At 40.3% G+C, this 512,313-nt stretch overlaps 4 protein-coding genes across 6 annotated transcripts; 2 read left to right on the top strand and 2 right to left on the bottom strand.

Moving 5' to 3' along the window:
• Nucleotides 1-26,789: 26,789 nt before the first annotated feature.
• On the bottom strand, nt 26,790-44,248 carry tdh (L-threonine dehydrogenase). Of its 3 annotated transcripts, none has more exons than XM_052024613.1 (9): nt 44,146-44,248; nt 41,606-41,798; nt 39,863-39,905; nt 39,374-39,444; nt 39,136-39,285; nt 38,766-38,938; nt 36,617-36,707; nt 28,626-28,895; nt 26,790-28,104 (listed from the first exon to the last, which is right to left on the bottom strand). In XM_052024613.1, the coding sequence occupies exons 2-9, from the start codon at nt 41,787-41,789 to the stop codon at nt 27,965-27,967; spliced, it is 1,122 nt and encodes a 373-aa protein (XP_051880573.1). In that variant the 5' UTR covers nt 41,790-41,798; nt 44,146-44,248; the 3' UTR covers nt 26,790-27,964. The 3 variants fall into 3 exon arrangements, with proteins under 3 accessions (XP_051880573.1, XP_051880574.1, XP_051880575.1); XM_052024614.1 differs by having other exon boundaries at nt 44,028-44,172; XM_052024615.1 differs by lacking the exon at nt 44,146-44,248 and adding an exon at nt 42,853-42,871.
• Nucleotides 44,249-47,979: 3,731 nt separating this feature from the next.
• mtmr9 (myotubularin related protein 9) lies at nt 47,980-104,082 on the bottom strand. Its single transcript, XM_052025200.1, has 10 exons — nt 103,702-104,082; nt 102,165-102,273; nt 80,875-81,000; nt 72,097-72,270; nt 64,916-65,133; nt 62,398-62,559; nt 59,889-60,030; nt 56,625-56,845; nt 51,666-51,817; nt 47,980-51,036 (listed from the first exon to the last, which is right to left on the bottom strand). Exons 1-10 carry the CDS (start codon nt 103,881-103,883, stop codon nt 50,873-50,875), a joined length of 1,650 nt encoding a protein of 549 aa, XP_051881160.1. The 5' UTR covers nt 103,884-104,082; the 3' UTR covers nt 47,980-50,872.
• A 23,927-nt stretch (nt 104,083-128,009) lies between these two features.
• LOC127575455 (repulsive guidance molecule A-like) lies at nt 128,010-142,227 on the top strand. The gene is made up of 4 exons (XM_052025346.1): nt 128,010-128,166; nt 128,763-128,865; nt 135,698-136,197; nt 137,546-142,227. Exons 1-4 carry the CDS (start codon nt 128,125-128,127, stop codon nt 138,176-138,178), a joined length of 1,278 nt encoding a protein of 425 aa, XP_051881306.1. The 5' UTR covers nt 128,010-128,124; the 3' UTR covers nt 138,179-142,227.
• Nucleotides 142,228-158,247: 16,020 nt separating this feature from the next.
• Nucleotides 158,248-477,131, top strand: LOC127575334 (XK-related protein 6-like). Its single transcript, XM_052025140.1, has 3 exons — nt 158,248-158,840; nt 440,527-440,723; nt 476,167-477,131. The coding sequence occupies exons 1-3, from the start codon at nt 158,287-158,289 to the stop codon at nt 477,129-477,131; spliced, it is 1,716 nt and encodes a 571-aa protein (XP_051881100.1). The 5' UTR covers nt 158,248-158,286.
• The last annotated feature ends 35,182 nt before the right edge of the window (nt 477,132-512,313 follow it).

Genomic DNA, 512,313 nt, shown 5'->3' with positions numbered 1-512,313 from the left:
TGGGGGAGGGTGGGGGAGGGAGGGAGGGAGGGGGAGGAGGGGGGAGGGTGGGGTGGGGGGAGGGAGGGAGGAGGGGGGAGGGAGGAGGGAGGGAGGAGGGGGGAGGGAGGGAGGAGGGGGGAGGGAGGAGGGAGGGAGGGGGGAGGAGGGAGGGGGGGGAGGGAGGGGGGGGAGGGAGGAGGGAGGGAGGGGGGGGAGGGAGGAGGGAGGGAGGGGGGGGAGGGAGGAGGGAGGGAGGGGGGGGAGGGAGGAGGGAGGGGGGGGAGGGAGGAGGGAGGGGGGGGAGGGAGGAGGGAGGGGGGGGGAGGGAGGAGGGAGGGGGGGGGAGGGAGGAGGGAGGGGGGGGGGGGAGGGAGGGGGGGGAGGGAGGGGGGGGAGGGAGGAGGGAGGGAGGGGGGGGAGGGAGGAGGGAGGGAGGGGGGGGAGGGAGGAGGGAGGGAGGGGGGGGAGGGAGGAGGGAGGGAGGGGGGAGGAGGGAGGGGGGGGAGGGAGGAGGGAGGGGGGGGGAGGGAGGAGGGAGGGGGGGGGAGGGAGGAGGGAGGGAGGAGGGAGGGGGGGGGAGGGGGGAGGGAGGGGGGGGAGGGGGGAGGGAGGGGGGGGAGGGGGGGGGGAGGGAGGGGGGGGAGGGGGGAGGGAGGGAGGGGGAGGGGGGAGGGAGGGAGGGGGGGAGGGGGAGGAGGGGGGAGGGTGGGGTGGGGGGAGGGAGGGAGGAGGGGGGAGGGAGGGAGGGGGGGAGGGAGGGGGGGGGAGGGGGGGGGAGGGGAGAGGGGGGGAGGGGGGGGAGGGGAGGGGGGGAGAGGGGGGGGAGGGGGGGGGGGAGGGGAGGGGGAGGGGAGGAGGTGGGGGGAGGGGGGGGAGGAGGGGGAGGAGGTGGGGAGGGGAGGGGAGGAGGGGGGAGGAGGTGGGGAGGGGAGGGGAGGAGGGGGGAGGAGGTGGGGAGGGGAGGGGAGGAGGTGGGGGGAGGGGGGGGAGGAGGTGGGGAGGGGAGGGGAGGAGGTGGGGGGAGGTGGGGAGAGGAGGTGGGGAGGGGGGGAGGGGAGGAGGGGAGGGGAGGGGGGGAGGGGGGAGGGAGGAGGAGGGGAGGGGGGAGGTGGAGGGGAGGTAGGGGGAGGAGGAGGGGGGGGAGGAGGAGGGGAGGGTGGGGAGGGGAGGGGAGGGTGGGGTGGGAGGAGGGAGGAGGTAGCGGTGGGGTGGGGGGGAGGAGGTAGGGGTGGGGTGGGAGGAGGGAGGGGGGGAGGGAGGAGGGAGGGGGGGAGGGAGGGAGGGGGGAGGGAGGGAGGGAGGAGGGAGGGGGGGAGGGAGGGAGGGAGGGGGGAGGGGGGGGAGGGAGGGGGGGAGGGAGGGGGGAGGGGGGAGGGAGGGGTGGGGTGGGAGGAGGGGGGAGGGAGGGGTGGGGTGGGAGGAGGGGGGAGGGAGGGGTGGGGTGGGAGGAGGGGGGAGGGAGGGGTGGGGTGGGAGGAGGGAGGGGAGGAGGTGGGGAGGAGGTGGAGGGGAGGGGGGGAGGGGAGGAGGTGGAGGGGAGGTGGGGAGGGGAGGAGGTGGGGAGGGGGTGGGGGGGAGGTGGGGAGGGGGGAGGTGGGGAGGTGGGGAGGGGGGAGGTGGGGAGGGGGAGGTGGGGAGGGGGGAGGTGGGGAGGGGGAGGGGGAGGTGGGGAGGGGGAGGGGGAGGTGGGGAGGGGGAGGGGAGGTGGAGGGGAGGTGGGGAGGGGGGGAGGGAGGTGGAGGGGAGGTAGGGGAGGTGGAGGGGAGGTAGGGGACGGGGAGGGGAGGTGGAGGGGAGGTAGGGTAGGGGGAGGGGAGGTGGAGGGGAGGTAGGGGGAGGGGAGGGGGGAGGTGGAGGGGAGGGGAGGCGCTCTGAGCCACTGCGAAACTCCGTGCAGGTTCATTGGAAGAAAATTGCAGCGTCCTTCAATTCTTATATACTGTTGCTCAGGAAACCAAGTAACAAGAATAGATTTTCTAAGCAAACAACACTGGCTGGGTTTGGTTTCCTTCCAGTGGAGGAGGCGGGGTGGAATTGTGGTGTATAAAGTTATGAGGGTCGTAGATGGAATAGCCGGTGAGAAACTTTTGCCTCTAATAGAGATGTCTATAATAAGATGCTATAGGCTTAAGGAGCAGGAGATTAAAGGGGATTTGATGTTTTTTTTTCATCTGGAGCGTGGTGGGGATAGGTAATCTCCCAACATTTAAGTAGTATTGAGATGAGTGCTTGAAACAACACCAACACGTAGAAGGCCGTGGGCCGAGTGCTGGGAAGTGGAATTAGTTTAGATAGGTACTTGATGACCAGCACAGACAAGATGGATTGAAGAGGCTGATTCTGTGCTTTATCATTCTAACATTCAGCTTAATGGTTGTGGCTAATGCAGTAATGCATGGTACATATAATTCTTAAAGATATATACACACAATATACACTACACAATTTTATTGTGATTAATTTGTTACGTTTTTAAGAACAATCTGTACATTACTTCATATTGTCAGTTATCGTTTACCTACACATAATAAAGTTTTGAATATTTAAATATAGCATATAGTCAGCAGTTATAAATCTGGTCAATCTGCAGGTTTTCTTGACCTCTGCAATATCCAAAGAAATGGATCATTTCTGTTTGGCAAGATGATGCATCATAGAACCAATCCAAATTCATACTTGATCATCTTGTGCATTATGTTCTCAATCACCATCCTCCTGAGCATTATTTCTATGTGCCAACTGATTGACTTGCACCTTTCAGCATCTGTCATCCATAGAGTTATACAGCTGGGAAAAAGTCCTTTGGCCCAACTTATCCATGCTGACCAAAATGTCTATAAGAGCAAATCCCACTGGCCTGAGTTTGTCCCTTATCCCTCTAGGCATTTTTTATCCACACATCTGTCTAAATGTCTTTTAATCATTGTGATTGTACCTGTCTTTACAGCTTCCTCTGACAGCTCATTCCATATACCCACCACCCTCTATGTGGAAAAAGTTGCTCTTTCCTTTTAAATTTTTCCCCCTCTTAAATCTGTGCCCTCTAGTTTTAGACTCCCCAACCCTGGGACTGTGACCATCTGCATTATCTACTGCCCTTACGATTTTATGTACCTCTATAAGGTCACCCCTCGACATCCTACTCTCTAGGGAAAACAGTCACATCCTGTTGAGATTCTGTTATAACTCAAGCCCTCCAGTCCCAGTAACACCTTTTCTAACCCTTTCCAGCTTAATGACATCCTTCTTATAGCTGGGTGACCAGGACTGCACATAATACTCCCAAGTATGGTCTCACCAACAACTTGTACAATTGTAACATAACATTCCCAACTCCTGTACTCCAATGCCCTGACCGATGAAGGCAAGCATGCCAAACATCTTCACCACCCTGTCCACCTGAGTCACCATTTTCAGGAACTATGTACTTGTACCCCTAGGTCTCTCTGTTCTACAACTTTCTCCAGGGCCATACCATTTAATATATCCTGGTTTAACTGACCAAAATGCAACACCTCACACTTGTCAAAGTTAACAGTGTAATTCCTGACTTACAGTATTTCTGCAAAATCTCCCATGGCTCCATCTTGATGCTGCCCCCAGCCCTGTTGCTCAGAATATTCTTGCTGTCTTCCCCAGCTGGAACTGTCTCTCTCAGTTTTGCAGCTTGTGCCATCTCTTCTGACTATTCTTTTTCATCCAACCATTTTTCCAAGTTAGGCTGTATTGAACTTAGGCAAACCATTACATCTCACTTGGGGAATATGGAGTGCGATGTGCTCCTATACATAATGAAAAACAATGCTAGCTGATGAGTCAAGAACCACTTGGAATCTGTGTCCAGGAATTGTCACTTCATTTTTTTGCTTACTACGTAGGTGGAATGTTCAGCCTCCCCATTAGAAGCTGGATATTAAGAAGCCAAGGGTATTGCAATTATAGAGTAGAATGTTCTAAGAATACAATATGCAGAGAAAAAATTGCTGGAAATATTTAGCAGATCAAGTAATACCAATGGAGAGAGTAGCAGAGTTAATGTATCGGGTCAATTATCAGGTCTTTTGTCAGAAAGCGGTTTCCCTCTCCACAGATGCCGATTCCTCTACTGAGTAATTTTCTGCTTTTTAATTTTCTGTTCTTAGTTGTTACAGTACAGAGAGTTATTCATTAGGAGTTTAAATGACTCCTTGTAAAATGATATACATACATCTTTAATGTGACTTCTTTTATAGAAGTGTCAGTCAATTTAATTTTATCAGTTTTTAGAATAACCTGTATGTATCTTTTACATTTTAAAATCGTTTAGTGATTTACTAGTCTTGCAGCATGTCTGAAGGACACATGCAGGTGTCACTCTTTACATGTAGTACCTCACATGCGTAGGTGTCAATTTGACAAATTTTCAAAGATAAGCAAGTACTTCTAAATGATGCCAATTACTGACTGATAGCATAAAGTTTAAAAAAATACCAGAGAGGGAGCATTAAATGCAGGCTCATGTGTGGCCACTAGGTGCTGCTGCAGAGCAGTCTGTTAACCAGCTGCCATGTTGGTATAGAAGGGAGGCACAAGAGACTGCAGATGCTGGAATCAAGCAAAAAAAACCAAACTGCTTGAGGAACTCAGTGGATCAAGCAACATTTGTGGAGGCAAAGGAGTGGTTGACTTTTCGGGTCTTGACTCTGCACCAGTCCTAGGTTTGGGTTCAAGTCCTGCTCCTTGAATACATAAATCATTTGCAAGAAACTGCAGAAGCAATTCGTTACAGACAGCACTGTGATGAGGATCAGATTATCTGTTGCCTGTGATGTTGCTGAAGGGTAAATATTGAACCAATCACCAATATAACTCCAGAAAAGAGAGGTGACCTGATGGAGATCTTCAAACTTATGAAAGGGTTCAATGAGATTGGGTGGGAGATTCTGAAAAAAAAAGAAAATATTTTTATAGTGGTTGGGTGGAGGATTCTGAAAGCTGAGGCCATAAATATGACATAGTCAAATTAGAAATTTAGAAATTCCTTTATTCATAGAGTGGTGACTAATTGATGTAAATAGAATAGATATAAGAGGAAGCTAGGTAACTACAGAAGGGAGAAAAGAACACATACTGTAAAGGAAGTTTATGTGAGCATAGATCTATTGGGCTGAATAGCCTGCTTCTGTGATGTAAAATGCTATTTAATAATAGTTCTTTATATATGGATCTCTGCCTTTCAGCGTTTTCTCATAATACTATCTTCAAATTAGACATATTAAAGTTAACACTTTTATATGTTGCATCTTATAAATCAATGCTAACCATGCTTATTGAATCCTTTATGAAGTACCTCCTCCATTTAGTTCTCATATAAATTCTAATGCATTCTCTTTGTTAGGTTCTTGGTTTTAAACATGCTGTAATAACTACATGTTGTAATAACTAAATTACTAGTGGACAGCAACTGATTTTGTTTTTCATATTTTTGTCAAGTAGATCGGTGATCTAGTATACAATCAATTAGGTCAGTTATCTCCCTTGTTCTGAGTGACAGCCATTCGTACATAATATACAGTTTAAAATGGTGGACTGAAAATTAAGTCCACTTGAACATGCTGTGACATTCTCGCTGACCTGTAAATGTATTCCAAACATTTCCTTGATGTGAAGGATTTTGTATTTATCCATCTATTTTCTGGAATTGAAATGTAATCATGACTGCAAATGTTATTCAAATGTCCAGTTGTATTTAGTTTGTAATTTTAAAATTGTCAGGATCTTGACTTTTGACTTGTAGGACATCGAACAATTACAGCACAATTCAGGCCCTTCGGCCCACAAAGCTGTGCCGAACATGTCCCTACCCTAGAAATTACTAGGCTTACCCATAACCCTCTATTTTACTCAGCTCCATATACCAATCTAACAGTCTCTTGAAAGACCCTATCATATCAGCCTCCACCACCGTTTCCGGCAGCCCATTCCACGCACTCACCACTCTCTGACTAAAAAAACTTACCCCTGACATCTCCTCTATATCTACTCCCCAGCACCTTAAACCTATGTCCTCTTGTGACCACCAATTCAGCCCTGGGGAAAAGCCTCTGACTATCTACCCTATCAATACCTCTCATCATCTTATACACCTCTATCAGGTCCCCCCTCATCCTCCATCTCTCCAAGGAGAAAAGGCCGAGTTCCCTCAACCTGCTTTCATAAGGCATGCTCCGCATCCCAGGCAGCATCCTTGTAAATCTCCTCTGCACCCTCTCTATGGCTTCCACATCTTTCCTGTAGTGAGGCGACCAGAACTGAGCACAGTACTCCAAGTGGGGTCTGACAAGGGACCTATATAGCTGCAACAATACCTCACGGCTCCTAAATTCAATTCCCCGATTGATGAAGGACAATACACCATATGCCTTCTTAACCACAGAGTCAACCTGCGCCGCCACTTTGAGCGTCCTCTGGACTCTGACCCCAAGATCCCTTTGATCCTCCACACTGCCAAGAGTCCTACCATTAAGACTATATTCCGCCAACATATTTGACCTACCAATTATGTGTAATAATGTATTAAAATGAATTTTTCCCTGACCTGGAAGGGATGTTTAGATCCCTGGATGGTAGTGAGGAATGAGATGTAGGGACAAGTGCTGCATCTACGATTGCAGGGGAAATGCCGGGGAAGGGGATGGGTGGATGGGTAGGGATTAGTGAACCAGAGAGTCATGGAGATGGTGGCCCCTGCAAAAGGCAGAAAGGGGTGGGAAGAGAAGATGTGACTGGTGGTGGGATCCAGTTGTAGGGTGACATTTGAGGACCAAGGGGACTCTGTCTCTGTTCTGGCTTGGGGAAGGTGGGATGAGAGCAAAAGTCCAGGAAATGAGAAAATGCAAGTGATGTCTCCATCCACCACAGAGCAGAAGTCATACTTCTTGAAAAATGATATTTCAGATATCCTGGAAAGGAAAGCCTCATCTGGAGAACAGATGCAGCAAATTTAGAGAAACTGAGGGAAAGATATGGCATCCTTACAAGAGACCAGGTGGGAGGAGATGTAGCCAAGGTAGCTGTGGGAATCAATGAGTTTGTAGTAATTGTCAGTAGACAGTTTGTCTCCTAAGATGAAGACAGAAAGATTCAGAAAAGGGAGAGAGGTGTCAAATTGCCAGTGATGCTCAGCAGGATTAGGCAACAAGCTTGGAGAGAGAAATAAAGTTAATGTTTCAAATCAATGCATTTTCATCAGAACTTTCTGGTGCCCATGCCTTTAACATGCAAGGCCCCAAGCTCTGGTGGAAAGATTAACATCTGGCATTCCTAAGAAACAGAATTACAGGAGCAAAGCTATCTCAGAGGGTAAAATGAGAGGAGTTAATAATGGTAAGGAGAAGCAAAGCCAAGGTGATATGAAAACAAAGGATAAGAATCTTATTTTCAGCACTTTGTTTCATTTAAGGATTTTGAAATCAATACGTTACTTAAGTTGGAGCTGTTGAAGGTCAGTGAATTGCAGAGATGAAGAGTCAACAGATCAACAACCACAATGGGTATTTTCCACATGGGAACTTTTTTAACATGCCTTTTGTAAATTGAGCTGCACTAACAGAGTCTTCTGCAATCCACTCAGACTGTCACCTACTCAATGGCTGGTTTGACAGAATCCTCCCTTCCTGAAACCATTACTGACTGCTGTTTATTAGGCACTTCTTTATTAGTTGACATTGAATGTCGGAACTCACTGAGTCAAAGTTAAAGATGGAAAATGCTGGAGATACTCAGCATGTCAGGCAACATCTGTAGATAGAGAAACAGATCTACTGTTTCTGATGTAAGGTCTTTAACATTTTGTATTTTTGTTTCAGACTTCCAGCATCCGCAACATTTTATTGTTTGGATATGGCATATCAGAAGATGCAGTGGTGGCTCTCTTACCTGGCAGTTGTCTTTGTATTGCTGTTGCTTTTCTGTTTCTGCACAGTTGTGGTTCTGTGTTTTCCTTTGCATTTGTTATTACCAGTCTCTACTTTTTTTTTCTCGCCTGTTTCTCTTTGCCTGCATTGGTTTCCTTTTTGGGTGGATGGTATGGTGTGATAGGGGAGGGAACTAGAATTGGTTAATTATTGTCACTTGTATTATTGTCACAGTGGAAAAACCCATCTTGCATACCGTTCATACAGATCAATTCATTACACAGTGCATTGAGGTAGTACAAGGTAAAACTACAGAATGCAGAGTAAAGTGTCACAGCTACAGAGAAAGTGCAGTGCAGGTAGACAATAAGGTGCAAGGTCATAGTGAGGTAGATTGTGAGGTCAAGAGTCCATCTTATCGTCCTAGGGAACCATTCAATAGTCTTATAACAGCGGGATAGAGCTCGTGGTACTGCTTTCATGGAATGATTGTTTTCATCGCAAACATGAAAGTAATGAGGACAGACAGCTGAAGAATGACATTTCTCTTTCCACCTGTCTAGGTTCCTATTCTTTGCCCACCTGCTGTGCACTCATGCGCTGCGCTCCTCTCACCCAGTTACTGCCACCATTGTCTTCAAGGCTCTGTCACCTTTGCCTCATTTCCTGAACTGTTCTCATCTATTCTACTTGCTTCTCTTTTTCATCCACATGCTCTGCTGTTCATTACTTCAGTATGCCCTGCGCACATAATTACGCCTCCCTACACTACTGCCTGACCTCTTTTAACCTCTTCTTCCCCAAGTTTCCTTGTGTAGCTGTGTATTTCTCTCACTCCTTTGACCCTGCTACACTTAATGCAATCTGCTCCTTTCATTTCAGCAGTGAAACCAGAAACTTCAGATAAAACACATGATATTGGAAAGACTTGAAAATATTTTGCATCTTGCCACTTTGTCGAAATGGCTTAAAGACATGTGCCAAATAGCTTGTTGTAGTAAAACCACTGTTACTGTATATGGTTCTCCAAAGAGTGTAACCTGATCATGACAGGAAGAAATCGAAACAGTTTTGCTTTCCATTCAAAACAGGTAAAATATAATAAAAAAAATAGATATGAATTTATTTTGCATGCAAAGCAACTTAACACTTAAAAAAATATAGCTGAACACAAATATTGTCAGAAACCTCATCGATTTAATACTGGTTATTCTATGAAATCTGCTGTTTAAGATCCAAGTTCTTGTCTGATTATGAGCAACAAGTAGCTGTTCTCCTTCAACTTCAGATAACAGGAAAATCACAAAGGTAAAAGTTCATGAATATTTAATGAACTCAGCTTTAATTATAGAGTGTTACTCATGTGCTTTAAAGTTTTCTTTCCAAGACTTTATTGACTTTGAAGATGTGTAAGGGTTTGCAGGTCGATAGGAGGGTGATGTTAGTGCTCCTACTCTCATCTTCACAATACTGTCCATTAGGATAGCTAGTTAAACACACACCAAATTATAAGGTGGGGACTGCATACATTTCCCACCCCCCACAAACACACTCACAGTCAAAACTTCCCCAGCTGGACCATCACCCTGGACTCAGAGCTGGAACTGCTTCTGGAGTGTATGGACTAATGTTCAAACCATGCACCTTCTGACTTGAGTAAAGCCCGATTTGTTTTACCTATAGCAGGTGCTACTGTTTGTGGCTTTGGACATGGATCTCAGTCAGCTGGTTGCTACTCCAGGGAAAACTGCCCATATTTGTCAATGGCATGGGGAGAACTTGTTTCTCTTCATTCCTAGATAATCTGCAAAATTTACTCTGGATTAAAACTGCTGTTGTTTCACCTGCTTTTTTGATGCACAAGGACAGCCATTCATGACGAAAGCATGAGTGGCTGCTGTAAGGAAACCCAACAATAACATGAAATAATGGATGAAATCCATTAACTATTATGTGGTTGCTTGATGCATGTCGTAAACAAATTCCCATTCAGTAAACAGAATCCAATATGTTAAATGGGTGTTAAACTGTAGCAGAACTGCTTAGGTACTGATTATATTATGGGGCCAATATTTTCTTTACAGTGAGCCCGAGTGCCACAGGTTCTTCCCCACTTCATTGTACCATATGATGTGTAGGAATACAACAGGCTCCCAGGCTACAGCAGCAAAAAATGCAGATGATCAGGGTGTCACATATTAAGCAACCTGAATGAATATTGTCATTATTATTTAGAGCCTGGATGCAGAAGTGTGGATATTATTGTCTGTTACTTCTCAGTGAATTAATCCATAATGCTGAAGCTAGCACATATACTGTGCAGTTCTGTTCCATTTTCAACATTAATTTATGATAAAGGTTATGACTTCAGTGAACTACTAATAATATAATTGGCAATTATTAGCCATAGCAGGTTATTTCATTGAGGTAAACAATGTTCTAGATTTGTCAGGAAATATGGTATGGTTCACTGGTGTTGCTGAATTGCAACACTGAATTACGTGCATGCTGTTTCTGACCTTTAGCTATTGAACGTCTCTTCAATGTGACATGAGAGCACATAAATGTATTATGGGAGTCTTTCATAAGGCTCAAAACAAAATTGCACTAACTTTTTTTTATATTGATCTTTGCTAGATAAAACTTATCTGTCAAAACATTGAAAATATTGTAAATATTGTATTGTAAATATAGATATCCGTTATCTGAACTAACATATAATTTATGTAGTTATGAAAGCTGATCTTTCTAAAATAAGATGTGTCATGGAAAACACAGAATATTTTGGTTACCCTTGAATACCAAAGCTCTGTACCCACCCCTTTGGTCTGTGCAATAGCAAGTGGAGAATTCTGTCCTGCCCTCTTGCATATTGGCTGTCATTCAGTGTCAGTAATTTAAACCTCGTTCAGGAGACTCACATCAGGAAGAAAGATAATCAACATTTTTTTAGATTTTGGAGGGGTCAACAGTTCCATTCAAATTCACAAGCAAAGGTGAAAGGAGCTTCTATTTTTATAGACTCCTCAATTTTGTTTGTTCATCATGAGACAATATCAGACCCAAATGGTAGATTTTTATTAATCACTGGTCTGCTTCATAATAAAAAAGTTGTTATGGTTACTGTTTATGCACCCAATGTAGATCACCCTGAATTTTTTAAACATTTATTTGCATTTTTTCCTAATTTAAATGAATACACTCTGATTATGGGTGGAGATTTTAACTGTTGTCTAAACCCTTCCATGGATAGATCTGTATCAAATCCTGCACTTCCAAACAAATCCGCTGTCTTTATTAATTCCTTTTTAGTTGAATCTGGAATTTTAGATGCTTGGAGATTTCTACATCCGTATGATAAAGAATTTTCATTCTTTTCTCATGTTTACCATAACTACTCAAGGATTGATTATTTTTTTATTGATGCTAGATTAGCTCCACTTACTATGGACTGTAAATACGATGCAATTGCCATTTCTGATCATGCACCATTGATTTTATCAATAAAATTACCAGATGTATCCTTTGATGTCAGACAATGGCAATTTAATCCTTCTCTATTACAAGACTCAGATTTTATCCAATTTATCAAAGAACAGATTTCATTTTTTTCTTTTTAACTAATTTTACTGAAGAAATTTCCAGTGGGATAATATGGAATACTTTTAAAGCATATATCCATGGTCAAATTATTTCATATTCCGCTGGCTTGAAAAAACGAACTAATAATGAAATACGTATATTGGTTGACAAGATTAAAGAAATCGATAAAAAATATTCTGATACTCCGAATCTGGAGCTTTTTAAAAAGAGAACAGAACTCCAATTACAACATAGTTTATTATTAACGTCTTCAATTGAAAATCTACTACTTAAAAACAAAAGTCAATTTTATTTTGTCACAAACCAGCAACAAAAGAAACACACTGAGCATGATTCAGTGTTAAAAACTATTTTATTAATCACTACTATTGATAATACGTAAAATAAAAGTAAAAATGTTAGTATGTTAGAATTCAAGAATGTTAAACCTCGAACGTTAACCCCAAAACTAAACTCTTCGTGTGTGTGTGTGACAAAGTCCAAAACTCCCAGTTCCTGAATGGTTCTTAAAGTTCAGTTCCGCAAGCCATAAGGTGAAACATGAGCAAGGGCTTCTTCAACAACCACCGTTGTCTGAAGATAAGATGTAGATGTAGAAAAACATAGAGAGAGTACATACGAAATCCAAATGTTCCACGATGGAACCCAAACGACACTTCAGTGTTTACTCGGTAGTGACTTCCTCACCCCGAAAAGCATCCGAACCGTGGTCGTCCACATACAAATACCTGTTTCCTTCTACAGGTCAGCAACAAAGTGAACTCCACCGGATTACTTCCAACTTCCATACATGGATTTCAGTGGCAAACACAGTTATTGTTTCTCATCCATCGATAGAGAAAACAAGCAGGCTGGTGTCTCTCTCCCTTCTCTCTCTCTCTTTCTTCTTCTTCTGACTTCTTCAACAACGTCATTACGTCCTTTATCTTCTATTGACGTAAGCACGCCCCACACACACATACACACACACTCTCTATCTTAAAGGGACTTTCACTGAGTCCGTAACACCTCCCACCTAAAAAAAAATTTTTCCAAGAAAATTTTAACCGCGCATACAGTTAGTAATGTTAATAATTATCATGCTACACAACTACAGACTATCAGATTAGTACAGATACATGTTTCCCATTTAACATCGGGAAAGACAATCAGCAATCACATTATCTTTGCCTTTAATGTGAGTTATCATGAGATCAAACTCTTGCAAAATTAAACTCCAGTTTAACAGCCTTCTGTTCTTGTTTTTGACTCGGCTCAGAAACACCAATGGGTTATGATCTGTATACACAGTCAATGGTTTCTGAGCGGTGCAAACATATACACTGAAATGTTGCAAGGCTAAAACAAGCGACAGTAATTCTTTCTCTATGGTGGAATAATTCTTTTGATGCTCATTAAATTTCTTTGAAAAGTAAGCTACAGGATGGTCAATATCATCAAGGTCACCCTTCTGCAATAACACAGCTCCTGCAGCTTCATCACTGGCATCTACTGCTAATGAAAATGGCTTTTCAAAGTCAGGTGTTCTGAGCACAGGATGGTAGCATAAAATGGCTTTCAGCTTCTTAAATGCTTCTTGACAAGAATCTGTCCAAACAAACTTTACTCCCTTCTTCTGAAGATTAGTTAGGGGAAGAGCAATATCAGCAAAACTTTTACAAAATTTTCGATAATATCCAACCATTCCCAAAAATCTTCTAACAGTCCTCGTACCTGTGGGAATAGGGAACTCAGATATTGCTTGAACTTTTGCCTGAACAGGAGCTTGCTTGCCTTGACCTACAACATAACCAAGATACGTCACAGTGGCATGGCCAAATTCACTTTTAGCCAAGTTAACTGTAAGGTTAGCCTTGGAAAGTCTTTCAAACAACCTTTCTAACGCAGAGATGTGATCTTCCCAAGTATCATTCCCAGTCACTAAGTCGTCAATGTAGGCATCTGTATGTTTTAACCCATGAATCACTGAATTAATCATTCTTTGAAATGTTGCCGGAGCATTTTTCATTCCAAATGGCAAAACATTGTATTCATACAATCCAGAAGGGGTTACAAAGGCTGAAATTTCCCTTCCTCTATCTGTTAATGGAACACACCAGTACCCTTTTAATAGGTCAATCTTTGTAAGAAATTTTGCCTTTCCCACTCTGTCTATGCAATCATCCACTCTAGGAATAGGGTAAGCATCTGACTTTGTTACAGCATTCACTTTCCTGTAATCTGTGCAAAATCTAACAGTTCCATCAGGTTTAGGTACAATAACACAGGGCGAACTCCAATTTGAAGTAGAATGTCTAATAATATCATTTTCCAACATGTATTTTATTTCCTGATCAACAAGTTTACTTTTTTCCACATTCATTCGATATGGGTGTTGTTTGATTGGTTTTGCATCCCCAACATCAACATCATGGGTAATTATCGATGTTCTGTTTGGAACATCTGGGAACAGATTTTTAAATTTTAAAATTAATTCTCTCATCTGTTGTTTTTGTGAAACTTGTAAATGGTCCAACTTCGTTTCAAGGTTCTCCAGGATATTTTGGTTTTTCAGTTTCGATGGAACAATATTTGGTCTAAATTGGCCTTCCTCAACATCAACATCAGGCATTCTAGAAACAACCTTTTCACCATCCACCAAGGCCACAACTGAATCCCTCTCATAATAAGGTTTTAGCATGTTTACATGACAGAGTTGTGTTTTCTTGCGTCTATCTGGTGTTTTGATTATATATGTTAGATCAGTCACTCGAGATTCAATAACATAGGGTCCAGAAAAATGAGCTTGCAAGGGATTATTTTGGCTAGGGAAAAATACCAACGCCTTTTGCCCCACTGCGAATGTCCTAGGCCGAGCACGTCTATCAAAATATGTCTTCATTCTTATCTGGCTTGTTTTCAGATTCTCTCTCGCTAGCTGGCAGACTCTCTCCAACCGAGTTTTAAATTTTTGGACATAGTCCAACAGACTCAAGTGAACTTCCTCATTAACCCATTGCTCTCTTAACAACTCCAAAGGTCCTCTCACCCTATGTCCAAACACAAGCTCAAACGGACTAAATCCTATTGACTCCTGGATCGATTCTCTAACGGCAAACAAAAGTAAATGGATACCTTCGTCCCAATCCTTGGTGTTTTCAAAGCAATAAGTCTTCAGCATATTTTTGAGAGTAGAATGAAATCTCTCCAGAGCTCCTTGAGATTCTGGGTGATATGCAGATGATACAATCTGCTTTGCTCCCAGCTCATAGACTATTTGTTGAAAAATTTTTGACATAAAATTACTACCTTGATCAGATTGGATTTCTTTTGGCAAACCAAACAAGGTAAAAAATTTTACAAGAGCCTTTGACACCGTCTTGGCCTTAATATTTCTAAGGGGTATTGCCTCTGGAAATCTAGAAGTGGCACACATGATGGTTAACAAATACTGATTTCCAGTCTTAGACTTTGGTAAGGGGCCAACACAGTCCACAATCACCTTCGAAAAGGGTTCACCAAAAGCAGGAATTGGTTTCAAAGGAGCCATAGGGGGTTTTTGATTTGGTTTACCTACCATCTGACATGTGTGGCAGGTTCGACAAAACATCACCACATCTTTTCTCAAACCAGGCCAATAGAATTGTTTCAAGATCTTCCCTACAGTTTTATTCACACCAAAATGACCACCCAAAGGCATACTATGGGCCAGGTTTAAAATCTCATCCCTATAAACTTTTGGAACAACAACCTGATGAATAACTTCCCATTCCTCATTAACAGGAACATGAGGAGGTCTCCATTTCCTCATTAACACTCCATTTTTGACATAGTATCCAGTTGGCACTTTTTCAATCTCCTCACATGAGAGAGCTTTTTCTTTCAATTCTGTCAACTCAGGGTCCTTTGTCTGTTCCACCATAAAATCCTTCCTTGACAAAGACAAATCTTTAAATTCAGGCTCACTGTAAGGATGTTGATCCTCCAGTGAAGACAGAAAAGTCTCAGATAAGGCATCAAAATTTTCTTCCTGTTTAGGACTGTCACAAGGAACTACATCAGACTGCACCGGACTGTCTGTCTTGGCTAATTCTCTAGCTCTAGCTCGAGTCACCGCACATGATGGGTAAACATCTGGATCATCCTCAGACTCATCAATCCTTGGTTTGGTCGTTAACCGTACCACAGGATCACTTTCTCCATCTGCAAGGTCATTTCCCAATAACAAAGAAACTCCTTCCACTGGCAAACTAGGTCTTATCCCTATCTCGACTGGTCCTTCTACGAACTTTGACTTTAAAATCACCCTGTGAAAAGGGACAGACATGGTCTCACCTGTAACGCCTCGTACTAGATTTACTTCACCAGTGTCACTTTCTTCACCAAAATTTAAAACACTGTCCAGCAAGAGAGATTGACTAGCCCCAGTATCTCTAAGAATTTTCACTGGCACCTGGGGTGACTCATCATTCAGTGAAACAAAACCCTCTGATACATACGAACGGAATTCTTTTCTCACCTCCTCCAACTTTTCCGCTTTTCCCTCTTGCAAGGACTGATCTTTAACAGCATCTCCTAAACCTTTTTGATTTTTAATTGCCTGAAAGCAAGCATTGGGCCCAGCTTCCTTCTTTTTCTTCAAAAGGGCACAATTAGATATCACGTGGCCAGGTTTCCTACAGTAATAACAAGTACGCTCAACAGGTTTCTCCAGCCCTGGCTTCTTTTCATCCTTTCCTTTTTGATTACCTCCCAATTTAATCTCCGGTTTCCCTGGATTGTCTTTGTAACTCCTTTGAAAGGTTTTAGGTTGTCCCCATTTGGATTTATGGGTTAAAGCATAATCATCTGCCAACCTAGCAGTTTCTTGTAAAGTTTCCACTGCCTTTTCATTTAAATATGTTGTTAATTCAGCTGGAACACATCTTTTAAAGTCTTCCACCAGTATCAATTCTGTCAATTTATCGTAATCCCCATCTACATTTTTAGCCAGGCACCATCGTTCAAAACATATTCTCTTTCCATTGGCAAATTCCATATAAGTCTGATCTGCAGATTTCCTCAAGTCTCTGAATTTTTGTCTATAAGCCTCAGGGACCAATTCATAGGCCTTCAAAATAGCTTGTTTTACCTTGGTATAATCAGCTGCATCCTCAACAGACAAAGCAGAATAAGCTTTTTGAGCTTTACCTTTAATCACACTCTGTACCATAAGAGCCCATCCTTTCCTTGGCCAGTTTGAACTCACAGCAACCTTTTCAAAATGTTGGAAATACTGATCAACCTGATCTTCTTCAAACGGAGGGACTAATCGAACCTCCCTGCTGGCTGAAAAACCATCATCAGAATCAGATTCCGAACTCCTACGCTTCATTTGTAACTCATGCTGCCTCTGTTTCTCCTTCTCCTCACTATCCAGCTCCATCCTCTTCAATTCCATCTGCTTCATTGCTAGATCAGCCTCTATCTTCATCTGAGTTAGCTTTTGTTCAGCCTCTAATCTCTTTTCCTCTCGTTCAGCTTCTATCTTTAACTGGGTTTGCTCTCGTTCAGCTTCTATCTTTAACTGGGTTTGCTCTCGTTCGGCCTCTAATCTCTTTTGTTCTCGTTCAGCTTCTATCTTTGCCAGCTGCACCTGTGCCTCAGAAATTGCTATTTCACTGCCAGGAAACTGTTTTAACACTTCCTTCTCAAACACCTTCTTTTCCACATAATGGCCAGCTATCAATCTCTGAATATCTGCCTTTCTCATAGACTGCTTTACTTCTGTAAGGTTTAACCTTGTAGCAATCTTTGTCAAATCATCCTTTTTCGCCACCTCCAATCCCTTTCGGGTTGGTGACTCCAAAAATGCCTTAATATCCATTGCTGCTGGTTTCCACACACACAAGCCAATTAAAAAGAATTTATCAGACCTCCCTCAAAAATCTTTGGATTGAATCTCGAACAAATCTCGTCAATCTGGGGTACAATCCCAGACGACACTCGTTAACCTTGGGAACTATCCCGGACGAGCCCCCAATTTTGTCACAAACCAGCAACAAAAGAAACACACTGAGCATGATTCAGTGTTAAAAACTATTTTATTAATCACTACTATTGATAATACGTAAAATAAAAGTAAAAATGTTAGTATGTTAGAATTCAAGAATGTTAAACCTCGAACGTTAACCCCAAAACTAAACTCTTCGTGTGTGTGTGTGACAAAGTCCAAAACTCCCAGTTCCTGAATGGTTCTTAAAGTTCAGTTCCGCAAGCCATAAGGTGAAACATGAGCAAGGGCTTCTTCAACAACCACCGTTGTCTGAAGATAAGATGTAGATGTAGAAAAACATAGAGAGAGTACATACGAAATCCAAATGTTCCACGATGGAACCCAAACGACACTTCAGTGTTTACTCGGTAGTGACTTCCTCACCCCGAAAAGCATCCGAACCGTGGTCGTCCACATACAAATACCTGTTTCCTTCTACAGGTCAGCAACAAAGTGAACTCCACCGGATTACTTCCAACTTCCATACATGGATTTCAGTGGCAAACACAGTTATTGTTTCTCATCCATCGATAGAGAAAACAAGCAGGCTGGTGTCTCTCTCCCTTCTCTCTCTCTCTTTCTTCTTCTTCTGACTTCTTCAACAACGTCATTACGTCCTTTATCTTCTATTGACGTAAGCACGCCCCACACACACATACACACACACTCTCTATCTTAAAGGGACTTTCACTGAGTCCGTAACAATATACATGGTGACAAATCCGGTAAATTATTGGCCAACTAATTGAAAGCTACTTTATCTAAACGTCAGATTAATAAAATTTATAAACCAGATGGTACCTACACGATAGACCCTGTTCAAATCAACAAATCCTTTCAAGAATTTTATTCTTCTTTATACCAGTCAGAATCCCCTGAGGATCCTACATCAATGTATGAATTTTTAAGAGATCTGAAGATTCCCCAACTATCTTTAAATGAATGTTCTACATTAGATGCTCCCATTTCGGAGGAAGAAATAAAGAAAGTAATATTTTCAATGAACTCGGGTAAAGCACCCGGCCCTGACGGATATACAGCTGAATTTTTTAAATCCTTTTCTGATATTCTTGTTCCCTGGTTAGCCAAAATTTTTAAAGATGCCCTATCAGTGGGTAAACTACCACAATCTTTCTATGAAGCAACTATTTCTTTAATTCTTAAAAAGGATAAAGATCCCACTGATTGTGCATCTTATAGACCTATTTCTTTATTAAATGTAGATTCAAGAATATTTTCCAAAATATTGGTCTTTAGACTGGAAAAGGTTCTCCCACAAATTATCTCTGAAGACCAGACAGGACTTATTCAGAATCATTATTTACATTTTAATATCAGGAGATTAATGAATATTATATATACCCCTTCATCCCAAATTCCAGAATGTGTTGTTTCACTAGATGCTGAAAAGGCGTTTGACAGAGTCGAATGGGAATATCTATTCACTACACTTCAAAAATTTAATTTTAGACCTAAATTTATATCTGCGATTAAAATGATTTATTATACACCTATGGCTTCAATACTTACTAATAATCAAAGATCTCCTTTGTTTAGGCTTTTTCGAGGTACTAGACAAGGTTGCCCGTTAAGCCCTTTATTATTTGATATTGCTTTAGAACCCTTGGCTATTGCACTTGGGGACTCTTCAAATGTATGTGACATTACTCGCGGACAGATGATTCATAAGATATCTCTCGATGCCGATGACCTGTTACTTTATATTTCTAATCCGGGCGAATCTATCCCCGCAGTACTATCACAACTAGATCAGTTTAGTGTTTTTTCTGGCTATAGATTAAATCTTAATAAGAGCAAACTTTTTCCATTGAATATGCAAACCCCAATTTATAGCCAATTACCTTTTAGATTGGTAACTGACTATTTTATGTATTTAGGTGTTAAAATTACCAAGAAACATAAGGACTTATTTAAAGCTAATCTATTGCCTTTAATTGACCATGTTAAACAATTATTTACTAAGTGGTCTCCACTGTCTTTATCATTGGTAGGCCGAATTAATGCGATTAAGATGAATATTTTACCAAAATTTTTATATTTATTTCAAGCGATTCCAACTTTTGTCCTGAAATCCTTTTTTGACACTGTTGATTCTAAAATTCTTTCATATATTTGGCAGAATAAAAACCCAAGGTTAAGTAAGAAATATTTACAAAAATTAAAAAAGGATGGTGGTTTGGCCTTGCCTAACTTTAGATTATACTATTGGGCAATTAATATTAGATATTTAATTTTTTGGATACAAGATTCTGATGTAATTCAATGCCCCAAATGGGTAGGCCTTGAACACCAATCAGTTCTTGACTTTTCATTAGTTTCTATCTTAGGTGCTTCACTCCCTTTTGCACTTACCAAGTTAAGTAAACGTACGACTAACCCAATTGTTAAACATACAATATGAATATGGTTTCAATTTCATAAATTTTTTGGATTGAACAAATTTAATTTGTCAAGTCCCATTCAATCTAATTTTTTCTTTCATCCATCCATCCAAAGCTGACTCAGCTTTTTCCATATGGAAAAGGAAGGGAATAGTATGTTTTCGGGATCTATTCATTGATAACTGTTTTTCATCTTTTGAACAATTGTCTAATAAATATAATTTGCCTAGATCACACTTTTTTTGATATTTGCAGATTAGAAATTTTTAAAAAACTACTATACCCTCTTTTCCGACACCTTACAAAATTGAAACTACGGAAAAAATTTTAGGTCTTAATCCTTATCAGAAGGGCTTGATAGCAATAATTTATGATTTAATTATGAAAATACGTCTAGAATCATTAGACAAAATTAAGAATGAATGGAAAAGTGAACTCCAGACATCTATACCTATAGAGACTTGGAAGAAAATTCTTCATTTAGTCAATACCTCTTCAATGTGTGCCAGACACTCGTTGATACAGTTTAAGGTAGTCCACAGGACCCATATGTCCAAAGATAAGTTAGCTCATTTTTATAACCATATAAATCCCATATGTGATAGATGTAAATTGAATGTGGCTTCTTTGACACATATGTTTTGGTCCTGTCCCTTTCTGGAAAAATATTGGAAAGATTTTTAACATTATTTCAAATGTATTGAAGATTGATTTACAACCTCACCCTATCACTGCAATTTTTGGATTACCAAGGATAGAGTCTGGCCATTTATCTCCTTCCGCTAACCGTATGATTGCTTTTGTTACATTAATGGCCAAACGATCCATTCTGCTTAAATGGAAGGATCCAATACCCCCTACTACTTTTCAATGGTTTTCTCAAACTCTATCATGTTTAAACTTGGAAAAAATTAGGAGTGGTACTGTTGATCCTTCGCTTAAATTTGAAGGTGTTTGGAGTTCATTTATTCAATATTTTCACATGATGTAGATCCCCTTTCAATAACTTTCCAACTTGGAGGAACGGACTTGACGACATAATATTGCTCTGTTTCTACTGAGAAATTTTAGCCCAGTTTTTCTTCGTTGTTTGTGTTTTTTAAAAAGTTTTTTTTGTTTAGTTTATATTGTTTATAATTTTTTTTATTGATTTGGGTTTTTTTTAGATTTATATAATAAATCTTTTTCTTTCCTTTCTTTTATATTATATTCATTTACTGAGAGATCATTGGATCTACAGATTTTTATATTTTATTGTTCTTTATGATTATATATGCTATGATTGTTATCCTGATCTCTTTGTATTACATGTATAAATATTCATGCTATATATTAATCTGTATTAATTTGAAAACTAATAAAAAGATTGAAAAAGAAAAAGTAATTTAAACCAAGGAAAACTAACGGTAGTGTACACTGTGTGAATGAAGCTAAAATATCTTACATTATAGCACACTGAATTATTTCTCCACACAAATTGTGACAAGTAATAGTTGAGGAATTGAATGCAAATTTGTCTTTAAAGCCTTAAGGATCTGAATTCTGATTTCCCAGACTCAACTCTGAAACTATTGCCCTTTCTTAAATGTGCATGGCTGGGCGGCAGCTCCCACCAGCTGTACTGTAAGGATAATTCATTACTTGCAGATCAGCTGGTGTTAGATTTCTTCTGGCTATTGCTGTGATCCCATGTGTTTGGTAATTTCCAGAGTTCTTTCGGTTTGCAGAGGTCTACACAGAGTTATGTGGTGGGGCTAAAGGATTGTTTGCTGCACTTGAAGCTTTAGCACAAATCAGATTGGGTGCATTAGTTTGCAAAACGCTTAGAATACAGCATGACTGGAGTACAGGCCATCCCCGGGTTATGAACACCCAACTTACGGACGCCTGTACATATGAACATATTATTGTTAAATTCAAAAGTCCGACGTACATACATATATTCTTTCCTACCAATGGCAGAACTAGTTTCATCTCTCTCTCCACTTTAATTGTTCTTTCTTATCAGTCTGATGTGTTTTAGATGCCATTCATTACAACACTGTGGAGGTATGGTTATCACATCGAGTGATTTCTGTGTATTTTCCGATTTATGGACAAAATGGACCTCAGGATGTCTGTAAAAACGGAACCTGTTCATTATCCAGGGATGAATGTATGAGTAGAGGACAAACAGAACAGGACAGGCTGCTGGAAGGCAAAGTAGTGGGACTAATAAAAAGGATCTCAACAGGAGGCCATTTCTTTGAGGATGTTCAGGAGCAGTTAAGACCCAAGAGACTGCAGATGCTAGAATATGGAGCAACAATCTACTGGATTCCTGATGCAGGGTTTCAACCCGAAACATCAACAATTCCTTTCCTCCCATATATGATGCTCGACCTGCTGAGTTCCTCCAGCAGATTGTTTGTTGCTTCAGGAGCAATTCTCCTCAATGAGGAACTGTGTGTGAGACATTAGTGTTCTTTCACTAAAACCTGTCACTTTTTCCAGACTCAACTGCACTTTAGACCAGGCTAAGGAGTGCTGTCTAGGTGATCATGCCAAATGAATTTTATGCATCTGGATCTTCCAGGCTTGAGCTGGAACATTTTAAATACCTTGTTGCTTATTATTCTTTGATGCAGGAGGGACGTCACTGATGCTCTCTATTCGAAGGTCACAGAGCACATTCCATTCATGAAGGAAGGTGTGAGGTCATGCACTTTGGTAGAAAGGTTCAAAAAGCAGATGATTGTCTAAATGGAAAGAAACTGCAAATGATGGAGTAGGGAGGAATCTAAATGTTCTTGTGCATGGAACACAAAAGTGAGCATGCAAGTGCAGCAAGTACTTAAGAAAGGGAGTCACGGTAGTGTAGTATGCTCTTACGGCCCCAGTGACCCAGGTTCAATTTGGCCACCGTCTGTAATGAGTTTGTATGTTCTCCCCGTGTCTGCGTGGGTTTCCTCCCACATTCCAAAGACGTACGGGTTAGGAAGTTGTGGGCATGCTATGTTGGTGCTGGAAGCGTGGCGACACTTGCGGGTTGCCCCCAGAACACTCTACGCAAAAGATGTATTTCACTGTGTTTTTATTACATATGACTAATAAAGATATCTTAATCTTATATTGGCCTCTTTTGCTTGGTTGGAGGTAAACCCAGCACTTCCCAAGCTACCCACCTGCCTGCCTTATCAATAACCTCCAGCCCTCTCATGGCTGAGTCAGTGGGTCGCACATTGGCCTCATCAGCCACCTCATAACCCACAATGGAGTGGAAGCACAGACCTACCCAAGAAAGTTATTGTTGTGCCTGGTTTATACTAATTGGTCTGGCAAATGCTGACTTATGTTTTTCTTGTGAATACTGCTTATATGATGCTATGTGCCTGTGATGCTGCCGTAAGTACGTTTTTCATTGCACCTCTGCATATATTTCCTTGTGCATATGAGAATAAACTTGACTTTGAAATGCATATTACATGTGTATAATAATAGTTATTGACTTGAGCAGTAAGGGTGACACATTATTTACAATCTTGAGTATATGTCATTAGATTTTCATGTAGCACAAAAACAGCCCCCTTTTGCCCACCAAGTCAAGGACAATCAGCAGGCACCCATTTGCACCAGTCTTACATGAATCCTATTTTATTCTCCCCATATTCCCATCACTTTCTCCAGATTCTCCCATTCAGCCATACATTAGGGGCAATTTACACTATCCAATAAACCTAGCAACCTTCCAATAAACTGTAATACTGGTGGCAAAATAGTCAACAGCAACTCCCTCTTGTTATGATTTGCATGGTCGACTAATGGTATTAGGAACTGGTATATGAGATTGAGCAAAAAACAAACTGCAGTGAATCAAAGGAATCTGTGGAGGCAAAGGAACGGTTGATGTTATGGGTTGGGACCCTGCATCAGGACAGAGTACAGAGGAAAGATGTCACAGAGATCCAGGGCAGATGAATGGCATCTCCATGAAATATTTGTCACTATTTCACCAACTGCTTATCCATAATTTTTTATTTTACCTGTGGATATGAAATCCTTTCCTTTTTTAACCCAGAACAAGCATGGTATGATACCTTATGTTGCTTTATTGGATTTAATGCAATAGAAAGCCCATGAAATGCCTTACAGGATCATTGTGTGATATTTGTCTCTGTGCAAGCATGTTTATCCCAGAGGTTATAGGATAAAGCCGCATCTTAGAAATTGATAACATAATCATGGCTGCTCTTTTAGTTTGACTACTGCAGGAGTGATGCTTTGTTGAAAGTGTTTTTGTACATCTGCCTGTCTAATTGCATTTAGTTACAGATTTGTACACCACAGAAACAGGCCCTTTGGCCCACCATGTCTATAGCCTTTTTGCCCTTCTACATTAATCTTATTTGACCACATTATGCCTGTATCCTTTTAGTTCTTGACTATTTAAGTGTCTTTCTAAATGTCTCTTAAATGTAATGATTGTACCAGATTCTGCCACCACCTCTGGCAGTGCATTCCAGATAGCAACCACTCTGTAAAAAAACTTACCCCTCAGATCCTCTTTAAAACGCCAACCTCTCTCTCACCTTAAAGTTATGCTCTCATGTTTCTGACACCACTACTACGGGAAAAAGATTTCAACTATCCATCCTTATCTATGCCTCTCATAATCTTACATACCTCTGTCAGGTCACCTCTCAGTCTTCTTCCCCCTGCAGAAAACAAGCCCAACCTATCCAATCTCTCCCCACGACTAAAATCCTCCAATCCAGGCAAGAATCTGGTGAATTTCTTCTGCACTCTCCAGAGCATTCACATCCTTCCTACAGTGTAACTAGAACTGCACATAATACTCCCAAAGTCAAGTTTATTGTCATATACACAAGTACATATATGCACAGGTGCAATGAAAAACTTGCTTGCAGCAGCATCACAGACACATAGCATCAGATAAGCAGCATTCACAAGAAAAACAAACTAAACACAACTGCTAAAAGAAAGAACATAATTAGAACAACAAAAAAAGTCCAGTTTAGTGCAAAGCGATCAAAGCGGTCATGGTATTGCTAAACTGTAGTGATTAGGATTTTGCCAGCTGGTTTAGGAACTGGATGGTTGAAAGGAAGTAGCTGCAGTCTAACCAGTGTTTTGTAAAGTTGCAACAAAATGTCCCAATTCTTTTATGCTATGCCCCAACCTATGAAGTCAAGCATCCCATATGCTGCCTTCACCACCCTATCCATTTGTGTTGCCAGTTTTGGGGAACTATGGACTTGGTTTCCTAGGTCTCTTTCATCAGCATTTACTGTAATGTCCTACCCCAATTTGACTTCCCAAACTGCATCACCTCACACTTCCATCTGCTAATGCTCTGCCCAACTTTCCAACTGGTCTGTAGCCTCAAGTAACCTTCCTCCCTTTCCACACTACCACCAATTTTCACGTAATCCAGGAACTTACTAATCATGCAGTCCTGATGCAGTTTTGACTCGAAACGTCTACAATTTATTTCCTCCCACAGATGCTGCTCGACCCATTGAGTTCCTCCAGCAGTTTGTTGCTCCAGATTCCAGCATCTGCAGTCTTGTGTCTCCAACTTACCAATCATACCTCCTGCATTCACATCCAAGTCATTAATATATAATCACACACAGCAAAGGTCCTAGCATTGATCCATTATTATTATATGTTTATTCGAAGAATATTGTGTTCTCTTAGTTTTCTGGCTAAAATTCCCTTGCATCACATTATCTGATCATTCATCGCACTAGCTATTTATGCAACCCGACTTGCGTTTGTTCACAAAACATGAGACAACAAAAGAATTATCTTTGACACATTATCTCTTTTGTTGTTAAAGATGCTAAAAGTGAAAATTCTATCACATTTTATTTCTGATTCACAACTCAAGAGTTTGTAAATAAAATGTAGCCATTTCATAAGACTTGCCTCAAAACATAGCTTGCCCGAACTTAGCATCAGAAGATGCCGGTGCTCTGGGGTCTATCAACAGAAACTTGGAACACCTTGTGGGTTCAGCTTCCCAGCCTGCTGCATTACTTGGTCTAAGGTGGCATGGTTGATCCCAGAGTTATGCAAGCCAGTGCCATAGGTGAGGCAACAATACTAATCCACAGCACATCCAGGATAAAGCAGCCTTGAACATTTATTTCTTACATTCATTTCTCCAACATATCATAGCTGAGCCTGTACCATTTACAAGATGCTTTGTAGTGAATCACCAAGGATTCTTTAATACCCAGACAACAAACTGCAGAATTCAATGGGTCAAGCAGCATCTAGAGGACAAAAGTATCGTTGATGGTCCTGATGCAGGGTCTCCGCCCAAAATGTTCACCATCCCTTTGCCTCCATAAATGCTGGTTGACTCACTGAGTTCCTCCAGCAATTTGTTTTTTTTTGCTCCAGATTCCAGCATCTGCAGTCTTTTGTGTCTCTGCTTTTGTTTTTTTACAAACAGCCTATTTGAAATGTACAACCTTGTATCACTTAGAACAATGACTTGGAGAGGAACTGGCAGCCGATGGTACTCCCAAGCTAAACAACATTCCGAAATGAAATATTAATGTTCCTTTATTGTAATTGGGTAATGAATGCTGACCTTCCCAAATAAGTACACATCCAGTAAATACATAGAAATATGGAACTGTACTTGTCAAAAAGATATCCTCTCTCTGTACCGTACCCTAGTTTTTCTAGCAACTTTTCTCATCCCGCCACAGCTCTTCTGTGGTGTTCCTCTTTCCCCATAAGAGTCAAGTATTCAGTGGATTTCCCTTAACTCTACTTCCTTCAAACATCAAATAATGAATTGCCCTTGCAAGCTTATTATCCTAATTTCTATTTTGTTTTCTCTTGCTATTCGCAAACCCATTAAATCAACATTGCAGGTTTTGTGAATGGAAATTTAAACACAAGGGTTTAAATCACTTTTATTTTCTAGATGTTTATAAAGCAGAAAAAAATGTTCACAAAATAGGAACTGCAATAAAACCTGAAACTTAAAATACAATATGAAATTTAATACAGATATTACTTATTTCTTGCAAAATAAAAACCAGGCATCATTTTGCAATGAAGTTGACAACAGTAACTTGTGCATCACCTTTGAAGTTTGGAAATGGAATCCACAGAAGAGTATCCAACCTTCATTTTATCCATGACTACTTTAGAATAGAGCAAAAACAAAACATTGGCTAAACTCAAGCATGTTCATGCTAAGACATCTCAGAAGCCATTGCAAAAACAACTGATCATGAAATGCGATGACAAGAAAATTACAACCTCAACACAAAATATATTCAGAAGCATGTGCACTACCTCCTATATTTCTACAATGATGATCATTCATCACTGTAGTGCATGAGAGTATAATTCTAAGCAACAGCGAGTTCAAAAATTCTATAAATGTTAATTCTGTCAAATACCAATCTGTATATCAATATTCATTTTGAATATTAAAAATCTTAACTTTTTGGAAACAGCATACAATTCATAATATCTTAAACAGAATGAAATAAATAAACTGCAACCAAAGTAATGATGAGACTCAGCTCAACTGCATCAAAAATATTGATGGATCAAGATTAATTCATGAACTACATGGATTTTTTGTTGGGACAATAAAACTGAGGATCCTAATTACACTTTCTTTAAAGATTGAGTGAATCTTCACTTTCCCTTATCCCCCCACCATACATACCTTACCCCAGGGTAAATCAAACATCTGAAAGTTTAGAAATAAAACCTGAAATAAAAGATTTTGACCTAAATTTTGACTGACTTTTGGTAGCAACACTATCTGCAGACCAAACACATCAGCAATGCCTTCAGCAGCCTTGATGAAGTTTGAATCAGTTAAGCCAGTTTATCAACGCTAATTATTACTTGAATTTTCTTTCCATGAGATGTACATCAAATCATAGCTGTCAGGCCAGTTCAAGTACAGATGAAGGATTATTTACACAAAGTGATCAAAGTTTTACAAATTAACTACCGCAGAAAGTTCTATGTACATTGGATCCCCTTGAAGATTCTGGTCCTTCAAAATTTTCACTCTTCCTTTTCTAACTTGCTTGCATCAGCTGTCTGTCAGTTGTGCTGAAATTTAGCATAGTAAACACCAGCTCAGGAAGATCATATTCATGCTTCCATCCCCAGTCTTGCCGAGCATTGTGGTCATCAAATTCCATTGGCCAGCTATCAGCTAAGAACAGAAACAGCTTTCAACATTTTTAATATTCTTCATGCTATGACCAGTAAAATTATCTCACAGTAATATTAGGACATTCATCTCTTGCCTATACAGTAAGATTCATCTTTTAAGCTAAGTGCAAACATTTTAGAAAATATTTTTGAAGTACAGGACTAGTAAGTTGCTGTTAAAAGTACAAGACCCTGAGAGGCCAAGAAACTTCCTGAACTTTTATATAACTGTACATTATATACTCAGACTCAATAGCAAACTAAACAGAGCAGAGTTGGTACAAACAAAAAAGACAACCAACTTGTTGCAAGTCACTAATCCATGATAAATAGTATTACTAAATATTAGCCCAGGTTTTATACCAAGAGTAACAGTGAGGCTAAAAGCACTCTGTTATTATGGAGTAAATCAAGTGGCAACTTCCAAAATGGGCAAAAGAACAGTTAAATGCCAAAATGTAAAGCTTAAGTTACCCTGCTACTCCACAGGCTGTACTATGATGGTTCTGCCGATAGACTTACCAATCTCCTGGCGAGCTTTATCAACTTTGTAAGTAACCTTAAGGTCAGACAGGTGCTTTTGGACTTCAGCCACCAGCTCTTCAGGAGTAAAACTCATAGCACTGATATTATAGGTTCTCATTCTGAGCTGCTCTGCTGGTGCTTCTAGGATTTCCAGTGTTGCACGCAGACAGTCATCAATGTACATCATGGGGAGCTTTGTGTCAGGCCTCAGATAGCATTCAAATTTTCCTGTTTTTACAGCATCATGGAAAATTTGAACTGCATAGTCTGAAAGATAAAATAAACATCCAGTAATTGAACAAAGCCAGCAACCTTTCACTCTTCAGTTAAACTACAAAACATTTACACTCATATCTTATTGTATGGATTTGAGCTTGGAAAACTGCTGGTCATTTTAAGTACTCAAGCTGCAAAATTCAACAATTAACTTCTTAAGAAGGTGAATCCAAGTACTTTTCAAAATAGCTCTAAACTTGAACTAGAGTCATACAACACACAAGCAGGCCCTTTAATCCATCATGTCCATGCCGACTATCAAGTACCCATCTACTATAATCCCATTTCCAGAATTTGGTCTGCAGCCTTCTGCACTTTGACAATTCAGGTGCTCCTCTAAATACCAAAGTGTTGTGCAAATACTGTCCTCTACCCCCAAACCTCCTCAGGCAGAACATTCTGGACTTCAACCATCCTAAAAACAAATCTTCCTTAGATACCCTCTAAACCTCATGTTCTCAGTAATCTCTGCCCCTCATAATTTTACACATCTTTATCAGGTTCCCCTCGGCTTCTTCCACCAAGGAAAACAAACCCTCTCCTTCAAACTAAAGGGCTCCAAGCAAGGCAACATCCTGGTGAATCTCATCTGTACCCTCTCCACTATAATCACATCTTTTTTTTTACAGTGTAGTGACCAGAACTGCATACAATGGCCTAACCAATGTTTTATAAAGTTGTACCATAACTCCGCTCTTATATTCGATGCGCCAGATAATGAACCCTTATGCCTTTTTCACCAGATTATCTGTCTGTGTTGCCACCTTCCAGGATCCTTGGAGTTATACACTAAGGACCTTCTGTTCCTCAATAATAGAACCCCACCATTCATTGTGTATGTCCTATCCTCATTAGTCCTCCCAAAGTACATCACCTCACATTAGGTTAAATTTCATCTGCCAGTGTTCTGCCTATCTTACCAACTGATTAATATCATACTGTAGTCTAAGGCCATCTTCCTCACCAATCTACACCACCACCAATTTTTGTGTAATCTGTGAGTTTACCACATTCATATCCAAATTGTGAATTTACCTAATTGGTCATAAGCTTCATATAAACAACCTCACGCCATCACCCTCTGCCTCCTATTACAAAGCCAATTTTGGATCTTAACAAAAGATCAGAAATCAGGGTGATAAGATTTTTAGACAAATAAAACATTAAGAATTTGGTATTTACATTTTCTAAAGTAAAGTAAAAGAAATGCATATTTGAGTGATATCTGAGTATGCAGGACAAAAAATACAGAAAGCCACTTGGAATAAAAAACCATGATGCTCTTTGGAATAGTTTGCTAATTTGTAATCACAGCTCTAACCAATTTCATCACGGTAAGCCGAAATAGAAACTAAAATTAATTTAAATGAAAACACTAAAATATGATGCACTCTTGATTGGATTGATAAGTTCCCAACATGTGTTTGCCTTTATTCTCTAAGATCTTTGATTTTAAGTTCTGGATGTGAATAATAGTGTTGATTATAATTAAAGTAAATACTATTGTATAGTGGGTACTTAATGCACCAAACTGTTATTAAAATCTTCCCAGAAATACAGATCAGGAGAGTCCTAAACAGTGTCTCCAAACAATACCAAATCGATCCGTCTGCCAGTGGTACAATTGGGTTCTGTAATCTTTGTAATGGGGGAAAGAGGAGGAGCCTGGTTACCTTCTTCTGATCGTTGGCAAGCCAAACCCTTCCAGAACTCCGTCAACCAAACCCTCCCTATGTTTCTGCCTGACTGATCTGTTTGATATCTATAATATTTGAATAGGCTGATACTACTCACAAATAAGGTTAACAGTGGAATGACAGTTGAGCATGTAAGTGGACAACAAGCTTTCAAAATAATGAGAAGATGGAATTAAAAGGCAAAAAATTTAGTTGAAAGGAGATGGTTCTGTTAAAATGATTTAAAACTCAAAGCAGTTTCACATGTATAGCCTTTTGAAGAACCCCAGGAAAGTAAAATGACAATAAAGGAACAAAAGGATAAGGCCAAACTTCATGACCATGAAGCTACACAAAAAATATGAAGCACAACAAGTGAAGTTTCTGCACATAGGATGTTTTGTAACAGATTCCCAAAATAACCAAAACATGCTCTGCCTTCTTGGGAAACCTAGTAAACTTGAAATTATGTAGTAATTTTAGATTTGCATTGTGTTATGTACAAGAATACCATGTGCTATTCTTGTACATAACACAATGTACATAACAACCTTGTATGTAGGTTTTTTTTATCTATTTAATATTATGTTCACCGTTTACCTACAAGGCAAATTCAGTTTTATTATGTACTCAAAATGTATGTAATTATTTTAGTATTGAACTCCACAATATTCCTACAATTCTGAAAAACCCAAGACTAAGTTCTAGGTTCAATGCAGTTTTGCAGCATTTTACTAAAGAATAGCTACAATTTTTATTGAAATTGCTAAAATTACAATCATGTTGATAGTGATTGACAAACTTGCATTCAGCATCTACATTGCAAGGATCAAGGAGCTTTATAAATCAGGGCAAATAAACCAGACTGAAATCAGTTAAGAGTGACTTAAAGTATGGTTGAAAAATGAGGGTTGATTTTGTTTTACATTGATGAAGGGTGAACTGAAAGGGGAGGAAAATAAGATCCATTCACAAAGTGCTTTGCAGCTCAGGTGTTTCTTGAGTTGTTGTCACCATTTTGTTGGAAACACGGCAGAAAAAGTGTACCTAGCAAGCTTCTTCAACTTGATAATGATCAGTGTATGTGGAAGTCTAATTATTGACCAAGAGATGGCAGGGCAGGCAGACGGTGTAGAGGTAACCCCTCTGTTATGTATCTATAACATCCTTTGCATTCACCTTAAAAACAAACAAGGCATCAGTTTAACATCCTCCAGCAATGAAATGTGCATTGTTGCTTTGGAATATAAATCTAACTTTTGTACTTAGATAGAACCTGAACCCACAAACTTCTGGTTCAAATCCAGTTTAATTACTAACTAAAACAATGGCTAAAACCAATTTAATAATAGAGGGCAGTTTAGAATAGCAATGTCCACTTAGTTTATGGAGGAAAAATAGATAATGTCTATGTATTGAATACATCCTGTGCTTTTGTCTTGCTGAAAGTTGAGATGATGGAGGAACTTGCCCAGTTGATTTTTTTTTGAAAAAAGAAACACGATTTCTGAACAGCTTTTATTGAAGGCAACAACTTTCACCTAAACTGCTTTGTGGTACAGCAATAGACATCAGTGCCACTGGTAATTTCTGCTGCCTGGACAAGGGTTTAGTAGCATCTGGAACGCAAGAGCTAGAGTCCCACTTTACTTGAAAGAGTTGCTCATCAAATTCTGGCTGCACAAGACCTCCTGGTGTGGGTGGACTGGTGAGCTGGTCAAGGGATCTCTGTATTAGTCAAATCCTGGATGGAGGGAAGATGGCCAGCAGGCTCTTTGTCCACTTGTTCCGACTGCCTAGCCCTCTTCCTCAGTTATCTTTAATCCCAATAATTTGCACCACAAACTCCTATTGAAAGAGATGGAAATAGCCTTGTGCCTTCTGTATGTCAGGGATCAGAGAGCAAATAACTTGGCTTGTTCCAAGAAGTTTTAATTGTCAAGTTTATCTAAGAAAATTCTCTTTACTCTCAACCTATTGTTGATCTGTTAAAATGATTGCAAAATGAATGGTGCAAGATGTGCAAATTAATGGGTGAATCAACACTGATTCAGATTCAAGGAGGGGAAAAATTTTGAGAAGTGCCTATTTAAAATCTCAATTTGAAATTTAAAGTCCTTCAATTAAAGCTTAGTGAGGCTCCACACTTGTAATGATTGAATTTCAAGTGCCAGAGAGGCTGACTAGCACAAAATAATAATTAATTTCCTGTTGAAAGTATACTACCACTTGTAAAAAAAAGATATCTTTACTAGTCACATGTACATCAAAACACACAGTGAAATGCATCTTTTGCACCAAGTGTTCTGAGGGCAGCCCGCAAGTGTCACCACGCTTCCGGCACTAATATAGCATGCCCACAACTTCCTAACCCATACGTCTTTGGAACGTGGGAGGAAACCGGAGCACCCGGAGGAAACCCATGCAGACATATAGAAAATAAAACTTACTTCAAAAGCAATTTTTGGGCAATTACATATCAACTGCATAACTGTTGGTTGGTTCCTACATTTTAATTTTCTATATAGGGGCCATCATAGGTACCATTGTCATCAGCCCAAGTTTAGCAAAAGACAGACTGAGACCCTATTTGATTTGTATGAAACAACTTATTAATTTATCATTTCTTACCAGTGTTTTTAAAGAATCAAAATCAGGTTTATCATCACTGACATGTTGTGAAATTTGTTGTTTTGCGGCAGCAGTACAGTACAAGACCTAAAAATTATTTTAAGTTACAAAAGTAAATAAACAGTACAAAAGAGGAATAATGAGGTAGTGTTCATGGACCGTTCAGAAATCTGATGGCAGACAGGAAGAAGCTGTTCACTGCCATTAAGATTGAATAGGGTTGAAAGATAGAAAGTGTGAGCATGAACCTCCACATTTGTGCATGACCAGAGTGACCTGTGTGTTCATGGTGACATCCACATGTGCGCCAGGTCTACGCAACAAAGCCTGGTCTCCAATCGTGGACTTCCTTGCCAAGGACCAAGGACTCATTCCATTAATTCACTGATGATACCCAATGGCAATGAAAGTAAGCCATCCTCAATCCCACAGGACACCAAAAAGCAGTAGAAGCAATAACAGGTTTGGAGAGAAGGGTGGTGGAAGTCCCAGAAAGTGAAACAAGTTTGTTTGTGCCTTATCACTAAATGACAGTGTTTGCACAGCAGCCTGTGGTCAGAGATAAGGAGCTTTTGAGGAAGGAAAAAAAGATGTACAGATCTGGAAATGCAAACCATGAAAAGAGTCAGAAGACAGCAAATATCTTAAAGTTAATACGCCACATAGTCATTTAAGAGGACAGAGTTGTAGAACAGGTTATTCTCATGCTAAAAAAGCCACACAAATAGCACAAAAAGCCAACAATAGCATGTGTTTTGTTCTAACAATAGACAAGCTAATATAGGCAATGTTATTGGAAGAGGAAATAACAGCTTTTCACAGGAGTCTCAAAAGTGCATCAAGTCTGCTTCAGCCTTGAGTAGGGCTGCTGGGTAGCTGAAAATATACTTTTTGTTCTAATGTTGAACTGGAAGGTACCTACTCATTTAGGCCTTTTGAAGTACATTAGGATTGGTAATGCTTGTTCTTAATATATGCATGTTGACTGTTGTGCAGTGGACAGTTTTATAAAGCAATATGTGGATAAAAGACAACCAAGGAGAGATTCTTGGAATTCTGGAACAATGCCAAGGAAACAGAAGCCATTGCCCATGATTCACCGGCTATATTTACAGAACCTGTGCAATGTTTGAAGGAGCAGATCCACCATGTACACTTTAAACTACTGTCGTACCTCAGTACCATCATGTGCAGTCCCTTAAATGAACAAGCACAGTAATGATAGGGAGAAATGTAAAGTATGAAATAGTAGTAACATTCAGTCACTCAACAAATCCCAGTTAATAAGCAATGTAGAAGGGTATGGTGGGAAAAAACACCAGGTGTACCTAAGAACTGCTGAAGAGGACTGAATGTGCATCATACAACAAAAGCAGCATTTGCCAGGCACAGCCAAGGCAACCCTGCAGACATATACAAAAACTCTAATCCTGCCACTACCAGTCATGAATGGTGATGGACAACTATAATGGCTAAATGGAAGAACTTTAAGAACATGTCTATCCTCAAAGGTAGAGCCCACCAAATGTCTGCTAAAGACAGGACCAAAGCTTTTGCAACAATTTGCCAGAAGTGCCAAGTGGACAATCTATCTCAATTTGCTCTTCAAGACAAATGAGAGCATTGTATACAGAAAACTCTTTTGGACCAAGCATCACCCTGGCTGTGGCACTGAATACAAAGAAATAGTGGTGTTACATTGCTGGCACCCTTCCAACAACATGGAAAATTGCCAGGATATATCCAGTCTACAAAAGCTAGTACTAATCAATCTGATTAATTACAACTAGTCTATTCTCAATCATTAGCAAAGCAATAGAAAGGGTTATTAACAGGGCTACCAAGTGGCACTGACTGACAATAATCTGCATCCCAATTCTCAATTTGGCTTTTGCCAAGATCACCCATCTTCAGCCTTGGACTAAATCTTGAGTAAAGAGTATTCAAAAAGGGGAGATGAGAATGACTAATCTCAATAATCAGGATAGCATTTGACCAAGGGGTGACATCAAGGAGCTTGGAAATCAAGGGGAAAACTCACCATTGGCTGGGGTCACACTAGTTGATGATGGTAATGGAGTCACCTCAGCTGCAAGAGTTGCAGACAACCTTCATATGCGAGGTTAGTCACTGAAGATTGCAGTTTGTTTTTCTTAGAATTCCATTTGTAATTCCTTAGAAATTGAAGCAGCTCATGGCTGTGTACTGCAAGACAACCTACCCCATAGTTCAAAGGCATTACTATTGCCATACTCCAACAGCTTTCTGGGAGGTTACAATTGACCAGAAATTCCAACTGAACAATCCATAAATCCTGTGGCTTGGAGAACAGGCCAGGAACTGGGTTTCCTGCAATTAGTGAATCAACTCACCAATGACTTTCTATTTTCTTAAATCCAAAAATCAGGAGAATGATGGAATACTCTTCCCTATCCTGGGTAAGTGTACTTCTAATGACATTTAAATAGCTCAGCACCTTCCAGGACAAAGTAGCCCACTTGACTGGTACAAAATCTATTCAAGCATTCAGTCCCTCCACATTGAAGAAGAAAGCTAATGCAACATGGCTGCATCTGAATAACCTACAAAATGCACAGCAGTCGCTGAAGAACCATTCTGCATCAGGTTTCCCTGATCCAAACATGCAATCCATAACTAGGCAAATACAGTGATGCTTTCAAAAAATAAAAACAAAATCCTCCAATAGGATTTAAAAATACAAAGCTTTATATAATAGCAATGCAGCATTAGTAGCAAGCACGTCAGACAGCATATAGGTAAATGTGGATGGTACAAATTTCTAGGATCAGTTGCAATTTGCTGCAAAGGTCAATGCAGCAGAAACTGCATGAACTAAACTACTGAAACTCAAACTCTGAAATATGCTTTATCTGACACTCCAATTCAGGTCTTGCTAACCGTGTAGTGGTTAGCACAATGCTATTACAGCTCCAGCCACCAGGGTTCAATTCTGGCAATTGTCTGTAAGGAGTTTCTACGTTCTCCCTGTTCCTCCGGGTGCTCCGGTTTCCTCCCATATTCCAAAGAAGTATGGGTTAGGAAGTTGTGGGCATGCAAGTGTGGCAACACTTGCGGGCTGCCCCCAGCACACTGTATGCAAAAGATGCATTTCACTGTGTGGTTCGATGTACATGTTATTAATAAAGATATCTTATCATCGCCTTCAGTCCAGCAGGAAAGTACTGCAGATGCTGGAAATCTGAAATACAACAAAATACTGGAAATACTTAGCAAGTCAGGTACCATGTGTGAAGAGAGAAGCAGTTATCTCTCTGGCTCTTTACAGCATTTTTTTAAAAAACGTAATCTCATTTTAAATGTAAGCCCATTTTAACCTTAGTGCATGACTTGAGCATTGACATATAAACAACAAAATTAACAAACCTGTTGTACCCCCACCAGGCTGGGTGTCTGCAGAAATTATGCCAGGATACCTCAAACATCGGAAGTCCAGGCCATACTTGTGGTGGTAGTACTAGTGAGCAAACACACAATGCATTATAAAATCAATATATACCCAAGTACAAAGAAAAATGTTAAATGAGAATCAAAACTATTCCACTTAAAAAAAAACCCACACAATTAGTTAAGTGCCAGAATTCAGCTGCGTTTGACCAAAGCTGCTTTGATTGCACTTCTGATTATTCCAGTTTCTCTTGCTATTATAGTATCTTAAGTCTAGGATACTTATCAAGTTTATCTTCTAAACATTGTTAAAAGACTATACCATGCAACAGTTTGCAGATGATTTCAGCTATTAGTAAATGAGAAAAAGTTAAATGTTAGATTAAAAGGATAATTGAGGACTGAGATATTGAACAGATGAACATAGTATAGAATGAAACATGACTATTAAGCCATTCTGCTATGCCTTCCGTAATCCACACGAATGCTGGTTACGTCAGATCGTGTGGAATTCAAATCGATTGTGTATAAAATTAAACTATTAAGTCCCTCCTCCAAAGCAAAAAAGCAAGCAAACTTTCATAATTCCTATCTAACGTACTAAATAAGTTACCTTTTTTAAAAACATTCCTTCACGTATTCTATACAATGTACAATTCCCTTTCTACAGACCTTTACATGAAGAAAAGCAATCAACTTGTAATACATGTTCTTGAAACCCCTCTTTCTTTCCCTGTAACTTGTATTAACTTGCTAATTATGAATTAGCAGATGTCACAAAACTGCTCTGAATAATTCCCACACATTTTCCTATTTTCTCCCTGTGCACCATTGCTAATGTAGTTCTAAATCTCATCAGCTGACTTATTGTTAATTCGAGGGCATACTTGAAGCTTCCTTGAAGAAGTTCAACATTCCCACTGACTCCTGGGAATCTTTGGCCCATGACCACTCAAAAAGAGTAGCAGCATTCCAGAGGCATTGAAAATGAAGACCATGTGTCAGGAACACAGGAAGCTCCACCTAAGTGGTGGAAGGAACATAGCCCCTCACAAATTCAAAACCCCCCTCCCCCATCTCCTGCTCCATCTATGGAAAAGTCTGCAATTCCCACATTTGTCTCATTAATTTAGTGGGTTCTGAGGTGGTTAAAGTGAAAGCAAGTCATCCTTGATCCTGGAGGGACTACCCAAGAGGAAGAATTCCATGTTTTTTTTAAGAAAGTTCGATGTGAAGCAATTCAGCACTAAAATCGACCTAAAAACCATGCAGATATGCAATGGATTGCTCATTAATTTAGTCACAACAGTCAGAACTAACAACAATTGAGGTCAACAGCAGATCAACAACATTAAAGCAACAAAGAGTACAGCATGGAAGGAGGTCACTTGGCCCAATGAATCCACAAAAACAAAAGTAATCTGGCCAGTCCCATTTCTATGCTCTCTCCCCAAAACCCTGCATTCCCCACCCCCCCCCCCCCCCCCCCCCCCGAGTAGTTATCCAGTTCCTTTTTGAAAGCAGCTAATGAATCTGCATTCATTATCCTAACACCTGCTATGCATTCCAGATCTTAACTGCTCTGCATAAAAAGTTTTAATTCACAGTATTTTTGAAACTTTTAACAGACTTCCTTTGTTCTTTGTCCTCTTGTTCTTGATATTTCCACCACTAGAAACTTCTTTCTATCTACTATCTAGATCCTTCTTGATTTTAAACACCTCCATCAGATCCCCGCTCAACCCTATCTGTTTCAAGGAAAATCCCAGCCTCTTTAATCAAGTGAAGCAAAATAAAAAATATCATGCAACAGATTTAAGTATGTGTACAGCTGTGAACATTATCCTGGCAAAGAGGCTCATGGAACAATGCATTCAAGGTTAAGGACAATGGAGGAAGATAGACAAAAAGATCAATGAGTCGATTAACATTTTCTTTTCTGGTCCCAAATTAGAATGAAGTTGAAAAATAACTTTTGCCCCAGCGTCAACAATTAATGAACGATGTATATTCAACTAAAACAGTAAGTAGTTTTGTGTTTTATTAGGAGGAATTTCTTCAAAGGAGTAGAAAGATCAGGAGAGAGTTCTTTTGAAAAATTAAAATTCAATCTTGAAATGCTACATACCTCACCCATTAACTCTGCATGAACCTTAGAGACTCCATAGATAGTCCTAGGTCGCTGTACACAGAGATCAGGAGTTGGATTTCGGGGAGACGTTGGTCCAAATGCACCAATTGTGCTGGGAACAAACAAGCGAAGATTATGTTCAGCTGCAATATCCAAGACATTGTGCAGACCTACAAACAAAAGATATTTGTAGTTAACATCTGAAAAGCACAATTGATAAAGTATTTTTGTTATGCTTAAGTGAAGCCTGAAGGGTAAATGTGTCTACAAACATGGGTTAAGTTATGGTGAATCTTTTCAACAGAGTAAAAATACTTGTAAAGACATAGGTGCTTTACAGAAACCATAACTGTCACATACTTCTTACCTATTATATTGACACTGCGCGCCAGAGGTACATTTGCTTCCCCGACAGCACTCAACAAGGCACTGTAGTGAATCAGCCATGTAATACGATTATTGACAACAATTTCACGTAGATTCTTGTAGTCCAAAATATCAGAATATATAAATGGCCCTGAACAAGGAAGACAAAGTTTCTTAAAATTTTATGTTATCTTTTCAGTGCTGAAAGGTAAACAATTTTTAAATTATTGAGTGCTTACCACTGTGAAACACGTGATCTGGGGGTTTTCTGATGTCAGAGAGTATTACATTGTTTTTACCAAAGTGTTTCCTGCGGAAATAATTAGTAAACTTTTTTTGACAAATGTTGCAAAATGAAACTTTAGCTTAATTAATGCAAAAACCCTTCCCCCACCAATACAAAAATGATCTGGACTGAAGATGTTTTTCTACCCACAAGATCTTCCTTGTTTGAATAAAATATGTTGCCGTATGTTTACAAGTTCCAGGTATACTTCGCCAAACAAGTAGTTTCACTCTAACACATGTGGAAGTAACAACACTTTGCTTCCACAAGAAACTTTTGTATGGTATGGTCTTTAAAAATTTTTGTCACTTTTTTTGTTAATTTGCAATATTGAAAAATAATGAAGTGAGCTTCAAACACTGCAGTTTTGACATACTTATTATTTGTTACATATACATCATTTAGCCCTTTATCATTCAAATGTAATGTTACAGTTACGTACCTTAGCAATTTAGCAAGCCCTACACCAAGCTGTCCTAACCCACCTGAAAAACAAAACATATTATGATTATCTAACTGAAACATTGCACTGAGGGGCAAACACCATGAATCCAGCGTGGTCCTGATTGCTGCACGTTGATAAGGAAAAAAACTCTTAGCAAGGCAGCTCTGGGTGATACCAGTGAGTACATGCAACACTCTCTTGATAGAACAATATCCATATATACGAGCTAACACCCTATTACATACCGTTAATTAAATTGCTCATAAAATGCAAATATTTTATTTGCCTAATAATGCAACAGAGCAACCACACAGAACTGCAGTGGAAACTACTGCAGTAACCAACGTATTTTGAAGCCATTTAAATGAATTAGCAATACTATGAACCCCAGACAGCTTTCTTGTAAAAATCATGTACGAGTTATGTTTATGTTTTTCTTGTGAATGCTGCTTGTGCTGTGTGCCTGTGATGTTGCTGCAAGTAAATTTTTTATTGCACCTGTGCATACATGTACTTATGCATGTGACAATAACCTCAATTTTGACTTTGAATTTTGCTGTGAACATTTTACAGGTTGTTGGGCAGCAGAGCAATCATTTGTCAGATACAACAGGATTACTTGAACATTGGAATGGAATAATAACTTAGTCATGCCATGACTACTATTACACAATGCCAACTGCAAGTCCTTTGTAAACAAGTTACCTTTGTAAACAGTATACATAGTCACACCTGTTTGTCAAAGACATGACAACTGCTCAGGGAATCTCATATCTTTGTTCAGGAATAGTGAAAACAAATTTTTATTCAATTTGTTTTAAATTGGTAAAACACAGATCTGGATTGTTTATGTCAAATACACATGCATAACATATAGTCTCTGTAATGTTAATCCAAAGCAAGTGAGGCATTATCATAACTTGTACAATAGTAAGTTGTTCTGCACTTCATGAACTGTTGCATTTTAAATTTGAAACAAACATACACAAGAACACAAAAATAGGAGCAGCAGCTCCCTCAAGCCTGTCCTGTCATTTAATATGATATTGGCTGCTATTTAAATATATTTTTGAAACAACTCTCTTATCTTTTGATTATATATTGGCAGCAGTATTCTGCAGGTCAGTGCTGTTAACAAGGTTATAGATATCTATTACTGTGGGCATGAGTTTACAAAGGTTTAGAATGAGGACAACAGCAGATCTGGATTAAAAACTTTACAGTTGATAGCTCATCAACATTATTTTAGCCATCTCTTGTCTGGGTTGACAGAAGGGCTCTTGCAACTACACTTAAGTGTCACTGAGATATGCTTAAAATATTAGTGGAGCTTTGGCCTCAATTATTCAGTGACTCATACCAGAAATGCCCACAAGGATCTGGCACATCAATCAACTTGTACATGGCAATAAGAATGTTAGAATCAAATATCCTAATGGCATTCATAGCTACATTTCATACTCGAGCACAACTTGACCAAGTTGTCAGTGGGTGGTGCTGACTATCATGAAATAATTTAGTCATGCCATGACAAGGTCTTCAGGAGAAAAAAAGTCAAAAAATAACTAAATTTGTACCCAAGTTTTAAATTCTTTTGATTTGTTCATTTCTGTCCATTTTCACTTTTGTTAAAGTTTAGACATACTTTGGGAGTTTCTTTCCCACAAAGTCATATCATCAAGTAGATTAAATTAGTGTCTAATTTCACATGGAGATTACCAAAAGACTGAAGATACATACCAGTGATAAGAACACGGGGGTGATCCGATTCAGTAAAAGATACCGAGTGAAAGCTAGCATCTGCATTTATTTGTCTGGGGCTCCAGCTCATCAGCCTGCAAGTCACAGCAGGAATCTGGCAACTACAACCATTGCTTAGTAGTGCCTGTTTGGCAACCTTGGTCAAGTTCCTAAAAAGTGGCATAATTCACACCTAAACAAGAAAGGATGTAAAGTTTAGTTATGAGTAATTCGGCACTACATTCCAAATATGCTCATTAATTTCTAAAACAATCTTCATTAGCACACTCATATTTGAGTCTACAACAGAAGTTCAAGCCCGTCAGTTTGTGTCAGTGTTTCTGTCCAGTTCATCCCTTATTACGTCCTTCTATGCCTTTCCCAATGAATACTTACTTATCTGGTTCCACCTCAGATGTATCTATTACTACTCACCTCAACTACTCCTTAATCACAGTATACAGTATTCTACATTCTAATTACTGAGTAAAAAGGTTTTCTCTTGAATACCCCGACCTCCAATTTTGGACTATGCTCTTAAATTCAAACTTTACTTAGTCAGAACAATCTAAACATTATACTTTCTTTTGCCTGCTCATCTCAGCTGTAATCAAACCAAATTTTATTCCTACATGCCTGTGTAGATAGGCAGCAAAAAAAAATTATCTTAGCAAAGACATACATTTCTCATAACCCTCCATTTGACTCAACTATACAAGATTTCAATCTGTAAAACGGTGCATACGTGCACACTGTCAGTCAGGATTACGATTAACATTTAATGGTCTGAAAAATAAGTCACGAAGACATAAATGATAACATGCAATGGTAGTTCAAAGTGAGAACAACGTCAATAAATGTCTTTTGTTACAGTAGAACAATATTTACCTCACTTTACTGCCAACTGATAACATAGACAGCATCACTGCAAGCTGACACTCTCCTGAACTTTTTGAATGCTCACCAAATTATTGCCTGACGCAATGCAATTCCAGTTGAAGTAAATATTTTTCATAGAGCAAAGCCAAAAGAAACTGATCAAACTATGTCATGCACGTTTAAAAAAAACTGCAGCCTATCCTACATAAAATGCAGCCCACACAACCATTTTCAATATTGATTTTTCCCAAATTTCTTTTTTCCCAGTCAAAATGCAACACGTCAGATCAAATTGGAAATGACTGACAACAATTTGCCTACACCATGTTAATGACTTAACCACAGTAAATGAAACAATACAAACAAACCATTGGAAATATATCATCCAGGTCAAGTATCTTCATTCTAGTTTTCTTTCTGTAAAAGAACCTTTCAGTAGCACAATGTAGTCAGACCTAAAGATCTGCAGACACTGCAAATAAAACCCAGTGAAATAAATTGTAATTTTAAAAGCTTTTAAAAGAATCAGCAAGAATGTCCCTGCAGGGTAGGTATCAACTCCAGACAGTTCCACAGAATGAAGCCTCCCCTCCAAATACTGGTTACTCTCACAGTTTAATTTATTGCTTTTCCCAAAAAAAATGCTTCACTGGAAGGGCCAATTTGCACAAACACTTCGGCAAATTTATACTAATTGAAACGAAAATTGCAGTTCTGGAAACCAGAGATAAAACAGAACATGCCGGAAATAATATGACACCATTTGTGGAAAGAAAAACGGAGTTTTAGGTCGATGACATTTCATCAGATTGGCCATTGTCCTAAAACGTTTGCCGTTTCTCTCCTCACGGACACTGCTGCCCCGCTGGGTATTTCCTGTACTTTCCGTGGTTCGACAAGGAGAAGAGGGACGGGGGCGGGGAAAGCTTGACTTTGCAGTCGGCTGACATTATGACCAAACTGCACATAGATCCCTGCGTCACACATTCGTGTCTCCGCGTCACCTTGGTCCTGCATTCCAAGTTTAGTTGTGATGGAAGTTGTTTAGCACATGTTCAAGCGTTTAAAGTTACTGCAAAGGTTCCCTGCTCCAGCCTGACTTTAACGGTATCTCGGCAATGTCCCGTCCAGTTCAATTCCCAAACAGTGGGCTCTGAAAACAGCCGGCGACTTAAACAGGGACGAAACAACGGGAACCCCGAGGGCAAGCACAGGAGGTGGACGTGGTACCAAGGAGCCAGCAGCACCATCACGGATGAGTCCGGCAGCTCCAGACCCGAGCCCAGCACCGGCGCAAGTGAAGGGACCGTTACCCGCCGGCCCGGGCCCCGCTCAATCGCACCCTGCGCTGCAGCCATCTGCTATGCCATCCCCCTGGGAGTCGAACGCACTTCAACCCGCTCCAAAACCAGCGCAGGTCCTGAAGCGGATCGAGCCCACACGTTAACTCCCTTCCTCCCTCCCCGGATGCTGCCCGACCCGCTTTGCACTAACAGCTTTTTCCCCTTTTTTAAAACGTCAGATTTCCAGCATCTGCTTTTACATTTTTGTTTTCCCGATCCCTCGCAGGCAGCCAGATCCATTGGGGAAGGAGTTGTTTGTAATGGATGCTCTCCTGATCCCAGCTTGTGCCCAACCCACCGCCTGAGGTTCCGTCCTACCTGAGCAGGCGACCTGCCCAACTGCCCTCCACCGCCTCGCGACTTGGATTGCATCAGCCGCCTTCACGCGTCTTTTATCCCGCGGAACTGTGCGCCCGTCTGAACTATGATTGGCTCCTTTTGCCGAAGCCTCAACGCTCATTGGTCCCGCTGGAGAAGCCTCGATGTCAATCATCTGGCCGTATCCCAGCGACGTCGATCCACCCGCAGTATCCTAGCAATCCAAGGGCAGGTCCCCACGTGGCGCAGGTTGATGGATTTGCTCTGACTTTTCCACGTCGTTTTCATGGCATTCCGGCTGCCGCGATAGGGACATTGCTCCGTCGCGTTGAGCACAGCCCTAATAAATTTCACATCGTGCAGGTACAATTAACAGAGACGCCATGTGACGTTACAATAGGTTAGAGAAAAAGTACTTCCCCTTTTATAAGTGATTGTTTTATTAGCATTCGACTGAAAAAGACCAATTTTTACTAGACTTACGCTCCAGAGTGTAGTTTGTTTATATCAAATAGTGCAAATGCGTAAGAGTGACCTACGGATAAACCAAGTTAAACAAACTCGTCACTAATAAGGATATTAAGAACTTCTCGAACGTGATTTCCTCTACAGGAAAGCTTGCCGAAGGCCGGGTTAATACCTTGCAGACGACCTCAGAACCATCCACAAGTGTGATCCTGATCTTCAAGTTGCTCATTACTTCGTTTTTTGCCCATCCCACGTATCTTCTATCTTCTACGCTGCACTAATAAAGCTCAACAGCTTGGAAAAATACCTTATCTTCCAACCAAACACTTGCGGCGAGGGGTCAGATCAAAGACAACTTCAACCCCACGATGGCATAAATCATAACCACTAAATTCCGGTGCGCACTCTTTAAACACATGAGACTTCCAATATGAGGTCGGTGGGCTTGGAACAAATGTATTCAGCAATGTGACAAGAGCTTGAAAATGGCAAGCATTGCCATGGATTATTTTAGTCTGGACACGTCAAACCCAATAAAACCCGGCAAAAGCCAAGCAATAGAGCCGAGTTTATCCATGGGTGATTCAACCTTTAATAGTAGCAGGATTAACAAAATGAAGGGGAGTGTTTGGCTGGAGTCGAATTGGGAATGAAAATGACTCAGGGATACAGCAAGATTGCATGACAGATAGAGGGGTCAGGGCACCTAATTTAAAAATATTACTAAAATCACTTCATGAACTTAACAAATCTGGAAATAAAAATGTTTGGTTCATGATATATTCATAATTTCATTTCCAACGGCTGAAGTATTCAGAATATGATGGATTACCCAGTGTGGTAATCTCAAATATGCACAATCATGCGAAATTGAAAGTTATCAAATCAGATTTAAAAGACTACTATAAACAAACCAGTCATTCCCGAAAGGCAAATATTGCAATTACAAGTCTGAAATTTAAAAAAAGGAATGCTGGAAATACACGTCCAACAGCATTTATAGAGAGAATGTTAACATCTCTGGTCAACAAGTTGGTTTGGTAACATCATTTTCTTACATACTCTCCAGCAGGATTTGAAGGGCGGTTATCAATTCTCAACCAGAGGACAAAAGGATTTTAATACTGGTTCATCAAGATTACTTGAAAATGGTATTATAAGGTGATACTGCCACCCCTATAACTGTTGCATTTTAATCTTCAAGACAAATCACCAAAATAAACAAGTTATCCCAACGAAAAAAATCATGGGATTATTAAAAAGTAATGTTGAACACTCAATAGTTACAGCATTGAACATGTTTTTATTTGTCTGACAGTCAATTTTTAAGTTTCATTAAAGTATCAAATTGAAAAAAATATTAAATAGATTAGTTATAAAAATACATTGTATACTTTTAGTTAGATTTATACTGGCAAGACCCTAAATTGCAGGATGAACCTTTTAAAAAATGATTGTTGACATAACAACAGCAAAAATGTTGACATTTTAATGGCAGTAATTTTGCAAAAGTGAGTAGGCATTTGGGGCAACAAATTTTATACCTTGTCATCTTGTGCTTTCCATTGTGAACCAACTGTTATCTTTCATCTGCCATTAGCCATCATTCTTCAGCAAGGACCAATCCATTCCATTGCACAACTGGGCTGAAGGAGGTATGCCCCTTCCCCAAACACTTGACTTAACCCAGTCCTGCGAGCAGGTTCCACCAAACTGCTGACTGCCCTTCGATGGAAGGGTAGGCTAACCCCTACATCCCCATAGGCAGTCCACCACACAATGATGGTTGCCCACCTGTGACCCAAGCCCACAAGCTGAAAATAACACGCACTTTTCCCTCGTGTCTCATTGCCATTTTTCTCTCCTTTCCTGACAATGAAAGTCAGTACTGAGTTAATCAATGTGAGAGGGAGAGAAGAGCGGCATATGTTACAAAACTGCAATTTAGGGAGGGCCTTTTTGAATAAATACAATTGTAACTTGCAAGCAGAATACCAAAGGTGGTTAACTGCAGTATAACTTAATTATAAAAATGTTAATTCAATTTTTGTATAAAAATTACTGCACAAAGCTAGCAGTAAATAAGTCTCTTCCTTACCACAACCTTGACACATATAGTTTTAGATTAGGGCCTGCAAGTATGTTAAAATATTTTTTGCTGATTTGCTAATATTCAGCATAGTGGATTAATAATAGGCATTATAGAGTCTATGCTGAGCTCCGACAAGAGGAGCAATTATCAGGCAGGCAGAAGATTCATGGATATGCTCAAAGCCTTCTCAAAGAAATGCCTCATCCACAGTGACTCCTGGGAATCTATTGCCAATGAGTACTCAAAGTGGAGGAGCATTGAGGAGGAGACTGAAAACCTTGAAATCATGCATCAGAAGCACAAAGAGGCCCAGGGCATGTAGCAGAAGCAGAAGACAACTTTATAAATTAACATCTGTGGAAGAGTCTGCAGCTCACACATTGGCCTCATCAGGCACCGCAGAAATGACAAAACCAGAGTGGAATCAAGTCCTCCTTGATCCTGAGGGACTGCTGAAGAGGAAGGCAGCTTCTTTCATTGTTCTGATTCTTCACTATATCAACAATGAATGAGCAACATGGTTTTTGAATATTTAAAAGAAAACCTCTTATTTACAAAAACAAATTTTTTGTAAACTTTCATTCCATCTTATTCAGCTGTCAACCTCAAAAAAATACTTCACTTCAGTTGGAAAACAACTTGTAATGGAGCGTATACAATCTCTGAAAATGCTTAACAGTACAAACATTTCCATCACATTTAGCTTCTCGTAAAGGAAAAGATTTTTTCTAAATAAATAGCCCTTAATAAATGACATGCCACATTGGTTCATTGGTTCTTATGGAAGAACAAGCTGAATCAGGTGTCTAAACTTTGCTTTTGTAGACTATCATAAAACATGAGGGCCATTAAGTTGAAATTACGTCATCAAATTTACAGATCTAATGCAATGATTTAGAATTTATCCAACAATTATGCAGGTACCTTCAAAATACAAACACTTTGCAAAGATAATAGCCAAACTATTGTGGTCTAATTATTAATAGAACTGAAAACTCCCACACTGCCAGAGTTAGGACCCAGAATCCGCTCTGTGCGTAAGATGGTCTGCATTGAGTTCTTCAACTGCACTTTGAAAAAATGATTCATAATAATTTCAACAGAATTATTCTTTGATTAAACTAGTAAAGCAACAATTCAAAATAGGATTTAAACAAAAAAAATTGCAATCCCTGATCATAATTTTAAATTTTATTTCAAAATGTCAAATTAAAATAATGCAAGGATGATGTTATTGGATACAAGTGTGAATGAAGACAGCAGATAGGGTCATGTGTATTTAAAACATTTAATGTCAAAAGAATTACATTTCAAGCCAATGCATGCATTGCATAATTTAGACAGGACTTAACCAATGATAACATTTCACACAGCATAGCTTGTATTTTGAACAAATTTCATACCCTTATATTTTAAATTTTCACATAAGTGAAGTAAACACCTGGTTGAATTTGCAGAAAGACTGAATTTGCATGAGTTTCAAATATTGCATTACCTACATATCATCTGGTTCACATAATCAGATAGATTGAAGTCAGCTGTTTTCATATACATGTACTACATTGGCCATACAGTACTACAAAATGATTTAAACAGGATTTCTGAATTTAGCACAAAATGCTTCACAACCATAAATATTGACAGAACATTTAAATGCTAATTACTCCAGTCCATTAGAGATTAATTATTGAAAAAAATTACATCCTTTTAAAGATTCTCTATTGACACTGATAAGCAAGCTTCAATTATGGAAGAAAGCCAAAGGGGCAACCATCAGAACAGCAAGTGATATCTTCCTGAAGCAATCTAAAAGAATCAGCACTCACATCATCAGTTTCAAAATCACGTTGCCATTGGCAAAAATTACATACCCATCAGTACTTGAATTGCATCTATCTTTAATTGAATATAAATGGAGAACTTGAAGTTATTTTGTAAAAGCATTAATGCAGTTCCTCACAAAATTGTATCAGCAACAGTCACACTAACTTCAAAAGTTACCTGGCAGTAGACTACTGTGATCTCAAAACTGGCCTCAATTGAACTGGCTCCACGAAGGAAGAGGCTATTTTCCCCCTTGGATGAGGTGGTGGGGTTTCAAGGTGAAGGGGGTTGTTTGTAAATAAAAAGCCACTCGCCTTACAGTTGAGGTTTGAAGATGTTATTAATATCTCACAACTCTATTGATATGACCACATTGGTACTATCCCATGCTAAAAATGGATCCAAACTTTCTGGAACTAGTCAAGCATTTATCCAATTCAGAATTTTCAAAAAAAATAGTAAAGGTAATAGACTGGCCAAAACAATTAAAAACATCCAAGGACATCTGATATCACAGACTTTGTGTTAACCTCCAAAATATCTAATTTTAATAATGTAGTGTAACAAAGACATAAATATACTTTTAAAAAGCTGCCCTAATTATTTCATCCAATGATCAGCAAAGTATCCAAACAAGCATCTGCACAGATAAGGAAGGATGCATTGTGTCATAATTTCCTACACCAACTTCTCTGCTTTATCAGCAACAATTACTTCAAGATCATTTCAAATGTTAATTTGTACAGGAACGATGCCAACAAAGAATAACAAGCATATGCAGGTTAAAATTTCAGTAAGGACTTTTCTGTTAGAACGTTAAAGTGCTAGTTCAAATAAAGACTGGAAATGATTGTTTGGTAGAAGTGGGCATATAGTGTATTTTCAAATTCACTTAACTACAGTTCCTTCAGCAAAAAATGACATACTTGAATTGTGCAACTCAGTGGTCTGTTATAAATAAGCAACCATTAAGTCTTGTGAACATATTCTACTTAGTAGTTATAATTTCTTGGTATACATTTAACATGAGAGGTTAATTTCATAGAGTAAAGTTACCACCTGACAATGATATAACTGAAGTATATTCTTCATAAAGTGCAAACAATGGTACCACAATCCAGAAATAGATTACATCCATGTATGTAGATGTTTTTGCCCATCTGAAGAAGTGTTAATATTCTTGGGAGGTATTTTTCCTGCATAATTTTAACATTATTTTTGTCTGTTAAACAAAAACATTCCAACTTTGCAGCTAGATTGGTCCTCTTCCATTTCAAATCAAAATAAGCTGATCATTTCATTATAAATGCACTTAATAATAATAATAATTTGCATAATTCACTTTGCTCAAAAAAATTTTACTTGCCATTGAATAGAATCAGAATCGAGCTCATCATTGTCTCTCATTTCTTCCATATTTTAGTATAATAAGCATTAGGATGAGTGTTTCTAAGGCTTCAAGTGATAACAAATAGGCCTGCAGATCTATTAATAGCAATCTGGCACTGTTAGCAGAAATCATTACTCGTGACATGTAGTAGGTGCAATGTTTCCACATGAGTAAGTTTCAGTAGCTTCTGGTCAGGTCATAATTTCCAAGGAAAGTAGTTTTCTTTCAACCAAAGTACAGATACATCTAAGTGCAATAACCGATGGCAATATTAAACTAAACTTAGTAATTTCCTCTGCATCTGCCAAAGATTCATGGCCTGAAGTACATTAATCTACTTTAAATTACACGCTCCCATTTTGACATACGTTATCGCATGTGAAAATACATCTCTAAAAAAAAGATGCTATTTCTGAATGTTAATTTTTAAATTATACAATAGCAGACTTTGACAAATTCTCAATGTGTTACAAAATTCAATAAATGCTTCAATAATTCAGTCATCCTTCTAATTTAATAATTTGATTATTTAACTGCTCCCACAATCAGTGATTTGCTCACACCTTCCATAAGGATAGGGCCTAGTAAACAGCAGCGACAGTACAATAAGACGGAGAGTGGAAATACACAGGCAAGGTTATATAAGGAATTATATTTCAATACTTGTGCAATATTTTTCTGATTAATCCATCCTGAAATTGGATGGTTAGCAGCTTGATTTGCAGATTTTACTTTAAAACCGTACTGAAAAATATTCCTCCTCAAAAGCTGTTTTCGGGGCATCTGAATTATTACCATGTAACTAATAGCAAGGATTCGTCTAAATTTCCTCCTACTGGAGAGAACTTGATGTTCAAATATACTTAAGGATTAATACATGCACAGCATCATATACAAAATGTTACTTTTTTTCAATGGAGTAAATGTAATAATTTATAAATCTGCAATATTTTTCAAGGACTTTCAAGATCTCCATCTTCTGTTTGTAGCTCAGCTAGCTGACGTCGAAGTGCATTTACTTTTGCCTGCAAATCCTTATTATACTCAATAATATGAATTATTTCATCCCAGGCCTCATCCAGGTATTTTGAAGAACGATTCCATCGGAGAAATACACCTATAATTAAAAATGCAGATAACTAACTTTCAAGGAATCCCAAATTTTCTTTATAACCTTTGGTTCAAGTATCCACAGCAACTACATCAGGAAAATACACACTATAATTGACTTCTTGTTTAAAGAAAAGAGCAAAGGTACCTGGCCAGGAGAAGGAGTCTATGGTGGAAAAAGAGTCCATGGTGGGAATTGAATTTATGTTGCTGGATTGATACTCCAGGCTTCTAGTTTACTAGACCAGTATTAAGTACTAGTACCAGCAATCCCAAACCTGGCATTCAAACTCACATGAAATTTTACTTGAAGTGCATTACACTTGTGAATATCAGTAGCCTAATTAAGCGAATTTAATCTCATACCCCATTAAATCCAAAATAAATGCAATGTCATAATACTAATTTCAAAACAATTGCGAGCAGGGTGTTCATGAAGAAGTGAGCGACTATGTTTAATCTACACAAGCCCATCACAAAAATATAAATATAGCAATACTATATTATGTTAACAAGATTATTAGTATGCAAATTAAAAGAATATGTGCTGAACACTCCCAGGAAGTTGGCAATCTTGAAAACAGAAAAATTGGGGGGAAAAAAAAAAAATCACAATTTCTAGATGAATAAAATCACCTTCCCAAAGCTGTAAACTTTGTGGTGCCACTGAAGGCCAGATGACTAAGCTGTTTGCTTCATAGAGAGGGTTCAAGTACTTTTCCAGCTCTTTTGGTCTATTCACCCAAGACCATAGAGAGACAGTTTTCTGCTGAAGCTTTAGTTTGCGCCTGGAACAACAAAGAAAAATACGTCTCAACATTCTTTCTTTGTAAGTAATCAAATAATACAAATTCATGTTTACCAGCGCTTAGCTTTAATAAACTCAGGTACTAATTCAATCATGTCACACAAAACAAATCAAATCACTTGGTGCTCCAAGACATTCAATCATACCTCAACTACAGCATGTTTTATATCAAACATCTGAAATTGTTCTCTGCCACAACCTGATATGGTTTGTATTTAAGTTACCAAAAGTAATCCAGAGGCCTGGACATACAATCCATACAAACCCACCAGAGGCAACAGCTCTCTGGTACACCAGTGGAAAGGAATATCCCTGGGAGTTCTCAACAACGATTCTAGATCCAATGTAGCCTCACATCATCAGGTCAAGTATGAGCAAGAATACCTCCTGATTATCAGAGCTGTCCATCCTCAAATGATGAGCTAGTGCTCCATATTGAAGAACACTTGGCAGCATGGAAAGTAGCAGGGGGAGGAAACTGCAATGTCCACCACCAAGAATAGCTTGATAGTGTCATTGCTGGCCGACCCCTGAAGGCCTTTTGTTCCCAGACAGGGTATGCAGCATGAGGGCTAAACCATTTTGACCTCATTCCACCAATCCATCTGTAACAGATGCATCCATCCACAACAGCATGAGAGAAAGTGATTACCACGTAATTTGCATTGTGCTCCACTACAACTGTACCAACGGAATAGACTCAGAACAGATCTGGTGGCTCAGAACTGGGCATCCAAAATTGGGATCCAAGGCATCCAAGTGTACCACCATAACCTGTATACTCATGCCCATCATATTCCTCACTCCACCATTTCTATCAAGTCAGGAGATCAACCCTGGTTCAATGGGGAATGCAGAAAGACAAGCTGACAGCAGCACCAAGTAGACCTAAACTCAGGACATGACAGCTTACTGAGCTGCCAACTGGGAGTAGATTTAAAATAAAAATTAAAAAGCCTCTACCCTAATCTTAAATGTATTTTCCCATCTGTATGTACAATACATATAACTACACTTTTTTTTCCCCCCCTCCCACTACATGTGAGAATTCTTCAATGTGATTGCATGATGAGCCAACTTGATGATCTTCTGCTGCAGGTCAGGGATTTCCTTGAGTTGGGGCTTGAAAACAACTGACATGAGAGAAAAGATGTCCACACCAGACAATGTGCAAGATTGCTGTGGATATTTATTTGAGGTCAGCAACAGATGCATTTGCTTCACTGCCAATTGCAAAATCTAGAGCATTACGATATCATAAAATTAGATAAGGCTCACTGAGCTTTGCCAATAATATATACATAACATCAAAGTAACAAATATTTCATTTGATGGATTGCTGGATTATCAGTTAAAAAAGCAACTTATTACAGTTCTATGCATTATTTTTCATTACTTAATATCTTGGGCATTTTGGGTAAATTCTGCAGGAGCTTCTGGAAAATTAGTTTAACAGCAGTTTCTAAATCTTAACCAAATGACTCCCTCCGGAGGAAAGAAATAATTACATTTTCTTCCACTGTCCTGATACACTTCAAAACCAGAGAGAAAATTTAGTATAGCAAATGCTAACATTCATTACATTCTTCCTCTCTCTAAATAACTCAACTTAGTACAGATCAGAATTGAATCACATATTTGGAGTTTCCTACAGTAAAGATAAAAAGCTATTATAGTGTTTAGCCTAAAAATCTCTAGACCTTCTTTAGGAATATTTCCAATTTCAACTGTTTAAAAATTATAATTCAAGCCCAAGTACTGGAACCATTTCAGCTGCTTAAACTATATTGAAAGGGAAAACATTGCTCAAAATTTCTTAAGTAGATGTGAATTGCAATATTTTTGAATTAATATCATACATTTTGCTAATGGCCTCTGCTGCATGATCAGGTTAAATGCCATTGAATGAACTGAAGAGGAAACGAAATGCAAGGTTTCCTAGTATGACGATCATGTGAAAATAGGCAGAAGGGCGTGTTGCGATGAGGTCATTATATTATATCCTGTTGCATAATCAGAGTGATTGGGCAAAAACCTGTCAAATGGTGTGCAATGTTGGGGAAGTGCAAGGTTATGAACTTCAGTAAGAGAAACCAAAAAGTGGATTATTTTCTAAATAGAGGGAGATGCAAATAAATGAAGTTCAGAGGGATCTAGGTGTTCTAGGTCCAAGTAGTTAAGGTGGCAAACAACATGTTGGCTATTATTGCAAAGCTGATGGAGTTTAAGAAAAGGGAGGTTTTATTACAGTTGTGCAGGGTGCTGACGAGGCCACACCTTGAATAGTGTGCAGTTTTGGTTCACTTATCCAAAAATGGATATGGTAGCATTGGAGGCAGTCCAAAGGAGATTCACCAGGCCAATTCCTGGAATGAGAGGGGTGTCGTACCAAGAGAGGCTAGGTAGCTTGGGTCTATATTCCTTGGACTTTAGAAGAATGAGGGGTGACCTTATTCAAAAATACAAAATCCTAAGGGGGCTTGACAGTAGACATTGAGATGCTTCTACTAATGACAAAAGTCACGATCAAGGGGACATAGCTGCAAAATGAAGTGCGTAGAAATTTCTTCTCTCAGAGTGCAGTGAAGCTCTGAGAGAAGAAATCCACATCCTTCCCCCCCCCCACACCCGGAGGGTGGTGGAGGCCAGATCATTACATATATTTAAGGTGGAAATGGATAATTATTTGAAAGAGTGAGGAATTGAGGCTCATGGGGAACTGACACAGAAAAGGAATTGAGGCCAGCATAGATCAGCCATGATCATATTGAATAACAAGACAGGCTTGAGGGACCAGGTGACCTACTCCTGCTCCTAGTTTCTTGTATTCTTGTGAGTGTTCTCAATGGAGAGCTTAAAAAGCAAATTATATTTTGGCCCAAGTTGGGGATGGACATGTTACAACTGCTGGAGGTAGCAAGGAACAAACAAATATTGATTTCTGGTTAAATGCAAACTCCAATTCTGGAGCCAATTTTCCCCTTTAGGATCACATGCTGTCTGCATATTACTATTGTAAACCTCACAAAAAGACCTACAAATGTGTGCACATAGTTATTCACATAGTGTGCCGCCAGAGGGAAAAAAAATTAGCTTTAAGAAAGGAACAGGTTACATTATCTGGGCAAAAAGGAATGGTGATATGGCAGGGCAATGAGATCACAGAATTCTCAGAGCGAAAGGGCTAAATGACCTTTCTCAATGCTGCCAAGTTCTAGGATTCAAATTTTACTTGCCTGCTCCACCACTCAATAAGATCACGGCTGATCTCTCACTCCAATGCTACTTTCCTGTCTTTTACTATGAAGTCTGTTCCCATGTGGACCCCAGTGAATGGGACTGAAGAGATGTCCTTCCACAGATGCCAGGCAACACAGCCGTCAGACTCACACTTGTGTATGCAAATGAAAATATTAAGTCTCCCTAAATATATTGTCTCTCATTACCACTACATTCCTTTTCACTTCCCGGACTTGAATGAGCTCCTATACTATAGTGCTTTGGTCAATTTGTTCATCCACTCTGCAACCTCTGCTCTCATCCATAATGGCTGCAGGAACCTCAAGCTTGTTGGAAAAGTACAAGGACTTCAGCTGTTGCAAGACTAGCTTCTGGATTCCTTTAATCTGCCTCATTTAGTCACACCTGCCTCTCTTAAGTGACCAATTCTGCAGTACTAATCCAAAGAGCATGACAACTATCCTGGAACAAAGTATCCAGATAACCTTCCTGCTCTTTGATGCATCAACTATCCTAATCTCACTTCATCTCATCAACCGAGAGCTGAAGTTCCTTGAGCTACAGACAGATATTCTGCAGATGTGAACAAATGGATCTCAAAGGTTTCCATCAACTTTGTACAATAGCTGCAACAACATCTGACCTGTCATGTCTGGCTTAAAACTTTATTTATTTAATTCTGTCACCATTGTCCTCATCTCCCCAAAGTCTCCACCTCATGATACTGTGATCACCGGGTGCTGTGCTAAAAACACGTTCATCTGAAAGATGGTGTCAGGGACAGTGCTATCCTCTCCTTCATGGGATTTGAATTCAACTTCTTTATCAATTTCAAACTCTGACAAAAGTATGTTACCAACTGAACCATAGATAACACCTATTACAACTTTGGATAACTTTTTTTTAAAAAAATGTGCATGCCTAACATGTCTTAGTAGAGGATCTACAACAAAATGTATATACTTACACATGGAAAACAATTGCAACTATCCCAAAACTACTCAAAACATTAATTACTTATAGCTATAAAATCACTGGATTAATGCAAAAATATGCTCATTTTGGGTCAACTTTAGAAACCATACACATTAATGATTACATATTCAGGATTAAAAATGTAGTGTCTCTGGTAACCCCATGGACAGAATGCCATAATTACAAGTCTGAATTCTAAACTAAATCCAATAAAACTCATCCAATTACTTTAAATACATCCTGGGGAGGACTTAATGATGTCCGGCACAGCTCAAAGTGTAGTCATGGATGGATAATAAATGCAATATTCAGTAATGCTCACAACCCACGAACAAAAATAAAGAACCAGAAGGGGAAATGAAAACTGTCAAAGCCAAATTCACTCCACAAAAGATACATTGATCACTTGGTTACCAACAATGGAGAAGTTTGGCTTTCTTGTTCTCTCAGCTAGAAGAGAATATGAAAATTGGAAACAGGAGATGATTCACAGTTGAGGGAAAAGCTACTCATCATCTTACTTGGGGAAACCTACAATGCAACAAAATATTTCTATCTCAAGTACCACTCACCTTTCATTTTCATTATTACCCAAGAAGGTCCCAAATTGAGAGGCATAAGCGTGTTCAAACAACACGATTAGGAACTGTTCATTAAACTCAAACGAACATGGAAATTGGCGCTGGATCTGCCAGCAGCAATCTAAAAAGAGGAGAAATGCAGGAGCTTCATTCTTCTGCTTGGAATTGGAATAGGCTGACTGAGCACACCGTTGCTGGAATGGATGGCCAGCCTAGAACAAATAAGCAATTTGAATACAATTACTTCAGTTTAAAAAACATTCCTTTCAATACAGAAGTTGATAATGACATTAAGCAACTGGCATTCATGAAAAACAAAGAGGAGACAAGTCTGCCTTTCAATAAGATCATGGATGACCTGATCTAGGCCTCAACTCTAGAACTTCAGTTCCACTATAGACAAAAATCTATCTCAAGTTTGAACATATTCAGTGATTCAGCCCCCACAATTCTCTGGAAGAGAGAATTTTTAAGATTCACAACCCTCAAAAGTTCCACAGCTGTTTAAAAGGGAAACCTATTATTCTGAAATAATGTTCCCTAGTTCTTGATTCCCGCATTAAGATTTCTACATTAAAAACAATGCAAAAGCAATTACTGACATGTCTTTCGTCCCACTTCCCATCCCAGTAACGGAAAAAACTGTGCTTGGCTTTATTCCTCCCAATGTCGTCTCCCCGGTCCAACACTCATCTATGGAGCATTTGGATAATAAAGACACCCATGTCAGACTGCTATTTATTGACTACAGGTCCACCTTCAATACCAAAATTCCAAGCAAACTCATCTCCAAACTCAGACCTGGGGCTCAATACCACCCTTTGCAACTGGATCCTTGGCTTCCTGACCAACAGACCACAATCAGTAAGGATAGGCAGCAACACCTCCGCCACGATTATCCTCAACACTGGTGCCCTACAAGGCTGTGTTCTCGTCCCCCTACTTTACTCCCTATACACTCACGACTGCATGGCCAGATTCTACTCTAAATCCATCTACAAATTTGCAGATGACACCACCATAGAGGGCCGAATCTCAAATAATGTAACAGGAGATAGCGAGCCTTGTGGCATGGTGTCATGACAGCAGAATATATAGGAACAGGAAAAGGTGGATCTGGCCGTGGACTCAGATCCACCTTTTCCCTATAACCCTTAATTTCCCTAATATGCAAAACTCTATCTAACTGCGTCTTGAATATATTTAATGAAGTAGCCACTACTGCTTCCCTGTGCAGAGAATTCCACAGATTCACTACTCTGGAAAAAGCAGTTTCTCCTCATCTCCATCCTAAATCTCACCTACCAGTGGAAACCACCTTCCTGCCTCGATCTTATCTATCCCTTTCATAATTTTGTATGTTTCTATAAGGTCCTCTCTCATTCTTCTGAATTCCAGTGAGTACAGTCCCAGGTGACTCAATCTCTGCTCATAGGCTAACCCCCTCATCTCTGGAATCAACCTGGTGAACCTCCTCTGCACCACCTCTAAAGCCAATATATCTTTTCTCAAGTAAGGAGACCAGAATTGCACACAATACTCCAGATGTGGCCTCACTAGTACCCTGTACAGTTGCAGCATAACCTCCCTGCTCTTAAATTCAATCCCTCAAGCAGAGGCGGCCAACATTCCATTTGCCTTCTTGATAACCTGTTGCACCTGCAAACCAACCTTTTGCAATTCATGCACAAGCACTCCCAAGTTCCTCTGCACAACAGCACACTGCAATCTTTCACCATTTAAATTTTTTAAATAACCTTTAAGAGTAAACATCACCAATAGCCTGCCCCACATAGACGTCATGGCTAAGAAAGTGCACCAGTGCCTGTACTTTCTCAGGAAGCTAAAGAAATTTGGTATGTCCCCAATGACCCTCACCAATTTTTATAGATTCAATAGTCTTATAACGGCAGGATAGAAGTTGTCCTTACCAACAGGCTCAAGGACAGCTTCTATCCTGCTGTTATAAGACTACTGAATGGTCCTCTTATATGGTAAGATGGACTCTTGACCTCACGATCCACCTTGTCATGACCTTGCACCTTATTATCTGCCTGCACTGTACTTTCTCTATAACTGTAACACTTTATTCTGCATTCTGTTATTGCTTTTCCCTTGTACTACCTCGATGTAGTGACGTAATGAAATGATCTGTATGGATGGCATGCAAAACAAAATTTTTCCACTGTACCTCGGTACATGTGACAATAATAAACCAATTTAGAAAGTATTGTGTCTGGATCCATCACTGCCTGGCAACTGCTCTGCCTAAGATTGCAAGAACCTGCAGAGAGTTGTGGACACAGCCCAGCACATCATAAAAACCAGCCTCCCCTCCACGAACTCTATCTATGCTTCGCGCTGCCTCAGTAAAGCAGCCAACATAATCAAAGATCCCTCCCACTCTAGACATTCTCTCTCCTCCCATCGAGCAGAAGATATAAAAACCTGAAAGCACAACCACCAGGCTCAAGGACAGCCTCTATCCCGCTGTTATAAGATAATTGAACAGACTTCTTGTACGTTAAGATAGACTCTTAACCTTACATCTACCTCATCATGGCCTTGCATCTTGTTGTCTGGCTGCACTGCACTTTTTCAGCAACTGTAATATTATATTCTGCATTCTGTTATTGCTTTTCCCTTGTACTACTTTGATGTACTGATGTAATGAAATGATCTGTGTGGATGGCATGCAAAACAAAGTCTTTCACTGTACCTCAGTACATGTGACAACAATAAACCAATTTACGACATCCTTCCAACCTTTTGGCTTTTTAAGCTAAATTATTAGCAGCTGTTGCTTTGGTAAAGTAGTACAAAAAGAAACTGCGTTTACACCTTGTGTATATCAATCATGCAAGGATGGCAAAAAGACGACAAAGCTTCTAAAGATCAGAGCATTATTGCTTCTACCTGTATTTCCTTAATATGTACAATAGCCAGTAACATTGTTATTGCACAACAATGGACTTTTTTGTTCTAATTGTGTTCTTTTTTGTATAATTTGTATTTTTCTTGTGAATGTTGTGCATCTGATGCTATATGCCTGTGATGCTGCTGCAAATATTTTTCAATGCAGCTGTGTATACATACAAAAATAAACCTAACTTTGCCTTATTTTTTCTCACTTCCTTAACTGCAACTCAATCACAGCAACAATATTAATCAAATTCAATATTGTGGTTACATCTTTTAAAACAACACTTAGTTAGAATTTAATTAGCAAAAGCAGCCAAATTAGATCCATTATACCTGCAACCATTCACGCTCAATTAAGGCCTCAAATCCATTAATTGTTCTCGACTGTGGATCTAGGATAATGTGGGCAAGAGAGGTGACTTGCAAAGTAGAGTCAATCCCTTCACTGCCATGAACCAATACAGATGCACCTTCCCTAAAAGAGGAACAGAAAGAATGTTTCAAAAGAATGTAGGTTGTACTATGAATTACCTCAAGAAAAGCACAATGTTGAATACCAAGGATCAATATTCACTGAGCCCAAAAAGAATCACATTGCTTCCCCCTATGTTTTGTATAAAGCACGTTACAGTTCCACATAAAATGTTCCTGCTGTTAAAATTATTTTAGTCTCTACTAGAATTGATCCCAAGCAAAATGAATTGAGACTTTCAATGTTGTATTTCATAAACTCAAATTATGACCTGGCATTAAATACTGCAAGAACTACAAAGACATTTTCTGAATGATTAACAAAGTTAGGAGTAATAATATGTATTTGAAACATTTTGCTGACAGGCAAATATTGGAAAGCAAATACATTGATAATTTATTAGAATGAGGAAAAACAGCTTATAGTCAGAATCACTAGAGAAAGTCATGAATTAAATACGTCACAGAACAGGTTTGTCAGTTGATAGGCCCAATTAAAACATAATAAAAAAGTGTTCATCTGATATCAAAAAATGCTTCATTATTATAAACAGAAAAAAATCTGAAACAACAACAAGCAATGCTGGAAAATCTCAGGTAAGGCATTTGTGGAAAGAGAACAATGTTTCAGGTCTGTGATTCTTTGGCAGTTCTCGAAAATAGAGATACAAATTAGTTTTCAGTAGGAGAGAAAATGAGGAGGGATGTGTCACAAACCAGCAACAAAAGAAACACACTGAGCATGATTCAGTGTTAAAAACTATTTTATTAATTACTAATTATGATAATACGTAAAATAAAAGTAAAAATGTTAGAATGTTAGAATTCAAAAAGTTAAACCTCGAACGTTAACCCCAAAACTAAACTCTTCGTGTGTGTGTGTGTGACAAAGTCCAAAACTCCCCAGTTCCGGAATGGTTCTTAAAGTTCAGTTCCGCAAGCCATAAGGTGAAACATGAGCAAGGGCTTCTTCAACAACCACCGTTGTCTGAAGATAAGATGTAGATGTAGAAAAACATAGAGAGAGTACATACGAAATCCAAATGTTCCACGATGGAACCCAAACGACACTTCAGTGTTTACTCGGTAGTGACTTCCTCACCCCGAAAAGCATCCGAACCGTGGTCATCCACACATAAATACCTGTTTCCTTCTACAGGTCAGCAACAAAGTGAACTCCACCGGATTACTTCCAACTTCCATACATGGATTTCTGTGGCAAACACAGTTATTGTTTCTCATCCATCGATAGAGAAAACAAGCAGGCTGGTGTCTCTCTCCCTTCTCTCCCTCTCTCCTTCTTCTTCTGACTTCTTCAACAACGTCATTACGTCCTTTATCTTCTATTGACGTAAGCACGCCCCACACACACATACACACACTCTCTATCTTAAAGGGACTTTCACTGAGTCCGTAACAGATGTGTGGAACAAATGTGATGAGTCAAAATGGATGAATGACAGTCACTAGTACATTAAGTTTCTTGGGTGGCATAATGATTTGTTAATGGTAAGGTGGTGGGATCTGCTTGGCAGGAAGGATTTAACAAGTCAGATAAAAACCAAACTGAGCCCACAAGATAAAAACGCAGAAAATGGAAAATGCTGGAAAAACTAAGTCAGGCAGCATCAATGGAAAGAGAAATAGTTAACATTTCAGACAAGGGAATCCATCAGCAGACCTGAGGAAGAGAGAAATAGTTTTGTTTAGCTAGCAGTAAAATGGGTGAAACCAAGAGAAAGAATGAAGCCATGTGGCTGGTGGGATAAGGTTAAGCTACTATGGCTGTGTAATTTGTTGCTGAGGTAGTTCTGACATAGCGGGATATGCCCAGAAGGCCAGATTATACACACGGAAGAAAACAGAAAAGAATGGCAGGCAGAAATAGACAAGAAGAAAGAAGTTATCTAAAGTTAGAGAATTTGATATCAAGCCTGGAAGATGAGATGCTGTTATGAACATACAAACAGTAAACAGTTAGTAAACGGAAAGTACAGAAAGCATAATTTCAAAGTTTGCTGATGACACAAAAGTCGTCAATAATGGGGCAGATAAGAGAGGGAGAGAGCATTTTCTGAAAAGGCAGACACATAACAGAAGAAATTTAGCATAGAAGTGGTGTGCTTTATTAGGAAGAATGATGAGAGAAATACGACATTTGAGGATATAGGCACAAAAATCCTCGACGGAACTTTTTTCTAAATATCCACTGAGTAGTTGTGATCTGAAATGCATTATTTGAAAAGGTTGTGGAAACATGATCAATGGCTGAAAATATGAAGTCAGATTAACTGGGTAAATTCACCCAAGAGTTAGTTCCCAGCATGATGTGCAGTGTGTCATTCTGTGCCTTTATGAAACAAGATCTTACCTGTCAATACACTGTGCAGCCAGGCAAGCAGTGGTTAATATTTCTTTTATGTGGGTCAACCAGCTGGAAGCCTCCAGTTTGCTCAGCCATCTATCCATGTTGTGGGATTGGTCATTAGAAGCTTCAACCAGTTTAATTAAACTTTCCTGAAGAATGTGGTACCTGATTAAAAGAAACACATAACACGCAACCATGAAAGTTCCTTGTACTTAGGATACATAAAAGCCATGCACAAGGCACTTAAGGATCTGTGTGACAAAGTATTTTTGCACTATCCCAAAACAATCAACAATCAATAAAATTGATTCACTGTACTTGACTCTTTTGTGCAAGAACCCTACTATAATATTTACCAGTGCATAACAGCTAGACATTAAATTTTCCACTTTTCTCTCTAAGCACACTTTAAATAATACAATTTTAGCTAGGTTTCAGAGCAGGAGTGATACTGGAAGCTCAGCCTTCATTTTTGCACAATTTTAAATTCCAACTACAACCATCTTCTGACAGATACTTAGCAGATATAGTGTGGCCAGTGGCTCAAAAATCTATAATACTTGGTTTCAATACTGCTAAAGTATCCCTTTTTATTATTAAGTACAGCCAGATTTTGTTTAAATGCAAGCACCCTTTGAGCAGCAAAAGAGGAACGTTACTCAGAATAAATACAGTCAAACTCTGAGAATACACCATCCAACCATTTGGAAATCTCAATGGCTCAGCAGGCGGTTTACTGTGCTCCCCTGAAACCAATCATGTCCATGAAGCTGTTTCAGATCTGGATGCCTTATCAATAATTTACAGTGAGCTGTTATTTCAACCATGCCATTTATGTTTTCTTTCACGTCTTTCTTTCAGCTGAAAGACAACATTTTTCCATTTGTGGTAAAGCATTGTTACAAACCTTCCCTCTCACCTACCTTATTTTTCCCCCATTAGTCTAAATGTATCCAGTATGAGGGAATGATGTCACATTGTATTAATAATGACATTGGGAAACTACTAGTCACAATTAAGACAATTTTATCCTTCCAGTTTTTATAATCTTGTCAATTTTATTTGCACATTTCTAATAAAAGAATACATAGCAGTGAAAAGTAGTCAAAGTGAGCAAAAGTGCATGGTGGACAATAGGTATAATAATGGAAACGTCACACGTACTACAGAAAAACTCCACTATCCCATTATTTGGAAATCTCAATGGTTCGGCACCTGGCTCATCAAGGCCGCCTTCCCACACTCATTTTAACACACAAAGGCCTTGTTACTATGCTCCTTTAAAATACTATGTTTTGTTTCCCACATTCCCTTTAAACTCATTCTGTGTACTAGGAAATTTATCAATACCACTGTGTAATATCTAAAATAAAAAGGGCAAATTAAAAGTGTGTTGGTATATTAAAAGGAATAATATTCAATAGCTTACAAATCTGCCTACCTGGCACCAAAGTTCCAAAGGTGCCAGATTATCTCAGTTTTACTGTACTTCACTTGTTGCCCCTAGCTATTGCAAACCTAATCTCTTCAAAACTGCCATAAGCCTTGTACTTGTCTAGGATCTAGCTTAGATGGGAATTTTGGTTGGCATGGACCAGTTGGGCCAAAGGGCTCGTTTCCATGCTCTATGACTCTATGTCTGTCATAAGACATTTGCTCATCCCATTAGAGAAATAATAAAAAAGAATCACCAAGACACTGGACTAGCTCACTCTCAAAGATGAATCCTACCCCTAGAATCCTTCTTCCAGTTTGCCACTACTTAAGGTGTACCCCTACCTTGTGCTTTGAGCAAAAAAAAAGAACTGCTGGAGGAACTCAGTAGGTTCAGCAGCATCTGTGGAGGGAGAGGAATTGTCAACATTTTGGGTTGAGACCTGCATCAGGACCCAGATGCCAGCATCTGCAGTCTCTTGCATCTCCACTTTGTGCTTTGAGCTGGATAGTTCCCACCTGTCATGTCTCACTCAGGATATAAATATTTGTTAACTGTGTTTTAAAAGTTATTTGGTTTCTTATAGATTCCAGTGTATATATGGGAAATGAGTAAGGAGGGTACTGCCTTATCAGATGCCAACAATTACTGTGGGACAATCAATGTTGACATATTACTTTTCTCACAAGTAGCGTGAACATTAAAAAAACTCAAAACTCAAAGTATGGTTTATATAATCATAAAATGTACATCATATGTAAGAATTAGTACTATACTGTATATATTACATGGAATAAAGCGGGTTGGTTTTCTGTTTGATTACATCTTTTTACTTCTTTAAAATACTCAACTGGATTCTAGTTTTCAGAGCTCAGGAGGCAATATTTTATTTAGTGGTCCTTTTTAAAGAACTCAGACCAACATAATTTTGATCTAATTAAGTATTTAATTTTGATTGTAAGCTTGCATTTTTAAGTGTTTTAGCCAAATTGTTCCAAACAAAAACAACATCCTTCTGCACACCATACAGCATGAACAAATGCTTATAAAATCAGTATAAGATGAACAGCTGTGGTGCTTACTTACCTCTCAATGGACTTGTGAATTCGTCGCCACTGAGGATAATGTGCTTCCTGTTCAAAGCCACCTCCTTTGGCTCTCGCTTGCTGAGCAGTAGTAATTGATCTGGTGTCAATTATATAACCACGTTTCCCTGCCCGTAGAGTGGCATTAATCAATCTCTCATCTTCCTTGCACCTTCTTCCATTGGTTCCAGTCAATGGTTGTGCACTGTGCATCATTACCTAAATAGGATTCATTATTAAATTTAAAAAAATGAAAAACTGGCTATGGTTAAACAAATAACCTTATTTTAAGACTGTTAATCAGAAGTAAAATCATGAATTTGATTCAGTTTGCTAAAGATACATTTGCCCCAGTGTTTCAGAAACAATTTTTTTGGCTGCACATGCAACAAAATACATAATGACTTGGGATTTTATAGTCAGTAGCACTAAAGCTCACTGCTGACCTTAACGAAACTGCCCAGTAAATGAGAGTTGGAATATGCCATGTTGGTTGCATAGCCAATCACTGTAGTTTCACAGACTGTAAAGCAAAGAGTAAATAAGCATCAACTGTTAAGCAACTTTTTTTAAATGTAATTAAGAGCAAGATGAAATAGTTGAGACCACCAAGAAATTATGGTACAAGCTAAAATGTCAAGTTAAAAAAATTAGATTTGTAAAGGCAAGTAATTTAAAAATAAACTGAGGTTATAACAATCCACATACTTTTTTTTATATATAAAGTTTTTTAGGGCCAGAAGGGCAACTATGCCATAATTATGATTAGTATGTCATTAAAAACTGAGCTGCTTCACATTCTTCTATGGCTTTTTTTTTGAAAACAGGACGAACAGTTCATGAATTAAGTTTGTCAGTTTCCCCCAACTACACCGAACATTCAACAAGACATCCTATGAAGCTACAGGGAATTATTAACAGCAAATTCTGGATTCCTAAGCAGTAACTACACATGGGCAAACTCCATTGCAAGCTTTCGTAGCTTCTCTATTAATGTCACTGCAAATTCCAGACAATATTACATTATTCTAGCATTATATTTAAATGTTTTTGATCTGTTTTAATTTGCTAACATTATGAAAAAAGTTCATGAGGAAAACTCCCAGATCTATGAATGTCAGATTGCTATTTAACATGGTTCACCATTTCACCAAAACCACCACTCCAACGCTAAAAATTCCTTTTAGGACAAATGGGATTTACTTAACTCCATACATCAGCAGAGCAATACTGATAGAGATCAAAATCCTCATGTCATACTTCACATCCATACTCTACCACAAGCACAGTGCTTTCTGCACAATTTCCTACAAGTTGGTGATTAAAGTAGGTTAGGTCTGTTTCCACAGAACATGCATTTCCAGATATGAAACATATGTTTTTTTAAAAAATAGGTACTTTGTTTCAGATATCCAACAAATCATAGAAAAAGCACCCAAATTCAACAAGACTAAACATCAACACAGACAACATATTTTCAAGTAGGCTGCTTGCGAGACCATCCTATAAATGCCCCAGATTTCTTGGTGTTATCTTCCCTCTTACTTCCAATGATCGGAAGAAAATGTTGGCATTTTGATTTCACTGGCTGAGTAATATTGCCTCTCAAAAATTAGTGAAGTTGACTGTCCACCAATCCAATCCACCCCCTACCCCACAAAGAAAATGAAAGAAAAAAATTGAGACTTCCTCCCACCCAGTAGACTTTAAATAACTGCTCTTCTGCACCATGATCGAGTGACCCCTTTCTATTGGCCTCTGCTCCAGCATTCTTACCCATTTCTAATGCTCAGGTCTCACAGTCTGGGACACTGCTGGTTTCAGTCCACGTCAAAAAGTGCCAAGCTGCTTCTCGTCTGAAGCCCAATATAAGTGCTATCTTTATTGCATTAGGTAATTTCAAAACTCTTAATAAATGTATTAAAAACTTCCTGCCATCTTTTCTTGGTGATTGCCATATTGAAATTTTACCTGACCTGCAGCTGAAAACTATTAAGCCTCAAAAAGTGTTTTCTTAAAGCTATTTAACATTACGTTCCCAGAAATACCATCAACTCTTAATGCACCATTTACAATTAAGAGAAAAAAAATTAGCAGTTTGAAGAGGCTATAACCCCATTCTCTGACCTATTCCTTTGCCCATACTGAGAGGGCATCCTGAAGGAAAACATTACAGGCCCAGTCTGGTTGTGCTTTGAAATGCAGATTAACAAGCAGCCCTTTTTTGATTGAAGTTCCTTATACACAGCCGGGTGGAGTATTAGTCGATTCTGAACTGACAGTGCAACTGACATGATCCTGATGAAGCAAAACAAATGGCAGCATGTGACCCAGGAATGTCTATGTCAAGTGCTGCTCAAAATACCTAATAGTTTCAGCTCCAGGACAACCTCCCACTCAAGAGAACAGAACAGACATCATTTGGATATAATTTGTTCAGCCTTGTCCTCTTCTGAAAATCAAAATTGGGCATTTTTTTATTATTATACAAAACTCAAACTGCCACTTTCTTTCCACCTGGAAAACCTCTCAGCTCCAAGCAAAAAAAACCATAGCCTTGAGCACTTAATCTCAACTGTGACTTTCACAGAATTCCAAATCACATTCTAATCTGCATCATCTATAGTAAGAGAACTACATAAGCACATCTCTCCCTCACTCAGAAGATAATCAGCTTTATAGCTGCCACTATATCCACACAGCCTATTCCTTACTCCATCGGTTGCTACTTATCTACTTTTCCCCTGCCTCTTCCCATCCTCACTCTTCTATCTTTGCATCTCCACTCTCCACTCCATTTTTTGCCCTCAGCTGCCACTGCAATCAGTCCATCTCTTCTCCCACAAACTGCTTCCCATCCATTGTGGAAATATTTAAATAATAGTATAACTTTAAAATGGGAACTGAATGACATCTTCATAACTTGATCTAATTAGCTCCCAGCACTTAAAGCTCCTTCACCGGAAGACTTACGTGATCAGCTGGGACACTTCTTGCATACATTCCATTGAAAACTGCGTAATTATTTCCAAAATGAAAACTTTCTTAAAATGTCTACATGTAATATTTCCCTGGACAGGTAACTTTGATAGGAGTTTACATTTTTACCTTGTCATTCAACCACAACTGGTTTTTCCCAACTCTTCCCAGTAAAATGAATCTGCTGTTTTCTGCCATAGCCGTTCCTGTACCTTTCCATTTGATGGAGTGTAAGCAAATGAGAATCTCAAATTTTAAAATGTATTACATTTGAAAAATTAGATGACTCTTGTAAAATCCCACTTCTAACCCTGGAAGATTGATCTTTGGTCCTACAAAAATTTTCAAACACACATTTCAAATGGAAATTAAAATTTTACAGCAACAAAAATCTGAACTCTAAACAGAAAAAAGTTATAAACAGATGTGTAGCAAAGTTAAAATTTCTCTCAGGTAGAGCTTGGTTATTATACAGATTCTTGGCAAAATCTACATGGCAACACAAACTGTTATTAGCTTAAATATTTCTAACTGTATCATCTTTCACCGTGTATTGTTTATTTTTGGCTGAGAAATTAATATTGCAAATTTGGCAGATATAATCCTCCACTTGAAAACAGATTTCAAAGAGACAAAGGCACTTACATCAGATAGACATTATTAGATGCTTGCATCAACTATCATATTGTCACTGCAATCAAACATGTCACACTAAGACAGCCATGATGGTGAAGGAATTTCACAAAAACACCTTCAAGAAAATGTCAGATTTTTTTTATTCTGATGTGGAAAATAGAGCAACTATAGGACTAACTGCAAATCCACAGATTATGGACAACATTAAATTCTAACTGTTGCCAGGACTGCAGGGCTTGAGCTACAAGGAGAGACTGGATAGTCTGGGGCTGTTTCCCTGAAGTGTAGGAGAGTGAGGGACCACCTTATAGAGACATACAAAATCATGAGGAGCATAGATAAGGTTGTTTGTCACTGTCTTTTGTCCAGGGGGAGGGGAGTCTAAAACAGGAGAACAGAGTTAAGAATAGAGGGGAAAGATTTAAAAGAAACCCAAGGGGAACTTTTTCACACAGTGGAATGAGCTGCCAGAGGAAGCTGCAGAAGCAGGTGCAATTACAATGTTTAAAAGACATTTTGACAGGCACATGAATAGAAAAGGTTTGGAGGGAAATGAGCTCAGACAGACATCTTGGTCAGCATGTGCCGAAGGACCCATTTCCATGCTGTGTAACTATGACTCTGTAACTAATTTTAATGTGACTTCTTATTCTGTTATGATAGCACATCATAATTACAGTACTATTAATCCTGTTGCTATGCTGTGAAGGTGATGATGCTATTTTCAAGTTCACTGCAATTATACCCATCTATAAATTCCTGCCATTGACTGGATTCCAGCATACCAAAATGGATTTGCCCTGGGCTAAAGAGCTGTACTTGCATTTCCTGTAATTTTATAGGTTTATAATGTGTATAATTCTGAGAATACTCAGTGCAGCAATAGTTATTTTTATGTCTTGATATTTAAGCACTTATTTTCTTCATTAAGTCTTGTACCATATTTTGTTCCTTTAAATGATTTTTTTAAAAAAAGAGTTTCAGTTTGAGTCACATTAAAAAAGAGGTCCTTCTACAAATGCATTCTTTAGCATTCTCTCCTTAACATGCATGATTCAGAACTCAAAGGAATACATAGCCCAAATTCTGCACTCTCTTCATCCTCAAAAGCAAACAGAAATAAAATCTTCTGAAGTAAACTAACCAAATTGCTTAGAACAATTCCATCACTGATGATAATTAAATCAGATTTAATCTAAGCAATTAACCTCGAGAAATTAAAGTATTTTTTGAAATGAGTTAAGTATAGCTTAACAGGGAAATTTTAATTAAGGATTCCCTGAAGACTGAGTATTTGATATAATTGTTTTAATATAGATTTCTGAGTGGTCTTAGAAAACTATCATAATCAACTAATGTCTTTAACCTACTGAAATCAAAAGAAATCTGATGTTCTCCTGTTACACAAAACCACAAGAAAGGTAAATTTTCATTAAATTATTAAAAATACTGAATAAAACCCAAATTTAAAAATCAAAGATATTAGAGGGAAATCTTCAACACTTAATCTGCTTATGTTAGAATTTGTTCAGAAATATTTCCTTTATTTAAAATGTTCTCAGTCCTCCCTCTTTAACTGGATACTTGGACTCTTAGACACCTTTGACCAGGAAGAATAGCCCTGAGATGAGCAATATTCATCTGCAAGGTACCATTACTGTCATAGTTTGGAAATTAAAATAAATATCTGAGCTTTGCTGTACTCACTGATTTTGAAACATATCTCCACTCCATAACAGACATTCCTTTAATTCTCTCCACTCCTCATGATTTCTGAACAACTTAGTATTGTTGGTTTCTAATTCTTCCTAGTTCTGATGAAAGTCTAATCATAAGCGATTCCCATTTCTCGCTCCACAAATGTTGCCTAAACTGCTTAATGCATTAGCATTTTCTCTTTTATTATAGGAGATATTTAAGATGGCAGACCAACAGCTTGGTTAAATAAACAAGATTTAAGGAACATTTTAAAAGGAGAACCAAGGTAGAGAGATTTTGGGTGGCAATTCCAGAGCTTGGTGTGTTAGCAAATGAAGGCACAACCAGCAGAATGATTGTGATGCAAATTCAGGAAGTACAGTATTTCGAAACGTAGCCTGAGTTAAGAGGCCCATGTAATTGTTTTCCCATTAAGGATGATGCTCACTCCACGAAGTGAAAGCATTAATGTTTGGAGCCAAGAATTCTTCACAAGTCTTCGCAGCAAGAGAAAGCATCCTCATTGTTCTGATTTAATATATGCTGAACCAACAGTCAACCTACTAGCCTGCAGAGCACTTGGGGGAAAAAGTCCAGCAATGTTGTAATCACATTTCTTTTGCTGTTTTTACATTGAAAATTTGGAATTTTCTAAATGTATTTTCAAAAGGTGAACCTGTATTTCACATTAAAATGCTCTGGAATTCATTTTGAATCTAATATGATTACAACACAAAATTGATAAAATGTAATTCTTTCCTCAAATTCAGACTTAACAAATAGATAAATGATTGAACACTGGAGACAGGAAAAACAAATCCAGATATCTCCAACAAAAAAAAACAGATAAATAATTGAATTCTAGGGCAAGTACCAAAATGGCTGTGCAGAAAGTGAGAAGATAAAAGAAAAAGGCAGGAAGGTATCACAGCCTGATCATCTCATTTTTAATGCACAAGCTATTAGACTGATCAATAAATGACCAGCAGACAATAAAACCTACAGGAGGTTTTAGACATGATCTCTTCAGAAACAAAAATATCAATTGGACTGCAAAATCTTACATTCTTGTAACAATACCAGAGCTTACTTCAAATTTTAGCATTAACTATAATTAGGGTGGATTTATAAGCATTTTATAAAATTGTTAAACCTTAGTCTAAATTTCAAAACTTTGTGAGTAACTATTGAATACTAAAACCCAACAGCTAAATTAAATATTTATAGAATTTCACAACTGCAGTGACTAATGTGTAAGTGCACATATCTTTTAAAAGCTGGATACACCCAGTTTCTGCTTAGCAAACACAATGCATTTCATTATCAGGACTTTTTATATCAGCTATACCCAAATCAGCTTTTAATTCCTCAAAAACTGATGTATCCCTGAACCCAGTATTTTTGCAACCTAGATATATTAGTAATTACCATTGTACAGAAAAATGTCTAAGTTACAAACTAGATTTTATACAAGTGATGAATCTGTTGGAAGAAATTCAATCTCAGAATGGTATATAGTCCGGAAAAGCATACTGGAAGAGCACAATAGATTCTGCAGATGTTGGAATCTAGAACAACATAAACAAAATGTTGGAGGAACTCAGTAAGTTAGGCAGCATCTATGGATGGAAATAAACAGTCAACGTTTCGGGTCGAGACCCTTCATCAGGACTGAAAGCAATTTGGAAGTTAGATTAAAGAAAACTTTTCCTAGTGACACATTATCTTATGAAATTTGTAAACGTTTGTAGAGCCCAAGTCTTTTGATAAATGCAAGACGTACGTAGGTATAGTTGGAACATGACCGTCCCTAGTGTGCTTTCAAGCTTACTTTTCTATACAAAAGCTACAACCATCTTAGGTGCTCACCATTCCGTTCTTTTTATGATAGTAGCTAAGGACAGGGAAGCGACCACCTTGACGAAATGTAGCAACTTTTTTCAGAACCTCGTCATCAATTGACTTTGGCACCGTGACAATGGGAGGATAGGATGGACAGACAGTGAAATCTTTGTTAACGTAACTAAGTCGCCATTCATCTGTCTGATAGAAGGAACAGCAAAGTTAGTTTTAATTCAAAATGCTCTTTTTTCAAATTAAAAAACTCAACTGCAACATTTAAAAAGATTCACATCAATAGACTTTTATATTTCTGAAAGATTACACATCTTACATTTTGCACAGTGAATGTTTTTGGAGAACACATGTTTGCAAAGAAACAGCTTTGAATTCATGCAGAAAAATTAGCATTCTTTATAGCTTTAAAAGTATTATGCAGGTTTTCCCTCAACCCAAAAATTTAATAAAAATAATCCTTTTGAAATAAAGAGTCAAACCAAACTTGGACAATCCAACAAAGAAGCTCCTGTCCTATTACCAAGATCACACTTCTTTTTAAAAACAATTTCATGACTAACTGCTTATAGAAGCATGCTGGTGGCAAACAAAGCTTAAAAATGCTGTATGCTTTCAAAAGACAGCAAAGCTTCATCTATTTCAGACAAATAGAACAACTGGGCAGAAACATTCTCTTCCCATACTTGGCAGCAAAGAATTTATATCACAGTAACATTACCAGTGGTATGTGCAATTCAGCCACTTTTGGAGCAGCTGCTCTGCCTAAGCCAGGTAAATGTTGAAGTGACATTAAAAACACTTAATTTCTTTTGATCCAGTACAAAGGCCTGGAACTGGGTTCCATCTTACAACTTCATTTATTTTTCTTCCCACTGTATCACGCACATCTCCTAACTCACCCACAAACATGCCTTTGTCCAATTACTGAAACAGCAACCACCACTGCCTACGGGATACATGCTGCTCTCATTCCTTCAGAGGGAGATCCTCGCAATCATTTCCCCATTAGTCCAATTATTCAGCAGACTCCCTAGCCAGCACTTTCCAAGAGCCAAACCACCACCCTCTTCCACAAGGTCCCATAACCCAAAAACTCAGTCCATCATGATCCACCAGGTCTTTGCCAATTCTCCACAATAGACCAACATCTTGTACCTGCTTCCCTATACAGTTCTACATTCTTTGCTTAGAGTTTTCACAGAAATGTTCGACTTCCCACTCACTGCTAAATAAACATGGAGATAAATTTGAGAAGGTTGGTGAATACAAAACTGAAAGTGTTATATTTGAATGCACACAGTATATGAAATAAGGTAGATAAGCTCATAGTGCACTTAGAAATAGGCAGTTACGACGTTGTGGCCATCACAGAGTCATGGTTGAAAGAAGATCACAACTGGGAGCTAAACATCCAAAGATACACATTCTATTGAAAAGACAGACAGGTGGGCAGAGGGGGTGGGGTGGCTCTTTTGGTAAAAAAAAATGAAGTCAAATCCTTCGCAAGAAGTGATATAGGATCAAAAGATGTTGAATCCTTGTGGGTAGAGTTAAGAAACTGCAAAAGGTAAGAAGACCATGATGGGAGTTTTATATATATAGGCCTCTGAATAGTAGCCAGGATGTGAGGTAAAAATTACCACAGGAGATTGAAAATGCATGTAAAAAGGGCAATGTTACAGTGCTCATGGAGGACTTCAATATGCAGGTAGACTGGGAAAATCAGATTGGTACTGGATCCCAAGAGAAGAAATTTGTAGAATGCCTACGAGGTGGCTTTTTAGAGCAGCTTGTCGTTGAGCCCACTGAGGAAAAGGCAATTCTGGATTTGGTGTTGTGCAATGAACCAGGGAGCTTAAGGTAAAGGAAACCTTAGGAGGCAGTGATCATAATATGACAGAATTCACCCTGCAGTTCTAAAGGGAGAAACTAAAATCAGATGTATCTGTATTACAGTTAAGTAAAGATAACTACAGAGGCATGAGAAAAGAGCTGATCAAAGTTGATTGGATGGGGACCCTAGCAAGGTTGACGGCACAGCAGTAATGGCAGGCATTTCTGAGTAATTCGGAAGACCCAGGATCAGCTCATCCCAAAGCAGCAGCATTCTAAAGGGAGGATGAGGCAACCGTGGCTGATAAGGGAAGTCAAAGACAGCATAAAAGCAAAAGAGAAGGCATGTGATGTTGCAAAAATTAGTGAGAAGCAAGAGAATTGGGAAGCTTTTAAAAAAAAACAACAGAAGGCAACTAAAAAAAGCAATAAGGGGAGAAAAGATGAAATATGAAGGTAAGCTAGCCAATAATATAAAAGAGGATACCAACAGTTTTTTCATATGTATAAAGAGAAAAACAGGCAAGAGTGGACATCGGACTGCCAGAAAATGACACTGGAGAAGTAGCAATGTGGAACAAAGAAATGGCGGATGAACTGAATAAGTATTTTGCATCAGTCTTCATTGTGGAAGACACCAGCAATGTGCCAGAAATTAGTGAGAGTCAAGGGGGCAGAAGTGAGTGTAGACACTATTACTAAGGAGAAGGTGCTTAGGAAGCTGAATGGTCTGAAGGTGAATAAGTCACGTGGACCAGATGGACTGGGTTCTAAAAGAGGTAGCTAAAGAGATTGTGGAGGCATTAGTAGCGATCTTTCAAGAATCACTAGATTCGGGAATGGTTCCAGAGGACCAGAAAATCACAAATGTCACTCCACTCTTTGAGGAGGGAAGGAGGCAAAAGACAGGAAATTATAGGCCAGTTAGCCTGACTTCAGTGGTTGGTGAGATGTTAGAGTCCATTATTAAGGTTAAAGTTTCCGGATACTTGGAAGCACATGATAAAATAGGCCAAAGTCAACACAGTTTCCTTAAGGGCAAATCTTGCCTGAAATCTGTTGGAATTCTTTGAAGTAACAAGCAGGATAGACAAAGGAGAGTCAGTGGATGCTGCTTACTTGAATTTTCAGAATGTCTTTGACAAGGTGCTGCACATGAGGCTCCTAAACAAGATAGTAACCCATGATACTAGCATAGATAGAAGATTGGCTGACTGGCAGAAGGCAACGAGTGGGAATAAAAGGGGTCTTTTCTGGTTGGCTGCCAGTGACTAGTGGTGTTCCACAGGGGTTGGTGTTGGGTCCACTACTTTTCACGTTATATGTTAATGATCCAGATGATGGAATTGATGGCTTTGTGGCCAAGTTTGCGGATGATACAAAGATAGGTGGAGGGGCAGGTAGTGTTGAGGAAGCAGGGAAAGTGCAGAAGGACTTGTACAGGTTGGGAGAATGGGCAAAGAAGTGGCAGATGGAATACAGTGTAGGGAAGTGTATGGTTATGCACTTTGGTAGAAGGAATAAAAGGCGTAGACTATTTTCTAAACGGGGAGTGAATTCAGGAATTGGAGGTGCAAAGGGACTTGGGAGACCTAATGCAGGATTCCCTAAAGGTTAACTTGACGGTTGAGTCAGTAGTAAGGAAGGCAAATGCAATGTTAGAATTCATTTAGAAAGGTCTAGAATATAAAAGCAAGGGTATAATGCTGAGGCTTTATAAGGTGCTGGTCAGACCACATTTGGATTATTGTGAGCAGTTTTGGGCCCCATATCTAAGGAAGAATATGCTGGCAATGGAGAAGGTCCAGAGGAGGTTTACAAGAATGATCTCAGGAATGAAAGGGTTAACGTACGAGAAACATTTGATAGCTTTGGGCCTGTACTCACTGGAGTTTAGAAGGATGAGGGGGAGAGCTCATTGAAGCCTACTGAATATTGAAAGGCCTTAAACTACAAATTTTCCTAAATCGTCGTCATATCCGTTTCCTCTTTGAACTTTTTTACTTCTTCCTGTTGGTAAGATCTGTATATACCAAGATTAACCCTTTACATACCATGTTTTTTAATCTGTTAAAATGGATAAGACTTTTAATTTTATTTCATGGAATGTTAACGGCTTAAACAATTTGCTTAAACGCAAGAAGATTTTTAAAGTTTTTCATAGATTAAATGCTCAGATCATTTTTGTTCAGGAGACTCACACCAGGAAGAAAGATAATCAACATTTTTTTTAGATTTTGGAGGGGTCAACAGTTCCATTCGAATTCACAAGCAAAGTTGAAAGGAGTCTCTATTTTTATAGACTCCTCAATTTCGTTTGTCCATCATGAGACAATATCAGACCCAAATGGTAGATTTTTATTAATCACTGGTCTACTTCATAATAAAAAAGTTGTTACGGTTAATGTTTATGCACCCAATGTAGATAACCCTGAATTTTTTAAACATTTGTTTGCATTATTTCCTAATTTAAACGAATACACTCTGATTATGGGTGGAGATTTTAACTGCTGTCTAAACCCTTCGATGGATAGATCTGTGTCAAATCCTACACTTCCAAACAAATCTGCTGTCTTTGTTAATTCCTTTTTGGTTGAATCCGGAATCTTAGATGTTTGGAGATTTCTACACCCATTTGATAAAGAATTTTCATTCTTTTCTCATGTCTACCATAATTACTTGAGGATTGATTATTTTTTTATTGATGCTAGATTAGCTCCACTTACTAGGGACTGCAAATACGATGCAATTGCCAGTTCTGATCATGCACCATTGAGATTATCAATTAAATTACCAGATGTATCCTTTGACATCAGACAATGGCGATTTAACCCTTCACTATTACAAGACTTAGATTTTGTCCGATTTATTAAAGAACAGATTTCACTTTTCTTTTTAACTAATTTTACTGAAGAAATTTCCAGTGGGATAATATGGGATACGTTTAAAGCATACATTCATGGTCAAATTATTTCATATTCCGCTGGATTGAAAAAACGAACTAATAATGAAATATGTACATTAGCCGACAAGATTAAAGAAATCGATAAAATATATTCTGTTACTCCTAATCTGGAGCTTTTTAAAAAGAGAACAGAACTCCAATTACAACATAGTTTATTATTAACATCTTCGATTGAAAATCTACTACTTAAAAACAAAAGTCAACTTTATATACATGGTGACAAATCTGGTAAATTATTGGCCAACCAATTGAAAGCTACTATATCTAAACGTCAGATTAATAAAATTCGTAAACCAGATAGTACCTACACGATAGATCAAGTTCAAATTAACAAATCCTTTCAAGAATTTTATTCTTTTTTATACCAATTAGAATCCCCTGAGGATCCTACTTTAATACATGAATTTTTAAGAGATTTGAAGATTCCCCAATTATCTTTAAATGAACGCTCTATATTAGATGCTCCCATTTCAGAGGAAGAAATAAAGAAAGTAATATTTTCAATGAATTCGGGTAAAGCACCCGGCCCTGACGGATACACAGCTCAATTTTTTAAAATCCTTTTCTGATATTCTTGTTCCCTGGTTAGCCAAAATTTTTAAAGATGCCCTATCAGTGGGTAAACTACCACAATCTTTCTATGATGCAACTATTTCTTTAATTCTTAAAAAGGATAAAGATCCCACTGATTGTGCATCTTATAGACCTATTTCTTTATTAAATGTAGATTCAAGAATATTTTCCAAAATATTGGTCTTTAGATTGGAAAAGGTTCTTCCACAAATTATCTCTGAAGACCAGACAGGATTTATTCAGAATCGTTACCTACATTTTAACATTAGGAGATTAATGAATATTATATATACACCTTCATCCCAAATTCCAGAATGTGTTGTTTCACTAGATGTTGAAAAGGTGTTTGACAGAGTCGAATGGGAATATCTATTCAGTACACTACAAAAATTCAATTTTAGTCCTAAATTTATATCTGTGATTAAAATGATTTATTATGCACCTATGGCTTCAATACTTACTAATAATCAAAGATCTCCTTTGTTTAGGCTTTTTTGAGGTACTAGACAAGGCTGCCCGTTAAGCCCTTTATTATTTGATATTGCTTTAGAACCCTTGGCTATTGCACTTCGGGATTCTTCAAATATATGTGGTATTACTGGTGGACAGAAGATTCATAAGATATCTCTTTACGCAGACGACCTGTTACTTTATATTTCTAATCTGGAGGAATCTATCCCCGCAATACTATCACTATTAGATCAGTTCAGTGTTTTTTCTGGCTATAGTTTAAATTTTAATAAGGGTGAACTTTTTCCATTAAATATGCAAATTCCAATCTATAGCCAATTACCTTTTAGATTGGTAACTGACTATTTTATGTATTTAGATGTTAAAATTACTAAGAGACACAAGGACTTACTTAAAACTAATCTACTGCCTTTAATTGACCATGTTAAACAATTACTTACTAAATGGTCCCCACTATCTCTATCATTGGTAGGCCAAATTAATGCGGTCAAGATGAATATTTTACCAAAATTTTTATATCTATTTCAAGCGATTCCAACTTTTGTTCTGAAATCTTTTTTTCACACTATTGATTCTAAAATTCTTTCATATATCTGGCAGAATAAAAACCCAAGCTTAAGTGAGAAATATTTACAAAAACTAAAAAAGGATGGTGGTATGGCCTTGCCTAACTTTAGATTATATTATTGGGCAATCAATATTAGATATTTAATTTTTTGGATACAAGATTCAGATCTAATTCAACGCTGCAAATGGGTACACCTTGAGTCCCAATCAGTACTTGAATTTTCATTAGTTTCTATTTTAGGAGCTCCACTCCCTTTTGCACTTACTAAATTAAGTAAACATATGATTAACCCAATTGTTAAACATACAATACGAATATGGTTTCAATTTCGTAAATTTTTTGGATTGAATAAATTTAATCTATCAAGTCCCATTCAATCTAATTTTTTCTTTCATCCATCCAGAGTTGACTCAGCTTTTTCCATATGGAAAAGGAAGGGAATAGTATGTTTTCGTGATTTATTCATTGATAACTGTTTTTCATCTTTTGAACAATTGTCTAACAAATACAATTTGCCTAGATCACACTTTTTTCGATATTTGCAAATTAGAAATTTTTTTTAAAAGCTACTATACCCTCTTTTCCCATACCTTACAAAACTGAAATTACGGAAAAAATTTTTGGTTTTAATCCTTGTCAGAAGGGCTTGATAGCAATAATTTATGATTTAATTATGAAAATTCATTCAGAACCACTGGACAAAATTAAGAATGAATGGGAAAGTGAACTCCAGACATCTATACCTACAGAGACTTGGAAGAAAATTCTTCATTTAGTTAATACATCTTCAATTTGTGCCAGACATTCTTTGATACAGCTTAAGGTAGTTCACAGGACCCATATGTCAAAAGATAAGCTAGCTCGTTTTTATCATTATATAAATCCTATATGTGACAGATGTAAATCGAATGTGGCTTCTTTGACACATAAGTTTTGGTCCTGTCCTCTTTTGGAAAAATATTGGAAAGATATTTTTAACATTATTTCAAATGTATTGAAGATTGATTTACAACCTCATCCTATCACTGCAGTTTTTGGTTTACCAAGGATAGAATCTGGCCATCTATCTGCCTCCGCTAACCATATGATTGCCTTTGTTACATTAATGGCTAAACGATCCATTTTGCTTAAGTGAAAGGATCCAATACCCCCTACTACTTTTCAATGGTTCTCTCAAACTATATCATGTTTAAACTTGGAAAAAATTAGGAGTGGTACTGTTGATCCTTCGCTTAAATTTGAGGAAGTTTGGAGTCCATTTATTCAATATTTTCACATGATATAGATCCCCTTATAATAACCTTTCAACTTAGAGGAACGGAGTTGATGACATAATATTGCTCTGTTTCTATTGAGAAATTTTAGTCCAGTCTTTTTTCTCTGTTGTTGTTTTGAATTTTTTTTTCTTTAGCTTAGTTTGGTTTGATATACTGTTTATAATTTTTCTTATTGTTTTGGGGATTTTTTTCCTGTTATATTTTATAATAAATCTTTTTCTTTTATATTATATTCATTCACTAACAGATCGTTGGATCTACAGATTTTTTTTATACTTTATTGTTCTTGATGATTATCCATGTCATTGTTCTCCTGATCTCTTTGTATTACATGTAAAAACATTGATATATTAATCTGTATTAATTTGAAAACTAATAAAAAGATTGAAAAAGAAAGAATATTGAAAGGCCTGGATAGAGTGGACATGGAGAGGATGTTTCCAGTTGTGGGAGATTCTAGGACCAGAGGGCACAGTCTCAGAATAGAAGGATGTCCCTTTGGAACACAGATGAAGGGGCATTTCTTGAGCCAGAGGGTGGTGAATCTGTGGAATGCATTGCCACAGATGGCTGTGTTTGCCAAGTCACTGGGTACATTTAAAACGGAGGTTAATAGGTTCTCTATTAGTAAGGGAGTCAAAGGTTACAGGGAGAAGGGGGTTGAGAGGCAAAAGTAAATCAGCCACAATCAAATGGCAGAGCAGACTCGATGGGCTGAATGGCCTAATTCTGCTCTGTTTTATTGTCTAAATAGAATGTACAATCCAAGGTTAGTATCATTTGTTACAGGTTTTTTTTAAATATACAAATATCGTTATAGTGGCCGAGAAACACTCATCTTCCATTGATAATAATTAAATATTTAACAATTCTATAATAAATTAGATCACACAGCATATTAAACAATGTTATAACGCTGCAATATTAATTTTCAAATTTAAATTCAATCAAAGAACAATCCTGCATTGAAGTCTCCATCAAAAATCTCTTTACAAATGCCACAGGAATCCACACCTTGGAAAAATCTCAAAGCAGATAAAAAGTTACAACAAATGCATATATTGAATATGTAACCAAACTTTCTTTTGAAAGTGTGAACTCACCATCGCAGAAAGCAAAGTGAACTCGTGCTCTGGAAGGAAGGAATGCCATCCATCTTCCAAGACCTCAAACATCGGTCGATAAAAGAAAGGATACATTAATGTAGTGGAATCCAAAGTGGATAAAGCCTGGATTAAGAAAAACAAGGAAACACAATTCAGAAATTCAATCAGCAAAACAATTCCATAGTGGTCTTACAACATTTTTTTTTAAAAACTCAGTTGTAAACAAAATTTACAATTGTATTTCCTTCTCTAAAAAGCAGTAAACGCTTCTGTCACAGAATGCTACAAGCTCTTTTTTAAGTAACACTGAAGTACATTTAAATCACTTGCATATTTCTGCAGATGTCACTACAGGTTAACCACGAACAAAGGCCCAGCTGACTAGCCCTTAAGCCCTCAAGCCAACTGCAGCATTCCAACACAAAATACCTTACTTCCATCTCTTAGCAAGCATAAACTAGGAACTGAAGACTGAACAGCACACTCTGAGAGTTGTCTCACAGGGTTAAGCTTTGGACCACTTATCCGCTCTGATTTCCACCTATAAAACATTACCTGACTGTATGAAATCATCTGCAAAAACCCATGACACCTTCTTCCTCCTTGAGATTTCCAATGAATTCCTGGGCAACCTCTCATTGACCAACAAAGCCTGCCAGTTAAACAAAGCTTCAAATTTAAAGTCCTCACTCCTGTTTTCAAATCATTTTCTTGTCTCAACCCTCCTTGTATCTAATATCCTCCAATCCTTGAACCCAAGATAACAGCACTCTTCTAATTCTGGCTGAATGATCATCCCCACATTTGAATTGCCCCACCAAAAACAGCTATGCCTTCAGTTATTTAATCTTGGAATCCCTTCCCTGAACCTCTGTTGTTTCAGCTTTCCACCTTCAAAACATTGCCTAAGCCTACCTCTGGCCTTCCGCCCTAATATCAGCTCATGTGATACACTGCCACATCTTTTGATAATGTTTCTGTGAAGTGACCTGTATCATACGTTAAAGATAACATTGATGTTAATTATTTATGCACTATCATGGGAAGTTCTCCTTACTTGTCATCTATTTAAGTTGCACGTGTTGGATGAGGTATTAAACACTGCAGCCACCTCTCAGAATTGGAGCAGCAGCAAATAATTGCCTCAAGTGCTAAACTGTCTACAAAATCACAACATTCTATGATGCTAAGGCAAATGTGTTTGCAACTGAGCCAACCAGACAAGATAAATACAACAAAACTTAATTCCTGTTTATGCTTCACTGACATAACTGCTAATTTTTTTTATTGTTGCAGATACTGGCAACGAAGTAAGTTTATTATGTATAATGACAAAACCAAGTTAGTCTCCTTTAGCTTGGGCCAATCACACTTGCATTGTGCCCTAGAAAAACATGAACATTTTTATTAATATGAATTAGAAAGTAGGATCAGAAGGCCATGTGGCCCCAAGATTGCTCAGTCATGCAATAAGATAATGGCTGAAATCAGCTCCATTTTCCTACCTGATCCCCATAACCCTAAACTAATGCACAAAGCAAAAATGTCTAATTCAGCCTTAAATACAGTCAAAGAATCTGGCTCTCCAGCACTCTGGATTAGAGAATTCAAAAGATTCATAAGTCACAAAGTCATGAAGTCATACAGCATGAAAAGAGGCCCTTCAGCTCAACTGGTCCATGCCAACCAAGATACCCCATCCAAGCTAGTCCCATTTGCTTGCATTTGGCTCATAACCTTCTAAACCTTTCCTATGTCTATGTACCTGTCCAACTGTCTTTTAAAAGTTGTTATTGTAGCTGCATCAACCACTTTCTCAGGCAGCTCATTCTATATACTTATCACCCTCTATGTAAAGATAAAGTTGCTCCTCAAGTTCCTATTAAATCTTTCCCCTCTCAGCTTACACCTATGCCCTCCAGTTCTTGGTTCCCCAACCCTGGGAAAAAGACCAACTGCATTCAACCTATCTATGCCCCTCATTATTTTATACACATCTGTAAGATCACCTCACAGTCTCCTACACTCTAAGGAAAAAAGTCCTAGCTGGTCCAACCTCTCCCTATAACTCAGTCCCTCAAGTCCTGGCAACATTCTTACCCTCAAAGAAATTCATCCTTGTCGTCTTAAATGGGCAACTCCTTATTCTCAGTTTTCAACACACCTAGTTCAACACACTCACCCCACGGTAAACACTCTTTCAGAATCTATCCTGCCAAACCCCTTTAAAACCTTAACTATTTCAACAAAATTCCCACTCTTTCTCCTAAACTCCAATGAGTACAGCAAACCTTCTCAGCCTTCCTTCGTAAGCCAACCCCTTTATCCCAAGTTCAAAGAACCTTCTCTGAACTGCCCGCAGTGCAATATATTCCTCCTTATAAAATAGATTAAAATTGCACAGTATTCCAGGTCTGGTCTGTCTAACACTCTGTACAATTGCTGCAAAACTTCCCAATATTTGTACTTCATCCCCTTGCAACAACCTATTCGTCTTGCTATTACCTACCATGTAATATATGCTAACTATATGCAAACTTTCTCTATTACTTGGAGGATAATGATAGCTTTGAACACAAGCACACAACAGCCTCATTTGTTAAGCAATATTCATTTCTATGTTACCTGCTAAAGTACTCCCTATTCCATCTGCCATTGTTCTGCTTACTCACTTAACCTCTCCTTTTACTGCCTGAGTCTTCCTTGTAACTTTCACACCTTCATTTGTATTGACAGCTAAGCACCAAGTACTTTCATCCAAAGAATTATCATAGGAATGATGTTACAGGCAACTATTCAGCCCATCACATCCACACCGGGCCCCAGCACTGATCCCCATGACATCCCATGAACACCAACATGAAAATTATTTCAGCCCAATTGCATGGCCCAGCATGACAAGGGGCTGAACCTTTGGAGCTTCTTGATAGCCAATATCAATATTTTAAAGTCTACCATTTGAAGTTATATAATACTCACAAATTTCTGATTAGAAAAATTTCTCATGCAATGCTGTTGCTATTCTGCTATCACATAAAGTCATTCCTCACGACCATTCAGTTGGATTTCAATTAATCCATGCAAGGCAACCTCTTGTTTTAGAAAATATTCAGGGCTAATCATCCAAAGCTGGTCTTAAATTAAAGATGATCCCGACAGATGAGCCTGCTTCTTGCCAAATCCCTGGGGCTGTCCACAGAAAATGAATAATGTAAAATTAATGCACCTCATTTGGCAATAGTATTTTCTAATACTGGCAAAAAATGTGAACTATGCCAAACTCAGCTTGAAAAGAAGGATAAACAGAAGGCTGATGGTGCTCTGTTGTACCAGTGCAGCTCAGATTAGTCATTTGCTCTCCTGATGCCTGATTAGATGCAGCACATGAAAGAGGAACCCCTTTTGTTGAATGAACATTAACTCTTTTCAAACTAAGACATTACTGAAGTAAGTATGCATTGAGATTGCAGTGGTGTCACGAACCAGCAACAAAAGAAACACACTGAGCCTGATTCAGTGTTAAAAACTATTTTATTAATCACTACTTATGATAATACGTAAAATAAAAGTAAAAATGTTAGTATGTTAGAATTCAAGAATGTTAAACCTCGAACGTTAACCCCAAAACTAAACTCTTTGTGTGTGTGTGTGACAAAGTCCAAAACTCCCAGTTCCGGAATGGTTCTTAAAGTTCAGTAAGCCATAAGGTGAAACATGAGCAAGGGCTTCTTCAACAACCACCGTTGTCTGAAGATAAGATGTTGATGTAGAAAAACATAGAGAGAGTACATACGAAATCCAAATGTTCCACGATGGAACCCAAACGACACTCCAGTGTTTACTCGGTAGTGACTTCCTCACCCCGAAAAGCATCCGAACCGTGGTCGTCCACACACAAATACCTGTTTCCTTCTACAGGTCAGCAACAAAGTGAACTCCACCGGATTACTTCCAACTTTTCCATACATGGATTTCAGTGGCAGACACAGTTATTGTTTCTCATCCATCGATAGAGAAAACTAGCAGGCTGGTGTCTCTCTCCCTTCTCTCTCTCTCTCTCTTCTTCTTCAACAACGTCATTACGTCCTTTATCTTCTATTGACGTAAGCACGACCCCACACACACATACACACACATTCTCTATCTTAAAGGGACTTTCACTGAGTCCGTAACAGTGGTAGAAAGTCACCTTTAGCAAAGTCACTCTTAAGGTTTGCTCCCAGCTTGAAAATCAGGATTAAAAGATTTCTTTTAACACATACACATATATACCAACTAAATTATGTTTTCATGGTATTAGTGGATTTTTTAATGACTGGGCCATCAGTGCCAAGTGCCACCCTACTCACTGCAGCATACATCAACACTCTTTCTTTCACATGCTGAGCCTCTGATATAGACACCCAACCCGGAAAGGAGACACACAGCTGGAGGAGTGCACATAGGGATCAGCATGCATAGACCTGGCATTTAAATCTGATCTCATGTGTTGTCAATGTGGAGTTGAATGTTATACTTGTGACCGTACAGGCTTCCTTGGGGTACTCTGGCTTCTTCCTGTATTCGAGTCGGCTGGTTAATCAGTCACTACTGTGTAGTGAAGTGGTAGAATCTGGAGGGGGCGCGGGGGCTAAAGTTAATGGGAACAGTGGTACAGGGATTGAATAAAATGGAATTAGTGTAGGATGAATGTACAAGGATGCTTGATGATCGGCACAGCCTCAGTGGGCTGAATAGCCTGCTTCTGTGCCATACAACTCTAAAGCTAACAGTCTTTCGTTTTGAATGAACTAAATGACTGAGCCTTCACATCCATCTGGGGTAGAGAAATTTATCCTCCTCTCATTCCTAAATGACCTACCCCTCATTCTGAGACCGTGACCTCTAGTTCTCAACTCCTCAGTCTGGGGAAACATCCTCCCTGCTGAGCTTCAGGAGTTTTTAAAGTTACAATGGCATCTCCTCTCATTTTTCTAAACTCAGGGGAATACGGGCCTAATCTATTCAATTTCTCCTTAGATATCAAACCTCCATCCCCCCACCCCCTGTCCCATCACTAGAACTAGTCTGGTGTTTTTTCATTGCACTTCCTCCATAAGTATATCCTGCCTTTAGAGAAGAAAACCAAAACTGTACATAATACTCTAGCTAGGGTGTCCATTGAGGCCCAACGTAATTGTAGTAGGATCTCTTTACTCCTATACTGAAATCCTCTCAGAATAAAAGGCATACCATTTCTCCTTTTAACTGCTTACTACATTTCCATATTAATGTTAGTGATTTGTATTCAAGGACACCCAGGACTTTTTGAACATATTTCCCAATTTGTCATCATCTAAAAATATACTCTTTTTCTGTTTTCTGCACCAAAGTAGATGACCTCGCATTACATTCCATCTGCCATGCTGCCGTCCACTTATATAACTTATCTTCATGAAGCACTTTTACATCCTGCTCACTACACTCAGTCCTGCTAAGGTCAGTATGAGCACAAACCTGGATACATGACATTCAGTCCCCTTAGCAAAATCATTGATATTAATTGTGAACAACTGGGGCCGACACACCAATCATTGCAGTAACCCACAAGTCACAGGATACCACTCTGAGAAAAAGCCAAGGATGACGGTGGAAGGTTGTTTCTCGGACTGGAGGCCAGTGACTAGTGGTGTGCCTCAGGGGTGGGTGCTGGGCCCATTGTTGTTTGTTATCTATATCAATGATTTAGATAAGAATGTACAAGGCACAGTCAGTAAGTCTGCAGATGACACTAAAATAGGTGGTATAGTGGACAATGAAGGTGGTTATCAAAAATTACAGGGGGATCTTGATCAGCTAAGTAAGTGGGCCGAGGAATGGCAAATGGAGTTTAATTTGGATAAGTATGAGCTGTCGCATTTTGGAAAGTCAAATGCTGGTTGGACTTTCACAGTGAATGACAGAGCCCTGGGAGTGTTGTAGAACAAAGGGACCTTGAAGTACAAGTACGTGGTTCACCGAAAGTGGAGTCACAGGTAGACAGGGTGAGGGCAGCTTTTGGCACGCTTACCATCATAAGTTAGGGCATTGAGTATAAAAGTTGGGAGGTCCTGGTGAGATTGTGTAGGATGCTGGTGAGGTTGCACTTGGAGTGTTGTGTTCAGTTTTGGTCATTCTGCTATAGGAAAGATGTTATTAAACTGGAAAGAGTGCAGAAAAGATTTACAAGGATGTTGCCAGGACTGGATGGACTGAGTTATAGGGAGAGGTTGGACAGGCGAGGACTTTATTCCTTGGAGTGTACGAGACTGAGAGGTGATCTTCTAGAGATTTATAAAATCATAAGGGGCACAGGTAAGGTGAATACACTCAGTTTTTTTTCCCCCCCACAGGGTGGGGAATCAAGAACTGGAGGGCATAGGTTTGAGGTGAGAAGGGCAAGATTTGATACAAACAAGGGGCAACTTTTTTTTATATATACACACACACAAAGGGTGGTATCTACATGGAATAAGCTGCCAAACAGTGACAAATGGGACTAGCTTGGATGGGCATCTTGGTCAGCATGGACCAGTTGGGCCGAAGGGCCTGTTTCCACACTGTACAACTCTAATCTTGTTGACCACCCTCCTGTGTGGGACCTTGTTGCAAGAGTGTTGATGTATATTAAGCTGTTCGTTCCCTCCCCAATACAGAAAGAAATATGCCTACTAACTTTTGCAAATTTCTGCAATTTTGTCTTATCCACAATTCAGCCACCATTTTTTTTTTGAAGTTCATAAAGCTATTTTCTTTCACCTGTTCAACTGAGGTGCTAGAAAACAGCAAATTTCAAAAATTAGGATAGGTAAAATAGCCCAAAAAAAGCACACCCATTTTTGAAACATATGGATTCTATCAAAACAGTCCAGAAACATCTCCCACTGATCCTGACCACCTCACTGGACTTTTGTAATCGTCCCCTAATCAGATGGCCACAGCTTTACACAATACTAAAAGTAGGGGTCAAACCCAAGTACAGAACAATAAAAACTCCAGGTATGTAAATATTCCAAACAAAGATATTTGGGATATTTGCAAATATCTCAATCAGAAAGCCAGCATTAAGAACTGATTCCAAGAATAACTTACTATATGCCAAGTACACTGTACATCTTTTAAGACTTTTGTTAAAAGGCAAATTGACATCAAGAATTAATCATAAAATTTAATATGTTTAATGTCCACTGGTTATGTAGCTCAACATTTTCCATAGTAAGTAACTGAGAGGAAATATTTGTGTTACTTGTTCAATCTATCAGTCTGCCTGATAAATGAATTTGAGGTCTACCCTCTAAAATGCTGCCTGGTCAACCCCTTAAAAGGTTCTCTTTGATTCCATGTCTATTGGTGACAGTTTTATCTCCTGTAGCATTATCTACCAAATGTAGAAGGGTAGTTTAACTACTCAAGATATAATCAAGATAGAGAAAGATCATTATCCATGGATCCCACTCCCAAAAGTTTTTTTAGAAAACAAAAATACCTTAAATTTCAATTTTTCCCCCAAGGGATAGCAACCACAATCCTGCTCTTTTTGAGAATGTTATAACTTCTCTGTGCCTCTGGATTCTGCAACCTTTTATCACCTATATGTACATCATGTGGATGGGTATACCATGGCTCTAACTTGGACTTCTTGCTATTCCTATATCTCTGGGTTGAAAACCTAGAGCTTCCTTCCTAGGGTGGACAGCAATCCAGTGCCATCTCTGGAGCAGAACCTGGAAGAGGCAATGAATGCTGGACCTGACTGCAATGTCCGAATCCCAGGAATAAGTTAAGATTCTTTGAAAGAAATTTCCTATTTTTATTTTCCTCATAAATGTAAGTATCTATGTGTAGGTTTAGTTGCAGTGAAGCAAACAAAGGAAACAGAGGGTCAGTGAGTTGGAAAGAAGACTAGGAAGCCAAGGCCTAGTGAACTCGACAGGAGTACAAGCAACAGAGGCTAGGCAAATTTGAAAGGAGAATGGAAAGCAGAGGTGCTGGAGAGTTTAAACAAGCACTCTAAACAAAACCTTCACAGCACATAAAACAGGAAGTAACCTAGACACGAGAGATTCTGCAGATGCTGAAATCTGGAGCAACACACACACAAAATGCAGAAGGAATTCAGCAGGTCAGGCAGCATCCATGGACGGAAATAAACAGTTGACGTTTCAGGAGTCCTGATGAAGGGTCTCGATTGGAAATGTCAACTGTTTATTTCAGCTCCATAGATGCTGCTTAACCTGCTGAGTTCCTCCAGCATTTTGTGTCTGTTGAGTAAGTAACCTAATAGTGATTGTACTTTAGTATATTCTGTTAGTTGAGTCTCTGTAATAAATAGAGACATGGCAGGGCGTCTCAGATTTGTGGAGTGCCCATCTTGCACCACGTGGGAACTCCAGGGTACTTCTATATGTTTTGCACAATTACAGATGCAGGAAGTGTCGTCATTTTAAGGAGCTTGAGCTTAGAGTCTTAAAACTTGAAAAATAGCTAATGTCAGTGCAGTCCATTAGGAACAGCATAATTGAGAAGATGCTCATCCAGCAGGTCAAGAATCAGACAGAAAAGGAATTAAAACAGACAAGTAAGCAGGTAATTCAGGAAATCCTGAGGTCATCAAATTCAGAGTATTGATGAGGGAAAAGTTTTCCCCAAGTAAAGCCAGAGTCAAGACCATAGCATCAACTTGTACAGAAACAGAGCAAAAAGATCAAGAGAATTATAGGGGATTCTATTACTAGGGGAGCTGACAGGCATTTCCACCACCGTGATTCCAGGATAGAAAGCCTGATTAAGATTAAGGATATCACTAAACACCTGCTAAAAATTCTGGATGAAGTGGATGATCAGGCACAAGTCATGGTCCACGTCAGTACCAATGTCATAGTAAAGAATAAGATCCACAAAACTGGAGTAGGAAAGCAAGAGGTCAAAAGGTATTAATCCCTGGGCAACTGCCTGCACCACGTGCCAATAAGTTTTAAAGTAGGAAGAGCACAAAGATAAATGTGCAGCCACAAAAACAGTGCAAGAGAGAGGGCTTTATGGTCTGGGGCACAGACCATTTCTGGGAAGGAGGGACCTGCTTAATCTGGACAGAAAGCACCTTGGAGCCAAGGCCAATAACCTTGCCGGAAGGTTTGCTAATGCTATAGGGTTATCAAACTAATTTGGCAAAGGAATTAGGCAAAGGAAGATAGCACAGAAAAGAAGAAAAATGGTGCAAATAGGAATGGGTAATAGAAATTGCACTATAACAGAACCAGAAGAAGACAGGTTTATAATGCGTGTACGTAAATGGAAGAAGCATATCTAATAAGGCTGGTGTTGTGGGAAAAGGTTCTTTGGGGTCTCAAAGGTAGAGGACTCTGGACACAGTCTTTGGATTTTAAAAGGGAATTTATTTACAAAATCAAATGCAGGAACAGAATGAACAGAAACAGATGCACACTCACACACACTCGGGTGATCGCGAAACGTGAGGGGAGTTGCAACGGGGGTGAAGTGCGCGCACACACACACACACACACAGTGAACTAGTTACAAACAATCAGGGAAAACGCAATACGGTGCCTGAACCCCCTGACTCTGGACAAGCATCGGCTGTACACTACTGGGAATCTATTTAAGACTCTCCTAAACCCCTGTGGAAGCGCACACTCTTACCAGTGGTCCCTTGGTGTGGTTTCGACCCTGGCAGCAATCAAAAAGAGAAAGAGCCACGCACGTGTGGCATTCTTTATAGTGCTGGAGAGCTGGGTGGAGCTAGCACAGGTAATTCAACAGGTCCAATAGGTCATGGCCAGGTACAAGAGGTATGCACGGGAACTAATGATCAAGAGTGTGTGTTAATGAATGGGTGGAGCCCGACCTTGATTGACAGTGGTGTCACTTTTGACCAGTACTCGATGGTGTCACATGACTGCCATGACCCTTCACACTACAGTGAGCTGCAGCTACAATTAACTATGTGGGATTATGATCTTGTGGCAATAACAGATCCAAGGGAAGGACAGGGAAAGGTTCAAAATATTCCTCAATATAAGAAGATTCAAAAAGATCAAGGAAAAGGAGGGGACCAGCTGTTTTCATCTTGAAGAATATTGCAGGATGGCTTGGCACAACCAAATGTAGAATCAATCTGATTAGAGCTACGAAAAAAAAGTTATTTTATAGCACTGGGACAAGGGTATTCTTTGTCTCAAGATTGTTTGATATACTGTATAAATTTGCACTATAATGCCACTGATTGTTTGACATACTTGTCTGATTTGCAAATCTATTTCTGCCACATGAAGAGTGTGCTACTTTCCATGCATAAACAAACAATACCAAAATACCCATAATGCATTTCACTCAGCAAAATTTCACTTAAAACATTTTCCAGGAACGCATCTATTTTGTTACTCAAAACTAGTGCAAATTTGTAAGAAAATTGCAGAGATGTGCTAATAAAGAACTTCAACTATCCAAATGTAGGCAGGGATAACAATATTTATGGACCAAAGTGGGGGAGGAGTTTCTGAAGCAGCTCACAAGGACTTTCTTTTTCAGTGTTTCTGGCTAAACATTGAACTTGGTTTTTGGGGAATAAAACAGGACAAAGGGAGCAAGTATCAATGGGGTAACATCTAGAAAACAGTAATCATGATTTCAATAGTCTAGCTATGGACTATGATACAGATCACTCTAAAGTAAAAACAGTCATTTGAAGAAGGGTCAATTTCAATGAGAACAGATCTGGCCTGGGTAATCAGAATCAGTTTGGCAAGTAAAAATATAATTGAACAAAATGAGACCTTAAGTGGAGATGTTCCAGATGAAGTCTAGGTATATTCCCATGAAGGAGAACAGCAAGGAACTCAAAAGCCAGAGCTCCATCATGACAAAATGAAAAAGTAAAATGAGGCAGAAAACAACACAGGCCAGGCTGTTAACACACAAGAACGAGGCTAATCACAGAAAGCTGAAGAGGAAGTAAAAAAGGAAATCAGAGGTAAAGAGAGCACAGAAAAGGGCTGACAGCAAGCATATAAGGAAATCTAGAAATATTCTAAATGCACATGAACAGGAAAAGGTTGAGAGGCATTTGGGGCTGATCAGAGACCGAAACGGAAATTTAGTTCTAAATGCAAAGGATGTAGTTAAGGTTCTAAGTAACTTACATCAATCATCACCAAAGATGATGATGATGTTAGAGTTTCAGCAAAGGAAAATGCAATTCAGATACTGCAAGGAGCTAGAAAAATCTATGAAGGAATGGTACTGGAAAAGCTAGATGTACTTAAGTGGATAAAATACCTGGTCTAATCAGAATACATCCTGAAAGTTAATAGAAAGGCTAAGACCATTAAGGGTATAGAAAGAGTGAATACAGGGGAATTGTGAAACAGTCGGGGAAGGGAGGAGGATTGTTGCAGAAGGCCTGGTGATAATCTTCCAGACATCTATGAAGTTAAGGTACTTAATGATTGTAAATTGCAAATGTTAAGACACTTGTTTAAAAAGGTACAGGCAACCCCTGCATTACAGCTTTTTGGATACAGAAATTCACCTGTACAGAATTCACAAATCACTACCGAAAAATTTGAGTTATGGAATAAAATTCATGCTCATTAATTTATGTGCAATAAAAAGTAAATAAAGTAAATCTCTAGTGCTGCTCCGGGGGGTTTAAACTAGATTTGCAGGGGGAGGGGAACCAGAGTGTTAGAGCAGAGTGAGGTGGAGGAGGAAAAAGGTCATGTGAGGACTGCAAGTATAAACAGAAATCAAAGGTTTGTACGTGATAGAAATGTTCTCAGGTGCATCTATTTCAATGCAAGGAGTATTGTAGGTAAGGCAGATGAGTTTAGGGCGTGGATTGACACGTGGGATTATGACATTATCGCTATTAGTGAGACTTGGATGCAGGAGGGGCTGGACTGGCAGCTTAATGTCCCGGGGTTCTGTTGTTTCAGATGTGACAGAGGGGGAGGGATGAAAGGGGGAGGAGCGGCATTACTAGTCAGGGAAAGTATCACAGCTGTGCGGAGACAGGACAGCCCGGAGGGCTCATCTACAGACGCCATATGGGTGGAGCTGAGGAACAGGAAAGGTGTGGCCACACTAACAGGGTTGTATTATAGACCGCCCAATAGTCAGAGAGAATTGGAGGAACATATCTGTAGTGAGATAGCAGACAGATGTGAGAAACAGAAAGTTGTGATAGTAGGGGATTTTAACTTTCCACATAGTGACTGGGACTCCCACACTGTGAAAGGGCTGGATGGCTTGGAATTTGTCAAATGTGTTCAGTGTAGCGGTTGCTACCGCGAAATAAAACAAGACGCTAGTCGGAGGATTGTCGAACAGAAGTGGTTTATTTTCCCGCCTTGCGCGGGCCCTTTAAGGGAGACTGTTCCCGCCCAAAGCAACCGGCAATGACGTAAGTACTACGTCATCAAGACTTTCCCGCACACGGGTTCTCCCCGTCGCTCGGGAAAGACGAGGCCCGCCGCCATCTTGGGCCTCGTCGCTCCGACGCCACGCGACCCGACTGCCGAGCCGGTTCGCCCGACTAGACAGTGAGTCGCCACACAACCCACCCCCCCCAGAACCGGCGATACAGTCCCCAAGGTCCGCGGGCTGTGCCAGCTGCCGCTTAGGGGGCCGGCCTCTGCGTCGCGGCGTTGCAACCTCGACAGGTTGTTGCAGATCCAAATGGGCCAGTTTGAGGCGGTCTGCCGTGAAAACCTGTTCCCTGCCTCCAATGTCCAAAATAAAGGTGGATCCATTATTCCGTATGACTCCAAACGGTCCCTCATATGGTCGTTGCAATGGCGCCCGAGGTGTGCCCCTGCGAACGAAAACAAACTTACAGTCCCGTAGTTCCTTGGGCTGGCAGGATGGGGCTTGACCGTGCCGTGAGGTGGGAATCGGGGCCAAGCTGCCAAGCTTCTCGCGCAGTCTTTGTAGGACTGCTGGGGGTTGTTCCCCTTGGTCCCGAAGGGCAGGTATGAAATCCCCGGGGACAACTAGGGGCGCCCCGTACACAAGCTCAGCTGACGAAGTGCGGAGGTCTTCTTTGGGGGCAGTGCATATGCCGAGCAGGACCCAAGGCAGCTCGTCAACCCAGTTAGGACCCTTCAGGCGGGCCATCAAGGCTGATTTCAGATGGCGGTGAAAACGTTCCACCAACCCGTTTGATTTAGGACCCTTCAGGCGGGCCATCAAGGCTGATTTCAGATGGCGGTGAAAACGTTCCACCAACCCGTTTGATTGAGGATGGTAGGCCGTGGTGGTGTGCAGCTGCATCCCTAGCAGGTTCGCTAATGCAGCCCAGAGACTGGAAGTGAATTGGGTGCCTCTGTCTGAAGTGATGTGGGCCGGAACACCAAAACGTGAGACCCAAGTTGTGAGCAGTGCCCGGGCGCAGGAATCAGTTGTGATGTCAGTCAGGGGGGTTGCCTCAGGCCACCTCGTGAACCGGTCCACGATGGTAAGGAGGTACCGGGCTCCTCTTGAAACCGGCAGAGGGCCCACGAGGTCGACGTGTATGTGGTCGAACCTCCTACAGGTGGGCTCGAACTGCTGTGGTGGGACCTTGGTGTGTCGCTGGATTTTTGACGTCTGGCAGTGCGGACAAGTCCTGGCCCACTCACTGACCTGTTTGCGCAGGCCATGCCAGACAAACTTGCTGGCGACCAGTTGGACAGTAGATCTGATGGACGGGTGCGCCAACCCATGTACTGAGTCAAAAACGCGTCTCCGCCAGGCTGCAGGGACTATAGGGCGGGGCTGACCAGTCGCAACGTCGCAAAGTAGGGTCCGCTGACCTGGACCAACCAAGAAATCTCTGAGCTGCAGATCCGAGACTGCGGTTCTGTAGCTGGGCAGTTCGTCGTCGGCTTGCTGTGCGTCAGCTAGGGCCGCGTAGTCGACACCCAAGGATAGGTTGTGGATGGTTGGTCTGGAAAGTGCATCAGCAACGACATTATCCTTTCCGGAGACATGTTGGATGTCAGTTGTGAATTCGGAAATGTAGGATAAATGTCTCTGCTGACGAGCTGACCAGGGATCAGAGACTTTGGAGAAGGCAAAGGACAGAGGCTTATGATCAGTGAAAGCGGTGAAAGGCCTGCCTTCTAGAAAGTATCGGAAATGCCGGACCACCAGATACAGTGCTAGAAGTTCCCGATCAAAAGCGCTGTACTTCAGTTCGGGCGGTCTAAGGTGCTTGCTGAAAAATGCCAAGGGTTGCCAGCGGCCTTCGAGTAGCTGTTCCAGTACCCCACCCACCGCGGTGTTGGACGCATCTACCGTGAGGGCAGTCGGGACGTCAGTCCTAGGGTGTGCAAGCATCGTGGCGTCTGCCAGGGCGTCTTTGGCCTTAACGAAAGCAGCCGCAGCCTCGTCAGTCCAGGTGATGTCCTTGCCCTTACCAGCCAGCAGCGAGAACAGAGGGCGCATGATACGGGCTGCTGCAGGGATGAACTGATGGTAAAAGTTGACCATCCCAAAGAATTCCTGTAGGCCTTTGACTGTGTCGGGGCGGGCAAAATGGCGGATAGCGTCCACCTTGGCGGGTAGGGGTGTTGCCCCGTCGCTGGTGATTTTGTGGCCGAGGAAATCAATAGAGTCAAGTCCGAATTGGCACTTGGACAGGTTGATCGTGAGGCCGAAATCGCGGAGGTGGGAATACAGCTGGCGGAGGTGGGAAAGGTGTTCCTGGTGGTTACGGCTGGCGATCAGTATGTCGTCTAAGTAAATGAACACCAAGTCCAGGTCTCGGCCTACCGCGTCCATCAGCCGCTGGAAGGTCTGCGCAGCGTTCTTAAGGCCGAACGGCATCCGAAGGAATTCGAACAGGCCGAATGGGGTGATAATCGCAGTCTTGGGGACGTCATCCGGATGGACCAGGATTTGGTGGTATCCCCGAACGAGGTCCACTTTGGAAAAGATGCGGGCCCCGTGTAAGTTCGCTGCGAAGTCCTGGATGTGAGGGATGGGATAGCGGTCCGGGGTGGTAGCGTCATTCAGCCTGCGGTAGTCGCCGCAGGGCCTCCACCCTCCGGTGGCTTTGGGGACCATGTGCAGGGGGGAGGCCCAGGGGCTGTCTGACCTGCGAACAATCCCCAGCTCCTCCATGTGACGGAACTCTTCCTTTGCCAGGCGGAGCTTGTCTGGAGGTAATCGTCGTGCTCGGGCATGAAGGGGTGGCCCTGTAGTAATGATGTGGTGTCGTACCCCGTGTTTGGGCCTAGAATTCGTAAACGAAGGTGCCAAAATTGATGGGAATTCGGCTAGGAGCTTGGCGAAATCGTCGCCAGGAAGGGAAATGGAGTCCAGGCGCGGGGCTGGTGTGCTGATTTCTCCCAGGGGATAGGTCTGGAAGGTGCTAGAGTGGACTAACCGCTTCCCTCGCAGGTCGACTAACAGGTTGTGGGCCCGAAGGAAATCAGCTCCTAGGAGTGGTCGGGCGACCGTGGCAAGGGTAAAGGTCCAGGTAAAACGGCTGCCGCCGAATTGTAATTGAAGTGTACGGGTGCCGAAAGACCGTATCGTTGTACCGTTGGCGGCATTGAGTAGAGGACCGGGTGGCCTGTTACGAGTGTTGCGGCCGGTCGGGGGCAAAATACTGACCTCCGCTCCAGTATCAACGAGGAAACGCCGTCCAGATTTCTTGTCCTGAACGAATAGGAGGCTCTGTCGGCGGCCAGCTGCCGTAGCCATCAGCGGCGGCTGGCCCTGGCGTTTCCCTGAAACTTGCAGGGTGGGCGGCGTCGACGGGCCTCCGCACCCCACCTCTGATGGTAGAAGCATAGCTGGTCACCCGTGTCGTTGTCTGCATTCCTGGTGTGTGGTTGCTCAGTTGCTGGGGCCGGGCGAGGCGGGCGTTGGGCTCGCAGCCTGGTGATTTGACTGACGGACGAGCCGCTCTCACGCTTGGCCCTCCACAGGACATCTGCCCAGGCAGCTACCTCACGGGGGTTGCTGAAGTCGGCGTCAGCTAACAACAGGTGGATGTCATCGGGGAGCTGTTCGAGGAAGGCCTGTTCGAACATCAGGCATGGCTTGGGTCCCTCGGCCAATGCCAGCATCTCATTCATTAGGGCGGATGGGGATCTGTCCCCCAGGCCGTCCAGATGAAGCAGGCGGGCAGCGCGCTCACGACGGGAGAGGCCGAAGGTCCGAATCAAAAGGTCTTTGAAAGCCGGGTACTTATCTTCCTCCAGAGGCGACTGGATGAAGTCTCCAACCTGGGCAGCTGTCTCTTGGTCCAGAGAGCTAACCACATGGTAGTACTTCGTGGAGTCGGAGGTGATCTGCCGAAGGTGGAATTGCGCTTCGGCCTGGTCAAACCAGACGCTGGGCCGAAGTGACCAAAAGGTGGGCAGCTTGAGGGCCACTGCGTTGGCTGCTGTGCTGTCGGCCATTGCGTGGGTCCAAAATCCGTTTGGACCGTCGGGGTCACCAATGTAGCGGTTGCTACCGCGAAATAAAACAAGACGCTAGTCGGAGGATTGTCGAACAGAAGTGATTTATTTTCCCGCCTTGCACGGGCCCTTTAAGGGAGACTGTTCCCACCCAAAGCAACCGGCAATGACGTAAGTACTACGTCATCAAGACTTTCCCGCGCGCGGGTTCTCCCCGTCGCTTGGGAAAGACGAGGCCCGCCGCCATCTTGGGCCTCGTCGCTCCGATGCCGCGCGACCCGACTGCCGAGCCGGTTCGCCCGACTAAACGGTGAGCAGCCACATCAGGAAAGTTTTCTAAATCAATATATAGAGGTACCAACGAGAAAGAATGCAATACTTGATCTCCTATTAGGGAACCAGACAGGTCAGGTGACAGAAGTATGTGTAGGGGAGCATTTTGGGTCCAGTGACCATAATGTCATTAGTTTCAAGTTACTTATGGATAAGGACAGGTCTGGTCCTTGAGTTGAGGTTCTAAATTGGAGAAAGGCCAATTTTGTGGAAATGAGAAAGGATCAAGGAAGAGTGGATTGGGATACATTGTTTTCTGGCAAGGATGTGCTCAGTAAGTGGAAGGCCTTCAAGGGCGAAATTTTGAGAGTGCAGAGTTTGCATGTTCCTGCCAGGATTAAAGGCAAAGTTAAAAAGCATAGGGAACCTTGGTTTTCAAGGGATATTGGCGATCTGCTTAAGAAAAAGAGAGAGGTGTATAGCAGGTATAGGCAACTAGGAACAAATGAGGTACTTGAAGAGTATAGAAAAAATAAGAAAATACTAAAAAAGGAAATCAGGAAGGCAAAAAGAAGACATGAGGTTGCTTTGGCAGATAATGTGAAGGTAAATCCGAAGGGTTTCTACAAGTAAATGAAGAATGAAAGGATAGTAAGGGACAAAATTGGTCCCCCAGAAGATCAGAGTGGTCGTCTACGTGTGGAGCCTCAGGAGATGGGGGAGATCTTAAACAATTTTTTGCATCAGTATTTATGCTGGAAACGGGCATAGTGGATATGGAAGGAAGGGAAACAAGCAACAGAGTCATGGAACATATAGAGATTAAAGAGGAGGAGGTGCTTGCTGCCTTACAGCGAATAAAGGTAGATAAATCCCCTGAGTCAGATATTTCCTCAGACATTGAGGGAGACTAGTGTAGAAATTGCAGGGGCCCTGGCAGATATATTTAAAGTGTCCTTAGCCACGGGTGTGGTGCCGGAGGACTGGAGGGTAGCTCATGTTATTCCGTTGTTTAAAAAAGGATCTAAAAGTAAGCCAGGTAATTACAGGCCGGTGAGCCTGACATCAGTAGTGGGTAAATTATTGGAAGGTGTTCTTAGAGATCAGATATACAAGTATTTGGACAGCCAAGGGCTGATTAAGGATAGTCAGCATGGCTTTGTGTGTGGTAGATGGTGTTTAACGAATCTTGTAGAGTTTTTCGAGGAGCTTACCAAGAAAGTAGATGAAGGAAAGGCTGTGGATGTTGTCTACATGGACTTTAGTAAGGTCTTTGACAAAGTCCCACATGGGATTTCACTAGGTTCAGACACTAGATATCCATTGAGAGGTTGTAAACTGGATTCGAAGTTGGCTGTGTGGGAGAAGACAGAGAGTGGTATTGGCTGATTGTTTCTCAGACTGGAGGCCTGTGACTAGTGGTGTGCCTCAGGGATCTGTGCTGGGGCCATTGTTGTTTGTTGTCTATATCAATGATCGAGATGATAATGTGGTAAATTGGATCAGCAAGTTTGCTGATGACACTAAGATTGGAGGTGTTGTGGACAGCAAGAAAGGCTTTCAAAGCTTGCAGAGGGATCTGAACCAAATGGAAGAATGGGCCAGAAAATGGCAAATGGAATTTAATGCAGACAAATGTGAGGCGTTGCATTTTGGAAGGACAAATCAAGGTAGGACATACACAGTAAATGGTAGGGCACTGAGTAGTGCGGAGGAACAAAGGGATCTGGGAGTTCAGATACATAATTCCCTGAAAGTGGCGTCGCAGGTAGACAGGGTTGTAAAGAAGGCTTTTGGCATCCTGGCATTCATAAATCAAAGTACTGAGTATAGGAGTTGGGATGTTATGGTGAGGTTGTATAAGACATTGGTGAGGCCAAATTTGGAGTATTGTGTGCAGTTCTGGGCACCTAACTATAGGAAGGATATCAGTAAGATTGAAAGAGTGCAGAGGAGATTTACTAGAATGTTGCTGGGTCTTCAGGAGTTGAGTTACAGGGAAAGATTGAACAGGTTAGGACTTTATTCTTTGGAGCGCAGAAGAATGAGGGGAGATTTGATAGAGGTTTACAAAATTATGAGGGGTAATAGAGTTAATGCGAATAGGCTCTTTCCACCTAGATTAGGAGAGATAAGTATGAGAGGACATGGCTTTAGCGTGAAAGGGGAAAGGTTTAGGGGGAACTTCTTCACTCAAAGAGTGGTGGGAGTATGGAACGGGCTGCCATCTGATGTAGTAAATGCGGGCTCACTCCAGTTTTAAGAATAAATTGGCTAGATACATGGACGGGAGTGGTCTGGAGGGTTGTGGACTGGGTGCAGGTAAATGGGACTAGCGGGATAACATTTCGGCACAGACTAGAAGGGCCGAGTAGCCTGTTTTCTGTGCTGTAGTGTTCTATGGTTCGTTACAAAAACAATTATGTCAATAGGAAAAAGGGGGTTAGCACTAAACAGCTTCAAACTCACAATAACAAAGTTACTTTTCCCCCACAAGATTTTCAAAAATAAAAGGTTTTTAATAACTACAAGTTTATTGTTACTGCGAGGTAAGAATAAAAGCTGTACGTTATATTGTTTGATAAAGTATCCTTACACAAGAATCAATGGAAGCGATTACTTGTCAAGATCCAATGGCCTCCCATGGTGAAACTAGCAGCCTGTGTTCTTAAGAGACAGTGGTGTCTGATTACTGCAGGGAGGTTACATGGAAACAGGTTTTTTCCCTCCAAAACTGTCTCCCCCCACCCTACCCCAAGACAACTTTTTCTCTGCTTGTCAAATTCCAACGTAACAGTTAACACAATTGAAATTGTTATAACCAATTCAGCCCACTTAATACAAATAGTGTTCCCTAATTTATCTATTGCGTGTATCCAATTTGTGTTATAGAAACACGCAGTATTGCAGCGCTGCCTGTACTTAAAATCAAAGAAAGAGTGAATACAGAGAAACTGCTCCCATTGGTGAATGGGTCAAAAACCAGGAGATACATAAATAAGGTGATTGGCAAATAAATCCAAAGTGACCATGAGGATTTTTCTTCTTTATAAAGCAAGTGTTAGGATGAGGAATATTCTGCCTGAAGTGTTGTTCCAAAAATAGCTGGAATCACATTCAAAAGGAAATATGCAGTGCTGGGACATGCAGATAGGGAATGGGAGTGATGCTCTTACATAGATCCACAGTCTCAGAGTGAATAGTTAAGAGATGGAGGTGACCATTCTATTAATATAACATAGTCAGTTAAAAACAATAGTCGCCACCCTGAAGTTATTTTCCCTTTTCAAACATTGGCACATTTGACTATTTGCATCAATTCCCACAAGTGCAAGGAAAACTCTCAATGGTCTCAAAAGTACGACAATATAATACTTAATATGGTATTTAACGTCATTTTGAACAATATAACAGTGCCAAACCAGCCTTTCAATCTAGTGAAATCACTAGCCTATCGATTTTACACTTTAATTTGAAAGCAGTATCTATTAAGCCTTATTTCACATTGTTCAACTTTTTTTTCACCGAGATATATTTATGCAATTCCTTTCAAAAAAACTATCATAGATTCTGCTTCCACCAATATGGGTATCCATGTTTGAACAATCCACCCAAAATAATACTTCTATTGCTTTGATGCTCATTTTAAAATTTAAATCTATTAACTTTCCCTTTATATATCCATATGTTAGAGAATAATATATTTTGGACGTCTATCTGCCAAAAGTTGACGCTATCATAAGAAACATATGTTTTTTTCTGCTTTAAGTACATTGCTTTGATTTCAGCACAGACTGACTGCCCTCAAACGTTTAAAGAAAGCCAGAAGACTATGGTACTGTAACCTTTTAGGTTGCCCCAAGTCTGAACATTTTTTCAACTACACAAGAGGAAAGTTGGATTATATTCTGAGGAACAGAAGTGCTGAGACAATTAGAACAACAAACAGTTGCTTTATTGTGGTAGGATCAGTCAATAATGCAGACTCTAAACCGAACTTGGAAGTTTTTTTTTGCAACACTGGATTTCTACCAACTTGAAACATTTAAACTATTTATCAACAGAAAATCCAAAAAATGATTTTTGAAATATTGCTACAACTAGTAAATATCTTCATTTCCAGCACATTCTATTGTGAATTATTTTTTACTCCTGATTGTTATTGACATTATCACTCCCATGAAGTATCAGAGTCCAATTTAATATTATTAAGTGGAACTTGAAATCTAAATTCTACTAAGATCAAAGTATCTAAGCCACACAAATCCTAAATGAAAATGCTTCAGCTTTCCCAATCCACTTGGATACATTCAAAGTTTAACCAAAGCTATCCATAATTTTGAGGTTATTACTTAAACAGACTTAAAACAGGGCTGAAAAAAATCTGAAAGATCCACCAAACTGCAATAAGAGTGAGCTGAAGTTAGATCCAAGGTAAACTTTGGACCAGAACAGAGAAATATTCATCTTTCATCAAATCCATACCACATCAATCAGCACTAAAATTAATTCTTTATCTAAAGTCATAATGGAGAAATACTCTTTCAATAATAATTGGAAAACAGTAATAAGAATAAATCTCACCTCAATAGAACTAGCAATATTTAGACATTCATCCATGCCAGGGATGTCCAGCTGGATAATACGCAGATCTTTGCATTTAATCGTAATTGTACCTAATGTTCCCACAAACCTAAAGATAAAACAAACACATTTACATAGAAAAAGCTTTTTGTAATTTTTCAGTTTTCTTAATTGATGTACTTTTGACTATTAGATCTCACTAGCACTAAATGTCCTTAACTCTAGAATTTAAGATTGTAAGATTTATGTTGAACAATTGTTAATGCCAACATCATCCACTCAATTATCATACTGCATTTGGTGGGACTCTAACTGTGCTCAATTTGTCATACAGGGAAACGTGGCAGATATTTCAGGTCAGAATTCCCAAGCCTGAAATAAAATTACATGTAGTAAAGAAATTGGTTCTGAAAAATAGGAGCAAAACACATGTCATTGATCCCTGTTAAAATGCACCATTCCAAAAGTGACATTCAATGAAAAAAATATTGTGTATAGATTTCCAGATAGTTCCTAAAAGACACATTACACCATTTATGTATACAGTACAAGAGTAAATAGAGCAACACGAACAAAGCAATAGGTTGGAGGCAAAACTGGAAAGGTTTGCCAATGGTGTATCATAGGTGAAAATTCTGGGCTCATTTTTATTCTTGACGTTGAAAAGTCAACATTTGTTGATGAAGCAAAAAATTTGTTTAGATGAACTACAAAGAAGACTTCTTTTAAAATTCAAGTGCAGGATACAGGAGTTTCCAGCAATGCCAGCATTTACCGAACATCCCCAAATGTCTTCAAAATTGTGGCAAGCCACTTTTTAAGAACCTTCAACTTCAATGTATATGGTGAAAGTACTCCAACAGTGAAATAAAGTTCATTTGGACCAAAGACGAAGGAACAGCAAATACTTCCACATCTGCATGGATAGAGTGAAACTTGCCAGTGGTCTTCTTCACATGTCCATCACTCTCGTCATGCCAAATGGTAAACCACATGGGTTGGTGAGGTGCAGGAAAAGGTGTGTTGGTGAATTGCTCTAATGTATTTTATAGATGACATGCACACCTATAGATGGTCTCAGGAGGTGAGTCACCCACCATACATTTTAACAGGAATGCGACAAAAAAAACTACTTTTGCTGAAGGGATTCGTTACTTTCGAGAGAGATTTATTATAAGAAAGGAGTAGAAACAGGAGAAATTAGCTCCTTGACCCTGTTCGGCTATTCAGAAGATCGAGGCTGATCTGCAACCCAACTCCATACAATCTTTAATGTGTTAGGTTAACAAAAAAAAATTATCAACCGCAGATTTAAAATGAACAAGTAGCCTTGCGAGAGAATTCCGCATTTCTACCACCTTCCATGTGTAGATCTGATTTCTACCTTCAGTCCTAAAGGGTGTGTGTGTGTGTGTGGTGGTGGTGGAGGGAAAGGGTGGAGGGAGAGGAGGCCGGCAACGCTGGGGGTACGTGACAGATTCCTGGAAGGAGCCGGGCGCTGGCGAGTGGGGACAAGGACCAAGGACCAAGGACCAACCTCTTCTCGATGGCGTCGATGTTGCTGAGCAGCAGCCACAGCTCCTCACTGTTGTCCTGGCGGGACGACAGTATCAGGTGGTGGCCGGTCAGGCAGAGCGTGCCCTCCACCCTCGGCAGGAAGGGTCGGTGAAGGATGGCACCATCGACCCGCGGAGTCTTAATCAGCTCCGCGAACTCCATCTCCGGGCCGCCGCCGCCGCCGCCAAAAACCGCGCCGCGCCGGACCAAAACAGGCCGCGCACCACTCAACCCACAGAAATGGCGACCCGTGCAACACACCCAGCAGCTCCCCCAGTTGCGAGATCCGGGAGAAATCGTTCCGCCCAGCACCTGAGCTGGCGGTGACGTCACGGAGCACCTGTCGATAGATTGCTGGTTGACGGTCGATGTCCGCGCACTGCTCCGACCTGAGCAGAGTTTTGCTATCAATGTTGTTATCTTCTCCCATCAAAGAGAAAAAGAGCTCTGGGGTGATACAGCTCTTTTGCCCGTTCCCTCTCTCTTCATAATTCAGCCTCCAAATCCCAACACAACTCTATCAGAACTGCAGCAGTATCTCCACCATCAGCAGCAGGCTGACCTGCCACTGCGAGCATTGTCCCGCACTGGGAAATGTGCTTGGGCTATCTCCTTCAGACGGGCCGTGGAGTTGGTGCATCAAAAGGTAATGGGGCATTTCAGTGCCTCTTGACCCAATTACTGCAAGCGCTCTTCCAATAAATCTATTTGTTCTTTTTTAATTAACCACATACTCTATTGATAGGGACAAATGAAAAAAACTCAAATTAAACCAAATGTTATCCCAACATCCTGTGCAGACCTTCCAGTACTCACCAGTCTCAGACGAAGTATCGGGGTACAGTATTGGTCATAAAGACTGACACATAATTGTCATCCATTTAGAGAGCTGTTACCCTCTGTGCCTTCTCACGAGCACTTTCCGGCACGTTCCTCAGGCATGCCCATCACTTTTCTGAAATGATTCTGCACCTGCCTTTACAGTTCACACTCTTGGCCCAGTCAGATTGCTGACCTTCCACCAGTTTTACCATACCATGGAGGAAGAATCCATTTTTGTAATTTCATCTGTCTATGTGGCTCAGTCCTGCTTAATGGTTTGTACCAGATCTGCCAGATCTAGCTTTGTCAGTTGATGATCATTCTGCCAAAATGCTCTGCAATTTCACAATAAACTGGTGGCAAAAGTAACAGGAATTCCTTTTTTTCTGGTTTCTATTACCACTCCCTTTTTACCGTCACATCTGATGCAAATGACTCCTCAGTTCCAAAACTGACATTATTTATTTAGTTGTCTCTGATCCTTTGGTTTCACCACTGCCGGCCCTTCACATACCACCCCATTCACTGTCTCCTCCCATTTTCTCCAATTCTGATGAAAGGTCATCAACCAGAAATGTTAAATCTGTTTATCCCCTGTACAGATGCTACATGACTTGCAGAATATTTGAAACATTTCCAGTTTTCATTTCAGATTTCCAGAATCTTCAGTACTTTGCTTCTCTTTTATTGGAGATGGCCATCACCTGGAGTTTCTGTTGCACAAATGTAATTTGCCATTTATCAGTCCAAACCTGAATGAGACAGGAACACAAGAGATGCTACAGATGCTGAAATCTGGAGCAACACACACAAAATGCTGGAGGAACTCGGCAAGCCTCCCCCTCCCATGACCTTCTTATTCTGTCTTCAGCCCTCTTCCTTTCCAGTCCTGATGAAGGATCTCAACCCAAAATGTTGACTGTTTATTTCCCTCCATAAATGCTGCCTGACCTGCTGAGTTCCTCCAGCATTTTGTGTGTGTTGCTGAATGAGACAGGAGTCGCCTCAGCTTCTGAGAAATGGATTTTTCCTTGTCAGCTAAACTCCCTATTATTGAACCCATAGTGGAAAGCAGGTGCAAATGGGTGGGTCTAGGATACTGCTCTGATGAACTGCCAGCAGCAATGGGGATAAGATGATTGACTTATTGAACAGGAGATAGAAAAAGCACGCAAGAAAGGCAATGTTACGGTGGTCATGGGGGACTTCAATATGCAGGTAGACTGGGAAAATCAGGTGGGCACTGGATCCCAAGAGAAGGAATTTGTAGAATGCCTACAAAATGGCTTTTGAGAGCAGCTTGTGGTCGAGCCCACTGGGGAAAAGGCATTTCTGGATTTGGTGTTGTGCAATGAACCAGATTTGATTAGGGAGCTTAAGGTAAAGGAACCCTTAGGAGGCAGTGATCATAATATGACAGAATTCACCCGGCAGTTTGAGATGGAGAAGCTAAAATCAGATGTATCGATATTAAAGGTAACTACAGAGGCATGAGAGAGGAGCTGGTCAAAGTGGATTGGAAGGGGACCCTAGCAGGGTTGACGGTAGTGCAGCAATGGCAGGAGATTCTGGGAGTAATTTGGAAGACACAGGATCATTTCATCCCAAAGAAGTAGCAGTCTAAAGGGAGGATGAGGCAACTGTGGCTGACAAGGGAAGTCAAAGACGGCATAAAAGCAAAAGAGAGGGCATGCAATATTGCAAAAATTAGTGGGAACTTAGAGGACTGAGAAGCTTTTAAAAACCAGCAGAAGGCAACTAAAAAAGCAATAAGGGGAGGAAATAAGCTAGCCAATAATAAAAAAGAGGATACCAAAAGTTTTTTCAGATGTATAAAAGTAAAAGAGAGGCAAGAGCGGACATTGGAATGCAGGAATAATGATGCTGGAGAAGTAGTAAGAGGGAACAAAGAAATGACGGACGAACTGAAAAGATATTTTGTGTCAGTCTTCGATGTGGAAGACACCAGCAACATGCTAGAAATTCGAGAGTCGGGGGGCAGAAATGAGTGTAATTGCTATTACTAAGGAGAAGGTGCTTAGGAAGCTGAATGGTCTGAAGGTGGATAGATCACCTGGACTGGATGGACTACACCCCAGGGTTCTGAAAGAGGTAGCTGAAGAGATTGTGGAGGCATCAGTAGTGATCTTTCAAGAATCACTAGCTTCAGGAGTGGGTCCAGAGGACTGGAAAATCACAGATGTCACTCTTTGAGAAGGGAGGGAGGCAAAAGACAGGAAATTATAGGCCAGTTAGCCTGACTTCAGTGGTTGGTAAGATGTCAGAGTCCATTATTAAGGATAAGATTTCGGGATACTTGAAAGCACTTGATAAAATAGGCCGAAGTCAGCATGGTTCTCTTTATGAGAGATCTTGGCTGATATATCTGTTGGAATTCTTTGAGGAAGTAACAAGCAGGATAGACAAAGGAGAGTCATGGATGTTGTTTACTTGGATTTTCAGAATGCCTTTGACAAGGTGCTGCATTTGAGGTTGCTAAACAAGATAGGAGCCCGTGGTATTACAGGAAAGATACTAGGCATGGAAAGAAGATTGGCGGACTGACAGAAGGCAAAAAGTGAGAATACAAGGGGCCTTTTCTGGTTGGCTGCCAATGACTAGTGGTGTTCCACAGGGGTCGGTGTTGGGTCTGCTACTTCTCACGTATATGTTAATGATCTGGATGACACAATTGATGGCTTTGTGGTCAAGTATGTGAATGATACAAAGATAGGTGGAGGGGTAGATAATGCTGAGGAAGCAGGGAGAATGCAGAAGGACTTGGACAGGTTGGGAGAATGGGCAAGGAAGTGGCAGATGGAATACAGCATAGGGAAGTGTATGGTCATGCACTTTGGTAGAAGGAATAAAAGGCATAGACTATTTTCTAAATGGGGAGCGAATTCAGAAATTGGAGGTGCAAAGGGACTTGGGAATCCAAATGCAGGATTCCCTAAGGGTTAACTTGGCGGTTGAGTCAGTAGTAATGAAGGCAAATGCAATGTTAGCATTCATTTCAAGAGGACTAGAATATAAAAGCAAGGATGTCATGCTGAGGCTTTATAGGGGGTTGGTCAGACCACATTTGGAGTAGTGTGAGCAGTTTTGGGCCCCATATCTAATGAAGGATGTGCTGGGGTTGGAGAGGATCCAGAGGAGGTGTATGAGAATGATCCTGGGGATGAAAAGGTCAACGTATGAGGAGCGTTTGATTGCTCTGGGCCTGTACTCACTGGAGTTTAGAAGGATGAGGGTGGGATCTCATTAAAACCTACCAAATATTGAAAGGCCTGGATGGTGTGGATGTGGAGAGGACATTTCCAGTAGTGGAAGAGTCTAGAACCAGAGGACACAGCTTCAGAATAGAAGGACCTCCCTTTAGAACGGAGATGAGGAGGAATTTCTTTAGCCAGAGGGTGGTGAATCTGTGGAATTCATTGCCACAGACGGCTGTGGAGGACAAGTCATTGGGTATATTTAAAGTGGAGGTTGATAGGTTCTTGATTAGTAAGGGTGTCAAAGGCTATAGGGAGAAGGCAGGAGAATGGGGTTGAGAGAGGGAATAATAAATCAGCCATGATCGAATGGCGGAGCAGACTCGATGGGCCAAATGGTCTCATTCTGCTCCTATGTCTTATGGAATTTTAACAACCACAACCATCTTTTTGTGATGTGCATAAGCCCAAGATATGGAAAATCTTCTGTATTCCCATTGATTTTACTTTTTCCGGGGTTTTTAATGTCACATTCTGATTCTTTTCTATAGTGTATTCCTCTCTTGGTCAATGGACTCTCGACTGCTTCATTTGCCTTTTCTTCTCCTCTTCTATTCGTCCCAAAATCTTTATTCGAATTTATCTTTAGTGATTCATCCACAGAAATTGGGTTGATTGACTGGGTTGGTAATGAAAAGTATAAGAGGCATAGATGTGAAATGGGGCTGACTATATACTGTAGATATGCAAACTCTCCGATAATGTCCAGAGGGGGAAGGGGGAGGTGAGTGCAGTATGTTGACAGATATTGAGGTGCGCAGGCCAAATCATTTTGATCCTACTGCAGTGCAACTTCAGTGAGATAAGGCTAATCTTCTTGGTGGCAAATGGCATTACAAGTTCCTATGCAATAAATTCTTCCATGGCTGACAAATAACTATTTAAAAGAGGTCCTGTTGAATAAATATTTTTAGTTCATGCTACTCCTCTTCTGCTTAAACATTGAAAGAAATTGAGTAAATCAAATTATCTTCAAAGATTGTTTCTTTTTCCACAGATGCTGCCTGAGCTGATGAGTGTTTCTCAGCATTTGTTGTTCTTATTTTAGGCAAATGGAATGTTGGCCTTTACTGCAAACAGGGTGAAGCATAAAACTAGTCAAACCTTGCTACAATTGTTGATTAGACCACACCTGGAATATTGCCTACAGTTTTGGTCTCCTTATTTAAAATGGGATATATTTACTTTGGATACAGTTCAGAGAAAGTTCACGAGCTTGATTCATAGAATGAAGGGGGTTGTCCCTCAAGAAATGATTGAGCAGATTGGGTCTGTACATATTGGAGTTTTGAAGAATGAGAGATGATATCTTAGAAATACATTAGACTCTGAGGGGCATGAAAGGGTAGATACTTTGAAGCTATTTCCCTCACGTGGGGCAATCCAGTATTAGGAAAATGAATTTCAGTGTAAAGGATTGACAATTTAATCTGGAGATGAGAAGTAATTTCTTTTGTCAGGTAGTTATGAATCTTTGAAATTCTCATCCCAAGAGATCCGTGGAAGACAAGACATTGAATATATTCAATTTATTCAAGATTTTGGACTATGGAGGAGCCACAATTTATGGAGATTGGGCAGAAATGTGAATTTGGGACCACGATCTGATCAGCTGTGATCCCATTGAATGGTAGGGTAGGGTTAAGAGGCCATATGGCCTATTCCTGCTCTGATTTCTTATGATACCAGGCATAATGTTATAGTCATGAAAATATTCCATTTTTTTTATGAGAACAATAATCCTCTGTTCACTGTCCTTTATCAAATTACACATTTTTCAAATATTTATCCATTACTTGTTTTTAAAAAATGTGACGAATTCTGTTACTGTTGCAAGTGTTTTTATGGTGTTCATACTTCAGAGGTAAAAATTGCCAACCACTTTGTTGCGTGAGTCTATTTGTGTTGTGGAACCTACTTCCATATTGAGCAAGGCAAGTTCTGGATTTGTAGGAGCTGACATATAAACTTTTTGTTGAAAATTATGAATATTCTTATTGGGCTTTGGTATCTCTAACACAATCTATGCTATAGACAGGTGGTCGCTTCCTACTTGTTTGCATCTTATGTTCTGATCTTCAGCAACCTGTTACCAATTGTATTGCTTTATGGTTGATTTCAAGTAGTCCATTACTTTGTCCACCTCTTGACCATATATCTTTTAAAGATTCTGGGAAGGAAATCATCTGGAGTTTTCACTGCATGATCTGATCATCACAGTTGTGACCATGGCACCCTCACATGGCATCCTTGCACATGGAGGATTTCTGTGTCTGGGATTTTGTCTTGCTGTTTTGTTCTTCCGAGGCACGTTATATGTAAATAGTTGAATTTCTTCAGATGGCAACTGTATGCTGTCCAGGTCTCATTTACAGAGGGCCACAGCTTTAGCAAAATTCAGCTTGGTATTTAAGCTTCAATGTATTCAATCCCAGAGTCATCTTCTGAGACTCTCGAGGCCAGTACCTGCTCTGGCAATGCTATTTACAATCTCTTCTTCAATGGTAACATCTTTTAACAACGTGGTTACCATTACAGTTTGACAACTACTTTTAGAGAATGGTCATTATCTTTTCTAGCAGGAGGTTCAATGCTCTTATATATATTTGTTCAAAAAAAAATCTGTTTTTCCCTTCATTCCTTTGGTGACAATGATAAGTTTATACGAACTGTCTATGTTACTGAGTGATAATCAGGCACTTACCCACAGGGAAGGATATATCACCAACTCACCTTGGTCACATTTTTTACTTCTGAGTGGCATGTGGACAAAATATGGAATTCCTTTTGTGAAAAATTGTACGTATGGATGTAATTGTTCTTTATGTATTCTGTAATCATTTATGAATTAAATATTTTCTCTCACACTCGAATGGAAATTTAATAGCATCTTTCTATCACATTTTCAGGTCTTTTCAATATGTTGTGAGGGTAGCAAGACAGAACATCCCAAAAGTCCTGTGCTACACCAACATAAATATTAATCAGTTTTGTGAATGTTCAAACTCCAAGCCTTTAATATTTAAGTAAAATCTGTGTGAGGAATTAAGTGCCAAAAAGTATTCACTCCTATTCATTCCATGTAACGTATGCTGTTGGTCCCCTGGTATCTACTAATTTTCTGCTCCATATCCTTCACATAAAAAATCAATATCAAGATTTGGTTCAAATTATTTACAATATCAAAAATTTCTTCTGTTATCAGCAAAACAATTTAGGGATGCAACAAGAATGACAATTTTTAAGTTTAATATAAAAGGAAAGATTACAAAACATAACATATAACGAACATCAGGAATTGTGACTGCAATCCATTTGGATTTTCTAAGACTTTTAAGTGCATACTTTAAGACTCAACCAGTACACAATATATTATTATTTCTCATTTTTAGGCTGTCTCTTGGGATTGAGGATGTCTTGTTCCCACTCCAGTTTTGTGGGTTCTGAACTGCCAAATGAAGCCAGTGTGGGAACCCCAGACTGTTCCACAGGTCGGCCAGGAGGTGGCCAAAGGTGTGAGCGGCTGGGTAGTTTGTGAGGTGATGTGCTCCTTCCACTGCTTACACGGGGCTTCTGTGCACTCTTGGCGCATGGCCTCAAGTTTCTCAATACCATAAGATAAATGTGCAGAATTAAGCCATTCAGCTCATTGAGTCTGTTCCGCCATTCAATCATACCATCCCAAATGAACCTTCTCCACTTTTAATGTTCATGGGCCATAGGTTTCCAGGAGTCCATGGGTTCTTGCACCCTCAAGAAGGCTTTGAGAACATCTGTGAATCTTTTTCTGTATCTGCCTGATAATCTCCCCCACCACAGAGTGTTTCTGTTTCAGGAGTCTGGTATCAGTCGTGTGAATTACATAGCCAGTTCAAAGCAGCCAACTGAGAGTAACTAGGGCCTCAATGCTCGGGATGTTGGACTAAGATGCTGATGTTGGTTCATTTATCCTTCCAGTGAATTGGAGGATTTTGCAGATACAGCATTGGTGATATTTTCATTGAGCTGTCTGTTGTCGATAACCCAGGTCTCAGAAGAATATAAAAGAGCAGGGATCACCATTGCCTGGTAGACTATGAGATTTGTGCCGGGTTCAGGTTTTCAAATACCTTCTTTATCAATTGACCAATGGCAGTGCGAAGGCAGCCATTGATGCTGAAGTTCAATATGCCTGCACTTTATCTCTGTTCAATAGTCAATGAGGTCACACATCACTTTTTTCCAATGTGGTAAAAAAGGTATAGAAAAAGCCAAAATAATATATTTGTGATTCTTCATCATTTGTATGTGTGTCATGTGCAATGCTTCAGAATTTACTTTTAAAGCTGACTCAGGTAATGTTATTAAAATAAACAGAACACACTCAGAAAGCACCTGTAGTGCATGTCATACCTCAGACTCTGAGATTTCAACAATTATTATTTAAGCATGAAGATCAGTACTGTATCTTAATTCAAAACCAACTCTTCGAACTTCCCACACGCAGAGTACATGTAAATAAATGTCAACACACCTGATTTATGTGGGCTGATTTATGTGGGAAGCCAGGGGGAGCCAAAGATCTTCCCCAGCCAATAGTCTCTGAAAGAGGCCTTGGCCGATTTTAATGGTAATGATTAATTTACATCCTAATGCCAAGCTGCCTGTCCGAATGAGGTGGAAAGAAAACAGCTAGTTAATTTCAGTGCAACTGAAAATCATGCAGCTCAGAGGCAATCTATTGACATCAAGGAAAGTTAAGAAAGAACACAAGAAAATAGGAGCAGGAATAGACCACCAGGTCCCTGAAGCCTGCCTTGCCATTCATTATGATCAAGGCTGATCTATGCTGGCCTCAACTCCTCTTCTGTGCCAATTCCCCATAGCCCTCGATTCCTTGATCTTTCAAATATTCATCCATCTCCACCTTGAATATATCTAATGATCTGGCTGCCACTATCCTCAGGGGGCAGAGAATTACAGAATTTCACTATCCTCTGAGTTTTAAATGACTGGTCCTTTATTTTGTGGCTATGCCCCCTTGTTTATGGCTCTCCCAATAGTAAAAGCAATGAGAAGGAATCAAGACGAAATGAAAGGATTCTGTATGATCATTTTGAAGCAAATTTAGGGGACATGAGGTTGGTGAGCTAATTGGTGGTGGTGCTGGTGTTGGTTGGGAGGAGGGATGGTGGAATAAAGTCATACAAGAGAGACTGCAGATGCTGGAGATCTGGAGCAACACAGACAAAATGCTGGAGGAACTCAGCGGGTCAGGCAGCACCTATAGAGGTGAAATGAACAGTCGATGTTTCAAGACGATGGAATAATGTTGGGGAGATTCAATCCAGTCCAACATCATAATTTTTTTATAGCATGGAATTTACTCACATCCCACTATAAATATTCCAAATGGATAAACAAGACCAGTGACCAGCATCCAGCAGACAAAAGGACACTTTCAGATGTGTTGAATTTTATGCTTATATTTTACATTCTGTTGTAGATATCTAGAGAATGGATTTCTTTAATTTATGTTTCTCTCAGTGAGAACTGAATAAAAGATAATAAAATGGTTAATATTAGCATCAAACTTCTGAATCATCCCTAGCATTCCACACTCATAACAGAGCCTTTGGGGCGAGACCACTAAGTACAGAACTGCAATCCACTGCTCCTGGGTTTTGAGCTGCTGGTCATTTGTCTCCTGACCTTGACTATATCCTGCTTTTCCATCATTCTCATTGATCATTCTGCTCACCACCATTGATTTCCTGGATCATTCTTTTTCCCCTTGGTATCCTTGGTGCCTCCATCTCTTGTCTCCTGCGTTTTTCTTGCTCTTGATTTCTTCTTTCATCACTCTGTTCTCCTTATTGCTGGCCTTGACCACTCTTTACTTTGATGGTCCTTAAGGGTCCATTGTGGACTATAGGCACTAGCTAACACTCTGTTCCTTTGGCATCTCCCAAAGTAGTGTCTCTTAGTAACACAAAAAATTGGGTTACTTCTTAACTGATAACTGCTACAAAGTCCCATGATCTATTCTTATTCAGCTGTTACTACATGCTTCTCTGGATGTGGAATTAACTGTTCTCTTCACAATCCTCAGCTCAAGATCTTCATTTAGCTTGGTTGGATTTCGATCTTGTTTATGTAATTCAATTCAATTCTTTCTGCTTGAACTTCTGATAATGTCAGAGTGGTCTGATCTCTGAGATTTTCCTGATGAGCTGCATTGGTGTTGACGTTGGGTGGCTGCAGTCCACTGTCCTGATAATAAGGTCTGAGGTTCAATGTTATGTGCTCCTCAAGCCTTAGTCATCTTTGGGCATTCTTCAATTTCTAGGACCTTGTATTAACCTTGCCTTATAATGAAACATGAACATTTAAATTATATTCTAGTGATTATTTATATTTATTCATTTGCTGTGAATTTTGTATTCATTAAGTTAGCACTAATTTACTCACTGGAAAGAAAGTTAATTTATTCTTAATGTCAAGTGGTAACATCAACCATACCCAAATCAGTAAAGCAGTATTATTCCAGTGTCACTTAGCTATTTTTACTGTGCTGATATAATTTGTTTTTTTTAGTTCACTGCAGACTGCTATTTATTTCTGGAATTTAATTCTTGGTTTCTCCATCAGGACTTTGTGTGTACTTATTTGTTAATTAAACTGCTTTTATGTATGAACTGCATTCAAAGAAACATTGGTACATATAAGTGTACCACCCATGCAATTACCAGTAAGTGCCTTGCAGTGAAACGGGGAGAATTAACAGTAGCGCAGACATGTAATTGGGAAACAAATCTCTAATCTACTATTAAGCCTGTCAACAGGCTTGCTGAAAAAAGCCACCTTCTGTGCCTTCAGATGGCAACATAACAGCAGTTGCTGTTTCAGAATTTTTTAACATGAATCAATTGCTTTTACTTTGGCTGGAAACTTACACCTGATAACTTACTACCTTTTCAAAGCTGAAGAGTCGCTGCTCCTCCATGTTGAATGTGAAGAAACACTAATGTTTGGGACAGAACAGAATGCAATCTGGCTGGGGTTGAGGTGGGGGGACCTCAATGACCATAACTAAAAGCAACTTTGTAACAATTCAAATAAGTTGGCCAAGACCTATAAGAGCCAAACTGTCACACTGAGCTTGCAGCAGATTGTGAGTAAACCAACATACTGGCTGAACATTCTTGAATATGTCCTCAAGATCATGATCCCATTACCATCATCCTCACGATCTGCTTAAACTATCTGATAGAATACCTCTGTCCATGATAGTAATGGGATGAGTGGCCTCTGAGGGTGAAATCCTGTCTTCACATGGTGGGCCGAAGGGCCTGTTTTGTGCTGTATGGTACTACAACTGTGCCAAATGAAATAGCCTCTGAATAAATCGAGTAGGTCTAATCCAGGTACAAGTACATAATTCCATGAAAGTGGTAACACAGGTAGACAAGTTGGTGAAGAAGGCAAGTTGGTGAAGAAGGCATATGGCATTTTTGCCTTCATCAGATGGAGCATCGAGTACAAGAGTTGGGACATCATGCTACAGCTGTACAAAACATTGATGAGACCACACCTGGAATATTGAGTGCTGTTCTGGTTGCCATACTATAGGAAGGATGTGATTAAGCTACAGAGGGTGCAGAAAATATTCACAGGAATAGTGCTGGGACCGGAGGACTTGAGTTATAAGGAGAGACTGGATAGGCTGGGATTATCTTCCCTGGAGAAAAGGAGGCTGAGGGGTGACCTTATAGAGATTTATAAGATCATGTGGGGTATAGATAAATAAGGTGGATGGTCACAGTCTTTTTCCCAGGGTAAGTGTGTCTAAAATTAGAGGGCTTAAGGTTAAGGTGAGAGGGGAAAGATTTAAAGGGGACTTGAGGGGCAGGATTTTCCACACAGAGGGTGGTGGGTATATGGAACAAGCTGCCAGAGGAGGTGGTAGAGGTGGGTATAATTACAATGTTTAAAAGACATTTGGACAGGTTCATGGATAGGAAAGGTTTAAAGGGATATGGGCCAAATACAGATAAATGGGACTAACTCAGTTCAGCACCTCGATTGGCATGGACAAGTGTGGCTGAAGGGCTGTTTCAATGCTGTATAACTCTATGACTCTATCCATGAGGCAATGTAGGCCATCAGCAAGAGAAAAATTGTATTCTTTTCCAATACGAAACCTCATACCTGGCTAATGTATTAATCAAGGAGACAAATTCTAGTTCAAAATGCAATGTAGGAAGAGCACATCGAGAGAAGCACCAGGCATACCTAAAAATGCGGTGGCTTCAAATGAAACTATAAAACAGGGCTTCATACATGCTAACCAGTGGAAACAGCACACTACAAAGGGATCAGATAACTAATGTATTAGATGAAAGTTCTGTAGTCATGCCACATGCAGCGGGAAATTGTGGTAGGCAACTAAAATAGTGGAAGAAGGCAACTCCATGAATGTTCCTATTCTCAATGACAGCATGATAAGGCTGAAACTTTCAGAATCTTTAGCCAAGTGGATGATCCATTTCAGTTTCCACTGAGGAACTGACCATTTCAGAAGTTAATCCATTGGAAAAAGTGACAGTAACAATGGCTTAATGCACTGGATACAGCAAAGTCTACAGCACCCAACAACATCCTAGCTATAGTATTGAAGATGTCAAGGCAAATTGTTCCAGTACACCCACAATACTGGCACTAACTTGGCAATGTGGAAAATTGCCCAGCTGTATTGTGTCCACAAAAAAAAACAGGATAAATCCAATGTGGCCAATTACCTTTCATAGTTTTCTTTCAACCATCAACAAAGTGATGAAAGTCATTGTCCACATTGTTATTGACTGGCTAATAACGTGCTCCAGACTTCATTAGTCTAGACATGGACAAATTAATTTAGTTTCAGAGATGAGGTAACAGTGATTGTTCTTCACATAACCATTCAAATGATTGTTGCTTGAGGACAACAAGCAAAATTGTATTCAAAAGGAATCAGCAAGAAAGTTTTCCACTGGTTGGAATCATATCTTGCAGATTGTTGTGGTTCCTGGAGGCCAAGTATCTCAGTCCCCAGGACATTGATGCAGGAATTCCTCTGGGAAGATCAACCGTCTTGAGCTGCTTCATCATTGAGCTTCCTTTGATCTTAAGTTCAGAAGTAAGAATATTTGCAAATATTCACTGTTCTTCAGATAATAAAACTGTTCATTCCTATCTGAGACAAGACCTAAATAGTACCCAGGCTTGGACTGATAATTGGCATTCAAACCACAGAAGTGTTAGGAAATAACCACCAGAACCTTCCATAAGAGAGGGTCCAGCCCCCTCACTTGACATTCAATGACATTACCATCACAGGGATCCCCTCCCCAACCCCCAACAATTTTTTTGATGACTGTCGCTCCAACAATATTTGGCACTGTCCAGGAGAGAGCAGTGTACTTAAGTGGCAGCCCATTCATTACGTCAAACATTAACACCGTCTACAACCAATGTACCATGTGTGCATCAGGTATCATCTACAAGCTTGACTGCAGCAACTCACCAATGCTTCTTCAACAATACCTCCTAAACCTAAGGTCAAGAAGAGCAGGTGGATGGGAACATCAAGACATCCACTTCCTTACCATACAAGTTCTTGACTTAGAAATACATCATTATTATTTCATTGTGGCTGGGTCAAAATCCTACAACATTCAGTCTAAAGACTAAGGTTCAACAAAGCAACTCATTACCATCTCAGATGCAATTAAGGGTGGACAGAAAATGCTGGCCTTGGCACCGATACTCCGATACTGAATGAATGAATAAAAATAAACAATCATAAATTCAGTTAGGGGAACACAGAAACAGAAGTTCAACAGCCCATTTTCTTCTTTATTGATCATGTGACTGCTTGGTTATTGTTCTCAGGAAAGACCCTGCCCCTTTGTGAATTTTTTTCTCTGCCAATGTAAATCTTAAAATTATGGCAAGATAAACCTGTACAAAATAAATCATAAAATAGATGTAAATAATTTTATTCAAACATTGCAAAACATTGCAACACAGTTCATTTTTAAGCCCGACCTTAATTTTGCAATTACTCTTTATGTGATTAAATACAAAGAGAAAATACTGACAAGTTCCAGCAAGACAAACAACATCTGAAAGAGAATGATAATTAGGGTTTCTTTCATTGGATCTGAAGAAAAACCACAGTAGAAATATTAATCTCTCGATTTGAGTTGCTGACTTGCATTGCATTTCCATCTTTTGTTTCAGTTTATCAGTAATTGCTGTTTGTTGTCTCATATATATTCCAGTCAGTAACAAAATAGTAAATGTAAATCTAGCTAATTATGAGCGGTTTATATTCTTTGCTTTTTTTTCTGGATACTTTGCAGACTTTGCATTGGTGGCGTTAACATCATGATCTTCAGGTATGGTGTCCAAAACTTGAATTAGAATTACAAAAGCACTGAATGATGTCCACTTAACAAATTAACAAAAGAAACCCTGTACTAGTAAGGACAGCAGAAAATAGGTAAAGTAGAATAAATAGAGATACAAGAGACTGCAAATGCAGGGATCTGGAGCAAAAAAAACTGCTGCAGGAACTCAATGGGCTGAGCAGCATTTGTGGAGGCAGAGGGATAGTCGATATTTTGGGTCGAGACCCTGCATCAGGAATGAGAGTGTAGAGGGAATAGAGCTGGTACAAAGAGGTGAGACAGAAGCTGATAGGTGATATGTGGAATCGGTTGAGGTGGGGGATGGGGAGCAGATGGAGCCAGGTGGGGAAAGGGGAGGGTGGGGTTTAAAGGCAAGGGCTGATGTGTGATAGGTGGGAACAGATAGAAAAAATACAATGGGCAGAAAGAGCCAGGTAGGGGGAGGGGAGGGGGAAGGTGGCCTCCATGATAAGTAGAACTAGAGGAATGATTGGCAGATGGAATCAGATGGGGGTGGGGATAGGAAGGGTTGGCCAGGGGAAAAGAAACCCAGGTAGATAGGTGAGTGGGTGATGGGCAGATGGAAATAGGAAAGGTGAACAAAGGGTGTGAGGAACTTGGTAGCGCAGTAGAAGTAGGAAAGGAACACAAGGGGAGTAGTTTACTGAAATTGGAAAATTCAATGTTCATGCAATTGGGCTGCAGGCTACTCATGGAAAATGGAGTGCTGTTCTTTCAGCTTGTGTTTGGCCTTACCATTGCAGCGGAGGACAGATAGATGAGATGGGAATGCGAAAGGGAGCTGAAGTGACATGTAACCAGAAGCTCAAGATGGCCGTTGCGGAGAGTGCGCAAGTGCTCCGCAAAACAGTTACATTGTCTACACCTGGCCTTGCCAATGTAGAGGAGGCCATATCAAGAGCACTGAATGCAATTGACGAGGTTGAGAGAGGTGCATCTGAACTTCTGCCTCATCTGGAAGGGCTGTTTAAGTCCCTGGATAGTGGCGAGGAAGGTGATGTGGAGACAAGGGCTGCACCTCCTACAGTTCCAGGGGAACGGAAGGGGTGGGTGGGGAGAGATGGGTGGTCAGGGAGTCACGGAGAGAGCGGTCACTGCAGAGAGCAGAAAGGTGGTTGGGGGGGTGGGGGGGAGAATAGGGGGAGAATAGGGAAAGATGTGACTGGTGGTGGGATCCTGTTGCAGCTGGTGAAAATAGTGAAGGATGATAAGCTGAATGTAGAGCCTAATGGCCAAAAGGTGACCTGTTACTCTTCCATTGTCTCCATACGATTAGCTGTTAGTTTCCTTGCTCAAGAATATGCTTACAATACTTCCACCAATACCTAACTGATTTCTCTACTCTTCCACCTGTACAGCCCCTTATGCATTTTCCATCTTTTCAGTTGTTTAAAAACTTGTATTCTTGAATTATATTTTTCAGGAGGGAACTTTCATTTACTCATAATATATCTTGTTTTAGATCATTATCCAGGAAGTCACAATAAAGTTCGTTAAAAATAAAGCATTTATATGAATTCAGTTGAACCAGGATGGCTAATTAGAAGACAACGTGAAGATGATCCTTTCCGGTACTAATTTCATGCAAGTCAACAAAGCCACAAGTTACGTCAAAGTTAACTGCAAAATCCCACTGCAAATGGAATTCTGATTTCCAGAACCAATGAGGGAATGATTTGTTTCAGGTGTAGGATTGCAAAATGAGAAATGGTTGAAGTTTTAAGGAAAGACTGGAGAGAATGGGACTGTTTTCCCTGGAGCAAAGGACATTGAGTGATGACCTTATAGAAGTTTATAAAGTTATGAGGAGCATAGATAGGCACAGCCTTTTTCCTAGGGTAGAGGATTCTAAAACTAGAGGCCACACATTTAAGGTGAGAGGGGAAAGATTTAAAAAGAATCTGAGGGGAAAATTTTTCCTCATAGAGGTAGTTGGTACATGGAACAAGCTGCCAGAGGAAGTGGTAGAGGCAGCTACAATTACAATATTTAAAAGACATATAGACAGGTACGTGGATAAAAAAGGTTTGGAAGGATATGGGCCAAAAGCAGACAAATGGGACTAGGATTATGAATCTATGATGTTATAGTTAGGGAAGAATGATCACAATACAACAAAGTTTTATCTAAAAATTGAAAGCAATTTAATTCAATTATAAACTAACGTCTTAAATTGGGGAACTGCATTAAGAGGTATGATAGAGAACTAAATTTAAACAGTCAGTACACAGCTTACAACTAATATAGATCTCTTTACGGCAAAAAAAATCCAACAGAAAAGGTGGTCCTATCATAGCTATTGAGAAAAGTTAAAGACATTATTTGTTAATGGAAAAGATAGGCGAACATTGCCAAAAAAATACAGTCAGCTTGAGGACTGGGAACATTCCAGAATTCAGCAATTTATTGATAAGGAAGATGAAATAGGCTAGTGAGGAACATAAAAACAGGTCCTTTATAGTTTGTGACAGCAGAAGTTATATTGGGGAATGAAGAAATAGCAGTAAAATGAAATAAAATATGTTTGTCTTCACAGAAGAAGACACAGAAAACCTCCCAGAAATAGTGGAAGACTAGAAGTTTAGGGTGAATGAGAAGCTCAAAGGATTCAGCATTGGTTAAAAAAATACAAACTGGAGAAATGAATGGAACTGAAAGGCAGTAAATCCCAGGGCCTAATATAGGACCCATAGGGTTTTAAAGGAAATGGCTGTGGAGATGGTGGATACACTGGTGGTGATCTACCATAATTCCTTGGCAACAGTTCCCACAGGTTGCAACATGTAACCCTACTATTTTATAGAGGAGGGAAAGAGAAACCAGGAAAATATAGTCTGACATTAGTAATAGGAAAAATGCAGGAATCTATTATTAAGGAAGCAGCAGCAGGGCACTTTGAAAATCATATTAAATTTGGACAGGTTCAACATGGATTAATGAAAGGGAAATCACATTTGATAGTTTCTGAGATTATAACTAGCAGATAAGGCTGATGTGGTGTATTTAGAGGGCTGTCCATAAGATGCCACACAATAGATTATCAACAAAATTACCATGCAATTTATACTGGCAAGAATGTAAGATGAGTAAATGAACAGAAAACAATGGGAGTAAATGGGTCATTTTTGGGTTGGGAGGCTGTGACTAATGGGGTGCCTGGGGCCCCAGCCCTTCACACTCTACACCAATGATTTAAACAAGAGTAGAATACCTGCATTTACTGATGATATAGAGCTAGCTGGCTGCAGAACATGAGGAGGATACAAAGATGGTTCAATGAGATACAGAAAGGTTAAGTAAATAGACATGGCAGATAGAAAATAATGTGGAAAATGTGAGGTCATCCACTTTTGTAGAAAAAAAAAGTTGGAGTATTTTTAAATGGTGACAATTTGAAAGGTATTCAAAAAGACCCGAGTGTCCTTGTACATGAATCACTTAAAATTAACATCCAGATGCAGCAAGCAATTAGGAACACAAATGATACATCAGCCTTTATTGTAAGAGAATTTGAGCACACAAGTAGAGATGTCTTGCATTTAATCAGACAGAGGGCCCCACTGGAGTTTGGCTTCCCCACTCCTTTGTCACTGATCACTGCTTGCCAGTGGGTGGTGACTCTTCCCACTCTAGCATTAAAGTAGCTCAGGAGAATTTGTGCATCTCGAGGGTGTTTTTCAAAATGTCATCTGGCGATAAAGGCTCATGGAAAATATGGACCACTGGAAATTATGGACCACTTCTTAAACTTTGGAAGCTGCTTCTCAGTAAAGGCAGACATCAACAATAAACTTCATTGTAGCCTTCAATGCGCCAGGACAAATGAGAAAAAGGATGTTTGAAGATCAAGATCTCAAAGTCTGCACACAACTCATGTTCTATTAGGCAGCAGTGATCCACGCCCTCCTATTTGCTTCTGAAACCTAGACTACATACAGCCGAGACCTGAAGGAACTGGAAGAATACCACCAAGTGTGCCACTGCAAAATCCTCCAAATCCATTGAAAGGGTAAGTGAAGCAGTGTCAGTGTTCTCTCCCAAATCAACACCCCCAGCATTGAGACCCAAATCACACTCCATCAGCTACATTGGGTAGACTACATGTTCTCATGCCTAACACCAGACACTCAAAACATTCTCAGCTTTGTGATGGGAAGAAAATACCAGGTGGACAGAGGAAAAGATTCAAGGATTTGCTCAAAAAGCCTTCTTGAAGAAATGCAACATCCCCACTTGACTCCAGGGAATTCCTCGCATTGAGAACCTTTAATCCATACATCAAGAGCACAGAGAAGCCCTGTAAAAATGGTGAAAGGAGAATGCCACCTCCCAAATCATCCACCACCACCTTATCAGACACCCTGGCCCCATCTGTGGAAGAGTCCCACATCAGCATCATAAGTCACCTCAGAACCAACAGACAAAGAATGGAAACAAGTCATCCTCAATTCCCAGGGGCTGCTTAAGAAGAAAACTGTGTATATTCAAGACAGAGATTGATGGGCTTTTTAGATATTAAGGGTTGGTGCAAGAAAATGCTGCTGACTTAAAGATCAATCATGATTTTATTGAATGGCAGAGCAGGCTGAATATCTGAATGACCTACTCTTGCTTCTGTTTCTTCTCTTCAGAAGTGTGGGATGGGCACACAAACTTTTCAGTCACTTTTATAAAATAGAGTTTTTAAAAACATTTTTGCCATGCTGTGTACAAATGTCGTGTTATGTAATAAAATGTCCAGATCCCTGTTTTAAATATAGAGAGTCTGTTGCAGGCAGGGATGATCTGGAAAGTCATCCCTAAGAATATACTTATGTCGCAGTGCATATTTTCTGCAGATCTCTTTAGTTTTCCCCTATTAATAGCACCAGAAAATACAGATTGGAACACTTAAAAAAATACATTCCATCAGCTATTTACTTTTCATGTACAATCTGATTAAATTATTTCTTGCTTTTGAAATTATCAGTAGGTTAAATGTCCCCAGAATGAAGTCCTCCAAATCTAAATGGATTACTTTGGAGCAAATGTAATTACTGTCATTCTGCATGCTAACCACTACTGAAACTATCCTTTTTGCTGCTCAAAAAATATAATACAATTATTCTTTAACTCCTTACTGAGTGTATTTCACAGCTTTCAAAATATTCCTTTGTTGCCTGGTATGATATTATGCATATATAAACTAATTAAGGTCACATTGGAACTGGAAATATGTGAAATAGTCTGAAGATATGGTGGGAAGGCAGTAATTTTGAAGAAAAACTTCTGAATATAGTTAACTTTCATCATCATTGAAACCCTGACACTAAGGGATCAATGTAGTGTAAATTAAAGCAGGGGAGGAGTTAAAATGGCAATGGCTACTTTCTTGCAATCAGCTGCTTTTCCTTGATCTCAACCTATTTCTAATGAGGGATCACAACTTGAAGGAAACATTAAATTTTCAGATGGCATCTGTGGGGTCAAAGTTAAGTTTGTCACATGTACAAGGTGCAATATTACATATGCACAGGTGCAATGAAAACTTACTTGCAGCAGCATTAAAGGCACATAGCATCATATAAGCAGCATTCAGAAGAAAGACATAAATTTCAACCATCCAGAATCGACTTAGCTTTATCTTTATGAAAATGAAGGGAATAACATGTTTTTCGTGATCTATTCATTGATAACTTTTTTTTAATCTTTTGAACAGTTGTCTAATAAATACAATTTGCCTAGATCACACTTTTTTCGATACTTACAGATCAGAAATTTTTTAAAAGTTACTATGCCTTCTTTTCCGACTTCATATAAAATTGAAATTATGGAAAAAATTTAAGCTTTAATCCCTATCAGAAGGGCTTGATAGCAATAATTTATGATCTAATTATGAAAATACGTCCAGAAACACTTGATAAAATTAAGAATGAATGGGAAAGAGAACTCTAGATACTTTTAACCACAGAGACATGGAAGAAAATTCTTCAATTAGTTAATACATCTTCAATGTGTGCCAGACACTCTTTGATACAATTTAAGGTGGTTCACAGGATCCATATGTCAAAAGACAAGTTAGCCTGTTTTTATCACCATATAAATCCTATATGTGACAGATGTAATTCGGAGGTGCCTTCCCTGACACATATGTATTGGTCCCGTCCTCTTTTGGAAAAAATATTGGAAGGACATTTTTAACATTATTTCAACTGTATTGAATATTGATTTACAACCTCACCCAATCACTGTAATTTTTGGGTTACCAATGATGGAATCTGGCCACTTATCTGCTGCTGCTTGTTGTATGATTGCCTTTGTTACATTAATGGCCAAGTGATCCATTTTGTTTAAATGGAAGGATCCAATACCTCCCACTACTTTTCAATGGTTTTCTCAAACTATATCATGTTTAAACTTAGAAAAAATTAGGAGTGGTACTGTTGATTCTTCGCTTAAATTTGAGGAAGTTTGGAGTCCATTCATTCAATATTTTCATCTGATATAGATCCCTTTCCAATAATCTTTGAATTTCGAGGAGTGGAGTTGACGACGTAATAATGCTCTTTGTTCATCGAGAAATATCAGTCCAGTTTTTTTTTCTTTTGAAATTTTTATTTTTAGTTTGTTTCACTTTATTACTTACAATTTTTTTTCAATTGGGTTTTTTTTATATAATAAATCTTTTTCTTTTCTCCTTTGATTTTTGTTTTGTATATATTCGTTACCAAGAAACCGTGGGGCCTAGAATATATTTTTTATTCTTTATGACTATATATGTCATGATTTGTCCTCCTGATCTCTTTGTATTACGTGTATAATTACTGATGTATTAATGTGCATTAATTTGAAAATTAATAAAAAGATTGAAAAAGAAAGAAAGACATAAATATAATTAAACACAAGTTTTGCAAGAAAGAACACAACTAGAACAAAAACAATACTAAGTCCATTTTAGTGCAAAGTGATGGAAGTGGTCACGGTGTTGCTAAACTGTAGTGATTAGGTTGTGCCAGTTGGTTCAAGGACTGAATGGTTGAAGGGAAGTAGCTGTTCTTGAACCTGATGGTGTGGGACTTCAGGCTTCTGTACCTCCTGCCCGATGGTAGCTGCGAAAAGATGGTATGGCCAGATGGTGGGGATCTTTGATGATGGATGTCAGGTTTGTAGTTTTAACCAGAAAGCTTTGTGCAATCAACATTTTTAGGAAGAGTACAAAGTTGCAGAAAACTGCCAATAGATTCCAAAAGCTCTTTTGCGATTCACAAACTGGAAATTCCACCACTCTGCAGACCAGTAACAATAGTCTATACTGTGAGAGGTAAGTTAGATGATGCTCTGTGACTGAATTGCTTTTCCTCTAATGGTTGTCTGTGATGTCAATCACTGATAGTTTGCGCTACTAGGCTGGCACTGCTAAGGTTGTGGCATCTATAAATTTAGTGATTTTAATCTGCCTGCCTACGTCCAAGTCATAAAAACCTTAACAAAAATAAACCAATGGTGCCAGCACAACCCCTGAGGAACACCACTGCCTACCATATTCCACTTTTCCCTTTGAATTTTCAATGTTCTTTTTAGTTCTCACATTTAATCAACTTGGCATCTGTTCCATCAGCCAGCTTCTTATCCATGCTGCCATCAATCTTTTCATTCTATTGGATTCAATTTTGCTAACCTACCCTTTCAATGGGACTTCATTAAAAACATTTTAAAAAGCTTTATAAAATAAAACAATGTATACATTTATTGTGCCACCCTCAAACATTTGTGTTACATCACCAAAAGCATACTTCTCCTTCAACAACCTGTACTCAACATCCTTTATTAATTCAGACCTTTCCAAGCATCTATTACTTTTATTTTCCCTGATAACCTACAAACTTCCCCACCAGTGAAATTAAATTGACCAGTCTGTAGTTGCCAAATTTGTCTTATGCTCCAGCAAGTTTTCCATTTGCCAATCCTCTGACATCTGCCTCATATCCAGGTAGGATAGGAAGATCATGGCAAGCTCTTGCAAAATTCCCACTCCACCTTCTCTCAGTAACCTTCCGGAACAGATGGTTCATCCATTTTTACCATACCCAGCCTTTCTAGTACTTCCTCCATATCAAATATTACCCCATCCATTAACTCTGCTACATTTTCTTACACTGACTCTTTCGCAGCATCCTTCTCCTTGGTGAATATAGATACAGAGTACTCATTGAATATTTCAGCCGTGCCAACTTCATCCATCAATCACCTTTTGGGTCTCTAATTGGTTCCACCACACTTCTTACTATCAATTTACTATTTATTTTGCCTCTTAAAGACTTTTTAGTGGTCCTATCACTATGCCTCCTGTTTATTCTTATATTGTCTATTTTCTTTCCCTTCCCCCCCCCCACTTTTCCTCTAAATTTTCAATATTCTCTTGTTCTTAGACATTACCAACCTGCATCTGTTTTGCACATCATTTCTCTGTTTCACTGTACTTTCTATCTCTTGTGCTAACGGGGGAGCTCTGGCTTGGTTACATTTCCTTCGGTAGGAATGAACCCAGGCTGCACCCAAAACAGCTCCTCTGTAAATGCTACCCATTGTTCAAATACTGTTTTTCCTGGCAATCTTTTCATCTGATCCAGATTCTTACCCATCACATTGCAGTTAGCCCTTCTCCAATCAACAAGTTATATTTCAGGTTGCTCATTGCCCTTTTCCATTGCAAAACTATGCATTATTATACCATCTATAATCCCTGTCCCCCCTAGGTGTTCCCCCCCACTGATAATTGGTCAGCTTGCTCCACCTCATTGCCTTGAACCAAATCAGCTATATTTCAGTCCTTGTTGGTTTGCAAACAAGCTTAAAATTCTCCTAAATACACATTTGATATTCCTTCCACTCTTTGCCTTATACTCTAATACTACTTCAATCAATATTTTGATTGTTGGAGTCTCCCAGTCTCAACTCTCTATAATTCTTAAAACTCTTTAATTTCCTCCTCTACCTCCTCTTCTCCATTTGTTGGCTTATAGAAACACACAGTGGTGTAATGGCACCCCAATTATTTCTTAAACCTAACCAGCTCTAAACTTGTTCCAGGTTAGAAAGTAAGGACTCCAAGCTATGTACAACCCCTTGAACTAAGTTGGTGTGGGATTCCTCCATGCTTCTTGACAAAGGAAAAAGCTTTCGCATTGTACCAAACATATGGTGTATAAACTGCCAAGATTTTTAAAACGCTGAAATCTCCATCTGTATACATGTTGCCTACAATATCCTTGCCCTTCGTGAGGTGGCCATGTGGTTCATCAGCCACATCAGTGCTCTCTACCTCAATTCCCACCAAAAGTTCCAGTCAGGCCTATGATGTCTGATCCACCGAGGATTTGCAGATAAGGTATGCACTTGACTTTAGACTTAGTCCAGCCTGTCTGAAAACTCTTCCTTCTCACCTTCTCCTCTCCAACCAAAAATCAAGACTCATTGCAGATGCTTCTTCTTTAACTAATTCATTTCCATGGTAGGACTCCATAGCTCTTTCAGACTGAATAAGCAAGCAAAATCAGTTCCAATACTTGCTGATTTACCTAATCCTTCTGTTTATCAACCACAGTGCTGTTTGTCACTCTGGACTTTAGCTGATTCAATTTTCTTTCACAACAGTAAGAAAACTATCTCATAGATTAATTATTATCTATTCTGCAAATTTACACTGAAGAAGACATTTCACCGTCTCTAAACAGATAAAGTCCAGGGATATACGAGAATGTCAGCCAGTGCTGAAGCAGGATTTGATAGTCTTAATTTCTTTGAAAAATTTAGATATTTCTTTGAGACTTTATGGACTTTCTGATTAGACAATGGTTCTATTGAAAACAATAAATGCACAAAGTGGGAAATAAAAGCAAGCACAATAAACTGTGGGTAAGTATAAAACTATTCCAATGTGCAATGCACTTAAGGATCAAATTTGCTAATGCATGTAATTATCACACACATAGCAGGTGATCCTGCAAGCGGTCATGATGGTATAATGCGGTGGAATCTGAAGTAAATGACGGTGTAATGTGATGGGTTGTGAGGCTGTAATGATGTAATGGGTTTGGGTTTGATATGTTCTGATATATAATGGAATTGTGCGAGGAATAATGCTATAATGGGCAGGTCTGACAGGTAATAATGCAATGGGATGGAGTGTGATCATGGTAGTGACGGTGTAATGGAATGGAGTGTGTGGTAATGATGGTGTAATGGAATGGAGTGTGAGGGTAATGACAGTGTATGTAAAAGAATGAGGTAAAGCGAAGTAATAATAGCATAATAGGAAGGGTAGAAAGAAGTAATAATAGTGCATTGGGGTGGGGAAGCATACTAATGGTGCAATGGGGTGAGGTATAATAATGATCTAATGGGGTGAGACAGTGAGGAATAATGATTGTGTAATGGGCTGGGGTGGCGAGGAGTAATGACAAATTTGTTGGGATATTGTATGCTGGATATTCTCTTTGTCGTTTGATCAGAGAAACAGATCGATACCCAAGATGAGATCCAGCTCCCTTACTTCACATCAACTGCAACTTATTGTGCTGAGAGTCATGCTGGTTTACCAGTTCTGTAATGCAGGTAAATATCTTTATTACATTTCATACAACGGTACTGATCATCATCTGCAAACATGTGGTTTTCTGAATGTGCCTGTTCACATGCAGGCTCAAATGTGAGTATATACTTTATACATTTTACTTCCCTTTTATGACTTCAACCAAAATAAATTCTGGGAGAGGTGTGAAACAAAATGGAAGTGTGCTGGAAAGACAGTTGCTCAGGCAGCATCAGTTGAATGAGAAACATAGTTAACATTTGATGTCAATGACCTTTCATCAAAACCAGGAAAAGTTATAAATAAAACAAATTTAAGTAACAGAAAATGGGGAGGGAGCAAAGGAAATATCTGTGGTATGGTGGAGATCAAGTGAAACTGACTTACAAATGGTGGCTGTGCCAGCTGAGAGAGGATGAAGGCTTGTTAACAACAGATCATCCAGTTGCTTATTACTTTAATTCCCCATCATACTCCTACTCTGAAGTCTGTCTTTGGCCTTCTACACTACTCCAACAAAGCACAACATAAACAATCTGCCGGAGGAACTCAGCAGGTCGAGCAGCATCTGTGGGAGGAAAGGAATTGTCGACGTTTCCGGTCGAAACCCACCGTCCTGATGCAGGGTTTTGACCCAAAACATTGACAATTCCTTTCCTCCCACAGGTGCTGCTTGACCCACTGAGTTCCTCTAGCAGATTGTTTGTTGCTCCAAATTCCAGCATCTGCAGTCTCGTGTCTCCAAAGAACCAGATAAGCCTGGAGAACCACATCATCTTGCGACTTGGCTCGTTACTGCCCAAGAATTGAAATTGAATTCAACGATTTATGTAACCATTTTGTATCAGAATTGGCCAGTTCTTGTACAGATTCAACAACCTGAAAAGTTAACCGTTTTTCTCTCCCCACTGGCAACTTGGTTGGCACAGATGAGTTGGGCCAAAGGGCCTGGTTCCGTGCTGTATAGCTCTATGACTCTGATATTTCTAGCAATACCTTTTATTTCAGATTTTAGGTTTTGGACCTCACTGTTCCTGTGTATTTTTTTCTGCTTTCTTCTCACTCATTTTTCTCAATTTCCATCTCCAGCAGTAAGATCGGCTGTGATTAACAAGCATTCATCACCCTGTGTAAGCTGGCACCATCACCATTTGTATCATTCAGTCACTCTGGGTCTCCACCCTACCACATACATTACTTTTGCCTTCTCCACCCCTCCCTTCTCTGCAACTGCAACCAGATTGATTTTGAACTTTTCCTACTTCTGATGAAAGGGATCAACCTGAAATGTTCACCCTACAAAGACAAGGTGTGACCTGCTGAACATCTGCACTATTTTCTATGGTTCTCTTTTTTTCCACATTTCCAGCATCCACATATTTTGATTTGAAATGGGAAACAAACTGCTTTCTCCTTTCATCCATTTTACACAATTGTACCAAATCAAAATGTACTTACCTGAGAAGGGTAACGCTGCAAAGAGATTTGATCCCAATATCCTGCAAAAAGATGTCTTGTATGTACTCTATGCAGTAATAATGTAAAATCATTGAATAGAGTCTTACAATTTTACTGTATCACTCACAGAAGAAATCAATTGCAGACATAGAGTGATAACAAAAACCACATGGGGTAACTCTGGAGCGTAAAATTCTGATAAGCAACAATAAAAGGGAAGCTGGCTGGAGAATGGTTGTGATAGGGAGAGAAAGATGTTCCAGTATTAGTAAGATTTACTCTCAGTCCCAGCGTACTTATGGGGTTATTAATGCTCATTTTCTCTCTGTATCAGCACCCTGGTATTAATAAAGCACTAAAGGGTGACAAGCTCCCAGAATCAAATGGCTTCCATAACAGCATGCAAAAGTAGGCACCAAAAATACTGTTGTTCCCATCTGTAGCCTTCCCCAATTCCCTTAGTTCGGGAAACATTTAACTAAATTGGAAAAATCGCACTTGTCACTCCATTATTTAGGAAAGATGATAGAAGGAAACCAGAGAATTGTAGACCAGTTATCCTAATATCCGTTGTTTGGAAATCACTAAATACCTTAAAAAGCTTCAGTTATTCACAAAGTGCTGGGGTGGATATGTGAAGAGTAAATCAAGCCAGATGAACCTCCTTAATTTTCTTGAACATGTGAATATAATGGACAGGGAAATGTCCACGAACATTATTTACAAAGGAGATCAAGGTGGTATTCAATGAAGTTCCTTTGGTTAGGAAATTAGCCAATCAGCAGGAGAAAGGGCTAATGGGCAGGCATTCAAATTTTCAGGATATATTGGGGCCTCAATTATTCATTTTATGTATAAACAATTCAGATTATGGGATGGAAGTAACAAATTCAGTTAAGCAGTGTGGATGGAAATGTTAAATTAGTAGAGGATGGACAGAACTGTGCTAAATGAATTTCAATGAAGGCAAATGTGTGACCATCCACTTTGTACCTCAAAAGATTTAGAACAATGTACTTCATAAATGGTGAAAAACCTAAAGCAGTGGAGCTCCAAACAAAAACTTTGGAGGTCATAGAGTCATAGAGCAATACAGCATGGATACAGGCCTTTCGGCCCAACCAGTCCATGATGACCACAATGTCCACCCAGTTAATCCCAATTTCCTGCGTTCAGCTCACATCCCTCTAAGCTCCGCCCCTCCATGTACCTAGCCAAGTGTTACTTAAATGATACTATTGTACCTGCCTCAACCTCTTGTTCTGGCAGCTCGTTCTATATACTCAGCACCCTCTGTGTGAAAAACTTGCACCTCAGGTCCCTTTTAAATTTTTCCCTTCTCCCCTAACCCTGTGCCCTCTAGTTTTGGACTCCCCTACCCTGGGGAAAAGACTATTACTATCCACCTTATCTATGCCTCCCATAATTTTAAACACTTCTACAAGGTTTTCTCTTATTCTCCTACATTCCAAGGAATAAAGACCTAGCCCGGCCAACCTCTCCCTATAACTTAGGCCCTCTAATCCTGACAACATCCTTGTAAATCTTTTCTGCACTCTTTCCAGTTTAACCACATCTTTCCTACAAAAGGGTGACCAAAACTGTATACAGTACTCCAAGTGTGGCCTCACCAACAACCTATACAACTGCAACACAATGGCCCAACTCCTATACTCAATGCCCTGACTGATGAAGGCCAGCATGCTAAACGCCTTTTTCACCTGTAAGTGCCTGTCTACCTGTAGTGCTGCTTTCAATGAACTATGCACTTGTACTCCTAGGTCCCTCTGTTCTATTATACTCCCTAGTGCCCTACCATTCACAGTATAAGTCCTACACTGGTTTGACTTTACAAAATGCATCACCTCATATGTATCTGTATTGAAAACCATTTGCCACTCCTCGACCCACTTCTCTAACTGATCAAGATTCCCTTGTAATCTACAATAACCTTCTTCACTATCAACATCTCCTAATTTCATGTCATCCACAAACTTATTGATCGAGCCTTGTGCACATGCATCCAAATCATTTATATCGATAACGAATAACAAGGGTCCCAACACCAACCCCTGCGGCACACCACTAATCACCGACCTCCATTCTGAGAAACAACCTTCAACTACCACCCTCCGCTTCCTACTTCTGAGCCAATTTTGAATCCACCTAACTAGTTCCCCCTGGATTCCATGGGACTGAACCTTCCAGACCAGCCTACCAAGCAGGACCTTGTTGAAGACCTTGCTAAAGCCCAAACAGACAATATCCACTGCCCTACCCTCATCTACCCTTTTGGTTCCCTCTTCAAAAAACTAAAAGATTCGTAAAGCGCGAGTTTCCACGCACAAAGCCATGCTGACTCCTCCTAGTCAGACTGTCTATCCCAAACGCTGGTAGATCCTGTCCTTCAGAATTCCCTCCAGTAACTTCCCCACTACTGATCTCAGGCTTACTGGCCTGTAGTTCTCTGGCTCGTCCTTGCTACCCTTCTTAAATAATGGAATGACATTAGCCACCTTCCAGTCTTTGGGAACTTCACCAGTGACTGAGAGTGAAGTAAATATCACTACAATTTCTTCTCTAGCCTCTCACAAAATCCTAGGATGCACTCAGTCAGGTCCTGGGGATTTATCCACCTTAATGTGCTAAGGTTCTAAATACCTCCTCCCTGGTAATGTGAATGCCCTCCAAAACATCTCCAATTGTTTCCCTTATCTCTTGGGCAACCTGATTTTCTCCTCAGTAAACACCAAGGAGAAATATTTGTTAAAAAATTCCACCCATCTCCTGTGGCTCGAGACATAGGTGGCGGCCATGCTGATCTCTAAGGGGACCTACTTTCTCCCTCACCGCCCTTTTACTCTTAATATAGCTATAGAACCTCTTGGGATTTTCCTTAACCTTATCTGCCAGATCCATCTCATACCCTCTTTTTGCCCTCCTGATTTCCCTCTTAATCTTATTCTTAATCTTTTTATAGTCATCAAAGGATTCACGCATCCCTGACCTCCAAAACCCAATGTATACTTCTTTCTTTTTGTTGACCAGAGCCTCAATGTTTTTTTGTTAGCCTGGGTTCCCTGAACTTGCCAGGTTTACCCTTCACCCTAACGGGAACATGCTGCCCCTGGACTCTTGATATCACACTCTTCAAAGCCTTCCTGATATCAGGGCCATTTGTTCCTTTCCCTTCAAACAGGCTCACCCAATCAACCTCTGCTAGATGCTTCTAATTCCCCCAAAATTAGCCCTACTCCAGTTTAGGACCCTGACCTGTGGACCTGTCCTATCCTTTTCCATCACCATCTTAAAACTAATAGAATCATGGTCACTAGTACCAAAATGCTCCCTGACTGCCATTTCAGTTACTTTCTCTTCCTCGTTCCCTAAGAGAAAGTCCAGTATTGCACCCTCCCGAGTAGGACCCTGTATATATTGACTCAGGAAACTTTCCTAGACACACTTCACAAATTCCACCCCATCCATGCCCTTAACACCCTGGGTGGCCCAGTCAATACTGGGGAAATTAAAATCTCCCACTAATACAACCCTATTATTCTTACAACTGTGAGCAATTTCTCTACACACCTACTCCTCAAGTTCCTCTTGACTATCGGGGGTCTATAACACAGCCCCACTAGAGTAACCCTCCCCTTCTTGTTTCTAAGTATAACCATATGGCTTCACTGGACAATCCCCCAAGAATGTCATCTCTAAGCAGTACTGTTACGTCCTCCCTTATCAAAAAGGCTACAGCCCTTCCTTGCTTACCTGTACCTCTGTCACACCTGTAGCATCCGTATCCTGGAACATTGAGCTGCCAGTCCAGCCCTTCTCTCAGTCATGTTTCTGTTATGCTATAACATCCCAGACCCCAGAGCCAATTGAGTTCATCCACCTTACCTGTTAAGCCTTGTGCATTGAAATAAATGCAGTTTAACTGAGTATTCTTTTCCCTCCCTTTAGTGTGCCCCTGACCTTGACTATCTGATTACTAAACTTGCTCTTGCTGGCTACTGCTTTATCCCATGTCTTGCTCCTGCTCAGAGTCCCACCGCATCCCCCCCCCACCAATCTAGTTTAAACCCTCCTGTGTAGCATTAGCAAATTTCCCTGCAAGGATATTGATCCCTGTCTGGTTCAAGTGCAACCTGTGTTCATGTTCAGAGATCACTAGAATCTCAGGGTCAGGCATAAGTAATAAAAAGCTCATGGAATCCTGACCTTTATCTCTACAGAATTATAACACAAGGGTTAAAATTTGCTGTGCAAAACCCAGATTAGATTAGATTTGGAGTACTGCAGTCAGCTCTGGGCACTAAATTTTTGGAAGGATGTATTAGCCAAATGCAGAGTTGATTAGATACCTGATCACCAAGGATTAAAATGCAAGATTACGTAAAGTTAGGTTATTTTCCCTGAAATTTAAAGTTTACGATATTGAGCTGTATGGATAGGATAGTTAGAAGTCTAGTTAGTCAGGAAGTCTATTACTAGGGAGCAGGTCTAAAGCAGCAAATGGCTTTTGATACTAGGTCAATGGTTCATTTTAAATCTGAGATTGAATTTTATGAAATGAATATATTGAGGAATACAAAACAAATGTGAATACATGAATCATGGTCACAAATCAACCCTGATCTCACTGAACAAGTTAGGTGAAGGGGGAGGAGAGGGATTGGAAGGTAGGTGGTGGGAAGTGACTTACCGTTGTTCCAGAGGATGAAATTTAAATACTGCAGATCTGGAAATCTCAAATAGAAGCAGCAAACTGCTGGAAGTACTCAGCAGGTCAGGATCTGTGCAGGCAGAGAGAGCATAAATTTGAGGTTAATTACCTTCTCCCAGCTTTTCTCTCCACATATGTTGCCTGCCCTGCTATTTCCAACATCTTTTGTTCTTATTCCTATATGTTCTTCTGATGCTCCCCTGCCATAATGTGCCTGTGATGTTAATAACAACTTTTACTTTTGGTTCTATTACATCTGTGGTGTCATCATGACTTCTACTTGTGATAGCCATTTAGCCATTGTGGAGTTGTTAATGATTTTTGCCCTCGGTCCCAATGTGCCTGTGGTGATTTTGTTTTGCCATTATTCCCTGTGTATATGCAATATTAATGTTGATTTTTAATTATAGTTGAAGAATACTTTTGGTGGTGTTAATGATTAATATGGAGACATAAGAGACTGCAGATGCTGGAATCTGGAGCAACAAACAAGTTGCTGGAGGAACTAATCAGATGAAGGGTCTTGATCCGAAACGTCAACTTTCCCTCCACTGATGCTGCCTGATCAGCTGAGTTCCTCCCATATCTTGTTTGTTGCTTGTTAATAATGAATATGCTCAGTTAATACAATGTTACTGAAGATTCTTAATCCTTATGCCATTTTGCAGTGATGTCACAGTGCAGGATTCTCAGATGCAATTCTCAGTTTGTTTCTGCGACATCCCATCTTGAAGATTCTTTGAATGAAGACTTCTGTATTGCCTTACGATCTTACTCACGCTGTACCCAACGAACTTCTTGGTTCTGCCGAGGAGACCTGGCTTACCATTCTGCTGTGCAAGGAATTGAGGATTTAATGATCCAGCATAACTGTTCCAAGGATGGAGAAGTCTCATTACCACGACGCCGTGTGCCAGCAGATAATCAAGAGAATCTACACCTGCCAGACACTTGCAAATATGAGAAGAGTTTCTACTACAAGCAGCGCCAGAAACCAACCTACTTGTACTGTGGCATCTTTGGGAACCTCCACATCCGCACATTTTACAATGACTTTCAGACATGCCGAGTTCAGGGGGCGTGGCCAGTGATCGATAACAATTACTTATCCCTGCAATTGACTAATGCACCAATCTCATCACATCATAACATATCAGCAATCAGCAAGGTAATGTCCTTTGGTATAGCTGATGGATTTTGTGGTCAGACATCACTTTTGCTAGTATAGTACAATGGAAAGTTGGTTCATTTAATTAGCTTCAAATTTGCTTTACTCCAATGTTCACAAATTAAGTTACATAACAGTCACTTACAGAATGCTATTAATGTTCTGTAACAAAATAGTGTTAATGCCAGTGATACCCACATACTGCCAATAAATTAAAAATGCTAACAATGATGTTAATAGTCAAAAGTGAAATGTTGCTAATACAGTACTCAGTAACAGAATAGTCATTAAAAGAATAGCATTAATTATCACCACAGATGTTAATTTCCATTGATGTGGTATTAATGCTGAATGAAATTGCTTCCCAACAAGAAGGTGACAGTGTTCACCACTGACATACAGAAGGATGGGTGAATTTGCCTGTTACAAATCCCCCAAAATCAACTTGCTCATAAATATCATCCCAAACAGCAAGGTCCTGTGTGGCATGTGGTCAGGCCAGAATAAGCCATCCCTCTGAAATAACTTGAAAAAAGCCTCCCCAGTCTGGAAGGCCTTGCCCCAAGCATTGCTGGCTATTGAAACAGTCAAGGGCTTTGAATGCTGTCAGATGTTCCTGATGTTCAGAAACATACAAAAGTGATTAAAAATCAACTAGACAATTTTTTAAAAATTACATCAGTGGCTGGTACAGTCTCTCTGAAATGTGCTGACATGACTATTGTGTTTAGAGCAAATGACTGGGGATTAATAACAGCTCTGCTTATCAGGCTGCCCTTTCATTTTAAAAGATTAAGATCACTGAAAAAGACTTTTAAACAATTATAGAATAGCTAACAATAAATTCAACATTGTACATTACCTTACATCTTCCTATGTCCTTCACAACCATTCCCCTCCATTCCACAAAACAGGCATGCAGTTCCTGCACCAATTCCAACTCACCCTTGTTCAACAGATGGATTTCCCAGCATAACTACCGGAGAATTCAGCAACTTTGTGTTCTGTCTCTGAATTCCATGTGGAGCCCAATACAGGAGTGCAGCAGGGAAAATTGCCTTCAAGAGTTTGACCAGCAAGTTCAGTACTTCCTGACACATACAGGAAGTAAACGCTGGCAGCTTGGTATGGGATTTCCCAACAAGTTCCAGGCCATTGATTGCCAGTAGAGTAATGAGAGGGGAATGGAACATGACTGAAGAGCACTGAATATGTGAGTAGCAGTGCAATTGCACTGAAGATGGAGAGGAACAAAGTAAGAGAGAATAAGATTGGATTGCCTCAGTGAACGTGATTGACAGAGAATGTAAAATTTAGAGATAATGATTTTTCTTTCATTGGTTTACAGGTTACAGCTATTTTTAAGAACTCCAAGGAATGCATTGACCAGAAAGTGTATCAAGCTGAAATTGGCAATGTTCCTGCTGCATTTGTTGATGGCTCTGTAAATGGTGGTGATAGAAATGGGGCAAACAGTCTGGTTATTAAGAAAAAGTTGAATGCCAGCCACGTGGAGATCCAAGCGAGTTACATTGGCACAACTCTGATAGTGCGGCAGGTGGGTCAACACCTGAGCTTTGCCATCCTCATGCCAGAGGAAGTGGCAAGTTCACATACAGAGGAGCAGGACCTACAACTCTGCTTATCAGGCTGCCCTTTAGTAGAAAGGCTTCCCTGGAACTCCCACCTCCACAATGCACAAAGGGCCAAAGCCAAATGCAAAGAGGGTCTTCTGGTAGAAGATGCCTATTTTGAGTGTTGTGTCTTTGATATCTTAGTGACTGGTAATCCTAATATTTCACTAGCAGCATTCAGGGCTGTGGAAGATGCAAAAACATTACACCCGGATAAGGAGTTGCTGCATGTGTTCAAGAACTGCATGCCTGGTAGGCCAACCCCTTGCTGCCTTCCACTGTTGGTTTCCGTGCTGTGGATGCTCTTCTGCAACAAGAAGATTTTCTTCCAAATCCTGGGTCTCTAAAAACTAAGTCAGTGCATGATGTTGCACCAGGAATGTATTGTATTTACCCGAAATGAAAACCCACCTGAGATGTGGACCCAGCCTTGCAGCCTTTTACTTTATGGTTTTGAAATGAATGTAATGCTGCCACTTCAGTCATTCAGCCTCTGAGTATCTGATGTTTAACCCATAAACACTTGACTGTAGCTCCAGTTTTAGATTTACATTACCATCAATGTGGCAATGCACATAATTATTTGAGTTTACATTTACATGCAAACTCAGATAATTATGAGCATTGCGATGTTGTTGTAGTCAGGTTGCCTTCTATATCCACTTTTCACAGTCTTGTCAGATATCTACTCTGCAGTCCCGTCCAGTATCCACCCATACACAATCCAGTCAAACGTTCACTAATGCCTATTTTCATCTCAAAGATACAGTCCTGTACAGTTTTATCTTGTACACCGTCATGTCAGACAACCATCCCTACATAATTCTGTAGGATATCCACTGTACTGATCAAATGTTCACCACTGCATGGTTTTGACTCAAAGTTGCCTGTCCAGTACACAGCCCTGTATTGTCAAATATCAATTTATAAATACACCTGTAAATCAGGTATTCACTTGTAAGCAATCTGTACAGTCAGGTATGTATCCATTTGTGATTCAGTCCTGAAATTAGTCTCCCACAGATAAACAATCCTGTAAAACCAGCCTTGCCCTGAAGCAGGGCATTTTTTAAAAAGAAGTGTGGAATGACGAAATCAGCAGCATTAAAATAGATGAAGACTCTTCAATGATGGGATGGAAGGAGAGGGCTGACGTCAGAGGAATAACGCACTCAGAATAGGGGATAAGAAGGTCACAGAGTTAAGAGGGGAGCAACCAAAATATTACAAATGGTGGAAACCCAAAATAAAGTCAAAAATGCTAGAAATGCTCATCAGGTCAGGTAGCATCTGTGGAGGGAGAAAAATGAACAATTGTGTTGAGCAGGTTGTGTGTGGAAGTCTTAGGCTTAATACTGCGACAGATCCATTCAAAATCAATTACATTAACCAGCGAGATTCATCCTAATAAAATTTCTGCAATTTCATGAATGGGTGAGGATCCAAGCTATGTTAAGACATACAGACGTATTGATTCTGTTATGTATGCAGCCATAAGACATTTTTAAAAATTTGTTGGCAATCCTTCAAATTCAGGGATTTTTTTTGTTACTTGTTACTTATGGAGTTGAGCTTGTCTGAATTTGACTGAGAGGATGATTTCACATGCACATAATCAGAACTGCTGTTTCAATTGGATGGCAACGGGAAAGTTTAAAGCAATAAACAGCATGAAGGTACCTTGACTCAGCCAACTGCAGCTGATAGATTTCAGTCAGGCAAAATGAACCTTTGTGTAAAAGCCCCAGTAAAGGATGGTGTACCAAGAATGTCATTAAGGCGACCTCGACCGAGATGTACAAAACCCTAGTCTTCACTAATTCATGAGTGCTGGATGACTTCTTGACATACTGGAAATCAACTGTGATTAAATTGTTTCACAAATCAGGCAAGACTCTGAGGACTCCGTTAGTCTATTCAACAGCAAAGTTCACCAAATTAACATATTAGCAGAAGGGGAAACTGATCATTCACCTGATTACTGGCTGTGGAACATAGTTGTGAATAAAATATGTTGTGCTTCCCATTTTAACACAAGTGCCCTTCTACACAAATTGTTTGGAATGATACTGGAGGTGAATTCCATGGCATATGTGCTTTAGTGCTATGTCGAAATTTTGTGTTTTTTTAAAAAAATACAATTGTTACTTTTAACAAGACCTTCGAAACCATGAACAGGCAGTTCATAGAATGTTCACTTTTGTGTTTGTTCATCCATTAATTTCACTTCAGCAATTTAACATTCAGCATTTAACATTCTAATACATGTCCCAACAATCTGAATAATCTGCAATACCAGTGGCTGCTCTTTGTTGACAAATCCAGAATGCACAGAGAATTTTCGAAACAGGAATGCACAGAGAAAAAAAATTGAAAAGATTACACCCATTTAAAATCAAAGGATATTCTCTGTCATTTATTCATAATCAAAAAAATTGCTGCAACTTCTGTAGCTCTGCAGATAGTTCAGAATGAATGTATTCTCCATCAATATGGTATTCTCTGCAAAAGAATGTAATAACTCTCTACAACACCACATGCTTTTATAGTTTTTGTAGCTTTACATTCTTCCCTCAGTTAATAATGTTAAATAATAGAAATGTTTGCAAGCTGTTTAAAAGAGTAACAACAAAAAAGCTTTCAATGACTGTGACCATCTTCTTAAGAAGATTAGTCTAATGGAACGGCTGTTGAATGGTTTCTATAGGCTCCCATAGCCCTGACCTAGCCACTAACACAAATATCCTAGAATTCAAAGCTGGAACTTTCATCTCCACTTGGTAGAACTGCTCAAAGCAGTGTTCACTGGCTCTCCACTTGGTTTTCAAGCACGTAGACAACGGCTTCCCAGGCTGCTGTTTATCGATTACAGCTCAGCGTTCAACACCATCATCCCCTCAGTACTAATCAACAAGCTTCAAAACATGGGCCTCTGTACCTCCCTCTGCAACTGGATCCTCAACTTCCTTATCAGGAGACCACAGTCAGTACGGATCAGTAGCAACATCTCCTCCTCGCTGACAATCAACACAGGCGCACCTCAAGGATGCGTGCTTAGCCCACTACTCTAGTATCTCTACACTCATGACTGTGTGGCTAGGTACAGTTCAAATGCCATCTATAAATTCACCAATGACACCACTATTGTTGGCAGAATCTCAGATGGTGATGAAGAGGTGTACAGGAGTGAGCTAGATCGGCTGGTTGAGTGGTGTCACAAAAACAACCTTGTACTCAAACGTCAGCAAAACCAAGGAATTGATTGTGGACTTCAGGAAGGGGAAGTCAGGAGAACACACACCAGTCCTCATTGAGGGGTCAGCAGTGGAAAGGGTGAGCAGCTTCAAGTTCCTGGCCAACAACATCTCAGAGGATCTATCCTGGGCCAACATATTGATACAATCACGAAGAAGGCATACCAGCGGCTCAACTTCATTAGGAGTTTGAGGAGATTTGGTATGTCACCAAAGGCTCTTGCAAATTTCTATCGACTTACGGTGGAGAGCATTCTGACTGGTTGCATCACTGCCTGGTATAGAGGCTCCAATGTGTAGGATTGAAAGAGGCTGCAGAGGGTTGTAGACTCAGCCAGCTCCATCACGGACACAACCCTCCCTGCCATCAAGGACATCTTCAGGAGCCAGTGCCTCAAGAAGGCAGCATCCATCATTAAAGGACCCTCACCATATGGGATATCCCCTCTTCACGTTACTACCATCAGGGAGGAGGTACAGGAGCCTGAAGACCCACACTCAACGTTTCAGAAGCAGCTTCTTCCCTCTGCCATCAGATTTCTGAATGGTCCATGGACACTACCTCATTAATCCTCTTTTGCACTTTTTTTTTTTAACTTATTGTAATTTTTATGTCTTGCACTGTACTGCTGCCACAAATCAACAAATTTCATGACATATGTCAGTGGTAATAAACCTGATTTTGATTCAGCTCTGCACCTTCTAACTCAGTGGTGAAATTGTGACAACAAAATCGAAGTCTTTGACATGATGGTTGAAAATGTAATTGAAAGCTTCACCAACTGTGGGCTATTCCTACTGACGTAATTCTCTTCATATATCTAGTCAGAAATCTTGGCCAAAATTTTTTGGATAATTGATGGTGAAGTTATTCCATACACTATCAATTGAAAATTAAGTAGAATTAAAAAGAATTGAGTAACATGGGCAAATGATGCACTGCAAGTTATAAATTACCATGAATTGCTTGGTCTCTGTATCATTGTATCAGTAGTCTTGTTAATTGACTGATGCAGGGTTTTAACCCAAAACATCAACAAGTACTTTCCCACACCCCAGATGCTGCTCAACCTGCTGAGTTCCTCCAGCAGATTGTCTATAGGTCAGACTGTATGTTTATCTTTAGTTGACGGTCCCAGAGAATCACAAGGTATCCTCCGCTAGCTCTTCAGCTTGTTTCGCTTACATCTGACTTTCCACTCCTCTGATGGTTTCACCATTAAGTCCAGTGGTAGAGCACAACTGTAGCAAGCAAAGCTGAATAATTGGATAAGAATTATATTCCATTCACCTGAATAGGGTTGCTAAACTAACTAAAAAACTAGGAGGATGCATGGTTTATTTACTTTATATATTTTTTTTAAATCACTTGTACTTTAAAACATTTTAATCAATCTTTGTCATTTTTATTTTAAAATTATATTTTTGCAATTATTTAAGACCAAGTTTCGAAACTTTCAAATTTCTTTCTCCTGCTTTTAATGTCATTTAAAATTAGCTTGTTTGGGCAGGTGGCCTTGAGGAAGCAGTTTACTAAAATGCAGTCTGATCTGAAATCTGGATTTAAGATGAGATGTCTTTATTAGTCACATGTACATTGAAACACACAGTGAAATGCATCTTTTGTGTAGAGTTTTCTGGGGGCAGCCCACAAGTGTCGCCACGCTTCCGGTGCCAACATAGCATGCCCCCAACTTCCTAACCTGTACGTCTTTGGAATGTGGGAGGAAACCCACGCAGACAAGGGGAGAATGTACAAACTCCTTATAGACAGTGGCCGGAATTGAACCTGGGTCACTGGTGCTGTAATAGCATCATGCTAATCGCTACACTACCGTGCCTGCCCTTTGCTTGTCAGTGCTCTTCATGTCATCTGACCACCAGTAAGCTTTCTCTCTTCTCATCATCCACCCTACCTGCTAGCAGCAGGCATTACATTCCCTATAGCCATACCTTTGAATGCAACTATAATGCACAGCAGCATGGTACAATTAGACAGCATTAATGGAGGGTGTTGCAAATTACGTACTATTCCCCAAGGGATATAACAATAGTGCCATTATGAACCTTACCACTGCTTTTCACTTGGAACAACAAGGAAACTCTGCTGCTTCCTGCATGAGAACCAATGGCCAATGTTGGTTGCTTGCCTCACCCTCACTGATGTAAGTTTTGGTTCTGGCAGATTTGCCGCCAGAAGTTCGGTAATCCGTGTCTGATATTAATTTCCTTCAGGAAGACGTGCAGCCCCAAGTGTGTGAAATAACAGCACATCCTTCTCTGCCTCTGCTTGCTTTGACGGAGTTGTACTTGTTGACATTCATGCAAAATATCCAAAAAAGATCAGTTACCCAAGAATAAACAACATTTATATTATAGCACCCTATATGTAGTGAATGTAGCAAAATATTTTGAGGAGCTATATTGGGCAATTAGTTAATGATATTTCACATCTAGTTGTGAATAGGGATAGTCAGACAGATGATCAAAAGCTTGGTCTAAGAGGTGGGGTTTAATGAGCATCTTAAAGTAGAAAAGAGGTACACAGGCCCAGTAGGTTAGGGTGAGAATTCCGCTGTTTTGGGTCTTGAAGCTGAAAGCCGAGCTTCTAATGATGGAGAAAATTGAACTCACTTTGTTCATAAGGGCAGTTTTAGAGAAACACGAAGATCGCAGGTGGTTGTTCATCTGCAGGTAATTGCAGAGGTAGGGACGGCCCAGTCAAAGATTGATTTGAAAACATGAATGATAATCCAGTGAATGATTTAACAACTGCTCCTTCATCTTCTAGTAGTCTCCCACTCTGTTGGAGCAGTATTATCCTTTTAAAAGCTGCCATCTAATTTCCATTCACAGCAGCAGATTACACACATTTTCCAGGGATAAATGCCAGTCACTGCTAACTTTCTATGTAAATATGCTGACCCAGGAAACTCACTTGTAAATGATCCCCAGACCACAGGCAGGAACAAATGCTTTCATTGGTATAAGAGCATCGAAATTCACCCCATTAAAAATTTTATTCACTCACTCCCCCGATCTCATCATTCTATGGCTGGAATTCCACCATTGTACTTTGAAAAGCATATGTTTTAAACATTGAGACATTAATTACTAAACTACAAATCAGAATCAGATTTATTACAGTGACTTAGATGACATGAAATTTCGTTGTTTTCCATCAACAAGGATGATTTATGATCTAAGCAAACATCTCTAATCGTCAGTCCTTAACTGCGTGGCTTCTAAGATGTGGGTAGGCAGATATAGATGAAATTCATCATAATCAGGGTGCCAGCACAATCTTTGGCCATTTCAGAAAAAGGGCATTTGAACATCAAGACCCACCCAGCAAAAAACTCATGGTTCTGCCTTCCTACGTGCTTCTGCAACTTAAACCTACATATGGTAGACAATTCAAAGCACTGGAGCGATACCAACAACACCATCTCTACAAAATCCTTCAAATCCACTGGAAGAATAAGCAAATCAACCTCAGCATACTCCCCAAGCAACATTCCCAAGCACTGAAACCCTAATTACACCAAGTAGTTTCCATTGGGCTGTCCACGTCAATTGTATGCCTGACACTGGACGCCCAAATCAGACATTCTATTCCGAGCTTTGACAAAGGGATGAGATTACCAGATGTTCAGAGGAAAAGATTCAATGTTCTCAATTTCCTTGAAAACAATGCAACATTCCCATCAACTCCTGAGAATCCATTGCTCATGATCACTTAAAGTGGAAAAGAAGAATTCAGCACAGTACTGAGAACCTCAAGTCCACGCGTTGGGAGCACACAGAAGCCTAGCGCTAACAGCGGGAGTGTGAAATAATTCCTGCCCTCTGCATCTATTATAGAATCTGCGGTCCCACATTAGCCTCATAAATCAGCTCGGAATTCAGAGAGCAAACAGACATTCTTGATCCTGAAGGATTGCCCAAGAAGAAAAGGACAATTGCATAATTAGGTTTGAAAACAATCTATTTCATCATGACAATTATTTTTCCATTTCCTCATTTTTAAATACTGTCCCAAGACACACTGTTCTTTGGCACAGTTAAAAATCCAGTTAACATTACTTTTGAAATAAGTGCCAGAAATTGGAGAATGAGTTTTAAAAATAAAAATCTTTCATCCAAGTACTTCCTATTTTCAACAGAAGTGTCTGAACTCAAGGCTCAAAGGGAGTGTAAATGCTGGCAAAGAATGGTTGGGCCAAATGGCCTGTTCCTAGGCTGTATAACTAATATAATCTTGTGCAAACTCCATTCAGTATACCTTCAGTTGTCTGGCCGTTCTTTAATAAAATCTTGCAATACAATTACAATCACATGGTGACAAACTGCAGACTTCTCAACTAGTTATACAAATATTGTATATAGAAAAGACAAATGTTAGAGATGCACAACAAATCAATATTAAAGTAATTGGAAGGAACAGAAAGATTAATGCATGAATATCTCAAGTACATTCAATGTGCTCTTTTAGCACTAAGCAACATTTTACATATAATTAGTAATATTTTCATTTTACAGTACACTGATTCAAAGCAAAGACAGTAACATATATTGAAACTTTACATTAACTTTTTTTTAAAACCAGCTGGTGCTACCTACTACTTTTTAGCATTTAAATTTAATGTGGGATGCAAGTAGATTTGTTGCAGTGGAAATAATTGTTGGTTTAAAATAAAAATATAGCATGTTAATCAGTTTTGTTTTGTAACAAGGCAAAACACAGATTAGGAGGAAAATGGAAATTGTATTAGCAAATTTGCACATTGTCATTCAAATTACTTTGCATTTTCTCTGCAGTCTGTATTCAAGATAGGATGTTTTGCTAAAGTAACTAATTGCTTACTATGTAGTTTAATTGAAATCTCAGAAATTGGAAGGAAAAGTGTTAAATATATCAAGGTACAATTTTTCAATGTGTTATTTTGCTTTTAGCCACAATGTGTTCTGAAGAACAACAGCATTGTTGGAAGAACAGCCACTTCAAACTATTCATTGTTGCACCATGCACCACTGGCTGCTTAGTAACAGTCACCAAATATAATGATATATTATTACAACAGAATATGTCTTTCAATTCATTCCATTTGATAAGCAGTACTTGTGATGAATTCTCCTTTTCAAATGGAATCACCTCAGAGGAAAGTCAATTCTAACAATGATTAGTACTTTGCCAAATCTTTGCAGAGTGGTAGATCAAAGTAATAATGTGGGTATTATCAGTGACTCACCATCCAACAGCAGTTCAAGACATTAGTGATAGGAAGGACAAGTGCATCGCACATTGAGACTGAAATCAATACAATCAACCTTTAAGTAACCATGTCTTCACTTCAGACCAGTACAGCAGCAATAAGTAGTAAGAGTTTCACATCTACTCAGTTTAATAGGGTTAGCTATTTCAGAATCATCTTGGAGCGATTCAAATTCATTTGATCCCAGTAAATAAAGCCACCTGAATGTACATTCCAATCTGTGGATTATGACTTTATATGCACGTCAACCATTTGACCCAAAAATGTTTAGGTGCAGTTAGTTTTATTTGTGCAAAAAAATTTAACATGCACATGAATTAAAAAAAATAGGTATATATCATGTAAGTCAGCAATTTTTAGAGACTGAATTGAACATTTTCCAGATAATCCTGGTCAGTGCTCACTCCTTTACCTGATTTGAAAGGAGAATGCTTTTGTTTCTCAGTTACAAAAATGATGCCAATTTGTACTAGTGTCTGTGTAATGGTACCCTAAGTAATAAATTTACAAACATATTTTTCCCTCTCAGCATATTAAGATAAATCTGATGTCTTCATGTTTTTAGTCAATAATTTTCTTCTGATTTGCTCTATAAAGATGCTTTTTTTTGTACCCACCCTACTACCTGTAAGGACTCCATTCCCTCCATCTCCATCACACTTACTCTGATGACATTCTGCACAGGTGCCTCTGGAATGTCTTCCTTCTTCCTGAACTATGGCTTTTTTCTACCTGCATCTCATGTATTTCCCATATCAATGTTCTTACCCCATCTCCTCTGGTGCAGTGTAAGAACAGAATTCTGCTGGTCCTCATGTTCCACCCCACCAGACTCTACATCCAACAGTTCATTTTTTGCAATTAATGCCAACTATTACAAGATACATTTCTCTCCCCTTTCAGCATTTTGAAGGGAATCATTCCCTTCACAATTCCCTGTTCTGCTCTCTGTACCCACCAATTAGTTCCATCCAATGGCACTTCCCCATGCACCTGCAAGAGATACAACCCCTGTCCATGTATCTTTTCCCTTCCGACCATCCTGGAATCTAAACAATCTTTCCAGATGAAGCAATGATTAATTTGCATTCTTCCAATCTAGTTTATACAATGTGGTCACTTCTACAATGGAGAACCCAAACACAGATTGGATTATTTCTTTTCAGACCATCTGCATTTAGTCTGCAGGAGTGATTCCAAGCTTCCACTCATCTGACACTAATTCATTATCCCACTCTGACCTATCTGTCCATAGCCTCCTGCACTGTTATACCAAGGCCTGATACAAGTGTTACGAACCAGCAACAAAAGAAACACTGAGTCATGTATAACTGTTTAAAACTACTTTATTAGTAACTACTTATGACAATAAGAAAAATAAAAGTAAAAATGTTAGAAGTAAAAATGTTAAATCTTAAACATTAACCCCAAAAACTAAACTTGTAGTGTGTGTGTGGCAAACTCCAAGTCCAGGAATGGTTCTTAAAGTTCAGTTCAACAAGCCATAAGGTGAAACGTGATCAAAGGCTTCTTCAACAACCACCGTTGACTGAAGACAAAACGTAGATGTAGAGAGAAAATAGAGAGTAATTACGGAATCCAAATGTTCCACTCTGGAACCCACATGACACCTCAGTGTTTACTCAGCAGTGACCACTCCACCGCATCTTCCTCACCCCGAAAGGCTCTCGAATTGTGGCCGTCCACACAAATACCTGTTTCCTTCTACAGGTCAACAACAAAGTGAACTCCACTGCTTTGTTCCAAAGTATCTGCCACCCAGAAAAGCATCCGAGACGTGGCCGTCCACACAAATACCTGTTTCCCTCTACAGGTTAACGACAAAGTGGACTCCATTGGATTACTCCAAAAATCCATACGTGGATTGTAGTGACAGGCACAGTTACTGTTTTTCATCCATCGATAGAGACTAGCAGGCTGGTCTCCCTCCCTCTCCTCCTTCAGACTGACTGCTTCAAAAACATCATTACGTCGTTTATCTTCTATTTTTGTAACCACCCCAACACACACACACACACACACACCCCTATGGTCTATCTTAAAGGGACATTCACCAATTGTAACACAAGTTTAAGGAACAACATCTCATCTTCTGCTTGGGCATATTACAGCCTGCAGGACTCAATAACTAATTTTCCAACTCAAGGCAAAACAAAAGTCACTTTTTCTGCCTTTATCAGTGCTGGACGTTTCTATCCATCATCATTTTGGCTCAGTTTTCACCCCCTTTTCTATTTGTATATTCTGGTCTGCTGGCATGTCCCACAGTTTATTGTTAGCAACACATTACACAAAGAAGCATAATTTGATTCTAACTACCCTCCCCCATCTTCTCTGCTGTCTCTTGTTCCAAGTTCTGATAAAAGGTTCCCCTGAAACATTAACTGCTTCTCATTTTTTTTTGTTAATTGTTCTTTTTTATCTTGTTAAAGTTGTGTATAATTTTTGCTTAATTTATGCTTTTCTTATGAATGTTGCTGATATTATGCAATGTGTTTGTGATGCTGCTGCAAGTAAGCTTTTCATTGCAACTGTGCAGATATGTACTTGTGCATATGACAATGAACTCGACTTTGACTTCCACAGATGCTGTCTGACATGCTGAGCGTTTGCAGTTTTCTGTTTATAAATTGCATGTTTATACATTTGGCACATGATGTCCATTAATATACTCTATCTATTGTTACTAACATTCATAGTCTCACGGCTTTTAATTCAACCATCTGATCGTTTTTAATAGTAGCCTCTTTCCGCATTATTGCTTTCAATTATTTCCAATTTGGGTCCACTAAATTATTTAACTTTCACACAAGACATTGCACGTTCGCACAACACTTCCCCAGCGAGAGTCCCGCTTTAATCCGAAAGGCTTTCACGGATTCCCGATACTGTCAGCATTTACGAAGACCATTAAAGGTAATCCAACCGCTGCGGGACACAGGTCTCCAGTCGAGACATCATTGGAACGACTTGAAGAAACGACCACCCAGAACGCCAACTACCCACAGAGACAGAAACTGGAACTGAAAAGTCACTTTTTGCACATGTTGATAGACATTAGGGCAGATCTTGTAACAACTCTTACTTAAGCATCGACCCTATAACCGTCCTTTCACTGAAACTACATTTCAAACAAGCTTTGCGCCGGATTTTACTGAGTGAAGCGCAGCACCCGCACTCCCCACTGGAATCGATGCAACGGTTGCAAACGCTTCGCTTCGAAAGACAATCCGGGCAGACGCCCCGCCCCGCCCCGCCCCGCCTCGCCCCGCCCCGCCCCGCCTCGCCCCGCCCCGCCCCGCCTCGCCCCGCCCCGCCTCGCCCCGCCCCGCCCCGCCCCGCCTCGCCCCGCCCCGCCCCGCCTCGCCCCGCCCCGCCCCGCCTCGCCCCGCCTTGCCCCGCCTTGCGCGGGACTCCGAGCGACATCATGTAGGTCAAGTGGGCGGCACACAGCCAGCCCCGCCTTCGCTGTCTTATAAAGCAGTTAAATTTTTCAACACTTTTGAAACTTGTATTTTTGAGACCATTTTAATAGATTATTAAAGATAAAAACGAATCGTATAAAACATTTTGAACTAATTAAAGCATTGTGGCAAACACAAATAAATTTAAAATGTAGCAACATTTTCTTATCTCCCTCAGAAGCATAAAATCTCCAAGTGAATTGATTTGTGGATCTTGCGACGGGTCTAATTTATGAACGAATTCCTAGAAGCTCCTGGCACACAAGCGGCCAGCAAATCGCGAGCAGAACTTGGTCGGTAGGTTCCAAACATCCGCAATAGTGGGGGAATTCCTCAACGTAGGAAATCCTGAACTTACTGGCACTTAAAAGAATAAACGTTGGCTGTTCTACGTGGAACTATCACCAAACCTCAAAAAAATCCAGCTCTTTAATGTTGCGCTGAGCATTGGTACAACGCTGCCACAAGGGGGAAGACTTCTTTGTAATCAATTATGTAATCAACCAAAGATTAAACAAATCTTGTGTCTGTTATGCATCAGCGCAGGATTACTTATGGGAATGCTATCCATTCATATTTGTCATTAATCCGTCTTCCAAAATTCTGCTATGTTTTGAAATTTCTTAGGACAAGTAATATTTCATCCCCATTTGCTTCAGAAATATTATAGACGCATACAATGGGTTCCTCGTTTTACGAAGACAAAAATGTTATTGCTCCTCGTTTTACTATTAAGTTTTATCCCTAAGTGTTGTGAGTACGGGGTAAGCGCTGTTAATACAAAAATACCGATTGTGATTTCTTTGCGAGTGGACCCAATATTGATTTAACGCGGCAACAAGTACAATGTGAATTTTCTGTTGTTGAGAAATTAATCAAGCGAAATGACTGTGTGATCCAATCCTTACATTAATAATTTGGAGAGGTAGAAGCTTTGTAATGGATGTGAAAGCCATTCAAGTAAAGTGAAAAGTGTTTAAAATTATATATTGTCTTTCATCAATTCATGAATATACTAGCAGAACTAGCAGAATGGATGAAATTGATAATTCCCGTTCCTGTGTTTCTAAGGACCAGTCGCGTTAATTATATCTGAATATATCTCTGATCATCATTAGTTCCATGCTGAACGAATACAATGCAGATTCTTTAAATCTGTAAATTTTAAATAAAAGGATAAATTAGGTGCTGTCATTATCAGGATTGTTAGGTGATTGTTGGATGTTGATACACATTTCCTTACCTAACATGGAGAAACAGGGATTAGATCGGATGCAGAAATCCAATGTTTGACACGATTTCAATTTTAGTTGATAAAGATTGCTGAGTGTGAAATTGTTTTTTGGTAATATTATTAACAAAAACCTCCGACTACTTCCACAGCAGGTAAACAAATGATTTGCTTTCGCTAAAAGGCAATGAATCATACAGTTCAACAACATTTGTTTTAAACTTTAATATTATTCACCTTGCAACGTATGATGCAGAATCTAGGATTGCCACATACAATAACCAAAGTTTAGAAGCAGAATTGATGACTATTTTTATCAATTCTGTCAATTTAGCTCTCAATAATCCTTTTTGGTGCAGAAAATCTGGCATTAATGAGAATTAAGTGACATTACATTTTTGATAATCATTCCTAATGTTGCATTGGTATATTCTGATTCATTGTTGTAGAGAATATTGGAATAAATCCCTTTAATGTTTGTACAGCTGTATCTGCTGCCAGTCATAATACTGACACTTTAAATAGGGAATTCTAGCTTGGTGACTGCTCCTTTAACAAAAAAGGAACAAATATGCATTTTAATCAAGTCATTATTTTGGTTCAGATTATGCAAAAAGACGATAAATGAAGGAGCAGATTTTGTAGCAGGATTATTCCCTTTGTTACCCTGAACGTGACAGGTTAAAATTGTATACCAAAATGTCCTTGAATACTGAATGTTCCAGGTTAATGTATTTGTCAAAGCCTCAGAATAAGCTCTAAGGATCTTCTAAATTATGGAAAGAATCTCTGTTCTAGGCACCGATGCTGTAATAGTGCATGATGTCTGATTACAAAAATTTGTTCTGATGCATATATGGAAATTGGAATTGGTTTATTATTGAGGTACAGTGAAAAACCTGTCTGGTATGTCATTCATAAAGATCAATTAATTACACAGTGCATTGAGATAGTACAAGGTAAAACAATACAGAGTGCAGAATAAAGTGTAACAGCTACAGAGAAAGTGCAAGGTCATAACGAGGTAGACTGTGAGGTCAAGAGTCCCACCTTATCATATTAGGGAACTGTTCAAAAGTCTTATAACAGCAGGATAGAAGCTGTCCTTGAGCCTGGTGGTACGTGCTTTCAGGCTTTTGTATCTTCTGCCTGATGGAGAAGGGAGAAGAGAGAATGTCTGGGGTGGGTGCGTTCTTTCATTATGCTGACTGCTTTACCGAGGCAGTGAGAAGTACAGACAGATTCCATGCAGGGGAGGCTGGTTTCTGTGATGGGCTGAGCTGTGTCCATAACTCTCTGCAGTTTCTTGTGGTCACGGGCAGAGCAGTTGCCATACCAAGCCATGATGCATCCAGATAGGATGCTTTCTATGATGCATCAATAAGAATTGGTGAGGGTCGACGGGGACATGCCAAATTTCTTTAACCTCCTGAGGATTAGAGGCGCTGGTGACCACTGATCTAGACAGGAGCATGTGCACTGCCCCCCTTCCTGAAGCCAATGACCAGCTCTTTTGTTTTGCTGACATTGAGGGAAAGGTTGTTGTCATGATACCACATTACTAAGCTCTCTCTCCTTCCTGTATTCCGACATCGTTATTTGAGATACAGCCCGCAATGAATTTATTATATTAATTGCTCATATGGGCTACAAATACCAGGAAAGTCTCAGTTGTCTCCAGTCCAAAAAGGTATTTTTTTATACTGCATTTTATGTTAAAAATATGTTATCAAATGTTTATGTCTCATATACCGACTTTAGCTAGTTTGCTGGGGTCATGTAAAAAGGTAACATCATTAAGATCATAATAAAGACTTGATGGTACTTGGCATCATTACTGCATGTTACAGTATCATTTAGGACTAACTACATACTGTATTAGGGAACTTTCAACCATGTTTCTTCAATTTTGCAGCCATTAAAAGTTCTATTCCCATAAGGAAACTTCCAGACATTTTGTGAAGAGTAAAATTTAATGACTATATAATCAACAGCTGTACTGCATGGTTAACAATGCAGGTTATTATCTAAATATTTCAAGTGGTACATCAGTTTATTTTGCAAGATATAGCACTGATTCATATTCTGTCAGTTTCAGTTTTGCAGTATCAAAATTAATTGCTGGAGAAACTACCTGCAGCACAATAGTTTATGCTTTGTCCTATCGATATTGTATCCAATAAGTAGAGATGGCTTAAAGAATTATCCAGTGAAAATAAGAGAAAGATTTTGTATTTCTTTAGGGAAAGAAATACATTAGCTCAGAAAAGCCAGTTAAGAAATAGAAAGTTCCAAAAGATTTCAATGCCCCAAAATCTACACCATCTCATTTAGTTACCATAGCAAGAGTTTGGTACTATGTTCAAAGCTGAGTCTGGTACTGATAACTAAAGCATTAATCCTATTGATAAAAGCAGCATTGTCATTTTTTTGGCAATGGTTTATTGATTCAACAAGTAGTAAACTCTTTGTGTATCTAATCAAATCCAGAATGTATATTGACAGGACTTGCTCAGCCAATGAGTTGGAACGAAGGAGGATTTATGGAACTCCCGGCAAATAGTCCTTTTCACAGTGAAGCATATGTATTTACTCAGCAAACAAAATCTATCTGATCAGCCAATACAGCAGCAATCTTTAAGAAAGCCTCTTCAAATGAGAACAAGTACCAGCAATACTGCTGAAAAGCAAGACAATCACAAGTACAGTAAATGGAGGAAAACTAAATAATACAAGGTGATTGATTAATAATTTGCGTACTTGAAACTAACCCCAATCATCTAGATTAGTGCATTTCCTAGGCAAGTTTAGAATGTAAGAAATAGAAATGAGGTGGCCATTCAGCCCCTTGTGCCTGGTCCACCACACATGATTGTGGCTGGGCTTTCACCTTGGGTTTCATCTGATCTTTACCTGCATTAAGATCTTTACCTTTATTAGTGACGTGTACATCGAAACACACAGTGAAATGCATCTTTGCGTAGAATGTTCTGGGGGCAGTCCACAAGTGTCGCCACACTTCTGGCGGCAACATAGCATGCCCACAACTTCCTAACCTGTATGTCTTTGGAATGTGGGAGGAAACCGGAGCACCCGGAGGAAACCCATGCAGTCATGGGGAGAATGTACAAACTCCTTACAGACAGCGGCAGGAATTGAACCCGGGTCACTGACGCTGTAATAGCGTTATGCTAACCGCTACACTACCGTGCCTGCCCACAACCCCATAACCCATGATTCCATCAATATCTGAAAATTGTTCTCAATGTTGAATATATTCAGTGACTGAGCCTCCATTGTTCTCTTGGGTAGAGCATTCCAAAGATTCTCCACTGTCTTGGTGAAGAAATTTCTATCTTTTTCAACCAAAATGTGTAACCTCACATTTTTCCACACTATATTCGACTGGCCATATTCCATCACTTAGTACCCTCCTCACATTAGAACTCAGCTTTCTATCACCAGAAAACTTGGATGCATCACATGTGGTCCCATTATCCAAATCATTAATACAATTTGTGAACAGTTGGAGCCCCAGCACCAATTCCTGTGGTACCCACTGTTCATTATCTGAAAATTATATTTTTATTCTTGCTCTGTGTTTCTGTCCATTAACCATTTCTCAATCCACACCTGTATATTAATCCTAATGTTGTGCACACTAATTTTGTTTAATAATCTCCAATGGGACCTAATGAGAATGTCAAAATATGCCAGATCAAATGTTTCCTCCTTATATGTTCTGCTAGATGGAATTTCAAAAATGTCAACAGATTTGCCGAACATAAATTCCCTCTCATAAGTCTATGTTGACATTGCCCAGCCCTATTATTATTAACTGTCCTGTTATTTCCACTTCCTTAATAACAGATTCTGACATTTTCCCCAATACTGAAATCAGGCTAACAGAGGATTGATTACTCAATCACCAAATGTCAATATATGTCCAAGGAAGAATGTTGTATTACTTGGATATGAAATTGTTTCAGATTGCCAGCTGCCTTCTCCTTCTTAGTGGTACAGATCACAAGTTTGCAAGGTGATGTTGGAATAATCTGAGTGAGCAGCTGTATCCATTTTGTACCTGTTATGCACTACAGCCATGGTGCAATAATGGTGGAGGGAATGAACATTTGGGATGGTGATTGGAATTCTAATCAAGCATGCTATGTTGTACTAGATGGTGCTGAGCTTCATGAGTGTTGCAGGAGCTGCACCAATCCAGGCAAGTAGCAATTATTCCAACACACTCCCGATAGCCAACTGTAGATGGATGTAAATCTTTGAGAAGTCAGATGATAAGTTATTTGCTACAGGAGACCCAACTGTTCTATTACCTGTAATGTATGTGTGTTTATATATATAAATTTGCGGTCATCTGTAATCCTCACAAAATCCCTGACTGTGCCAAGGAAGTCAGCAGGAGGTGGACAAACTCTCTTGTGTTCTTTTGTTGGAGATTGCCAATGCCTGGTACTTGTGTGGCATGAATAATACTTGTTACTTATCAGCACATGTATTCTTTAAAATAAACTGTTCCAGTGTAGTTCCCAGCAATGAAGGAGGAAGTGTATTTCTGTTCAGCAGCTGATGTCTGTAATATTTTGAAATCGTGGATTTAGCTATTAAATTAGAATTAATTGTCACTGTCAAGTGACAATTTGTGAATATATTCAATAATTAGTATTCACCAAAGAAAATATCAGTGCCAAATTATTCTTAAAAGTCAACTTCAGATTAGTAAGCTTCCATGGTGATCCATCTGCTCCTTTTTCTCACTTGTATCTCTTTTCCTTGGAACAGTTTTGTGTTTGTGTTCTCAGCTTTTGCCTCACTTTTTGATTTGTTAATCTGTCTGTGGTTTAGCTTCATTTCTCTTTTCTCAGCCATCTTCCTATGCAAATAAAACAATAAACAAACACAATAAGAGAAAACAGAGTTTTCTGCTCAAATTGGGTAGATACAATGCCTCATAGCATCAATTCCCTTTATTTCCTTAAGAAGACTGTTCAGATCACAGGTTTTTACCCTTAGTGTTTTAAATCAACAGAAAGACTGCTCAGTTTTTTATTGATTATTTACAGGCACAATTTATTGTTTTGTAAGCTGTTTCACAACCTATCATGGATGGAGGTAAATTCAGCAGTAAATAAGCACAGTGGGTGCTGAGAAAGAAGTGATAATGCCTTTCTCATAATTAGTTCAAGTGATGGAACTGAGATCATGATGTCAGATTTAACAACCAATTGCCTTTTTTACTGCAAATTTAACATAGAAAAATGTCAGAAAACGTTTCACTGAGGCAGTTAAAAATTGGACATGAAATCAAAGGTGAAATTGTGAAAGGTATCCAAATGCTTGCTCAGGGCAGAACGTTTCAAGGAATGAGTAAAAGAAGTTAGTGGCAAGGAGCAAGTTTAGGCAGGGAATTCAGAGCCTAGAGGCAAACCTGGAACAAAAGGTAATGGAGATACACAAAATGACAAATTGAAATAATAGTGATCAGGAATTGCAGGGCTGGAGATATGGAAGATCAAGATCATGGACAAATCTAAATACATGGTGAAGATTTTAAAGCTTTGACTTTGGGAGTCAATTTAGCACCATTGGGAATGATGGGAAGACAAGAAAATGCTGAGTAAAATACAGACAACAGGGTTTGGAATGAGTTTAGATTAGTGGATTGTGGAGAAATGGAGGCTGGGCTGGATACTCTAGGAAAAGTCAAACTGGAAATAATCAAAGGATAGGTGAGTGTTTCACTGGGATGGGCAATGGTGGGAGATCTCACAGACATGGAATTAGCTAAAATCTATTCTATTTAGCTAGATGATGAAGAGGCATTTAGAAGATAACAGTAACTGCTGGAAATACCTGATAGGTCATATAGCAGCTGAAATTTAAAAACAAGAAATTAATATGCAGTTGGTCTGACTGAAGAATTACATACATTATGTTAATAAAGTGATTCTGTAAACATTTATTTTTTCAGTAGACGGCATGACAGCATGGTATTTCTAGCATTTTCTGTTTTTATTTTGGACTTCGAGCAGTTGCAGTATTTTGCTTTTGTATATTTCTAGCATTTGTATTTTCTTATAATACATAAAATCATAATTTGAGTGGCAATTGTGTTGTTGGATATTTCAGGAATAAAGTCTGGAGACTATTGAGAAGTGTAGAAAAGTCTGAAATGACTCAATGCAAGGTACTACAATAGTGGGAACAATCATGGAGATTTTTTACACTCCGCTTTATTTCATATCCTTGTTCTTCAGTCTTCACAGGTTACACTATTCCCATCTAAGTTGCCAAGACATCAATGGCCTCTCACGGTTATCTTGTAACCAATTGCAAGATATGGAATCTAAGATCAGAAAATCTGTGTGAAAATCCCGGAATGTAACTCGGCACTTTAAGTAGTTGGTTATATTTTTTCAGCTAAACTCGATGATACTTGACTTTTGCGCCGCTCCCCTCTTCTAATGTGATTCTATCACTACTTACTTGTGCTACGGGAGACCGGGGTTAACTATTACTTCAAAATGACAATTAAATCATTAACTATCATTACTTGGAAGATTGTGACTGCAACATAATGGTCCTGGGTATCACTGTCAAGTCTTGCTTCATAGGTATAGTTTCTGGATTAAAATAAAACACACAACACCCTTTGCTGAAGGGGTTCAGGGAGTCTTGTGTTAAAGAGACCGCATTTTCCCGGGTGATGGAACGGAAACGCTTGAGGCTGGAGTGGAGGACTGGTCGAACAGCCACAAATGATGTGCTGCGGCAGGCTATCTGTCACTGTCCGGACTTGCCAGGGGAACCGGCAGCTTGACTTCGTGCGGGACTGCTTGTGCAGGCGGCGGGGCATGGCCGTGCTCACCGCAGGTGTGCGCTGACCAGGCGCCGTGTCACCGCCCCCGAACGGGTGCACATGCGAGGCGGCGTCACCGGTGGGCGGGGCGTCACTGGCCCCACCCCCTCCTTTCCCTGCCCCGCCTCCTCCCTGCGGCATCCAGGAAGTGAGGTCAGCTCCCCGCTGTCCCTCCTCCCCCCCCACACCCCCTCCGTTTCACTCCATTTCTCCCCTCCTCCTCCTCCTCCTCCTCCCCCCCCGCACTGACAGCCCCCGCCCCGCCCCCCTCCACATTTCCGCGCGGCCGCCGTAACCCCGGAAGCTGAGCGTGCCAGGCACCCGCCAAGATGGCCGCGAAATCCGACGGCGTTGGGGTTACCGGTTTCGCCCAGCTACACAACCTGGACGAATCGGTGACCGAAGGGGGCGACGAGCAGCAGCAGTTAGACGGGGGGCCGGAGGCGAGCAGCTCCTTCCACATCTGCCACTGCTGCAACACCTCTTCGTGTTACTGGGGCTGCCGGAGCGCCTGCCTGAGGAGATCGCTGTGCAGCCTGAAGGGGGGCGACCATCCGGTGCTCGACTGCCTCTGGATCGTGATCGCGCTGCTCATCTTCTTCTCGGACGTGGGAACCGACCTCTGGCTGGCCGCCGACTACTACCTGAAGCAGGACTACTGGTGGTTCGGCTTGACGCTCTTCTTCGTGCTGGTGCCGTCCGTGCTGGTGCAGATTCTCAGCTTCAGGTGGTTCATGCAGGATTACGCCGGCGGGGGGCTCGGGGGTGTGGAGGGTCTCAGCAGCAGGCGGCCCGGCGTCACCGGCTACAACCGCTGCTGCAGGACCTCGGTGTGGATTTGGCAGTCGGTCATTCACATCTTGCAGCTGGGACAAGTGTGGAGGTATTTTGTGTGTGTGTGTGTGTGAGTGTGTGTGCGCACCGGCGGGCGAGGGCGATATTAAAATAAATGAGTCAAAGGTATCCCCTTCCTTCTCCCTGGCTAATCCCTTGGGTTTAAATTTTCGTTGGAGGGTAAATCGGAATCAAGATCATGCAAGATTGCCTTGGCAGGATCTTTGGGCGTTCGTGTCCCGCAGTTGGAGCAAGTGTAAGGGTACAGTGAAAGATGACTCTTTAAAATATCTTTTTCCTCCCCGCAAAGATATGTTTTAAGGAGTCGGTCTGCGAATTCGTTGGGCATCAGAAATGGTATTCGAGTTTGTAGTTGATCAGTTATCACTACAGGTGTTGTACGGTCTGCGGATAGCAGAAAAATGGCGCAGCGGTGAGAGTGAATCATATAAGATGATTCGTGGCTCCCGTACCAGCTTTTGGAGTAGTATGGGGTGACCTCCATTGAGAAATGCTCATTGATCCATGCAATATTAATTGAGTTTACAGTAGGTGGGTATTAATAAATCCTGCAGGTGTGATGAATATGAAAATAATGCAAATATGTAATACAATGTTGGTCTGCCTTTTAGAAAATGGAGCGTCTATATTTCAAATGGCCCTATTGGAAATATTCATTTGAAACATGAACAATTATTTTGTGGACGACTTGGGCAGATTTAAAAAAAAATCACTGATCATTGTTAATGAATTTACTGTCATAATTACAGTGCATTATTCGCAGTGATCGTTGACAGCATGCTATTAGGGCAAGAATAACTTCGAAAAATACAATTCATTGCTGCATATTTGGAGAAGCATAACGCACAATACTGAAATTTGCATCAAAGGTAATCATTGTACACAGAAATTGGAGTAGTTATTAAGGTTTTATGAAATTGTGTTTCAATGTATTAATTCTGGTTGATCTTTTGGAATGTGTGGGTGGCACAGCCATTGAAACTAAATGAAAGAGCACTGCTGTTATGTTCTTTGAAAAATTCATCGTATTTGTGGAATGATTGTGTGGGAAGAATTTTGGTAAATCTGACAAAATGTGTTAGTACTAAATATTTGAAAAAAATCAAGGTCACCTCTTTGGAGGAGAGCTGTGATATCCACCTGTCAAGTTACATTTGTATTATGTAGTGAGTAGAAAGACTCTGGTATAAATGTTTAAGTTGTCAGACTTCCAGGAGTAATGATCATTTTTATCAATCGAATGGTGGAAGGCAACCATACCGGGAGTAATTGATGGTATAAAACAGGTGCATCATCTACACAGTATCTAGATGGGGCATTTAACTTCTTAATTGCAAGTGTATTGAACATTACTGGCCTGATGTTCCATATATATTGCAAAATTTAGAGAAAATGTTGCATTGCTCATGTATCCTTCTGCTTTTACTGAATTATGTGATGTTGTCAGTCTATTTGTGTGAAAATCAAGTGTTGGATTGTGCATTGTGTCCAGAGATAGAATGATCATAATGAGTTTGTTAAGAATTCCATATATTTTCTTCCCATTTTAACTACTGCACATTAAAAACAATGCTGTTGGTAGGGTGATTTTTGGGTTGGGTTGGGGGGGGCAGCATATTTGCTCCTTTTCTCCATTAGGGTGGACAGATCATTGTTCCTGTGGCCATTACAGATTTGCGAAGGTGTTTTCTTTCCTCGTGTCAATCACAGAAAATCTCTTTGGGTCTTTGATTGTTTTAATTTAAAAATTAAAGCATATAGTTGTTGTGATATCGGCAGTCATCTCTGTCAGAATTGGAGATAGAGACATGGAGGACATTTTATTCTCTAATGTCCTACAAATCCTGCTCAGAGCAGTTTGAGTCTGGTAATGTGCAGTCGTCATTTTTGTAAATTCTGTATGATTGGAGGGCTGCTGGAAGGAGGTATAATGGGTATTTATACATCCACTCATATTTGTAAGTTTTTCTAGTTTATAGTACAGTTCATATAGAGTACATTGTTTTTCAGTAATGTCTTTTCAAACTGGTACCTTTTTCATAATTTAACTTTTTATACCAGCATGTTGTTTTTAAGTTGATGGATGATGATATTGAAGGTCGGTTGAGAAATATTTTAAAATAATTTGCAGGAATTATCTTTGTTACCACTATGTGAGTAAGCCTATCATTCTTCATGGGAGTTCCTCTTATTGCTTTTCTACTTCTCTCCCTTCCATCATTCATGAATTTTGGTGAGTGCAGTGCAGTCTCACTCAATGTGACCATCAAGTTGCCTTCACTTGGCTTCATCAGCTATCTCTGCCCCATGCTGATCATTTTTCGAATCAGTTCGCAAACTCACCCATATTAAGGAAAGTTTATGGGCTCTGACTCTGAATTTTTGTTGGTTTTCAGCTGCTTCAGTATTGATGGACATTCATCCAGCTATTATGCTCTAGGTCATGTGAATTCTCTTCTAAAACTACTACTCAAGCTATTTATTTTCCCCTCTTTCAGAGCTTAAGGAAAGAGTTACAGTCATGTTTAGTCTTTTCTCTTTCCCAAACCCTTTTAATTTCCTTGAATAGTTTCATTTCCTGTGAAATATGGAGATAATATTTTATTCAAGGAGCACTTAATGGGGGGAAAATATCACTAGGTTATTGGTCTGGTTCAAAGGATTCATTCCCCCCCCCCCCCCCCCCCCCCAAATTTGCACATTACTGGCTTTATTAGCAAACTTAGTCACTGTCTTCACTTGCAGTTATTGAAAATTAGGATGTAGAATGCATCTGCTCTGTATAGAATGATTGTGTAAGATCTTAATAGTTTTGTATTACAGTGTGCTAAAATATTTCTGCAGTAAAAGTAACCACCTTAGCGAGTAAATACCATGAAATGGTTGTTATGTGTTTAATGTTCAGCCTGCTACATTTTGGTTTCTGTACAAATCTGATATTTCATCTTGTCCACACCAGTCTTAGCTACAAAGAAATTTTGGCCTGGTATGTGTACCTCGACAAAGAAAATAGTGTATGCATTTGTTGAAAGTTAATCAGTTCTAGCGTTCCTTTGTGTTTGAAAAGTTACTAAATTACAAAAGCACATTTTAATGAGATCTACCTGGCTCAGTCACGTGAAAATTGACACTGAACCAAAGGATGTATTTGGGTGACTATAAATATGGCCAACTAAATAAATTTTATGGAGGGTCTGGAGGCAAAAGGGTTGAAGGCTAAAAAGTTCACTTTGGGTTATCTAGAGGTTGTTTGTAGAAATTATTGAAGGCAATGATGGGGAATATTACTGATGGTCAATGTTGAGGGACTATAGAGATGGAGAATTGGAGGAAATTATAGCAATAAGATAGGCTATGAACACAAATATATGTTTTAACAAAAGAGGAAGAAAATTTTAAATTCAAACATTTTGGTTTTCACAGAATGTAATTGGAGGAACTCCCGTCTGTTTTGGGGGTAGTGATTGGATAAGTAAGAACTGAAATGAGTGAGGATCATCCAATTCAATGGGGACCTCAATGAGTGAGGATGATGTAGACTTAGAGACAACGATGAAGATTGTACTAGGAGGAGTTACTTTGATCAGGGTGCTTGGGTACTGTGGTAGAAGTGAAACCTGATTGGAGAGTTTCAACACATTGAATAAAATGTGGGCACTAATTTGGGTGGCAGCACTGCATCCAAGCAAGTTTGGACTGGTTTTTTAAGGTGAGTCAGAGACTGTTGATGTCCTCCTTTTCTGTGGTTTTGTGGCTAAATGTACAGATTTTTGATACAGTTGATCCAGCAATTAGGATTCTTTGCTTATGGAAGTACACTTTCCTATCCCATTGTACAGTGTATGCTCTGGAATTTCCTCTCTAAACCTTTCTGTCAATCTTTTCTCCTTTTATACTATTCCTTAAAACCTACCATTTTACCAAGCTAGTGGTATCTCTTGTAATAGCTTATTTTGTGGCTTGGTTTGATTCGCACAGTAACATTCTTGTAAATCATGGGATGTCTCATTTAAGGAATGCCAGTGGCTGTATTGTGCTTTTTTTTATTAGCGCATAACATTGAAATCATGTTGATCCTTTTGTGTCATTGTAACAAGTATCCTGCTTGAAACAGCAGTCTATTCTTGCCTAGGGCTTAAGATTGTACATGTTCCATTATTAGGATCTTTTGAATCACTATCACCTTTCTTTAGCTATTAACTTTTCTCCAAGCTTAAGTTTGAAGACTAGGACTTGTCTTGGGTTTTGCTGTCAACACACTGACACATAGTGTTTGTTGAAAGGATACTCTTGTGCAGTCACATGTTATATTGACTTTGAGGCCAAATAGTAGTGCTGAAGATGGTACTTTGGCAATTATGTTTAAAGGACATTATGTTAAATTTTGGAACTAAATCTATATAAGGTCATGTATGTTGTGACAGGCCTCTATGCCACAATCTTCAATTACGATGGTAGCATTATTCTGTACAGCACCCAGTTGTTTTTATCCAGAGTTATATCTCTTAAAGTTTTGTTAGCGCACATCAGGGCACTGGACCAATTCTAGGGCCTAGAATTTGGTTGTTTTTTTCTTTGCTGAAAAGTCTCTTGCGTCTACCTGATCTTGAGTAATTATATCTTACTCATTAGGCATTTGGATCTGTCTATTTTGTTTTACTCCTGCACCCATGATTTGACTGTTCTTTTAAAGTCACTTTTTTTAAATAATTGATACTGAAGTGCCATTGATGTTGATTAACGTTGTTGATAAGGGGATTTTGCAAATGAGGAAATCTATCTTTTTTGAGAGAACCCATCATTAAGAGGAATAATTTCATATCATTTCTGGTTTCAGATTTTGCTTTCCATGAATGTTCAAACGCAACCTGTCTCCATGTACACCCTTTAATGCTTATTTCAGGATTTCCAGTAGAGATGGTGTTAGCTGAATCTCTGCTTGTTGGCATTTGGGAGAGGTTCTAATTTAGATTATTTGAGTCTTGATACTTGATGCACCCTCTTAAGCAGACCTTATAGATTTATGTTGTCTATCTATATGCCATACACTAGAACATGGAATCCTGAATGGGTTTGGGTTTTGGCTCTGGCTCTTGTACCTGTTTTTGTGTCTCAGGTTTTGGAGATTCCCTATTTTGTTGTCCAGAGATTTGGGATTATGGCCATGTTTTCTTTTCAGGCCAATATGCTTAAGTTTATCATTTTTTTGTTTTCTGATGTGAATTTCTTTGTAGAAAAGGGAAAAGGCATTAGTCTTTACTTTGAAGTAAATGTCTAATGTCCAAGCTTTTTGTTTTGTGAGACACTTCAGTACATGCACCATGGCATCTTGCACACTGCGTAAATTTTAAATGGATATTCCTGTTAATATATATGTCCCAAACAGTCAGCAGGCTCCAGTTGATTTTACTCTATAGTGTTTGTTTTGGAGTCTTTGACCACATTGGTGCTGATCTTGAGCTCACTCTCTTGACATCATGACTACTTTCTCTGCCTTGGAAGCTTCAGATGTATGTTTTTGGAGATGCTTCCATTCTCTTGTAATAACTATTATTCTGTTTCTCCTGAACTGTAGGACTTTTTGATGTTAGTTGTGTTATGTAAATTGTTGTATAGACTAGGTTAGATTTATGGGCTGCATTACTAATGCATATGGACCATAGTTTGGATACCTTGTTGAGAATATTTGTTTTGGCAGGAATTTAGTTGTTTTGCTTTTTTCTGTGAACAAATTCATTCTGTCAGGACAGTGCTGAAACTTCACTTTGTGAACAGATGCACATGGAAAGTAACTTGGCTATCTTCTCATCAAAAGAATCAGAAATTTGTTTTTCAAAGATGTAAGTTAACAGTGTTTGTTAATCTTGGTTCTCTTTTTCTGTACCTTTTTTGAATTTCATCTGCTATATGAAATGCTTTCTGAACGTCCGTATAAACTACATACGTGTTTATCTTTCTGTCTACAATTTTACTTCCACAGAAAAATCATTAAATTTGTTAGACCTTGTTAAATCCACATTGGATCTCTCTAAATAACAATTTTCTCTAGTGCTAAATCATTGGGATATATATTCTAATAACTTCCCCGCAGTACATATTAGACCATCAGATCTATAATTTAGTTTTCTTTCCCTTGCTTTTCTTAAATACTAGGCTTACATCTGCCATCTTCCAATCAGTAGGAACAATTCCTGAATCAAGTGATGAAGTATCTAACTAAAGAATCCTCTGTTTCTTCACCTGGTACTTTTACAAACAAGGGTGTCAGCCATCAGGTCCTGGAAACTTTACTCTTCACTCTTTAGATTTTTTTTCTGTTTTTGAACGTATTTTCTTATGGTGGCTGTGATTTGTTTTAGTCCTAAATTCAATATTGAGTTTTTTGTATTATCTCTTCCTTCAATTGTGAAAATTGGCATAATTATTGAATAAATGTTGTTTTTGAGGCTACAATCATTTATTCAAGATTCAATTCTATGCCCCAGCTAGGGCACTTGATTTGCCCATGTCATTGTAAGGGATTGGGGTGGGGAGGAACCTTGAAGAGGCTGTTACAAAATTTGTTAAACTTAAAATGAGAAACAGGTTTGCTTATTGAAATAAGTTTGCTTATTAAAATAAAGTGATGACAGTTTCAGGGTGAAGAAGATTGTACACTTTGAGAGGAAAGAATGAAGAATTTTATTTTCGTAAGTTCAGTTGTAACAATGCAGCAAATGTGTTTTGAGCAGTGCAAGGGGAAATAATGTATAAGGCGTTTCCAGCCCAATATCTCACGGGGAAATCCTTCCCCATCGGTAGTATCTACACGAGGTGCTGTCTCATGAGGTAACACCCATTATCAAAGATCCCCACCATCTTCTCGCAGCTACCATCGAGCAGGAGATACAGAAGCATGAAGTCCCACACCACCGAGTTCAAGAATAGCTACTTCCCTTCAGCCAGCCAGTTCTTGAACCAACTGGCACAACCCTAATCACAAAGACTGCAGATGCTGGAAATCTGGAGCAGCACACGATGCTGGGGGAACTCAGCAGGTCAGGCAGCATCTATGGAGGGAAATGGACAGTAAACATCTTGGGTCGTGACTCTTCATCAGGACTGAAAAGAAAAAGGGGAGATAGCCAGTATTAAAGGGTGGGGGGAGGGAGTGGAGCAAGAGATGATGGGTGAATCCAGGTGAGAAGGGGAAGATAGACAGGTAAGGGAGGGGGAGAGTGGGAATGATGCAAGAATCTGGGAGGTGATGTAGGTGGAAGTGACAAAGGGCTGAAGATGTTGGAATCTGATAAAGACAATGGACCATTCAATAAAGGGAAGGAGGGGAACTGGAGGGAGGCAGGTGTGGGTGATGGGCAGATTGAGAGGGCAGGGGAGGGAAAAGAGAAGAGGTGATGGGGCTGGTGATTTAAGGGAAAGTAAAGGGGGGGGGGCAGAGGGGAGTGGTTACCGGAAGTTAGAGAAGTGAAAAGTGATTTCTCTGCACTTTGATCTGCACTGTCCTATTAACTGTGTCTGCTGCTTCCTTTTTCAGTTTTTTTTTAATTTAGTGGGTATAACGCCTACTTGTTTGCCCTAAAAATATTTTTTAGTGGATTTATTCTTTGAAAAAGGGAATTATGCCTTCAATTCTTTTTCTGTGTACAATCTATGACTTCTCATTCACATGCAAATCATCCATCAATTTTGGCTCTAGGTGTGATTCGCCTTGGCATAGTGCTCTATGAAACTCCCTGTGGTATTTTTTTTATATACTGTTTATGTAATCTTTGTAACCTTTTTGTTTTAATCTTTCATCTAGTGTTTGACTGTTACAAATTTGCCCTTAATTTTGCCATCATTTCCAGTGGAGAGAGTGATTGAGAACGGAGGTGAAAGAGGATGATTGGATTGGTGCTACAGAACATAATTAGGGATTGCAGAAAGATCAAAATTAGTAGTACAAAGTAGGGTTTTGCACTTCAGAATTGGGAACTGATCAGAATCAGATTTATTATCACTGACATATGTCGGGAAATTTGTTGTTTTGCAGAATTGATTCACAATTAGGAAAAAACTGGGAACTTTTTTTATTGTTGTCAGTTATAGGCTTGGCTCTTGGCTTTCAAGGTGGAGCTATAAAGTAAGCTGGTAAGAAGTAGATTCTTTTAGGACATAAATATGAGTGAGAGGATCAATGGTTTTTTATAAGCAAGGAATTTGCAGAATGTCCCTGTTGTGTTACATTAAGCACATATGCTGTGAGTCACTAAACAAATCTATACCATGAAAGCGAACCACATAAAAATGATCTCCTCTGGTTTGTTAATTCCTTTGCCTTAGTACAACTTGCAACAACTTTTATTTATTTAATTTGCTTTTGATTGCTGATTCTAGCTAAGTGCAGTCCTCAGTGGTGTGAGGAATTATTCAAGGAGGGGCTTAAATGGCAATTTAAGAAGTGAAATTTTGCAAGAGGCAGCAATTGACATAATCTCCAGGTGGATACATTCTCTGTGTCCTCTGTTACGAGTCAGGTTGCTATTTGGACCTGGACAGTAGAGTAGTAGTGTGTGTGTGGTGTCATCAAGACAGCAAGCTAATAACAACGTGCTGGCTGTTTTGCTCAGTAAGTCGAAGTGAGTCGGAGAAGAGAGAGAGAGACACTGATTGCTGGTCTCCGTAACAATGGATGAAGAACAATAGCTGTGTCTGTCACTACAATCCATGTATGGATTTTTGGAGCAAACAAGTGGAGTCCACTTTGTTGTTAACCTGTACTGGAAAATGGGTATTTCTGTGGGCGGCCACGTCTCGAATGCCTTTGGGGTGGCAGATACTTCAGAACAAAGCAATGGAGATCATCGGAGATTGAGATGTCGTATTGGTTCCATCGTGGAACATGTGGCTTTTGTAATTTCTCTCTACATTTTCTCTACATCTTCTCTTCAGTCGGTGGTTTTGCAAAAGCCTTTGCTTACGTTTCACCTGATGACTTGCTGAACTGAACTTTGAGAACTATTCCTAGACTTTGGGTTTGGGAATTTGCCACACACACACACTTTGAGATTATTAGCTTTGGGGTTAATGTTTAACATCTGACATTTTGCTTTTCTTATTCTCACAAGTAGTTATTAATAAAATAGCTTCTAACACTTATACATGACTCGGTGTGTTTCTGTTGTTGCTGGTACGTAACACCTCTGATGCTCAGAGCTCTGTGCTTTCAAACAGGCAATCGTAATGACCCACATCAACCTTTCTGATTTGAACACTGAATCCTTAAATTGACCACTGATTTTAATCAGCTGTCAATTTAAGAGATTCAGTAGCTATACAAGGATTTGCTGCTTTGGTTGCTGATAATCTACTGACATTTTATGCAGACACTGGTTTTATAAATTGGTCTATCCACAGGACTTGTAGAAATATACAAAAATAAGAACAGTAGGCCATTTGGTCCTTTTAGAGCCTGCTCCTCCTCTCAGTCCCATCATTGCTGATGCCATCTTTCTGCTCTCTCCCCATTCCCCTTGACGCCGTTTGTGTATAGAAATCTATCACCTTCTTAAATATATTCATCCACTTGACCACCACATCATTTTGTGGGAGAGCGTTCCACAGGCTCCTTACTCTGAGTGAAGAATTCTTTCTGAAGGTAGAAAAGAAACTCTGTGGTTGAACAGTAATTCTAAAGCTAACCTCGTGTAAGTACATGAATAAATGGTGTTGGTTTGATAGTTATTTGTTTAAAAATCTTCAAAGAACATTGAAATATTTTTCTGCAGACTCGGTGGTTTGTGTGGATGACTGACTGATTCATCAGATCTTATGTAAGGTCATTGACCTCAAATGTTGACTTTTTTTTTTCTTCGCAGAAGCTGCCTGAATTATTGAGGACTTCCAGATTTTTCTCTTGATTTTAGTTTTCCATTGTTGGCAGTACTTTTGTAGTATTTTGTGAGTAGTTCTTCTCATGAAGATAATTCCATCAGTGTTAAGGTCCTGCCAGATTTCTTCTTCCTTTTGAACTCTGTATACATCTACAATTCTTCTCCCTGTGCTGGAAAAAAAATTGTCTCCATATCTCACACTCAAATCCTTTGTCAACATCTCATTACTCTGGAGTTCCATGCCCCTGGTTTATTCCTGTGTGGATTCTCAAAATACCTTGTGCATACTAACACAAAACAATAGGCAAAGTCAATTGTAGTGCATTCAACTTGCAAATAGTGGCTAAGTGTCATAAGATCCAGTCCAGGAATGGTCCAACGATGGTTTGCAACTATGGAATGAATGTGTAATGTTATTCACAGAATAATAGAGTGGATTAATTTTATTGTGGCATTAAGATCCACTTTGATGTCTCAATTTATTTTTCAAGAGAACATTCAACCTTTTGAATCTAACCTTCAAATCCTGTTTATGCAGTCTGAATCTGCCCTATAGTGTAAATACCATCAGTGCAACAAAGAAATAGTTTTATTACTGAAATGGGAAAATTAGCAGCCAGGAAAAACTTGGGTTTTATCCTCTGTGAGTTAAGGGATAAAGAAGTTAATGACCAGTTGAAATAAATGCGAGACCCTTTTACATTCCAAGGTAAGCAATTACTTCCACAGCATGTTTTGTAACAATCCAGAATCATGTCATATGAGGGTCATGTCAACAAAGGTTATTCTTGTATGTAAATGCTGAAAGAGTTTGTTAGTATTACTGCAATTAGTTTTAATTACAGTAATTATGTGAATTAGGTTGCTCATGATATTCCACTGTGACAAACATTGTTACTTTGGTAAATAACACATACAGAATTGTTTCTTTATGGCAGAAATAATTCTTGTTGTTTTTTCTATGTGCACATTTGTAGTGACTGATTTCTGTACATTTCAAATTGCTGAATATGATAAGTAATGCTCGGCTTTAAGGAGTGCAAATGATCAAGATATCTACCAATAAAATTAGCAAATTGTTTTATCTGATTTTTTTTTCTTGTTGTTTCTAACGTATTTTTTTTTCCTTTACCGGTAAAATTTTAATTTTAAGGGAAATGGTAATAGTTATGAATTGCTTGGACTAGCAGTAAGACAATGAGTTGGTTTTGTTTCACTTTGTTGCCTTTAATTTTTTTCTGTTCAATATTTTGTTTAGAGGGAAAATAAACCCACTGATAATAAAAGGTGTTCATATTCTTTGTTTTAATTGCTCTAGAAGTATGCATTTAATGACCCTTCAGGAGATGAGTACTATTCAAATAGGATTCCCAGAGGTTTCAAACACAGTGCAAACATACTGAGATTTCTAATTGCATTGATCCATATATTACAAAAAGTATTTAATAGAGGTGTTTCTAATTTTATTCCATTGAGGATGCACTTTGCATCAGTAAAAGTCTTCTCTAGTCAGTCCCAGTAATTGAGCATTACAAACTTATCGAGCTGCTCTTGTTAAGACACTGAACGGTTGGCAGTTGAAATAATATTACGTTGTCTCTGCTACACGTCCTCCACATGGTTTCTGTGAGGTGGCATATGCAAAGAGAATGCCTGGCTGCATTTCCCAGTAGGTTCCTTTTAAAGGATGTTTAAGGATCTTTTTGTGTCGTGGAAGCTGCATAAGCCGGTCACTATGCCAAATGCATATTGGGTTTTCCTGGGGATGCAAATACAAAGCAGTAATTAGCTAGTTGGTTCTTGGTAACTATCATGCCAATTCTTGCCTATGATTATGTTCCTTTTGAGTCCAGAAGATTAAGTCTTGCCCTGATTGAAGTGCTAAAGATGATTAAAGGATTTGATAGAGAAGATGCAGTGAAATTATTTCTTCTGTGGGAGTTCAGAGCAAGGGAATGGGTATGGTGGTTTAGTACTGGTTTATTACTGTCACTTGTACTGAGGTACAGTAGAAAAACATGTCTTACATACCATTTGTACAGATCAATTCATTACACAGTGCATTGAGGTAGTACAGGGCAAAACAATAACAGAATACAGAATAAAGTGTCACAGCTACAGAGAAAGTGCAGTGCAGGTAGTCAGTAAGGTGCAAGGTCACAACAAGGTAGATTACGAGGTCAAGAGTCCATCTTATCATATGAGGGAACCGTTCAATAGTTGTATAACAGCGGGATAGAAGCTGTCCTTGAGCCTGGTGGTATGTGCTCTCAGGCTTCTGTATCTTCTGCCTGATAGGAGGAGAGAAGAGAGAATATCTCAGGTGGGTGGGGTCTTTGATTATGCTGGCTGCTTCACCAAGGCAGCGAGAAGTGAGTTACTGGACTAACAGCCAGACCCAGACCATTAATCCACTGGCATGAGTTTGAATCCCACTATGGTAGCTGGGGAATTTAAATTAAAATAATTAAATTTTTAAAAAGTGGAATTAAAAGCTGGTGTCTGCACTGGTAACCATGAAGCCATTAGGTTATCTTAAAAAGCAATCTGGTATACTAGCATCCTCGAGAGAAAGAAGTCTGCCACCCTTATTTGGTCTGGCCTCAATATGATCCAGATCTACCAATGTAGTTGGGCTTTAACTATATAGTGCTTTTAATACACAATCTGATTGCCCAGGAATTGAGAAATAAAGAAAAGCCAATTAAGGATCAGCAAAAGAATGCCAGAATTGCTAAGGAAATCCACAATCTGTGAACTCATAAATTTAAAAAAAAACTCTGCTGGGAGTTGAGGCTGGTCATCTGCTAGAATTATCCTTGGTAGCCTAGAGCTTCCTTAAATTTCACTTTGAGTCATACAACACAGAAACAGGCCCTTTGGCCCAACTCGTCTATGCCGACCAAGATAACCATCTGAGCTAGTCCTATTTGTCCACGTTTGGCCTAAATCCTTCTTAACCTTTCCGATCCATGTACCTCCGGGTGCTCTGGTTTCTTCCCACATTCCAAAGATAAGGGTTAGGAGTTGTGGGTATGCTATGTTGGCGCCAGAAGTGTAGCGACACTTGCGGGCTGCCCTCAGGACATTCTACACAAAAGATGAATTTCACTGTGTGTTTCAATGTACATGTGACTAGTAAAGATATCTTACCTGTCCAACTGTCTTTATTGTACTTGCCTCAACCACTTCCTCTGGCAACTCATTTCATATACGTACATACCACCTTCTGCATTTAAAAAAAAGTTGCCCCTCAAGTTCCTATTAAACCTTTCCCCTCTCACCTTAAACCTATGCCCTCTAGTTCTTGATTCTTCAACCCTAGGGGAAAGACTGAGCGCATTGACCCTATCTATGCCCCTCATGATTTTATACACCCCAGTAAGATCACCCCTCAGTCTCTTAAACTCAAATTTTTTCCAGAAACTGAAATTTCTAATATTCTAAAATAAAAGTTCAAATAGAAAATATATTTCAGTTTGCTGTATTTTGTCTTTTAATATGTTTATTTAAGTTTATGGCATTGCTCATCGTAAGTTTGAAGTGATTTTCTTTCTTGTCTGCCATCTTCCTGTTGCAGATTTTTTTTGGTTCTTCTCTCTCTCTCTCTCTCCCTCTCTCTCTCTCTCTCTCTCTCTTTTTTCCTTGGTGTTATTTTCAAGTTCATTACCCCGTTTTACTTTTATCTGATAAGATGTCTTTGCCTGTACATTGTCTTTTCTTCCTATTATTTCTGTAGTGCTTTTAGTTTCACCCAGTCCCTTTTTGCTTTTAGACTACTTCATTACTTGGAGCACTTGAAGTATGTTCTGAAATGTTTTATTCACTATTGTGCCTTGCTTTGTTGCTGCTGATTGCTTTCTGCCTAACATCCTTTTTGGCTATCTGCATGTTATGAAGGAAGGTGGCCTGAAGTTGCTTTCTTCTAACTCTCTACTGCTTATTCTCCTAACTAAATTCAGACCATCTTCAACAACCTTGTTATTTCTCTGGCAGGGTCATATCTACACTATCTTTCTACTCTTTGGGAGATCCTGTCGCTATCATTGGTGCCTATTCATCTTCTTACCATTTGGCATGGTAGGAAGGCCAATTTGCATTATGATTCCATGATTGAATGTTGTACCTCTTACCACAGCCTCTTTTGGCCAACAAAGTTTTTGCCTCCAGTGCATTTTCCTATACATCATGCATCTGGGAAAATCCTTGTGAGTCTTCCTTGGGTAGTGGTAGATGTAAAATAGTGAAAGCAAAACTATGGTAGTAATGGCAATGATGCTGCAAGTACATCAGAGATTTTCTCAGTATCCTTTACTTTAATACAAAATGCATATACTATCTGGATTCTTGGACTTGGAAGGAGCTATTGATAAGTTACAAATTTGTCACTCATTCCTCATAACTGATTATAAACTGAACTTAATTCCATTCGTGCTGCTATCTTTCAACATAAGTGATTTAAAGCGAGATCATTATCAAAGTGTAACAATTTCCCACTTTCTAAGGAATTTTAATCAAACAGCATGCTTTGGTCTGCTCATGCAATGGTGCTTGATATAGTTAGTATACTTGAACAGTTAATTGATTATAAATCTGGTGATTGAGTCACATTGGAGGTACTATGGAAGGGATTTGTTCTGTAGTCATCTACATCTGTGGACGACCGCGCTAATCTTAAGTAGGTATCTTTCCTAAGATGCTCTCCTTCTGGAAAAGGGAAAATCTAGGTCACTTTGAGCTGAGGCTTGGATTCACATACGCCTGAAAGAATATGTGATTCAGATTACTTACGCAAGCATTGTTGCTAAGTGCCCAGACTGGGAAAGTAGCTCCATTTCGATGGGGGAAAAAAAATTAGGCGCTAAATGGATTGAATATGTGTTAGTAGATTTGGACATTTTTATTTGATCTCTATCTGATTCACAGCTCTTTAGGTAATGTCACAAAAACCAGCATGTCTGTGGTTTCCTATTGAGTTATGACTGCTTCCTAGCAGCTATTCTCAGCAGGTACCTCCTTGCACATCTTTGCTTACGACACAAGGCCCCTGTGGAGAGCATTTTTCAGTTGCCTGGTGAGATTCTGCAGTATGTTTTCTGCTCTCTAACACTGGCAATGATGAAGATCTGCTGCTCATTTTGTATGGGTTGAGTTTCTGATAGCTTTTGATGCTTCCTATCATTCAGGTTTGTTCTAGACATCTCCAAGAACAATCCTTATCAACAGAAAGTTTGTACTAAATTCAAGGTTGAAGTATTGGTAAATGTGTTCAGCCACCAGTGCTAAGTAGATAATCCATCTTGTCTTCCTTTTGGGATCCCCACATTACAGAAGGCAGTCTTAAACAAATTCTGTTCATTCCTTGATGTCAAGAAATAGCTAGGAGTACTGGATATGGCAAAGGCTTTGGGACCAGGCATCATCTCGGATGTTATACTGAAGATCTGCCTCCAGAACTAGCTGTACCTGTAACCAATCTACTGTTGTAAATATGGATCAAGGAGCTGAATTTTGAAGATGAGGTGAGAGTGACTGCTATTAGATCAAGGCAATGTTTGACCAATTTGGCATCAAGGAGCCTAAGTTAAAATGAAGCCAAAGTAATGGTTGGAAATGTACCTTGCATGAGGCAAATTGGTTGTTGTTTTTAGAGGTCAATCATCCTAACCCCGGATATCACTGCAGGTGTTCCTCAAGATGGTGTCCTAGGTCCAACCATCTTCAGCTGCTTTATCAATAACCTTTTTTCCACCATAAGATCCGAAATGGGGATGTTTGCTATGATTGCATTATGTTGAATTTAATTTACTGCAACTCAGTAAATTAGCCAGTCTATACAGTGATCTAGACAACATTCAGGCACCTGCTGAAAAGTGGCAACTTTTCGTGTACCAAAAGTGCCAGACAATGCCCTTCTTGACTTGAAAATATATCTTTGTTCCTTCATTGTTGCTGAGTCTAAATCCTGGAACTTCCCATCAGCAATATGAGAGTGCCTTCACCAGAAGTACCTGACTAGTATAAGAAACTTGCTCATTATCACTCTGATAGGCAGTAATGGCTTGCCTTGCTAGCAACGTCTAGATCTGGCAAAAATGTATAAATAAAACAAGACCTTTCAAACCATTGCTTGAATAGCCTCCCTGGTCTGAGTTGGACTTGTAGTGCAAATTTGTAAGTATAGTTGACCTTCGGTTAGCCAGAGTTATACAGGGAGTGCTTCTATTGTTTGCACAAAACTACTCGAAGATTTCTCAACTGTGAGCAATTCAGAAGATTAGAATAATTAAATGTGTTCCTATGGGAGGTGATGGCCTGTCTTGGTGGCTCTGAGATGTGGCAATCTACCCTGAGGGCTTCCACTAGGATAGTGGCACTCTGCCTGGGACTCCAGCCTCATTGAGGCAGCATACCTTGGGCCTCCAGACCAGAGAGGATCCAGTGCAGATAATTGGAGTTCAGGTTCAGTTCCAGTGTTTTGTGTGTATGGAAGATGGTGTTGTTTGGGACAGCATAGTTGATCCATCAACAAGATAAACCACTTCTGGATAATTAGGGGTTGACTGTAAACTGTATTGTTCTGTCTGTTTTGTGAATGAAATTTAATGACATATGCCTAATCTTGCTGGGATTAGACAAGTGACTATACCTCAGCTGTTTACCCTAACAATTTTGGATTTTGAAATTCTTAAGAAAATAAAAAGCTAAAGTAGTGGAAATTTTAGTAAATTAATTGCCAAGCTTGGGCGTTGCTGACATAGTTGCCAGTCAATGAAGGAGGGTTTAAATTAGTGTGGATGATCAAGAGGCCAGAATTGAGGAAAGTGAAGTATCTTGGACGGGTGCAGGGTTTGATGAAATTACAGAGATGAGGTGGTGAGGCCATGGAGAGATTTGAAAGTGAGGAAAATAATCTTAAAGCAACACACAAAATGCAGGAGGAACTCAGCAGGTCAGGCAGCATCTATGGAGGGAAATAAACAGTTGACAGTTCGGGTCGAGACCCCTCATCAGGATTGGAGAGGAAGAAGGTAGAAGCCAGAATAAAAAGGGAGGGGGAGGAGCACAAGGTGGCAGGTGATACGTGAGTCCAGGTGAGAGGGGGGAGGTAGGGTTTGGTGGGGGAGGGGGATGAAAGGGAATGATGGGAGAAGCTAAGAGGTGATGGGTGGAAGAAGCAAAAGGCTAGAGAAGAAGGAATCTGATGGGAGAAGACCTAGACCATGCAAGAAAGGGAAGGAGGTGCGGAACCAGAGGGAGGTGACGTGCAGATCGTGAGGGCAGGGGAGGGGAAAGAGAAGGGGTGTGGGGGCCACAGGAATGAGGGAAAACAAAGGCAGGGAAGGAGGAAAGCTGAGGGGTTACCGGAAGTTGGAGAAATCGATGTTGATGCCATCAGGTTGGAGACTACCAAGATGGAATATGAGGTATTGTTCCTTCACCCTGCTTCTGGCCTCAATGTAGCACTAGAGGAAGCCGTGGATAGACATGTCAATATGGGAATAGGAAGTGGAATTCAAGTGGCAGGCCACTGGGAGATCCTGGCTGTTAGAGCAGATGGAGTAAAGTGCTCGACGAAGTGGTCACCCAATCTGCAACCAGTCTCACCAATGTAGAGGAGACCGCATCGGGTGCAATAAATGACACCCTCAGATTCACAGGTGAAGCACTGCCCCACCTAGCTTCCCCCTCTCAGCTGGACTCGCCTATCACCTGCCAGCTTGTGCTCCTCCCCCCACCTTTTTATTCTGGCTTCTGCCTTTTTCTCTCCAGTCCTGATGAAGGGCCTTGACCCGAAACATTGTTTATTTCTGTCCATAAATGCTTCCTGAGCTGCTGAGTTCTTCCCGCATTTTGTGTGTGTTTCTCCAGATTCCAGCATCTGCAGAATCTCTTGTGTCTCCAAAATAATTTTAAAATTGGGTTGCTGTTTAGCCAGGTGCCAGTGCAGGCTAACAAGCACGGCAGCGATGAGTGAATGGGAATAGATGCAGTTCAGGGGTATATATGAGTCTGAAACTCAACTCTAGGTCAGAAATAACAGCAAGGTTACTGACAACTGGTTCAGTTTCAGACTGACAGCAGGAAAAGAGATGCTGTAAGGGTGCAGAGTTCAATAGGAAGAAATATTTGCCTACCTATTGCTGTCACTGCCAAGGTATCTGACAAGTTGGACGGCCAAGAGAGATGGTAATGATTTGTCACCATGCATGTGGAAATTTATGTCATGTTTTCAGTTACTGCTGATGTATACTAGGTATATGAGAAATAGGAGGGGACCAGGCATGGATCTTGGGGGAGACAACAGGAATAACTTAATGGACAGAAGTAGAACTCATTTCAATTGATTCTCTGGCTGTGTCTGAAAAGTTGAGAAAAGATGCTTGATATTGGTGGTCAGCCATGTTTAAGACTGCAGACAGGTGGAGGAAGATGAGTATGGGGTAGTTTACTTTTGTCACAGTAGCATGGAATGTCATAAGTGACTTTAATAACAGCCATTTGGTAATGTGCGCACTGCAAAGCTGACTGGTAGAATTCAGACATGGAGTTATGGGAAAGAGTGGCATGAGCCCTCATGTTAAATTGAAGCAGGAGGAGAAAGCGTGATAGGATTCCACCTACACTTTGTGTGGTTGTGTTTGCAATAGCACATGAAGCCCACACCCTCCAGCTTGGTTGTAATATGTACTATCTTAAAGATGTACTATCTTAAAGATGTACTGCAGGTGTCAAGGTTTCTTTGGCAGGAGTTCGCAAGCCACCTGGAAGCTCTTGGGAAGTATGTGCTTGGAAACGCTATCACTTTCAGATTCCTCACTGGTCTGTTTTAGCCATGCATATCGTCTTCATTGTTGCTGGTTAATATTTTGGAACTTCCTGACGTACAATAGCATGGCAACTCTTTTGTGACATGGATTGCTATGATTCATCACTGTCTCCTTAATGCAACCAAATATCCATGTTAATAGTTAGACCTACCCAACCCAAGCCCATTGGGACTCGGCCAAATGTATTAGGTTTGGGCTGGATTGGTCCTATGTTCTGATCCTCCATATGGATTTGAGTTGAACCAGTTGAATACTTTTTATGAATTGCAAGTATAGTTTTCATGTTTTTTTTACAGTTGCCTCCCCAAATTACTTCCGGTTTTATTGGAATTACACACCATGAGCATCAGCCCCATGTTTGTCTTTGTATTTACAGTGATAGTCATGCAAAATTATAATCATGTTGTTTTGATTGACGGTGGTTAGGTCAGGTTTTAATTTTATATTTGAGCAGCCCATTACATAGCCTGATAATGAAATAAATGTAGATTAGTAGCCTAAATTATTTCTTGCAGGAATGCATAGTTATGTATCACTATGCATTTTAAACTTGTGAAGTAAAACTCTCATAAACTCTGGTACCTGATTTGTTTTCTGAGTGTTCTATATGAGATCAAAGCAAGAATTTATACCATTTTATTGGAATTCCACTTGCTTTCTTTGAAATTGAAAATGTCTGAAATCAAAACCCGCAACAGGTGTTGATGGGCAGTGACCGAACCAAAGAAATTCTAATTGTGGCTCTGGTGAATGGGAGTGATCTATGTTCTTAAAACATACAATTTGTTCACATAATTATAGTATTTGAAAAGCAAAAGTACTGCAGATGCTGTGAATTAGAAACAAAAAACAGTAAATGCTAGAGGTGAATCTGCTCCAGGCCTTCAAAGTCTAGCAAGGAGAAGTTACTTACCATCTAGTCCAGGGGAATCCACTTCAGGTCTTACAGGTCTGACCCTTAACAATAATTTACCTGGTGGCTCCACTTCAGGACCGAAGAGTCGTCGCTGCGTATCTCGGAAATGTGGCAAGAGGGCTGGGCTGCAGGCAAGGCTGAAACAACGTGTTTACAAGACCCCCTCCCCAGCATACCACTAGCTAACGTCCAGTCCATTGAGAACCAAGATGATGAACTAAGGGCAAGACTGACTAAGGGCAAGAAAGAGAACTGAGGGACCGTTGTGTACTATGTCTCACTGAAACGTGGCTCACACCTGCCTCACCTGACTGTGCTATTCAACCTGAGGGGTTCTCAATTCATCGAATGGAATGTGCCGCGTCCTCAGGCAAAGTTAAAGGCAGAGGGGTCTGCTTCTTAATAACTTATGGTGCTCGTACGTGACGGTTCTGGCGAGCTCCTGCTCACCTGGCCTGGAATATCTAACGGTGAAGTGTTGACCATCCTACTTGCCAAGGGAGTTCATTTCAGCTATCCTGATGGCAGTCTACATCCCACCACAGACTGATATGAAGCCTGCACTCAATGAGCTATACTCTGTGGTCAACAACCTTGAGACAGGATACCCTGAGGCCCTCTTCTTCATCGCAGGGGACTTCAATCAGGCCACCCTCAAGAGTGTGTTACCAAAATACTATCAGCATATTTCCTGCTCCACCAGGGGCGCCAACACTCTTGACCACTGCTATACAACCATCAAAGGTTCCTTCCAAGCCACCCCTTGTCCCCACTTTGGGAAATCAGACCACCAGGCTGTGCTCCTTCTCCCTGCATACAAACAGAAACTGAAATGGGAGGATCTGGTACAGAGAGTAGTGCAGTGCTGGTCTGAGGAAGCAGATGAGCTCCTACGTGACTGCTTTGAGACAGTGGACTGGTCCATGTGCAAAGACTCAGCTGCCAGCCTTGATGAGTATGCCGTCACCACCATCACAGACTTTATCAGCAAGTGTGTGGAGGACTGTGTACCAAAGAAGACAATACAGATGTTCCCAAACAGGAAACCATGGATGAACCAGGAGATCCACTCCCTACTGAAGGCGGGGACTGCTGCACACAAATCTGGTGATTCTGATCTGTACAAGAAATTGAGGTATGACCTTTGGAAAGCTATCAGGGATGCCAAGAGGCAATACTGACTCAAAATAGAGTCCCTGACCAGCCGTCAGTTATGGCAGGGCTTACATGCCATAACAGGCTACAAGACGAAGTCAGGCTGCATAGTTAACAACAGTGCATCCCTTACTAATGAACTTAATGTATCCTATGCGCGTTTTGAACAGAAGGGAAGTGGATTGTCACCATCCACCCTGACAGCCTGTGATCACAGTGGAGGACGTAAGATCAGTCTTCCGGAGAGTGAACACGAGGAAAGCATCTGGCCCAGATGGTGTCCCTGGCCGTGTACTCAGATCTTGTGCTGACCAGCTGGCAGAAGTATTTGCGGACATATTCAACCTCTCCCTGCTTCAATCTCTGGTTCCCACCTGTTTTAAGAAGACCGCTATCATCCCGGTACCGAAGAAAAGCAAGGTAACATGCCTTAGTGACTACCGACCAGTGGCTCTGACATCCACCATCATGAAATGCTTTGAGAGGTTGTTCATGGCACGCATCATCTCCAGCCTCCCAGACAACCTAGACCCACTGCAATTCGCCTATCGACGAAACAGGTCTACAGCGGATGCCATCTCCCTGGCCCTACACTCAGCTCTGGAGCATCTGGACAGTAAAGACACTTATGTTAGACTATTGTTTATTGACTACAGCTCTGCCTTCACCAAACTCCGAGACCTAGGACTCAACACCTCCCTCTGTAACTGGATCCTTGACTTTCTAACAAACAGACCGCAATCAGTGAGGATAGGCAGCAATACCTCCGGCACGATTATTATCAATACTGGTGCCCCACAAGGCTGCGTCCTCAGCCCTCTACTCCCTATACTCATAACTGTGTGGCCAGATTCAGCTCTAACTCCATCTACAAGTTTGCAGACGACACCACCATTGTAGGTCGTATCTCAAACAGCAATGAGTCGGAGTACAGGAAGGAGAGAGAGAGAGCTTAGTGGAATGGTATCATGACAACAACCTTTCCCTCAATGTCAGCAAAGCAAAAGAGCTAGTCATTGACTTCAGGAAAGGGGGTGGTGTACATCGAGAGGGTTGAGAGCTTCAAGTTCTTGAGAGTGAACATCACCAACAGCCTGTCCTGGTCAAATCATGTAGATGCCACGGCCAAGAAAGCTCACCAGCACCTCTACTTCGTCAGGAGGCTAAAGAAATTTGGTTTGTCCCCTTTGACTCTCACCAACTTCTCCCGATGCATGATAGAAAGCATCCTATCTGGATGTATCACAGCTTGGTACAGCAACTGCTCTGCCCAGTACCTCAAGAAACTGCAGAGAGTTGTGGACGCAGCCCAGCGCATCACGGACACCAGCCTCCCCACCTTGGACTCTGTCTTTACCTCTCGTCGTCTTGGTGAAGCAGCCAGCATAACCAAAGACACCACCCACCTGGGACATTCTCTCTTCTCTCCTCTTCCATCGGGTAGAAGATACAGGATCCTTAGCGCAAGTACCACCAGCTTAAGAACAGCTGCTACCCCACTGTGATAAGACTGTTGAATGGTTGCCTTATACAATGAGATGGACTATGACCTCATGATCTACCTTGTTGTGACCTTGCACCTTATTGCACTGCACTTTTCCTGTAGCTGTGACACTTTACTCTGTACTGTACTGTTATTGTTTTTACCTGTACTACATCAATGCACTCTGTACTATCTCAATGTAACTGCACTGTGTAATGAATTGACCTGTACGATCAGTATGCAAGACAAGTTTTTCACTGTACCTCGGTACAAGTGACAATAATAAACCAATACATTGATGACCTCATGTAGCATCTTGAAGCAAGAATGCAGTTAATGTTTCATTTTAATGTATTTCAAGAGCTGTGACCTGCAGTCTACAGCCAAATGCTGGAAGGTGGGATTGGGTTGGACAGCTGTTTTTTGACTGGCTCTGACTTGATGGCTGCCTCCCGTGTCAAAAATTTTCTGAGGAGAGGTCATCAATTGAAGTGTTAACCATGTGTCTCTCCATGATGTTGCCTTGACCTGTTGAGTATTTCCATCTTTTTCATGCATTGATCATACTGTCTAATTGTAATCCAGCGCCATGCAAATCCACATTTCAAGGTGAATCCCTCTGAGCCACAGCTAAGTTACTGCTTTATAAGAGGCCTGGCATTATCTTCTGAATTAACTATTATATCAGTCAGACTTGTTTTCTTTACAAAATGTAAATAGACAACATTATTCCTATGCCATTTGTGATCCGTGATGTTTCTAGTTTGTTTTGGCCAGTGTTACTTTTTTTAACAGGTTTCCATTTGATGTTGATGCAATATAGAAGGTATTTTGATATGCTTCATGTCATTATAGTTACAGTATCAAATAACCTACTAACATAATGTGTATAGGGAAGTTACACTTGTAGTTGAAAGTGTAATTTACCTTTCATTGACAATTATTAAAATAGCTCGGTATCCTTGATTTGAAATGGTTCTATGTGCTTCAAAAGAACTTCAATCCCTCTTCAGGAGTTGAAAGCCACTATATTAATTATGTTTCTTTAGTGATTGACACACTTGGGTAACTTTGGCAGGGGCAAGGATGTGCAACACCTTGGGGGTACAGATGTTTTTTTTTGCTACTGTAGACAATACAGGCCCTGTGACATCTTGTTTTAAGCAGTGATCCAAACTTTAAACTACTTTTGAAATGTTACTCAATGAATTCTCGTGTTCAAAAGAACAAGATCTTTTTTGCCCAGCATATATGGTGGGATAAATGTTTGCTTCCTTTGCCATCCATTTTTTTATATAAATCTATGATTAAGGGCCCTATTTGTATGGGTAAATTGCTATACATATTGAATGTATTTGACTGGATTATGATGGCATCCAAAACTTAACAAAAGTGACTGTTAACATGGAGCTAATCATGCTAAGTAATTTTGCTTTATTTATCTTCTTTAAAGTATAGGTTATGAATCAAATCTATCTAACCTCCACATTTGGAAGATCAGAAGCGTGTGATTTTCTGGACTTCACATGTGAGAAATAAAAAATGCCACTGAAAGTTATTCCATCCACTGTTTAAAATTGTCGCAAAATGATGTGTGTTGGTTTTGCAGTATTCAGGGAAGCAAAACAAACTGTTTTGTCATATAGGGTGCATTTTATTCTTTGAAGTGCATGTGTAGCTGGAATATTTGATGAAGCAAGATGAATTGAGAATCAGAATCAGAGGCAGATGGAAATAAGATGATGCTACTTTGAAGTTAGAGCTGCCTAATAATGCACTGCAAAGCTGTAACAAACTATTAGCTAGGATGTCCTCAACAGAATGTCTTGTGCTAACACTTCAGGGGAAACACATGATGCATTTGGGGCAGTGGGTCAGTAGGTTCCATGTAAATGATGCATAAAATAAAAAAAGTCAGTGTAGGTCATAGCCACTGTGCACTTGTCAGCAGGCTTGATCTGCATTGTAATGTTAAATCTGCTGGCCAGGATCTCCTTCCTATGATGATCAGAATTTGGATTAAAGTAACTTTGTCACTTGTAGTTAAATTATCAGCCTCGTGAAGTGTTTGGGATAATGAACTATTCTGACAAGCTTCTTTTGAGAGCAGAGATATTTGACAAATATTTGCTCTAGTTCACTGCCCTGTGCTGTTTCTTTTTCATTGTATATCTGTATCATCACCTTTCCTTGAAAGTGATGATCATCCTTTTGTTATTGCTAAATTGTTGTGATGTTTGGCATATTATTTATTGTTGCCATACCAATGTGTCTTAGTATTTATTTTAATATACTTATTTGCACTTAGTTTGTGCCACAGGAACAATTATAATGAAAGCACCTGATCAATGAGAAAAATTCCCTTTTCCCTCATCCCACATTCAAATTGATATTTAGATTTCATCCCTGGATTGGAGGGAGAATGTAGCTTTGGTAGGGATTCTAAATGATAAAACCAAAAGCAAAATTCTGAGATGCTGGAAATTTGAAATAACAAAGGGCAAAGGTCATCACCCTAAAGCATTAATTCTGGTTCTCTCTTCACAGTGGCCACGTAACCTGCTGAGTATACCAGCATTTTCTCTTTTTTTATATAAAAAATGAAAACCTAGAGTTGATTTTCACAGATAGTTATGATAAGGGAATAGGGAAGCTTAAGTAGAATAATTTCTGATCAGGAATTTAGTGGGAAAACAAAATCCTACATGGATTCAGGAATGAAGGATGTCAAGGAGGAGATGACAAGCTATGATGTTTTTAAGTAACCTTGGATATGCAAGTGATGTCAGTAGTCTAATACTTGCTAATATAACTCTGCTCAAGGACTAAGCAAGCACAAAAATACAACTATAGTCCATCAACACAGCATTGGAGTAGTAAACTTCTGGAGACTTGTTACATGGTTACATGTCTTTTTAACAACTAATTTAATAATGGTGTGTGGTTTTCAAATGCTCATATAAACTACCGAGTAGTAACTTTTTTTTCTGTGGGACTGGTTGGTAGTGGTAAAACGATGATGAAAAAAGCTTAAAAGGACAGGAAATTATTGCAAAAACAAAATGTTCATGATTGGGTGAAAGAAAATGAAGATATTGTCAAGGAACTAATTAAGGTAAAGCTTGAACTAGTCTGTAATTGTTATTATTACAGATTTCAATTTAATTGTGCTTTATGCATCTTTAATGAAGTCTATTTTAATAATGACAAATATCTGATTTCACCGAACACTAATAAAAAAAAATGAAAGAAATCCTCACACTGATAAATTTAAAAAAAATTACAAGCCCTAATTATGTTTGAGTGCTCACTGTTTTAATTGACAGATTGATGTCCATTTCCTTGCCATACACCTTTCAGCTTGGAGCAACTTATTGTCTTAATGAATGGCGATCAACTCAGTTACTGTGTGTAACCGGGTTTAAAAGGAAAAGAAAAACATGTAACAAAGCTATGTATGACATGCTTTGGTAGATGACTTGAGCAAAGTTACCAAGATATTGGTAAAAGAGCATCTGCCAAAGGGTAGTTTGATTAAAAAATTCTGTATTTTAAGTAATGAGAGTAAGGCTTGAAATAACACTGAATCCCCATCATGCTGTTTCAATCAACATCTTGAAAAGCTTTGGGTGGGAGCTGAAGTGGAATATTTTAATCCTGATATCAACTTTCTGTTTGGGTTATGATTGCTTATAATTAGGGAAATAATTTGAAGGTTTAGCTTAACCAATAGTCCACTTGAAAGAATGAAAGGTTTTGTTTCCCATATTCATTCCAAGATTTTTGCATGTAAATGTGTGTTGTGCAGTGATTTGCAAAAATCATTTGATCAAATTTGAATATTTTGTGCTGATTGTGGGATTTCCCTTCTTGTAGACCATGCAAGCTAGTTCTGGGGGAACCACAATAGCATAAAAACTCTGCATAATGACTAGTTTACCACCATAACTGAAAATGCATTGATTTCTTTAGGGTATTCCAGGCTACCTTTCTATCGGACAAAGATTTCTTCCAGAGATTATTTTCTTCTAGAGCTGTTTTATTTTTCTGTGTGAGAAGAAATGTTGAGTAATTATTTAATCATTTTGTCTACAGATTTTATATGTATGATGTTTGTTGCCATCTTTCTCAAATAATCTTTCAAACTGAATTATACCCAATCCTTTAATTGTTTCAAAAATTTTGGTCATAATAAACAAACAGAGGTCTTGGCAGGATAGATCCTGTGAGAATGTTTTTCTCGACTGAGGAGTTGAGAATTATGAGTCATTATCTTAAAATGGGTCAGCCATCTAGGATTGCAATGAGGAGAAATTTCTTCACTTAAGTCTAGTGTACCTTTTGGGCTTCTCAATCCTGGAAGTTTAGTGTATGATTGCATTCAAAACAGAAATCAATAAATTTCTGGATATCAGAGGAAGTGTATGGAGGTAGGGCAGGAAAATAGTGATGAAGTAGAAGATCAACCATGATCTAATTGAATGTTGGAGCAGGCCTGAGGGCCAAATGGTCTACTTCTGTTCCTAGTTCTTGAGCTCTTGTCACCTTTGTAAGTCTGCAGTTTTGCAGCAAATTATTCAGTCTCTCAGAAGGGGGCCTTGTAGAATGACTCCAAATGTATCAAATACAAACACACCACTATGTTACGTGGGCTGACAGTTGTACTCTTTTGTTTTATATATATACAATTCTGGCAGGGATAGCCTAGATCTAATTTGCTTTACTATCAAGCACTTTTAACAAACTATCATTAATTAAACCTGTCTTTTGATCCATTACTACTAACAGATTCCCATGCAGGTATAAATGTACTTGGAGTTTTACAATTTAAAATGAACAATACTGCACTTGTCTACACAAATTGTCATCTTGCACTCTGGGTCTATTGACCTAACCTATCTAAATTGGCCAGTAGCTTACAGATTCGAAGAATTCATCTCATGCATGTTTGTGTATTGCATGTTATTTAACATAGTTCTGTTTAAACCTTTCATGCAAAAAATGAACAGCTCCCAGAACAGATCTGTGTGGAATTCGACTTATAACCAGACCCCAATCTCTTGCATTCCCATTAGTAACAGGTCTCTGCTTATGTGCTTTCATCCAACTAATTATTAACCACAACAGCTGCTCTATAATTTGCATATGATCTAATTGCTTCTAATGACTGTTTATGGAGTATTTTGCGGAAAAATCCAAAGAAGTCAGTGTATCAGGTCAACCATCTTCATCTGTGATTTTAGCTATTTTCTTGAACAATCAAGTGAGGTATAACTTGTGTATTTTTAAGCCATACTGGATGATCTTCATTATTGCCAGACTCACCAAGTGATCAATAACATCATCGGTGCTGCCTGTGACGGATCACTGATGAATGCTGCCTAGCCTGCTGAGTTCCTCCAGCATCATAGTGTTTTGCATCATCAGTGTGTTGCTTGCCAACAACTTGTCTACCACTGAAATTAAACAGGGACAGAATTTTCAGCTACTGATTTCAGCTACTGTTTCTGAAATAATAGGGCACCTTGAGCCCATCATTCTCTCCATGAGAATCAATCCAGAAAGAAAAAGGGATAAAAACATTGGTTATTGGTGTCATTTCCTGCACTTGTCCAGCACTGGAAAGTTGCATCTGCCATGCTTCCAATTTCTACCCTTCCCTCATCTTCAGATGGTCCATCTCTGACTCTTCCAATCCCTTCCTTGACATTTTTATTTCCATTTCTGGGGACAGACTAACGACCAATATTTTGTGGAAGTCTGCTGCCATAGCTACCTCTGTTGTACTCGCTCCTCTCCTGCTTCTAGTAAGAACTTTTTTCCCGTCTCTCCAAATATCTCCTTCTCTGTGAAATATTTTAAAATGATGGCAGACAGTGTTAGCATATCCACATGAGTGCTTTTGATCTTTCTCCCCTTTTTGTTTTGTTCAACTGAGGGAGTCTTCTCCAATGTGGTTAGAGGACCTTCATCATGTTTCAGCTAATTCCTTTATTTATGCTTCCACTCCTTCCTCTTGCCCTCAAACAATGATACGATTTGCTTCACCAGCAAATCAGCCTCCACATTCAACTGGTCATTCTCTGCAATTTCTCACATTTGTATGAAGACATTACCTAACGTATCACAGGCTTCTTATCCACAAACCTCGCATGCCCCCTCCAACTGCATTCCCAAGGGGTTATGAGGGGCCATTCCTTCTATGAAACTTTGGGGCATTCTTTGGTCTCCTTTTCCTCTTTCACCCTGTTATCACATGCAAGTTCAATAGAAAAAAAAACTTCTTATTCCTCTTGTTTCTCTCTTCCCACAATCCAAGGGTACAAAAACTTATGTCAATTTATTTTATTGTGTTCATTCCTCACAATGTTGTCTCATCTTCACTGAGGAGAGCAAGTACAAACTGGGTGGTCACTTCGCAGAACATCTCGTTTCAGTCTGCATATGACTAAGGCTTGCATTAATTCTATGCTTCACTCTCTCATTTTGACCTTCTGTCCTCACTTCACCATACAAGTTGTTACTTGATTCTACATTGAGTTCAGTAATTCCAGATAATGATTCTGCATTTCCAATTTTTCTTCCTCCTAGGCAAGTTTGTTTTTTTACTGTTCCAGTAACTATTCCTTTGCTATATAATCTCCATGCCTTCTTTTGTATCGCATTACATTTCTTATTGCTAGAAACCTACTAAATTCCTAATTTATGAAGAAAGGTCATTGACCAGAAACACACGGTTCTTGCTCTTTGCAGGTGCTACCTGATCTGTGTATTTCCAGGTCTTTGGATGTTTTCTCAAAATTTCAGTGTTCATTTTATTTTGCTTTTTAAAAAGTGGATCCTTGGTAGGCTGTTTTCCTGCTTGGAATGCCCTTCACATGGACAAGTGAATTCACCAATCCCTTCAGGCCCTGAGAATGTAATTCTTTTTGAGGGGTGGGTTTAGAATTTAATCATTCTGATAAAGATGCCAGGGAACTATTTTCAAGTTTCTAGATTTATGGACATTAGAGTCTTCACTGAGAAGTGGAGATTATAACATTTCCTGTTTTCAATAAAGGAATGTACAAGCCATAGTAAGTAGAGTGGAGCAACAGTAAAGGAGGGGGAAGAGGAACAAATGGAAAAGTGTGGACTTTGATTGTAATTGTAAAAGAATAGGATTATATTTGATCTGTGTGGATGGGACACGTGGATTTACTTTGGCTATTGTTGACGAAGAAAAGCAAAGTAACATGCCTCAATGACTACTGACCAGTGGCTCTGACATCCACCATCATGAAGTGCTTTGAGAGGTTGGTCATGGCACGCATCAACTCCAGCCTACCAGACAACCTGGACCCATTGCAATTTGCCTATCGCCGAAACAGGTCTTCAGCGGATGTCATCTCCCTGGCCCTACACTCAGCTCTGGAGCATCTGGACAGTAAGGTCACCTACGTTAGACGATTGTTTATTGACTACAGCTCTGCCTTCACCAAACTCCGAGACCTAGGACTCAACATCTCCCTCTGTAACTGGATCGTTGACTTTTTAACAAACAGACTGCAATCAGTGAGGATAGGCAGCAATACCTCCGGCACGATTATTCTCAACACTGGTGCCCCACAAGGCTGCGTCTTCAGCCCTCTACTCCCTATACACTCATAATTGTGTGGCCAGATTCAGCTCTAACTCCATCTACAAGTTTGCAGACGATACCTCCTTTGTAGGTCGTATCTCAAACAATGATGAGTCAGAGTACAGGAAGGAGATAGAGAGCTTAGTGGAATGGTGTCATGACAACAACCTTTCCCTCAATGTCAGCAAAGCAAAAGAGCTCGTCATTGACTTCAAGAAAGGGGGCGGTGTACAGGCACCTGTCTACATCAATGGTGCTGAGGTCGAGAGGGTTGAGAGCTTCAAGTTCTTGGGATTGAACATCACCAACAGCCTGTCCTGGTCAAATCATGTAGATGCCATGGCCAGGAAAGCTCACCAGCACCTCTACTTCATCAGGAGGCTAAAGAAATTTGGTTTGTCCCCTTTAACTCTCACCAACTTCTCCCAATGCATGATAGAAAGCATCCTATCTGGATGTATCACAGCTTGGTACGGCAACTGCTCTGCCCAGGACGGCAAGAAACTGCAGAGAATTGTGGACACAGCCCAGTGCATCATGGACACCAGCCTCCCCACCTTGGACTCTGTCCTTGCCTCTCGTTGTCTTGGTGAAGCAGCCAGCATAATCAAAGACACCACCCACCCGGGGCATTCTCTCTTCTCTCCTCTTCCATCAGGTAGAAGATACAGGAGCTTTAGGGCACATACCACCAGACTTAAGGACAGCTTCTACCCCACTGTGATAAGACTGTTGAATGGTTGCCTTATACAATGAGATGGACTATGACCTCATGATCTACCTTGTTGTGACCTTGCACCTTATTGCACTGCACTTTCTCTGTAGCTGTGACACTTTACTCTGTACTGTACAGTTATTGGTTTTGCCTGTACTACATCAATGGACTCTGTACTAACTCAATGTAACTGCACTGTGTAATGAATTGACCTGTATGATTGGTTTGCAAGTCAAGTTTTTCACTGTACCTCGGTACAAGTGACAATAATAAACCAATACCAATACATGTGGAAGAGAATGTTATTTTGAATAGTGAAGTCAGATTCATTGTAGATATTCAAATATTAACACTGCCACTATTACAACATTTGGTGATAAGCTGCATATTGGAGGAATTTTTGTAGTCTTTTGCGTTGAAAGAATTTGGCAGAGTTTTTGTTGTTTCCCCTTGCAATTCAAGACATTGTTCTCTCTCTAGTGGGTGGAAAATAATGTAAGTATAGTCTAAGTTATGTAAAAGTTGTATCATACCAGTTTTGCATAGGTAGTTGGACCATGGTCTTTTTCCTTTTTTGCATGTTTACTTTCAGGTCAAATAAACTGTCAGAAAGGCTAAAGTGCTAAAGCAAAGCCTATGTATACAGAAAATCAGAAATACAAACAGAATACACTGGAAATATTCAATGGATCTGGCAGTATTTTGAAGATGCATCAGATCATTGACTTGGGATTGGAAGAGTCAAAGATGGACCATCTGAAGAAGAGGGAAGGGTAGAAATTGGAAGCATGACGGGTGAAACTTTCCCGTCCTGGAAAAGCACAGGAATTGACACTAATAAACATCAATGTTTTTATCCTTTCTTCTTTCTGCATTGGTTCCCATAGACAGAATGGTGCATTCAAGATACCCTATTATTTCAGAAATGGTTGAAATTGGTGGCTAGAAATTCTGCCCATGCTTAATTTCAGTAGTAGACAAGTTGTTGGGAAGCAATCCACTGATGATATTAAACATTAACTTCTTTTCTAGGCGTGCTGCCTGTCCTGCTGATCATTTCCACATTTTGTTTTGTGTCACGATAGCAATAATTAATTGTCTTCATTCATATGAGATCATATTCCAATTTCATCTCTCTGCTCTGTGATAATCTTTGATTGTGCAGGCTCTTGACAGCAGGTAATTTCAAAGGTAAATCACAAAATGATGGGATTTTACAAAATTTTAGCTTGGTTGTTGGTGCAACAAGAAGTAGAGTGATTATGCATCAGGTAGCCTATTATTGGAATATTAATATCAAACTCCTAATGTTATTAGTTTTTAAGTATTCAACTAGCCTGCGCCTTACCATGCAGCTCCATTAAGTATAATCTAAAATTCAGTGTTTGAATGAAGGGTCTGTCTTCAGCTATTTTGTAAGTTTGAACCTAATTTGTGGACTCACTGCAATTCTTCATGTGTGGTCAACTTCTGTGTAGGTTTGCATTAATTGAAATTTAGACCTGCTCTGGGTCAGTTTCCTGGTGCACAAGAACAGGTGGTTTCACTCCAGATTCTGCCAGCACCATTTAAGGTTTTTTGCATAAGGCGACGTAGCTGCTGAATTTGGGTGACATTCAATTGATGTGTTGGTATGAAAATGCATGATCCACTATTCTGTACATCAGTTATCATAGTAACATTGGGCTTAGGGAAAGCCTTTCCCTTCCCTTCTGAGAGTTGCAGTGTAGATAGATTGAAATTGTCTTTTTTTTGTTATTTCTAAACAAAATTGCACTTCATATGTTGCCAGTCTCATTACGGTGTGCTGCACTTCCCTCACTGGTTGATAACTTCAAGCGGCTCAAAATTGTGGCAGACACTTTGTAAAGTTACTTAAGTAAGCTTAAACCCTAAGTCCTCTCGAGAGAGATAGATGGGCACCAATGTTCTACTGGTAGTTAATATTTGCATTCTTAAATGTTAAAGTGGTCTGCACACATTCACTAGTGTTTACAATAATTGTGTCAGTCTAAGTGTGTTGTAATCCAAGCTATGATTTCCTCTCATTCATTGGAGAATTTTCACCATGTTTTGGGTCACTGAGACATCTTTAGACAGAACCTTAACTTTTTGATGAGGCATTGTGTTAGGATCAAATTTTGAGCAGCTTCACAGTTTAGTTCATCAGTTTGCCAATTGTGAAGGGATGAATACCAAGAGCCTATGATGATTTAAGTCTTTAGGACTGGAGTGCAAAATCTGCATTCACAACCATCTGTCAGCACAGTTGAGTGTATGTTAACATGATCAAAGTATTTCTGCATGCCATTTTATGAAGGCTTTAGGCCATTTTTTAAAAGTGAGGTCTGTGGCAATGGGCATTTTACTGAGCGCTCAAAGCAAGACAGCTGCGGATACTGGAAATCTGTAGTAAAAACAGTGCTGGAAATGCTGATGAAAGGCCATTGACCTGAAACATTTACTTTCTCCAGAGGTGCTGCCTGACTTGTTGAGTGCTTGCAGCAGTTTGTGTTTTCAATCCTTGCTGAGTTATTTTTGAACTTCTAAATGCTAAATTTCAAGAAGAGACATGGAAGTGAGGGTGAGTTTGGGTGTTGGGTTGTAAAGATGCTTGAAGATGCCAAGATTTTGAAATTCTTGCATGTTAAAGCTTTGAAACAAGCTAAGGAATGTGCTTTTGCTAAGACATCTACATTTTTTAGCCATTGTCACTAAAATTAAGTTTTGGTGCAAATTGACTTTGTAGAAACATCTCTCATTATGCCATTTTCAGATTTTGGTGTATAGCAGTTTTATTAACAAATTTCAAATCTTGGTGTAATTCATAACAGCTCATTGAATAGATAACAAATATTTGGGACGCATGTGTTAAGCAAGAGCTGTTCAATGTAGATACTGAAGGAAAATGAAAATCTGTTTCCCTCGAGGCGGCTCCTTCATGGATCCCCTTTTCTGTGTTTTGCTTGAGGCATAGAATGATGAACATTACTACAAATCTGAAAAATAATATTACCTTTTTGTCTGGTGATTTACCACTCGAAATGAAAATGTGGAGCTGAAAATCCATTTGTCTTTCTTGACTCAATTTGGTTTTCAAATTTTTAATGATTATTAACAGAATGCAAAATTAGGTTAAACCAAGATGAGCATTTTTCAATTTGATCAGAAAATTCTGGTATTTGCTGCTTAATCGACACAAACCCAACTACCTCTTGTTTCCCTTTACCCACTTATACCCTTACCTTTTGTTCTTCTATACTTTATATATTTCATACATTTTCCTGACATGGTGAATTTATAATAATAAATCACTCGTATATAATTGATTAATAACTAAAACTCTTAAATTAATTTTTTCCTATTGAAAATAAAGTTTACTCGCAAGATGCTGTTGGATTTTTCAGTTTGCATCCTGTCATAGCTACAGAAAATATAGATAGTAAGCTCTGCATTGCTAGCTTTTGAGAATAAACGTGGCAGGCCTTTTAAGGGATGTGCGTTATTGCAGAAACTTTATTATGTTGAATGTTATAGTGAGAGGCTTCTGTGTTATTAGGAGATGTTATTAAGTGGTGTCATAATTCGTCCATTTGTTTTTCTACAGTAGCTCATCAGAGGAGTGATGGCAGCGATATAATGGTCAGTGTCTGTAGTCTAAAAGAAGCTGATGTCTAGCAGTCTCTGAGATGCCCACGAGTGGGAGATGAACTCTACAGTATGAATGGTAATGGAGAAAATGCTAAAGACTCCAGACCAACATGTGACATTTTTCTCATCCCCTGGCTACCTCACACCAGTGTGCTTGGCTTTTCCAGTTTCTCATTTTAATGCTGTCTTAAGACTTAACCTCCACAATAGTGTATTAAATTTAAAATATGGAATTCACCCCTCTGGTGGCAAGTTCAGTTTTGTAACATAAACTGGATTTTGGATTCTATTCTTGTTGGGTGATATGCTTTGTGGGTAGCAGAGTGTCACATCCTGCATTGGGGTGCTGAAGTGGGTTTGCGGAGGTGGAGTGGGATAGAGAGATGGGATTTAAAAAAGATTTGTTCCAGAAGCAGCTGCGTTAGTGCATGACTTAACATGGGTGATTATGATGTGACTTGTATGTTAGGTTTAGAGCTTGCATGTCTTGCTTAGCTAGGTTACGTAGAATATGGAGAAGAGGGATGGATAAATTTGGCGGATAAAAAGATTTGATTGAGAATTTTATAAATTGATAGTCTTAATGCCCTAAGTATGAGATATTTGTGTAAATAATTTACTTAATAATATAAAGTTTAATTACTGTTTTTATTATCCATTTTTAAGTTGATTATTAAACTATTTATGATGGGCCCTTGTATCAAGTGGAACAGAGTTGGAAGTGATAGCTGAAAGCACTGATCTTATTTTAAGACAAAATAACGTAGTTTTATTTTGGCACCGAATAAATGGATAATGCTAACAGCAAATTGCTGGTCATAAATGTTTTTCAGTTTTAACAAATGACATTTGGTTCCATTAGAAACATTATATGACTTAAGTATATGCATTCATAAATCTTAATTTTAACATTAGTTTGATTAATTTTGTTAAATTCATCTTTGTGTTGTTTTTCTGTGCTGAATTCATTTTAATTAATATTTTTGTTTTTCCTTTTATCTCCTTATAGGTTTTACAGAATTTCAGTGATGTCCACTCATAAGAACATGATGGCTATATTTATTTTACAAGTATCAGAGATTCTGATTAAAATTATAGTAACATTTCACTGCAATATGAATATTTAGTGCTTGTGCGATCGGTAACAGAAACAACATATATAATGAACAATCAGAAATTGTATTTTTTTTTACATTCTACCAACAAAATAATGTAACAATCCGTACAAGTTTTAGTCTATTAGTTCAGAGGTATAAAGAACTTCACAATTCAGCCAGCTATTCCAGTTTTTCAACATTATTGATTTGATTTTACTTTTTGACCATACCCAAGCATTTTAGAAGTGCTGGCACCTATCAAGAATTTTTTTTCTATCGACTACAAAACTATCCTAGCTTTCAACATGGTAGAGAATGATGGCACCAGCATGGTATAACTAATTAAGTGTTCAAAACTTAAATTCAAAACCATTCCAGTCTATTATTTCAGTATAGGTTCTGATTGCTGCCTCCTGCCTCACCCACAAGCCCCCGACACACATTCTCTGATTTTTTTGATTCTTCCTCTTTCATTCAAAAAACAATAAATGTATGGACAGAGTAGTATGGGAGAAACTGTTCCCAGTGGTGGAGATGTCAAGAACTGGGGTGTTTAGAATGAAGGCAAATGGCTAAAGATCTATAAGTGATGTGAGGGGAAAAATACCTTACAGGCTGGTGAATATTGTGTTAGTGGTAGGGAAATTATTGGAGAAAATTCTATGGGATAGGATTTATGTACATTTGGAAAGGCAGGGACTGATCAGTAATAGTCAGCATGGCTTTGTGTGGTGAAAATCTTGTCTCACTAATTTGATTGAGTTTTTTGAGCAGATAAGTAAGAAGATTGATGAAGGCAGGGTAGTAGACATTGTCTATATGGACTTTAGAAAGACATTTGATGAGGTCCCAAGTGGTATTCTGGTCCAGAAGGTTAAGGCACAATGGATCCAAGGCAAACTGGCTAATTGGGTCCAAAAATGGCTTGGTGACAGGAGGCAGAGGGTAGTGGTCGAAGGATGCTTTTCTGATTAGAAGTCTGTGATCAGTGGGACATCGTAGGGATTAGTGCTGGGCCTCTTGCTGCTTGTGATATATATTAAAGACTTGGATATGAACATAGGAGGAATGAGTAGTAAGTTTGCAGATGACACAACTATCAATGGTATTGTGGATAGCATGGTAGGTTGTCTAAGACTACAGCAGGATGTAGATCAGATGGAAAGTTGGACAGATCATTGGCAGATGGAATTTGATCTTGACTCATGCAAGGTGAAGCATTTTGAGAAGTCAAATGCGGTAGGACATGCAGAGTAAATGGTAGAGTGCTAAGAAACGTTGATGAAAAGAGGGTCCTTGGGGTTCAGTCCATAGTTCCTTGAAGGTGACAACATAGGTAGATAGGATAGTAAAGGCATGCTTGCCTTCATAGATTGGAGGATAGAATATAAAAGTTGGGACTTGTATTGCAACTTTACAAAACGCTGGTTGGACCACACTTGGAGTATTCTGGTCACTGCACCAGAAGGAAGATGTGGTTGCACTGGAGGGGGGTGCAGAGGAAATTCGCCAGGATGTTGTCTGGATTGTAAGACTTTAGTTGTGGGAAGAGATTGCATAGGCTGGGCTTATTTTCCATGGAGTGAAGAGGTGACCTGATCAAAGTATTTAAGATTGTAAGAGGCATCTTTTTCCTATGGTTGGGGGTCTCAAAAACAAGAGGGGAAAGTTTTTTTTTAAACAATAGAGAGTGCTCATGGCCAGAAGGGGAGGTGGAAATGGATGCAAGGCATAGAAAGTTATGGACCTAATGCGAGCAGATAGGCAAAACAGCAAGCCGAAGAGCCCATCTCCGTGCTGTACAACTCTAGGACTCTATGAATGTGTGGTTTGGATTTAGAATGCATTGAATTTGTATGCTTCTAAAAGAACAAAATAGGGAGATGTGGAGGAGTGATGCCAACTGGATTGCTGTTACATAGTACATAGAAACTTGTCAGCAAATGGCCTCCATGCTGTAATGATCCTGTGACTTAGCATGGAAGCTTACTTAATTGGAAGTTTTGTTTCCTCTTCTGGAAATTACTTGGATGGCAACTTTTAACTTGAAATGAGATGATTACGTGGATTTCTTTCCATTGCTCAGAGCCACCATATTGAACATTCAGGCAGTTTTGTATAGATTTGCAGTCTGTAGTAAAGTGATTTTGATTGGTTTGAAAGAAATTGCCTCTGGTTCATTTTCATTGCTTAATGTTTGCAAGACAATCTTACAAAGAGGGAGAATGATAGGCATATTAAAATATTGGATGTCAAAAAAGTAGAGAGCAGAATAAAGCATATGTTGGTTGTTAATGCAAGTAAGAACCAGGCTGATTACACAAAGTTCAGAGGCAAAGTTTAAAAAAAAATTAGAAAAAGCAAAAAGAGTACAACAGTAGCAGCAAACCTGAAAGGGAATCCAACAATTTTCTGTAGATATTTGAAAAGAAAAGGGTTGGGAGTGGAGAGGTGGGATTGTTCAGAGACCAAAAAGAGAAACTTGCTCATGAAGGCGTATTACATGGATGAGGTACTAAATTGGTATTTTATATCAGTCTTCATTGAAGAAGATGGTGCTGCTCGATGTAATTTAGATTATGAATAGACTAACTGCATTTGGTGGATCCATCACCTGGTTTAGAGGGAGGCATCTGAGAGAAATAAAGGAAGAAGTTGCAGACATCCTGCTCATAATCTTCCAAACGTTGATAGATTTAGGCTGACTATGGGTTGAAAATTGCAAATGTTACCTACCCCTTGTTCAAAAAGTATGTAAGGATATACCCAAAACTTGCAGACCAGTCAGAATAAATTAGTGGTGGGGAAAGTTCCAGAAACAATAATCAGAGACCATCTCAGCAGTCACTTGGACAAGTGGATTGATTTGAGAAAATAAGCATGGATTTTTAAAAAGGCAAATAGTGTCTAACTAATGTGATTGTGTTTTGATGAGGTAATAGAGAAAGTTGATCAAGGAATTGGTGTGGTAATATATTGACTTTCAAAAGACTTTTATAGTGAATTTGTCACCAAGATTGAAGGTTATGGAATAAGAGGGGCTATAGCAGCACAAATAGAATATTGACTAAGTAACGGGAAACAGTAGTTGCAGCAAGTCAGAGTTGAGTGCAGTATATGGAACACAATTTCCAAACTTGCAGATGACACAAAGTTGGAGACATAGTGAACTGCAGGAATAGGTTTTAAGAAGATATACAGTAGGTGGAATGGGCAGATAAATGGTAGATCAAATTTAATGATGAGCAGTGTAAAGTTTTATATTTTGAAAGAAAGAAAGAAAGAATGAACAGAGGCAATATAAACCAGAGGGCACAACTCCAAAAGGGTACAAGATTGGAGAGGTCAGGGTTCTTTGGAAGTGGTGGGGCAGATTGAGAAAATGGTTGAAAAGGCATGCAAGATCCTGGGCTTTGTATACAAAGGCATACAGAAAAGACCAAGGAAATTGTGATGAGTTTTGATAGAGTTCTGGTTTGGCCACAACTTGAGTAGTTTGTCTAATTCTGGATGACGTACTTTAAAAAAAGATGAAGACCTTGGAAAGGGAGTGGAAGAAATTCACCAAAAATGATTTAGGGTGCCAATAGACTGGAGAAGCTGGGATTGTTCTTCTTGGAACAGAAGAGGTTGTGGGGAGATCTAACACAGATATTTAAAATTATTAAGGATACAGACAAAGTAGATAGAGAAAAATGTTTTCCCATTAGTGGAGAGCCTCAAGAATTAGGGAAACATAAACTAAGGTGATTGGCGAAAGAACCAAAAGTGAAACAAGAAAAAATTATTTTACACATCTAGTTGTTATGGTTTGGAATGCATTACCAGATTCAATTGTAGCATTTAAAACAGAGTTGGATAAATATCTAAAAGGAAAGAATATTTTGGTCCACTTTGAATGGGTGAGGGAATGGGATTAACTGGATTGAGCTGGTATGTACTTGGCAGGCTGAATAGCTGTCACAATTCTGTGATTCTGAGCACAAGTTGTGGTTATTTGAAGTTGTGTTTTACTTAACTGTTGCAAAATTATTTTAATTGATTCAAAAGTGATTTGTTGGAGGGGTTGTCATGGATTTCATCTGATCAAACATATTTTGGGTAAACCATTTTGCATTGTCAGAAGTCATCTGCAAGACCATGGAGTAAGGAGATTTTGAAGTGACTACACATTTATAAAATGCCTTTAAGTTGAATCACTAGTTATGAAAGACATTGTCATATGCAGAATAAGCCCTAAACATTATCAAAATTATTGTGTTCAATAAGAAGTATGCAATACTGCAGGCGTTCAGCTTTAATAATAGCCAATGTAGTCACATCTGAAGGTATGTTTTCTGTCCATTGGTGAAATGTAAAACTTGGCTCTCTTCACTAAGTTGTTGGCAATCACAAGAAAAATGGTGAAAGGAATTGAAAATGAATCAGATGGATGCTTGCTGGTGTCGACTATATTTTTGTCAGCGATATCAGAGACAGATGCCCTTAACTGAAGAAACTTAACTGGATGCTGTTCTTCTACATGACATTTATTTTTAAATTTACTTTCTTCCTGAATCACCAGCTGTTTTCCTCCATTTGGACAGTTTCATTAATTTAAAAAATATGTGGAATGCTTCTGAGTATGTACTTCCCATTCCTTCTCAACTGCTCTAGCAGAATGCTTACATTGAACCTTAAATGTATAGGACTCCGGTTAGTTGGTAATACATTTGGTGTTTCTCATCTATTACAAAGATTAGTTGGGAGATGTATTTGTACAGATAAATTTTAACTTGTATGTATGTTTGTTTCTCTGAATTTTAGTTAAAACTTTTATGAAAACTTACTCCATTTTAGAGGCATTTGATGTTTGTTGCATCTGCACAAGTGTTTTTGTGTATATTAAAGATAAATCAATAAAGATTATAATTCTCTTTAAACTGTTAGGGTGCTGACCTGATGGCATAAATATCAGAATTTCAATTTCACACAGCCGATCTCAATAGTTCAAGTTTCCAAGGTTAATTTTCATATTATTTGATGTATTGTGTAGTTGACAAGGTAAGTGTTATTTTAGCTTTGTACACAGTCAAACACTTCACAAGTGTTATTCTACCTTTTAACACCTCAATTATTTTGCTTGAATCCTTTGATAGGTTCATGCAACTCTGGCTTCCCTCTGCGTTCTTTTGCTTTTAGTGCCTCTGCATAACCAAGTCCATTATTTGCAATTCTCTTCACTTTTTTTTGTAGTTTGCTCTAATTCAGTCGTGCGGCTGTACCATTTTTCACCTCCTTCACTAAATAAATTTCCTTTGAATCTTTGTTCCTCCAATATTCTTCAGCTACTTTCTGCTTTGATGGCCACATTCAAATTTCTCATGAATAAATGCACAGATTGCCTTACTGCTTTCCTTAGGATTCTCTGTGAAGGGATTGTAGCATGTATTGCTATCCAGAATGTAGAATAATCAGAAGAAGCAGACACTTCAGCTCGACAGGTTAATGTTGGTATTTGAACATGCTCTCTTTCCCCCTTTATATAGATCTATTAGCATATCCCTTATTCTATTTTATGCTGTTGTCTACCATCGACTAAAACACGTTCATTTAATTTGCCTCAATAATAGGAGTTCTGCATTTTCTCACCCTAAGTTTATTTGTAACTTTCGTATACTTTGACCCATAGTATTTCTTCCTTCTGCAACATACAGAAATTTTTTTTGTCTTCCCTGTCAAAAGACTTTTGCATTTTCAAGATCTTTATTAGTTCGGCCTTTGCCTTACATTCTGAGAAGGAACCAGCCAGGTAGTTTAATGTAACTTTTTTTTTTGCTCTGCAGTCCTTCAGGACTACCGTGCTTTGCTCTCATGGCCCATATTAACTTGTGTCACTATTTTTAGTAATTTGCAAGTCCCTAATCCCTTTCATCCTCTATCTCATTTAGTCTCTTATTCTTCTACCACCTATCTATATTGCCAACAACACCCCCAGTTCAATAAATTTGGTATTATTCTTTTGCATTTTGTTGTAATCTTTCTTCAGTGTTAACCAAAGCACTCTCTTCCATCCCAATTTAGGTTATTTTAAAGTTGTATTTCTGAATTTGTCATATATTTAAATTGCCTATAGATGATCCCAGCATCAATCACTGTGACATAGCAATTTCTGGCTTTTGCGATCTGAGCATCTACTCTTAAAACCCCTATTCTAATTCTGTTTTATTTGTTCCCTGACTGCACATGTATTGACCCAAGTTATGCATCTACTATGTGATACCTTGTTCAAGGTTATTTGAAAATCCAGATGTCTTGCATTTCCTGCATTTTGCTGTTTTACTCTTTGTTACTTAATCAAAAGAATTAACTAGGGATGGTCAGGCTGATCAAATCTATGCTGATTTTTCTTTATTGTATTTCCAATTTCAAGATTTTTTCTGTTAACTCTCTAAGATATGATTCCACTTTTTTCTCCTTTTTATCTCCTGCTTTATCTCTATTTTTGAATAAAATTATGTGTGGCACATCTATGACACCATATCCTTTTCTGAATACTCCATTATCCTTTTTTTCTGGATCTGGACAATGTTGGCAAGGCCAGCGTTTATTGTCCTTGAGAAGGTGAATTGCTGCAGTCCACTGGTGAAAATACCTTGGAGTACTGTTGGATAGGGACTTATAGAATATTGACAATGCTATCATTTCTCCACTTTACTTTAATTTATGCAGGTAGGTGTTATCTTTTTAAAATTTGATTAGTTTATCGATTAACTCTCCTCTTCTACTTTATAGTTCTTTTTGAGCAACACTGCTGTATCTCTACTTCCACTGATAATTGTGTCCACTGTTTCTCCTGTAGTTTAATTTGTCCCACTTATTTATTTCTTTCACCTCTTTCATTACTTGCCATTTTCCCCTCCCTTATGCTGTTGGCAGATCAGCAGTTGTTTGAGCTTTTCCATATTTCACTGGTACATTTATTCCCACATGAATAAGATTACTAAAGTCCAAGACATCATTGTACATGATTATGGCGACATATTAGCACTGACCCAAAGTCAGCATTTCTTTAAAGAAGTCTCAAGATATGACTGCACTTTCTGCAACCTACTTTGCCTAAACTGCACCAGAAAAACCTGGCCCTCATTTCCAAGTTGCACCTTGAGTATCTTGCTCTATGCCAGTCCTTCTCACTTTGATTTAAATTCCTCATCTGTGCTGACTTCCTCTGAGCTTCCTTTATTCCTCCTTAATCACAGCTCTCTTAGCTTCTCATCCTCAGTAATTTCAGTCCAAAAATCATGGTTAAGTTCCCAATATGTTAACCTTGGCATGCCTCTGTATAGAATGAGCAGCTGACTTTTAGGCTTTGTATCTGAAGAAAGATATACTGGCCCTGGAGACAGTCCAGAAGAGGTTCACAGGAATGATCCCAGGGATGAAAGGCTTAAAGTATGAGGAGCAGTTGATGGCTCTGGGCCTGTACTTGATGGAGTTCAGAAGGATGAGGGGGGATCTCATTGAAACGTACTGAATGCTGAAAGACCTGGATAGAGTGGATGTGGAGAGGATATTTCCATTCGTAGGAGAGCCTAGGATGCAAGGACACAGCCTCAGAATAAAGGGATGATCCTTTAAAACCAAAATGAGGAGAAATTTCTTCAGCCAGAGGGTGGTGAATCTGTGAAATTTGTTGCTACACACAGCGGTGGAGGCCAAGACATTGGGTGTATTTAAGACAGATTGATAGGTTCTTGATTGGTAAAGGGTTTAAGGATTATGGGGAGAAGGCGGGACAATGGGGTAGAAAAATTAATCAGCCACGATTGAATGGCAGAGTAGACTTGACAGGCCGAATGGCCTGATGCTACTCCTATATCCTATGGTATCATTGTGGCAGGTGCTCTACAGTTAACCCATTTAACTGCATTCACAGCATTTTTGACAGGAATATATTCATTTTCTCCAACTTTTCCCATTCTTACAATGGTGTCCATTCTTTCCTTGTCACTGGAGCAAACTGTACATTGTCTGGTGTTCAACTGGGTGCTAGATCTGATTGAGCCTGAATGCATCTCACATATCTGTTCATAAATATTGGCAGCAGTGTTTTAAAAAAAAAACTATTTCTTCATGTCACCACTGAGTCTTTTGCCAATCACATTAAATGTATGGTTTTGGACTGCTCTGCTAATAGGAATAGTTTCTTTCTATTTATCACCTAAACCTATCAAGATTTTGTGTACCTCTTTCAAATCTGTTCTCAATATTCTCTGCTCCAATGCCAACAGCCCCAGTTTTTTTTTGTTAGTTTATCATTTGTAAGTGCAAACTACTCATCTCTGGAACTATTCTAGTGAATCTTTTTGTACCCCCTCTACAGCCACCATGACTTTCCCAAAGTATAGTCACCAGAATTTCAGATTCAGTACTCAAGCTGTAACATAACCAGTATTTCAAATGGTTCAACATAACCTCCTTGGTTCTGCACTCTAACTCCATTTATGAAGCCCAGGGTAAAATGTACTTTGTCTGCCATCTTTAAAGATTTATGCACATTGGTCTCTGTTCCCTCGCCTCTTTTTTTTAAAAAAATACTGTTTAGTGTGTATTGTCTCTCGTTTTTTAAATGTACTGCTCACTCTGACTTTTTTTCCTGGCTTTGCACTATGTTTCCAGACATCTATTTGTGAAGATTGTTGAAACTTTATTTTATCTTGAATGTTTTGTATAAATTAAATGATTGTTAATTTTACCTTACTGCTCTTCTTTCTCTTATCAGTGGTACTGAATTAAAATAAAACTAGGGAACTTCAGATGGACATTGCACACATGCTATAGTTTAGATGAGAACAAGTGGAAGGAAATAAAATTGTAAGCTTAGAAATAATCTAATGGATGAAAAATGTTAAGTATTAATTCTAGGTATTAATTTTGAGAAGTATTTGGAGCAAAGGTGTGAAGAAATTTAAGACAACGGGGACAAGGGAGAAATTAAAATTGGATTATTCTAAATCCATTGTCTGAACATATTTGATTTTCAAGGATGAAGCTTCTCTGAACAAATATCAAGTATTGAGGTTCACATGGATGGATTTATGTGGGAGAAATATGAAGTTACATGGAAGACCAAAATTTCAGATGTATAAATAACTGGCATGTTATTTTCAGATCAGAATTGTTTATCAAGAATATAATAAATAGTCATTTAGCAAAAGATATTAGAGGAAAAAGAACAGTGAAATTTTTCATTGTTAGGGTGTTTATAAGAGAGTTCAAGATGGATTATTATGCTGAATGTATTAGAAATAAAAAGTCCCCAGGCACATTGTTTCTTTGCTTTATTTTATTGCATTGGAAAATCTAGGTTGTATGTTTAGAAGTAAATCGAGAACCAAGACTAAGCCATTGAAAAGCAAAATAGAAGTGAAAGATGAAGTAGATAAAATGCAAAATTTAAGATAAAAGATGGCTGACAATGGAATTTAATTTGTTCTTCCTAGATCTCATGTAAATTGTGCTTCTGAATGATGATTTCATGTCCATATAAAGATTACTTAAAGTTTTATATTCTGCTACATTGTCTAACATAAAGGTGAAGAAAACTTGCTGATCAAAATTTATATAAAAGAACTTTCAGGTAATCCCATTCATTGTGTCACATTTATGCAAAAGGCCTTTTAAGGCCCTTATCTTTGGATGGAATCTTTTGTATTTCACCCTCAACTAAAGAAACCTAATGAGCATTTTTAATCTTTGCAATCTGTAAATCAGTTTAATTTATTGGCTGAAAATTGACATGAAAAGGTTCAGTAACATACAGGCCCTTCCTGGGTTTCGAATGCCCAATTTATGGACACTTTGTACAGATGAACAAGTGTTTGGAAGATTGGGCAGGCATCTCCCGCTATGTGGGAATGGGGCATTTCTGTATGCCTCCCCGCCCCCCCCCCCCCCCCCAAGCTGCAATAATCGGGGGCTGGGTAAAGCCAAGCAGATCTGGGAGCACTGAGCAGACTCACTCACTCAGAGTCAGTGAGGTAGGCTAGTGGCCATTCTTCTGAAACCTGTTCATTCTCCTCTCAGCTGTTTCTGTGATCCTCTCCCACACACTGTTTCTATTCATTTCTGACCTACAAACACTTCGGGTTATGAACCATTCTTGGGAATGGAACCCTGTTCTAATCTGGGGACTGTCTGTATTCCAAAATTCTGAACAAAATGAATAATAATCATACCATGTGAGATATATTAGAGTAAATCTGCATGCAGTTTGGTACACAAAGATGCAGGCTGTCATGCCTCTCATTTTCTTGACTGTTTTTCTCCATTTCCTAATCCTACTTATGAAAATTCCTTAGATTTAATCATGAACAACTGAGACTTGTGTGTTCTGAGCTTGGCAATAGTTAGGGGTACTACAGTTGGTCTCAATACTTTGGGCTTGGTAGGCAGTGTGTGAAATTACCAGTTCAGCCTCCTTTGTTCAAATATCCATGGGCGACAAATAGTAATCTGTACTAATCACTTTATACCAGTATTTTGTTTTGCATGTTGGATTCTGTTATAATGGTGAAAAGAGAATACTTGGAGTCTTTTGGAATGGTTATTTTAGTGATAGCTCTTGGAAATACATCAAAGTAGCTTTCATTGGCCAAGAAAACACTTTTTCGTCATGAATCATGACTGTTGCACTTACTGGAAAATTATATAACTTCTGCAGTTATTACAACTTTATTTGGAAGAGTTAGGTTGCAGTTATAATTATTGGTGACATATAATGTGCAATGTTACAATTGTCCACAGGATAGAACAGTTTCTTGGATTGTCTTAAACTATATGTGCGATGAATTATAAACTTCAGGTCTTCGCCAGGTGTTGCCGAAGACTAATCCCATACAATATGTTCTCAGGCTGTTGCATTGTGGAATTTAAAGGTGTGAATTAGCACCTGCATTTTAGTTATATTTTAACTAAGTTTTAATTTTAATTTTTTGGTAGTATTTGATGGGAGGGCAGGCATTTTTTTTTGGAGGAGAAAACTTCTTTTATCATGTTCTTTTGTGATATAGAATGATAATGTACATTGTGTTTTTTTTAAATTCTTTAGGGGACAAAAATAGGAAAGAGGCAGTAACTTAACTAAAATGCAATGATTAATTGTGGCCTAATGTATATTGAGAGGAAGAGTGTATATGGTTCTCAAGAAATATTATGAACACCTTTGCCTTCTAGCAGTGCTTAATTTATCCATTACCAGGCAACCTACCAACTGTTCCACTAAGGAAACTCATCGAGTTTCTTTTTACAACTTTATCTGTGTTTGATTCTGTTTTTCTTCAATGTTCACTTCCTTCTAGTGGACTCTTCTGCTTCCTATTTTTAAAATTTTAATTCCCAAATTGATCTTTCTATATAAAATGACTTCATACTTTCTCATGTATCTACAGTGGATGTTTTTGTAAACTAATGTGGACAGTTGACTTGGGTATGCTTTATAAAACTCTTATTGCATTAATGCAACTAGACATATTTCATAACATCATATATAATTGTGGTAACACTTATGACTGTTTCAACAAAAATTTGCCATTCATTTCTTGCCCCTGCATGAAGCTTAACTTCCTGATGTAGCTTGGAGGATGCTCAGTGTTTTGTGATTCTGTTATCTTCCAGATTCCTGAAAGATAATTGTAGAACTTCTTTGTAGTTGCTGCAGTAGATACCAATCCCTGCCATGTTACCTTAACCTCCAAAGCAGCAGTGTATCATTCACATCTAACTGCCTTTGGTAAGATGGCATTTGGAATATTTTAATGAGTCTCTTTTTACAACAGTTTTGGCTCACTTCATGTCAGCAGATCTTGTTCCTGCCACAAACTCAAAGCTGCAGCACAATGATTTTCTGCTCTTGTTGTAATCTTTGTGCCCTTCAGAACTTGTATCATCTCAACTTGCTCACATCTACTGTAGTTTGCATCTCTACAAGGCACTTGAGAAGTGGTTTTATTAACACAAAGCACTTGAGCTGGACTCAAATTCCAAATTAATTAACTGGATTTATTTACAATAATTAAGTGGGTGGTTACAGAATGATAAGCTGTGATGCAATAACTGGAATACAAGACATTATTTAAATCTGTCCTCTGTCCTTTTAAGACAGTGAGGCTGAGGAACGCTCAAGCATTCAGCTTTTGTTCTATTTTCTCCCATACCAGCATGTCATCCTTTTGTAATTTTTTTCCTACCCAAGTTTAAGTAGTCACTTTGTGTTTCAGTTGCCTTGATTGTATACTTAATGGCTTAATATTTTCTCTCGACAATCCCAGTTGTAGCATTAAATAATGCACAGGTCTGCATTCACCTCCAGGCTGTCTTTCTCATGAACCTCTTAATTCTGTTTGGAAGTTGAAAACACAAATTTTCAGGGGTCACTAATCTTGCTGCACCATGCTTATCTTTGAGAAATCTCTTCCTTCAGCATTTCAGCTGCCCCAGTCTTTCAGCTATTCCATGTATAAGTTAGTTCAGAGCGCATTATGAAATTTAGACTCTCAAATAAAACTCATCTCCCTCAATAGAATAGTGACAGTACTACAAAAACATACTATTAATTCTGCTAAATAAATGCAAAATGTCCCATGGCACATTACAGATGCATTTACAGGTAAAATTTAACAACCAAGTATAAACTAATATTGGGATGAGAGTTGAAGAACATTACAGAAACAATTCTGGAATTTGTGGCTCTAATGTGATGGGTGTAAAACTGAAATATCTGTTTGTGTATTTGTATTTCTGCAATCCCTTTCAATTTATCTGTGAAAACAGTGCTAGGAAGACACTTGAATACAAAGGGTTGAACTAATACCACATTTCATCTTTGGATGAACAATATTGCAAATAAATAGTTTAATTTTTCTGAATACTTTTTCTGTTCTAGAATGAAGCAGAGATCAATATAGATTAACCAACATCAAATGAATATGTTGCTCATTTTACCCTGCCACTGATGACCTGTTTTAGTATAGCTTTTATTTTGACCAGTGTTATTTTTTTTGAAATTTTGCAGTTCCTTTGTTTAGTAATACTGGCTGGGCTGCTTTTCACTAGGCACTTTTTTCTTGAGCAAATATTTTTTTGTCCAAAATATGCATTAAAAGCAGAAATTACAGAATGTAGTGTGCAATCAGCCAAGGTGGTTAGGAATATCATACTTTCCATGGTCATATCTTCAAATAATTGGAATCTACTCAAAAAGGTGATTGGAAATAAACACTATTCAAAACCATTCAAAAATAGTCCTAATTATTATACAAATATTAGGTCAGACAATTGAAAGCAAAGGCATGTACAGAAAACAATTTACAAAAGCTGCTGAAGAATGCATATTTTAATGGGCCAAATAGTGGTATTATTGGGCAGTATAGTGGCGCAGCTAGTTTGGGGAGAATTGATGGGAATATGGGGAGAATGGGCTGCAGGAAAAATTAGTGAGGCAGTGGGATTGATCTGTGAGAGTGTATAGCCCAGATGGGCCAAAATAGCCTCCTCCTATGTCATAAGAAAAATATGGAAAAAAATTTATGTGTTGAGACACCATTTGTAATACCTCACCTTCAGAGCACACCATGAATACATAGTCCAATTAAACTGAAAGAAGCTCGAAGTAAAGCTAAATCAAGATGCAGATATTTATTGTCCAATCAATGTGGGGTTCAAAATTTACTGCCAATTCCATATTATTTGATTTGTTTTTACATGTCCACTCAATAAGGGTTCCTTTGGCTGAATCCTATTGCACACTAAGATTGTCTAATCTTGTTATGACCTCCAAGTCGCTGGAGCTATGAATAGAAATTTGTTTGTCTCTGCCCCCCCCCCCTTTACTCTCACACTCGCCCACATGAAACTATTGGATTGTCATTAATGCCTTTTGGGGAAGAAAATATGTTGCACTTACTGGTCTGTCTTGTATGCTTGTGTGTCTTAAGTTTGACAGGAATGTGGTTGAAACTTCACTGTCCTCTGAAATGGCATTAACAGTCTAGCTTTATGTAGCTGTGAGAATGAAACAGATTATTGGCATCTGACCTGGCAATAATTTTTAATTTGACAAAGGTAAATCCACCCTGTCAAACCTACAAAGTCCTCCTGCAAACATTGTCACACTAATCCAACAACAGACATACTATGGAAATATTCCTTTCAGACATCACTGATCACTCCTCCATGATTCTTGGGTATGTTTTGTCTGGAACCAACTGATATGGTAGGACAGTAGCTTGGCAATGGAAGGGAATGAGCCTGAAAGATTGGCTGTGGGATCACCTAGCACTATGTGTCAAAGATCTTCATGCTGATGCACAATTAAGGACTAAAGGGTGAGGAGGATTTGGTAAAGGAGCCTGGTACATGTGTCCAAGTATCAAAAGCATTCTAAAAGGATGGGTCTTTTGGCTGCCTCCTGATGTTGCCACCATCACAGAAGTCGCATCTTCAATCAATTTGATTTGCATTCATCAGTCAAGAAACACCAGGTAGAGTGAAGACTATAGAAGCTAACAACATCCCAGTGTGGTGCTGAAACCGTGCCTCAGAACTATTTGTCTCAAAACTAGATATTCCAGTATAACTAAACCACTGGCATCTATTGGAGAATGTAGAAAATTGCCCAGATTTGTCCTGCCCACAAAAAGCAGAGTGCATTAAATTCCCTTGTTATGGCGTTGATGTGGTTTGTTACGTATAGAATGACATATGTTTCTTTTACAGTTTAGACATTCTTCATATTGACATCCACACTTCTTCCCTCATCTAAAAGTTGAAACTAGGAATGAAATCATATGTACTGAGTTATCAATGTTAGTTCATGATGAAATTCATGAATTATATTAATATTTACCAATGCAGGATTTTTACAGCTCTATTTACAGTTTTGAATATGAAATGCAGCAGCTTTAATATAGCCAGATTCGTGCACAAACAAATTTGTGATCATTTTATTGCCTTCTGTTTGAAGCTGACAAGTAATCGAAATGAACTTGAATCTCAATTGGGCTTCATCTTTTAAACTAGAAATGACTTTTTAAAAAAGTGGCATTTTATTGATTTTAGCTGAATATTATGCTTTTAAGCTCTATCATTGGACCGGAAACTGTTACTCAACATGGTTTTGTTGATTTTCGTTTTCAAAGCTATTTCATTTTGAAAACTTCATATTTCTGAAATGGTGTTGACTGAACAAATATGTTTACAAGATGATGATGGTTTGAAATCACTGCAGACTGGCATTCCTAAAGGGAAATAATCTGACTTTAGAGAGGCTCTAGGCAGCAAAGTGAAGTGGAATTGGACAATGCCCACCAATCACGTAACTCAATCTTTAGGGCACTTTGGGAAGCTGAACTGAAATATTGGTTCCATTAATACTTTTGTTCATTGAATGTACAGCTTAGAAGCAGGTTACCTACATTAACTTGTGGAACACAAAGACTGAAATGGACATGACCATCCTCTCAACCTCTCTGCAACTTAAAACCAGTCCAGACAAGGAGTTCTCACCTGAAACATGAACTCTGTTTCTCTTTCAACAAATGTTGCCTGATCTGCTGAGTGTTTCCAGCAATGGAAAACAAATAAAATTGCAGATGCTGGAATCTTAAACAAAAAGAGAAGTGCTGGAAGAACTCAGCCAGTCAAGCAGCATCTGTGGAAAGACAGTTAACATTTGGATCAGCAACCCTTCCTAAGAACCTGTGGAAGACTAGAACATTTATAGCTTACAGTTTTCTCTCTTCACTTTCCTCTGATCCCATATCTTCCCACTTTCTCACCATCCCTTCTGATCTCCCTCCACCTTCCCTCTGACTCCAAGCAATCATCCTCAGCAGTGGATGCAGCTTCGTACCCCTATGCCTGTATATTAATCGGTTCTGAGCTTCATATAATGTGGAACTCTTTCACCACTTTGACATCCATTTCTTTGGCCAAAATCCTCACCCCAGACCAATGATCTTCTGTCTCCAGTATTCCTGATTCACTTGGACCTCCCGCCAGCCTCTTGATCTTTTCATTGTGAATTGCCAGCATAACGGTGAACACCTTGATTTCTCCACTCTTGTCACCCACTCCAACCTAACCCTTTCTGAACATGCAACACTCTGCTCACTGCAGACCAATCCGGATTTTGTTATCAAACCCATCGATGAAGGTGGGGGGGGGGTTGCTGTTCTGGTCTGGTGAAACAGCTTCTACCTTGCAGAGGCCAAATTTCAGTTTTCAGACAGATACACATACCTCCCTATGAACCATGATCCCACCAATTGACATCAGGCCATTGTCTCCCAGACTCTCACAGATCTCATTTCAACAGGAGCTCTTCTTTTCATAGCCTCTAACCTGGTCATGCCCAACCCTACACTGTCCACTTTTACCTCCTATCCAAGATCCACACACAGGACTGTTCCAGTGCACCTATTGTCTTGGCCTGCTCTTGTCCTAATGAACTCATTTCTTTTGAGGTTGACTCGATCCTTTCCATTTGGTCCACTCCCTTTCCACTTGCATCTGTGACACTTCTGATGCTGTCTGCCATTTTGACAATTTCCAATTCCCTGGTTCCACCTAGCCCACCTTTACCATGGATATTCATTCCCTGTACACCTCCATCCACACCAGGAAGGTCTGATGGCCCTCTTTTTTTTCCTCAGGGATTCCCAGCCAGTTCCCCTCTGCCAACACACCCGTTCAACTGGTGGAACTTATCCTTGTGCTTAACAACTTCTACTTTGATTCTACTCACTTTCTCCAGATTAAAGGAGTAGCTAGGAGAACTTGCATGGATCAGAGCTATACCTGCCTTTTTGTTGGATATGTGGAACAGTCCTTGTTCCAGGCTTAGTCTGGACCATTCTCCCAACTCTTTCTCTGATACATTGACAACTGCTTTGCTGCCATATATAGAACTCAAATTTCATCACTTTTGATGTCAATTTCCACCCTGCTCTCACATTTACTTGGTCCATCTTTGACACTTCCCTTCCCCATCTCCATTTCAGGATTAACATCTTTTACAATTTCACAGAGTCCTACAGTACCTTGGCTATACATCCTTTCACCCTGCCTCCTATAAGGATGCCATTTATTTTCCTGTTTTCTTTGTCACCATTGCATTTGTTTCAATAATGAGACCTTCCACTCTGGCGCTTCAGATACATCCTTCTCCTTCCTGAAACATGGCATCCTCTCTGCAATAGTGGACAGAACTCTCACCCACATTTCCTTTATTTCCTGCACATCTGCTCTCACTCCCTCTGCCCTGGGGCAGAACAAAGATAGAATTCCCTTGCTAACACTATATTCTGCATTCTGTTATTGCTTTTCCCTTCTACTACCTCAATGTACTGATGTGATGAAATGATCTGTGTGAATGGCACGGAAAACAAAGTTTTTCACTGTACCTTGGTACATGTGACAACAATAATAGTAATAAACCAGTTAATAAACAACCCGAAACATTGACTGTCCATTTCTCTCCTTTGATGCTGCCTGACCCACTGAGTTCCTCCAACATTTTGTGTTGAACCAGTTATTTGCCTTCCATCCCACTAGCCTTTGCATTCAACACATTATCCTTTGCAAGTTTCATCAGTTCCAACATCATCCCACCACCATGCACACCTTCTTCCCTTTCTGCATTCCACAGGGACTTCTCACTTCATGACTCCCTAGTCCATTCTTCTGTCCCCACCCCACTCCCCATACCACAGCACCTTCCCATGCAACCAGATGAAATGCAACACCTGTCAACTCACCTCTTCCCTTCTCATCAGTCCAAACAATCATTCCAGGTCAAGCAGCAATTCACTTGCACATCATCCTGTCTAGTGTACTGCATTTAGTGTTAACGATATGAACTCTTCTACACTGGATGGGTGATCACTTCATGGAACACCTGTGCTCAGTCTGCAGGGGTGATCCTGAGTTTCCAGTTCAATGCCGCCTTAATTCTCAACCCCACTCTCTTTCCAACCTGTTTGTCTGTGGCCTCGTCCCACTGCCGTGGTGAGGCCCAATGTAAACTAGAAAAATAACATCTAATCTGTCTAAGAACTTTGCAACCTTATGGAATGAACATTGAATTCTCCATCTTCAGATAAGCTGCTCTTTCATTATTTCCTTTATCATGCTTATGGCCCTTTCTCATCCTGTTTCTTTTAAATGGCTTGGTACTCATACTCCTTATCATCCGATCTATCTCTGTATGGTCTTTGGTCTCGCACCTCACTCCTACCCCCAGCTCAGCTTTGAAAACTAAACCCTTTATTCTTCCCTTAATTCTGAGGTGGCATTCCTGATCCAAAATTTTGGCTTGCTTCTGTTCCAACAGGTGCTGCTTGAGTGTTTGAGTTCCATCAGCAATTATGTTTTTGTGTGTTTCAGCATTTTGTGTTTTTGTTTGAATGTTTACGGCATTTTCTATTATTACTTCAGATTTCCAGCATCTGCAGTTTTTTTTCCCCGAGTCTTCTCTCACCCTAATTCACTGAGGAATGTTAGCATTTCTCTCCATTCCTTTCTTTGTCATGTACTTATCCAGCTTCCATTTAAATATATCTGTGATATTTTCTATATGTACAAATTTCTATAGATTTACAGTGGAGGGCATGTTGACTGGTTGCATTACAGCCTGGTATGGAGCCTCCAATACACAGGGTCACAAGAGGCTGCACAGGGTTATAGACTCAGCCAGCTCCATCACGGACACATGAACCCATAAACACTACCTCGTTATTCCTTTTGTTTTTGCACTATTTATTTTTGTAATTTATAGATTTTATGTCCTTGCACTGTACTGCTGCTGCAAAACAAATTTCACGTCATATGTCAGTGATAATAAATCTGATTCTGATTCTCCAACTAAACTTTGTAGGAGAGTGATCCCCATTTTTATTACTCCGGGTGAAGAAGTTTTTCCTGAATCCCTTTTAGGATATATTGGTTAGCTGACATGGTCACAAGTTTCAAGCCTCTTCTAAAGTGGAAACAACTTTTGTGTCTTTTCTATCATTCATTTTGTTAAAGAGGAGCAACTTGGAGGAATTTTTGGATAGCATGTCAAAACAGTATGCTCTAAAGGGCTGTCTGCTCTGCTAAAGAGGTCTGAATTAAAAGATGAGAGATGAGGTGAAAAGACAGCAGAAATTAGTTGGGGAATGATGCTAAAGGGATATAGAGTTCTGGATGAAGTCATCCTTTTGATTTTTTGAATAAATGGGAGCAAATAGGCGTTGCTGAAGGATGTTTGGGGGCACGAGTTAGTACAAAGTAGGATATGCTCATTTTCTAGTTTTAGACTGGTTATTATGCAGTTAGGTTAGAATTTGGGGTGCTGCCAAGAACAGCTTATAAGAACCTAGAGAATTGCACTTGTGAGTGGAGGGGAATGGGGGCTGAGATGGAATTCCTTGAGAAGAAAAGTACTGGGAGTATTGAGGAGGAGGACTGGTTTAGGGGGGAAATAAAGCACATTGTTGCTGATGAGCATTGAGGCAAATGTTATTGTGCTGTGGGAAGTGAAACAAAGATGGATTGAAGCCCAGCGGAGAAGAGCAATTTCACGAGTGGAGGCAAAAGAAGCAGGTAATTATTCAATAATGGGGATATGCATGTGAAAAGTGGGAATGGAAGGGAAGGTTTCCTGCTGTGAAATTATCCATATCTTCTCAATTTATTTAGGATTTAATTATCCCTTGATGCAAATTCTTAATTACAGCATGTTCAAACAATGCAGTGACTGGATAGCAACATGGTACTTTCACTTCATGAAAGTGAAAATCTATGAAAAAGTGTTAAGTTTACTAAGTAATCTCCATTCAGTGAGTGCAAAGATTGGTAAAAAAATCCCATTGAATATAAATATTGAGAATGTAGGTATAACCACACTTTTAATATATTTCATTTTAAATTATATGTCTTCAGTAAATATAACAGGATCAAAAATTGAGTTCATTCCCATGGTTAGAATCACTTGCAGTATATTTACTCAGTGCTTCCTTGAATATTACAGCTTTCATGTACACAATTTTAGTGATATACTGAGTTAATTTTGCAGTTTGTAGTTTTCAGAAGCAAATGTTATGTTACACTGGAGATGAAGTGAGAAATAAAACCTGTAAAAGTCTTCCTGTTTTAAGACTCACTCATTCAGGCTTTATTTCTCAGTTATCAACTGACTCCTTAAACGTCTTTCTCATTCTCATTTCCATCAACAAATGTGAAGGGTTTATGTGTTTCCTTGTCATTAAGACTGAGACATCTATTGAGATGCTACTGTTGCTTCCCCAGTTCTCTCACCTGTTTAGTCAAAGCCCTTCTGTGTGTTGCTGCTTCCAAGTTCTTTGCTTTCTTGAATCCCATGTTCAAATCCTTTCCTGCTGTAGCAAAGAAATTGACTTAATCATGGTAATGAAATATTCTGAGATTCTGAGCCAGAGAATTCCCACTCATTCATCACTCCTCCTCTTGTTCACTTAATTTGGATCCAATTTCTACAGTGCCTGCAGACAGTTCTTAAAACTTGCTTTGGTATGATTTTTGTTTCTTTTTCTTAGCCACAGAGACAAAACCATTATCATTTAGTGGTTTTCCTCCCAGTGGCAAAGCTCTTCCTTTATTCCACTCTGACACATCCATTTCACTACAGCATCACCAGAAATGGATTTTCCTCTCTCTTTCTGTGCTGTAGTTTTCTATGGTTCTATGGTTCTCTGCACCATTACTTTTTATATCTCAGAATAATTTGCCTTTGGCCCTGTGCTCTTTATTATCTACATGCTGCCCTTCATGATGTTATCAATAGCCTTGGGAACCAGGTTCCACTTGTATGCCAATCTCCCAACATCTGGCTTTACCTTTGTGTAATCTTCCTTAGCACCACCACTGTCTCTGTATTGTTATGCCATGTGAGTATTCAGACTTGCGTAACATGCAGTTCCTTGAATTAAGTTGTGCATTGGTTTGGCCTCCAACATAAATACTGTACTTAAATTAATTGATTCCATGTTTCTTATTGCACCAGTTATTATCAACAATGACATTTAACCCTGAGCTGAACTTCAAATCCTCTGTTTCTCTAACTTAAAAGGCCAACAGCTTCCTCTTCCATAATATCCCTGCTATCTTGTTACCCTATCTTTCATCTGCTGTCCATCCCATATGCTTATATTTGCCACCTTCAAATGTGACTGTTCCAATATGTTATTGGTCAGCTTCCCTTTTTACAGAGCATAGGAAACTGAACAAATTGAAAATTCTATGCACATATCCTGCTTCACTCATCTATCACTCCTGTTCCAGTTCACTTAATCTGGCTGCAATTTCTATACTGCCAACAGGTATTGTTCAAATTTGTTTTTGTGCCATTCTTGTCTCCTTTTCTTGGATTGCAAATCTTTGTGTGTATGTCTTTGTCCCACTTTATGATGGATTCTTCCAAAAACATTCTATCAGTTTTCTAGATCTGAGAATGACCATTCAACTCTTCATGTTTGAGATGATTCTTTGTGGAAGTTACCAAATTAGTCTTCTACCAGCCCTGCAATTCTTGAAAGACTCATGTTGTTTATTTGAATACTCATGCAGGGTCTCGACCAGAAACCTCAACCATCCCTTTCCCTCCATAGATGCTGCCTGCCCTGCTGAGTTCCTCCAGCAGTTTGTTGTTTGCTCCAGATCCCAGCATCCACAGTCTGTTGTTTCTCCTTAGTTACAAAATTGCCTGCCAAGTTTTGATTCCTATTGAACCAGGCCAAATCTGTTCTCATCTCACTGAAACTGGCCCTCCTTTGATTGACTAATTATATATGGTGTGCTCCATATTCTCTCCCACAACTATTCTAAACCTCAAATTATAATCACGATTACTTAGAGTTCTCCACTTGACCTGATCCATTTCCCAGAACCAGTTCCAGCAATGCCTCCTTCCTCACTGGGGTAGAAGCATACGGATCAAGAAAGTTACATTAAAGAAGCTTTTCTCCTTGTTTGCCTCTCATTGCTATCCCTTCATTCCAGTCTACATTTGGATAATAGAAGGCATGATTATCACTGTTCAATAGCTTTTGCACACCTCTGCAATTTCCCTGCAAATTTACTCCTCTATATCTTTTTGCTAGTTGGCAGCCAAGAGAATAGTCTTAGTGATGTAATTGATCTCTGTGGTTTCTTAACTCAAAACATATGGATTCTGTCCTTAATTTTTTCAGGACGTACTGTCTCTTTCCAGCACTGCAGTATTTTCCTAAATCAATACTGCCACTCCTGCTTCTACCTTTCCCGAAAACCTTGTAGCTTGGAGTATTTAGAACCCATTTCTGCCTTTTTTTAAAGCCTGGTGTCTATTATTGCCACAAAATTATAACTCAATGTTGATAATTGCATCTGCAGTTCACTAGTCTTCTGTAATGCACTTCTTGAATTGCTTTGAGCATACACTGTAAACTTTGTACTTTTGCTTCGTCTGGTCTATCTGAAAAATTTTCTCTTTCAATTAGTTCTGAATCAGATTTATTATCATTGACTTATATGACGTGAAATTTGTTGTTTTGCGGCAGCAGTACAGTGCAAAGACATAAAATTACTATAAATTACAAAAATAAATAGTGCAAAAAAAAAAGGAATAACAACATAGTATCCATGGATTCATGGACCTTTCAGAAATCTGATGGCGGGGGGGAAGAAGCTGTTTCTGAATCATTGAGTGTGGGTCTTCAGGCTCCTGTACCTCCTCCCTGATGGTAGTAACGAGAAGAGGATATGTTCTGGATGGTGAGGGTCCTTTGTGATGGATGCCACCTTCTTGAGGCACCACCTCTTGAAGATGTCCTCAATGGTGGAGAGGGTTGTGTTTAGTGTTCCTAATCCTTTACGTGCCTTATTTCTTCTCTTCATTACTACTTTCCTATGCCTATTCTCTTGTCAGCACAGCAGTGTGAACTTCCCCATGAGGACATTGGTCCCAGCTCTTTTGAAATGCAAACTATCTGGCATGTGCAGGTCCTACCTCCCATAGTACTGATGTCTCAGGAATCTAAAGCCTTCCCTCCTGCATTATCACACTAACCACTTGTGCATCTGTGCTATCCTCTTATATTTTCACACAGGGAATATTTTGGAGATCATCACCTTTGAGATCCTGCTTGTAAATCATTTTCATTAATCCTATAAAATGTGCTTGCAGGGCATAACTTTTTTCCACCCATGTCACTGATGCCAATGTGGACCCTGACCTCTGCCTACTGTTGTGAAACAGATTCGAGGTTTCAGAGGCAAGGGCTCTGAACACAGTCTTAGAGATAAATGATTTATTTACAAAAGACAAACACGGGGAAAAGGTAACAGGAACAACACACGTGCACCGTTTATAGTGAGCATGGGGAAATTGCAACAAGGGTAAAATACACACACACACACACACACACACACACACACACACACACACACACACACACACACACACACTGAACTAGGTACAGACAAGGAAAAACAATACGATACCCGCCACCCCTTGACTCAGTGCAGGCACAGCTTTATGCTGCCAGGGGTAGTAACTGGAACGCTCCTAACCCTATTAACAGTGCACACCTTACCAATGATCTCTCCAGCGCCGTTCCATGGTTCCTCGGCCTGGAATGAAGCAGGGTGAATCCCTCGGAGCAGTCAAAAGAGAACAAACCGAGCACATGTGGCACTCTTTATAGTGCTGGAGGGCTGGTGGGGAGGGGTTCCAGCCCAGGTAATTTAAAAAGGCCAATGGTCCGGTGCCAGCAAGGACAAATCGATCACAAAGGCCAATGGCCCGAGCCCAAGTACGAAAGTGCTTAAAATTACCAATGGTCAGGTGTGCACTGATGGGTGGGGTGGAGCCAAACCTTGAGTGGCAGTGGTGTGTCTTTTGACTAGGTAATGGGCAGTGCTGTCAGATGAGAGCCATGACCCTCCACAATACACCTATTCAACTGACCTTCCAGAATTTTATTCAGCCACTCTCATATTCTTAACCCTGGCACAGTGTAGGAAACCCATCATCCTGGAATAACATGTAACCACATAAACAATAGTCTGTTCCCCTAACTATAAAATCACTTATAACCATTGTTATGTTCATCTTTTTTCCCCTGCAATTGCAGCTGAGCCTCCGATGTTACTGTGGTCTTGACTCTGGCTGCACTCCTCAGTAGAAATCTGCCTTCAGAGATTGGAATTCTGGTCAGGGAGCAAGACACCTTTAGAGGCCCATTGAACCATCTGCCTGTTTCATTTTGCCTGTCTGGTAGATACCCATTCCCTCTGTGCCTACAGACTTTTGAGCTGCTGGTGGACCTTCCCCTTAAACTTGCTTTCATGAACCCCTCAGCACTGAATGGACCACAGTAGTGTCAGCTGCTGCTCAAACCCCAAAAAACAGGGCTCCAGTAATAACACCTCCTGCACCTGCTGTCGTTTAGAACAGGCTGTGCACTCCTTGTGCCACACCACACAGTGCCTCTAGATTAACTGAACTAATTGAGTTTTAAAAAAATACTTACAATAATACCATGATTAAATTACTTACTGTTATACATACATTAAAGGAGTATTTTTTAGTTCATTGGCTTGTTTAAACTCACTAGGACTTTGCTTTCCACATTTTTTGCTCACTGGGCTCTGATTTCTGCACTCCTTTAACTTACCATGTTTCTTGTGCTCTTCTTACTCACTCAGGCTGTTCCCCATGCCCTTTTACTCATTTGACCCTTGATTTCCTTGCTCTTGGGTCTCTGTTTCCCGTGCTCTTTTTAAACTCTGTGTCTCTGCCTCCTGTATTCCTTTTACTTGAAGGCCCAATCCTAAATTAAGTAGATGAATAAGTCATTTTTACTGTTTCTCGTGGTGTCTATAAGATTCAACAGCAGTTTTGACACTGAAGCTAACTGTAAAATTTCAACTAAAATGATTGCTCTTGATTTTAAGAGACTCTCAGGAAAAATAGCAAATCCAAGTTCAGTGTAAAAGGGCATTTGTAGTATTGACACCTAGATTTTTGTTCTAAAATCCTTTTCTTGTAACATTTAACACTTATCCGTCAGTAACGTTAAATGGATTCAGTTGTGAACTTTTTAATAATAGTGCATATTTGGCTCCTTGTGCCATGCAGACTCTATGAAATCTTCCTAGAAATAGGGGTCCACTGGAAGAAAAAACAATTTTTGAATACTAACATCATTTCTTGTTGTGGTACTTTTGTAGCACAAATTGAATACTCCACTGCAACACAGCATGTGTTTTATGATTTTTTTAAAGAGTTTAAAATGGTCAAAAAAAAACCTGCTTGTTTTTTTTTTGCAATGTTTGTATTTATATAACAACTGGAAAATTTGCTGGACCTTGCAATATACATTGAATTATGTGGGGGAAAAATGTAAATATGAATTGGCATTTCATGCAATAACTGTCATTTTTTAAAGTTTCATTCATTCAGGTACCATTGGTTATTCTTTCCAGATTTCCTAACTTCCAACTCCTGAATGTTTCTTGGTGTTGAAGAAGACATTGTTTCATCTGGCCACCACGTTTGCCAAACTTAGGTCACTGCCATCCTCTGTAAGCTATCCCAGAATGCCAAAGCCCCGTTGGCTATCTTTAAAGCAAACCACTCTTGGAAAGAAACCCTTAAGCATGGGCATATTGAGCATCTTATTTGCTTATTAAAAGACCTAATCCCTGCTTCAAGCATGGGCACAGTACACTGATTTGTTTTAATACCCTTTGCCAAAATACCAGATAATGCACTTCCAGCTTGTAATTTAGTACATGTCCACTTTATTCTTCCTAAAGTATATCATGCCACATTTCTTCAATAAAATTTAATCTACTCTCTGCTAATCTAGTAACTTGTTTGCCTTCTGAAGCTGATTGTGTTTTTTTCAATGTTTACAGTTTATAGTCTGTCTGCCTGTATCAATGATGTGCTTCCTTTATCTTAGTCCTGACTATTCCTGTATATTATGAGCAATGCCCCTAATGGTGACCCATTACTGTTGAAGCTTTGCATCAGTGGGACTCCCTTTCTGCTAATCTATTCAAGGCATTTTAGTGTTCAGCTTTACTCATTAAATCTCTGTTTCCTATGCTCTCTTTAAACCCACTGGGTCTTTGCCTCCTGTATTCCTTTTACTTGAAGACCTAATCCTAAATTAAGTAGATGAATAAATAGTGTTTACTGTTGCTGACAGTGTCTGTAAAATTTCGACCATAGTTTTGACTCTGGACAACTGTATCTCTGATATCAGTGATTTCCATTCTTTCCTCAAATAATGGCTGACCTAAAGTCAGTGTTAGTATTTGTATACTGTACTGATATTAGGTGACTGGTTTATGGTTTTTGCCATTTTATTTGCCATTTCATCAAAGTTTTTTTCTAATATTCTTCCTTATTATACCTCTGTAATACCTCTACTATACCTATTGTCACTAGTGGAAAAATGAAGGGAACATTAAATATACTATTGATCTTTGCTGGGAGCACTTTATGCACATGCGTTACACAGATGTCGAAATCAACCCAAATTGATATCTCTCATTTTAGTTCTTTGATGAAGTAATGGAAAAAGTTGATGAGTTTGTTGTGGTTATTTTCATGTATTGGATTTTCAAAAGATTTTTGACAAAGTATCAAATAACAGCTAAACCAAGGGATTAAAGGGAGCAGTGTTAATATTTTTGATATAATTTTGTTGACCTGGGCTTGGGTAAACATAATATTGAACCTTGTGATATTGTAGACAATGCGGTAGATAATAGCAGACTATAGGAGGACTTTGGCAGGCTAATGCAATAGGCAGACACTTGTGAGATGTCATTTGGCGCACATCTGGCAATTAATTTTGATGGAGGTAATGAATTATAACTGTATAAACTAAGCAGTAGAAGTTTAATGAGATTGAATGTACACAAATCATTGAAAGTGATAGGGCAAGTGGAGAAGAGAAATCCTTGTCTTTATTGATACATGTGTGGAGTCCAAAATTGAGGAGATTATGCCAAACCTTTTTAAAACATGCTGGAGAATTGTGGTCAGTTTTGGGTGCTGGGTTTCAGGAAGGATGCCAGGCCTTCCAGAGGATGCAGAAGAAATTTACTGCAATTATACTAGAAGTGGGTTACTTCAGTTATTTTCAAGAGACTGGACAAGCTGTGGTTGTTCCCCTTAGACCAATGAAGTTTTGAAGGCATGAAGGATTTTCGTGGAATTACTAAAGAGAAACTACATTCCAGTGGGAGAAAGATAGTAGACTATTGGACACTGATTTAAAGTGATTGGGGGTTAAAACATCTGGGGGGAACATGGTGAACCATTTCTTTTATAAGATATTGCGATCTAGATCATCCTGCTTGAATGGTGGAAGTAAATTCAGTAGTAACTTTAGAAATGGTAGGAATAAGTACCTGATGGGACAAAGACAAAGGAACAGAACTAACTGACTAGTCCTTCAAGGAGCAAAAATTGCAGATGGTGGAAATCTAAAATAAAAAAAGTGAAAATTCTAGAAATAGTCAGCAGGTGAGGTAGCATCCCTCCACAGTATTTTCTAGCATTTTCTGGGGGTTTTTGCCCTTCCAAGGAGTTTGATGTATTGATTGCGCCCTTTCTGTCATGAATTATATACCCAGGATACATTTAGTATTGGTTTACTAGCCCCTTTATTGTCACATGCCTTTTCTTTCTTTTTGAGGAGCCCTTTTATTTTCCGTTGCTGTGGTCATCCATGGAGGGCCAGATTTACTTCATCACTTAGTTGTTGTTGGAATGTCCAGTCAATATGCTAATCACCTCTTATTTGAACGCTTCCCATTCCTTGTTCTGCTTTCTCATCTATCAATTTTCTTTCCAATTTATCTGAACTAGTTCGCTCTATACTATGATTAATATTTGATTATAACGGTCAAATTTTGACTGTTCTCCATTTCAGAGCTTATTACATGATTACTTATATATGGTCATCGTTTCCCTTACAATACTTGCTTATTCCAAACTATTTCCTCATCTGCATCAAGCATAAAAGTCTTCCCTGGTGAATTAAAGCTATACTAATCTAGAAAACAGCATTGTGCTTACATATAAACTTTTTCCCTCTATTGTCACTGACATTAACTTTAAGCCTTGGCTAATTAAAATCATGTGTTATGGATCCATCCGAGCTGCAGTGGATATTTTGTCACCTATTTCCTTTACATTATTTAGAAGGACATGTCTCCTTTATATTTCCGAACTTGATCTAATAGATTTGTTGATTCATCTCTTTTACCATCCTATATATATCACCTTTACATTTGAGTGCAAAAATGTTCATTCTCATTGCCCTCCTTTTTCTGTTCTATTTTGTTGTGAAGAACATTCACTCCTCCACTAACCTGAGCTGCATTTCTGCTGTTAGATCAAACCTTTCCATGAATATTTGTTCCACTGCCCTTTAATTTTATACATTATGTTTTACTAATATACATGCAGTTCAAACTTGGCCTTCCTCCCTGAAGAGAACCAAACATTTCAGGAATTTCTTTCCGACACCATCTTTCCAACCACGTATTCATCTGTGTGAACACCATTTGTATTCTAGTTGATAGCTGCAACTAGGAGTGGTTCTTAAGTTACTGCCTTGCCGTTCAGTCTATCTCTTTTACCTAAAAATCCATTTTGCAAGATTTCAATTCAATACCTTATAATGTTATTGGTTCCAACCTTAATCACAATTTCTGTTTGTTTCCCTTCCCTCCAGATCTTTAATGTTGATGACTTGTATTCTTTACCCTGTTAGTTGGGAGATGGCTTACAGTTCGGAATTCTCACCAGTAGCTTCAAAAGCACTTAATTTCTCTTGGACTGGGGCACTCTTAAATATCTTTCTCAGTCCATTCATATATTGCCAAAAAAAAGCTGACAATAAAGCAATTATTTTGTTCTCCTAATCAAATAATTTGGCTAACTGAAATGTTCATTGAGATAAAGGATGCAGACTAAAACTCAGTACTCTACCCCTTGACCTAGACTCATTTTTCTTCCCATCTTCAAGCTTGCTGATGTCATTTCTGAGTAAGATGATGAAATTAGTACCAATTTTATGGCACTGTGACCAAGGAACTAATTTTGCATAGATCAATTACAGCCACCTGGACCTGATCTGAATTCTGATTTCAGGTTCAGGGTCAGTGAACTTCTCCTCAGTGCCAGCACTTTTGATGGTTTCTTGCGGGAGACGCTGAGAGTGTTGATTAAGCAGCGATGTAAACAGAAAAATAAACAAAGAAAGAAAAAGAAATCTGAAAAATAAAATTGAGCTGTGACATCACAGGAAAGCAAAGGAATGAGTGGCTGGTTGAAATTAGCACAAGGGGAGGAGGTGATGAGTGCTTCTGGTAGTTTGTGGAAGTGACCATAATCCAGTTCAATTTGGCATTGTGGTGAAAAAGATGAAATAAAGGAGTAAAGGCTCTGAATTGGGGGAAGGCTAACTTTAGGCTGAGATGTGATTTAGCAACTTGAAGATAAATCAGTCTCAGAGCATTGGGAGTTTCAAGGACTTCAGAGTAAACAAGTTTCCACAATAGAAGAGAGTAGGACTGCCACATCACTAGCAACCACAGAAATGACCATCTGCTCCCCTAACTTTTAAAATCTCCTGTAACTATTGCTCTCTTGAACTTCCTCCTTCCTCCCTGTCCATCTGAACCACCTATGATACTAGGGTCTTGGCTTTAGCTGCATTCCCTGTGGAAAAGTTCTCCCTCATCAGTAGTCGGAACCAAGTACTGGTCAGTGAGTAAGATGCACTCAGGGATCTCTTGAGCTACTTGTCTCCCATTCCTCTCTTCTTATAGTCCCTTGAGCTCCTCCTGAAACATGCTTTCCTTTAAACACTCAGTGTCACGTTGTCACATCAGTTGCATTTACTGTGTGTTATTGTCGTTGTCTATCTGCAGTTTTCATCTGGTTGGGATTGTCAACTGCAATACGATTTCAATAATTTCAAGCTTTCACAATGCTTAAATTCTAGTTATCGTTCGCACTAGTAGAGGTACCAGCTATGAACTTGAAAGGGTAGGCCTGATAAATCTGGACTTCCCTTTATGATGAGGTGTATAGAGGATGAGATAAGGGAAAATAAGGGAAGCTTACTTCAGACACTGGGAGTTTAATATAGCAGGAAGTCTAAAAGTGCAGAGGGTTGAAATTAAAAGGGAAGTTAGGAAAGGAAGCAGAAGGCATGAAATACTGCAAGTAAAACGGGAGGAGATCCAAATATGTTTAATGAGCATCTGAGGGGCAAATAACCAACAAAGAAAAAATTAGGCCCATTCTGGAACAAAAAGAGGAGTCCGTATGTGGAGTGGAAGATGTCAGTAAGGTTATTAATCAATTCTTTGCAGCCGTCTTTGTGACAGAAACGTGGTGGTGATATTGTAGTTAAGGAGGAAGAATGTGAAATATTGGATTGGACAAACATTTTAGGAGGGGAGGTATTGAAGGATTTTAGCATCTTTGGAAATGGATAACACATCTCTATTAGTCACATGTACATCGAAACACACAGTGAAATGCATCTTTTGCGTAGTGTTCTGGGGGCAGCCCTCAAGTGTCGCCACGCTTCCGGCGCCAACGTAACGTGCCCACAGCTCCTAACCTGTACGTCTTTGGAATGTGGGAGGAAACCCACGCAGATATGGGGAGAACGTACAAACTCCTTACAGACAGTGACCAGATTTGAGGTGAAGTCTATCATTGTTCTTAAAAGAACAAAAATTGAGGAATCTCTGGCTGCAGGAGTGGTGTGAGAGGATTAGAGGACTGCAAGTGTTGTCCCATTGCTTTAAAAGAGAATAAATTGAGTAATAACAGACCAGTTGGTTTAACATTGATGGGCAAATTGTTGGAAACAGTTTTGAGGGGGAGAGTATAAACCTTCATTTAGAAACGATAGTCAGCATGGATTTGTTAAGAGAAAGTCAGATCTGACTGGAGTGACAAGGTGTGTCCATGAAGGCAGTATATTCATGCAGTCTACGTGGATTTTAGCTAGAGTTTTGACAAGGTCTCAAGTGGCAGGCTGCTCAGAAAAGTATAAGGTCCTTGCGTCCAGGGGAGAGTAGCAAATTGGATCCAAAGTTTGCTTGCTGGGTAATATTGATGAGATTTTTTTAATGACAGGAAGCCTGTTACCCCGGGACCCCAAAGAATTCTGTAGTCTGTCCCTTACATTTTGTAGTGTATATAAATGAAAAAGGGTTCCAAAAATTGGCTTTGTGATTGACAGAGAGGAGGAAAACCTTAGACTGGGGATCATCTGGTGAATTGGGAAGAAAACTGGTAAATAGAATTGTATTTTTGGGGACTGTAGGTTAATGCATTTAAGGAGGTGCAGCATTACAGGAGTGATGTTATTGCAGTGGAGAGGGTACAGAGGATGTTACCACAATTGGAGAATGTTAGCAATGAGGAAAGTGAATAGGCTAGGATTCTTAGTTTTGGAATGGAGGAGGCCAAGAGGAGACTAAAAACTGGGGTATATAAAGTTATGGAGGACATGGAGTAAATTGGAAGGACATATTCTCTTTAGCAGAGGGGGCAGAAACTAGAGGCATAGATTTGAAGTAACTGGTAGAAGGATTACAGGGGGGATGAAGAAAGTTACTGTCACCTAGAAGGTGGCTGGGGTCTGGAACTCATTGCTTTGATAGCTGGTCGAGGTAGAAACCCTCAACACATTTAAACAGTATATGGATTTGTACTTAATGAGCCAGGACCTCTGGGGCTATGGACCTAATACTGCAAAGTGGGATTAGGCAGGGTTGGACACAGGAGGAAGGTATTCGGCCCATTAGTTCCATTGCTCCTCTCTTTATTTCCTGCACGCTGTAAGTTATTGGCTCTCATGCATGCTCATCAACTTTCTACCATTGACCTACTCTGAGGGATAATTTAGAATAGCCAATCAACCTACCAGTGCATCTTTGGGATATGGGACAAAACTGGTGCAGTCACAGAGAGAATGTGCAACCTCCAGACAGACAGTACCTTAGGCAAGGATCAAACTCAAGTCCCTGGACGCTGCTGCACCACTACGTCACCCTGACTGACATGGGTTGAATGTTCTCCCTTCTCTGAAGTAAATTTACGGTAATTCTATGCTTGTTGATGATTTCAATTTGAAACTTCTCAGAAAACGTAGCAGCCTGTACCCACATATTGCAAGCGCTGGATAACATTTAGGCATGAAGTATCAAGTAACATTTGTGCCATACAACTGCTAGGCAATGACCAAGAAAGGGGATTCTAATCACCTCTCCTTGACATTCTTTAGGATTACCCATTGGCATGATCCTGACATCATTAACATCCTGTAGGTCTCCCTTGTCCTGAAACTGGACCAGACCTCGCCCATAAATATTGTGACTGCAAGAGTTAAGTCAGGGACTAGTTTTTGAATGGTGAGTAATACCATTTTTGACTCTCTGGTTGATAGACACCCAATCCACTATCTACAACAATCACAAGTCTGATATTCCCTGTTTGCCCAAATGAGTACTGCTCCAATCATACGTGAGAATCTCAACACCATCCAGAATAAAGCAGTCTGCTTAATTGCTGTAGGTTCAACACCACACCCACACCCACCCCACCAACCACTCATTTCACAACCATAGTGGATGATGGCTGCATCATGTACCAGCTATTCTACAAAATACACTCCAGCTCATCACCAAGGCTTCTTTGATTTAATCTCCCAGATCCATGACCAAATGTGGGCAGCAGAAGCATAACACCTCCACCATTCTGTTCTGAGCCATGACATTCAGCCTTCCAAATCATTGCCATTGCCTCATTATTACAGGCTGAAGTACTTCCGGCTCAACTTTGGGAGTACCAACCCGGCTGTTCAATAAGAGCAGCTGGCGATGGGCAATAAATATTAGCTATTTCCCCAGCACCTGCATCCTGAAAATAAATAAGAACAAAAAGCAATGTGAAAATTAAAGTTTAAAAAAAATGACCAGGATAAAGAGAAATAAAAGTAGGTAATGAGGCTGAAACAAGATATGAAAAGAAATAGAAATAAAAGTCACAAAATGGCCTGTTTAAGAAAATGAATATTTTCTGTAGAAACCTTTTGACCTCTGATATTTTCATCCTTGGTTATCTTAACACACAGGCCAGTAACAGATGTATTGTAAAGGAAGTCCATTATGTTTAATTGTAATGTTCTGTTTCAAAATGTGCTCTGGCCAGTGACAGTCACAGAGAAAAATAACCAGCATTCTGAAACATCTGGTCCAATTAAGAAGATGGGCTAAGCGATGCAAATAGATTTTAATGTTTGTTAAATGTAGGATACTGCACTTTGCAACAGGAAATGTGTACATGAAAAAGCAGAGTCCATAAGCAGAGATGAGGAAGGATTTGAGTATGATTATGAATCTATGCATGAAGTTTACAGTCAGTGTTTAGCTTTTACCAAAGAATTAGTTAAATACTAACATGTACTTGGCTATAGTTTCAGCACAGACTAGAAGGGCCGAATGGCCCGTTTTCTGTGCTGTGGTGTTCTATGGTTCTATAAGGTGAGTATTCTATTCTTGCAAGAGTAGTTGGTACTGTCAATTTTTTTAAGAAAGTGAGGTAAATATTTGAGTGATAGATTTGGACTAAAATGATCAAATATGATGTAATTCTGGTGATGAGTCAGAAAGATAGCAGTAGGAAGATGTACCATCTATGGAGGGTAGATTTTGAATAACAGTGTGGTATAATCTAGCATTCCATTTGGTTTTGGAGTATATATGAATAACTTTCCATAGGTTAAATTAGTTGTGATAGCCTTTATAGGGTCTATTTTCTTAAAATTATTCTAAAAGTAATCTAAAGTGATTTGATGATTTCTTTAGTTCCTTGAATAATCAGCATGTCGTATTAATGTGTAATTATAATAGAGGAATCCTTCTTTTCATTTGAAGTAATGACAAGTTGATTTCCCCTTTCATGCCCACGTTCTACATGTCTTTATTGTCCTAGTTGTAAATAGTTAGTGTGTCAGATTGTCTTGAGCAGATTTCATATCTTTATATATTTTTCTCTCTCTGTATCATATGATTGTAGATCTTTTATTTTGATTTTTTTAGATGTTGAAGTAGTTTTAAATTAGCACACTTATTTTAAAAATATTGTGCGATGTTTCAGTTGACAACTGATTTAGTGGATGAGTACAGTTTACTTGGGAGTGCTGTATCGCTGGAGCTTGATGCAAAGCCATGTAAGATATTATAGGATATATGTATTGTTGTAAAAAAGAAAAAAAATGGAGAATCACATAAATTGCATTGAAGATATATTCAACCAGTAGCACATTAATAACATCCACTATGTGGTAATATTGAAATACAGTATTAAACTGGAAGACAACACATAGGCAGCATTATTTTCACTGAATCAGAAGGTTGTGGAGTTAAGGCTCATTGCAAGACTTTGCTATGTGTTATAGGTTGACTTTGGGCCCAAACAGGTAATGTGTGGAACCAGGTGATCTGGGTAAGGTTCTGAATGAATACTTCTCAACTATATTCACCAAGAAGAAGGACATAGAAGGCAGTGAGTTCAGGGAGGGTTATGTGGATAATCAGAAGCAGGTCAATATTAAGGAGGAAGAAGTGTTAGATGTTATAGTCTGCATAAGGGTTGATACATCTCACCAGGCCCTGGTTGCTGTGGGAAGTAAGGAAGGAGATGGATGGGGCCCTGACAGAGATTTTTGCATCTCTGTTAGCCGCAGGTGACGTGCAGAAGGCTGGAAGATAGCTAGTGATCTTTATTTAAAAAGGGCAGTGGGGATAAACCATGTAAGTAGAGGCTGGTGATCCTTACGTCAGTAGTAAGGAAATTAATGGAGAAAATCCTAAAGGATGAAATTTGTATACATTTGAAAAGGAACGAGTTGATCAGGGATAGTCGGGATGGCTTTGTTCGGGGGGTGGGGAAGTCCTGCCTCACTAATTGGATTGAGCTTTTTGTGGAGGTAACTAAGAAGGTTGATGAAGGCAGGGTGGTACATGTTATCTAAATGGACTTCAGTAAGATATTTGTCAAATATCTTACTAAAGTCCATATAGACAACATGTACCACCCTTTGATGAATATTTGATGGATATTTATCCCACGTGGTAAGGTGGTCCAGTAGGTTAAAGGCACATGAGATCCATGGTGAGCTTGCTAATTGGATCCAAACTTGGCTTGGTGATGGAAGGCTGAAGATAGTTGTGGAAGGACACTTTTCTGATTGGAGGTCTGTGACCAGTGGTGAACTGCAGGGATCATGTTGGGACTCTTGTTATTTGTGATATATATTAACGTCCTGGGTGTGAACGTAAGTTTGTGGATGACGCAAAAATTGATGGTGTTGTGGATACCTAGGAAGGTTGTCTAAAGTTACAGCAGGATGGAAAGTTGGGCAGGTCATCAGCAGATAGAATTTAATCCTAACGAGTGTAAGCTGATGCATTTTGGGAAGTCAAATAAGGGTAGGGCACAAAGGAATGTTGGTGAAAAGCAGGACCTTGGGATTCAAATCATAGTTCCCGGAAACAGGTAGGTAGGGAGGTGAAGGCATGCTTACCTTCATAGGTTAGGGCATAGAATATAAAAGTTGGGATGTTATGTTGCCACTTTACAAAACACTGGTTAGACCGCACTTGGAGTATTGTGTGCAGTTCTGGTCGCCACACTGTAGGAAGGATGTAGTTGCACTGGAGAGAGTGCAGAGGAGATTCACTAGGATTGGAGGACATTAGATATGGGGAAAGATTGGATAGGCTGCGTTTATTTTCCCTGGAGGGAAGGTGGCTGAAGAGTGATCTGATCAAGGTATATAACATTAGAAGAGTGATAGACAGGATGGATAAACAGAACCTTTTTGCATGGTAGGGGTATCATAAACCAGAGAGCATAGGTTTAAGGTGAGAGGAAAGAATTTTAAAGGGGACCTGAGGGGAAACTTTTTTTTACACAGAGTGTTTAATATCTGGAACTTGCTGCTAGTGGAGATGGTGGAATCAGATACAATTACTATGTTTAAAGAGACATTTAGACAGGTACTTGAAGAGGCGAAGTATAGAAACTTAGTGTAGATGAGCAAAAAGGTTGACATGGAGGTGGTGAGCCAAAGGGCCCACTTCAGTGCTGTACAACTCCATGACTCGATGCACACATTTACCGGAAAATATGTAGATAGTCCGAAGCATGTGTGCTCACTTTGCTGCCATATCCCTCATTCCTTTTCCTTTATTCATCTACCTAATCTTGAATGTTGGAAAAGTCTCTGTCCCATCCACTGTTCCTGGAAATGAAGTCCACAGCCTCGTAACTTCCCATGTAAAATTGTTTCTCCTGCCTTAAATCTCTAAATTGTGTATATAACTCCTTTTGTTTTAGATCCCTGCCTCTCACCCGTCTGTTCTGCCCCACCCCACCCTTTCATCATTGTAAATATGTAAGTCCGGTCATCTCACTAATTTTGTAGTTCTGACAAAAATAATTGCAATTTTAAGTTTTCCTATCCGTATTTCCATCTGCCAGATAGATAGAAAGTGTATTTTACACAAATCTTTTAACCTTCCTTTATTGCACACCCTTCGATAACTGCAGTCCTAAAAGTTTTATGTAGGCTCAACAGTACACTTAGTTTTATATTCTGTAATCACTTGTGATAAACTGAGAATTTTAGTTTTCTAAAAGGCTTGTCAGCCTCCGATATTTCCTTAAATGTCCTTCAAACTGATAGCCCTAAATCCCCATTTGTTTCGAGACATTGCTGAGGGAACACAATGTTACAGCTTGTGGTACTCCACTTCTGAAATTCAGTTTCATTAATTTAAGTGGAACCAAACTAAGAAAGCAGAGTATGATGCACAGACACTACTATGTATACATATTAAGTACAAATGACAAAGTTACATTTCAACGGCTCTATATTCCTGGGTGTGTACTAATTCAACTCATTGGAAAAGGTATCTCACTGAAGCAATTGTGCCACAACTTTCCCAGAAAAAAAAGTCCCTGAATGTAACACAGAGCTACCAATGGAACAGTTCTTCATGATGTTCTTCTCTCGCTCCCAGGTGATTCCATCCAGGTCACTCCACAGTAACACATATTCCCCCTTTCATTTCCTTCATCCATCCCTTTGCTCCTTATACCTAATTATTGCCACATTTATCTACACACTGTGATATCCCTGAAAGGAGAATTTTATGGCATATAGTTAGGTATTCTTTGTGCAAGCACTTTTAAGTTCACAGCTGCTACCTCTACTAGTGCAAATGAGAACTAGAATTTAGGCATCGTAAAACCTTACAGTTATTGAAATGGTATTAGCAGCTGACAAGCTCAAGCAGATGAAAACTGTAGGTAGACAATTGCAATAACACACAATAAATGTATATACAACAGCTGATGTGACAATGTGTGTTTCATGGAAAGCATGTTTCAGGAAGAGCTCAAAGGACTGAGAGCAGAGAGGGAATGAGAGACAAGTGGCTCGGGAGACCCCTGAATGCATCTTGCTCTCTGACTAGTATTTGGTTCTGAGTACTGAAGAACGACAGCTTTTCCACAGGTAGTGTAACTAGAGCCAAGATCCTAGTATCATGGATCCTTCATTTATTGAGGATTATAAAGTTAGATTCTAAAGGGGAGCAGATGGTCATTTTTGCAGTTGCAGAAGTGATTCCAGGATGGTATATTGACTCCCTGGTGTTGCTGAGCAGCTGCAGCAGACTCTGAGGAGGAGCTTGAATAGCTGGAGGTCATGGTCCATATCAGTACCAATGAGATAGGTAGAAAAGGGGCAGGCACACGGTAGTGTAGCGGTTAGTGTAACGCTTTACAGCGCTAGCAACCCGGGTTGAATTCTGGCCGCTGTCTGTAAGGAGTTTGTACGTTCTCCCCATGTCTGTGTGGGTTTCCTCCGGGTGCTCCAGATTCCTCCTACATTCCAAAGACGTACGGGTTAGGAAGTTGTGGGCATGCTATGTTGGTGCTGGAAGTGTGGCGACACTTGCGGGCTGCCCCCAGAACACTCTACGCAAAAGATGCATTTCACTATGTGTTTCGATGTACATGTGACTAATAAAGACATCTTATCTAAAATAAAAAGTATACGAGATCCTTCAAGCAGATTTTAAGGAGTAAAGAAAGAAATCAAAAAGCAGAACCTCAATTGTATGATCTCCAGGTTACTCACTATTACCACGTGCCAGTGAATATAGAAACAGCAGGATCGCGCAGATCAATGAGTGGCTGAAGAGATGGTGAAGCAGGGAAGGGTCTTAGATTCTTGGGGCACTGTGATCAGTTCTAGGGAAGAACAGACCCAATGGATTGCTATATGGACTGGAAGCTTTTGACCTGATGGGAAGGTTTGAAGGTGCTGATGATGTTGGTGGAGGCAGTGCAAAGTGAACTAATTTGGCAGTGGCGTGGGTATCATTGAGAAGGAAAGGGTGAAGAAAGGACTCCGAGAGAGAAATGGCATCAACTCTAGTATCAGAAATCTTTCAAACTGAACCAGTCGAAGTGAGAGTACAAGAAGATCCAAGATGCGTTTTTATAAGAAGTGCATTAAACGAGGTTGTTGAGCTGCCGGCATGGCTTCATGGAATTGTGATCCTGTGGCTGAAAAGAAGGACAGGAAAGTGTTGTAAGTATTTGAGTATACAATGTGGGAATATAGGGAAAGGAAATAAGGAGCTGGAGTGGCAATATTGATTTAGGAGAATATTGCAGTGCTGGAGAGACTAGATGTCTCGAAAAATCAAGGACAAAATCTATCTGTTTCAAGTTAAGAAACAACAGGGGTGCAATTACACTGCTGGGGTTATTCTCTTGGCTGCCAACCAGTGGGAAAGATACAGAGGAGCAAAGTTGCAGGGAAATTGCAGAGATGTGCAAAAGCAAGAACATGATTATAGTGTGTGTGTGTGTGTGTGTGTGTGTGTGTGGCTTCAATTATGCAAATACAGACAGGGATGGAAGGATAGCAAGAATATTAGAGGCAAAGAAAGGAAACAGTTTCTTTCATGTCCTCAGGGGAACTTTCTTGATCAGGTTGTTCCTGCCCCATTGTGGAAGGATGGAGTTGGAGTTGCTGGAATTGGTTCCGGGAAATGAACCAGGTCAAGTGGAGCAGGTGTCAATGGGGAAATATCTAGGTAGCAAACAGAAAGCAAAGAAAGAGCATGAAAAAAAGTGGCAGCAAAAACAAATGAGAATCCAAAAGTACTCTGTAGGCATGTGAATAGGATAAGTTTGAAAGAAAAGAGGTGGAGCCAAACAAAGACCAAGAAAGAAATCTATTCATGGAGGCAGAGGGCATGGTTGGGATTCTAAATGAATATTTCACATCAGTCTTCACCAAGGAAGGAAATGCTTTTGGAGGCACAGCAAAGGAAAATGTGTTTGAGATTCTAGATGACCTGGTGAAGATGAGATGCTAGACAGGCTAGTTACACTAAAGCGATAAATCACCTGGTCCAAATGGGATGGATCCTAGGTTGCTGAGGGAAGTAAAGTCAACCTGAAACATTAACTGCTTCTCTTTCCATAGGTACCGCCTGATCTACTGAGTGTTTCCAGCATTTTCTCTTTTTATTTCAGATTTCCAGCATCTGCATTTGTCCTGATTTCCATTATGTGCTGTCTGTCTGAAGAGCATGACCAAGTTGCCAGATAACACACACAATATGCAGTTGAAGTATATAGAAAAGTACCATTTGTCTTGAGAGCTAAATTCTAAACAGGGTTGTAGCACAGATCATCACTTGGGCATAATTACAAAGGTCGACAAGCCCATAAAATTGTTCACCATGCAGCATTCGTCAGATGTATATTTGTGTCTTTATCCATGCAATTTATAAAGCGAGAAAAAAGATTCTTGCAAATTATGTACATATGAAATTATATTCTATTGTGCCAACATTTTCTAAAATCAGATGAAGCTGGTAGATTTAACAACTTATTTCTTGCTGACACAAATTGGCATTGTTGGCAGTTAAGTGTTCTCAGCTTGACTCAATGATATATTTCTGTCTCTGAAAACTCTAGCCCACTCCAAGCCTTGAAATATTACGGGGAAGAGTTTTCACTTTGAGCACAATTGGAAAACTGGGTGCAAATTGCACTGCAAATTTCTGCCCAGATAAATTTGCATAAGCAAAGATGTAAATTCTTCATGGTAATTTTATTGGAATGTGATTGTTTATTTTCTCTTTGCCTTAAAAGTTTGCATTGATGCAGTTAAGAGCAGTAACTGCAGTTTCATTATTACAAATGAAAATGAATTTCTCAAAAAAAAGCATTTTAACTGCACGGCCCCTCATCTGTGAGAAACTTTATCTTAAGTGACTGAAAATGCCACAAAAACTCTGCTGAGCTATTAATTACAACACATACAAAATGCTGGAGGAACTCGGCAGGTCAGGCAGCATCTATGGAAGGAAATGAACAGTTGACGTTTCAGGCCGAGACCCTTCATCAGGACTGGAAAGAGAGGGCAGAAGCCAGAATAAAAGGGTGGGGGGAGGAGGAGGAGCACAAGCTGGTGGGTGATTGATGAGGTGGAAGGTAGGTGGGGGTGAGGGGGAATTGGGAATGATGTGAGAAGCTGGGAGGTGATAGGTGGAAGTGACAAAGGGCTGAAGAAGATGGAGTCTGATAGGAGAGGACAGTGGACCATGGAATAAAGGGAAGGAGGTGGGTAACCAGAGGGAGGAAGGTGTGGGTGAAGGGCAGATCATGTGGGTAGGGGAGGGGAAAGAGAAGAAGTGAAGGGGCCAGAGGGATAAGGGAAAACCAAAGGGGGGGAGGAGGGGAAAACAATAGAAAATGGGGTGAGTAGATACCAGAACTCGGAGAAATCAATGTTGATGCTGTCAGGTTGGAGACTACCAAGACAGAATACGAGGTGTTGTTCCTCTAATCTGCGTTTAGCCTTAACTTGGCAGTAGAGGAGGCCGTGGACAGACATGTCAGTGTGGGCCTCAGCCTGAAACATTGACTGTTCATTTCCCTCCATAGATGCTGCCTGACCTGCTGAGTTCCTCCAGCATTTCATGTGTATTGCTCCAGATTTCCAGCATCTACAGCCTCTCTTGTGAGCTGTTTATTAGTTTTATTGATGTACACTAACGATTTTCTTAGTAAATCAAATAATTTAATATACAAAAACTTATAAATCTACCTCCCTGTGCCTACATGACGAAATTGTGTAACTACTTCATAAAAGAAGTTAAACTAGTCTTTCTTTTCCTCTCGCTTTGCATATACAATTTCTCAGCTAAAGGGACAATTCCTAAATTAAGAGACGTTTGGAAGATTAGGTACCTGAAAATACCTTACCCACTTCCTTTAAAAGCCCAAGGTGGAATCACAGATCCTAGAGATTTGTCACATGTTAGTGCCTTCATTGGAAACAAATTAAAAAGTAACTGTATAGAAAATGTGTCCAGAACATCTCATAAATCAATATCAAATATTTCTCTAGGTATCTACCCAGTCCTTTCTCAAATGACCATCCTGCCTCCAAACCATGTCTGCACACTATAGTTAGGCAAGCAATACATGTTAACTGAGTTAAGTGTTAACTGAGGATACAAATATACTGCCTTGTGAGAAGGTTGCCAGGTCAAAATCTGGGGATTTCCTTGAAGATATGACCCTTGGATGATTTTCCATAGGCTGCTACTCCTAAGGGAAAATGAATCATCAGCTTTATGCTTGGAGGATTAAAGTGAAAGACTGGAGGATAAGAAAAATGAATATTGAAAAGAAATGTTGTGTACAAGTACAATAGAGTAATTTTCTGTTATACTCAATAAATAGTGTCTTGTGGCATCACAGACTTAACTGTTCTCATTATCATTTTCCATTTAGCTGTTAAGAGAATGCAGTGATGGAGTGTGTACATTACCTTTTTGGGACCTCTGCTTTTCTTTTATTAGGTGTGTTTGTGCATTGTTTCACTTCTGCATCAGCCATGTAGGATCTGTGAATATTGACAGTTCAATGTGCTTAGGGGCAATCATGGCAAGGAAGTTGCCATGGTTACAGCTGGCACTCATTGTGCAATGTGGTGAGAATGAGCACTCAGCTGTTTCATTTTCAAAGTGCTGGTGACTCAGAAGTATTTCTGATCAGCTTGTTAGATTGCAGATATGGAATAAATTCTGCACTACTTGTATAAAAGCAGCAAATGCTGGAAATGTTCAACAGGTCAGGCAACTTCTGTGGAGAGAGAAGTTAACATTTTAGGTTGATGACCTTTCATTTATTGTGTATGTCTAGAAAATGCTGTAAATCAAAGACTCTTGTCATAGTAGGTACTGAAATGCAAAAGGAATAATTTCTGGAATCACTCAGAAGACCTGTTCACCAAGCATAGCATCCAATCCAAACTTAAAAAGTGTTAGCCTTTGCCTAGCATTTGTACTCCAGGAATACAAAGAGAAAATGGATAAATATATAGGATTTTTACCTATTTTAATTATTCATTTTACCTAATAGGTGATATAAGGTTTTGTGATATGCAAAATTGAAATCTTGCTTTGATTTAAGTGAAGTGATTCCTTTTACCTCAAAATAATTCCATTAATTGCGGAAAGCTTGTTTATGCTTATGTTCATAGCTAAACAACTGCTGCCCAGTTTTAAATGAAAGTTTTACAAGCTGATTTTTCAGCTACACCAATTACGCCGACATCTGCATCCTCAGTCATCTTTGCTCCACATCAGCAGCCATGCATTCAGTTTACCAGAACCCTGCCATGTGGAATCCCCTCTCTAAACTCTTCACTTCTCTCTTGCTTTTTCTTCCATAAGGCATTCCTTAAAACCAAGCTTTGTATCTTCTGCCTGAAATCCTTAAAGTGGTCTGGTGTCAAATTTAGTTTGATAAAGCTCTAAACATCTTTTTTCTAAGTTTAAGGTTTAAATTCAGGTATTAATTTAATAGTTCCAATATACTGAAGCTATATCCAAGAAATTATACAGTATCTTGGTATTTTGTTAAAAAGAGTGATCCATAAACTGGTGACAATAAAATATGTTGGTGACTATAAAAAGATTAAGGATACACTTAGAGGTAAATCAGGAGGGCAAAGAGAGGGTTTGAGATGGATCTGTCAGGTAAAATTAAGGAAAATCCCAAGAGGTTCTATAGCTATATTAAGAGTAAAAGGGTGGCTAAGGAGAGAGTAGGTCCCCTTAGAGATCAGCAGGCTGCCTATGACTCGAGCCGCAGGAGATGGGTGGTATTTTTAACAAATATTTCTCCTCGGTGTTTACTGAGGAGAAAATCATGGTTGCTCGAGATAAAGGAAACAAGTGCAGATGTTTTGGAGAACATTCATATTACCAGGTGAGAGGAATTTGCAGCTTTACAGCACATTAAGATGGATAAATACCCAGGGCCCGACCAAGTGCATCCTTGGACTTTGTGGGAGGCCATTGTGAAGATATTTGCTTCATCGTTAGCCATTGGTGAAGTTTCTGAAGACTGGATGGTGGCTAACGTTGTTCCATTGTTTAAGAAGGGAACTTACAAGCCAGGGAACTACAGGCCGGTCGACCTGATATCAGTGGTGGAGAAGTTACTGGAGGGAATTCTGAGGGACAGGATCTACCAGCACTTGGATAGACAGAGTCTGATTAGGAGGAGTCGGCATGTTTTGTGTGTGGGGAGTCATGGTTGACGAGTCTTTGAAGAGGTAACCAAATGGGTAGATGAGGTTAGGGCAGTGGATGTTATCTATTTGGATTTTGGTAAGGCCTTCGACAAGGTCCTGCGTGGCAGGCTGGTCTGGAAGGTTAGGTTCCGTGGAATCCAGGGAGAGCTAGTTAGATGGATTCAAAATTGGCTTGGAGGTAGGAAGCAGAGGGTTTCTTGGAACGGAGACTGGTGACTAGTGGTGTGCCACAGGTGTCAGTGTTGGGACCCTTGTTATTTGTTACTTATATGAACGATTTGGATGTGAATCCACAAGGCTTGATCAGCAAGTTTGCAGATGACACAGAATTAGGAGGTGTTGTTGATAGTGAAGAAGGTTATCATAGATTGCAGGGGGATCTTGATCAGTTAGGGAAGTGGGCCGAGGAGTGGCAAATGGACTTCAATACAGATAAGTGTGAGGTGATGCATTTTGGAAAGTCAAACCAGAGCAGGACTTATACTATGAATGGTAGGGCACTAGGGAGTGTAATGGAACAGAGACTCAGGAATACAAGTGCATAGTTTGTTGAAAGCAGAATCACAGGTGGACAGGGTGCTGAAAAAGATGTTTAGCCTGCTGGCCTTCTTCAGCTAGGGCAATGAGTATAGGAGATGGGACATTATGTTGCAGTTGTATAAGTCATTGGTGAGGCCGCACTTGGAGTACTGTGTACAGTTTTGGTCACCCTGTTATAGGAAAGACGTGGTTAAACAGGAAAGAGTGCAGAAAAGATTTACGAGGATGTTGCCAGAACTAGAGGGCCTGAGTTATAGGGAGAGGTTGGCCAGACTAGGTCTTTATTCCTTGGAACATAGGAGAATGAGGGGCGACCTTATAGAAATGTTTAAAATTATGAGAGGCATAGATAAGGTGGGTGGTAACAATTTTTTCCGGGGTAGGGGAGTCCAAAACTATGGGGCATAGATTTAGGGTGAGAGGGGAAAGATTTAAAAGGGACCTGAGGGGCAACTTTTCACACAGAGGGCGGTGAGTATATGGAACGAGCTGCCAGAGGAAATGGTTGAGGCAGGTACAATGCTATCATTAAGAAGCACTTGGATAGGCACATGGAGGGGCTGGGCCAAATGCAGGAAATTGGGACTAGCTGGGTGGACAATGTGTCGGCATGGACTGTTGGTCCGAAGGGTCTGTATCCATGCTGTATTGCTCCATGACTCCATAGACCTTGGCATAATGCAAATGGTATTGAGGCAAACTTGTTAAGGACATTTCAAAGGTTCAATGAATACTAAGAACACAGACAGAGCAATAATTTAGAGGTAGTAAGTCACATTTTATAAAATTCTAGAAACTATTTTACGATATAGTGCATTATGTAGGAATTCAGAACAATCAGCAAAGGAATATTCATCTTGCTAAGAGTTTTGTGGATTTTCAAGAAGAGACTTGCTATTATTTGGCTTCTGACGTTCTTTATTGGGGAACTAAGGGGATTTAAATTAAATTTACATCATGAAGGAAACAAATTAAAGGCAGGGAAAGAAAATGGAAGGGAGAGAGAGAAGACAGGTAGAGAAAATAATATTTCAAACACAGAATTGTGAGAAACTGAGTGTCCACACTTGCAAAATTTTATATGTAGAACTGGAAAGGTTTGATTGTAATTAAGGTATTTCATTATTAAAGTTACACTTGTGCCAATGTGCATTAGATCCACTTGTTCTGCTATGTTTCATGGATAACTAAATATATATCAGCTTCACGCCTTAAATTGAATTTAATGGCAAGTCCATTGATGGGTTACATTGAATAAAAAACAGAAGCCTGTGGAGGAGCTGGATGACTGGGACCGTAACTTACAGATTTCTTTACTTGTGTAGTCCATATTACTCCAAAATAGAGTATTTTGTAGCATCTGTTCAAACCGAAAGAAGATATCAGAGGAGAAAAGAGGAAGTTGTACCATTTTGGAGAACATGGACTATGATTTGGAAGAGAAATTCACCCCTTCCTAGACAGTAAATTCAGGTGTGGGCATCATTGCCTGAGAACTCATTTCAGAAATATTAATATGGAGAAACTGAGCATATCTTCACAAAGATTTCTGATTTAAAGAAAAATAAAATAGTCTTATGGTCTTCTGCTTGTTTAAAAAGGGTAGCAAATACAAGCCAGGAAACTACAGGCCAGTGAGTCTGACATTGGTGGTGGGTAAGTTGCTGGAAGGGATTCTGAGCAACAGGATCTACCAACATTCAGAGAAACAGGGTCTGATTCGGGACAGTCAGCACAGCTTTGTGCATGGGAAGTGGTGTCTGACAAATCTCTTTGATTTCTTCTAGGAGGTAACCAAGAGGGTAGGGCTGTGGATATTGTCGATGTGGACTTTAGCACAGTTCATGGCAGGCAAGTCTGGAAGGTGAGATCACATGGGATCCAGGGGGAGATAGCAGATTGGATTCATAATTGGCTGAGTGGTAGGAAGCAGAGGGTGATGGTCGAGATTTTTTCTCGGACTGAGGTCGTGCTGGGACATTTGTTTGTAATTTATATAAACGATTTGGAAGTGAATGTACAAGGCGTGGTTAATAACTTTGTGGATGATACTGAAATAGGTGGTGTTGTAGATAGTGTAAAAGTTATGAAAAATTGCAGAGGGATCTTGATCAGCTAGGTATGTGGGCTGAGGAATGGCAAATGGCTTTCAATCCAGATAAATGGGAGGTATTGCATTTTGGGAGATGAAACCAGGGTAGGACTTGTACAGTGAGTGGTAGGGCCCTGGGCAGTGGTATGGAACAGAGGTACCTAGCAGTGCAAGTGCATAGTTCCTGAAAGTAGTGTCATAGGTAGATAGGGTGGTGAAGAAGGCATTTGGCACACTGGCCTTTATCACTTAGGGCATTGAGTTTAGGAGTTAAGAAGTTATGTTGCAGTTATATAAGACATTGGCGAAGCCACACTTGGAATTTTGGGTACAGTTTTGGTCGCCCTGTTATGGAAAAGAAGTTATTAAATGACAAAGAGTGCAGAAAAGATTTACCAGGATGTTGCCAGGACTTGGGGGAGTTACAAGGAGAGGTTGCATAGACTAGGACTTTAGTCCCCGGAATGTAGGAGATTGAGGGCTGACCTGATAGAGGTATATAAGATCATGAAGGGCACAGACAGGGTGAAAGCACATAGTCCTTTTCCCAGGGAGGGGGTGCTACAAACAAGAGGGTATAGGTTTAAGATCAGAGGCAAGAGATTTAAAAGGGACGTCGGGGCAGCTTCTTCACACAAAGGGTGGTGTGTATTTGGAATGAGCTTCCAAAATAGTGGTTGAGAGCAACATTTAAAAGCCATCCAGATAAGTACATGGATAGGAAAGGTTCAGAGGGCTATGGGCCAAATGCGGGCAGATGGGACTATCTCTCTGGGCAAGACAGTCCAGACGAGTTGGGCTGAAGGACCTGTTTCCATGCTGTATGACTCTCTGCTCTCACCCCATCTCCCTCCAAACAGAACAGAGATAGAGTGCCCCTATTCATCACCTTTCACCCTACCAGCCTCCATGTCCAGCACATCATCCTTTTTTTAATTTCCACCAGCTACAACAATATCCCACTACAATCCACACCTTTCCACCTTCCACAGGGACCACTCCCTCTCTGATTCCCTGGTCTGCTCATCTCTCCCATCCACCCCTCTCTGACCCCTGGCACTTTCCCCTACAACCACAGGTGGTGCAACACTTGTTCTCACACCTCCTCCCTCCCCACCCTCCAGGGACCTAAACAGCCCTTCCACATGAAGCAAAGATTCATGTGCAATTCCTCCGACCTCGTCTACTGCATTTGGTGCTACATCGGCGAGGCAAAGCGGAGACAAGGTGACCAATTCGCAGAGCACCTGTGCTCTCTCCACAGTGATCATGCTGAGCTCCCGGTTGCATTCCATTTCAATACCCCTTCCCATTCCCACGCTAACCTGTCCATCCTCGGACTTCTCCACTGCCAGTTTGAGGCCCAACGCAAACTAGAGGAACAATATCTCATATTCTGCCTGGGTAGTCTGCAACCCAATGCTACTCAACACTGGTAGCCTTTGTGTTCCTACTTATCACCCTCCTAGCTATCTCCACCTTCACCCTGTCCCTTCCCCTCCTGGCACTAACTTGCTCTTTTATTTGTCTGTCTCAATCTATCATCCATCTGCCTTTGTCTCCTAACTCCACCCCTCTCCCTCCCCCCCTCCCCCCCACCTGGTTTAATCTGCCCATCATCCTTCACTAATCACCACTCTCCCTCTCCTCTTTTTACTGGCTATCTGCCCTCTCCACTCTAAGATCTCTTTATTAGTCACATGTACATCAAAACACACAGTGAAATGCATCTTTTGCGTAGAATGTTCTGGGGGCAGCCCTTAAGTGTTCCGGCACCAACATAGCATGCCCACAATTTCCTGGCCTGTACGTCTTTGAAATGTGGGAGGAAACCCACGCTGACATGGGGAGAACGTACAACCTCCTTACAGACAGCGGCTGGAATTGAACCTATGTCGCTGGTGCTGTAATAACGTTATGCTAACCGTTACACTACCGTCCCTGCCCTGACTCTTAGTCCCGATGCAGGGTTTCGACCCACAATGTGGGCATGTATCTCCAATAGATTGTTTGTTGGTCCAGATTCCTGCATCTGCAGTCTCTTGTGTCTCCTTTGTTTCAGTAATGTTTATTTAGGGTGAATATTGATCAAGTTGGCCCTCCTGCTCCTTTTCGAATTGTCTCTCAGATGGCTCTGGACCTCTGACAATATAGTTGTCACTTAACTTCTGGAGCAACACTTGAATTCACAATCTTCTGCCTCAGGTCGGAGTTCTACTATTGAATAATCTGGATTAAAGTGCAACAAAGGAGGATTAAAGAAAAACTGACCATGAATATTAACAGAGTAGTGATAACTATCATGTATTTAAGATACTTCTTACGAAAACATTAATTAGGCAAAATTTAAGGTTCCCTTATCATCCTCCAAATAATAAACATGAAAATACATTGGTAAATTGCTTTATTATTGTCACATGACCTGAGGTACAGTGAAAAACTTTGTTTTGCATGCCATCTACACAGTCATATTAGTGCATTGAGGTAGTACAAGGGAAAACATTAACAGAATGCAAAATAAAGTGTTACAGTTACAGAGAAAGTGCATTGCAGGTAGACAATAAGGTGCAAGGCCATAACGAGGTAGATTGTGAGGTCGAGAGAACATTTGATCATACTAGGGGACTGTTCAATATTCTTATAACAGCAAGGTAGAATATATCATTGAGCCCGGTGATATGAGCTTTCAGGCTTTTATATCTTCTGCCTGATGGAAGGGGGGAGAAGAGAGAATGTCTGGGGTGGGAGGAGTCTTTGATTATGCTGGCTGCTTTACCGAGGCAGCGAGAAGTACAGACAGAATCCATGGAGGGGACGCTGGTTTCCATGATGTGCTGAGTTGTGTCCACAGCTCTCTGCAGTTTCTTGTGGTCTCAGGCAGAGAATTTGCCATACCAGGCCATGATCCAGATAGGATGCTTTCTATGGTGCATCGATTAAAAATGAGTGAGAGTCAAAGGGGACATGCCAAATTTCTTTAGCCTCCTCAGAAAATAGAGGCACTGGTGAACTTTCTTGGCCAAGGCATCTACATGGTTGGACCAGGACAGGCTATTGGTGATGTTTCCTTCTAGGAACTTGAAGCTCTCAACCCTCTTGACCTCAGCACTGTTGGTGTAAACAGGAGCATGTGCACTGCCCCCCTTCCTGAAGTCAGTGACCAGCTCTTTTGTTTTGCTGACATTGAGGGAAAGGTTGTTGTCATGACACCATGTCACGAAGCTCTCTATCTCCTTCCTGTACTCCGACTCATTGTTATTTGAGATTCAGCCCACTACGGTGGGGTCATCTGCAAACTTGTAGATGGAATTAGAGCAGAATCTGGCCACACAGTCATGAGCGTATAGGGAGTAAAATAGGAGGCTGAGGACACAGTCTTGTGGGGCACCAGTGTTGTGGTTAATTGTAGCGGAGGTGTTGCTGCTTATCATTACTGATTGCGGTCTATTGGTCAGGAAGTCAAGAATCCAGTTGCAAAAGGAGGTGTTGAGTCCCAGCTCAAGGAATTTGGAGATGAGTTTGCTTGGAATGATAGTATTGAAGGCAGAGCTGTTGTTAATAAACAATAGTCTAATGTAGGTGCCTTTTGCTATCCAGAGATGAGTGTAGTGGCGTCCGCTGTGGACCTGTTTCTGCATTAGACGAATTGCAGTGGGTCGAGATTGTCTGGGAGGCTGGAGCTGATGTGTGCCATGACCAGCCTCTCGAAGCACTTCATAATACTGGATGTCAGAGTTACTGGGCCAAGTAAACTTCCATTTACACCAATAAATACTTTGTAATGTACCTTATTTGCATTTGGGATAAATTTATATCCTGTTATGACTGAAGTAGAAAGTTTTATACAAATGTCTATAATGATTATTGCTGATCTGCACTTGCACAACAGATGTTAAGAATAAAATATTAGATCTATTCTTCTATCCAGAATTTAATTTCATGCATGTTGACTGCCCTTTGTATGTTGTTTAATTAAATGCTCTTCATATGTGAGTAGAGACAAATGAATGTAACTTGAACAGTAATCAGTGTTGATTCTCTCCTTATGTGATGCCTTTACCATGCATTCAGTGGCAGGGTTAATTAAATATAATCAAGTATGAATATGGACAGTGAGTGCCTGGGAATAACCTTGATCCTATTTAAATGTGGTGATTTCTTTGCTGTTATTTTCCAATGGAACTTACTGCACAACAATTGAGATCAGCAACTGTGGTGAAAAATTTTCACTCTGTCCAGCTGATAACGTCAAGACCAATTGTTGTGCACCTATCATACTCCAGGTAACTCAGCACATATAAGGATCTGATCTGTGCAGTTCAATTGCGAATCATATGTAGCTGCTTAAGCATTAGAAGCATCTAAGATTTTTTAGTTCAAGATGCATTTGGATATTCAGCACTCAGTATATTGTAAATTAGTTTTCCATTGAAACAACGCTGCTTTAGATGTGTTGAATAGGAAGCTCTGATAATCTATTCTAGTTAAACAGGAAAGGAAAAGAAGGACCTATTTATCTGAGGTATTTATACATGATTCAGTTATGTTTAAAAGATTATGTACAGTAGTTTTATGCCTTAGGGTGACTTAGATATAATATGCCAGACAAAAATGGATATACACAAATCAAAGTGATACATCCCCTGACAGTTCTAATAGCTTAACATATTGCTGTTGTCTTTCCAGTGACGCTCTATCCTATTTTACCAAATGGCTATGAAGAATGTTATTTTGAAGAATGTCGTTTACTTTGCAGTAAATAGACTTAAAGTAAGATTGATTCTCTGCAATCCAATTATGTATTTTTTTGTAATCTTGTCTGTTAACCAGCCAATACCAAACTCCGATTGATTTGACTAATGCAACAACAATCTCACTCTTTTAAGGCAAAGGAAGAAACAAAATCAATTTAAAATTGAAGTCAAAATTATTGGTTACAATGGTATGTGATGCAAACTTGCTGGTGTTCCTGTTTTCGTTTCCCAGATCAAAATATGTATTTACTATAAGAGCAGAAAATGCTGGAGGAATTCAGCAGCTCCTTTTCACTCTCCACAGGTACTGCCTGACCTACTAGGTATTTCCAGCATTTTCTGTTTTTACTTCCGGTTTCCGTCTTATGCAATTTTTGCTTTTCTATTAATTTATTAAGTTGTTATACTACATGAACAACTGATTGTTACATATAATTATCTTATTACCATGATTATGTAATTAAACATGGGTGAGTGAGAGCCATTATAATTATTTTAAGAATTGTGATAATGTAAAGTGAATGCTAATACCATTATGGGTTCTTATGCATCCAGGGTAAAATTGTAATCCTTATTGTTGAATAGAATAACTTTTAGTTGTGTCTATATGTTCTTTAGCATTATGCAAATAATACTGAGTAGCCAAAATCATTATAACTGGGTCCTCGTAGATAGCTAATCAGTAAGCCAGTTAAACAAATGCAAAGGTTGACAGATTCAACTATTATTTATTTCTGGGTTTCCTTACAGCTTCTGTTGAATTATATAGTAAGGCAATAGTGCTGAGAAAGCAAGCATTTTTTAACCCCATTTAGGGAATGCATTGTCAGCATCAAACTTGAAAATGTGATACTGTTTGGATTAGCAGCAGAGGAAAGCAGGAAGCCTCACATCCAGGAAAGAGCAGCCCCAACCACATTGATGCCACAGTTTAATTCCAGCAATCTTTCCTTTTGGAATGATTATTGCTAAGTTAGGTAAACTTTAATGCTTCAGGTTCTTTAGGACCACTTAGGTACATTTTTCACATCAATTGTGAGTTACGGAGCTGAAACATTAATTCTGTTTCTCTCCAAAGACGCTGCCTGACCTGAGTAGTTTTGGCATGTCATGTTTATATTTCTGAATTTAATCTCCTTTTATAAGATGCAAAATTAGAAGTGAGTTGCAGATTAACTTCAACTTATTAAAAGGGCAGTCAAGGTTTGAAGGGTTGAATGACCAGCTCTCTGTCCTAATATCTCTTTAACTTTACGACCATAGATTATTATTTTAATATATTAATAGATCTTTGGTACTCTTACTTGTTAGGCTAGGTAATAGACTGTAGAGTGAAGCTGAACATTCCAAACCTTTGTAAGTATTAACTGTGAATTGAAGTTAACTTTTTCAAATGGTGTTCAACAAATATTGATGTATATTGGTGCAAATTATGTGGAAATGTAATTACTTTTCAGAAATAACTTTGAGGAAAAAAAAGTTTTTCTTGATGATCTCCCCTTACAGTCACTGTGAGATTTTGTCAGTCAGAAAATCCAGGTTATGTGTTTGCATTAACAAACTGCATATAAAATCTTTTGAAAATAGTTCTGAAAAGCACTTTGAGCAAACAAAATTTTGGTCAGTTTTTCTAGTTAAAATACCTTGGATGCTTTAAAAAGGGCAACTGCTTAGGAACAAGATAATAAGTAATGGATTTGGATTGATTTCTAGAAAATTACGTTTAATTTGCACTTATTTTTTTCTTTTTGAAGCAGGTCAATGGGCATTTGCAGGAGAATCAGATGAAATGATCAGTTAACTGACTAGGGTGGATTTGGTTTTGTTATGTAACATTAAACTACTTCTGGAAGTTTGCCTGATGCAGTTTGATGCTCACAATGATAAAGCACCAATACTAGGTAGCAGCAGTTGAAGTGCATGACCTTCACTGGTGTGCACAATAGACTTGTAGTGTCATTATCAGTTGTTGAAAGATTGCCTTTTTTTTGGGTAAATTATCATTGTGGATATTTGTTTAAATACTAGGAGCTGTAAAGTATTGTAGAATGGCTCTTAAAATCCTCAAGAACTTCTGTAATTATTTGGCATATTTACTTTAGGTTCCCAAGAGAGAGGAATCCGGAAAGCATTGCTGTATTTTGCAACTTTTCATTCTCTCTCAAGGTGTCACTTGTCTTCAACCATTGGTTATCCATTGTAAAATAATTGTACCCTGTATTGTGGTGGCAAGGGGTAATTTTCGTGAAGAGTCATTTGAACTATGCTCTTGTTTGGCAGAAGAGATGGATAAATCAACTTGCCTGTTGATATCTAGCAGATACTCTGGAATGTAACTGGCATTGACTCTGTGCTGAAATTATAAAGCAGAATTAATTCCTAGAGCAGTTGTGCCAGATCTTGTCATTGCAGAAACCACTTTGCATTTTTGGTTTATTGACTCCTGGATGTCTTGACCATTGTCATCAAACTGATCTTGGTATTTTTTGATGGAGAAGTCAAGATCTCTTTACATGTGCTAATTATGGTGGACTTCAGGGTGGTCAAGATATGTGGTCACTCAGTGGGTCTAGTAGTAGGGAGTTGTCAGCTTGTCCATGAGGCCCTAATGGAGAGAAGCTATTTTTTGAGGTGGCGGGGGGGGGGAATCTTTGAGTTCTTCGATACTGAACTTTCCATTGTCAGCATTTCTGTTGCTGTCACTGTCACTGTATATGGCCCTAGTTGATGGAGATGGCAACAGAAATTTATGTGAACATTGGGCCAGTATTGTCGGCAATTGATATGATATGAGTGTTGCAGATATCCTTGCAGCCATTTGCTCGGATGATGATGTAACTGTACATAGAGGGTTCTTTACACAGAGCATAGTGAGTACCTGGAATGAGCTGCCAGAGGAAGTGGTCGAGGTGGGTAAAATTGTAATATTTAAGAGCACTTGGATAGGAACGTGGAGGGGAGTGACTTGCAGGGTTATGGGCCAAACGCAGGCAACTGGGACTAGCAGGGAGGATCCTGTGGTCAGCATGGACCAGTTGGTCCAAAGGGCCTGTGTCTGTGATGTATTACTCTATGACTCTATAACCAGCAGATGCCAATACTTAGGTCAAGATTGTTGAACTTGGGTCTTATGTTTGTTTCTCTTTCAAAAACAATGTGGTGATTATTATAAGCCTGTGTTTCAGGGTGGAGGATTCCACAGGAGTTGGATTTCCTTCATCCTTCCTTGCCAACCACACCTTTCCAGATGTTCGTGTCTTTTCTGAACAGAGGAGAACCACCAATGGATTTGGAGGTTATTGGCTCTCCATAATATCCTCCAAGTTCACTGACAGGGTAGGTGAAGCATTGCCGGCGTCCTCTCCAAGGGTGTGATCACACTTAACCAGTTCCAGTGCACAAACCATGCCAAGTAAGTGCTCAACACCAGATTCCCAAGGCAAGCACTGTGTCTTTGGAAGGGATTTCCAGGAGAACAAAGAAAATACCACAAGTTCTGAATGTCTCCTTGAAAAATTGTAACATTGTGGCGACTCACCGTCTAGTCGGGCGAACCGGCTCGGCAGTCGGGTCGCGCGGCGTCGGAGCGACGAGGCCCAAGATGGCGGCGGGCCTCGTCTTTCTGAGCGACGGGGAGAACCCGCGCGCGGGAAAGTCCTGATGACGTAGGACTTACGTCATTGCCGGTTTTTTGGGCGGGAGTTTCTCTCCCTTAAAGGGCCCGCACAAGGCGGGAAAATAAACCAGTTCTGTTTGGCAATCCTCCGAGTCGAGTCTTGTTTTATTCCGCGGTAGCAACCGCTACAACATCCTCATTGATTCTTGAGAATCCCTGGCCCATGACCAACCAGGATGGAGAAGCAGTATCCAGGAAGTCACTGGGCACTTCCAGCTTCTATGATGGGCACCTCAGAGGCCATTCACAAACAGTAGAGGGAATGCACAATATCCCAAACAACTCATTCATCTTGGAGTGAAATGTTAACTCTGTTTATCTTCCTACAGATAAGGCATGATCCACCTATACTATAGTGTAGATCCTATAGCAGTTATCCACACTTTAATAAAACTGAATGTTTATATCTGTTTAAAAGTTGTAGAAGTTGGCTGGTTCTGGTGAAGTGCAGTTTTGTTAAGTGGCTATACAAAATCTATGCAAGAATATGCTGGTAAAACATTTCACTGAGAGGGTACCTTTCATCTTCACAGCCAATTAATGGGGTGGCATAGTGGTACAGCTAGTAGAGCTGTTGCCTCACAACTCCAGCAACCCAGGTTCAATCCTGACCTCCAGTGCTGTCTTTGTGGAGTTTGCATATTCTCCCTGCGACTGCTTGGGTTTCCTCCAGGTGCTCTGGTTTCCTCCAACATCCCAAAAGTGTGTGGGGGGGGGGGGGGGGTAGGTTAATTGGCCACTGTAAATTGCCCCTGGTGTGTGAGTGAGTGGTAGAATCTGGGGGGAGTTGGCTGGAATGTGGTGAGAATAAAATGGGTTAGGGTAGGATTAGTATTAGTGGGTGTTTGATGGTCAGCAGGGACTCAGTGGACCAAAAGGCCTGTTTCCATGCTTTATCCCACTATGACTCTAATTCATTCTAGTATATTTATTTGCTAATTAGTTCAACCAGTGAGGAGTGGTTTAGTTATTAGCAATAGACTTCAAGAATCAATTAGTGTATGAGGGCTGCTCTTTGGCTTCACTGTTTAATCAGATCACCCTGGCCACATGCTCAGCCCCTTTCAAACTAAGGGCTGGAATTCACTTTTCCCAAGATGTTTTCTAAAATAAAAAAGCATGATTTGTTTTTGGTTCCATTTTTCGATTTTTCTCCTGCCTGTTTCCCTACATGCTCTCTCTACGTTAACACATCTTGCCTTTGTGATTGTTTTCTGTGCGTTTGCTTTGGCTAACCCACAGTGGCTTGCACGATATGCCTGATAAGTAAGTGCGCATTATGCATCTTGCCATGAAAAGAAACCATGCATTCACAATGAACTTCTGTCATTTTGCACACAAGTACACATGGTTGGGAAAATTAGGATTAATGAATTCAGTGTTACAAGGGATTATGTAGGCAATGCTAAAGAAGGGCAGCAGCTATGTTTAAGGGGAAGAAACCCAACCAGGAAATTACATAAAAATCATTGACATGTGTGATTGTCTGGAATCCAACTGACTACAGTATGCCTGGGTCTTTAACCTGCTGAAGGTGGGGGAAAAAAGCAAATACCCTTTAAATCAACTGAGATATAAATTGCCATGTGTTGTGGAGCAATGTTTCAATATGTATAAAAGAAGAACCGTTTACCTTTGAGATGGGATTAAAATGAAAAAGAACATCATATTTTCCAAGAGGCCACAGATGAATACCTCAGCAAAAATAATTTTGAAGTTCTTTATCTTTTTATGGAGTACTCTTATTCACAGGAGCAACATTGCATTTATCAGATCAGTAATTTTAAATTTGGTTCCTCTCAAAGTAACCTGAAGGGGTTTGGGGGCCTGGCAGCGCGGGGTGTTTTTCCTGCTCCATTGCAACCTGGAGAACAGCAAAAGCTCTGCAAGAAAAATGCAAACTTGGCTTGAGCTGTTTCTCAAGAGCTTCTAGTATGTGCCCATTGAAGTTACAGTGGACAACTGATGGAATTCCAATAGAAACCTCCCCCAGTTTTCTTTATAGAAAAATGACAAACCTTTGAGGGGCCAAGGGTCAGGTAACTGTTACCTAATGGTAGCATGAATTGCAAATAAGGAAGTGGGAGGGCATATATTTGTCCAGTTCTGAAATATCCTTGCTAATTTTATTCATCTGCTCTTCTCTCATTCTCTGTCATTATATCTTGCGTGCTTCCTGTGCCTTGTTTCCATAGGTGCTAGTTGGTCTTTGGTACTTTGCCAGAGTGCCCATTATTTATGTGTCAGCCTGGGCAGTGAATGTGGATGTGCTAATTAGCTTCCAGAGGCATCATAGAACAAACCTTGGTCTGTTGTTATCCATTTTCCACAAGGAGGAAGATGAAAATCTGGCAGCATAGGTGGATGCAGAAAAAATCTGAAAGGGAGTTTGTGAGAGATCTTCCCAGAGCTAATGAGTCAAAATGTTTTGGTGAATTGGTTTATTATTGTCACATGGTTTATTATTGTCACCGAGGTACAGTGAAAAACTTGTCTTGATGCCGTTCATACAGATCATTTCATTACAAAGGTACATTGGGGTAGTACAAGGTAAAACAATAACAGAATGCAAAATAAAGTCTTACAAAGAAAGTGAGAAAGTGCAATGCAGGTAGACAATAAGGTGCAAGGTCATAGCAAGGTCAAGAGTCCACCTTATCATACGAGGGAACCATTCAATAGTCTTATAACAATGGGATGGAAGTTATCCTTGAGCCCGGTGGTACGTGCTTTCAGACTTTTGTATCTTCTGCCCGATGGGACTGGGAAGAAAAGAGAATGTCCAGGGTGGGTGGGGTCTTTGATTATGTTGGCTGCTTTACTGATGCAGCGAGAAGTGTAGACAAGAGTCCATGGAGGGTAGGCTGGTGTCCGTGATGTGCTGAGCTGTGTCCACAACTCTCTGCAGTTTCTTGCAGTCGTGGGCAGAGCAGTTGCCATATTAAGCTGTGATGCATCCAGATAGGATGCTTTCTATGGTGCATCGATAAAAATTAGTGAGAGTCAAAGGGGACATGCCAAATTTCTTTAGCCTCCTGAAGAAGTGGAGGCGCTGGTGAGCTTTCTTAGCAGTGGTGTCTATGTGGTTGGACCAGGACAGGCAACTGGTGATGTTCACTCTCAGGAACTTGAAGCATTCAACTCTCTTGACCTCAGCACCATTGATCTAGACAGGTCCATGTGCACCGCCCCCACCGCCCCCACTTCCTGAAGTCAATGACTAGCTCTTCAGGTCTGCTGACATTGAGGGAAAGGTTGTTGTTATGACACCATGTTACTAGGCTCTCTATCTCCTTCCTGTACTCCGACTCATCGTTATTGAGATACAACCCACTATGGTGGTATCACCTGCAAACTTGTAGATGGAGTTAGAGCAGATTCTGGTCACAGAGTTGTGAGTGTGTAGGGAGTAGGGTAGTGGCTGAGGATGCAGCCTTGTGGGGCACCAGTTTTGAAAATAATCATGGCAGAGTTGTTGTTGCCTATCCTTACTGATTGGAGTGTGTTGGCCAGGAAGTCAAGGATCCAGTTAGAAAAGAAGGTGTTGAGTCCCAGGTCTATGAGTTTGGAGATGAGTTTGCTTGGAATTATTATATTCCAGGCACGGTAGTGTAGCAGTTAGCGTAATGCTTTACAGTGCCAGTGACCCGGGTTCAATTCCGGCCACTGTCTGTAAGGAGTTTGTACGTTCTCCCCATGTGTCTGTGTGGGTTTCCTCCAGGTGCTCCGGTTTCCTCCCACGTTTCAAAGACATACAGGTTAGAAAGTTGTGGGCATGCTATGTTGGTGCCGGAAGCGTGGTGACACCTGCGGGCTGCCTCAGAACACTCTACACAGAGAAAAGATGCATATCACTGTGTGTTTCGATGTACATGTGATTAATAAAGATATCTTATTGAAAGCAGAGGTGTAGTCAATAAACAATTGTCTAATGTAGGTGTCTTTACTGTCCAGATGCTCCAGAGACGAGTGTAGGGCCAGGGAGATGGCATCCGCTCTCTTGAAATGTGATCACATCAGCACCATAACACAGAGAGAAAGAGAGAAGAAAGGCACATTGTAATATTTGATCTGACAAATATTTGCTACCATTAACTATTTTGATGTCTCGTTAAGAAAAAATAGTGCAAAAGTTCAACCATCATTACCTGTGCATGTGTATGTGTTTGTTTGTGACAAATGAAGGTGCCTGCTGGTTACCATTCATTTAATTATACTCGGATAGTATGCTATAGATACACTATAAATTGCATAATAAAACACCCTTTCCATACAAATGTGAGAGCATCTCATAAGCATGAGCTGATATATCTAGTCACGTTTGCAAATGAATGGAAAGAAGATCTTTGCCAAATACTTGTTAAAAAAAATACTCCCTAATGGCACGATAGACTTACATTCCTTTTAAAATAGTTAGGTTCTCTGACAAGAACATATGAGCATTACCGGATATCTTCCATTCCAATGTCTGAGCAGTAGCTCTGTCTGCTTTCTCCTGCTAAGTGTGGTATCGGATGTTCATAAATTATTCATGAAGATTTTTTCTATGAATGAAATCCAGCTGTGCAGTAAAGAGTTTTCATCAAGTCTAAATTCAGATTTAAAAAGTAAGACTAAATCTAGCTTCCATTTGTTAACTATTCACAGGTGTCTGATTTTAAAGCTGTTTGACAAAGTTTTATTTATAGTAGTTTGCAGTTTGTAGACCCAGAATAAAATGTTAATGCCATTGCATATGCATGATAAAATGTAATTTTTTTATCCTTTGCCAAAAGAGCTAGGTTTCACAACATCAATTTCTTTTGTAGGCCGAAAAGTCCCACATTTCAAGGATGGCGATTTTGCTAATCCTCAGGCTATGTTCAGTGATGTTTAGGCTGTATTGTCCATTGGAGTGTTATCTCAGGTTTCATTCACAGATGTTTTAATGCAAGTACTGGGAGGTACAGGAAATAGGACAGGTGGACAGAGAAACCAAATGCAGGACTAATTTGGGTTGACATCATTCCATCAGGAACCTTGTGACATTAAATAAGGAGAACTTCAGCAAAATAAAAAAAGATCAGTCTCTTGTCAGGATGCTTCCAACCAGTAGTTCTGCAGTGTAAAACAGAAGAATAAGGGGAAACCAAGAACCATTGATAGGCTGACCACTTTTTCCCTTCATAGCATGGGATAATGTGGCATCACTGGAGTTATACTTCTAGCCTGTTCCTAGCATCTGTGCTCTCTCTACAGAGGTTTCCTTAAATCTTGCTTCCATCTGGAACTATAAACGTATTGAAGTACTCCCCTCATTTGCAATCAATCCCTATATATCTTGACTATTCTTGCCATTCTCCTACTGTTCATTTTACCTCTCACTTTACTGACTATGTGGATCAGCTATCATTACTCCTTCCCTCATCTCCCTTCTGCATATTTCTTCACCTGTATGAGTTTATTGTGGATGATTGTGGGCCTGATGATGGAGGAGTGATTACACTTTGACCACTGGTGAAGCTTCTCTGCTTGCCCACACCCTTCTGCAGTTATCCTGCCCAGACTGCCATGGTGGCAGAGTGGCTCTCGTCACAGCATTACTGGGTCTGCACTGTTGATGCAACACTCAGTCAAATGCTGCAGCAGTCACGCTAACCACATTTCTGGAATTTGTCTCTTCGGTCAATGTTTGGGCCAAAGCTGTAATGAGGTTCCAAGCCATGTGATCCTGGTGAAACCCAAACTGGAAATTATTGCTGTTGGTTAGAACTTTTGATGATGGTTTCCATCACTTAGCTGATTACGGAGAGCAGACTGATTGGACAATAGTTAGTTGGAATGAATTAGTCCTGGATTTTGTGAACAGGACACACATAGGCAGTTTTCCACATTGCTGGGTCATTCATAGCTATCCTATCCTTCCTTAATCTTTACCTCCATATAAAGTCTCCAATCCATAATTATGCATCCCTGACCTCACCATCTCAATTGGCTTTACTATCCCTATTGTCTCAATCAATGAAAGACCAACTCTGATCATTTCTTTGTATCATTCTCCCTCCATATCCTCTTCCACCTTCACCCATCTATCTCTACTTCCTTCTCAAATTATCCCTGGAGAAAAAGCTCTCTTGCAACACAGTTACATCTACCCTTTCAAAATCCCTGTTTTTAGACATCAGGCCTCCATTTACCATAACATTTCTGCAGCTACTGATCAGGACCACAAATGCACTTCTATTTTTGATGGTCTAGTCCCCATTAAAATCATTATTCTCTGTCACACTCACCTTCCTCTGCTCAGCTCTGAGTCAGTCAAATGAAGTCTTGAATTGGTTTTATCTGTCACTGCTGGATCTGGACCATATAAAACATGATTGTTCTCTTCTGGTAAATATTTCTTGCTTCCATGATCATCCTGGAATGCAAAAATATCTCCTAACTCTGCAAGCTGTCTTCTTAACACCCCCACCCCCCAACCCCTGCCTCTGTCTTGACCATCCTCACCTCCACTGGTAAGTCTGAGGAACTCATGGATTTCTTCACTACTAAGCTTCTATAAGCTGCCTCTCACTTCCTTTCCTTCCCTAACCTCGAAGGTCCAAACTTTCCCAAAGAATTCCCCCTGCTTTGTCACCTTGTCATTTCGGTTCTTGCCAATCTCCTCTCATCCCCTCTCTGTGGTCAGCCTTCCCACGTGACCACCTCCTCCTTCCGACTAAGCTGCTGACCACCCTTCGTTCCTGTTTGTGGTTGCTTGCCCACCACAAACCTGTGACAGCTGTTATCAAAGTTACAAATGACATTGTTTTTGAGTCATAGAGTCATAGAGCAATACAGCACAGCTACAGGCCCTTTAGCCCAATCAGTCTGTGCCAACTATGATGCCCACCTATCTAGTCCCAATTTCCTGCATTCGGCTAATATCCCTCTAAGCCCCGCCCCTCCATGTACCCATCCAAGTGCTCCTTAAATGATACCATTGTACCTGCCTCAACCACTTCTTCTAGCAGCTCGTTCCATATGCTCACCATCCTCTGTGTGAAAAAGTTGCCCCTCAAGTCCCTTTTAATCTTTCTCCTCTCACCCTAGATCTATGCCCCTAGTTTTGGACTCCCCTACCCTGGGGAAAAGATTGTTACCATCCACCTTATCTATGGCCCTCATGATTTTATAAGCCTCTATAAGGTCACCCCTCATTCTCCTACATTCCAAGGAATAAAGACCTAGCCTGGCCAGCCTCTCCCTATAATTCAGGCCCTCTAATCCTGGCAATATCCTCAAATCATTTCTGCACTCTTTCCTGTTTAACTACATCTTTCCTATAACAGGGTGACCAAAACCGTACACAGTACTCCAAGTGAGGCCTCACCAATGACTTGTACAACTGCAACATAATGCCCCAACTCCTATATTCAATGCCCTGACTGATGAAGGCCATCATGCTATAAATGCCTTTTTCACCACCCTGTCTACCTGTGACGCCGCTTTCAACGAACTATGCACCTGTACTCCTGGGTCTCCCTGTTCCATATACTCCCTAGTGCCCTACCATTCATAGTATAAGTCCTGCTCTGGTTTGACTTTCCAAAATGCATCACCTCACACTTATCTGCATTGAAATCCATTTGCCACTCCTTGGCCCACTCCTCTAACTGATCAAGATCTCCCTATAATCTCCAATATCCTTCTTCACTATCAACAACAACACCTAATTGCAACGTTGCAATTGCAATGAATGCAAAAAATTTATCAATCTATCTTCTCTCATTTGTTTTCACCTGTCAACTGCCTTTAACCTGACTGACCAAACTATCCACTTCCAAAGCTTCACTTAGGCCCAGCTGTATGCCACTGTACTCGCCCGATTCCATTCTTATGAATATTTTGGGTGGAAGGTCATTGACCTGAAGAACTAACTCCATTTCTCTTGCCCCGGATGCTGCCTGAGCTGCTGAGTACTTACAGCATGTTTTGTTTTTCAGATTTTGAACATTTGAAGTCTTTTGCTTTTCTGTTTTTACCAATCCACTTGTAGTCAGAGAATCTCCTGGACCGGTTTTGGTTCCCACTCCCATATTGTTATCTTTGCTACCCCATCCCACTTCTTGTCTACTACTCTTTCCATGTTCCGGATAGCACACAGTCCCATTCTCCCATCAATCCAATGCACAATGATTTACATTTAAGCAATAGTTATATTTTAAATTTCTTAGAGGTCATTTTCACAATCTCCCCATGGCATCATTCTTCTCTATCTCTGTAATCTTCTCCAAACAATTTGCCCCTCCAATTATAAGTTCTTAATTATCCCAGACTGTAACTGCTGTACCATTAGGCACTGCATTTTTCAGTTGCTAAGGCTGTAAATTCTGGTATGTCTTTTCCAAACCTGTCTTCCCTCTTCCTTCAGTGCACTTATCAAAACCTATTTCTTTGATCTAACTTTTGGTCATTTGCCATGAAGCATCCTTTTTTGACTCAGTGACCAATTACTTTTAGTGAAACTCTTGTGAAACACCGTGGGATATTTTATTATGTTAAGGGCAGTACATAAATGCAAGTTTCTATTAATCAAAAGAAATTGAATTTTCAGTTAACTTAGTGGAGCTCATTTCTAAAATTTTGCTTTCCCAAATTAATTGCAATGATTTTTGTATAAGTTGTTTATATGCAACTGTATATCTTAAACCTGGTTTCTTGATTAATATCCAGATGATTGTGAAAACTATGTATTCTGATTGGATACCAGGATTTGGCTTGGTGCCTGCTGTATCTCTTTTTTCTCAATGGAATGCAACAGTTGGCTGTTTGCCAGATACTATGGAGTCTCTGAGTTTTTATCAATTGGCCCGGTTGTTTTTAAGTTGATTGTTTGATGCAGTCACTGAAAGATCAGATTGCTTTCAGTTAATGTAATTTATCAAAGAAGTCATCCTGGAATTCATCACAGCTCTCAACTCTTCAACCTAAGCAAGTGTCGTTTGACACTCTGAAATTCTCCTTCCTGAGTGCCTCTGGGACCTTGTTAGGAGAGTACTATATTTCTACTGAAACCTCTGAGAACATTCATTCTTGATTTCCTTTACAGAAAGCATGTGTGTGCATGTGCTTTTATATTTGAGAAATATTGGTTAGCATTGCAATGCATGAGAGAGTTTGATGTGGAGTGATTGAGTGAACTAGGCCTGTCTTCTCTGGAGTTCAGAAGAAGAATGAGAGGCAACGTCAATGAAAATTCTTGTGGAGCGCAACAAAGTTAATGCAAGGAGGATGTCTTCCCTGGGTGAGGAGACTATAGCCAGGGGTCACAGCCCAGAATGGGAAATAGGCTGTCTTAGGACTGAGATGTGGAGAAAGCTTTTCATTCAGAGAGCAGTGAATCTTTAGAATTCTGTAAACCCAAGCATTGAGGAGGTTCAGTCATTGAATTTATTTGGAACAGAGACTTACAGATTTCTGGATATTAGGGGAAGCAAGAGATATGGGCTTAGTGAACAAAAATGGAACTGAGGTAGTAGATCTTGATGAATGGTGGAGAAGGATCAAAGGGCTCCTAATTCTTATATTCTTAAATTGTAATGCTACTGACTGAAGCTAATGCAAGGCAGAACTAAGTTTCTGTTCTTGCAAATTACCCTTCCAGTTTTGTGTTCTCAGTGGGGAGCTGAGCTTGCATTGGAGATTCTGTTGATTTACTTGCATGATTTTTTTCAAACATTAATGGCCAACAAGTTGTGCTGTGAGTGCTGGAATTTCTAACAACAGCTCAGTTTTGGTTATATTTGTTAAAGTAAGTTAAGTCATAAGGCAAAACAATGCAGATGCTGGAAATTGTCACCTCATCTGGTAACTTCGCATTTCATTCATCTTCTCCTTCTTATATCCACCTCTGAGATACTTTTGTTATTCACTGCTTGAGTCATTCAATCTCTCTTGGTCTCATTACAAACCTTCCCTATTGTTCTTTGTGCCTCTTTCCCTTACTCTGCAACTTGTATCTTGCTTCATTTCTAACTTTCCCTGGTGCTGATGAAAGATCATTGGGCCAAAAAGTTAACTCTTCTCTCTTCACAGATGCTGCCTGATTAGCTGAGTATTTTCAGCAGTAACCTTTCTGTTTTGATTTTTTAAAATTTATTTATCCTTTCACAATTGATATCATGTAATCTTATCTTTTTTTTGCTTATAAAAAGAATAAGTTCAGATGTAAGTCACCAAATTCTTAAACAACAATGTATATAGACATAATAAACTGCTTATTTGCTGTATATAAAACACATTAGTCATCTTGAAGCTGTCCTGCCGTAAGTGTCTGTGAGGGCTGAAGGCTGTGTGACAATTCCAACTGCACATTTTCAAAGGTAAAGATGATGGGCACGCAAAAATAATTCCACTGCAAAATCGTCCTCCTAGAAGAAAATAACGTATATTGAGGCCCCATCCCTTTTTCTTTGGCCATATACTTTTCCACATGAGTAAAGCTACTTTCAGACTGTTTGGTTTCAAACTGCAGAAATAACTTCAAGTTCAGACTACCCGCTTGAAAATCACGACCATTAAGCAAGCATAGGCTTCCTTAATGGTGAGGGGGATCAAACCTGGGATTCCTAAATAAAAACAGAAGATTCTGGGAAAGTTCTGTCGAAGGACTTTGCCCTGAAATATTAATGCTGTTTTTCGTTCTACAAATGCTGCCTGATCTCGCTGAGTAACCCCACCATTTCCTGTTTTACTTCAAATTTCCAGTATCTGTAGTCATTTGTATTTCAATTACTTTGGAAATCTCAGATCTCCTGAAGCAATAATCCCTTATTGTATGTTCACTTTGTGGCTATCTTACCACATTGAGCTCATCTAACTTTTCTGCACAGATGCCAAACAATAATAATGAAAAGTGGCCAATGAATGTTTCAGTGATTGATACCTGACAGAACCTGAATAATGCTCGCAACTTAGAACTTTGTATCCCACTGCTCATATTTTATACAGTGGGAGGAAATGAGTCACTTCTTGGTCACACAAACTCTGAAAAATGCATGTTTCAGGAATCTGTGCATTTATGTAATGCCCTTCTTGACCTTGGCACTTCAAAGCACTTTACTGCTAATATAGAATCTCTGAAGTCACTGTAATGTGGAACAGGCCATCTTAAAAGCTTCAACTATTTTAGTGGCAGCTTCTCCTCATTCTTCCTGCAATATTAACAACTGCATTGGACTTGAACTGTCAGCTGTTTCGAAGTATCAAATCCACATTTAATAAGTTCATATAAAAAATTTAAAGGATGTTTTTTTGGCATGCAATCCACTCATCATTGTTTCATGCTATTGTACAATGTTTAGTATTTATATACATATTATAAATTGCCAATGAAATAGATACTAAAAATGGAATAAGTTTCATAGTGATTCAAAATAAATTCAAATGCAAATTCAAGGTAACCACAACTTCTGAGGAGTGATTTCTATCATGTAGTCCTGGGGAGGCTTGCTTGCACAGAAAATCCCAGTATCTTCAACTGTTTAACACAAGGATGGAAAATCATGGCCAGCACAATCTGGATTCCAGATTTGTACACACTGTAGACAAGGCTTTGTTCCAGGATATGGTGAGATTACCCCTGAACAATTTGTGGGGTTGATTTTCCTGGCCACTGCTCAAATGAGCAGTGCAGAGGAAAATGAGGTGGAGATCTATGGCTCTGGATCTCCAGTCTTCATTATGCAGCTTGGAGATGTCTGGGATTATTCTTGAGGAGTGTGTATTATCAGAACTGACAACAGGTGCTGTCAGAGGATGAGCTAGCCATTAAAGGGCATTTTTCAGTACCAGCTTTCTCCAGCAAAGTCCAAAGGCTGTCTATTTTAAAGATAGCTCAGAATAAGTGGGCCTTGTGTGTAGTGGCTGGCTCCTCCAAGCAGAGGTTCAGCTCACCGAAGGTTCAGGCATTGAAACTAGTGAACACCACCCCCACTGCCTTTCTGAATTGTTTTCAAAGTGTCTTTGAAATGTATCTGGGGACATGTTGGCCTTGGGGCAATATTACACTAGGTCAGGAAGAATGCATCCAAACTATTCAAGGAGAACAGCCATGAATAGGAAATTCTACCCTTGTATGTTTCATTTGTAATTACTGTTTATATGAGTTATTAAGGAGTTCAGTAAAGAGACCATCACTTTAAATCTCACCAGTCCCAGGCTTAGCTTATTCGGTCATGGTTTGCTGCTTTTGGCTTCCCTTGCCTTTCCTACTTGACCTGTGGGTGGAAGTGACATGGTGATAAGTTACTGGATTAGCATCCAGAAGCCTGGATTTGTACTGGTTCAGAGATATGAGTTTCAATTCTGCCATAGCTACTGGGAAATTTAAATTCTAGTAATTAAATAAATGTGGACTATATCAGTAACTATAACCTTGAAAATACTGGTTAGAAGTAAGAACACTCCTGGTTCAATAACTTTCAGGGAAGGAAATCTGTCACCTTTAGAGCTTGACCTGTTTGTAACTCCAGATCCACCTGTGTGGTTGACTCTTAACATTCCCTAGCAATGGCCCAGCAATTCGAAGGCAAGTAGTAAAGGATGGTAAATACTGGCCACGTGTGTTTTCACATCCTGTGAACAAATAAATAACTGAAATAAATTATTTATTTTTCAATACACAACCCTGCATTTCATATTTTGCCTTGCTGAAGTGATCAGAGTTATTATTTCTCCAGTTCCAGATCTGACCTGTGCCAAACAATATGGAAGTTGTCATTGATTTCAAAGAGCAAAGCACCCTTCATTCTGCAGTAACATCATTTCTAACCTCAATAAGTTTAATTAGTACATAAATCTTATGGAAATCTCCAGATCATTGCAACTATTCACTTTATTGCTTTTCATTTAAGAATTTGCTTCCAAAATTAATTTGTGTGACTGGTATCAGCAGTTTGGTGAAGGGTATTGATGTATCTTTGTCAGCAATGAGAACAATTGATCTGTTCTGAAGTTTGAGAAGTGATAGGGATGGTTTTTAAACTGTCCAATGGTATTTTCACTTTTTATTGAACATGTACATCTTTAATATATATACATTCAATTGATCACTCCAGCTTTCATATTCAGGTCTGGCATCTGTATTCAAGTCTACAGAGGTAGGATGGAGAGTCAAGCAAAACCCACAGTCAGTGTCCACGTCTTGTTTGAGTGAGTGTGCAGTATAACACTGGACTCAAAATGAAGTCTGAGTTTTGGCAGTAACAGTTATTTAAGGAAATAATGTTAAGGGTGCATTTCTGTTTCAAGGGTATATCTTTAGTATTATTCAAGTTATTGTTGCAATTCAGAAATTGAGGGCATTGTTGGAAAAGTCATATTTATTGCCCATCTTCAGTTGCCTAAACTATGGAGTCCTGATGTCAATGGTGATCCCACAATGATGTTAAGGAAGGTTTCCCAGGACTTTACCTATTAACAATGGAAGAACTGTGATACACATCTATCTTATTGTATGACTTGAACAGGAAGTTGTAAGTGAATGGCCTCATCATTTGCTGATCTTATCCTCTCCTATAGTCAAGGTTGCGAGCCAGGATGCTGCTATTGCCCCTTACCATGTAATTGGTTAGTTTTCTGTTATACTTCACACTTGAACCTCGTTGATAATAGAATGACTTTGGGGATGATGAGGTGAGCTACTCCTTTCAGAGCACCAACTCTGTCCTGCTCCTGTGCCTGTGGTACAGATAGGCTGATACAGTTAAGCTTTCAATTAATGGTAGAGTCAAGAGTGGGGATAGAGGGCCTGGTCAGGGCAATGAGGTGGTGGTACACCTAATCATGAAATCATAGAATTCTTGTTACACTGAAGGAAGCTACTTGGCTGTTGAAGTCTATGCCAGCTCCTTATTGAGCAATCCAATCAGTCCCATTCCCCCACTCTTTCCCCATAATTATTAGCTCTCAAATACCTATCTGTTTCTCCTTGAAGCTACTTATTGTTTCTGTTTCCAACATCTCTAAATGCTGTGAATTCAAAATCATAACTATTCCCTGCATTAAGAAAAACTTTTCTTCACACCCCCAGCTTTTTGTGTGGGACTTAATCAAATGCTTTCTGAAAATCCATGTTTCTTTCCTTTATCAAACTTTTCTGTTACCTCATTTAAACAAAACAACTGTAGGAGTTTTCTGTCCATTTACACTATGAAGATGTTTTATTTTGGGCAGATTTGCAAAGGAATAAAAAGCAGAAAATGCTACAAATATCCAGTAGGTCAGGCAGCTCCTGAGAGAGAAAGAGCCATCATTTCAATTTGATGACTTTATTCAAGCATGTCTTTACAAATGCTAAGAAAATATTAATGCATTGTTTTCCATTGGACAATATTAAGATCTGTGGTAAGACCAAGACTGACAAAGAGCAATCTTTAAAAAGCAAACTATTAGCAGGATGGCCAAAGTTAGAGAAATTTATAAATGTACAAGTCCATGCTGAAGCCATGGCATGAAACCTGCTAGAAGAGGCGCTAACACTGAAAATTGGACTTAATTCACAAAAGAAATGCAAATTCTCAAACTCAGACTAAGGACTTTAATAAATCAGTAATTCAAAGGGTTTAAGACAAACCTATAAATTAGAGACTAAAACAGCTCTGAAGTTCGGTGCACCCATGCAATCCTGCAGCAATTGCATCTACACATGGATCTCCACTGCTGCTGTGTTCAATACAGTGAGCAATTAGCCACATGATTCAGAATTTCTAGCTGTGCAAAAGGGTCAATCTAAGACTGTTACCAAAGTGTGGTCAAAGATGTAGTTTGACATTTGTGGTATTAATTTCAGAAAGACATGGTACACTGGACCAGCAAATTTCTTTAATTGAAAGCATACAATGATCGGTAGTACCTGATGGTGAAGTAAGTTTGCTCCTCTCCACTTTTGGCCCCACAAAAAACTTCTTCAAATCTGTGTGAGCAGTAAGAAATGAAGGAGAGGAAGCCATTCTACACAGGGACCAAATGGGTGCACAGCAAACACCTTGCCCATTGGTCCAAGAAAATGCCCTTGGGGATTATTAAAGTACTCAAATAATGTTTATGTGAAAACATATGAAATAGGAGCAGGAGTAGGCCATGTGCCCTGTTGACTGTTGTCCACCATTCAAAATGACTTCTGTTGTGAATGCAATCAATGACCAAGACTTCAGTTCTAAAGAGGAGAGAATTCTAAAGATTTGTCACCTACTGAATGAAGATACTTCTCCTCATTTCAGTCCAAATGGCCTACCCCTGACTGTTACATACTCCTTGCCAAGGGAAAGATCCTCCCAGTAACTACCCTGTTGAGCCCTCTAAAAATCCTGTACATTTTAGTGAGGTCATCTGTCATTCTTCTAAACTCTAGAGAATAGAGGCTTAGCCTACTCAGTCTGTCCTTAAATGCCAGTGTCACTAGTCTGCTGAATCTTTGCTACACTCCTTTGACAAGTACATCCCTTTTCAGGTAAGAAGACCAAAATTCAATACTCCAAGTGTGGAGTCACTAAGGTGAGAAAGATTTCTATTAAGTGGTCTTTACTCGTGTACTCAAAGTCTCTTGCAATCAAGGCCAACATATCTTTTGCTTTCCTACTTGACTCCTGTTTGCGCATGTTAGCTTTCAGTGACTTATGAAAAATGATGTACAGACCCTTTTGGACATTTCCCAATTTCTCACCATCTAAAACATACCTAACAATTGTTTTTTTAAACAATTTTGCAATCTACACTAGTCTAATGCCATAGTTCCATGTACCATGATCACCGACCCTCCATGTGGGACCTTATTTGAAAGCCTTCTGAAAATCCCAAAACACTGGTTTCCCCTCATCTACTCTGCTAGTTACATCCTTGAGCCTCAATACATAAGTAAAAACATAATTTCCCTTTCATAATGAACTCACTTGCCAAACATTACTTGTTATAGAAAATCTGTCCAACAATGACCCTGTTTTTGAGAGGTGAAAAAATAACTTTATATTTTCACTGGTTATAACAGAGTGAGAAACTTTCAAATTATTAGTCACAAAAGCTTTTAAGGATTTTCAAAGCCCTCTTGATAAAACTGACATAATGGACAACTTGGTGCTCCAGGGAATGTACATGCACTAATGATCTCCCACACACGAAGCTTCAAAATTCAGATATGTCATTTTGAGTGGGACCTCATCGAAAACCTTCTGTAAATGCAAGCACACCACATTAATTGGTTCCCTCTCACCTACTTAACTAGATACATCCTTAAAAAAGCCAATAGATTAGTCAAACATCATTTCTCTTTCAGAAATTCATGTCGATTCTGTTCGTGTGTTTTGATATTATATCCTTAATTACACATTCCAGCATTTTCTTAACCAGCCATATCCTCAAAGAATTCCAACAGATTATTAAAATATGATTTTCTGTTTGTGTCTATGCTGACTCAGCTCAAACCTATTATTCTTTTTTTAGATGTTATATCCTTCATTATAAATTCCTGCACTTTACCAACTATGAACTGATTTAAGGATCACTGGTCAGTAGTTCTGACTTCTCTCCCCCTCCTTTCTTGATCACTAGAGTCCCACTTGCTACCCTTGCAGGAACCATTCTTAAATTTGTAGAATTCTGGAAGATGATAACCAGAGTCCCCATAGCCACAACTTTTAAAATTCTGGAATTTACATCAGGCCTTGGGATTTCTCAAGTTTCAGATTCATTAATTCTCTTGTATTTTTTCCTTCATTTGCACTGAAGCGTTGGTTCTCCAGTATTTCTGAGAGCTTTTTGTTTTGTGAAGACAGACAAAATATTTATTTACTCCTCTGCCTTTTCCCTATTCCCCATTAAAAATTCATTTTATCTAGGTTGTCCAGAATTGATTGTTAAATGGTTTCATTGTTTTCTTGAGCTCATTAATAAATACTTGAGTTCACATCATTTCATGAGAGCAGGAAAATCAGTGTGACTCACATCCTGTGGAGATCCTGCCAGAGCCCTGCCCTGTGTCTCTTTGGGCTCACCTTCACATACACGCTCATGATCTTCCACTGTTCCTCAAGTGATGGAAAAATAGCACAACACCAGATTTCTGTGTAGAGATGTAACAACACGCCGAGTTAGAAAGATCAGCAATAAACTATCTACCACAATGCTCACATCCGCTAAGGGTTAATATGCCCTTTCCCCAAAAGCTGTTCCTGTAAGCTCCATCAAAAGGAACAGCTGCATGAATGAAAAAAAAATCTCTTTTCAAGAGTCCTTCAAGATAAAATGTTGCAAATGCACACGAGTGTTCAATATTCATAGAGTCACAAAGTCAGAGCTACACAGCACTGTAACAGGCCCTTTGGCTCAATTTGTCTGTGCCAACCAAGTTGCCTAACTGAGCTAGTCCCACTTGCCAGTGTTTGCCCATATCCTTCTAAACCTTTCCTATCTAACTGTCCAAATGCCTTTTAAAGCCTGTGATTGTACCTGCCTCTACCTGTTCCTCTGGCAGCTCATTCCATATACCCACCACCCTCTGTGTGAAAAAGTTGACCCTCACGTCCCTTTTAAATCTTTCCCCTCTCACTTTAAACCTATGCCCTCTAGTTTTTTCCCCTATCCTGGGGAGAAGAGTTTGGCTTTTTACTTTATCTCTGCCCCTCATGATTTTATAAACCTCTGTAAGGTCACCCCTCAGCCTCCTAAACTCCAGCAGAAAAAGTCCTAGTCTATCTAGCCTCTTCTTATAACCTAAGGTCTCCAGTTCTATTAATATCCTCAAATCTTTTTTGCACTGCCTCTAGTTTAGTGCATAATGCTATTACAGCGCCAGCGATCCGGGTTCAATTCTGGCCAGTCTGTAAGGAGTTTGTACGTTCTCCCCGTGTCTGCGTGGGTTTCTTCTGGGTGCTCCGATTTCCTCCCACATTCCAAAGATGTACGGGTTAGGAAGTTGTGGGCATGCTATATTGGCACTGGAAGTGTGGCAACACTTGCTGGGTGCCCCCAGAACATTCTACGCAAAGATGCATTTCACTGTGTGTTTCGATGTACATGTGACTAATAAGAAATCTTATGACATTCTTCCTATTAGCAGGGTGACTAGAACTGTATGCAGTACTCTATCTTGTACAGCTGTAACATGTTGCAACCCCTGCACTCAATATTCTGACCAATGAAGGCAATCGTGCCAAACACCTTCTTCCCCACCCTGTCTACCCGTGTTGCCACTTTCAAAGAACTATGTACCTCTGCCCTAGGTCTCTCTGTTCGACAACACTCCCCAGGGCCCTGCCATTTACTCAAAAAAAAAAACAACTTGTATTTTCAAACAAATTTTGTCACAGAGTCACATGAAATTTTAGGACAGATAATCCCAAGTCTGGTCACAGAGAATGTTTAAAAGTCGATCCTAAAATGGAAAAAGTGAGAATGAGGTGGTAAGGGTTAAGAAAGGAATTCCAGAGCTCAGGGTCTTGCCAGCTGGAGTTGGGGCTGCCATTAGTGGAGTGATTAAATTAAGGGATGGTCAAAAGGCTAGGATTGGAGGGACAGAGGTAGTGGAAGAAAGTAAATTATCCATTGAGAGAATTTTTACAGTGAAGGTTATCTGCCAGAATTGCAAATGACTTAGACTTTCCTGGGAGTAGCAAGCAGTCCTTGTGCAGCACTCTCCTACCCAATAGGACTGTCCTTAACCTTGTGCATATTTTCAGATCATAACATCATCCACAAACCCAGCTCTGACTTAGAGCTGAGGACTTCCAGCTGTAAATAGCATCGCATCACAAATGGCATAAACAAACTCCACCCACCTATACCATTTGATAGCTTACTAAATTGTGCCTCCAGGCTGACCCAGCTTTTAAAGCTGTAAAACATTTTTAGTAGTTGAGAATATCACTGACATTCAAATGTATTTAGCACAAGTAAAATTAATCAATATTCAAATGTTTTAAAACATTAAATACATTTGTAAATTCAGTTAATTAAAAAATGTAACTTACCTGAATACTTCTCCCCCTTTCAGCTTTTCCCCTCCATTTGAGATAATAGACTCACTGTTTGTGGGCCAGGTCTAAGCTGCCACAGGTTTACCAAGTATGCTGTCATCTTAAATGCTGGATACTGAAGGATGTTGTTGCTCTACCATTGGATTCCATGAGGAGTCAAACAAAGGAGCACGATTGAGAATTTCCTAGTCAGCACCTACCCAGAAATTCAAAATTTCTGCATTTGTGCACACTTGTGTGGGAGTTCTGAATTTTTTGATAATGCAGCAATAAAATGCAACAATTCCACATGGAACTGCCAATACTTCTCAGGACAATATTTATCCTGTGTAGGATTTTTAATGTAAAGACATTTGTAGAAGATAAACTAGCAAATTGGGAGCAGCCTTTACTCCCTGACAGACAAAAGTCATAATGTCTTGTAACTGCTGGCTTCCTAATGCATAAAAGCTTTTCTGTTTTGATACCTGACAGTAATTGAATATTACATTTTGCCTGTTCTGGTTAGCCATTCACATATCTTTATCTCAATTGATTTTTGAATGAAACACAAGGCTGCATTACTTGACTGAATGTCTTCTGTCTTCCATTTTGAAAAGAGAACAGCCTCCATTTCGTATCCCAGCTGTTTAAAAGAAATCCAGAGGAATCATTTTTTCATTAGACCCGCTTCCTGATCCCTAATCTTGTTCCCAGTGAGCTGAGCATCCCCATCCTCAGGCATTATTTTTTAGGTACATTTATCCGTGGAACCCATTGAGGCATCTGTGCTAAAGTTGTTATACAAATACATGTTGTTCAGGTCTTTTATGATCTTGGTACTGCAGATGATTATTGACTAGTCCCTCAATCTGGCACAATATCTTTTCCCTTTAGCTTCTATATTGACATGCACATAAAATAAGTTTCAATTTTACAAGGTTCTCCTCCTTTAATTGGCTTCAGAGCTTAAAATTAAGGAAAGGAGTGCTGATAAGACTTGGTTCTTCTTCATTGTATTAAGTTCAGAAATTGTCAGTGGAATTGAAACTTGGTGAGATTGTCATCAGGGCACAATTTTCCATATTGTTTCATTTGGTCAAGGAGTTTCACAGATAAACTAGTTTGCCAGGCACCCAGAAAATATAGAATACCAACCTTAATATAGTATACACAATCAATTTAATGTTTCTCTTAATGCAAAATCTTAATGTGAGCTTGTTTAAAAAGTCTCATTAGCTTGTCATTTACTGGTTTAAAAAACTTTGACACTCAAACAAAAACTAGCATTTTTAATCACATATTGCTGGAAAAGAGATCTCTGGGGACTAGGATTTAAAGTAGCACAATCTTATTTTCTCCAGTGATAAAGAACAGAAGCTGCTGGGTACCACTTCAGGAGCACAGAGCATAGTACACTTGATTAGAAAAAGTGAAAATACATTGCTGGTTCACACAGGAGTGCTTGGGTCCCTGGATGGAGGGAAGGGAAGTAGTAAAAGGGCAGGTAGTGTCCCCTACAATGGAGAAACTACATGTAGACTGAATGGCCACTTTGTGCAATCTCCATTCAGTCCACAAGGATGACTGTGATTATCTAGTAGCCTGTCATTTTAATTCTCCTTCTCCCTCTTACTCTAACCCTTCTGCCTTTGGCCTCTTGAAGGGTTCCAATGAAGCTCAAATGAAGCCCAAAGTAAGCTCGGGGAACAAAATCTCATCTTTCATTGCAACACACTTCACCCTTGGGGGCTCACCATCAAATTCAGCAATTTTATATAACCATCCTTCCAGTTTATGTCAGATCTGGACACATCTGGTGTAAGAGCACAGAATGTTGGGGATACTCGATGGGTTGGGCTGTGCCTGTGAGGAAAGGGATGGGTTTGGCGTTTTGGGTTGATAACCTCTCATGAACCATAGAACACTACAGCACAGAAGACAGGCCATTTGACCCTTCTAGTCTGTGCAAAAACGTTATGCCGCTGGTCCCACTTACCTGCACCTAGTCCATAACCCTCCAGACCTCTCCCGTCCATGTATCTATCCAATTTATTAGAAACATAGAAAAACCTACAGCACAATTCAGGCCCTTTGGCCCACAAAGCTGTGCCAAACATGTCACTACCCTAGAAATTACTAGGCTTACCCATTATTTTTAAAACTTAAGAGTGAGCCCGCATTTACTACATCAAATGGCAGCCCGTTCCACACTCCCACCACTGAGTGAAGAAATTCCCCCTAAACCTTTCCCCTTTCACCCTAAAGCCACGTCCTCTCATACTTATCTCTCCTAACCTAGGTGGAAAGAGCCTACTCACATTAACTGTTTATGCCCCTCATAATTTTGTAAACCTCTATCAAATCTCCCCTTATTCTTCTACGCTCCGAGGAATAAAGTCCTAACCGGTTCAATCCTTCCCTGTAACTCAACTCCTGAAGACCCAGCAACATTCTAGTAAATCTCCTCTGCACTCTTTCAATCTTACTGATATCCTTCCTATAGTTAGGTGACCAGAACTGCACGCAATACTCCAAATTTGGCCTCACCAATGTCTTATACAACCTCACCATAACATCCCAACTCCTATACTCAATTTGATTTATGAATGCCAGGATGCCAAAAGCCTTTTTTACAACCCTGTCTACCTGTGACGCCACTATCAGGGAATTATGTATCTGAACTCCCAGATCCCTTTGTTCCTCAATGCCCTACCATTTACTGTATATGTCCTACCTTGATTTGTCCTTCCAAAATGCAACACCTCACACTTGTCTGCATTAAGATCCATCTGCCATTTTCTGGCCCATTTTTCCAGTTGGTTCAGATCCCTCTGCAAGCTTTGAAAGCCTTCCTCACTGTCCACTATGCCTCCAATCTTAGTGTCATCAGCAAACTTGCTGATCCAATTTACCACATCATTATCTAGATCATTTATATAGACAACAAACAACAATGGCCCCAGCACATATCCCTGAGGCACACCACTAGTCACAGGCCTCCAGTCTGAGAAACAATCATCCACTACCACTCTCTTCTCCCACACAGCCAATTTCGAATCCAGTTTACAACCTTCCATGGATACCTAGTGACTGAACCTTCTGAACTAACCTCCCATGTGGGACCTTAAAGGCCTTACTAAAGTCCATGTAGACAACATCTACAGCCTTTCCTTCATCTGCTTTTTAGGTAACCTCCTCAAAAAAACTCTACAAGATTCATTAAACATTATCTACCATGCACAAAGCCATGCTGACTATCCTTAATCAGCCTTTGGCTGTCCAAATACTTGTATATCCGATCTCTCAGAACACCTTCCAATAATTTACCTACTACTGATGTCAGGCTCACCGGCCTGTAATTACCTGGTTTACTTTTAGATCCTTTTTTAAACAACGGAACAACATGAGCTACCCTCCAGTCCTCCAGCAAAGCACCCGTGGGTAAGGACATTTTAAATATATCTGCCAGGGCCCCTGCAATTTCTACACTAGTCTCTCTCAATATCTAAGGAAATATCTTGTCAGGCCCAGGGGGATTTATCTACCTTTATTCACTGTAAAGCAGCAAGCACCCCCTCCTCTTTAATCCCTATATGTTCCATGACCCTACTGCTTGTTTCCCTTCCTTCCATATCCTCTATGCCCATTTCCTGAGTAAATACTGATGCAAAAAAAACTGTTTAAGATCTCCCCCATCTCCTGAGGCTCCACACATAGACATCCACTCTGATCTTCTAGGGGACCAATTTTGTCCCTTACTCTCCTTTTACTCTTCATATACTTGTAGAAACCCTTCGGGTTTACCTTCACATTATCTGCCAAAGCAACCTCATGTCTTTTTGCCTTCCTGATTTCCTTTTTAAAAAGCATTTTCTTACATTTTCTATACTCTTCAAGTACCTCATTTGTTCCTAGTTGCCTATACCTGCTATACACCTCTTTTTCTTAACCAGAGCACCAATATCTCTTGAAAACAGAGGTTCCCTATGCTTGTTAACTTTGCCTTTAATCCTGGCAGGAACATGCAAATGCTGCACTCTCAAAATTTCGCCTTTGAAGGCCTTCCACTTACTGAACACATCCTTGCCAGAAAACAACTTATCCCAATCCACTTTTCCTAGATCCTTTCTCATTTCCACAAAATTGGCCTTTCTCCAGTTTAGAACCAGACCTATCCTTATCCATAATTAACTTGAAACTAATGACATTATAGTCACTGGACCCAAAATGCTCCCCTACACATACTTCTGTCACCTGATCTGTCTGGTTCCCTAATAGGAGATCAAGTATTGCATTCTCTCTCATTGGTAACTCTATATATAGATTTAGAAAGCTTTCCTGAACATATTTGACAAATTCCAAGCCATCCAGCCCTTTCACAGTGTGGGAGTCCCAGTCAATATGTGGAAAGTTAAAATCCCCTACTATTACTACTTTCTGTTTCTTACATCAGTCTGCTATCTCACTACAGATTTGTTCCTCCAATTCTCTGACTATTGGGCAGTCTATAATACAACCCTATTAATGTGGCCACACCTTTCCTGTTCCTCAGCTCCACCCATATGGCCTCTGTAGACGAGCCCTCCGTGCCGTCCTGTCTATGCACAGCTGTGATATTTTCCCTGACTAGTAATGCCACTCCTCCCCCTTTCATCCCTCCCCCTCTATCACGTCTGAAACAATGGAACCCTGGAACATTAAACTACCAGTCCTGCCCCTCCTGCAACCAAGTCTCACTAATAGTAATAATGTTGTAATCCCATATGCCAATCCATGCCCTAAACTCATCTGCCTAACCTACACTACTCCTTGCATTGAAATAGATGCACCTGAGAACATTTCTATCACGTACAAACCTTTGATTTTTGTCAATACCTGCAGTTCTCACATGACCTTTTTCCTCCTCCACATCACTATCTGCTCTAACACTCCGGTTCCCCTCCCCCTGCAAACCTAGTTTAAACCCCCCAGAGCAGCAGTAGCAAACCTACCCGCAAGTATGTTAGTCCCCCTCCAGTTCATGTGCAAACTGTCCCTTTGGAACAGGTCCCACCTTCCCTAGTGGAAAGCCCAATTGTCCAGAAACATGAAGCCCTCCCTCCTGCACCATCTCCTTAGCCACGTATTTAGCTGCATGATCCTCCTATTTCTAGCCTCACTAGCACGTGGCACAGGTAGCAATCCTGAGATTGCAACCTTGGAGGTCCTGTCCTTCAACTTTGCACCTAATTCTCTAAACTCTCTTTGCAGAACCTCCTCCTCCTTCCTATCCACTTCATTGGTCCCTACGTGGACCACAACATCTGGCTGCTCACCCTCCCTCCTGAGAATATTGAGAACTCTATCTCAGATATCACAGACCCTGGCACCAGGGAGGCAGCAGGCCATCCGGGATTCTCGATCTCTCCCACAGAACCTCTTATCTGTCCCCCTAACTATCAAATCCTCTATAACTACTGTTCTCTTCTTTTCCCTCCTTCCTTTCTGAGCTGAGGGTCCCGCCTCAGTGCCAGAGACATGACCACTACAACTTGTCCCTGGTAGGTCATCCCCATCAGCAGTATCCAAAACAGTATACTTATTGTTGATTGGAACAGCCACAGGGGTGCTCTGCTCTTTCTGCCTATACCCCTTCCCTTTCCTAACAGTCACCCAGCTACCTGCCTCATGACTTTTAGGGGTGACTATCTCCCTGAAACTCCTGTCTATGTCTGCCTCACGAATGATCCAAAGTTCATCCAGTTCCTGCTCCAGTTCCCTAACACGGTTTGTCAGGATGCACCTTTTACAGGTGTAGTCATCAGGGACAAGTGTGCTGTCCCTGACTTCCCACATACGGAGCACACAACTGCCCTAACTGCTCCCTTCATTACCTACTCCTCAGTTAATTAAAATAAAGGAACTTACCCAGCCTTACCTCTCTGGGTGCAAGTTCTTCCTCAGCCTCTGCTCGCCGAAGCCTCTCGAGCCAAAGCCTCAGATCTCCACTCCTACCCTGAGCCACTCACACACTGGCTGCTCACCTTCAGTTACCCCTCCTTATATTTGTTCCTGTCAATTATCTTAAGTACTCACTTACTCTAATTAACCAATCAACACTCTGTTTTAAATAATCAGCCCCTACCTGCTAGAGACACACTGCTCCAATGGCTCCCAGGCTGATCCTGTAAGGGAAAAGCCTGCACAAAAACATCATGGTGGTTATTGTGTGCCCGGGGCATGTTTCTTTCTTTATAGATGCTGTCCTGGCCTGCTGAGTATTTCTAGCATTTGGTTTTGTTTTAGATATCCACTGTCTGTAGTTTTCTCCACTCCCCTCCCCCTCTCCCCCTCCCCCCGCCTTATCCCTTGCCATTTTGGATGTAACAGTTTCTCTCTCCACATATGGTGCCTGACTGATGGGCTTTCCCATTTCCTTTATTTCAGATTTCTGTACCTTACAGCTCCTGCAGATGTGCTCTCGCTCTCCTCTGCTGTCCCTTCACATCTTCTCCAGATGGGTTAGCTCCTGTTACATTCTCTTATTGTAAACAACAATCTGTGTCATCCGTCTTTTCTTGGTCTTCAGCCTATCACAGGCATTCACTTTGTTCTTTCCATCTCTCTCCTTTCTGAAAGTTTAAAGGTGACTATTTTTGAAATTTTCTTAGTTCCGAAAAAGTTGGCAAACTGAAGCATTGACATTGTTTCACTCTTCGCAGATGCTACCTGACCTGCAGAGTATTTCCAGAATTTTCTGCTTTTATTTCAGATTTCCAGCATCTACAGTTTTTTACTTTTCACTTGCTTCCTACAATTTTAAATTTGGACTAGGGCTGCGACACAAGTTATGAATTGAAAGTGATGAATTCAAAGTGGATCTCTTCATGGGTTATTTAGTGACCCTGAAGGGGAGTAGCAGATAAAGAGAGTATAGGGTTGGAGTGGTCCTGTTTCTCTCACCCATTCTCTTAGGTTTCAGGTTTAAGCAGTGAAAGCATTGAAACATCATGAGGTAAAGCATTGCTTTTATTCTAAGAGTTTATTAAAAATAGAGGTTTCTAGTTTTTAGCAAATCTAAAAAAAGAAAGTGGTGCTTAGTACTTATAGTTCCCAAAGGTCAGATAATGACATTGTTTCACATGTGGGAATGCTATTGATACCTCCTTCAGTTCTGTGGCACCATTTGTTCCTGTAACTGGACTCCACAACCTGAACACATCAGAGTCAACACAAACTGCCCAGCTAATATTGGAGCGGTCTGCTTCATGGATGAAAGAGTTTCCCCTGACAATCTGACTGTAAACACATCTTTTGGTCCAATGGACCTCCCTAATCCCTAATCACAACCCTTCTAAAACACTGCTTATTTCATTCCAGATGAACATGCAGGGCAGCTGTTATGATCCAATGTGCTGTGCAATTCGTGTAATTGTCTCTTAAAAAACCTAACATGCATGCTTTCCATATCAGTGGCTCACGTTGCTTGAATTAAACAATATAAATCCTCACTACACAGTCTTTTCTCACTAAACATTCTGTTTCTGTGCTGGGTGAAAATTTGCCCTAGAGCATTCTGCTTTTAAAATAACCAACTTGACTTCCAGTGCCTTTTTTCCTCCTTGTGTTCGCTGTACGATATCATCAAACACATGTCACATGATCTGTTCCGGTTGTCATAACATGATACTCTATTGGATCAAAATCACTTCTAAAGAAGTGTCTTCAGCACCCCCTTACAATCCAATACTGAAGACTTCAGATGATGTCAGAGGCTGCAGTGACTGTGGGAAATGATATTGGCATTTTAGCTTTTGTTCACGTATCCCACACACACCAATAGATTGTCAGCTATTCACTTAGTTGGAATCATCTATATGAAGACATTGTCATGGCCTAATTAACATTATATGGAAATGTTGCTTTAGTGGACGGGTTAATGAACTACTAGCTAAGCTTTAGACTATTGAAATTATGAAAGGATTGGAAATACAGCCTGCATGCTGAGTTCAGCTGTGCGTTGTCCCCATGGCAGTCATCAAAGAGTCCAATTTCTCAGCACCAGCTGTGTGACTTTGTGCACAGTAGAGCGACATTCTTCAGCTTCATTGACTCTAGATCTCTCAGCTGTTCAGGTGTCTCGTCTGAGTTGTGATGCATTGATCATGTTATTTGACTAATCCAAAGGTCTGGATTCAAGCAAACTTGAGTCTAAATCCTACTGTTGCTTGAGCAGACTGAGAATTTGAATTATTTTTAAGAAAGGCTGTAAATTACTGGAACTAGGGGAAGAAAAAGATGCTCATTATCCTTTAGGGAAATTACCTTTCTGCCCTTTACCCAGTTTGGCTTATATGTGAACATTAAATTCCCTCTTAACTAGCAAATCATTCACTTGTACCACAACTTTCTCAAGGCAATTATGGCGGGACAATTAACGGTGGCTTTTAAATCCTGAGCGTTATTTTAAAAAATTAAAAGCTATTCCTTGTTCCCTGGAGGAACTGATTGCCATTGGCTGCAGCCATATATCTTGTTACTTGACATGTGATGTCGATTCCTCTCATTATCAATTTGTTATGTCCAGTGGCCCAAAATCTTTTGGAACATTATGGGGGAGATGCCACCTTTATCTTAATATAAATTCACACACAAACGATTTACTTAAACACTTCTACATACGTATAAAAGTCCTCAGTCTTTAATGCTGTTCTAATCCCCTATTTAGCTCACTTACAGTGTTCAGCCTTGGCAAAAGATCCAAGGACTCAGGTTTTTAATTGGGGGTCCTTAGTTCTCAAAATGTTAGTTATGATAGGACCTACTCCAACAATTACTAGTGTTTCGTAGCATTTTACCACCATGTTTGCAAAATGCTTACTGAGATCTACACTGTATTCTCTGTTTCTTTTTATTTGATGCTAGAGCCCATTCGATTAAATGGAGAACCACATTGTAATTTCTTAGGCATCCTAGCTTAATATGTAGAAATGCTGCTTTGAATGCTTCAAATTTAATTTCTATTCATCAGTAAATTAAAATGCAACTTTGGGAATTGGTCTGATTTCCATTATTTCACAATGGCAAGTCCCACTCGAGAGATTTGAGCACAGAAATATAGGCTGACACTGCAGTGCAGCACTGAGGGAGTTTTGCACAGGGATGTCAGTCTGAAGCCCCATTGCCTCTATCAGTGAAAGCTCTATTTTGAAAGGAAGGGGAGTTATCTCCGGTGTTCCAGCTGAGAGTTATCCTTCAATGAACATTACTAAAACAGGTGGCGTGGTCATTATCATATAGATGTTTGTGGATGCTTGCTGTGCACAAAATTAGTTACTATGTTTCCCACTTTACAACAGTGAGTACATTTCAAACATTGATCATTGGATATAAAGTGCATTGGGAGGTCCTGACAGTGATATGAATGCCACCATTAAAATGCTATATCTTTCTTAGTGAAATTAATTTGAAGAAGTTTCTTCCTTGCCGGTCATTCACACATGACTCTCAGAATGTCAGTTCTGTATAAGAATAGGGAGAGCTATACTTTACTTTTTCCATAAAGTGCATGTTAGGGCTCTTGAGAATTATAAGGTAGCTAGGAATGAGCTTAAGAAGGGACTTAGGAGAGCTAGAAGGGGACATGAGAAGTCCTTGGCAAGTCGAATTATGGAAAACCCCAAGGCGTTCTACATGTACCTGAGGAACAGGAGGATGACTAGAGTGAGGGTAGGACCGCTCAGGGATAAAGGAGGAAACATATATGGGGGTGGAGGAGGTAGGGGAGGTTCTTAATGAATACTTTGCTTCAGCATTCACTAGAGAGAGAGGGACTTTGACAAATGTGAGGTCAGTGTAGAACAGGCTAATGTGCTGGAACATGTTGAAGTTAAGAAGGAGGTAGTGTTGGAGCTTCTGAAAAACATCAGGACAGATAGGTCCCTGGGGCCGGTTGGGATATACCCTAGGTTACTATGGGAGGTGAGGGAAGAGATTGCTGGGGCATTGACAATGATATCTGCATCCTCCCTGGACATAAGAATGGTACCAGAGGATTGGAGGATAGCAAATGTTGTTCCATTATTCAAGAAAGGTAATAGGGATAATCCTGGGAATTATACAGCAGTGAGTCTTACGTCAGTGGTGGGCAAGCTGTTGGAGAGGATTCTTAGGGACTGGATTTATGAGCATTTGGAGAAGCATAGTCTTATTAGGGATGGTCAGCATGGCTTTGTGAGGGGTAGGTCGTGCCTTACAAGCCTAATTGAGTTTTTCGAGGAGGTGAGAAAACACATTGATGAAGCTAGAGCGATGGATGTGGTGTATATAGAGGTGTTTGACAAGGTTCCCCATGGTAGGCTCATTCAGAAAGTCATGAGGTATGGGACCCATGGAGACTTGGCTGCGTGGATTTGGAATTGACTTGCCCACAGAAGGCAGAGGGTGGTAGTAGATGGAGAGTATTCTGCCTGGAGGTCGGTGACCAGTGGTGTTCCGCAGGGATCTGTTCTGGGACCCCTGCTCTTTGTGATTTTTATAAATGACTTGGATGAGGAAGTGGAGGGATGGGTTCGTAAGTTTGCAGATGACACGAAGGTTGGAGGTGTTGTGGATAGTGTAGAAGGTTGTCATAGGTTACAACGGGATATAGACAGGATGTAGAGTTGGGCTGAGAAGTGGCAGATGGAGTGCAGAGGAGATTTCCCAGGATGCTGCCTGGATTAGAGAACATGTCTTATGAGGAAAGGTTGAGCGAGCTAGGGCTTTTCTCTTTGGAGCAACGCAGGATGAGAGACGACTTGATATAGGTGTATAAGATTATGAGGGGCATAGATAGAGTGGACAGATGTAACCTTCTCCACAAGGTGGCAATGGCCAATACCAGAGGAGATCTGTTTTAGGTGAGAGGAGGAAAGTTTAGGGGAGATGTCAGAGGTAGGTTTTTTACACAGAGAGTGGCAGGTGCCTGGAACGCACTGCCAGGGGTGGTGGTAGAGGCTGATACAATAGGGACATTTAAAAGACTCTTAGATAGGCACATGGATGTAAGAAAAATAGAGGGTTGTGGGCTGTGTAGGAGGGAAGGGTTAGATTGGTCATGAATTAGGTTTATACAGGTTGGCACAACATCTTGGGCTGAAGGGCCTGTACTGTGCTGTACAGTTCTATGTTACAGCAGGCTGCACTAATCCATTAACTAGCTTGTGATAGCTGTACCTTTTCTGTTATATTTCTGCAAATAAACCTAAACACATTTTCCATAAGGAAGTCCAGGACCTAAGCAAAGAAATTTGGCATGTCCACACTGGATGCAATGTCGGAAGTGTGATGATTCCTGAAATCAGGACAATGCTTTGAGTGAGCTTAACTCTCCCACCCTCTTCTACTCTTCTGCTCAGTCCTAACTCTGGCTGCCTAGTTCCACTTTCATCTCAGTCTTAGTAGTACCTTCCAGCTGATACTAGAATCATTCTGGTTCCAACAGCTCACTTTATGTTAGCCAGAAGTAATTTTTTAAGCAGCTTCTTAAGGGCCAAACTATATTTTTGTTCTGGGAAGCTGTTAGATCAGCAGTCACTAATCTTAGCATTGGTACGTTTCCCTTTATGATCCCCATGGCCTTTAATTTACAATCTCTGATGTAGAAAATGTTATGGTACACCCATCATTTCAAGAAGCTGCATGCTCCCCAGCTGAAACTTTGCAGTGGATGAAGAACCATTCATGTTTTCATTTTTGTGGCTACAAATTCAGTCAAATGGAACTATATGGACTGTGATGCTATTGTCCAAGGTCTTTGGTGCTGTTGACTATCACTCTCAAAAATAAATAGAAAAATAAATAAAACGTTGAGGGTAATTTGGAGAAATTGTGTCACTGGAAATTCATTACCAAGAGCAATTGTCTATCCTTTCTAGAAGGTGTGTGTGTGTTTACATCCCAAATAAAGACAGTAAGTTCTAATGATGCACATCAGGTCAGACAGCATCTGTAGAGAGATGATCTTTTGTCAGAACTTGGATCATGAGAAAAGTGTATATGTACGTTCTTGTTTAAAGTGATTATGTTGAATCTTAAATACTGATTCTTTAAATACTTGTTCTATGGTAGGCAATCATCTATTATTATAGAATAATCCAAAAATGAAACTATCTCTGTAGTGGTCTGAAAACTGGTTGCATTTATCAATCAGGGAAGGTTTACTATTGCAGCAGTTTGCCAAGAGTAATTTGATGTCAGTTCCCACTCCTGTCATCTCTTATTATAAAGGACAAGAGTATCATGGAACCATTACCAGTTCAAAGCTCCCCTCCAAGCAACACACCATCCTCACTCCAATATCCTTGTTGTTCCTCCATCAAGGCTGATTTAAAATCCTGGAGTTCCTGAGCTAATGTCAATGTGGGAGCACCATCACATTAGAGAGTCTGGTGATTCAGAGAGATGTTCCTCCATTGGAGAAGTCTGCGTGGGTATGAAATTAAAACCCACTCTGAACCTAACCCACACCTGAATACTTACAATTCTGACACGAGCTGGAGATAACTTGCAAAAAAGAGCAAAACAAAAAAACTTCCTTTGTTGCAGATACATTGCTGTTGATCAAGAACAAATGACACATGCAGTGATACTAAGCAAGTCGACTTGACCCAACTTGGATGCTTATCAGAATATACAACTCATATTATCTGTACCTGATGCATATAGTCAGATCCCAAGAGGTTCAAAGCAAGTAACCAGGCTCTACGGTACAAGCTTCTTTGGGGAACTAGACATTGTCCATAAAAATGTAAGGTGATGCTTAGACCAATTCCTATTGCCCTGATCTTGATCCATAGCATTGTAGTTTGCAGGTCTTCATCTAGTATATTTTAAATGTAGTGAAAGTTTCTGCTGGTTGGGTGAAAAAAAATCATCAACTCTTTTAGGATGTGTGGTCCATCCTATGAAGTGATACTTTTGAGACATTTGAGCCTTTACTCACAGGAGCTTAGAAGAACGAGAGGAGATCTCAGTGAGGTTCCAAGAAAGATTGACAGGTTAGATGCTGAAGGGTTGTTTCCTCTGGCTGGAGAGTTGTAAACTGGGAGCCTGGTGTCAGGATATTATGGCAGTCATTTAGGACCATTGAGAGAAAATTTCTTTTAAGTAGGGGTCTTAAGAACAGTTGAAAGTCTTTGAAATTCTCAACCTCCAAGGGCCATGGAAGTTCAGTTTTGAGCGCATTCAAGGTGAGATCAATAGATTTTTCAGTGCTAAAGGAATGAGTGGATATGAGAATCAGTGTCACAATGGTTGTGGTACAGAATCCTACTGAGTGGTGAAGCAAGCTCAAGGGGCCATTGGACCTTCTTCTGCACCTAATGTTTTCATGTTCTAATCCTACCTTGAATCTACACCCCTAGGTCTTGACCTCTCTGTTAAAGGAAATAGGTCCTTCCTGTTTATTATGTTTAGATCTTTCACAATGTTGAATTTCTCAATTAAATCTTCCCTCAGATTTGTTCTGAAGAAAACAACCACAGCCTATCTAATCTTTCTTCAGAAGTTCACCTGCCCTGACTATCATCCTAAATCTCCTTTCTGTAATTTGGGACCAGAACCACGCAGGGAGCTTCAGTTGCATTCCAATGTCTTATACAGTTCCAGCATGACCTCTGTGTTCTTAATACTTTATGAATTGGTCAATAAAGACTTTCTATGCCTTTTCAACTACCATCCTACCATCTCGGAGTAAGCGTGCACTTAAAGGTCCCTCTATTCCCTCTCACTGTTTATTGTCTTCTCTTAATATACTTACCCTCCTAATTGCTTTGCTTCACACATCTCCTTTCTGAATTCCTCTTGGCACTTTCTTCCCAACATAAGTGATATTTTCACTGGCTGCAACATTTTTCCACTGAGTCAATTTTTGCTAATCAGCAATCTTTTTAATCATAGATCCTACCTATGCCCAATTCAATGATTTTTACACCACTCCTTTCCTGTGAATAAGATCTTCAACCTGCTTTAAAGGACTGTTGATACTTTTTAGCATGTAGTCTGAGATTCTGGAGTTACTCCATGGTTTCACTTCCCTGAATATTAAAAATAGAATAAAGATGGTTAATATCTCCTGCCTTTGGCTGCAAGCAAAGTATTGAAGGTTAGTATGTCTTCTTCACTTTCTCTGCTCTCATTTTCATTGATACTGACTGAGACGCTGCAGTGATGATACTAAAGTCTCTCTGAGATCAGTACACTGTCAGTGAATTTCTCCTCAAAATGGGGCTGCCTGGCCTATTAACCTAGTTAAGCCCCAGTGAAACTATCCATCTCACATTTGCTATATAGATAAGGGCATTTGATATAGGCTGTAAAACAATTCTGTCCTTCCATTGGAGCTGTGTCATATAAACTCAGTGGAATTGTATATTAATCTTTCTACTAATACCCATTTATTAAAGCTCCTGTCTATAAAGTGCATTCCCTAGAATGCTTCCCATGCTATTTTTGATATCCTATTTTTCTCCTCCTTGCCTGTAATGTTTAAAATTGTAACCTTCTTTTATATATACTTATCTTAGATTGAGTCTTCTCAGCTCCCAATTTAAGGTTCCAAATCAGGTAATTATGTGCTCTGCAGCAGTAACAGCTTCAACTGAGTAAACATCAGATGAATCACCCTATAGTGCTTCCCGCTATCCCTTTTGACATTGTATTATAGTGTTGGTTGAGTACCTCCCAATAAATGGTTCATATCCCAGGGTCATTTCACCACATGTGAGACTTGACCCGGGAGGTGAATGGAAAACTCACCACTCACGTATAGGGTTGTGCCTGCTGCAACACTTAAGATATAAAACACCATCCAGGATGAAGAGCATCTCGCCACTACTGCATCCAAGTTGTGGTAATTCTCCAGTAGTTAGCCTTTTGTTTGAATTTGAATAGAGAGGAGAGGCCACGAGGAACTAAGATAAGTTTAAATTCACATATTTTTTTCTAAAATTGACTTCAGATAGTTTTTAATTTTTATGGTTCCTAAGTGTTAATTGTTTTATAGCTTTTTGTTATTTTTAAGTTTTCAATAATTTGGCAGTTTTTGAAAAGTTATTAAATTTTAATAACTTTTGACTGTTTTTGTAAGTTCTAGAGTGTCAGAGGCATTCAGAATCATTAAAAATATTCATCAGTTTGACAGCCTCTTGAGCTAGAGCATGGCTTAGCCAGCTATCAAAGCTACTTTAAGCCTTTTTGTGGGAATATATCTGTGCAAAGACCTGCTGTCAGGTAGGCCCTTGCCAATGAAGAGCTGGCTGACACTGAAGGAAGTTGATGCAGAGGAATCTGCTAAAGATAACCATGGGTTTAGCACACCGGCCAGCTGCAAGCACAGGTGGCTCACCATTGGCATGAGATTCGTATCTGTGCTGTTTCATTCTCCAATAAAAATGAAAGTCCTTCAAAATAACCTCATGAAACATCTCAAGTAAATATGATCACAAGAAATGAAACTTCATACAGAAGAAAGATGTTTTGTATCATTTGCTGTTACCGTAAATCAAAATTGAATCTTCAGGGAGTCAAAATTGTAGGTGGGGAATACTGGTTCAGAATAAGAAGTAGGTCAGAAGACTAGCAAAGACAAACCTTAATATGGGAACCTCAGGGGAAGTGACGACACCTGAGGCTTTCAAAACTATTTTACAATCCAAATGGACCACCTTTTAACATGAACTCAATCTGTCATGCCTTCACATAATTAATTGAATTCTGGTGCAACATTGATAACACAAACATTATTAATTTAGTCTTTTTCAGGAAGACTTTACTCATGTTCATGAATGCAGTAATATTCTGATGTAATGCAGAAATTTGAAAACAGTGCAACGGTAGTAATTAGCACGAGATGCTTATATGAAGTTACAGTATTCTGTTGTTAATTTGTCAGGTGATTTCAAATTATCACATTTGAAATGGATGTTTCCTCACTATGCAGCACTGGTACTCTGTTTAAAAATATGTTCAATCAAGAGGTTAGCAAGGCAACATGCATTACTCAGCTGTTCATTGCAAGACTCAGAGAGATATTGAACATAGACTTGGAGGGTTCCAGATTTGGTTCTTGGCCATCATATAATTCAGATGATCATGGCAGGGGGTGTGGAAAATGACTCCCTACCTTCTGAGTTAGAATGAGGAAAATTACCTGGAACTCTTCATCTTTTAGTAAAGGTGCTAAGTGATGATATGATTCAGCTCTAATATGGTGCCTTTATGGTAAAATAACCTTATGTTACCCATTGTGCAATTTCAACACTCTCACAGAATGGTTGCTTTGTCAAGGAACCATGAAGCATCTATATAGCTGTACCTCAGCACTTCCAAATAAAAAATCAGAATATCTGACGGGTGCATCAAAATAATTAGAAGGAAATATTGAGGACATTGCTGCCATATTTTTTAGAACATGAGTAATTTCTTTAATATCATCTATTAGCCAAACATATCTGATTCCTTTTTTCAGTAGTTCTCTGACATTCTAAGGTTGAGGCAGATCTGATCATGTAACAATGTCTGAATGTTAACTATACGAGAGTCAAAAAGGAAAGAATTATTTTGTGATATTGTTGACTGTAAGAATATTATCAGTACTGCTTTAAAATGCTGAATCATGTTAGAAATTTTTACTGTGGTGCTTGTTGATGCTTTCTATAATTCAGTGTAGGTCAGACCCCAAAATGTGTATTCAGCTTTAGTACTGTGATCGCAAAGATTACAAGGAAGATGCATTTGTTTCAAAACGCTGGACTTGAAGAACCAGCTAATTTCTGAACTGTAATTCTCCCTGATAGATTCTTACTCCCGGAAGGTGTTCCGAGCTAATGATTTTCTTTGCCGTATGAAGATCAATTATTTTACGACATACTCAAGCAATAAAATAAATTGCTCCTTTATTTGTCTTAGTGTGGGGGTATGAGGGGGTGCGGGAAATTATAAAAAATAGTATCGAGGTGTGATTTTATTTAATGTGTTTACTCATCAGTGTCTCTAAGACTTGGTTGACACGTGAAAAAGGGGATGGTATTAGCTGTGTAAATGGCTCTCTCAGGGGGATGCAGCTTTGGATAAAGAGTGCCAAAGTGAGAAATTATGCACCACAGTGTGCGAGACCACAGCATCTTCATTCGCTGAACAATACAAGCCCACTGAAGCTGCTGAACCTGCTGTGTTTATATTAAAGCTATCCTTATCTGCTGCTATTTATTAATTTCTGCACTTGCAGAATGAATGAATGGAAATAAATAGTTTTAAGCAATGTTTCCTATAAAGTACTGTTTTGCCAATACGATGGTATGTTCTGACTCTGATGGATATATTGGCAAGGAATGTGAGGCGTGACTGGAATAGAAAGCTTCAGCAATTTGTATGCTGACGTGGGCATGAAGCCAGAGAAAAAGCATTTTGTCCTACAACACAGCAGTCTTTGATTCTTACCTGGTACTAAGAATATACAATTTTTCAAATGTCTTGGAGGATCTACCATATTTAGGAACTAACAAATAATCAGTGTCATCGACTGAATTAAACTTTTACCTTCAATGATACAACTTTCATTTGTGTAGTGTAAAGGTTTCACATTTTTAGAGAGATGTTTTGATTATTAAAGGTACTTAAGAAATTTATCATGCAGAAAAACTTAACATTGTACAACATTTTGTACTAGCTTATGTTCAATCACAGGAATGAGTATTTGGATATACTTAACTGTTTTAAGTTTTCCTGTGTAGTAAATTTCTTACGTACCTTTAATAATAAGAACACCTCTCCAAAAATGTGAATTATTCTATGTGGTTATTCTACCTTGCTTAGAAAGTTTTCTGAACTTTTCTACTGGATTAAAAAAGGACAGGAGCAGAACTGGATTTTTGAACACTTCAAACTGTTCTGAGAACAAATAAATGCTAAAAACTGAAAAATGTTGGGATTTATTAAGCCAGAGAACTGGAGATATGAGGAACAACAAGGCTAACATTAATTCCACTAGCAGCATGGTATCAATTGCACCATTTTTAATTCTAGAGTAACTAAAGAAATAAAATTGACACATGGGCCACTGTGCACAGAATTCCCCTCCCTTACCTTTACCTCCCCATTTGTACTTACCTAGTGCAACTACAAATAGCCAATCTTGCTGGTCTGGGGGGTCCTGGACTCCAGGGGTGGCAGAACCTAAATGTCCCGCTGAAGAGGACCTTCTCCCAACCTGTCCCTGACAGTGTTGACAACTGCAAAGATCCACTCCGAGGAGTTTTGACTTTCAAAGTCATCATTGTCTTTTAATTTTTCTCTAAAATTCAGAAGCATTTAAAGGTTATTTAACAGTAAAGTGAAAAGTTAAAAAAAAAATTTAAGATTTTTTGAAGTTGCACTTGTGTAAAAACTTGATTTGGCTGCATTCTGAGTACTGTGTGCAGTTCTGATCACCCCATTTTAGGAAGGATGCAGAGGCTTTGGAGAGAGTTCAGAAGAGGTTTACCAGGATGTTGCCTGGATCAGAGGGTATTAGCTATAAGGAGAGATTGGACAAACATGGATTGTTTTTTCTGGAGCATTGGAGGCTGAGAGGGTGACCTGCTAGAAGTTTAGATAGGGTAGATAGTCAGACTCTTTTTCCCAGGATAGAAATTTCAAATATTAGAGGGCATAGCTTTAAGGTGAGAGAGAGAAAATTTAAAGAAGATTAATGGAGAGTATTCTGCCTGGAGGTCAGTGACTAGAGGTGTTCTGCAGGGATCTGTTCTGGGACCTCTGCTCTTTGTGATTTTTATAAATGACTTGGATGAGGAAGTGGAGGGATGGGTTAGTAAGTTTGCAGATGATGCAAAAGTTGGAGGTGTTGTGGATAGTGTAGGAGGTTGTCATAGGTTACAACAGGATATAGACAGGATGCAGAGTTGGGTGGAGAAGTGGCAGATGGAGTTCAGTCCGGAAAAGTGTGAAGTTATACACTTTGGAAGAACAAACTTGAAGGTGGAGTACAAGATTAATGGCAGGATTCTTAGCAGTGTGAAGGAACAGAGAGATCTTGGGGTCCAAGTCCATAGATCCCTCAAATTTGCCATGCAAATTGATAGGGTGATTAAGAAGGCATATTGTGTGCTGGCCTTTATTAGTCGTGGGATTGAGTTCAGGAGCCGCGAGGTAATGTTGTAGCTCTATAAAGCTGTGGTTAGACCACACTTAGAGTATTGTGTTCAGTTCTGGTCACCTCATAAGAAGGATGTGGAAGCTTTAGAGAGGGTGCAGAGGAGATTTCCCAGGATGCTGCCTGGATTAGAGAACGTCTTGTGAGGAAAGGTTGAGTGAGCTAGGGCTTTTCTCTTTGGAGCGTCGCAGGATGAGAGGCGACTTGATAGAGGTGTATAAAATTATGAGGGGCATAGATAGAGTGGACAGCCAGCACCTTTTTTCTAGGGCAGCAATGGCCAGTACCAAAGGAGATCTGTTTTAGATGAGAGGAGGGAAGTTTAGGGGAGATGTCAGAGGTAGGTTTTTCACACAGAGAGTGGTGAGTGCCTGGAACACACTGCTGGGGGGGATGGTAGAGCCTGATATAATAGGGACATTTAAAAGACTTTTAGGTCCATGGAGGCAAGTAAAATGGAGGGTTATGGGCTGTGTAGGAGGGAAGGGTTAAATTGATCGTGGAGTAGGTGTTTATATAGGTCGGCACAACATTGTGGGCCGAAAGGCCCATACTGTGCTGTACTGTTCTATGTTCTATTTGCGGGACAAATTTTTACACAGAGAGTGGTAGGTTCCTGGAACGCGCTGCCATGGGTGGCAGTGGAAGCAGACATGATAGTGGCACTTAAGAGGCATTTAGACAGGCACGTGAATAGGCATGGAGGCATGTCGATCATATGCAGGAGGATGTTGTTTAAATTTACATCATTGTCGTCGCACACCTGAAAGGCCTGTTTCTGTGTTGTACTGTTCTATGTTTTATCTTCTATATTTAAATGAGTTGAAATCAAACAAAGCAGAAAAGACTTTCAAATAATTAAACAAAACACAAATACCTTTAAAAAAAGGAGCTTGTCTTCTCTATACTTATCTTCCCAGCAGCCCAACAATCCCCCAGTGAAATCAAGTCACAGATGCTGGGCAGGTCTAACCCAGTGCGGGATCTGAGAGCCAGTTCCCCAGTGTAACTGTTGGGTAATCTTAGCAAGACAGAGCTCTGTCTCTGAATTCCACAGGGAGTGTGTCAGCAAAGGATATTGAAACATACACTGCCAGAATACAATTGGGATTTTCATGTCTGAAGTGCCCGCATGGTCATCCTGGACTTGCTGACATTTAAACAGGTAAATATTGGTGGCTCTGAAAAGAACTAACATTATACGTGATAAAAATCCAAACAGTTGTTTAATTAAATTGAAATCTGAATGATGGATTTTGGAAATCTGAAATAAAATCCAGAAAATACTCAACAAGTCAGGCAGCATCTGTGGAGGGAGAGAGAGTGGAGGTGGAGGGTGATTGACGGGGCCCCATGCAGAGTAATAAGACCCCGCCCCCGAGCTCACTGGCTGTCAAAGATGTCACAGAGATTGAATGCTTGTGGATGTCTGATATTCATAAACATTTGTAAAGATTCAGGAAATATTAGAAAATAAAACTAATATTAAATCATGCTATTTAAATAATATAAAAATGCCGCTGAGCTTCCACCCACTTCAGCGCTAAAAGCTGGCAAAGCTAAGTAGATCAGGGTCATTGTTTTAATTTTTATCCGTCTATAATAACAGAATGGTAATTGTATACTTCTGTGCATTTCTTGTACATTGAAACCATCTTCCAGTTGTCATATTTCTGATGCAAATGTGTGTCAACCTTTTCTAATTTTAAATTCCTTTGTAAACTTGTCACAGTGTAATTGGATTTTACTGTCTCTCATGATGTCATAACATCTCACTTTTACATCTTATAGGCTGCACCTGAAAACAAACTCAAATGCTCCAACTTACATTCTTTCTCCACTTCCCAAGCTGCTCTGTATTTTGCCGAATATCTCTTGAAATCAATCTAAGTGTTATATAATAATGAGGATAGAATGACTCAGGAGAGAGTCTTCTAAATTATATACATACATGTGGGTCCAACTATTATTTATGCTTCTCTTGGCAATTTAATACTCAAGAAATAACATCCAGAAATTGGGACTATTTGTGCCCATATTTTATGTGCAAAACCATTTCATATATCTTTTAATGCAATAGCAACCATTTCCTGTTGAAATCTTGCCCATTGTGAAATTGGACCAGGCATTTCCAGGCGCACTTAATGACATCACCAACGAGTGTAATGCTCAACTTTGCCTTACCAACAGAAGTTGGAGCAACAGTCTGCAACTAATGACCTTTGTTTTCAATTCCCAGTAAACAAGAGGCAAACCTTGCAGCGAGGAGACTTGAGTTAAAAAGTCCCTCCAGGACATCAATGTGTGGCTGTCTGCATCTGTCTGTCTGAGCTTTTATTGTTCCACATATTTTGCACATCAGTGCTGGGTCTGACAGCAGTTATTGCAGCTGTGCACAGCAACAATACCTGCCATATCCCTGCAGCACGATGAGGCTGTGACTCACACTAGCTGGGCCACCCATGGCATCAGAGATGATCTGTCCTGACCATAAGGAGAGGAAGGGGATGGGGAGAGTTGGGGTTGCAGGAGAGTGGGCACATATATGTTCTCCCTCCCTTCACTTTCACAGCAGCCTTTTGTGCTGTTGTAACGTGGCTGCCATGTTACTCTTTCCGAGTTCTTTAAGGCTGAGACTCACTTCCCATGATTCCTAGCAGCAATGACATTTGAAAATCATCCTCTAATTTCTTTTTAAGGCCTAATTTTCCCAATTTCTTTATTTGTTGGGGTCCCTCAATTGAACATTGGTGCTAAATGCAGCAATTGTTTAGCATGCCAAGTAAGTGGGAAATCCAATTTCTAGGCTCATATATGTCAAAAGATTAATCATTGCAGAACTGTCTGTGAGTTAATGTCTGCATTGAATGTTGCATGGGTGATTCCACTCTCCTGCTACAAGAGTTTTGTCTAAAACCATGGAGAGGTTATTTATTAATAGCTGTGCATTTCCTGGGTCAACCCAGTTGCATCATTATCAATAGATGCAGACTGGAGCAATTGCATGGAGCATGTATTTGGTGGGTCAAGGACATTTTTGAGTAGAAATTGCTTTACCAGCTTTTGGTGGCAGTAAAAGGTAGTAAATTGGCGCAAAATCACAACCTTCACTGTGAGGTTATCCATCTGAAACTGGCAGCAGCGGTCTCTGTTGATCCATTGCAAGTTCTCACAGCTGCCTGCTTGAAAGGGACATCCCACAATGCAAGCAGCACCCTTCCAGCCACAGGGCTGAGTTGAATGAATGGATGCTGCAATACTGGGAGAGTTTGGGAGAGTGCTTCCAAGAGGTCAGAGGAAACTAGACAGGATAATGAAAATCAGTGTGTGCAGGACACAATCACTTGGAGCCGGAGCATCAGAGAGACCCTCCATGGATACAGACAGCAGACGTCCAAGCAGTTGCTTCTGTCAGGAGGTTAACAAGGAGATCTCTGTAATGACATGAGTGCAGACACCTGTGCCTGCTCTGACTGTTCATGTAGGCTGAAAGAAATGTAGATAAAGTCTGCTGTTCTTGAGAATAGAGTTAGGGTGAGCTCGCTCATGCTGCAGTGAGCAGCAAACTGTAGAATACGGCAGAGATGAAACTAGAAAGATTAGAGTGACCAGTATCCTGACCACCAAGGCAAAGCAGGCAAGGCACTAATGTGAGGCAGTGTTTGAGATTGCAGGAGTTCACAGATATCTGTGAGGACAAAGAATACAGTTTGAATGTGGTGTTGAATAGCACACTTTCAGTGGAAACAGGTTAATATAATCCAGTTGTTCTGTGAGAAACTACAGACTGTCATTTCTTGGTCTAGTGAGGTTGAAAATCTCACTGGAAACAAATGTTACATGTCGCATTATTTCTGGCATCATTTGGGAGAGATTTACACTGGAGAAAAGGAGACATGGAGAACAAAAATTCCACTGATAAAGCAGGAATCGAATATCCCGATGAATGCTGAGACACCAAGAAATAGAACGTAGAGCAAAGAACAGTACAGCACAGGAATATGCCTTTCAGCCCATCATGTCTGTGTCGACCGTGATGTCAACCTAACTAATCCCATCTGCCTGCACATGTTCTGTACCCCTCCATTCCCTGCCTGTTCATGTGTTTGTCTAAATGCCTCTTAAGCATTGCTATCATAGCTGCTTCTACCATCTGTCCTGGCAGCACCTTCCAGGCACCTACCTCCCTGTGTAAAAAAACTTACCTTGCAAATCATCTGTAAACTTTCCCCCTCTCACCTTACACCTGTGCCTTCTAGCATTTGACATTTCCATCTTGGGAAAAAGACTCTGACTAGCTGCCTTATCTATGCCTCTCATAATTGTATGTCCTTTTATCAGGTCGCCCCTCAGCCTCTGATGCTCCACAGAAAGCAGTCCAATTTTGTCCAACCTCTCCTTATAGCTAGTACCCTCTAATCCAGGCAACATCCTGGTAAACCTTTACTGCACCCTCTCCAAAGCCTCCACAACTTTCCCGGAATGTTCTTCAAGAGACTCAACACCTCCTCCAACATATCAACAAACCCCTCCCTAATCTCACCATCGTCCATGGTGAAAACTGATGCAAAGTACCCATTTAGGATCTTATCCATTTCCTCTGGCTCTAGGCATAGATTTCCTCCTTTGTCCTTGAGTGGACCTATCCTTTCCCTAGCTACACTCTTGCTTTCAATGTATCTATAAGATACCTTGCGATTCAAATTGGTGCAGAATATCTGTCCTCTGGATTACAGTTTCCAGCCAAACAAGACCAATTCTCTGGACGTGTACGTAGGAATTTCTCAGCCTTCATACGTGAAATTCTAGGGGACAGGGACAATTAAATGGAGAGTGTCATAGAGCAGAATCTAAAGGAATTAAAAATGCTTAGTAGGCTCTCATTCTGTTACCAACCTTTGCCAAGTTTGAAAGGCTCACACATTAGCAGAGAAAAACAAAGGGATAAGAAGCTTCATCTTCAGACTTGAGGATGCAGCTGAGTAGTTTTGTCATTGGCTACGAAAAACCCAGGTCCTGAAGAAGGGTCCTGACCCGAAACGTTGACCGCCTGCTTTTCTCCATGGATGCTGCCTGGCCTGCTGAGTTCCTCCAGCATCATAGTGTTTTTCGTCTAGATTCCAGCATCTGCAGTCCTTTATTTCTCTTGTCATGGGCTATGCCTACCCAAGGTTCATGCAAGCAGTAATTGACTTTAAAGCAGGTGCCTTGCTGGAAAATGTAACAATGACAATACGTTTTGCAGCATCTTGGCAGGTACAATTGGTTAGACGGTGTTAACTAATGATCGTGTAGTATTGTGTAAATTATGGCCTTCTATAAGGATTATCTAGCATGAAGGTTAGTCACACCTTCGTGAGCGGCAACTTCACTAAAACACCACCACCTCCAAGCTCCCAAGAAATGACACATTGTGCTGACATGTCACTGTACGGTCACCACTGTCTCAAAGTCAGGAATTGTGTCTCGAAAATCAGTAATGGAATATTATGATCTGAAGAATTGTAGCCCTTCTGTAAAAGAGTCTACCAGCAACTTATTAGGGAATGAGATTGAGGCAATACACATATCTTCTTGAGCATTGTCCATGGAACTGGACTTATTTTAAAACAAATGTCATGAAATTTGCTGATACAATCCACCACAGGTATTGGGAACTCCAAGTGAACTAATTATCTGGTAACGTGAGATCTGGTCACCTTAATATGTAGATTTGTCTGTGTGTGCACTCACAGGAGAGGACATGCATCTCAACCTGAATGGGATCCCTTTCTTCTTCCTCCTTTAATCACAGGAAAGGATTCCTGAGATGTCCAACTGCAGTTGCTGTAAAATTTTAATAACCTAATATAGAACATGCTTCATGTGGGATCTGACTTTGCTCAGCAGCATGACCTACGGGAAGTGGAACTCAATGCTAATGCACCAAAAAATGGCACGTGTAAGGTTCTGGGATCAGAAAGATAAGCATCTGTGTCTGCAGCATATATTCATTCTTCATTCTGTCCCTTGTTGCTTTAAACAGTGGTTGGCAAACTGACTTTGAAGATCCTTTTCAACTTTTGTAAAAACTTTATCTGCTTTTGATCACCTTATTGTACAGAGTCTCAAGTTCTGTGAAGTACTGATAATATAAAATGAATGGAATCTACAGTTAACTCATTTTTTTTATATCTATGGATACCTCAATAAGTGTGGAATAAACCCACTCATTTATCATTTCAGGAAGATTATGTACTATTGAGAAACCAACTCATATAACAAGGTATTACTAAGGTTTAAAATGATAACAGGATTCTAAACAAAGACATGTTATTAAATATAAACAGAATAGTGAGCAGATAAAAATCAAGTGTAGTAAAATACTAAAGGAATACAGGATTTTGGCCCTGGAATTCAGCTGCTCTCGTTTAAAGCTATACAACTCCAAGATTGCTTCATAAGTTTTGTAAAAGAGTTCCCCATTTAGGGATGAGGAATAGTAAAGCAGCATATTATGTAAATAGCGTGACCTATTAAATGTTGGTGTTTGCAGTGTTTCCTGTGTTTCCTCATATAAGAAACTAAAAAAATTAGCATGCAAGCACAGAATATAATTAGAAAGCCAAACATTGAACTTATTGCAAAAGGGATGAAGTACAGAGGTAGGGAAATCTTGGTACTACTTTGGACTACTGCATATAGTTTGATCTCTATAGTTGAGAAAGAATCTACTTGCCTTGGAGGTAGTTCAGAGGATATTTGCAGGATTGATTTCCAGGATGAAGTAGTTGTTTTATGAAGAAAGATTGAGCAGATGGAGTCAAGACTCCATGGAATTTAGAATAATGAAAGGTGATCTTCATGAAACAAGGAAGGATTTGAGGGGACTTGACAGAGGATGCTGAGAGGACGTTTCCCCTTGACAGGCATCTAGAACTAGGGGGATAATCTCAAGATCAAGAGTTACATAGGAACAAATTTCTTTAGAGTGTTGTACCTCTTCAGATTTCAGAATTCAGAGAACTGTGAGTGCGCAACCATTAAGTATATTCAAGGCCAAGAAAGATCTTTGGATTGTAGAGGAATTGAAGATTAAGAGGAACAGGTAGGAAAATGCTGAAGCCAACCATTAGCACGACCATGATCTCTTTGAATGATAGTGCAACTGGAGGTGGTGTGTAGTTTATTTCTTAATTCTGCTCTGATTTATTATGTTTTTACATATAGCATAATTAATGACAATGAAGCCTACCTATCCACGTAGTGCCCTTTATCTAAATATTCGTTTTGAAAATATTTTGGCTGAGAGATTTCTTCTGTGCCTATTAAACCAGCAGAGGATTTACACCAATTTTGTGCAAGACCCCTGCAGCCAATGAGGCCCAAGGCAATAGGTTTTTTTCTCAAGAAGGCCCTCCTTGGATGTCTCTGAAATTGTGGATGTCAGGCTGACCACAGTGTGTCAAGGTGAGAGAGAGATGTGATGGTCTAGAGATAATTATAGGCAGGATTGGTCCTGGGCTCGATGGTAAGGTCAGGAGCATAGGACACGGTAACAATGTGAGAAGGGAAATTGAGGAAAGAGATATTGGAGACTGGGATATCTCAGTCAAGGATGGGATTCTGGCGATGGTTGGAGACAATTAGGGGCCCAAACAACATGGGCTGTGAGGTGGCAGTTGGGGAGGTTGGATGGGGAGAAAAATTGCCAAGCAAAATTCTTAAAGAGATCCGACCTGTCGGATGATCAACAGCTCAGCCTACATGACGGTGAACTTGGTAATGCTGGTCCCTGTAAGTAGTGCAGCAACAAGCTCCACCTTGCTGGCTCAGGTCTGTTTTGGTGAGTAGCCCACGTCCTTTATCAACTTGAAAACACAAATTAATTTTGTGTAAATATGTCAAATCTGGCTCTGCTCATTTGGTGTTGCTGCATCCTTTCACTGGGTCCATCCAGTGATTCCGTATGTAGGTGTTTCATGGAAGACTAGGAACAAACCTCTGAAACTGCACTAACTGCTCACCAAGGACTCAGCCATGTTTAATGACTGTTCTTCATTAAGTTCCTTTGTGCACTGCACAAAATGTGGAAGAATTTCTAATCTACAATTTTTTGTTCTTATACTTATTGCATGGGAAAACACAGATTCATGGAGATAGTTTGTCAGTTTAAGATGTTATGTTTTCTCATGCTGTAAGAATGCTTTGCATCTGATTTGTCATGATTTGTAGTCCACTTTAATAATATAATACAGGAGCTGCTTCTCACACATCATTTTAAAATATCATCTGGTGTCTTGGATTACTCTGGCTCTGAAGTGTTGTGGGGATTGTCCTGTCTCCCACTGTAACTTTACTGGGAGAACAATGAAAGCTGAGGAACTTTTCAGTTTAGTGTGGGAAACCTGGTGAACCAATGTGGAATTTCATTGGGAGTCATTTTCTTTATCTTCACCAGAATGGTAATATATAGTGTGGATTTCCTACCCTTCTGGTCAGTGTTGTGTGTGGAAAAAAATCGACCTTTCTAATCTAACTGCATGGCTTTTGAACTGTGATTGGATGGCTCTGTTCTGGTTCACTTACTAATTTTGATTTAACTTGCTGGGCCAATATTTTGCTTACTTCAGTCAACTTTTCTTGTCCTGGTTCCAACTTCCATACATTTAATGAGATCTATTCCGTACTGCCTTGATGGAAGATCACCTGCTCTTATGACATAGGCACTTGGCTCATCTCTAATGCAGAACAGTCACTGATTTACATTTATTTTCTTTAATTGTATGGATTCTCATTGAATGTTCCAGTGACAGTGATTTAAAGGATGTGATCTTTGGCCAAACAACATCTGCTTATTCTTGCCTAGGTCAATGTGTAAATCCTTTGATTATTTATAGCTTCAGCAGTCATTGAGGAGGGAAGGGCCCACAGCAAATCAGTAATTGGATTGGTACTGCTATAGCAGCTTCCAGCAGTCTATGGTAGTCAAGCTGCATTTTGACCTTTTACTTCCGACAACTACTTATTGCTTCGCGACTTAAAGAGTTTTCTCAATGGACCTTGATTATTTTGAAAATGAGACATTGTTTGATTTCAAGGCCCTGCTACATTTCTGAACTCCATGCTAGAAGAATGAAGATCTTTATCTGAAATAACTTTATCTGTGACTCCCATTCTAGGAAACTGACAAATATCACTTTATATTCTGGTAAATTTTATTCTTAAATTTATACAGCTGAAATAAACAGCACACTACATGATGTAGTTTCTTGGCATGTCAGTGGGAGAAAATTTGCTTTGGAAAAATCATATGAAAACTATCAAGAAACTGAAAATCTAAAAGGTTAGCCAGATTGTCCTGGTATGTCAACACAAATTGCCGATCTGGTCAGTCAGTATTGTAAATCAGCATGTGAAGAAAAGAGTGTAACACCAGTTCAGTACTACCCAAGGCCTAAAGCATTGGAATGGCACACAAAAACCATTTTACACATTTCTACCAGTACACTACAATGTTTTGACTGAGAATGTTTGCGACATTTTATCTTAAACCCCCCTTGCAATAACCTTTTCATCAGAAATATTAACACAAGTGGCTCTCAGAATCAGCTTCCAGAAATCTTTCTATGGTCAATAATTTAAATTTTACTCAGTTTCTGTTGTCTCTTATGATCTTCAAGTGACTGGATTTGTTATATCCAGTTATTTGGTCATCAATGCCATCTATCTCATTGGTTCTAGTTAGATACTTCTGATTTGGTACAACATCCAATTCAGCTCTGTGCCATTCATTTAATTTCTGTCAAACCGTGGATGCAATGTGCTCTTATGATCTTGATGAGATTTCATGTAGTGGCTTGCAACACTTCATATCATAGTATTTAGAATTTGGGTTCTGTTGCTATTTTTTTGCAGCTCTTGAAGATTCCCATAAAAATTGTTAGTCCAAATAGCTTCCTCATCAGTTTTGTGCAAGTCTATATGCCAAGATATTGCATTTCCCTTCTGTTGCTTGCTATTTCTGTTTTGAATTGCGTCACCCACTTTTCATCAGATTCTTGTCCTGCAGTCATTAAGTGTGAAACTGACATCTTGCACTTTGACCCTTTGACCTTGCACTCATTCACATTCAGCTTCACATTACTCTTACTCACTGTGTAATTTTCTCTCAGGATATCATATATCACATACAAGCCATCAATGTCACCTAACATGTTTGACTTCCTGAATTAGAAATGTCTTAAATTTAGACAATCATAAGAGATTGTTTAAAAGATCCATTAAATGCGCGCAACTTCATCCACTTCTACCTTTACAAGCTACAGTTTACACCACGTGCTAAAGTTTTTAGCATTTAAGAAGATCCTCCTGATGCACATTTATTCAGGTTGTCTTTGTACAGCTGTACTTATGCCTTCATTCTCACTTGTTCACTGATTTCACCACATTCCCCACTTGCTGGCCTGATTTGCTTTTTAACTTCATTATTAACCCCACACAAAGTGCAAAGAGCCATGCTGCATCAAGGAATATGATACAGCACACCATTAAAGTTCTCAAGCACTGCATCCACTACCAGGATATCTCTGGAGAATTCTTGCAATACACAGCTGAGTGGGACTCAAGATTTGTGCTGGTTTTGTTTGATCAGGTAATACGCTCAGAGTTCAAGGAAAATGGGAACACAGAGAAGGAGGAAATGCAACTCAGAGGGACACCAATGACATTTTATCTTAAATCCCTCTGCAATAATCTTTCCATCAGAAATACTGACATGAGTGACTCTCAGGGATCAACTTCTGGAGATCTAAAGTTTTTAAGCTTTTAGGAGGTGGTACTTAACTTTCTAAGTTCTGTACATCAATGGTCCCAGGGGTCCTGCCATTTACTGTATATGTTCCTCATATATTGGACCTCCTAAAGTAAAAAATCTCGTATTTGTGCAGATTAAACTTCACCTGCCACTTCTATGCCCATATTTCCAACTGATCTATATCCTGCCGTATGCTTTGACAACCTTCCTCACTCTCCACAATTCTGCCAATATTTTTAACCTTGGTTAATAAAGGAAATTGAGGGTTTGATCAGGAAAAGGAAGGAAACACATGCCAGGCATAGGGAGTTGTTATTAAGTTAGTCCTTTGAGGTTTAGAGAGGATAGAGGAGAGATCTTAAGAAAGCTGTTAGGAAGGCAAAAAAAGGACACGGAATGGCCCTGGCCGACAAAATTACAGAGAATTCCAAAACCTTTCATAAATATAATAGAAGCAAGAGGGTAACTAGGGAAAGATTAGTTCCCTCCCAGGACCAAAAGAGAAGTCTTTGTGGGAAGCCAGGGGAAATGTGTGTGTCTTGAATGAATACTTTGTGTCAGTATTTATCAGAGAGAAGGATGAGTAGGGTGGAGAGTTAGTGAAGGTGTACACTGATGGTTTGGAACAGGTGTGTATCAGGAAAGAGGAAGTGTAAGAGATATTCATGCGTATTAATGTGGATGAATCCCCAGGGCTTGAGAAAATCTATCCCAGGGTGTTGTGGAAAGCAAGGGAAGATATTGCTGGCACTCTGACAGAGATTTTTGCATTATTTTTAGCCATGGGTGAGGTACTAGAAGACTGGAGAGTAGCTAACAGAGTCATAGAGTAGTACACCACAGGCCCTAGGGCCCAACTCTCCATGGTGACCAAGATGCCCATCTAAGCTAGTGCATTCGCCTGCATTTGACCCATATCACTCTAAACCTTTCCTATCCATGTTCCTGTCCAAATGCCTTTTAAATGTTGTATTGTACCTGCCTCAAACACTTCCTCTGGAAGCTCATTCTATATTCAAAAATGGTGGTAGGGATAAGCCAGGAAACTGCAGGCCAGTGAGCTCTACCTCGTTAGTAGGGAAACCATTAGAAAAATTTCTTAGGGATAGGATTTACGATGACTTGGACTGATCAAAAATCTGAGTTTTTTGAGGAGGTTACTAAGAAAATTAATGAAGGCAGGGCTGTAGACATGGACTTTTGACAAGGTCCCACACTGTAGGTCGGTCCAGAAAATTAGGGCACATGGGGTCCAAGGTGTTTTGGCAAACTGGATCCAAAATTGGCTTGGTGATAGGAGGCAGAGGGTAGTGGTGGAAGTTGTTTTTCTGGTTGGAAGTCTGCGATCAGTGGTGTACCACAGGGATCAGTGCTGGGACCATTGTTGCTTGTCATGTATATAAATGGCTTAGATGAGAATGTCTGTGGTTTGGTAAGCAAGTCTGCCGACGACACGGAGATTGGAGTTGCAGATAGCAAGGGTGGTTGCCTAAGGATACGGAAAGACATAGATCAGGTGGAGAGGTGGCAGATGGAATTTGATGAGTGAGGTAATGCAATTTGGGTTTTCTAATGCTGACCAGACATATACTGTCAACGGCAGGGACCTCTGAAGTGTTGATGTACAGAAGGATATTGGGGTGCAAGTCCTCAGCTCCCTGAAAATGAATCCCTGAACAGGTGGATAGGGTAGTGATAAAGGTGTTTAAATTGCTTGCCTTTACAGGGAGGGGTATTAAGTATAAGAGTTGGGACATCATTTTGCAACTGTACAAGACATTGGTTAGGCCACACTTGGAATTTATGTGCATTTCCGGTCATCACACTATAGAAAGGATGAGGTAGCATGAGAAAGAAAGCAGAAGGGATTCATCAGGCTGTTGCCTGGAACGGAGGGTTTTAGTTACCAGGAGAGATTGGATAGGCTGGGATTTTTCTTACTAGAGCGCAGGAGACTGAGGGGTGACCTTATAGAGGTTTATAAAATTATGAGGGGCAAAGATAAGGTAGAGAGGCATATTCTTTTTCAGGAGAGAGGTTTAAGGTGAGAGGGGAATATTTAAAGGAGATCTGAGGGGCAAGTTTTTCATACAGAGGGTGGTGGGTATATGCAACAAACTGCCAGAAGAGGTGGTAGAGGCATTTAGAAGGCATTTAGACTGGGTCGTGGATAGGAAAGGAATAGAAGGATATGGGCCAATGCAGGAAAATGGGAGTGGTGGAGACAGTGGCGAGTTGGGCCAAAGGGCCTGTTTCCATGCTGTACGACTCCATGACTCTCTATGACTCTATAAAAAATTTATACATTCAGCCATTCTATGTCACAAACAAAAGTAAGTAATGATCTTAAATGATCCTCTTGGTGCTTGCCTTTGTGTATCTTTGTCTAATTCAGTGCTTTTAACAGGTATCTCCCAAATGGCTGTAGTGTGGGTGGTGCAGGGATACTACAGTGGAGGAGAGCATTGAGCACTTCTGGGAATCACTTCGCTGATTCTCCAATCTCATTGTTATTAGTCTTGTTTACTTTGCATGCCTGTAGTGGGTATCTCTGAACAATGCCAATATCAATGAGCCTGATCATCAAGTGGTGACTAAAATTCTATTTCATCCTAATACTGCTGGCAGCGGAAATCAAACCTTTGGCTGACTCCTGCACAGTGCTTGTCACTTACTGGATTATCTTTGCAATTTGGTGCAAAAAGTGCTGAGTGCTACCAAGTAAGCATTCTTGAGGGAAAATGGACATGTTGTGCTTGTATATAAGCTCACAGTGGCAGGGCTCTCATTCTCCCAGCTGGTCAGACACAACTGCCCTGTGGGCTCAGAAGTACGTTCATATAGGAACCTCTCAAGCATGGTCCAATATTCTGCGAGAACATCTGTACCTGAAGCTGCCTTTGGTCCATAACCATTGATATCCCAATGTGACAATTGATCAATCTCAATCTTGGAAGTTTTAATTGACCCAGAATCCACAGACTTTTAGGAGAACAAGTTCCAAATGTGACTTCTCTTTGTATGTACAAGTTCTTCCTGATTGTACTCTAATACAGATGTCTCTAATGTTAACATTGCACCTCTTTATTCTGAATGCCCTCAGCAGTGGAAGTAGTTTCTCTGGATTTACATTGTCCATTCCGTTAATCTGTATGAATATCTTGAATCTGCCCTCTTTCCTCTCTCAACTTGCTCAATTTTAAGGAATATAAACCAAGCCTAAAGAATCTTGTCATCAAGATTGTTTAAATCCTGGTGATTTGGTGAAGATTAGATTAGATTAGTTTATTGTTTTATACACGGGGGTTCAGTGAAATTTCTTGCTCGCATGAAGTTCACAGAGTAAACAGTATACATGGTAATAATAAGTATAACAATAACTGCGGTGATGAGCACAAAACAATGGAATGGTGCAACGTATAGTAGTACAAACTGAGGTACGTGAAAAGCAAATGCTAAAGTGACAATAACAGAAGAGGTAGAATTAAGGGTTCGAGAACGTGGCAGTACCACAGGAAGGGGATGTGAATCAGTGATTGGTTCAGAAGTCTGATAGCAGTGGGGAAGAAGCTGTCTTGAGGTCTGGTCCTCTGGGCTTTTTTCTGTATCTTCTCCTAGAAAGTAGAAGAGAGAAAAGGAAATGGCCTGGGTGGCAAGCATCCTTTGCGATACTGTTAGCCTTTCCTGATGCAACTCTGCATCATACCCCTTCTAAAGTCAATATATCTTCGACCTGTGCCAATGCAAAATCCTGTGGATGCTTGAAACCTGAAATCAAACCACAAAATTCTGGAAGAACTTGGCAAGTCAGGCAGCAAAGATTTGGCATCCAGTCTGAATGCAGGGCCCCAGGCGGAGTCTGACTTGAGCTATGTGCTACTGAAGCACCACTTTCCCATTTTTTAAATTCCTTCACCTGAGATAAAGCCAATATTTTGTACCTGTGGGCTAGATTTCAGTGAATACTGTAGTACAGTGATTAAGTTATTGGAACACACCCAGAGGCCTGGACTATTGATCTAGAGTTTGAATCCCATTTGGGCAGCTGAGGAGTTTATACTCAAGAAGTGAAATAAATCAGGAATAAAAAGCTGCAATCAGTAATGGTGACCACAAAACTACTGGCAAATACTGTCATCACCATTGCCCATGTAATTCATTAATATCCTTCAGAGAGCCATCCTTATCTGAATTGGTCTACAATTCATCCAGTCCCACAAAAATATTGTTGAGTCCAAACTGCCTTCTGAAAAAACTAGCAAGCCCTATGTTCAGAGGCAATAAAGGATGAACCCCACCAGAAAGACTCACAGCTTGTGAATGAATACAAAAATTGTATACTCAGAATCTAAATCCTCCATAGCTCCTTCATTATGTAAATATTTTGAGTTATCTTTCTCAGGTTCCAAGTTTTAGATGCCTCATTGAACTCTATCTGCCATAGTTTGCCCACTTACCTTGTCCATCTACATGCCCTGGTAGCTTTTTGCTCCTATTAGTCAGCCTTGGAAGAAGGAAATAATGATTAATCAATTTGGCTTTTATAATATTAGAATGTCCCAAAACAGTTCACAGCTTGCAGTGAGGATGTGTGGCAGTCAATTTGAGTAGAGTAAGATCCCACAAACAACAATGAGATAATGCAAGATAATCTGATTTACTGATATTGGTTGAGAGATAAATATTGACCAGGATGTCAGGGAAAGCTTCTTGAGTCTTTTCAAGTAACATCCTGAGGTATGCAACACGAGTGGATAAAGGAGTAAGGTTAAAAATCAGCAAGGAATTAGATGAGTGGTGGGAGAGGCTGGAGGGAATGAATGACTCATCTCTGATCCTGAGAGGGCTTTGGTGTAACATCTTATTTGAAAGATGATAGCTCCAGCGGTTTTGGTCAACTTGAAGAGCTCAAGTCTATGGAGTGGGATTTGAGCCTTCTAAGCCAAAGTGTTGGCTTTGAGCCAAGGCTGACACCTTTTCTGAGAGCTTTCAGTTTGGTTAACTCCTCTTGGGAAGTTTCGTTTCCCTGGGCACATACACAAAGTGGGCACAAATCATCATTTGTCAAACTGAATGAATGTACTTGGATATTTGTTTGTAATGCAGAATAGAATTAAAAAGAATTAGCATGTGAACTTCCTCTTGTTTTTTTCCCCACTCTACCATTAGGATTTTGGTGGAGATTTACTCCCAAATATTTCCAGTCCTGATGCAGTGTCTCAATCCAAAACGTCAACAATTCTTTCCCCCTGAAGATACTGCCTGACATGCTGAGTTTCTCCAGCAGTTTGTTTTTTTTTACTTCAGCTCACGACAAAGGCTTTCAAACTGATTTCAAATGTCTCTTTCAGTCAGAGATCATTAAAAGCTACTGTATTTACACAGATTTAAATAATTTAGAAAATAAAATTATTTAAAAATATATTTAAATATATTAAAATTATATAAAATATATTAAAATGCTAATAAATAATTTATATTAAACAAAATAGTTCAAACACTGATCTTATTCTACAATGTCAGCGACCAAGTTCCCACTTGCATGCCAGCCATTCCTGGGGTAAAGCCGAACTTCGCATCTGCCTTCTTTCCTCAGTGCTCCAATGTTGAGCTCAGTGGAGAGCTCAGCAGTGGAGCAAGTGGTCAGATTCACCAGGACACCTGATCTCCAACTTGTCTCAAACATCCGCATTTAGCCAAGCTTGCACAGAATTGAGACTTGCTGAGGCCCAAGTGATTGGTGCATTGCTGCTGTGTGTGTGTGTGTGTGTGTGTGTGTGTGTGTGTGTGTGTGTGTGTGTGTGTGTGTGTGTGTGTGTGTGTGTGTGTGTGCGCGTGTGTGCGTGCGTGTGTGTGTGTGTGTGTGTGTGTGGTGGGGGGGCATTGTAAACAGGGAGCTGGGATTTCTAAACAAGTTCAGGTGAAAGGAGATTGTGGTGAAGAAAATACATATGAACAAATGAAAAAAGTAACTGATCCATCAAACCTACCATAGTCGTCCAAGTTGCAGCCTGAATCATCATATCAGTCTCCTGGTATAAAAGCAAAAGGTAGAACGTTTTTAAACCAATATATGAAATGGTTCTGCGAAGTTCCTTTGTAATAACCAGAGATAACTAAGCAAGATGCAGGAGACCATAATGATTTTTAAAAATGACTATTCCAGACTAATAATTGGGCTGTACTGTTGCAAGCAGTGCTATTTGAGTCAAAACGATACGCTATAGAAAGAGGCTACCTGTGTGCCTGTGTCATTTCTTCATTCCATCCATCCAGTTAACTTCACTCCTGTCCTCTTTCCCCACAGCCCTGGAAACAATTTCCATCAATTACTTTCCATCCAATTCCCTTCTGAATGTTACAACTAAATCTGTTTCATCCCCCTTTTGGACCATGACTTCAAGATTTGGACTAATTGCTGTGTATAAAATATTTCCTGGCGTTACCTGAGGTTGTTTTGTCAATCATCTTAAATCAGTATTTCTGGTCACTGACTCTTGGCATGAATGGAAGAAGTGGAAGCTGTTTCTCCTTTTAACTCTCTGATGCCCATTTATGGTTTTGAATACAACTAACAACTCTTCTCTGAACCTTCTCTGCTCCAAGGAGAAGATAAGATAAGATAAGATAAGATCTCTTTATTAGTCACATGTACATCGAAACACACAGTGAAATACATTTTTTGCGTAGTGATTTGGGGGGCAGCCCGCAAGTGTCGCCACGCTTCCGGCGCCAACATAGCATGCCCATAACTTCCTAACCTGTACGTCTTTGGAATGTGGGAGGAAACTGGAGCAGCCGGAGGAAACCCACGCAGACGTAGAGCGTCAGCATTTCCATTCACTCCTCCTAAGTGAAACTCTGCCTCCGAGCCACCTGTAGTCTTTTCACCACCACTGTGGCTTTAACATCCTTCCCAATGTGTGATGTCCAAGACTGAACATGATGTAGCTGAGACACAGACAGTGTTTAATAAGGGTTTTAAGCAGGACTTTGTGAGCAGTGCAGAGGAGGCCTCAAGCTCCAGACAGTCTGGGCACTATTGCAATAAAGATTAAGTTGCAGATGTGAAGTCTCTCAAGGTCACACTCAATGCTCCCAGATCATGATTGCATTTCCTGTAGACTAGAATTTCCTTTTCTATATTTTATCTCAATTTTTTTGTTTCATTCTTGTGTGATCAGCTAAATCAACCAAAGCTGCATGTATAGGGAAAAACCAAGAACCAACCTGAATTTTCTTCACCCCTCCTGTGTTGTGTCATATATTTCCTTTTCCTGGGGTGTTTCTTACTTTTTTCTCTTCTCTCCTTGTTCCTGTCTTTGACCTTGTTGCTATTTTTTGCCTCTATTCCTTCAGATTGCCTCCTCCCAACATCACCTGCCTCCTGTGATTGCAATGCTCTCACTGGCTGCTGGTCAGCAGCTTCAACAGCAACCATAGCCACAGAAATTCCTGGGAAACCTAAGCTCCTATTTTGAAAAAGGCACAGCCAACAATAATACAAAATCATGACGTTGGCCGCCTTTTCGTGACTGTCTCTAGATTTGCATCAGGAACCCCAGCAGATCTGAAAATATTGCACATGACCCATGGTCATTCTGTGAGCTGTGGCTCTTAGAGATAATTTCATAATGCTGGAACAAGCTAATTGCCTGCAGTGAAATTGCGAGAGCAAGCCTGTGCGGCAATTGTGCTTAATGAAAAATCATGTTGAAGAACATCAGTTAAATGTCATGCCACGGTGTGTTACAATATGTGGTGATATCATTTGACTCGTACTAAAAAACCTTTGGCTAAATTTTATTTTTCATGTTTCAATGAAAAGCAATTTTTTAGCTGTGTTTTGCTGAGAGAAACATACAGAAGCCAGTGTCATCAAAATAATATTAATCTCCTCATTTTAAATTTATTTGCTGTATTTGTTTTCTGCCTGTGAAATTATATCACAATGGTAGGAAGCAAAGCCACAAAATGATCTAAATCTCTCAAGATGTTTCTCCCTCTGTTACGGCAAATGTTGGAAATAATGAATTGTATTTTCTTAAAATGTCATTATTGACAATGATGATGTGTTTTTGATGTGGTCCCCTTAAAATTTATTATAAAAAGTCCCTTTGCCCTTGGTTCAACACTGATTTCATGGCAACTCCTAAGCTCTCTATAGTACATCCCCCTTTTCCGACCATCGTTCTATAGTTGCAATGTTGTCCGGCTTTTAAAAGAGGGTAGTTAAACTCTAAGTGTAGCACACCATGAAATGACATTAATGTTGCTATGGTGACTGGACACTGCATAGTAGTAGAATACTTCAGCACAGGCAGTTGGCTAGCGGAGAGTCAGTGCCTGTGTTTGTCAAATCAGGGTTTCTCCAGGCTCTGCCTGAAGATCTGTTTTCATTTCCTAACCTCCAGCTCTTCACCTCAGCACCCGCCTCTCCTCCTCCTGCTGTTGCTCCAAGGATTAAGTGCCACTGAGCACACTGGGCGGGAATTCTTTAGCAATCAAGAATTACATTTCACTGTTTGAGGCACCGTTCACCGTCCTGGACAGCAGGAGATAGAAATTGAAAATGGCAGTGAGGGCTAGCAGAGTAGAGGATAAGGAACAGGGCTGGAGACCAGCGGTGGGGGAGATGAGCGGAAGGCCTCTATATTTTAAATTGTTGTCGGCAAGTCCATCCATTTCAAGTTGTGAGTGTTGGAAAGAGCTGGCAGAGACTCAGTGGGATGAATGGACACTTGCACAGTATTTCTTTGATTCTATGGAAGTATCAACATTATCTGGAAGGGAGGGAGGTAGAGACGAATGCTGGAGGTAGAGACGAATGCTGTATTAGATTGAGGAGGCAGAGGGAGAGGGATCATGGGCTGGTGGGAGGAGGGGACAATCCAGTGCTAATCAGGGTTCATGAAGCAATAGAGCATCTTCAAAAGTGTGGGGAGATGAGAGCAAAGAGGGTAGGCATGAACTGCCAGCTAGAAGGGGAGAGCATTCTTAGCACTGGACTTTGACTGCTTGCTTTGCAGAGGCCTGTAGACTAAAATGAGAAGCCTCAGGCTGGCCATTTTATGCAGTTTTCTACTCTTGTTTTGCCCACTTCACTCAAGAGTCCCAGGCTGTCACTGCGGTGAGTGGTTGAAATGAAAGCATTCATTCTCCAGAACTCCCCGGCTTTGACCTAGGTCTCTCTGGTGAAAATTATATTGGCTCTTGGTTATTAGAGGCAGAAAGATCCAGAGCTGCATGCACTCAAAATTTCCCCAGTGTTTCAGACCACATGTCCTGCTCCTTTCTGTGAAGTGACATCCTCAAGCTCCTGTGCAAGTGAGATTAGCATGTAGCATGGCATGGCACCTGTGGTGCAGAGGCAGCTGTATCCCTAGATTTATAGCTGTCTGCTACAGAACAAGCCCAACACAGGAAACTCCATTCTGTTAACTCTTTGTTTTCTCTCGTCATTCTAGAGAGGAAAAGCAGCCCATTACATGCAGCCTGCAGCTGGGTCATGAGCAGGAATTGAACACTCGCTGCCTAGGGTTCAGACCTCTAACCCCGTGTGTCCAGTGCTGTTCCAAAGCCTGTGGCCAGTTTGCAAATAGCAAGATTATCTGTGTTTCTGGATATGCTGGTTTCCTCAAGAGTAATACAGAGGATCTCCACACCTTCTGTATGAGATGGCATATAATGTACATAGAACAAGAGAGGCAGGTTTTACTTGCATAGCAGAACAGTTTACCGATGTATAAGTTGTTCTCAAGCTCCTGCTGTAGCCAGTGTTCCACTCAGTGGTACATTGGTACAAAGCAGGCACACCACGTGCCTCTCCTGTTCAACGGGATCACAGTATGTCCACATATAGAGTGACGTAAGTCCATGCATATAGATACACTATATTACTCAACCCCTCTTATGAAACTAAAGATATTTTTATGAAAATCATTTTTCCACTTTCTATGGTATATTGAGGTTACCTGTTTCTAAGGAATATCAATATACATACTTCACATAATTACAAATTGCGTTCTCTTTTCAATGAATAGACCCTGTCTGGTATCTGGTTTTTGGAGTCATCCTGAGTGTTGATTCAACTTTTGGACTGTTTGATTCTGGATTTGAACTTAAAGAAGGTTTTGTTTCTTTATCAGACCTGCTTGGATTTGGTACTTCACTTCCTGAAGTCTACAATGGGACCCAACTTGGATATAACTTCAAGATCGAGTGGTTCAGCATCCAGACTTGACTCGTCTCTAGCTGAGATCATTTGATCAACATGAACACTCTGGATTTTGTCACCAATTTCAACCTAATTGGTTCTGCAAACCTCTGCTATGGTTCCTACCTCCAATTTATGTGAGTTCGACATGCTAGGTGGGCTAAGAACAAGACTGCGCTTGTTGTGCTTGAAATTGCATTCCTTTTGATTAGTGTGGGAGTGACTTTTTACCTCAGCCACTTCTGTTCAAATTTGGTCCAACAAGGCTCAAGCTTCTCAATCTCCTCTTCAACAAGAGATCTGCTTTGGTAAACCCAATAGAATGTACAGACATTCTGCATTTTCCTTTGCTTCTTGAGAATTTTTGTAGCTAGTCTGACTGACCTCTTGGCTGTGCGATTTGAAGCGAGGTGATGTGAAGGAATAAAAGTATGTTTGATACGATTCCATTGCATAAAATTTGTGAACAGAGTCAATCAAACCCGGGGCCGTTGTCAGAAACTTTTCAGGTAGGCCATGAGATAGAGACAGAGACCTCAGCTCATCCAAAGAACATTCATTACTGGTACATGAGCCCACAGGTTTCACTTCAGTCCACTCCGAGGGACTATTGTTCAATACCAGGAAACTGTCAATTCCTTTTTCACACATACTCACCAAGAGAGGTCTTGTATTGCCATAATCATGATTGCAAAGGAATTTTTGATGGCTTGTAAACATTGTGCCTTCTCACCAATGATTAGAGGTCACTGTCCAAGTAGGGGAAGTAAACAAGGCTTTTTGCAATTGCTTCGATTGCTTTCATCCTGACAATTCCTGTGTGTTTAGCAAGACGTTGGGCCAGAGATGTAAGTTTTGCCATTGTCTACACCCACTTGGTCCACCTCTGCTCACCTGAAATCTCATTGCAACCATTGTGGAGTAGGTTTAGTTTCTCACCTGTAGCTTGGCTGAATTCTGTCCATTCTTTCAGTGGAGAACTATTCGTGGAGCCTTTTTTGACAATTTCTGCGTCTGTCTGGAATTTCAGGTGCAATCACTAAAAAGTCCTCATTGACTGCTTTTGCTGTGTGGATCATATTTTCACTTCCAACATCAGAGTTCACATGCAATAGCAGTGACAGAGCAATAGCATTATGCTTGAAACTCCCGCACTCAATTTTTTAGTCATTCTGTAACAGAAGCATTGTCCATCCTTGACTAGCTGCCTTAACTAGTTTCTGTCCTAGTATACTTAGTTGTGGCTAATGATCTGTTATCATGGTAGAGGATTGGCCAAGTAAAAACTGATGGATTTTTTTTTGACTAACACTACTCAAAAAGCTTCCTTCTCAATTTGCGCATTGTTTTCTCATCCTTTGAAGTGAAATTGATTTGTTTCTCTTCACCATCACAGACTTATTACAATACCTACCCCATTACTTAACTCATCTCATACTAACTTCAACTCATATGTAGCATTGTAAAGAGCAAGGAGGGCTTTGCTTGCTAAGCTTTCCTTGCATTCACTGTGTATACTTTGTTTCTCCTTGGTCTGCACTCATTTCGCATCCTTTTTCCACAAATGATGCAATGCAGAGGCTGGATTGCAAGATCTGGAAGGAGTCACACAGAATACTGCACCATCCCTCAGAATGACCTTAGCTCTGCCATATTTTCAGGCTTTGGTTCATTGGAAATGGCCAGTATATTTTTCTTCACAGGTTGTAGACCTGGCTTCAATCTTCAGACCAAGGTACACTGCTTCTTCTGGCATAAATGCTCATTTGCTTTGCTTCATCTTTAGAACGGACTCGTGTAACTTCCTGAACATTTCCTCCAAAAGAGATTTTCTTATTTTTTGATCAAGGCAATCAACAGATCATCTTGGTTATGCAAGCAATGATCTAGTCCTTGCAAGATTTTACACATTGTGGGTATAGATTTGACTCCAAAGGATAACCTTGTTTATGGGTAGAGTTTCTTTGTGCATATGGACATTCAGGTACTGATGATTATCTCTGTCAACATTAATTTGTGCTTAGGCATGAGGGAGGTCCAGTTTTGTGAACACATTTGATCTTGTAACATTGCATATGAGTCTCGTGAACTGGGTGGTAGATATTGTTCACACAGCCCTACTGTTTTGTCTACTGTAGACACGACAATTCAAGTGGCTTCTCTTCTGGTCAGTTTTCGCCATGAATACCATTTTGTTCTAACATATCTAGTTCCTTGACTCTCTACAACAAACAGGACAAGTCTGGGCTGGCAATAGATTGACTTTTCTTCCAGCCTGATGCAGATTTGTGCATTGCACCATGTTATGCCAGTGAAACTGTCTCTGCACATTTCATCACGTATTTCCAACAAAGTGTCAAGGTGCAATTTTGAAGCATCATTGCTGAAAACTTTCTTCCAATCTAGCTTGAGTTGTCTAGGTCAGTCTTTCCGCATTAAAATTAGTTGGTAGATGATGGGTGGTGGCATTCTCTCTGTCTGTTACGTTGCACTGTGGACTCCATTTGCTCAAAAGTCTGCAAATCTCACCTGAATAGATTAAAAGTTCGATGATGCTTTTCATTGGTGGAATATGGCTAAACTTTTATGGCTGAATATGGCTGAACTGAGTGTCTATCAAGTGGCCTGTGGTGGTATCAATTTACACTTCATGCACCAGTTGTTTATCAATATCTCTGTCCGAAAGATTGCCTGTTTACTGCCATTACCGATTGTGGTATAGCTTGTCTCCAATCCAAGTTCCACATTGTCTGAATGGACTTCCAAACTATGAAATCCTTCTTCTAGTTGCTGTTTCAAATTGCAACTGAGATGGCTTTTGTTATTTGTCTTAGCTTTCGACCTGCAGGCTGTCAAAGTGTTATCTTTCTTTATGCACTGAAGCACTTGGCTGTTCTATTCTGACAATACTATGGTGAGCGATTGCAACAATAGCAACTGGCTGAACTGATGTCACAAGTACACTTTAACATTTTTTCACATCCATTTACTCTGCTACTGCTCTCCAACTGTGGACTGCAACTATACCAGTTACCTGTTATGGATAGAATTCTCTAGCATCCTTCAATGTCAGTTCCATCAATGCAGTCATTTTACACCAAGTTGGATTGTCTGGTTTTGTAGGCTCAACAGCTTTGAATGAGTTTGTTCAGCTACCAGACCACACACAGAATCATGGAATCATAGAATGGGTACCACACAGAAGGAGGCCATTTGGTCCATCATTTCCATGCCAGCTTTCTACCATTGCAACTCTCTAGTTGCATCCATTGGCTCTTTCTCTATAGCCTTTCAAATTTTTCTTCATCATGTACTTATCCAATTCCCTCTTGGAAGCCGCAATGGCTTCCTCTACTTATATCTGAAGAAAAGTCTTTCCTTATGATAGGTACATAATGGTCAGCTTAGACATGGTAGGCTAAAGGGCCTGTTTCTTTTCTGTCTGTACCCATGACTCTCTCTCATTCTTAATTCACTTCCCCTGTAGTTTATATGTACGACTTATAGTCCTCCATGGCTGCACAGCCTTCCATTAACCACTTTGTCCAGATGCCTGATCTTTTTATATATCTCTATAAAATCTCCCCTCAGCCTTCTCTTCTGCGAAGAAAACAGTCCCAGCATTTCTAGTAATTGTGGTCCATCATCCCAGGAACTCCTCTCACTAATCTTTTCTGGACTGCCGTAATACTTTCACATAATTTGTATAATATCGCGACCAGAATTGAACACAACACTCCAGTCGAGGTCAGAACATTGTGTTATGAAGGTTCAGCTGTAGTATGTCCTTTGAAAGTATACACAAAGACCTTAGACAAACTAAGATTCTGTGCAAATGGATACAGGAAAACATTGCAATATGCCAGTTTTGGTGCTATAAACTCACCTAAAAATTGCCAAGGCAGCATCATCCAATGTCTTTCAACAATCCCAAAGGAAAAATACCTGAGATTGCATTCTCTTTGTCAATTTATAATGTCTTCACAAATGCATTATCACATTGTACATATATAAAAGAGGCAGAGGTTTATTGGCAAAGCAGAACATAACCTATATGCTAGTTAAGTCTTTGAGTTCTTGCTACAGACTAAGTTCCCAATCTGTTACAAAGCAGGCACACCACATGACTTTCCTGTAAACATGGTCACAGTATGTCAACACACACAAAGATAGACATTACAAAATATGTTTATCATAGAATCATAGAAAGTACAGCACAATACAGGCCCTTCGGCCCACAATGTTGTGCCGACCTTTAAGCTTCGCCTAAAAACTAAAAACTATCTAACCCCTTCCCCCCACATATCCCTCTATTTTAAATTCCTCCATATGATTATCTAGCAATCTCTTGAATTTGACCAATGTACCTGCCTCCACCACCGCCCCAGGCAGCACATTCCATGGCCCAACCACTCTCTGGATAAAAAACCTTCCTCTGATATCTCCCTTAAACTTCCCACCCATTACTTTAAAGCCATGCCCTCTTGTATTGAGCATTGGTGCCCTGGGAAAGAGGCGCTGACTGTCTACTCTATCTGTTCCTCTTGATATTTTATATACCTCTATCATGTCTCCCCTCATGCTCCGAAGAGTAAAGCCCTAGCTCCCATAGCCTTTCCTCATAATGCATACTCTCTAAACTAGGTAGCATCCTGGTAAATCTCCTCTGCACCCTTTCCAATGCTTCCACATCCTTCCTATAATGAGGCGACCAGAACTGGACACAGTACTCTAAGTGTGGTCTAACCAGAGTTTTATAGAGCTGCATCATTACCTCGCGGCTCTTAAACTCGATCCCACGACTTATGAATGCTAACATCCCATAAGCTTTCTTAACTACCCTATCCACCTGTGAGGCAACTTTCAGGGATCTGTGGATATGAACCCCCAGATCCTTCTGCTCCTCCACACTACCCAGAATCCTGCCATTAACTTTGTACTCTGCCTTGGAGTTTGTCCTTCCAAAGTGTACCACCTCACACTTCTCTGGATTGAACTCCATCTGCCACCTCTCAGCCCAGCTCTGCATCCTATCAATATCCCTCTGCAATCTTTGACAGTCCACCACACTATCCACAACACCACCAACCTTTGTGTCGTCTGCAAACTTGCCAACCCACCCTTCTACCCCCTCAACCAGGTCATTAATAAAAATCACGAAAAGTAGAGGTCCCAGAACCGATCCTTGTGGGACACCGCTAGTCACAGCCCTCCAATCTGAATGCACTCCCTCCACCACAACCCTCTGCTTTCTACAGGCAAGCCAATTTGGAATCCACACGGCCAAGCCTCCCTGGATCCCATGCCCTCTGACCTTCTGAGGAAGCCTACCATGTGGAATCTTGTCAAATGCCTTACTAAAATCCATGTAGACCACATCTACTGCACCACCCTCATCAATCTGTCTAGTCACCTCCTCAAAGAACCCTATCAGGCTTGTGAGACATGATCTGCCCTTCACAAAACCATGCTGGCTGTCCCTGATCAGACCATAATTCTCTAAATGCCCATAGATCCTATCTCTAAGAATCCTTTCCAGCAGCTTGCCCACCACAGACATAAGGCTCACTGGTCTATAATTCCCTGGACTATCCCTACTTCCTTTTTTGAAAAAGGGGACAACATTTGCCACCCTCTAATCCTCTGGTACCATTCCCGTGGACAATGAGGACTCAAAGATCCTAGCCAACGGTTCAGCAATCGCGGAGCAGCCTGGGGAATATTCCGTCAGGCCCTGGGGACTTATTTGTCCTAATATTTTCTAACAGCTCCAACACATCCTCTCTCTTGATGTCTACATGCTCCAGAACATTAACCTTCCTAACACTGTCCTCAGCATCATCAAGGCCCTTCTCCTTGGTGAATACTGAAGAGAAGTATCCATTGGGGACCTCACCCACTTCCGCAGCTTCCAGGCACATCTTCCCATCTTTGTCTCTAATCGGTCCTACCTTCACTCTCGTCATCCTTCTACTCTTCACGTAAGTGAAAAAAGCCTTGGGATTTTCCTTAACCCCACTCGCCAAGGCCTTTTCATGTCCCCTTTTTGCTCTCCTCAGCCCCTTCTTAAGTTCCTTCCTTGCTATTCTATATTCCTCAAGAGACCTATCTGATCCTTGCTTCCTAAACCTTATGTATGCTGCCTTCTTCTTCCCAACTAGTTGTTTCACCTCATTTGTCACCCATGGTTCCTTCACCCTGCCATTCCTTCTCTGCCTCACCAGGACAAATGTATCCCCAACCTCCTGCAAGAGATCCCTGAACAATAATCCATAGTACATTTCCCTTCAAAAATGTCATCCCAATTTACACTCGCAAGTTCTAGCCTTATAGCCTCATAATTTGCCCTTCCCCAATTAAATATCTTCCTGCCCTCTTTGCTCCTATCCTTGTCCATGACAATGCTAAAGGTTATGGAGCGGTGGTCACTGTCCCCCAAATGCTCACCCACTGAGAGATCTGTCACCTGACCCGGTTCATTACCTAATACTAGATCTAATATGGCATTCCCTCTAGTTGGCCTGTCAACATACTGTGACAGGAATCCGTCCTGAACACACTTTACAAACTCTGCCCCGTCTAAACCTTTGGTACTAAGCAGGTGCCAATCAATATTTGGGAAGTTGAAGTCTCCCATGATAACAACCCTGTTATCCTTGCACCTTTCCAAAATCTGCCTCCCAATCTGCTCCTCAGTATCTTTGCTGCTGCCGGGGGGCCTAGAATACTCCCAGTAGAGTAACTGCTCCTTTCTTGTTCCTAACTTCCACCCATACTGACTCTAGAGAGGATCCCTCTACATTATCCACCTTTTCTGCAGCTGTAATAGTATCCCTGACCAGTAACGCCACCCCTCCTCCTCTTTTACCCCCCTCCCTATCCCTTCTAAAACACTGAAATCCAGGAATATTCAGTATCCATTCCTGCCCTGGTGACAGCCAAGTCTCCGCAAGAGCCACAATGTCATAGTTCCATGTATTTATCCAAGCTCTCAGTTCATCACCCTTATTCCTGATACTTCTTGCATTTAAGTAAATGCACTTTAGCCCATCCACCTTTCTACTTTTATACCCTGTACTCTGCTTCTCCTTCCTCAAAGCCTCTCTATATGTTAGATCTCCATGCACTTCTAGTATTTACTCCAACACACTAGCAAACCTGCCTGCAAGGATATTGGCCCCCCTCGGGTTCAGGTGTAACCCATCCACTCTGTACAGGTCCCACCTTCCCCAGAAGAGATCCCAATGATCCAAAAATCTAAATCTTTGCCCCCTGCACCAACTCCACAGCCACGCATTCAACTGCCATCTCCTCCTATTCTTACCATCACTATCACGTGTCACTGGCAGCAATCCTGAGATTGCTACCCTTGAGGTCCTGTTTTTCAGCCTTCTGCCTAGCTCCCTAAACTCCCTTTTCAGGACCTCATCCCCCTTCCTACCTATGTCGTTGGTACCGACATGTACCATGGCTTCTGGCTACGTTCCCTCCCGCTCAAGAATGCTGTGGACTCAATCAGAGACATCCCGGACGCTGGCACCTGTAGTGCATTTAAATACACGATAAATACTTTTTAAAAGACTGGATCAAAATGAGAAGCTCATGGTGAAGATATGCCCATGCAGTAAGCAATTCACTTCCCGCACAAACACCTTTCCCAATATCCACATCTGCTTTATAACACTCAGACTGGCCATTTTTAAAACTTCAGACAATATTCATGTTCCATTAGTTTTGCAAGTGATGTGTTCATGTTAAACTCATTCCAATGATGTCCTGGTTCAGCTAGATTCATTATAATTCCAAAGTGCACCTAGATTCAGTCATTTGATGTAGAACTACATAGGGGCTGCAGCACATATACAGATCATTTAGCACAACTGGTCTATGTCAATGTCTGTGCTCCACACTCCCTGCCCTGTTCATGTTACCTTCTCAGCATATAAATCTCTTCTTTCTCCTTCAGCTTTATTTAGCTTCCCCTCAAATGCATTTGCACTATTTTCAACTATTCTAAGTGGAAGCAGGTTTCACGTTCTAGCCATTCTTTGAAAAGAGAATGTCTCCTGAATTCCCCTTTGGATTTCTTGGTGATTGTTTTATACTTATGGACCATGGTTTGGTCTCTCCCAAGCAGAAATGTTGTCTGGTCCATCCTAATGAATCTTGTTATAATTTTAAATACCTCTGTGCAGCTCCCCCTGGCTTGGAACAAAGATCCAGTGCCATTCTTCTGAAGCATTTTTGTTTTGTGCTGCTCCACTTCTGACTTCTTGAACGATCATTCCCAAATTTAATTGCTCCATCACTGGTGGCCATGTCTTCAGCGGCCAAGATCCTATTTCAAGATGGACATGACATAAGATGATGAGATGAGCTAGGAGATAAGGCATTTAAAACAGAAGAAGGGGATATATTAAATAAACTAATCAAATTCAAAGAGGATAAACTCTCCAGCTTGGATGGATTGCAACCACACATTTAAGAAAAATCTTGTGAATAGGTAACAGAGGCATTGTTTAGCATAGTTATTAGTTAGAAAAAGAGATAATGTTGCAGTTAAGAAGGGAGATAGAACATTTCAGATGATTATGGACCATTCAGTTAACTTTGATAATAGGAACGTAATGGCATCCCTAAAAAAGGGGAATAAAAGGATATCCAGAAGCAAAAGCAAAAATAAAGTAATAGTAAATAGTCTGCGAGAAGAAAAAAGGGGAAATCTTGCCTGAACAGCCTTTTTATATTTTTGGAAAAGGTAACAGAGAGAATAGATATTGGTCATACAGTGGATATAATTTATCTAATTTTCAAAAGGCCTCTGAGGAGACAATCTAAAATAAACTAAAGACTAAGGGCAGAGGGTATGGAGTCAGAGGACAAGAAGCAGAATGGATTGGAAGCTGGCTTCAGTACAGAAAGGAGAGAGTGGGAGTAAAGGGTAGCTAACTACAGTGGAAGAAAGCAGGTAGTTGCGCTTCACAGGAATCAGTGCTGGTATATTGCTGTTCACAATTTTTATTAACTAATTGGACTCTAGAATCTAGAACACAACTTCTAAATTCGCAGATGATACAAAATTATTGGGGGTGCAGCGGGGCTGGGATTATAGTCACAGGATTGCAACCAATTACAGGATGTGCTGAATTAAAGTCAAAGTCAAGTTTATTGTCATATGCACAAGTACAGTATATGTATACACAGGTGCAATGAAAAACTTACTTGCAGCAGCATCACAGGCACATAGCTTCATATAAGCAGCATTAGCAAGAAAATCATTAATTAAACATAAATTATACAGAATTTTTACAAGAAAGAACACAATTAGAACAAAAAAAAAACAGTCCATTTTAGTGCAAGGTGATCAAAATGGTCATAGCATTGCTAAACTGTAGTGATTAGAGTTTTGCCAGTTGGTTCAAGAACCGAATGGTCGAAGGGAAGTAGCTGTTCTTGAACCTGGTGGTGTGGGACTTCAGGCTTCTGTACCTCCTGCCCAATGGTAGCTGTGAGAAGATGACATGGCCCGGATGGTGGGGATCTTTGATGATAGATGATACCTTCTTGAGGCAGTGCCTCCTGTAGGTACTACCAATGGTGAGGAGGGATATGCCTTTGATGTATTGGGCAGAGTCCACTGTTCTCTGCAGCTTTTTAGATTCCTGTGCATTCGAATTGCCATACCAGACTGTGATGCAACCAGTCAGTGTACTTTCAACAGTACATCTGTAACAAGTTTGTTTGAGTGTTCAGTGACAACCTCCTTAACCTCCTAAGAAAGTAAAGACCCAGGTGTGCTTTCCTTATGATCACACCTATGTGCTGGAGAATGGACAAGCAGTTGGCGAATATGAGGTTTAGTAAGAAAAAAAGGGCTATTGCTATTACCTGGAAATGTGAGACTAGGAGTACAAAGGGATCTCAGAGTATAAATACAATTCACCAAATGTTGTGCCACAGGTTGGCAAGGTTAACTAAGCACTTAGGTTTATTTCTAGAGTTATAGAATTGAACAATAGGGAAGTTATGGTAAACTGTGTTGAACCATGTTTACATTACATTTGGAAGGCTGCATATCGTTCTGGTTGCCATATTATAACATGCCTACAGAGGTGATGGAAACGGTCTAGTGAAAATTTACAAGGATAATACCAGAACTGTTAAGGGTACACTCACCAGGTAAGGATGAACAGACTAGGTCTACATTCTCTGGAGTTAAAAAAGGCTGATAATGAACTATTAGGGGTCCATGGAACCATGAAATGGGGAAGAGTCAGGGGAAGCTGAAATGGATCAAAAAGCATCGCAAGTCGGTGGACTGGGATGTCCTGCTGAAATTAACAGGAAGACCTTATTTCTGTTTTTTTATTGTCATTTTCCAAAGTGATAACCTGGCTAGAAGCTGCAGCAAAGTCTCCTTAAAGATGATCAGCAACTCTGTGGAGTGTGGAGCAAGAAAGGTTGACGATCAGGACCAGTTGTGAGCTAGAGATCTAGCAGGGCTGGAGAGGGGGTTTGGGGGAATGGTAGGGGGCTACACGTCTGCAGGTGATGGTTGGGGTGCCCATGGCTTCTTTGAGGGATCTTGAGGGAGCACTCCTGATCCTTATGGCTCACAAGGAGTGATCAGAAATGGTCCTGGAGGCAATGATGACCATAACAGGCTTGAAAAGCCATGGTGGGTGGCTCTCAGGGCTTTCCTCCTCCTCGCCCACAAGAATGTATAAGACACTGAAGAAAATGTTTCTGTTTCCCTCTCCTGGGTTTGCTTCTGCTGGCAGTCAATTTTTCCTGGTGGGACTGACAGTGGACCCCAAGCCTTGTGTTTAAATCACCCTGGGATTTATTTACATAAGAAGGCCAGTCATTCATAATTTTGGCAATTTTGTCTTTTGTCGGGAGGAATAGAAGCAAAAGGAGAGCAAGAATTGTGAATTAGAATCCTTGTATAAAGAACCTCAAAAACTGAGGTTGTTTAATTGAACAATTAAGGACCTTAAGTTCTGTACATCTTTTACTTTCCGTTCTATCAACTATACGAAATACAGGTTGCTGAAGAACCAAACGCCTAATTAAGATAATTTCCCCAGTCTTTGTGGGATCCCATGGAGGCAGTAAGTGTTCTAATTATGTAATAAGCCTAGCACAAAGTGAAGTGACAAGACTGCAATTTTGTCTTTACTTGCTGTTTAGTTGTATGCAAACAAACAGCTATAATTACCCAACACAATGTCACTTCTTTAGCATGCCATGGAGGACACAGTCTTCTGAAAGATAAATCAGCCATGGAGAGCATGATCTGCTGTCACAATTGATGATCGCACAAACCGACTACCTTCATTGACAGCACTTCTCCACTTCTTCCTCTCTTCTTTCCCATTATATTAAAAGCTGCTGTCCAGGATGCTCTTTTCTTTCATAAGAAACAGGAGAAGCAGTGGCCAATTGGCCCCTGAACCTGCTCCGCTATTCAACAAGGCTGATCCAATCGTGGTCTTAACATCACTTTCCTGCTCTCTCTCCATACTCCTTGTTTCCTTTGTAATTCAGATGTTTGTTATTTTCTGCCTTGAACATAATCAATGACGCCATCATCACAGCTTTCTGGTGTGGAGAATTCCAGAAATTCATAATCCTTTGGGAGAAAAAATTCCTTTTCATCTCTGTCTGAAACGGATGACCCCTTATCCTAAAACTATGCCCTCTTGTTCCAGATGCCCCTATTTGCAAAAACATCCACCAGACTATTGTTTGTTTCGATAAGATCACCTTTCAGTCTTCAATGAACATAGGCCCAATGTGCTCAACCTCTCTTCATATGTAAACTCTTTCATCCCAGGACTCAACCAAATGAACCTTCTCTGCATGGCCTCCAATACAAGTACATCATTCTTAACTATAGAGACCAAAATTGTACATTGTTCTCCAAGTGCAGATTCACCAGCACCCTGTAAATTTATATCAACATTTCCCTACTTCTATACTCCATACCCCTGCAATAAAGGCCTTTCCTCTAAATTCAATGCATCCAAGTGCCATCAATCCATCTTCACTCACGGAACAAGCAATTTCCTTGGAGTATGGAGTGAAATAAAACTGAATGCCACCACAATATAAATCACTAAGTACAACAGCACTTCAGTTTAAATTGCACAATTCCACCCAATTTCTGCTGTCTATAATATCACATGGTGAGTAAGCTGAGGGAAACAATCATGTCTTCAGCCATTCAGCCTTCCAGCCACATTATCTAACTATATATTTATAGCTGCTTTCATTATCCCATCCAGGAGTTTATCGGAGCCAGATTACATATTTAAAGAGGATACTACCCACACTGAACAGGTGTACTTTTATGATTGGTTAAGTCAGGGTTGGAAAGGAATGGGGATGTTCTGACTGGATGCTCCTCTGGGGAGGAATTAAAATTTCCCTCTTTACTAGATTGTCCAGATCTTGTTTTGTCTGAACTCTCCAATATGCTTTAATTACAAGTGCCAGCCAGCATGCTCCTTCAACGTTTTGACCCTGGCCTCATTTTGCAACACCATGCCTAACTTCACTCAAGTGCAAACATGCAATTCCCTATTGGATTTTTTTTAAGGACCATCATATATTGTTCCATGTGGGTCTTGATGGTATAGTTTGCAATGTGTTGTAGACTGTAAATCCAGAGCACTCCATGCACTATCACAAATAAATGTTCTGTCAACTCCAAAGTAGAGTGACAAATATGACCTTTGCTGCACACGCACAGACCATGAGCACTTAAGAATTAGGAGAAGAGCACTTCATGTGGTGGAGTCGTTTTGGGGAAGATCCACCCTCATGTGGGGAATGAGCGCTGGAGATAGGCATCTTGGCACATGGTACCATTGGAGCTGGGCATCTGAGTCTGCTATTGGTTTCAACAGGGCCCCACAATAATGTGGTTGAATGAGGTAACTGGATATGGTTGGGATGAATATGACTTGACCACACTACTAGTGGTTAGGGGGTAGTCAGACTACCTTGTGTTTCGAAGTGGTGAATCATGTGCTTATCTTGTGGCCATAGAGATGATCCAGATCATCTTCTTGTGTTTGAGAAGAAATGCCAAAGCGTATTGTGGACAAGCAGTGAGGAACTGGACAGCATTCTGATACTTGGTGTCAGTAAGTCTGCAGGTGACTGAAGCAGTCAAACATGAGAGAGTTCAAGGCCAAAATGTTTCTACAAGGTGAAGGGCAAGATTAACAAGTCTAAGGAACAAGGTAAGGGATGTTGAAAGCTGGACAAAGAAAAAAAAAAGTAGGTTATGACAGGCTTAGAGAATAGGGGTCCTACAGAAATATAAAATGTGTATTGTGGTGGTGGGTCAGATGAACTTCTTGTGGTCAAGGAGGGAATCATTAAGTTCTTTTGATGGGAGGGGTGAATTAGATATCTTTGTGGTCAAAGAGATTTTATTTCAGGTGTCCAGCACTTGCAGTTTTTGGTGTTGTGTTCACCAGATCCTTGATATTGTGATCAATCCCAGGCCAATGCAAACAGCTTCATATGAACAGTCCCCATTCCCTGAGCATGTATTTCCTTCACCTAGTGTACCTGTAATAATTTCAGATCCACTACTCTGTGGCACCACTTCAGGCAGTCCCAACTCCTCGACACTCATGGTGTGGACAGACTGGACGTGCAGAGGATGTTTCCATTAGTAGGAGGGCCTAGGGCCTCACGTCCCTTTACAACTGAGATGAGGGGAATTTCTTCAGCCAGAGGGTGGTGAATCAGTGGAATTCGTTGCCACGGAGGACTGTGAGCGCCAAGTCACTGAGTGTATTTATGGCAGAGATTGATAGGTTCTTGACTGGTAAGGGGGTTAAGGGTTATGGGGAGAAGGCAGGAGAATGGGGTTGAAAACAAAATCAGCCATGATTGAATGGTGGAGCAGACCTGATGGGCCGAATGGCCTAATTCTGACCCTATATCTTATAATCTTATAGTCTTCTCCAAAAGGAACTGGTCTTGCCATTCACTCCCATCTTCATTATACTACAACCCACAATTTGCTCCTATATCTTATAATCGTATGGAGAAGACTGTAAGATTATAATATATAGGAGCAGAATTCAGCCATTCAGCTCATTAAGTCTGCTCCGGTATTCAATCAGGGCTGCTTTTTTCAAATCTTAAATTTTAAATTTTTTAATTTTATTTACAGCGTGGTAACAGGCCCTTCTGGCCCAATGAGTCCACGCCGCCCATTTTAAACCCCCAAATTAACCTACCTGTACGTCTTTAGAATGTGGGAGGAAACCGGAGCACCCAGAGGAAACCCACGCAGACACGGGAGAACGCACAAACTCCTTACAGACAGCGACGGGAATCGAACCTCAATCACTGGCGCTGTAATAGCATTGCGCTAACCGTTACGCCACCGTGCCGCCTTCAACCCCTTTCTCCTTCCTTTTCCCTGCAACCCTTAACCACCACCCCCCCCCCCCCCCCCCCCCCCGCCTTACCAATCAAGAACCTATCAATCTCTGCCACAGCTGTCACAGAGAAACATGTGTATGAATGGCCCTGGTAATCTCATTGGCTGTAACTGGAAAATCATCTCCAACCATTTGCAGTTGAACAATTCATAGTTCCAGCTGAGCTCTCACCTCCTCATTAGAATCCTTCAGCTATTTTTGAATAAAAATATGGTTCTAAAAATGATTTCAATAATGTAAACAGCTCCATGTAATGTAAATTAAAGAATGATGCCTTTCACAACCTCAGGATGTTCCAGAGCAGCCAATGATAAAACATTTTGAAGTGTAACTTATTATAATGTAGAAACATGTGTACTTAACAAGCTTTGGGCTACAAGGTGGTTCTCCATCAACTTCTCAATGACAGTTAGTGATAAACAATAAATGTTTGTCTTGCCAGCAATGCTTGTAAAAGAACAAGTCTGAGTTCTTAAAAAAATGTACTATAGTTGTGCATATCATAGATCTACCTGCCACTGGGACTGTGCAGATTCTGGGATCTCCCAGCTCAGTCATTGTCAGTCAGAAAACAGCCTTTGAGATGAAGTGGAATGTGACTAGGAGAGGGCCCTATAACTGCTGACTTGCTGCTGTTCTGTGAAATATTTCCATTGCAAATGTTTCAAGGAATCTTATGAGTTACATTTGTGCCTGCTTGAATCTGGGAGATCCAAGTAACACCTCTACAAGTGAGTTATGACACTTTGCCACATGTGTGAAAGAATATCAGGAAACAAACAGAGACTGGAAAACATAGTGTTGGCCTAGTTTCTACAGTGTCATCAGCACTTTATCAAATAAATCCTGAAGTGAGCACTGATTGCTGTTACAGGTTGTTCTACCTGTGAAATTACAGTTCCCGGGGTGGAAAACAAAATCCTTCCTATTGAATAAAGTAAATTAAGAAAAACATTGGGCATCATGGCTTTTGGAGGCCTTGAGTCAGTCCACAAATATGTCTCTGATCTCATCCCCACTTTGTCCATAAGCATGTGGTCATTGCTTGAGTTTCTTGGTGCAACTTGTGGCAAGCAAAATAAAATAAATCTTTGTTAAATACTTGTGATGATCCAAGGTTTCCCAGAATCCTGGCAGTCCTCATATCCACAACTTATTCAGTTACAGACTTCCCTTTCATACTTTGCCAGGTCTAAACCTAAAATCTTCTTTGGGTTAGTCACAGAGTCATAAAGTCATACAGCTCAGAAACAGGCCCTTTGGCCCAACTCATCCATGCCAACCACGTTGCTATCTGAGCTAGATTATAATAAGCTACATTATAATAAGTTACACTTCAAACTGTTTTATCATTGGCTGCTCTGGAACATACTGAGGTTGTGAAAGGCATCATTCTTTCATTTACATTGCATGGAGCTGTTTACATTATTGAAATCATTTTTAGAACCATATTTTTATTCAAAAATAGCTGAAGGATTCTAATGAGGAGGTGAGAGCTCAGCTGGAACTGTGAATTTTTCAACTGCAAATAGTTGGAGATGATTCTCCATTTGCCTGCATTTAGCCCATATCCCTGCAAACTTTTCCTATTTATCTATCTGTCCCAATATCAATGTCTACAATATCACATGTGCTGATTTATGCCCTGAGTTCATCTGCCTTATCTGTGAGGCTACTTGCATTATAGTAGATACAGTGTAGGTTTGAAGGTCTGCTGCAAAAGGTGTGTTGCACCAAGGCTTGGGTTTTCCACTGAAGGTAGCAGATGTTCAGTGTTATAACTCCTCCGCAAAGCTGAAGGGTGCAATCTCTGAACCCAGAGGCTTTTCTGAAGTCAGGGTCGTTTGGATTTTCAAGTCGCACTCCTCATCCTTTGCTGGGGTAACCCTCCTGTAGTGGGAGGAGTTGCTAAGAGAACTTACATTGTGTGGTGTGGTCAGCAGCCTTTGTGCCATCACTGAAACTTTTTAACTTAAATTAAAGGTAGTTTTAGCCAATGCAGTCAATTGCCCATGGAACTACAAGAGTAGGCATGTGGAGGTAGGTCACAGATCCCTCATTCAACGGTAGCTAAAGCTTGAGGGGCTCAGCCAACTGCTGCTGTTGTCCTCCTATATTCCTCCATGCGCTGCATTCAATTGCAGAAGCCTCTTGGCCTTTAAAAGTATTGGCCCCTTGGGAACTAGGGCAAAGTTGAGTGTAGACATCCTCAGGCACCTCCTGTGGCTGGAGTTGTCACTGTTAAAGTATATCAAAAACCGCTTGTTTCTGTCATGCGCAGTTATGCAAATAGGGGCTCAGATGATTTATTGCAGCGGATGCTTTGCAGTGCAAAGTCATGGAAGGAGCAGAGGACGGCCATGAGCTGGTGGAGCAGTTTCTGCATCCACTTGCTGGAATTATGCCTGTGGCCAACTGAACACAAGGGTAAAATCTTGGGCCTTAGGCACACACAGACAACTCAATGTAAATTACAGTGACTCAGATGTTCTCTTTTGTTGCATAAAATACATCACAACATCTTTATTGTACTCTTTGTGGAGTATCTTTCTGATTACACTGTTATAGCTTCTGTGTCCATAAACAGAGTGGCTTCTCAGACTAATAAAGTAAATTCCATCTCTCAGTCCAGGACTGTAGAAACCAAGTGTCTATTAAATAAAAATTGACATTAGGACTGGAATTCCTACTGCAGTCATATTAATGTTCACTTTATAGATGGCAGGGTATGGATTAGTACTAAGGGCAGCCTGACACTTCAGTCTACCAGATATCATGGTGGCAGGGGAAATGTGATGTTAGCTCCATTAATACTATAGTTCAATTACTGTTATCTGATTGCTGTTAGGGATTTCAGCGCAGAAGGAGGCAATTAAACCCATTGTGGAAGTGCTGACTCCAGTGTACTTGACTCAGCTTCAATAGTCATTACTTTCCCATGTTCCAGTAAGTCTGTTCAGGAAAAAAAATCTTCTCATCTCATCTTCTGCGTTTTAAATATTGATCCTAAATTTATGTTTGCGATATTAATACTCCTGCCAGTGGAAATAATCTTTCAATAATTGCACTCTCATATCCTTTCAAAACTGAAAACTCTTCCATTGGATCTGTATTATCCTTCCCTGTTCTAATAAATAGCTAATTTTTTGCTGAATGAAAGATTTTTATCATAATTATTAGTTCTTATCCCCTTGTAACCCGTGTTCTGTCATATCCATATTTTTACCATGCTTCTTGGAATGAGCAGGCCAAAAGTGTATTCAGTTCTTGTAATTATTTTATAAGCAGTGTTTTGTAATAATTAACATTAACTTGCCCTTTTTGAATTCGGTATCAGATATTATATGATATAAGTTGTATTTTCTCTTGTTAATGTTTTTTTTCTACATCTAATCCTGCCTACAAGGACCTAACAAACAAACTGCTGGAGGAACTCAGTGTGTCAAGCAGCATCTGTGGAGGGAAAGGAATTGTCGACATTTTGGGTCAAAACCCTGCATGAGAACTAAGAGGGGAGAGAGGAGATGGCCAGTATAAAGAGGAGAGGGGGAGTGGTGTGACAGGGGCCAGTGCTGATTGGTGGACCAAGGAGGGGTGAAGGATGACGGGCAGGTCGAGCCAGGTAGGGGAGGGGGAGGGGTGGAGTTGGGAGAGAGATCTAGTGGATGTTATATAGAGGCAGACAAAAAAAAGAGGCAGATGGAGCCAGGTGGGGGAGGGGAGGGTGAAGGTGGAGACAGCTGCTGGAGGGTGATAAGCGGGAACATGAAGGCTACCAGTTCTGGAAACTGATAAGTAAGGAACATGATATATCGGTATTGTTTCCTCTAGAGCCATGGTGTATTTTAGGTCCCTCTGGACAGATAGAGTCACTCTAAGGATTAGGTTTAGGTTTCTATAGGGCGATTAACTGATTGTCCTTTCTTATCTGAATTTTTCTTCAGGAACTTTGTGAATCTTGCTGGAAAATGCTTGTTGGATGTCGAATAAGGAGAGGGTCTGTTACAGTGCCGTTGTTGATGAGGTGCCCAGTTAACCGTTGGGGGTATACGGACCCAGCAGTGAACAGTTTCTACTGTTCCAAACTTGCTAGGGTGAATAGGAAGTATCTATTTCCCTTAGCAGAGAGGTTGTTAGCTAAAGGATGTGGATTCAAGTAAATAAGTGAAAAGTTTAGTGGGAATGGAGGCAAAATCTTTGCACTCTGTGGTTGGTAGGATTTTTGGATTCACAGACTGAAAAGGTGGTCATAGCAGAAACTCTCAGATCATTTAAAAGGCACCTAGATGAGCCTTTGATGAGTATAGCCTGTAACACTCCATACCTGGAGGTGGAAAGTAGGATTAGTCCAAACATCTCTTTCAACTAGCATGGACACAATGGGTGGAAAGGCATCCTCTGTGCTGTAAATTTCTGTGGTTCCTGTCCAATACATGGCAACAGAGGTCAGAGTTCAGGGTAAAAAATGTAGGTATGTGAGTGCAAAATTCTTGGGATGACAAAATTTCCAGGCCCAAGTTTCCTGGGATGACAAAAGGCATATTTGGTAATTGGTTATTGATATATTATTGTCACATGTACTCAGGTACAGTGAAAAACTTTGTTTTGTATGCCATCCAGATCATGCCATATATAATTACATCAAGGTAGTACCAAAGGAAAACAAAAACAGAATGTAGAATACAGTGCTACAGTTACAGAGAAAGTACAGGGCAGGCAGACAAATAAAGTGCATGGGGTAGCTTGAGACATTAAGAGTTCATCTTTATTGTATAAGAGGTCTGTTCAAGAGTCTTATAACAGTGGGATAGAAGCTGTCCTTGAGCCTGATGGTACGTGTTTTCAAACTTTTGTACCTTTTGCCTGGGGTGGGAGGGGTCTTTGATTATGCTGCCTGCTTTCCCGAGGCAATGGGAAATGTAGACAGAGTCCATGGAGGGGAAGCTGGTTTTCGTGATGGACTGTGCTATGTTCACAAGTCTCTGTAATTTCTCGCAGTCTTGGGCAGAGCAGTTGCCATACTGAGCTGTGATTATATTACATCCCATTTTGGGATATTTTTAAATGTAATTTAGATTTACTGGGTGGCAAGATTATCTCAAGTAGCAATGGGGAGGTGACAACAGGTGGGATGTCTGGTTAATGATAATGTAGATGGCTTCCCACCCAGCCCCAGCCCCACCCCACCCTCACCCCAGCAGTCTGGGGCTGGATGCAGAGACTGGACTGGTAGCTATCCAGGGTTATTCTGGGAATTGCTGGGATGGTTGGAAGAGGTATCAGTTCCATTCGAGGCCTTCTGAATATATCTGGTAAACAAATATCAATTTACAGATTTGTGTTTTCTTTTGGGAAAATTATAGAGAATTTTTCACTTGTACTTTAGCCCTGTGTGGTTCTTCTATGATCTTTCACAGAGTAGTTTGGACAGGAAGTGGGCTACCCAACATGGTTATTTGAATGATTCCTGTCCCTGAGTTGGGATGGGAACAGTCTAGATGTCAGAAGACCTGCTACTCTGCTTCCTTGAAACTTAAGGCCTATTTTAAATATTTGAATCAGAATGTTCAAAAATCTGTTGTAAATTTTCTCTGCAAGATCTTTTCAGCAGTTGTAGCATCCAATAAGACATTTGCACCTGAAGGTGATTTAAATGCACAATCAAGTAACCAATATAGCTTATAGGAAGCTACCAATCTCAACAGCTCAACCACTTAACATTGGATCCAAGGCAGAAGCTAATACATTTTAAACACATCAGAAAGCTCTTTGATCTAGAATAGAGCACTCTCCTAATCAGAGTTCCTACCATTATTTCCCCTCACAGTTTTCCATTGTCATCGCCTTCCCATTGTTTCTATTTACTTATTAGTATGTTGTGTTCTATAAACACTGAAAAGCTGCCATTAGCAGTGTTATAGCAGCATTGGGGGAAGCATCTGGCACAGGCTGTTAGCAGTGAACTCACACCGGCGAAGGATTCTACAGTGCTATTCCATTTACTTTCATTTGAAAGCAAAGAGCTTTCATAAGAAGATATAAAATCTGTTGGGTTTGGAGTGCTTTTGTAGACCTTAATAGTTGTGAAACAAGTTTATATGTGCAGTTTAACTCTTATTGGTATTGGTATTGGTTTATTATTGTCACTTGTACTGAGGTACAGTGAAAAACTTGTCTTACGAACCAATTGTACAGGTCAATTCATTACACAGTGCAGTTACATTGAGTTAGTACAGAGTGCATTGATGTAGTACAGGTAACAAAAATAACAGTACAGAGTAAAGTGTCACAGCTACAGAGAAAGTGCAGTGCAATAAGGTGCAAGGTCACAACAAGGTAGATCGTGAGGTCATGAGGTCATAGGTCATCATCCATCTGATTGTATAAGGGAACTGTTCAATAGTCTTATCACAGTGGGGTAGAAGCTGTCCTTAAGTCTGGTGGTACGTGCCCTCAGGCACCTGTATCTTCTACCCGATGGAAGAGAAGAGAGAATGTCCCGGGTGGGTGGGGTCTTTGATTATGCTGGCTGCTTCACCAAGACAATGAGAGGTAAAGACAGAGTCCAAGGAGGGGAGGCTGGTGTCCGTGATGCGCTGGGCTGTGTCCACAACTCTCTGCAGCTTCTTGCAGTCTTGGGCAGAGCAGTTGCCATACCAAGCCATGATACATCCTGATAGGATGCTTTCTATGGTGCATCGGTAAAAGTTGGTGAGAGTCAAAGGGGACAAGCCAAATTTCTTTAGCCTCCTGAGGAAGTAGAGGTGCTGGTGAGTTTTCTTGGCTGTGGCATCCACGTGGTTTGTCCAGGATAGGTTGTTGGTGATGTTCACTCCCAGGAACTTGAAGCTGTCAACCCTCTCGACCTCAGCACCATTGATGTAGACAGGTGTATGTATACTGCCCCCTTTCCTGAAGTCAATGACCAGCTCTTTAGTTTTGTTGACATTGAGGGAAAGGTTGTTGTCATGACACCATTCCACTAAGCTCTCTATCTCCTTCCTGCACTCCGATTCATCACTGTTTGAGATACGGCCTACAACGGTAGTATCATCTGCAAACTTGTAGATGGAGTTAGAGCAGAATCTGGCCACACAGTCATGAGTGTATAGGGAGTAGAGTAGAGGGCTGAGGACACAGCCTTGAGGTGCACCAGTGTTGAGGATAATTTTGCCGGAGGTATTGCTGCCTGTCCTCACTGATTGCGGTCTGTTTGTTAGAAAGTCAAGGATCCAGTTACAGAGGGAGGCATTGAGTCCTAGGTCTCGGAGTTTGGTGACAAGCTTGCTTGGTATTATTGTATTGAAGGCAGAGCTATAGTCAATAAACAATAGTCTAACGTAAGTGTCCTTACTGTCCAGATGGTCCAGAGCTGAGTGAAGGGCCAGGGAGATGGCATCCGTGTAGACCTGTTTCGGTGATAGGCAAATTGCAGTGGGTCCAGGTTGTCTGGGATGCTGGAGTTGATGCGTGCCATGACCAACCTCTCAAAGCACTTCATGATGTCAGAGCCACTGGTCGGTAGTCATTGAGGCATGTTACCTTGCTCTTCTTTGGTACCGGGATGATAGTGGTCTTCTTAAAACAGGAGGGAACCTGAGATTGAAGCAGGGAGAGGTTGAATATGTCCGCAAATACTTCTGCCAGCTGATCAGCACAAGATCTGAGCACGCGGCCCTGACTACCTCCACCAGAACAGGTTCTATCATATCCTGGAAATGTGCAGCCATCTCTTTATATTACAGACCATATTGAACAGTGTCAGCAGGTGTCCAATTGTTTAGCAGTCCGGAGCTGTTACTTGCCAAAATCTCTCCAATGACCAAAGAAGAAGAAGATGGGAGGGAAAATAACTTCTAATTTTAACAGCAGTTCATATCATTGGAAGAATAGTTCCTGTGCCAGCAACAGCAGCAGTATCTCTATTCAACCTCTGTGGACTGATATCTCAGGAGGAATCAAGAGGAAATTGTGCCTTGTTTCTCCTTCTCACATCGGTTCAAAGTTATTTACTTATAACTCGGCTGCAAAACTCTGACCTACTGCCAACAGCAGTGCTGTAACATGGAGAGTTATGTTAAGCTTAGGCTGGTTTTGTAAAGTTGTGTATCATAACAAAAGGGACAGTAAATGAAATTACTTTGATTAGAACAGTGGGAAGATATTGAATTGAAAATGCCACATAGGATTAGTATTACATAGGATATACAGCATGGAAACAGACCATTCAGCCCATCAAGACCATGACAGCGTTTATGCTCCACTGCTCTTCCTCATCTAAATGTATAGGATAACCCTCCATTCCCGTCTTCCTTAGACTTCCAATCTATACTGTTGGCTTCAACCACTCTCTCTGGCAATGAGTTCTACCTTCTCACCATGCTTTGGAGTTCTAGGTGACTACCTTATACTTTTGGATTCTGATTATGCTCTTTAACACAGATGGAAATATTCTGTCTGCATCTACTCTGATTGTCCCTCATAATATTTAAAGTCCTCTTATAAGTCACCCCTCAGCCTTTGGTTCTCAAGAAAAAGAGACCGAGTCTGTTTATCCTTCCTGATATTTATACCCTGGCACTCCTGGTGCCAGCCACATAAATCTTCTCTGCACCTTTTCTCATGCTTCTTATCCTTCTTGTGATATAGTGACCTGTACTGCATGCAGTGCAGTAAATATGGTGTAACCAAGATTCAGTACAAGTTCAGCTTAACTTTCTTACCTTTCAATTCTATCCCTCTAGATATAAACCTAGTGCTTGGCTTGCTTTCTTTCTGGTCTTGCTAATCTTCGGTGAACTTGTTCTACAAGTTCCCTTTGTTCCTTTGCCCTTCCTGAACTGACCTTTCCAAATAATAGATGACCTCTCTATTCTTTTGATTAAAATATGCTACCTTGCATTTAACTTTACATAGAACATAGAAAGTACAGCACAGAACAGGCCCTTCGGCCCACAATGTTGTGCCGATATAGCTAATCCTTCCTACCCTCAGAATGCCCATGTCCCTCTATTTTCCTCTCATTCAAGCCCCTCTTAAAACCCCCCAATGAATTTGCCGCCACCACCCTATCAGGCAATGCATTCCAGGCATCCACCACTCTCTCAGTAAAAAACATACCCCTCACGTCTGTTCTGAACCTACCCCCACTCACCTTAAATGAATGCCCTCTGGTATTGGATTGCTCAATAATGGGAAAAAGATATTGCTTGTCCACCCTATCTATGCCCCTCATAATTTTATACAGTTCCAATAGATCACCCCTCAGTCTCCACCGCTCCAAAGAGCCCAAGTTTGTCCAGCCTCTCCTGACAGCACATGCCCTCTAATCCAGGCAGCATCCTGGTAAACCTCCTCTGCACCCTCTCTAAAGCCTTGGTATCCTTCCTATAGTGAGGTGACCAGAATTGCATGCAGTACTCTAAATGAGGCCTAACCAGAGTTCTATAGAGATGCATCATAACTTCTTAACTCCTATACTCAATACCTCGATTAATAAATGCAAGCATTCCATCAGCCTTCTTAACCACCCTATCTACCTGTGTAGCCACTTTCAATGAGTCATGGACTTGCACCCGAAGTTCTCTCTGCTCTTCAACACTGTTAAGGTTCTTGCCCTTAAGAGTGTAATGCCTCTTGACATTAGTCCTACCAAGGTGCAACACCTCACATTTATCCGGGTTAAACTCCATCTGCCATTTCTCTGCCCACATCAGCAACTGATCTATATCACGCTGTATCCATCGCCAGTCTTCTACACTATTCACAACTCCACCAATCTTGGTATCGTCTGCAAACTTACCAACCCATCCATCAACATACTCATCCAGGTCATTTATGTACATCACAACCAGCAGAGTTTGTGCAGCTTTGTTGCACTTCCTTTGCCAATTATTTGCCCACTCTGCAAGTTTATTAGTGTCCTTGTGTAATTTGTTGCAGTCATCCTTGGTGTTGGTTTCACATAACCCTTCCCCCAACCCCACCTTTTCCAGTTTGGTACCAGTTGTCAATAAGAGGTTGGGATGTAGTGCGGAAAGATGGCTATTTACGGGGATTCAGCTGAGGAGAGGTAGTAATAAGATGCTAAAAATATAGAGGTACAAAATGAAGCAAACAGTAGCCTACAATTCCATATGGCATTGCTATTGAAGCTGACATTCTGGCCACTGAAGTGGGCAATGGCAGCAATGTTCCCTGCCTGTCAGGAGGTGGCTGAGAGTCTACACCTTGTCTACAGAAGGGGCGCCAGAAAGTCCCACTGCAACTCTTTGATTGGCAAGGTCTTGATATTCTGACGAGCCCATGGTCTTCCACCCTGTCTGGAAAATGGCCCTCTGAGCCCAAGACACTCTTGACCCACAATATCTGGAAACTTATGTAGGAGGTGATCACATGCTCACTCTCTAGGATATCACCACAATGTCATTTCCCAGCTAGATGCTGTACAGGACCTAGTTGTCACCTGTTATATCTTGCTTGTCATCCAGCATGCTGCTTGCTATTCAGAAATCCAGACTAAAATCTAAGTGCTAGGGTATAAATATCAGGAAAGGATAAACAGACTCAGTCTCTTTTTCTTCAGAACAGAAGGCTGAGGGGTGACCTCTCAGAGGTCTTTAAATATTATGAGGGACTATCAGAGTAGATACTGACAGAATGTTTGGCTCAGCAATGTGTTTATTCTTGTAGGTTCGTGTCATGTTCTCTGGTGAGTGAAACAATATATTTTCTTTATACAGAATATACTGCCCCAGACAGTGAAGCGGTACAAGTACAAAACAGTATACTTGCGTTTAACAATATTGTTCTTTATTTATTCTTAACAAAAATTTTCTGTTGATGAAAAAGGATCCTTTTTTTAAACTTCACGTTTTTACGGGTGATCTATGTTATCTATGTCATTCTTACCGCAAAATTTCTCTTCCTGATATTGCTTAGGCAGTTAAATATTATATCTCTAGTTTATTGAGTTGGATGTCATTTCTTTCTGCGATGAGTTGGTGCATTGTTTTGCTGATCTGGTTTTAGCTATTCCTGTTGCTGCTGAAGTAACATTTACTTCTACTGGTGTTGCTAATGCTGCTGATGTTTTTGGTGGATAATAACAATAGAAAATGCTGGAAAACTCAATACCTATGGAAGAAGAAACAGTTAAAATTTCAGGTTTGTTTCTCTCTTCACTGATGTGGTCTGACTTGCTAAACATTTCGAGCATTTTTTGTTTATACTTCAGGTCTAGGGTATCTACATTTCTTTGCTTTCTATTCCATCATCTCTGGTCCAGGTTGGAGATTAATTTGGTTCCTTCTCATCCATTGACCAATCTTAATCACGATGATGCATGATCTTTGTGCATTGGCTTTATAAATGACATTAGCCTGATCCATATTTCCATAATTGGATCTTATGCATGCACTACTTATCGTCTCCACAATTAGATAATGATTTAACATTGTTGTTGGAGAGTTGGTTTCTTCTTATGTGTGTATCAGTCAATCATTGTCTTATTTCTTCTTGATCTTAAGGAGGATGTATTTCAATCGGTAAAGTTGCTTTGAACTTCTGCCATTCAGTAGCATAGCTGGTAATTTCACATTGGTATTGGTATTGGTTTATTATTGTCACTTGTACCGAGATACAGTGAAAAACTTGTCTTGCAAACCATTCATACAGATCAATTCATTGCACAGTGCAGATACATTGAGAGTACAGAGTAAAGTGTCACATCTACAGGGAAGTGCATTGCAGGTAGACAATAAGGTGCAAAGTCACAACAAGGTCTTGAGAGGTGTAGCTCGGAGTGACAATAAGGCAAGGTCTGGGTCTTTCTTTGTCTCTCTGTGGTGGAATAGGAATCTCTTGATTATTTGAACACATCTCTCTATAAAATCATGTCCTCTTAGATAATATGGGGATGGGGTCACAATGGTGAATACCTTTGCTCTATTTTATATCAATTGGTTTATTGTTGTGGTTCTTAAGTTTTATATCCTTCTGATAAATGGAAATGAGGTAGTAATCTACAACTATGAGGTGTCATTCTGAGTTGTATGTGAACAAATAATCCTATGGTATGCCATGATTTTGGCCATATTTTGGGGCCACTGTTTCTTCTTTTTCTTGTTCAGTTTTTATACTTCTGGTATATTGTGCATGGCAGCACCATTTTATACATCTGTGCAGATGGCAATCCAGTATACAGTTGCTCTCACTCTCAGTTTACACTTCTCTGCACCCATATAGCTTTCATGCATCTTCTGAAGTGTTCCTTCATGCACCTTTGTTTTTGGGGTTTGATGATTCTGGATCTAACTTCCAGTGAATTGTCATCTCTGATTGACCAATGCATCTCATTTCTGGCTTTGATTCAGTTTTTCAGGCCATCCCTGAATCACTTGTTAAGGAATCATATGCAGCTTTTTTCAGATTTTACTCAGCTTCCTTGGTGTCACATTTATTCGGCAGTGAATTTTCAGATCTAATCTCCCATCTTGTGCAGCAATCGAGATATTGCTTCTGCTAGTGACATTTCTCTTCCTGGTTTGTATCTCAGAGTAAAGTGATCACTCTGAAGTCTCAAGAGTGACCTCTGCATATCTTGCTGGCATCTACATTGGCTGTTCTTGCAGATTTTGGGTGGCACAGCAGTTAGAATTGCAGCCTCACAGCTCTAGCGACCCAGGTTCAATCTTGAGCTCCACTACTATCTGTGTGGAGCTTGCACCTTCTCTCTGTGACCATGTGGGTTTCTTCAGTGTATTCCGGTTTCCTCTCTCCTAAGTGGGGTAATAGGACAGACAATATCGCTCTGAGAGTTGCATAGACTCAGTGGGCTGAATGGCTTTCTTCTACATCATGAGGAAATATGAGAAATTTGCTCCATGGGAATGTGCCTACCAATTGTCAACAAAATCTGGGAAGGCTAATGTGGAATTTCTCAGATCCATACAAGACTGCTAATGCTGCTCTTTTGATGTTCACAAATCTCATTTCTGCTGATGTGAGTACTCTCGCTGCAAATACGATCAGCTTGCCATTTTGTGCCAGAACTGCTACCAGACCTTTAATAGAAGCATCTCCTGTAACATGTCATATTTTTCTGTGCCGTAATATGACAGGCTTGTCTCTGTGCACACCATTTCTTTGAGTTTATTGAAACTCACTTCATAGTATTGTCACTATTTGTATTCCACAGACACAAGAGATTCTTCAAATGCTGGAATCTAGAGTAACACAAACAAAATGCAGTCCTGATGAAGGGTCTTGACCTGAAATATTGACTGTTTAATTCTCTCCATAGATGCTGCCTGACCTGCCGAGTTCCTCCAGCATTTTATTTGTATTCCGCATTTTCTTTGTATTCCGCATTTTCTTTCATCAGTTCTCTCAGGTTTGCCATTTGTTCTGACTAGCAAGTGGCAAAAGAATTTGTGTATTAGTTCTTTTTTACCTCTTGTTGCTTCCATCGCAGCCATTGCTGTGACTATTTTTGGGATTGGCTTCACTCCATCTGTGTTCTTTGTTCATCTTCATGTTCTTTGCTTCATTCTTTTGCTTGGTGGAGATAACGGTCTTGCACATTGTCATCTACTCCATAGGTCCGGATGTTAGTTGTATTCATTTTTTGTTTCTTTATTCACTTTTATGATGTGAGTTTTGCTGGTGAGGCCAGTATTTATTCCCTAACCACAGTTGCTCCTGAGAAGGTGGTGGTGAGCCAGATTATTGAACCACTGCAGTCCTTCTGGTGAATTTAATCCCATGATGCTGTTGGTAGGGAGTTCCAGGATTTAACCCAATCATGATGAAAGAACACAGATATATTTAAAAATCAGAGTGATGTATGACTAGGAGGGGAACCTGCATGAGCCGGTGTTCTGACAGATCTGCTTTCTTTGACTGTTTTGATTGTGGTGGTTGTGGGTTTAGGAGGTGCTGTATTGTGCATTAATTATCATTCAGCATGAACCCAACCTTTCTGCTTAATTCTTTTGCTTGGTGGAGATAATGGACTTGTGCATTGTCATTTACTCCAAGGATCTAGATGTTATTTGTAATACTTCTTTGCATCCTCTCTGAGGCTCATCAGTTTCTGTTTCAACATATCCTGCCCTTATTCTATAGCTAACAGCTAGACTTCAGAACTTGTATCATGCAAACGGTGTGTTAAATGCTGTGAAGATTCCTCATCAAGCTTCTTGCGTCTTTATGTATTTCTGGCATCAAATATACCAAAATCTGTGGTGATACACTATTCAAAATCTTCAATAGCACATGACCTTTTGATCAAAACATTCTGAGTACATTTGGACTAGGTCTATTTTGCTTCATTATTGGAGAGTGCTTTTCAATTGGCATTTTTCTTTCAATTTTCAGTGTTGTCTCCACATTGTGTCCACCCACTACATTTGGCACGAATTCCAAGGAATTATGAGTAATGTCGATTTCAACATATTTGCGGCAGATTCAGGGTCCCAGGTAGACATAATTCTGTTAAGCACAGCACGGTAATAATATAGAATTCGAAAATTGCAACCTTGTAAGAAACTAACACTTGTACTTTCCTTCCAATTTCCCAATTGCGTGGCTCCTGTTACTGCAGCCTCTCCAAGGACACTCAGCTCAGGCACTGGTCCCATAAAGTTACCCAGTGAAGGAGGTGAAACTTTTATTAGCCCTTTCCAGATTTTGTTGATGATTGGTAGGCACATATTCTGCAGGTGTCTCACAACTCTACAGCTGCTATGATTAATTTCTTGCACAATATCAAATATAGCACAAAATGCTGCAAATACTCAGCAGGACAGGCAGCATCTATGCAAGGAGAAAGAGAATTAACATTCTGATGAAATAGCTGTGATGAAGGTTCATCAACACATTGCTGTTCCGCTTAGAATTTATCTAACGATAAGGCAACAAAACCGAAACAAAACTTTTCTACAGGCTCACAAATTTCAAACAGAATAAACTCAGGGAGTAAAGATGTTTAAGTGCAAGTAGGTTTGTGTTGCCTGGATTAGCAAATCATGGGCCTGCTGCTTGCCCTAAGGCCACAGGATGGAAATCTCTCACTTTGGTAAGGGAGGATCAGCTCTCAATTGGAAAGACATTCTCCCCAAATAGAAATGGAGGAGGGGGTAAAGAAGATAATTAATGTTGAAGATATGGTACCTTGCTGAGTATATAGTTTGTGAAAGAATATGCAATTGATTACCATACTGCTACAATGTGTTCCCAGAGCTTCTTCACATTTATAAACATCAAATGCTGCAAGCAGGGGTAAATCTCAAAGGTTTCCTTTTTGAATGAGAAAGCGACCGGAATTTGTTGTCATTTGAGAGAAACTTAACAAAGCTGTATTGGCAATTGAATTTAGCATAACTTTCCAATCATTCAGAAGGCAGCAGGTGCTAGCTGATTATTTGTGTGTTCTCCATTATTTCTTTTTTCCATATAGATAATTATTAACTATCTAAGAGCAGATTACAACTGTGTAAATCAATCACGAGACCCAGATAATCTCTCAAAGCACCAAGACATGTTTATTTATGAGCATCAAAGAGGGTGAATTAGATAAAAACGTCGGAGGCAAGATTAGAACAGAAACAGTCAACGCCTCGAGCCTGTTCTGCTTTTCAATTAGATCTGAACCTCGCCTCCATTTACCCGCCTTTGATCCATATCCCTTGACACCATTGCCTAATTAAACTCTTTCAATCTCAATCTTGAAAATTTCAATTGAGCCAATATCCACAGTCTTGATTTTGCTCTTAAATGGCCTAATTCTGCTTTATGATTCTAACCTCCTCTTGTGGCTTGCGATTCCAGATGAAGTAGCCATTTCTGCATCTACTCCATTAAAATTTTATACTCTTTTAAATATTTTAAATAGTCCTTTGTTCAGTCTCCCACACACTCCATCCCAAACATGTCAACTTTATCCATCCACTGAATCTCTGACTCCCTGCTATTATCTCTTCATTATTCCCCATTGTTTCCCATTCACTACCAGGATATCTTTGGTGGGTGGCACAATGATGCAGCTCGTCAACTGCTGGGCCAGGGGGCCAAAGTGCCGGTTTCGACTCTACAGACTGTCCCAGGTAATGAATGGGTTCTGTTTTTACCGATGTCCTTAAATTGATTTTGTCTGTAATTCAGAAAGTACACACAATTAAGTCGATATGGTAGCCACACCACCACGGTAATTGTGATGAATGGCATCAAAAGCACGTAAGACTAATAAGAAAGAACAATTTCTAAAAGTGGAGAGAGAGAGAGAGAGAGAGAGAGAGGAAACTAGTTCTGTGGCTTGTAGGAATGAACATATGTATATATGTCAGACTTATGAATTTAATAATATTATGGGAGCTCGATCGTATGTAGTGAGTGTCCATAAGTCGAGCGTTCGAAACCTGGGGATGGTCTGCATGTATTTGGATAAGTTCTATGCGATGGGGCCAGTGTAGCTGCAGCTTACACTTTGCCCATTCACGTGTGTAATTTTATCTGCTTCTCCAGAGCTGAGTCCAAGACTTTTATTCCCGCTTTACTCTCTCACCTTTAACTTTGTTCCTCTCAACCTCTCACGTTCCTCTCTCCCCTATTATTATGTTTTCTTTCATTTCTACCTTTTAGTGTGGAACTCTTTAAGTCCCTTTAGTGTTCATTGACCATCTTATCTTCCTACAGCTGTCCCAATTTTGACTGCATTTTCGATAAGCCTGTAGCTTTTCTTTTTATTGTCTCCTTAGGAACAACAAACTCAACCAATCATCCTTCTTCTTAACCAAACTTCCTCCCCGGCATGACCAAGGGCTAAAATTGCCAGTTTCTTCTTCTTCCAATTCACCCTGTTCAGTGCAGATCTTCATAAAGTTCCCTCACCTGTACTTTGCCATCTACCAGCTTACTATTGGTGATTACATCGCCTTAATGATAAAATGAGAGAACGCTGATGACTATTCCCCCTAATTTCAGTCTTGTTACTCAGCTTGGTACTTGACCTACCTGTCACAATAGTGGTGTACCTCTTCCTGCTACCGAACCATTGTAACTCATGTTCCTTAAATATCCATCCTTGTCCACATCCTCTTTCCTACCCACATGTTAGTCCTGGGTAATATCATCCAAAAATATGCCAGTTTCCGTGTGCGTTGACACTACCCAGCTCTACCTCACCTCCTCATTTCTCATCTCTCTATTGAATTCAAATTGTCAGTCTGTCAGGCCAAATTTCCTCCGCCTGAATACTCAGTAGATTATCTTTGGTTCCTGCCATTGTTCCCTACCCATCAAGTCCACTCTTTGCCCTGGCACATGTCCGACTCTCAACCAGACTGCTTGCAGCCTTGGTGTTATGTTGGACTCCATGATGAGCTTTGGACTGCATGTCTTTCCAATTGATAGGGTATTCTACTTCCATGTCTGTGCACTACCTGAATTTCTACCAGGTTCAATGATTGTGCTGGTGGAACTCTCATCCATGGCTTATACCCACTGAGCTTGACTATTCCATCACATTCCTGGCTGGCCTCTCTCATTCTACAACCCAGAGATTTGAGGTCTGGCATTGCTTTCCTAAATTGCACCATGAGAGTGGTATTAGGATAAAATTTCCAAATTTTTGAGTGATAGCAACTGTGGAAGTGTGGTAAACATTAAGGAGGACAGTGTTAAACTGCAAGAAAATAGAGATAGGCTGGCTGAATTGCAGGTAAGTAGCAGATGAAATTTAATGCAGGGAAAAGGGAAGTGATACACTTTGGCAGAAGGAATAAGGTGAGACAAATAGAATAGATGGTATTGTTCTAAAGGGTGTAGAGGAACAGAGAGACATAGGTGCCTGTGCACATGAATTCTTGGAAGAGGAAGGGTGCGTTGAGAGGGTGATTAGTGAAGCATGTGGGATCCTGGAATTCATAAATAGAAGCAGAGTATTGCTTTGTACAACAAACTTGTTGGGCCACAACTGGAGTATTGGGACTCATTCTGGTCACCACACCTTAGGAAGAATGTGCAGTCTAGAGAGGGGGACAGACCCTCTGGTAAACCCTGTTCTCAATCTGGATTTGAAATTCCTCATCCTTAATCCAGGGATGGTCATATTCTGGTGTTATGGATGAGGAATTTCAAATCCAGATTGAGAACAGGGTTTTTTTCTCCTTGGATGGTGCACAAATTCATTATAGGGTAAACACAGGTCATCCATTCCCATTGCTGAGTGGCTCAAGGAGCAGTGGACACAGTTGGACAAAAGATACAAGGGGTATTTGAAGAAAAACTTTCTTACTCAGAGAGAGGTTTTGATCTGGAATTCAACACCTGCAACCTGGATTGAGAATAAATTGAAGGATTAAGGGAAAAGAGCAGGGGAATGGGACCAACAGGATTGCTTTGCTAAGAGCTGACATAAACCTGATGGGTCAAATGGTCTCCTTTCATGCTTCCAGAATTCTATGTGTCTTGCCCATCACCTTGATGCTTGTTGCCCTACATTGGCTCCCTGTTGAGGAAAGCCTTGACTTTAATGTTCTCCATTGTAATTTCAAATTCTTCCATAGCATTGTCCCCCACCCTTCCATACTCTTCCCCAGTCCATGCTATCTGTGTTCTTCTAGTTTTTGCCTTATGACCATCCCTGGTTTTGATCGCCCCATGGTTAGTTGTACCATCATCTGTCAAGGCCCTTGGCTCAGGAATTCCCTCCCTAAACTTTGCTATTTCTCTACCACTTTTTCCTCCTTTAAAATCTCTTTGAACAAGATTTTGGTCATATGTCATAATATCTCCTTACATGGCTCAATGTCTGATAACACTACAGTGAAGTGCCTCGAAGTGTTTTACTACATAAAGGTGTGCATAAATATAAAATGTTGTTGATGTTTCATAAACTCAGCGTTACTCTGGGTTAGCTGCCCTAATATTATGACTGTGAATCTGTGCTGGTTGTGGTCTAAGGTCAGTTTTGCTTTTCTGAAGTGCAGTCTCCTAAACTGAACACGTACTTTAAATGCCAAAAATTCGTAAGCACAAGAAGCTTATGGAGGAGAAAAACAAAAATGCTTCTTACATTATAGAGAGCTAAATTAAGATGTTGAACCCTATCCTTGTTTCCATTACTGTTGGTAATATAACGTAAAGGTAGCACTGAGATTATTTTCCAACTGGACACAGTTGTCACAGGCAACTCAGTGCTGGAAACTGCAAACACACAATCAATGACTCATTATTAATTTGCTATGAGCGTCACTCCTCATTGGTGAGTGGAAATATATAACTACTCTTCATATTCAATGTCGGAGAACTCGAATCTGTAGTTATTTCCATCTTGTCCAATGCCATTTGATCACCACCTGGGAGCTTCAGCCATGTATTACTTCCAGTGAAACAGAAACAGGAAATGTTGGAAAACTCCCAGCTTCCTTGTCAAAAGTTAATGTTTCAGTTCAATGACCTTTCATCAGAGCTGGAAATTATCAAAGGTGAAAAGTTGTTAAACTGGAGCAGAGCTGGGAAAATGGAAGAAGAAAAGAGGAAAATAGAAAGCCCACAATAGGGTGGAAGGCATGAGAAATGAAAAAGCAAAAGGGATGTTGGTGCATTGATGGTAACAGGCATGTAAAACAAGCAAGTCTGAGGCCAATGTGGGCATGAATGACAATAGCTGATTCGCAAAAAAGGGGAACATGGAAATTCTGGCAAAGAAGAGGAGGAGCCCCTGAATTGGAAGATGGAGAAAGGTAAAGGAGATCGGTTAGGTAAGGACTGGTCCATCAGCCAGCAGTCTGGTGGCTAACAGGCAACTGTTCTCATTCTAAACGCAGGGAAGTTCATTGACCTGAAACACTAAATCTGTTTCTTTCTTCATAGCAAGTGCCAAAGTTGGTGGGTACTTCCAGCATTTTCTATTTTGAGTTCTGTTTTTAATGCTGGCCTTGAATTATTTTCAGCACTATGATTGGGAATTGATTTTACACCAAGTGAAATGCAATTACGACCATTTCTGGGTCATTTAAATGAGTTTGGAAATGTGACTGGATACTTCTGATGTGATTTACCTGCTGCGATTTCCATGTTAAGTCATGCATGCAATGATGCCTTTTCCATGAAATGCTCCTTTTGGAGCTTGGCAGGGGTCTTAGACCAAGTTGCCCCAGGACCCACCATTGCTGATCACTTCCAGGATGACCAGATTTCACAGTGTAGCGCTGGACTGGTATCCCCGTGACATAAGTCCAAAATTTACCTCTTATCCCTTACCTTACCCCTTACTTCACATAACAAGGACTCTCAGGCCCTGACCCCTGACCCTCTGCCTTGATGCTCCAACTTTCCAAGGCCCTGAGGCTCAAACTCAACTCCTGGGCCACTTGTCCTATGTCCAATTTCTCCCCAACCCCACCTTTCATACTTGCCCAATCTTCTCCACACTTGGCTCTCAACCCAGACATTGGCCCTGATTTCTCAGTCACATATTCTCTCCTGGTACTGATCTATCAGTCAGACCTGCTCCCCTGTCTCAACCTCCTGGCTCGCTACTCCAATTCTCAGCCTATAACTACGAGCCCACTCACTTCCCAAACCCTTGGACCCAAAAGCAAATCTCACAGCCAGCAACCACCCCCTCCCCCAACCCTCTTTCTGAATTTCTGAACCTGATCTTTAGACTCAGACCACCAGCCTTATCTTTTCCAAATGCTTGAGCTCAACTTTGACCCTAAGAGGCACATTTACAAATCAGGAAACACCCTTTCAATAGTGCTAGCATTTCAGTGAGTGATCATCTCGCACTCCCATTTGAGAGATCCAGAATTTCAAGGTGCATCTAAATACACATTCTGCAAGCTTACTGTCATGTTATACCACAGTAATTTCAATGTTTATCACTTCCTTATGATATACAGCAGTGTTTCATATTGTCGTTGATTAATCACTGGATTCAATAACAGAGCCAAATCAGTTCCTTTCTGAGCACTTGGCTCCAACCTGCCATGCATTAATTGTGTGAAAGAATTGTCCTGAAACTGATCAGGTGCTGGAATGAATTCTCTTGCATTTAAATACAATCAGGTGTCAAATGAAGGGTTACTGATACTGGAAAATTGGCTATTACAATTTACACAACAAAGTGATGAATGTTATGTGCAGCAATATCCCAATCTAATAGGCTTGATAAGCATGGTCAGTCGATCATATGGTGGTTAAGTTACTGACTGGTGCGATGGTTAAGTTACTGACTGGTAACCCAGTACTGACATAGATAAGTAATCCAGAGACCTGAGTGCAGATTGCACCACGGCCCCTATGGAAATTAAGTTAATCTGGAATTTTAAAAAAAACTAAAACAGCTAGTCTTGGTGTTGAAGACCACAAAACTATCCGATAAAAACCTATCTGGTTCACTGCTGTCCTTCAAGGAAGGAAATCTGCTGTCGTTATCTGTCTGGTCCTATGTGTGACTCCAGACTCACAGCACTACGGTTAACTCTGAAAATATTTGTCTTTTGAAAAGTCCTAGCAAGTCTTCTGCTCAGGGACGATGAGAGATGGCCAATAAATGCTGGTCTTGCCAACAATGCTCACATCCCTCAAAAATTACACTTCCTGTCAATTACTACCCTTTAACTTTATTATTTTTCTGTAGATATCATACCACAGTATGTTGACGTATGATTCACACTGATGTGTACTGGTATATCCACTTGAATTTAGTGCACTTATTTGATACAATATGCTTTAAGTGGATGTATTGGTTCAAAAGCAGGATAATGGGCTCCAGTTCACTTGAAATCTCTTTAGATTTTCAAAGTTCCAACATTTTAGCCGGTTGCGGTCATTCGCTGGCAAGTAGGAACTTGTTATATTCATGTCACATCATGGAAGGATTAAGAAGTTCTGATTTAGCCCAGTAAACAGAGGTTGAACATGATAGAATAAGACTGCTGATTCACAGCCCATTTTCCACAGGAAGTGAGTCAGAACAAGTCCAACTGAGCAAGAATGGAGGACTAAAAGAAAGCCATTATGGACTTGTTTAAGACAAATTGTGCCTTACTGATTTGAATTTTTTGACAAGGCAGCAAATGGGGTGGATGAGAAATCTTTCCTAAATGGGCATTCAAAAGAGCATTGCAGTGATCTGGGCAAGAATAAACAGATTGTGTCAGAGGGACAGAGAATTCAATAGTGCATCAGCAAAAAAGGGTCCAAACAGGGAAAAAAGATTGGTCCAAATTAAGGGCAGCATTTCTCAATGCAAAAAGCATTTGTAACAAGATGGTTGAATAAATGACGTAAAAAGAGGTAAATGGGTTTGAATTAATAGTCAGAAGACCAGTGTTGGGAACTAGATATTCCTATTTATTTGAAATACTAGGATCAAGCATCAGAATCACATTGTGGACCTCTTTTGTGGTAAGGTAATGCTGTATGGATGGAGGGCTTTTAAGCAGCCTGGAATTTGGGAAATAGATGGTAAGGAGTTTATTGCTGAGATTATATTCCAGCAAAACAGTAAAACTTCAGTAGTGGATATGATGTCAGGTTTGAAGACAATGTTGGATGCTTGGAAAAATGGGAAAAAAGCACATTTGGGATGGAGAGTGGTGGATAGCCCTGATAAATGAAAGATAAAGTAAGGACAAAGGTCAGGAATAAAATCTCAGAGATCAGAAAGTAGAATCACAACAGACAAGAACAAGAAATACAAAGAAAGTGACACTAGTTGGGTAGTTTATTGGCTTTATAACTGCATGTGTACCATTGGACAGAAAATTCATTAAGAAATAAGAAAAACTTGCAGCAAAGGGAACATTGGGACACTTTAATTTGAACAGAAACTAGAAAACTAAAGTTAGCAACGGCAGTCAAGAGGATGAGTTCACAGAATGCATATGAGGCAGTTTCCTAGAATTTAACCAAGCAAGGAACAGGTTATTTTAGATCTTATTGTGCATAATACGATTGACGTTAATTAGTAATCTCTTAAGAAAGGATCCTCTGTGGAATAAAGGTGATAATAACATCATAGAGTTTCACATTACTGCATTCTTAAATCCATATCTAGAGTCTAAAATTTAAATAAAACCAATTACAGAGGTATGAAGAGAGCTGGCTAAGGTGGATTAGGGAAAGGCACGACACCAGATGAGCATTTACACACAGTCAAAGAAATACGTGAAATTCTCGACTAATTTACAAATCTTTTTGAATTAAATACTACAAGGAAATAATGTGCTATTCAATGCTAACTGAAGAAGGACTTCCCATATTTAGATAAAAGAATTTTTTTCCCATCCAATACTGTATAATCAGACTGACAATCTATATTATTGGTTGTTGTTTATTGGTTTATTATTATCACACGTATTAAGATACAGTGAAAAGCTTTGTTTTGCAAGCTATCCATACAGATCATTTCAAAATATAAGTACATCGAGGTAGTACAAAGGGAAAAGCAATAACAGAATGTAGAATAGAGTGTTAGGGTTACAGTTACAATAAGGTGCAAGGGCCACGACAGGTAGATTGTGAAGTCAAGAGTTCATCTTTATTGTACAAGAGGTCTATTCAAGAGTCTTATACCGGATAGAAACAGTTCTTGAGCCTGGTGGTGAAGTTTACAAGCATTTGTATCATCTGCCCGATGGAAGAGGCAAGAAGAAAGAATGTCCAGGGTGGAGGGGTCCTAAGGCAGTGGAAAGTGTAGACACAGTCCATGGAGGGGAGGGTGGTTTTCCTGATTGACTGAGCTGTGTCCACAATTCTCTGCAATTTCTTGCGGTCTTGGGCAGAGTAGTTGCCATACCAAGCTGTGGTGCATCTAGATAGGATGCTTTCTATGCTGAATAAAAATTGGTGAGGAGAAATGGGCACGTGCCGAATTTCCTTAGCCTTCTGAGGAAGTAGAAGTGCTGGGGTGCTTTCTTCACCATAGTGTTTGTGTGGTTGGATCAGGACTTGCTATTGGCGATGTTTACACTGAGGAACCTGCAGCTTTCAACCACCTCCACCACAGCACCGTTGATACATACAGGGGCATGTACTCTTCCCCGTTTACTGAAGTCAATGACCAGCTCTTTTGTTTTCCTGACATATTGGAAGGGTCAAGAGGTGAGGTCAATTTGCGTGTTGTCACACTGTACATGTGAAAATTGACACCATTGTAGCGGCCCAGACCCGCAGGACTCGAACCGCCATCGGCAGCCGTGGGCACATGCGCGGGAGCGTGACGTAGGCTAACCGCAGGGCGGGCCTTCTGGCGGGGACCGCACGTCACATCCACCGGAGAGGCTCTCAGTTACTTTAGTGAGCGTGCGCGTTTTTGTTTGATTCAGTAAAGTGTGCTCCAGTCCAGCCTCCGTGTTTCTGCGTTTTCTTTCCCGCCACCCCAATGCTCCCAGACGGCATCTGGAACCTGTGACATGAATCCCAACGACTCGCACAACGCAGTCTCGCTTAAGCTCCCAACTTTCTGGGCTGCTCAGCCCCATGTTTGGTTTGAGCAGGCTGAGGCCCAGTTCAGCATCAGAGGCATTACAGCCGACGCCACGCGGTACTACTACGTGGTCAGCATGCTCGACCAGGACATGGCAGCGCGGATCATCGACTTCCTGCACCATCCACCTACGGAGGACAGGTACATTAAAATCAAGGCACTCCTCCTCTGCAGTTTCGGACTCTCCCACCGTGAACAAGCCGCATGGCTCCTGCACATGGACGGCCTGGGTGACCGCAAGCCATCTGAGCTGATGGACGACATGCTGGCGCTCATGGATGGCCATAAACACTGCCTCCTTTTCGAGCAGCTGTTCCTCGAGCAACTGCCAGAGGACATTCGCCTCCTCCTCGCGGGTGAAGATTTCAGTGACCCGCGCAGCCTCGCGGCCAGGGCGGACATTTTGTGGCAGAGTAAGCAGCGGGGAGCGGCTTCCATCTGCCTAACCACGACCGCGCAGCCTAAGGCTAAGACCCCACAATCGAAACCGCCGAGACCCACAGGGGACAAAGACGAGGGTTCGGACCAATGGTGTTTTTACCATAAGAGTTGGGGGTCAAGTGCGCGCCGCTGCCATCCACCGTGTGCCCTCCCGGGAAGCGCCAGGGCCAGCCGTCACTAGTGGCTTCGATGGGTGGCCATTGCGACAGCCTTCTGTTCCTCTGGGACTGACACTCCGGGTGATATTTCCTGGTGGACACTGGGGCCGAGATCAGCGTCCTTCCCCCTTCAAACATGGACACCCATACCGCGGCCCCAGGCCCCGACCTCACTGCCGCGAACGGCACCACCATCCGGACGTATGGCTCGCGTACCATCCTGCTGCGTTTCGGCCCCAGCTGTTTTACCTGGACCTCCATGGTAGCAGCGGTGTCGTGGCCATTACTAGGGGTGGATTTCCTACGGGCCAACTGCCTTCTGGTCGACCTGAAAGGCTGGCGTTTGGTCCACGCCGAGACTTTCCAAACCTTCCAGCTCGGGGAAGCCCAGTTCCCGGCCCTTCACCTGGACTCCGTCATGCTCTTGGGTGACGAGTTCGCCAGGGTGCTGGTAGATTTCCCCTCTATCATCACCTCACAATTCTCCACTACCGGCCCTAAGCACGGCGTACAGCACCACATTCCCACGCAAGGACAACCGCTGCACGCCCGAGCCCGTAGGCTGCCACCCGACAAGCTTCGCCTCGCCAAGGAGGAGTTCCGGTAAATGGAGGAGATGGTGATCATCCGCCGCTCGGACAGTCCTTGGGTATCGCCGCTGCACATGGTGCCCAAGTCCGCAGGAGGTTGGAGGCCCTGTGGGGACTACAGGAGACTTGACGCCACAACCGCCGACAGATATCTGGTGCCCCACATCCAGGACTTCATGTCCAACCTCCACAGGGCAACCACCTTTTCAAAAATCGTCCTGGTCCGAGGTTATCATCAGATCCCCGTGCAACCCGACGATGTGCCCAAGACAGCCCTCATCACCCCTTTCGGGTTGTTTGAATTCCTAAGGATGCCCTTCGGCCTCAAGAACGCCGCTCAGACTTTCCAGAGGCTAATGGACTCGGTTGGGCGAGGGCTGGATTTCGTTTTCATCTACCTAGACGACATCCTGGTGGCCAGCAAGTCACGCAAAGAGCACGTGGCAAATTTGCGCCAGCTCTGCCAGTGCCTGAGCGACCACGGACTGGCAATCAACCCAGCGAATTGCCAGTTCAGGCTGCCGGAAATCAACTTCTTGGGCCACAGGGTCAACCAGCATGGAGCTGCCCCTCTGCCGGTCAAGTTTCAGGCCATTCACCAGTTTCCCAAGCCCAGCACGGTCAAGGGCCTGCAAGAGTTCGTGGGGATGGTGAATTTCTACCACGGATTCGTGCCGGTGGCGGCGCGCATCATGAGACACCTGTTCGGTCTGATGGCTGGCAAGGCCAATTTGGTGGAATGGGACGCAGAGTCCACAGAAGCCTTCGAGCAGCCTAAAGAGGCGTTGGCGAAGGCGGCCCTCCTAGTACACCCGAGAGTCAATGTACCCACGGCGCTCACAGTCGACGCTTCCAACACGGTGGTCGGCGGAGTCCTGGAGCAGCTCGTCGAGGGCCAGTGGCGACCGCTCGCCTTTTTCAGCCGACACCTGCGACTGCCGGAGGTGAAGTACAGCACTTTCAACAGGGAGTTACTAGCACTCTACCTAGCCATCCGGCACTTCCGGTATTTCCTCGAAGGAAGGGATTTCACCGCATATACAGACCACAAACCCCTCACCTTCGCCCTCGCAAAGATATCAGACCCATGGTCGGCTCGGCAGCAGAGGCACTTCTCATTTATCTCGGAGTTTACCACCGACATCCGCCACATCGCGGGGAAGAACAACGTGGTTGCCGACACGCTTTCTCGTCCCCACATCCACTCAGTGACCACCTCAGCCCCAGGGGTCGACTGCACAGCGCTGGTGCAGGCACAACAAGCAGACACCGAGATCCCAGCCTATCGCACCGCCATTTCGGGACTCCGGCTGGAGGACGTCCCCGTCAGCCCTACAGCGGTTCGCCTCCTGTGCGACACGTCGACTGGGAGACCTCGGCCCATGGTACCAACAGCATGGAGGCGGCGGGTGTTTGACACGCTACATGGCCTGGTCCATCCAGGCGTCCATCAAACTGGTCTCAGACAAATTCACCTGGCACGGCCTGCGCAAGCAGGTCGGACACTGGGCCAGGACCTGCGTACACTGCCAGACCGCCAAAGTCCAGTGGCACGTGAAGGCTCCCCTCCAACAGTTCCAACCGATGCTCGGCAGATTTCAGCACATCCACGTGGACATCGTCGGCCCCCTGCCCGTCTCTCGGGGCACCAGGTATATCTTCACCAGGGCCGACAGGTTCACCAGATGGCCGGAGGCCGTGCTGCTAGCGGACACATCCATGGAGTCCTGCGCCAGCACGCTCATCGCAAACTGGATCGCCAGGTTCGTACTTCCAGCAGACATCACCTCCGACAGAGGGGCACAGTTCATGTCAGGGTTGTGGACAGCACTGGCACAGCTCCTGGGCACCCATTTACACCACACCACGGCGTACCACCCACAGGCCAACGGTTTGGTCGAGCGTTTCCACAGGAACCTCAAGTCAGCCCTGATGGCGCGCCTCAGAGGGCCCAACTGGGCAGATGAACTTCCCTGGGTTCTACTGGGCATCCGCACGGCCCCCAAGGAGGACCTGGGCACCTCCTCGGTGGAGTTGGTTTACGGCACCGGGCGAGTTCGTGTCGGAGGCCCAAGGTCTAGCAGGGACTCCGGCGGAAGTGCTGACGAAGCTGCGGGACAAAGGTGGGGAGCCTGGCACCGGTTCCAACCTCCAGACATGGCACTACACCGACTTTTGTTCCTAGGGATCTCAGGGACTGTGGGTATGTTTTCATTCGCAAGGGCATGCACAAGTCCCCTCTGCAGAGGCCGTACAAAGGACCCTTCAAGGTGATCCGGCACAAGTTGTTTCTGCATTTTCTTTCCTGGCACGCGCCGCGTATGGCTACACCATGTTTCCAGATGCTGTTGCTGAGAGGTTGCAAGTGTATGAGAAATAGGAGAGGCCTAAGAGTAGATCTGTGGGGAAACAGTAAAGATAATGACCCTGAAGCTGGAAGGGAAACAGTTGCTGGTGACCTGATATATAAGGATGGAACCATGCAAGTGTGCTTTCCCCCGATGGTGGAGAGGTGATCAGGAAGGATGTTGTGGCCAACCATATTCAAGAATTGAAGATGAGAGGGAAGGAAGAGGAAGAAAAAATTGTCAGAGGTTGAGTTTACTGTTGGTGATCGCTGCTTTTAATGTACAATTGGTACAGCCGCAATCCTTCTAAACTCTTTCTTGTGGCAGGCTGTGCCTGTGAAATGTGGCTTCACAGCTCCTCCCAAGGTTACAACAGGGATCCGTTCCTGTGAACTGTTCATAACCTGAACAGTTCGTAAGTCGGAAATGCAGCCACAAACTGAGTCACCTCATGGCAAAAGGTCCCACAGCCCCGCAGCAGCCAGCAGGTCCATCCCACCGGTCTCCCAAATGCTCGATTTTATGTATGGGCTGCACATAAGTTGAGTATTCATAAGCTGGGGGTAGGACCTATACTCAGAAGAAATATAGAATGAAAATATGATACATTACAAAGTATGATCTTTGTGAAAGTAGTTGATTCAGATCCATGGCATAAATGGTGTTTAAGAAACCTAAGCTTTTCTACAAAGCCCTGGCTTGTTTTGTGATCCTTGAAGGTTACAACTCTAATACAATTGACTGTAATTGTCATTTAGTGGTATGTCCCTGGTTGACTGTTAGAGGTGAACTTCTGTACAGTTTTTATTCAGAACTCAAGATAAAGAACTGCCATTCAATATGTCCATGGTGTCTACTTTCTGACAATGATTTTTGCAGTGATGTTGCGTGCAAGGGTTTCCTTTTAAATATTAATATGGCCCATTTACAGCCCATTAATTAAATACCATCAGATGCATGTTTCTATTTTTGGCTTCAGTTACTTTATAGAGGTCTACAGTGCTGAAAAAAATTCAGTCACTCTGCATTACATATAAAGAACCTGGAAGAGATTACCTTGTCTTATCGGAGAGAGTGTTCTATTGCGGAGAAGTTGGTACTCTGGAAGAGTATAGACCCACACCCTCTTTGGGTTCCAGTGTTCTGGTTCTGAGGAGAGTGGCTGCAAAGAGCAAACCGTCAACAGTGTGCATGTACATTGTGATCTATGAGATCATGACTGCAACAGCTGAGCATGCATCCTTAGTGCTGGTACCAAACTATCTCAAGTCCCTGATGGGCCACCGATGAGAAACAAAGGACTGCAGATCCTGGAGTCTAGATGAAAAACACTATGATGCTGGAGGAACTCAGCAGGCCAGGCAGCATCCGTGGAGAAAACCAGGCGGTCAACGTTTCGGGTCAGGACCCTTCTTCAGGACTGAAGATAGGAAAAGGGGAAGCCCAATATATAGGAGGGGAAAGCAGAGCAGTGATAGGTGGACAAAAGAGGGGAGGCGGGGTGGACACAAAGTGGTGATAGGTAGATCCAGGTACGACATACTGATAGGCAGGTGCAGGGAAGGAGGGGAGAGCAGATCCACCAGGGGATGGGTCAAAGGTAAGGAGGAAAAAAAAGAGGGGGTAGAAAAAAGAAATAGGTTAGGAAAGGGAAGAAAAGAAGAGGCATGGTTGAAGGGGTGGGGGGGTGGGGAGAGGTGTGGGGATTACTTAAATTGGGAGAATTCAATGTTCATGCCATTGGGCTACAAGGTTCCAAGACGGAAAATGAGTTGTTGTTCCTCCAGTTTGCGCTTGGAATTCTCCTGGCAGTGTAGGAGGCCGAGGACTGACATATCTGTGATAGTGTGGGAGGGGGAGTTGAAGTGACTGGCAACGGGGAGATGCAGATCGCGGTTATGGACAGAGCGCAGGTGTTCTGTGAAACGGTCACCTGGTCTGTGTTTGATCTCACCAATATAGAGGAGGCCACACTTGGAGCACCGAATGCAGTAGATGGTATTAAGGGAGGTGCAGGTGAATCTGTCTCACCTGAAAGGACTGTTTGGATCCCTGGATGGAGGTGATGGAGGTGATGTAGGGGCAGGTGTTGCACCTATGGTGGAGGCAGTGGAAAGTTCTCGGGGTGGGAGCAGGATGGGTGGGGGGGCGGAGGAGTGAACCAGGGAGTCGTGCAGAGACCGATCCCTGCAAAAGGCAGAAAGGGGTGGGGAAGGGAAGATATGCTTGGTAGTGGGGTCCCGTTGGAGATGGCAGAAGTGGCGGAGAATATTGTGTTAGATATGTAGGCTGGTGGGATGAAATGTGAGGACAAGGGGGACCCTATCCCTGTTGGGTCTGGGAGGGGTGGGGGTGAGAGCAAAGGTGCAGGAAATGGCAGAGATATGGGTGCGAGCTCTCTCAACCACAGTTGGGGGAAGCCTGGGTTAGAAAAGAAGTTGGACGTCTCGGATGTCCTGGAGTGGGTAGCCTCATCATTGGGAGCAGATGCGGTGGAGGCGGAGAAATTGAGAAAAAAGGATCGCATTCTTGCAAGAGACAGGGTGGGAGGAGCTGTAATCGAGGTAGCTGTGGGCATCAGTGAGTTTGTACAAGACATTGGTGGATAAGGAATCTCCTGAAATGGAGATGGAAAGATCGAGGAAGGAGGGAGAGGTGTCAGAGATAGTCCAAGTGAATTGGAGAGCAGGGTGAAAATTTGTGGCGAAATTTATGAAACTGGTGAGTTCCGCATGGGTGCAAGAGGTGGCACCAATGCAGTCGTCGATATAACTTTCCACTGCTCCCGCCATCGGTGCAACACCTGCCTCTATACCACCTCCATCACCTCCATCCAGGAACCCAAACAGTCCTTTCAGGTGAGACAGAGATTCACCTGCACCTCCCTTAATATCATCTACTGCATTCAGTGCTCCAAGTGTGGCCTGCTCTACATTGGTGAGACCAAACGCAGACGAGGTGACCATTTCACAGAACACCTGCGCTCTGTCCATAACTGTGATTTGCATCTCCCCGTTGCCAGTCACTTCAACTCCCCCTCCACACTATCAATGATATGTCAGTCCTCGGCCTGCTCCACTGCCAGGAGAATTCCAAGTGCAAACTGGAGGAACAGCACCACATTTTCCATCTTGGAACCTTGCAGCCTAATGGCATGAACATTGAATTCTCCCACTTTAAGTAATCCCCACATCCCTTCCCCCCCATCCCCCCCCCCCAACCATGTCTCTTCTTTTCTTCCCTTTCCTAGCCTCTCTCTCTTTTTTCTACCCCTTTTTTTTCTCTCCTTACTTTTGACCCACCCCCCGGTGGATCTGCTCTCCCCACCTCCCCCGCACCTGCCTATCAGTATGTCTTACCTGGATCTACCTATCACCACCTTGTGCCCACCCCGCCTCCCCTCTTTTGTCCACCTATCACTGCTCTGCTTTTCCCTCCTGTATATTGGGCTTCCCCTTTTCCTATCTTCAGTCCTGAAGAAGGGTCCAGACCTGAAACGTTGACCGCCTGCTTTTCGCCATGGATGCTGCCTGGCCTGCTGAGTTCCTCCAGCATCATAGTGTTTTTCACCGATGAGAAAGGTTTGCTGTTCTTGTTCACCTGCAGTTGCTTCCATGTAGTACCCATTGGCCACCTCACAAGAGAGTTGGCAGGAGACAGTTTTCAACAAATTAGATATCATATTGTATATGGTAGGCTAAATGTTGATAAGGAGAATCAACAACATTCAGTAATTAATACACATAAAGGTTTTTACTCCAGTGCAAAATCCATATTATAATCTTTCAACTGACAATGGACAAGATACTACAAGTTGTGGATCATTCCCAATGTAATCAGGATGGTGTACCAGAAGCCACAATTACCAAAGAAAAAAATCTCTGAGTATTAGAAGAAGTGTTCAAGTGGCTATGCAAACACAATGTTAAGATACAAGTGTGCATTTGTACAGCAAAGAAGTGGCTTATCTTGGGTTATAGCAGATGCAAAGTAGATTGCAACAAAGAAAAGGTGGAAGCAATAGTGAAAACAACAGAGCTAGAAATATTGCTGGTCATTCCTAGATTGGTAGAGTGCGATGTCCCAGTTTTTCTAGATCTTGCAACAGTATTGATGCCATTGTAGCAGTTACTTCAGAAAGACAAATAAATGAATTATGGCAATAAAAAAAACACCATATGATTTATGTAAGAAGTTTGAAAAATGAGCCTTTGCTACTTTGCAATATGTACATGGGACTTTAGGTGTAATACTTCAAATTATGGAGTAAGTGATCTCATAAATTATATATGTACAATGGTCAAGGAAAAGTCATTCATGTTCACATCATGTGCATTGACAAAGAATAAGAGTAATTCTGCTGAGTGAAAAAGTTTCATCACTTCCTATTGGGTAGGTTTTTTACCCCATTAGCAGTTCTTGGTCCTATGCTGACAATTCCGACAATGACTGCATTAAGAATGCAACATTGGGCCATTCCCTTATGCACATTTCAGGAACAAAAGCAAATCTTCACACTGAGAATCTTTGATAATCCACCTATAGCAATGGAGACAGCTGAGAAAGCACCAAAAAAAATTTGTTTTAAAATAAGTGCACACAAAATCTTTAATAGGATGAACACTGGCAAATGTCCAGATGGAAACACAAGACTGTACTATAACCAATGTCAGTTGTTGATGGAAGAAAATTGTGTTAAACATGGATACAGAGTTTCATGCCAAGTGTATTGAAAAGAGAAATTTTAGAAAAGTTTCACACTGAACATTTTGGTATTGCAAGCATGAAGAGAGTTACTGGATTTTTTAATTGTCTGAGATTAGATACACATACTGAAGAACTGGAAGACTTGTGTAAGCCATTGAAAATGTCTTTAGGTCATTGGAAATGACCAATAAAACCTTTCCAAACAGTACACGCTGATTATTATGAGAAGGAGATTGATAACATGTTGGTACTTGAAATAGATAGAGATGACACATATTGGTTCAGTACTACAACTGAACATGTTATCGAAGAGCTGAGATCCATTTTCTGATGCTATGGCTTAGTAGAAGAACTAGAGTCAGAATCCTCAGTTTTGTTTATTTTATTTGAGTGCTTTATGAAACAAAATGTTACTTCACTAGCGTCAATTTGTGCGGATGAGAGATCAATGACAATAGCCAAAGAGGCTTGGAACAGACAGGTATCACTTGTGTGTTCAAGTTTAATGATATGATGTTTGATTAGCAAACTTTTTGCCAAATTTCTGAACAATGCCTCAATCCACAGAAGGTCAAATTATATACTTATATAGAAGGCGCAGAGTATGATATTACCTTAGTTTAATCAAACCTTGAAAGGAGAGTGGAAAAGACAGAAATGAAATTTTGACTCAGGCCAGGGAGAGGAACAGTTTAAACAACATGATAGAGTTGTGTTAATATCACCTAACCAATCTGACACTCAGAAAGGGATTTGGAGTGATGATTGAAGTATGAGGTACAAAGAGACATCTTGTGAAAATAGGAGCTAAAATCAGAAGTGCTTATGTAAAACACTTAATTCCAGTAACAGGTACACAAGAGAATATCAGAGTTATGTGATTGTGAGGGCATTCCAAAAATGGAATGGATTTAGTGGAAACTCTGGAAGAATCAACATTAGCTTTGACTGAATTGAGAAAATAAATAATATTTTCACATCAAGAAGCGGTTACAATACCAGTTCATTTGAAAAGATCAAAGTAGATCAGAAAATCTGTGAAAAGGTTACATTTATAACTAATGTGAATACAAGATTCACTGCTTTTCAAAAAGGGAAATATAGATGTATGACGTATAATGTACGTGCACGTGCATGGTGGAGTTAGAGAGAGATGAATGTGTTCTGGTAGCTGTCTGTCACTCTTCATATTCCCAGCATCACTCACAGGTAAAATAAGTAGAGTGTGCATGCACTAATACATTACTCAAAAGAGAGGCTGCTCTTAAATTGGCTTTTCCCTTCTGCTAACATGCACTTGTGGCCGGAGAGTGCTTCAGACTCCACTGGGGTGTATGGGGTGACTGGGATGTACAGTGATCCTTCATGCCTGGAAATGGCTTATCATTTCACACTGAAACTATGCAACTCTTGCCATCCCTTCTCCTACTCACATACAACAGCAACATGAACATTCAAAAGCCTTGTACAGACACTCAGGTGCATCAGAACTCTGACTGCAGAGTACAGAACAAACAAGCAGATTCCCTGGCAGTTTTTACCAAACAGCAGGATGGAATTTCTCACAGCATCAGCTCAGAATGTCACCTTCATTCTCACTTTGATGCTCCCTGTACCCCACAGACCTGCACTGTAGTTGACAGCAAAGAAGCGCAGCTGGCTTCTCTGATTGAGATCTCCAGTAATCAGTGAGTGAAAATGGTCACTTTGCAGCTTAATTGCTCTTCATTTACACTGGTCTGAAGTCATTGGTTAAGCAGGTTTACCCTTTTGTTTGGTGTAAACTTAAACTGCAGGAACAGCACAAATCTAAGAAATTTCCATCTAAACAAACAGCACAGCTGTCAAACCAGTTATGATGAGACTAAGGTTTGTACTGTTAAAAAGATCAAAGGTGCTTGTGTTTAGCACAGTAATAGCATAAATAAACCCAAATGCAATAAAATGCTAATTTTCTCAGTGTTTTCAGTTTGTAATGGCATGTGTTTAACTTAATAAAGAAAAGTAGTCAATTATTTCATTGCAAGCTGTCTACAGATGCTTATTTATTTTGAACACATGTTAAGGTGCCTGGCCAGAATCCAGCCTCATATGGAGAAAATTGTATTGACAGACTTATTGGTGAATCACTCAGCAGGGAAGGAGGAGAGAAACAGTTCTTTTGAATAGATATGCAACAAAAAATATATGTTCGAGGTAAGTCATGCCCTTGAGATCTTAGTCTTTAAGAGTCCACATTAGCATGGAGAAAGCCTAAGGTCAATTTTCTAGGGTAGAGACATGTTCGGCACAGCTTTGTGGGCCGAAGGGCCTGAATTGTGCTGTAGCTTTTCTATGTTTCTAAATTTGTACAGAAGTAAGAGGCTAACCAAGAAACGTTAAGCTGGGCCACCAACATAGAACAATGTTCTGTGGTTTATCATTCTTCTCATTCATTAGGAATGGTTGGATTGTAGCAGACCAGACCCGCAGGACTCAAACCGCCATTGGCGGCCGTGGGCGCATGCGCGGGAATGTGACGCAAGCTAACTGCAACGTGGACTAACTGCGGGGCGGGCCTTCTGGTGGGGACTGCACGTTACATCCGCCAGAGAGGCTCTCAGTTATTTTGGCGAGCGCACGCACTTTGTTTCAGTCAGTAAAGTGTGCTCCAGTCCAGCCGCCGTTCTCTGCATTTTCCTTCCTGCCACGCGCTGCGTTCGGCTACATTTGGTGACCCCGACGCTCCCAGACGGCATCTGGAACCCGAGACATGAATCCCAACGACTCGCACAAAGCAGTCTTGCTCAAGCTCCTGACTTTCTGGGCTGCTCAGCCCCACGTTTGGTCCGAGCAGGCTGAGGCCCAGGTCAGCATCAGAGGCATTACAGCTGACGCCACGCGGTACTACTACGTGGTCAGCGCACTCGACCAGGACATGGCAGCGCAGATCATCGACTTCCTGCTCCATCCACCTACGGAGGACAGGTACATTAAAATCAAGGCACTCCTCCTCCGCACTTTTGGACTCTCCCGCTGTGAACGAGCAGCGCAGCTCCTGCACATGGACGGCCTGGGTGACCGCAAGCCATCCAAGCTGATGGATGACATGCTGGCGCTCATGGATGGCCATAAACCCTGCCTCCTTTTTGAGCAGCTGTTCCTCAAGCAACTGCCAGAAGATATTCGCCTCCTCCTCGCGGGTGAAGATTTCAGCGACCCGCGCAGCCTCGCGGCCAGGGCGGACATTTTGTGGCAGAGTAAGCAGCGGGGAGCGGCTTCCATCTGCCTAACCACGACCGCGCAGCCTAAGGCCAAGACCCCACAACCAAAACCACCGAGACCCGCAGGGGACAAAGACGAGGGTTCGGACCAATGGTGTTTTTACCATCAGACGTGGGGGTCAAATGCGCGCCGCTGCCATTGCGACAGGCTCCTGTTCCTCTGGGACTGACACTCCAGGTGACGTTTCCTGGTTGACACCGGGGCCGAGATCAGCGTCCTTCCCCCCTCAAACATGTACACCTGTACCACGGCCCCAGGCCCCGACTTCACCACTGCGAACGGCGCCACCGTCCGGACGTACGGCTCGCATACCATCCCGCTGCATTTCGGCCCCAGCTGTTTTACCTGGACCTTCACAGTAGCAGTGGTGTCGCAGCCATTACTAGGGGCGGATTTCCTACGGGCCAACTGCCTTCTGGTCGACCTGAAAGGCCGGCGTTTGGTCCATGCCGAGACTTTCTAAACTATCCAGTTCCCGGCCCTTCACCTGGACTCCGTCACGCTCTCGGGTGACGAGTTCGCCAGGGTGCTGGCAGATTTCCCCTCCATCATCACCCCACAGTTCTCCACTACTGGCCCCAAGCATGGCGTACAGCACCACATTCCCACACAAGGACCACCACTGCACGCCCGGGCCCATAGGTTGCCACCCGACAAGCTTTACCTCGCCAAGGAGGAGTTCCGGAAAATGGAGGAGATGGGGATCATCCGCCACTCGGACAGTCCTTGGGCTTCGCCGCTGCACATGGTGCCCAAGTCCGCAGGAGATTGGAGGCCCTGCGGGGACTACAGGAGACTTAACGATGCCACAACCGCCAACAGATATCCGGTGCCCCACATCCAGGACTTCACAGCCAACCTCCACGGGGCGGCCATCTTTTCAAAAATCAACCTGGTCCGAGGTTATCATCAGATCCCCGTGCACCCTGACGATGTGCCCAAGACAGCCCTCATCACCCCTTTCGGGCCGTTTGAATTCCTAAGGATGCCCTTCGGCCTCAAGAACGCCACTCAGACTTTCCAGAGGCTAATGGACTCGGTTGGGCGAGGCCTGGATTTCGTTTTCATCTACTTAGACGACATCCTGGTGGCTAGGAAGTCACGCAAGGAGCACGTGGCACATCTGCGCCAGCTCTGCCAGTGCCTGAGCGACCACGGACTGGCAATCAACCCAGCGAAGTGCCAGTTCAGGCTGCCGGAAATTGACTTCTTGGGCCACCGGGTCAACCAGCATGAGCTGCCCCTCTGCCAGACAAAGTTCAAGCCATTCGCCAGTTTCCCAATCCCAGCACAGTCAAGGGCCTGCAAGAGTTCATGGGGATGGTGAATATCTACCACCGATTCATGCCGGCAGTGGCGCGCATCATGAAACCCCTGTTTGGTCTGATGGCTGACAAGGCCAAGGAGGTGGAATGGGACCCGGAGTCCACGGAAGCCTTCGAGCAGACCAAAGAGGCGTTGGCGACGGCGGCTCTCCTAGTACACCCGAGAGTCGATGTACCCACGGCGCTCACAGTCAACACTTCCAACACGGCGGTCGGCGGAGTCCTGGAGCAGCTCGTCGAGGGCCAGTGGCGACCGCTTGCCTTTTTCGGCCGACACCTGCGACCGCCGGAGGTGAAGTACAGCGCTTTCGACAGGGAGTTGCTAGCACTCTACCTAGCCATCCAGCACTTCCAGTATTTCCTCGAAGGAAGGGATTTCACCGCATATACAGACCACAAACCCCTCACCTTCGCCTTCGCAAAGATATCGGACCCATGGTCGGCTCGGCAGCAGAGGCACTTCTCATTTATCTCGGAGTTTACCACCGACATCCGCCACATCGCGGGGAAGAACAACGTGGTCGCCGACACGCTGTCTCGTCCCCACATCCACTCAGTGACCACCTCAGCCCCAGGGGTCGACTACACGGCGCTGGCGCAGGCACAACAAACACACACCAAGATCCTGGCCTATCGCACCATCGTTTCGGGATTCTGGCTGGAGGATGTCCCCGTCGGCCCTAAAGCGGTTCTGCTCCTGTGCAACACGTCGACTGGCAGACCTTGGCCTGTGGTACCAACAGCATGGAGGTGGCAGGTGTTCGACACGCTATACGGCCTGGCCCACCCGTCCATCCAGGCGTCCATCAAATTGGTCTCAGAAAAATTCGTCTGGCACGGCCTGTGCAAGCAGGTCAGACACTGGGCCAGGACCTGCGTACACTGCCAGACCGCCAAAGTCCAGCGGCACGTGAAGGCTCCTCTCCAACAGTTCCAACCGATGCTCGGCAGGTTTCAGCACATCCACATGGACATCGTCGGCCCCCTGCCTGTCTCCCGGGGCACCAGGTATACCTTCACCATGGTCGACAGGTTCACCAGATGGCCAGAAGCCGTGCCGCTAGTGGACACATCCACGGAGTCCTGCGCCAGCACGCTCATCGCAAACTGGATCGCCAGGTTCGGACTTCCAGCGGACATCACCTCCGACAGAGGGGCACAGTTGACGTCAGGGTTGTGGACAGCACTGGCACAGCTCCTAGGCACCCATTTACACCACACCACGGCGTACCACCCACAGGCCAACGGTTTGGTCGAGCGTTTCCACAGGCACCTCAAGTCAGCCCTGATGGCGCGCCTCAGAGGGCCCAACTGGGCAGATGAACTTCCCTGGGTTCTACTGGGCATCCGCACGGCCCCCAAGGAAGACCTGGGCACCTCGGCAGAGTTGGTTTACGGCACCCCCCGACGGTCCCGGGCGAGTTCGTGTCGAAGGCCCAAGGTCCAGCAGGGACTCCGGCGGAAGTGCTGACGAAGCTGCGGGATAAGGTGGGGAGCCTGACACCGGTTCCAACCTCCAGACATGGCACTACACCGACTTTTGTTCCTAGGGATCTCAGGGACTGTGAATATGTTTTCATTCGCAAGGGCATGCACAAGTCCCCTCTGCAGAGGCCGTATGAAGGACCCTTCAAGGTGATCCGGCACAACGGATCTACATGTGTTGTGGAGGCGGGGGGCCGCCAAGAGACCTTCACAGTGGACCGCCTCAAACCGGCGCATTTGGACATCGGACAGCCCGTGAAGGTGCCCTCACTGCGCCGGCGGAGCAGGCCACCCAAGGTGGACACACAGACTGGGGATCCCACGCCCCCGATGGGCGATTCTGGGGGACTGGTGTAGCGGCCCGGACCCGCAGGACTTGAACTGCCATCGGCGGCCGCGGGCGCATACGCGGGAGCGCGACGCGAACTAACTGCAATGCGGACTAACTGTGGGGCGGGCCTTCCAGCGGGGACTGCACGTCACGTCCGCCGTAGAGGCTCTCGGTTATTTTGGCAAGCACGCGCGTTTTGTTTCAGTCAGCAAAGTGTGCTCCAGTCCAGCCGCCGTTCTCTGCGTTTTCTTTCCTGCCACGTGCTGTGTTCGGCTACAGGATGTCAAATGAACTAAATGACTTCTGATTTTGGACATTGCCTCTGCATGTTCACTTGCAATATGCAGAATGGAGCAGCTTAACAATTTGTATCTGGCTTCTCCTCAATTAATTGTTTTCAATCCACCTACTAAAATATTGCTGAAGACATATGCAAAGGATAAAAGATTACAGATCGCAGATCACAGAAATGTATTCTTGTCACATCCATGCATCAGGTATTTGTGATTAGGTAACTGGCAACACAGGTATTCTCCAGAAATAAGAGACAGGCACCACTTTATGACAGTCAACTCGGCAAGAACTGAAACTTGAGGCAGTACAGTTCTGCACACTTTAATGGAGATTAGTGGTCTTCATGCTTTCAGTCAAAGTATTTATCAATTATCTGTGTGGTTAGGTTGATTTATGTACATAACCTATGAAAATGTAGTTGGCCTTGTACCATTTTCACATTAATAGAATGAAAAATTTTCTTCCTTACTGAGAATATGTGCAAATGTAGATTTCTGGTACAGCTGTTGATAGATCCCAGGAGGCCCAGCAGCAGCAGTAAATAATCTTGAGGAGCTGACGAAGTGAGGTATCCTCCTGAGAAAGCAGAAGTATTGTGACTGCCTGGATGCCCATGGTTGTTTTAATGAAAGGTGCTGGGGGTAACATCAAAGATTGTCATGGCTACTGCCTTCACCGGCAATGGGAAGGCTTGACAAGTGTTAACCAAAGCAAAATCCTATTTTAACTCACACTAGAATCCAACACTTACACCATGTGTTATCATTTATTCAATGAAACATAGAAACATAGAAAAACTACAGGACAATTCAGGCCCTTCAGCCCACAAAGCTGTGCCGAACATGTCCCTACCCTAGAAGTTACTAGGCTTGCCCATAGCCCTCTATTTTATTCAGCTCCATGTACCTATCTAACAGTCTCTTGAAAGACCTCCACCTCCACCATCGTTTCCGGCAGCCCATTCCACACACTCACCACTCTCTGAGTAAAAAACTTACCCCTGACATCTCCTCTATATCTACTCCCCAGCACCTTAAACCTATGTCCTCTTGTGGCCACTATTTCAGCCCTGGGGAAAAGTCTCTGACTATCTACCCGATCAATACCTCTCATCATCTTATACACCTCTACCAGGTCCCCCCTCATCCTCCATCTCTCCAAGGAGAAAAGGCCGAGTTCCCTCAACCTGCTTTCATAAGGCATGCTCCGCATTCCAGGCAGCATCCTTGTAAATCTCCTCTGTACCCTCTCTATGGCTTCCACATCTTTCCTGTAGTGAGGCGACCAGAACTGAGCACAATACTCCAAGTGGGGTCTGACCAGGGACCTATATAGCTGTGACAATACCTCTCGGCTCCTAAATTCAATTCCACGATTGATGAAGGACAATACACCATATGCCTTCTTAACCACAGAGTCAACCTGCACAGCCACTTTGAGCGTCCTATGGACTCAGACCCCAAGATCCCTCTGATCCTCCACACTGCCAAAGTTCCACCATTAATGCTATATTCCGCCAACATATTTGACCTACCAAAATGAACCACTTCACACTTATCTGGGTTGAACTGCATCTGCCACTTCTCAGCCCAACTTTGCATCCTATCTATGTCCCTCTGTAACCTCTGACAGCCCTCCAAACTATCCACAACACCCCCAACCTTTGTATCATCCGCAAACTCACCCACCCCTCCACTTCCTCATCCAGGTCATTTATAAAAATCACAAAGAGCAAGAGTCCCAGTACAGACCCCTTGAGGTACACCACTGGTCACCGACCTCCACCCAGAATACGACCCTTCAGCAACCACTCTTTGCCTCCTGTGGGCCAGTCAGTTCTGGATCCACACTGCAATGTTCCCTTGGATCCCATGTCTCCTCACCTTCTCCATAAGCCTTGCATGGGGTACCTTATCAAACGCCTTGCTGAAATCCATATACACTACATCTACTGCTCTCCCTTCATCGATGTGCTTAGTCACATCCTCAAAAAATTCAATCAGGCTCGTAAGGCAGGACCTGTCCTTGACAAAGCCATGCTGACTATTCCTAATCATATTATGCCTCTCCAAATGTTCATAAATTCTGCCTCTCAGGATCTTCTCCATCAGCTTACCAACCACTGAGGTAAGACTCTCCGGTCTATAATTCCCTGGGCTATCCGTACTCCCCTTCTTGAAAAAGGGAACAACATCCGCAACCCTCCAACCTTCTGGAACCTCTCCCATCTCCATCAACGATGCAAAGATCATTGTCAGAGGCTCCGCAATCTCTTCCCTCGTCTCCCACAGCAACCTGGGGTACATCTCATCTGGTCCTGGCAACTTATCTAACTTGATGCTTTCCAAAAGTTTCAGCACCACTTCTTTTCTAACATCTGCATGCTCAAGCTTTTCAGGCCGCTGCATGTCCCCACTACAATCCCCTAGGTCCTTTTCCGTAGTGAATAGCGACATAAAGTATCCATTAACGTAATACTGACGTAAAGGTTGAAGTAAATGCTGTATGCCAAGTGCATACTCCAGGGTTTTATTTTAAACTGACCCTCCCAAAATATCTAAATTACACAGATATAAAACCTGTCTATGCAAAGGAAATGCATGTTGGCAAAGAACCTATAGTCTATTGCAATACATTGAATATAATACAAAGTGCATAGCTTGCAATGTAAAATTGCTTCAGGCAATTTGTAATAGAATTTAGCCCATTGGATAGTAAGTATCTTATATTGAAATACTTGTCCTACTATAAAAACTTTCTCATTTGAGACAGTGTTTCCATTTTATCTTTGTGGCACTGAGAATAGCTGAACAAGACCATGAAATGATTCCTCCAAGTTGATTGATGGGGCTTAAAACAGCAAAATGCATTTTATTAATAATAACTATGCAGTTTCAATGTCTTATTGAATATTAAAATATATATATATGTGGCTATTTTAAGTGCTGGCAATTACAATAACAAATGTGAGGTTTTTTTGCTTGATGCTGGCAGTTATGAACTGCAGTGAGCTCATTGTATATCCTGGGAGGTCTTTGAAGAAATCACTATGTGGGAACAGGTTAATGACAATTGATGTCTGTTTTTATCTGTGCGATAGTTTTTTTCTCAGTTTGACTGCCTTTTTGGAACAAGAGGAGTCTGTTTTAATTTATGAGTCATCACAACCAGCTTACATTTTTGTTTAAATATTTGAAAATATTTCCTCCTACTACAGGCTTGCATTCTCTAAAACAGTTGTTTTTAGAAACACGCAATTTAAAACTGCAGGAACCCAGTGGTACCCAGATACCTCCCTCCTCCCAACAAAGACGTTTCATGATCAAATGTTCTATTAAGAAAGATTACATCATAAAACATCTAACTAGGAATTATTACACGTAGAGACGTGACTGCCAATTAACCAATAAATGTATAATGAGACCTTCTTGGTGCTATTCCTAATGTTGCCACAGTTGCCTGTAGTCTGTAATTTCTGCATGTAATTAAATAAATCCATTCTGGATCAGTACACTCTTGATACAAACTTGGATGAAAAATTTTCTGTATTAAATTCAGACTCCCTTTGTGTTGAAAGCTGCAATTGAATCAGATTTAAGTATCTGATTTATTGCTTATGTTCTTCTTCAGAGTTAAGCAATTTTTCATATGAATTGAATGTTTGCTTTGGGCATAATTGCTAGCTAGAGAAATGGAAAAGAAGAAGAAAGAAACCTAAGGCATGATTGGTTAACTTTTACAGCATTCACAGACCAGGAATCAGGGTTGGAATATTTATTCATGGGATTAATATTCAATAATATATTGGAAAAAAGTATGATTAGTGATGTTGGATGGATTAAATTAGGCAAAAGGAAAAGAGAATTGCCAGAGAAATTACTCAGGAAGTTAAATACTGATCCCAAGCCTGAAGATTTGGATGTGATCTATGAACTCATCCAAAGTTCAGATTTCTTTCTTCTTCTATTCCCTTTCCCCAGCTGGCAATTGTGCCCAAAGTGAACATATTACTCATATGAAAATTTGCTTAACTCAAAAGAAGCCCAAAGCAACACATATTTTGTATTGATACCTAAATTTAATTTAATTGCAACAGTCCAAATTTAACATATGAAATTGTTCAGATCTACAACATAGGAACAAATCAGTTTATAAAGCACACAGTGAAGAATATACAGGGACACTGATACAAATTGTGAGAATTAATTGATGAGACAAATTAATACTGTGATGTGAACTATTGCTGTGATCCTGATAGTAGATTTCAGCACATTATGAAGATTAGAAGGGAAATTGAAGGAGGGAGGAGGAGCTACTTTCCCACAGGATATGCAACATGGAAGGAACACCACACCAAAAAGCTCCACGTGTAATGCCAGAATTTACTGCCAGTAGGCAGGCTCAAAGTAATGCTCTGTGTAAAGCAGATGAGTTTATCAAAAAAAAATTGAAGCACGCTGGTAAAAGGATAGTTAGAAGTCTTGCTGAGATTATATGGTACCAGATGAGACCAGATCTAGAGCAGTGTACACTGTTTTGATCTCTGTACCGGAGGTAGGATATATTGGTCTTAGAGCTTGTGCGGCAAGTGTGATTCATCAATGAAGAGGTTGTCCTGCAAAGGGTGATTGTGAAGCTTGGCCTATATTCATTATAAGAATGGAAGATTATCTAATTGAAACATATAAGATTCTATGAGAGATTAACAAGGTATTTCCATGAAGTTGGTTTCTCTTGACGGAGAGTCCAGGCAAAGATCTCAGGAGAAGGGCTGGCTATTTAGGACTGAGATGAGGAGGAATTTATTTTTGCAGAGGTTGTAAATCTTTGGAATTACCTATCTCAGAGTTCTGCAGATGTTCAGACATTGAACATATTGAAGGCTAAGGTCAAAAGAATTTTGGATACTGAAGTTAGGGGACTGGGGTGAATTGCAGGATCACCCGAGTTCTTATTGAAGTTGGAGCAGTGTCAAAATTCCATGCAACCTATACCTGCTTTTATTTCCAATCTTCTTGTTATTATTACAACAAACAAAAACATTATTTGGAGACAGTGTTCACTTATTGAGACTTGGAAACTGCACGGACCACAGAAGAAATTACTGAAAGCCATGAGAAAGATTAATGGAAGAAGGAAGGTGGAGAGCAGGGAATAAATTAGATTCCATATTAGGGTGATCTGAGAATGGAGAGAACATAAGCACAGAGAATCTAATTTTCAACTTCACTGCCTGGGTGAAGGTCATGGCTTGTCCATGTCCTATTTATACCATATTTTATATTTTCATGATATAGGAAGCTATTCAGCCCATCGAATCTATGCTGGCTCTCATGGCAAACGCATTAATCCCATTCCCCTACTTATTTTATGCAACTCATTCCCTATCATATGCCAATCAAATCCACTCTGATTCTCCTGCCATCCAATCACACTAGGGGTAGTTTACAGTATCCAACTAACCTACCAACCAGCACGTCTTTGGGATGTGGGAGGAAGCTGGAGTACCCGGGCAAAACATGGTTGGTCACAAGGAGAGTGTGTAAACTCCAAATTTAGAGACCAACATGTCCAGCCAGTGTGAAAGAGAAAACAACAAAACAAAATTAATTGCCCGGTGTTTTTAATTATATTGACATTGAAACTGTTAGCATTTGCTGCCATTACTCCATGAAACTGATAGCAGCTTCTGGCATCCAAAAGTGCACACTTAAACATGTAAATCAAAGCCTCCCTGTTCCTCCATTGTTTGCCCTGTTGCAGTTTCCACCTTCTATTAACACACGGCCATTGATTTGATGTGAACTTCAACACAACAAATTATTCTTGCTGTAAAAATCATTGAGGATGCTACATATTATTGAATGATATGTTCCTTATTTTTTAAATGCTGCATGAAGCCAAAATACTTTAATCTGTATTTATGTTCCAATCTTTATTTGCTCTCTGAAAAATAATTTTCAAAGTTATAAACATTTGATCTTATTGTTTCTTGATTGGCTGTCCATCAGAATCCTTCAGTCTAATTGGCAGGTCAGCTAGCTTGATGACATCACTGTGTCTGGACCCTATGATCCTGCACAGAAGGTGCCAGACTGCAACTCCTGCCAGCAAAAGGGAAATCTGGGGCTGAACCTTTGGCTGGTAATTTTCTTTGTCAGCAATCGTTGTTGTTTCATCACAATTGACCTGAAGATCAGGTGATTTATAATATCATATCAGTAGTACAGTCACTATAAAAAGATATTAAAGTAATGAAAGATACAAACAACTCAGTTAAAATATTTGTTTGCATTTTGGGCTTTGTGTTTGTACTTGAGAGTCCCTTCTGTATTTCATTGCACTGAGTTGGTTTTACTTTGATCCTTTTGTACGACAAGAGGAAACTGTCTTGGGGATGGAGCTGTTGTGTCCAATTCTGTGCTGAGAGTTTATGTACTGGAGTTGGCAGATGGCATGGTGCCACCAACTAATCTCATTGCCTCAGAGATTCTAAGGCCTTCTGCTTTCTCATGGGGGACCGAATTGCTTCTTTGTCACTTCAAAGGAATTTTTTTATGAAGTTGCTATCATGGTAGGCATGATATTGACCAGAATGTCTTCATTATTATCAGGTGCACTTATCCTAATGGAACTGAAGTTCACAGAGCCTACGGGTCCTAAGTTAGTTGGCAGAGACCAAAAGGATGATACTCTGAATTACCAACAATTCTCCTAATTCTAATGTCAGCTGGACAAACATGCTGAGCAGATTGAATACCAGCCTCATGTCAGTTTCACTAAAGTGCACACTGGCCTGAAAGCTTGCAAGGCAGCTTCCAATTTACCCTTCAAGCCATTATCGAGCCTTCCAGGACTTGCAAGCTTGAATAATTATTCATCATACACATGGTGGGAGTTGCATGGACTTCTCCAGGATTATTATCTGGATGGGTGGAGTGGGATTTGTGTCAGGGCTGAGAAAGGGGTGGTCCCATCTTGGATCAAGGTGAACTATTTGAACTAGAGTAAAATAATGCTATTTTAAAAGAAAAACATCGTATATGATACATATATTCCAATTCACGTCTGCCTAATTAATGCTGGACAGAAAGGATAGAATCATGGAAGGATATGGTGCAGAAATGAACCATTCAGCCCCTTGTGCCTGTGTTGATTCTTTGGCAGATGTCAAAGATTACAAGGACCTTTATGTAAAAACATATTCTTTTGCCCATCTCATTAAATCTGTGCCCTATGATTACTGATCTCTTGACCATTGGAAGTTATTTTTATTTACTCTTTTGGAAATGTTTTCAACTTTGAGCAGCTCTGTCAGATCTCCTGTCATTTGCTTGAAGAGAAACAATCTCATTTATCTCGTCTCCCCATAACCCAGGTACCATGTTACTAAATCTGTGCACTACCCTCTCTTGACATCCTTCCTAAAGTGGCATTCCCTGAATTCAAGATACCCTAGCTGAGGCCTATCTAATGCTTAATAAAGGTTTAGCATAAATTTCTTGCTTTTACTCTATGCTTTTATTAATAAATGCTCAGATCCCATATGCATTTTAATAGCTTTCTCGGCAGCTTCTGTCGCACTCTAAATTTGTTCATACATTGCTGTTCTCTCTGTTTCCACTGGCTCTCCCCATTCTGCATACCAAAACATATTGCTTCACACTTCTATGTGTTTAATTGCAACTACCCAGATGCTGTTACAGTCAAAGTGCACCTTAGGAACAGTGATCAGAGTATCATAGTGTTTAGATAGTTATAGCAAATGACAAAGGGTAACCTGAAGTAAAAGTACTCAGTCAGGTGAGGGTTTACTTCAATGGGGATCTGGCCTTGGAAGGAGCAATACAAATGGATAAAATAATCATAAAAAGCTAATGGAATACTATGGTTTATAATGAAGTAGAGGATATAAAGTTGAGAATTAACACAAATCTGCATAAAATTTTATAAACACCACCATTAGAATTACTTTTTGGCCAAGATACTAAATTGGATTTGGCTGTCATTTAAAGTTCTGTCATTTGTGTAATATTATTTGGCCTTCTATTATGGGCGGCAAAGTTGCGCAGCTGGTAGAGCTGTCTGTCAGCTCCAGTGACGTGGGTTTAATACTGACCTCCAGTGTAGGGTTTGCATGTTCTGTCTGTGACTCCTTGGGTTCCTTCCAGGTGTTTCAGTAGGTTAATTGGCCACTGTGAATTGTTCCTTAGTGTGTGTAGGTGAGTGGTAGAATCTGGGTGGAGCTGATGAGGAGAATGAAGTAGAGCTAGTCGGTGCGGATTCAGTGGGCCAAGGGCCTGTTTCTGTCCTGTACAAATCTGACTCTATTTAAATGAAGAATTATGTGGCAGACAATATGCATAGAAAATATTAGAACAGTGGCTAATACTTTTTTAATTAGTGGGAAATTTGTTCAGACCATTTTCTTTTGATAGATTGTAACATCGTATTGTGACAAATTATGACTATCAATTATTTGCGTTCAGAGCTAAATCACATTTGTAACAGTAAAAGGTGAAATGTATTTAATGCTGTAATTTCCTTCCAATCAAATATCTTAAAAGACCCTATGTCATTTGATCAAACCTCCAGGAATATGTGCCATCAGCATTTAAGCTATGCATGTTTCCTTTCAGCTCAAGATTCAGGACACTTTTTGGTTCAAATCCAACATTCTGTTGTTTTCAACATCTCTGTCAGGGTCATATATACATGAGATAAAATATCTTATAGGAGTCAATGAAGGCTGTGGAATGGAGTTTCTTGAGCTTTATGACATTACAGAATCTTTGCATAAAGTCACAATCCATTCATATGTTCTCTGTGAGAGGAAACACAGCCAATTTCTGTCTGATGAGCCTTCAAAGCAGCTGATTGTCATGGTATGATGACCCAGAGAACCCTTTACAGGCCAATGATTGTGAGATTTCATGTAGCCTTCAGGCTTGTTGCAATTGTCAACTCTGTAGATCAGAATTACTTATTGAACTCTGGAAGATTGAGGATATGTATTTACCAGTCTATGCTCAGCGGTAATTGAGATCCTTGCTTGTTCTCCAAGGTTAGTGCCATTTCCCACATGCCTAGAGCAACAGTTTGATAATACCATGCCTCAAGCTATTTCATAGAAAAGTGGATGGGAAATGCACCAAAACCCTGCCGCTGTTGCCTTTCCAATTAAGAGCTTCTATAAAATTGGGGCTGTAGAGGCTTTCCCTCCAGAGGTCCCTGGGGAGTACTGTTTAGATTCCAATTTCGGTTACCACAGAATAAAAGTCGTGATTCACAACTTTTGTCACCAGGCATTTTAGACCCAACATGATCCAAAAGAGACTCAGCTTACAGGAGCATGCTCAACTGATTGTGGGGTCACCTTAAGAAAGTCAAATTACTGTTATTGAATAGTTTACCCAGTAGGGATAGTGACTGCCACATTCAAAGAAATTTCACATGGTACCAGAATGTAGGATTGTGTAAGAAATGTGTAAATTTTGCAACACACATATACCCTTAGTTTATACACCAGATACTGACATTTGGGTGTAGTTAAATTTGACTAAGCTCAGCATTAAAACTCACTTGCAGTCTGCACCTAGTGGTATTTGATTCTATTTGGGAATACTTTGCTGTATTTTATAACATTATTTTGCTGTAGTAAGCAAACTAGTCTTCCTTGTGGAAAATTGTTTCCCAGACAATATTTGAACACACAAGAAAATGCAAATTGTAACCATCTATTTGATGGGACTTTGGGTGAATATACTTGTGGATAAAGCATAACTGTTAAACTGTATTATTTTTACATCACTAAAATACATGTTAAAAGCCACTTTTTGGAGGTAAGAATTTATATGCTGACTGGCAAAATGTTACAATATGTGTGGCAGCTGCTTTTCCAGGTGGAACTTTTCACAACGTACATTGTAAAATTGTAGAGTAATGGCTGTGATCAAGAAGGGAGGCAATGGCCACAGATGTTTGTGGGTGATTAATTACTTGCATTTACCCTCCATTTTCTGCCATTTCCACATTCTTAATTATCTCCCATGCGCTGTTCATAAATAATGTAATTTTATGGGACTTGGCTGTACCTAGGTAGTAAATGAAATAATCTCTCACAGCCTTGGTTGTGCTTTTGACAAACCAGGCATTCCCAATGGATTTGTAATATACATCAGCATAGTTGAAGGCTAATATTTTTAGGTAGCTGCTCTAAAGATGACATATAAGCACTCAAAAGCAAAATCAAAGTCTTAGTAATGCAAAATTACGGAACATTGCTTGCTGCTTGTACTCTGCCACAGAAAAGAGAGCTGTTTTCTAAAACCAACATGGTCTTGTTGTTTTCAAGTCCCTCTACAGCCTTGTGGCCCATCTGGATAATGTTCTCCTTTTATAAGTGTGCTGAAGATCCATGACTTGTGCTGCTTACATGTGAATCCTCCACAGTCTATGTCCTGCTCCCTTCACTTCACCGTCATCAATGTCTCTTTGAGAAACACTTTGAGCTAGAAATTCTATCTTTTGTTTTCATAAGTTTGAATGCAAATTTATCCATAATTTTGCCCCATTTCAGCCTTGATAGTTCTTGATAGTCCAAGGAGCCACACAACATGGTGAAATGTAGCATTTTTGTGGAAGAACAAAGAGTTTGCAGGGAGCTATACGTCTGGCAGCATTTTATGTGGCTCAGACTCCCTCAGCCTTTGATTTTCTTTTAAAAAGATACAAATCCCAACCTTCACAAGAAGGCATGGGTGAAAGGTTTGGTCTCAAGGAAATGACTTTCAGTAAGAAGCACCTGTGTAGCCTCAGCCACTTTACGGACTCTGACCTGTACCCATTTCAATGCATATAGGACCTGAGCATTTATTAATAAAAGCATAAAGTAAAAGCAAGGAATTTATGCTAAACCTTTATTAAGCATTAGAGTGAGATACACCAGCACACCGAGATGGCTGGTGTATGGCCATGCTGCACAAATGTTATGTCACTTTTACAACCTTGAGTATGTGCCAGAGGAACTGCATGGGGCATAAAATGGGGGAAAAAGTTCTGGCAGAAAGAAAAGATTGCTTTTTGGTAAGTTCAAAAGGCAGCCCTTGTTTGAGCTGCTGCTGGATAGTTGGTTGCCAAAGGCAGACATGGAATCTACAATGATAGATTAAATATCTCTGATGTTGCTTTTGAAGGAGTGTCGATGATTCCCATGGGTGCCTGCCTGTGAATACATGATATCCCATCAACCACTGGAAAACTGGGTGCTCAATCCAGTCCTGTCACAATACTCCTATAGTAGTTAATTAATCCCAATACTTGAAGTGGTTGTTCTCACTGAGAACTCCCACTTTAAGAGCTCTGTCCATTGTGGGAGTTTGGGCATCTTATGTGATTTCTGAAATTGCCTGTGGTTACCATGCATAACTGCGCTGAAGATTCACAATTTGTGATGCTTACATGCGATTTCCTGTCTCTCCCAGCTCTAGCAGAAACTGGTATAGGTCTCCTGCTCACTTCAATGAGCATTTCTTTGCCTGTAGGAACTTCTAGGCCTTTATTTTCTCACCCTATTCAAAATGCAGTTGAAAACCCATCTTGATGACCATGATTAGGCCTTCCTTTCCCAGATCCTGTCTGTTGTTCTCTCTCTGAGACATCCTGTGTGACAACTAGAGTATAAATACAGCTGTTGTTCCAATATTTCTTGCTGAGACTAAGGAGTTAAGTTCACATGATTAGAAGTATAGCGGTTAGCATAACGCTATTACAGCGCCAGTGACCCGTGTTCAATTCCCACCACTGTCTGTAAGGAGTTTGTATGTTCTCCCCGTGTCTGCGTGGGTTTCCTCCCACATTCCAAAGATGTACAGGTTAGGAAATTGTGGGCATGCTATGTTGGCGCCGGAAGCGTGGTGACACTTGCAGGTTGCCCCCAGAACACTCCACGCAAAAGATGTATTTCACAGTGTGTTTTGATGTACATGTGACAACTAAAGATACCTTATCTTAAGATTGGAATAAATTTAATGTGTATGGCAGGAAATTGTAAGTGGAACTTTGCTTTTGTAAGCTACACATGGAAATAGACATCTGTTTCCACTTGTGGATAATAATAGCTGTCAAATTGTATGACTGTTTTGGGTTATTTAGATTTGAAGCCATTTGGACTGTCTGAAATACAGGCAAGCATGTACAACGTAGAAATCTGGAAGCTTTAGCCTTGTTTAGGAAGCATTGTAAAGCGGATCCTGCAGAAGGGACCAGTACACAAAATTAAAGGGAAGCAGACATTTCAGCAGATGTGCTGGAACTTTCTTGAAGTTTATAAAAAGGCTTGTTAAATTTGTCAGTCTTTTCAAAGCTAAGACTAGATGAGTGAAATCTAAAGGTAAGAAACTCAATGTGGAAAATCTACTGGACCGGCAAATGCCATTAAACATAAGAGTTTATATGGCACATTGGAAATGGGAGTGAGGTTCAATGCCCATAACTTTCAGGGCCTGTGAAGGATGGGTGAAAAGACAGCACATTTTCAAGAATGTTGCAAGGAAAGCAAAATGAAACAAGAGCACTGTTCATCAAGCAGGTGAACAAACAGTTGCAGAATCACTGCTGATCCCTGCCGCGTTCTCACACGCCTTGCACTTCTTTCATCGCATCTGACCTATATTTGAAGCTCATGGGGCCACAGAGTCAAAATACAGTGTCCTTTTGAAAGCCTTGTCACAGTCACATATTCCAAGAGCTTCTTACATAAAGCCACTTTAACTTAATTTTGTCATTTACCAGTGCTCTGGTGGACTTGGGGTCCAGCTCACCAAAAGTAGCTCAATGTGGAAATGAGAACCTGAAGGTAATGGTAGAAATGTCTGCTGTCTCAGTCCACCCTGCTTCCTCTGTTTCCTAGCTGCTCTTTGAATTGGTAAGATTGTTTAGTCAGACTTTATATGAATTGACCTGTACGATCGATTTGTAAGACAAGCTTTTCACTGTACCTCGGTACAAGTGACAATAATAAACCAATACCAATATCAGTACGATGAAATGGACTCTGACCTCATGATCTACCTTGTGACCTTGCACCTTATTGTCTACCTGCACTGCACTTTCTCTGTAGCTGTGACACTTTACTCTGTACTGTTACTGTTTTTACCCGTACTACCTCAATGCGCTCTGTACTAACTCAATGTAACTGCACTGTGTAATGAATTGATCTGTATGATCAGTATGCAAGACAAGTTTTTCACTGTACCTCGGTACAAGTGACAATAATAAACCAATACCAATACCAAATCTGTGGAATAAATGTCATGAACTGCTGCCTCCCTTCATACAAGAATCTTAAACTCAAATTGTAATTAAGATATTTTTAGTGGCTGTTACTGAGTTTGGAGCCAAGGTCATTAAGGTCTCTTGCCTGAAGAAACTTGGCCATTTTCACTGCAAATCAACTGCAGAACTCCAGTCACTGCTTGTTTTGCAGCAAAAGAAATGGAGATGACCTAGGTTGAATCACTGCTTAATTGAGGAGATGTTTGGCTCCAGTGTTAATGCGTATTCATGCAAAATATTAATTCAACTATCTAGTTTTGGATGCTTCAATGGGAAATCAGCTCAGTTGCCCAGAAGGAAAATGCAGTTCATTGAAATGAAGTCAAGTATCTATATGGGCTGAATTCAGTATAGACTCTAGCACTTGACATCCCAAGGTAAATTTTCATCTTTAGTGCTTGGGCATAAAACATGCCTAGGCTCAAGGCAAAAGAAGAAATTGAGTAGGGAGAATTGTACATCTGTTAGATAAAAGGGCAGACATTCTGCTCAAGGGGTGAAATCCTCTGCATACACTTTTCAACTTTGTATTCTGAAGGCAATGCTTTCTGTACAAGTGCTGAAGAGGTAAATCTCCTCCTTGGTATTTAAGATTTTGACTTTGGTTATCCCTTTGTGAATATTGAGTCTCCTAAAAAGGGCATTCTTGATTTTAACCTTGCCAGTTTCATCAAAAAGTGACTAGAAATTCCTTTGCAGTCAGTATCACTAAATTCACAGCAGTTCAGTCTATTTCATATCCAAGATTCTGCGTCATTGAACTTTGGAAGCAGAGTAAGACATGCAGCCACTACCACATTTAGCACTAAGGACTGGGGCTGAATTTCTGGTAGAAAATCTAAAGTTTTATCCTATCTTCCATCTTGAGGTGGCAACTGTTCTGTTGCATATTTCTATTTTCGTTTTTGAGTTGTGGATTTTTATCTTTCTTTTTCTGTTCAAATACCAATATTTTGAGGTCATATAATATCCAGGAAGGATTACATTTCAATAGGTATATGTTATTCAGATAGTATGTCAGTAACAAGATTTGCATACACAGTGAGGGGGACTATTTTCATAACATGGATTTACCATGCAACTCATCATTCATATTTTGACAACCATATTGAATTCATGAGCTTCTTTCAGAATATGTTATTAAGTATATTTTCATTTTTCTCTTTAAGATCATAATCCATAACTGAAATACAAAGGAATTTAACAAGTTGGGTTTAAGAAGGGAAGTTGGGGAAACTTGCAAAAATGTAAATAATTTATTAAGAAGCCAGTGAAGCAAAAATACATATGAGCTGCTAGGTGTTTCTGAGAGAGAGGGAAGGGAGGAATGGAGCATTGGAGTTTAATCCCAAAAGATTGGTTTTTAGTACATTTTGTCTTTCCACTGGTGGTTCAGTTGTGAATGGATTGAGAGACTGTACAAGTAAGCCCAGAGTTTGGTCTGTGAGCAATATTGAACTAGATTGGGTCACTCGGAGCACCACATCTCACTCAGAATACCTTCAGGAACAGGAAAAGCCAGAGTTACAGCTCCTAACTGAATGCATTCCTCTTGCCAGAAACCCTGTTTGTTCATATGCCAGATGTGGTAAATCGAATGTTCTGCCACTGCTCCATGAAGAATAGCTGTTACAATGTGATGCCAGAGGGTTCCGAGGAACAGCAGTATTCCCAAGATCTGAATAATAGAATTATGACTGCAAGTTTGAAGCACTGCATTATTATATCTTAAGGATGGCACTTATTGATATAAAAATGAATTCTATTGTATGACTTTCCTAAGAAAACTTTCATTATGATTATGTTTTGGAACAATATCATTTCAAAAATATATGATCAAATATTCTTGCTTCATTCGCTTCATCAATTTTGTCTTTGATGTTAATAGATCAGTCCATAAACATACCTTCCCCAGGTTGGTAAGGAACCAGCTCAGGCCATCTTTGCCTCCATCAGTATCCTAAGAAGCTAGGTACTCCCAACTAAAGACCTTTCTAATAAACAAATGCCCTGATGCTGAATATTCAGTTCAATCTTTTTAAAGTGGATTTTTGTCTTTCTTTTTCTGCTCAAATATCAATATTTTGAGGTCATATAATATCCAGGAAGGATTACATTTCAATAGGTATATATTATTCAGATAGTATGTCAGTAACAAGATTTGCATACACGGTGAGGGTGGCCATTTTCATAACATGGATTTACCATGCAAATCATCATTCATATTTGTGTTGGTAAATAACTTCTTTCATGCAGGACAAGTGTTTAAAAGGTGCACCATGTGGATGATGAGATGCTATTAACAAGTCTTATTACTGTCAACAGTTTGGAATTTTGCCAGTCTAATGTTACTTCTGACAGTCTTTGCTTCTCAACTTCCCAGATCAGATTGACTTAAATTGATAATGCCTACATCACAGAGGTTTTCCATGACTGGGCATAGTTTGCCCACTATTTTCTTGCTGTAAGGTTATGTATGTGGAGCACATATTTACTCCTCATAGACAAATATTGGTTTTCCTTATGGGATGGGATGAATTTTATATAGGTATTTGGTTGCACTAACTTAAAGATTTAAATTAATGCAATTTATTTATGTATTTTCATGTTGTTAAATTTATCTGCTAATCTGAATGTAAATGGATTGAATGGTTAAAAGCACAGCACTGAATACTAATATCTGGTCATGAGTATATTCCCTTTTCTACATATTAGCAGCCTTGTGTACATCATGATGTTATTGAAAACATTATCCTGTTATCAATACAGATATGGAGACATAAGCAGAAAATGTTATTTAAGGACTTTCCAATTTTATTCAAATAGGTTTCCTAAGTGTAATAATATCATTTCAGTTTATTTTTATTTATGCTTTATGCCATGCACCCCTGTATTTTGTTGAAGTGCTGTGCTTCATCTTTGTGTTTAATTATAACTCAATACATTAGGTATTTTAACCCATAGAATCAGAACTGTATTTGATAGGAACCAACCTGTAGGAAACAGGCCATTGCAAGTAAGGTAGTTGCTGATCTTATCATCATGCTCCTCTACAAAGGCAAATTTCAGAAATCTAAAATGTAGGTGACTCCATTTATTTATGGAAATCACTGCACACTGTTTGAAGAGAAAATAGTATGATAAAACCTGTGCCTGGAATTTCTGCATGGATTATCCAGTGGAAGATTGGTGAAGCCCCAGGAGAAGCAGTATAAATAGCTAAAAATGTTCAGTTTCAAATATTCTGTTCTTCACAGAGAATACAGGTTATTCCCTTAATTGGAAGAGACCTACTCTTTCCTAGGTCTGTTGAACCCTCAGGCTCTAAACCATCAAATCAAATTTATCTCATGCTGATTATTCAGCTATGAAGCTGTTAAAAGATTCTATCAGTCTGGACTACAGGCATTTTCTCAGTTGCTTGAGCCTCCTTTTGATTTCTCCTCAAAAATAAACAGACAGTTATCAGGGTTACGTGAAAAAAATCACACAGCAATTGCTTTCGTCGGCCAAAGCCAGTTGCAGAACAGAAGCAGCCAGTAGTATAAAGATAGCGATCTATTATAATTAAGCTTTCACCATGAGAGCCGTGAATAGATTGGAACTGGGTGCAAGTTAGAGTCCATAAAGTGGCTGAGGCCTCACAGGTTCTTCTTACTGAAAGCCATTTTCTTGAGGCAAAACCTTTCACCCATGCCTTTTTGTGAGGGGGTGGGATTTGTATAAGAGAATCAAAGACTGGGAGAGTCTGAGCCACATAAATGCTGCCAGACAAAATTGCTTAAATTTCTCATGCGGTGTGTCTCCTTGGAGTGGAATGAGTTATGCTGTCCAGGACTATCAAGTCTGAAATGGGGTGAAGTCAAATATAGGAACATTCCGACAAAAATTCTCCAGTAGTTCCAATGAGAGTGAGGCTTCAGACAATAGGTAAACTCTGTAAATCTCAGCTCTGCAAAGATCCTGACAAGCTGGTGCATTTTCTCCGGATTTGTGACAATTATAACCTCCAATGTCAACCCATTATTTCTTGCTCCTGATGCTCCTGGATCCAGCCTACTGCCCAAACCTATCACCTGGAGTGTCCACCTGTCTGCACTAACCTCTTCTGAACACGAAGGGCCAACTGAGAGGTGTCCCATGAGATGGAGTGACCTCTGTACTGTGAATAGTCCTCACGTGTCAGATCTGAAGCCCAAACCCCAACATACCTCATCACCTTAGGAACTATTTTAGGGTGTCTATTTTAGAGTTATATTGATAACATAGGTCTGATTAATTAAAATAATATAACAATTATTAAAAGCATTATAAAAGAAACAATCAAAATCAATTAAGAATGTAAGGACATTAGGAATAGGAGTAGCCCACTGACCCTTCAAACATACTCTTCCATTCATCAAGATCATGGCTGATCTTCTACCTCAGTGCTATTTTTGTGCACTTTCCCCATATTCTTTGATGCTGTAATGTCCAGAAATCTATTGAGCTCTGTTTTGAATGAACACAGTGACTGAGCCTCTAGTGCTGTCTGAAATAGAGAACTCCAAAGGTTCACCACCTTATCTCAGTCCTAAGTGAACTACTTATTATTCTCAACCCCATGGTCCAAGACACCTTAGTCAGAGGAAACATTCTTCCTACATCTATCCTGTCAAGCCCTTTCAGAATTTTGTAAGTTTCAATAAGATCTCCTCTCATTCTTCTAAATGGTAAAGAATATAATCTGATTCTACTCAGTCTTTCTTCATACAGCAAATGTACCATCCCTGGTTCTATCCCACTCACTCAGCTTGAAGCCATATTTTTTGCAAATCCTTAAGGCATAGAAAGAGGCCATTTTGGCATTCAAGTCTATGCCAGCTCACTGATCATCCCATTTCTGCACTAATTTTTCCCATAACCTATTTTCTCCACATTCCCATCAACTCATCCCACAAATCTACACTAGGGGCAATTTACAGTGGCCAATTAACCTACCAACCTCCTAGTCTCTGGGGTGTAGGATGAAACCAGAGCATCTGGAGGAAACCCACACGGTTATCAGGGGAAACATGCAAATTGGCTATAGACAGCGCTGGAGGTCAGGATTGAACCCAGGTTGCTGGAGATCTATTAGCTGAACTACTGTGTTGCCCACATCTACATTTTCCTGTGTACTCACAATCCCACCTGGTTTGGTATCATCAGTAAGTTTGGAAATATGACATTTTATCTATTCATCTAAATCATTTGTATGGATGGTGAATAGTGGGAGCCAAAGCACAGATCCTCATGGTACTCCATTCATCACAACCTGCCAACCTGAGAAGAGTCTGTTTATTCCCACTCTCTGCTTCCTGCTTAATAACCAATTCTCCATCCATGTCAGAACATTACCAAAAAATTCCATGTGCTCCAGTCTTGTTAATCAAACTCCTGTGTGGGACCTTATCAGTAGCCTTCCATAAATTTAAATACACGACATCACTGGTTTCTCTTTATTTTTCTGCTAGTCACATCCTCAAAGGCGCCAACTCTTTAGTCAATTACGAATGGATCAATTCACCTTGGCAAAAACCTGATATTCTCATTTCCTTTGACCTTGTGGAACACTGACTAATAGTTCTTGTGTAAAGAATCTCAACAGGGTCTGAAAACCACTTTTGACCGGAGATTACTGGTTGTCAAATTAAAATTAGAGAATAAATGAAGAGGTGAAATATAGGAAATTAATGGCCATATAAATGATAATCGCGATCCTCAATTACACAATTCCTGTAAAAAGTAATATATTTATGGAGCAAAAAACAAACTGCTGGTCGAACTCAGTGGGTCAAGCAGCATCTGTGGAAGCAAAGAGATGGGCAATGCATCAGGACTGAGAATCAAAGGGAAGGTAGCCAATATAAAGAGGTGAGAGAGAGGGGTGAGACAGAGGCTGATAGGTAATAGATGGAACCAGGTGAGGTGGGGGATGATGGATAGATGGAGCCCAACTTTTTTTGTCATTATCTGATTCCACCTATCACCCACCAGCCTCAGTATGAAAATTCCCCCTCCCCTACCTGGCTTCACCTGCCCATCATATACACTCTTAGTCCTGCCGCAGGATCTCTGCCCAAAACATTCACCATCTCTTTGCATCCACAGAAGCTGCTTGACCCATTGAGTTCCTCCAGCAGTTTGCTTTTTGCTCCAGATTCCAGCATCTAGTGAATACATTAATGGCATTATTTAAGTTGGATGATCAAATTTCCTATCTAAATCAGCTGTTGTACTATGCTAGGAGAAAGTTCACAAATCACAGAAGACACGGTGTATGCTCACTCTAATAAACATGTTTCATTACCCTGAAGCCTTGGGCAATCTAGTTTCATAACTTGCTGTTCTTGAGCATTGGCCAGAAGTATCAGTGGGGAAATAAAATCCCTTTACTCGGAGCTCAGATCCCCAAATCAATACAGCATTCCTGTCAGGAAGTGTAGGATAAGCTGCTCGGTGATGTTGTCCATTGTCATCAGCAATGCATGCTGTGTGTGTACAGTGTGCAGTATGGGTACAGCAGGCAGAAATGGCTTGTTACTATTTATCAGGCATACCTGCCTCATTGCTTCTGTACCAAAACGGCTAGTACAGCTTTTTGTTAATATTGATTTGACATGATTTTATTTCACACGGTAACAGGTGACTGGATTTGATTAGAAGCGGCAAAATGTTTTGATTTATGAATTTTATTCTCCTTGAATAGTTGTGGATTCAGTTTCATGCTTGTCAGGCTGACTTTGTGATGTGTGTATCTGTATGGTATACAGGCTGGTCTACCATGGAGGCTGAAAACAAACTACAAATTACAGATTTCCAGTGTACCAATTTTACTGTTTTGTTGCTAAAAAGGAGGATGCTTTTAAATCTCTTCAGTTAGTGGAAAACATAGGTTTCAGTGTAAATTGTATAAGGTCCTGTTAGATTTTTTACACTGGAGTAAATTTCTATCTTCACTATTTAGGCGGAAATCCAGCAGAGCTAATATTATCTATTAGTGAAAGGGCTAAAAGGTTCCAATTATAGGTTCATGTTGCATGGAGCAAGGTTGTATTCCATTGAGTATGGATGATTAAGAGCTGGTATAACTGAAGTGTTTAAATTGATGACTTAATAGTATAGATAAGAGGATCTGTTTCCTCTGTGCAAACAGTCCAGAATAGGAAGCTATATTCTTAAAACTGGAGCCAGACCCTCCAAGGATGATGACAGAGAGTACTTCTTCACCTAGAATGGAGATCTGCAGCTCTCACTTAAAAGCTTCAGTAAAACTGTAAGAAGCAAAGGTAGAAAGCTGTGTGGTAGTGTCTTCATATTCACGCCATGTTTCAGGACCTGTCCCGTCCAGACACCTTGTTCCACTTCTGGATGGCCACCCATGCTCTGATTGTAACTCAACGAACACTAGATTCCAGAACCACATTTTAGGTCACGACATTCATCCTTCAGATGTTCCTCAGCTGGAACCTTCATCCAAGGGGCAAGGGCTCTTTCCAGGCATTCCCAGGGTTGTCCATGCATGGTTCCTCTCCTGAAAGGAGTGCAATTTCTTCCTTGCTCATAGGTTGCCTATAGAAGCTCAAGAACTGTTATGTCAACCATTTATCACTGGTGCAATTTTTCTGGCACAGACTTGGAATCCATGCCCCATATATCAATGATCCCAAAGTCAGAAATATAGCTATGGTCAAGGTGACATCTCTTGGATGGAATAAAGTCTTGCTATTAAAGGGTTGTGAGTGAAAGCAAGTGTTGGACATATGGAGAATCATTTGGGGTTCATGAATGAAATAAACCCAATTTTTAAATTAGGACTTCATGGTTTGATAAATGATTGTTACAAAATGTATAATTGTACACTTCAAATTGTTTGTCTGCACCTGTGTACCTTTTAGAATAAAATTTAGTTTAGTGTTTTAATAAATATTAGAAGTATTATAAATATGAATTAGGTAGGCTTAAAGGACTAATAAGTATAATTTTACAGATTCTGTTTATTAATAAAGAATGTTCAACTACTGATTGTACATAAATTGGTTCACAGTTGGAAGGGCTGAGAATTGTCATTTTTTAAAATGTTTGATTCTATTATCCTTCAAAAACTGTAACCAATGCAAAAAAGATGATATAACATCTTACATTGTTGACATCTGTCTTAAAATATTTGTTTCACCAATTCACAAATCATGCAAATATATTAATATTATGTTGGTTGTGCAATAATGATGACAATTTTTGGGGTAATTAAGATCCTGATATGCCACGAATCACTTCCTAGCTCACCTGACCAAAGATGTGCAATTGCTATCCGAATCAGAGAACTAAAACTATTTCTGAATACGTTTATATGTAAAGCAAGGAGGTGGATGAGGAGGGGTTGAGGGTGGGGTTGTTGGTTAATGCCTAGTTCAACCTGATTCCCCATATATGTTCTTAAACAGATTGTTATACTCTGAGTTAAACTTTTGCATTAAAATATCATCATAACCCCTCAATTAATTATACAGAAAAAAATGGGAAAAAAAGCAGCAATCTGTCAGAGGCTCAGGTGAATACAAAAACCTTGAAGAATGAATCCCAAATAATTTATTATAGGTCACCTGAATCAATAGTCCAGGTTCCATCTGAAACCATTGCTAAGAATCAATATTTTATCTTTGTATAATTCAAAATTGGAGCTTCACGTTCTGTTTACGTGGCTGATTCTAGGTAATGCATGTTGTATCGTAATGTTCATCCTAGTCTGGATGATGAAATCTGTATCTTACTTCTAGAACAAGTAACCAGTATTCTCTGTAGGACATTGCATTTTGGCACAGAGCAGGCCATGGATCTCTGTGGGTCAAAGTATTGTAGCAGTTTTGTGCTCATGCACTAGATAGAACATAGAACAATTACAGCACAATTCAGGCCCTTCGGCCCACAAAGCTGTGCCAAACATGTCCCTACCCTAGAAATTACTAGGCTTACCCATAACCCTCTATTTTTCTCAGCTCAGGTACCTGTCTAACAGTCTCTTAAAAGACCCTATTGTATCCGCCTCCATCACCGTTGCCGGCAGCCCATTCCACGCACTCACCACTCTCTGAGTAAAAAATCTTACCCCTGACATCTCCTCTATATCTACTCCCCAGCAGATAATGCATGATTTCTCTCTGACTATTTTGCTGTGTCTTTCCATTTCTGTGTATTACTTCAGTTGTTGATGATAATGGGACACTCCTGAAGGAGCTTTCTCATGCTAAATGGAAAACATCTGGAGTCGAACCCCAGGATGGTCAAAAGTCTTCCAGACAAACGCATTGCAACCAGGTCAATTACTGGAATCAGACTGTACCACACCACACTGTGCAGCAAATCTCTCTTTATTAAAGAGGAGACACAAAAGATTGCAGATGCTGAAATTTGGGGTAGAAAAACAAGCTGCTGAGGAACTCAGTGGGTCAGGCTGTATCTGTGGAGGGAAATGGACAGTTGGGTCCATTTGAAGGGCCTCTATCTGAAACGTCAACTGTCTACGTTCCTCCACAGATACTGCCTGACCTGTTGAGTTCCTCCAGCAGCTCGTTTTTTTTACAGTCTTTATCAAATTTTGATTAATAGTTGACTAATTTTCATTCTACAAAAAATAAAAAGTTAATTTACTTGAAATATAGTGGAAAACTGTAACAGAAATCAAATACCTGGAAGTTCTTCAGTGTGTAAAAAAAAAGCACAGAAACCAGCACTATAAACCTCTTGCCTGTTTAGTGTGAGCCCTGTGATACTTCTGTGGCGGTCCCCCTCAAAAATCGGTATCTCATTTTAGATTCTGTTGGAGAGGATGACCCGACAGAGGAAGACCACGGCAAACGGGACTTTGGCACCGTGCCTGGTGCCGTGGCCCAGCGGGCAAGGAGAAACGCAGTGGTTATTGGGGATTCTATAGTGAGGGGAACAGATAAGAGATTCTGTGAACCCAACAACAATACCCGGATGGTGTATTGCCTCGCTGGTGCCAGGGTATGGGATGTCTCGGACCGGGTCCAGAATATTCTGAGGGGAGAGGGCGATCAGCCAGAAGTCTTGGTACATGTAGGTACCAATGACATAGGTAGAAAAAGAGAGGAAGTCCTGAAGGAAGATTACAAGCAGCTAGGAAGAAGGTTGAGAAGCAGGACCTCCAGGGTAGTAATCTCAGGATTACTACCTGTGCCACGAGCTAATGAAAGTAAGAATAGCAAGATCAGGCAGATGAATGCGTGGCTGAGTAACTGGTGCAGGGGGCAGGGCTTCAAATTATCATTGGGACCTTTTTCTGGGAGAGGTATGACCTATTCACAAAGGATGGGTTACACCTGAACTCCAAGGGGTGCAATATCCTGGCGGGAATGTTTAATATAGCTGTTGGGGAGGGTTTAAACTAATGTGGCAGGGGGAAGGAAACCAGGATGTTAGGATAGAGGAAGAGGTATATAGGAACAAGTCCAAGACAGTGTGCAGTGAAGATGGTAAGGAGGACAGGCAGGTGAAAAGACAGGATAATTTGCTGAACAATAGAAATACAGCGAAATCAGTAGCAGATACTGGTCTAAATATACTATATTTAAATGCACGGAGCATTAGAAATAAAATGAATGACCTAGTGGCACAGCTACAGATTAAAAAATATGACATTGTGGCAATCACCAAGTCATGGCTTAATGACGGATGTGATTGGGAACTGAATGTCCAGGGGTACACAGTGTGTAGGAAAGATAGGCGGGTAGGGAGAGGGGGTGGTGTGGCCCTGATGGTTAGTAATGATATGAAATCAGTAGAGAGAAGGGACATAGGGTCAGAACAAGTGGAATCCTTATGGATGGAGCTAAGAAATGACAAGGGTAAAAGGACAATAATAGCAGTTATATATAGGCCCCCTAACAGCACCTGGGATGTGGACTATAAGTTACAGTTACAAATACAAAAAGTGTGTCAGAGAGACAACGTCAAGATAATTATGGGGGATTTTAACATGAAGGTGGATTGGGAAAGCCAGGAAGGCAGTGGATCTCAGGAGAGCGAGTTTGTGGAATGTCTACGGGATGGCTTTTTGGAGCAACTTGTTGAGAAGCCCACCAGGGGATCGGCTGTTTTGGATTGGGTGCTGTGTAATGAACTGGAGGTGATTAGGGAACTAAAGGTAAAGGAACCATTAGGAACTAGTGATCACAATATGATTGAGTTCAGTTTCAAATTTGAAAAGGGGAAGCTGATAGCGGGTGTGTCAATATTTCAGTGGAACAAAGGAAATTACAGTGGCATGAGAGAGGAACTGGCCCAAATTGATTGGAAAAGTAAGCTAGTTGGAGGGATGGCAGAGCAGAAATGGATGGAATTTCTACAAGAAATAAGGAAAGTGCAGGACCGATATATTCCAAGAAAAAAGGTTATGAATGGAAAAATGGCACAAGTGTGGATAACGTGAGAGGTGAAGGCTAAAATAAAAGCAAAAGGGAGGGCATACAAGGAAGCAAAAATTGGTGGGAAAACAGAAGACTGGGAAACTTTTAAAAACTTACAGAAAGAAACTAAGAAGGTCATTAGGAAAGAAAAGATGAATTATGAAAAGAAGTTGGCAGATAACATTCAAAAAGATACCAAGAGTTTTTTAAAATATATGAAGAGTAAAAGAGAGACACGGGTTGATATAGGACCAATTGAAAACGGTGCGGGAGAGATTATAATGGATAACACAGGGATGACAGAGGAACTAAATGAGTATTTTGCGTCGGTCTTCACTGTGGAGGACATCAGTAATATACCTGATAGTCAAGGGTCTCGGGATAGAACTGAGTTCAGTCAAGATTACTAGAGAGGAGGTGCTAGGGAAGCTAAATGGACTAAAGATAGATAAGTCTCCTGGACTGGATGAAGTGCACCCTTGGGTTCTGAAGGAGGTGGCTTTAGAGATTGTGGAGGCATTGGTGATAATTTTCCAGGAGTCAATAGACTCCGGCATGGTTCCGGAGGACTGGAGGGTCACAAATGTAGTTCCACTTTATAAGAAGGGTGGGAGGCAGCATAAAGGAAATTACAGACCTATTAGTCTGACATCGGTGGTAGGAAAGTAATTTGAATCGATCCTCAAGGATGAGGTTATGGAATACCTAGAGGCGCAAGGCAAGATAGGTCCATGGTTTTGTGAAGGGAAGATCCTGCCTGACCAACCTATTGGAGTTTTTTGAGGAAATCTCAGGTAGGGTGGATAAGGGAGAGGCTGTGGATGTTGTGTATTTAGACTTTCAAAAGGCCTTTGATAAGGTGCCGCACAAGAGGCTGATTAAAAAGATGAGAGCTCGTGGAATTACAGGTAGGATATTAGAATGGGTGGAGCATTGGCTGGTAGGCAGAAAGCAAAGGTGGGAATAAAGGGATCCCTTTCTGGTTGGCTACCGGTTACTAGTAGTGTTCCGCAGGGGTCAGTGTTGGGGCCGCTTCTTTTTACTTTGTACATTAATGATTTGGATTATGGAGTAAATGGTTTTGTGGCTAAGTTTGCAGATGACACCAAGATAGGTGGAGGAGTAGGGAATATTGAAGGAACAGGAAGGTTGCAGAGAGACTTAGATAGTTTAAGAGAATGGGCAAAGAAATGGCAGATGAGATTCAATGTTGAGAAATGTGCCGTTGTACACTTTGGAAAAAGAAACAAATGGGCAGATTATTATCTAGATGGGGAGAAAATTCAAAGTACAGAAGTGCAAAGGGACTTGGGGGTTCTTGTGCAGGATACCCTAAAGGTTAACCACCAGGTCGGATCGGCGGTAAAGAAAGCGAATGCTATGTTGGCATTCATTTCATGAGGTATAATGTATAAAAGTAGGGAAGTGTTGATGAGGCTCTATGGGACACTGGTGAGGCCTCATTAGGAATACTGTGTGCAGTTTTGGGCCCCTTATCTTAGGAAGGATGTACTGATGTTGGAGAGGGTTCAGAAAAGATTTACGAGGATGATTCCTGGAATGAAAGGGCTTACTTATGATGAGCGTTTGTCGGCTCTTGGACTGTACTCACTAGAGTGCAGAAGAATGAGAGGGGACCTCATAGAAACATTTAGAATGTTGAAAGGACTGGACAGAGTAGATGTGGCTAAGCTGTTTCGCTTGGTGGGTGAGTCCAGGACTAAAGGGCACAATCTTAGAATTAGAGGGTACCGGTTTAAAACAGAAATGAGAAGAAATTTCTTTAGCCAGAGGGTAGTGAAATTATGGAATTCTTTGCCACGTACAGCTGTGGAGGCCCAGTCATTGGGGACGTTTAAGGACGAAATTGATAGGTATCTAATTAGTCAAGGTATCAAGGGATATGGGGATAAGGCCGGAAATTGGGACTAGATAGGAATAGTTTTAGTTTAGCTCATGGAGCAGACTCAATGGGCCGAATGGCCTACTTCTGCTCCTTTGTCTTGTGATCTTGTGATACGATGTTGCATTTGACGTGCAAGGAATGTACACAGTGGAACGTCCCAAATGCCTGCAAGTGTACACACAGGTCTTTCCTCCACTGACTCCACCATTGAGATAGGATTGGGAGTGTGCAGGGTGATGTTGGGATGATATCATAGTCATAGAGTCATACAGCATGGAAACGCCTTTCAGCCCAACTGGTCCATGCCGACCAAGATGCTAATTGAAGCTACTCCTATTTGCCTGTGTTACGTACCAGAAACAAAAGAAACACACTAGAAACTATTTTATTAATAACTACTTATGATAATAAGAAAAATAAAAGTAAAATTGCTAGAATGTTAGAAGTAAAGATGTTAGATATCAAACATTAACCCCAAAACTAAACCCGAAGTGTGTGTGTGTGTGGCAAATTCCCAAACTCCAAGTCCAGGAATAGTTCTCAAAGTTTAGTTCAGCAAGCTGTAAGGTGAAACGTGAGCAAAGACTTCTTCAACAACCACCGTTGACTGAAGAGAAGATGTAGAGAGAAAATAGAGAGAAATTATGTAATCCATATGTTCCAAGATGGAACCCATACGACATCTCAGTCACTGATGATGTTCACTGCTTTGTTCCAAAGTATCTGCCACCTCGAAAGGCATTCGGAATGTGGCCGTCCACACAAATACCTGTTTCCTTCTACAGGTTAACGACAAAGTGAACTCCACTGGATTATTCCAAAAATCCATACGTGGATTGTAGTGACAGACACAGTTATTGTTTTTCATCCATCGATACAGAGACCAGCAGGCAGGGTGTCTCTCTCCCTCTCTCTCTTCTCTGACTGACTGCTCCAAAACGTCAGCATGTCGTTATCTCCTGTTGTTGTCGTAATCACACCACCCCCCCCCCCCCCCACACACACACACACACACTACTGTGCTATGTCTTAAAGGGACATTCATCAATAGTAACCTAATCCTTAACACCCGAGATTGGCCCATGTCCTTTCCTATCCATGTACCTGTCCAACTGTCTTTTAAAAGTTGTTATTGTACCTGCCTCAACCACTTCCCCTGGCAGCTCATTCCATATACATACCACCCTCTATGTAAAAAAGTCGCCAGGCTAACTAGCAGAGCATTCAGGGACAACAAGGGAAGGGAAAAGAAAGGGAGTGACTTGGGGAAGGTACAACAGAGTGATGGTAGAGGGGTGAGGGGCAGAAGGGACCTGTGAGAGAGGGAGGGACAGGGGCTGGGGGGGGGGGGTGACTTAAGCAGGGGAAGAAAGAGCGGTGAGCAGGAGAGTTGTGTGGTGGTGAGAGTTGGGGGAGGGATCAGCCAGTGGAGGGGGAATGAGGAAAAGGGAATGTGGGGATGGGAGAGTTGGGGTGGGGGTAATAGGAAGCAAGAGCGGACTGAGCAAACTACAGGAAAAGTGGAGTTTGAAACAGTGGGGTTACAGTCAGAAAGGGAAGGGAAGGGGAGTGCAAATAAAGGGACAGTGAAGCGAGGAAGAATTGTGGAACGGGGTGCGGGGAGGGGGGCAGCAGATTAGGCAGCAAGCCACATACATTAACAGCTAGAATAGCAGCAACATGGAAACGTAGAAAATAGGAGCAGAAACAGGACATTCAGCCCTTCTGTTCTGCCCCCCTAGCAACACAATCATCGAATTCAGTACCCTGTTCCTGTCTTTTCTTTGTATCCCTGAACCTTTAGACATTAATAAATATATATCTACCTTCTTCCTGAATGTATTTAATGACTTGGCCTCCACTGACTTCTGTGGTAGAGAACGCCACAGGTTTACCATGCACTGGGTGAAGAAATCTCTCCTGATCTTGGTCCTAAATGGCATACTCTGTATCCTGAGGCTGTGGCCCCTGGCTCTGGAGTCTCCAGCCATCCTTGTTCCCGGTCTGTCAGGTCCTGATAGAATTTTATAGGTTTCTCTGAGATCCCCTCTCATTCTCTTATACTCCTGACCTTATGACCCAGTCTTTCTTTATACGTCAGTCTTGCCATCCCAGGAATCAATTTAGCACTCCCCCCCCCCCCCCCCCCCATGGCAAGATTATCCTTCCTCAAAAAGATCAGATCAAATCTGCACACAAAATTCCACATGGATGGATCTCCCTCAGGCCCTGTAGTGCTGTAGCAAGACATCTTGCTCCTGTACTCAAATCCTCTTGCAATGAAGGCCAACATACCATTTGCCTTCCTAACTGCACATGACATTTGCTTTCAGTGACATTCAACAACAACCAGGTCTCTTGTACTTCCTCTTTACTCAACCTATCAGCATTTAGATAATAATCTGTCTTTCTGTTTTTTGTATCAAAGTGGATAACCATGCATTTATTCACATTAAGTGGTATCTGCTGTGCATTTGCCCACTCACCCAATTTGTATAAATCACATTGGAGTCTCTTTGCATTCTCCTCCAGCTCATACTCTGCCCCAGCTTTGTATCATCTGCAAACTTAGAGATGTTATATTTAGTTCCGACATCCAAATCATGGATATATTGTGAATAACTAGGGCCCAAGTGCTGATCCCTGCATCACCCCACCAATCATTGCCCAGCAAAAGACCCATTTACTCCTGCTTTCCCAGTCTGTCAACCAATTCTCAATCTATGCGAGTATATTACCCCCAATTCCATGTGTTTTCATTTTGCACGCTAACGTCCTTCTTGAGATCTTGTCAAAAGCCTTCTGTAAGTCCAAATACATCACCTCCACAGGTTGTCCTTTACCTATTCTACTGGTTACCTCAAGAACTCCAGTGGATTTGTTAAGCATGAATTCCCTTTCATGACTAAAGGTGTCTGCAACCATCCAACCTTGTTTAATATACTTTGTGTACTTATGTTCATGGACTGTAAACCCAACCTGGACCTTCTTTTACTCTCTCTTAGTCTCATCTTATCTAAAATAATACTATTTTTTCTTCTGGTGTTCTCTATCCCACCCAATCCTTTGCTCACGTTCTATTTTAGTTTCATTGCCACAACCTAGTGCCTAGAGGTAGTAAAATACAACCGTTTGCTGCTGCAAATACCATGAGATGGTCAGATTTTGCTCCCCATGACGTACACAATAGGAATTCTGATCTTCAGCACTCTGGGGAAATCATCTGTCATTTTCTTCAGTATATCCAATGACAATATGTACTGATGTGGAGGTTACTATGATATACCCTCCCATCAAAGCTATACTCTTGGCATCCTGTTTCTGCCCAAGATGCATAGATGTACTGTAGATGATGGTTTATCCTCTGAGTGAATGTGTTTGTGATTAACTCTCTGGTTCCCTAGAGCATTGTCCTCACTGTTTCATATCAATCATCTCCTCCATTCATCACCCAACCCCATCCACAGTTTTGCTGATGAGCCCATTCAATATCCAATAAAACACACTCCTCAGTGCTCACATTCTTCCTTGCATTCTTCCTGTGGTTCAATAGCTGAGTTGTCATATCTCGAGGCTATGAAATCCTAGTTTCTTTTATTTATTTAAGTCTCTTCATTGTCCAACCGACTGCTGCCTCCTAATACCACTGATGATTCCATGATTAATTCTTCAATTGTCAACATTCTTAATTTCACTGTCCCTTTGCTTTCTGAAATAATACCCGTGGTGAAACCGTTTGGAGCTGTTTCAAGGAAGGTATTTAAGTAAAATGCTGTATTCTCCTGTTGATCAGATTGACAGTTTGGCCAACAGACTGGAGTACAAGCCATCATCAGCAGTCCACAGTCAGGTAAGTTAAGGAGTGGGCGGGGGATGAGGTTTATCCACGACACAGGCTAGGAGGAGGAAGCTCTTGTTGTGATCAGACCAATGATGTAGCTCACAATCATTTTGTCAGGTCTGAGGAACCTTCTGCTTGCAAGGAAACCTGGTAAATAAACCTTGACAATCTGGGGTTCCTCTGGTTAGGTTCTGGGTCCCAACAGTTTGACCTGATGTGGAACCAGCACAGTACCCACCCATCCCACCCATTTTCTCAGCCGGAAATTACAAATTGGGCCCCAATGACATCAGTAGACCCAATCCGCAACTTAAATCAGGGCCCATCCACTTCCTATGGGTGTCCTGCTCAAAGGAACAGCTTAATATTGGGGGACAGTGGGAAGGAAGTGGTGTTAGTGAGGACAGCCTCCATCTTTTTACAAAAATCTGAACAATTTACAAGGAAAAGGTTTCTGTCTGATTGGCAGAATCTCTCCAGTCTGGGTTTGACATCCTCTCCTTTACTGCTTAACTTCTCTCTCTCAGCTCTTTCTGTACCCTAACTCACTCTTGCTGGATTCTCAAAACTATAGAGTTCCTCAACTTCTTGTAATTCTCCGTTACCTATCATCTTAAGGGTTTTAAAAACTTATTGTCCAACTACAATTTTCTCATTTCTGGAAATCTGCTATTCCTTATGATGTGGTGTGTTTTAGCAAAATTAACACAGAACCAGGCTATTGCAATGATAAGGGAATTCAATTTAATCCTCAGGATGTGATTATAGGCTCAAACAGTGGTCCTGGGTATACCACATACAATTAAACAGAAAGGAGTAATCAGACAGTCTGCTGGCAACCAACTATCCAACATAGTCACTATCCAGATTTGCAATTCTATAAGTCTGTGTTTCAGTTTGAAATAATCGCTGAATTGTTGACTATCAACATTGTGATGACTTTTGGAACTTCAGGCTAAACTTTAGCTTTTGTGAGCAAGTGGGCTTTGGAGCACATCTGAGATTAAATAAACTGACAGCGGCAGTGCTTTAGGAAGCTGTCTCCAACCTGACAACTCTGCAATTAACCCGAGCATGTCCAGCTGAGCAAACCCCTCAGGACAGGCAGGTTGTCACTTTCAATATGTTAATCATTCAATTCGAGTGATATTAGCGTGGGTTTGTAGGGTTGGTTTCCTGAACACTCGCCACAAAACAAGGCAAGAACACGGCAACATTGGCTGCAGAGAGGATGGGCAAGTCTGTCGACAGTGTTGTAACATCACAGCTGTTTCCTTGAGTGAATTTGTTAAAGGCTGTTCACAGAACTTATAATGAAAGCTAACAGTAAACCTTAAAGTTTGCAGTTTACTTGGGACGTTCCTCTGTGTGATCTGCACATTGGAGCTCTGAACTGCCGCAACAGTAGGGGTGCTGCTGATTCTGTCTTCTTTTGCATCAGAAGAGGGACAAGAGGAACTGTGACAGGAAGTACAGCTGCGCACCTCATGAACCTGCAGCTCTACAGGAGAGGAGTCAACCATGTAGCTCACTGGAGGCCAGTGCCGCCACATCAGGTGCATGGGCAGGGGGTAACCTTCCAGGACAAGTCAGAATACCAGTATCTCAGTATGTTCAGGACCTCCTGTCAGACAGTGGTAAACATTGGCAGCTGGGTGGAACAAGACCACTTATGTAGTGGTCTAACGACCACATAATACCACTGGAACACCCTCACTTTGCTTTGGTATCCTGTCAGGGGTCTGCTGGAGATGTGTGTGGGACCTTGCAGTCACTTGGACACAAATACGCAAGGTAAGTTTATAGTCATAGAGTTGTACAACACAGAAACAGGCCCTTTGGTCCACATCCATGCCGACCATTGTTCCCAACTATACAAATCCTGTCTGCCTGCATTAGAACCGTATCCTTCAATGGTTGTTGGATTATCAGGTGAAGCCACCAATTATACAGCCTGAGGCCACTCAGAATGGGTGGGTGCAGGGGTCTGTGCTGCTGGGTGGTTTATTGCAGGTGCAGGAAGTCATTGACAGGTCCAGATCACCGAACTGTAGAGACCCGTCCCCCTCTGGTGCACAACCTGATGTAGATCTTCACACAGGTTCCTGGACTGTTGAAAAGATGCTTTTTTATCTCTTAAGCAGTCCAGTTTTGGTGAACTCTTGGTGTCTTGAAGCAGACATTCAGCAGCTCGGAGACAACAGTTGCCCACTTAAACAGTATCCGCGAGGTGGGCAATAAGTAAGCCCCAAGGGCTTTAGGAGCAAAATAATCCAATGATCATTGAGCGAGCCATCAGTGTGCTGGAGATGTGTTTCAGACAGATCTGGAGGTGCGCTCCAGGGTCCATCATATGCTGGTGCTGTCTGACAAGCTCCACACAGCCACAGTGGGGGGAGCTGTGGAGGGCAAATTGCAGAGAGCACTGAGAAACCTCATATGGTGAGGACACTGCAGAACATAATGCAGCCAGTACCATTAGAACAAGAAACACTGCAGCCGAGGGTGCCTGAGATATCCTCATTATTGTGAAGTTCAGTTAGGTTCCATCAATCCATCCTTCTGACATCCAGATGCCAAACCCACTCTCTCATGAGGCTTTGGTGTTATGCATGCTACCTTTTGTTGAATTCACAGTGAGCAACCTCCTGTTAAGGCCTAGATGCACTCACTTGGCTTTTGATGCTCCATGCAGGCGGTCCTCTTTCCATGGATAAAAACCATCAATACCATGCTTGAGAGATTCCTCTCATCTCTGCATGAATGCACAGTGATGGTTGGGAAGTTTGCCAGCCTCTCATACGTTTTATTCCTGTTCGCTCATGAGGTATCTTATTCATTGACATCCCTGAAGTACATTTTCAACAGCTGGACAGAACTTGAAACAGGCCCTGCACCCATTAATGAGTTCTCTCTATTGCTGTCTATTTTTGCCATCTGCTTTAGCTCACTTCTGATGTAATGAGACACCTGGTTAAAAACTTATTATCTTCTTATATGTCCCAACCATTATGTGAGTATCTTAGCTGCTGCACTTCTGCACGAATCATCTATTGATTCATCCTCAGAAAGACTGACTCCCTATGAGGTGTTAACATCATCATCCCCCTGCAGTACCACTCGAGTAACTTGAGTTTAGGAAGCACAGTGCAATGTGTGCAGCTCCTATACTGAATATTTAGCACAAGCAACCCAAGGATAGATTTCTGAAATACTCAAGGGGTCAGGGCAGCATCTATGAAAAGAAGAAGCAGAGGGCCACGGTGGGGAATTCCAGACATTCCAGGCCAGACTGCCAGCATTCACCCTTGTAGTTGTCCTCAAGTTCAGGAGTCCTTGAAAATTCTGGGAGTTCTGCACTACTGTCCAAGCTCTGCTGCTGATTTCTGAACTGATTCCATGTGGAATCCAACAGTAGAGCATTGAACTTGCTGAGTTCCCCAGGACTTGCTGGGAATTTTCAGAGTCATTGAAAAAACTTGACCCGCTTTGACGGATGGAGAAAAGCCAGCAAACTGGCTTTGCTGGCCTGTCAGAGTCTTTTGGGCTTTTTGTGAGCAGGGCATGTTCTGGAATATGACCCACCATAATACATCAAGCAAGATGCTGCCACTGTGCGGGGGCCTCAGCATTTTGGAGCTGGACTTACCTTTCTACAAATTCAACAACCTGGTGACATCTGTGGATGCTGTCCAATCTGTCGAGTATTTGCAGCATTTTGTGTTTTATTTCAGAGTCCCAGATTTACAATATTTTACTTTTTTTTAAAGGATTGAATTCTACCAAAAAGTATTACTCATTACTACTGACAATTGCAGGTCAACATTAATGATCGTTGTACAAATTTAGTTTTTAGCTGGTTATATGTAGTTTGCAGAGAACACTAATAATTCAGATCCTCCATCTTATCATGTTCCTAATAATCTTAGAGTTCAAATTTTGTTATTCTGCTTCATCTTAGGCAGTCCCTCTGACTTGATTCTACACGAGTTCTGTGGGTTCTCAGGTGACCGATGAGGCCAATGTGGGAACCACAGTCTCTTCCTTAGATGGGGCAGGAGGTGTTTGGTGGCTGGCAGATTGGGATGTTGCATCTGTTCATTGCTGGGGGTACTGGACCGGCAGAGGATGCTAACATTGGCTCACTTATGTACCAGTGGATTTGGAGGATTTGGCAGAGAGTGGTACCACTCCCTGCCAAATCCTCCAAATCCACTGGTACATAAGTGGTTTGAGATGCTTGCTATAGGTAGTCTAAAACTCAGAAGTAAGCATTTACATGGTCAGGGATCATTGCTGCTCAGAAGACCATGAACTTTGTGCCTGGTTTGAAGTCTTGATCTTCAAACAATCTTTTCCTCAGATGACCAAAGGTTATGCTGGGACATCAAGGGTTGTGGTGAATTTCGTCACTGATGTCTGCCTTTGTCAAGAGGTGGATCACAAGATGTGGCAAATGGCGGAACTGTATTATTGTGGAACTGTATTGTCTGGGAGTGTCATTGTACAGGAAGTGTAGATTAATAGAGGACTTTGGATTTGAGGATGTTAAGTGCAAGTTTCATCCTACCTGCTAGGAAATGCAATGTATATTAATTACTTTGCTCAAAGATTACTCTGAAAGGAGCCCTTGAAACTAAAATGCTACAAAGTCTGGATTTCAAACCACAATACTTGAGTTTGAATTCCTAGGCTCTGCAGAGATGTGTCAGTGTTAATTAGGATTTTTTTTTATAAAGGGTGAGTAGCAAGGCCCATGGGTGGAGATGACCTTTTCTGCAGTGTTCACGTGCACAAATCCACTGGTAGCAAAACATTCCTATAAGCCAGGTTTCCATTATATTTCTCTGAATAGGTGTGTAGACTCTGCTTTTGCTGAAGTATTAGTTTTCTTTGGTAAGGGTATGCTTCCTTGGTTTGCTGATAAAGGGTTAATAGTATTATTCTCAATAGATTTAAAATGTTATTAATCAAAAAGATGCTGAGTACAAATTTCCTATGGGCAACTTTATGATAAATCATATAATTAAAGTCCTTCCTCATGCTTTGCGATTAAATTGTCACTCCACCACTGTAACAGGTGAAAGGTCCTTTAATCCATCTTTAAACTGTGATGTCAATGGGTTGTTACCCCTGAAAGTCTGACTTTCCTGAAAGACTCACTAAACATACTTTCCCAGACCTCCATTTTTGACTGCCCTTTCAATGCTCGCAAATGCTCACAAATTATCAGACAACACTCCTGGCACTCCATAATTACAGAACACTCAATGTACAAATACCCTAATAAGTCCAGCCTTGTCCTCCTCCCACAGACATGAAATCACTGTGCCAGATCTCATGCCAACAAACCCTAATATTGACGAGGCCATTGTTCCTGGAAAAACAACACCAATTAAATCTATAATCCATAGTGAGCAAGACAGCTGGTTGTGAACTTATAATCAGGATTTGCTGTCTATATTTTTAATTTTATAATGAAGTGGAAGATTTAAACAAAGTAGAATATCTTCTATATGTATATTTTAATTCTTTTACAATCTGCATAAACACAGTATGTACTAAACACAGAATTCCGGTAACAGCGCGTCAGCAACACCTGTAGAGAGAGGAACAGGTCTGAGGTTGGTCAAAGAATCTTCAATTTGAAACATTAACTTGGTTTCTTTTTCCACAGGTGCTGCCTGACCTGCTGAGTGTTTTTAGTACTTAGTGTTTTTGTTTCCGATTTCCAGCTTTTGCAATTTTTTTTGATTTTCACACAGTAAGTACACTTTATCAAATACAGCATTGCAAATTGTAATCCACCTGAGCAGCAACAGACAAAGTAAAATATGTCTAAAACAAATAAATTTATCAAAACCATCGATGCCAACAAATATCGATTAAATAGTAAGAATTATATCTGACATGACACAGCATATTTGGGATAACTTAAGGAACTTGTTGAGAGTATCGGTCTTGCGAATGATGAAACCAGAAGATATTTGCATTGCGGTTTTGATTTTTTCATTTGAAGTCTGCTGTCAGTGTTATGCAACTGCTTTACGTTTATCGAGGGGACAGTTCCAGCAACAAATCTGAGAACCAAAATGGATCCATCTGCAGCCAGAACACTGCAGATGGTGTAATTTACACTTGGGATGGCATTTTACTGCATGGCAAATAAATGCTGGGAGCTGCTGACACTCATAAAGGTCTCTTTTAGAAAAGGCAGAACTCCAGTCATTATCATACTATATTTGTAACATAGCCAACCTTTCAAGTATGTGAGGTCTAATTTTTTGGGAACATTATTAAATTGCTATTTTGAATTCATGTTTTCTTTGTGGTGTCTTAACGTGAGAATCACATACAATTTCTTTACTGCTATGGGTAGCTTCACATTGTTGAAGAAATTATGATTGCAATTTATGGAAATCCTGCCATATGTTAAAATTATGTAAATTATTTGATCCAATAATACCACACAAGAGGAAGCATTATTAATTTTCACTCCAATTCACAATTCTATTATCGTTTTCATTATTTTAAGTTGTTATTGTGACATTTGGGTCAAGTTCTGGATTTTATTTCAGGTGTGGTGCCACTGATATCTCCTAGAAGCATGTTTTGTGGTCTGTAATTTATTTTAACTAGTCATTAAACTCTGGACTACATTATTTCATAAAGAATCTTGACTTTGAGGAGCTGGGTGCTTGGGAACTAATGTTAAGGACCATAGAATCAATATGGTAGCAGAACTTTGGTGTGTTTTGAGCTGAAATTTATGGAGGCCAGCTACGAGAGCCTACAATTATAGTATCAGATAAAATGTGCATGGAGGAGGATTTCAGGACTGAAGGTTTTGATGTTATGGTTCTGAAGGTTGTGATGTTGAGGGCAGGCATGGCAGTGTAGCGGTTAGCGTAACACTTTACAGCACCAGTGACCCGGGTTCAATTCCGGCCACTGTCTGTAAGGGGTTTGTACGTTCTCCCCGTGCCTGTGTGGGTTTCCTCTGGGTGCTCCGGTTTCCTTCCACATTCCAAAGACGTACAGGTTAGGAAGTTGTGGGCATGCTATGTTGATGTCAGAAGTGTGGTGACACTTGCGGGCTGCCCCCAGAACACTACGCAAAAGATGCATTTCACTGTGTGTTTCGATGTACATGTGACTAATAAAGACACCTTACCTTACCTTATAGAGTTGGAACAGTCACTCTTTATAATGGATACTTTGAGGTTAAGTGACTGCCCACAGTTGGTTTCAATTTGAGAGAGGTTGGTAAGAGGCTGGGGGAATGAACTGGTGGGGAACGTAAGGATTTTGTGGCAGGGACCAAAAGCAATGCTGAGTCCAAAAATAATCATCCCTCCTTTTTGACATGAGTTACATGTGAAAGATTGTGAACCCTTGCCCTCTCATTTTAGGATTGTAATCTCGACAGGATATTTGGGCTGGGCTTTATGATCCTCACATTAAATCCTGACCTTTTTTTTGCTAAAGGGTGAATGAAAGGAGAATATAATGGAGCCAGGGACTATCCAAGTATTCATAGTGGTAGGCATGACTGTTATCACTAGATGTTGGGATACCCATACCTTAGATCCTGTGGCTTTCACTTGCCCTTCAGTTTGCGAAAATAAGACAAAACATTAGAAATACTGCAGCTTGTAGGTTTGTAAAGAAAAAGACAAAGTAAAAAATGAAAGAAATAGAAATAAGATTTCTTAATTAGTTACATGTACATCGAAACACACAGTGAAATACATCTTTGCATAGAATGTTCTGGGGGCAGCCCGCAAGTGTCGCCACGCTTCCGGCGCCAACATAGCATGCCCATAACTTCCTAACCTGTACGTCTTTGGAATTTGGGAGGAAACCAGAGCACCCGGAGGAAACCCACACAGACACGGGGAGAACGTACAAACTCCTTACAGACAGCGGCGGGAATTGAACCCGGGTTGCTGGCGCTGTAATAGCGTTATGCTAACCGCTACACAATAGACCAGTAATAAGGTGGAGAATGAACGATCCATGAACCACCCATGGACACTACCTCATTATTCCTCTTTTTGCACTATTTACTTATATATTTTTATGTCTTTACACTGTACTGCTGCCGCAAAACAACATATTTCATGTCATACGTCAGTGATAATAAATCTGATTCTGATTCTGAAGCTGTGAGTGGAGGGAACAAAAATAACATAAGCTATTCAGCCATCTCTTACGCCACACGTCACAAATGGCGCTCGCCCCTTTCTAACATTATTCAGATTTTAGATCTGAACTGATGCTTAAGCTATTGAAAATCTCGCTTCCAGGATTTGCTCTTTATAATCAGTGGATAAGTGCGTGGAGCTGATAGAGAAAATATCTTGATGGCACCTTAGTCTTGCTATATTGAATGTTCAACTGTTGGGATTGCATTGCACAAATTAATGCTGATACCTATTATTTGTTCATAACTTTATTCTGAAATATGTGAAAATGTCCAGTACAGTTATCTAAAGATTTACATGTCTAAAGATCTGAGTTGAACTTGCATTTATATTATACAGTGTAGCCTCAGGATTTCCTAATGTGCTGCTTCACACCTGGTGAAGTGCACTGTGGAGAAATACTATGATCAGATTTGTATGTAGCCACACCCTACAAAGTGCAATGTCATAAAGACCAGGTCATCTACTTTAATGTAGTATTTGGGATTTACATTTCTCTTAGAGAAGCTTAAACAAGGATCTTCTGGTTCTATCAGTGGTCTGATTCAAACAATAATTATTTCAACAGCACACCAAACTTTAAAATTGAATCAATTTTAAAATATGTTAGTTTAATTTTAATCCACTTTCTTGCAAGTCTGTAATTAATGAAAACAAAAAGTTTTGAAAATCACATTTGGGGAGATAATCAAGTAAACTTGTAAGAATATTCTTTAAAAGGAACAACTAAATTTAATTGTTATACATTAATTAGGAAGGGATTTTAAAACAGCAGTAAATGCAAGAACTATGGATGCTGGGAAACTACAATAGAGACAGAGAATACTGGAGATATTCAGCAGACCCGGCAGCATCTGTGGAGAGAGAAACCACTTGTTTGGAGTTCTGAAAGGTCATCCAGCTGAAACATTGACTCTGTGCTCCAGAGGTGCTGCTTAACTTGCTAGGCATTTCCAGTGTTTCTGTGTTATTTTGGATATCCAGCCCCCAAAGTACTTTCCTTTATGATTTCAGTTAATGAAGTTTATAAAACACTATGCATTGATATTGTTAACAAATTATCTTTTTGAAATAATCAAACCAAAATGAAAGTTAAATATTTTTGCTATGCAAGATCTAATCACCGGAAATATTGAGTGAAAACATCAAATACCGTAAAAGTCTGTACCCACATTTTAGACACACTCATTATCTATATTTGGATGCCTTTGCAAGGCACAGATGCTTGTCGTGCCGGAGGCACAGAAACATTTGGCAGAATGAAGCTTTTCTCTGCATGTGAATGCCCTTTTAAAGAGACAGACCATCTGAAACACATCCAAGTTCTAAGTAATCCAAATTGGTCCAAATTTGCATTGTGTTTACCTGAATGCTCAAACATAGGCAAAGGTTCTTAGAATGTTTGTGCCATCTGGCATTGTCTGCTCATAAGAAAACCAATTGTGTGCCTTCCTATTTGTTACTCTATTGCTTGGATCTTCATTTACGTCCCTATTTAAGCACAGTTATCTGTTACATATTGACGCATTAATATAGACAAGCAATTTACAGGGGAGATATTTCATGGAGATAACTTACCCAGATCATAGTTTATTGAATGTTTTTGCTTGCAGACTTACCTATAGTAACCATGGCACTAATTTGCACTAATTTGCCTGTTCCTATGCATGGAGTTATTGGAGTTATTGGATCACCCAAGTGATGCCAAGGGAAGCTGACCTCAACTAAGCCTGCCCAATGCTTCTGCCCATTAATTAATGTACAGAAATTTTAGGATTGCCTGGAGATAGCTCATTGCTCTGAAATCTTAACTCTCTGTGTCCCAACAGATGCAGCCTGACTTGCTGAGCATTTCCAGTATTTTCTGCTTTTGTTTCAGATCTCCAGCATCCACCGTATTTTAATGTTTGTTTCTGTGGAGCCCAGGTTTTTCAATAACCACAAGCAAATGAGCAGGAAAATCTGCCTGCATGTTCAGAGATACAAACCTACCAACATTCTGCAATAAAATTACTCTGCTAATTACTTTGGAGTTTTATCTGTTCTGCTTTTCCAATATTGGCAGAAGGACATATTTAAATGCTGTCTCCACTGACTTTCTGTTTATGTTACCATAGGAACAATCCTGAGGAAATTGCTGCTCTCCATTCCTGGTTTCTAAGTGACTTTTATATTTCAGCATACTTTTGCAAATTTAGACGTTGTGCTTTAACCTGTTTCTAATCAATGTTTAGAGTGGCTGGGACAAGAGAAAGAATAAAATCACTGCTAGGAGAGTCTAGGAAATTTTTAAGAGTGTTTAAATACATTTTGAAAAGGCCTTTCCTGAAATCTTGCAGCAAGATGGTTAAAAATGCTGGAAGTTTTGTAAAGTTTAGCATGATTTTCCTTCTCCCCAGAGTGCATTTAGATTGTTTAAAAATAAATTGAAAATCATAATTTGGTTTATTTTAGAAATGCCTGATTAATTGAATAAATAGTATTTAATCTATTTATTATTCAGTATCACGTTATGTCAGGTTGGGAAAGGGAATTCTCAGCATTATTTCCATCCAAATTAATCATATAAGGCAGCAGTGGTAGTGACACAGCACAGCCTTAAATACTGAGAATAGAAACTTTCAGAATAGTTTCACTCTTTTTCAGTGCTATCTTTATTTGGATGGTTGCAGTTTTGATATGTGTGGGTGGTTCATAGAGGAAGGTTTTGCTTTGCAGTACCTAACCTCATGTTTAATTTCATGATGCCCAGTTTTAAAAGGTATGGTTTTGGATGGTGAGAAAAAACAATTATATGGATGGCAGTGTTGGCAGTAACTGAATACCATCAACAAAAGCCTTGCACATCTTTTACCAATGGGCATTTGGCCTTGATCTTCAGGTCAACTGGAAAAGAACTCAGGTCATTAGGACATAAATTGTTTCAGCTGTCTTTATAATACATGGCAATCTACTCTAGACAATAATGTCAGTGAGATAAGACTTAGACAACACAATCCAGTAGTTACCTCTCCTCCTTGGACTCTGTCTTTACCTCTTGCTGCCTTGGCGAAGCAGCCAGCATAATCAAAGACCCCACCCACCCGGGTCATTCTCTCTTCTCTCCTCTTCTATCAGATAGAAGATACAGGAGCCTGAGGGTACGTACCACCAGGCTTAAGGACAGCTTCTATCCCACTGTGATAAGACTATTGAACGGTTCCCTTATTTGTTGAGATGGACTCTGACCTCACGATCTGCCTTGTTGTGACCTTGCACCTTATTGCACTGCACTTTCTCTGTAGCTGTGACACTTTACTCTGTACTGTTATTGTTTTTTACCTGTACTACCTCAATGCACTCTGTACTAACTCAAGGTAACTGTACCGTGTAATGAATTGACCTGTATGATCATTATGCAAGACAAGTTTTTCATTGTACCTCAGTACAAGTAATAATAATAAACAAATACCAATACCAATACCTGATTGCTATTCACTATCCCATACAGGTCCTCCTAGGTTACAACAGGGTTCCATTCCAGTGAACTGTTCAAAACTTGAACAGTTCATAAGATGGAAATGCGGCCGTGAACTGAGTTCCCACACAGAAGAAGAGGCCTGCAGCCCTGCAGCAGCTGGCAAATCCATCCTACCGGTCTACCAAACACTCGCTCATACGTACAGGCTGTACCTAATTTGGGTGATCGTAACTGGGAAGGACCTGTACATGAATATCAAATTCATGATCATTTCAAACCACAACTTATTATTAAAATTAAAAATGAAATAGAACTTAAAACATGGATACATGTTAAAGTAAGAACAATAATACTGATGGATTTGCTTTGCTTTTCTGAACATTAAGCTTTCCTGCAAAATCTTAGATGAGACTATGTAAATTGACCAATCAAGTGCAGTGACTCCTCTAATGTGGACATCGGTCCAAGTCTGATCCTGTCGGGCATCCATCATCAGCATGTAAGAGGTCATGAGGAGAACTCCTTTGGGATTTCAGTGTAAAAGTACTTTTAAGCTTGATGGCAAATGAGGCACAAGGGAGAGCTGTTTGGAAGGAGCTGGCAGCTGCAACATCCTCTTATAGGATAGGTAATCCCCCAGATCACTACATATGAGCCAATCCTTCATCTACTTAAATCGGGGCCATCCTTGAATTTTATCATTTCCATCCAGAAGTCACCTCACTCATCTACAATGGGCATGTGGAAGTTTTCACCTAATCCTTGCAGCAAATTGGTGTTTTCATTTTGGGTTGGATTGGGGTACACTTCCATATTAAATATATTGCATATTTTTTTCTGCTTCTAATTTATGATGACAACAAAATCAGATATGGCAACATTTCAAGCAATATTCATGATCATTACCCAAAGGCTGGTATTTATGGACATTTCAGAGGAAATTTGACTTTGCCACTCCCACTACAATGTAGATATGCTGGCTGCACCATGCCTCTATTGTGAAATTATTCACTGTTTGGAATGACCTTTTCCATCATTGTGAAGGTCACAGTGGCATTCAGCTTCCATGTAACTGGATCCTTTCAGACCACCTAGAAAACCCCTGTAGATAAGGCAGTCTGCAAGTTATAACTGTATAAAGCGAGTGTCGAACGCCATGTTTTCCATTTTATCTTTTCCTCAGTGGAAAAGAGCCACCAGTTGGAAAGGAAGCAGACTTTTACCACCTCCCCTATGGCTGGAACTCGTGTGCACATCCGAGTTCCACAAATAAAACCAGTACATACATAAAAAGAAAGCACAGCATGCCTGCTCAGCTGGCTTCTTACTATAATAATATGTATATTTTTACACAGGAACCACCTTTTTAATAGATAAGTTCGCACTACTTGCATTGCTTGAAATTTCCAAGACAATAAACAAGAGGCAATGAGGAAAGTCAGCTTATCCCTGTGGTCTTGTTTGGTGCCAAGGGTGCACCTTTCTTTGACACCTTCCTACAGCAAGACAAAAGTGTAATTATTCCTTTAATAAAGTTGTCCTTTGTTGGAGCCCAGCATCGATGCTTCCAGTTAGCTAGATCATATGCCGACATCATTGCGTATGCTTTCCGTCACACTGAGATTATATGGAAGTGCTTTGGAAAATTTGCTAAGATCAGCCCTCACTGTAGCCATAGCCAAATGCAAACCCAGTTCTAAAAATCAAGACTTTATGACTGTTGTCATAGAATCACAGAGACATGCAGCATGCAAACAGGCCCTTTGAGCATTGAGTCATAAGATGTTCAATCATTTTGTCCATACAGTCCATTTAGCTAACAGTTCATATATAGAGAAATAAAAATCAGGTTGGATATAGAGGGCACAGCAGACCTACTTCAGGAACCAATGTGTAATTCCTAAAGAGGACTTGAGAAAAGTTTGTCTGGACATTGTGCTGGCCAGCTATTCAGGCACCTTGCTTACAGCCTAAAAAAAAGGCATAGTGCTATTTTGAGGCCCCTTTGGGAAACTGAGAGCTGGGAAGCAAAGCAACAGATGGATAGGCCCCATCCTGTATTCTTCAGCAGCCACAATATCTTAACCAGCTATCAAAAGGTAAGTGTTATACGACTGAAATTAAAAATAACAGGATTTTCTTTAAAACTTTCTTTGTCACAGGAATGAGTAGAAAAGCCTCAGCCTACCTATATAAGAACATAAGCAAGTATGGAGTGAGAGAAGGCCATACGAGAGAAGGTCATCAAATACCTACCTTCCACCATTCATATGCACTCCATTCTATCATAATCTTTGACCATTCTATTTAAACACTTAAGCGAAAATTCTGCACATATATTTCCCTAATCTCTAAATGTAGCTAAGTAAAGCTCCACAAAATGTACACCTCATTATTCAAGGCTGGCAAGCTTACTTCCACGGACATCATATCCATGGTCCCAGCTGCACAGAACCCATTAACCTAGAAATCATCTGCGACAATATTAGCATATGAACATTTAACACATTTGTATGACATTCCACTATCCAGTAATTGAATACAGAGATTAACCCTTTTATTTTCACCAGTACTGAATTCAATTGGGTGCTGTCCTTTTGTTTACTGGATGTGCTGACATTCATTGTCCTCGGTCATGCATATAGGGTGCTTGGGTGGAGTAAGAGATAGCTACTGTTGCCTGTGGAACTGTGTACTGGTGTGAAGAAGGAAGGCAATTGGGTCACAAGGGAAATGTATTATCACAGAGCATTTTTGCCCTGTGGAAAGGCTTTGGGTTAAGTACTGCAGGTACCTTACATTAACTTTAAGAACAATGAAGGAGAATAAATGGGGTAATTTTGATCCTTAAATTTTGACCAAACAATACAACTTAAACTTTTATTTATATAGTACCTTTAACACGGAATCCTTATGCCTGAATGTTTGCTTATGTTGAAGTAATTTTTTTATTCATTGATGAGATGTGGGTGTTTCTCCCAAGGCTAGGGATTTATTGCCTATCCTTAGGAAGGCAGCAGTGAGCTACCACCTTGAACCCCCACGGTCTGTTGAGGTGAATGGACTGCTGGGGAGTTCTCGGGTTTTCACCCAGTATGATGAAGCAACAACAATACATTTCCAAGTCAAGTTTGTGACTTGAAGGTTGAACTTGGAATTGTTGGTGCCCCCAGTGTACTGGCTGCCTTTGTCTTTGTAGGTGGTAGCAGTTTTGGATTGGGAGGTGATACAATAGAGTCTTAAAAGTTGTACAGCACAGAAATGGGCCCTTTGTCCCACCACATTCATGCCACCTTTTTGCCCATCTACACTAATCCCATTTGTCAGCACTAAGTCATATCCTTCTGCCTAGCTAAATGTCTGTTTAAATGTCTCTCGAACATTGTGATTGTTTCTGACTCCACCACCTCCTCTGGCAGTGAGTTCCAGATATCAACATTCTCTGTTAAAAAACTTTCCCCTCAAATCCTTTAAAACTCCTTCCTCTCACCTTAAACCCTGGAAAACTCTCAGAAGCAGTTATATGATAAAGAGTAATGCATTTTATAGGTACTGCACACAGCAGCCACAGCCTGGTATTGGTAGACGGCTGAATGTTTGTGGTGGTTGGGTAAGGTGCCAATGAAAGTGGGCTGCATTGTCCTGGATGGTATTGCAATGTTTATGTTGTTGGAGGAGCACAGAACCAAGACCAGTGGAGAGTATTCCATCACGAAGAAAACCCAGCCTCTGAGATCCCTGCACTGTATTTATGTGGCTGGCTCAGTAAAATTTTGGTTAATGGTGACTTTCACAGTATTGATGGTGGCTTTTGATGATAGTGGTTTTGCCGCATGTCTAAGGAATGTGGTTCATCTCCTTTGTTGATAATAATCATAACTTGGCACAGATGTCATTTGACACATAATACCCAAAGCCTCACTATTGCTCCAGTCTTGCTTCATGAGAGCAAGGACAATTGCTTTATCTAAAGTTACTAATGGAACTGAGTACTAGAATCTTCAGTGAGTGTCCCCACTTCTGATCTTTCGATGCGGGGAAGGTCATTGCTGAAGCAGCTGAAAATGGTTAGGGTTATGGAGCTGTTTTGAGGAACTCACCAATATTCTACAGGATTAAACTACAACCAACATCTTTTGTGCTTGGCATGACTCCAACCAGTGGAGTCCTTGACTTACACTGACTTCAAAATTACTTAGCCATCCATAACTATCACCTCTGGAATTTATATCTTCTTCAGTGTTTGGACCAATGTTGTGCTGAACTCAGGAGCCAAACAGTCCTCTGGGAAATCCAAACTGGGCACCAATGAGCAGGTTATTAATACATAAGATTCGCTTGAAAGGATTGTCAGAAACATCTTCCATCAACGTGCTAATGATTGGGAGTAGATTAATGGGTGGCAATGAGATGTATTGAATTTGACCTTTTTTTTGAACAAGGACCGATTATGCAGCTTTCTACATAGATTAGAGGATGCTCTGTTGTGGCTCTCCTGAGTTAGCTTGATGGGTGCTGTGACGAGTTCTGGAACATGTGTTCAGTAGCACGGTGAAGAAGTTGTCAAGGCCTGTGGTCTGGTTGTACCACACAACACTGGCGAGGGTGCATTCAGTGTGAGGGCATTGCCTCCATAAGGAGAGTGTGGTGAGCCTCCTGCCCCATGTTGCCATGGACAAAGCCCATGTAGTAATGCAGTGAGGATGAGGTGAAATAGTTTTCCTTTCATGTTTGTTCTCTCACCACCTGTCCGCAAACTCAGTCAGGGAATAAACATTAACCAGTAATGGCCACTCCATTACTGGTAGCAACCGCTCTTGGTATTGGTTACTGAGGTTCCACAACCAAAGTACATTCTGGGCCCTTTACTACCCTTTGTACTTCTAAGTGGTATTCACTGCTGAGTGAAGATACCTCAGCTGAGGGCAGCCAGTAGGATTCCTTATATTTGATCTGCTGCCATGAGACTTCATGGAGGTCAGAGTCATTGTTGAGGGCTACTCTCTCCTGACTTGATATCACCGTGTTGCCACCTCTGGTGACTCAGTCCTGTCATTAGGTTAGGACATGGCCAGAGATAGTGATAGAGGATAGGGGGCATTGGATAAAAGATATGATTCTGTGTGAATGGCAATGTCAGACTGTTGATTGACTAGTCTGTGGGACAGCTCTCTGAATTTTGGCACAAATCTCCAGGGAGACAGTCAATGTGGGGGTTTACTGGACTAAGTGTCTGAATGTGATACCTAGGTTGCTGGCAGAATAATGTATCTGGTTTTAGTTTATTATTTTTTGTGCATGCATTTCTACAACTGATGAGTTTGTCTGGCCATTGCAGGTTGGACCTGAGTCAATCACATTCTGTGAGCTGAGTGGTTTTACCAAGTGGACACCAGGTAAAATGGGTAGTAAATGTACTGGCTAAAGGAAAATCAAGCTGCATTTATTTCAGTTAGCACACAGAGCTAAACACAAAAGACAAATTATCATTGTATTTGTTGGTCTATAACCAATTTTTTTATTGCTGGACCAAAATTTTACGAGAAGGCTTCTAAATTAACAAGACTCTTTGCAGCTCTTTTATTTAAAAGCATGCAATATTACTCTCAAAGGTCTATGAATATGCTTTACATTGTTAAATGGCCCAGATTCATATTTGCTTGTCTCAGTAAATTAATGGCCATCATTCTTTGTGGCACTCAGCGGTGTATCCGCTGATAATTGGATCAGCTCCCACGCAACCACATGACAAACAGCTTGTCATCCGAGATCATGCTCATACCAGTTAGCTGAAGCTGCTCCTTACAGGATGAAGGCCTGTGTTGCAGTGAGTGCGACTGGATGAAGGTGTATGTTGTGGTGTGTGCGCGACAGGAGCATGGTCTGTGTTGTAGTGAGTGTGACAGGCGGTAGAGAACGCCAGTAATCATTTCTGGCTGCAATTGTTCCAATCAGGAAATTAACCTGAGCAATTTCATGACAGCCGGCATGACTTGATGCTTTTCAGTGCATCCTATGACCTTAATTGATCATCGTGCAGAGATCGGTAATGGGACATCAATCAAAGGGTCATCACAGGGACACATAGTCTTACACACAGCATCTACCTACCTCGGTTTTAAACGGTCCGGTTTATAGAATCTGCATCAATGATATTCCCTTCACTGTTCACAGCCTTTATGTACAAATCCCTTTTGTGATCACTGTCCCCTGATCAGCCTGCATCCCATAGTGGCACAAGACCCCTCATGGCTTGGGACTTGATTGGAGCTGACAATTGCATGATGAGTTCTGGGCACACAAGATTTCATGGTACTTTTGCTCCCCTCCTTAGCAGCCTTCTTGACTGCTAGTTTGTGGCCTGCAACCTCTCACACAATGTTCTGCCCTGATTTAGTTCTGTGTCACAAGAGGCCTTGTGTCATGGTGAGAGTACTTTAAGCCCTGATACACTTCCCAGTGATTAGTGCAGTAATAACCCAGCAGCTGCAAATTCTTCATGCAGAGCACATGATTCTATGTGCTAAACACCAGAGGGCTGTTTCTGCCGGATTCTTGTCCATTTTCTTTCATTTTTGACCGAACATTAATGCTACAGGTATTCCTTGATTTACAAATTGAATGTGTTCCTGGAAACATTTTGTTAAACAAAATTTTGTAACTTAAAAAGGCTGGGTGAAATGTATTAAGAGTATTTTGATACTCTGTTCCTATGGCGGAGAGTGGCGGACTATTTCTTACAGCGAGAAATAGATCCATAAATAGTAGAACGTAACCCAAAGAATCAAAGGCTTTACTGTGAAAATTTGTAAAATAAAAGCTCTGTAAATTGAGAAACGTAGCACATATTTAACTCTCCAAGAGAGAGTGAAATCCAGTTTCTAGGTATATATGTTCATATAATAGCTCTGTTTATGGAAACATTATATTTAAATGACCTTGCTATTTATAATTGATTTCACTGTGCCTCATGAAGATTTGAGGCTACTTACGGATTTGGGTGCCATCTGGTGAAACCCAAAAATAGTAAAATCATCAGGGTGGATATTTTTCTGAAGGGCAAACTGGAGGACCATGATGCTGTCCTTCTGCAAGAGAACTGACCTACTTCCAAAAAGCAGTTAGCAGTGTGATAATGACAGCAGATTGGCTGCAGGTTCGATTGTTAATACTTCAGATAGACTGCAATATTATCAAGGGGTGCTGCATCCACCAGGCTGCAAACCAGCTGAGTGATGAAACCAACAATACTTTGGGTTAACAAATGCTGAATAGGGATAGTACTATACATTTACAATGTATGGAAGCAACAGAATACCAAAAATTATTTTAATGACCCTCTCTCTCTTGAGTCCTATACTTTCTGTGCTTCAAAGATTTACGCATCTTTTAAGGTAAAAGGTGGGTAAATCTTTGAAGCACAGAAAAGATGCACTTGTCTGTCTCTTCATAGTAAAGTGTATCCCATTACAATAACCTTTTATTTATTAAAATACCTAAACTCTCTTCTCTTTCTGTTGGTGTCAACTATAAATTGATGATTCCTTGTCACTGATTCCACAACTAAAGGAAATAGTATTTCCCTCTTCACAATAAAAATTCTTCACTGTTTTAAAAACCTATTAGACTTAATCATGTGCAATGCAATCTGGTGCATGGACTTGCCTTTCCCACTTACATTTAATTTTTATAGGTCTGCAATAGCAATCACCTTCAACATCTGCAACATCTGGTGGCTGCAACCATCCCAAGAGGTGAGTGGTAACTAGGCTTCAGGGGGTGGATCCTTTGCACCTGACACCAGGACAACCTGATGGCTTTCTCACAGTTCACTGTGACCAAAGGCCTTTGAGCTATTTTACATACTTCAGATAATAAGACACTTAAAAACAGTTTAAATTTAAACAAATAAAAAAATTAAAATTTAAAAATGGAAAACTACGTTTTAAAATTATCTAAACATACAAGACATTTATTAAAAATAAAGGTAAAGTAAAAGAGAACTAAACAAATCACTTATTTGTACTTACCATTCTGATCAATGTCAGTGATTCCAGCTGGTTTGAAGTCGAGGGGCCAGACCATATGTGTGTTCCAGCCCCTCAGCCTTACGTGGTTTGGGAGTTCAGATACATAAGTATCTGTCCTCCGGTTTGTCTCTGACTTGCACATTTCAATATGCAGGCACAGAAGTAAGATACCATGACTTGGGCAGAGGATATAGCTGGCAGTTCTCTGTGAGACCACTGGCTAGAGTTATGTGCATTTCAGTCCTTTAAATCTTATCTTTATTCCTTTACTTCAGCAAAAACGGTATCAACACCTCAAGTCTTTCTGCCTATCCATAATTTTTCACCATTACTGAATCTACATTGTACACTCTTCAGCTTTACTATTCTCTCCTTAATTGGCTGGTCAACCCTGTAGTTAGTAACCAATGTTTTCTATAAAGTTATCATTAATTTGCTAATCTTACACTCTAACCTCTATTTAAAAGATCCTGACAGTTGGCCTAGGTAGTGTTGTTATGCTATTACGTTGTTTTATTTTTATGCCATGTCATTGCATTTCCTTTTTAAGAGTACCGTGTGTATTCCTTCTTTGAGTATACTGTGCCGTGAATCTCAGGTAAAGCAATAGCAGAGAAGCAGCCATATTTACATTGTGATGTTAAATAAATCATTATAATTAATCAGAAACATGAGGGATAAAGCAGTCAGAGTTCATGGCCTATTTGATGGCTTTACCTTCCTGCACCGATGATTTCGGGAGGGGTTGTTATTTGAATCTATAAACCTGTACTGTCATCCACTCAATTTGCCAACCTTCTGTTGAAAGGAAACAGTGTCATTACTTGCTTTACTTCACACCTCTCGACATTAAATTGCACTTGCCATGTGTTTTCACATTCCATTAGTTTGCATATCTTTCTGAAGATTTGTACAGCCTTTTTCACAGTTCATCAAAGCCTTTACTTTTGTGCTATCAGCAAATTCAGAAATTACTAGGATGCCCAAGTGCAAATCATCCATGTGTTTTCTAGTTTAAAGGTAACTTTAACAGAATTCTTTAGCAATGCCAATCTGCAGTCTGGTAAGCATATATTTATCCAAATTCTGTTAACCAACCAACTTTCAATTTATGCTATTATAATTCCTCTTACAATATACCTAATTTCTGTAACTTTGCTTAGGGAGCTCCTTATAAGCAAACTCCAAAAATCCATAAATATATAAAACATCTCTTTTTTTTTTTACTTATTTTACTTTTTTCTACGGAAATTTCTTCATAATAACTCTCTTAAGAATAAATTGTGAAGTGTAACATGTCTTTAACAAATCAGTGTAGACTGCCTTTGATTAACCCATGAATTTCTAATTGTTCATCAATTTTATCTTGAATTATAGATTCTGTAGGGTTTCCCACAGCTATCGGTTTAACTTTTCTTTGAACAAAATACTCTCTGTTTGCATGGCACAATTTGCATATTTAACAGGAACTGTGCGAGAATCTGTGATATTTCCTCTTTGACGTTTAAACAAAGTAATATCATCTGTTTATACGTGTTAAAAAATGCTACTTGGGTGCTAGTTATCCTGGTACAGTGGATGCAATAGAACACTTGTAATAGAAGAGAATATTGATCCATTAGAGTAAGATATATTACATGACATTGTGGTAGCATTGTATCAGGTTGCATTAGACTCTTCAATGTCATTCAGTTCTGAGAGAGAATTTTCAGATTCTGGTTCCTAATATTCCTACGTTCTTCAAGTGTTCTTCAAGATCAATAACATTTGTCTGAGTCTTTGGAGGTACAGTCCTTGGTTTAATACTAAGAATGGTACCACTGACAATGCAGAGCTTTCATAACACTGAACTTAAGTATAACTGGAACCTGTAGTCAAGAGGACAAGTAAGGGTGACTCTTAGCTTTCTTACTTAAGGATAAAACTTCAAAGTCAAAGTCAAGTTTATCATCATATGCACAAGTACGTGTATGCACAGGTGCAATGAATAACTTACTTGCAGCAGCATCACAGAAACATAGCGTCAGAAAAGCAACATTCACAAGAAAAACATAAATTAGACATAAATTATACACAATTTTTACAAGAAAACATAATTAGAACAAAAAAAACAAGTGTTGCTGAACTGTAGTGATTAGGGTTGTGCCGGTGGTTCAGAACCGAATGGTTAATGGGAGGTAGCTGTTCTTGAACTTGGTGGTGTGGGACTTCAGGCTTCTGTACCTTCTGCCCGATGGTAACTGCGAAAAGATGGCATGGCCCGGATGGTGGGGATCTTTGATGATAGATGATGCCACGTTGAGGCAGTGTCTCCTGTAGACATTACCAATGGTGGGGAAGGATGTGCTCGTGATGTATTGGAAAGAGTCCACTACTCTCTGCAGCTTCTTACGTTCTTGCACATTCAAATTGCTATACCAGGCCATGATGCAACCAGTCAGGATACTTTCAACAGTATATCTTTTTTTTTTCTTTTTTTTTTCAATTTTCTTTTTTTTAAATTTTAAAAAACCATAACAAAACAACAACAAAAAAATAATAAACAAAAGCAAACCAAAAACTGCAAAACAAAAAGCTGGACTGTCATATTTCTTTGGTTGAAAAACATTATTATGTCGTTAGCTCCGCTCCTCTATATTCAAATAGAAGTTTATTGAAAGGGATTTGAAAAAGGTCTACTTACATCATATGGAAATACTGAATAAATGGGCTCCAAATGTCCTCAAATTTAAGCGAAGGATCAACAGTACCACTCCTAAATTTTTCTAAGTTTAAACATGTTATAGTTTGAGAAAACCATTGAAATGTGGTAGGAGGTATAGGGTCCTTCCATTGAAATAGAATGGATCTCTTGGCCATTAATGTAACAAGTGCAATCATACGACAAGCTGAAGCAGATAGATGGCCAGAATCCATCATTGGTAATCCAAAAATTGCAGCAATAGGATGAGGTTGTAAATCAATATTCAATACAATTGAAATAATATTAAAAATGTCTTTCCAATATTTTTCCAAAAGAGGGCAGGACCAAAACATTTGTGTCAGGGAAGCCACCTCCGAATTACATCTGTCACATATAGGATTTATGTGATGATAAAAATGGGCTAACTTATCCTTAGACTTTTGGGTCCTGTGAACCACCTTAAACTGTATCAAAGAATGTCTAGCACATATTGAAGATGTATTAACTAATTGGAGAATTTTCTTCCATGTCTCTATAGGTAAAAGTATCTGAAGTTCTCTTTCCCATTCATTCTTAATTTTATCAAGTGTCTCTAGATGTATTTTCATAATCAGATCATAAATTATTGCTATCAAGCCCTTCTGATGAGGATTAAAACCTAAAATTTTTTCTGCAATTTCAATTTTATGTGGTATTGGAAAAGTAGGTAAAGTAACTTTTTAAAAATTTCTAATCTGTAAATATGGAAAAAAATGTGATCTAGGCAAATTGTATTTATTAGACAACTGTTCAAAAGACAAAAGACAATTATCAATGAATAGATCACAAAAGCATGTTATTTCCTTCATTTTCCATAAAGAAAAAGCTAAATCAATTGTAGATGGTTGAAAGAAAAAATTGGTTTGGATAGGACTCAATAAAATGAATTTATTCAATCCAAAAAAATTTACAAAATTGAAACCATATTCGTATTGTATGTTTACAATACAAATCCTTCTTTGATATTATTGATTCTAAAATTCTTTCATATATATGGCAGAATAAAAACCCAAGGTTAGGTAAGAAATATTTACAGAAATTAAAAAGGGATGGTGGTATGGCTTTGCCTAACTTTAGATTTTACTACTGGGCAATTAATATTAGATATTTAATTTTTTGGACACAAGATGGGTGTATCTTGAGCATGAGTCAGTGCAAGGGTTTTCATTGGCTTCTATTTTAGGAGCTTCGCTCCCCTTTGCACTTACTAAATTGAGTAAACAAATGATTAACCCTTTCAACAGTATATCTGTAGAAATTTGTTAGAGTGTTTGGTGACAAGCTGAACCTCCTTAACCTCCTAAGAAAGTAAAGGCGCTGGTGTGCTTTCCTTATGATTACATATACGTAGTTTGCCTTCAGTGTTAAAGTATATTAGGGGACAAGAATAAGTAAGTAGAAAAGGGAGATATATCAGGCAGTTTGGACCATTTTAATGCAAATTTATGGATTTTCTAAATGATGCAGGTAGCCTTTCATTCTTAAGTGCTAAATTACTTGAGTGGGGTGTGGAACTTCAGAGCAGAAACTACAGAAGTTCCACAACACTTTTATAGTTGGCCCTAACAATCTGACACATTTCAGCCAGGGCATTGATACCCTGCATAAGCATCTATTAAAACCAAAGTGCTGCAGATGAGGGAAGCATTATTCGACTTCATTCTTTCAATATTTTTTCTTTCAGTTAATTAAACATTTTTTGAGAGTTGGAGTGAATCTGTGATTGTGTAAAAAAGAAGCTTATTTTTCACTCGGTTTCCTGAAAACCAAAATACAGTAATTTATATATTACTTCCAAGGAAATAAAAAGCTAACACAATATTCCACTTGAAATTGCCAGCTGTGGATGTCAGACAATCAAAGGCTGTAGGGACGTGACAGGGTCAACAAAATGACATGTTGTAGGAGTTAGCTTGATAGCAAGAGCAACAATCTGCATTAATATGGAGTCTTTTATGTATAAAAACATCACAACCATCCTTTAGTGGAATGGTAAAAAGGAAAGACCAAATATTTGGCCCAAAATTTGGATTTCAAGGAGGGTCTACTACACGGAATGAGTAGAAGGCAGGCAGAAATATTTAGGGAAGGAATGTGGCTGAAGATAATACCATCAATGGTGTGGTAAAGGGGAAGCGTGTGTAGAAGCAAAACAGATTAGACGAAGGTCATAATGTGGGAAAAGCTTACAGAAACCATGAAAGGATTTAAGGACAAAAATTTAAAATTTAAGCTGCTGTAGAATTGGGAGGCAATATAGAGAACAGGACAATGGAGAAGGATGGGATGGAGTGTCTTCAGAGGATTTTGGAATAAAGGTTTATGGAGGATGGGAGAATAAGAAGGGCATTGGAATAACTGAGACTGAAGATTACATTGAACTGGAAGGTGAGCTGAGGTAGCAGTGGAAATGCGCGTTGTTACAGGGGCAGATGCTTTTGATGGAGATGATAAGAAGAATTGGGAATCAAATGTCAGATGAGATTATGAAATTCTAAATTAGCTGAGAACAGTGGATTAGAGGGGAGAAGTTTTGTTGGGGCCAAAAATGATGGTTTCACTCTTCCCACTGTTTACATGGAGGAAGTTAATCCTCAATTAAGACCAGATGCTGAATCAATGGTTGAACAGCTAAGAGAACTGGTGATGTCTGACCAATTCCTTTGGATGATGCTGTAAAGTATGTAGACTAGGGTTTCATGGGAGGTCCCTGTGGAACTTTGGAATGGGGAGGAAAGAAACTGGCAGAAATGCTCCAATCCATCTACAATTGAAATAGTTAATAATGAAACCATGCAAGGACTGTGGCAGGTAGATGAGCAGTGGAGGAGAGGATCTAGAGAACTGTGCGATGAAACATGTTAAAGGCCTCAGAAGTAGAGGGAGTGTGAGGATGAGAAAGACAATTCAGTCACAATGAATATAAGATGCAAACTAAAACTGTGAGTCAAGAGCAATGGTTGATTTATCAAGAGATGAGGAAAGAACTTGGAAAATTGTTCCTTAGGTAATTAAATGAGCCAATATTACAGCACAAGATTAAAATAAAATTTGAAATACATGTGCACCCTCTAGTGGGTGAAAGAAATGATCTATAATGTTTGCACTGAAACAACCAAGCAGAATTGTAACACCCATATGCATCATGATTATAGTCCACAAAATCTCCTCATATATTTTGTTCCATGGCAAATATATTAATTTTTTTATAAATGACAATAAGAAAGGTGGTGATTCAATTGTAAAAGCTGTTTATGGCCAACAGTGGCTGATGGATTTCTTCCTTTGTCTATTCTATGAAGCTGTTAGTTGTAATCTTGAAAATTGGGAGGGCAGCATATTTTGACATATTATAGTATTTACTCTTGATACCAAGATATTTGACAAGATGCCAAGTCTCAGGAGGCCAAACAGCACTCAAAAACAGCATTCAAATGTTTCTCTTTTCCCTCCTTTTTTTTGCATGTACACAGAACAGCGCTGGTGAAAATTGGCTTAACTCAATTTTAGCAATATTGTACTCATTTCTGGATGTCTTGGCACCCATCAGAAAATTTGTCTCCGGACACTTTGGTGGGATTTTCATTTCCCCTATCATGGTTTTTCCTGAGTAAACTCCCAAGATGACGTCCACAGTAGGACAACAGGTAAAATTCATCTCCAGCATAATTTTCAATGTCACAGGCTTGTAAAAATAAGAGTTCTTATTTGTTCACTGATTTTACTAACCCTGATTCTGCTGAATCTATGCCATCAAAGGACCAACATTCAAACTGTATTGTTTGTCCTCCCTGAAATCTGTGACCTTCTGCAACCTCAAATACAACTTCACAAGTTTGCCTTGACTGCTTTGTTCATGGAGGTTTGGGTCATCTACTATTCAAATGTCAACAAGATATATTGTTAAGGAAAGGCTTAATGTATATAGTTAAGGAAAAGGGGAATTGAGGCAAGGTGGGAAGAGGTAATTGAAGTGGGAGGCTTTGTGAATTATAAACACTACAGAAGACCAGTTGAACTCAACAAGCTGTTGTGATTTCACTGTAAATGCTAGGTTGATCTATGACATTCTTGAAGAAGTGGCCAGCTGCAGAGATGAATAGCAGGATTCATCAAGATCCAGAGTTTTGCCTTATACTCAAAACTCCCTAAAGATGACACCTGAAACCCATTCCTTTGACCAAAATATTTTCTTGTGTTACGCTCAGCTTTATTTCATAATTCTACAATGTGGTGCCCTGGACTGTTTTACTACTTAGAACATAGAACATTACAGCACAGTACAGGCCCTTCGGCCCATGATGTTGTGCCAACATTTTATCCTGCTCTAAGATCTATCTAACCCTTCCCTCCCACATAGCCCTCCATTTTTCTATCTAAGAGTCTATCTTAGATACGTGTCTATCTAAGAGTCTCTTAAATGTCCCTAATGTATCTGCCCCCACAACCTCTGCTGGCAGTGTGTTCCATGCACCCACCACTCTCTGTGTAAAAAAAACTTACCTCTGACATCCCCCTTATATCTTCCTCCAATCACCTTATAATTATGTTCCCTCGTGTTAGCCATTTTCGCCCTGGGAAAAAGTCTCTGACTGTCCATTCGATCTATGCCTCTTATCTTACTTTAAAGGTATTATATAAATACTTTATTATTTAAAGACAAAAATACCATGCATAACTTTCAAAATTAGTGTCAGTCAACTAAAGCTAATGTTAACTTCTCAATGGTCTTTCCATTAAGTTTTCTACACTAACCATTGGAATATATTGTGATGACCAGCAGTTCACCTATTTTTCCACCTTCAGTAAAGTTCCTCACTTGGTGCATTTAGGTATGTTAGGGTCTGTCATTTGTCCCAGCATGAGCCAAGACACACACGTGGGAAGAAACAGTTAGAAGTGCTCATGCATTGGGCATAGTTATGAGTGGAATCTGGACATTTGGTGTATGTGCTTGTCTGAGGAGCTAATGGTGAAAGTTACCATCTGTGGGATTATGACTGAATGCCTGTAGGTCAGAATCCCACCTCAACATTATGCATTGACCAAAAGCATCTGGGAGCAGAAGGGAGTGAGTATCTATTTCAATGGGGTGGGTGAAATTAACTTCAACTGTCAAATTAAACTTTTAATGATTATTTAGGACCATTTGATCAATAGTGGCATTGAATAGTGCCTGTACCCCTTCCCAGAGGGTTGCCAGGAGTGCTAAAAGATGTTGCTGACTTTTTGATAGTAAAGATAAGTTCATGACCTCCTCTGGCACCATGCCACCCCAAGGGTGCCACAGCAGAGAACTTGATGCATAATACAGAATGACTGAAACTACCCTACTTCCAATATACACAAATGTTCCATTTTTTTTTACATAAAATGTCACAGAAGGGACTGAGAAGTACTAATTTGAAGGGTTGTTTTTTTAATACATTGTTGTGATATCACTTTGAAACAAAAATAGTTCTGGCAAAGACTTATACCCAAAATGTTAATTTGCATTTTCTTTCTGTTGCTGCTGACTCTCAGCTGCTTTGTACAATCAGCATATTCTATTTTGATGCTATGTTGCATATCTTAATATTGCAGTTCTGAAATTGTTTTTATAGGTAGAAGGATGAAAAGCAGATCAGAATAATGACATTATTATACTGGTGTAACATGGCTAGCATAAGGGGATACTAATTGTAGCATCTATTAGTTAGTAGTAACCTAACGTCCAGGTTCAGGACAATTTGAGGCGGAACATGCAAAAAAAAATCATTGTCCCTGTGCAAGTAAAGTATATAAATTAAAGGAACAGGAAGCTGCAGAAATTGGCTCTTTTACCTGACAATCAAAATGTAAAATACTACCTGAAAGCTCAGCCAAAATCTTCCCAAAGTTCATCACCCCATCTCTGACACCATTCTAATATGTTTGCTCTTCAGGAAACTTCCAGATCAATTGCTGCCAGACGCTATTTATATTGACATCTTGAGTGTTAATTGGTTCTGGTTTCCAGAACCTTAGAATTTGCATATGAGCTCAATATTGCTGAGAATATTTCCTGTGATCTCTTCTCCCTGAGGGAAGTAGTGGACAAGACCGTGCTGACTCCTGGAAGAGAAATCCTTTGCCAGTTCAAGACATGCAGTAGCTGTTTAAGAATATGTTCAAGTTGTTGAAAACTGGCGCAATGCAATAAGTATTTCTGGAATACCTTAATCCTTTCCTTGATATTAAATGTATTAATGCTTCTCTTGGTGCCTTAAAAAATATCTACATTGTTTTGAGTCTAAAATCTCACATACACACCTCCCCTGGGCTTAAAGATTTTACCTTAAAGCTTTCAGAGTTGTAAAAATGTAAAGGTAGATAAAATTTCATGAAAATGCATGATCAATGTTCTATATTTTATGTGGACACAAAGGAAATTATACTTGCATATGTCTGAATTGCCATAGCCCATCATTACGCTTTTCTGTGTTTTGCAGATGAACATCGCATATGTTCCACAAGAACAAAATGCACAATCTACCTAATGTGTATACACAGATTGAGACTTAGGCTGGTTATTGTTGAAGTTGCATAGTATTCAAGGGCAGCATAGTGGTGCAGGTAGAACTGCTGCCTCACAGCACCAGCGACCCAGGTTCAATCCTAACCTTTGGTTCTGCCATTGTGGAGTTTGCAATTTCTCCCTGTAACTGCGTGGATTTACTGAAGGCGCTCCCATTTCCTCCCACATCCCAAAGGTGTTCAGGGTGGTAGTTGAATTGGTCCCTAGTGTGTAGGTGAGTGGTGGGGTCTGGGTGGAGTTGATGAGAATATGGGGAGAATAAAAAAAATGAATTAATGTAGGATTAGTGTAAATGGGTGGCTGATGGTCAGTGTGGACTCAAAGGGCTGAAGGGCCTGCTTTTGTGTTGTGTGTCTCTATGACTCTATGTGTGTGAAGTAAATATGTCCTTATTTGTTTAGATACTTACAAGTTTTGTAAAAGGTATGTTATTCAAGAATACAAATTTGATTGAGTTTTTTGAAGTGGTGACCAAGAGGATTGATGAAGGCAGGGCAGGTCCTCAAGGTCAGAATACATAGGATCCAGGGTGAGATAGCAAATGGATACAAAATAGGCTCTATGGTAGGAGGCAGAGGGTGGTAGTGGAGGTTTGCTTTTCAGATTGGAGATCTGTAAGCAGTGCTGTGCTGCAGGGATTGGTGCTGAGTCCCTTATTGGCAAGTGTGAAGCTTATTGGCAAGTATGCTGCTTTGGGAAGTTAAACCAGGGCAGGGCGTACACAGTAAATGCCAGGAGACTGGGGAGTGTTACTGAACAGCAGGACTTTGGGGTAAAAGTACATAGTTCCCTGAAAGTGGTGACACAGTGTTGAAGAAGGCATATAGTATGCTTATCTTCATCAGCTGAGGCATTGAGTATAGGAGTTGGGACATCATGATACAGTTGTATAAATCATTGGTTAGGCGATGCTTGAGATATTGCATGCAGTTCTAGTCACAATGTTATTGGAAGGTTGTAATTCAGCTAGAGAGGGTGCAGTAAGACTCACAGGAATGTTGCCTAGATTGGAGGGCTTGAGTTATAAAGAGAGATTGGATAGCCTGGGACTGTTTTCCCTGGAGCATTGGAGACTGAGGGGTGACCTTACAGAGGTTTATAAAATTATGAGAGACATAGAAAGGGTATATATTTACAGTCAAGGTAGTAGAGGGCATAGGTTTAAGATTAGAGAGGGAAGATTTAATGAGGATCTGAGGGGCATCTTTTTCAGACAGAGGATGGTGGGTATGTGGAATAAGGTGGTAGAGGAGGTGGTAGAGGTGCGTACAATTACAATATTTAAAAGACATTTGGACAGGCACAAGGATAGGAAAGGTTTAGAGGGATATGGGCCAAATGCATTCTGAGTTAAATAGTAGACCTTTTCTGGTTCTTCTAACCTCCCAAGAAGAAGGAGTTTGCTAATGTGTAGTTTGGTCCAACTGTTAACGTTCCTGCTAGAAGAATAAAGGTACAAGCCTTACACAGAGAATTTTTAAAAAGGACATCATTGAAATATTGAGATAAGGAAAGATGAGCTTAAACAAGGAAGGTAACCTAAGGTCCAGTCTACCATTCAGGTTAATGTTGAGGATTCTACAACATTATTTGAAGCATTCTCACATAGGCTCGGTCAGCATTTCTTTCTTATAGTGGACAACATCCTTCCCTCAAACATTAACACAAAACAGATTAAGTAGCTGTTCATCTCATGACTTTTGGCAGGAAATTGTTTGTGAAGAATGACCATAATTAATATATTTTAAGAATACGTGAATATAAGAAGGTGAAGCAGGAGCAAGTTGTCTAGGCTCTCATATCTGTTCCATCATTCAATAAGATGATTCATGATCTTTTACCTCAGTGTCACTTTCTTGCACCAACTTTGTATCCCTTTAATGTTAACTTTTTTAAACAGAAAACAAATCCAGTTTATGCAGTGCTTTGGGACAGTTTGAGGTAAAACAAATGCAAGAGCTATTAATCATCCTTCTATTAGTAAATGTTGAATTAATGCTGTGAGATGGTATCTCAGGTATTGGTTGCTCTTCAGTAGTTATTCATGTACTTTTTAGAATTCATTTTGGGATGTGACTGAAGCTGGCACACTGCTGGTTACTGACCATCTCCAGTTATTTCACACTTGTTCTCTTTCTCTTGAACTGTTGCAGTTCTTGTAGCTCCTACAATGTTAATAATGACTTGTATTTCTAACAGATCTCTAATGTAATGAAGCATCCCAAGATGCTTAAAGTATTGCCAAAGTAAGATCTGATACTGAGCAACATAAACAAATGACCAATGGCTTCGTCAAACAGGTAGATTTTAAGGAGAATCTTAAAGCAGGAGAGAACAGTAGGGTGATGAAGAATCTTGATGAAGGAACAATGAAGCATGTTGATACATATGAACATACTAACAACATGGGTTAAGTCGGGGGATGTGCCACTTGGAGGGCACATGAAGGTAGTAATGTCTGCCAAACAATTATAATACTTTGTTCATCACCATATACACAACCATTGTCCTATTCAAAAGTATGTGATCTTCTGCAAGATGTGAAAAAATATAAAAGTTCAGGTCAATGTGAGCAATATATATCTGAGAAATTCTTCACTATCATATCCAGGTGTGGGAAAATAAAGAAGGGAACTCTGAGTCCCCTAAAATGCCTAGTTTTGTAAGAGTTATGTTCATATCAGACAGAACAGGATTGGAATTAGAATTGGCTTATTAGTTACATGTACCAAGGTACAGTGAAAAACTTGTATTGCATACTGTTCATACAGATCAATTCTTATATACAGTGCATTGAGGTAGTACAAGGTAAAATACAGAATGCAGAGCAAAGTGTCACTGCAAAGTGTAGTGCAGGTAGACAATAAGGTGCAAGGTCATAACTAGGTAGTTTGTGAGGTCAAGAGTCCATCTTATCGTACTAGGGAACCATCCAATAGTCTTATAACAGTGGGATAGAAGCTGTCCTTGAGTCCGGTGGTATGTGCTTCCAGGCTTTTGTATCTTCTGTCCGATGGGAGAGGGGAGAAGAGAGAATGTCTGGGGTGGGTGGGGGTCTTTGATTATGCAGGTTGATTTACCAAGGCAGCGAGAAGTGTAGACAGTCCATGGAAGGGAGGCTGGTTGCCGTGATGTGCTGAGCTGTGTCCACAACTCTCTGCAGTTTCTTGCGGTCATGGGCAGAGCAGTTGCCATACCAAGCTGTGATACATCCAGATAGGATGCTTTCTATGGTGCATCGATAAAAATTGGTGAGTGTCGAAGGGGACATGCCAAATTTCCTTAACCTCCTGAGGTAGTAGAGGTGCTGGTGAGCTTTCTTGGCCATGGTGTCTACGTGGTTGGACCAGGAAGTGCTATTGGTGATGTTCACTCCCAGGAACTTGAAGCTCTCAACCCTCTTGACCTCAAGACTGTTGATGTAGACAGGAGCATGTGCACCACCCCCACCCCCCCCCCCTTCCTGAAGTCAATGACCAGCTCTTTTGTTAACATTAAGGGAAAGGTCGTTGACATAACACCATGTCACTAAGCTCTCTATCTTCTTCTTGTACTCCAACTTATCGTGATTTGAGATACGGCCCCCTGCCGTGGTATCATCTGCAAGCTTGTAGATGGAGTTAGAGCAGAATTTGGCCAAGCAGTCATGAGTGTATAGGGAGTAGGGTAGGGGGCTGAGGACACAGCCTTGTGGGGCACCAGTGTTGAGAATAATCATGGTGGAGGTGTTGCTGCCTATCCTTACTGATGTGGTCTGTTGATCAGGAAGTCAAGGATCCAGTTGCAAAGGGAGGTGTTGAGTCCCAGGTCTCGGAGTTTGGTGATGAGTTTGCTTAGAATTATAGTATTGAAGATGGAGCTGTAGTCAATAAACAATAGTCTAACATAGGTCTCTTTACTGTCCAGGTGCTCAAGAGGTGAGTGTAGGGCCAGGGAGATTTTGGCTTCTTTTTGAAGGTATTCAGACAATTGGCACCATTACAGCTCTACTATTCTTTGGGGAAAGAACCACCTCTTGGCATTTAAACTGTATTTGGCTTTAAACGCTTTAAAATGCAACTCTTGGTTCTCCTTAACCTATTTAACAAAACCGACCATCAACTGGATCACAATCTATTCCCTCCATTGTCTTACAAACTTGATTCAATTCACTAACAAGTCTACACTTTTGTAAATTTTTCGTATCCTGATAATTAATAAGCTTCATCCTGGAATTAGCCAGGTGGCCATCTCCACCATTTCCAAAGCTTCAACATCATTCACAATGTATGCTTAAGTGAGGGTGATGTGCCACTTAGAGGGCACATGAAGGCGGTAATGTTCCCTTGACATTGGTGTTATCACTAGCAGAAGTTGCCAGACTGCTAGGTGCTACTACTTTAGGATTGGTGAACAATTGCAATGTTGTGCATCATGCAGTTGCATGAAGTGGAAAATTAGTGAAGTGACTTGCTGTATGGTGTTGAACTTGCTTCTTGCAGCCAAGGGACTACCCAATATTGATCTGATCCTTATAGTTGGTAATGAGGCTCTGAGGGATTAGCAAGTGAGCCATTTGTTGCTGAGCACCCAGTCTCCCTGCTGTCCTTGCAATTACAAAGTTGAAATGGGTAGCAGAGCACTCATCCTAAATGATTCCACTGATGGGCTGAACATTCTCTTCTTAAAGATTGTCATTATCCAGCACTTATGAGGCTTGCATTACCTGCTACTGGTCAGCCAGAGCTGGTATATATTGTCCAAGTCCTCTTGCACATAAAGAATTTCATTGTTGCAATTCTGAATGTATCATCTCCAGGTGATCCGGTTTCCTCCCACATTCCAAAGACGTACGGGTTAGGAAGTTGTGGGCATGCTATGTTGGCGCCGGAAGCGTGGCGACACTTGCGGCTGCCCCCAGAACACTCTATGCAGGGATGCATTTCACTGTGTGTTTCGATGTACATGTGATTAATATCCACTTTAATGGGTTTTGCTTTGATTTCCTATTGATATCAGCGTGGGAACATAGTTGCTGTTTCATATTAAGGACAGGTACATCCAACTATCCTCTGGTATTCCACTTTTGCATCCACACCTGACTCAAACCTGTGATAAGGTTGTGAAGTTGTGTGGTTCTGGTACAACCTATACTGAGCATCAGTGAGCAAGTTATCAGTCAGCTGGTAAAACATGATTTGACTTGATTTGTTGCATTACTTCCCTGCTGTTTAGGAAAAGATTAATAGAGCAGATATTGATCAGGTTTGATATCTCTGGGTTTACATGCATAAACCACACTTTGTTAATTTGCCACATTGTCAGATAAGTGCTACAGTCTTGAAGTGGTGCAACAGTTAGCCTAAGGAACTGTTAAGTTCTGTGCAGAGATGTTTACAAGGATAATAGTCTTTGCCATGCCCAGTGCACTTAGCTGCTTCTTAATGTCATATGAAGTGAACAGCATTGACTGTACAACTGTCAGGGAGTGTGGAAGGATTATGCTATGTTTTTACTTTGTACATTAATGATTTGGATGATGGACTAAATGGTTTTGTGGCTCAGTTTGCAGATGACACCAAGATAGGTGGAGGAGTAGGGAGTATTGAAGAAACAGGAAGGTTGCAGAGAGACTTAGATAGTTTAGGAGAATGGGCATAGAAATGGCAGATGAGATTCAATGTTGAGAAATGTGCCGTTGTACACTTTAAGAATTAAATGGGCAGATTATTATCTAGATGGGGAGAAAATTCAAAGTACAGAAGTGCAAAGGGACTTGGGGGTACTCTTGCAGGATACCCTAAAGGTTAACCACCAAGTCGGATCGGCGGTAAAGAAAGTGAATGCTATGTTGGCATTCATTTCGAGAGGTATAGCGTGTAAAAGTAGGGAAGTGTTGATAAGGCTCTGTGGAGCACTGGTGAGACCTCATTTGGAATACTGTGTGCAGTTTTGGGCCCCATATCTTAGGAAGGATGTACTGATGTTGGAGAGGGTTCAGGGGAGATTTACGAGGATGATTCCCGGAATGAAAGGGCTTACTTATGATGAGTGTTTGTCAGCTCTTGGACTGTACTCACTGGAGTACAGAAGAATGAGAGGGGACCTCATAGAAACATTTAGAATGTTGAAAGGACTGGACAGAGTAGATGTGGTTAAGCTGTTTCGCTTGGTGGGTGAGTCCAGGACTAGAGGGCACAATCTTAGAATTAGAGGGTACCGGTTTAAAACAGAAATGAGAAGAAATTTCTTTAGCCAGAGGGTAGTGAAATTATGGAATTCTTTGCCACGTACAGCTGTGGAGGCCCAATCATTGGGGGTGTTTAAGGAGGAGATAGATCGGTATCTAATTAGTCAAGGTATCAAGGGATATGGGGATAAGGCCGGAAATTGGGACTAGATAGGAATAGTTTTAGTTTAGCTCATGGAACAGACTCGATGGGCCAAATTGCCTACTTCTGCTCCTTTGTCTTGTGATCTTGTAACAATATCTACTCACCAATTATGGTTAGAGAAGTTTCAAACACACCAGCCCTTCTTGCTAAAATCCACCATGCTTGAGGATGGGGTTGAACATAGAACGTCTTCTCACACTTGTTGCCCAAGGGCCCATCTTGGCTGAATGTAGTAGGGCTGTATAATTTGTCTCTGTCTGTGTCAGTATCTATATGGTGTGAGATTGCAGAACTCTGAAAGACAGAGGGATCTGAGTATCCTTGTGCATGATTCACAAAAAGCAATAATGTAGGTATAGCAGGTAATTATGAAAGTTATTGTTTATTGTGAGAGAAATTGAATATAAAAGTAGGGAAGTTATTATTCAGTTATGTAGGAAACTTATGAGACTTCCTCCAGAGTACTGTGCACAGATTGGCTTCCCTATTTAAGGAAGGATGATAATGCATTGAAAGCAGTTTAGAGAATGCCTGGAAAGAGGGGGTTGTCTTTGGTGAAAAGTTGGATAGGCTAGGCTTGCATCTGCTGAAGTTTAGAAGAGGAAGAGAGAACTTAAATGAAACATACGATACTGAGGGACTTGACAGTGTGGACATGGAGAGGATGTTTTCTCTTGTAGGAGAATCTAGAACTAGAACTAGATTCTCCTACAAGAGAAAACTTTTGTTTAAGAATGAGGGGTTGCCTGTTTACAACAGATGAGGCACAATTTTTTCTCTCTAATTTGCGACACTTTGGAACCCCCTTCCTCATAGAAAGATGAATGAAGAGTCTTTGTATATTTCTATGGCAGAGGTAGATTCTTGATAATCAAGGGGATTACCAGAGGTTGGCAGGAATGGAGAGTTGAGGTTACAGTGAGATCAGCCATGACCTTATCGAATGGTAAGAACAGATAAGAGCTGGCCACCTTCTGCTCCTAATTCACATGAATGTATGCCTGCCACAGTCTACATGATGTGTCTATGCCTGTATCATTTGTGGTTTATTTGTGGCCAGATACATGGTGAGTATTTGTGTGTCTGAGGCTGTGTGTGTGTCTGTGCATTGTGAATTGCAATCTGTCTGAGCTGTGAGCAGCTGCTAGAAAAATGAGGCATGTTTTGCAAGGCTGCAGTTGACAGCTAGAGTTAGAAATATTCACCCTGACTAAATATTTGAGAACACAATTTTTTTCCTCCACCTTTCCTAGCTCTTACATGGCTCTCTGCTGGCTATGATTGCTGTTGCCACTTCCTGTCACTGGGGCTTCATTTTGATCTCTGGTGCAGAGTGCAGGCTTCCTCCTTTCCACCCAGTTTTTGTCAATGAAAGACTGAGGTTGTGGGGAAAGTGTGTGTGTGTGGGGTGGGGGGGGGGGGGGGGGGTTGGTGGTGGTGGAGGTTAGCACTCCATCCACAGCTGACTTTTCTGCATCTATCTGTCCAGAGTGCACCACAGACTTCCGGTAGCACTGTAGTTAGTACTGTAATTTAGTGGTTGGGTGCCCTCTAAGGGCTAGTGCCCTTGATTATTGAATGAATGAGTCAGAGTGTGTTGCAGTACTAATAATCACTACTCAATCAGCACCAAGCTAAACAAAAACACTGCATGCAGAGAATATATTGTGTTACATTTGGAATTGAATGCCACTTCCCAGGTGAACTGGTGTGAACAGGCATTGGATCACCATGAATCACAGGTTTAATGCCATTGATGTGCAGATGAATTTATAGGTCTACTGCATTTACTTTTACTTTTCCGTTCAGCCGGAGCTCAAACAGCCAATTCACACCTCTATTCCATTCATTCCTATTGGAGGAGATGGAATTCCTGAGATAGGGATTGACACATGATATTTTCTGGGGCTGTGGCTCCCAACAGAAGTAGATAGTAGATCTCACGTGCAGTTTGATAAAGACCTATTAGTGAGGCTACTGACATTAGCTGCTGAAGTAAGTATGGCGATTAGCCACCAACCTGTCTTCCAGATGTGGGACATGATTTATTTTCTATTAAAGAGGAGTTACACTGTGCCAAAGATCACAAAGTGAAGAGTCTGAAAGTGGCTTTTGTAAACCCAATGAGATCAACTGATGTAATTGGAGGAAGGATTTCTATGTAGTAATGACTTTTGTAATGCATGCCATATTAATTACTCTAAAAGGGTTATACACCGAAATAAATAGGAATATTTATTAATTAACTGGAAATACTCAGTTGATAAAATGCATTTCAAAAATGACAAGAGAATAGAACTGAAAAATATAATGCCTGTAGCATATTTAAATTTTCTCACCCCATCTTTTAATAGAGCACTACATTTGGAAAATATGTGCCTATGTATCAATGAAAAGTATGCTGTCATCAGTATCACTTCGATATTTGGCACCTGAAATGTTTTGGCTAGAAAGACAGCAATTAGGATTACAGCCTTCAGTATTCCCCACTGTTAACTCCACCTAACTTTCCAGAGTCATGGAGAAAGCAGTCTGTATACACTAAGTGGATCCCTGCATCTTAGATACCAATCAGCTGGTTGGTGTCTAAGCTGCTCTAAGTGCCAGAAGAGATGCCAGGTTTCACCACCACACCACATCTTCTCACCCCAGCAACCTCATTTGTTCCCTTTAAGGAAGTTAATAATAGTATGTTAAATTTATTCTGTTGTTAATAATGTGTAACATCTCTCATATCACCATCATCTACATCAGTGGTGCTTTGGTCAAGATGGTTGAGAGCTTCAACTTCCCGGTAGTGAACAACACCAATAGCCTGTCCTGGTCCAACCATATAGACGCCACGGGCATGATAGCTCACCAGGGCTTCTACTTCCTCAGGAGGTTAAAAAAAATTTGGTATATCCGTTTTGACACTCACCAATTTTTATCAATGCATCCTAGAAAGCATCCTAACTGGATGCATCATGGCTTGGTACAGCAGCTGCTCTGCCCATAACTGCAAGAAACTGCAGAGAGTTGTGGACGCAGCTCAGCACATCATGGAAGCCAGCCACCCCTCCATGGACTCTGTCTATTCTTCTTGCTGCCTCAGTAAAGCAGCCAACATAATCAAAGACCCCTCCCACCCCGGACATTCTCTCTTCCCCCCCTCTCCCATCGGGCAGAAGATACAAAAGCCTGAAAGCATGTATCACCAGGCTCAAGGACAGCTTCTGTCCCACTGTTATAAGACTATTAAATGGTTCCCTAATAAGATAAGATGGGCTCTTGACCTCTCAAGCTACCTCATTATGACCTTGCACCTTATTGTCTACCTGCACTGCACTGCACTTTCTCTGTAGCTTGACACTTTATTCTGCATTCTGTATTGTTTTACCTTGTACTACCTCAATGCATGGTGTAATAAATTGATCTGTATGAATGGTATGCAAGTTTTTCACTGTACCTTGGTACAAGTGACAATAGTAAACCAATACATGTTGAACAGCGTGTTTCACTCACGTGTGAAAGAAAATCGTCAATAATTAGCAAAGAACCATAATTAGTGCAAAAACCTTCCTCTGTATCCTGAAGCAGAAACTACTAACTGAATAGGCTTAGAATGAATCTAATTACTTCAACCACCAAAATGAATGCAAAAAATCTTTAAAAAGTAGTATTTGAATTGATTACATGCTCAAGTTCATCACAATCATGTAGAGCAACCAATGACTCTGCAGACATGGGAGGCCAGTTCCTCAATGTGAGCATACCCATGCACCCCGTGAAAATGGATAGCTCAAACACCTGATCTGTAACATTTACTTCACAATTTTAAAAGTATGGTTTTGACTGGCAAGGCCAGCATTTCTTGTTAACTCTACTTGTCGTTGAGAAAGTGGTGGTAAGTTACCTTCTTTAAACACTAGAGACTCCATGGTGAAGGATACATTGCTAAGTTGGGATGATGTGCAAATTGGAGGGAACCTGCAAGTGATGGTGTTCCCATACGCTGGCAGTCCTGGTCTTTCTTTGCAGCAGAGGCTGCAAGTTTGTGAGGTGCTGTTGGAGTAGCCTAGGCAAGTAATTGCAGTGCATGTTTTAGATGGCATGCCCTGTACTCATGATGAGTTGGTCATGGAGGGGGTGAATGTTTAGGGCAAAGCATCAAGAACCAATCAAGTGGTTTAGGTAACATGCAGCAAACCTGTTATATGGTGTATATCAGTGAACTTTTTCACCTCTTCACTCTTTCAGCAGTCTCGCCCACTGGGAACTGTTGTCACATGGTTTCTATACTCCAACTTTAGATGTTTCTCATTAAAGTTGTGATTTAACACTGAAGCATTTCATTTGCTTTTCACCTAGTTGTGTCTATGTAATTTTAATGAATTATTTGCTCTGCTGTGTTTTCTCCTCTAGAATTCCTTTCACAGAGATTTCTTCTCCCACATTTGTTTTACTAACACCACTTGCTTCATCAGCAACAAATGGGTGGTGATGGATTGGCCACTCATCATGTGCTCCATGTGATTTCTTTTCCTTTCCATTGTCAGACACAGATCCATTCTGGCTAATCTCACACAATGTCCAAAATGGCAATTTCACTGAGCACTGCAACAGAAGAGGAAAAGGGTGAGAGCACTTGCACTGCAAGAGCCTGCAACCATTCAGACTCATCTTGAATGCCAACATTTCACACCCAAGCATACCCAGTAGGCCTAATTTCACAATGTGTGTCTCACAATGGAAGTAGCCACAGTTGTGTTATTCCCAATCTTCCAGCACACTCAACATACCAATGGCTGTGAAGGTGAACACACCATTAATATTTCTGCAGCCAGACCTTTGCAGACCATTGTACTTGCCACATCAATCAATCTTTGGTGCATAAATGAATAATACTATTGATGCCACTAAACCTTTCTCACAAAGGAAATACTTTCATCATTTTCCCATGGAAAGGAGATACCATAGGGAGCAGTGTATCTACTGGCTTCAGCAAAGTACATGGAGGGTGGAGGGCAGAGGGAGGTGTGTGCTCATTGTGTAGCTGTCAACCCCCTTCATTCAGGACTGAGAAATCAATTATTAAAAAAAAACTCTGATGTTTGAGGCTCAGGCAATACCAGAGGTGGAACTTCATCTCATTGCGATTGAATATCACAACACAACATTTATGTATGATACAATTCCAATTAATAAAGCTTACATTTTCTAGATCATACTCACTGTAGCCACAATGTATCCTCAATGAAAGAAGTGGATGTTTGAGTGTGGATGGTGTGATAAAAAACTGGCTGCTTTATCCTTAATGACTCTAAGCTTCTTGAGTGATGCTGAGTTTACACTCAATCAAGCAAGTGGAAACATTCCATTACCTTCCTTCCTTCTGCCAAAAGGTGAGTCTATTGCTGCAGAACACCCAGACTCTTGTAGCTTTAGTCCAGTTAAACATTTGGGCAGTTTTGACCCCCAGAATGTTGATATAGGAAGAGAGGGCTATGGGTAAACCTAGTAATTTCTAAGGTAGGGACATGTTCGGCACAACTTTGTGGGCCGAAGGGCCTGAGTTGTGCTGTAGGTTTTCTGTGTTTCTATGAATGTCATGTGAGGACAGACAGACTCTCCCTTATTAAAGATAGTTACATTTTGACATATGTGTGCAAATGTTGCTTATCATTGTGACGTTAGTGAATAATGAAAATTGCAAAATTATGCATTCCTTGAAATTAATAGATTTACAAATTAAGAGTATTGGGTAACTCTCCTTTATAAAGTAGTCTATTTGAGAGAATGGATCTGAGCCTGTTCTCTGCAGTAGTGTTAAAAATCGATATCTGACATTTACGATGGTTTTGGTGAAATAATAGCCACAGTGACGAGTCTGGAATCATTACTGTTCAACCTCAGGTAATTCATTACGTAACTTTTTAGAAGAGTAGGAAATTGTCCAACCAACTGGATGAGCAGCAGAATGATTGAAGGTGGCATGTGCTTGTCAGCTTCTTGATATTAACTGAATGAACTTCAACAGAACCCAAGCGTGAACTGTTGCAATGAATACTTGAGGAGTGTTTCTTTAGGGAGAGAGTATACACTCTAGATCAGGGAAATCTAAAGTCTACATAAATGGTTTTTATAGTAGTTTGGTTTCAACAAGCTTATGCATGGAATGGAGTTCTTCATGTATCAGAAGCTGGCTAACCAGAAATAAACATGATTATTCAGTGGAGTTGTAGCAATTGCCTCAGGCTGCTCTGGTCTACAAATCAGAGCAGAAGGTTTCCAGAAAGGGATCAAGCGTAAGTTCCAGAATGGAACATTTTTATACACATGGAATTTTTTTTACTCACCATGAAGCACAATCCATGTATCCTGAATTGAAACAGACAGCGTTTAAAAATAAACCGCATTCAAGTGGAGTGCCTTTCAGGTTTTCTCTGTGAATCTTCCTTGGTAAATATTGACAGGCCCTGGGAACAATTTTAACTTTCTCCAGATAGTGTTAGCTGTGTAAAGGAAAACAATACACTCTCTTCAGAAACATTTTGTTAACAATGAAACAGATGTGCTAGTAGATCAGAGAACACAGAAACAAAGAAACAGAATACTTAATCCTTCTGACACTTTCTGGTAATGTACTGGGTGAGAAATTCAGAACAAAATACTGCTACATTGTTGAAAGTCTGGGTGCCTTAGTTCCTGTTGGGAAATTTGTCTCCCATTATTTTCAGCAGGATTCTCATTCTCCAAGCGCATCTTTTTCGGGGTAAAATTCATCCAAATGACATAAATGGTGGTGCAAAATCTGTCTGCAGTGATATTTTCAACCTCGCTGGTCTGATAAAAGACATTTTTTTTATTTGCTCACAGTCCAACCAGATTTTACTAACAGCAATTTCCCAGAAAGTATGCTATTTAAGGCAACACTTAAAACTGCAGGGAGATTGCCGACCTCCTGAGCTCAAATACAGTCTCACATGTGTGCCTTAAATGCTTTGCTCATAGAAGGTCATGATTACTCTCAGCTTCCTGTACTCAGGATCATTTCAGGCTGCTGCTGCTGACCTCTGCCACATCTTGTGGTAGCTGCTTACATCTGGAGTGCTGTGTACAGTATGGATCTCCTTATTTAAAGAAGGATGTTAAATTTGTTGGAAACGATTCAGAGAAAGTTTACTAGTCCATTACCTAGAATGGGCAATTTTATGAGGAAAGGTTGGACAGACCAGGCTTGTATCCATTGGAGTTTAGAAGAGTGAGAGGTGACTTCATTGAAACATATTAGATCCTGAGGGTTATTAACTGGGTGCATGCAGAGAGGATCTTTTTGGGGGAGAATCTAGAGATGTAAGGGTCAAAGGAAGGTTATTGATGAAGCAGCTTAAGTTGGTTATGGCTATGACACTGCCCTGAGGAACTAAATTGGTAAATTGGTTTATTATTGTCACATGTATGGAGGTACAGTGAAAAACTACGTTTTGCATGCCATCCATGCAGATTATTTCATCCCATTAGTACAATGAGGTAGTACAAGGGAAAAGCAATAACAGAATGCAGAATAAAGTGTTACAGTTACAGAGAAAGTACAGTGCAGGCAGACAATAAGGTGCAAGGCCATGATGAGGTAGATTGTGAGGTCAAGAGTCCAAATTATTCTACAAGGGAACCATTCAATAGTCTGATAACAGCAGGATAGAAGCTGTCCTTCAGCCCAGTGTTACATGCTTTCAGGCTTTTGTATCTCCTACCTGATGGGAGGGGGGAGAAGAGAGAATGTCCTGGGTGGGTGGGTCTTTGATTATGTTGGCTGCTTTACTGAAGCAGTGAGAAGTGTAGACAGAATCTATGGAGGGGAGGCTGGTTTTCATGATGTGCTGAGCTGCATCTACAGCTCTCTGGAGTTTCTTGCAGTTTCAGGCAGATCTGAATCAAAATCAGAATTAGAATCAGATTTATTATCACTGACTTAGATGACGTGAAATTTGTTGCTTTGCGGCAGTGGTGCAGTGCAAGACATAAAAGTTACTATAAATTAAAAAAATAAATAAATAGTGCAGTGCAAAAAAAAGGAATAATGAGGTGGTGTTCATGGGTTCATGAACCGTTCAGAAATCTGATGGTGGAGGGGCAGAAGCTGCTTCTGAATCATTGAGTGTGAGTCTTCAGGCTCCTGTACCTCCTCCCAGAGGAGGTAGTAACAAGAAAAGGGCATGTCCCAGATGATGAGGGTCCTTAGTGATGCATGCTGCCTTCTTCAGGCACCACCTCTTGAAGATGCCTCTTGGAACAAAGGACTGCAGATGCTGGAATCTAGGTGAAAAAACAACAAGATGCTGGAGGAACTCAACAGGTCAGGCAGCATTCGTGGAGAAAGCTGTGGAGAAAGAGTGAGATAGATCAAGCAGCTGATCTATCTCACTCCTGTACGCCTCCTCATCACCATCTGAGATTCTACCAACAACAGAGGTATCATCGACAAATTTATAGATGGCGTTTGAGCTGTGCCTAGCCACACTGTCATGAGCGCAGAGTAGAGCAATGGGCTACGCATACATCCTTGAGGTGCGCCTGTGTTGATTGTCAGCAAGGAGGAGGATGAGATCCACACTGACTGTGGTCTCCCAATAAGGAAGTCGAGGATCCAATTGCAGAGGGAGATACAGAGGCCCAGATTTTGAAGCTTGGTGATTCATACAGAGAGGATGATGGTATTGAACGCCAAGCAGTAATTGATAAACAGCAGCCTGATGTATGTTTTGGGGATGTCTAGGTGCTCTAAAGCTGAGTGGAGAACCAGTGAGATCATGTCTGCTTGTAGACCTGTTGTGGCTGTAGGCGAATTGCAGTGGGTCCAGGTCCTTGCTCAGGCAGGAGTTAATTCTAGTCATCACCAACCTCTCAAAGCACTTCATCACAGTAGATGTGAATGCTACCAAGCAGGTCATCCTGCTGTCATGGGCACTGGTATGATTGATGCCCTTTTGAAGCAGTTGCCATACTAAGCCGTGATGCATCCAGATAGGATGCTTTCTATAGTGCCTCTATAAAAATTGCTGAGTGTCAACAGGGACATACTGAATTTCCTCAGCCTCCTGAGGAAGTAGAGGCACTGGTGAGCTTTCTTGGCCATGGCATCTACATGGTTGGACCAGGACAGGTGATGTTCACTCCTAGGAACTTGAAGCACTCAATCCTCTCGACCTCAGCACCATTGATGTAGACAGGGGCATGTACATCGCCGCCCCTTCCTGAAGTCAATGACCAGCTCTTTTGTTTTGCTGACAGTGAGGGAAAGGTTGTTGTCATGACACCATGTCACTAGGCTCGCTATCTCCTACCTGCACTCTGAATCATCATTATTTGAGATTCAGCCCACTACAGTGGTGTCATCTGCAAACTTGTAGATGGAGTTAGCACAGAATCTGGCCACACAGTCGTGAGTTTGGGAGTAGAGGGCTGAGGACGCAGCCTTGTGGGACATCAGTGATGGGGATAATCATGGCTGAGGTGTTGCTGCCTATCCTTACTGATTGTGGTCTGTTGGTCAGGAAGTCAAGGGTCCAGTTGCAAAGGGAGGTGTTGAGTCCCAGGTCTAGGAGTTTGGAGATGAGTTTGCTTGGAATTATGGTATTGAAAGTGGAGCTGTAGTCAATAAATAGTAGTCTGACATAGGTGTCTTTACTATCCAGATGCTCCAGAGATGAGTGTAGGACCAGGGAGAGGGCATCCGCTGTAGACCTCTTTTGGCCGTGTACCTCCAACAACCACATCTATCCTTCTTTATGTGAGGTTAGGTGATGTCTTCTCTTTGATGCCTATTGACTTCAGATTTACCAGGGCTCCTTGATGCCAAACTTGGTCAAATACTGCCTTGATGTCACTGGCAGTCACTCTCACCTCATCTCTAGAATTCAGCTCTTATTCCAAACTAGGCATCAGTGAGCAGGTTATTGATGAAAACGTGCCATTTGTCAACAACTCTTTCCATCACTGTGCTGAGGATTGATTGGGCAGTAATTAGCCGGATTATATTTGTCCCACTTTTTTTGGGGACAAGGCATATCCAGGGAATTTTCCACATTGTCCGCTAGTTCCCAGTGTTGTAACTGTACTGGAACAACTTGGCATTTCTATTTTGAGAGCTCTCTATTTCTCAATAACATAACTTCATTGGCTGAAGGCTGGCTTCTGCGATAGTGGTGCTCGGGTGGATCATCTCTTCAGCACTTCTGGCTGAACATGGTTGAAAGTGCTTCAACCTTACCTTAGCACTTTTACATACTGGGCCAACCATTATTAAGGACAGAGATGTTCTTGGAGTTTCCTCTTCCTGTTAGCTGTTTAATGTCCACCACTGTTCATGACTTTAATGCAGCAGGCCAGCAAATATTTTCTTTGAGACTCATAAATTCAGTAAAGCCAAAGTTCAGTGCACTACTGAATGGAGCTTGCACTATGAAAGGCCAGAAGAGTGAGTTTGGGTAGTGGATGCCATGCGGGAAAGAAAGCTGAGTTGGGGTAGATTAGAAATTGGCGGGGGGGGGGGGGTGGAGGGGATCAGTGGTCTGGGATTAGTAGTTTGAGGGCTGATCAGCAGGTAGAGGGGTCTCCTCGTCACTGACCATCAACATCGGCACACCTCAGGGCTGCATGCTTAGCACCTGGGTCTACTCTCTTTATAGCTATGACTGTGTGGGTCAGTATAGCATCAAAAAATTCGCCGATGACACCACTTGGCAGAGTCACGGATGGTGATGAGGAGGCATACTGGAGTGGGATAGGTCAGCTGGCTGAGTGGTGTCGTAACAACAACCCTGCGTTCAACATCATCAAAATCAAGGAACTGACTGTGGACTTTAAGAATGGGAAGCTAGGCGAACACGCGGCAGTCCTCATTGAAGGGTCTGCGGTGGAACGGGTGAGCAGCTTCAAGATCTTGGCTGTCAACGTCTTGGAAATCAGAAATCCATTGACACAATGAATGACAGGTACAGAACTTTACTGTACTGAGGTCCACTCCAGGAGGCAAAAATCAGGTGAATATGTTGCATAAATTGTCTTTCATACTTACAAAAGATTTTATATAGATGTACAGTGTATTATATAATGTGTAGATAGGACTGAGTAGTTAAGAGTGAGGTCTCATTTGACTTAAGTGCTTAAAATGTTTACAGGATTTGCTAGGGTAGATGCAAAGAATTTTTCTTTGATGGGGATATCAAGAATAATGAATGTATCCTTAAAATTATCGCTAGGCCATTTAGTAGCGAAAATATTTTTTTCACACAAAGGATAGGTAAAGCTATCTCCCCGAAATGCAGAGGATCCTGCAACAATTAAAGCTTTCTTGACTGACAGTTTTGCTGGATAAGACTTTGAGGCAAATCTACTCAGTGAAGCTGACATGCAGTTTATGTCGAATGCAACAGAAAGACAGAGGAAATCAAAGGGATGAAGGACCTCTTCCTGCCTCGTATGATCCTATGTTCCTAAAAGACATATAATAAACACTTCAATTTATCTGAAGTCAACAAAGCTTTCAAAATGCTAAGTGGAGAGTCATTAAGATAATCACACTTTAATGAGATGCAAGAAACCTAATGAAATACCTGCAATCAATGTCTTGTAAATAACACCTTTATAATTGATTAGGAGATGGGAAATGATTCTGAGAAGTTGCCTGATATAAACAATTGTCTACAAAGATTGCCTATGTTTTTGTAGACAATTGTTTATATCAGGCAACTTCTCAGAATCATTAGATAAGTGGTGGTGAAGATTGTACAAGTTAATTATATGATACATTTTGACTTAGGGCAGAAGTGAACACTGGTCAATCACGGAAAGTCTTGCATAATTAATCTTGCATTAGAAATATTCAACTTTGGTTCAGAATGGACAATGCACCCACTATATTTAAACAACAATCATGTGAATTTTACTGGAAAATGCAATTCCAAACAGGAGCTCTTTTGCAGTTCATTGATTTGCGTGTCTGAAATTCACGGTGCCTTCTACACAGAATTATCCTGGAAATAGAACCTAAATGGGGAGAGATAAATGGCAAAAAGACACTGTCATCAGATTTTAAAGGCTATAAAAACACTGTATGCGTCTTTTCTAAGTGGTCACTGGAGGTCCCTATGAGGACTGATTAGGCTGCTCAATGCCTGGGACTAACGTAAAAAATGCATTCTCTCCCCTATACTAAGATTGCATTTGGGGGTTCACAAACATGATACTATTAAATTTAATATTTAAGCAGCCTACACTTTGTATGGGCACCAAATTAAAAGCCTACCCAAAAATGAAATCAAACATGAAAATGGATATCCAAGGTTTGGTTGTGCTGGTCAACCGTTCATCACATGAGAAATGGTTGGAATTCCATCCATTGCTCTCCCATCTTCCTGCCATTACCTTCCAACAATGTTCATTGTCGATAACCGATTGATCAAAGTTTGGTTGAGTACCGTTTAAAACCAACATATTCAGAACATGTATCAGTTAGTTTAATTTGAAATAGTAATATTTCTGAAATGTTTAAACCTTGTTTTTATTTCAGGTATATCCGTACAATGTACTTGGGCATTCAGAGCAGAAGAAAGAATGAACACCAGCGCCGATTTTACTGGGCCATGATGTATGAGTATGCAGATGTGAATATGCTGCGCCTTCTAGAGACTTTCCTGGAGAGTGCGCCACAACTGGTGCTACAACTCTGCATAATGATCCAGAAAAACCAGGCAGAAACCTTACCATGTAAGTCTTGATATTGCATGTATGTGCTTATCTTAATATAACCGAAAAGTTTAAGTGTCCATTTTATGATGTTTCCTTATTTATAGAAAAACACCTGACACAAAGGCAGACAGGTAGTTCTGCTGTAATGCATATTTCCATAATGTAAATTGGTTATAACTCGATGGATGGATTAGGGAACACTATTTGCATTACGCAGGCCACAGCGCGATCAGTTTCTTAGGAACTCAACTATTGTGTTATAGCAGAACTACTTGTACACTGTGTTCAGGTATTTAAGTTTTGTGCATAACGCCAATGTTATGAAATGTATTCCCACCGTAATATGAAACTATGTCAGGCAAAAAATATTTTTGCAGAAATTGCTGTTAAATCTGCATGTTAATTGAGGCTTTTTCATTAAATTGGAAGCATTTGGCATAATAGTTCCAAATTAGAAACCGTGCATGCCAACTGCAAACAAATGTTACATATTACATCTACTTGGAAGTGTTCAATTTTCTTCTGTGAAAAGGTACTGACAAGAACTCTAAGGCAGGTGAAATATCCTGTTAATTCTGAAACCCTTTAGGATACTTTTTAGATGAAACTTGGATTCTTGCCTGAATTTTATATTCAAATCAGTAGATTGTGATTCACTCAGAGGAAAAACAATGTTTCTTTTAAGAATTTGTCATCTTATACTTGCTGTGCTGGTATAATATCATGCTTAACCTTTATGTCTATAGAATTCCAACATCTAAATTGTAAATCAAAGAAGGTTATGTTATGTATAAGATAATGATCAAAAAGTAGTGAGTACAGTTTGCAGGTCTGTTCAGCTAGAAAGAATGTTGTTGCCTTCGATATGTGGAGAAATGGAGATAAACATTGAAAGTATCAGAATTTAATGCTGTAAGGTTCTCATTGGAAAAGGTGACAGAGTTGACAATGAAGGTTTCTTGACCGTGAATGGTATTGTGCATGTTAATGAAGGCAAACAATTTTCTTTGATAAGGGAGTTAAATATTCACGAACACAAGTTGAGGGGGAAATCATGAATATTCCTTTAGACAATAAGCAATATACTTCTAGAATGGTTGTCAAGAAGCAGTTAAATAGGTTTTGCAGAAACCAGATGTATTTTAGGGGAGAATTGTGAATACAATGAGAATGCAAGAAGCTTTTTTTTGAGGTTTTGGAACTTTTCCTACTTTTAGCTTCAGCTTCAAAATTGACCACTCTCACATCTTAACACTGAAAATTTCTGTTGACAGGCACTGGCCCTTTAGTTTTCAAATGAGAACAATTATGTGTTCTGAATAATTTATTTAAAATAAATAATCAGGTTTGGAAAAATGGACTATGGGTGAAGAGAGATAACCAAAACCAAATATCGAAAACCTTATGATCTCAGTCATTAATGTTTCTAGAAATCAGCAATATGTACACATCGTGCACTGTTCTGTCTCTTTAGCATTGCTGGCTGCCTGATGTATGCACTCATCTCTTGTAGTGAGGATAGGCAGCAATACCTCCAACATGATTATTCTCAGCACTGGTGCCCCACAAGGCTGTGTCCTCAGCCCTCTACTCTACTCCCTATACACTCATGACTGTGTGGCCAGATTCTGCTCTAACTCCATCTACAAGTTTGTAGATGATACCACCATTGTAGGCCGTATCTCAAACAGTGATGAGTCGGAATACAGGAAGGAGATAGAGAGCTTAGTGGAACTTAATGTCAACAAAAGAGCTGGTCATTGACTTCAGGGAAAGGGGGCGGTGTACATGCACCTGCCTACATCGATGGTGCTGAGGTCGAGAGGGTTGAGAGCTTCGAGTTCTTAGGAGTGAACATCACCAACAGCCTGTCCTGGTTAAGTCAAGAAGATGCCATGGCCAATAAAGCTCATCAGCACCTCTACTTTGTCAGGAGGCTAAAGAAATTTGGTTTGTCCCCTTTGACTCTCACCAACTTTTACCGATGCACCATAGAAAGCATCCTATCTGGATGTATCATGGCTTGGTACGGCAACTGCTCTGCCCAGGACCACAAGAAACTGCAGAGAGTTGTGGACACAGCCCAGCGCATCACGGACACCAGCCTCCCCTCCTTGGACTCTGTCTTTACCTCTCGTTGTCTTGGTGAAGCAGCCAGCATAATCAAAGACCCCACCCACCCGAAACATTCTCTCTTCTCTCCTCTTCCATTGGGTAGAAGATACAGGTGCCTGAGGGCACGTACCACCAGACTTAAGGACAGCTTCTACCCCACTGTGATAAAACTATTGAACGATTCCCTTATACAATGAGATGGACTATGACCTCATGATCTACCTTGTTGTGACCTTGCACCTTATTGCACTGCACTTTCTCTGTAGCTGTGACACTTTACTCTGTACTGTTATTGTTTTTACCTGTACTACTTCAATGCACTCTCTACTAACTCAATGTAACTGCACTGTGTAATGAATTGACCTGTACGATCGGTTTGTAAGACAAGCTTTTCACTGTACCTCGGTACAAGTGACAATAATAAACCAATACCAATACCCAATATAGCTAAGATGGCAATGATGGATAATCGTGTGTGACGTCACTCCATAAAGCACTGATTATTTCCAATATACTTAACAAAACTCACACTGAAAAATTCAGTACATACAATGTATACCTCAATTTTAATATCTACCCAAATGCCAATATCAACAATGGGCAATAAAGGGTCAGGCAAGAAATCAAACACTGAAAATCAAGATATCATAGCAAGTTGACTAATTCCTGGCCTTAGTAGTATTTAGAAAATCGATTTCGACTTTTGACAAAGCTGCCCCTCAAAACAGAAGTGTCAGCTTAAAAGCCAAATTTACATCCTGCTGATATCAGCGGTGATCCTACCTATTTATAAAGTGCACAAAGAGGGGATCCCTTGATATCTGTTGGCTGGCAGCTGCAATAAGAGGCCCATGTACATTTGAAAACTTTGCTTCTCTTTGGATTTTGTGAGCCAGGAAGATCAAAGGTGCTCCTGGTATTGGTATTGGTTTATTATTGTCACTTGTACCAAGGTACAGTGAAAAGCTTGTCTTACAAACCGATCGAACAGGTCAATTCATTACACAGTGCAGTTACATTGAGTTAGTACAGAGTGCATTGATGTAGTACGGGTAAAAACAATAACAGTACAGTACAGAGTAAAGTCTCACAGCTACAGAGAAAGTGCAGTGCAATAAGGTGCAAGGTCGCAACAAGGTAGATCGTGAGGTCATAGTCCATCTCATTGTATAAGTGGCTCCTTTGGAGCTACTGAAGGAGTCCTTTGACCTCCCTGCATCTGCATCCTCCTACTTCTCACCACGAAGCCAGGAAGTCTCCCCCCCCCCACTGACTGCCAGAGACCATCTCAGTTTTTCCGGGGAAAAGAGACATACCAAACTCCTGTCTTCATCTGATTATATCCCTCAGTTCTTTTTCTTTAGCAGTTCCTCAGGGTCGAGGATGAGTTGCTTCCACTACAGTTCTCTGTGTCCAGAAGTGGCTGATGTTATTGGACAGGTGGAGTTTGAAGGGGCAACTGGGTGGGTTGATTGGGTTGTTGCATTCTCCTCCCACTGCTTGCCTTTAGCCTCCATGAGTTCTTGTTGGAGAAGCTCGAAGTGCTCAGTGCCTTCTTTCGTACAATCCTGGGTTAGGGATTCCCATGAATAGGTGAGAATGTTGCATTTATTGAGGAGGTCCAAGGAGACTTTTCTGGATCTTCCTGAAAATCATTTGCCATGACCAAGCTCAGAGTAGAATGCTTGCTTTAGACATCGAATGTCAGACATGTGGACGATGCAACCAAGCTATTTGAGAATAATTTTTGCCCCAATGCTGGAGACTTCGGCTTGGGAGAGGATGCTGACTTTTAGTCGCATATGCTGCTGGTAGAATTGGAGGGTTTTACAGAGGCAGCATTGGTAATATTTCTCCAGTGCCTTGAGATGTCTGTTATAATTTGGCCATATGTCTGATGCTTACAGCAAGAAATGGATCTCTACTGCTCAGTAAAATATGAGTTTGGTGCCAGCTTTGAGGTCTTGGTCTTTGAATATTTTTTTTCTGCAGGTAGCCAAAGATCTTGCTGGTGCACTGGAGGCGGTGACGTATTTTTTTCTTTGAGGTCTTCCTTTGCTGACAGGTTGCTCCCAAGTTATGGGAAGTGATCCAGGTTGACCAGGGTCTCGTCATCTATCTGAATTAGCAGGGTGGGGCCCTTGTTGTGCAGCAGGGGCAAACCATTCTTCTGGCTATGAGGTCCACCTTGTCTGCTGCAGGGAAATTCATCATCAGAATCATTCAGAAACGACTTCTCACAGCAATAAAGAGCCTTTCCCATGGTTGTAATGAACACTCTACACTATAAATAGCCCTTTTTTAACCTCTCAAAAGTGTTTGATTCTGTAAACCAAGATGGATTATGGAGGATCCTTTCCAAATTTGGCTGTCCCCAAAATTTGTTACTCTCTCTATCCATCATGATATACAAGCCGTGATCCTCACCAGATGATCTCAGTGCAGAAGGGGTCAAGTGAGGCACCAACCATTTTCTCTATCTTCCTTGTTGCAATACTTCATCTCATCTCCAGGTGCAGGGCTAATCAGCAGGACGAGCTGGAAACTGTTCCACATTTGTCAGCCTCAACTCAGAAGAACCAAAGTCATAAATACGACTGTACATTTGAGAAAGCCAGAGTGTAGTGAACAAGATTCTGTCTTCACTCTTACATTTTTATACGTGCACAAACAAAGTGGTGAGTAATAGATAGTTTTTGGTCTATAATCTCTGCTTTGAAGAACAACCCAGGTATATTTAAGGTGAAAGGCCAAAAGCAGTAAATCAACCAGTTGAACATGTAGATTTATGTAATCTTACTTTGAAAATTATCAATTTTTCTTGCTATTTGCTCTCATCATAATGTAAATGAAGTCCATGCTGTAATATTTAGTCCATCATGAGACTGGAAATTCTAATAAGACTTTCTAATAAATTCTAATGCTCCCCTTTAATTGGTTGCAAGTTCTATTGGTCTCAAGAGATAATGGTGCTAAAATGTAACATGATATTGCATGCTTCATTGTACCTTGATATGACAGCTCCAGACAACAAGCACTTTGGCACATATGTATATCAGGCAACTGTTAGAAATATTATAATTGTTGTCCCTGTAATTTTGTTGATTTGAGTAGTTCATTTTCAGGTGGAGGTTCAACTACTGAGGAAGAGCTCTTATTTCTGGACAGTAAAAATGGCCTTTCTCATTTTTTTAAAGCATGTCAACATCCACGTACAAAATTTTGGTCCACCTACACCACAGTCATTTTCTTCCTAAGCCACAACATTTGTAGTTCTGTAATTGTTGTTCTGTATTTGTATCAGCTTGTTGTGCTGTATCGACTAGGTGTCTTGTGGCTGCCTTGGAAAAAAAAACTTAAGGTTACATCAAAATATATTAAAGAGGGTTGGGGAAGCTTTAGCAGTGCAGAACTCATAAAAGGACTGTCTATATTAAAGGCCCGCTGGTTAGATTTCAGGACCAGCGTGTTCCCGTGAGGATGAAAGATAGGGATGGCAAGGTTTGGGAACATTGGATGAAAAGAGATATTGTGATCTTAGTCAAAAAGAAAAAGGAAGCATATGTAAGACTTAGGAGCCTGAAATCAGACATATCCTTAAGGAAGCAGGAAAGAACTTAAACAAGGAATTAGGAGGACTAAAAAAGGGCCATAAAATGTCCTTGGCAATAAGGATTAGGAAGGATCCCAAGATATCTTGTATGTATATTAGAACCAAGAGGGTAGCTAGGGAAAGGGGAAGTCCACTCAAGGACATTGGAGGGAATTTATGCATGGAGCCAGAGGGCGAGGTCCTTAATAAGTACTTCATATGAGTATTCACCAAGGAGAAGGAGACGGATGATGGTAAAATTAGGGAAAGGTCTGTTGATATTCTAGGACATATTGATATTAAGGAGGTGTTGTGTGTATTGGGAAACATTAAGGTGGATAAGTCCCCAGGGCCTGATAGAATCTATCCCAGGATACTGAGTGAGGCCAGGAATGAGATTTCTGAGCCACTGGTGAGATCCCAGAACACTGGAGAATAGCCAGTGTTTTTTCTTTGCTTAAGAAGGGCAACAGGGACAAACCAGGAAATTATAGGCCAGCCAGCCTTATATCAGTGGTACTGAAATTATTGGAGAAGTTCAAGTTCAAATTCAAGTTTATTGTCATGGGCATACATACCCAGGGTATAAATGCCATGAAAATTAGGTTTTTGCAGCAGCAGCACAGACAAACATAAATTACATAAACTTAAATTAACATAAATTGTACATAACTTACATGACAAAATAAACATAATGACATTAGTACAAGTTGAGGGAAATATAGTCCAAGGTAGAATTAAGGTTTTTCAGGTTGCTTCAAGAACCTGACGGCAGTGGGGAAGAAGATGTTGTTGGACCTTGAGGTGTGGGTCTTCAGCCTTCTGTACCTCCTGCCTGATGGCAGCAATGAGAAGAAGGCAAGATTCTTATGGACAGTATTTATTCACATTTGGAAAAGCATGGACTTTTTAGGGATAGTCAGCACGGCTTTGTTCTGACTCACAAATTTGAAAGAGTTTTTGAGGAAGTGATGAGGATGACTGATGAGGGTAGGGCAGTGGGTGTTGTCCACATGGACTTCAGTAAGGCATTTGACAAGGTCCCTCACGGTCGGTTGGTCCAGAAGATAAATCACATGGGATCCACAGTGAGTTGATAAGTTGGATATAAAATTGGCTTGGTCATTGATGACAGAGGGTAGTGAAGGAGAGGTGTTTCTCTCACTGGAGTTCTGCAAGGATAAGTGCTGAGACCTTTGTAAGATATGTAAATGATCTGGATGAAAAAGTAGGTGATTTGATTAGTAAGTTAGTAGACGGCAGCAAAATTATTGGAGTTGTAGGTAGTGAGGGAGGTTGTTAAATGATGCAGGATGTAGATTAGTTGAAAATTTGGATGGAGAAATGGTAGATGGAGTGTAATCTGGACAAATGTGAGATGTTGCAATTTGGGAGATCAAATGCAAGAGGAAAGTATGTACTATAAATGCCAGGAGCCTTAGGAGTATTGATGTACAGAGGGATTTTGGGGTGCAAAGGGGCAACACAAGTGGATAGCATGATAAAGAAGGCATACCTTCTTTGGTTGGGGCATTGAGTATAAAAGTTAGGAAATCATGTTACAGTTGTATAAAACTTTAATTAGGTCGCAATTGGAGTATTGTGTGCAGTTCTGGTCACCACAATATAGGAAGGATATGAAGGCTTTGGAGAAGCTGCAGAAGAAGTTTACCAGGATGTTGCCAGGAAAGAAGGAGTTCAATAAACATGGGTGGTTTATGGAGTGTCAGAGGCTGAGGGGCGACCTGATGGAAATATATAAAATGATGGGAGGCATAGACAGGGTAGATAGTCGGAGTCTTGTTCCCAGGGTGGGAATGTCAGATACTAGAGGCAATAGGTGAGAGGGGGAAAATTTAAAGGAGATGTTTGAGGGAAGTTTTTTACATAGAGTGGAAGGTACCTGGAATGTGCTGCCAGGTGAGGTGGTAGAAGCAGATATGACAGATATGCTTATGAGGCATTTAGACAAGACACATGATCAGGCAGAGAATAGAGGGATGCAGACCACGTGCAGGCAGACGGGATTAATTTAGATTAATATTATGGTCGGTGCAGACGTGGTGAGCTGAAGGACCTATTTCTGTGCTGTACTGTTCTATGTTCTAATACTTGATTACGTTATATTTATATTTGTTAAATCTAGCAGAAGTCAAATCACTTGTAGATAAATATGCAGTTGCTGCTTTGCTAAGTAAATTACCTTAAACATGACGTATGTGTGTTGTCAGGCAAATCAAGAAATTAAATGTAAATATAATTACTAATTAGATGTTGATCCTAACAATATTTTAATTAAAATGAGATATTGCATTTGTTTGTACAATTATTGATTATGACTGATAACTATCAATGGGTTTACCTGTAGCTTGAAAATAAGATGCACAGTGATTGTGGATTTTTTAAAGAAACATTTTCTTTCCAGGTCAATTAGATGTCTTGTGACCATCGCCACTTACTGAGGAAATTGCAGAAGAGTGCAATTTCTCAGGCACAGTATTGCAAGCAAATTATGTCTACTTAACGATGGCACCATTGCTGCACTTAAGTTATATGGAAAATCTCCACTATTTCCATGTGCGTAAGATGCCTTGGCCATTTGGTAAAATACTTCTTTTTCTTTTCAAATCCAGGTAATAATATAATCCGTGCAAATTCCTTGATAACATAGAACATAGAACAGTACAGCACAAGTACAGGCCCTTCGGCCCACAATGTTCTGCCGAACTAGTTAAACTAATAATTAAATGCCGAACTAATCTCTTCTGTCTACACAATGTCCATATCCCTCCATTCTCTGCACATTCATGTACCTATCTAAGAGCCTCTTAAATGCCCCTATTGTATTTGCCTCCACTACCACCCCTGCCAGCGCATTCCAGGCACCCACTATTTTCTGTGTAAAAAAAACTTGCCCCGCACATCGTACATCACCTTTGAACTTACCCCTCTCACCTTAAATGCATGCCCTCTAGTATTAGACAGTTCGACCTGGGAAAAAGATACTGGCTGTCTGTCTATGCCTCTCATCATCTTATAAACTTCTATCAGGTCTCCCTTCAGCCTCCGCCACTCCAGAGAAAACAACCCAAGTTTATCCAACCTCTCCTTATAGCACATGCCCTCTAATACAGGCAGCATCCTGTAAACCTTTTCTGAACCCTCTCCAAAGCCTCCACATAACTTCCTGACTCTTGAACTCAATGCCTTGACTAATAAAAGCAAGCAAGTGAAACGCCTTCTTTACCACCCTATCAACCTGTACAGCCACTTTCAGAGAGCTATGGACTTGGACCCCAAGATCCCTCTGTACGTCAACACTGTTAAGGGTCCTGCCACTAACTGTGTACTGTCCCTTTACATTTGATCTTCCAAAGTGCAACACCTCACACTTGGCCGGATTAAAACTCCATCTGCCATTTCTCTGCCCATATCTGCAACTAATCCATATCCTTCAGTATCCTTTGACAATCTTCTATGCTATGAACAACACCATCAATCAGTCTGCAAATTTACTAACCCATTCATCCACATTTTCATCCAAGTTATTTATATATATATATCACAAACAGCAGAGGTCCCAGTACGGATCCCTGTGGAAACCACTAGTCACGGACCTCCAGCCAGAATAAGTCCCATTGACCACTACCCTCTGTCTTCTATGGTCAAGCTAATTCTGAATCCAAATGGCCAAGTCACCATGGATCCCATGCAGCTTAATCTTCTGGATGAGCCTCCCAAGAGGAACTTTTTCAAACAGTTAATACAAATCCATGTAGACAATATCCACAGCTCTACCTTCATCAGTCACTTCTGTCACCTCCTTGAAAAACTCAATCAAGTTAGTAAGACACGACTTGCCCTACACAAAGTCAAGCTGACTGTCCCTAATTAGGCCACGGTTTTCCAAATGCTCAAAAATCCTATCCCTAAGAATCCACTCCAATAGCTCCCCTACCACTGACATGAGACTCACCGGTCTGTAGTGTCCAGGATTATCCCTACTTCCCTTCTTGAATAATGGAACAACATTAGCTACTTGCCAGCTCTCTGGGACCTCACCTGTAGCTAGACAGGACACGAAGATCTTGACCAAGGCCCCGGAAATCTCATCTCTTGCCTCTCTCAATAACTGGGGTATATCCCATCAAGCCCTGGGGGCATCCATCTTGATGTTCTTTAAGAGACCCAACACTACCTCTTTCTTTATCTCAGAATTCCCTAGCACATTAGCACGCTCCACACTGATCTCACTATCCTCCACGTCCTTCTTCTTGGTAAATGCTGATGCAAAGTATTCACTTAGGACCTCACCCACATCCTCTGCCTCCAAGCACATGTTCCCTCCTTTATCCTCTGCCCTCTACCCTCTCCCTAGTTATCCTCTTCCTCTTGATGTATGTATATTCTCTTTAATGCTACTTGCCAATGACTTTTCATGGCCCCTCCTGGCTCTCCTAATTCCCCTCTTGAGTTCTGTTCTGGCTTCTTTATAATCCTCAAGGGCTCCATTTGATTTTAGCTTCCTAAACCTTACACATGCTTCCTTTTACTTCTTGACTAAATTCACCAACTCTCTCAACATCCAAGATCCCCTGACCTTGCCATCCTTGTCCTTCCTTCCTACTGGAACATACCTGTCCTGTACTCTGTGCAGTTGGCCTTTAAACATTCTCCACATGTCAGATGTGGACTTGCCCAAAAACAGCTGTTCCCAATTAACTAGTTGCTGTCTAATACTCTCATAATTTGCCCTGTTCCAATTTAATACTCTCCCACTAGGTCCACATTTATCTATAGCCATCTTAAAACTTAAGGAGTTGTGATCACTGTTCCCTAAATGTTCTCCCATTGAAAGGTTTTCCCAACATTTCCCAATACCTTGTCCAGTACGGCCCCTCCTCTCATTGGACTATCTACATATTGATTTACAAAACCCTCCTGGATACACCTAACAAGTTCTGCCCCATCTAAACCTCTTGCACTAAGGAGCTCCCAGTCTATATTGGGGAAGTTGAAGTCATCCGTAACAACAACTTTGTTTTCATACCTTTCCCTAAATCTGCCTACATATCTGTTCCTCAATGTCCTGGTGGATACTTGGGGGTCTGTGGTATAATCACATCAGAGTAATTGTACCTTTCTTGTTTTTGAGTTCTACCCATATAGACTTAGTGGATGAGCCCTCCATTATGTCCCCTCTGAGTGCAGCTGTGATATTGTCCCTTATTAATAGCACAATCCCCCCCACCCCTTTTCCCTCCCTCCCTATCTTTTCCAAAATATCAAAACCCTGGAACATTAAGCACCCAGTCCTGTCCTTCTCCAAATCAAGTCTCTGTAATAGCTACAACTTCATATTTCCATGTACTGATCCATGCTCTAAGTTCATCACCCTTACCCCTAATACTCCTAGCATTAAAACAAACACACTGCAACTGGTCTGTCCCATCGTGTCTATTCCCTTGTTCCTGCTTGTCCTTCCTTACAGACTTACTGGTCATGACATCTACCATCTTCCCAATCCCTCCACTTTCTCACCTAGTGCTCTGGTTTCCACCCACCTGCCAAACTAATTTAAACCCTCCTGAGTAGCACTTGCGAACCTCCCGGCCAGGATTTTGGTTCTCCTCCAGTTAAGGTGCAACCTGTCCTTCTTGTACAGGTCACCCCTGTCCCAGAAGAGGTTCCAATGATCCAAGAACCTGAAACCCAGCTCCTCAGCCACACATTCATCAGTTCCATCTTTCTAATCCTGCCCTAACTAGCACATGGCACTGGGAGTAATCCCGAATTTACCACCTTCGAGGTCCTGCTTTTAATCCATGGGCTGGAGATTGGTTGACAAATTTTATGCTAAGAATTTCTATCAGGAAAATCTTGGCATTATATTATGGCTTTTCTAATATAGTATGTGAGTACCACTTTTTTTTAACATATTGTGCCAGTACAAAATACCTCAAGTACCTAGGGTAATGCTTTCTTATGAACTTCAATAAAATAATGTGCAAGTGAATGTTTGAGGGATTTTCTAAAGTTTGAGCATCCAAAGATGAGACAAAATTGAACTGTAATTCTGTGAAGAACACTTCATTGCATCAGAGTAAGTATTGTGGTGAGTAAATTTCCCTTTGTTTACTTTAAGAAAACTCACAATATGCTATTAGAATGAAGATTATGAACTTTACAATGACACTTTAACCTTTCCTTACCTGTGGTTTTAGAAAAGTTTTGGAGAGTTCAATAACACCAAATTTAATCGATGAAGACCAGAATTTTCAAATTTTTAGTATGTGACATAAGCAATTAGTCATAATGTAGAAATAAAAACTGGAAACAAGTTTGAATTTTGGCAGCATTCAGATGGGATAAAGGTATTAAATTTGTTTAGTGGATGATAACCATTTGAAGAAAAGGGAATAGTGTAACTAAAGAAGACTAATCTATGATTCTATTTGCAATTTTTCAGATAGCAGGGACAATTCTCCTAAAGTAATATCTTTTTGGCAGAATTTGTTGGTTTAGAATAAAAAGTAAAGATAAATTCAACTCTGTCAAATTGCTTGTCTATTCTGCATAGCCAACTCTAACAATAATGGTTGTTCATAATAAGAAGAATGCTCACTCTCAAGGTACATACTTAAAACTAGCCACAAGGTGATGTCTTATCTGGAGAATTACTCTGTTTAGGCTGAAGAAGTTCTCTCTCCTTTTAGGTACAGGGTGGAATTCATTCTACAAAATAAACATTCTTTGTTTGATAACAGGTTTACCCAAAGCTTTATCTACGAAGCTGAGTAGATGTTCTGAGTCTGACGTTTTAAATTTTGTCTGCATAGTAACAGAGAGCTGTCCTCATATCCACACGATTTCAAACTGCGTTCCATTTCAGAATAACGTGACGAAGGGAAGATGGAATGATGATTTCATGCGTCACTTGAAGTTCAGACAGGACTTTGGGCATGAATTTTTGGATGTGGTCTGGGCACTGGTTTGTCCTCATGCCATATGAGGTAGGGATATTCAGAGACTAAGCTAGAAGGCTGACTTATCCTTGTAATAGACACTAAAGCCAAGTAAGGAACTTCAGGCCACATGAAGCCTGTTGCAGTTTTGGAGTTTTTCTTCCCACTTATCAAAAGTGGTTCCTGTAAGGGGATCTTTGTCCTCTATTAACTGGAATTAATAACTTTTGGAAGCTTTGTTCTAATAGAAAAGCAAACCCAAGTGCTAACAAACACTCTGCTTTCTATGGCCCACCCATAGGATTTAATTCACTGTTTTCCTCTAATTTTTTTTTGAAATGATGGCTGTTATTGCACTGAATCAGAAATAAGCTCTTGACAATTTTATTTATGAACCCATAGTAAATTAAAGTATACCTAAAAATAAAAGTAATGTACAATAACATATATAGAAAATCATTGTTCAGAATGTTGTTTGAAAAGGCATTTTTCAGATGAAATGTTAAACCTAGGCTCTAGATACTTTCTCAACTGGATCTAAAAGCTCAGTGCATGTTTGAGGTGGAGATTGGTAGGGGGTTGGGTGAAATGCCAAATGTGAAATTAGTACAGGTATTGGGGGTCACAAAAATAGTTGGGTATCAGGGTTGAATCTCAATTGGCATTCTGTGGTCAGAGGTTGGTAGAGGGTTGGGTGAGCATGTGGGATTAGTAGATGGTTGGGTGGGGAGTAGGGTTCATGTTGGGAGATAAGTAGAAGAGCATGGATGTTCAGGCTTGGGGCTTGCTGGTGGCTCCAGGGAGAGATACCACAATAATTATGGATTTTACTTAAAACAAACTACCTGAAACAGGTGGGTCCCCCAAGACCTTTTTGGTAGCTGCTCAGGCTGATCCCCTTTAAGTTAAGATGAAGCAGACTTCGCAACCTTTCATGGACCACAAAGAGGGTCAAACAATGTCACAGAAGTGGCCTTTACACATGCACAGATGCACAGAGGACCTGGAAGGAATCATAGAATTATTACAGTACAGGTGACAGCTCAATTCATCAAGTCTGTACTAGTTCATTGGAAGGCAATCCAGACAGTCCCATTCTCTGGGGCATTGCAAATCTTCAAATATTTATCTAATTCCTTTTCAAAAGTTAAATTTATTCAGCATCTAACAGCGCATTCTACATCATAACTACTCACTGCACAGAAAAGATTTTCCACATATCGCTCCCAGAATATTTGGCAATCCTTTTAAATCTCTGTCCAATGCTCCTTGACCCTTTCACCAATGCAAACAATTTCTCTCTATACCACTTTCAAATCTCCTCTCAATTTTCCAGCAAACAAGCCATTCAGCAGGGAAGATTGATGGGAGATTCTCTTGTGCATCCTCATAAATGAATTCCCTCATCCCAGGAATCATTGCAGCAAATCTTTATTCTAATCAAAATGCAAAATATGGCAGATGCTGGAAACCTGATATATAAATAGAAAATGCTGGAAATGCTCAGCAGGTCAGGCAACATCTGTGGAGAGAGAAACAAAGTTATGCTTCAGGTCTAAAATTAAAACAGAAAATGCTGAAACACTCAGCAGGTCAGGCAGCAATTAATGTCTGAGGTCTATGACCCTTCGTCAGAACTCAGTGTTTCCAACATTTTCTGTTTTTCAGATTTTCAGCAAATGCAGTTTTTTGAATTCCATTTATGTTTCAGGTTAGCGAGCTTTCACCAGAACCAGCAAAAGTCAGATAGTAAAGATGTTTTAAGTTGCAGGAAAGGGGGATAGAGTTGAGATAAGGTAGTGTCTGTGGAGGCCAAAGGAGATTGAATGATTCAAGTGCTGGTGGTGCTGAATGGTGAAGGCTTGTTAATCACAAGTAATCTGTCTGGAAGAGATGTAAATAGAAGGGATGTAAATGGAATAAGAACAGAGGAGAGTGAAAAAAGAATGTAAAGAATTGTGAGATACCAAATACTGGATGCTGGAAATCTAATGCTCATCTGCTAAGTATTTCTAATTTTTACTGTACTCTTATCTAAATTGAGTTACATAGTATGAAGAAATGTTGCACTGTACAATCCCATTTTGAGAACGGAACATTTCCTGTAGAAAATTGGTGAATAAAAGTATGCCAGTACAAAGAGCCAATCACTTTTAAAAAATGATTCTTCTTTGCCAAGTAAGTTTCAAGGATAGCTCATCTGTTGAATAAGATTAGAGAATAATACCTTTTATAATCAAGAATATAATCATTTTCTTTCATTCTCACCTAATGTAATTATCAGTTAAGTCTGGGAGTGGAGCAAGGCCCATGGTGGGGAGAATGAGGGTTGCAATGAGTGAGAGGGTTGGGGGTCAAATTGGGACCTCGGTCAGGGGTCATGGGTTGAATTGGGAATTGGAATAGCATTGAGGTCTGATTACAGAGTCAGAGGGTGGGACGACTGCAGTGTTAGGTGAGGTGATCAGGTAGTTGTGGGGTGTGAGATTGGCAAGGGTGGGTATCAGTACCACGGAGGGTATGGAAGGTGGAGGATCCAAAGGAGGGGAAGTAAGCAAGGGAGTTTATCTGACCTGTTCAGGAGCAACACTATTAAAAAACAGGTGTGCTGCAAAACACCATCACCTAATTTTTTCACGCAATTCTCTGAAGGAGACTTGCTTGGAAAACAATGTTACTCCGTGTACATCTGAAGCAGAAATGACATCATTGTCGCAAGTGCAATTCACGATTAGAGTGCCTGGTCAAATTTCTAAATACGTTTTAATTGCTGAATTCTAAATAAACTCAGAGGTACATCCTTTGTCCATGGACTGGTACAAAAAGGAATCAAAAGAACTAATATAAAGTTGAAATATACATCTAGAAGATTGGAATACAACGTTTAGATGTCAGGCCACAGTAGTGTGAATCCCTAGACAAAATACAAAATAAGTTAGATTACATCTTTCCAATCTTTAGATTACCTGACTGTCTGAATAGTTAGTCATTAGCATGATCCATGGCTGTATCAATAACACATTTACTTTAAGCACTATTGTGTTTCTGCAACACCTTTCATGATCTCAGGACATCCCAGCTATTAGGTACTTTACATCTACCTGAGAGACCAGAACAAGCCATCAATGAATATCTCATTGGAAAGACAACACTTCTGAGAATGCATCGCTTCCTCAAAATTGCACTGGATATTTGTGCATTTGTCTCTTTAGTAGGAGTCGAAGCTATAAATTCAGACTCAGAGGAAACAGTGCTAACCACAGAGATGCATCTGACCACAAATGGAATTCATTGTTCAATTCTCAGCACCATACAGGTAAACTGGTTTTGGAGGAAGATTAGAAGGACTTTTTCTGAATATAATTTGGACTCCATAGAATAAATTAAAAATAGAAATTACACCAACTAGTGTCTATTCAATGAAATTTAGAGGATTAAGTGGTGATTAATTGGTTTTCAAAGTATTAAGGGGAATTGACAAGGCGTTTAGAGAGAAACTATTTCTGATGGTTGGCTTACTTCAGAAAAGGTGACATAGTCTCAAACTTAGAGCCAAACCTCTCAGGAATGAAACTAGGACACATTTCTACATGCGAAAAGAAGTAGAAATTGGAACTCCCAGCCATGTTTAGTTGAATGTAAATTTTAAATCAGCGATCAATTTCTGTTACTAGAGGTGTTAACGGGTACATAGTGTTATATCAGAAATCTGCTCCTCTGGTCTTATTGAATGACAGAACAGCCCAATGAAGCTAAATGATCTTTGTCCTACAAGTTCAGTTTATTTAGTATTATATCATATGGAGTGATGTTTCCTACCAAGGCTGAATTTTTCAGACTTCATCATTGTTTTTGGGAGCAGATTGGGTTACCTTTGGAAAAATAATTGCAATCTTCTTTCATTGTTTGGTTGGTTGAATATTTCAATATCCTGCTCCCAATAGAATTTTGGAAATTATAAATCTTCAAGTTGGAATTAGAACTTAGCTCAAGAAGAAGATATGGAACCAAATCTGAAAATTATGTCTTTATCTTTACTAGTTGTCTGTATCTTCTGGGCTACAAGCTATAATTGAACAGTAGGGGGTGTGATGTTTGGAACATTAAATTTTATTATGATAAGAGTCAATGATCTGAAATTGGCTTAATATGAAGTGGTCAGAAAGGTGTGAGTTTTGATATGGGTATATAATCTTCTATTTTAATTGCTAGAAAAGCTTGAAATTTGGCATAATTCTTTGCAATTTCTTTGTGAGCTCTGTGAATTTTCTACTTTGATGAAGACAAGTCACCCGGCTACAATGTTGTAAAGATAGTTATATCTGCATTACTAAAACTAAGGTAAAGAACCACCTCTTTGAAGCATAGGATAACATCATTGACATAATAAAATAATCTTGGATGGTAGTCTGTGAATTGCTTAGACAAAGTGATAGCATTCTGCATATTCTACTGATCAGCTGGAGTCTTCAAAATATATTAACAATGTGTGTGGAGAAGTATTTCAGAAAAATGGCATTTTATGGAACTGTTGATCTGAATAACCGGCCTGAACTGCATCAATACTGCATTCTTATTCAGTTTCCAAAGGCCCATGATAGACATTGTTCTTTGAGAAAAACAAAATAGGTCAATTCAACCCAATGTTCTCCCAGCTTTTTGGCAAAATGTCAGGAACAAAATATTGAACTTTTGTTACATGCCAGTATGTATGAAGACTTTTAAAAAATCCAGATATCAACAGCCAACAACACTCACAAATTCTTTGGAAGGTGAGAGCAATCTGGAAACAGATGTCTTAATATAGAAAAAAGAAATGGTGAATTCTTATGTATTTGCAACAGTGGCCCATTTAGTTGTGGTGGCATTTGTTAATTGAAATGAGCCTTCTTTCAACTGACATCAGAATATGACTGCATTATGGCTGGCATGATAGCTGATAGGCAGTGTTAATGGCCATGCTACCCATCTGGATTGATGTCTGAAATCTAGTTGTTAGTGGAAATCCTGATGATTGAAACCACTTCAAGCAATTGAAGAGCCTTGTTTAGAGTTGTGCTTGAGATGTCCTGTTCATTTACATTACAATGGCCTCTGCAGGACATACTCCATTATCCAGCTTCCTACCTTTTAGAAAGGGAGTTTGTGCTGTGACAGTTTTATCTTTGGTGGCTGTCAGGAATTAAATATAATCTTGTGGTTCCTGCATGCTTGCCAAAGGACAACTGCTGGACAAGGTGCTATTTTCATTGCCTTGTCCCATAGAAAAATTGACAACAAAAGCAAGCAAATAATACTGTATGTTCAATTATTGCTCCAGAGAGCAAATATTAAGTTACTCCTGCAATCCTACTGATATTAATAGAAGGAGATTTATTTCCAATTAGGAAGGCCATTTTGGAAAAATTAACTCCAAATCTACAAAGGAATCCTCATAACATATACTTTGGAACAACTATCATTCTGGCTGGGATAGGGCCATAGTTACAGGAGATTATTTGAAATTAGGAGATTGGTGCCAGGGAATTCTAGTAGTCCTGAAAGGTGCATGTGCAATGTTTCAGTTGTTGCTGCACATCATGGAACTTCATTTGGAGCTGAGGTCTCAACAGTTCAAGCAGTGCACATTTTTTTTCAATGAAATGTTTCACAAAGACCTCCTCTTTAGAGGCTGAGGGATCAAAGGCATAGGGATTGAAGGTGAACAAGGGATCAGAAGTTGCCAGATTGTAATTGGGGGATGGGGAGGAGTGGACATCACAGAATATGTCCAGAGGCAGAGATCCAAGCTAACATTGACTTGTTCAGGGAAGCCTTTGAGAGAACAGGTCATGCATTATCCATCTGCCAAACACAGGTCCTTTACCAGCCTACCCACTGTGCACAACACTGTTGAAGGTCTGTGTGGATATCCTGGAGTTCATGGACCTGCTCCCCATATCTTGGGAGCTATCTTGATGATGAAACTCATTATTACCTTTAGGGCACCAACACACTCTTTGGCTGTCTAATGAAAAGTGTATCCAAATTTCAAAACTTCAAACTTGGCACAAAGCTCTTGTTGTACCAGGCAGCAGTAATCCCTCCTCTTCTTCGTGCTTTTGAGACCTGGACTACCTACAGCAGGCACCTCAAAGTACCACCAAAAATGCCTCTGCAAAATTCTCAAAATCCACTGGAAGAATGAACAAAGCAACATTAGCATCCTCTTCCAGGTCAACACCCCCTGTATCAAGGCTCTAATTTTACTCAGCCGGCTCTGATGGGTGGCCGACATCATTTGCATGCCTAACACTTGACTCTTTCCGGGCTCCCTTCACCGAATTCTGTCACAATATGAGATTACAAGATGAGGACAGAGGAAATACTTCAAGTATATTCTCAAAGCTTCCTAGAAAAAAATGTAGCATCCCCATCAACTCATGGAAATCTCTGGACTGTGGATGTTTAAAATGGAGAAGAAGCATCGAGTTTCTTTGCAGGAGAAAGAAGAAGTCGAGTGAAATTATGGAAGGAGTCCACCCCATTCAAGCACCTCCTGACTCACCAATGGCAGATTCCACACTGGCTTCATCAGCCAACTCAGAACCCATACTACTGGGGTGGAAGCAAGTTATCCTTGACCCTGAAGGGCTGCCAAAGAAAAAGCAGCAGCTAATGGAACTCAGATAAACATAGCAATCAATTTGTAAAGACACAAGTACCATTCCTTAATGATATTGGTTGGGGAAAATTGAGCTAAGGCCAGCACAGGAGGTGGAAGGGAAATCAGGCTGACATTCTAAACTGCTCAATGTTCCAATATTTAGGAGAAGATCCAATGTGGCTGTGTGCAAACACAGGAACGTTTCCCCCTGTATTTCTCTTTGAGAGGCTGGGGGAGAGACTGAAATATTGAAATGAAAGAAAAAATGACAACATTTCACACTTGAGTAATCAGATATTTGATATTTGTGTGTCTTTTGTATTGACCCTCATGTCAAATGGTATTTTCCTAACCATGAGGATTTTAAATGTATTTTCAGGAGCTGGTATTTGGATTTTTCTATGTTCTTATCAAGTCACAGAATGAATGTGCAGCTGTGGGGTATATCATTGTATAAATTAAATCCAAAGAAGGAATTTATGCAAATTATCTTTTGTCATTCGATGATTTCTTCCATTAATTCCCATGACTGCTGGGGAAAGATCTGTTACCACATAACCTTATGGCTGTGCATAACCAATTATAGAGGGGAGGAGGATGACTAATCTATCATGCCCCTTAGGATCTTATATGTCTCAATAAACTGATCCCTCATTTTTCTAAACTGGAAAGAATACAGACCCAACCTGTTCAGCATCCCTTGGTAGCACAATCCTCCCATCCCAATAATTAGCCTGCTGAATCTACTTTGGACTGCCTCCAACACTATTGTACAATTTTTTCTTGAGGGGAACAAAACTGTGTGCTCCATTTCTATTCTTTCAATTCCTCCATCTCCATCACATTTGCTTTGATGAAAAGACTTTCCACACGGGTGCCTCTGAAATGTCTTCCTTCTTCCTTAACTGTGGGTTCCCCTCAACCACAGTGCAAAGAGCCCTCGACCTGTAATTTTAACTCTGTTTCACTTCCCACGGATGCAGTCTGACCTGCTGAATATTTCATAGAACCATAGAACAATACAGCACAATACAGGTCCTTCGGCCCACCATGTTGTGCCGACCTTTAAACCACGCTTAAGACTATCTAACCCCTTCCTCCCACATATCCCTCTATTTTAAATTCCTCCATATGCTTATCTAACAATCTCTTGAACTTGACCAACATATCAGCCTCTACCCCCACCCCAGGCAGCGCATTCCATGCACCAACCACTCTCTGGGTGAAAAACCTCCCTCTGATATCTCCCTTGCTAACTTCCCACCCTTTACCTTAAAGCCATGCCCTCTTGTATTGAGCATTGGTGCCCTGGGAAAGAGGCGTTGGCTGTCTACTCTATCTATTCCTCTTGATATTTTGTATACCTCTATCATGTCTCCCCTCATCCTCCTTCTCTCCAAAGAGTAAAGCCCTAGCTCCTTTAGTCTCTCCTCATAATCCATACTCTCCAATCCAGGCAGCATCCTGGTAAATCTCCTCTGCACCCTTTCCAGTGCTTCCACATCCTTCCTATAATGAGGCGACCAGAACTGGACACAGTACTCTAAGTGTGGTCTAACCAGAGTTTTGTAGAGCTGCATCATTACCTCACGGCTCTTAAACTCGATCCCACGACTTACAAATGCTAACATCCCATAAGCTTTCTTAACTAGCCTATCCACCTGTGAGGCAACTTTCAGGGATCTGTGGATGTGAAACCCCAGATCCCTCTGCTTCTCTACACTACCCAGAATCCTGCCATTAACCTTGTACACTGCCTTGGAGTTTATCCTTCCAAAGTGTACCACCTCACACTTCTCCGGATTGAACTCCATCTGCCACTTCTCAGCCCAGCTCTGCATCCTATCAATGTCCCTCTGCAAGCTTCGACAGTCCTCCACTCTATCCACAACACCACCGACCTTTGTGTCGTCTGCAAACTTGCTAACACCCTTCTACCCCCCATCCAAGTCATTAATAAAAATCACGAAAAGTAGAGGCCCCAGAACTGATCCTTGTGGGACACCGCTAGTCACAGCCCTCCAATCTGAATGCACTCCCTCCACCACAACCCTCTGCTTTCTACAGGCAAGCCAATTCTGAATCCACACAGCCAAGCCTCCCTGGATCCCATGCCCTCTGACCTTTTGAAGAAGCCTACCATGTGGAACCTTGTCAAACGCCTTACTAAGATCCATGTAGACCACATCTACTACACTACCCTCATCAATCTTCCTGGTCATTTCCTCAAAGAACCCTATCAGGCTTGTGAGACATGATCTTCCCTTCACAAAGCCATGCTGGCTGTACCTAATTAGTCCATGATTCTCTAAATGCTCATAGATCCTATCTCTTAGAATCCTTTCCAACAGCTTGCCCACCACAGACGCAAGGGTCACTGGTCTGTAATTCCCTGGACTATCCCTGCTACATTTTTTGAATGAGGGGACAACATTTGCCACCCTCCAATCCTCCGGTACTATTCCCGTGGACAACGCGGACTCAAAGATCCTAGCCAACAGTTCAACAATCTCGTCCCTTGCCTTGCAAAGCAGCCTAGGGAATATTCTGTCAGGCCCCGGGGACTTATCTGTCCTAATATTTTCTAACACATCCTCTCTCTTGATATCTACATGGTCTAGAACATTAACCTTCCCAACACTGTCCTCAACATCATCAAGGCCCCTCTCTTTGGTGAATACTGAAGAGAAGTATTCATTGAGAACCTCACCCATTTCTACAGCTTCCAGGCACATCTTCCCACCTTTGTCTCTAATCGGTTTCCAGTATCTTCTGTTTATATTTTGGCTTTCCAGCATCTTCAGTTTTTAAAAATTTTCTTGACTGCATCTCATCCTGTTCCTGCACCTCTGTTCTCATCCCTTCTCCTCCTCGACAGGGCAAGAACACAGTTCCCTTGGTCTTCACCTTCTGCCCCACCAGCCTCTGCATTCAAAGGATCATCCTTCATAACTTCCATCAGCTATAACAAGATTCCACTACCACGCATGTATTCCCCTCCCCTCCCCTTTCAGCATTTCAAAAGGATTGCTCTTCAGTCTCTACCTATTGCTCCATGTTGCACTTACTCATGCAACCACAGGACGTGCAAAATCTGTCCGTTTGTCTCTTTTTTCCTCATCTACGGACCCAAACAGTCTTTCCAGGTTCATTTGCACTTCTTCAATTCTAGTATATTGCATTCGGTATTCAAAATGTAGCCTTCTCTACATTGGGAGAAATCAAACACAGCTTTGCAGAGCCCCTGCATTCAGTCCACCTGGACACCCTGAGCTTTCGATTGCCTGCCATGGAGTCATAGAGTGATGCAGCACAGAAACAGGCCCTTCGGTCCAACTAGTCCATGCCGACCAAGATTCCCACCTAAGCTACTCCCATTTGCCTGCGTTTGGCCCATCTCCCTCTAAACCTTTCCTATCCATGTACCTGTCCAAGTACATTTTAAATGTTGTTAATGTACCTGCCTTAACCACTTCCTCTGGCAGCTCATTCCATATACTGACCACTCTCTGGATGAAAAAGTTGCCCCCCAGGTTCTTATTAAATCTCTCTCCTCTCAGCTTAAACTTATGCCCTCGAGTTCTTGATTCACCAGTCCTGGGAAAAAGACTGTGCACATTCACCCTATAGCTATAAGATCACCCCTCTTCCTCCTACACTCCAGTGAAAGAAGTCCCAACCTACTCAAACCTCTCTCCATAACTTAGTTCCTTGAGTCCCAGCAACATTCTCGTAAATCTCTTCTGTACTCTTTTCAGCTTAATGTTTTTTCTCCTGTAGCAGGGTGACCAAAACGGAACACAATATTCCAAGTGTGTCCTCACCAACGTCTTATACAACTGCAACATAATATCCCAACCTCTATACTCTATGCCAAAAGCTTTCTTTACCACCCAGTCTACCTGCAACACCACTTTCAGGGAACCATGTACTTGTACTCCGAGGTCCCTCCGTTCTACAAAACTCCCCAGGGCCCAACAGTTCAGTGAAGGTCCTACTCTCATTTGTCTTCCCAAAATGCAACACCTTGAACTTATCTGAATTAAACTCCATTTGCCATTCCTCGGCTCACTTACTTACCCAGCTGACAATGACACCACCTATTTTAGTGTCATCTGCAAACTTACTAACCATGCCTTGTACATTCTCATCCAAATCATTGACATAGATGACAAATGACAATGGGCCCAGCACAGAGCTCTGGGGAACACCATTAGTCACAGGCCTGCAGTCCAAAAAAAACCTTCCACTGTCACCCACACCCCATACCCCACACCCAAACCCACAACCCCAATTCCCCATCCCCTTCTCACATTCCACATTCTCACCCCCCACCCCCACTATTCACTCTGTTCTGTGTCTTGATTCCTCTCTCACTTCCTCTAATTACTGATGTCCTGTACTGATCAAGCCAATTCTGTATCCAATTAGCTAGCTCTCCCTGGATCCCATGCGATCTAACTTTCCATTGCAGCCTGCCATGCTGACTATCCTAATTAACCCTGACTTTCCAAATGCTTGTATATGTTAGCCCTCAGAATCTCCTCTAGTAACTTACATGCCACAGATGTTAGGCTTGCTGGTCTATAGTTCCCAGGTTTTTCTTTGCAGTCCTTCTTAAATAAAGGCACAACATTAGCCACCCTCCAGTCTTCCAGCACTTCACCCATCACTAACGATGAAAGTCCTATCGATTGTGGTGGGGAGAAGCATGATTAAAGAAAATTGTAGGCATCTTGAAAGACTTCAGTGTGGAATGTTTCATAATTAGAATAAAAGTGGCGAAGCTGGTGAAACTGGTAGAATGGGGGGCTCTACAGGAAGCAGGGTGAAGGATAGAAGGTCAATGCTCACTTATAACTCTTCCAATTTAAGGTACTTCATTTGGCGCTCATGATATAGTCTCGTCTACATCAGGGAAACCAACTGTGATTATGTGTCTGCTTTGCATTAGACCTCTGTTAAATTCATGAGGGTAACCCTGACCATTTTATTTCTCCAAATCACACCAGCTCTAACCTCTATGTGTTTGCCCCGCTGCACTGTTCCAATGAAGCCCAAGGGAAGCTTGAGGAACAGCACCTCATCTTCCCACTTGGCATATTTCACCCCTCAGGACTTAACAATGAATTTAACAATTTCAGAAAATCAGGCCCTCCTGATTGATTTGAGAAGTGTATTCATTCCATGATTGCACACTTAAATGATGAATTGTTATGCATTATGTTTATACCTGCCTTTAACTCAAACAATTATCTGAAGTTAATTTCATGATCTACCTTATTAGGAATAAGCTGTTGCAGTGGTTATTTGTCACATGACAGGCATCCATCTGTTGCCTCTAGAGCTAATTAGTGAAAAAGATGATTTAAATGGTAAAAAATCCTCAAAGGCAATATTTTACTCTTATGAGGCAATATTCCTTCCATGTAGAGCAGTGCCAATGATCACAGTCACCTTTTGATAACTCTCTCAAAGGATCATCCCATCCGAGATATTTGTTGCATGCAGCATTTTTAACACGAAGTGTATCTGGTTCGTTTAAACTTTTAGGAATTTTGTTGGCTTTGCTGCTGGCCATATGTAGCCTTGTGTGACGTCACAAATTCTGTCCTCTAACAATAATGCAGCATTTCATCTCCTCATATGTGAGGTCCACTGTAGTTGAAAGGGAATAGTGGTCTTGGCATGGTATCATCTTGCCTTGGTTCCTTGTCTGCTGAGAATAAATGGCTGTAGTATAGTGGGCAGCTAATTAGCTCCACATACTGGCCTATGTACCATGATGTGTGATGGAAGTTTGACTGCTTATGTGGATCTCCAGGCAATTACATTGTCCTTTGTTGTTCCAGAGCGGACATTCCCACCATGGTGGTTATGACACTCCTCATACTCTAGAAATCACTGTGCCTTATATTGATCCTCCTCATCTCCTTAGATTTCTCCTTATCATCTTCTGGCTTCTTCTCCTCTGGTCCCTCAGGCAAGTGCTGAGCTCTCCTGTTGGCTATGTTGCACCAGGTGATGACAAACAATGAACACCTGTTTGATGTGTACAGGTGCAACATGAGGGATCTTACTTTGATTAGGCCGATAGAGTTGTCCAAAAGATTGATGCCATAGCTTTCACTGGAGCAATTTTCTGCTGGAGTTGATGGAACACTAATAGAGATGACAAACCAAAGAGGGTCTCCCAAGTTTTTGATATTGAGGCAGTGCTGGCACCAAAAGATGTCTAACAACATGGACTCCTAAAGGAGTCATGTGAGCTTCCTGGAAACTTGACATCGGCTCTGAAATAACTCCTCTCATAGTCAATCTTGAATTGAACACTGAGAGAGTAGAAGCCATTGCAATTCAAGGAGAACTCCAGGTTCTGAAAAAGAGAATGAAGCATGACATGAATGCCTGAACTTTGGGGAAAATGGCAATGCAAGAGAAAGTCTTTGTTACTGGAGTGTAGAGCATCAGTTCTCTCTCTTAATGGCAGCAAACCAAGAGATTTGGCATAGATCATTCATGGTTACCTGGAATGGATAGGAAATTGAATGTGATTGTACCTCTAAAGGCACAAAAATCCAACCTAGGGTATGTGGTTGGAGAATTACCTGCAGAATATCAATGGAAAATGCCTTAGAAAACCTAAACCTATTTGCAGAGTAATTGCTCCTTGAAGAGGCCAAAATAGGGATGTGTGTCCCTGTAGATTCTCTGGGGATAGTTTTTTCAAATGTGAGCATTTCCTAGCCTCCCCCAAGGTGGTGCACTGTCCTACCTGGCCTGAAACTCCCACTCGAAAAGCACAGCCAGTAGGATCACAACAGAAACACCCATTGTAAATAGTTTCCAAATGCTGAAATGACCATGAACTTCAGTGGCAGTATCTGTGGTCAATAGTTTTTAGAATTAATCAGCCTCCAGAGAGCTCTGCAGCAGCTTGTGTCACTTTCAGTATTTGTAGCCATATAAAAAGGCACTGCTGTGGAGCATGGAGTGCTATGGAAACGTGGTTGGTTTATGTCTGCCCAACACCAGTCGTATGTTGGACCAACATCATCTAACTTCTATCGGTATTGCTCCAAAACAGTTTTGCTCAAGGATTGATTAATTAGGTACGGTTTTAATGTGGAAAACACATCATCAGCACAAGCATGTGTCACAATCATAAGCATCCAGTTGAATTTCTAGAGTCAAACTGGTGAAATCAATAGAGTGTTGAAACAGCATTATATGATTTAATCTCCAGGCAAGTATTCCTTGCATTATTAATCAATTAAACACTGGCTCCACAAGTGATCACTTATAAGGCATAAGAAGAGGACACCATTTTGCATTGATTCTCATGGAAAATATTTCTGAAATGGTTGCCTTTTCCTTTGCTGTTGCCATATGCCATGTGGTTCTCATTTTCTATCATTTTCCTCCTTTACCTGTTCAGCCTCTATAAGGATATTGTAAGAATTGACATAGTGAGTGCTTAATAAAGGTTCCATGATGGAAGCAACAAATTCCTCTTCCTACAGTTTTGATGGTAGCTTTCAAAATCCATCAATCCTGAAACATTAACTCTCTCTCTTGCTCCACAGATACTGCCAGACTTCCTGAGTATTTGCAGCATTTTCTGTTTTTATTTCAGATTTTCAGCATCTGCAGATTATTTTTTGCAAATTTCTTTCCTAGCAGACTGCTGCAGGAAGGCATTAAGAAGGTGTATGGAGTGTTGGCCTTCATTAGTCGGGGTATTGAGTTCAAGAGCCGTGAGGTGATGTTGCAGCTCTATAGAACTCTGGTCAGACCTCACTCGGAGTATTGTGTTCAGTTCTGGTAGCTTCATTATAGGAAGAATGTGCAAGCTTTAGAGAGGGTGCAGAGGAGATTGCCTGGATTGGAGATCATGTCTTATGAGGATAGGTTGAGTGAGCTAGGGCTTTTCTCTTTGGAGAGAAGGAGGAGGGGAGGTGACTTGACAGAGGTGTACAAGATGATAAGAGGCATAGATTGAGTGGACAGTCAGAGACTTTTTCCCAGGGCGACAATGGCTAACATGAGGGGACATAATTTTAAGGTGATTGAAGGAAGGTATAAGGGGGATGTCAGGGGTAAGTTTTTTACACAGAGGGTGGTGGGTGCATAGAACGCACTGCCTGCAGAGGTTGTGGGGGCAGATACATTAGGGACATTTAAGAGACTCTTAGATAGACACATGAATGATAGAAAAATAGGGGGCTATGTGGGAGGGAAGGGTTAGATAGATCTTAGAGCAGGATAAAATGTGGGCACAACATTGTGGGCCGAAGGACCTGTACTGTACTGTAGTGTTCTATGTTATAAAAAGATATTTGCATGCCTCTTTTAAAAACTGGTGTTTCAGGCAAAGTTAGTATCTTACAAAGTTTGTGAGTTCATTTCGCTATATTTTCTGAGAAAGCAGCTTGGTCAGATGTAATTCTGACAAAGAATTATGGAATTTCTGCATCAGTGGCTTTATCCCTCTTTGCCCTCCCACTAGTTACATTCATCACTTTGAGAGCAGATACATCTTTTGTCTACAACAAAATCTACCAAAATCTCGCATCTGAAAAAATAAGAATTCTTGCATTGTTATGGCACTGTTATTGGTATCAAATAATGCCAAACCACTTCATTGATGTAAAATTAGAAATATTACATTATAAGATGAGCATTGAAAACCAGGATTTTGGGTCCAGCGGTAACAATATTCATGATAGCAATTATGGTAAGCAATATAATATTTTTATCAGAACAATCTTTTATGGTTGACTTTCTTTGTTGCATTTGTGGCATCAGGGAAATCCATTGTTGCAGCAGCGACCTGAGACTGGGATTATTAATCTAAATGGAATAGGTCTAATACCTGATTCAGGTGTAATAAAGGATTCCTCTTTCTTGTCCTCATCCAATAAAGTTATTGGACCACTTCGGAGAGGTCCTAAATTCTATCTATTCCACCCTTGGAGACCTCAATCAAAAACCTGAATCAAAGCCATGCAAGTGAAGAAGCCTGCTGTTCATGCTTTAAATTTGAATTGCTGTATTTATTTTTGTGGATAAATTGGAGCAGATGTTATTGTGCACATAGAGATCTTTAAATGTGAAGTTCTTACGCTTCTAGATTTAAAGGGCATGTTATACCCATGACTTGCGTGATTATGTGAATGCTGTGAAATGTTTCACATTTCAGCTGTTGAGTTCAGTAGCAGGAGAGTTACTTCTGCAAATGCCATAAATCTCATGGCCATCATATTAGTATCAGGTCCTGCATTCTGCAACTCCTGTCCTTGGTTTACACTCATTAACATCTGCACAGCATTATAAAACTTCTTGATTTTAATGAATCAGTAGGTGAAATTTTCACAACCTTGTTTGTGTTAAGTGGGGTCTTAATAATACAGACAAGCTTATAAGGTTGTTGAAGCTGCACAAAAATCAGGCAACTTTCTTTCTGAATATCAAACACCGCAGATTCTGGAAATCTTGAAATAAAAACAGAAAATGCTGTGAACACTCAGTAATCGGGCAGCATCCATGGAAAGAGAAACAGAGTTAACATTTCAAGTCAGAGATCCTTAATCAGAACAGTCTTTCTGACTTCAGCTGTACTAGCTTTGAATATTTTATTGGGCATGGTCCAAAAGTCTGCTACAAGAAGATTCTGTTTGTTACAAAAATGGATTCTTCATTATTTTAAAAAGCTCTTTAATAGGCCTTTCCCTGCTGGCATCTGTGCTGACAGAGCCTCATAAATCTTAGATTTTGGATTTCTTTCTTTTCAAAATGCTTTGTTTCTTTTTGCCACTGGATTTAATTTAGAAAATTCCCTCAGGAATTGTTTTAATTTCGTGTATTCCATACAATGAAAAGAATTGCTGCAAGATGTTGTCTCTTTGGGAATAGCCATTTTTACTGTAGATTTGTTGGAGCAGAAACATAGGGATCACCAAAAAGATAGGATCAGAAGACAAAATAATTATTTTTTATATTATTCAATTGTAGCTCCAGTTGTTTTATTAATTGGATATATTCATGCTTCTCAATTCTAATAAAACCTAAGAAAAGCCTAGTATAAATCTTTGTATTTACTGTAAATCTCTTGCAAAATAAGGATCCAAAGGTCACTGTGTGAGTCAAATGTGAGGTGAAAAGAAAATCAGAGGTGAACTTGTAAGTAATTGAAGGAGAAGCTAACACTCATTTGTTTTTGTTTCAAATTTCTGAGTAATATTTTTGTCAAGTCATTTTACATACAAAATAGATCAACATTCTTTAACTGACACAAAAGCAAAATAATGTAGCTGCTGAAAATCTGAAATTCTTTAACTTTATAAATAACTCTGGAACATTTCATTACCAGCATAATATGACATAACTAGATCAATAGATAATTTGTTAGAGAATATTGCGAATTAATGTTAGAACTGGGATTGTGACTCTTCAAGGACAATTTTAGCTCCTGCCATCCTGGAGAAATCTGGCTGTACGGAAGTTAAAAACAAAGCAGTCCGCTAGTTGCACCTTTTCTGTCCTGTGGTAGTCTTCAAGCTGGATGACTGAGTCACCTGCCTGACTTGAATAACATGAATTTATTCCAAGTTGTTTGGTGCCAACCTTAAGGCCACCAATTCTGTCTGACAACAGGGTGCTCCCTGGCCAGGTGGAGGTGCTCCAGAGCTAAAGCTTTGTCTTCTGGTGCCAGGAGCAGCATATCTGCCTTCCTCTATCTCCATAAGAATTGTCTGGGATGCTGTTAGCTGAGCCATTCACCCTACTTGCATTCCTGGAAACATCCAGATTCAACATTTAACAACTACTTTGCTTCAGCCAGAAGCCCATTTAGGGTAAGTAGGTCATCAGCTCCATTCAAACACTTGGGATAAAATCAACAAATGCCTTCTTGGTAGTTGCTATCAAATTCTGTTGGGATACACTCCGTTGGCTAACTCACCACCTGACCCTTTTGGCAGTGGGAATCTGAATGACATCTAGGATGCATGACGAAAGAAAAAAGACAGTGCTTGTTAGCTACTTGTCGACAAAGCCAATTGGCCTGGACCTAAGTAGTTAGAAAGATTTGAAATTGGCTTACCTTATCAGAGAGCTAACTTCACTGCAGCTGAAATGTAGTACATTGGGATGCAAAGGAATGTGTGCAACTGGTGCAGGCTTAACTTAGGAATGCAAAATGACTGAAAAAAAATTGCATGAGGTGATAATTTGGAACAAAGAATTGGAATAAGTTTTGTAAGAATTTGCTCAGAAGAAATGGCACAGTTCAAAGTCAAAGGCAAGTTTATTGTCATAAGCACAAGTACCTGTAGGCAAAGGTGCAATGAAAAACTTACTTGCAGCAGCATCACAGGCAGATAGCATAAGATACACAACATTCACAAGAAAAATATAAATTAAACATGTTATACACAATTTTTACAAGAAAGAACATAATTAGAACAAAAAAAGTCCATTGCAGTGCAAAATGGTCATAGTGTTGCTATACTGTGATAGTGATTAGGGTTGTGCAGGTTGGTTCTATAACCGAATGGTTGAAGGGAAGTAGATGTTCTTGATCTACTCTGCATTTAGGTGAAAGCTTCTAGGAAATTCCAGTACATTAAACCAATGCTCTTTTATACTTTTTATTTAATGTGAAAAATCAGTCAATACCTATAACAGTATATACATTAGAATATCTTATGTCTATTTCGTTTAGGAATGTACTTCTGATAACTGCTTACTAAATTATTTGAATAAATAAAGCAGAAGGAATGTTGCACATGTTCCTTGATTTTTTTAAGATCCAGTTTCAAATCCTTGCTAATTTTTAAAAAAATTCTTGTTGAAACCCACAGTAAATTTCAACAAGAGTTTATGGAGAGATTAGGTTATAGCAAAATAATTTGAGAATGAAATTGCTTGAGAGTGTTGGCTTAAATCTGATGGGCCAAATGGTCACCTTCTATGTCATAAGGAAATGAAGGATACTCCTGTTGCTGTGAATGGGTGACTATTTACTCAGTGTCCCTTTAACTTTACCAACATTCTGCATCTTTAACAGTACCAGCATTAAATTTTCAAAAGATCTATTTTTGGCACATTCATGCAATACTGGTCTCATTCAATATATTATGGTATAACCTGTAGGAACAAAATGAATTAATGTTATGTTGGTTAACCCTTATTTCACATCAGATAAATTAATTCATCTGTGTCTGAATTGGCTACTGGCTCAATGGACAGGAATAACCTGTCCAATAATAGCAATGTCAGTTTGACACTAGAAAAGTGGACAGAGGCAGTCTCAGCAGTCAAGAGGGCTATTTTTCAAAGTACCTGCCACCAAAATATCTGATAGGACTCATAAAATGATCTGACAGGACCAGTTAAAAGGTAAGGATTGGGGTCAGAATTTCATTTATGTTTCTCCTGCACTCTGTTGAATATTGTTGCAAGATATTCAGAATGTTTAAAATGTTTTGCATTATTGTTCTTGTTCAACAGCCACCATTGTCTCCTTCTATACTTCTTTTGAAGAGTGTAATACAATTTGTACTATTTTAAGGATGAATGACCCAATCCAGAAATTTGACCTGGTACTTACAGTCCTGAATTGCTCTTGAGCTGATGATGTGTTTTTTAGATATATATCTGATGTATATCTAATGACACCATTATCCATGCAAATGTTGCCTTAGAGCATTGCTGGGAAATTTGTCATGTTGTTCTGGGTGTTCTCAGAACAGGAAGATTTTAATAGCATGAGAAAAACTGGAAATACTCTGTAGGTCTGGTAGCCCCTGACGTGATAGAAAGAGAGTTAATAGGCCAGATTGTGCTGATGAGAAAGAGAATTAACAGACCAGATTGTGACAATGAGGAGCCTGTAGAGAACCATCAGCTGGCTGCAATATGGATCTCAGTGCATTCCAGACTTCTGCAGTGCTGAAGCACATAATGTGCTGGGTGTCAAATGTGTGCACACATCTCAGAGTTCTGTAATGTTAGGTTGCTCAGTTCCACACCAGCTTCTTACAGTACCGAGACCCCATTATTTAAAAGGAAACTTTAACTATGATTTTCATTTTTTCAACTCTATTTTTATATTTTTAATTTATTATCACTAGTTTAATTTATTTTAAAGTAGAGTTATCATAACAGTAATGCCTCATATTACGAAGATCCATGTGATGAGAAATCATTGCACAGGTGCCTTGCTTAGTGCTCAGGAACGAGCGTGCGGATGGAAGCAGCACCAATAAGGGTCATTGCAACATAAACTACAGAGTGATGCATTACTGGCAGCAATGTTGTGCCGCAAAGCTGGCGCAATTCCTTGCCCTCCACTTACATCTGCAGCAATGAACTGCTATGGCTCAGTGTGGAGAGGCTGATTGTGAGATACAGTGTTAGGAGGGGTAAACGATGCAGATGCCTGAGGCTGAGGTGTGGGATTTGGAGCTGTAATCTGGCCGGAATGTGAGTGTGGGCCATCACTGGGGACAGGCAGCAACTGCTCTAGGTGTTGAGAGACTGCCTGAATCCTATGATCTTATATCATCTCCTGTTGGATATGACCACCATTAACCTTGTTATCATAAAGAAATGCCCAGACTGGGGAGATAAACAAATAAAGCGGCAGACAGCGGCGTCCATTACATCCAATTGGAGGTGATAAGAGAGACTATTGAATACAGGTGGTCTGTCAACACATGGAGCTGGTGCTGGCAGTCCATAGCAATGGCCACATTCACCATGTTGATCAGGGTGTAGCCTTGAGACCTACGTGGCAGCCCTGTGAGGCTTCACTGCTTGCCCCAGCCTGCTCACACCAACCATCAGAGATAGCCTCTCCACACCAAGTCACTGGGTGATACACCATCCTGGGAGCACCAGTGGAGGGCAGAGATTAGTGCCAACTCTCTGGCACTGCCGTGCACAGCATACAACCAAGGCTGATGTCTTTTGTTTTGAAGTACGGGCGGTACATATCATTGAACGTTCAGACTAGAGCAATAAGGGCACTTAACCGAATCAAGGCTGGGTGGGGTAGTGTTAAATGGAGACCCTCCTTTCTCTTTTTTTTTTGCTACAAAACATTCCCATATATTAATGGGGACTCCCTGAACAGATCATAGTCTAGCACAAATGTGACTTGGGTAGGTCCCCTTTGACTTCTTTACTTACCTGTGCTCCTCGCAGACCCCACCCCCATCTATGATAAATTGGGGTTCAAAATTGTCTTAGATGCACTGCACAATGACAGACTAACATGTTCCATGAATAAGCTTGTCACTTGTTACCACTGTGAATGAAATATTACATTACACATCAATACAGAATTTTCTTCCTTGAGGTATTATCGGTATCCCCACCAACAGTTTGAAATCATTTGGAACTTTACACAATTTCTTTCTTAGTTGGTTTAAGTTTTAAGGTTAATTGTAACCTTTTAAAGTACAATAAAAAAATGTACCAAAGTTGCATGTTCTCCCACTTTCTTAAGGATTATTTAATGTAATGGTTTTGGGGTTGGCCTTATTCACATAGAACAGATTAGAGGATGGTTATGTTGGCATGTTTTTGAATGCGCAGACTAGCAGCATTGTTAAGACTATTTTCCACACCACTGACTTCGAACCTACAAAATCAAGTACTTACTCAAAGAGTCAGTGAAGTGAGGTCCAGGATTATTATTTTAACTTCACTGCCTCATTTACCTCTCACCTGTAGACCTTCTACCAATTCCAGAACTGCAAAACTCAGAGATCACCTCCCAAGACATGAAAAATGGCTGAATTGGCTAGAATCAAGAAGACATAGATCTGCAGCTGAAAAGGGTTAAACTTTCCATGTATCATTCCTACTTCTTCTAGCCCTATAAAACAATAAAAATTGAATTTTTAAACAAAAACATTTGGACCCCTTTTAGCATAAATCCACTTCCCTGCTGTTTTTTTCTCTCTGGAAAACATACTGTGATCCCTGTTCAGGTCATTTAGTTGGAAGGACATTGTGTGAACAAAACTTTGGATGGATGTCTTGTCACCCCTTTAGATGTGGTGACTCCAGGATGGTAAGTAAACAGAGTGTGTTTGTTTGAACAAGTTTATTTTTAGGACTACCCATCAAGACAATTGTTGTTAATTACTTTGTGGGTGAGCAAGTCTTTGAGGAAAGAATGGACTATATTGTAAGTACTTTCTGTTCAAATTCATAACCAGATGGTTAACAAGAAAGCAATTTAAATATTGTATTATTTGGTCACAGTACGAAACATTTTGAGACATCAAGGACAATGAAGTCTTCTAGTGGTTAATAGCTTTCTTTAACATTGTCGAACTAATTCTAATCTATAGAAAATTACAACTCATAATATTTTCTATACTGACAAAATCTCCTCTACATTTTTGAGATGGTTTATAGTTTTCACTCTTGCTTTGTTCAGAATGGTAAAAAAGACGTTTGTTTATTTTTATCTAATAAACTTACTAGATACAAAATATGGATATGTTATGCTGTTTTAAATGTTATTACTTTATAATATATTCACTAAGTCAATTTAGCAAGAGGTTCACATGAAATATAGAAATGAATGTTTTTCAATGAAAATTTAAGTTTTACAAATGATGGTTATATTCATCCACTTCATAATTATTGTATAATTGCTGTGGAAGGCAAATAATGAGACATGTCTACTCATTGAAATATTTTGATATCACAGATGTAACTATGTAACTCATATGCAGATAAACATAGTGTCTGTACATAAGGACTGAAGACAGGTGGGATGGAGAAAGCACATCATACAACTTCATTTAACAAAACTTAGAAATGTTGCACTTTTAAATATCTTGTTAAGAAACCTTAAATCTATTGTGAAAACAAAACAGATGAGATGGGTTCATAATGCAATCTTGAGATTATTTTACATAGAAAAAGGAAATTGCATTAACTGAAAGCACAGCACACTGGCCAGTGTTAGGCAATATTGATATTATTTGAGTTTATATTTCTTGATCTGTGCATAAATTTTCATCACAGTTCCTTCCTTTGTCATAAGGCCTGCTTGAACCAATGCAATGTGATATTGTAATTACTATTCTAACTGTATTTTTCTCTCTGTCACGCCAGGTTTGTCTTCTATGGCCTCCCTGATGTCCCTTGCCTGGGTGCTAGCCTCATATCACAAATTGCTGCGGGACTCCAGGGATGACAAAAAAAGCATGAGCTACAGAGGTGCCCTAATCCACATCTTTTGGCGTTTGTTTACCATATCATCCAGAGTCATTTCGTTTGCATTATTTGCATCTATTTTTCAGTTATATTTTGGAATATTTGTGGTTGTGCACTGGTGTGCTATGGCATTTTGGATTATTCATGGAGGAACAGATTTCTGCATGTCCAAGTGGGAGGAAATTCTGTTCAATATGGTGATAGGAATCGTGTACATATTCTGCTGGTTTAATGTCAAAGAAGGACGGACACGATATCGAATGTTTGCCTATTATACTGTAATCTTGACAGAAAATGCTGCCTTGACTTTTCTTTGGTATCTTTACAGAGATCCCACAACCACTGACTTTTATGCCATTACAGCACTGTGTACAGTTTTTATTAGTTTTGTTGCTGGGGCAGCATTTATGTTCCTGTATTATGGTTTACTTCATCCCATGGGACCAAGGACAAAGATCCTTGCCAGTTCTTGCTGTGCTGAATTGCTCTGGGGGATCCCTCTGCCTCCAGAGCTTGAGGCCATGGCAGCTACGCCAGCAGCACCTAGAGGATCCCAGACTACACCAACCAGAGTGGCAGGTGATCAGGAGGAGGAGGATGCAGCAGAGACCTGCCTGCCTGTTTTCCAAGTGCGACCCACAGTGCCACTTACACCATCTGGCCGACCCTACATACCGGAGGGACCAATCATCAAGATTGACATGCCAAGGAAACGATATCCTGCCTGGGATGCCCACTTTGTAGACAGAAGGCTGAGGAGAACTGTTAATATATTACAGTATGTAACTCCCACATCTGTTGGTATAAGGTATAGAGATGGACCACTTGTATATGAGCTGCTACAGTATGAATCTTCACTTTAAAGCTTCACCCATTGATTCTGACAAAAGAAGTAATTATGTTTACGTCGGGCACTCAGACACTCTCATACAACTCTCAAAACACAAAACTCACAGATATGTTTTTGTTTTCCTGGTAGCTGTCTGTATATAAAGATATTCTATATGTTTTGTATGTAACAAAAAAGTGAAAAAAAATCTTTTTACACAGCAAAATACAGTATTAATACTGTATATTTAATGGTGGAAAATTTCATCAAGAATTTCCAATTGTTATTAAAAGGAATCACAAATACAGGTGCATATTCATTCACATGCAGGCACAGATATCACAGACAAAATACACGTATACACACACTCAGTTTATCTGTATGCAGAGCATTAAAGGACTGATGATAAGTGGGACTGAAAAAGCAAATCATACAACATCAATTAACAAGAAAACTTAAAAGTGGTGCAATTTTAAATCCCTTTCAGGGTTTTGTGAGCATGTGGGGTTTTTTCAGTTCCACAATCCCATCCTTGGCAAAAAAATTATGTTTCTAAGTATATACTGTGTGTTTCTTCGTCTACGTGAGCTTTTTATTCAAGTAATAGCAATCTGTTATTACTGTTCAAGGTGCAACCATATGTCAAGCCACACCGCATCAGATCCTTGGACATATAGTTTTTTTTTTAAACTGAAATATTACTGTTTGTTTTTGTAATTTACAGAGTGCTTTTTAATTTAAATAGTTGCAGAAAATTTATCAATTTTATAACTTGCAGCATGGGAAAACTGGAGTTTTTCTTTACCTGAATATACCTGAATTTTAATTGGTTATAATAACATGAGCCACGGTGTTATATAGGAGGTTTATATCCATGACAGATCCATCAAATCCGTCTGCCATACAGGGACAGGCCAAAATACTCTGGCCAAAGCCATATGGTGAGATTCAATAAGCCAATTTACAACCCACCCACAGCCTAGCTTTCTTTTTAGCACTTGTGTGCCTAATCGGGCCTTTGCATGACAAACACATGCAAACCACTGAAAAAAGGTTAATCTTTTGACTTCCTTGTGCAGCTCAGGTGTATTCTGGTGCAGAGATTTCCAGAAAGCTTTGAGTTAGGAGACTTAAAGGCTTCCTTGAATAATGTGGATAGAGATTTTACTGCTAGGAGACAATATTCAATTCTCTAATTATTGCAATGCTGTTCACTGTGCAGGAAAGGTACAACTTGGGTATTTGATTTTGTACGATTTTTTAGTCCAAGTGTAGCTCAAGTTGTATGTACCAAAATAGGTTAACTTATCTGTAAGGCAAATATGTTTGCGATCTTGTAATTTTTTTTTGTTTTTTGCTTAGTGTGAACATTTAGCAAAGGTATGTTCATATTTTCAGACGCTATAAATCTCCAACCTATTTGAAACATATTGCTTGCCACCAAAACATGTTCTGCACATTAAATCTTTGTTTCGTATAAAGGTTATTTAATTATCCAATCATAAAGCACATTGTTTTTAAATATGATTAAGGTTTATTTGTCTTCCAGCCCTTTGGGCAGTGAGTTCCTAGTACCCTCAATTCCCTGCAAATCCTTTTACCTTAAATCCATTGCGAAGGGAAATTGGTCCTTCCTATCCTCTCTATCCAAGCCTCTCATTATTTTAACACCTCAGCTAAATTTCCTTGCGGTCTCCACTGTTCCAGAAAAGTCTATGCCTCCCTCTCCCCCAATTTTTCCACATAGTTAAAATTCTCTGGTCCCTACAACACTTCTGTAAATTTCTTCCAATGTAGTTCATCCACTATTTTTGTTTTATCAAGCAGATGATGTTTTATAGTTTATAATCTACTGATACATCAATAATTTGCAAATACTTTTCCTGCCCTCCTTCAAAATCCAACAATTTCCTTATCCATGAGTCAGACAGTAATCACCTATTGAGAAGTATTATAATAGGCTCAGCTACAAATTATCAATGGAACAAAACTTTCTAATGAGTATATAGCATATGTAAAAGTGAGCAGTATTTATTAGATTACATTGCTTTGTTACTCAAATGCCTGTTCTTTGCTTTGTTATTTAAGAAGTCAAATCAATTGATGACTGATTCTCCAAAGTAAATTGTTTTGTATTTGTTACAAGGGATGTTTTAACAGATTTTATGGAGCAATTGTATTTATCTATATTCCCAATGTACTAGTGCAGCATTTTGGTAACCAATTTGAATATAGGTAGCCAAAAATAAATTAATTGGCCTAGAAGTCATGTAGCTACTTCTTCTTCTCAGAGTGAAATGAGATAACAACCATTTCTGGGTTGTTTCCTCTCACATTAGAAATTTTACATGCAACTTTACAGTGCAAATCATACTTGCAATTTCCATGTTATGCTCCCTCCAGTAATGCTGGTTTTGGTGCAACACTGCTTGGGCAATTAGAAGATTGAAAGCCTTGAAATTCTCCACCCCACACCCTCTCCCATAAGATGCTGATTCTGCAAAAGCTGACTGCCTCATCAACAACCACCAATCGCAGGCTTTGACACCACTAAGCCCGACTCTCTGAATCATTGACCACAGCTATAATCCTTTTACGAGCTCATGAAATGAGTGTATGCTTTTAAAACAGATTCATTGTTTCAGCCAATAAAAGGTGCTGGCATGCCGGAACAATAAGGTTCAGCAACTCTTCTGTCTACATAGGAAAATATCTATTGTTGGTTCAGGATAAGCCTTGGACATTATTGGTTTTCAACAGCAAACCTATGGCTGAGATGATTCTTGGTGCACCATATATTGACCACACAGCATATCTATTATTGTGTAATACATTTTCCAGGAGATTATTTCATGCAAGTCCATCTCTTCCCATTTCTCTTGGCATTGTTTCTAATTCTTGGCCATCATCATTTACTGCATTGCACATTTCAGATGAAATAATCAATGACATTTAGCAAAAAAGTAACTTAATTCAATTTGCACTTTCATCTGACGACCAAAAGCCACATTTAGTTTTTCTGTTCCAATTCCTATTGTTTCCAAGAGGGAGGGATTTCATTTTCTCACCCAGCATTGTAAGATGCCATTAATAATAAGCTATTCTTGTTATACTAAAGTAATAAGTACTTGTGGTTTTATTACTGAAAGATTATTCTTTCATGTATGATTGCCATTTTTGTTCTAATAGCAGGCATGGGAAGACTGTTTCCAGTCACACACTGTGCACTATAAAAAAAAGTTGCAACATTGAAGAAATCAATTTGCCCACTGGCCTTTCTTGATATGAGCTCTTCAATCTAAAACTGCCCACATTAATGTAATCCTTTTATATTAAAAATTTCCCAATTAATTTTAAATTATATTATGGTCTGCCCACATGGCCAATTGTAGTGTATAGTTCTCAGTACTAATAAACCTTTGTCTGGAATAAGCAATTGTTTTACCTGCATTATTCTTTCATTGACTAATAATTCTTAGCTTCATGTCATTACTGTCTTATCAACCAGTAGATGCTGTCTTTCACCATTCAACGTCTTTCACTATTTCAAAAACTCTTAAATAATTAACCCCTAGCACTTCCTGTTTTATGAGCCTTTCACACCTGATATTAGTCCAATAATCCTTTTCATAGCTCAAATATTCTCTAATCAATGCATTCAACATCATGTACAAAAATTAGATTCCAGTTTAATGGTCTTTTTCATCAGCCCACTGTATGCACAGTTCTTTTTCTGGTAAGTGCTCTATGAGGAGTCTGATGTCATTTTGCAGTTAGTAAATAGCTAACAACAAGTGAACAGAAAGTTCAGGACCTGCATTTGCATGGGAATGCTGAACATGCTGGCAATTAGAAATGTCCCTGCAAGCTTAGGCCCAGTGTCTTTTCCCTCGTGTCTAGATATGAATTATTTATGTAACACAAGATCCAGCATTGATCCTTGAGGAAGCAATCTCTCATATTTTACTAATCTGAGCACACATCTATTTATTCCCTACTCTTTACTTTCTCCCCTTAATAGTTGCATGTAGAAAAGGGGCTAGCTATTTAAGTATGACGACCAATCTTCACATTCACTTTTATGTCATTTGACCTTTGACTGAAAGAGCCCCAAATATATTGAACTATAAAGTTTATTCCAAACCAACGTGATGACTAATGCAAAAGAAACCCATAAAGTCATACAAGAGAGTGTAACTTTCCTCACCAATTTAGACAACCATAAGACCATAACCATTGGAATTAGGAGCAGGTGTAGACTATTCAGCCCCTTGATTGTGCTCCAACTTTGAATAACATCACGGCCGATCTGACTTTCTTTAAGTTCAAGTTCCTGCCCTATCCCCATAACCCTTGATTCTCTTACTGACTAAAAATCTATCCATCCCTACCTTAAGGATACACAATTTTATTATAAAGTATTTATGCTGAAGTTAGATAAGGAAGAATGGGAGGAGTTTGGAAGATAGCCAGTATTGACTATCTGTGTCAAATAACCTATTTCTGTTCTGTATATTCTGCAAAATGTTTAGTGAACTCAGTGAGAAATGCAATTTTGTTATTTTTAGTGTTGCTTCAAGAGCTTTGTATCATTTAATTCTTATGAAAGAATACAAGAATCAGTAAAGCACAGTGTACTTTCATTGTATAATCTTTATATATTGGAAAAAAGATATTTTTCAAATTGCAGGAATTCTGGGGTCATTGACCACAGCTACCATCCTTTTACAAGCACATGAATTGAGACAGATTAAGTCAATACACCTTCTGTATTTGCTTTTAAAACAGATTCATTGTTCCAGCCAATAATAGGTGCTAGCATGCCAGAACAATAAGGTTCAGCAACTCTTCTGTCTCAGATAAGCTGCATCTTCTCTTCTGGTGGAAAATATACCTTATTGAAGGCACAGCTTATCAGAATTTTTTAAAGTTCCTGTACATCATTGTGTAAATATAGTGAAATATCTATCCACATTACTAAGGAATATTTTTTAATTCAGACTGTGGTGCACTGTTGTTTGCTGGGGAGTCTAATGAACTCAAGCAAGATGAAGCTTATCGCCAACAATGAAAAAAAAATCTGCCTTTTAATTTCTGGACTGCCTAGCACAATAGTCATGATTTGTTATACTAGAATACTTAGTATTATATCTTTACGCAATGTTAGTCAATGAACCCTTTGTGTACTGAGAAGGTAGATTCACTTCTTTTTAGAATCTATAGACCACCTGCCACAACAGACTGTCGTATCTCAATTGACTGTAAAAGAACATAAGTAATGTTGCCATATTGAAAGTAATCTATCATTTAGATGATAGAGTAAGAAGTCTTTTCAGCACTCAAAGGGTTACAATAATTTAATTTCATTATATAATGCCAATGTCTATGTCGCCTAGTGTGATTGGCTGATAGGTATGTATAAGCAAACAAAAAAGCATACCATCCCTGAAACAGCAAATTGTAAGGGTGCTAAATTTCCAAACACACTAAATTGATGTACTTTTTTAATAAAAGAAATAGTATGATTTATTTTTATAAACTGACGTTTAATGCTTTGAGGCATTATATAATAGTGGTAATGAACAATATGGTATGTATTATTGGTTGGTAATTTGCACTTTAAGATAATCTAATTCTGGCACACATTACCATCTGATAATCACCACATTTCTGTTCCTTATCACTGAAGCAAATTAGTATTTTGTGTCATTGTATTTCATCATATGTAATATCATTGTATCTTTATACACATAAGAAAATGTGCTGCAGCATTTGCATGATGTAAAAGACGCAAGCAATTGTAATTTTACACCACTTGAAGGACCTAGTTACTAAATCATGAACCATACAAAGGGCTTTCAAGGTTAGCTAGTTTTCTAGTTTAACTCTTATTATGTTAATCATAAAATATTAATAAATATATCTGCTATTTTAATTGACATACAGAACAGTAATTGCTTAGGTTGTCTTCCCAGGAAATTAGTATTTGAGAGGTGATTTCTTAAAGTAGAGGCAGTCAATCAGGTTTTAATTTTTTCAGTGACATCAAGTTGGAAATTTCTTTAACAGCAGTGGGCCAAAGCAAAACATTTCAGACTGGTGCTAGCAACTTGCAAATTTGCAAGTTGCATTTTACAATCTATGATAACAATAACTTGTCATCAGATAAACGAATGTGATAAGCTGTCAACGTGAAAATCTGAATCTGAAAGGTACAAGATGCCCACCAGTTACTTTGTTCCCTAAACTAGGTCATTGATTACTACACAATTAACAGAAAGTGGAGTTGAGGCTTATATTTATGTGCCATTTATTGTTTAGTAAGTTCCTTTTACAGGCAACCCCCGTGTTATGTCCATTTGGGTAATGGAAATTCACACGTAGAGAGTTCACAAATCACTACCCAAAAATTTGAGATTGGAAATTAAATTCACTCTCATCAAAATTTATGCAAAAAAAAGCAAATAAATAAACACAATTTTTTTCAACTTTCATTTCTTGATACATGTGCAGATGATGCGGCTACACGTTACAGAAGATCGCAATGCGCAATATTTTCTAGAAACGCAAACCACCCACCACCCCCCCCCCCCCCATAATGCAGGGGTCGCCTGTATCTCTAAATAAAAAATTATCTTTTACACTAACAGCATTCATTAACATGGTGCTTCCTTTATGGGCAGGTCAAAATCTCTCCGATACACAGTTGCAATCATTTACACTTGCCTTTGTATATGTAAGTTAATGACATAGATTACGTGATAATTAACATTATACTTGCTGGTCCTCTTCCAATCAAATTTGGACCAGTATATTTTAATTCAAGTATATTCAATAGTAACACTTAAAATTAATAACAAAGAAAGGAATCCTAGAACTTTGTGTCATTATCTGGAAGGCATGACAGTTCTAATCAATTCATTCAGGGCCAAACTATGAATGATGTACTAAAATATATTTTATATTTAACAGTGTTAATACAACACTAGAAATTAAACGTCTAAATTCAGTAAAGGGCATTCTTACTTTAATTAACCAGTATAAATACATTTTTAAGCAAACATATTCAGCTTGTTCTAACCAATATATAATCTCTTTTATTTTTATCTCTTTTATTCTATTGGGAGAATCTGCAAATGAAGTATTCCTTACTTAGGAGAATCCAGTAAAACTATGGTTGAAATTAAAATCTCATCATTTTGAAAAAAACCTTGACCTTAAAACTCCTTCTTTCAATCTGTTGATTCACCATTGAGTGTTGAAGTCTTTGATAGTGATATCTGTGTCAATGAAGGTAAACTATTATTTATTCTGCTGACCGTGAAAGCCCTATATTCTTAAATGATCTTAACTTAGAAGATAATTTTAAATAAGTGAAAGAAAAACACTGCTTCTCAACCTTGTGGTGCCTTTTTTCTAGGTGCTTATGGTACTCCTATCAAGGCAGCCACTTACAGCAAACAACAATGCCAGTACCTTTACATATTATGTGCCAGTGCAGTAAAATATAAAATAATCACTGTATTATATATATTATATATATGTATATATTATATATATATAATATATAACATATATAATATATACAACTTGTGAGGTTCTCATTCAGCTGCATGGAGAATTTATCTCCTGTGGTTACAAAATTGTTTCAAAAGATAAGGTTCTCAACAGGAAATAGCTACTGTGTTAATGGGAGCAACATCAATAATCAAAGGTGCTAACATCAAACCTCAATTTTATAGTGTGGTTTTTAGAAAACAAATAAACCGAATACTTCCTGTGAAGCCTTACTGTAGATTGATATAGCTGTTTATCCAAAAACAACACAAAGAAACTGTAAATAATGTACCGAAGAAAAACTTTGCTATTTCCTATAATGTAATGTATATGTTCAAATGTATGTTTGGTTAGTGAACTACTCTTACCTCAAGCCAGTTGAGAAGTTTGTAGTTTTTTTTTCCTTTTTCAAGTTGCAGCAATCCATGTGAAGCTGAACTTAGCCCAGGTGCTTTTTCCCTTCTTTCTGAGGAAGAGATGAGTCTGTGAGTTAAATTCATAGACTTAAAAATGATAACAACTTTATTTAAAAAAATGTGCATGAAGTAATTAAGAAAGGATATTTATAAGGCTATAAGTGTTAGGAGTTTGTGAGCATGTGTGTACTGTACATACATTTCCTGTGTGAGATATACAGTTAAAAATAATCAAATGAAAAAATAAACAGAAATGATTTTCAAAGAATATTTTTCTGACAATGCTCTTTTCACCTTGATACGAAGCACAAATCCCAACTATGCAATCTTCCAGTTACTCCAACCTCCAAAATCGAAACAGTTGTTCCCATTCTCAAGCAGTTTTTCTTAGAATACTTCGTATCAACAAGGTGAAAACACTACAGAGAATTCTTCTTTAAATATTTGGTCACAGTGACTTAATGTGATCTTGAATAGTGAAATGGCATCTTCTAATAATGCCAGATTTCTTTTCCAAATTAATATTGCTTCAGTTTTAACTTATTGTAGTAGTATCTACCTCATTATAATTTCTCTGATTTCCCGTGGATTTAGCATTTACTTTATATTTGAAAATTTGTTCAGTGGTAGATAGTAGGTAAATAAAACCACTTTTTGTTTAATAATCAGTGATCACAGTCTTGACTAGTCCCTGCTACAATTATAATCAATTATATGAATATTCCAGCACTGTATAGAAAAGATGACCAGAACTATTAATATTAGAAATACACAAGAAATTATGTTCCTGCTTTAAATAACTGCAATTTTGCATCAGTTTTCTAGTGTGTACTAGGGAAAGACAAATGGCGCCAAGTAACTGCACCAGTGATTTATGTTCTAATGGGCTGTTTAGTATAGGCAGCTCCAATCACCTAGATACCTGCTATATAGAAAAAAAATCCTGTAACGTATACCACATTTTCTTCTGTGGCGTCCTTTACATTATATATGCTGAAACCGTTTTGCCTACTTTATTTTTTCTTAAAGCACACTGTCCAGTATGTTCTATGAGAAATTACATTATGGTGTTAAATCATTTTGAAATGTCTTTTGGAATGTCATATTTCATGTCCTTAAACTCAACAATCCAATCAGTATATACAGTAATATATAACTATAATAGCATATAGAGTAACATCCAAACAAAGTTAAGCAATGTTAGTGTTTTTCACAAAGAACTTGTATTGGGATGTGGTATCAATAAATTAAGTAAGTGATCTCTATTACTGTGGACAAATGAAGTTTTTTTGTCAGTTCTTCTTGTGTATTACATTAACTGTCTGCAGAAGGTAGAATTGTGAATCAGGTAGTAGATTGTAGTTGGAACCTGGAATCAAAAAGATATCAGAAAAAGTTGTGAATACTTGAAAATAGGATTCCAAATATTTCATTTGATTGAAGCACTGTCACTCCTTTGTGCACTTCCCACAGGTTAAATTAATATTTGAAATACTTAATTTTCTGTGCACGTGAGATATTTAATTCAAAATGGTCCCATAAGCACAAGGAACAGTGCTTATAAAATGCACACTTTGCTGCCATTCCTTTCCATTCAATGAAACTTGACAAATAAATTTAATGAAAAGCATCATAAAAATAAAATTTTGTTTTTAATTATTTGCTCATTTTCTAATTGAGAGGACAAATTTGAACTGCTAAGATTTAATGTCTTTCAAGTGCATATGTTTGTGATCAACAACGGCTATGGCATCTTTACAGTTGGATTGGCTTCCTATTTTACTGAACTTCTGTTGTGCTCAAAATAAAATTTACAGATCTTTCCTTGAAAGAATTTTAGTTAAGGGGACAGTTGTGTATATGTTTTGAACAAAGGAGTGAGAAACATTATAACCAAAACAACACAAACTTCAGTCTGCTACAATCCAATCATGATACGTATGCAAATAATATTGTAGATCACTGTATATTTCCCTTTTACAATTTAAATCAAAATTCAAGTCCTGCAAAACCTACTTAACATTAAATTAAGTAAAGTTTTTAAAGAATATATTCATTTTTGAGTATTATGGGTATCACTGGCAAGGACAGCATTTATTGTCAATTCCTAATTGCTCTTGAACTGACTGGCTTGCTCTATTTAAAAGTCAACCACATTGATGGATTTGGAGTCATGTATAGGCCAGGCTGCTTAAAGTTGGTGGATTTCCCCTCCTGTAGGGATTGGTGAATCAGTGGGTTTTTGCAACAATCCAGTAGTTTTGTTATCATCACTTTTTTTTAATATTCTAGATTATTAATTGTATTTAAATTCCACAGCTGTATCCCCGGTGGGATTTGAACTCAGGTCTCTGGATTATCAGTCTGGTGATTTAACCACTACACCACCACTATGAGACTGCTTGTACTGAAAATATCTCTATGTTCCAAATAATTTAGAACAATGGATAAATACTTGAAACAGATCATCATTATAGTGTTTTCAAAATTGAACCTCTTTTTTATTGTCATTATTTCTGTGATAGTGAGCAAAAGAATATCCAATTCATGGTTAGGAATCAAGGCTTAACTTCTCTTTACATTTACAAAATCCCTTAATTAGGTTGCAAGTGTGGATTCTAGTTCAGCTGAAGAAAAGCATAAGTCTTTACACTGTAATCCTTAAAGCAGCATAGGCAGTTGACATAGCAGATAAGCATGTCATAACCTCTTTTAAACAAAATCTTTACAACAGTCTTAAAATTAATCTGAGAAATTCATAAAATTCCCAATTTTTCCTTATATTTTCATAGAACATAGAAAATAGCCATTTGCCCATCGACTCTCAGAGCAATCCCATTCCCTCACTTATTTCCCTGACCAATTTCTCATTTGGCAATTTATTTAACTTTCAATAGATTATTCATAAGTTTTCAAGAAGTAAATAATGTTTTAAAATTACTTTCCTAAACCAATCATTTGAAAGAACAATTTAACTATTAATGATGGTATTTTAATTCTCACTGCAGTATGCACTTCACTCTTATTAAAATAAGTACCACAGACTATGATTTAGTCATATCATGCTAGGAGATTAATGCAGATCAATGAGACATAGTTCACAAGCAGAGCTCCATGATATGATAATACTTTACCTGATCTTTCTTCCAGCAAGAATCAAAAAAAGCTAAAGATAGGATTATATTCAGATGGCTTTTACATGACTTCAAAGCATTTAATAGCTAATGAAGTAATTGTGAAGCGTAGTGTCTGTTGTAGAGAGCAAGTCAGCCAATTTATGCCCATCAAAATCTCTCAGTGATGTCAAAATGACCTGATGGCCTGTTTTTGTGAAGTCAGTGGATGATCTAAGTACTGGACTGGTCCAGGGATATCTCCTTTCTCTTCAAAATAATGCCATACAAGAGAGAACAAACTAGGTTTAACTAGAGATGGCATGTCAGATGGTATTGCATTCACAGAGTCACAAAGTCATAAAGTCTCCCCGGCCCATTGATTTCTTGCCGACCATCAACCACCCTTTACACTAATCGTAAACTAATCTAATTTTATTCTCTTTATATCCCTCTCAACACTTCTCAGATTCTACCACTCAGCCACACATTAGGGGCATTATACAGGCAACAATTAACTTACCAACATACACATTTTATGGATTCCTTCAGTATTGTTCTTAAGTGTTGGCCATGATATTTATTCTTTCATTCTGCAAACCAAATATCACCAATTTCCTCATTTTAATTATCATAACAATTTCAATTACAGATCAATTATGGAATTCATTGAATCCAGCAGCAATGATGCTCTAATATTTGTTTTAATTTGCTCAAATTATAGAGACCAAATTGCTATAAGCTTCTCAAATCAATTAATGCCATCAGAAATTATGAAGGTATTCTCAGCTCATTCTGCCCTTTCTTTTCCAAAGAAAAGAAAAATCATGATAAAATTTATCATGAAGAAAAGATGAAAAATGTTTTTTAAAACTCTTTGATAATTGTTGAAGGATACTTTTGCATGTAAGCCACAAAATAATGGATTTTCCTGAGAAAGCTTTGAATCACTTTGACTTAGCCACTGGCACTTCTGACTCTTTGCAATCAAAGTTGGACACCCAAAATATCTGCTTTAGATTTATAATATTTACATGCATGAAGAATGGGTTAGATTTAAATTATATTTACACGAGTGTGGTTATAACATTTTCATAGACATTCATAGAAATGCATATGAACAAAATACCTAAACATGCTTTTTGGTCCAACTAATTTGGCACCCATCCTTCTAATTACATTTGCCCAGAGTGCCTATATAACATGAAAATATTATTCCTTCAATCATGTGCAATTCACCAGAGAATTTCAAACAGTGAATAGATTAAGCTTTTGTAACACAATTTAAAAAATGTAGCCAGGTGTTTTTTTCTGGGCTGGGTTGCTCATAAATCTATTGAACTTTCCATCTGATGTAGAAACATTTACTCTGTTTTTACTGTCTTCTAATATAGCTTCTAAAATGGTTATGGTTTTAATCAGAATCTAACTAAAACATACTGTGTAAACCAATAGTAACCAATTTACAAAAATCAGTTGTAAAGTCTATCACGCTTACACGGTCAACTATTACTACATTAGCAGCATCACAAGAAATCAACTGAGCTGTATTGAAGTACAATCTGCTTGTCACGGTAGCCTTCTATATGTTTCAAAATAAAGTCATAATGAATTTGCTATGGATGTTAGAAATGAAAACATTCAAGAGGATAAATTCCAAATATTTCATTTAGAAATAACAATGATTGTTAAGTCACATGCACAAAGACATGTACACCCTGCAAAGCATCTTATATCTACTGTAAGTTATTCAGTTCCACAACAGTAAGTATGATCAATGGGACTTACTCAGGTACAACCAGTTATCAGGCAAATGCTGTACTTGTATTTTAACACGTGAGAAAATATCCACAGAGCTATCCCTGGATATATACTTTTAGGTTAAAGTGCTATTTTAACAAGGGCTAGTGCTTGACAACTGTTAATTGTTGCTGTTTTATTCCTGATAACCACCCCAAATAATATAGGCTATTTTTCAAAAAATGCCAACTGCAATTATTTGAACCTCCTTTTATACAAGCTATGTATGGAATGGTTCAATTTTCTATGAATACTGTTGTAATAAAATAGTCCAGGATATAATCAAATTGCAATATGGAAATGTAATCATAACAGCAACTGTAAAAGGACACTACAGTTTTCTAATCACAAATAAAACAGAATAAATGCTTCATCATATCTATTTTGCCTTTTAATATATAGCTTGCATATTTAAAGTGTGTCTGCAAAGAGGTCAATTTTCTGTTATTTATGAATCATGTAAATTTAGAGTGGAATTTGTGGCTGAACATTGCAATTTTAAAAAAAGTTTTAAAATCAATCAAAGAAAAATTCATATTGATATTTGCCAATAATGTATATACCAATTTGTAGCTCCAATTATCTGTAATTTCAGAATACTAACCTATGAGTAAAAAAAACGTGAAAACTATACATAAAAACAAACTGCTTGTAACAAAAACTATTTAATTGACTGAATTAAAAGCTTTTGATTTGTTGCTAATAGCACAATGGAGATGGAATGATACCATTTTTGGTTTCTATTACAAGCACTCTGCATCTTCTGGCAATAGTAAATAGTGGATCCATTCATTCTCAACTAAACAGAAGTTACAGAAGAAAACAGGGAAATAGTGTATAGTAATCACTTGAAAAATAAAACCAAACATTACATGAAATTGCATTCAATATGTTAAATATATTAATGTAGCAGTATTCAAGTGTAGGTGATTCAGTTATCGTTTGAATTTTCTGTTTATAGTTCACTAATTATTCTGGTACAAACCAACCGCTTTGACAACAATGCTCACTAAGGTGTACACTGTCTACATTTAATTTATTGTAAACTATCCCCTAATTTTATAAGTTATTGCTAACATTTAAAGAAGGTTCTAGATTAATGATTTAAAGTTATGGCGCACAATGGAGTAATACAAAGCTTTAATTAAATGGGATATTTGACTAATTTGTGATTTTTGTATCTTCTTTCTTTGTATTTAGGAATTACTATATTAGTTAAGAAAGCTGTTTGTAAAAAGTAATTGTAATGTATCATTTTATAAATGTAAAAGAATACATTTGTTCTTCAAACCTTTATTGTGCTGAATTTCTCAATAATTGGTGCATATGTTAGAGATACTCTGTATAACATTAACAACAACAAATGAATTACGTGAAACTTTCCTTCAATCTAATAAGATAGTAACTGCATAGTAATGGTTAAAATGTAAAGCCTGTCTATTGACTGTAATGTTACTTTTCAATAATCTTCAAAGAAAATATCGATATAGTGTACAGTAATTTGACCCCAATATCTGCAGCTTTGGAAATGGTGGGAACAGACCCTGTTTAAACCAATTAATATTATGTTCTAATAGGAATTTTATATTCACAATAACCATGAGCATTGTTTCAAGTATTGTCAGTCTGGGCAATACTCACATTTAACAACTGAGACAACATTGGGTTATGTGTATGAATGTTGACTCTGGAGGGCATAATTAATCTATTAAATTGGACTACTGATATAAGGGAATCAACATGGCATTTATGTGTATTTTTCTATTAAGTTTTGACTGAGAGCTCATACTTTTATCCTTTTAATTATTTCTCTTAAAAGTTCATGTGAAAACACCTGTAAAATTTTGGAAAAAATGAATCCACATTTCAGTCCAGTTGTAAAAGTTCATATCTACTTTTCAAAATCTTACCAAAATTAACTTGATTTACATATTTACGGCCAACGGCTACTTTGGCGATGGTTTTATCTCAGCTTCAAATAGTGACATGTAGTTCTGAGTCCATTTGGATTTATAATATTTTCATTATGACAACTGGAGAAAACAAACTGTAAACAAATAAGGTTGTCAGTTAATGAATGTGAACGAAACTTGTACCAATCTCAATATTTACTGAGATCAAATTGAAGACTTTAAATTTGAAATATGAACAAGTATCCTTTTAGAAAATATTCCAGAACTTACTAACTGTGATGTTATATAATTTGTTCTCACCAAAACTTGTGGCGCAGGGAAAAAAATCCAAATAAAATGTCCAAATACTTAAAAGTACTAATAGTGCTTCGCACCGCGTTCATTTGAATTGCCCAGGATGATATCAGTGCACAATGCATCATGGTGAACAGGATCCACGTTAATAACTTGCCCTCAAAAGTCGGAAATGTTAATAGGAATCAGACAGCATGATGTTAATGCTTCTATATTTTGAGAATATGCCTTATATGTGCTGTGTCATTGTCCAGTCCTTTATTAGCTTTTTAAAGGCCACTAAGCAATGTGGATGTATATTGTTTTGAGCAAGTTGATCCTTATTGTACTGTATTTTGTATAATTTCATGTAAACTTAAGTTGATAGTAAATACTTTTCCTATTCTTTGAGAAAGAAGTGTTTTCTAAAATATATGTAACGTGTTGTCCAGATTCTATATACAAAAAACAAAAAATATATGTATATGATGTATCTGATATTTGACAGCTGTTGGCTGTTACTTTAACCAGTATAATTATGAAGAATTGCATAATGTCAGTGTTTAAAAGTTTAAAACTAGTTAAGATGTTTGTGTAATCTGCATGGTCAGATGTACTTAGTGAAATGTTGAGAAATGTTGTTGAGGTCTTCAGTGCACAGGACGGTTTCATTTTGACTATAATGGTGATTGGTTGTTGATCAGAAAATAACTCTTTTATTGTTTAATTGCATCTTGTTTCCAACTAGGATTTTTCTTAAGTTCACTGTACTTTAATACTGTTCCTTAAAACCAGGTTGTGGAAATTAAAGCGGTCTTTGGCAAATTATTGTCCAAGAACCACAGTATTTTTTTCTGTTGTGTTCAATAGCAACATTTTTTAATGACGTATAGGTAAACTGAGTTAAACCAAATTTTAATAAAGGTCTTTTATTTAATTGAAATGTAAAGGTACCACATTGGCTAAATCAAAAAGGAGACATGCATATAATAGACAGAGAAGTAATTATATTAGAATTAATTCCTTGATTTCACAAGTTAAACATCAGTTATGGTAATAGCCCCAAATTGTACTCATTTCCAAAATTTTGTTCTATAATGCACATTTAAGACATGAGCCCAAGGATAAATTTCCACACTATCCAACAGAACAAATTGACCAAAGATGTCACTAGATTACCCCTAGATAAATGTTGAATTATTTAAACATAATTCTAATCAAGCATGCAAGGGTCATCTCAGACATTGTAGGTCATTCAGTAGACCATACAAATCTGTAATGAATCTCGGTTTGGAGAAATAGTTGACAACAGAAAGAATTGCATTTAAAAATAGCCTTCTTTAAAAATGTTTTGATAAATTGATGTATATTTCTTTTGCATGGCCTCACATTTCTATAGTCTAGTTTTCAAAACGAGGTAATAATTAATAATGTTATAAAATTATATTGTTTAATAAGACTCTTCATGTATTATGTTCCGACATCATAAACTTCTTTATTTGGGGTGTGTTTTATTAATCATTTGATCACTCCATATCCTGTTGCTAGTCTTCTAGACCTCAAAATTACTGTTGCCAATATTAGTGGATAAACACTTAACATGTTCCGATTTTATTTTTCTTATGTTATTTTATTGGAGATGTTAATCCATTTAAAATAAACTGTTAACAATGTGCTACAAATAGTGGGCAGAAGAGTATTATTTGAATGTGTTCAGCATTTGTCCGCTAATATCATTAGAAGTAATTTCTAATCCGTACTTGCAACTTTTTGGACTCCATGCCCATCTGTTATTCTTAAAACACAAACACCATCAGATAAATTTGTTCTGAAGCAATTCTAAGATCAATATTTGGCACTGCCCAATAAGTGTGTTCTGAATTGAGAGTAAATTTGTACATGGGTCTCATCATCAAAATTGGCTAAGAGATTAATATTCTACCTTACCTGCTGCAGCCTTGGGTTGGTCCCCGGAGTGAAGATTGGAACTGGCTGCAGGGAAGGGTGGAGGTATGAGCAACTATAGCTCCTGTAGAAAAGCACTTCTGTTCCTACTGGCCTTATATAAACAGTTTAAAAGTAATTGAAATTTGCAGTCTTTTGGTGACCACAATGATGATTAATTTCAGCAAGGGGCCCTTCAAAGGATGTTAGACTCCTAATTTAAATAGGGCCTAATGTCTGTGTGCTAACCAAAAAGCCCCTCAAATTTAGCAGTGGTACTAATTCCTGTATATTAGGTATGCCAATATACCAATTTTTACTTTTAATGACGAGAATTGAGAATGCCATAATCTAAATTCGTGGTCACCCATAATGCAATGCTTATTCTGGTCAAGCCTAAGTATCAGTCTAAACAAATAATGAGATGAGTGACCTTTCAGATTTGGTTTAATTCAATATTTTTAATGTGTGTTTTTTAAATTATTCACCTTAAAATTTTTCTTCTTTGTGTGTAATGTTACTGCAGCCATAAAAAAAATGTCTCTTGACCTTCACCAACACTTTCAATGTCTGTGGCTGTCTTCCCTTGGACATTAATGAATGTATGTATCCTAAGTGCAGAACATGGCTTGCTTATTTAGACTGATTGGAAATTGCAGTTTTAAAAGTATATTTATTTAACAAATTCAAATTCTACTGTTTTCACCACTATTTACATGGTTTTGGGGAACGTAGTGTGTCAAGACATCACGCCAAAACAATTTTTTTTGTTGTATTTGTTAATGTTCTGTTTCACAGAACACATTTTAAAAAAAGTGAAATGCCATTTAAAATGTTTTATTGTAACATGAACAGATAAAATCATCTGGACAAAAGATTTATACATGAATCAGAAAATATTTATTTCAAATTTTGTACCTTTCCATTTTAATACATTATATGATGTATTGATTGAAATGAAAAATATATATAAACAGTTTTCATTTTATTAAGTTGTTCTTGTGCCTTTTCCTGTACAAATATAACATGATCTTGAAACTTCAATGTTTTAACAAGTGCGGTGATTATGGAAACACAGGAATAGCAATAGGTCATTTACCTTCTTTATCGCTGCTTCACCTTTCAATGAGATCACGATTGACCTGTGTCAATGTCTTTGCACTATATCCCTTAATTCATTTGGTTAACAAAAATCTGTCAACCTTGGATTGAAAACTGGCATCAATTGTTACTTGTGGAGCAGAGTAAAACTGTTTCCTAGCTTCACTAAACAACAGCAACAGCTGCCATTTATCTAGCACCCTTAACACAGCAAAATGTCCCAACTTTTATCAAACAGAAGACTGACACCAAGCCAAGTAAGGCACTATTGGGGCAGATAAGTAGAGGCATGGCCACAGGTAGATTGTAAGCGAAGAGTGACAAGTAGAGACATTTAAGGAAGGAATTCCAGAACATCGGATTTGAGTAGCTGAATCCAAGGCAAACAATTTTTGAGTGATTAAATTTGGGGATCAAAAAGCCAGGATTACAGAAACAAAATACCCCAAAGGGTTATAAGGCTGTAAGAGATTACAAATATAAAGAGGGTTGACACCATGGAGGGGTTTGTAAACAAGGGCAATAATTCTAAAATCGAGCTATTATTTAACAGGGAACAAATGTTTGTCAGCAAGCACGGAGGTGAAGGGGGCTTGGTATATAGACATATAATAGGACATGAGCAATAGAGCTTTAGATGACCTCAATCTTATGAGAATGAAATGAAGAAAATAGGCCAGGACTGAATTGGATAAAGTGAAGTATAGAAGTAAAGAAAGATTGGATGTGCATTTCGGTAACAGATGGAATGCCACTGACGCACGTGGAATTAGATAATGTTTTGATGGCGGATAATAGACCGTCCTAGTGGTGGCTTTGTTATGTTGTCCAAAACTCAAATGGATTACTAAGGTAAGGCAAGGAACAATCCAATTCATTTTCAGATCATTTCCAGTGAGAGGCTGGTGCCTTTAGCTAGGAAATTGAGTTTGTGATGGGGTCTAAAGAAAATGACCTTGGTCATTTCAATATTTAATTGAAGAATATTTCTGCATATTCAGTACTGAATGTAGAAGAAGCAGACAAAAACAACTAATGGACAGTACAGGGATTCAGAAAGGATTGTTGAGGTAGAACTAGGTATTATCAGCACATGGTTACAAATCATACTGCCAAAGGGCAGCATGTAGATGACAATTAAGAGTGGGATAATTGAGGTAACACAAGTGTGAGAAGAAAGGTCATTGCTGGTGATTCTCTGGCTACCCCAGTAAAGATAAGAATGGACCTGACTGGAGTAGTTCCAACCAAGTAGAGGTAAGTGATGAAGAATGGCGTGGTCAACCATGCAAAAGACTGCACACAGGTTCAGAAAAACAAAAATGAACGGGCTATCCCCCTCACAATGTTACTCGAAGTCATTAGTGAATTTAGTAATAGTTGTTTTGGTACTGAGCAGTAGCCTCACTGGAGGGATTCAGAGAAGGAGTTTTGGGTAAGACAGGCATGAATTTGTGAGGTTACAATATGTTTAAAAGTTCCAGAAAAATCTGGTTCTACCTGTTGGACTATGTCCCCTAGTCCTAGATTCCCTTGCTGGAAGATATAGTTTTCCTTTGTTTATCCTATTAGTTCCTTTTATATTTTAAAACCTTTGATCAAACGACCCATACCCAGTCTTCTAAATTCATTGGAATACAACCCTTGTTTGTGTAATCTCTATTTGTAAGTTATCCTCTGGAGTACAGATATCATTCCATTAAACATGCTCTGTATTCATTTCAAGGCCAATATACATCTATCCTCAGATGTGACATTCACAACTGCTCCTGGTGTACCTGGTATGATCTAGGTGGAGATCAGGAAGCTGTTGCACAACTTCTATCCCCACTGGTGAAAGTCCCTAAAAGATAAAATCCACGATTCTATTTGTAATTTTAATTGCCCCCATCTATGATGATCCATCCAGAAAAACCCCAAGATGCTTAGGACCTCCATTATGGACCATTTAGAAGGTACTGTTATATCCTTTCTAGCTCCAAAGTAAATAACCTCACATTTGCCTATGTGGAAATCCATGTGTACAATTTTACCCATTGGCTTAACCTAATATTTGGCTGATTCTTGCAGTGAATTGCCAGCAGTTCTGCACAGAACTATCGACATTTCTTTGCAGAAAAACCACCAAGCACAGGACTCCTGTGTGAACACCTAAGTCCCAAACTTGCTGGGCACTTTTTGCCAGTCATTTACCAATTGTGCTGTGACATCAAACTGCTTGTGGAGTTCAGCTGTGGAGAGCACATTTACACTGGACAATCTTCTCACTGAACCTGTGCCAAGGCAACAATGATTCATTTTATGTTTTTAATTAAGAGTTGCATTTTAATTTTTCACTTTTTAAATTTTTTTTCACTTAAGAGCTATCCATCATAAATCCATTGTTTTTGACAAATCTGACCACCAGCTAAGCCAGGGGCATGGTTTAACTGAATGCCAAACATTTTTTTTCATGGGTGAGGTTTCTTCTGGACCAACCTCCAACCCCTCCCTCATACCCACACACACCCATAAATACAAACACAAATATTTGGCAACATAATGTGGCCAAAGCGTGACTGAGGAGTGCAAATTCTCACTATTACATCTCACTATTACATCTGCAAAATAAAACGTATATATTTCCAGCGTAGGTCATCATTGAGTATGGCTGGCTCACAGTTGGCATAAGGTTCTGGCATACTTTGCAGCCCAGCCATTTCTTAATAAAGTAAAAAAAAATGTCTTAAGTTGCATGAGCTCCAACTTTATCTAACAGACTCTTATAAGGCTTTTTATTGAAAGCCTCATAGAAATCCATATAAATAATAGTCAAATATATTCCCTTGTCCATTACTTCTTCACATCTTCAGTCACATCTTCAAAATACTCAATAACGGATTTGTAAGTGATCCAATCTTTACAAATCCATATCAGTTCCATCACATCAAGTGAAAACTTTGAAGGCATTTAGTCTATTTATAGTTACAGACTCTTGCAATCTGTCAACAGTTGTAAGGCTAACTGGGTCTTTTACTCCTGATTTACTCCTCTCACCTTCTTTATAGAAAACTGACATATACTATTTTTCAATCCAAAGATACACTTTCTGAATCAAGAGACCTCTGAAAAGTTACAGATTAGGACAACCATGATGTGCTCAGCTTTTCCTTGCTGTTATTTTATATACACTAAGATTGCTCAGTCCCTGTCCCTGATACAATATTACTTCCCTTTGAATATTTAGCATACTATGCAGATACTAAACAAGTACTACAATGGTATCCTTTCACTACACTGGTTTTACATTAAACTGTCAGATTATAGACTGGAAGATGCAGTATGGTCAAACACAAGGGTGCACTGGATTCAGTGCCGCAACTGTCTATTTACATTTTGTAATGATCTGGAATAGAAACTGCACAAAAACTTCATTTACATTATAGTTGTCCAATATTTTCTAGTTTTATCGATTCCAAAACACCATCCATATTGTATTAAGTAATTATGGTATGAAAAAATAAATCATTCATCTTTGAAACTTTGAGTGCATCAATGTAATTCTCCCAATGGGACCTCCCATTACACTGCAAAGTTACACCAGTTAGGAACTTCTGAATCACTTACTGGTCTGCTGTGAATTACCTAATATCTGAGTCAGCAACCAGATTAATATAAATGTACCTCTGGGCTACAATGATTATGTTGATCGTGTTGTAATGGCCACAGCAGGCACAACAGGTCATTGCCCAGTGGTGAGATAATCAACATTAAAGTTAACTTTACTAACTTACATTTTGAATGCATGCTATTTCATGATTGTGTTGATATGACTAGCCTGTACCTGGTCTCATAAAGATTGTTTTCACAAATAAGCACTCTTTATAGTGTGCCAAAGACTAAAGACAGATCTAACAGCTCAAAATGAAAGGCAGCCTGATATAGACAGAGCAGGCATTTCCACAAACAACTGCTCTTCCTCATTGAGTGAAGAATGGTCACATACAAGCAGGAAACAAGTGTGAGGTGGAGGTTTGTTGAACAATGCCATTCTCAATCAAGCAATTGCAAGCACCTTCAGCCAAAGTTCAAAGTGAACATTTATGCCTAGAAGCAACCCACAAAAAGGCTGGAGGAACTCAGCACATCAGGCAGCATCTGTGGAGGGAAATGGTCAGTCGATGTTTTGGGCTGAGGCCCTTCATTTGGACTGAAAGGTGGAGGGAAGGGGTGGAGCAAGAGCTGGCAGGCATTAGGTGGATACAGGTGGGGGAAAGGGCAGTGATAGGAAGCTGGGGGAGGGGAGAGCTGGGTGATGATAGGTGGAAGTGACAAAGAGCCGAAGATGATGTAATCTGATAGGAGAGGAAGTGGGACCATGAATAAAGGGAGGGAGATGGGGAGGGCAGAGGGGAATGGTGGAGGAGGGGAGCCAGTGCGAGGAGTGTGTGGGTGAGTGAGGGGAGAGAGTGAAGGAGGGGAAAGAGATATGCTGATAGGGTCCAGGTGGATCAGGTGGAGAAAGAAAAGGGACAGAGGGGCAGCAGTTACGGGAAGCTGGAGAATTCAACGTTCATGCCGCCAGGTAGAAGACCACACAGGCGGAATAGGAAGTGCTGTTCCTCTAATTTCTGCTGAGTTCCTCCAGTGTTTTGTGTGTTGCTCCAGATTCCAACATCTGAAGTCTCTTGTGCCTCCCTTAATGTCCTGAAATTGGACTTTAGGCATTTGGCACATTAAATAAGTACTGCTTGTAGAGCTAACACCTTGTCCAAAGTCACAAAAAGATCACAAAATGGTACATACTTACTTTAAGAACTTATTTTGATTGCTACCTTTAAAGGTAATAAAAGCTAATCCATGTGTTTCACCTTTAGCAGGAGAAGGAAAGAAGGTATGAGAGTTCATAAAAGAAACAGGCATAATGGATCCAATTTCTAGGCATTATTCTTTGTACCCTAGTAAGGTCCATAATGTTATAAATGCTGATGCCCAGCTGATTCAATTCACTCTATATGAAAGCAGGAAACATTCAAGGACGCAAGGCTAATAAGCAAACTTGGTGGCCATATTTTGCTGGTGGCTGCCAAAATCATCACCTCTTCCAGAGCTGCTGGAGATATTTGCAGCATCTTCCAATTAGTCTTACATAAATGCAAAAGGCTGATGGACTCCTTGTCAAGGCTGGAAATTGTATCAACTTTGCCATCCATGAAACTAGCCAGAAATAGCAGGCAATTTTATCTGTGGGTCTCACCAGCTTCACATAGATGTAAGATGTCATCACCTGTGCTCATGGCAGTAAAAGCACCTTAAGTTCACCAAGAATTATTTATCAGCTGCAAGTATTTCCAATCTCTCAACATACTTCTGGTGTGCAATTACCAAAAATGACCATACAGAAATACCCAAGAATCCTAAGCACCTGGCAACAGTTCACCCTCACCTATTTAGCTGCACACTGGAGTTGACTTGTCAACTGGCTGTTTGGAGAAGAGGGATATCCCCTCGAAAATAAAAGGACAATCACCAATAAGGTTCAACAACAGTACAACCAAGGCTATGAGTCACTAAGTGGTGTCGTTGGGATGATGAAGATGCACTGTGGGTGCCTTGAAATATATGGAGAGGCATACTTCAAAACAGAAAAGTTATTGTAAGTTGTTCTCTGCATTACACTCTGCAGCTGTGTGGGTTAGACCTGAGAAACAAACTACCGGGCACATGGCTTCTTTGGAGAACAAGAGGAAAAGGAGGTTGAAGGAATATGGAGAGGGTACAGTGGAGATTCCCCAGAATATCGTCTGGGCTGGAGTGTTTCAACTATGAAGAGAGCCTGGATGGCTGGGTTTGTTTTCTTTGGAGTGGAAGAGGCTGAGCAGGGACCTGATAGAGGTATATAAGATTAAAAAGGCCATGGGAAACTTTTCCCCTTAGCAGAAATGTTTGTAACTAGAGGTAAGGGATAGGAGATATAGAGGAGATTTGAAGAATTTTTTCACCCAGAGAGTGGTTGAAACTTCCTGAGGGGGCGTTGGAGACAGGTGCACTCATGACACCTGACAAGTATTTAGACAAGCACCTCAAATGCCAGTGCAAAGAAGGCTACAGTGCGAATGATAAAAAATGGGATTGGTACAGATGAGCACCTGATGGCTACACAGACACTGTGGGCTGAAGGGCCTCTTTCTGTGCTGTATGACTTTATGAGCCAATGCAACATAAATGGTGCACATTGGTGTCTAGGATGCCTTCAATATTTCAAAGAGTATGAGTTCACACCTGTATCCACATCTTTATGTAATTACAAATCTTTAGCCTTCATCTTTCTAAAACTTCTTTGTGGTGCATCTCCTGTGTCATCAGAAAAGATGGTGGTGAATTATTTAGGTTTCTGCTGAGATGCTCTGGGTTTTGGAGCTTGTGAGGCTTGCCCAAATGGACTGCTTCTTCTACACCCCTGCAAAGAAAGACTGACCCAAAGAAACACACCAACAGCATGTGGAGTATTGACAGAGAGGTGGGAGGGTAGCAAAGTTGAGGAGCAAGAGCGATTTAATAAGAGACCACACTTCCACATCTTCTTGCACCATCATAGTCACATGCAGCATCCTTGCTAGCAATGAGTTGGTGAAGATTTCACTGCAGATTAGTGGGGCAACATCATGTATCATGTTCGGTTTGGCAGTGAAAGCTTGCTTACATGTTTGATGCCCATGTAAGTGGCCATTCTTTCCCTGAAGGAAAATGACCTTATGCTATTCATGCTCGAGATGAACTCCCCCTGTACAGCTGGGATATCTGCCAGCCCATGCAACAGCCACTGCTGTTGCCCCAGACAGATCTTATTTGTCAATAGCCCCATATTAAGACATTTGTTTACAGCTGAGCTGAGCATGGTACTCAGAGTCATACAGCATAGAAACAGGTGCTTTGGCCCACTGAGTCTCAATGGACCATCAACACACCCCCACGCCCCCCCATTACACTAATCCTACATTAATCCCATTTGTTTTTATTTTCTCCTAATTTACATCAATTCCCCCCAGATTCTATCACTCACTTACATACTGGGGACAATGGACAGTGGCCAATCAACTTACTAACCCCCACATCCATGGGAAGAAACTGGAGCACTTGGAGGAAACCCACATGGTCACAGGGAGAAGGCACAAACTCCACCCAGAGGCCTGGATCTCTGGCACCGTGAGGCAGCTGCACCTCTGTGCTGCACTCTCTGATAGAAACTCTCCACCACTATTCCTTCCTCCACTTTCAGTCCCAGATCATCTGTGATGTGCAAGTCACCAGAAGAAAGCCAATGATTTCACCAGTCCCACTGAAGTGTAAGTGTCTGAGCTGGTGCATGGTCTGGATAATTCCTGTGACAGAGCAGCTTCACAGTGAATGGCCTCCCTTGAGTGGCAGCATCATTTGTCATTATGTATTTAATCAATTTTCAACTCCTGACACCTCGATTGAATGTGGCAAAGCAATACAACTGAACGATATTGAATTTTGTCACCAGGTAACTGTAAGGCCATTACTTCATCTCCGTTGACTCTGAACTCAGACATTTCAGTTATCTCCAGGATCCCCCCTCTGCAGAGGTAAGAATTGATAGTTGAAGAACCACTTCTGCTTCTTTCAATTGACTACAAGGAAGAGACATGACATTGCATGAAGATAAGATTGAAGATGGGTGGTGACTGGATATGATGAAGGTTAATAACAATAAGGAATAGAACTACTAGCAAAGGTAAGTTTGGACGAGCTATTAAGTGGGAGCAGGTTGGAGTAATAAAAACACCTGGAGGTACATGGATATGCCACCATCCTCACCTTTCCTGATCCAGTGAGCACATTAAATCACCTCAGTAGTGAGTCCAGGAATGTAACATAAGGCTCCTTCTACTAACTTCTGCAGCTACCTACAGCCATTCTTCTTTATGTTGCTAACAGGCCTCTTTCACGTGTCAGCAGGCAAAAATATCTCCGGCAGCCCTTAACATCCCCTAGCATGACATCCAGTGATGAATCACTAGACTAAGCAGCAGTCATTGATCATCTGTGCACCATAAGTTTTCCTGCCTTGTGTGGTGCTCCAAACTGCATTATCCATCAAAAGCCATGTTAAAAGCTGGACATTTAAACTCAAAGACATCATCTTCAAGTCTACAAAACTAAATTGGTCCAAGAGATCCAGAAATAACATGTTAATTCTGTGGTTGGGTTAAAAGCCTTTGGATGGATGGACAACAGAAACTTCTATTTTCTACCATATGTGAGTAACCACTCTATCCCCATCCCTCCCCCACCCACCATGCTAAGATGCTTCTACTGTTACTGTTGGACATTTGACCACCTGAGAGGTGTCCCTGGGTGTAAAGTTCCAGCACCCTCTGGAAGTAGGAGCCATTTTGAATACTTATTTACCCAGTTGAAGTCTGACCAACTAGGTCTACAAATTTTGAGTATGAATGGGTACTAAAAGAGTGGACACATAGCACTTCTCTTTCACTGCTTAGATCTCTTTCAAACATCTTAGATTGGGGGTTCATTTGAGATGCCCATTTGTCTAGTGATGATGTTGAAGTTTGTTAGTTCAACAATAGACAACAAGATTTATGACAGAAATTCAGAAAAAAAATACACAAAAATTAACAAAATATAAACAAGTGAGATGATATACTTCTTCCCCATTCAACAACTGATAATTCTCTTACAACCCTAACTTTGACTTGCTGAGGATATTCTTTGACTGTTACTTGAAATGACATTGGAAGACCTAAACAATTCTTGAGTCTGTGCTTTCTTCTCAAATTATGAGGGAAAGAAGAGACACAAGGGGGACAGTTCAATATTTAAATGCCACTGGCATGCTCTGGATTCCACATACACCCTGCTGCAACTTACCAGGTTAGGAAATAAAAGAAAACACAATCGCCCATTCCGAGTCAAGTCTGTAAATTCTAGCTAGTTCTAAATAGGGTTCAAATGGGCCAGAGCTAGTCTTACAAAAACAGAAACTAAAATCTCATTGTTTATTCTTTGGGCAGCCTGCACAGATGGGGAAGGATTGATTGGAGAGCCATATTTGTAACAAAAGTCAAAGAATCAGATCTACTGTGTTTTAGCCCCATATTTAATTCCATTCTCTGCACTGGGAATGTGGTATTAACTAATTACCTTTAGTAAACAAATGAGAATAATTCATTCACGACAGTTAACTGTAATATTACACACTACCAAGAAAAGCTTGAAAACAATTAGCTTTCACAGGTAAGAACATAAGAAACAAGACCAGAAGTAGACCATACGGCCCTCCCAAACCTGATCCATCATCCAAGGAGACTTTAGCTGACGTAATCTTTAACTGCCACTCCATTCTCCTCCCAAATCCTCATAACCCTTGGCTTCCTGATGTAATCCAATGTTTTATTGCCTAGAAGTTGAATTGCGCCTCCTTTAAGTGTACCAAAACATGGCTTTATTTAACAAAAACATCTAATTGGACTCCTTACAAAAAAATTATGGTGGTTGACACCCAGAAATATGCTCTGCAATTCTTGATGGGATTTCACCCAATATTGTGCATCTCCAAATAATTTGCAGAATTCATAAAGGAGCATCCTCCATTGAAGGCAATACACTTCATAGCAGCCACACAGCAGTAACACAACTTTGGCTGTCATGAGGAACATAGAGACTACAGGAAAAAGAGAGTTAACTCATTCATTCACACATCCAAATCCTAGTCAACAATATGCCAGGAGGAAGGTACTGTATGCCAAGGGATCAGGAGACCAACTGTAAGAACTTGGCAAGAAATGGTCTCCCCTAGGAGTAAAAATTCCCATGCAATGGACTGACGCTGAGGAAATTTCAGTATCTCATAAGGTGATCTGCACACTAGTGAGCATACAGCATGGTGAAGATCTTCACAGAACACATATTTTATGTGGAGGTCTAAGTTCTTATAGCGTGGTGCTACTCATTAGGATATTGAAATGATGCATCAAGCCATCAAAATAAATGGAGCTGGGTTTCATTCATTCATCTGTTTTTTATTTGTGCAGGTGGACTTGCATGGCAGGATTTGGGGACTTCATGTATTATCTAGGCTTTCGCAGTTGACTGTTGTACAATGTTGGTCTTAATCCTCAGTGGCTGACCCCTTATTTTCAGATTGTGACCCCCCCCACCCCAGTTCTTGACATCTGAGTCTGCTTCTATCCCATTCAGCCCTGTAAGAGTAATAATCAGATCACCTCTTGTTCTTCTAAGTTCAAGATACTATAGACCCAGTCCAGATTAATTGCTTCTCCTGCAATTAATTTTCCAGTCTAAGAATCAAAGCGGTGAACATCTGTTGAACTCCTGCCATCACAAGTATATCCTTGGCAACACCTGTGCCACAATATTCCGGGAGCAGTCTCACCAGTGCCATATATACTGTAATTGCAGTAAGATGTTTTTAATCCTATACTCAAATCCTCTTGCAATAAGCATACCCTTTGCCTTCTCAATTGCTTGCTGACCTACATATTAATTTTCACTGATTCACGTATAAGGACTACAATATCACCTAGGTTCCTCAGAACACCAACACCTCAATCTCCCACCATTTTAAAACCCATCAGCTTTCCATTTTTCCTACCTAAATGGACAACCTCACATTTTTTCTACATTGCATTCCATCTACCATGTCTTTTCCCATTCACCCAGTCTGTTTTTATACTCTCACAGGCTCACTGCATCCTTCTGACATTTTGCACTGTCACCCAATTTAGTATTAACAGCAAATTTGGATATAACAAACTTGTTTTTCTCCAATCAAATGCTTGATACAGATTATGAATGACTAAGATCCCAGAAACAATCCTGCAGCACCCCACTAGTCATAGATTCTCAAGCCCAAAATGGCTGCTTTATTTTTACTCTCTATTTTCTGTCTGATAACCAATCCATCCATGCCAGTATATTAAACCCAATCTCATGTGCTCTAATTTTGTTTGATGACCTTTGTGCAGTACTTTATCAAAGGTCCTTTGAAAGTTCAAATATGGCGTATTCACTGATTCCCCCTTAACTGTTCTCTTAGCTGAAACTTAAAAAAAATTCTTCACTGATTTGTCAAATATGTTTCCCCTTTCATAAATCCCATTTCCTTGACCAACAAGGTTACTCCCTGAAGCGCTGTGGGACTTGGGTATTGACAATTGTTCCAAATGTCACCAATGCTGCATAAAATTATATAACTATGTGAAAGTTCAAAGCAGTGATGACATCTGCTGCATTCATTGTTAAAATCTCATCATTGGCTGGATTTTCAATGTTAACCTCCCTCATAAAGCAAATTCAGCCAAATCAGATATCTTCAGGACCAGCTGAATTGGTTTTCCCAGATGCGGATACTTCATTGCTGGTGCTGGGCAGAGGGAGGGGTGTCTTCCAATGTTTCAGCAAACTGAGAGCAGTAAGAGCAATAGTATCTGGCAATACACGTGAAAGTACGTTTATCAGAGGTTTTTTTAAAGCAGCCGCTGCATTAATTTACTGACTTAGACTATTGTGAGAAATGCCAGCAGTTTTCTAATTTCTATAATTTTTTTTAAGTTTTCTTAATGACATTTCATGATTTTGTTTTGAAATGTGTTTACAGCTTTACATGTGCGATGTGGGTGAATATGCTACTGTACTCAACAATTCCGATCTGATGTTGCTGATAAGTAAGTGAGTGATAGCAGCTAAGGAAGTGGTCACCATGGGGGTCACTACTCCCAGAAAATTCTGGGTTTCCCAAGCAAGTAGATTGAGTGGATATCATAATGATGTGCACAATTCAATTTCAGTTCCACTATGTGGAGCACATGATGCACTATGGATTTGTTGCAAATTGGGATCAAAGCAACCAGGTAGAGAAAATGAAGAACAAAGGACCCACTACAAGACTATGAAGAGAAGTTCGGAAGTGGATAGGAGGAGCCTGCCCCCTACTCCTGAATTCAGTGCCACTAGGAACAGGGGACTTCGGAACAGAAGTTTTTTTTTAATAATTCTCATTGGGAATAGTGGGGCAGGACTGCGCAGGCGCATGACGTCAGCAGGTAGCGCACGGGCAGTTTAAAAAGCGGGTAAAAAAAACTTTGGAGGTTTTGTTGGTTTTGTTTTGGCAGGCTTCAGGACTTCAGAACAGATACTTTTTTTTATAATTCTCATCGGGAATAGTGGGGCAGGACTACTCAGGCGCGTGACGTCAGCAGGTAGCGCGCGGGCAGTTTAAAAAGCGGACTGCCATATCCAGCGGGCAGCGTCGGAGCGGGCAGTGGCATGAGAGGGAGCAGAGTGATTGGGCTTTGGCTCAAGGGGCTTAGGCGCTAAAGGAGCGAGGAAAGGTAGGTGACTTGAGGAAAGGAAGTAATATGAGTGTGGTTTTCTGTGCTCGGTGTCAGATGTGGGAGTTCCCGGAGTCTCCATGCCTCCGGGAAGGCTACATCTGCACCCGGTATGTCGAGCTGCAGCTCCAAAGGGACCGTGTTAGGGAACTGAAGATGCAGCTCGATGACCTTCATATGGTCAGGGAGAATGAGGAAGTGATAGAAAGGAGTTATAGGCAGGTGGTCACACCGGAGCCACAGGAGTCAGGCAAGTGGGTCACAGTCAGGAGGGGGAAGGGGAATAGTCAGGTACTAGAGAGTACCCCTGTGGCTGTACCCCTTACAATAAGTACTCCTGCTTGAGTACCTCTGGGGGAGACATCCTACCTGGGGGAAGCAACAGTGGCAGTGTCTCTGGCACAGAGTCCAACCCTGTGGCTCAGAAGGGTAGGGAAGGAGAGAGAAGGGCGATAGTGATAGGGGACTCTATAGTTCGGTGGGCAGACAGGCGATTCTGTGGACGCAGGAATGAAACTCGGAAGGTAGTTTGCCTCCCAGGTGCCAGGGTCCGGGATGTTTCAGATCGCGTCCAAGAAATCCTGCAGAGGGAGGGAGAACAGCCAGAGGTCGTGGTACATATTGGTCCTGAAAAAAGACTATAGGGAGTTAGGAAGGAAGTTGAGAAGCAGGACATCAAAGGTAGTAATTTCAGGATTACTGTCTGTGCCACGTGACAGTGAGGATAGGAATAGAATGAGATGGAGGTTAAATGCGTGGCTGAGGGATTGGAGTAAGGAGCAGGGATTCAGATTTCTAGATCATTGGGGCCTCTTTTGGGGCAGGTATGACCTGTACAAAGAGGACGGGTTGCACTTGAATCCCAGGGGGACCAATATCCTGGCGGGGAGGTTTGCTAAGGCTACTGGGGGGGAGTTTAAACTAGAATTGTTGGGGGGTGGGATCCGACCTGGAGAGACTGGGGAAGAGGTGTTTGGCTCTCAAATAGAGAAAGCTAGTAGTAGGTATGAGAGGGAGGATAGGCAGGTGATAGAGAAGGGACGTGCTCAGACCGGTTTGAGATGTGTCTATTTTAATGCAAGGAGTATTGTGAACAAGGCGGATGAGCTTAGAGCTTGGATAAGTACTTGGAGCTACGATGTGGTGGCCATTACAGAGACTTGGATGGCTCAGGGACTGGAATGGTTACTTCAAGTGCTGGGTTTTAGCTGTTTCAGAAAGAAGGGAGGCAAAAGAGGTGGGGAAGTGACACTGTTGATCAGAGATAGTGTCACGGCTGCAGAAAAGGTGGACGTCATGGAGGGACTGTCTACGGAGTCTCTGTAGGTGGAGGTTAGGAACAGGAAGGGGTCAATAACTTTAATGGGTGTTTTTTATAGGCTGCCCAATAGTAACAGGGATATCAAGGAGCAGATAGGGAAGCAGATCCTAGAAAGGTGTGATAATAACAGAGTTGTTGTGATGGGAGATTTTAATTTCCCAAACATCGATTGGCATCTCCATACAGTGAGGGGTTTAGATGGGGTGGAGTTTGTTAAGTGCGTTCAGGAAGGATTCTTGACACAATATGTAGATAAGCCTACAAGAGGAGAGGCTGTGCTTGATTTGCTATTGGGAAATGAACTTGGTCAGGTGTCAAATCTCTCAGTGGGAGAGCATTTTGGAGATAGTGATCATAATTCTATCTCCTTTACAATAGCATTGGAGAGAGATAGGAACAGACTAGAAAAGCATTTACTTGGAGTAAAGGAAATTATGAAGCTCTCAGGCAGGAAATTGAAAGCTTAAATTGGGAACAAATGTTCTCAGGGAAAAGTACGGAAGAAATGTGGCAAATATTCAGGGGATATTTGTGTGGAGTTCTGCATAGGCATGTTCCAATGAGACAGGGGAGTCATGAGAGGAAACAGGAACCGTGGTGTACAAAGGCTATAATAAATCTAGTCAAAAGGAAAAGAAAAGCTTACAAAAGGTACAGAGAGCTAGGTAATGTTAGAGATCTGGAAGAGTATAAGGCTAACAGGAAGGAGCTTAAGAAGGAAATTAGGAGAGCCAGAAGGGGACATGAGAAGGCCTTGGCGGGCAGGATTAAGGAAAACCCCAAGGCATTCTACAAGTATGTGAAGAGCAAGAGGATAAGATGCGAAAGAATAGGGCCTATCAAGTGTAGCAGTGGGAAAGTGTGTATGGATCCGGAAGAAATAGCGGAGGGACTTAATGAATACTTTACATCAGTATTCACTGCGGAAAAAGATCTGGGTAATTGTAGTGAGGACTTGCAGCAGGCTGAAAAGCTTGAGCATGTAGATATTAGGAAAGAGGAGGTGCTGAAACTTTTGGAAAGCATCAAGTTGGATAAGTCGCCGGGACCGGATGAGATGTACCCCAGGCTGCTGAGGGAGGCGAGGGAGGAGGTTGCGGAGCCTCTAACAATGATCCTTGCATCATCGATGGAGATGGGAGAGGTTCCAGAAGATTGGAGGGTTGCAGATGTTGTTCCCTTATTCAAGAAAGGGAGTAGAGATAGCCCAGGGAATTATAGACCAGTGAGTCTCACCTCAGTGGTTGGTAAGCTGATGAAGAAGATCCTGAGAGGCAGGATTTATGAACATTTGGAGAGGTATAATATGATTAGGAATAGTCAGCGTGGCTTTGTCAAGGACAGGTCCTGCCTTACGAGCCTGACTGAATTTTTTGAGGATGTGACTAAACACATCGATGAAGGGAGACCAGTAGGTGTAATGTATATGGATTTCAGCAAGGCATTTGATAAGGTACCCCATGCAAGGCTTATTGAGAAAGTAAGGAGGCATGGAATCCAAGGGAACATTGCAATGTGGATCCAGAACTGGCTGGCCCACAGAAGGCAAAGAGTAGTTGTTGAAGGGTCGTATTCTGCATGGAGGTCGGTGACCAGTGGTGTACCTCAGGGATCTGTTCTGGGACCCTTGCTCTTTGTAATTTTTATAAACGACCTGGATGAGGAAGTGGAGGGACGGGTTAGTAAGTTTGCAGATGACACAAAGGTTGGAGGTGTTGTGGATAGTATAAAGGGCTGTCAGAGGTTACAGCAGGACATAGATAGGATGCAAAGTTGGGCTGAGAAGTGGCAGATGCAGTTCAACCCAGATAAGTGTGAAGTGGTTCATTTTGGTAGGTCAAAAATGATGGCAGAATATAATATTAATGGTAGGACTCTTGGCAGTGTGGAGGATCAGAGGGATCTTGGGGTCCGAGTCCATAGGACGCTCAGAGCAGCTGCACAGGTTGACTCTGTGGTTAAGAAGGCACATGGTGTATTGTCCTTCATCAATTGTGGAATTGAATTTAGGAGCCGAGAGGTATTGTTGCAGCTATATAGGACCCTGGTCAGACCCCACTTCGAGTACTGTGCTCAGTTCTGGTCACCTCACTACAAGAAAGATGTGGAGGCCATAGAAAAGGTGCAGAGGAGATTTACAAGGATGCTGCCTGGAATGCGGAGCATGCCTTATGAAAGCAGATTGAAGGAACTCGGCCTTTTCTCCTTGGAGTGACGGAGCATGAGTGGGGACCTGATAGAGGTATATAAGATGATGAGAGGCATTGATCGGGTAGATAGTCAGAGGCTTTTCCCCAGGGCTGAAATGGTGGCCACAAGAGGAAATAGGTTTAAGGTGCTGGAGAGTAGGTATAGAGGAGATGTCAGGGGTAAGTTTTTTACTCAGAGAGTGGTGAGTGCGTGGAATGGGCTGCCGGCAACGGTGGTGGAAGCGGATATGATAGGGTCTTTTAAGAGACTTCTGGATAGGTACATGGAGCTGAGAAAAATAGAGGGCTATGGGTAAGCTTAGTAATTTCTAAGGTAGGGACATGTTCGGCACAGCTTTGTGGGCCAAAGGGCCTGAATTGTGCTGTAGGTTTTCTATGTTCTAATGGTTTAACAAACCCATTAGATCAGGAAGCTGGAGTAAAATGGAATGTTCATCCCTTTCCTGAAACACACATCACTGCAAGTCCCAACATTTCACTTTTCATACCAATTCACTTTGAAGGTACACCATTCATTTGTACTCACTCAAAACACTACCTGTGTTTTCAGCTACATCTTTATACAAAGTCAAGTTTCTCCCTCCTCATCACTATCAGTAAATGCTGTCCATCTATCCATTCAACACGTCATTACTCTCACTCATATATCTCTCATTTCTTTCCCTTGCTGGAGTTGGGGGCAGCAGGGTGGTGGGAAGAGATCAAAGAACGTCAAGAGAGACAGAACACAAAAGATGATCTTCCACATCGCTTTCATCTGCAATAGAAACAGACCTGGAATGAACCAGCATAATGGTTTGCATGGTCATCAGAAACACAGTCTTGGGAGCTTCAACATCCTGATGACAAAATTTAATATCATTCTTTGGCAACATCATCTACAACACTTTTAGAGTCAAAGCCAAGAATGAGAGAATAATTATCTTGTGCGTAATGATAACCTTAAATATTCTTGACAGATTTGTCATGTTTTTAATATACAAAATGGCTTACAACCATCCAGTGGGATGTGCAGCAAGTTGGTAACTAACTGAGTGGTCTAGCCAACTAACTAACCAACTATTTATTTGAGCATACGTCATCATACTTACCATGCACCTGCTCAGATATATAGTTGTGTTTTCACCTGGTGTCTCACTCGCCTAAAGTAATCTTTATTAATAAGTGGAAGAAAGGACATTGGTGTGAAAT

Source organism: Pristis pectinata, chromosome 10, assembly GCF_009764475.1.
Source record: "Pristis pectinata isolate sPriPec2 chromosome 10, sPriPec2.1.pri, whole genome shotgun sequence".
NCBI classification, from domain to species: domain Eukaryota; kingdom Metazoa; phylum Chordata; class Chondrichthyes; order Rhinopristiformes; family Pristidae; genus Pristis; species Pristis pectinata.
Note: the sequence above shows the minus strand (reverse complement) of the source record. Positions and strands in the feature narration are given on the sequence as shown.

Excerpts from the sequence above, each read along its gene's own strand:
- tdh (XM_052024613.1), bottom strand. The coding sequence starts at position 41,789 with ATGCCACTTTTTAGGAACTTGACCAAGGTTGCCAAACAGGCACTACTA. Across the intron at positions 39,445-39,862 it reads GGGCTTGCTAAATTGCTAAG|GAAACACTTTGGTAAAAACA; the intron begins GTACGTAACTGT and ends TTATTTCCGCAG. Across the intron at positions 28,105-28,625 it reads TAAAGCTCGCCAGGAGATTG|CTGATAGCTGGCCAATGGAA; the intron begins GTAAGTCTATCG and ends TTCTGTTCTTAG.
- mtmr9 (XM_052025200.1), bottom strand. The coding sequence starts at position 103,883 with ATGGAGTTCGCGGAGCTGATTAAGACTCCGCGGGTCGATGGTGCCATC. Across the intron at positions 56,846-59,888 it reads TTGAGCGTGAATGGTTGCAG|GCTGGCCATCCATTCCAGCA; the intron begins GTATAATGGATC and ends TATTTGTTCTAG. Across the intron at positions 51,037-51,665 it reads AAGTTTACAGCTTTGGGAAG|GTGTATTTCTCCGATGGAAT; the intron begins GTGATTTTATTC and ends TTTTAATTATAG.
- LOC127575455 (XM_052025346.1), top strand. The coding sequence starts at position 128,125 with ATGCACAAAGTGGGAAATAAAAGCAAGCACAATAAACTGTGG. Across the intron at positions 128,167-128,762 it reads GCAAGCACAATAAACTGTGG|AGAAACAGATCGATACCCAA; the intron begins GTAAGTATAAAA and ends TCGTTTGATCAG. Across the intron at positions 136,198-137,545 it reads ACATATCAGCAATCAGCAAG|GTTACAGCTATTTTTAAGAA; the intron begins GTAATGTCCTTT and ends ATTGGTTTACAG.
- LOC127575334 (XM_052025140.1), top strand. The coding sequence starts at position 158,287 with ATGGCCGCGAAATCCGACGGCGTTGGGGTTACCGGTTTCGCCCAGCTA. Across the intron at positions 158,841-440,526 it reads CAGCTGGGACAAGTGTGGAG|GTATATCCGTACAATGTACT; the intron begins GTATTTTGTGTG and ends TTTTTATTTCAG. Across the intron at positions 440,724-476,166 it reads CCAGGCAGAAACCTTACCAT|GTTTGTCTTCTATGGCCTCC; the intron begins GTAAGTCTTGAT and ends CTGTCACGCCAG.